Consider the following 554,134-nt stretch of genomic DNA (forward strand, 5'->3'; position numbering starts at 1 on the left):
AACTGTAGCTGTCAAGATGAGGGACCCTTCCTCTCTCTCTCTTTTTTTTTCAAGTTAGTTTTGCAGAGGTTCCTCAGGTGGGGGACCCAGATCGCCACCCCCCAATGTCATGGCCCTGGTGGAGACTGACGGAGTCAGAGGAGGAACAGCCAATAGGGAGTGGAAGTGTGGCTCCGGAGGTTGTGGAGGACGGCTGGGCGGTCAGAGGAGGACCCAGGCCCGTCCCCTCTCCATCCTAGGGCACGCAGGGAGGAGAGGATAAGGGAGAGACGTGGTCTACTGGGGAGGAGAGGGCCTTGGTCCCCTTCATGGGCTGCAGCTGTGACAACTGAATAAGAGGATGGAGCTGCGTACTGGCGAACGCTGGAAACCAAGTGTGTAAATATCTCTAGATTATAGTTCCTGTCTGAGTTTGGCGTCCTTCCCAGTGTGTGTTATCTGTGGGCGTCCTTCTTTGTGTAACTGTGTGGGAGTTTTTTGGTCTTCCATCAAAGATATTCGGAGCTTGGAAGCAAAGTGAAGGAATAAAAGGGGCTTCACCTGTTTTCTGTGACTGTGTTTGGTTTGTATCCCACCCTGGGTCATCACACGCAAGGACTAGGGTGGAGAGACCCGAACGGTAAAGACTACAAGTCCCAGCAGGCACTGTGGGCTCTGGAGTCCCAACATCTGCCCCCGGTGCTGAAATCCAAATGACTTGGTGCCTCCTGGGACTTGTAGTCTCCTCCATTTGGGGGCTCCTCAGGAAGGTCGCGAGGGTTTAGCACCTCAGAGGAGGTGCTAGAAGCAGGGCTGGGCTGCTGGGGGTTCGCGGCCGTTTGGGAGACCCTCTAGCTAGGATTCTGCGCAGTTTGGAGAACCCCCCCAATCCCACTCCTGGCTGGCCCCGCCTACCCCTCCCCTCCCAGGAGTCCCCAGGTGGCCTGTTTTGGATGCAGGTATGTGCAGGGCCCCTGCAGAGGCTCAGGTAGGGTGAAAAATAGATCTCCCGGAAGTTTGGGAAGGCCGGAAATGGGCCCGATTTCAGCTTCCAGAGAGCCTCCGGAGCCCGGGGGGGCAAAAACGCCCCCCCCTCCACTGTGGTGCAGGAGGCCGACTAGGCCACGCTCACTATGGGCCAAGGACCCCTTGCTTTCTGAAGGCCACCCCTGGCTAGAAGACCCCGTCTGGGGGAGTTGGGAGAGGCAAGGCCCCTCTGGCCGGGCCTGGTTTTCTCAAGGCCAGCCGCCTTCTCTGCGCCCTTTGCAAGGTGACTCGCTCTCCCCAAGACCCAGAAGATGCTCTCCAAAGCGTTGGAGATCTGAGGATGCGCTTATGAAAGGCGTCACGGACGGCCTCCTCTTTCTTCTGAAGTCCACCGCTGGGAAAGGACAACGGGGAGGGAACCGGAGCAGAAAGAAGCAGCTTGCTCTCTCTCTCTTTCTTTTTTCATCATGAAAAGGAAGCGGTGGAGGAGTGGGGGGCTACGTTATCCCTCTGAGAAGAGCCAAAGAAGGCCTGAGAACCAACACCGTGAAACGCCAATAAAGGAAGACTTCTGTGGCTTTCTCTTTTCTCCCAGCCATCCACCCATCCCTCGGCAGAATGAATGGTATACATCTATTCCCAAGCTGAGCAAGGAGGAGAGGAAGGGGTGTGAAGTTGGGAGCTTAGCCAGAGGTCCCGTCTTTAACCCCTGCCTGGGATTGCAGCCTGGAGGCCTCCTTTCGACTGAATAGCAGCAGATCCGAAGGGAAGAGGGGAGGCACTTAGAGGAGGCGTGCGGGGTGCCAGGAGCACTTCATCCGCTAAGGAGCTGGTGGGAAGAGGACAGTGGTGGCATACTGCCGGTTCGTCCCGGTTCACGTGAACCGGTAGTGAAAATCATTACCGGTTCAGCTAAACCGGTAGTAAAAAAACAACAACAATCCGGTCGGCTGAACTCCGACAATCATCTGAGAGGATAAAAGAAGCGACAAGCGGGTGGCAGGCTAGATTTTCAATTCTTCCTCCTCTCAGTATGGGGGGCATGCGTGCATGTGCAATCACCCCCCCGCCCGAACCGGTAGCGACCAAGCTAGGAACTCACTACTGGAAGAGGAGGAGGAGGAGGGGGAGAACCAACCCTCCTGGGTTCAGAGATGGAGATTAAGTAGCCACGAGCATTGAGCCGGCTTCAGGCTAAGAGCAGGATGGAGAGAAGGAGAGAAGAAAAGGGAAGGAAGTGTGAGAAAAGCCACAGGGAAGAGAAAGCGGAAGCCACCAAGGCACCTCTTGGCCCTTGGCCATCTCCACAAAAACCCAACATGGTCCACCTCTCGCCAGCCCGAGTCCTTATCTTGCAGAAACAGAACCAATCAGCCTGCAGGAAGCCTCTGCGGAGAGGGAGAGGAGAGGGGGAGCCCCTTTGACTCACAAAGAAACAACAACAAAATCACCCCCTTTTTTTTTTAAACGCACAAAATGCACACATGAAATTAAAAGGCGGCAGCTGCCCGGCTGGCACTTGGCTCTCGACACCGCTCTCCTCCCCGCTTGTGGGGAGGGTGTCTCTGGTGTGCCACCATGGCTCCTGCCACGCCGGGGAGAAGTTTGGAGGGCAGAAGATGCTCCTGACGGGCCTGCAACCTGACTTCTTGGGCTACGTCGAGCCCCAAGTCACACACACACACACATACACACACCCCGAAGCCATTGGACGCGAAACCTTCCGCCTTTGGGGTGAATGCTGTGGGCTGAGACCCTCGTTGCCTCCCTTCTAGTCCTCTCGTCAAAGCTCTGGATCCCTTCCATCCTTCCTGTCCGAGTCAGAGCATTGCACAGTTTTGGCAACTCCGAGAAGGACACGCAGCCAGGCTGGATGTGCACTGCCGGTTCCCTCGCCGTCCAAATATCTGTTCTGTCAGCTGGCAGCCAAAGTGGGAAAGAAGGTTTTGTTTTTTCCTGAATCCCAAGCTGCTGGATTACATTCACATGATCCCCTCTCCCCTCCTTTCTCCTCTTGAGAAGCTTCCATTCTTCTGACAGATCCTGAAGAGCCAGTCCCGGAATCCCACGGGCAAATGGAGCTAAATTCCCTCTCTAAATTCCTTCATTCCCATTTGCCATCCTTCTTCCGCTTGGAGGGTAGCACGGACCCACCTACCCAATTTCTGCAAACGGGCTGAGATTATCAACTCAACTACTACATTCAGGATGTTTGTCCAGGCTGTAGCGTATCAACTAGTAACAAATGTGTAACGGCCGGCTGCCTTAATGCTCAGACAGGTGGGATGCAGTGGTGGCATGCTACTGGTTTGGACCGGTTCACCCGAACCGGTAGTAAAAAAAAAAAAGCCTCCCACGATCAGCTGATAGGAGAAGGAAGAGAAAAGCGCAGGATCGGCCCTCCCACTCACCCCTTGTGCTTTTCTCTCCTTTCTCCTATCAGCTGATTGGTGCTGCAGGTCTCAGCTGGTGTGTGGAAAGCTGTGCATGCACATTAGGTGCGTGTGCGTTAGGTGCACACATGCGTGTGCGCGCAATCACTGAACCAGTGGTGGAACAGGCAGGATCTCACTGCTGGTGGGATGCCATCCTGAGACAGCTGGATTTGGGCAGCTGAGAACACCTGGTTCTAGCTTGCCCTTCTGGATGCCAGGTGCTATTTTTGGTACCTACCACCAACGTCTCTGTAAGTTTAGGCCAGTGTTTTTCAAACTGGGCCATTTGAAGACGCGTGGACTTCAACTCCTAGAATTCCCCAGCCAGTTTGTAACATGTAAGCAAATAAAGAACTGAATTATTCTGGCTGGATTGTTCCATGTCGTTCTTGGGCTTAGCGTGACGGGAGCTGAAGTCTGTTCTGCCCCACTGCAGCCTCCAGGCACTGGGTCAAGACATCGACAGCTTCACCTGTGTGCCATTTGGGCTAACCTGTAGAGCTAGGTATCCACAGCATACAAGAGTTGACTATGTCCATGCCTGCTGGCTGGCTGGGGAATTCTGGGGGTTGAAGAGTCCAACTCAACCAGACTGGGGGATTCTGGGAGTTGGAGTCCATCCAAGCAGGCTGAGGGATTCTGAGACCTGAAGTCCACCTAACCAGACTGGAGGATTCTGGGGGCTGTAGTCCACCCAACTTAAAATGGCCAAGGCCCCTGGTTCTTAGCCTCTCCTTCCAGTGGAACTCTTCAACCATTTTGCTGGTGGGGGGAGGGGACTCCTCCCCTTCTCCAAGCCACTCCCCCTAGCTGAGCCTGCGAGTCTCTATTCTTCTTCATTTAATCTTTATTGCTCCCCTCCAACTCCCCCCTCCCCCCAGCAGAAGCTCTGAAGCTGGTTGGGAGAATGAGTCACACTGAGCGTGTAAACAAAGCTTTTCCGTGGTGAGTGAGAGGGATGGTGCCTAACCTTTCCACTGCCCGTCGACAGCTTGAGGCAGCTTCTCATTTGCCCGGTTCCTTCTTGGAGCTGTCCGGCTGCCAGCCTTCTTGGCTGCGGCTCAGACGCCTCCGGCTAGGCCTGTGCAGGCAGCTTCTGCTGGGTGGGGGGGAGGTTTGGCATGGACCCTGGCAGTCGAGGCGGTAGGGAAGGAGGGGCCACGCAGGGCATGGAAGCAATGGGCATCCTGGCCGATCAGGTGGGGCAGCTGCCCAGATGTGGTGCGTACCTGGCCGCTGGCAAAGCTTGCTGGATCCTTCCCTTCCTTTGCCACTGGAGCAGGAAGGCATAGGTGGGCATCCTGGCACCCCTCCACGCCTCCTTCCTTCCTCAGCAGCTGGCCCCTCCCATTAGGTGACCTCATCCCAGCTACAGCCTTCTCTTGAGATGCCCCTTTCGAAAAAGCCCCTCCCTACCTCCGCCCCTCCCCCCTCCCCCTGCCCTAACCTCAGGGAGTGATCCTTTGCCAGCGCTGGCATCAAAGCTCCACCTCGCCCTCCTTGCAAAGGTGTGGCCCAGGTGCGCCTGGGGCTCTCTCCTTCCCCCTCTCTGCAACCCCCCAGTAAGCTGACCTCCCTCCCCACCTGCCATTGGAAGGTGCGGCCAGGGTGCCTTGAAATGCGAGCTGCGGCAGACGGTTAATCATCTCCCTTAACAGGTTTATTTGCTCGTTAAACATTTAAGACTTGTTTCGCTTTATCAATTGCAGGGAGGTCCTGGCGCAAAGATTTATGTGGCGCGCCACAGCAGGAGGGGGGTTGTTCTGGCTGCCCTGGTTTTGGCTTGCCTGAAAATGGGGAGGAGGGGGCCGCTGTAGCCGACCTGGCAAGGCCAGGAAAGGGGCGGGTGTTATTGCCTTCTCTCCCACCTGTCCCTCCCTCCAGCCTCTCTCTTTCTTTGCATCATTTAAAAAAACACCCCATTCAGAGCCGTGAGATTGGGGGGCACCTGCTGTCCCCCTCCCCTTTGCAAAGAGCTCCTCTTCCTGCAGGAAGCCCACCCACTCCTAACCGATGCAGGGGGGGGGGAGATGGGAGGGCTTCTCTCTCTGAGTGGCCTGCTGGAGTCCAGGTAGAGGGGCAAGCCACAGACCGTCCCGTGGGTTTAAATAAAGCTCCCCTCGCCTTCCATCAGCAGGACGGCTGGGGAATTCTGGGAGCTGAAGTTCAGACGTCTTAAAGATGCCAAGGTTGAGCCACAATGACCTAAACCAGGGGAGTCCAATCTTGGTCACTTGAAGACTTGTGGACTTCAACTTTCAGAGCTGGACTTCAACTCCCAGAATTCCCCAGCTAGCCATGCTGGCTGGGGAATTCTGGGAGTTGAAGTCCACAAGCCTGAAAGTCCCCCAGAACCTCGTTTCCCGTAAAAGGACCCCTTCCCAGGATGGAAGAAGGAAAAGGGCGTGTTTTGCTTTCTAAACCAAACGGGGGGCTTGCCAAGTTCTGAATCGGTTCCAGAAATATGGTGCAGTCTAAGGATTGGGGGAGGGGGGTGGAGAAACCCCCTCCCCCCCCAGCTTCTGCAGATCAGCCTCGTGTTGTATCCCTAATTGCAAGAGAAAGTCCTGGTTTTTGCATCGCCCGTCGGCCTCTCTTGGCAAGTCAAGGCTGGTAGGCCTTCAAGGGCTTCCTGTAGCACGGCGGGCTGGGAGGGTTTGGCAGAGCCACCCAACTCTTCGTTGTTCGCTCCACCCAAACGTGTCTGGATCTGGAGGAATCTGGCTCCCTCTTCCAGACCCTGGTAGACAGCAAGACGGACGATGACAGCTGGACAAGGGCTCTTCCCCGCAGCTGGCCGGCTCCATCTTCTCCCAAGGTCCACGTTTCCTTCGGAGATCGGCTCTTTCTTTCAGCGTCCTTGACGTCCCCCCTGGCCGTGCCTCCCCTTGCCCGGAGTTGATGTGGCTCCGGGGGTCTCGACTCGCGACACTCAAGGCTGTGGTGTGCGGCAGCGCTGGCAACCCCGCCATTGGCCGGGTGCGTGACCTTGTTATTCAGCGGCTGGCCAAGCCTCAACGTCTTGTGACATCTCGTGGGCTGCGGGTTCTTGTCCCAGCAATGCCACCCGTTTCAGCTCTTTGGCGCAGGCTGAGCCCATCCTTTGACCGTCCTTGGCACCGCCGGTGAAAAAGTCTCTGGCACGGGGCTGGCAGACCTTCGCTCTGCCGCTGGAGCCTTAGTGGCCTGCGGGGGCACATCCGCCACCGATTGAGAGCTCAGCCCCCTCTTCTTTTCCAGGGTCGGCTGTTCCACCCTGGACTTCCTGATGCTTCCTGGGTCCTCCTCTGCCATGCCAGGCCTTCTCCCACCGCCTCTCGCTCTTCTCCTTTTTCAGCAAAGTGAGTCAACCGAAGGAGAAAACGATTGTTTTAGCCTTCGCCAGGAGAGCTGGCAGCTTCCTCTCTAATCACAGCCAGGGATGACAAAGAAGGCCAGCTGCTGCCAGCGATAGAGGTGGGGGGGAAAAGAGCCCAGCCCCCCTCCCCAATCCCCAGCACTCCAGCAAAGTCACTGGTCCTGGAGGTAGCAATGCCAGAGAGGAAATGCCAAGAGCTCAAGTAAAAAAGTGATTTGCCGCTGCCTTCATCGCTGGCTCTCCACCTCTCTCTCTCTCTCTCTCTGGCAAGCCATTTCTTTTTCCCAAGGCTGAATCTCAGCCTGCCTGCCTGCCTCTCCTCCTCTCCCTGTCCTTCCCCCTTCGTTTGCCATTGAAACAGCTTACAATAAAACCCTGGTGCCCGCACGTGTCTCCTCAGATGCTCGAGGCAGTACAATAGACACAGACCTGCAGAAATGCTACGGAGGAGGGGCGGCTCGGCGGCCTTTGAAAAAATAAATAATACTTCTAAAAAAAAGGGAGCCAAACAAGCCATCCTTGTCTCCCCCGAGCTGCTTGCCTTGCCTTTCTTTTCTTTTTCCCCCTTTCTTTCTTTTCCCACCCCTGCTGCTGTCCTGGCTAATTATAATTGCGCTAAACGAGAAAGGCCCCCAAAACAAAAGGCAAAATTGAGAAAGGCAGGCTGGCACCAGCCAGTTGATGGAGGATCAGGGCTGCCTCACCTCTGTCATTTTCTGAGCAGGGGGCGAGGAAGGGGGCTGGCCTGACTCCGACTACGACGTTGCTGCGGTTGGAAAAAAAAAGAGGGAGAGAGAGAGAGAAACAATCCAGGTGTTGAATGGGAAGAAATTGCTTTGCCATTTTGTAGAAGCTCCCTAAGGACTCGGAGCTCATTTCAAGTGCATTGGCTCCGTTCAGACATTATCTGGGGTGGGGTGGGGGGAATGAGCAACCTCAACTCCGGCTTTACCCCTTTGGCTCTTGGGTGGGAACTCCGGGGCAAGGGGGGGGTCTCCAGGGTGCCCGGAAGGGCTGTGGTTGGGGCTGCCTCTGCTGGTTCCCTGGGGTGGAAGGAAGATTGAGGGCGACACTTGATGGGCAGGACGGATGTTTGGCATCCCTGCTCTGATCTTCACTGGAACAGTGATGGGGTGTGTGTGTGTGTGAGAGAGAGAGAGAGAAAGGTTCAGGGCTCTGTTGGCCAAGGAAGGCACTTTCTCTGTAGGTAGAGATAGTCCTCAAGGTACAGCCACAATTGAGCACAAGATTCTGTTGCTCAGTGAGGTTTGCATTTTAGGACCTTTCTTGCCACCGTTGTTAAGTGAATCAACCACAGTCATTAAATGAGGCAACCCGGATGTTAAGTGAATATGGCTCCCCCCCCCCTCGACTCTGCTTGTCAGAAGGTCGCAAAAGGGGATCACGTGACCCGGAGACACTTATGCAACAACCATCATAAAAATGAGTCAGGGCGAATTGTGATTACGGGATCATGGAGGCACTCCGAAGGTGGGTTGTAACCTGTGAAAAACGTCCATAAGTCACTTTTTGTTAACTTTGAATAGTTACAATTCAAAACTGTTGTAAGTTGGGAGCTACCCCTATACTGGACCCAGGACATCTTTGCTGTGGCTGAGCAGAAAACCAGGGCAGTTGTAGGCTAGTAGTTGTAAACTATCAAGTCTTCCTCTGCCACTACCACCCTTGGCGGATGGACTGAAGAGCAGAACGGCCATCTGGTTTTTCCCCTTGCCATGGCCAATTTTGTTTTTGTTGTGGTTCGCTTGCAGCCGATGCAGACGGCAGCAGAATCGGACCATGGAGAAGAATGGGGACCAGTCCAAAAGTCTGGAGAGGACTCGGATGAGGGTCCCGCGTCCGATGCAGAGATGGGGCCAGGACCATCTGGGAGTGGGGTGCTGCCTCTGGAACCTCTGGAATCTGGCAGCAGTGAGGCAGAGGAACAAGGGGAGCCTGTTCCCAGTGCACGTGTGCGCAGAGCTGCTAGAAGGCGAGAGCAGCTGAGACAAAAGAGGCGACTCGGGAGTAAGGCTGGGAGGGGATTGGCCCTCCCCTAAGGGATAAAAGACAGGCAAAGGTAGAGAATCTTTTGCAGGAAGCAAAGTCGTTCGGATTCAACCTTGAAGCTCTGTGTGGACTTTGTATTCTGTTTGGCTTTTTACAGTTAATTTGGCACTTTAGTTGTTGGCCGCCATTCAAAGGAGAGAAAGGTGGATGCTTATCTCAAGGGGCTGTTTGGGACTCATTACTGGCTGGGAATGAACATAATTCTCAGCGTTGAAATAAAACAAGAGTGGTTTTAACTAAGCTTGGCCTTAATTACGGTCTCGGGAAGCCTTGGTCAGAACAGTTTTCGGATCTCCCAAGATGGGGCATCTCTTCTCATCCATCTTGCTCTTCATTGTCATTGCCCCATGTCTGACCCAGGGGAGAATGTTGGCTTGCGGGAAGAGATGTTTATGGAGATTCTCGGTTCTCCAGGTCAGGGTTGTCCAAAAGGTGCTTTTTTTTCCCCCTTCAAAAGGCCACTGGGCTTTGTTTTTCCTTGAAGAGGTTTCGCTTCTCATTCCAAGAAGCTTCTTTTGTTCTGGAAGAGGGTTGGGCACGTGGCTGCGTCACCATATGGCTGCCACAGAGAAGATGCTATGAGTATCAACAGTTCCCTTGGTCTCTTGACCCTCCTAGCTAAGAACTTCTTGCTAGGATGGACACCGATGTCCCATTGGTTGAGTGTCCTATCCTTTATCTGGTCCCCTAACCACAGATTCATCTAAAAAACCCCATTCTCAGACATCTGGGTAGGGAAGACGAAGGTGCCGTTGATGGTTGGGGAAGAGGGGGTGTTGTCAGATTGATTCTCAAGACCCACTGGAAATGCGTAGGGCGGGGGTCAGCCGGACGGTGGGCCTGTTGTCTCGCCTGTGCCTTTCCCGCTCTCCTACGGGGTTTCCTCTGCATCCAAGCCTTCCCAGTTCTTATGCTAATGAGGTGCATTAATGCTTAATGACTGTGAACAGGGCTGGTTAATTGCACCTATCTGTGCAGGAGGCACGTTGACGTGTAAGAGGGAACGACCGCCAGAAACAGCTGCGTGCCCTCCCGGACAGTCTTAATTACATGGAAAACGAATGTGATCTAAACCGCCAGGACAACGATTAGCTAAAGCAGGCAGGTGGCATACAATGCCAAAAGTGCCGAAAACTCAGGAGTAACTGGGGGTGGGTGGGAGGGGGAGCTGCCGGGAGGAGCGGGTGGGGGAGGTTGTTGAAGGAAAAGGAGGAGGGAGGCCTGCTCTCCCAGCTGCCACCCGAGAGGAGAAGGTAGCCAAGCCCCTCTTATCTGCACGGCGTTGGCATCGGGCGGGGTGGAGCTGGCCCCATGGAGCAGATTAATTTAATTAATTTATTGCAGTTAGTTTGGCAAAGGCATTATCTGCCGTCTGGAGTGGAATACTGAGCAGGCCCATTAATGCTTTGCTGGTAAATCTTACGCCCAGAAAGCAGGGAGGTGCGAGGCTTTGCCCGGTTTTCTGCAGTGTGTTATCTCACTGGTGCCTTGAACACAGCTCCCTGCCGGAGTTACAAAGGGTTTTTCCTTCCTATCCCTCCTGCTCCAGCGGGAGTGGTTTCACTTCTCTGCTAACAGCTCTGCATGTCCCTCCCTCCCCCCCCCTCTCTCTCACACACACACACACACCAGTGGCTGAGGGGAATGTGGTTCAGATGCCGCCGCTGTTCCTCTGGCAGCAGCTCCAGAAGTCAGCGGCTTGGCCACGGAGGTAGTGAGTTACCTGTCGTGGTGCACCATCTGCTGCTAATTAATGATGCTTGCTGGCTTGCAATTATTCCTTGGTCTGGAGGCGCTGGAGAGGGGAGATTGCTGTCGGGTCAGAAAGAGAGAGGGGGCCATTTTTATTTTATTTTTGTGTGTGTGCGTGGAATTAATCCATCCCTGTGGCTGATGGCTGCCCCGTTTGGGATAAGTGCGATGAAAAATGCAAAGCGAAGGCGAAGGGAAAGGAAACGCATTGCTTTCCTGGATTAAGGCGAGAGAAGACTGCTGCTGAATTCTGATCCCTGCCTTAGTCTCGCACCCAGGCCTGCTCCGTAGGCTTTAGCCTCCGGTCCCCTAATGCCTTGGCCTGGGGCTGACCTCTTTCTTTCGCTCGCTCTGACCCTTTGTGGAGCCTCTCTCCCCCTCTCTTCCTCCCTCCCTCTTTCCCTCCCTCTCCAACTTTCTCTCTCTCCATTCTCCCACTCTGCCTCTCTCCCTCCCTCTCCCTCTTCTTCTCTCCCCCCTCCCCCTCTCCCTCTGCCCTGGTGAAAGACAACCAGCCTCCTGGGTGCCCCAGGTGTGATCAAGGTAGGGAAGAGCCTTCCACCACCACCACCACTGTGTACTTGCAGTCCTGGCTAATCAAGGTTTGCAGCAGTCAATCTGGATGCCCAAGTTGTGCCGAGACAGCCAATAACAATCAGTTACAGATGTTATTGATCAGCTGTCAAGGTTAACAGCCAGAGGGCTGAGAGCTCGCTTGAAATCTTGCCAGGGGAGCCAAGTCGAAGGGACTCGGTTCTGGTTGTGTTGGTGAGGCTTCCTCAGGATGATCTTACTGCGTTCTCTTCCCCCTTCTTGGCAGGGGAAGCTGGGTGTGTGTGTGTGTGTGTGTGCAGCCACTGAAATAGCTCCTGCCTCTTACCAGGCGCCAGTTCTGCACAACTACTTCAGGCTACAGCATCTGGGTTGCTTCAAGTCGAGTTTGAGAGGCCGCATCTGTTGCTGTTGGACACGAGGCCGGCTGGCCACCCACGTAGGAGCTCAGGCCATTCACAGTTGGACTTTGCCTTAAAGCAAAAGGGGGGGTGGGGAATTCCCCAGATGTCCACCCTACAGAGTACGAGTGTCTCTCAGATTGTGGGTCTTTCTCCAAGCTGACCCTTCAGATGCCTCCAGACCCCGAGGTGACCAAGAGGCAGAAGCCAGGACAGAGTTAAGGCAGGAAAAAGGACCACATGCCAAAATTCTGGTTCATTCTCCAGAACTGGGAGTCCCAGTGGCCAAACCAGACTCTGGTCTATTGTAGATATTTGCAGAATAATTTTGTCTAAGTCAACCTAAGTCAACTTTAAGGACTTCAACTCCCAAGATTTCCCAGCAGGAAATTGAAGTCCACAAGTGTTAAAGTTGCCAAGGTTGGTGGATATTACCTTAGGGGCATGCCAGGTCATGAAGCCAAATCCTGACATTGGTGGACAGAAGCTGCAATGCCATGGATTCACCTTTGCTTCGGGACACTGTGGGGCTCCCCAGATTGTGGTTTGTGAATCGTGTTCTTAGCTTACCGGCATGTGAACAAAGGAACTATGGTTTGTTCCATAAACCATAGGCCAATGGTGGCCACTGGATGGCTTGACACTGCACAATCTTGAGATCTTCAGTGGAGTGGAGTTTCTCAAGATATTTGAAACACATGATAGCATCTGGAAAACACAACGGACAGAACTCATCTGTTGTCTGGACAATTGCTGTTTTCCAAGAGTTGCCCAGCGACTCAGGCTAAAGCTATAATCTTCTGGGTTTACCAATTCCATCTGGGTTAATCATTGGGGCTAATTAACTTGGTTAGGGTGTTTGGACAACATATTTACTTATTCTGATCTACTGGAGTGTGTCCTGCCAGATTTACATAACACAGCGAAACAAAATGAAACTGGCTTGTTGTTGTCTTGGTAGACTCAGACCCAGAGATTTCACCAAACCTGGTTTTAAACCTAGAGGGATATGTGAGTCCAGGGAATATACGGTTAAGTTGACAAGCCATGGCTGCCCCCAATCTTCTAGCCCATGTCAAAGCTAATTCTGAAGGCTCTGTCACATTTTGGCACAATCAAGAATGAGAATCTTGGCTGGGGTGTTGTAGTCCATTGCAATTCCCCCCCCCTCACACACTTTTAGTTCTTTCTGTATTTTATTTGTTCTTTCTTGTTTTGCTGCTTCAAGCTGCGTTTTGCTTTGAAGGAAACATGAGGCGTAAATGGAATAAATCATCATATAGTTATGGCATCCGAAGGGGTGTGTGTGTGTGTGAGTTGTCCCCCCTTTTTGTTAAGATTACTATATAAGGTGATTGCTGACTTTGACAGACTGAGCAGAGGTGACCTTGGGGAGGGGGACATGGGGGTCACCGAGGGCCAAAATGTCAGAAACCTAGGCTTCCCGTTCCTGAAATGTCAGGGTTCATAGTTCGTGTTTGAAAGCTGGTAGTGTGTTTGTATCTGTGTGTGTGTGTGTGTGTGTGTGTGTGTGTGTGTGTGTGTGTGTGTGTGAATCTGCTTGGGTAGGGGAAAAGCTTCTGCCTTCAGTGGTAGCTCTGAAACGGTGCGTGTTACCTGCTTGAGAAATTCAAGACTTGGCAAATTTAAGCTTGGGATAAGAAAAGAGTTCAGTGGTTGCCTTCAAGGGCCTCCCTGAAACTCAGAATAGAAAAGGAACTCATTGTGCATGGCCCCCCAAACATTTTGTGGCTCACTTATGGAACATGATAATTCTTTTTTTTTTAAAGAAAGAGAGAGAGAGAGAGAGAGAGAGAGAGAGAGAGAGAGAAGGAAATTGATGGGTCCATTCCTAACCAGTGTAGGAAGCAGACTCTTTCCAACAGTGGGAGAAGAGAAGTTGGCTGGAGAACTTCGTCTGAGTCAACTCTTCAGCCCTTCGTTGCTTTAGCCCGGGGTGTCGCACCTTGGCCACTTTAAGACTTGTGGACTTCAACTTCTGGGAATTGAAGTCCACAAGTCTTAAAAGCGGCCCAAGTTGGACACCCTTGGCTTAACCCAGAGGGGTCTATCCGGACGTTCCTTCCTCATGTCGAACCCATAATTTTTCACCACCACCGGTAAAGATTTCCTGGGCTCATCACCAGCCGAGCTCAAAGCTCTTCTCTCCCTCCGTATAATGGTGTTAAATTGATTAGCCCGAACCCCAGCGACAAATCACGGGGGTGTTAATAAGATTCAGAGGGCAGCGATTTGAAGACGCTGCTGCAAGGGAGTCTTTCAACAGCATTACCGTAGAACTGACAGTAAATAGCTGGATGGCTTTAAAACTCAGAAAATTGAGGCTGGGAGGAGGGAAGATCTCCTTCTGGGGGGCGAGCTCTTGCTTTTTCCTCTTTCATTGGCTTCCAGAGGAAACGCTGCCAATCACCTTCGTTGGCTCTGCACGCTCTCCTCGCCTCTGCAGCAGTGCCAAATCCCCAAACCGCAAGGAGAAAAGCAAAGAGGCCGATGCTAAACAATTCCTCAAAATTAATTATTTTCCCCTTCTCGGTTCCTCCCTCGTGGTTCCAGCCATTCTCTTGTCCCCATCCTCGTCTTTTCTCTCTCTCCCTGTCTCCCCAGCTAATGACTTCTAAGCACACTGACATTTCCACATGGGCAGCCTCTAACCGTGCGCATTACATGCTGGTACATAAATTGGCCAGACGGCGCGCAGATCCCTCCAGAAGCCTTCCCCTTCGGAGGCTGATCATCTTCCCCGGTGAACCTCCTGAGATGCCTTTGGAGGGGGGAGGCTATTGGGAGGAGGGCTGAGGTCCTTCCTTTTTTCTTGAGCTGGTTACCTGCTCCTTTGCAGCTCCAATCTCTGGTTTTCCCACCGGGGGTGCAGTCCCCCCCTCGCAGCAGCTGGCTTGGCAGAATCACAGAGTGACAGAATCACAGAGCTCGAAGGGAGCTTGGAGGTCTTCTAGTCCAACCCCTTGCTCCAGCAGGAGACCCTATGCCATTCTGGACAAATGGCTGTCCAATCTCTTCTTTAAAACCTCCAGTATCAGAGTACCCACAACTTCTGAAGGGAAGCCGTTCTGCTGGTGGATTGTCCTCACTCTTAGGAAATTTCTCCTGAGTTCTAAGTGGCTTCTCTCCTTGATGACTTTCCATCCGTTGCTCCTTGTCCTGCTTTTCAGGTGTTTCAGAACATAGGTTGACCTTCTCATCATCCCTGTGGCATCCCCTCAATCCTGGAATTCAGCTGTCATGCTCCTTCCAATCCTTCTTTTCGTAAGACCTAGTTCTTGCAACCTTTCATCATGATAACAGAATGACAGAGTTGGAAGGGGGACATCCCAGACAAAAGGCTGTCTAGTCTCTTCTTAAAAGCCTCCAGTGATGGAGCATCCACAACTTCTGGTGGCAAGTTGTTCCACTGGTTAATTGTCCTGACTGTCAGGAAGTTTCTCCTTGGTTCTGGGTTGGATTTGTCTTTGATAAGTTTCCATCCGTTGCTCCTGAGCTTTAGATATCAGAGGCAAGAAGCAACGGAAGGCCGTTTGAGTCCTATTCTTGTCATTTCCTTTAGCTGGTTTGCTGGCCGCTGCTGGTGCAGAAATTCAGTTTGACCCCCGTGAACCTTTCTTTCATCTTTGTGTTCTGGGGGTTTTACCACGTGATCCGGAAACGACGGGGCCGGCTGCGCTACTCCACAAGGCCGTTGTTCGGAAGAGTTGAGTCAGCCCCTTCCTAGTGCAGTAAAACCTGGAGGGAAACAAACGCATCATGCCGCTGCTCCTGAAAGGATGTGGAAATCTTCTCTTCCCCACCTCCTTCCCTCCTCGGCCTTTTGTGTGTTTTCTGCAGCTGCTAAGAGGTTCCGTGTGAGCTATTATTCCAAATTTTCTTGCCAAAACCATTCCTCACTGGGTGGAGAAGCAACCATTAGTAATCGGCCTCTAATCATGCGCCAGAGAAATGTTTGCCGTTCCTTTACCCGAATAGGGATGTGAGCAGAGAAGGGGCAGAGAGGCTGCTGGAAACCGGGTCCAGGTGGGGATGCTGCTTTGGCCGTCCTCTGCAGGTGCCACCCAAAGGAGCACGTGGCGGCTCGCCCAATCGGGAGAGGGTGAGGAGGCGTGCGACGGGAGCCATTCCCTTCCTGCTGGTTTTGTTGAGCCTGGGTTGGACCCATTGGCAAGCGGCAGGGCTGGATGTAAAAGGAGAGGAGAACGTTGGAAAGCAAAGCTGGGAGGAAGCAGAGGGGCCTTGGCGGAGCCCAATCTTGGAACAGGACACATCTGGGAGAAGAGCATGGTAGAGGACTAGGGCTGGAAAGGGCTTTGGAGATCTTGTACTCCAACCCCCTGTCCGAGGGAGGAGTCTTTATATCATAGCCGTAGCTCTTAGACTGATATACGACTTCACAGGGGCCTCTAAGCGGTTTACAGAGTCAGCCTCTCACCTCCAACAATCTGGATCCTCATTTTACCCACTTGGGAAGGATGGAAGGCTGAGTTGATCTGGAGCCGGTCAGGATTGAACTCCTGGCAATGGGCAGAGTCAGCAATACTGCATTCTAACTACTGTGCCACATGGTCCTTCCTTCCTTCCTTCCTTCCTTCCTTCCTTCCTTCCTTCCTTCCTTCCTTCCCTCCTTCCTTCCTTCCTTCCCACTTAGCCCTTAGACTTATATACCACTTCATAGTGCTTTCCAGCCCCCTCTAAGCGGTTTACAGAGTCAGCCTCTTGCCCCCAACAATCCAGGTCCTCGTTTTACTCACCTCGGAAGGATGGAAGGCTGAGTCAACCTTCAGCCAGTCAGGATTGAACTGCTGGCAGTGAGCAGTGAGTTAGCCTGCTGTACTGCATTCTAACCACTGTGCCACCTGGCCCCTATCCTGGACACCACCCTTATCCTGGATAAATGACTGTCCAATCTTGTCTTGAAAACCTCCAATGATGGCAAATGGTTTCACTGCTTCGTGGTTCTCCCCGTCAGGAAATTCCTCCTTATTTCCAAATTGGATCTCCCTCTCAAGAGCTTCTTGTCCTGCCCTCAGGTGCTACGGAGAATAAATCAACACAGTGACAGCCCTTCAGGTGTTGGAGGGTGTTGTCCTGTCTTCTCCAAAGCCTAGTTTGTTTGTTTTTTCACATTGCCCTTCTCCAGTAGATGTTCTTCAAGGTGTCATGGACCACCTTCCCTGTCTTCTCAGGGGCCAGGTCAATGAAGAGGGCTGGGTGTTGTAATCCACCCCTTTCGTGGAAGCAGTTGGAGTGCTGAGGTCCTTGACTCAATCAAGGAAGGGCAGCAAGGAGAAGATCTGGTCAGTGACCCTGTCGAGATGCTGCAAAAAAAAGGGCTTCTGGGGATGGAAACGGAAGCGGAAATTCATTCCAATCCAGGCTGGTCCAACTCTACAGAGAAATGGGTTTGGGGCACCAGAGGCCCCTGCAAGACAAGTTCTGACATCCCAAGCAAGATGCAGAATTGCCATTTTTCAATTCCGGGGCTTTGGCAAAACTGACTGGCTGGGGATTCGGCCTCTAACAAAGGGATGTGGAAGAGAAAAGGACATGGGAGTTTTCCCACTGAGACACGATGCCCAGATAAAATCGCTCTTTGCAGTTCATATTTATTTATTTTTGCTTTTAAAAAAATAAATACATGCTGTAGCAGTAGGAAAAGAATCATTGTAACAGCTAGAAAGTGTGGAGTTTAACCGTTCTCTCCCCCGAGGCCTTGGTGAGGAATCTCCTAAGAGTTTTGCAGCGGGAGGAATATTTCAGATTTCTTACAACCTCCTTCCCCCCCCCCCCTTTTCTTTTTCTTTTTGTACAGCTGGGAATTTACTGTGGCAGGAGGGGAACAGGGAAATTAGAAAAAGGAGGAGGGGGTGTTTCCCCAATCAGGAAGGGCTACAGATTTTTTTCCCCCAGGGTCATTGAGAGCAAAGGTGGATTGAAAGGGAAACAACGGAATTAGAGAATAGGTGGCCAGAGAGATGTCCTTCTACTTCCCTACTGCAAAAACTTGGTCATTCATTGGAACTAAATGCAGAGAGGCTGAAAGCTGGTTTAAAAACAAAAAGAGATTAAAAAAGGAAAACAGGATATAGCTAAATTGTGAATTTGGCACTGACCCTTTCTCGTTCTAATGCTTGAAGAGGGATGGGGGCAAATGCGTGGAAATGGGGCGATTCACAGCCCCTACTCTTGAACCCCAGGCATGGGGGAAGAAAGAGGGTCTTTTGGGGGGGTAGACCCCGCGGGAGCGTTCCCCATAAATACAGGTAGTCCTCGACTTACGATCCCAGTTGAGCCCCAAATTTCTGTCGCTTAATAGCAGAGTTATTGAGTTTTGCCCCATTTTACGACCTGCCTGGGCCGCAGTTGCTAAGCGAATCACTGCAGAGGTTCGGTTAGCCACCAGGTTGTGATGTGCATCAGGCTTCCTCATTGACTGCTGGAAAGAAGATCCCCCAAAGGGACCTCGGGACCCCTGAGACTGTCGTGCAACCGTCATAAATGGGAATCTGTTGCCAAGCTTCTGAATTTGGATCACGTCACCCCGGAGATGCTGCAACGGTCATACGAGTAAAAAAACCGGGGCCGTTGTAACTTCGGTCACTGAACAGACTGTTGTAAGTTGAGGATTACCTGTAAGGAGTCTGTCTCCCCCCCCCCCCTGCTGAGGCCGAGGAGGGGGCGTCCCCTGAGGTGGGGAAGGAGCCGGCCTTAGAATTGGACGCCGAGGGGGACATTTAGCTTCAGTTCCTTGTACTAGACAGAAGGTGGTTTGTGCTGGCAGGCAATTGCTGCCAGAGTCATTTATGGCTGTCATTGCATTCCCCCCACCCCAATAGCATTCCCCCCCCTCCCAACTCCCTGATGTGCCTCCCTTCTTCTTTTGATGGATCCAATCCTATCTGCTGTGAGCCTGGTTTTCCAGCTCCTCGCTAATTGCTCAGAGCAGCGGCGTGCTTGGAATAAAAGGTGGCTCCTTCCGCACCTTGGCCTCCGTCTTGTGGGGGCTGGGGGAGAGAGAGAGGCAGCCCTGTCTTCGGTGGGAGAGGCAGGAACAGACAAGGAAAGAGAAACGGAGGAAAGTGGGGGGTGGGAAACGGATGCCAAATCTGCCACCGGTTTCTGAAGCCTGGAGAAGGGGGGAGAGGAAGGATGGAATGGAGTGTCACTTTTCCTGCTGATGCGTGTCTGTCCATGCACAGGCCTTCATATGCCCACGTTCTCGTCTTGCATGGTTATTAATTTATTTAGTTTGGAAAGTGGGTTGTATTGGCCGCTGCGGTGTTTTTGGCTGTCCTGGTGGGTCAGCCGAATGCAGGAGGGCTCCTCTATGGGGGCTGCCAACCAAGTTGCGTTTCCCCTTTCCCCAACCGCCGGGGCCGTGGCCCAGTGTCCCTTCTCCGCCCGGCTTTCAACATGCAATTGGGGAAGGTATTGATTTCTTGCCGTTCCTTCTGTCGGTGGACTCCAGAGCGGGTCCCGGTTAAAATAATCATCGCGGCGATTGCTTTAGCAAGGATCCTTTTGCAAGACGTGCCTGGTCCCGCTCTCCGTCGTCATCTGCTGGCCTGAGATACCAAGTCCAATTGAGGAGATTCCCCAGGGGATTACATCAGTTAAGACCCCCCCCCAAGCTTTTGGGGGATTTAAAGGAATCTTTTCTCCTCTCCCAAATTCCCACCTCGTGAAGGGTGGCTGTGATAATGCCTACCACAAGTGCCTCCGAGTTAGTTCTCATCCTGTCTTTCTTCAGGTGTGGAAGGGCACACCTGCCTTTCTATACAACAGCTTCAAAGGACAGCCTAGGTTTGCTTTTATCACTACAGGTAGTCCTCCAACTACAACTGTTCATTTAGTGACCATTCAGTTATGACAGCACTAAAAAAGGAGACTGACGACTCTTTTTCACACGTATGACCGATGCAGCATTGCCATGGTCACCCGGTCATAATTCGGATACTTGGCAACCGGTTCATATTTTTGCAGCATCCCAGGGTCGTGTTTTACCCTTTTGCAATGTTCTGACGAGCAAAATCCCATGTAAACCAATATATTTCAATGTTTGGCCCAGGGGAAAGGACCTCTCTTGTGCCCTGGGTTCAGAGGCGCTAAGGAACAAACCATGAAGTCTTAAGGTGTCATCGAACCAGAGAACGTGGCTTGGACATTGTGGCCGTACCACTGGACCAAGGATGAGAGGTCTTGCAGTATGCCAGGGGAGATCCAGGTTTCTCGGGAAGAGGGAATGGGATATGTGGTGCAGACCTACGCAGTTGTGCGTTGTTTGGGGAATGGATTCAATTCGTCAAGCTTCAGCCTCTTGAACTGGTGGGAATCTCCCCGTTTCTCGTCAGGATGAACAGGAGGCTGACGTGGCGCTGTGCGTGCACCTCCATCGATGGGAGAGAACGAGGCCCTTTCGTAGGCAGATAGCCAGAGGGCCAAAACGAGCCACCGTGGCTGAAATTAGACCGTTTTCCATCTCAGTTGGCTTCTGGGTGTGCTGTGAGGACGGACGGATGGAACACCACTAACCTTTCCTTCAGGCAGCAAAACGCTTCAGGCTCCCTGTGTGAGAGATGGCATCCAGCGTGACGAGAAAGAACTAAAATGGCAGGAAGAGAAAGCTCCGGGTCAGGACCAAAACGGAACGCGACCACCATGGCTACCATCATAATCCCGCGTGTCGGCAGCTGGAGGGGTCCAGGCCAGGCTTTTAGTGGCGTTCCCGGTGCCCAAGCCGGAACAGATGGCAACGCAGAGGAGAGCACGAGGGCTCCATTGTCGTGGCAGAAGTCCTGGCAGAACATGAGCAGGGGTAGAGGAGAGGCCACCACCAGGCCGAGTGCCACCCAAAGCCAATAAGGACGGTGCCAGGGCTGCGATCCAGAAAGAACTGACTTTGGACTTCTTTGGACTTCAGCAAAATACTTTTCGTGCGATTATCATGACTGAGCGAAAATTCAATCTGGTGAGTTGAAGTCCATCACCTCCCAATCGAAAGAACAAATTGGGGCAAAGCATTCGATTGGATCTGGCACCCCCTTTAACGGTTGCCTCAAACAATCTGATTGCAGAGAGTTGACTCACTTGGGAGCGATTCAAAGTGTCCTATAGGTAGTCTTTGACTTACAACCGTTCGTTTGGTGACGGTTTGAAGTTAAAATAGCACCAGAAAAAGCAACTTATGACCAGTCTTCACACTTACGGCATCCACATGGTCATGTGATTAAAGATTGAAAATCGCACTGGAAAAAACCAACTTATGACCAGTCCTCACACTTATGACTATTACAGCAGACCCTACAGTCATGTGATCGAAATTTGGGTGCGTGGCAACTGGCAGATACTGCATTTATGGTTGTGTGATTGCCATTTGTGACTTTCCAGCTGATTTCCGCCAAGCAACATCCAGAGGGAAAGCCAGATTCATTTAACAACCGTGTGATTCGCTTAACGACTGCAGTCATTCACTTAATGACCATGGCAAAAAAGGGTCATAAATCGGCCGCAACTCCCTTAACTCCTCTTGCTTAGAATGGAAATCAGGGTCCTCAAATTGAGGACTAACCTATATTGGATCGATCCTTCCCATTGGAAGCGGAGCGTTGAATTGGATCGGAATTGACTCAGGTCTCCTTGTGGCTCGTTCTCAGTTCCATATTTAATCTTTCTTTTGGTCGTTGACCGCTTGGTCTGGGGGCAGTTGGGGGACCCTGATTCTAATCTGGATGTCTGACGTGGGCCCTGATCCTGCTCCCCTTGCCTCCCCCTCCCCCTTTTCCCTGGCCTTCAGGTGGGGAGCAGGAATTTCCTCCACCTGCCAGGAGGACAGATTGCTCTCCGGCTCTGCTGGCGGCCTCTTTCCTTCCTCCCTGGAGGCTGGCGAGAATTAGCGGATGACTCCAAAGTCCCCAGGATGGCTGTCGAACGTGACCACAATGCAATTACCCCCTTTTGGGGGGGGGGGGAAACGGACGATGGATTCATTCGACAGCGAGGAGCAATTTCGCGCATGAGCCAGTGAAAGCACCTGAGGGCACCGGGGGGGGGGTCCGGGCCCCTCCCTGGAGTCATCAGAAGGAGCGCCATTTCGTTTGCATAAGTTAATTTATTTAAATGGAAGCCTGCTCAAAACGGTTGAGTGCTGAAGCAGCGCTGGAGGCAGACAGGGAGCCATTTACCCAGCGCTAAAATATACCTCCTTCGTTTGGTAGCTGACAGAGAGGAGCTGAAATAAAACAAAGGCTGCCATTTGGAGGCCAGGAGAAAACAGACCCACCATGTCTACATGCCAATACTGGACCACAACCTTTAGCAGAGCCGAGAAAAGCTAGCGAAAATGGTGGGGTTTCGGAGCGGATGGATTGACTCTAGTTCAGAAACCTTCCCCTGCCTGGCATGTACAGTCCGACCTCAACTTACGACTTAGTCATTTAGGGACTGTTCGAAAATTATGACAGACGCCACCACCCTGAAAAAAAGGGTACAGGTCGTCCTTGACTTACAACCACAATGGAGCCCAATATTTCTGTTGGTCGGGGAGACATTTGTTAAGTGAGTTTTGCCTTGTTTTGTGACCTTTTTCCCCCTCAGTTGTTAAATGAATCATCACTGCAGTTGATAAGTTAGTAACCCGGTTGTTACGTGAACCCATTTTGCAATGGTTTTTTGGGGGGTGGTTTGCCGGAAACTGGTGTTTGCAGGGCTTCTGGTTAGCCGCAGAAAATGGAGCAGCTTCCCTAGGGGGAAATTTGACTAGGATTTTCCCAGTGCTTTGTAACTTGGGGACCGGAGAAGTTTCATAAGTTTGAAGGGAGGAGATGGACAAAAGGTTCCCAGGCCCGACACTTGCCACAAGGCCGCAAGCTATCTTCCCACGGTTTCCCAGCCACCATTCTTGGCTTCTTTCCAAGGGTCTTCTGAACCTTTGGCCAGAGGAGGAGAGGGTCCAGTGGGTGATTTGGGTGAGGATTCTCTCTGTGTGTGTTGTGTCTAGTGGTGGGATTGAAATAATTTAACAACCTGGTTCTCTGCTCTAATGATTTCTTCCAACAACCAGTTCACCAAACTGCTCAGAAAGTTAGCAACCAGTTCTTTTGAACCGGTGCGAACCGGCTGAACCCCACCACTGGTTGTGTCCTTTGCAGGCTACCTGGAAATGCATTTCCTACTCAATAGTATTTGTTGTGGGGGAGAAGAAGCCCTGATAAGCTGAAGGCAGAAATTGTTCAGAGCTCCAGATTTTTCATCCTTGCCCCGCCTACTCCCTCCTTTGGCACCGCCCCCTCTGTGTGGCCCCACTCCCTGGCCCAGAACTGTCTTTACCAGACCTCCGTCTCCAGCTCCCCAAAGGTTGCCAGCTGTTTGGTTTTTGTTTGCAGCTGTTTGTCCCCAAGACCTCTGTGCCTCTTGGGCAGCTGGGGAGGTGGGTTTTAAGCCGACAAGGATCTCCCCTCCTTGGGAGTTCTGGTTGTCTGAAATGTCCTCCTCCTCCTCCTCCTTTGCAGAAGCCTCCCCCCACCCCATTTTCTTGGCTCGAAAGGGGAAAGAAACACAGGCAGCTTTGCAAACCTTGGTGGGTCTCTTTGCAACATCTGTTCGGAATAAAAAGGGCTTTCGTGGCTTTGCTGGAGCTGCTGCAGCCTGCATGGAAATTGAATCTCCAAACAGCCCCCTCCCACCCGGTTTGTCTTCTCCTTGAGAGGACACCTCCCCCGCCCGCCCGCCCGCCCCGCCTTGACCTTCCTCTGCCTCTCCTATGGGCCACATGAAAGCCAGTGTACTCTGCCGCCCCCCCCTTCACCATCGGAATAAAAGGAATTCTAATAAACCGTGGGGAGGGGCTCGCCATTCACTCTTTCCATGGAAACCAGAGAGGCTGACCCCCACCCCCACCCACCCCGAGCAAGGGCTCTGCAGCTTGATTCCCTCCTCGGTCATGGCAGGAAGAAGAAGAGGAGGAGGAGGAGGCAGTTGAAAAGAGATTTTGGGGGGGTCGGGGGAGAGGAGAAAGCTTTGGAATCAGCCTGCCAGGAACCGCAGCGGTCTTGCTTCCTTCAAGGACTCACTTGGGAAGAAGGGGAGGAGAGCAGCCTTCCAGCCAGGAAATCCTGCTCCTTAGCACCCCTGTTTAGAGTGTGTGTGTGTGTGTGTGTGTGTGTTCTACCCCATTAGCCTGCTGGCCATGGAGTCACCGTGGCTTGCTTCCTGTCTTGCACCTCTGCTCTCCCCTTCCCTGCCCCTTGTCAGTCGCGGAGAAGGGGAGGGGGCGTCTTCTATTTGGACAATCGGCAGCCTTCCTTCCTCTCCCCTTCTGGACCTTCTCGGTCGCTCCTTTGGTGCCCAACGTGGGGCGATCGATTGCAGGGCGCCTGGCTGCCCATGGATGCTGTCGGCTGCTTAGATTCTTTCTGGGTTTGGAGAACCTGGAGGGGGAGGTCGGGGGGCAGTCTGTATCCTGAGGATAAGGGTTCCCCCAGTGCTCAGGGCCTCCCCAGACATCAGATCTGAATGTCAGGATCCGGCTTTCCCGGCCTTCTCTTTAGGATGGGGTACAGGTAGTCCTTGCTGAGTGACCACTCATTCAGGGACCAAAGGCACAAAATGAGGACGCTTGTGACCAGCGATCCTCAAAGTTGTACAGCCGTTGCGACATCTCGTTGTTTGCCTAAGCAAAGCCGATGCAGAAGCCAGCGGGAAGAGACAAGTTGCAACCACGTGACCTTGCTCTTAACAACCACGTGCAATTCACTTAACAACCGCAACTAGAACTGCTGTGGTGAGTGGGATTTTTTTGCTTAATGACCGCATCGCTTAGTGACAAAGTTCCCAGTCCCAATGACAGTTGTGAACTGAAGATTGGGAGCAGCATGTAGGTAGGTAAACCGTGGAACTCTCCACCACTAGGTTGGGATGATGGTTTTATCACCCGGACGAAAGCACGGGCCTTGAGGTAGCCTGGCTCCGACTTTCTATACCCCTCCTTGGATTTCCTCTGGGGCCCAATTCTTCTTGAACGCAACTGACTCAAAGCAAGGTGGACTCCCTGAAGTTGCCCCATTGCCAGTTTTCAGGTGATCAATCAATCCATCAGAATAGAGCTGGAAGGGACCTTGGAGGTCTTCTAGTCCAGCCCTCTGCTCAAGCAGGAGATCTTATATCATGTCAGACAAGCGGCTGTCCGGTTTCTTCATAAAAACCTCCCACAACTTCTGGAGGCAACTTCTGTCCCACTGGTTGATTGGACTTCCTTGTTTTTGTTTGAAGACGTTTTGCTTCTCATCCAAGAAGCTTCTTCAGCTCTGACATTCCCCACCCTCCAGTCAGAGCTGAAGAAGCTTCTTGGATGAGAAGCAAAACGTCTTCAGACAAAAACAAGGAAGTCCAGTTGTCTCTTGAAAACAAAAACACCCTTGGGACAACCCTGATCTTTAATTCCAGGTTGCTTCTCCCCTGGATTAGTTTCCATCCATTGCTCCTTGTCCTGCCTTCAGGGGCTTTGGAGAACAAGTTGACCCCGCTCCTCTCTGTGGCAGCCCCTCAAATACGGGAACTCTGCTATCCTGTCCCCCCCAGTCCTTCTTTACTCTAAGCTAGCCAAACCCAGATCCTGCCTCCGTTCTTCTTCTTCCTCCGATGTTTTCACCTCCAGGTCTACGTGGGCTGACTCTGACCCAGCCCTCCTTATCTGGGAATGGGGTGGCTTCCAACCCCACCCAACCCCCAGCCGGCTCAAGCAACAGCCTATGTCGGCCCTTGGCAGTGAGGACTGTAGACTGAGGCACCTCCAGGTTCACTGGATGTCTGGAGCATCTCAAATGTCCGTGATCTCTTCCCACTTTTCCAATTGGTGCTATTATAGCCTGCATCTAATTCAGCACATCTGGAGGCTGTCCACTTTGGGGGCCGGCAGGGATTGTAAATCTCTATCCCTCCCACCCCCTCCCCCCTGCACCCCCCTCCTGGTCTTTGTTACTCCAAAAGGCACTGTGTGTGTGTGTGTGTGTGTGTGTGTTTTTAGTAGAGGGCAGTGGTTAAAAGCAAAGGGGTTGGATTTAGACCTGGGGGAACCCCTCCTTCCTCTGCCCTCTTGGGTCTCCGAGGTTGATTTGGGGAGCCTGCCAAGCCATTCTGGGGGGCACAGAAATGGGCAGAGTTGCCCCCTTGCTTGGAGAAAGGGCAGGAAGGCTGGTGAGGAAGAGGATGGTGACCTGCTCAGTGGGGTCGCCTATAATCCCTTTAATCCTGCCTCTAAACTGGGGGTTAACTACCTCGGGAAGAACTACCCAGGGGTGAGACCTTGACGGAGACTGGGCCCTCCTCCCCCCCCGAGAATGACCCCCTGGGTCAAGAGATCGGCGGTGGGGTGGGGGAAGAAAGCCTCTTTTGCCCCATTCGGCCGGATTGCTTGGGAGGAAGCCCCTCCCCTTGCCCAGCCTCTAGGGAGCGGGGGAACCTCCCTCCCCTCCTGCATCCCGTCCGGGCTGCCAGAGGGACGGAGCCTTCCTTTGTTCCCTCCCCTCCCAGCCTCCTTTCTCCTGCCACTCCAGAACCCAGCCTCCACACCGGGGAAACCAGATGCCACCGACTCTCATTTGCCAGGACCCGGCCTCCCCCTCCCACGATCCCCTCCCCACCAGCTCCGAGAGATCCGAGCTGCGTCAGTCACTGCCTGTTTGATCCGCCTGCAGCTGCCCGAGCGATGCAACGCTCCAGGTGCGCCGTGCCCTCCTCCTCCCCCCGCTGGATGGGCCCCCCCCATCCTCGCCGCCGCCCCCCAGCTCCCTGCTGACCCCCGATGACCGCTCTTTGGCCTCCCCGCCATTCTCCTCCATCCCGGCGGAGGCTGGGGGAGCGCATCCCTCCGCCCCCCCCTCCTCCTCCCGGGGTTGGATTTCAAGGCGAGGAGGGGCGCAGCCAGCCACGAAAAGGCGGTGGGAAATTGCTCAGCTCTCGACTCTCTCCCCCTCTCTCTTTTTGCCGTCCTTTTCGTTTCCCCGACTCGCCTTTCCACGTTCAGTTGCGCTGCCGTTCTCCGCTCTTCCTCTTTCATTAGCGTTCACCTTGATGGTGAGCGAGGAGGGGGGGCGGGGGGTTGTTTAAACAACTCTGCAGCCTTTTTGACCCCCCCCCCCTTTTCCCTATACAGCCGCTTGCACACACACGCCCGCAAGCCCGACGCACCGTGGGCTGCCTTGATTTCTGATTGCTATTCTTGGCACAAGCGCGCGCGCGCACGCACACACACACACTCTCTCACACAGAGAGAGACAGAGGCGGGGGGGGAGCTTGGATCGCGCATCACACGTTGGCAAAGCTGCCACCCACTCGAGAGAAAAGCAGCGCGCAGTGCCGTCCCTGCCTCCGCTTGAAACGCAGCGGCAGCCGCGTCGGGGATCCTGATGTCTCTATAGCCGAAGTGCGAAGAAGCCCGTCTCCCCCTCCCCACCGCCCGCCCCTTCCTTCCTTCCTTCCTTCCCCTCCGGCACTTTACCTCTCCCCCCTCCCCACACACACACCGCCTTTCTGCTTTTAGCAGTCTGCAGCCAAACCACCAAATCCCCCCTTCTGCATGCGCGCGCGCGCGCTCACACACACACACGCACACACCGCCTGGCACGCCGCACACACACCCGCCGCTTCTTGAACCTCCGGCATTAAAATTTCAAAACTGGATGCTACGGGGGCCTTTTTTTAATTACCTGCTGTCCCCAGCGGCTTGTGAATAATAGCTGCTGGAAGACCTCCAAAGGGATATACGGAGGGAAGGAAGGAAGGAAGGAGCGCCGAGCTGTACGCCGATTCTGCTCCTCCCTACTCATCCCCTTCTCCCTCCTTCCTAAGGATTTAATCGGTGGCCGGTCGCTTGTTTGGACGCAGCGAAGAGAAGAGAAGAAGCGCAGAAGAGCGGCAGCCGCGGAAGAGCTGGAGAACATCTTGCAGGTACTATGGAAATTGGGGAGGGGGACGGGGAGGGAGGGAGGAGGGAGGAGAGAGAGCCCTTGTGAATGCTTTGAGGTTCCATTGGTGGGCTTGCAGAAAGGCCATTCATTCATTCCTTCCCTCGTTCCCTTGTCTTCTTCTGCTGATGCCATTTGCCACTCGAGTGCGCTGCTTGCTTGGGGAGGAGAGGCGTTGAGAAGAGCAACTGGGGGAGGGCGGGGAGGGGTGGGAGAAAGGCGGCCTCTGGGCACCACCTCCCACCCTCCCTTCCTCCCTCCTGCCTCCCTCCTGCTCCCTCCCTCTCTTTCTCTCTGGGGCCAAAGAGAGTCTGCAGGGTTGGGGATGCCAGCAGAGCTGGCTTGGGGGCTCTTTGCCTTCCCATGTCTGTGGAAGGGAGAAGTTTGGCTCTGCCGAGGGAAGGACTCTTAAAAAACCCAAATGGGTCTTCCGTGGAAAGTTTAATGGCTGTTACAACCCCGCACCCCAGGGGTATGTGTGTCTGTATGGAGATTTTGGAAGGAGCCAAGGCAGAGCTCTGAAAATTTTGCCCTGGGATCGCAGGGCAACAGCATCGCTTGTCTCTCTTCTCTCCAAAGATCCGAGATCCGAGCGAGGGTTGGTCTGGGACCCCTTCTGCCCCCTTGGAAGGGGGGTTCTGTTCCCAGAGCATACCTGTTCCCACCCACCCACCCACATCCTCTCTTCTCCTCTGCCTCTGGCCATAAAGAGAGAAAAAAGCAAAGCCTCCAGACAGCGTTTGTGGGTTGTGAGAAAGTATCCAGCCACAGATGACCTCAAGGGGTTGACCGAGGGGAACCATTGATCCATCCGTCTAGGGATCAGCAAGATTCCTTCCTGTTTTTAAACCCTTTCCAGCTTTTTCTCCAGCTTGGGAAGTGCAAGGTGGGATGGCTGCAGCTCACAGGGAACATTTCCTCCCGAGCCATCCCATGAAATCCAAAAACGGATTGTGAATTGCAGCCCCTTGGTTTGGCGTGCTTGTGCCCAGGCGTGGGCGAGCGTGTGGATGTGATTGGAATTCCTAATGGAAATCTGGAGTTGGGGGGTCTGTGTAGGTGTGTTTGTGTGTGTTCTATCTATACTTAAGGCTGCCTTGATGTTGGGAGAGAGGTGGAAAACCAGCAAAGTTTAGGAATGTTTGCATCTTCCTATGTCTCTATGGAGATTCCCGGTCACGCTTGTCCCAAAAGGGCTTTTTCCAAAGACAACAGAACTTTGTGGACAGAGTCCAGTTGCAAAGTCCAGTTACAAACAAAGTCCCAGTTGCCTTTTGGGGAAAAAAAAAGCCCCTTTGGGACTTTTTTAGATGGTATTAAACTTTGGGGAATGGCAGCCATTTCCCAACGGAGGTGAGCAGGTTTCTAAATGGAGTGGGGGAAAAGTCGGGGGGTGAGTGGGATATGGGCAAAGTTTGAGGGTCCTTTGGTGGGGAGAGAGGGGATATTTCCTCTTAACTCCCCATTCCTGGTGCTTTTTCAGGCTTTTTGCCCCCCCACCCCCGAGATATTTTTTAAAAAATAGCTGCATGTGGTTTTAGAGCAGGTGAGCTTTTTTGCCCGTGGTTTCTGTGCAAGGATGATGATTGATGGTTGAAGAAGAGAAAATAGATAACAGGTTTTCTCCTTGCTGGACTCAGGATTAGACCAAGAAAGTCTGGATTTAAATTTCTGCCAAGATGGAGCCCCTCTACAAGGTCTCCCTCGAAAGCAGGGGTCTTCCACCTTGACCGCTTTAAGACTTGTGGACTTCAACTCCCAGAATTCCTCCTCCTTCTCCAGTCATGTTAGCTCAGGAATTCTGGGAGTTGAAACCACAAGTCTCCAACTTGCCAAGTTGGAAGGCCCTTGCTCTCAAGTCATTATTGTTAAGTCTGTCCTACCTCGCAGGGCAGTCGCATGTAGAAAATAAATAACCACCCATCATCCTTCCCCTCATCCTGGAGCTCCGCAGGCAGCCCTTGATTTGCAAGGGTCCCCATTCAAAGTTACAACAGCACTGGAAAAAAGTGACTTACGACCGTTTTCCACACTTACAGCCGTTGTGGCATCCTGTGGTCACGGGATCAAAATTCAGACCCTTGGTTCATATTTATGACGGTCGCAGGGTCCCAGGAGGGCAAATGATCTGCTTTTGCAACCTTCTGACCAGCAAAGCAGAACCAGATTCGCTTTAACGACCGTGGTACTAAGTTACCAGCCACAGCGATTCACTGAATGACTGGGGCAAGGAAGGTCGTAAAATGGTGCAAACTTCACTTAACGGATGTCTCGCTTAGCAACAGAAATGTGGTCGTAAGTACCTGTACCTGAGTTCTTTGGTGCCGCTACGAATGAGAGATGAAGACCATTGTGTGCATTTTTTGTATGCATCGCACCCTCAGCAGTAAAATCCCGTTGGGTTCACGGCTTCGCTGAGTCACAAAACTCAGGTTCTGGACAGGGCAGGCCTGGAGAAAGGATGGCAGCTTCACACAACACAAAGACGAACACAACCCCCAGGTTCCACCAAAAGCACCGTGTGTGTGTGTGTGTGTGTGTGTGTGTGTGTGTGTGTGGTCTTTCCAGGTTGGGAGAATCCACCCCCACCAGGTTTAGCCATAAAAGGAGTTTTGACTTCACGGGTTGTATGAACTTAGCCATTGTGGTTCCTCAGTCTTGATTTATGGCTCCGCTTGTATAAATCCAGGCACCTGTGATTTACAGCCAGGGAGGGATATGGTTTTTCCAGCGCTTGGAAGAGAAGGGCCGCAAAGTGTTTTGTTTTAAATATATCAGCCAGACCTTCGTCTTGGCTTTTTCTTCAGGAATGCCGTTTGGTTTAACAAAAGAAAGGGGGTAGGTGGCTTAGGAGCTCATCTCTGAAGGGTATAAAAACGAGAAATTCTTCTTCTTTTTTTTCCCTGTTTAAAGTGAAGGTGAGAAAACCTGTTACAGGTATTCCTCGGCTTACAGCCATTCATTTAGTGGCCATTCAAAATTACAACAGGAAAAAAGCGACGTATGACGCTTTTTCACACGTCTCTTGCAACACCCCCCCACACACACACATGGTGTGGTCACAGGATCAAAATTCAGACCATTGGCGACCGACTCCTATTTATGACGGTTGCAGCAGAATCCTGGGGTCACGAGACCCTCTGGCAAGTGAAGTCCACAGGGGAAGCCAGATTCGCCTCACAGCTGCATGACTCATTTAACAACCGTGGCAGGGAAGGTCGTAAAAGGGAAGGAAATTCACTTCAATGTTTCGCTTAGCAACAAAGATTTTGTGGGCTCCGTGGTGGCTACCTTAAGTCGAGGACTACCTGTACTGCGGTTAAACAGGGAGGGGAAGACGTGGTCGCACGTGGCAATTAATTTGATGTTGGTGAGGGCGAATGGCAGCGAATAATAATATTTTAAAAGGAAAGCAGCCCTTGGTAAATAAACTCAAAGGGGAAAAGAGACACTTAGTTCGGTGGCTGGTCGTGGCTTTGAGCTGGGCTGAGGTCTCAACGTCTCCTCCTTGCCCCTGGCTGAGGGTCTCTGGGTGGCCTCCCATCCCAGCCCTGGGAGAGCCGAGGTCAGCCAAGGTCAGCCTACGGCTGGCCAAAGGTGCTGCCCGCTGGCGAAGACAAGACCGCAGCTGTCCGAGAGCTTAAGAGAAGCTCAGCCTGGCATCCCGGCACGCAGAGAGGGGGTTCCGCGGAGGGCTTGCACCCCAAATTGTAACGCCTGCATGGGAGATGCCCTTGGCGTTCGGAGGTCCCCTTCCCTCCCCCCAAAGCCAGACTGACCAGAGAAACCTTCGCTTGCTGCGTTTGCCCTGATTCTCCAGAAACGTATCAGGCAGCCTTGGCATTTCAAACTGTCTGCAGGAAGGAAAAAAAGAAAAAAGGGGGGGGGGGAAGAGAGAGCTACCTTCCTTTCAGGTAAACAGAGGAGATGCGTCCCCTTGCTCCAGATTTTCAGCGGGAGCCAAAGGTGCGCAGGCAGCCTGCCAGGGGCTGTGAACCTCAGGGGAATTCCGCTGAGGCGCTTTGGGGTCCTTTGGAATTAAATCCAAATCACCTCCGTCTTTTTTTCCTTTTTTAAATCTTTCTTTGCCAAGGTTCTTATGGATCTCTCCGGTCGGTCGGTGGAGCGAAGGGCTGTTTGCCAGGAGGGTTTCCAAACTGGGGGGTGGGTGGGTGGGTGGGAGGGAGGGAGGAGTAATTGCTTTGTTTTCCTCTTTCAAATGACGTTGTTTGTTGCTATTTCATAATAAAGTGGAATCCGGAGGGCAGGCAGAAAAGGGGTGTTGGAGAGAGGATTTATAGCGGGCTTAATAGATTCCCAAGGGGACCCTTGGAGATGAAAGCCAAACGGAGCCCCCATCTCTTGCATTAAAGATGCCGGACCCCCCCCCTCCCCTCCCTCCTCCGTCTCTCTCTTCTCTCTTAAAGGAGGGGGCTGTATAATGAATGCTCTAATAGAAGATTTTCGGCCTCCTGGGATGGCATGCTTGGCTGCGTTGTGGCTGTGTCTTTGGCGTGTTTTTTTTTGGCACGGTTGGGGAGTCTCTCAGGCAGGACTGAAAAAGGGGGAGCTTTAAAAGAAACCCCCCTCGCTAAAAGCAGAAGCCCCCAGGGCATCTCCCAAAAGGTCCCCAGGAAGGGTCGAAAGAGCACCCGGATGGAGCTTCCAAGATGCTTTCTGGAAAGACCCTTGGGAACAGCTTTCTCCTCCTCTCCCCTCCTCCCCCCAACACACACCCCAGTGCCCAGAGGTAGACTGCCCCTGGACATGGCAGGCCCAGCCTTGATCTCAGGGCTCACCGCTGTGAGGAGTCCCTGGACAGGGGTTGGATGGATGGGCCAAGCTGGAATCAACGATGCCAATCAGCAGGTTGATCCCGAATCGGCCCAGTTGGTACCAATTGCAAACCTTGCCCGACCAGTTTCATTTATCCGACTTTTCCCGGTAGCCCTTGGCTTATGATCACCCACTTAGTGGCCATTCAAAGCCACCGGAAAAAAGTGGCGTACAGTTGTTCCTCGCGCTTTGGACCATGGCAGCATCTTCATGATTACGTGATCGAAATTTGAATGCTTGGGGATGGCTGCAGCATCCCGGAACTGTGCGATGGCCGGTTGCGACCTTCCCAGCTGGCTTCGACAAGCAACGTTAACGGGGAAGGGGAGCCAGATTCACTTAACAACTGTGTGACTCACTTAACGGCCATGCCAAGTCTCTTAAAGACCACAGCAACAAGGAGATAAAATTGGGCTTGGGGAATGCCTCGCTTTGCAATGGAATTTCTGGAGCCGACGGATGTTGTGAGTCGGAGGGCTTCCTGAATGCCAGCCGAGTCTTGAGGATTTGTGGGTGGCTGTTGAAGAACGACAACAACAACAACAACCACAAGCAACAACGGTTCAGCTTTTTGGTTCACTGGTTTTTTCCTGGCTGAAATTAAAATGGGACAGGAAGGGGAGGCCTTGCCTGCTACAGCCAGGGCCGTTGTGGCCTGTTTACATATAGCGGGTTCCAAAGTACACAGATAAAAGGGAGGTGCGGCAATTGAGGGGATGGCCCAGAATTCTTTGGGGAGGTAACTCCTGTAAGCGAGCCAAGCTACATGCGTATCTGGCTCCCTTCTACCTTTGATCTGCTGCCACGTTTTTGACAGCCGCTGGCTGGGGAATTCTGGGAGTTGAAGTCCTCCCATCTTAAAGGGGGCAGGGCTGAGAAACTCCGCTCTAGGAGGAGAAAGGAACAAATTCAAAAGCTGGTTCGCCTTCTGGTTGGTTTGCTCTCCTCTCCACCAGCCCAGGACCGGCTGAGTTGCTGGATTGGACCTTCCCTCCACCCTCTTCCTGGCTTCCTCCCCTCTCCCCGTAGTCCCCTGGGGAAGAAAAGCCACACGGTGGGCGAGCACTGGTTCTCCCTCACTCCCCCCCCACTAACAAAAGGGTACGGGGCAGGAGCTGCCCCTTTCCAGTCCCAGAATGGCCTGGTTTTCCAAAGACCCCCCCCAAACCGGAGCCGAAGAGACCCTGAGATCCAGAACGAAAGGCAAGGCTGGGAGGAGGGATCCCCTGGGAACCCCCATTTCCCCCCTGAGAGGAGGAGAGGGGAGCGCCCCTTGGCAGGAACCCTGGGAAGGGCTGCATCCTTGGAAAAATAAAACTTTTTCCTGGGGGGATTTGGGGGGGGCTGTTGGATCCTGAGCTTCAAAAAGAACTCCGGTTAAGTCAGAGGTGGGAAAAGCTGCCTTGGGGGAGCTCTCCCTGTGGTCCCAGAGTGGCGGGGGGGGTGTCTTTGGCCGCCTCCAGAGCCCCCTCCCAAGGCCCAGGGGAAGAGGGGGGGGTCAAATGTTTCGACGGGTGGCGCAGTGGGAGGTTGGCAGTCGGTTTCCAGGTGGGACTTAAAGCTGCTGCTGTTATCCGTGTCATCTGGCACTAAGAGTTCAGGGAAAGAGACAAATGGCTGCTGTCCCCCCTCCCTTCACACACACACACACACACACACCCAGCACCACCAGAAGGCAGCGAGGCTATTAGTCTCCAATCTGTCTCCAGCCCTGGGCAAAGCGCACTCCCGGACTGGCATCCTCGCCTCGGCTGCCAGCACAGGGAGAGAAGGCTGGGCGATTGGGCTGGAGGGCTGCAGGGCAAGAGAGGGAGGGAGGGCAGGAGGCAGGCAAGGATGCCCCCCACCACCACCACCACCGATGCCTGCTTCCCCCTGGGGGGGGGAGGGGCTGGCTTTCCTGGGGGCCATTGTCCGGTGCGGGTGGGAGCCCATCTGGGCTGGGATTGAGGCGCCCAAGAGGGACATCCGAACGCATAGACGTCTCTCTTCCACTTCGCCCGCCGAGGGCTCTCTCCTCTGCCGGTGATGGATGGCCCTCTCCTCTCCTTCCCCTGGAGGGAGCAAGGAGGCAGCCCCCTCCTCCTTCCCCCACCCTGCCAATTCCCCTATAAATGGTCATCATTAAGATCCTCGGGCATCCGATTTATTTTGCTTTCTGTCTGGCTCAGCCTCTTACGGAAGGAAGGAAGCGCAAGCGAGCGTTGGAAGAGAGGGAGGGAGGGAGGGGGCCGCAGACACACTCGGCTGCACAGCAGAGGGAAAATGAGCAGGGGGGGGAGGGGAGCCAAGGGGGCCTGGGTGAGACGATCCATCAATCCTGGGAGGGCCTGGCCTCCTCTGCCTTAGCCAGAGCCTTGCGGAAGGGGGTCAGAGGGGGGTGTAGACCTCTGCTGGCAGGTGGTGCCACCCACTTGGGTTCTGTGAAAGCTGGGAGGAGGCAGTGGGCTCGGTGGGGAGTATGGCCCAGGCTTGGAGGGTGGGTCCAGGAAGTGACCCCTCCTCCTGATTTTCTCCAAGGCCAGGGAGAACATCTTCCAGGTTCTGGATGTGGGTCAGCTCTAGCACCGGGCAACGGTCAGGTGGACTTTCCTGTGCTCGGCTGTTTAGTGATCTGCAATTTCTGACGATGAGCAACAACTAAAGAGCTGCTGAAACCTGGCTTGTCCCTGGATAACGTCGATCCCAAAGGCAGGAGGGGCCTGGACCACACCCTCCATAACTCCTAGCCCAAGGATTTTGAGGAACCGCCGTGCCCCCTGGATGGAAACGCCACCCTGGGGTCTGGAGGGGGCTGCCCCCAGAAGAAGGGGCGATCCAGCAGCAGGCTGCCTCCATCATGCCACTCCACGATGCCAAGAGGCTTCTGGCTGGCATGGTTTTAACCTTGGCTGTGTCCTTTCTCCAGTGGGACCGAAGGGACGTCCCTCCTTTAAGCCAAAAGGACATCGAAGGACGGAGATTTTGAGGTCCTCGCGGATTCAAAACGCCTGCGCAAAGTTTTTATTTTACATCTAAAATAGGAAAGTATTAGCTGGAGCTGGTTGGGAGGATTGGCAGCTTTCCCCCCCCCCCCTAGCTTTTTTGCATCAAACAGACCCTGAGTCAGTGGGTAAAGCGCATTATAACCCTAGGGGTGCTGGAGAGAGGGGTCCCAGACCCCTGACTCTTGACAAGAAGAACGGTGCCTTATTGGCAGTCACCTCCAGCAAGGTGTCCCGTTTGAATCTGAACCAGAGGGGCCTCTGACAGATGTTGCCTGGCATCGCGAGTTAATTGCCTTTTTTTTTTCCTGGCACCCAATTAACGGAGGGATTTCTGCAGATGTAAGATGGCGACACGGCTTACGGGTCACTTCCTTCGTTTGCCCCTTAAATCTTACGACCGGGGGGGCGCTGGAATGAAATGTGTGCGGTTCTTCCTCCTGTCAAGGCCAACGTGATTCAACGCATCCTTCCTTTTCCTCCGCCCTCGGCTTCCGCTGTCATTCAGAGAGACGGCGGGCATTTTCCTGAATTCACGGGAAAGTGGCAATCAGGCACCAAGGGGGCCTGGGATGAACTCCTGCTGGGGCACTTGAGCCCCATAATTTGGCCCTTGGGGGATGGACAAGAATCCTGCTGTTTTTGGCCGAAGACGGGAAAGTCCAATCCACAAATTTCGGGATCTGGAATTCTCTTCCTCCCTGCTTTTTTTGAAATGAAAACGGGCTTGCCAGGTGCCCCTGCAGGAACGAAGGCGGCTCCCTCCACCTTCACAGCCAGCGTCCCTCAAGCACCAAATTTGGGCAGTCTTCACTTAGCAGAAGCCTCATAAAGTGACCGTCCGCAGTGGCCACAGGGACGATGGGAAAGTCGCTTTCACCCCCTGGCGTTTACAGCTTTCGCAGGCCTGCAAAAGCGAAGGAAAGATGAAGGAAGGAAGATTGTAATTGCCCCCTTTGCTTCACAACCGAGTTGCCGGTCTTGGTATTGGTCGTTCAACGTGGACGACCCGTAAGGCAAGAGGAGAACCACGGACCTTGTGCCTTGTTTATGTGTTTTCAAAGCCGCGTAGCCGTCTGTTGAGGGAACGCCAAGGGACTGGACGGGTTTCGCTGCTGCTCCATCCAGAATAGAATTTCAGAGTTGGAAGGGACCTTGGAGGTCTTCTAGCCCAACCTCCTTTTCAAGCTGGAGAATCTATACCGTTCCAGACAAACACTTGTCCAGTCTCTTCTTAAAAGCCTCCAGTGATGAAGCACCTTCAACTTTTGGTGGCAAGCAGTTCCGCTGGTTCATTGTTCTCACTGTTAGGAAATTTCTCCCGAGTTCTTGACGAGATTCCATCTGTTGCTTCTTGTCCTGCTTTCAGGTGCTTTGGAAAATAGGTCTTTCACCCCATCTACAGGTATGGTCCGAAAGGGTGAGATGGCACTCACGGCGATGCCACGAAGCTTCACCTGTACATCCCATTGTTGGGACCCCCGCCTCAATCCTTTTGACCTCACCCTTCGGGCAACCCAGAGATATTTACTGGGATTTGCTCAACTTTCTTTCTGCAAAATGTCAGGTGGGCAGCCCAGTTGTCACCCGGTGCACTCAAGAGATGGGTTTCTCGGGGGGGGGGGAGAACCCATCTTTTTCAGGCACCCAACATGGGAGACGGGGGTGGAGCAATGGGTCTAAGGTTGAATTTTAGAGCCCGTCAGGGTAAAGGTCAGTCATCTCGGCCACGTCCAAGCCCCCAATGCTCCTACGGTGTTTATGGAAGCTCCTTGCTTTGAATTGTGGTTTTCTTAGGCAGGGAGACCCCCACCCACCCATGTTATCAATGCCACCCTAACTCTCTGCCTGCCACATTTACTTTCTAGGCGTGCCAGGGGAAGGGGCTCCCAACGGCCTTTGTTGAATCAAAAGAAGGCTGGAGATACTTGGTTTTTTTTGCCACGCAACTTTCCATCTCTTCTTTTATTATTAAAATAATCTAATCAGAAATTAAAGCCAGGGAGAGGTCAATGCCAAGGAAGGTCCCCAGTGGGCTATCAGCCCCACGGCTCCTGCCCCTTACTTGGAACTGCCAGGGGGTTGAAAACCTGCAGTGCCCATTGCCAAGCCTTGGGCCAAGATGGATGGCCATACGTCATGGCTCCGATCTTGAATTCCTCCCTTTTGCTTGCTTGGCCAAGTAACGGGGCCCGTGCAGACATCCAGGAGGGCATCCTTGACAGGAGAGGAGGAAAGAGAAGAAGGAAAAGGCAGGAATGAGTGGGGGAGGTGGGAGCGGAGGTGGAGAGAAGGCTGAGAGATTGATTAGCGGAGGAAGGAGGGTTTTCCAGGAAGATGGAGCACAGCAGCCGGGAGGGAAGATAAAGGGCTGCTTAGGACAGCCCAAAGGATGGGGGGTTGGCAGAGGATGGGGGAGCTTTGGTGAGGATCGTCTTCTGGAGGAGGGCAACTCTGGCCAGCTGCTCTTAGCAAAATGAAGAAGGAAGGAAGGGAGGAAGGGAGAGGAAGGACTTAAGGGATGGAGGATAGAAGGGTGGGTTAAAAGGAAGGAAGGGATGAAGCACAAGAGGGAGGGGAGGAACAAGGAAGGAAGAATGAAGGAGAAAGGAAGAGGGGAAGGGAGGGAGGGAGGAAAGAGAAAGGAATCGAGGAGGGATAAAAGGATGGGTTAGAAGAGGAAGGAAGGATGGAGCACAAGAGGGAGGGAAGGGGAAGGAAGGAAGGAAGGAAGGACTTAAGGGATGGAGGATAGAAGGGTGGGTTAAAAGGGAAGGAAGGGATGAAGCACAAGAGGGAGGGGAGGAACAGGAAGGAAAAGAATGAAGGAAAAAAGAAGAGGGGAAGGGAGGGAGGGAGGAAGAGAAAGGAGTTAAAGGATGGGTTAGAGAGGAAGGAAGGGATGGAGCACAAGAGGAGGAAGGGGAAGGAAGGAAGGAAGGAAGGACTTAAGGGATGGAGGGATAGAAGGGTGGGTTAAAAAGGAAGGAAGGGATGAAGCACAAGAGGGAGGAGGAACAAGGAAGGAAAGAATGAAGGAAAAAGGGGGGGAAGGGAGGGAGGGAGGAAAGAGAAAGGAATCGAGGGAGGGATAAAAGGATGGGTTAGAAGAGGAAGGAAGGGATGGAGCACAAGAGGGAGGGAAGGGGAAGGAAGGAAGGAAGGAAGGACTTAAGGGATGGAGGGATAGAAGGGTGGGTTAAAAGGAAGGAAGGGATGAAGCACAAGAGGAGGGGAGGAACAGGAAGGAAAGAATGAAGGAAAAAGAGGGGGAAGGGAGGGAGGGAGGAAAGAGAAAGGAATCGAGGAGGGATAAAAGGATGGGTTAGAAGAGGAAGGAAGGGATGGAGCACAAGAGGGAGGGGAAGGGGAAGGAAGGAAGGAAGGGACTAGGAAGGGAGGGAGGGGGCCTGCTTTCCTGGTCTCTCTCCCCTCCACCCCCCCTCTTCCCCTTCATGCGCCTGGGTGAGGCAGCGGAGCTGGGCAAAGCTGGATCATTAGCTACAGAGGAACAGCTGAGGCTCCTTCTGTAAAAAGGCTGCCTGATTCCTCCATCGATCCGCTTGACTCAGAGGGAGGGGGGGGTCAGGGGGCTATAAATTAGGGTTGGGGAGGCGGGCGGTGGGTGAAGGGGGGGCAATGCCCAGGGGTTTCAGCTGGGACTGGCGCGGGGGGGGGGGAGAAAGACAGATGTTTGTCTGGGCAGCCCAGGGGACTGAGCGTGGTGAGTGACGTGGTCGCCCCTCTTAGCCAGGTGCTGACCGAGTTAGCCAATCCAGCTAGAGAAGCCGGGTGACTCAGTTTCCCCAGAGGGAATGGAAGGTTTTCTGGGGAGGAGGGCTTGGTGGGAGGGCCGCGGCTGAGTCTCCCTGGCCCACATCCAGGAGGGAATCAGGTGGCACCTTTTTCCAACCTGCAGGTTTTATGCAAAGCGAGGGATGTTTCCTGTGCTCCAGATCTCTGCCTGAGAGAAAAACCCAATTCTTTTTATTTCTTCTTCTTTCCCCCCCCGAAATGGGTAAGGCTTTTGTGTGTGCTGCCTCTCATTTCAGCACCCCCATAAAACCCCACCAGCTTTCGGGGGCTACAGCTCCCTTCGTCAGGTGCACCCATAGAGGCAGAGCCTTTGAATAACATTTGGGATAACATTCGCGGAAGGGGCTGGCAGGCCCCTCGGGAGCCACGACACACGAGGGACTCCCAACATTGGCCTCTGGGGACAGGCACCGGAGCAACCGAGGGATCCCACAGATTTGCGTGGAGTCAAGCCCAGGTTGGGCATTGCAGTTTGACTGTCGGGGGTGGGGGGAGGGGGGCGCTTGGTTTTAGGTTACCAGAAGCAGCTTGCAAGATGTGCTGGGAGGGAGGCTGATGCTGTTGGGAGAAAGAATCTGATCTTGGTTCTGTTTACACCAGGGGTGTCCACGGTTGGCAACTGGGAGAGCTCAAGACCTTTTAAGGCCCACCGTTCCCCAGCCAGCAAGAAGTTGAAACCCACAGCTTCTCAAGTTGCCAACCTTGGATACCCCTCGGTTCCTCTTAAGGTGGCCTTGAAGACGAGTGGGCGATGCCCAGTAGCTGCAGGGCACCAGAGCCCCCACCTCTGCCTCCCCCCCACCCTTGGCAAGCCCCCTCCCCCCATTGTTCCTCCCTCCCCTCCCCAAGGCCTGGCCTTGTGCTTCCCCATCGGGGCCGCCGGAGGAAATCTCCCACTCCTCTCCTTTTCCGTCACCCAACCCAGCACTCTGCCGATAATTACTCCTCTCCCTTAATTGAAAATTTCGGCCTCAGCGATTTGAGAGAAGGGGCGAGGGCTGGAACCTGGGCAAGCATGACACCATTGGAGCACTGCGTAATGGGCCAAGAGCGAGGCTGGGGGATTTATGGCTCCTACAGGTTGGCAAATGGTCTCGTAACTCAAGCAGGGGGGCCTTCGGCGCAGAGGGCTCCACCAGCCACGGACCCCCCCTCCACACACACACACACACACACCCCTCCTCCTTCCTCCCCGCCCCGCCTGTGCCTGCTACCACCCGCTGTGGTGCAACCACAGGGGGAGGGCAAAAAGGTCTTTTCCTCACCCACGGGGTGGGATGGAGTCTGGAGGCTCAACGCTTTTGATGACAATTATGGCTGTTATTACCAGCACGCCCTCTCAGAACAGGGCTCTCCGTCTGAGCCAGCCGGAGAGACCGGGATTTGGGGGGTGGGATGGCGAGGCCAATTAAATCAAAGGGGTCTGACTGACAGCCTCACCTTCCAGCGTTTGGGGGGGAAGCGGCAGAGGGCTGGAGGAGGTGAGGCCGCCGAAGACAGTTAAGGTCCAATCAAGGTGGATCCACCCGGCGCTGGTATTTAAGACGCCAGACCATGCCTCGCTAGCGTGGTTTTCCGAAATGCTGCAAATTTCCCCTAGATGAAGAAAGGCAGGGGCGATTAAGTCACTGTCCATCTCTCCTCCCCAGCCCCCCCCCCTCCCTCCCCCAGCCCAGTTGGAGAGAATCAAATGGTGGGCCCAGGCAGGGGGGAGGGGGAGGAGGGGGGAGGGCCGCTGCGCCTCTCTGATTGTCATTAATAACAGCAATTTTATCAGATTAGTGCCCGTCCTTTAACTACTCGGATGCGCATAAGTGCCAGGAGCGTTTTGATGTGCTGCTGGTCGGCTCCTCCATGCTGCTAATTTCTTCTCTTCCACCCCCCTCTCCGCCCCCCCCAGCATTAATGCGCCAGAAAAAAAATGTTGGTGTGTTTTTAGGGTGAGGGAGAGGAAGGAGGCCCTGGGTCCTTCTAGCTGACCTCTTCAGCCCTGTGCTTGTTTGGGGGGGGGCGAAGGGGGGGCTTCCCCAGTGGAGCTCTATCGTATTTTTTGGCCAAGACCGTTGGTTGGTGCCAAATGCGTTGGGAGGTTAATTGGATGGTGTCATTCAGGCATAAGGTATTTGTTATGCAAATAGCCGCCTCCAGAAACCTGAGCAGCTTAATCAAGGGAGAGCAGGGGGAGGGGAGGGGAGGGGAGAACAATTGCTCTGCAGTGGACCTCACAAAACAGCACCACCGAGGAGGACGCACAAACCCATGCTCCTCGGAGGAGGCTGCGAGGGAATGCGCCCTTGGTGCACTGGTTCTCCGGCAAGGTGGCATCTCCGTCCACTTTGAGGAGCAAAGGGTGATCCTGATAGTAGAGAAACCTGAGTAGCTTACTCAGGGTGAGGAGGTGGGAGGGGGGACGGTTGCTCCTTTGGCAGCTTCACAAAAGAACCCAACCATGTGCAAATCCACATTCTTTGGATGAGGCTGCCCCCCTCATTGCGTTGGGTCTCCAAGAAGGTGGCATCTCCATCCACTTTGAGGAGCAGTGGAGGTCCTGGAAGGGCCAGCATCCAAAGGGTTACACTGCCCCCCCCTCTCTTCCCCGCCCCATGCCAAATCCAAGGCTGTTTCCTGCCCCCCCCTTTCACCCCCCCACGTTGCTCTCTTCCCTCTCCCACCCAGCTCCTTCACCTTGGCTCGAGTCCTCTCCAGCTTCCCGGGAATGGGAAGTGCAGGAGCCACGCGGCAGAGAAAACCCGAGGAGGAGCGCCGCGTTATCATGCCGAACACGTCAAGCCGCCTTGGAAAGCTTTGGGGCAGGGCAAGCCAAACAAGGCTGCTGTTTCTGAGCAGACTTTTTGAGCGTTTCCTGTCTTACAACAGAGGCCCCTGCGAGTGGCAAACGCCGCCGCCGCACTAAAAATAGGCTCCGTGGACTCGTCACTGCTTGGCAAGCCGGGAAAGAAAGCTTTGCAGGAGGAGGAGGAGGAGGATGTGGGAAATCATCTCAGTCAGTCCGGATAGAGCCGGAAGGGAGCTTGGAGGTCCTCTAGCCCAACCCCCTTGTCCAGAAGGAGACCCGAGACCATTTGGGACCCGTGACTGTCCAAACGCTTCTTGAAGACCCACAACTTCGGAAGGCAAGTTGTTCCTCTGATTAATTGCGATCTCCTCAATTCCAGGCTGCTTCTCCCCTTGATTCGGGTCTCTTTTCCTGCCTTCAGGGGCTTTGGAGAACAGGCGGACCCCTTCCTCTTCTTTGGGGCAGCCCCTCCAATATTGGAAGGCTGCTTTCACGCCCCCCCCCCCCCCAGTCCTTCTTTTCTACAGACCAGCTGAGGCCAAAACCTGCAACGGTTTGTTCTTCCTCTCCAGGCCTTTGACCATCGTAGTTGCTCTTCTCTGCCCTTTTCCCAACGTCTCAACATCTTTGTCGTAACCTCACTTCCCTGGTCCTGCTTCCTTTCGTCCCCTCCCCTCCACCTCCCACCGCCGGGCCACAGGATCAACCTGCAGATCGGCCTTGGGCAGATGCCACTCATGGTTCAGGTTTGGGGGCATCTACTTTAGGCTTCTCCTGCTTGGTCAACAGAGACCCAACTGAGACAACCTGGATAGGCAGGAGGTTGAACAGCCACTCCAACAGAGTAGACTGCCAATTTGGAGATTATTATTATTATTTAATTGGTGGGGGATGTAATGCTGTGGGAAGGGACAGGCTAGTAAATGAAGCAGGCAGGTAGCTGAAGAACACCCTCCTTGAACCCAAGAGGCTCGAACCCACCCACCCACCCGCCGCCCTGCAGGCCATTCTGAGCAACAGACCGGGTTTCTCGTGTGATCAGTTGTGCAACCCTCCCCAACTGTGATTGCTTCCTTGGGAAGTCGCGTTGGACAAGAAGAGACAAGGGTGCTTTGGGCAGTCCACTGTTCCACCTGCCCATTCCTGGTTTTTCTTTCCCTGAATCTCCTGCTTAAATGGTTTTTTTGTTTTGTTTTTGGAATCTGGCTTTATTCCCCGTCTGTTGGGTGGACAAGAGCTTGCCAAGTGGGGGATATGCTACTGCTAAAGGCCATCAGATGCACCTTCTTGGGTGAGTTTAAGAGCGGCACCTTCTGGGTCTCTTCTGGCAGCAGCCCGCTTTACATTTTCAGTGTTGCTGTTATTAGGGTTATTATTGGACAAATGAATCCTTGTGAAGGGATTGTAGCCGTGTCCGTTCTGGGGGGGGGAGGGGTAGCTGGTTCTTAGGAAATCGACCTCTGGGCTGTCTTGCTGCTTCTGGGCAGAAATTGGGACTAGCGTTGATTGGGATGCTTTGACGAGAGGAGGATCTTGGTTGCGGGGTGGGGGCATACACAGCTACCTCTGCCTGCCCTGTTGGGGTGAGCTTGGCGGTAACCACCCTTCCAGATTGGCAGCTGGAAGGACCTCCCCCTCCCGTGGCTCCTTTCTCTGCTTCACGTCCCCATTAAGCAGCAAGGCATTAAGATCAGCCAGACGTGTGGCGAGGTTCTGTCGAACAGCAGTGCAGGCCGACCCTGGTTTGTAGGCAGGCCGAGCGGCGTGAAAGGGGGAGGCGAGAAGGCGGCGAAATGGGTGCCACGGCTGAGGCAGAGTCAAAGCCACAAGGGGAGAGGGCAGGACCAAACAGGCCGGGCCTGGGGAAAGGGGAGAGATGGGGCTGGGGTGCAAATGAGAATGCCGCCTCTTGTGCATGCCCCTCTGGCTGATCAGTGCCACCACGGTGCCGTCTGGGGCAGTGGGAGAGACCAAGGGACCTCACATAAGAGGGGATCCTTTTGGTGCCTGGGCATGCTTGAGTGCTGGGGGGAAGCTGGGAGCCCAGGGAGGGGAGGTTGAAGAGGAGGAGGCGTAATTATCCAAGCTGCCCCTCTGTTTTGAATCTGCAAGGATCCATGCTGTTCGCTCCGCTTGCTGGCTCGCATCGTGTTCCCTTAGTTATCTTCCAACATATGGACCGCTTTCCTGCAGAGAGAACTCCGAGGGGCATCATGCTATGAGTCTCTTTGCGGAAAGGCGCTCTCGTCCTCCGTGGATTTGAGTTCATCCCCATAAAAATATTAAAGGAATTGGAGGGAGGCTGGGCTCTCGCATGGAAGGGGAATCCTCCGTGGGTCGGCTCAATGCCACCGAGTTGACCGGGCTTGATTTGCGTTGTGGCCACCAATAACTGGATTGTTGACAGCTCTCCGTCCCTGCGGGAAAAGGCAAGTGGTCTTTAAAAATGAGCAGGGGTGAAATGTGTTTGGAGTGCACCAGGGAGATGATTGGGGCATTCTCTTCTCCGCCCTCCACCCCCGTGGGTGGATATGACGGGTTAATTTCTAAATCATCTAGGCTTGTTCACGGAACACCTGGTTATATTAATGGCACTGCTCCCAGTGCCAGAAGAGAAAAGGGAAGCCAGAAAAATGGTGCCTTAAAAGGAACGGCCTCCGTGCACCTAGAGAAAACAGCGTCTTTTGTTTTCCCTTCCAATTGGCCCGAAATCAATTAATCTGTTTTTAAAAACCTCACACAATGAATGTGCAATGACTTTGCTGATCAGGTGACTTTTCCAATACCGAATACTCCCTATTGACTGCTCCCAGCCGTGTGCAGGAGAATTTAGACGGGGGGGAATGCATCCGTTGCAGGGCTGCTGTTCTGTTTCATTCTCTTTCATTTCAACCCTTTGATTGAAAGCCATGTTTTCACCTCCTTTGAGCAGGTAAGATGGAGGTGGAGGAGCGCTCTCTTCTCTAACCCCTTTCTCTCCAGGAACAAAAGCTGTGATTTGTTTTTGGAAGAATTTGTTTCAAAAGCTCCATTCAGCATTTTTTCTTCCTGTACACCAGGGCTGTCAACCTTGGCCCTTGAAGCCTGGGACTTCAACTCCCAGAATTCCCAGCCAGCTTTGCTGGCTGGGGAATTCTGGGAGTTGAAGTCCGCCAGGCTCAAGGGGCCAAGGTTGGAGCCCTGCTGTCCACCTTTCTGAAACTTTCGAACAAGGCCCTGAGAGATTCGGCCCTCATTCTCACTGTGGTGGCTTCCCTTAAGGCAAGTGATTCTCAACCTTGGCCACTTGGAAATGGGTGGACTTCATAGAAGATGGGACCACTCAACTTCAAACTGCCGTGATTGAGGGACACTGTAGGTGGCTCTGTTTACCAAGCTTTGCTGGCTGGGGAATTCTGGGAGTGGAAGTCCACCTGTCTTCAACCTGCCACCGTTGAGAATGACTTCCTTAAGGAATATTGGGAAATAAGAGAGGATGATGGGAAATCTCTTTGATCTCCAGTCTTGGCCTCCAGCCCTGAGCCTTGCCACCACTTGACTCTACTGAGATATCCAGAAGACCTCGTATATGAGGGATGATGGAATGAGATACGGTTGGCTTCTGGTTGGGTTCGTTTCAGAAAATCCCAATGGAGAATCTGTGGGTGAAGGACGCTTCATGCTTCACATTGGAGACTGACCTCCTGGAGATGTGGCAAGTTTTATGTGGTGACCCTAGCAGCATGGTGAGGAATTCCATGGGTTCCACGTGGTGCTGGTTTGGGTTTGGGACACTCCAGGCCTTTCACAACCAGCCAAGAAATAAGAAAGTTTTTCATGGTTTGGTCAACTTGAGAAGAAGAGAATCTGTAGAGATCAGCTCTCCATCTTGTGGGAAGGCTCTGAAGGTTCATCTGCAAACATGTGGTGAAGGGTCTTGGTCCCCTTGAGATGTTTGGTGGGGTTTCCAGCATATATATATATATATCCCACCCCATCTCTCTCTGGTTCTTCTCGTACCCTCCAAGCCTCCCTTAGAGTACTTCATATTCAGGCTGGGAATCGGAGGAGGAATTAGATCTGGGATCTGGAGGGGTTAAATACAGACCACACATCAGGAAGAGAGCTGGAGACACCAGCTGGCTCCTTCTCCAGAGCCCCTTTATTTTCTGGCCTTGGGGGAGACCCCCCCCTCCACTTCCAGGCCTTTGTTCTGGCTCCACCTTGGAAAGAAAAATGGCAGTGGGGGGGGGGGGACAGTTTCTGCCCGAATGGAGGTGTGAGCATCAAAAGCTCACAACCATCGTCTGTGTGGAGAAACTGCCTCGTTTCCCTTCGGCTCAGCAGCACAAGGAGACTTATTTGTGTGCGGCTCTGTGGTTATTGTGTGTTGTGCAACGGAAGGCAGAGAAAAGGACACGCTTTTGCAGTGGGTTTTCCAAACCTGGGAAACTGAGGCCGATGGCTGTGGAGGGAGAGAGGGAGGGCAAAAAGAAAGGAAGGAATGAAGGAAGAGAGAGAGGGATGAAGGGAAGTATGTGAGAGAGGAAGGAAAGGAGGAAAAGGGAGGGAGAGAGGGAGGAAATGAGAGAGAGGAAGCAAGGAAAGAAGGGAGGGAAGAAATAAGAGATGAAGGACGGAGAGCATGAAAGAGGGAGGGAGGGAGGGAGGGAGGGAGGGAAGAAGAAAGGAAGGAAATGAGAAAAACGAAGGAAGAAAATTGGATTCCCGGGCTCCTTCGGTTCTCCCTTATTGCTAGCGACTCCGGCTCCAGGGCCCGTCCCCCTTGTGCATGCAAAGATTCTCCGGAGATTGCCTGGCTAATAATAAGAGAGTCCCTGGTCCGTTGCCCCTTCGTTCCTGATTTTCTGCAGAAAAGAGAGGAGGGCTCAGCGCCACGGCCTCCGTCTCAGTGGGGAGAGCTCCCCAGGAGGTGTTTTAATACTCTCTTTTTGTGCTATGACTGGGGGGTAATCTATATCTCTCCGTCAGTAATTGCCTCTCCTTATACCTGTCTTTCTTCCCGTAATTGCCCGCGTAGCTTGCAAAGGTTGGGGAGGGAGGCTTTGGAGGTGGGGCTGTCAGCCTCTACCTGGAAACCATGGATTATGGAGGACACAGGGAGGAAGAGGCTGGCAGTAAACAGGCCTGCTTGGGGAAAGGGGGAAGGCTGGATCTCAGAGGCGACGACAGCCGAGCCCCAGTGATTGCTGGCAAGCCAAGCCTTCCCCACTGCCTGCTGTTTTCTTGGCTCTGCATGTCTGAACGCAGCTGAAGTGAACCAGGAGATCTGTGCCCACCGATGGGGACGGGTTCGGGGGTCTGGATGAAGGAGGGGCAGGTGGGGTAGGGGGAAGGTTTGGCTGGATGGCCTCTTTAAGGAACATTCCGCACTGCAACGTTGTGTTGGCTCCGTTCACCCCTATAATTTATCGGGACCGTCCTGGTTCTTTGTTCTGTCTCCTCCAGGAACTAACCATCTTCATTTCCAGAAGAGGCCAAGATAGGGGGGTTAGTTGTCTTCCTCAGGTTCAGCTTCCCACTCCAGGGCCCACCGCAGAAGGAGAGGCATGGATGTGGGTCTCATTGTATGAGAGCTCCATAAAAGGGGAACGTTCCATTTTTGGTGCCTTCATAGTCAAGTCTCTTTCTTGACAGTACAGGTAGCGGTTGGCTTAGAATCATTCGTTTAACAATCATACAAAGCTACAATGGCACCGAGAAAAGGGACTTAGGGGTGGTCCTCTCACTAACGACCACTGAAGCATCCTTGTGTTTTCAAAATTCAGGTGCTTGGCGACTCGTGTGTGTTTATGATTGGAGTAGGATTGTGTGACGGCCATTTGTGAGCTGGCTTCCAACCCAACAAAGTCAAGGATGGAAGCTGGGGCCCTTCCCAGAGTTACCCAGTTGGAGAAAGCTGGTCCATTCTGGCTGACAGCAATTTTCTAGGGATTTAGGCAGGAGATCTTCCCTCAAATCTTGCAGATTCTCAGAGTTGCATCCCCTTCAAATTTGGAAAATAATCGTCTTCCTTGGTGTTGGCTTCTCACTACATTTGAAGGCAGCCCCTGTGGTTTCTCAACCATGTTTTTGATTTAGACTTGGCCGTGGCAGCTTAATCCCATCTCCAACTTGGATTCTCTCCAAGACTTAATTCTCAGACTTCTCCAGAATTCCATTAAAGAAGAGGTCCAGATTGGAGGGATGTGTGTGCAGCCACAGGCCATGAAGGAAAGGGACACTCTATCAGCCATGGTTCTGTTAGCTTGAGGAGAGCAAGATCATCTTCCAGAAAGTTGCCAGGTGGTGATGTCTACTGTTTTCTGCCCAACTTGTTGTGTGCAGTAGGTCCAAGGTTGTTGACCATCTTGACCAAGGGTCTTCAAACTTGGCAAGTTTAAGACTTGTGGACGTCAACTCCCAGGATTCCTGAGCTAACATGACCGGAGGAGGAATTCTGGGAGTTGAAGTCCACAAGTCTTAAAGCTGTCAAGTTTTGAAGACCTCCGATCTTGACTGATGGCGTCTGCCAATGCTGTCACCCAGTCGTGATGGAAGTAGTGCTGCAGATGCACTTCTCACGATGGGGAACTTCTCCCCAAGGTCAACAGCCCCATCGGAGAAGATGAGCGTTGGGTTCTTCCACCCACTAGGGAACGTAACAGCCCTTCCCAACAGCCCTCCTCCTTTCAAAACCTGCTTCTCCGGGACCCCCGTTTTGGCGCTCTTCATCCGTCTCCCTCTCAAGATGTTCTACCCACCTCCTCGCTGAGCCCGTCTGGCCCCAGATTGCAGGCAGCTTTTTATCTTGTGGAGCTCAGAATGCGCATCTGTTCACAGGTGGCAGCACATCATGTATCATTGGCTTGACACTGCCGAGCGTCAAGTCTCCAGCCCTGCCACATGGGATTCCTTATCCCAACAGCCCTTCTGGGTATTTCTGAAGCAGCCCAGAAGATTGGAAAGAGCCTGGAGAATCCTCTGGAGCCCCATCGAGGCTCCCTTCTTCTCCACCCCCCAAATTTTACACTGAGAGCCTGCCTGGCTACGCCGGCTTTGAAAAACAGAGCTGGTTTCCCCCCTCCATGATTATGTGCCACATCAAGCCACGTTCATGCCTTGCAGGCTAAAAAATAATAATAATAATAATAAAAAAGAGAGGAGCCCTTGGCCAAAATGGCCTTTGTCCATCTCCGCTAAGCCTCTGATCATAATGACCTACGGTGGAGCGTTTAATAAGGATGGGTAATCAGTTGTTCTACATCTCCCTCCGGAGCCCAAAAACCTGCCTTTCCTAACTAATTAGCAAATAACTCTCCACCAACCAACGGGGCTGGGAGAAATTAAAATCCCTGGGAAGGTAGGGAGGCTAAATGGCGCAGTAATTTATTCCCCGGTGAACAATGTGGCTGGCCGTTGTTGCTCAAAGACCCTCTGGCCATCCCACGCCCCCACGCCCCAAGCCCCAAGCCCAGCCTGGTTTTAGCAAATGACTCTTCTTACCCCTCCCACCCGCCTCGGGCTGCTCAAGGACCCCCTCCCCCAGAAGCGACTCCAGCCCGAAGCAGAGCTGGTGTGCTGAAGCTGTTGGGAGGGGTTGGCCTCTTCCCCCCACCCCCCGCCCCACTCCAGAATAAGGGGCAACTGAAATGCCACCCGTTGGAGCTCACAAATGAGACGGACACCCTTTCCCATTCAGCCCGTCGTCCTGCCCACGAGGGCCACTTTTCAAGTCAATTATGCCCACCTCAAGGGCAATGTCGCTCTTGGGAAACCAGGTTCCAGGTAGCCATGGTTACCTTTCCTTTTTGGGGAAGAGGTGACTGCATGGCAGCTGGCTTTTGTGCAGGTGTGTCTGCGAGGTTCACCACCAGCATTCACCCAGGCAGTATAGAATAGCAGAGTTGGAAGGGACCTTTGAGGTCTTCTAGTCCAACCCCTGCTCAAGCTGAAAACCCAACGTCATTTCAGAAAATGGGTTGTTCGATCTCTCCTTAGAAACCTCCACTGATGGAGCACCCACGACTTCTGGTGGCAAGCAGTTCCACGGGCTAATCGTCTTCACTGTTAGGCAGTTTCTGCTTAGTTCCAGGTTGCTTCACTCCCTGATTAGCTTCCACCCATTGCTTCTTGTCCTGCCCTCAGGGGCTTTGGAGAAGAGCTTGACCCCCCATCTTTTGGGGGGCAACCCTTTAGATAGTCCTCAACCTTTGACCACTATTAGAACCAGAGCTTCCACTGCTAAGCGATGCCGGCATTAAATGAGTCATCACGCGACCGTGACTTGATTTTACGACCCTTTGGCCTTGGTTGTTAAGCAGCTTCCCCCTTTGGACTTTGCTTGTTGGAACCCAGCTGGGAAGGTTGCAGGTGCATCCGGGACGAAGGTGAGTTGGTCACGATCACACCAGGTGCAGGGACGCCTCTGCCACCTTTGTGAGTGCAAAGGCCAGTTGTCAGTCACCGTTTCGGCACTGTCGTAACTTGAAACAATCGCTAATGGATGGTTGTAAGTGGAGGATTGTCTCTACACGTGCCGAGATGCTGGTAAACAAGGAACGGGACTCATACGTCAGGTGGCAGCCTTGGGGGTTAAGCCCTACTTGGAAGCTTAACCGGGTTTAAAACCGGTCATCTGTGCTGTCATTCAGACACGGCCTTAAATGGCTTCCTTAAGGCCAGGCTGGGATGCCCCAAACGTCGAGAGCAGGGGTCTCCAACCTCGGCAACGTCAAGACTTGTGGACTTCAACACCCGGCAAAGCTGGCTGAGGAATTCTGGGAGTTAAAAGTCCACCAGTCTTAAAGTTGCTCAGGTCGGAGACCCCTGATCTAGAGGGAGCCTTGTCACCTGCCCATCAGGAGGGGCAACGCTTCCTTGGCCGGAGCCCTGTTTACGGCCGTCCTTCCCTCTGAAGCCTTGGCGAGAGGATGGCCCCAGGTGTGACGGTAAGGATCTGTTTATTTACCAACATGGAGGCTGTGAAGAGCTGGAGCCCTGCCAGGATGCAGCCAGCCAGCCTTGGCACAGACCCAGGGGCAGCCCTGCCTCCTCAAATCTGCCCTGCCTACCAAACGTCCCGGGCGCTTTGGCAGGGGCCACGTTGGCCTGCCCACCAGAAGCTCTCCTGCCAACGGGCAGGGCGCCAGGTCGGTCCAAGGCAGCTGGTGACAGATTGGCCTGCCGTCCCCCACCCACCATCACACCAGGCCGGAGTTTGAATGGCAGGTCTGGAGGCGACACAGGACGGGGGTGGGGGGGGGTGGCATGACGCCCTCCACAGCCAATCATGGGATGGCCAACCTAGGATCTTATTTTATGGTTTTGTTTTATTTTAACTTTATATTTGATTTGATTGATTGATTAAAAGAAAGAAAAAGGAGAGAGAGAAAGAAGGAGGGAGGAGAGAGAGAGAGAGAGAGAGAGAGAGAGGAGAAGAAGAAGAAGAAGAAAGAAGAAGAAGAAGAAGAAGAGAAAGAAAGAAAGAAGAAGAAAGAAGAAGAAGAAGAAGAAGAAGAAGAAGAAGAAGAAGAAGAGAAGAAGAGAGAAAGAAAGAAGAGAAAAGGAGGGAGAGAGAGAAAGAAAGAAAGAAAAAGAGAAAGAAAGAGAGAGAGAGAGAGAGAGAAAGAAAGAAAGAAAGAAGAAAGAAAGAAAGAAAGAAAGAAAAGAAAAGAAAGAAAGAAAGAAAGAAAGAAAGAAAGAAAGAAAGAAAGAAAGAAAGAAAGAAAGGAAAGAGGGGGAGGAGGAGGAGAGAGAGAGAGAGAGAGGGAAAGAAAGAAAGACAGACACAGACACACATGGTTCAGTCTTGCAGGGCTGCACATGCCTGCTCATTCAGACCTCGATGGATGAAAGATCAAAGTCCATTCTTGCAATCCCAGGGGGGCCCTGGATTTTTGCCTCCCTCCTTGGCTCTTCACTGCCCCCCACCCCCACAAGGCTGCCTTGCCAGAGGAACATCGACCCAAAAATTAGCGAGGGGGCAAGGGGAGGGAGGGGGTGATTTCCGCTCTGTCAGGCCACAGACCTGAAGGCTTCGCCATGGAAACCGCTTCCCTAATTGGGGCTCTGCGGAGGAGAAGTGGGGGTGGTGGTGATGATCAACCATCAGGGATCATCACCACTGGAAGCTTCCAAGAAGAGACTGGACTGCCATTGGTCAGAAATGGTGCAGGGTCTCCTGCTTGGGCCAGGGGGTTGGACTAGATGACCTATAAGGTCCCTTCCAACTCTGATAACCTGTATCTGTCTGGAAGGGTGTAGGGTCTCCTGCTTGGCCGGGGTGGGTGGGTGGGTTGGACTAAGAAACCAACACAATTTCCAGCCAGGGCTGTTTTTATGGTAAAGGACCATGTTTGGTAGGTCTGAAGGGGATACCCCCTCCCACTTTGTCTGGGGCAGGGAGGGGCTTGTCCAAAGAGGGGGGTACAACAGTTCATTTAGTGACCAATGTTACAACAGCACTGGAAAAAGTGGCTTATGACCGTTTTTCACACAACCGTTATGGCATATCCACGATCAGGTGATCGAAATCCAGCCATTTGGTAATTGACTCGCATTTATGACGACATCCCGGGGGCCATGAGATCCCCTTCAACCAGCAAAGTCAGCCTGGGGAAGCCAGGGTTCACTTAACCACTTAACTAACTGAATAACTGCAGTGATTCACTTAACGATTGCGGCAGGAAAGGTTGTAAAAAAGGGGCAGAGCTCACTTAACAAATGTTTCGCTTGGCGGCAGGAATGTTGGGCTCAAATGTCAGTCGAGAACTAGCTGCAGTTCTTTGGCTGAAGGCTGTCTTGTCTGTGGCTCTTCCTCCCGTCCTCCAAGGCCATTCCCTCTCTCCCCCTGCACACACAGACATGCTCCAAGGCCTTCCCTTTAGGCCCGGCGGAGCCACGGAGCGGAGGGTGTGCAGAAGCTACGTGGCAGCCCAGGCCAGCTTTGGGGTGGAGGGCAACTTTCCAGGTGAACAGCCAGTCGGCGTCTTGCGCAGAAGAAGAAAGAGAGCAGGAGGGGTGACGGGGTGGGGGGCGAAGGGGGAGGAGATGTCAGCTTTGGTGGTTCCTGGCTGCGAGCATCATGGATTCTGACACATTCCACTCAGCGAGGCAGAAGCCAGTAACAAGCTCCCCTCTGGGGCTTTGCTCATCCACTTACCTGGCTTCCTGAAGCCTCCCCAGGGTGCCAGCGTGACGTGTCGTCGTCGTTACAGCAGCTGACGAGGGAGGGGGCGGCCGCCGCGGTGTGGCAGAAAGCAGCTGCGGTGGGCTGCTGAGTGAGCAGCCTTAAGCAGGCGTGATGGATGTGCCAGCCCCTCCCGCCGGCAGGGGAAAGGGCAGAGGGAGGGGGCACTGGAGGAGAAGAGGGGGTGTCTGTGTCGGGGGGGGGGTGCAGAACGGGTGTCCGGCTGGAGCAGGGAGGGCTCCCCAACGGTGAGGTTGGGGATCACATGTCAAAACCTTCCGCTGCTGAAAACCGTTTAGACCTGCGACTCTCCTTGCAAACTGGCCCTCCGGGAATTGCAGCCCAGCTGGCTGAAAATTCAACCGCAGGGGCTCTACTGGATTTCTGCCCCTGCCCCCACCCCCCCCCCCCATCCCCACCGTATGGTGGTCTTCGCATCCTGGCATTTCTCGGCTATTTCGTTCCGCACATCCGGTGCCAGGGGAACTTTGGCTGCTGTCCCTCGAATTCTGCCAGTCTTAAAATGATAATGTGTATCTATCCGCTTGATAGCTCCGTCACCCAAAACGTGCCACTTTTGTTTTAAAACTGATGAAATTAAAGGGGGCTCTGAAGAAGGAGGGGAGCAGATGGGATGATTAAATGGGGGGAATTATTGGAAAAACTTTCAAGGAGCACAAACTTTTTGCTACCCTTTTTGTAGCAGATATAAGAGTTGGGAGGGGGAGTTTTCCCCAAATACCCCAAAACGAAACCCGGGAAATGCTGTTTGTGGAGAGAAGAATCACAGTTCCTGTGTCCCAGGTAGAAGTGGGGGCCACCCATCCACGAACACCACAAAAGCTGGTTTTCCTCTCTTTCCCCTTCCTCGTTCCTTGGTTTTGGTGGTGATTCTTCCTCCAAGGGAGTAGATGTGAATGTCTGGACAGGATACAGGTAGTCAGTCCTCAGTTTACAGCCACAAGTGAGCCCAAAATTTCTGTTGTTTGGCGAGACGCTTAAGTGACTTTTCTCACCTTTCTCACCTTCGTCGTTAAGTAAATCGCCACAGTTGATAAGTTAGTAGCCCAGCTGTTAAACGAATCTGCCTTCCCCATTGACTTTGGTCATCAGAAGATCACCTGACCTCGGACCCAGAAACGGTCGTAAGTATGAATCAGTTGCTGAGCGTCTGGATTTGGTTCACGTGATTATGGGGATGCTGCAAAAGTCATAACTTTTAGCCAGAAGTTCCTTTTTTCGGGGCTGTTGTAACTTGCAATAGTTGTGAAATGAAGTGTCGTAAGTCAAGGACTACCTGCACCGCCGGAATGTCGGAAGCTCCCACCGCCCCCACCTTCTGGGTTATCCCCTCTTTTCTTCCCAATTCAGCTGAATTTTGCAACTCTCCCCCAAATTCCTGCAGTCCCTTTTCTCTTTCAAGGTGAGAGGGAATAAAAGGTTCCCTTTGAGGAAGGTCTGGGGGGAGACAAGGGCTGGTCCAGGAAAGCGGGGAGACCCTCCAGCTTGTTCAGCAAATGGAGCAGCTGCGCCCCAGCCCCTCCCCAGCCTCCTCCTTGGCTTTCATCTCGCCCCTCACTTCCCCTTCCAGTTCTGCCCGGCCTCCATCCATCAACGCGCAGCTCTTGTTCCAGCCGCAAATGAGATTCCCACCACGCTGAGCTCAGCATTCAGCGGATGGGACCCTCCCAGCTTTGGGGGGATGGTGTGCGGGGCTGGAGACCGTGACTGCCTCTTCCCCACCTTTGGGGGCTCCCTGGGGTCTTTGGGTGCCCCAGGCGCCCTTCCACCGGGGGGGGGGGAGGGGAGGGGGAGGACATGGAGCTCCCTTCCCGTTTGGGCTGCCGGCCGGGAGAGAAAAAACGGGGTCTTGTCATCTCGGGAGGCCTCTCCTCTTGAGAGCAGCCGAAACAAAGGCGAGGAGGGTCGGAGGGTGGCTGGCATATTAATGCACCGGCTCCCCCTCCCCACTCCGGCCTCCTCCTCCTCCTCCTCCTCCCCCCTCTGGAAAAGGCCTTTGCCGAGAGAAGCAGCCGCCACTGATTACAAGCGGACTGACAAGCAACAGCCGGGCTGGGACTGGTCTTGGAGACGGAGGGAGGGCAGGACTCGGTCCCACCTTGGACCCTCTCAAGTCCCCGAGCCTTTCATCAATCAGGGCCCAGGAAGAAGAAGAGCGGAGCAGAGACCTGGCTTGAAGAGATGGGGAGGGGCTTCAGGTCACATCTGCTGCCTGCGGAGGGGAGGGCAGGGCCTGGGAAGGCGCCCTGGAGGGTCAGGCAGGCTGGGGGAGGGTTTGCAGCCGACTCATTGGAAGGGGGCCTTCTCCCAACAGTCTCCTTTGGGCATCTGGGTTGGGGGGCTGGGGTCTCTGGGGCCGGCCTTTTCAGGCACCCATCAGGTCTGCTGGTCTGGCCAGCCACAAAGCCCCCCCCCCATTTGTCCTGTCAGTTGAACACAAGAGCGGGATTGTGGATGAGCTGCAGAGAGGCTGGGCGATATTGTGGGGGAGGGGGAGGCATTGGGACCTTATCCAAAGGGGGCTGGCTGTCCAGGGAGCTAAGGAAGGGGGGAGGGGTTTCCTGGAGTTCTTCCTCCCTCCTTGGTCCAGATGCCTTCATTTTATCCATCTATCCATCCATCTATCTATCTATCTATCTATCTATCTATCTATCTATCTATCTATTTATATCTATTTATCTGTCTGTCTATCTTGGCCATCCGTCATATCACACAGTACCTCTGGCCAGCTTTACAATATTAAAAAATAAAAACTATATACCGTAAATAAAATACTACGAAAGACCAAAATCACAAAATACAATAGCTCAAAGATGGGGAGGGAAGGAGGGGGTAGGATGAGTGATGGGTGGGAGTGGGATCTGATATTAATTTATCAGCTACCCCTCCCACCAAGAAGCCCCTTCCCTACATTCCTCCGTCTTTCCCGTAAGATCCACCTTCCTGGCTGAAATGCCAAAATGTTTTGAGTGCTGTTGGCTCCAAACCACCCCATGGATCAGCCACAGACCCAGTGGAGGGGGCAGTGGGGTCCTCCCCATTGAGAAATTTGAGAAATTCTTCTTCCTTTGTTTTTTGGGAATTGCTTTGTCCTGCCCAGGGAAAGAAACGTGCCTTTGAACCCAAGGCCAGGAGATGCTTTCCAAGAGGTCCTACCTGAAAGTGCTTCCCGATTTTGTCTGCCTGCTGGGGTCTGTCTCTCCCCCACAGCCCCCAGGCCCAGGTTGTAGCCTGTTTCTCCCAGGAAGCCCATATTTAGATGGCATTTCATTTTGGCTCTTTTTTCCCTAGGCAGGAGGAGGTTGGGTAAAAGGGCATCGACTTGGCAAGGCTTCCCAGGTGTGGCCTTCAAGCAGGGCCAGGCAAGAGCCTTGTTGCACCGTCAACAGGAGCTGCCGACAGGATGCCCCCCAGATACTTTGAACTGTCCCTCCCAGCAAGACGGGACGGGTGGTGGAGGGGACAGACAGGTGGAAAGAGCCCTGGAGGCTTTGAAGGGTGAAGGCAACCTTTGCCCGCAACCTCCAACCTTCTGTGGTGGCCCCAGAACATCAACAAGAGTTGCGTTCGCCTTCTTGTTCTTGGTTTCCTCCGTGTGACGTGCACGTTGTAATTCGGGACCGTCGTTGGTGGTGTTTTTCACCTTGTACGTTCTCCAAAGATGTCCATCTCTTCCACCAAACCCCCCAAAATTGAGATATTTTAGAGCAGAACTTGGGAGCCTCCTGGGTTGAAGCTGGGGGGCCCACCGAGGCTCCTCTTGGCAACCGGTTTCCCCCCTCTCCATCCATCCCTCCTCGGCAGGACTGTTGGCAGAGGCAGAGCCCAATCCTCCATGGAGTAGGGGTCTCCAACCTTGGCAACGTTAAGACTTGTGGACTTCAACACCCAGCAAAACCGGCTGAGGAATTCTGGGCGTTGAAGTCCACAAGTCTTAAAGTTGCCAAGGTTGGAGACCCATACTCCATGGTGACCAGCTGGGTTCCTCCTCCTCCTCCTCCTCCTCGTAGCTGCCTCGGGGCTCAGGAGCCGAGCCTTATTTAGTAGCATTACAAATTCCTGAGCGCCTGTGGTCGGATGGCTGCATATTTTTCTTCCTTCCTTTCTTTCTTTTTTAAAAAGGAGAACAAAAAGCTGCACTTTTATTATTTTGACAAGGTCTCTGGCTTGCCTGTCTGGTTTAGCAGCTTGCAAGCTTGGAGAAATCTAACCACAGGAAGTTAGATTTGGGGGCAGGCAGTGGGAAAGGGTGGGAGGGAGGAAGCATATACACAAAACCTGCCGAAAATCGGAGCCCCCCCCCACTCCTTTTGTTCAGCCCACCCCACTCCCGGAGTAGGAGGAAATTCAAGCTGGCTGGGGGAGGGCCAGGGTGGGGAGGGCAACGCTGGGCTTTCTCGCGGAGGTCACACGGTGGCTCTGGGAAGGTTTGAAGGACTCGGTGGGCGAGGCAAGAAGGAAGAAGGGTTTGGGGGGGGCTGCAGACGTGACCCTTCGGGGTTCCAGGCTGGGATTCTGGATCAGGAGGAGTCGTTTCTCCCCTCCCCTCCCCTCCTCCGGATGCTGGATTGTGCCGGGGACCAGCGGGGGAGGGGCAGGGGGGGTTAGCATGCTCGTATATCGTGTGGCTACGGAGAGTCTCCATCATCCTGGTTATTGTCTCTTGAGGTGCTTTTCCAAAAGGCAGCTGGACATTCTTGGGGAAGGGGTTCCCCTTGGAAAACGTTTCGCTTCTCCCCCAAGAAGCTTCTTCGGCTCAGCACTTCAGCTGTCTTGCCACAGTGAAGCGTGGCTGTTGTTGCTTTCTAAACTGGCACTTGCAAGGATAGGGAGGACCTGCCTTCATTGCCAGGCCGGAGAAGGTAAGGACCCAAGCAGAGAGGCTGTACGCCGAGTTTCCTCCGGTGTAGAATAGAATGGAGCTGGACGGGACCTCGGAGGTCTTCTAGTCCAGCCCCCTGCTCAAAGCAGGAGAAACTATACAATCTCAGACAAGTGACGGTCCAGTGGGTTGACATCTGGCCCATAAGGATGGCAGAAGGAGATCCTAATCTGAAGTTGTTAGTCGAGGTTAGTGGTGAAGCGATGGTTGTGTTCCCTCAGGAAAATCTGCTTTCTGGCAATTGCGGGCATCTATTCACGGAGCCGGCACCTGGGTTTTCCTCCTTCCTGCCACACACTCGCCCCACAGTCCTCTGATTAATTGGTTGAGCGGAGCTCTGGGCTCCTGCAGGAAGGAAAACAGAGAAGGAAGGAAGACCAGGGAATACCTGCCTGCCACAGGGTCAATATAGCGGCACATTTCCAGAATGAGATCCTCGGCTTGAGCTGAAGTGTGGCTGGCATGCTAAGAGGCAGGTCTATTTTGATGGGCATCTCTTGGGCCACCATCAATGAAGCTGCAGGTCAGCATTCCTGAACTTTGAAGAGGTGTAGACTTCAATTCCCAGAATTCCCCAGCCAGCCAAGCCAAAGCCAGGTATCCCAGACTGTCCGTGATGGGCTGTTCTTCCAAGCTGCTTCCCTCCGTGCCCACAACGCCATTCCTTTCTGTGCCTGCCTTCACTGGCAACCGTACAAGCCAAACTGCTTGAAATGGAGAGCCTCAGAAATTGTAAAACCTTCATCTATTATTAAGCGTGACAGCAAAGCCTACCTTGGCATGTTTTGCGTAGCAACTGTTTCCAAGACATCCTGATCTGAACATCTGACATTCCCAAGGGGTTGACACGCTTCCCCTTATTTCAGGGGGTGGGGAGGGAGGGATGGAGGTGTGCAGAGGCCAGTTCATTTGACCCGGGGGTTCTCCAGAACCTCATTGCCATCATCTAGCATCTGGGTTTGCACTTAAGCCAAAGAGTTGGGGAAACCAATCCTTTTGCCGGATTGTGGATCATCCAGTATCTAGGCTGAAACCTGGTCAACTGTGGCTTATTCAAGATACCCTGGTTGAGCAAGCCCAGATGATGATCCAGTTAGGATCCAAGTGGGGGAGCGCTTTGGGATTTGGATCCAGAGGAACAAATTCGAAAGGGACATTGAAAATCTCCCTGACATAACTAGGGTTTGTTTGTTTTTAAGTGGGGGTCACTTGATATTTTGGGCTGGGAGCATCCGTGCCAGGTGTTTCCTTTACCTTAGGTAAAAATTTGGGAAGGTTCCCAAACCTTTTAGCTTGCTGCTGTTTCATATTATGCTGGCGTTGCATCTTTGGTGTTGAAATGATATTTAGGCTGGTTTGGAAAGCTTTGAAGAAGGAGCAGCATCTGCCAGGATAAATTCAGAAATGTGTTTCAGGGGGTGTGAGCTCTATAGTTCCTTATGCCTGGGACTTGTCTCTTGGGGGGGACTTCACCAAAAGGTGCACTGGAGTATAAGCAAAATGCCTGGCCCTGCAAAAATTTGGGGTTAAATTAAATCCCACCCTGGGCTTTCGGGTGAGAAGATGCGGAATACTTATTGTCATTGTTATCATAGTGATGATCAGTGCCGGCAAGGGAGGGAGGGAGATGAAATGAGAGGAGGGAGGGAAGAAGGAAAGAGAAGGTAAAAATGAGAGAGATAAAGGAAGGAGAGTGTGAAAGAGGGAGGGAGGGAGGGAGGGAGGGTGGGAGGGAAGGAAGGAAGGAAGGAAGGAAGGAAGGAAGGAAGGAAGGAAGGAAGGAAGGAAGGAAGGAAGGAAGGAAGGAAGGAAGGAACAATTTATTTTCAGCTCCAGAATTTGCCAACCAAGTGAACCTTCACAGCCATCTACATCCAGATGTTTCTTTGAAGCAGCCAAAGTTGGTAGCTTCAGGGCACCTTCTCCAGCCTGGTTGTCACCCAACAGGCCTGGCCAGCGTGGGAAAACAATGGCACCTCCTTCAGAAGATGGCGTTTTTGCCCGGAGGGGTCTGTTGCTGTTCCTTTCACCCAGGTGTAAGAACACCGGCTTGCCTGGAGGGGCTGGAGGAAGCGCACTCAAGCAGCAAACGCGAAGCTGATTGAACGCGGGAGACGCATCATCACACCAGGTGGAATTCTGATTGCTGTCCCTTCGGTGCCACAGCCGCTCCGTGTTCTCACTGACCCCTTTCTCCCCACGGGGGGCCCTGGGGGAAAGGCAGGATGGTGGAGGAGGAAGCAAGAGGGTGGAAGGCCGGCCCAGCTTCTTGGTCGGCTCAGGTGGAGGCTTGTCTCTCCCCTGGCCTCATTCCCAGAAGGCTCAGGGCCATGAAGGAGAGGCAGTCTTCGACTTACAATGGTTCGTTTTGTGGCCGTTCACCGTTACGACAGCAGGGATCGAAGTGACTCATGGCTGTTTTTCCCTGGACCCTTGCAGCGTCTCCAAGGATCACGGGGTCAAAATTGTTGGGCGACTGGTTCCTATTTACGACGGTCGCAGCGTCCTGGGGGTCACGTCATCCCCTTTTGCGACCTTCTTCTGACCAGTAAAGACAACAGGGGTAGCCGGATTCGCTTAACGACTGGGTGGCTCACTTACCTGTTGTGGCGATTCGCTTAAGAACTGGGGCAAGGCCAAAGGGGGCAAAACTCACTTTAAGGGATGTCTCACTCAACAGCAGAAATGAGGGGCTCCCTTGTGGTCAGAAGTCAAGGACGGCATGGGAGGGAGAACTGGAGCCCTCTTCTCCGCCCAGGGTCTTCTCCGAGAAGGAGGGGGGGCCTGTTCTCCTTCTCTCCCCTTGCTCTTCCCCTCCTCCTTCCTGAGCCCCGTTTTCCACCCTCGGCGCCTCTGCAAAGCTGCTTCTGCCCTGCTTCCCACAGGGGAAGCAGCAGCATCAGCCCCTTCCTTCTCCTGGGAGGCCATCCTCTTCCTCCTCCTCCTCCTCCTCCTCCTGTCTCTTCCTTCCTTCCCTTCCTGAGCGTCTCCTCGCAGGAGAAGGAGCCTCGCAGGAGCTGCGGGAGGCTCAGCTGGCACCCTTCAAGGGAGCACCGAAGCATTACAGTTCATTACTGGCCTGTCTGCTCCTCTCAGGGAGCCAAAAGTCCTCCTGGCAGCAGCCTTGCGGCTGGATCTGTCTCGGGCAAGCCGCCTGCCCGCCTGCCTGCCTGCCTGCCTGCTCGGGCTCCAAGCGTGCCAGGGAGACATCCTGCAGGGGTGGAGCTGAAGGTCATCCTGACAGGACACCGAGAAGAGGAGTGGGGGCAAGAGGAAGCCCCAGGACGGCTGACGGGCTTCATCTGGTGGTGTGTTGGATCCAGTTGGGTGAGGAAATGCCCTTCTGGCACCGCCACCCCCCCAGCTTTTTGCAATGGTCTTGCCCAACAGCCTTCAATTGGAGTTGGAAGGGACCTTGGAGGTCTTCTAGTCCAACCCTCCGCCCAAGCAGGAGACCCTACACCATTTCTGAACCAGGAGGAGAGATTCAACCTGGAAATAAGGAGAAACTTTCTGACAGGGAGAACAATCAACCCATGGAACAGAAGTTGCCTTTGGAAGTGGTGGGAGCTTCATCCCTGGAGGCTTTCAAGAAGAGGCTGGACTGCCCTCGGTCAGGAATCACCAACACCTCCGTGGCAGCATGGAAGAAGTGGATTCACAGAAGCCTCACGCTAAGGACTAACTAACCGTCGTCTTTCCAAAGTCAACCAAGGTTGAGTAGATGCTGCTACCTCCCTTGGGAAGCTTCTGGACCCCAGTCTTCAGCGTTTGGGGACTTGCCATCTTGGGGTATCTGGACCCTTACAGGAGCTTCCAAACTTGGAGACCTTAAGGTTTGTGGACTTCAGCTCCCAGAATTTCTCAGCCAGCTGAAGAACTCTGGAAGTCCACAAGTCTTAAGGTCGCCAAGTTTGGAGACTTCTGAACTAGCCTTGGAGATAGGTGAAACGAACAATTTGGATAGGCAGAGTTTTTTCACCCTGATCTCTTTACCAGAACTAAAATCCAGACTTTTCTCTAATTTTACTCTAAAGAGGAGAGGAGAACTCAGATTCGGGGAGCAGAAAAATCCAAAGCTATTGATGCTCAGCTTTTGCATAAGAGGCCTCATCCGAGAAAGCCGCAGACCTCCCATGTTGCTCCTGGAATTCAGCTTCCTGGGCAGCCTTCCCTTTAAAACGACTTTCCAGCACTCAAGGTGCGGCAGGCAGCCGTCCTCTGGGCCCTGCAGGCAGTTTTGAGTCCATCCTGGCTGGGACCCTGGGGAGGAAAGCAAATTCTGCAAAGCCGAAAAGGAACCACGCCTGTCAGAACAGCTTTTGCAAACGATGGAATGTTATTTTAACAGATTCCTTTTTTTTTTATGCACGGGGAAAAGAAAACAGGCTCTATTCAAACTCTACATGCAAAGAGAAGAGAAGAGAAAAAAAAAAGTCAAAACATGCTTTTTTAGGCTGTTGGAGATGTGGTCTTCTTCCCGACAGCTGCTCTTCCGTTGGCACAATGGAAATGACTCCTAGTGATTGGAGATTGTGTGTGTGTGTGAGAGAGAGAGAGAGAGAGAGAGAGAGAGGGAGAGGGAGACAGAGACAGAGAAACGGGTGGGGGGGAGACACACACAAAGAGAGAGAGAGAGATAGAGAGGGAGAGGGAGACAGACAGACAGACACAGACACACACAGGGAGAGAGAGAGACAGAGACAGACACAGAGAGAAAGGGAGAGACAGAGAGAGAGGGAGACACACACACAAAGGGAGAGATAGAGACGCACAGAGAGAGAGGCAGACACAGGGAGAGGCAGAGGCAGAGAGAGAAGTGTGCAAAACAGCTTTGCAACAGATTAAATGGTCTGGAATGCAGCTCCATCTCCCAGATGCAGGGTGGGCCGCCTTTGCCCACAGATGTTTTGCAGGGCCGTCCCCCTCCCTCCTCACCTGCAAAAGACACCCCCACACCCCAAGAGGGGAGCTTAAGAAAGGAACGAGGCCACCGGCCAGAGCTCTTCAGTGGCTTTGCAAAAATCTCTGCCTAGGAGGCTGCGCATCCTCTCTGCTCAACTTTCGTTTGTTCTGGCAGAGCCAAAAGGCAGCTTTGATCCCAAAATCAAAGGCAGAGAGCAGGCCTAGGGATCCATCCCTTCATGGATTTGCAGCCCTCCTGGTCAGGCAGGGGGTGGTCCCTGTGAAGTTTGGTGGGGCAGGGGAATAATCTGCAGGAGTCTTTTCACTCTTAGAACAGCGCTTTTTCTTCTTCTTCTTCTTCGAGGAAAAACAGAGCAATTGGTTGGGTGATGGTTCTCTCCTGCTAGCTGCGAGGAACACTGGTTGGCTAGCACACCTGCTGACTGGCTAGTAGATCCCTGATCGGTTAGCCTGTTGATCCCAGAAGCAGTTGATACTCCAACCTTTTTTCCTAGTGGGTTTTAGTGAGAAGGTGAGCCTGGGAATTACTGTCATAATTAAATTGTCAGTTCCTGGAATTCTCCGTGATGAGAATAAATGGGGTCGCCCTGTGGCCACACCTGATTTTTACCTCCTTTTTGGTGGCAGTTAAACGAACCCACTGATCCCCATGGACTGGGTTTTGCTGGAAGCCGGAAGTAAACGTGGTTTTCTGGGAAAACTGTAGTGAGTTGCGGTAACAATCAGGGGCTCAAAATGCAACCACGTGATCAGCGGACAACATTGGAACTTCAAAACTGGGTTGTAAGTGGCTTTGGGGGGCTCCGTCATAACTCTGAATTTGCTAAGCTACCTGTACTTATTTGTGGCTAGGTCCTGTTGGGCGGTTCCTGTGCTGTCACTAAGATACCTTTCTGTGTCCCACTCCAAGCTAGTTCAACCATTTACCCCACCACCACCTTTTTTAAATTTGATTTTTGTTCTAAGCTGATGGATAAATGCATAAGAATATATCAGGTTCCTCCTGGAAGGAAATGCAAGTCCTTTAATGCTGGATTCAGCAGCGTACAGTATATAATATGTCAGCGGCAGAATGAAAGGAAAAGGGCAGGGATCTCATGGGGGTCCCCGCCGAGTATACAGGTAGAAGAGAATTCCGTTTCTTTGCAAGTGCCGAAACAAAATGCATTATATGATTAAAAATGATCATATCCCCTCTGTGGTGGGCCCTCCGTAGCTTTAGGACTGAGAATTGCTTCCGACCGAATCAAGAGTTTGTCGTAGCGGAGAGATTTGGAGGGTCTCTGGATTTGGATTGTTGGTGGGTTTGCTGGTTGTTTGGCTGATGGGCATTAGTGGGGTGCTAAGTAATGTTGAAACCAGTTTCCCGCCGAAAGGGATAGGTTTGAGTTGCTCCGTTGGGGTTTGAGAGACGTTCCCTCTACTAATCTGGAGTGATTATTTGGGGAAGAGTAGCAATAGCCCTTAGACTTATATGCCGCTTCACAGGGCTTTTACAGCCCTCTCTAAGCAGTTGACAGAGCCAGCCTCTTGTCCCCAGTAATCTGGGTCCTCATTTTACCCACCTCGGAAGGAGGGAAGGCTGAGTCCACCTGGAGCCTGTCTGGATTGAACTCCTGGCCGTGGGCAGAGTTAGCCTGCAATACTGTATTCTAACCGCTGTGCCACCACGGTTCAGAGTACCTCTAAAAGATTTTGGGGTGGCCTCTAAGGGACCTCCCCAATATGTAAAACTCGGGAAGCAAAGGGAGTAATCCTATGAACTGTATGATCCAGTGTTCCTCAACCTCAGAGAACCCGCTAAGACAGGGGTTCCCGACCTTTTCCCGCAACCCCAATATGTTCTTGTGCCCTTTACGAAAGTAAATAATGATATGCATATAATTAGGCATGTACACTATCATTTTGAAACTTCTAAACCCAAGTTTCCGCCCCCGTTGGGATATTCCCTCGCACCCCCGATTGGGGACTTCAACTCCCAGAGGTTCCCAGCCAGCATGGCCCTCACTGAGAATTCTGGGAACTGACCTCCACACAGCACGGGGGGCATCCTGTTGGTTGAGGTTAAGCCAGCGGTGGATGTTCCCCGGGGTACAATCTGAGGACAGAGTTATGGGAGGTGCTTCTGGGTGGTCAACAGAGGCTTGGCAGGGAGGGGCAGGAGGTGGGCAAAGACCAAGTTTATTTGGATAATATTAATAACCCTGGCAGGAATGGCGGGCATAAATCACAGCCTGTCCAGAACAGGGATCCTGGGTTGGTGTGAGTGGCAGTGTAAAATCCAGCCAGGGTCGGGCGAAGGAACCACAACCCCCTTCACCAGGCTACATGAAGCCCCTGCCTCTGTGTTTCGTCTCTCCCCTTCCTTCCTTTTTTGACCATAAACACTTTTCTTTCTTCCTTGGAAGGCTGGAGATTTTCTCCTGAGAAAAGGAACATCTTGCTCCACATCATAATTCATAAATAGGCAGCAGGACAGGATGTTTGAAAGGTGCAGGAAGTGGTCTGTGAGAACCCCCTACCCCACCCCAAAACCTGCCCTGGGTGATTGAGCCTTTGCAACAGAGAACCTGGACTCTAAAGCCGCAGGAATCCTTGGGGAAATGAGGACAGGAAATCGCGACTGCTGCCTTTCTTGCAAAAAAAGCCTTCGTCTAATTCAGAGTTCTCCAAATTTGGCCACTTTAAGACTTGTGGACTTCAACTCCCAGAATTCCTCAGCCAGCAAAGCTGGGAGTTGAAGTCCACAAGTCTTACAGTGGCCAAGTTTGGGGACCCCTGGTCTAACCATTATTTCCCTTTCCCTGCCTACAAACCAGGCTTGCAGTTCTCTGACATGGCCGTGTCAGGATTCCTGTGCGTGTCACCCAAAAGACAACTGGGTTCTGTTCGTGAGGTTCAGCTCGCTGGCCCCCCATTGCAGCCGCGCCAGTAAAGGGCCATTTCTGAACCTCTTCCACGGCCTTGGGAGTGTGATGACCCAAAGGGGCGTGGCACAAAAATAACAAAGTCACCAAAGTAGATAAATTCCTTTTAATACCTCCAACTTGGCCCCCAATGTCCAATTATCCTCGGGGAGATCAAACTCTTCCAAAAACAGTCTACAAAGGGAAGAAATGCCATCCGAACCCAAAATACAAATAAAGTAGAAATTAATGAATCCATCGATTTTCCTGGTTGCAAAAAGGGGATCACAGGACCCAGCAACCATCATAAATATGAGTCTGTGGCCAAGGGTTTGTGACCCTGGAAACACTGCCAAGGTCGTCACTATGACCAACAGCCATAAACCACTTTTTGCAGCGCCATTGTAACTTTGGATTGGAATTTCTCCGAATCTTCAGAGGAGCCTTGGGTCTCAAGTGAAGGCCAATGTAGGTGTCCCAGTATGTTGTGGCAGGATCCCATCTTCATTGGTCTCCAGGACCAGAGCTTTGGGGCTGGGGATCGGTTCCAGGATGACCCCAAACGTTTGGAAGAATAATTCCTTGTTCCCGGTGACCCACTCAGATTGAATTCTGGGAGCCTGGTCTCCTGCCCTAAGGAGCTGGACCTCCAAAAAAAAGCCACCCTTGGTGGTGTGTCCGTGGGAACCTAACCCCAGAGGAGGGTATTTCAAAGCCCCCAAAGACAAGACACAACGGATGGAAACTCATCAAGGAGAGGACCAACCTAGAACTAAGGAGAAACTTTCTAGCAGAACGATTCATCCGTGGAACGAGTTGCCTTCAGAAGTTTTGGGAGCTCCATCAACGGAGGTTTCTAAGAAGAGATCGGAGACCCGTTTGATCGGAATGGGATTAGGTCTCCTACTTAGCCAGAGGGTTGGACTAGAAGACCTCCAAGGCCCCTCCCAGCTCTGTTATTCAGTTCGGCTTCCATCATCTGGCGAGGAGGAGCAGGAGGAACATCTCCACACGGAGTTTAGGCTGGTAGGAAGCTGCTTAGCAAGAGAGGCTGCAGCCGTGGTGGAATGCGTAGGAGCGACTCCAAACAGGAAGGTCAGCTCCGGGCAGGAAACACGCCTTGTCTGGGGGAAAGCTGGAAGGGATAAGAGAGGGCGAAGGGCAGGGGGGTGGGAGAGGGGCCAGGGGGTGGGGTCTTCCAGAGGAGATCTTCCCGCTCCTAATGAGGGACAGCCCTGCATTCCAGGCAAGGAGAGAGGAGGACAAGCTGCCTTTTGTGTTGAGCGAGAGCAACTCGGCTTCCCTCTGTTGGAAAGGATGAAAGGCGAGGAAGGCCTGCGGTTTTGGCCCTCCAATTTTAGCCAACAAAACAAGCCAGCTTCTCTGACTTTTTTATTAGGAAGCTATGGCATAATAATAATAATAATAATAATAATAATAATAATAATAATAATAATAATAATAATAATAATAATAATAATAATAATAATAACAACAACAATAATAATGACAACAACAATAATAATGACAACAATAATAATGACAACAACAACAATATGGCAATAATAATAATAACAATAACAATAACAACATGGCAATAATAACAACAACAACAATAATAATAATGACAACAATTATAATAATAATAACAATATGGCAATAACAATAGTAACAGCAATAACAATAATAACAATAACAATAATAATAATAGGAGGAGGAAGAGGTTAAGTTAATAAGTTAATAATAATAAGTTAAGTTAAGACCCTAGTTGGGTCATGAAACCTGAACAGTTCCTAGGTCCTTGGTTAGGACTCGAGCTATTGAGCCACCAACCAGCCCCAAAGGCTGTGAATCTCACTAAAGATTAAATCATCATCATAACAACAACAACAACAACAACTTGGAAAGACAAACACAGATGGCTCTTTTTCTCTCTCTCCCCTTTGTCCGCTTGAAGGGAGGAAGATGGAGAAAAGGTAGACAAAGAGGTTCAGTCAACCTGGTTGGATGTATTTGAAAGGAAGCCCCCGTCCCACCTCATTCCTTCGCCCTTCTTAACACGGGTCTGAGTCTTAAATATTTTTTTCCGGTATTGAGAGAAAGGGGTGTTGGTTTTACGACATGTTATTGTCATTTTGTGAAGCTGGGGGTTACATAAGGAATGTTCCCAGGCCTTCTTGCTCTGATGACATTCCCTAGTTGGCTCATGAAACGTCTGCAAGAAAACCTCACTCGGAGAGCATCAAGGACCCCACAGTCATCTTCCTTCTTCTTCCTCTTCCTCCTTTTCTTCTTCTTCCCCTCCTCCCTCCTCCTCCTCTTCTTCCTCTTCTTCTTCTCTTCCTCCTCCCCCTCCTCTTCCTCCTCCTCCGTTCCACAAACCCCACTCCCTTCTAGCACTGGATGAGGTTACCTAGTTGGGTCATGAAACGTCTGCAAGAAAACCACCACGCACCAAGGTCTCTACAAAAATTCTACTGCTTGGGAAAGCCAGGAAGGAGGCGTAGTTATGCACTCCGCCAAACCTGCTGTCCTCCAGATGTGTTTTGTACATCTGGGACTGATGGAAGAAGTAACTGCAAGAGGCGGCTGCACTCCACTGGTTTGGCCACGGAGCTAGGAGAGTTGCATGGCCGACAGCCTTCATCAGATGCCCGTTTGGGCTGCCTGGCTTCTTCTTGTCCTGTTTTCAGCCTGCCTCGCCTGAGACCTTTGACGTGGAACCAGGCGCCGCTTCTCAGGCCAGAGGGTCCTTTTCTGGACTTCAAGTTTAGGTCCTGCCTGGCTGCACTTGGTGGACACCCACCCCTGACAAAGCCCCCTCCTACCCCAAAAGATGGCGAAGGAGGCCCTTCATGTGCAAGGCTGTATCATCAATGTAGGTTCCTCTCTTTGAGCCTCTGCACCCCACACTGAGAGGAGGTCCCTGTGTGACACTGAGCAAATGGTGTTTCTCCAAGTGGCGCTCTCTCTCTCTCTCTCTCTCACACACACACACACAGAGACCCACATATGGAAAGAAGGAGAGAGCAGGGCCAGCTGGACTTTCACTAATGTCTTCTCCACCCTTTTAATCCCCTCCTGGGAGCTATGATAATTACAACTCTGGGGGGAGGGAAAGGGCTGACCTCTGTCCCCTCTTTGACCCTTAATGAAAAGAAGGTGAGGGGACGGGGTGGGGAGAAAGAGAGAAAGGAGGCACCAAGGGGATCCAGGAGTGCTGTGGAGAGGGTGCTGAAACCACCCTGCTGCTTCACCCCCCCCACCAGGCAAGAAAAAGAGATCCTGGCGAGCCGAAAGATAGACACCAGACCTCTTGGGTGGTACCCTCCTGCTAAAGAAAGCCTCTGAAAAGCCCCACCTGGCCTCAGTTTCCCCGTCGGCCTTCCCAGACAGCTGTTCCCACAGCCCAGCCGCCAAGTGGGAGGGAGGGAGGGAGGGAGCTGGAATTGATCCTTAAACCATGGCTAGAGGCATTCTGGGGGCCCTGAGGAAGAGGAGGAGGCACCCACCGAAGTGGCAGCAGGAGGAGGTGGAGGAAGGGGGCACCTGGAGATCCAAGAGAGGGTTCTGGCCAGGGTCTTGATCAGGGGACAGTCTGGGGCTGCTGCCAATCACGGCCCTTGTCCGTTGTGGCTGGTCAGGGAATCCTTCCCGAATTCCCACGTGGGTCTCCCTACATTGCATTCCCTCCCCCCCCCTCTGTGTGTGGAAACTAGGGGTGGGCATGGGGGAGGGTCTCCCTTGAGCAAGAGTCTGGCGGGAGACCTTCAGCCCGGGCGGAAGAGGGATCCCCTGCCCCCCCTTTCCCAAGCACCCTTTTGGCCAGGCTCCAGCCCCATTTATCATCATCTCTGGTCAAGTGAAGTGTGCGAGAAGCAGCTGCCGCAGTCTGCTGGTTTCCAAGGGAGCGTGGGGAAGATGGATGAGGCGGGCTGGGGAGAAAACGGCAGCCCTGCCAGCTCCTGCCTGGCGCTGGGGAAAGGAAGGTGGCAGGGGAAGGAGAGCTCCTCCTCCTCCTCACTGGAGGGAGCGATTGGAAAACGGGTGGTGGTAGGGGAAGAGGGGGGGACTAGAGGGGATTTAGGCCACTTGCATTGCTGCGCAGGGAGGGTCGGCAGGAAGAGGAGGGTCTCTTGGCTGCATCGCCCATCTGGATGCCAGGGGACAGAGACAGATGGCACCATTTGTAAAACAGGCTCTGGAAAGCCGGTGTGTGCCCACCGCTGCCACTTCTCTCTGCCCACGATCAGTCTCGGGGTCTCCGCTCCCCTCCCTGATAACGTTTAGCCTACAATGTCCCCTTGCAAGAGCAAGGACGAGGATGGAGCAGCCAGGATTACTCCACGGGGGTTCTAGTGGTTTTGATGATGGGCTTCGGAACCGTTTCCAACTCAGAATGAGTCAATCCACAACCTCTGCGCCAGTGGAAAGATGCGGAAACTCTGGGGCTGCTTCAGCTCTCAGGTCGAACGGTGGGGTTCAAAGCCGCACATCAGGCCAACTTCTACCCTTGAGGTCTTACTTTGGGGTCACCCAAATGTAGCGCCTCAGGCCAATCCCTGGGGTCTACTTCAGGGGCACATCAGGCCGAGGTCTGTCTCTGGGGGCTACTTTGCAATGACCTGAACTTAGATTGGTGTCAGCAGCGGGATGCAAATGTTACCAGCTGCAGAGCCTTTAAAATGGTGCGTTTCCGGGCCTTTCGGACATCAGCAGGATTAGGCTGACCAGACCGAAGGGGGAGGTGAAGAACCCTGCAGAGATTTATTCTCGGCTCCTTTCAGGGACTTCGAGATGGCAGCCGCCCATCAATCATACCGTTGAGCCTGCCATCTTGACTTTTTTGACCAGCCTGGCTCTTTCCCATCTCTTTGGGATCACCGCCTTGCGTAGCCACCAGGATAGGCTACACAGGAGGTACCGTTTTGGCAACTGTGATCTTGCCTCCAGAGAGAGCCGGTCGGTCCCCTTTTTTCCTCGTGCGCTAAGTTTATTGTCTGGAAATGACATTTTGCACATCGCCTCCAAATGCTCCCCCCACAAGCCGCTGCAGTGTTCTGCATTGCTCAGGATTGGTGTGTTTATGCAGAGCCGGGACTCCACGCCACTTTCCCACGTCAGATTCCTCCAAGTTCCGCCGTGTTTTTAATCATCTTCCTCCTCGTTTGGCTCTGGGGGGAGGAGATAAGATCTCCCCGTTTTATTGCAGTCTTTGATTGTCCTCTTCAGGAAAACTGCCAAGGTTTGCAAATGCTGCCTGGCACGAGAGGGGACGGGGGGGGGTCGGATTTCCTTTTACCAAAGGGTGTGTGTGTGTGTGTGTGTGTGTGTGTGCATGTACAAAAATCATTGTTTTCCGTTGTTTTGCTCCCTTGCAACAAGGTCCACTTGTGAATTGAAGCCAGCTGGGTTGATAGCTGGGGATGAAAATCCGGTTGCTGGAAAGTGGCTGGAGGCTGAGCAATCCTTGGTTTTCATGGCTCCCTCCCCCTGCCCCTCTCCCCAAGCAGCCAAGACCCCTTCCATGATTTCCCCACTGTTGCTCATCATGGGGAGGTGCTTTACCTTTCAGTGGGGCGGCTTTGTTTCCGTGACCAGGGATGGCGAGCTTTTGGCCCTTAATGGCAAAGGGGAGGCAAAATCTCCCCAAGTTACTTTGTGTCCTTTGGAGGAATAAAATATATTCAGGCTGACTTTTCTGCTTCACGTGGGGTGGAATTTTTGGTAGCGCTAGGCTGGTCTGGAAGCTGGTTTTCTAATTATTATGTTTCGTTGCAGCCAGATGTTCAAACTGGATTTGGCATTTTTGCCCATTTTTGAGTCCTTGCCAAGGACCTGGGATAGGCAGTTCTGGATGTTTGATGGAGTTAAAGGTCTCGTCACAGGATGTAAGCTGTTCCCAGTCAAGCTGCCTTTTGCAATTGACCGATGGTGAATTTGTCAATGCCAACGACGTTCAAGCCATGCTCCAATTGTTTTGGGGTTGTGCCCTGTCGCTATTAGTGCTGCCTTTGCATGCTTTTTCCACAGTCATTCTATTTCTATTTGCAGGTCTTTGCATTCTGTTATCTTCTCCAATTCTTTCTCTTCTCTTCTCTTCTAATTATTATTATTATTCAGCTTCCTCTTGCTGGCTTCCTCCCTTTGCTTCCTTCCCACTGATCCTCACCATTCTGCGCCCCTCCACATCCCCTGCCATGTCGTGCCTCCTCTTAATAATAAAATTATACGAAGCCATTTGTGGTGTGGCAAGTGGCCAGAGTGGGCTGCTAGAGAGCCCACTAGCTCACAATTAGGCATCGTCAAAGCTGACATGCTGACAGACCCACATTCTGGGGGGGGGGAGGGGGCCTCCAAGCAGGAAATGAAGACTGGTGAACAACTCGGTTTTTCCATCGCTCCCCCCTCCTTCCCTCCCAGTCCAAGTACGGCTTGGAATTGAATTTAAGCTTGGGTGTGAGTGTGAAATCCGTCTGGGGCATTAGAAGCGGGGGAGGTCTCGGTCCTCCTTTTCTTCCCATCCTCCTGCAGCGGTGAGCTCACATCTGTATGTCAAAGGGGTTTATTTTTTCAGAGCTGAGCCGCACGTCCTGAAGTGAGAAAACAAAAGGCATTTGGATCTGTTCAGATTTGTCTCGCGGTTCAGCGAGTTAGCACATTTGCCAAAGCCGATCTGGAAATACGACAGCCCTCTGAGAACAGCTCCCACCATCCCTGATAGCTGGCTGTTCTGGCGGTGGCAGATAAAAGCTGTGGTTGTCCCAGCCCCTAAGAAGACCCTTCTACCGTCCCCTAACAGCCTGGGGGGGAATTCCAAATTTTCTCCTAGGCCAGTAAGATGGATCTCCAGCTGGCCCTACCAAGCTCAGTGTGGTCTACCTATCTTTAAAACACGCACACAGGTGTATGTAGGTGTCCCGTCCCCCCCGAAGGCCTTCCAAGTATGGAATGAGGGGGTGACTGCAGAGGCTTAGATTTCCCCCTTCCCAGGTGACCCCACTAGGGCAGAGGGGCAGGGCTGAGAAGGAGAGTTAGATGGATGGATGGAGAGATGGATCAATAGCAGAGGAGGAAGAAAAGGGCAGGGGGTGAAATACGTGCCTTAAAGAGGATTAAATGCACATGTGCCCACAACAGAGAAAAGACACACCAAGAAGGGAAGAAATGTGAGTTTGTGTAAAAGAGAGGAAGGACGGTCTGGGTGTAGCCATTGACTCTTTGCCCCGTCTTGCCTCCAGCTTGACCCACGGCTGGTCTCTGCTTCCTTTTTCCCCATGTCCTTCCCTCGCACGACCGCGTCCTACCTCCACCTCCATAATCCCCAGCTGTGTGAGCCTTTGTGCAGACAGGCTGAGGTACTTGGGGAGGCGGCAACAACCTGATTGGGGTTACAGGGAGGGGGCAGAGCCGGGAGGCTTGGCAAGGAAGAGATGCCGCGGCGAAGGCTTGCAGTTGGCATAGCGGAGTTCCTGTGGATTGCGAGAGTGTCGCATCGCTCTGGGAGAGAGTCCTAGCCCTCCAAAGTGGGGGAGAGAGAGAGAGAGAGAGAGAGAGGAAAGGGTGGACTATGGTAACAGCCCGATAGCAGGCAGATTCTTGGCAACAGTTGAACAGATTATCTTTAGTTTACAAGACCCTGTTAAAATTCCGTCTGCAAGAGCAGGAAGCAGCTGGAAAAAGGACAGCAAGATTGCCAATTTGCATAAGGCAGGGAATCTTCTCTCTCTCTCTCTCTCTCTCTCTGTGTGTGTGTGTGTGTGTGTGTGTGCGCGCTTGTGTGTCTTGCATGCACACGGCATTGGTAGAGCAAACCTTGCCCCTTGGCGGCTTGGCAAAAGAGCAAGCAAAGGCTTTCTACCACAGAAGCATTGAGGCTGAATGGAGTGGGGTGGTTGGGGAAGGGGAGAAAAAAATGAAGGTAGGCAGAGAGATTACAGTCTGGCTCACCAGGAGCCAAGCTGCAGGAGATTTGGTGCCTGGGATTCAAACTCCCCCGGCAAAGAAGCAGCGCCAAGACCCCAGCGCAAAAGAGAGCGAAAAACAGATTGCAGAAAGTACGGGTTATCCTTGACTTACGACCACAATGGCAGCCACAAATTCCTCCGCTAAGCAGGGTGGTTGTTAAGTGAGTTTATGAACGTTAGCGCTGCGATTGTTGAGAGAATCCCTGCTGTTGCTAAGCAAACCCCTTGTCCATGTTGGTTGTCAGTTGCAGATCTGGAGCAGGTGTGCCAGGGATGGTGCCACTCTCGTCAATTCATGCTGGTGGGGTGGCCCAGAACCCCAATTTTGGCCACCGGAGTCGTAAGTGCAAGGACTGCTCCTCAGGGACTGTTTTCAGGGCCATTGTAACTTCAAAGGATTGCTAAACTAACAGTTGTAATTCAAGAACGACCTGCCAGTGAGGAGAGTAGGTTGCCCTGATCTCTGGACCGAGAAATCCAGGGTGGGTGTTCTGGAGAAACCACAATGAACTTGGAAAAGGACCCAGGCTGGAAAATTGTGCAGGATTGTGCTTTCCAACTAGCAACAGCAGCTGGGAGAAAAACAAGACTCATTTGCATTTGAAATTGTTTGCATTTCCTCCGCTGTGCCTAATTCCACCTAATTCGGTTGATGAAATGTTTGTGGCTCTTCTCCGGTCACCGGCCAGATGTCCCCCCCCCCTGCCCCTTTCTCAAAACTGAGGGGGATTTTGACTCCTGCGTAGAGCAAACACGTTTTACTCCCAGGGCCCAGCTCGACGTGGAGGGAGGAGTATTTTGAGTCCAAGGCCTTTGGATTTAACCTCATCCTGGATTAACGCAGCCCCTTTGTTGAGAAATGAGATACCTCGGCCCATTTGGCAACGGACACCGATGGCGTCTTGATCTGAAATCTGGGGATCTGCTACCAGGCAAGGAAGCCTCAGAATCGTGCGATCCCAGCAGCCGGGCTACTCGAAACCTTGTAAGAACAATTGCACTTTTGTCCCAACATCCCATCCCTATTCATTTCCTTTGAGAGGGACTCTCACCATCAGTGGCTAACATGCAGGGCTGGAGCCTTTCCCCCTCCCCCCCTTCTTTTTTGTGTCTTCTCTCAGGAATTGTTTTGGGTTTTTTACCCATACATTTCCTGCATTTTGTTGAAGGGCTGTGGTTTGTTTTTTTAAAACCCTTCTGCTTCTGAGCTTTCATCCCTAAATGAGCAAGACAGGAGCTGCAGAAGACTTCGCTGCCTTTACATTCTCTTTGCGTTTCCCCTCCCCCCCCCTCTTCTTCTTGTTCTTCTTCCAAGCAACAAAACAGCTGCAGCATTTGGATTTGGCTGCTTTTCCGAACAGAAAACATGGCTTTGAATCCTAAAGGGCATTCTGCCAATTACTGGGATCTACCTCAGGAGTGTCAGCTTTTCAGAAATGCTTCCTTCTTCCCGAAGCTGTCGCTGTTTGAAGGAGTTCTCCAGCCAAGCTAAGAATGCTTCTTAGCCACTTGTGCGGTTGGGTGGATTTGCAGCCATCCCCAGCCCAGGCAGCCCCCCTCCCCCGCCTCCCCTTTGTTCCCCCCTCTCCCTCCCCCCAGCTATTGATCCAGCCTGTCCATCTTCAGGCTGCCTCCAAGAGGAGAGATACTCATTTCCACTCTGAACGAGATAGGCTAGAAAATGTCTGGCTAATTATGAGCAGGGAAGATCCGAGTCAATGGAAGACGGAGCCCGCCGAAAACAGCAGAATGCTCAAACGTTCCCTGAATTGGAGTTTGGAAGGATTGCAATTGTACAAAGGGAGGGGGAGTGAAAAGGCCTCTCTTCTGTGTGTCTCCCCTCCCCCTTAAAAGCCCTCTGAATCTTCAACCGCCAACCCGCCTCAGAATAAACATACAATCCTAACACTTAGACTAGCACCGAAGAGCAGGAACCCCCCCAGGATAAAGGGAGAAGATGCCAGAGGTGGAATCTACGTACTTGAGGGTGATTTTCCTTTCCAGATTTCACATGTCCCTCAGGATCAGAGCATCCCAAACGGCACATCTGCACGGGAAAGACACACGTTACAACCAACACGTACACAAACCACAACCCCTGAGCTCACACCAAGGACAGGTCCCCCCCCCCTAAAACTAAGTCTCTGTACCCCATTCCTTGGGAGCTTCCAAAGAGAACAAATCTCTTTGTTCTTGGGAATAAAACGAACCTCCTTTCTCGCAGTATGTCTGGATTTCCTTTTTGATTTGTTCCTATGCCGCTGCCACCCCGCCTCGTGGAACCCCCAAATTGTTCATCCAGCACTAACTCCTGAGGCATTGGCCAACTTGGTAGCCAAATACTTCGGGTTACTAAAGCATTGAGAACCTAATCGCATGCTTTCATTTTTGCACATGAAATGGAGGTGCAGAAGAGGAAGGGGGGGGTCTGGCAGTCAGTCTGGTGGCGGGGGGGCTGATTCCTTAGCCAGCTATGCCTTTCACTCCTATGGAGCCTTGTTCTCTCTTGCGTGGAAGTGAGGGCATCGGCCTTTTCCGGGAGTGGGAAACAACTACCGTGTATTCCCACAATACCTTTAACCCCCACCTACATGCGGTTGCCTATTTCCTGGGTCCTTGCAGTGCATTGGACTCGAAACTCACCACCCCTGCCAAGGTACCACCGTGAAGTCTAATCGGTCCTCCAAATGACTTGTCACGTGATGCTGGTGCTTGATGCGCAAAGAGACGATGTGCTCCGGATTTCACTGCCAAAGGAGGTTCAGAAGCCAAGGTGGACTTCAGAGAAGGAAAAAGGAGGAAGAAATCACAGGAGGAGGAGGAGAGACGAAGAGAGGAGAGCTTCCTAATTTGCTCCACACCATGAAAGACTGAATGAAAACGCCTGGGAACCTTCCAAAGACAACTCTGCTTTGTTTTCTTCTACAGGCGCCTCACCCTGGTGGACAAAGCTGGAAAGAAGTTAGTGGAAGTTGGAAGGGCATTGTCCAGATGGAGAGAGAGAGAGAGAGAGAGAGGAGGGGGCACTCACATGCTTGTCCAGAGGCCATCTCTATGGCAACAGCAGGCGACCAAGGCCGGCGCCACCATGGGGGCTGCGGTTTATCTCTGGACAAATCATAGGAAGATGGAATGTCTGCTCTGCATCTGAGCCCCTCCAGACATCACACGGTCCTTCTCTTCCCAGCTCTGGCGCTGAGGACCCCCGTGCTTTTTTTCGTGTAGCAGTCATGGCTTTGCAAGCCTGTGGATCACCGCACACCAGCCCCTGCCTCCCCGCTTTCCACTGTCTCCCTGACCTTGCCCAAATTCATGTTCATGACGTCAGCATCTCTCTCTCTCACCCTCTCACCCTCTGCGGTCCCTTTCTCCTTCCGCCTTCCATCAGTTCCTCTCTTCTGTGACTTGGTAGCCAGCGTAGCTGAGCTTCAGCTTCACGATCTGTCCTTCCAAAGGACAGTCAGGGCTGGTTTCCTTCAGGATTGACCGATTGGATCTCCTCGATGCCCGAGGGACTCTTAAGGTGGCAGAGAGTTCCTTCTACCCTCCTGTAAGACCTTCTGACTTCTCAGCCAAGTGAAGGAGGCCGTCCTTCCTAGACTGGCCACTGATCTCCTGAGGCTTTGATCTCTACAGCTCCTTTGTCTGCCCTTGGCTCTACCTTGCCGTCTTTGGTGCCCAAGTTAAAGAGAATCTAATTTCACGGTTGGATTTTGCAGTCGCTGAAAACCCTCCCAATACTTTTGTTATGAATGAGCAAGCAAGCTCAGATGGAGGGGGCCATATTCCCTGAACATAGTGTAGACACAACTTATTGAACATGGTTATAGCTCTGACTGTGTGTGTGTGTGTTTGTGTGTGAGTAAAGTTTGGGGGTTCATTTAGGAGTCTGTGGATTGAGCAAGCCCAGAAAATGGGTGAGTTTCAACCACCAAGGATGTGGTAGGAACCCAGTAGTAGGTAGGGATGTTAGAAATTACCTGCTTTGGTTCATGGTCCTTGGACCCTTGGCTGGCATCCCAGAAGACATATCAAGGACTTGGTGTGATTCCAGAAGTGTGTTTCCATTCAGCCCGAAGAGAAGAGAGCGAAATTCCATTTCAGCTTAAATCATTCTGCATTCAGCATGGGGACCCCCAGAATTAACACTCTGCATTCTCTCTATAAGAGGAGGAGACCAGGGTCAGAACCCTACCCAGGGAAATCAGAAGTACATTCTCAGGGCCCTGAGAATAGCAAGGGGGGGGGGGAATTGCAAGGGGGGGGGCGGGGAAGAACCAGCCTCTGAGAAATGGCAAAGTACATCTCAACCCAGCCTGGGTCTTCAATAACAAAACAGAAGAGAGTCAAATCTGTCAATCCAAACACCGCTGCGTTGTTTTCATCCGTGCTTATTCCGGGAACAGCAGAACAGCCCTGCCTCTCAGCAGCCCTCTGCCTTCGATTTCCTCCTCTTTGTTCCTTAATTTTTTTTCTTTTCTTTTCTTTCCTCCTTCCTGCTCGGGACCTGATTGACAGAATTGCAGAAGAAGGGGAGAAAAGAAGGAACATCTGCAGCGATTCGTGGGCCAAGTTTCCAGAGCTGAAGTCTATTTTAACGTCTTATCTGTTGGGCTCTTTGGGGGAATGGCTTCCTTGTGCAAGGAAGGGCGCGTTGGGCACCTGCGTAGACAGCCACGTTGTGCCCCTCTTTGCCAACCAGCCAACGGGGTTCTTTTCTAAAAAAAGAGATAAGTGGTGACTCTTGAGGATAAGAGACTAGGACGAGGTCCAAATCATATTGGTGTGACCAGATCAGTGGTACCCATGTTCCAGATTTCTACGCACGTGTCTTTAGAGCAATGTTTTTCAACCTTGGCCACTTGGAGATAGTGAACTTCAATTCCCAGAATTCTGGGAGTTGAAGTTCACCCATTTTCAAGCAGCTCAGCTTTAGAGCATTGCTAGTTAATGATTTCTGTGCATACAAAGCCCATGAAAGCATTTGCTTGTGTCTGTTTGCTCGGTTGCGCACGCAGAGCAGCGGTCCTGCAGGTGCCTCTGTCTTTTGCAGTGGACAGACATCACTGATATCCCTGTGCACAGCAAGGGAGCAGCTGCTTGGGTTGTGCTGTCAGCTGTGGTGTGCCTGTGTGTGCGCGTGTACAGATGGCGTGTCCTCTGGACTACAGGAAAACCCGGTTCAAGAAAAAAAAGACACGAGGAGGATGTGCCTCTCATCAGGCCTTAGTAAGATCCTCTGAGGTGGTCTCTCCACCATCAGATGCCCCTTAAAAACCAGCTGCATCCTCATGGATCTAGTGGGGGTAATTTTAATGGAAAAAAGGGAGGGAGGAAGGGAAGGAAAGAAGAAGGAAGGAAGGAAAGAATAGGGAGGGAGGGAAAGAAGGAGAGAAGGAAGGGAAGAGAGGGAGGGAGGCTATTTGCACTGGCTTAAAGGCAGGGGTGGGATTCAATTTTTTTAACAACCGGTTCTGTGGGTGTGGCTTAGTTGGTGGGTGTGGCTAAGTGGTAATGTGGCTGGCTGGGCATGGCCAACTCAACATCATTCACATCGAGGCACGCATCACCTCGCCTGGCCTCTCGTGACTGTGGGGATGCTGCAACAGTCGTAAGTGTGAAAAATGGTCATAAGTCACTTTTTTCAGTGCCATTGTAACTTTGAATGGTCACTCCACACAAGCAAAGTACCAGCAAAGGAGGGAAAAAACTCCAGAGAAGTTCCAGAGCCAGGAAGTCTAGTCCTGCCAAGAATGTAATAAGGGTTAACAGAGAGGCAGTTTCTGTCAGCAACACCAGAATGTTTCCTTCCTGCCTTCCTTACAGGATTAGGCCAGTAATTTCTTCTAACAACCGGTTCTCCGAACTGCTTAGAATGTTAACAACTGGTTCTAGCGAATGAGTGCGAACCTGTAGAATCCTACCCGTGTTTAAAGGTGTACATGGAACCACCTGTAGAAATGATGCTGAACATACTGAAAGGGTCACAGGGAAAAGCAGAATTAAGCTAATGGGAAAACTGGACACCAAATGTTGAATAATGTTCCTCAGAGTAACTCAGCCTTCTTCAGACTGGCCAGGAGTTCAGGGAATATCCTGGTAGGGAAACGGAGACTTAACTTACATAAGACTTTTGTGGAACTCCGGGGTAAGCCTTCTTTGGAGTTGCAGAATTCTCCCTCTCTGTGCATCATCGTCCGTCGTGCCTAAAAATACAACAGCGGTTGCTCCATGGGGTTTCTGGTGCAACCAGAACTGTGAAACCCAGCATTTCTTAAATATATCACTGCTCTCATAAGGAGCAGACAGATTCCAGAGGTACTGCACCAGTTACAAAGTGTGCCAGTTGGGAATAGAGTAGCTGGTTGGGGCAAGGAGAGACGGGGTTTGGAAATATCCAGGGGGAGCCCCAAATCCTGGGAGAACCAGTTGCAGAGGCTAGGAATCTCAGCACAGATGAAAGATCTCTCTGTTCAAACAACAAAGACAGACACTAGCCAGGTATTCCGGAATGGCTGCATCTGCGCTCAGTGCTGTGTTGGGGACCCTTCAAACAGCCTCAAGATCCTTTGTTGTTCTTGCTGCACAGGCTAAGTGCTTTTTACAGAGTCAAAGGTGAAGGGCAAACCGCCAGACGTCCAGGCGGCACAATTGCCAGGGTGAAGGTTTGCTGGAGAGAGCAGGAAATGACCAGCTGCACCTCCTTGTATTTTTTTCCGGTGGGCAGGATCAGACATTTCCTCCCCGGGCTGAAGCACAGGGATGGGAGGGGAAATTAGGAGACGTTGGAGCATTTGCTGAACTGGGGACCAAAAAGAATGATGCAGCACCCACCCAGTTCAGCTCCTGCCTCCTCTAAGGACAGCCACACCTGCAGCAAAGGGGGTGAGCTGCCGAGATAACTAAAGAGATGACAGCGTTTTAAATGGAGCATAAGCTTCACGCGATGCCTCTCGTTTGCAAACCTTCCTTGTACCCACAGCTTGAAGGCTGACATGCTAGTTGTCTGCTGCGGCTCAAAGGAGTTTCCAATTCAGCCTGTGTGGTTTTGTTTTAAGCTCATGAGAATATCCCAAAGCAATCGTGCCTTTGCTTGTGCAAAGGGATAAATCCCACATTTTGGTAACCCCCCCTGATTCTGTTGGATTGGAAGGCCTTTTACTTGGAATCGAGGAGGAGCTAAGCCTCCCGAAAGTTTAGCCACGCTGCCCCCATCGCCAGATTCCCACGAGTGGCTCCTTCACCAGAGCCTTCAGCCGGGATGGATTCAGGCCTTAGGAATTGACGTTCCATAGGCTGTGAATTCTGGTATCCATAAAGACAAAATGGCAGCTGTTCAGCGTTGGGGCCAAACTATACGTCCTACTTGAGAGCTGGAGAGAAATAGGGCCGGGCTTATTCTGTGGTCAGTGTGCTGGGCACCCACAGCCCTGATACCCTCTTCTGCCTCTGCTAAAATTCCTCCCTGGTTCCCCCAAGAGCAGGGTAAGCGTGAGTCTGTGTCATTATAGAGAGATGGATTGTAACCAGCACACAACTGCATTGTTGACTCTATTTGGGGGAGAATGCAAAGCCGGAGTGGAGGAGAAACATACCCACCCACCCACACATAGAGATCTGCCTTCAACTCCGGCATTTGTTTATTTGTTTGCAAAGCAGAACCAATGACAAAGCCACAATTCAAGGTGAAAAGTTGGGCGGGGCAGAGAGAGAGAGAGAGAGAGAGAGGAGGGGGGAAATGCGTTGACTTTAATCCTCCAGTTTCTGCTTTTTCTCTCCGCAGATAACAAGGCCCAGCCATGCAGTCCTTTCGTGAAAGGTGTGGTTTCCATGGCAACCAGCAGAACTACCAGCCGACTTCTTCGCAAGATTCATCACGCCTGGAGAATTACAGGCATCAAAGCCCAGCCTGCGAACGTCAGAGGCTGGTGACAAAAGAGTATTACAGCCCCCAGCAGCCACCTCCTCCGCTGCCCCCGTTGCCGTACCAAGCCTTTGGTGAAAACAGCGCCGTGGAGAAGTACCATCGGGGAAGCAATAAGCCGTTACGCAGCCAGCAGCTGCCCAGCAGGCCGGCTTCTTTCCCCAATTACCCCATCCAAGAGAATAGCCCCTACCCTTCCCGCTACGCCGGAGAGGACGGCCTGCAGGGGTGGGGGTCCCCGCAGCAGCAGCAGCAGCAGCAGCAGCAGCAGCAGCCTCCGCAGGCCTTACCTGGCGGGGTGGCCAAGTACGAGGACAACCTGATGAAAAAGACGGCGACCCCGTCCAGTAGCAGGCAGTACCACGAACAGACGCCCCAGCTGCCCTTCCGAAGTCACTCCTTGCACCTCCAGCAGCAGCCGGGACCCCAGCCCTCTCCCCTGACGTACCCCAAGCTCCCCAGGCAGAAGATGCAAAGCGAGGTGTCCTCCTCGCTCTCCTTCTCGCAGGGGGCCCACTTCCCGCAGCATTCCCAGTCCTTCCCGGCTTCCTCCACGTACACCTCAGTCCAGAGCGGGGGCCAGACAGCTCATTCCTACAAAAGTTGCAACCCTTCCCCTGCCCCACCCACGCATGAAAGGGGTCTGGGCAGTGCCACCAGCTTGCCTGCTGCACAACGGGTCCAGGGTTTACACAGCTACCAGCCCAACCGGATCAGCTACGAGCAGCAGCCGCAACAGCCGCCGCCTCCTCCACCACCTCCCCCTCCACCCTCTCTGCAAGGTAGACACCATGCTCAGGAGGCGCTACACTATCAAAACCTAGCAAAATACCAACATTATAACCAGCCAGGACAGAGTTACTGCCAAGCTGACGCTCCGGTGAGGACACCCGACCAGTATTACCAAACGTTTAGCCCCAGCTCGAGTCACTCTCCGGCTCGTTCCGTTGGGAGGTCCCCGTCCTATAGTTCAACGCCTTCTCCGTTGATGCCTAACTTAGAGAACTTCCAATATAGCCAGCAGTCGCTGACCCCTGGGACATTCCCAGCCAGCCTGGCTGACCATAGCCACTTCATGCCTTTGCTGAACCCATCGCCAACCGATGGGACGAGCTCCGATGCCCAGCCACCCGCCAACTGCAAGAACTTGTCGAAGGAGAAGATCCCCGAGAACCTCTTATCGGATCTGAGTCTCCAAAGCCTCACAGCCCTTACCTCTCAAGTGGAAAACATCTCCAACACTGTCCAGCAGCTTCTCCTTTCCAAGTCCACGGGGATGCCACAGAAGAAGGGGATCAAAAATTCGCCAAGGACCCCAGAGCAGCTCAAGGGACAGCACTGCAGCCCTGAGGGCAACAATTACTCTGCAGAGCAAGCGGGGACTCCACACTCGGACCCCCTCAGTGCCCCCCAGTCGGTCCATGCTGAAACCCAAGACACTGATTACCTAAGTGGCTCCGAAGACCAGCTGGAGAGGGGCTTCTTGTACTGCAGCCAGAGCCGTAGTCCAGCTCGGGTCAACAGCAATTCCAAACCCAAGCCCGAATCTGTGTCCACCTGCTCGGTGACGTCTCCAGATGACATGTCGACCAAATCCGATGATTCCTTCCAAAGCATCCACACCAGCCTGCCGTTGGAGAGCTTTACCAAGTTTGTGGCTGGCGAAAGAGACTGCCCCCGGTTGCTCCTCAGTGCCCTTTCTCAAGAGGAGCTGGCATCTGAAATTATTGGTCTGCAGGATGCTATCAACGAGAAAGCAGACAAAGGCTGGGCCAATTCTCCTGCTCCAAACAAAGACCCAGACAAATCTCCTTTCCACTTGGAGAACCACAGGACTTGCCTTGATTCTGTGGTCAAAAGCCCCTGGTCCAACCAGGGGGACTCCAACGCTCTTGCCGAACCCTTGAAGATAGACAAAGGACTGGGGCGTAATAATGGGAAGAATTTCACTGAGGAGGTTTATGACAGCTCCCAGGTTTCCTTCACAACAACCGAGACGAAGAATTCCCTAAAAACCACCAGCTCTGTGGGCTACAACGCCAAGCCAAACATCTCAGTGGCCACCTCCAGTTCTGAGACCCCCGGAAGCTTCAGCTGCTATTCCAATGCCACTGCCAATTCAGTGAGTTCTGAAAATGCCATGGAGAACTTTGAGTGGCCAGATGAGAACCTCAGCGACACCTGGAAAGAGCTTGGGTCAAGCCTCCAATCTTCAGATCTTCCCAAGAGTTTATTCTCTGGCAAACTGAGTGAGCCTTCTGAGGAGAAAAAAAATGCCTCCTGCTTGAGTCTCTGTGGCCCTGAGGGGTCCAATGAAGGCGAGGGAATCACGGGCTTCAGTCAGCAGCAGCAGGCCAGCAAAGGGGAGGCCTTAAATTATGATGAGGCCACAAGGACAGAGAGTGACCGATGGCTGGAGGACACGGCCAGGAACTCCTGTTCAGGAGAAGACTTCAGTGAACTCCCCATGATGTCTTCTCCAGACCTAAAAGAATCTGATTTGGAACCCGAGGAGTATTCCTCCTTGTGTGAATTAGCTGGCTCCGAGCAAAAGACTTTGACTTACGATGCCTTCACCCCTAAGCCTGCAGAGAACGCTCCAGTTCTTTCTCTCCAAGATACTCCAGGATCAGCAGAAGAAGCAACCCACACCGTGGAGAAGGAGAACACCGCTCCTCCTTCTCATTTGTCTGATCCATCCGTTCTCCTTTTAGGACCAGCAGTTGGCACAGACACGAAAGTGAAAAGCTGGTTTGAAACTTCTCTGCATCACTTGAAGTCCAAGGAAGAGTCAGCAGCTGGTGACAGTGTCCCTCAAGAGATGACAGAGACACCAACTACCTTTCTGTTGAAGAAACAAGTCCTACCAGATAAGCTGACCATAACATCAGAACCAACCTCCAGAGGTAAAAGTCTTCGGAGCAAAAAGCTGCAGTGTAGGCTGTCGGGTGGAGAAGAATCTATTCAGTCCATGTCAAATCCATGTTCAGGCATTCAAGCAGCTGGCCTGGTGGCCAATACATGCCCAGCTCCCAACAACTTGATTGAAATGCCCAGTAAGAACACCCATGGCCAGACTCCCAGGTTCCCCACTGAAGGTTTGCCAGCCAGGATGTGTACCCGTTCCTTTACTGCAATGATCGAGCCGCGAATGCCAGACCCTCTGGAAGGTGCCAAAGCTTCAACTCCTCACGAGAAGTTGGCGGGCAAGAAGTCGATGTGTGTTTTGAAAGAGAGAGTGGCCTTCAAAGCTCGGAAGGCCAATGGGAAGACGTCACCAAAGCCCTGCAATCTGTCTCCTCCCCTGATCTCCACCTTGACCCAGAATGAAGATTCTGCTGTTCCCAAGGCCAAAGAAGCCGACCCTGTAGAAACCGAGATGAAAGATCAACAATCTATGATTCTCCGTTCCAGGACCCGGACTCAGGAGGTCTTCTACACCAAGAGAAGGAGAGAGAAAAACATGGTGGAAGTGGACTTCAAAACTGCCAAACTGTCCAGGAAGGTGTTCCCCAACAACCACCTGCCGGGGTCCTTCAAGATCAGCTCTGAGAAGGAGAGCAAGCTGGGCAAACAAATGAAAGCCAGGCCAGAATTGGTCGGCAAGATAGTCGAGAGGCCACTCCATGCCCTGAAAAGAAAGTCTGTTTTCCTGCCCCCGATTCCTGCTAAGAAACGGAACCTGATCCTACGAAGCAACAATCACAGCAGCAGCAGCAGCAGCAGCAGTGGGAAGGAAGAGAAGCCAGATGTGTCTTCGGGCCTTTTCAAGAGGATGCCGTCCTCCAGGCGAACCAACGTGAAACTGTCTCCCAAGAACTCCTGTGAAGTGATGCTCAAGTCCCCCCAGGCAAAAGAAAACCCAGGGGTCTGCATCAAAATCACCTCCCGGGCTTCCTTCCAGGGCGCTATGAAGACCAAAGTGCTGCCCCCGAGGAAAGGAAGGGGGTTGAAGCTGGAAGCGATTGTGCAGAAGATCACCTCTCCCAACCTGAAAAAGTTTGCCTGCAGAACGGTGGCCACTGCCATCCCCGTTTCCGCGGCCACTGCAGCTGCTGCCGCCAACAGTAATCCTCTCAGCCCTTCCCTTCCAGAGCGGGAACAGGCCTCAAAGAATACGAGCGGAACCCCAGCCGTGGGGGAAGCTCAGCCATTAAACCAGGCTTTGTCACAAAAGGCGCCCGCCGCTGCAGCAGCCAAGCAATTATGCAGAAACCCGAACAACAGATCCTTCAGAGGAAAACTAATGAACAGTAAGAAACTGTCCTCCAACTGCTTCCAGGGTGAGGCCTATTCATCTCCCGAGATGTTGCAGCTCAGCGGCGACAGCATGGCTGCGAGCACCGGCTGCCTGCTGCCCAAGAAGAGGAACAGAAAGGGGAAAGCTGCCTCCTTCCACGTGGCCAAAAATAGCTTGGAGAAGTGCCCTCACCTGAGCCCAGCTTTGTTCCTTGCTGCCCAAGAGAAACCCGGGGCGGTGGCGGTGGCGACGGCAGCTGGGAAAGGCGATGAAGGACAAAGGGAAGGGAAAAAGCCCAGAGGAGAAGACAAAGGCTTGGGGAAGACCGAGAGTGTGGAAGGGAAGTCCTCCCAGGCGCAAACCCGGGCCCAGAAGCAGCGAGCCCACCATGCCAACTACAATGGCTACACCAAGAGACAAAGGAAGCACCACAAGCGCCGGAAGGTCCAAAGCGTACCCTCGCGGTGCAAAAACAAGACCAGGCAACGGCACCAACAGCAGGCGCCGCTGCTGAGCCCCACGGAGCCCGAGATCCGGCTCAAGTACGTCTCCTGTAAGCGGCTGAGGGCAGACAGCCGGGCACCACCCTTCTCGCCGTACATTCGGATGGAGAAGTGGGACGAATTCCTCACCACCTGCACGGTCGTCAACTGCCCAGCCGAAGAGGCGAAACTCCACAATCAGCAGCAGCAGCAGCATCACACTTCTTCGTTTTCTTCTTTGTCTGCCCAAGCTGGGCTTTTGGGGACCGCTTGTCTGCGGCCTCCAGCCATCCTACCTCTGTCATCAATGATGCACCTCGGGCCGGTGGTCTCCAAGGCCCTCAATGCTGCCTGCTTGGTCTGCTGCTTGTGCCGCCAGCCGGCCAACTACAAAGACCAGGGGGACCTCTGTGGGCCGTACTACCCCGAGGACTGCCTGCCGAAGAAGAAATCGAGACTGAAAGAGAAGGTCAAAGTGGAAGCCCTGGGGGAAGGGCCTCCTCCCTCCTCCTCCTCCTCCTCCTCGTTGGCAGAAAGGCTGCTCAAAGCAACAGATAATAATTGCGCAACTGGTACGCTGGGTGGAAAGGCGCCAAGGTTGGACAGTGGTGCTGACTCAGCGAGACAAAGCGCTCTGCGTTCGAGTTCAAGGGGGCTGTTTAGGAAGCTGCAAAGCTGTTACTGTTGCGATGAGAGGACAGAGGGAGAGGAGGCTACGGCTGGGGTGTCAGTAGCAGCGCTTGAGAAGCTTCGGAGGCACGAATGCGGCAAGGCTGAATCGCCCCTGCCGGACCCTGCCGGAGAGACGCAGGAGCACTGGGTTCACGAAGCCTGTGCTGTATGGACAGCTGGGGTGTACCTGGTGGCAGGGAAACTCTATGGACTGCAGGAGGCAATAAAGATGGCCGCGGACGTGGTAAGAGGAATGCCCTGAGTGCAGTTGGGGTGTCCCTGGGGACAGAAACCATGACAGGCTCACCTAGTGCTGATCAGGGACAAGGAAGCTGCACGGCAAGAGGCTGTGGTGGGAGGGGGAGGAAGGCAGTGGGGCAGCCAAAATTGGGAGCTACTCAGATCTGTACCTGCAGCAGCCTTTGGGGAATAGCCAAGGAATCCAGCCAAGTCTGTCAGATCCTAATGATCCCACCTGGTTGCTTCTCGTTGGACCAACCCTAGAAGGTTTAGGATTTCTCCACGTAATTGTTCCATCGATGGTCTATCAGGTTTGTCTTCTTGCTTGGGAAAGCAGATACTCCCTATAAGAACGTAAGAAGAACACGACTGTATCCAAGTCCTGGGTTTGCAAACTTCAGACCAACTTAAGGTCCGAAGACTAATTAAGAAGAATATTTGTAGCTCAGGGTGTTCGTGAGGGCTCCCTGGTGCGCCCTGAGCTTGTTTTCTTGCAGATGTTTCTTGACCCAACGAGGTAACACCATCAATGCTAGAAAGGAGTTGGGTTTGCAGGGGGGAGGAAGAGGAGGAAGAAGAGGAAGAGGAGAAGGAGGGCCGTAAGGTCCTTGTTGCTCTCTGAGCTTGGCTGTTTTCTTGCAGATATTTCATTACTCAAACTAGGTAAAACGACACTGATGATGTTACCTGGTTTGGGTAATGAAACGTCTGCAAGAAAACAGCCAAGCTCAGAGAACACCACGAACACCTCTCCAACTCCAGACTTGGATATAACTAGGTCTTCTTCCGTCCTTCAAGGGGGTATAATCATACCAGGAAGCTTGGGAAGAAACTCCTGTCAAAGTAACTCCATGGGTGTGGGTGGAGGGAGGATGGAACCCTTCAGAAGAACAATCTCTGCCTCTCTCAAGTTGCTGAGGGCTTCCTGGAAGTGTTCAGGTGGTGGCTAGAATGCCATCTCTGCCTTGGTGCCTCTCGCATGCCCATCAGTGGAGCAGGAAGGCTGTGGGTCTTCGTCATTGATCACGCTGTGGTATATTATGCCTGTTCATGGAGGTTCCTGTAGGCAAGAGTTGGTGGTAGCTGTGCAACTTTCTGTGGATCTGATTATGCGTCCCCCAAAGTGTAGCAATGAGAATGATCTGCCCCTTGTGAGTTTTTCTGTCCAAATGTCCACATTTTTTTTCAGCTGATCCCACTAAATAGGGATTTGAGGAGCTCACGCTGTCATGGTATTGCAAGGCATGGCTGAGAAATATAAGGAACCAGAGAGGGCACTTTGCAGCAGGGGTGTGTCTCTTGGGAAATAACCCAGGAGCTTCTAAAGGAAGTAGATAATGTTTTGGTCTCTCTTGCTTGCTTCCGGCCCTCTCAGCTGCTGTACAAGGCGGTAGGTCTTCTTCTCCCTCATGACTTCACTTGGCTGGCTTTTTCAGCCAGTAGCATCTTTTATTTTTAATTTTTTTTGTAGAGAGCATCTCCCCAAAGTAAAGATTTTGCGGCCCCTTCTTCATCTGGGACACATTTCTTTCTAACCCACCGTCCTTTCACCTGTTTCCAAAGTATCCTTCAAAAAAGCAGAGTCTCATCGTTGAGAAGCGGTCTCTGCAAGCCGTGTTGTCCTCATGAAATTAGGAAAGACGCGTGTTAAGAGCCTGGACAGCATCTGCTCCACATAGATGGTCAGGAAATTGGCGTCTCATTTAGCCAAGGGGGGCTTGGAAAAAAGCCCCACCGTTCTGCAAAAGAGGAAGAAAGAGGCGAAGCTTGAAATTTTGCTGAAGGCCATCAGTGCTGGGACACACGTGGGTGTTAGCGGCCAAATTCGGGGACCTAAATCTTGTGGGCAACCCGGCAGAGGGCTCACCTCATCAGGGCCTCCGAGGCAGACTTATGGAAGAAGATCTGCCAATTTGTCAAGGCCGCCCTTGGCAGGTCTTCCTCCATAAGATAGCCACCCTTTTTGCTGACCCTGGCGAAGAGGGAGTATTTTTAGGAAGCAACTCAGTCCAGGATCTGAGCATCTTCAAAGGTCCATGTTGAGTACCTGCCTGAAACCTTGGCTAGCTGCAACCATGGGTGATCCCAAACTCCTCCAGTACTGGTAACCAAGACACCCCCTTTCCAAAGTCCTAATGTCACTATTTTTAAGTGTCTGCAGTACAGAAGATCAAGTTGTGGTTGTGGGTTGGAAAAAAGTTACTATTAGTGCGTGCAGTTGAATGGCGGAACTTCAGCCAGCAGTGAGGGGGCTTCAAGCAGAATATGGACAGGTGTCAAACCTGGGAGGTTTTCATTTGCTTCCTTGCATGGATCAAGATCTTATGCCATAAAAAGTCTCCTTGGAAGTTCACTCTCACTCCACCATAGGACATATTCCCCAGCAAGGCTTAAAACAGCTGGTTTATCCCTTGGCTGTACAAGGAACTGTCAGAAAAACGACATTGCTTACACGTAATTCTGGTATTTCTTTACCTTTATAAATAACACTGGTAGGGAACTCACCCTACATTCGTGAGTTCCCAAGTCAGGAAACTCTCTCAGGTGTGTAAATTTTGTCAGATGTGTCACAAATGAGCTGTGCCTGCCCAAGAGTGACTACTGTTAGGGCCAAGTTTTACTAAAGTGGGCCCTGCTAGAATTACCTTTGCAAATCTGTCCATTCCAGCCATCTTCGCTAGATGGTTTGAGCAGCACGGCGGACTCCAGTAAAGTGAAAATGAGGGTTCAATTATGCAATAAGAGGATGCAATAAGTTATGTTTTCTGGCACAAGAGAAGGACAACCATCACAAATTCCAATTAGTCCAGGTAAACGTCGAGGACGTTGAGCCTTCAGGAGGTGACCTTGGCCCAAACTCACTCTGGGTGGAGGGGAGGTTCTTGTCGGAAAGCTGCTTTGGGTAGAGTCAAGCTCCATGCCGACGTCTGGGGCTCATGGAGTTTCTCTTTTCTTCCCCTCCCTGCCGACTGCAGACGTGTTCTGGCTGTCAACGAGTCGGGGCGACCATCGGCTGCTGTCACAAGGGGTGCACCCAGACGTTTCACTACACATGTGCCCTCGACGAAGGTGAGCGTCTCACAGGTGGGAGGTAAAGAATTGCAAATCATTGGGGAGCTCTCCGCTCTTCAGGCAGGGGGTGTCCTCGAGGTGCATAGCCCGCAAAATCAAGATGGCGGCCGTGTCCCCCCTGTTTTTTTTAATGTCTGCCACGTGTGCACCTAAAAAGCCAAGTGAGTTTTGATCAGTGCTAAGGCGCTTCTCCCAAAGGGTCTTTTCCAAAAAGCAACTGGGCTTTCCTGGGGGTTTTTCCCCCTTAAAAACCTTTTGCTCCGCATCCAAGAAGCTTCCTCGGTTCTTCCTCGGTTTTTCAGCTCAGAACTGAAGAAGCTCCTTGGATGAGGAGGGAAACATTTCCAAGGGGGGGGGGAAGCCAAGGAAGTCCAGTTGCCTTTTGGAAAAGCACCTCTGGGACAATTCTGTGCTGGATGGTTGAGTATCTCCGTAGACAACGAGGGCAGCTAGCATCGTGGTTTTTGGTTCTGGCCAGCCTTGCCTTCAAGGTAGACCCGGTGAGGAAATGAGGCTTCCAGAAATGCTCTTTCCATGTTACGGGGTGTCACAGCAGCATCTCGAAAGGCTGCCGGGTTTTGCCTTTGACCCCCCCGTCTTACTCCAAAGAGAATCAAGGTGGAATGATTTGGAGTTTCTTCCTCCTGGGACTGAGCTGCTTATTTTCCCTTAACGGCTCCTGCAGACGGTTCCGTCAAGGTTATCTCTCCATTCCTCTACAGGATGTGAGAACACACCTCATTTTGAAGCCAGTTATTTGAAATCCGGAAAGGGAGGGAGGGAGGGAGGGAGAGGCACCGTGCATCACAGGGCAAAGAAGAAGGAAGCTGGGAAAAGACAAGCCACGGGCCCGCCTCCTTCCTTTTCTGGTGGCTGCTGCGAAGAACATCCCTGTTGCTGCTTGAAAAGGCAGGAGCAATGCCGCCGCCGAGCCTTTGGAAGGAGCTTCTCTTGGAGCAAAAGAGCCCCCTTTTTTTTTCTTTTTCTTGCTTGCTTGCAAGTATTTAGTTGCACAACTGCAGGATTCCTGCAGCGAAGGGGCCCAGCCTGGAGTCTCAGGGATGCGGGAGATCCTGGGAAGTCTCCGAAGGTGGCAGGTGTGGAGGTGTCCTTTCCAAGGCAGCCCAAAAAAGGGGGAATTATTCAATAGACGGTGGGTTGAAATGGTAGATGACGCCCTCCCCCTCTCTCTCCCTCCCTCCCCTTCTCTCTCCCTCTCTCTCTTTCTCTCTTTCTCCCTCTCTCCCTCTCTCCCTCCTCTCCCCTCTCCTCTCCCCTCCTCTCCTCTCTCTCTCCCTCTTTCTCCCTCCCTCCCTCTCTCTCCCTCCCTCTCTCCTCCCTCCCCCTCTCCCTCCTCTCTCTCCTTCTCCCTCCCTCTCTCTCTCTCTCTCTCTCTCTCTCTGTCTCTCTCTCCTGCAGTTGGAACAAGCAAAGAGTTAGCTGCCCATTTCCTCTTTAGGAAGGTGGCCAAGAGAACTGGGGGAGACAGTGGGAGGGAGATAAGAGAGGGAATCTGGCCGAGATTCCGGTAGAAAGAGGAAGGAAAGGCAAAGGACATTTCCTGAATGGAGGGAAGAAAAAGGAACGGCCGGATCTCAGGGACGCAGGGCCTCGGAAGCCTCCTGGCTGCTTTCGGAGCCCGGTTATTTTCTCACCGACCTTTCACGACCCAACTGAGTATCATCCTCAGTGCTAGAGGTTGGTCCCCGCTCCCTCCTAGCCCTCACTCGTTGGGTCATGAAACGCCTGCAAGGAAACAACCAAGCTCCGAGAGCAGCCAGGACGCCTCACTTCAGCCCTGAGCCCCAAATATTCCCCCCATGTTCTCCTCCATGGGCAACCCGGGACCTCCTCCGTTGACGTTTTCCTGCTCTCTCTCTCTCTCCCCTAGGTTGTTTGTTAGCTGAGGAGACCTTCTTGCTCAACTGCCCTAAACACAAGGTAGGTGCTCAGGAGCCAAGGAGGGGATCCGGACCCCCTCCTCTCCCGGCCCCTTCCTCGCTCGTTTCTTCCCTCCGTCTTCTTCTGTCAGAAGGTCTGCAAATATATGGTCATGCAACAAGGGATGCAGCTGAACCTTCCTAGGTTTAGTTATTATTCATTAAGGAAACGTACCTAACCCCCCCCACCCCCATCCCATGTTTCTCTGCTCAGCCTCCCCCCTCCCCCAATGACTGTGCTTCTCAGCCACATCTCCTGTTTCTTCCTGGAGCCCCCTCCCCTCCTCTCGCTTCCCAGGTCCTGAGAAAGGGAGGGCTCAAGAAAGGCAGGAGGGGGGGGCATTCCTTCTGCCCTGCCCCCTTCTTTTTCTCTCCCCCCCCCCCCCAATTAAAGACTCCGGAGACAGTCCTGGAAAGGCCTCGTCTGGTCTGGTGGAAGATTCACCGTCCAGACCTTGGCATGTAATTGAATCACTTCGCTGAGCGTTTCCTGCTGGCCTTTTCCTGGCAGAGGGAGGGAGAGATGGAGAGATCTGGGGCTGCAGGAATCTAGAGACCCCTGGAGAGCAACAGCAGCAAGAGAGAAAAGTAGATTTAATTTCTTCCGAAAGATTATTCTAGACCAGAGGTCTCCAAACTTGGCCACGTTAAGACGGGTGGACTTCGACTCCCAGAATTCTCCAGCCAGCTATGCTCAAAGATGGGGCCCGCCCCACTTCCAAGGCTGAGCCATTGGTCCTGGAGGGTCCCCGGGGCCTTAGAGAGAAGTTTCCTTCCACCCAACATAGAGACGGTGAAGACGGAATCACCCGGCTTATTCTGAGGGATGAACCCAGCCAATTCTGACCTGCCATTAAACCGTGGCTTATGTTCTAGGGCAGAGGTCTCCAAACTTGGCCATGTTAAGACGGGCGGACTTCGACTCCCAGAATTCTCCAGCCAGCTATGCTCAAAGATGGGGCCTGGGCACATCCAGAGAATTCTGGGAGTTGAAGTCCACCCGTCTTAAAGTGGCCAAGTTTGGGGAGCCCTGTTCTAGAGCATCCCCATCTAGATCATGGACAAGGACTCCTCTGCAGGCCCCTTCTTCCAATGCTGTTGCGACTTCGAACGGTCACTCAACGGGTGGATGTAAGTCAGAGGCCGTCTGCGTAGAAGACAAGGGAGGATGTCCGTGGACAGGAAGGGGGAGGCGAAGCCGAGGAGCGCTCCTTCCAAAATAGCCTCCCTGCCTCGTGCTTCGCTCTCATGGACGGTTGTGCGCCGTAAATCCACGTGACCCTCAGGTTTCTAATTGTGCCTCTCGGAGGATTAGAACCAGTAAGAGGCACTTTGGGGGCCTGTTGGAGAACCTGCCCCTCTCGCCCCAAATGCCGCCACGTCCCTTTGACCGGGTTCCCAATCTCTCCTGCAGGAAACCAGTTCATACCCCAGGGAGACAGAAGTGTCTTGCTCTTCTCCAGCGGCCGGGGAAGAGAGATATTGGGGGGTGGGGTGTCCCCAATCCTTCTCCCTGGAGTCCCCTCACAGCTTTGTCTCCAAGGGCCTTTGACCCCCTCCCCAAAAAAAAAAAAAGCTCTGATTTTGAAGCCTGCGCTTGAAAAGAGGCGGCCCTTGTGTGTTTGGAGGGGAGAGCAGACGATTCTCAGAGGAAACTTCCAGGTCTGGCAGGATATTCTTGTCTGTTCCAGGCCTTTCAGACGTCAGATAACATCGCCTTTCCTGGCCTGGGTGTCTATTTTTATTTTTCTGCCCCAGAAAAGAGGAAAAGAAGAAACTTTTCCCTGCTCTGGTTTCTCTTTCTATCTTGCACCTTGGCGTCTCACAGGCTGCAAATCCAGGCGGTGTGTGAGAAGTCCTTTGTGTGTCCCAAGGGAGGAGAAGTGGGGGGGGCATGGGGTAGACCCCCCCCCTCAAGGGTCTCCAATTATCTGAGGCCCAAAGGGAGGAGGGGAGGACCAGGAGATATCCCGGGGAAAGCCTCCCTTGACTCAGACAGATTTTGCTGCTGCCCTCTTGTGTCACATCAGCCGCCAGCCTCCCTTCTTTTGAAACGGACGGAAGGAAGAAAGGAGAGAAAGGAAGGAAGGAAGAGAAAGAAAGAAAGAAAGAAAGAAAGAAAGAAAGAAGAAAGAAAGAAAGAAAGAAAGAAAGAAAGAAAGAAAGAAAGAAAGAAAGAAAGAAAGAAAGAAAGAAAGAAAGAAAGAAAGAAAGAAAGAAAGAAAGAAAGAAAGACGGAGGAGGGAATTCATGGGGAGGAATTCACAGCCAACGTGAATTTATCCCGATGAAGGAAAGGAGGGGCTTTTCTAAAGGCAGCTCCCCCCCTCCCACAAGCCAGGCTGGGTGGAGCGCAGATGCCCTCCAGGGTCAGCTGGAAGTGGCCAAATCTTATGGGGGGAGGGGCTTTGGTGTCCCCACAGGGCTGCAGAGAAACAACCAAGGCAAAAAATAGTCCAAATAAACTTTCGGGGTGCCTGTTTTCACTCTTCCTTTTCCTTCTTTTTGGTCCCCTTTTTCCTGCAGACGCAGCTGCTATAATGGACCCCCCAAGAAGGGAAGTGCCAGCGGCTTCTGCTGGAGTCCCGACCCAGCGAGGAGGGGGCTCTGCTTCGGCACACCCCTTTGGAGTAGCTGCAACCAAGAGGAACTCTGGACGGAAGGGTCCAAGGAGGAGCCCAGTGGCCCCCCACTCCCGGGCCCTGTCCTCCCCCGTCCCTCCCCTTTGCAATAGTACTTCTACTGTGAATGGACCTGGCCAGCCTCGCCTCCCTCTTCGCTCAGGCCGTGGCAACTTCCTTGCAAGCTGACCCCAACGGGCACAAGACCCCCAAACGCCCCCGATGTCCAGCTCCTGGGAACCTTCCTTGCCCACCCGTCAGGAAGCAGGCCGGGCCGGTGCAGTGCCCCCTTCTTCCCCTCCGGACTTCTTCCATTCCAGATTGGTACAGGAACCACCACAGAAACCCCCATTTCCCCCCCCCCGATTACTCCATTCCTCTTGGGAGGGGTTTCCTGAACCGATTCAGGAGCGAAGACAAACCTCCTCTTCCTCCTCCTCCCCTTCCTAACCCAGGAGCTGCACCCAAGACTGACCCAGCTGGCATCTCCCTCAGCTTGGCCACTGACCCCACCTGTCCACTCCCAGCTCGTCTGGAAGAGAGTCTTGAGCACTTTGGAAGGGACATCGGATGGCCGGAGGTGACCGGCAGGCAAGGGGTGGTCGGCACGTCCCAAGAACATTTGCTCGGGTCTCTTTGTCTCCGGCCAAGAGAACGGACTCGGGTCTCGGACGCCAGGAGAGAAGCGTTCGGACGTCCGCGGCTCCCTCCTCTTTCCCTTGGCTCCAAAGGCTGCAGGAGGGTCTCCAGGTCCACCTTCTTCTCTGTTTTCTGATCTGATCAACTTTTGGCCTTCAGCGAACCTCATGGTGTGTGTGCGTGTGCGTGTGCGTGCGTGTGTATGTGTGTTTTCTGTATATAGATGTGATCCACGTGTACAAAGAAGCACCCCGAACCTTTTGGGGGGGCAGCAAACAAGGTTGCATCACTTGAGTTCGTTTTCGCATTTTTGTTTTGCTTTTGTCCTTGTTCCCTCCGACTCCTAGCCTAACATGTCATTTGCCTTCTTTCTCTCGCCCCTCCATGTCTGATTCACACCCCACCCTGCGCCCCACACTCAAACCAGGAAAGGCAGGGACCCCCTAGACCAGCACCCTGAAGCTTGGGAACTTCAAGACGGATGGGCTTCAGCTCCCAGGATTCTGGAAGTTAAACTCCACCTGCCTGGAAGTCCCCAAGCTTGAGAAAAACGCTGAATTCTGGAAGTCGAAGTCGCCATATATCGAAATTCCCTACGTTGAGAAATGCAGGGGAATTCTGGGAATTGAACTCCTCACGTCCTGAAGTTCCTGAGGTTGAGAAACACTGTCCTTGTGTTGAGACAAACAGCAGAAAGCTCCCCATTGAAACTTGGCCGAGAGTAATCATCTCTGGTTATTTCACTGCCCATCCTCAAGTCAAAATGGAGGACGGAATTGGAGGTTATTACGCTCCCACTTGGCCGGATGGCACGCGACGTGTTGAGGAAAAGCAACTGGGTTCTTTGAGATTAGCAGGATGTACTAAGGAGTTGGGCTGCTCCATGCATCTTGATGGCCGCTGAAGGGAGCTCACCTGTTTTTGTGCATTACAGATTACAACCAGTTGCGTAGTGACCCTTCAGAGTTGCAATGAATGTCCTCAGAGCTGCTTATGACTTGATTTTGAAGTTCTGATGTCCATCCCTTTCCCCAGTTACCTGGTTATATTTGGGCCACTTGGTAGTTGGCCTGCATTTATATGTTTACAGTTTCCCATGGTCACATGACCACAATTTATGATATTTCTTGTTGGGAACAAACATTTAATTACTTTCGGTTTCAGGCAAAAAAAAAAACCTGCCCAATGGGTACAATGGGCTTATATAACAATTGTGATGTTTGTTTAATCCTGGCTTCCTGACTTCTGACATGCCTATAGTTATCAGGAACCTTAGCAGGCCATGAATGTTCTTGTCCTCAGCCATCTGCTCCCCTCACGGCCTTCGTGAGTTGTTGGATCCCATCAAAGCTTTCCTACAATGGATCTCTCCTAATTTGATATGACTACAGCTCCCAGAATCCCTAAGTAGCCTGGGCAAACCACCCTAAACATCTCTTCCTGGGTTTGGTTGAAGTTGTGATGGCACAAAAGATGAAGCACTCTTGACCCACACTCACCAGTTTCCTTCTTGACTCCTGTCACGGAGCACACGTCAAGCCACATTATGTAGCTTACTGTGCAGTGTGAACCTAAAGGGAATGCTGTTTGGAGGAATGGAAACCAGTATTGAAACTCCAGTTTCGGTAATGAGGGCTCTCTCTTTGGGGTTCCAACAACACCAGAAGCCATCATGCACCCATGTCTGTTGTTGGCACTTGTGCAGTTTGAAGCAACTTATTTAGCTGTGGGCATTATGCAAACCCAGCCAGAACCCCAAGCAAAACAGAAGCATAGCTTCTGTAGACATTATTGTCCCACCTTGCTAAGTAGGGCGGAGCCTGTCTTTGGGGCTGATGTTGAAGGCCAACAGGAGGAGGAGAACTTACACAGGACAGCAAACAACTCTAATTGATGCACTTCTGGACTTCACAGGGATTACCTCAATCCAACAGTGCCCTTGGTTACTATGAGCCTTGGGGGCAGCATCCAGAACCACCCAACCATTACCATCCAAAGACCATCAAGATCCCCTCAAAGGTAGGGAACCTTGTCTTGAAGAGTTCCTGAAATGAGCAACTTTAAAGGTTTTGACCGGTTGGCTATTAAGCCAACCTTTTATCCTTTTTAAGGCACCCCTAGTCCTTCAGGTGAGGTGGGCAGTGTAGACATTGGATGGATAAATCAATCTTGGGCAAGGCCAAACTGTACGTTGGGTCAGGGTGGGAAGGGACTCACTCCTGGTGGCTTCTAGAAGACTTTGAAGGAGCAGCTCTACATCAGACTCGCTCTGATGATTAACCTGGGAAGGTAGCAAGCAAAGGACACCTGAGTTGCATAACCTGTATATATCTTCCCCAGCTCTCACGACAGTGCTGTACAACCCAGTAGGAGGGGGAGCCCCCTCCCCCCACTGCCACCCCACCTCTGCAGCATTAAGTCTGATGGGGCCAATATCTCCCTGCCCTTCTTCATCCGCTTGGTTTTCTTGGTTGTCGCTGTGAAAGAGCAACAATTCGCACTGCCCTCTGCTTGTAAACCTTTCTGTACACGGTATTCTGTGCGCGTCGCTCACTGTCTCCGCTACGCCGTCCTCACGGCATGCCCCTCCAGGTTTGCTGGCAGAGGAATGCCCGTTTCAGAAGCACACCTTCAGGCGGCAGGTGGAAGAGACACCCCCCCCCCTGCCCCACCCACCCCCGTCCTCATCCCCACAATTCCGGCTCTCTTTGAATGGAATCTTGTACATAATGACTGTAAAATGGCAAACATGTGTGTATTATATATATTGCCTCATTCTATAGTGTATATATATGTATACATATACATATATATAATATATATGAAAGATGTAAATGTTAAAACTAGTGTTCTTATTTAGTATATTGCTTCACACTGAAGATTGTGTGTAACAAGCTGTTTCTAAAAGAAGTTTATTTTCCTTAAGAGTTAAAAAAAAAGAAAAAAGAAAAAATCAGGTCATTGCATTCAGAACACCAATAAAGATTCAGCAATTGTTTTGGACATACGGCGAGTTCCCTAATCACCTATTTTTCAGCCATCTCCTTGGGGTGGGGTGGGGAGATCAGATCCAAGCAGAGGAAATAGATCACCGTACCTTTCCGGAAGCTCCACACGGCAAGATTCCTCAAGAATTCTTTGCCGGTAGAAGTAGGGTCGAAGCCCGCTCAACGTCAATTGAGGACAATACTGGTGGCCATTTCCAATAGAGTTGGGCTTGGGATGGCCTGGACCATATAAGATGCTAAGATAATGATTGAGTTTTCACATCAACCTGAGCCACAAAGTGTTCCACCCCTTCTCTCCTTGCCAAAGAACGTGTTGTGCAAACCCTGTCAACATTTGTGGACACTGTTTCTGCAGTGCCGTGCGTTTGTCCTCTGTGTGGATAAATGTAGACTTAGTTTAGAAAGCACCACAGAAGGTGGCAGGATTTGCAACCCATTTCCACCAGCATCTTGTGGCTTGAAGGATGCAACCACATGTACGACCCATGTAGTCGGTCTGAAGGCATTCATTGCTCAACAGAAAAGTCTACTTCACCATCTTGATGGACTCTTGTGAGGCCAACCTTACTGTTGAAATAGAGTGAGGTGTTTTTCCAGTGTGAGGTCAGTTCAACATATCCGCTGGCCAATAACAACTCTTAGCTCTCTCAAGATGTTTTCACGCTAACAAAATACAATTGCTATCTTCACAGAATATGCCACACTCAGATCATATGATTAAATGAGATTGCCTTCTTCACATTAAAACCATGAGCTCTGGAAACCTGCCACACTGTGTGCTATCTGATCCATCTTTTCATCAAGCCCCTTTTGATGTTGAAACTAATTCTTTGAAATGTCCAAAAGAATCTGCCCCACTGGCCCAATTCAGATATGAGTTGCTTCATCATTCGGGATCACCGTAGACTTGAGTCCTCCTGGACTGAATCAAACCCAAATGTCATGGTTCTGTGGAAAATGCCTCCAGAAAGCTTTCAACTAGGGTAGGAAGAAAGCAGGTCGCTCCCTCCCATACCTTCACTGCCCCATATGTGTATAGCTGTAACCCAGAGCACAGAGGATTTCTCTGTAGGTACATTTTAGAGTAGACAAAAGAAGAATTTGCCCAACTCAAGCAGGACTGGACATCTGGGAGGCTACAAGTCTGATGAGCCAAACCAGAGGTGGGCCCCCCTCCATGGTCTTCACAACCCTTAAAGACCTTGCCGATCAACACATCCAGGGGAGGACAACTTTTGTAGAGCTGGTGAGAATTCATCAGCCTAGAGTCCAACCAAGGTGATTCCCACCATCCTTTGTCTGTCTTCTCCTGCTCCAATTAATGTCCAGACGAGGAGATATAAATAAGTAGCTGTTTTATTTTATCATCTGTACAAAAACCCCTCCCCTGATACTATGAAAATAACTTTTGAAAGAAAGAATCGTGGCTGAGCAGGAGTGCATGTTGGCAAGGGGAGACACCGATGCGAGTGCTCCATCCCCCACAAGCGATGGGCAGCAGTAGAAGCCCTCCAGCTCCTCCACCAACTCTGACCCTCACCTTCTGGGGTGAGGGTTCCCGTCAACCACTATGTTGGGTTCCCCAAACTACAGTACGGGATGGAAGGGGGAAGGAGGTTAGGTTAGAGTAAGAAAAGGGGCTGTAGCTTTTGACAGGTAGCTTTCCAAAGGGTGGAACAAGAGGGATCTCTCACCATGTCTGCCTTCTGTTTTCCTTCTAGAAACGTTTTCTAAAAATCCTATTCAGCTTTTTCATGGCGTGTCCTTTGCCACTTTTTTTTTAAACACAAAAAGTGGACTTCTTCTCCCCCTGAGTCCACCTTAAGGGGAGGGGAAATATTGTCCTCTTTTCAGCCAACTGCTTTCCAACAGCCACAATTAATATGTGAAGAGATGAGAACATTACTCAACCACAAGGGTTGTAGGTCCACCATGACTGAAGCTCATCCAAGGTCACCACACGAGACCACCAGAAGTTACCGTGAATTAACTCCCATGCCCTCAAGGGATGGGGAGGAATGAGCAAACTCCAAGCAATTCACAACAGATCAGATGGAAATCCCGCTGCCCCCACCAGGCTGGGCTCTCAGAAGAGATGGATGGACATGGCAGAGGAAGTCAAGCCGCGGCTGGGGTAGCTGGGGAAGAACAGAGCTGGCCGTGAAAGAGGTAAGGGCAAAACCATCATCTGCTGGACAGGGGATGTGAGAAACTGAGGGCTGGTTGGTCTCCAAAAGATTACCCTGCCTGCCAAACGCACCCTGGTCGTGGGGAGTCTAAAACCCAAGAGACTCGCAAGAGTTGGGTGCACACCCTTCTCCCGGGAGGAGCGGGAAGTCAGCCAGATCCACCCAGTTCTGCCACACCGGGTTGTCCCCCCTTGCATATGTCTAGGTCTCTTTAGACGCAGAAGAAGAAAAGAGCTGAGCATCCTTTTGAGGAACCAGAGCTGCCTCAGGCAGAGAGAGTGAAAGAGAGTCGCCCCTGCCACGCTCTGCCAGGCCTCCTTGGCACTTTCACCGGCACTGCCACAAACCAAACTGGTGGGGCCACCCCAGGCCTCCACCCTCCTTCCTAGGAATCTTCCAAATCTCTAGCTGGAAGTGACGGTGGAGCCACTGCTGAGCCGGACAATCATCTGCTGGCATTCATGGAAAGTCCATTTGTCGCCCAACTTCTCCAGGGAGCGGGCGGCCTCGGCCAGCATGCCCCCCCTTTGGCCTGGCCCCAAAAGCAACACAGGGGGGAGGTAGGAACAGGCCAGTTGCAAGGCTTCTGCTTGTTCCCGGGCAGTGGGGCGGCTCTCTTGTTCACCAGCTGGGAGGGAAGAAAGAGGACATCACGGGAAGCATGTGGCCACCCCAGGACATGAGTTTAGACTCCCTCGGTGCGTCTCTGGCACACACAAGGATTGGTTCAATGGCTTGAAGATCAGCTGCATTTTCAAAACCCCACCCAACCCCCATCAGAAGACCTCCTGAAGTTTCCAGGTGCTCACCTCCTTTGGTAGTAGATGGTCCCCTCCTGCGGAGACTTCGGTCAAGCAACTGGTGGGTCCGTGTGGGGCTGGCTCGGGTCATCAGTCGGGCAGTTGCCTCATGGAGGAAGACCTGGAGGAAGAGGCGGAAAAGTTAACTCTCGTGGGACAGCATTTCCACCTTTCCCAGAAATCTTTTCCCTCCACCATTGGGACAATCCTAACCTCAGAAGCCAACTCAAGCCAAGTGTTGAACCTGGTCCATAATTTGGGGTCGAAGGCAGCCAACAAGGGAGCAACCCTCAAGGAAAGGTCCTTCAGGTGGGCCTTTCCATGTGGCTTTGCCCTCCCCCCTCTTGCCAACCCAGAAATCTGACCCATATTTTATCACAGGAGGAGCTCCATAAAGCTTCTACCACCTTCCCCATCCTCCTGGAGGACTTTTCAGGGGTTCAGCGGCCAAGTTGGCCTCCCCTACTTTAAGGGAAGGACACCCGGGGTGCCGCCATTCACCCTGTGCATTGCAGGCTGGTCCGCTTGCGCCAAGCGCCGGAGAGTACTGAGATCCTGCTGAAAGCCCCGTAGCTCGAGGGCAGACGCCTGGTAGCGGGCTCTGTGTGGGGGAGCCCCCTGCATCTGTTGTTGCCAGAACCTGGTGCGAGTGATCAGGAGCAGGTCACACAAAAGGAACTGCACTGCCTGCAGGGAGAGAGAGAGACACACACACACACAAAGGAAAGTTGTGGAAGAGCACAAAGACGTGGCTTCCCCCCAAGTCACCTGGGCTGCGGGGAAAGGGGGTCTCTCTCTGTGCACCCAACTTCAGAACTAGAGAGGTCCTGCCTCTGTCATCTTTTAGCAGGCCCTTCCGCTGCATGGTTGCTGCCCCAGGGCTGCACTGAAGGGGCATTGCACATCTTCACCTGCACATGCAATGCAACTACAATGCACCACCGACACAGCCATAGTGTTTTCCACATCGCCATCTCCTGACTGAGGTGGGGCTCTCCACCCTGTATGTCCCTCTCTGTCTTTTATCCCCCACTTCCTACAGCCACGGGCTCCCCTCATTCCAAGCTTCTCCAGCCTCAGAAAGCGAGGGAGATATCGGAGAGGCGGGACCTGCTGTTCTCGTCTATCAACCAAGATCTCCCACTTCCACCAAGAGGATCGCCCAGTGGGAGGCAAGGAACAGAATTTAAGCCCCTGAGCACGGCTCCCCGTTGAGGCACTACGGGCTGAATATTGCCGCCAACAAATCTTTAATGAGACAAATGCTTTCTTTCTGGTCTGGAGTAATGAGAGGAGGACTCAGCCCTAAGTTGTGTCTGAATGTTGATAGCAGGTAGGTCCGTTCCTAAGTAAGAGGTCCTGTGTCTGCAAGAGTTGAGATTTGCAGCTGAGAAACCTAACCGTCATTCACTGGGACAATGGAGCTCTTGCCAAAGATGAGCCAGAGGTTGGTGAACAGATGGATGAGAACCATTCACCGCTTTCTGGTACTTCACTCACAGTGACGCTGGACCAAGAGAAAGGTTATGGATCGGCCCACAAGTCACCCTGTTGAAGCCCATCCCTGGTTTAGTCCAACAGCCACATTCAGAGTTCCTCCCTCCAGTTCTGCAACTCAAGAGACCCTCTGGAACTTGAGAGCCCACCGGTTCCACTGACGCCGGAACTTCTTGCAACGTACTCTGTCGATAGCACTGGGAGTCGCGTTCCCACCCAAGCTGTCTCGCAAATATTCGCCAGCTTTGTCGCACTGTCCCAGGCTGCTGTCCTCTTTGCCCAGCACCCGGGCTGCCTTGAAGGTGTGCAGAGCCGCACGTGGAAGAGGGTTCCTGCAGCAGGGCAGAAGAAGACATGAATTTGAAACCCATCCAGGTGTGAAAACATCTGTCTCGGGAGCCACAATACAATGGTCTGGAAATCCCCCCAAGCTGCGAGTTGCGCTTCTCACATCCAGGTTCTTAAGATGGCTGAGAAATCTAAAATGTGCTACTTTAGAGAAGCCAGAAGAGCGAAGGTCAAATGCTCTGCTCTCCTTTTTGTCACCCCACACAGAATAATTCTGCAAAGTCTGAGAAATTAAGCCCAGTCATGTAGATCCGACTGGAAAGCACGAAGAAATGTTTGGCTTTCTTCTATTAGTACATGAGTACTGCAGTCCCAAGTTCTCTGTTCCTTGCCCACTTCCCCCTGGGGGTGTTTTAACAGTGTGCACTTACTCAGACCCCTGGAGAACTCGGGGCATGAATTCCACCAGAGGGTAGAGGCGTTCCATGGCCTCCTCATCCGCTTGCAGTCCATGGATTGCCATGGCAACCACAGATGCCCACCAGTGGGAAACAGGGTCAGTACCTACAGATGAGAGAGGGGAACGGGCATCAGGGTTCTGAAAAGACCAAGACAAGAGAGACAATTCCTTGCCCCCAACGAGGTTCTCCATCTGCCTTTGACCTCAGCTCAAGAGCAGCCCAACCCTCTCCTTGTCTTGGGGTTGCTAAGCCATTGACTTCCTAAGATCCTCCTCCTTCCCATTCATCCAAAAAGACCTGGAAAGGCCTTTTGTTGGGTCAGTCCAAATGGACCTGGTACCCTTGGTCTGCAAAGAAAAGATCCAGAGCTCCACCCATGGCATTTCCAAGTTGAGTGGGGGAAACTGACTGAAACCCTGGCAAACACTGCTAACTTGGGGCTGGGTTCAAAGTCCTTGTCTAAACCAACATCCTGTGGTCCAGTTTTATAACATTTTTTTTTCTTTTTACGACCCTGTAATCCCTTTTTATTTGGGGTGGAGTCGGGGCGACTGAATGGAAGTGAGAGTTTACTGACCGGATGCCCTTCCTGACACCTTTGCCAAGTTTGCAGTAGATATATTCTCTTTGTGCCCTGATAGGGAAACATCTAGGATTGAATGCTCAACTTTCCAAGTGGGAGGAGAGCATCTTCACCACTAGGCCATGTGCCGCACCAGATTTAGCAACTATAAACCCAGCAAATATTTCTCTGTACATTGTGGTTATGTTCAAACTGTTGGGTGAATCCACTATGGCGTAAGTCTCCTTGGGGGCTGTTTCCTGTATCTGTAGGGGCCTCCTGGCAGAGGAACCCCTGTTCTTCTCAGCCACAGATTCCCAAGGTATGCCACATTTGGACATGGAGGTCTCACTTGACCGGCCAACTCTGCTCCTTAGTTTCGACCATTTGAGCTGTCCACCATCACTCAGTCATCCCTGGCTGCAAACTCCTTCACGCTCACGATGCCAAAGTCTACCTTGGCAGTTCTTCCTCTTGCCAATTCCATTTCCTTCAGTTCTCCAAAGTCCACCTCTGGATTGTTTTCCAAACCCCACTTCTGGTCAGAGAAGTCCCAGGTGTGGGAAGGCTCACCTGTGGCCAGGTCCATGTTGGTACTGATGGAGGGCGTCGGGTTGGGGACAGTATCCGCACAGCTGTTGAGGAAATGCAGGTACTCCAGAGCATCTGAAAATTCCCTTTAGTGAGACAAGACAAAAGTCGGGTGAGTTCAGCTACCAGCTCAGAAACGCTCAGAAGTCTAAGGACCAGGAGGAAAATGGCTTCTTCTGCCAATAATATTCCTTTGAACGCCTCTTCCCAGGTCAACCACTCTGGAAATTACTCTTTCCTCAGTGGAAAAGGGAATATGGGTTCCTTGCCGTGAGTCTCTTTCCTTTAGGTCAGCAAGTCCTTCTGCACAAATACCAGAAGGTTGGGTGAGATATGGAAAGAGCTGGAAGGATGGGTGAAGTGGTCCTTGCTCTTCTAGCCCATTGAGCTGAACTAAAGGCATATATACCATTATAGATACCAGCTCAATCTTGAAATCTCTCTCCATCATTGCTGGTTTGAAGAAAATGTCTAAGAGAGCCCCATTGAAGGACAGGAAGGCCAACCTTCTCTTGGGAAGGATTCTTCAACTGGAGTCCAAGGATTGGGAGAAGTAGGGTCCTTACCCCTCGCTGTGGCTGGCAGGGGCTGGGTTGTCCAGCCTGGAGACGCAAGAAAGAGCTTTCTCCAGCAGATGTTCTCGGAAGAGTTGTGTCACCTGAGCCAGGGGGTTTGCTGGCGAGAGAAACAGACCTGTCAGACAGCTCAGGTATCTCCCGATACAATTAGCAACTCAGGAGCCCCTTTAGCACAACGCAACAACCCAAGTTGTGCCAACAATTCATGCCTCTCCAGGAATTTCAGTGGCGATAGGTGGACCAGAAAGGACAGAGATTGAGGACTAAGATCTATGTGGTCAGAGGTAACACTCATGTGTTGATCTTTAATTAATCAACCAGGGCTAGCTCATTGATTAATCAACCAATCAATCAATGAGCTAGCCCAACAAGGGGGTCTTAGTTGAGGGTTAGCTCCACACCAAACAAGCCAAGAAAAAAGTAACTCTCCTTAGGCTGGGTGAAGGATCTGCATTATGGAATTCGCAGGATATGCTAAGCCCCTTCCCACATTTAACCATCTTGCCAAGCAGGTCAAATACTTCAGAGGGTCCCCATATCCAGCAATTGAAGTGAGAGGCACCCGAAAGGACAGACAGTCGCATTTTTAGCGAACGACTCTCCCATTGAGCTGTGTAAAGGTTTGCGGTTATCAGCTATCGTATTTCCAGACTATTCTTCATCCAAGAATTGCCCAGTGCAGGCACTCCACATACTCGTAAAAATTAAAACGTCCCTTTTACAAAAGCCCAAAACCATTAAAAACACTAGGCAGCCTATTTGAAATGCACAGGTGGGCAGATGCCTGCCTCTTTTAAAGGTAAAGCTTCCGCTCGCACATGCATGCTAGTCGTTTCTGGCCTCTAGGGGGCGCTGCTCACCTCCGTTACAAAGCCGAAGAAGAGCCAGCGCTGTCCGAAGATGAATCTCCGTGGTCATGTGGCCAGCAGGACTAAACACCTTCGAAGGCCCACGGAAGAACGCTGTTCCCTTCCCACCAAAGTGGTCCCTATTTTTCTACTTGCATTTTTTACACGTCTTTGAACTGCTAGGTTGGCAGAAGCTGGGATAAGTGACAGGAGTTCACTCCGTTACGTGGCGCTGGGGATTCGAACCGCCAAACTGCCGACCTTTCTGATCAACAAGCTCAGCGTCTTAGCCACCAAGCCGCCGCGTCCCTAGCCTGCCTCTTTTGGCTTCCTATCAAACCTGCAGGGCCAGATCCAATCTCCCCGCTCCTTGTACGCTGCTCTACCTGGGTGGCTGGTGGAGCTGTAGATGCTTTCCCGTGGAGAGCTTTTCACCGCCCAGTCACCGTCCACGAAGAACCGGTGTCCCACGGGGTGGCAGAGCCACTGGAGCGCAGGAGGGACTGTCCCATGGTGGGAGAGCAGCACTTGCCGGGCACTGCTGAGGAAGAAACGCTGTAGCGGGCAAGAAAGGCAGCGTCAGCCTGGTGGGTCAACCTCCCGGTCAGTCTGGGGGTGGGTGTGTGTGGCTATTTGCAAGCCTCTCTTACAGCATGGAAGGGTTGGCTCGGGAGTGTAAGAGATGGGAGGAATGGGGGTGGGATTTCAGGGGCTCACACCCAACAGCCAATCCTCAACTTATAACTTACGACCATTCCTTTTGGGAAGTTACAACGGTGCTGGAAAAGGTGGTTTACAACCGGTTTTCACACTAGTTAATGTTGGCTGGCTGGGGAGTTTTGGGCTTGGAAGTGCACGCCTCTCCCAAGGTTGGACACCTCTGCCCTATAAAACGGCTGCCCAATCTCTTCTTCAAAACCTCCAGTGATGGAGCACCCAGATTCACTGACCGCTAGGAAGTGGCAACAGTGGTGGAGGCTGGTCTTCACCCGCAGGGCAGCAGCCACGTAGACTTCAGCCAGCGTGGCCACTGAGATGGCATCTCCAGCACACTCGGCTAGGTTGACTGCGCTCAGCGCCATGTTGATAGCGGACAGGTGGCCTGCCACGTGCTTCCCTGGGGGAAGAAGAAGAAGAGGAAGAAGAGGAAGGAGAGGGAGAGGAAGAGGAAGGAGAGGAAGGAAGGAGAGGAGGAAGAGGAGGAGGAGGAGGAGGAGGAGGAGGAGGAGGAGGAGGAGGAGGAGGAGGAGGAGGAGGAGGAGGAGGAGGAGGAGGAGGAGAAGAAGGGAGAAAGGAACACTCAGAGGACACCAAGGTGTGGTCAATGGGGAAAGCCAGCACCTCCTCCTCCTCAGCCTTACCTGTCATGTGAAGCTGATGCAGCCGGTGGTAGACCAGGGCCGCGTCACAGGCGCTCTTGCGCACATCAGCCTTCAGCTCCTGATCTCGGAAGAAGCCACCAGCCCGATCAGCCAGCCAACGCCCTACCCAGAGACGCTGGAGGATGTGCCGGATCAAGTTCCACAAGAGGCTGCAGGTGAGGTCCAGATTGGAGGTGGGGAGGGGCCGTCTAAGCGCTTTGAGGGCCGTCCACAGGTTCTGGGATGCTTGTGCAAAATCCCCCTACAGCAAGAGAGGAGACTTCGTAAAAGAACTCAGAGCAGGAACCAGACTCGGCACAGACCCTCCAAGGACGAGGACTGGGGAGGAGGCTCTGAGGCTTCTTCCTAGTCATTTCTCTTCCAGTCTCTTGGACTACAGATCCCATTAGCCACTACAGCTGATAGAAGACAGGGCTTGGTGTTGTACAATGGGGTGTGACTGACACCTGCCTTTCTTAGTGATAGGAATTCTGGTCCCAACTCTGGTTGCAAGTTGAGGGCTGCCCTGTAGGGTGAAGAGACCTCCCCCCCCCCACTTAATTAAGGACGGGGTTAAGTGACGGCAGATATCTCAAGACCTTCCTCAACCTCTGCAGATCAACCTCCCCCGTCCCTTTATTTCCACTCTCTGAGTTCATTTCTTTATCTTGATTCAAAGCGTCGACCCTGCTGGATTTTGAACCCAGCGCTGGGTTTCCTTCCCCCGGAGTCACGTACCCGAGCCAAGTCCAGGTCCGCCTGCTTGCGGTGTCTCCAGAAGATGACCGAAGACTCCGAGTGGGGCCGGGTGATGGGCTCGCCGTAAATGAAAAGCCGGACGAAGGCCGCGCCGACGATCAGCAGGTTGATCATCCAGAAGACCAAGGTGGGGAGAAGCCACTGGAACTGGGGAAGAGCAGCGTCTGGACACAAAAGGCCAAGCCGAGGGAGTGAGTGAGTGAATGAGGGGGCATCTCTCCCACCCTTAGAAGGCCGAGGGTGCTACGGCCCCTCCAAGGCGGGGAAGGTGAAGAAAAGCCATGGGAATCCCTTGGCATTTTTCTATCCTCATACCTTACACGTTGCAGGCAATTTCCTTTGGCATACAGGTAGATAAGACCCACCTACCCCCTCAACCTCTCCCTCTGTGCTTTTTTGTGCCTTTCCTTCTCACCTTTGTCCATTTTTAAATCAATATCAGTTTAAAAATAATATTTATTGTTGCTTTCGTTGGTTGTGAGCAGCCTAGAATCGACTCTATGCGAGATGGATGGCATGTAGGTGGCATTTATTCGTTATGATTACATCGATGACAGCTAGATCAGTGTTTCTCCACCTTGGCAACTTTTAAGATGGGTGGGCTTCAACTGCAACTCCCTGTGTGGGCTGGGGGATTCTGGGAGTTGAAGTCCACCCACCTTAAAATTGTCAAGATTGAGAAATGTTGAAATAGATGATGATGATAGATGATGGATGGATGGATGGATGGATGGATGGATGGATGGATGGATGGATGGATAGATGGACAGGCAGACAGATAATAGATGATGGATGGATGGACGGACGGACATAAAAATGAAGCCTTCTCAATGGTCCCCATCATACAGGCTTGGCCCAGGTGGTGCCTTTCACTCACTTTCTGACTCGTCCGTGGCCAGGATGCTGCGGCTGGAACCATCATGGCCAAAAGCCTCTGAAGAACCTCCGAGGTTGACTCCGGCAAGCAGGGAAGAAAGCGGATTGAAGGAGAGACAGAGGAAGACGAACGTGCAGAGAGCCACGCGGGACCTGTCCAGCATTCCCAGGCTGCCCGATGGAGGGCCCTGATATTCGGGTTTCACCTACAAAGAACAGGTAAGTTGGAGAACCAGAGCCTCTTTCTGGGTTGAAAAGAGGGCAGGTCCAACGACCACTTGGGTGAAAATCCTGGTCAAACTCTAGTCAGCCTTGGGTCGTTTGGAGGAAAAAGATGAAGCAGCCCCCCTTGAATCTCTTTAGGGGCTGTTGATCACTCAGATCAGCAGATGTTCGTCATGGTCTTCAAGCCAACCCAATGCCCCAGGTTCTCCTGGAGTCTTTGCTCACCTTGGCCTCCTCGCACGAAGGGCTGTCTGGCTCCGAATCGGTTCCACTGATGCCTCCGAAGGAGAGCGGGCTGCTGTGCGAAGGGGAACCGGCATCTGAGGGTGGAGGCGTCAAAGCTTCCATCATCTTCATTCCCTCTGCCGGATCCTCCACGTTTCCACCACATATGGCCACCAAATCTTTCAGCGATTCTGTAGAAGGAGAGAGCGGAGCGATGGTAGAACCAAGATGGGCTTCTCACATCGTGGAATATCTAAACATTCTGGGACTAATTGGGTTTTCTTGAGGAAGGCCGAAGCGGTTGGATTATCTACAAGGCCAGCAATCATCTAATAGAACCACCTGTGGGTTCAGCCAACGGTCATTCCAAAAATTAAACTATATTCATTCTCAGCAGAAATCAGGCCAACATCCGTCCTTACTGCCACGAGGAGGGAGTTGACAGGAAAAAGTGTCTGAGAGGAGATGAATTTAGGCAAGAACATCAGTTTTTTTTCCCAACAGGATCCAGCTGTTTCTGCTGATCACTAGGCAATGTTGACATTGGCTTCTTGGAAGATGGTAAAAATCCACAAAAGATCTCTGCTCTCCACCTGGGTCTCCGAAGGGGACCTTGAGGCCAAGCAACTTGTAGATTAATCTGCCAGCCTGGTCTTGACCCCCCTCCCTCCTGATCTCCTGGGTCTCAAACCTACAAGGAGGAAAGGGGGAGGGCGGTGTGCATGCATGAAACTCACTGTTCTTCTGCACTGCCATTTTAAGGGCCATGTTCTCCCCCTTCAGCTTCTGGTTGGTCTGCTTCAGGTAGCGGATGTAGTCGATGGCTTTGCGTAAGATAGCCGACTTGTTCAGCTGCCAACGGAGAGAAAGGGGCAGGCTGGGATTATGGGAGTCCAGCCAAAAGCATCTTCTTGCTACATGAACTGAATTTGCCCAAAGCTGTTTGGGATACCCCTGGCCCAACCCCATGCCTACTACTTGGGTTCCCTCAACTCAAGTCACCATCATGGTCCTCAGGAGAAGGATTCATGTACTTTCTACGGTTCCTACATTAACGATGAAGAACAAACCAAGATAAGAAACCAACAGAGGGGCCAAAAACACAATCGAGGCCAAAATGGGCTTCCTCAACCAGAAACACCCAAGCATATACCATGACTTTCCTCCCACATCAAAGAAAGAGACATCTACCTTTCTACAGGTGAAAACTCCCTGACAGCTAAGATAGGAGAGAGTTCTCCAAGCAAGGACTCCATGCTCTTGCTCCCCCAGGACATCCACCCAACGGAAACAGGTGTAGCTACCTTGGCTTCTGTGCCCACAACCAGGACCTTCAGCTCAGATATCTTGTCATTGATGGAGGAACGATAGCGTTTCTCAATAGCATTGTGAGCGGTGCGCTTCTCGCCCTTGTTCTGGGTGACCACAGGCTTCCCAGCGGTCAGGCGGTTGATGGGCAGCTTGTCAGTGTCCACCATCAGTGGCACTGTCGCCAGGATGGTGCCCCCGCTCACCAGGGTCTGCAAGAGAGGGGAAGAGGGGGTCTGCAGAGAACTTGAAGGCTTCACCATGAGGAGAGACTGAACTAAGAATGACGTGGTCTCTGCCAGCTGAGGAGAAAGCTAAGGACGAAGGACATTCCACATATTATTAGCATAATGTATGCATTGACCCATTTCATTCATCAGCTTTCATGCATCATGGCTCATTCTTATCAGTGGAGGAAGCGAAGTTGATTCAATATGGGAGCAGCTGGACAAAATTCTGCTTTTTTCCCCCATCCCACCTCAGCACCCTCTCAATATCACCACCTTCTATTGTGGGACCCCAAAATAAGCGGCTACAAAGGAATCAGGTGAAGTCATCTGGGATATGCAGAGGGGAGAGAGAATTCCCAACCCAAAGTTTGAGGATTTTTTAAAAAAAGTAGAAATGGGTCAAAAGAGCCAGGGGAACCAAGACTGGGAGAAATAGGACCTTACTGGCATCTGCAAGGCTGTGGAGGTGACCACGGAGCTGGTGTTGGGGGTTTTGGCTCCGGAGACAGTGGTCAGAAGGAGGGAGTCGGCCTTGATGAAGTGGGGCTGCAGAAGGACCTGTAGGAAGATGGCACGAAGTCAGGACCAAGGCCGGACCAGGAAAGAGGGTGGTCCTATCTCCGGAGTCCCACTCACCGGCACTTGCTGGACCACCTGGGGGCTGCTGGCAGCCAGAAGCTGTTGGGGAGCGATGTTCTGGAATGGCGTTGGTTTCAGAGAAGGCTGCATCTGCTGGGGCTTGGTGGAGGCCGCTGGGGGCTGCTGGGGTGTCCCTCCTGGCTGGGGAGCTGGGAGAGAAACCCCCAAAGATTGGAGATGCCTTCTACAGCAACTGGACAGACACCTGGGCCAAGCCCACCCACCCACCCACCCACAGAAGCCTGGCACACACAGGTAGAGCTGGCCTTGGAGGTGCCCTCAAGAACCCTGCTGAAACACAACAAGCAAATGGAATGATGGGCGGTGTGATCCAACACTTCTGGAGGCTCTCCGGATATCAAGGCAAAGCTCTCAGGGCCAATCTGTCCAACCCTGAGACCTTGGAAGCACCGCCCACAAGCCCCTGTGAGTCTAAGTCCAACCTGACATGGTCTGAAAACCTTGAGTGGGATGGTGTGATTTTTCAGACCCACCTCCAGCAACTCATCCCTCCTGGGGCATCCATTTTTTTTTCCAGCCAAACCTTGTGGTCCTCCTGTCTTTAGGAACCACTGTGCTGATATATGTTAATAGGCAGTGGAAAGTTTCACTCTGCTTGCTCAGGGATGAAAGGCAAGGCCCACTTCAGATGACTCCAAGAAGATCCATTGGGAAGCTCAAGACAAGGCTCATATGACAACATTAAGCTCTCTTCCCCTCCTTACCAGAAATACCATTTTGGGTCTGGAAATCCATCAAGGGCTGGGTGGAGAAAGGCATCTGGGCAGCTGGAACAATATTTGGAGAAGGTATCATGCCGGCGGGCAGCTGGCTTTGAGGTGGGCTTAGCGTTGGGCCCAAGGATTCTTCTTTGACATCCACTGGAGATGGTGGCATGTTCAGGCAAGCGGTGGGCAGGGTCTGGAAGCTGGGTGGAGATGTGGTTGGAAGGGGGAACAAGCTAGTGGGAGCGGGGGCCTTTGCCCCCCCATAAGTGCTGAAGATACTGGGTCCATGGGGGTTCAGATCAGGAGGAAGCTGGGAACCGAAAGACGTGTCCATCAGATCAGGGAAGTCGTTGTCTTCGGTGGTGATCAATTGGAGCATATCTACAAAGCCCAGGGGGGAAGAATGAGAATCGTGATTGGCACCTGGAGGATTACAGCCGAAGACTTATTTCAAGGGGATGAAGAAGCCACGGACTTGGGAAGGCTTGTAGGGCTGAAGAACGTGTGGGATTTAGAGCAGGGGTCTCCAAACTTAGCCACTTTAAGAGTTGTGGACTTCAACTCCCAGAAGAGAACGAGAGTGTGTGTAAAAAGGAAAAACAGCACTGCCTGAATATTATGAATGCATTTGAGCCGGGGTTTGTGGAATTCCCACCTTCTAGTCCTGATCGAGTTCCTAGAAACTGCATGGGGATCACAACTCTCTGCAGGAGATGGGCAGTTAAGAAATGCGAAATATAAATAAATAGACTGGCACCCAGAAGAAGTGTAAAATGCCTTCATTCATCAACCAGAAGGAAAACAGAAAAGGGCTCGACTCAGGCATTCAGGAGTGGGGAGGATCTGGGTCAGAAGACGGAGGCTTCCAAAGGGAGGATCTCGCGGAGAATGAACATGGGTCCAAGCCAGGACTGTCCCCTACATCCTTCTTTTCAGCCAGGGAGGTGGGGAAAGGCAAGGGCCAGTTCAGATGACTCCACAAAGATCCATTGGGAAGGTTGAACCACTTACTCTCTGTGCATCTTCATGGAAACCAGTCGGGAACCCTAATCTTGGTGCTACTAAGTCTGAGTTCCAATTCCAGCATCCAAAGTCCTGGTATTAACAGCTTCCGGTCACTCCCATCTCGGCCTGCAAAGGCTGCCCTGCTCCGCTTTGGGTAAACAGACTTCCTATTTTGGCTGCCTCCGACAATCTGACTTATTAAATGAATTCAGCTGTTTGTGTCTCATTTTCTGGCCCGGGAAAGGGAGGGGCAGGCTTCCCTGCATGCTATAGTCATTCTAAAAGGAGCATTCAATTGTGTTCTAAATTCTTGGCGCTTGAAACATCTGTTGGGTCTGACCGAGAAACCTTTGCCCCGTTATTCATAAAAGCTAGCTAAAACAAAATAGTGTGTCTTCTTTCCTCTCCAGCAAACAAACAAACAAAAATTGACCAATTACCATTTCAAATTATGGCGGTTTGGAATCCTGCGGGCAGAAAAAAACATGGGTTGCTCTGGCCTAGGGTTGCGGGTACCAAAGTCATCGCTACTGCAACTCCGAGTGGCCCTTTGCACCCCAATTCCTCCGCCCTGCAGGACCGTTCTGACCATTACCGGAAAGGACCAGTTGAGGGTCTTTTTCCCCACCTGCCCACACCTGCTGATCCACCAGGGTGGCAGGTGCACATCTGAGAGCCCCCAAAAGGAACTGAACTTGCAACGAGAAGGAAAAAAGAACAGGTCCCATTGCAAGAAGGCAAACCAGGCGCCTTCCGGAGGGACGTCCCTTAGGGCAGGTGCCAGGCCCTTGGTTAGTCCTGGGGAAAAACAAGGACTTGCAAACTCTGGTTGTGCACCTTTGTGGGAAACTCCGGGATCTGGGTTTGTTTGGCTGGTTTTTTTCCTTTCCTCGCTGGGCCCTCCTCCTCCTCTCACCCCCCCCCCCCACCCAACCACCACTAGCCTGCTGGAATGAGGGTTGCATGGTGAATCACAGATTTAGCATGAGGTGATCGGGCTGGGCCAATCAGGGCTGGGCCAGAGGAGCTGCTGCAATGCTGGAGCGTGTGGCACCCGGGTTACTGCCGAGCATCCGGCGTTAACTCTTTCCCTGCCTCTGGCGGCAGCAGGGGGTTACTCCAGGTCATTGCACGATTAACCCGTTCGGGACTGGAGGGTTGCAGAGGAGGAAGGATGCCTCGCTTCTTTTCGGGTTCCTTTTTCTGCACCTTAGCTGGGAGACATGACACCCCAGGTGAAATGTTTTATTTTATTTATTTGATTTATTTGATTTGCCAATTGTTTACAAGATAATAAGTATAAGTGTATACATAGTTGTGAATACATGAAATGGGTACATATAAGAAAAATAAAAGAAGAATAAGAGAAACAATAGGACAGGGACGGTAGGCACGTTGGTGCGCTTATGCACGCCCCCTACAGACCTCTTAGGAAAGGGGTGAGGTCAACAGTAGACAGTCTAAGGTTAAAGTTTTTGGGGTTTGGGGAAGAAACTACAGAGTCGGGTTCCAGAGGCTACCTTGATTTTGAACTCATGAAAGGTGGTATGAGGAAATTGAGGCTCTGAAAGAGCCTCTTGTCAATCTGGCGCTGCATGGGTGATGGTTGGAAAAAAAAACCTACAACTTTCCTTGTGTTCTTAATAACATCGCCAGCAGGCAGAAACTGACCTGGGCCTGCTTGTGATTCCCCCTCTGCCCTGCTGACTCTGCTTTTCATGCTCTGCAGCCAGTCTGATCAATGGCTGGGGGTTATGGGGATGGAAGTCTTGCACGATGGGCGAGCCAAGGTTTGGGATGGATGCTTTCAGCAAAACTCCTTCTTCAAAGTTTGCAAAAGCCATTGGCTTCTGAGCTGGCTTTGCTTGGAGGGACGCTGGATTCAGAGCTTTCCAGGGTTGTTGTTGGTAAACGTGATCTCTGGAGATCATGCTACTATTAGGTGAGGGGTGTGGACAGTGAAAAAGCTGGCAACTAACCAATGGCCAACTATCACTCCATGGTGTGGAGCACAAGAGAGTCTAAAGCAGGAGTAGACTGTTGCATGCCAACTCAGCCCCCATCCTCTTACATCCTCAAAACCTCCTGGAAGATTCTGGCCTCATCTTACCAAAAGTTCAGACCAACCTGGTCGCCCTTTTTTCTGACTAACCAATGATCTTCAAAGGCACAAGTGTTTGTAAGCCACATTTAAGGCCAGTCCACACAGCTAATAAAGTATGCTGGGGCTCACAAACACACCTGTGGCTCTGAAGAGCATCGGTTTGTCAGAAAAAGGGTGACCAGATTCCTCCTGGATTCCGGAGACCAAGTTGCGTCTCCTCCGACCAACTCATCTCCCACAATTGATCAGGTGATCCATCTAATTTTGGGAAGGATGGGAGTCTCGACACACCTAGAGGGCCACAGCTTTGGGGAGGAGTGACAGGTATCCCTGGAAAAAGACAGGAAGGAGGTGTCACATTTGGGACCATCTCCAGTGACGTTGAGAGGGTCAAAAGTGTCCCCTAAAACCCAAATGGATTTTGCTTGGAAAGAGCAAAGGATTTAAGGTGTGGATAAACACACCTGAGGTTACCTGTCTCCCAGAAGAAGGTTGAAAACTTTTCCAGAAGGACTTTGGGGGAGATACACTTCCATGAATTACAATGTTGGGTTTCTAATGTATTTCCGTATCTATTCTTGGTATATTTATGCTTTGTTCTTTCGAGCTATAGATAATTTATTTGTGACTGCAAAGAGACCTATACCTGAGAAATAAGCAAACAAATAATTAACTGTCTCACAATGTGGCGTGTGTGTGTGTGTGTGTGTGTGTGTGTGTGTGTATGTATGTGTGTATGTATATATATATATATATATATATATATATATATATATATATATATATATATATATATATATATATATATATATATTCTGGTATTTGTATATCTTTTTGGGTTCTCTCCGTATATATATTGGCGATCCATATCTTCAGGCTGGTGCTTTGCTATATATATCTCTATATATATGGATCCACATATATATATGTGGATATATAATGTTTTCTTAAGTTTTGCGGGTATTTATATGTATGGTATTCAGCTTTGTTTGGGTATTTTCCCACATCATTATATATATATGACATTGGGATTTTTCTTGGAATAATTTAAAGAAGTTTTGGAAACTGCCTGAAGTCTTGGGAGGCAGGAAGTAGAGGAAGATGTGTAATAATAATCCAAAAAGGAGCAAATCCGACCTCAGACACCGCCAACACAATCACCCTGAAATAGAAAGTTTTGCCACCAAAAGGAAAGTGGCGAGACTCGGACAAGGTGGATACTTCGCTGGCTGGTCTTCAGCGACGGGCCCTGCTGTGGGGCACAGTCTACATTTCAACCACAAGCCAGCTCCCCACATAATCTGACCCAGCAGCCTGTTAAGAGTAGTCACTGCTGAATTTTCAAAAATCCAATCGGATGCTTTTTTTTAAAAAAAGGCACCTTAAATCTGTCCCTTTACTAGATCCTTTTTAGGACTCTAGTCATTTGAGCTTTAAAAATGTAGAGTCAGCTCAGGTTTGAAATTAAAATGGAACAACAGAGGAATTCTTGGGGGGTAAAAGTTAAAGGCCACTAAAGTGTACAAAGGGGGACTTTAGGGGTGTGGAGGCTTTTTAGAATGACCCCATAATCCCTTGCGGGGTGGCGTCTTGGGCAGCTGAATGGAGCTGAATGTTTACTGGCCGGATGCCCTTCCCGTTGCCAGTGCAGAGTTTTGTTCAGGAGCCCTATTCTCAGTGTGCCCAGAGAGATGAATATCTGCCTCTCTCCCTAGGATCGAATTTCCCGGCCTCCCGATGGTGAGGCAAGAGCTCCACAACCTTTTAGAGGTGTATAGAAAAAGAAAGCTGGGAGAGGCCAAAGAAGAGAAGCGGAGAAAAACTCGCTGGAATTTCTTCTATAATGTCTCCCCAAATCCTATCCCAGCCCTTCTCCATACCCATCCTGCCCAGCTCACATGGGTGGACAGGGGTGATGGCTGGGAAGCATGGACATTCTGATCCAAGACAAGGGAGAAACCTACGCTACCAGGAAGCCCAAACACACGTGCGTCGACTCCTTTCTAAATTAGGTGTGTCTCCCTCCTCCTCTCTCTCTCATGTCCAGGAGGTTTATGTCGCACATGCTCCTTGTTTTTCTTTCTTTCTCCAGAACAACAATCCTGCCAGGTAGCCTGTGGTGGGCGAATGCACCTGGCCCAAAGCCACTCAGGCAGTTTCTCCAGCTGAGGGTGGACTCGAACCCAGGTTCCTTACCCTCAATGTTTAGCTGAATTCCGTTTTTTTCCCCCTGTCTGGTTTTAGGCTGTCAACTCCTTGGGGCAAAGATTTATCTGCTAGCTCTTGTAAAGCAGAAGGTCTTCTTGGTGGTTTGATAAGCAGAGCTGTTAATAGTGTTTCTCAACCAAGCAGCCTGAAGAGGCTGCCTGGGGAAACCTGGGAATTGAAGTCCACCCACCTTTTATTTTATTTTTTATTTTATTTTATTTATTTGTCAAGCAAGTATTAGATAACAGGTATAAGTATAAACATGGTTATGAAGACATGAAATGGACACAAATAAAAAGAAACATTAGGACAGGGACGGTAGGCAGGTTGGTACGCTTATGCATGTTGCCAAAGGTTGAGAAACCGTGCAGGAATGAGTAAATGCCCAATTATAACACCATGCAACAATTGTGCTTGCCAGGTTGCCTGGCAGCATTTCCAAACCAGTGCAGGCTTGGGAAGCCCCCTGCCCAGCTCCTCCCTTTCCCAAAGACCCCAAACCTTTTTCTCCCACCGCCAATGACCGACAGTAACCCAACCCCTGACGTCAGGCCCTTCTACAGACACCCAGGAGGAAGAGGTGGGCAGGGCCTAGAGGGGGAGAAGCCAGCTCTGGCTCCCAGCCCAAGCTTCGGGAGGGGGGGGGGGGGCAACTGGTGGGGCTTTTTCCGGGCTGTTCTATCCCACAGGCTGGTCTGGCGTTCCGTGGGACCTTCTCTTCCCCACCGCCTTGCCACAGCGACCCAAAGGGATTGGATGGTCCTTTGGAGAAGCGCATGGGTCTTGGCACTCCCTCTGCAGCTCCACGCGGAGCTCAGGCTGCCCATGGTGCCCAGCCTGCCCTGGCCAAGCGGGGTCTTTCCCAGGGATGCCACCGGCTCTCCCACCCAAGGGGACGGGGGTCGAAACCCTGTTCCCCGATTTTTCTGGCAGTCGCTTCCCATCTTCTCTCGCCCGGTGCTGCCTCGCCAAACACGCCCATCCTTTCCCACGCGCGACGGATGGGGAGCCCCGCTTTCCTCCGCCACCTGGGAATGCCATCCCACTGAAAGGCATCGCGGACCGGCGGGAGGACAGGGGTGGGCAAGCAGCCCGGGTAAAGGCTGAGTGGGTACTTTGGGCGCGCGCGCACGCATGCACGCACGCACACACACAGACACACACACACTCGGCTGCGTCCGGCGCTCTTTTGCAAACAGCCCGAAGGGGAACTCGCTTCGGGGGCCGGAGCGGGAGACCCGTCGGAGGAACCTCCTGACCCGACGCTCCCGGGGACGGAGAAGGGGGTGCCTTCCCCGGCTGGGTCCCCAGAAAAGGGCGACGCGCCCCTTCTTCCCATCTCCTCCCTACCGTCAATGTCGCTCAGGAGGGCTGTGTCTATCTCGGCGGTTTCATGGAGACTCAGCGAGAGATCCAAGCCGTCCAGCGAGGGCTCTTCGAAGGGATTCATCGCGGCTGGAGCTGTCCCCGGCGCCCCTCGCCCGCTGCTGAAGGAGGAGAAGACTGGGGAGGGAAGGCAGGGCGGTCGGAGGAGCCCGGGTCGCCCTTCGGGGCTGTCTCCCGTCCTCGGCCTCAGGGGAAAAGCCGCCCAGGCAAACCCACCCACTTCCCACGGGGGTCTGGCGCTGGGGTCTCCCGGCTGGCTGCGCGAGGCTCTTGCCGCGGCTGGCAGGAGACGCGGTCAGTTGTGAACCGTAGCTCAGACCTGTGACCAGGGGTGGGGAGGAGCCTGGACTGGGGCTCCGCCCCTCCGCTTCTTTCAATTGGCAGAGGGGTATTTGGGGTGGGGGGAGGACGTGAGCCGCGGGGCTTTCCCAGACTTCAAGCATCTTTGCGAACCGGGCAAGGCGGCGCATCTTTTGCGCTTCGAATCTGGCCCGGCTGGGTGGCTGGCTGGGTGATGGGAGGCGGATCGGGGGGGGGGATTGTGCCCCAGTTAGATTTGGCAGTAGAAGAGATGCTTTCCGTGCAGGAAGAACTGCACCTGTTGGATTCCTGCCACGCACCTGGAAGGGGCACAGCTGGGAACGGCTGGGGGGAATATGGAGAATAGGCTGACTCAAGGAAAAAAGGGGGGGCAGGAGGAGGGGGGCATGGCCCCCTTCAGTGCAGGGTTGCTCAACCTTGGGCACGTTTGAGGGAGGGGGGGACTTCAATTCTGGGAGCTGAAATCCCTCCTCTCCAAGTGGCCAAGATTGAGAAAGAGGGACTTAAAGGCACATGACTTTTGCAAACAGCATCAATTGTCTTCTTTACCTGGGAACTGAGTGTAGGAAGCCAGTTGGTGCAATGTTGCACACTTAGGGCATCCAACTGGCGCCCCACCCTTTTTAAGAACAAACCAACAAACCTCTTGTCCCAGTTAATTCAGAGAACCAGTTCAAGATTGGGTTAAGATTTGCGATAGTGGAGAATATCTGTAGCTCGGGTGTAGGATGAGGGTGTGGAGGTCCGTTTTCCAAGCTTGTGGGTTGGTTGCCGAACATTTTGTTACCTTCACAAAACCTACTGACCACTCAAAGCCCTTATAAGCAGAAGGACACCCACAATGACATCCCCTAAATTTTGCTGAAGATGCTCATTGGCCTGGAAACAAAACATTCAGAAATCAACCCACCAACCTCCACCCTTCTAGGGTTAAGAACTACCACAAACATGAAGTTATGCCACAGACATTGCAACACCTGAATGCAAAATAACACAGTTGGAAGGGACCTTGGAGGTCTTCTAGTCGAACCCCCCTGCCCAAGCAGGAAACCCTATAGCATTCTGGATAAAAGACAGCCCAGTTTCTTCTGAAAAACCTCAAGTGATAGAGAAGCCACGACTTCTGGAGGCAAGCTGTTCCACAGGTCAATTGTTCTCACCGACAGAAAGTTTCTCCTTGGTTCTGGGTTTTGGCTCTCTCTTTGATAAGTTTCTATCCTTTGGGAAATGGGATGAGCTGACAAGAAATTGTGTAATAGATTCCTTCACGTGATTTCTTTGCTGCAAATATCCTCCATGGATCCGAAGAGATTTTCCAGAAAGCGGATTATAGCTTTTATACCCGTTTAGGAAGTGAGGAAGGGACTCGTTAACATCTATGAATGGAAGTTTTGGCTATCAGACTGAGAGGGAGAGCCACAATATTGCAGTAAAAATGATGGGGGGAGCAGGAGGAGAAAAGTGGGGACAGATGACACAGAACCCCAGTGCAAGGATTCAAGGGAAGGCAGCCACGGAATTTGTAAACAAGACCAGCTCTGCCTCGGGTCATTCCAAGAAAGGCACCCTAAAATCAAAGGAGGCTTGAACATTTCATCTCAAGGCAGCTCAATAAAGTTACAAAAATACATCACACACTGCTAGCAAAGGAAGTTTGGGAAAATGGTTCTCTTGCAAAAACAGAATAAACTGAATATTAAACCTGTGGAACTCACTGCCACCAGATGTGTTGACTGCCTTGATAGCTCTAAGATTCGTTTTTCTCACCATGTACCGGTACATGTATACATCTGAACTGGACTGTTGTTTGCGTCATATAATATATGTGGGTATGTGGGTATATGCATTATTTTTTTATGTGCTTATTTAGTCATGTTTATGTAGTGTATATTGGAAGTGGTGCCCCTTTGAGAGCTTATGCAACAAAACATCACTTTAATGTATGCCGATTAGTGTACATTTAAAGTGACAATAAAAGTATATGTTCTTGTCTCTATGGAATCTAAAGTTGACTTTTGAGGGAGCAACGTAGGAAGCGTATTAATGCCTCTGAATTTTGGAAAATATTTTTGAGAAGGTCACGGGCAGCCGAGGAAACAACCCATGGGCCATCGAATTAATCAACTCACTTGGAGGAACAAAATGACCACAAATGATCCTACTCTGGACATATGGTCTCTGGAGAAGGCTCTGGTGGTGGGGAAGGTGGAAGGAAAGAGTAGAAGACAATCCACAGTCAGGCGGATAGCTGCACTAGATCCACTATTGGAAGACCTGAAGGATTACGTTGGGGGAAGATCCTCCTGGGAAAAACTCTGTGTTGTTGCTAAGAATCAACAATAAGGTCATGTTGTTATCCATCAACGGAAGTCCTGTCTCTCTCTGGAGAAGTGGGTGGTGGAAAAGGTGGAAGGAAGAGGTCAACCAGTAGCCAGGTGAAAGATCTCAGTTGCAATGGAGGCATTGTTGGGAGACCTGAAGGACCAGTTTAGGGGCAGATGGTCCTGGAGAACATTCTCTCTCTCTCTCTCTCTCTCTCTCTCTCTCAGCTAGGAATCGAAAACAACTTATTGGCACGTAATCAGTCAATCAATCAAATGGAGCAGCCGGTAATTGCTTCTTGATGACTTCGGAATCTAGTTTAGGACCGATCACCCTGGAGAAGGTCTATCTGCGCTGCTGCTAAGAGCTGATCGTGATTGATGGCCATATTTAAGCAAAGATGCGGTTTTCCAATTTGGGGGCTTAGGTTTGCAGATTGCCCAGAGCTATCCAGTGCTAGAAGTGTCCAGTTTTAGGATATAAACGAATAAAGTGTTGAGTCCGGCATATCAGGAATTAAATGCTATGCACTTCCTGTGATGAGATGGACGGCAAATAAATTGAATAAATAAATAATAAACACACCAATCAATAAAAGTTCCATTTCACAATCCATTGCTAGGCTTTCATAATCGTCTCCATGAGTTTCTTCTCAATTTGGGAAGGAAAACCCCCAGGTAACTTTATGGGACCACCTTGCAGGGTGGTTGTTCCCTTCCTGGCTCGGCTCAGACGGGAAATCTACAGCTCCTATCGAGAGAGGAAAGAGTTAATTCTCATCCACCCGCGCCTGGGCGGGGCCCTGATCCAAGCAGCCAATCGGCGGGAACCAAAACAGAGCTGCCCCCGCGGGGAAGCTTGGTTGAGCTGCGGGGAAACACCCCCGTAGTACCAGCCGGCTCAGCCAATCAGCGCGCGGCTCCGCAGTGGAGTGATTTCGCGTCACGGCTCAGGCTCGAGGATTACATCATGGGGGCGGGGATTCCCCCCCCCTCCTCCACGTGGAGAACTCTGGGACCTGCTCACCGATGGTGACGTGTCTTTGGAGGGCGGGGCCAATATTTAAACGGGCCGCGCGTAGTTCATTCTTATTTTTTTGGCCCACAGGGAGGAAACTGGGAAGCGGGTTATCCGGGTTATCCGCTTAGCAGGAACAGAATCGGATTCAAGTTTCGGGACCCCCCCATTTCTCGAGGTGGTGAGGGGACGGGAGCACCTGTGCAAAGTTTGCAACATAGCCTCTGAGCATGGGCAAAAGGTTCCCCTGCTCCATTGTACTAAGCTTTTCTCAGCTTTGTGACCTCCAGATTTTATTTTTTATTTGATTTGATTTGTCAATCGCTTACAAGGCAATAGGTGTAAGAATAAACATGAGTAAGAATACAGGAAATAGGTAGGAATTAATGGGGACAATAGGACGGTAGGCACGATGGTGTGCTTATGCAGGCCCCTTACAGACCTCTTAGGAATGGGGTGAGGTCAATAGTGGATAGTTTGAGGTTAAAGGAGTGGGGGGGTTAGAGGATGTGACTACAGAGTCAGGTAGTGCATTCCAGGCGTTGACACTCTGTGGCTGAAGTCTTCCTGCAATCGAGTTTGGAGCGGTTTACATTGAGTTTGTATCTGTTGGATAAGTTGGACTACAACTCCCATTTTCCCCAAACCCTGCGGCAGCCAGGAGAGATAACTGGCTGGACTCAGAGGGTGAAGAATCCACGTTTGCAACCAGAGCATCTGCCCAAATGCAGGATTTGCAAGGGTCATCCAGGGGTTGCAAGACCCCAGAGTTAGCCGACCTGCGCCCACCGAGACCTGCACTGCTCCAGCGAGGCTGAACTGCAAAAGAACCAAACTGACTGGGCATAATTGGAAATCTTCTTCTTCCTAGTGTACTCCTGCAGATGCAGGGCCCACTTTTCGGGTCATGGAATACCACTTTGCACGGTCAGCTGCGTCTCCAGGGCTCAGGCCTTCAGCTTGCATATCTTTGTTGATGGTATCTTGCCATCTCTGTTTTGGGCGCCAGTGAGGTCGCCAGCCATTGGTAGGCAGTTTTGGCCACAGTGGACGGTGTTGCTCACTGGACGGTGTCCATACCAGCGAAGCTGGCCTTCTCTCATCTTCTCTGCAACTGGTGCCACACCAAAATGCTGTCGAATGGTCTCATTCATGATGTGGTCAAGAAGGGAGGTGCCCGATGTCCAATGGAGCATTCACATTTCCATGGCATGGGAATTGTTTCACTTGGAAATAATCGTAAATGCGCTACTAAAAAGCTACCAAAGTCCTTGCAAAGTTCAACCTACCAACACCGGAGAGGTTTGGGGGGAGGGTTTTCTTTTGCTTTTTAAAGGGAAGGGTCTTTCTGATCTTTGCCCTTGAGCCAGCCCCGTCTCTTTGATTCTCCCGCTCATTTCCCAGAAGTTCAACCGGTGCAGCTTTCTGCAGCACAGAAACCCAGGCCTGTCAGAATGGGAGGGAAAGCTCTCCAGGACATCCTCTGCTTTGCATGCTGGGCTAAAAAACGTGCCGGGAGGGGGGAGGGGAAAGTGCAACCCGACCTAGGAGTGGTGATTGTAATAACACGCCATCCCCGTTTATCCCTGCCTGCGTCCCTTTATTGCCTCTGGCAGGGCGAGAAAGATCTGCTGGGCTTTGAGAATCGGTCACGCTCTTTTCCAGCGTTTTCCTGCACCCGCCGGGGAATCCAGCCTGCTCCTCTGCTCAACAGAAGCTGGCATTGCGTTTTACTGGAAAGGTGTAACCCACAAAGGATGCCAGGCACACACTGTGTGTGCTGGAGGGTGCTGACTCTTTCCCGCTTTGTCCTCAGGAGTGCTTTGCGGGCAGGTTTCACCTGCTCCCTTCGGGTCCCTTGTCGCTGCGCTCTTCCAAACAACAGGCAAAATCAACAGCATCTCTCTTATCTCAGAGTCTCTCAACCTTTAAGATGGGTGGACTTCAACTCCCAGAATTCCCCAGGCTGAGAAGTCCACTCGTCTTCAAGCGGCCAAGGTTGGGCAACCACCCCCACCCCGTGTTAAGAGAAAACCGAACGTGGGGCGTTGCCTTCCGCCGTTTGGGTAGCGCTGGTGGCACCCGCAAGACGGGCAACCGAGTTCTCCTCTCCTTTGCAGAGGCCCCGAGGCGGCTCCTGGGAAGCTGAGCCAGAAAGGGGTTGGGTGGGCCCTGCTTCCTTCTTCAGGCATGAGGGTAGAAGGCAAGGAGGAGACAAGGCCCAGCTTCCCTTTGCTTCACCCCAAAGAGCTGCAAGTGGACCCTAGGGGTGGCACCCGGCCCAGAGCTGTGATGAGTTGAAAACGGAGCTGGAAAGTACGATGACAAGATTCCCTCGCCTGCAAAGATTGGGGCAAAAACTCTGAAAATGCAGAGCGGGAAGGGAAAAGTACAGGCAGTCCTCGACTTACGACCTCAATTGAGCCCAAAACTTCTGTTGTTAAGGGAAGCCTTTGTTAAAGTTGTGTTTTGCCCCATTTTAAGACCTTTCCTGCCACCACTGTGAAAGGAATCCCCGCAGTTGTTAAGCTAGCGACACGGTTGTTAAGCGAACCTGGATTTCCCCCGCCAACTTTTGCTTGTCAGAAGGTTGGATGACGTGACCCCAAGACGCTGTGCCCCGTCGTAGGTATGAACCCGTCGCCAAGCCTCTGAATTTAGATCACGTGACCCTGGGGGAGGCTGCCAAGGTCATAACTGCAAACGGCCATATGTTGCTTTTCTTCAGCGTCGTCGTAACTTTGAACAGTTGGTAAATGAACTGTTGTAAGTCGAGGACTGCCTGTATTGAATCCTTTCAGGGGGGCCCCTTCCTCCCGGTGCCTGCGCCCAAGGAACCATGGGTGGGAGAGAGAGGGAGAGTCAGTGGCATTTGCTCTCTAAGATTGCACTATTTTTTCTTTATTGGGACGGTTTTGACATGCAGAAACAATATATATATAAATATGTACAGAGACACAGAGACATCCCAAAGGAGAGTTAAGTGACATTGGTTAATACAGCCTTACGCAAAAAAACAGAAAACAACCAACCAGGTGTTTTTGCTCTCTCTCTCTCTCTCTCTCTCTCTCTCTCTCTCTCGGGTATATTGTCACGAGTAGAAGAAAGAGAGAAGCCAGGACAGTTTTAAATGGGTTTCAGTGTTGTTAAAACTATCGCTAGAATCTTAGTTCTTACGCTGTTTACTTTTTACATTTCCCTTCAGACAATAAATTCCGCCCGTCGACGGTCTCCCTCGAATAAAACAAAACGTTGAGCGTTGTTTGTCAATAAATATTATCCGTTTTTTTTAAAAGTTGGGACAACTGGAGAAGAAGTTGTAGCTTTGCATATACAGGTGGCGAGGCTATGAGACGGGTTTCGGGGAAAGGGAACGAGATCCCGAACAGTTAGCAGTTAGGTAGTCAGTGGGGGAGAGACAAGACTAACTAAGGGCAAACCAACGGGAAACCCGGGGAAGCTGCTTTCTTGGGGCCGGTTCTGGGTTGAAGGGCGAAAGGTTTGGGAAGTTGCAGAGGGAGCCCAGGATGCGGTTGCAGGCCAAGGGGCTGGAGCCTCTCTAAGGGCTGCAGATTGACTGGCCAAGGAGGGAAAGGGAGGATCCAGCCTGAGCCCCACACCTGCTTTTCCCGCAGAGCCTGGTGGGTTGTTATCAGGATCACCGAGGAGTCGAGGTTCTGTGCCAAGCGACGGCTGGCAGTGGGGGAAATCTCGGGACAAAGGTCGCGTCACGGGCAAGAAAATTCAGCCTCTTTCCCAGGCTGGCAGTGGCCCTGCCAAGTGGCAAAACCCACCAGATTCTCCATCCGGGAGCACGGAAGGGTAACTTCCTCTCCTGGGGTAAAGGCAGAGTTGGGTGAAAGGACGCCAGGATGCGCCTTGCTTCGAGCCAGTGCCTTCTAATTCAGCTTAATTTCACTAGCAACCCAGTTATTTTTGCACCCTCTCGAAAGATTTTTCGATAGCCGCTGCCATGTGGGAATGAAAGATTTTCCCTTTTCTTAAAATACAGTCAGGGCAGAATCCCCCCCCACTCATTCCCTCAGGGCTGCCCCCTCACCCCTTTCCACCCTTTTTTCGTTAGTGTTAGTTGAGTCCTGGCAATAATATAGTCCATTTAGTGCTTTAAAATGCAAATAAGGTTTTACGCGCGCACGCACACGCACACACACACGCACAGAGTGTTTCATACCTCCAGACATAACAGCCACTCAGGGTTAACATTTCCAGTGCAAAGTGCAATCTCGTCCCTTTCTGTGGCTGACTTTCCCTTATCAATACCGTTTTTTTGTAAAGTGGGGGGAGACTGAATTTCTGACGTACTTAGAGAGGGGAGGGGGTCAAGGGTGGGGGGAAGACATGCAGCTGGTTCACTCTGGGACCCGCAGAGAGAGGGGGGGGCTCCTTCCTAACCTGCAGAACCCCACGGGTGTCCTGGCTAAACAATGCTGCCTTCGCACCAACACCCCCCTTCCTGTTAAGAGCTTAACTACAGCAACCCCCCAGGCAGAGCCAAGAGAGGAGGTGGCAGCAGTGGCGGTGATGCTTTTGGAAGGTCAGGTTTGATTTGTGCAGGAGGTCGAGCGGAAGGCCGAGCTTTGGAGTCGCCCTAACTAGGGCCGAGCCAGGATTGAATGCGTGGCTATTGTGCCTAAGCAAGGGGAGGGGGGGGGAGGACTGGAAAGTGAGTGGGGACGGAGTCTGTGCAAGTAGTCATGCAGATCTCTTACTTTAAAAGAAAAAATGGGGGAGGGGGAGATCTCAGCATCCTCCACCGGGAGGGGGGAGGGGGCAGAGGCGTGAGAGGGAGTGAAGTGAGAAACCAGCCCCATCCGAGGGGTAGAATGGCTGTCGGGACCCCCAAGGTTAAGGACGTGGGGATGAGCCCCAGAGGAGGAGAGGAAAGAGCAGCCTGTCCTGGGGCCCATCGCTAGCTAGCCGGGCTGCTCTTGGCCTGGGCTGCCCCCGCCTCCTTCGGTGCAGGGACAGAGGGGGAGGGGCGGGAAGGACCGTTACAGAGCGAAGAGGGCATCCTCGGACCGGTCCGGCTTCCTTTTGCTAGGCAGGTTCGCGGGGGCAGCGTGGGCTCCTCCTGAGGAGGGGAGGGCAGGTCGGGGATCCTTTCCGCTGCTTTGGCACGCTCCTCCAGGAACCGGTCGAATTCTGCAAGGTTTGAAAACAAAAGAAAACCCCCAGGTTGCTCAGGGAGAAACGGTCCCAATGCAAAATGTCCATGGAGATTTTCAGTCCTCCAGGCCAGGGTTTGTCTCCAAGGTGCTTTTCCCAAGAAGCAACTGGACTTTCTCGTGGGTTTCCCCCCCCCCTTAAAAACGGGTCACTCCTCATCCAAGAAGCTTCTTCAGCTCTGAAGAAGCAGCTTCTCCAAGGAGAAGTGAAAAACCAGAAAGTCCAGTTGCCCCTTGAGAAAAGCACCAAGGCTATTTGGGGATCGACTCTTCCCTGTCAAAATTCAGCCGAGGAGGCCCTGAAGGGCGCCTGGCTGGGCCTTGGAGCCTGAAGCAGGATTGTCCAGAGGAGAAATGGCTGGCTGAGTGGCCTGGCTGCAACAGAATAACAGAGTTGGAAGGGACCTTAAGGTCTTCTATCCATGAGCCGTGGTGGCACAGTGGTCAGAGTGCAGTACTGCAGTACCATTTCTGCTGACTGCCGGCTGCCAGCAGTTCGAATCCCACCAGGCTCCAGGTTGACTCAGCCTTCCGTCCTTCCCAGGTGGGTAAAACGAGGGCCCAGGTTGTTGAGGGGGGCAAGAGGCTGACTCTGTAAACCGCTTAGAGAGGGATGTAAAAGCCCGGTGAAGCGGCATATAAGCCTGAATGCTATTGCTATCACCTGTTCAAGCGGGAAACCCTGCACCGCTTCCAACAAATCTTTCTTCCTGGCCTACATTCCCCGCACACCCCCTTTGCGGAACCAGGGAGGGAGGGGCGGGCCACGTAGGGCCATGCATCTTCCACCCTGCCAGGCTTCATTAGCTCCCCTCTCCTGGATGTTTGGGGGGGGGGTTCCCATCGTCCAGCAGTTCCTCCTTTTCAGTGACTAAGGCAGCACCTCGATCCCTGGGCTGCTTACGTACCTTCGCTGGTCACGCCTTCTTCCAGCTCATCCCCTTTCTGGAATTGGAGGAAGAAGGAAGGGGGGAGTGGGGAAGAAAAGAGAGAGAGAGAGAGAGCTTACCATTTTTATACCCTTCCTCCTTTAAGAAGAGCTGCAGAGTGTAAGGACTTTGCCAGCAGGGGGGGAGCCAACTGAGGCTGGTACCAAAAACTGGGCCCCGATTTGCCCCAACTCTGGGATTAAAAAAAAAAAAAAAAAAACACAGCAAGAAAAATGTGGTTGCTGGACGGGGGTCCCAGGGATTGACCCTGCTTGGCTTTGCCAATGAGAGAGGATCCATCCTCCAACGGACAAAGGGACCTTCCCCATCCGGGGCTCAGCTTCCCCCAAGCTGCCTGGTTTGGACGCATTCCAAAAAGCTCGGCTGACGAGATGCCTGGAAGGAGAGGAGGCAGCCTAGGAACTTTAACCGAAGGGGAAAGAGGGGCTCCTGTCAAATCACGCCCCAAAACCGCTGAATCCTGAAAAGCCTCCGGAGCAGCAACTTTCCTACCCTGCTTCTGTTAGGAAGCGCCTGTCCTACTTGGAGTGAGGGGACACCGTAAAGGGCCTCCCTCTCCCCATGGACCCTTCTTGGCGTCCCTCGCATTCAGGGCAAAAGGGCAGGCCTGGGAGGAGGGCTGCTTTCTTATGAAACCCAGAGCGAAGGCTCAGCGTGCCTGGACAGACCCCATGCAGGAGGCGGTGGCCCAATCCAGCCAGCCGTGTCCTTCGGAGCGGGCAGGACATCTCCCCATTCCAACCCTCGGCCAAAAGACCTCCTGGGGGATATTTTTCTGCTCTGTGGTTTGTAATCTATTTCTACAGACCTGTGTTTTCTAATCTTGGCAACTCGTAAGAGAAGTGGACTTGACTCCCAGAATTCCCCAGCCAGCTGTGCCAAGACTTTCTTTCCTGCTGGCTGGGGAATTCTGGGAGTCGAAGTCCACTTCTCTTACGAGTTGCCAAGGTTGAGAAACGCTGCTTATATACACCACCGAAGTTCCTCGGAGTTGGCCAATACTTCCCTCTCCTTCAGCACACGTCTGTTCCAGATGCTACCCAAATAAGCAAATCTGGCTTTCCCCATCGGCTTGTCAGGAGGTCACGAAAGAGGGTCACTTAACCACGGGACACTGTGACCGTCATAAACACGAACCAGCTGCCAAGCACCTGAATTTGGATCACGTGACCAGGGGAGGCTGCGGTGTGAAAAATGGCCACTGGCGACTTTCTTCAGTGCCGTCGTAACTTTGAACGGTCACTCAGTGAATGGTTGTAAGTCGAGGACCGCCTGCTGTGCTTTGGAAGCGTGTGCCAAAGGAGAGCTCCTACCCTGGCAGTGCCCTGCGCTCCTCAGAGGCCAATTTGAAAAAAAGGTAAACGAGGACCAAAGCAGAAGAACCAAAGAGTCTCTTACCACGTCGGTACTCAGCCACTCCTCAATGTCCTCCATGACAGAGGACTGTGGGACAGGAATCTAGGCAGGGGCAGCAAAGAGGGGGAAACAAGACCAAAACACACCCAGAAATTCGGGCCCAGAATGAGACAGGGGAGAAAAAAAGAGAGAGAGAGGGGGAAGAGGGAGAAACGAAAAAACAAAAACAAAACAACAAATATAGGCTGTGTAAGATGCATTGCTGTCGTAAAATTAAAAAAAAAAAGTGCATTGTCGTCATCGCACGAGATCGTAACCGAACGGAAAAAAGCACACGCACAAAGAAAGCCGTGGGAAAAACGAGGCAATGTGGCTGGCAAAACTCAACACAGGGAAGGTTATGATGAGTGAGATGGGGAGGGGCGGTTGAGTGGGGAGGGGGGCATCCTCTAAACCAGGAGCAACAGGGCTGCTGCTTTGCTTTCTAACCGATCACGGAAGACAGGAAAGCCGGAAGGATGCCCTGCGAGGGGAACGGGTGGGCAGAAGTGCCGGCGAAGGCTTTGGGGATGGTGCCGAAGTGTGCGGCTGGGTGAGAGAAACAGGCTGGGGGAAGCCCAGTCCATAAGGGTCCATCTTGGACCTGCTGCACAGAGATCATCCGAAAATCATTTGGGATTTAGTGGGACGGTTCTGAATTCCCAGATTCCTTTCTTCCCTGTTCCTCTTTCATGAGCACAAAGAAGTGGTTGCTGGCCAAATCCTGGTCCACACAAGTTTTAAGGTGCTTCTGGGCACACACAGACACAGCACATGCCTTCTGCCTCCCGCAATCACACCTCATGAGATTTCCCCCAAGCTCAGAAACCAAACGCTCATCCAAACTATCAAACTATACTCCGTCTTTAGACCCAGACCTGCCATTCCAGATATTGTAACTGCTGTTTTTTTATTTTCCATTTGCCAAACCTTCCCCTTTCTCCGGTCCTGGGCTGTCTGGAACAGGAGCGACCACTATAACCGTGGCTTGTCGATTCAGGTATGGTGCCAAGTCACAGCTGGTGCAGCCGCGACTCGGGCCGGTTTTCATGCGCTGGTCAACGGTCAAAATGGAAGGAAGCTCCTTCAGGGCCATTGGGCTGCTGAGTCTAGGCTACGAGATGCCCCAACTGAATGGGGCTGCCAATCAAGACTGAGACATGTAGAAAGACATATTGTCTGGAAAAGAGGGGGAGCTTCACGGTAACTCTGACCCAATGTGCCCCTTTCAATTCCCAGCCTTGGGCGAGGGACTCTTGGTGTGTGTCCTTGCCCTTCCTTCTCACCTGTCTGCTTGCACACTTGGGCAGGTCCATTTCATTATTACGTGTCTCATAAAGTGACACGGTTCACAGCTTCTGCTGCTGGAAACCACGGTTAGGGATTAGTTGGATAGGGGAGGTCAAGTATGTCCGTGTTAAGAACAAACAGGGATGAGGAGCAGACCGGGAAACACCGGCCTCTCCGATTTCTGTACAGGTGTTATTAAAGGGTCCACAAAGGGGGCAGTAACCTTTTTTTCCAAGCTGAACAAACACAAGCTAGCAGTGTGGATGCTTGGAACACCGGAGGAGGGGGAACAGAATTTTTCAAATCAGGGGGAGAAATATAATGGGGGGCTCTTAAGGGCCTCCCCAAGAAATTGAAGCAGTAAGATGATCTGCTCTGGGGGAGGGTTCAATCACTCAGGGGATTTAAAAAGTAAAAAGATGTCAGGAGCTGCTTCCATTCTCCCTGGGGGTGGGTGGGTGGGGGGGGAGACTCTTTACAAGCAGTCCAACCCTCCTAAATGTCCCCCCAGGAGGGGGGGGGGGGGGGGGGGGGGGGGGGGGGGGGGGGGGGGGGGGGGGGGGGGGGGGGGGGGGGGGGGGGGGGGGGGGGGGGGGGGGGGGGGGGGGGGGGGGGGGGGGGGGGGGGGGGGGGGGGGGGGGGGGGGGGGGGGGGGGGGGGGGGGGGGGGGGGGGGGGGGGGGGGGGGGGGGGGGGGGGGGGGGGGGGGGGGGGGGGGGGGGGGGGGGGGGGGGGGGGGGGGGGGGGGGGGGGGGGGGGGGGGGGGGGGGGGGGGGGGGGGGGGGGGGGGGGGGGGGGGGGAGGGGGGGGGGGGGGGGGGGGGGGGTTGGGGTTTGGTTGGTTGGGGGGGGGGGGGGGGGGGGGGCCCCTGCCCTAAACCATTTGCAACCACTTTTCTCAAGCTGGGCCACTTGAAGAGGCGTGGAATTCCGGGAGTTGAAGTCCACACATCTACAAGTGGCCCAGCTTGAAAAACACTCATGTGAGGAGAGGCCTCTCTGCTATTTTCAGTTTTCTGCCCTTGCAGGACATGTTGTTATTTCTCTCCTCCTCTTCCTCCCAAGCTTAGCAGAAAGACCCATGAACCTGGGGCGGCCCTGGACTGGCCAGAGGAGGATGGGAGCGGAAGTCCAAAACACCTGAGGCGTCAAGCCTCTTCCACCTGAGCTTAGGTGGCTCTTTTGTGCTGCCTTCTTTGCAAACCTCAAACGTGGAAAGACTTGTGTTTACCAGGGAGGGGAAAAAGGCAACACCGCAGGTATTAAGACGAAGAAAAAGACGACGACGACAGAACAAGGGACCGGTGGAGAGACCCACCCAAGTACTGGAAAACAAGTCCAGGGCACGAACATTAGGCCTCTGTGTTTCCTCACCCGCTTTGGGAAAAGTACAGGTATTCCTCGACTCACAAACACAATTGAGCCCAACGTTTTGGTCGTCAAGTGAGAGATTTGTTAAGTGAGTTTTGCTCCGTTTTACGACCTTCCTTGCCTTGGTGGTTAAGTGAATCACTGCAGCGGTTAAGTTAGTAACCTGGTTGTTAAGTGAGTCTGGCTTTCCCGTTGACGTTGAAGGTCGCAAAAGGGAGAAACAGACGTAACTTTGGGACTCTGCAATGGTCGTAAGCACAAACCAATTGCCAAGCGCCTGAATTTCGATCACCTAACCACGGAGATGCTGCAAAGGTCCTTAACTGTGAACAGTGGTCCTAAGTCCCTTTTCCCAGGACCGTTGTGAATTTTAATGGCCACTAAACCAACTGTTGTAAGTCAAGGACTACCTGTATTCAGCCCCCACCTTCCATCTCCCCAGATGAGGCTCTGCCCCACCCCCCTCCTTTTACTGCCACCACGCTGGTACTGTTTGGAGAGGCTGAGTGACAGGTAAACAGAGGGGTGGGGGGGGGGGGGGTGAGGCTGGTGGAAAGGGACACCGGGAGGAGTGAGGGCAACATGGAGGGGGGAGGGGGTGCTCACCATTCCTTGGGAGATGAGCCACCTGTCTATGGGCTCCAGGGGGCCACTCCCACCTTTACCTCTCCGCTGTGTGTTGAGAACAGAAAGCCTCATTACCGCAGGTAAAACAAGAACCCCGCCCTGTCCCCCGTCCCGCTGCAGGGGCCTGGAAAGCAGCTTTGGGCATCCCACCCTCCCACCTGGTTCCACCTGCGGCTGGCCCCGCCTAGAACCGGCAGCCTGAGGGTAGAAGAAACGCCCCTCCATGCCCACTTCCTGAGACAAGAGGGCATTTAAGCGGGCAGGGAAGTTCCACGTCTTTGTTTGCAAGGATTTCGACAAGCCATGTTTTGGGTCCTGGCCGGCCAAGGCTGCAGGTAGAGCTCAGGGCTACAACCGCGACCAGGATTTCGGCTGCTAAGGGAGGCAGTTGTGGAGCCGGGCCCGATTTCAACAACGGTTTTAGCCGTGGAGAAGCGTATCATGGCTGAGAATTGGAAGGACAGTGATTGCTATGGTGCACAAGGGTTGCCAACACCTTTAAGTCAGCTGGAGAGCAAAATAAGGATGTCTTCACCTGCGGGCAAAGGTGTTTTTTTCTTTTGGGGGGGGGGGAGGGGGGAAAGAGACACACATTCAAGTACTTTGACCCTACTCCAGGAGTCCCTTTGAGTTGACAACACACTAAGCAGTTTGTCCCCAACCTGGCGCCCTCCAGACCTGTGCAATCCATTCTCCCCAGCCAAACTCAGAGGTCTGAACCAGGCCTTAAATGGGTCACTGAGGTGATCTGGGTTCAAATCCTGGCCATAAAGTTGATTGGCAAATGCAACTTTCTCGTTTTAACAGTGAGGATAAAAATGGGGACAGAGGAAGAGCCACGGACACTGCTTTGAACTGCGTTTGGGGGGAAGCACAAAGGTGGCCCGTTTATTCTGATGAAATAAAATTAATTAGAGATATATGGATATTTGGATCCTACAAAGGCCAGAATATGAAACGGGGTGACCAGCTGAAAAAGTATTTAAAAAAAGGGAAGCTCCCCCAGTCCCAAAGTAGCACCTCGTATTTCTCCAGACGAAATCAGGGGTCCTCTTAAGCACGACCACATCCAGATGAAGCTAAGAGAGAAGGTGGGTCTTTGGGCCGTCCTCCCACCAACCCATTGAATATCCGGCCCTCAAAAATTTCTAGACTGCTGAGGCCACCCTGGCCCCAATGACCAAACAAGGAGACGACCCCAGCTTGCTCTGCCACACTTCCAGTCAAGTACCCCAAAAACAGACAATTGCACACAAGAGAACAAACACACTGCCTTTTGGTGTCCTCAGCTTAAGAATGGCACGCACTGGCACGCACACACACACGCACACACACACACCTACCTTTGGTAATATAGCAGAACAAACTTACCCCTCCTGATTTTGGTTTCCGGATATCTGGGGCAGGTGCCACCCCTTTAGCCGTTTGTGGATCCTCCTTTGTCCTGCTGGACAAAAAGAAAAGAATTGCTGGGATAACCAGAAACCAACGACAGTAAAAGAAAACATACGAAAGAGAGACCCAAAGCCCGCTGATTTTATTGGCAAAAAAAGAAAGCAAAACAACCAGCGCAGCCGGATGCCACCACACTTAACTCTTCCGCCTCTGGGGGCAGATTGGATTATGGGGAGCTGAATAAATACACACGTAAAAAGTCGCACTCCACTACCTCCTCAACCTGGGGATTTCACGTCTCCCAGAAGCCCACCAGGCCAATCCAATTAAGGCAGAGGGAGCTGATTAGGCTAAAATCTCCCCACCCCCTCCAAATCTGCCACAGGGTGGAGCCCATGGAACAAAGAGGAGAGAGAGCATCAGTCATGCTTAAATACCGAGGAGTCTCTGGGGGCCGTAATTCATCCAGCAAACCTCCAGGAAGCCAGAAGGACTCCATTTTTAACAGCCCTGAAAGCGGGGACAACATCACCACCAAAACAATGGCTTGGCAAGGGCGAGGTGTTCCTGAAGTCTCCCGAAAAGGCCTCATGCTGCATTTCTGACCGCCTTTGATTTTTCGGTGCATCCGCACTGGCTCCAAGTAGCCGAGAAATAGTCTGAAATACGACCTAATTGAGCCCTCAACATCCCCTCTCACAAAGCCTTCAGGATAAGATGGTGTAGCTAAAAAAAGGAAAAATGGATTCGCAGCAGCACGGTGGCCATGAAAGGAAGGGACCGGATCATTCGCTGGCTCAGGATTTTGAACCTGCGACCCAGGGGACGACTATTGGCCTGAGCAGCTCTTTGGCCCTAGGAGCCAGTTTCTTCTAGTGGTGAAGGCGCCTGGCTAGAATCCAGGAGATGGAGAGTTGTAGTCCCATCTTAGCCATGAAAGCCTAATCCTCACAGGATGGTGGTGGTTGTTGTGAGGAGAACAGGAGGAGGAAGGTGGGTTGGATCTGTTCACCACCTTGAGTTTAATTGGTAAAAAGGATAAAGGCAGAATACACATCGATAATGAATTTTCAGAGAGGCAGCGGAATCCACGCCACGGCCACGTACGTTTTACGCTGATCTGCCACGGAGCCTCCTCTCGTCTGTGCAAACACATCGAAGTCATCCCGGGGATTGCTGTGGGGGAGCGAGCTGAGGGCCCCACTCACGTTGTTTGTGCCCAAATCTACAGAGTGGCCCAGAGGACAAAAAGCGAGACGTCTTAAACAAAGATAGATGGCCCCCTTTTTTCTCTTTCAAACAACAAAGTGGCCCTCTGTCATTTGATAACGGTGAGCCTTGGTGCACAGACACGTTCCCTGTAGCCACACCTGAAGCCGGCTACCTTTCCCCTCTCCTTCTTCCGTTCCCATGGGCAAAAGGGCCAAGGCTCCACCTGCCTGGTCTCCTCTCCCTTTACAAGTCTTTGGAAGATGAGCTTACATCAAAGACTCATCTTTGGGGAGTGGGGAGGAAAGGAAAGAGGAAGATCAGATTCAGGAGAAGGAAATGGTGCCACCTCCAGTCCTCCTCGCCTCTTTGCGGTGCCAAAGACTGCGAGCCAGAGAAGGGACCACAGGAATCAATTAAATGAGACACAGCTTGAGTGTAATATGGGACGTAAATTTTGACTCTAAGAGCCCTACTGGGACAAACGCAGATTTGCGCACAGCATGGTTGGCGATTGAGCGCAAGGTAATGAAAGGTTGTGTCTTATAGCAGAGACTTATGATGCACAAACCTGTTACAAATGAAAAAGGGCCTCCCTGCCTCTAAATGCAGAGTGTTGGCTCCTAGGTGTTTTCTCCTACAAGGCTGCCAGCATCCAACACCAGCAACCACCTAAGCATACCAGGCAACAACCTCTCCACTTTTAAAGACCCTCACCGTGGACTAGCTTCTTGAGACTTCCTCCAACTCTTTGAGAAACAGAAGGGAAACTAAGATACTCACCGAGCCCAGCAAGCTGAGAGGAAAGGTTGGCGGCGGGGGCTGTGCTTCCCACCATGGGGCTGACCACTGCTGGGGACCCAGGGCCCAGGTCTATTAAGTTGTCCTCGGTCACCTCGTTGAGAACCTGCAGGGACAGGCAGGGTAGCGGCAGAGGTCACCCGAGAGGAATGGCATCCCCGCTGGATCACAGGAGTCAGAGGCAGCACCTGGTGGCTCTGATGAAGCCCAGGATGTTACGGCCAGGAGGGGTAAGCACATACAAGCACCCACCCCCTTAAACCTCTCTTCAGGTGTTTTCTTTCTTTCCCTGGCCCTGTCATCTCGGCTAAAAGGGACAGAATCCTGCCAGTGCTGAGCCTTCTTTCTCCCGAGGAGGAGGAGAATTACGACCAACCACACACAGAAAAAAAACAGGCAGAACTTGGATTGAGCCATTTGGGCCACCATCCTGAATTTCTGATTAAGACGATGGTGTTCCAAGAACAGCCAAAAGTTGAACTGCCAACTTAGGTATTTTCACATTCAGCTTGAAATGGCTGCATTCCTCCCAATCTGCCAGCAGACCTTTGACTGTTACTTTGCCAACAAAGATACACAACCAGTTATGCTTAATATTCAGGGTAAATTTTAGCAGTTCCTAGGGGAAGAGTACACTCTGGTCACAAGGACAGAGAGTAGTTGTTACGCTGCTTGGAAAGGCTGGCGGGAGGACTTACTCCGTTGCTTGAATTCTGTGCTGATCGGCCCAGCCTGTATCGTTCAAACCTAGAGGAAGACAAGAAGAGATTAAAAAGGAAGGTGGGAGGCAGTTTTGAACAAGTGTGGGGCTTCACCCAAAAGCAGGAATGGGGAGAATAAATTATTGTGGAGCCACAAAGTTGATTCCGGGTAAGACATCCAGGAGAGCACTACAAGACCCATACGCCATTCTTTCCCCATCTTCCTGGCTGCCCACGGAAGGTAACCTGAAAGGCACAGTGGTTGCCTGCAAGGAAAGTGTTTTGGGCCCTATCCTGGAGATTAATCTTCCATGGAGTACTGGTTTTTTTTCTTTCTTTCTTTCTTTCCTTTTCTTTCTTTCCTTTTTTTTTCTTTCTTTCTTTCTTTCTTTCTTTCTTTCTTTCTTTTTCTTTCTTTCTTTTTCTTTTCTTTTTTTCTTTTTCTTTCTTTTTCTTTGTTTCTTTTTCTTTCTTTCTTCTTATTTGTTCTTTCTTTCTTTCTTTCTTTCTTTCTTTCTTTCTTTCTTTCTTTCTTTCTTTCTTTCTTTTTCTTTGTTTCTTTCTTTTTTCCCTTTCTTTCTCCCTCCCTCCCTTCCTCCCTCCCCCCCCTTCTCTTCAGGCCATGCTGGAGCACTTATCTGGACTCAATATCTGCTTCTAGGCAAACAAACACACTCCTACAAAACAGATCAAATACTTCTCATCTGTTTTACAGGGCAAAGCGCACATCTGGAATGCAACATCCTGACAGCCGTGAGCAACTGGTTTGCTTGCATGACTATCCACATTCTTTGAGTCGGATATGCGTTTTCCAGGAGGTTCTTTCTGGACATCTAGCGTCCAACTGTACACATGACACCCCAGCCAGCCAGGCATCCATGTAGGCAGCCGGGAGTCAACTACCGACAGCTGAACAGAAAGAACCGAAATGAGAACTCAAATGGTTTAACGCAGCCCTGACACTTACAAAGGTTCTCTTCCCTGCCTCCTGGGCGGGAGGGGAGAGGATGAACGGAGAAGCCCAGGAAATAGAGAAAAGGCTGCAATTTGGTAAAACAGGGGTCTCCAACCTTGGCAATTTGAAGACTTGTGGACTTCAACTCCCAGAATTCCCCAGCCAGCCATGCTGTCTGAGGAATTTTGAGAGTTGAAGGCCACAAGTCTTCAAATTGCCAAGGTTGGAGACCCCTGTGGTAAAAGGAAAGACTCTTGAGGGATGCCCCCACCCCATGCTGTCACTTAGGGAGGGAGGGCCTTGGCTTGCCCTGCCTTGTGACGGGGGAATCTAACTTCTCAAAGAGAAAAAAAGAGGCATCACCTCTCGTATCGGAGGAAGATGTTATTCAAGTCATCGTTGGCATGAAGCAGCTCTTCGGTGACCTCTTCGTTGGACACCCTGGAGATGAGCTCCACAATCCGTTGCTGCATCGCTCGGCAGGTGCGGTTCAGCTCCTAGGAGAGGAGACAAGGAGGGACTGAGAGCAAGGAACGGCCTCCAGGGGAGGCACCACAAGCAGCAGCCAGAATGTTCACCTCTGGGACAGGGTCTGCTGCCCCTTGAGGCAGATGCCTCTAACACCTGGCCTCTCTCTGTTTTGGCTCCCTCTGCAAAAGGGGCCCCAGCCTGTGCAGTAGATCCACCCCTGCCCACTGGACCTCACATCCGTGAGTGGCGACCGTGAACAAAAGCTGGTCTGAATCTGGAGGTTTGCCTGCCAGTGGAGTGAAACATCGGCAGAGTGATGACAGCCTCCAACCTTGGAGGAGGAGGAGGGAGGAAGGAGGAACGAAGGAGAAGAAGGAGAAGGAGGAGGAGGAGGAGGAGGAGGAGGAGGAGGAGGAGGAGGAGGAGGAGGAGAAGGAGAAGGAGGAGGAGAAGAAGGAGGAGGAGAAGAAGAAGAAGAAGAAGAAGAAGGAGAAGGAGAAGGAGAAGGAGAAGGAGAAGGAGAAGGAGAAGAAGAAGAAGAAGAAGAAGAAGAAGAAGAAGAAGAAGAAGAAGAAGAAGAAGAAGAAGAAGAAGAAGAAGAAGAAGAAGAAGAAGAAGAAGAAGAAGAAGAAGAAGAAGAAGAAGAAGAAGAAGAAGAAGAAGAAGAAGAAGAAGAAGAAGAAGAAGAAGAAGAAGAAGAAGAAGAAGAACTGCTGCTGCCGTCTGGGCTTCCTCGGCCGAGACTGACATTCGGAGCGTGGCATCCATCTCCACTCAGGTTCTCCAGCTGCTGCAACAGCTTGAAGACCAAAGTTGCCAACGTTCAGCCCTTCATCTCATCAGTTTAGAGCCAGACGGTGGCATTTCAGGCGTCTGGACGCAGGCAGTGGAGACAGGCTGACATCACCGGCTGGTGCGGCATTGGGAAATGGTCTTGTGCACCCGTGCTCGGTGGCTTCTGTTGTTTGGCCCTATTTCTAAGAGGCAACAACCTCGGTTTCTTCGATCCAAGTCACAAAAGGGGCACCTACAAACCATGGCTTGTTCTCTGTCATCCTGGAAGGCAGAGAAGAATGGACTTAAATCCCAGGAAGACAGGTCAAATTTGTACCTGGTGAAGTGAGCCCCACTGCACAAAACCTCCTGCCGCCGGTCATTTGGAAAAGGGGATACCAGACTGCGTGTGACTGCTGGCGAATAAGGGAGGCTGGGAATGGACGCGAAGGGCTCTGGGTGTCGTTCCACAGAGGAATATAAAGAGAGGTGGGGAAAACCATTTGTCACGAATGCTGAGATCTGGATCCTCCCCCAAGCAACGGATCGGTCACCAAGAGCCAAAGGACCCCTGCCGACTCTGGGCGTAGCTCTGGATTCGATGGTCCAAGCCCAACAAAGGCAGGAAAGATAAAAACAGGGAGCCCCTGACTTATGACTGCAACTGAGCCCAAACTTTCTGCTGCTGAGACATGTCTTAAGTGAATTTTGCCTCGTTTTACGACCTTTTTGCCACAGCTGTTAAGTGAATCAGCACAGTGGTTAAGTTAGTCACATGGTTGTTAAGTGACTCTGGTCACCAGACGGTCCCAAAAAGGGAATCACGTGACCCCGGGATGCTAAAACCATCGTAAATGTGAGCCAGGTGCCAAACGCCTGAATTTTGATCACGTGGAGAAACAGAAACCGAGGAGGCTGCAATGCTTGTGTGAAAAGTGGTCATCTCAGCCCCCTTTCCCGGTGCCGTTGTAACAGTCACTGAGCAGTCACTGAACGGACGGTCGCATGCTGAGGACCACCTGGGCAGGAAAGCCAGGAAAGCTGCTGCCCTACCTGCAGCAACTCAAGGTCTGAGGAATCCTCTTGCCCGGGGATCATCTCCGTGAGCATCTCCGACATCACCTTGGTGTTGCCACGAACCACGTCCAACTCACTGCGCAATCGTGCGATCTGAGGAGCGGGAAGGGAAAGTGGGGGGGGAGGAGGAAAGTGCTTCTGTGTGTAAAAGCCCAGAGGGGTCTCCTGGAGGAGTGCAGGGGAGAGGGGCACAGCTCCCCCAGCCCACCCCTGAGCCGCTTCCTCCAGAGCCCTACCTGTTCCGTGGTGGCTATGATGGGGCCGGTCACGTTCAGAGGGGGGGTCTGAGGAGCCGGGAAGGAGGTAGGGGAGGTGCTGGAGCTCACTTTTTGCTGAGATGGTGACTTGTGCATGTTGGCAGCCGGGTCGATTTCAGGAATGCTCTAGCAAAGGAAACGGCACTGGATGAGAGACCCACCCCATGTTTAAATATGCCGAGGGGAGGGGGTGTGCAGGCATGCATGCGTGTGTGTGTGTAGGACAGATTCTATTTCCAATAGTCACCTAAATGGCCTGGAGGCTCAAAGATCGTGCAGCCTCCCATCCAAGCAGCTAGTAGCCCATCACCCTGGGAGACCGGGTGCTAAAAGTGCCCGGGGTCAGATCCTGCAAGGTTGTTCTAAAAGGCAGCCGTCTTTTCCAGCTCAATGAATGTCCGGCGGTATTCTAGGGGTTATTACCGCACGATTTATCCCCCTCTTTAATTTGCAGCTCGGGCTCTGGGTCCTTGGGTAGGAGACACTTACTCTCTGTGGGGTGTGTATTGGAGACAGGGCGTCCAGATCCGCCACGGGAAACTCGATGCCTTTCCTCTTCAGCTCTTCGTAAATGTGCACGACTCCTGTGAGGTCGGGGCTGCTTCGAAAGGCGTCAGCCCAAGCCTGGGGGGAAAAAAAACAACCCAGGAAGGATTGTCAGGCTGTTTCTACACGATCCATTTTTCTTCACTGGGGCAGCAGCCCCCAAATGTTTGGGCACAACGGAACCAGTTCCATGGGGAGAGATTTTTCTGCTGACTGGGAGTGATTTCATGTGCTGCCCACTTTCCGGTGTGCTACAGCCCAGTGCCTGGGGGTTGGGGACCCCTGCACTAGGTTGTCTGGGATTCATTACAACAGAGAGATCATGAGAGACACCCCCACAACAGCCCTAGGAGAGGGTCTCACTAGAAATTACCTCTCATCTTTAATGTGATGGAGAGAAAAGCTAGAAACAGCCACTCATCCTTGACCCTGTTCCTTTTTGGCATGGAGACCTTTATGTGTCATTCAAGAGTCAAAGGTGGGATTCAGACCCTCAAACATTGCAGGTTGTTGCCCCCAAATCTTGAGAAGAGCCATCGGCCGCCTTGGGTTTGATTCACCATTTCAAGTTAAGAAGCAGGCAGCTGCTGAATGCACAACTGGAAATACTATCCATACCAAGATTAAAAGGACTATCAACCTGCTAAAGTCTGGCCAGTAGAAGGTTCAAAACTAGGTGGCCTTAAAACTGTTAGGATTTGTGATGCTGTACGCTCAGAAAGAAAGAGAGACTGAAATTAAAACAATATACCTGAATCAGGGCAAGGACTTTATCTTGAACGATGGTGGGAGGATTGTTCTTGGGTGAAATTATTTTAACCAGGACACCATCTATGAAATCTCGGTTTGCTACGAGGATATGGAAGCGGTGGCCGCAGTTCTTTACACAAGTTTCCAGGACCTTGGTGTGAAAAACACATTTCAGGTGCAGAAGAGACAGTCAACACTCAGCATCCTAAAAAAAGAGAGCTGCTAGGTCGGGCTCCAGGGTGACGGACTTCTTTCCCCCAAGTCTCCAGTTCTTGATTCCTTGGACTTACTGTTAGAGCGAGCATCACTTCTCTGTAGTTTCTGTTTCCATTCAGCCTCTTCTTGAGCGCTCTAACAGCATCCTTCGGGCTGAGGAGGGAAGGAAGAGAGGATGGTGAGCGCCCCAGGTGCCTCTGAAGCACAGAAACACAACAGCCCCAGTTTTAAGCTGTTTGTGCACACCTGTTTTGAACCTGGGGGCTTGGAGGCTCCGGTGTTTGCTCAAGGACAATGGAGCATCTCAAAGGAGAATACAGTCCCCCGAGGGAACACACAAATAATTTCAGCAAATTAAAACATACAACAAAAACAACAAGCCAGGTCAGATGCTGGAAAAGAAGCCAGCAAAAAGATGTTAGTTTTGTGATGCTTTTGCCTAAAAGGAGACTGCAGAAGACAGGCCAACAATGCTGCTATAGCATTTAAACCCACAGAGCCACGTTGGACTAAAGTATTCCAGCTACTCAAAATATTATTGAACAATTTCTTGAACAACATATTACAGAACAAGCTCTTCAGGCTTAAAATCAAATGCTGGGGGCTGTTTGGCTCGTACAACTTCAAGCCATTGGTCCATTTAGCGCCATCTTCTCTGCTTGATGAGGATTAAGGCAAGCAAACACTGTCTGCAGTTATCGGGAGCTGAACATCAAAACGGCTGGCAGAGACCACCTGACCAACAAGCAGCTACTCTTCCCAGAAAAGGAGGTCTCTAAAATCACAAAAGGCAATTTTGCTGACCGTTAACAGGGTGTGCATACACATACCCTTCTTCTGTCTCATTGATGATGTCGCATATCTCCATGTTCAGTGTCCAGTCTTCGCTCTGTAGGGAGCCATCAGTGGCTTTTTCTGTAAGGCAACCAAATACGCTGCTCATTTTCTGCGAAATTGACAGCCAAACTAGTTAGCCTCACCTATAGCAGTACAATACAAGATAATTCCACCCAGATTGTCTTCCTTCCGAGCAAATAGTGCACCACACCTTGTTCAGAATTACATAAAATATAGTACCTTTTATGGTCATACCTTTTATGACCATAAAAGGTACCAGGAGAAGGAAAAGATTTCAGAAATAGGTAGGAAAGGAAATACTTTGAAATCAGATATTGAGTCTGCCATCCGATAAAGCAACCTCTTCTGGCCAACAGCACTAAATCACCTCTGCTGTCCTTTTACCTTTTTTGTGCCAGAAAGCCTCTTAAGGAGAAGCCCAACAGTTCATAAGCCTTTTGACTGGTGCCACATGCAAAATGAAGCAGACAGGAAAAATCCATAACCCCTTGCTGGGGCAGTCGGGTGGCAAAGTTATTAGCAAAGTCTAGGTCATGTTATCAAACTCAGTGCACAATATTTTTTGAGGCCAAGAACTGAATTTTGAATGATGTGGCAAAAAGTAGATGATGCCTTGGACAAAAAGTCAGTTTCTTTAATACTCGCATTGGAATGTAATTGTTATGGTAATACACTAGTTCTCTATTTACTCTCTTGTTAGATGAAAAATTACTGTTTGGCAACAATTTTCAAAGTGTATGTCTTTTGTAAAGAGCAGGCTGAACATTTCTGATCTAGGTGAAAGCTGACAAATTATAACTGGGTATAGTGTGTGTGTGTGTGTGTGTGTGTACACGTGCACATACACACACTGTTAAATACTTATTAGCGAGATGATGCATACCATACTAAGTCAACCAACCTATTTCTTGTTACATGTTCCTTTTGAAGAGTTAATGTTCAGTTCCCGAGGATTTCCTACTGTAATACAATCCACCTGAAATAGGCTTATTATACCCTCAAAGCGCTTTAGAACAGGGACGCATTCTGGTGTGTTTATTTATCTGCAGAAATATTGGACCACCAAACCTCGAGCAGCAATCACCTCCTGGTCTGAGGCCACTCCAGCATCTTGTCCAGTTATTCATAGCAGCTGATTTAGAGCAAGTACTGCAAAGGGCTCTAATTTTATCAGAGGGGAGCTTTTGGGTTTTGTGGTTCGAAGTTGAAAAATAATCACCCCGTCTTCTGTTTCAAGAAAATGGCCATTTGCTATTTAGAGGGACTGCAGTGGAAAACGATCTCTGGCTGTTAAAACCTGCCCACTTCTAGGTACTTTTGCCATTCTCTTAAGTCACTGTCTGGATGCTGTGAAGGGTCAGCTGCAGACTAGTAAGTTAAGGTCCAATTCTAAGTTAAACAATGGCTTATTGAAAAACCCCTGAGTGAAAGGGTTGCTGGATGATGTCAAGTCAGAAGCCATGGTTTATGAACCACAATAGCTAAGCTCACATGATATCTTTAGTTGAAACTCAAATAAATTCCATTTGGGCTTAGCTTGACGTGCTAACCAGGCCATTCTCTTGGTCAGCAGGCAATATAATTGGAAACAGCTGTTCAGAATGAGAATTGGAAGAGAAATGGTCTATTTTTTTTAATGTGCAGGCCTGTGCTTGCTTTACAGATTTATTGTTTTTTATTCCTGTTGTACTACCGAGCAACCTGTGAGCCGAGTTATATTTTGCTTCCATTCCCAATATGTCACATCGAACTAGACCTACTTGGTTTTTTAAAAAAATAAATATTTGGAATCCTGCACAGAACTTAAAACATTCTCATCCCCCTTTTTTTAAAAAATAATTGTGGTTCCTTCACCCTTTGTATTTTTGCCTTCAGGAATATTTATGCATTAGCATTTGGCTATTAACCAGCGGATATGCCAGAAGCTAGCATACAATTTTGCGTGTTTGAAAAAAAGGAGTAGGGAGGAGTTAGAGAAGATCCCAAGGAAGATTCCATGCTTAGAGAAAAGGAACTAAAAAGCATATAATCAGCAATAGTCATGACCTGTTGACAGTAGTTATTTAATAACCTTTCAACTTGCAGGGAGGATCTAAAAGGAAAGAGGGAAGGGAGGCAGAGATTCTCCCTGAATTCATTGGAGAAAACGGACAATATTGAAATAATGCACCATCCCTCGCTGTTTTAAACTGGGAAGCCAGTTTATTAACACAAGCCAGGGTTGTTGGCGTCCAACAGCTTTCACTGTTTGAATACTTCTCCTAATGTCCACTGCAGGGGTCTCCCAACTTGGCAACTTAAAGTTGTGGACTTGGCTGGTTGAGGAATTCTGGGAGTTGAAGTACACAAGTCTTAAAGTTGCCAAGTTTGGAGATCCCTGATGACTAGCCACCAGTGGGTAGCGAACTGAATTTAAAGCCTGAAAGAACCCACAATTTGAGAAAACAGAGAGAAGTTCTTCCTCCAGCCTGAATTATCTTGTACACTGTAGTTTGAGATTCTGTGGGTACCTTCATTAGCTAACTCTCAGCCTCAGAGAACAATCATTATGGTCTTTTCAGAGTTCAACACATCTCTGTGGGCTAACTTGTCCAACTCTGTGCTTTCACAAAAATCTTGCCCAATCTTTCATGGTCAAAAAATGCTGCCAGAAGAACCTCCTGCCGTCGCAAATACGGCAAACACATAGAGAGAGTTGCATCAGGGATGAATGAATAAACATATTACCCATTAACCTTCAGAAAGTGTTTATCCCTTTACTGCTTCAACCTGTTTCACAGCTGAGTTATTTACATTTTACAACAGAGAAAGATAAGCCTCTGATCATCTCAAACCTTTCCTAGGCAGTGTTTGCTCATGTTTACCCAATGTCCTAGTGTGCTGGCAATTAAATTTTCATGGGAATCAATGCCATTTACTGGCAGAGGAAGTATAATGCTGATGCATTTCTAGCCCTAGATATTTGCGGAGGCCACCGGCTTTAATTGCAGATGCCAAAGCTGTCATCAATCCAACAGGCTTTAATGGGACCAGTCTCCATCTTCCCTAATGTCAAAAGGGCCACCAAAAAACACGGAAGTCAGATGATTGCATCTCACACAGGAGCCAGGAAGAACCACAGAAACATCCAACAAGGGAAATTCAGTGAGCTATGACCTACTTCAGCCAAAGTTATACAGCAGGTATTTCATCCAGGACATGTTTGTTTTTCTATCCCCTTCACAGGCTTCTCTGCTTTTTAAGGCCATTTGCCCTCTGCCACCAGAGGAAAACTTGTTATACTGTACACGATTTGCAGATCATCAAAATTCCAGACTGAGATGGTAATAATAGGTTGGATGCCTTTTTTTCCTGGAGAGTCAGCAACGGGGTCACATAATGTCAGTGCCATCCATACCAAAGCCTGCAAGATTACTAAATCTTCAACACTAAAACTTCAAATCGGGGAGGAGATGTGTGCGATTAAACTTTGGACAATTTCTGACATGAGACTTTGAAAGCAACTATTTGTCAACTGAGATCAGATGCTGCTCTGCAAGCCAAGTGGGATCTTTTGATCTTTTGATAAACACTGTGTGTGTAGCCAACCTTTGGTTCTTTTTTTTTTTTTAAATCAATAGCCAAAGAGGTGAATGCAGTCTGTTACCACTAAACATTTTCTTCAGAATAAAGATTTTCAAGCTACTATTTCCCATCTTTTGCCTAAGAGGGCAGAAATAACAAGCATGTAAGTGCAACGTCTTTTCTCATTTTGGAGTTGGCCAATTTAGACACAGCTTCAATTTTCCAAGCACAGCTACTTCCATTGTGAAGTGCTACCTCTGCTTGTGCCTTCCGGGCTGGGCTCACTCACTGAGCTAAGCTATAGTTATGTTTAATAACTCCTTAAAAAAATAACAATGATTGCATTCAGAAAACATCCTAAACCAAGAAGAACTAAATCCCTTGCTGGCTTAGTGCAGTGTCTGAACTAGCCTCTATATACTCTAATTCAAAGACCCGACAACTTCAAGGCAGCAACACTTCAAGGAATTCATTCAAAAATTCCGAAGTCCCTTCCGAATCAAGACCACATAGAAACTGTTCTCTAACAAAACAAAGATTTCAAAAAGAAGAGCAGCAATGGCCTGTTTTTAATCTGTTTCTCTTTCAGAGATTTTTACATTCTTCTTTCCCAACTGGTGTAGAGCCTCAGGACTTTCAGCTTCACAGTATACCAATATATTGCAACAATACATGTACTGTGAAGAAAATTCTTACAACTGCAGTAATGTCTCCTTTTAAATAAAGGGATGTTCCGAGTCACTTATTCAGGGTCTTGGTAAAGGTCAACAGAGTCAGGATGTAAATGACATTCCTTGGACTATACACAACACTTTCATTATGCAACCCTCCCTGTCTGCGTTGGGAATCTGTTTTCCATTGAATAAAATGTCACAATTTGTTAGAAAAAAGGCCAGAATCTATTTTTGAGTCTCCAAGGGCACAATGAAGGCACCTTAATTAGATTGCTGCCCTTTAGAACAGGGTCTCTGATTTCATTCTCAACGATTTAGCATCTGCCACAAAGAAAAATGAACTCATATTAAACAGCATTTACCTGCTTTCAGACCCAGCAACCCTACAGCATTCACAAGACTATTCAACAACAAAATATGTGTTGAAGTTTACCCTAATGATATACAAGCAAGTGGTTAACTTCATAAACTGATCAAGATCCTTCCCAGTAAGAAAAGGTTGCGGCCCATTTCCTAATTTTGACTAAAAGCTAGGTCGAAACCGACATAGATGTTGTATTTCTCAAGTCTTCCTTCCAATTTCTGTGTTATATGTCTCAACATGTGCATATCCTCTCCCTTCCATTTCTCAACCTTGAACATCAGCTTTGCCCGCCCTTTCTCCTGCCTCCAAACTGAGTTGAAGAAAGTGATTTGAACGGCCACTGATCGTAAAGTCCACTCACCAAACAACCGTTGGATCCTTCGGTTCTTTAAAGGCATGTTTCACCCAGGAGCCTCCCAACCTGCCGTATAGCCTTTTCCTTAAAGCAGGCAGGCAGGCATTTATGCAAAGCGTTGTTTCTTTTGAACAGAACAATTGGTTGGTGCACATCGCAAGGCAGTGTCATCAAGGTCCTTGCAATCTGACACGTGGTTTTTGTACGGCCATCAACCTTCCCACACCCCCTGCTTAGTCACTGTTTTTTAAACCACGAAAACCACAGCTTAAGTGGAGAAGTTGCCGTAAATATCCACAAACAATCCAATCATCTTTTCTTGGATGCCCCTCAGGAGATCTTTTTCAAGATCACAGGGCCTCTAAATCTGCACCTTGCTGTGTTTTGAAGTCAGTTTTCCCTCTTGGGCATCCTCTGTTTCATTTCCTGCCAGCATTCCTAGCTCCAAGCTCATCTACAAGTTCTGAGCACCTCTGAACCTCCTCGTCTCCTTTTCGAGATCTCTTCCTTCACTCTCAGGGTGCAAATTCTTCCTAAAATCTCTACCCTCTGTAGCGGCTCCCTCTCGCCCCCCCCCACTTCGTTCCCCTTTTGCCACAGATCCTCCAAAGGCCTTGCGCCCCTCAATTCTCACCCCCCCCAACCCTGGCATATCAGTGCCAGGCAATCTTACCTCTGCTGCAAATGTAGATATATATATATGCATGCTTTTTTCTCTTTTTTTTAAACCACCAAAGTTTTCACAAAACGTAAGTCATCCTGCAGAGGGATCCAGCTTTGGGAAGCTGCTGGGCGTGTCACAGCCAGCTGGGCACACACTTTCTTGGCCCGGCACAAGCCGCCTCCCCTCCAGGGGAACAGCTGGCCTTTGTTCTGAGGGTCCTTGCAAGGACCCCTTCCCCAGGGAAATCCCCCCATCCCTCCCCATGTGCCTTCAGAGAGACTTTATACAGACCTCTATAGAAAAGAAGAAGGTAATTTGCAGCAGCAGCAGCAGATGGCCATCTGGAAAAGGCCGGGCATGCTCATCCACCCTCACCTGACAGGCGACCCCCCCTTTCCAGGGCTGATTGGGGGATGGATGCGCATCGCAGCATCGCCATACATTGAAACCCACCACAGAGCCCCCCATCCCCCAGATGGACCCGAAACTCCTCCTGGGAAAGATGCTCTGCAGGGACCAAAGGGGGAGGGGCTGCTTTTTCTCAGCCAGCGGAGGGGAGGGGCACACCTGTGCAGGTGGGCTGTTTGCAGACGTCACAGGGGCTCGAGGGGGGTCACTGGGGAGGGGGCGCCTGCAGAGCCTCCCCTCCCCGCCTAGAAAGGCCTCTTCAGCCCAACCGACCCCGGGGGTCCCAAGATGGGCCTAGGGGTCTGGGTGGCCCCCTCCCCATCCGCGGCCCAGCTCCCAACTTGGCCTGAGGGCGCCTCAGCCGAGCTCCAGCCGGCCCGAATCCTCCCCCGCGCCCGGTGCCGGCTTACCCAGGCTCTGCCCCACCGGGGTGGCGAAGGGGTTCCCCAGCAGAAACTCCATCTTAAGGATGACAACAAACGCGACCGGCCTCCCGGCCCGATCCACCTCGCGTCGCCTCTCACTCCGCCACCTCGTCCCGCCTCCCCTGCCTGAGCGGCGGCGGCGGCGGCCAAACGCGGCGGCGCTCGCGCCCGAGGACGGCCCCGGCTCCCTTTCTATTGGACGGGGTTCCCGAGGGGCGCTTTGTCATTGGAAGAACGAGACGCCCATCACTGTCAGGCCAGGGAGACTCGACTTGGAAAACGGGCCGCTTGTGAGAGACGACGAAGAGGAGGGGAGGAAGAGGATCCCGCCTTCCCCGCTTCGCCATTGGAGAACGCTGCGGGAGAAATCCGTAGACTATTGGGTAGCATTCGCAAGCGATGCGCAAGCCGTGGGGCTCCGACAACCAATCCCGAGAGGGAACGGCTGTTTATGTGGCTTTTCCTTGGTGCGCCGGCTCTGACAGACGTCCCGCAAAGCGAATGCGAATCGAACTCACCTGCTAAGGGCTCCGACGCGAGAAGAAAGCCAGGAGGGAAGCCGATAGAGGTCACGTGACCTTCCCTAGCAACGGACGCGGCTTCCACAGCAACGAGGCCTTCCTTCGACAGGGCCGAGGGTCTCTGAGGGTCCCGAGCTGCCGAGCGCGGACCCAAACTCGGGATAAAGAAGCTTCCGTCCACGCAGGGAGAATAGATTACCCCAAGAAATCGGGTCCCGGGCCCAGGTAGGCTTGAGCCACCTAAAGAAGACCGGCAACCAAGACAGGTGCAGAAGAGATACAGGTAGTCCTCGACTTACGACGACCACCGAGCCCCAAATTTCCGTTGCTAAGCGAGGGAGTTGTGAAACGAGCTTTGTCCCCATTTTACGACCTTCCTCACCACAGTTGTCGAGGAAATCCCTGCAGCTGGTAAGTTAGTCACATGGTCGTTAAGCGAATCCAATTGCTGGTCAGAAGGTCGCCAGAGGGGATCACGTGACCTCCGGGTTGCCACAACCGTCATAAATGTGAGTCAGTTGCCAAGCATCTAAACTCTGATCACATGACCACGGGGATGCTGCAACGGTCGTAACTGTGAAAAACAATCAAGTCACTTTTTTTTCGTGCTGTTGTAACTTTGAGCAGTCACTAAACGGAGACTGCTGTAAGTCGAAGACTGCCTGTAATATGGGCACACTGGGGGGTCCCTGATACTTGGCAAGACCTGGTGGCCACTGGTTGTCAGGAATTTCATCACTGGAAGCTTTCAAGAAGAGACTGGACTGTCATCTGTCAGAAATGGTGCAGGGTCTCCTGCTTGGGCGGGGGGTTGGACTAGATGACCTACAAGGTCCCTTCCAACTCTGTTAATCTGTTGTGTTCAGAAGTCAGATTTCAGACTTCTGTTCAGCGCCTCTATAGAGAGATCCCAGCAATGGGGGTCATTTTTCCTTGCATTTCAGGGCCAACCACGGAATCCGGTTAACCTCAGCCCGGCTTTCTCCCGAACATGAGTCGCTTCTATGACAGCATCGAGCCCAACGTGATCAATGAGGACATGCTGCAGAAAGCAGTGGAGGAGCAGGGCCCTCAGGATGACGCAGGCCAGCTGGCTAAGAAGGAAGGCATCAACTTCAAAGAGGTCAAAGCCCTACAACTTGATTTCAGAAGTAAGGACAGGAGCACAAAAGAGAGCATTTCATTTCTCAAAAAAGGCTTCCCCGCTTTTCACTGCAAAGACTTGCTAGTCTGCAACTTGCCCCGGGAACACCTAGTAGTTCCACTTCGGTATTTAAGAAGGTTTGTGGAAAGGATTGGAAGAAGCTGTTGCAGGAAAGCGTTCGACTGGTCGGGCATAATTTTGAGTTATTTTGCTAACTAAGCTACAGTTGGTATTGGAAGCCTGGAGGACCTGGCTGGGCCCAGAGAAAGCCTATCCACGTGGTTGCTAAGAGTTGACCCTGACTGGATGGTCCATAATTAGTCTGTTGATAATTCCCCCTTCTCTTTCTACTTCTTGCCTTTCTACCCCATCCTTCTGTAATCGGTTGGCCTCTAGGTGTTGGGATGCTCTCCAAGGTTGTTTTGCGGGTGTCAGATTGCGTGTGATTTGTTTGGCAGATGTGTTCAGAGGTGGCATTCAGCCAGTTCTGACCAGTTCTGGAGAACCGGTAGCGGAAATATTGAGTAGTTCAGAGAACTGGCAAATCCCACCTCTGACTGGCCTCACCCCCCATCTCTTCTCCGCCTCCCATTGAGTCCCAGCTGATTGGCTGGGTCTCCTTTGGTTGTCCTGCACAGGAGAACGGAGCTGGAAAGCAGGTTAGTGGGGTGGGGAGGGAATGGGGATTTTGCAGGATCCTTCCCCTGCCACACCTGCCAAGCCACGCCCACCAAGCCACGCGCACAGAACCGGTAGTAAAAAAGATTTTAATCCCACCACTGGATGTGTTGGGATACTCTCCACGCTTCGTTGTTTTGCAGGTGTCAGATGATAAGCTATTCCCTGGGCTAAAATCTGCCCAATTCTTTGTGAATGTGTGTAGTGCTGACCCACTGTAAATAATGTGATTAAAATTGGGTCTTTAATTTAGACAATTAGATACTACGGAAGTGTGAGAGTTTGACATTCGATGCTGTGATTTGTCTCAGTTAATATCTACCTTGGTATTGCTAGGATATGGACTACATTTGTGGCCAACTTAAAGTAAGTGGTTCTTTTCTTTCTTATTGGTCTCAGATATCCTGAAGATCGACAATCTTTGGGAGTTTGTGAACCTCACAAAATTGCAGCTCGACAACAATATTATTGAAAAGATAGAAGCACTGGACTCTCTGGTTAATCTGGTTTGGTTAGGTAAGGTAATGAGAGCCATATGTTTCTACATGTCAATAAGAATTCCATCTAGCAATTGCGGGCCATCTGAAATTGTGTCAAATGCCACAGCAAACAGAAGCTTTGCTACCTCTTAGCTGTTTGCCCTGCCCTGCCCTGCTGGGTGCATCTTGACCTGAATAGACAAAATGCTTTGTCTATGGCTAAGATTTTTTTGCTTTTCATATGCTGTACTTCCCGTAAGAGAAAAGTTTTTTCTTTCTGATCAGATGATTATCCACATTGGGAAAACATCTGACGTGAGAAAGAGCTAATGACAGGGATTTCATTTGCTTATTTATTGGATTTATACCCTGCCCCATTCAATAGAGCTTGTAAAATCTTTTAACAGCAATGCTCTACAAATGGCCGTCTGGGTTTGCAGGTCTTGTCTGAGGGCAGGGGGTCCTTTTGGGACTCATACTTTCCAAATTTGTTCCCACAGATTTGTCCTTCAATAATATCGAATTAATCGAAGGCCTAGACACGTTGGTTAAGTTGCAGGACCTTAGTCTGTACAACAACAGAATCTCCAGGATTGAGAATCTGGATACACTACTAGAACTCCAAGTCTTTTCCATAGGAAACAATAATATCAACGATCTGGAAAATGTAAGTTTTTGATTACAAAGGATTTATAAATCTTTGGCACCCGTTTTCTTGGGCATTTAGACATTTTTGAACTCAGAATATATATTTTAGTTCATGTTGCTCCTCTTCTGATTTCTCTTCTATTGTAAGATGATATAAGGGGACAATGACACATCCGTGACTATACAATGAATCATCGGCTAAGGAAACAACTATTGATGACTTAATAATTAGGATTTATTTAATGCTAAATAAATATGAAGGGTGGAAGGCATTACGATCTTTACAACATGTCTGTGGGTTGAACCATTCAAATAATTTAACAATGCATTGTAATATATTGTGGATCTCAATATTTTTTAAAAATGTTGAACTTGTATTGGAAATATTAAAATGAGAATAAAATTCCTTCAGGCCCAAGCACTATACTAAAATTTCTAAACAGAAGCTTCCTGAATGAAAAATCCTTCCTGCTCTTTTTTTTTTTTTTTTTTTGTCATTTGTGACTATTGCAATATTTGTATTAATCATTTATAGGCTCCTTGATTACCTGAGCCCTTTTTGTCCATCTACCACAGATGATTTATCTCAGGACATTCAAAAACCTGCGCACACTCAACCTCACTGGGAACCCGGTGTGTGACAATGAAGTGTACTCCATGTTCATTGCGGCTTACCTGCCCAATCTCGTGTACCTGGATTTCAGGCTGGTGGAGGAAAACATGGTAAGGATCTCAAGAGCCCCTCCTCGTTATAAACCGATAGCGAGACCCCCACCACCACTCCGCCCCCTTGGGGAGATTTTGCTTGCATGACCTCGGAACCCAGTTCTAATCTCAGCTGTCATTCCCTTCTCGCCTTCCTGCCAGCGAGAGATGGCCTTGTTGAAGTACCAATATGCCATCGAGGAGATGAGGCACGGGGAAACGCTGGTCCTGGCCAAGCAGAAGGAGTGGGAAGCCAGAGAAAAGGAGGTGGAATACCACAAGGTAAGTGGCACTCTCACTGGCTCTGGGTCACCGGACCCTGAGGGGCAGCTGCTGGGTGCCTTCCGCCTCCCCAAGTTTTAATGGCACCTTAAAAACCACCCAGTTAAAACGGAGTCAGAAACGGGCGTCCGTTTTGCTATTTAAAAGGAAAATCTGTCCATGTGCCATTTGCTTAACTCTGGAGTGAAATTCCCTGTGCTGAAATATAAAACCTGAAGTCTCTGGAGGAATGCCACAGCTAGATTCACACACTGAGCTGGATCCTGGTTAAGCCTCAAATCCTAATTTACAAACCCTAATCCTGCTGTGCTAAAATCAAATCCTCCCGCACCATACTTGAGTGCAAAGGGTGAGTTTACCCCCAGGTGTAAGCCTTCCATGCCATTTGCATGTGGTCATTTGCCCCAGGGGGTTCTTAAAGCCGAGGTAGCCTTGCAGCCTTCATCTGACTTTTGTGATTTCTCTTCCAAGTCTGCCTACGTGGAGTATCTGGATGGGTCTTATCTCTTTGACAGCATGTTTGCAGAAGACCCTGAAGCATCTAAGTTGATCTACCTTCCTGGCGTACCAGCACTGTTAGAGACATATCCTTCCTGAGGGATGGATCTTGAAAATACTATTTGAAGCAGTTCGCCGGTGTTGTGAGGACTTGTGTCACATTTTAAACAAACAAAATAACTCTGATGAGCCATAAGGGGAGGGAATTCCAAAATCTGTGTTCAAGTAGCATCATCTGGGGCAACTAAGCTGCTTCACTGACCCCCATTCCATGCTCCAGACAGATCTCCCTCAGCTGGGACCTGAGGAAAGTGAATAACCCATTCAGACTGACCCCTTCGAGGCAGGAGCACGTGCTCCTGTTTCAACCAGGATTTCCCCAGGCAGGCCTTAGACGTGCCATGAAGCAGCCTTAGTTTTATTTATTTATTTATTGCTTCCTTGACTCCAACCACACCTACAAGAGTAAATTTGTCGAGATTTGCCAGACGCTGTTCGAATACGGCCTGCAGCAGCACCAAAGGCGAGAGGACGAGATTGCCGTTTTCTACGAGTGCCTCAACGAAGCCCTGAAAGACAACCAAGACGAGGGCACCAGAACCATTCATGAGTTTGAGAAGAAGAACCAAGGGGTGGGTAGCTTCCTTGCCACATGAATGTTGGGAAATCTGGCGCCTTGTCACCCCAGTGCCTTTCCGCTCCCGTCGATTTTGTTTTTGATGACAATTGTGACTATCATAAACCTTGCTTGCTTTGTGAACCAGAAGAGCGGGACGAACTATTTGAGCAAACCAAGGTTTATCCAGGAAGCCTCCTTTAAAACCAGGCCTGAAAGAAAGACACACAAATGGTACAGGTGACAACCGCTGCTGACGCCAGAATTTCCATCGCTAAGCAAAGTGGCCATTAAATTGTGCCCGATTTTACTTTCGCCACAGTTGTTACGTGAATAGCTGCAGTTAAGTGAATCACATGGTCCTTAAGCGACTTTGCTTGTCGGAAGCTGGTTAGGGAGATCACAGATGGTGATCACACCATCCTGGGATGTTGCCAGGCGCCTGAATTTTGATCATATGATTGTGGGGAGATTGCAACAGTCGTAGGTATGAGGACTAATCATGAGTCCCTTTTCCCGGTACTGTTGGGACTTTGGTCGCTAAATGAATAGTTGTAAGTTGAGTATTTGCATTGCCTGACAAGGGAGGATCTTGTGCTAGACTTTTTTTACTCACAGGTACTTACATTTAGGACTGTAGCCATATTGAGGAACCTGCATATTCCAGAGGTTCACTCATGCCATTTGAAACCTCCTGTGGAAATAATTCCACTGTTCAAGCGTTTGTGCCAGCATCTCTTTTCTTCCCGTTAACAGAGGAATTGGGGCACGAGAAAAATATTTTCTGTCTTGTATTCTACCAGTAGATGATCGAAGATATTCAGAACCTCGCAGACTCCCAGATGGCCGAGTTAAAACTGGTGGAGTACAATGATGAAATCACCAAGCTGTATGAAACGTTGATGTCTCTGGAGATGCAGCTGGTTGACCAGTTGGAGGTAAGGCAATGGGGGCAGGGGGCTCCCTTGAAGACTCTTGTTAGGATCTACTAAGCATGGGCTGGGAGATTGGGATCTATGGTTCTGAAAACCGGTCAGTTTCTACCAGACCATTCAACATTGCCGAGCATTTCTTACATTCTTAAACACAACTGCAAAAAAGCTGCATCCCTAGACACAGCCTTATGCCGTACCAGTCATCCCCCAATCTTTTCACACCCAGCCACGTCAGCAAACCCGAAGAAATGAAGTTTGTAATCCTATTGGAATGTGAAAAGTCTTGGAATTGGGTTCAGTTCAAAATCACTCCGTCTTGCTTCCCCCCCCCCGCCCTTCCAGGAAGTTATAAAAGATTTTGAAAGGAACATTCTTGATCTCGTCTCAATTTTTATAGAGAACGAACAAGGACTATATCCTTTTGAGTGCTGCTGAGGTGTCCTAATTTATGTAAAGAAAAGCTGTGAGCAAGCTGGTTCATGTATGTCCTGCACTGAGTTGATAAAACAAAGCTTTCCTCGGTTCTCTGAAGTGAGCAAGGCTCTTCCTTAACCACCTGCTGCACGATGGCACAATGCCGGGATCTTGAAAATCACCATCACGAGAAGCTCTTAGAAACAGCCATCAACACGCTGGAGAAGATAGTGAAGAGCGAGTACGATGAAGAGATGCCGGATGAAGTCCGCATGGTAAGCTTCTCCTACCCCTCCCGTAACTACCCCCCGGGACCAGAAGAGGGGGAATGTTCTCCTTCTGGATCAGGCATTAGACACCACACATACACACACCCATCAGGGGCTCCTCAGAACCTTTTCTCAATGGCTTTGCTTCCAGCTCTTTGTGGACAAAGACACCATCGTCAATGCGGTCAATGCCTCCCATGACATTCACCTGCTGAAGATTGACAACCGAGAAGATGAAATCATCACCAAAGCTAACAATCGGGTTTACAGCCTGATTGAAAAGGTAAGCGTAAATCGTTAGGCCTTCCTCAAAAGAAGAGTCATTCCTGAGAAAGGGAGAACTTCTGGTGTACTGAACGGCCCTTTCAACGGAGCTGGCTACGAAGGGAAACGTGAGCAGAAATGTTCTCCTAACTAACCTTAAGAAACCAAGAGACCTCCTGAGTAAGAGTTGAAGCTTCTTCAGGTTTCCCATCTTCGTTTTTCAATCCCTGAAGGTTCACAAGGATGAAATCCACCGGAACCGAAACCGTGTGCTAGAACTCCATCATTATATTGATCATATCCGCAGCGACTTGGATAACTTGGACATCCTAGAGCAGTAGCTGCTTTCAGTACTGAAGTGTACAAGCTTCATTTCTGGATTTAGATTCCTTAATCCCCCAAAATGTTTAATGATCAAAATGAATAAACAGACATATTTTCTTTTAAAAAGAACAAAATGTATCAGTTTTTGTCTGTCTTCAAATCACACTTCCAAACAAAGTACTCAGTTGTATTCACCGTTTTTTTATTTTCTAATAAAAGTTTATGGAGCTAATTTGGAATCGAGAGATGGTTCTTTAAAATAAAGGTGGCAGTGGATCCTACCATTTTGGTTTGCAATATGATCCCTTTTAAATTTAATAGGAGGGAGCAGGATATTTATGGTCACCAAAGGGCCTATTGGTGGCATGTTGGAGCCTGTGTCTCATGTTGGGACTAGCTAGAGTGCCTTCAATCTTAATAGAGATGTTCAATTGCTGTGATACAGTCCCATCTCTAATCGCCTCTAGCTACAGGTCCTCCAGGACAGAACATGTGGCCTTCCACCCATTCCAACACTCTGCTCCTGAAATCTGTCTACCTGCCAAGCAAAATGCAGAACCTGGGAAACAAGGAAATCCTGTCAGAAGTGGCCAGCCCAGGTGAGATGGATAGGAAGCCACTCCCAAAACTTCCAGGGAGAATCAGCCTCCAAGGGCATGGGAGAGAAGAGCCATGTCTCCTCCTCTGTGGCCCAGACATGCCCACAGCACCTCTCCATCATCCATTCCATCTGAATCTTTCTTCAGGCTCATCCAGACGGACATTCTCCCTTCTCCTGCATCCCAGTTCCTTAGTGCTGAAGCAGCTTGTGCTTGATGGTGGAATTTTCTAAGCAAAGGTGGACAAACAGGGTGGCAGCAGCTGTGCGGGCTCGCAAGTCATACCTTTCGTAGTCGTGGGCCCATTCCACATTCCCCCAGTGCTGAATCTAGAGCAAAAGAGAGAAATAACAAAATTGCAGGCCTTGCTTTCCACTGTAGGACTCGGGACTAACCATACGTCATTCCTCTTCCTGGAAAAATCAACCAACCATCTTGAACCTTCCCAGGGGCAAGTTCAAGGCACTTGGCAGATTTTTCCAGGAAGAGGAACTGTTTGCTTATATCCTAAGGGACATTCCTTTCACTAAAGCCCAGTTCAGTTTGGATGTTCCTGATCTCCATTTTGGTCCAATGATGGCTGTTTACAATATCCTCAGCCATGATGCAAAAAATAACCCCCGATTCACACATGAGACAAAGCCATAAACCACAGCTTAGAAAACAACAGGTTTCTATTACAGACGAGCCAAAACCAAACAGACTGCAATACTGCTGAGCACGGTGTCTGAATCCACATATAGGAATGTATAAAACCTGTCATGTTGTAAAGTTTACCTGATATTCTTCCTCCAGCCGAGATAGAAGGACAGCTTGTTCAACTGTTAAATGTTTGTCAACCAGGCTCATTGAAAGAATCAGAGACTTTAGCTGTGTTATCATGTATTCTATGCCTGTTGAGGAAAATATTGTAAGACTTAATAACAAACTAGTTTTACGTGTTAATAAAAGGGGAAGAATTGTCACTTTCTCTTATAAAGTACGTTTTCCTATGCTTGAAGATGAGGATATTTGGCTAAAAAAATTCAATTTAAAAAGGGAAAGGTCCCTGAATCTCCCCATCACCTTCCCAATCAGCGCTACCACCACACAGAAATACATGAAGAATGTTTAATCCAATGCAGTTTGAAATCCACCAGATCTCAGGATGTTATGTGACATACCTTGAAGGGCCCAGCTGTTGTATGAAGCCAAGTGGCTAATAAAGGTGTCCTTTGTGCTTTGTGGGAGGGTAGGACCCATGATGCTTGTCGAAGAACCAATCACAACATTGTATCTGGAGATGGAATGGAGTTTTGATACATCAGGCTCTGGGCAAGGATGAAACAAAGTCAGAATCCAAGATCTTCGGCACTGACACAATGCTTATACTGACCTTTTCTCAGCCCATTCAATTACTGGATCCCATTCATTCTTCTGCAGTTCTACTAAGGCTGGTGGCTCCTCTACCCGGTAGCTAAGAATCCAGGGAAGTTTAGAAAACAACAATGCAGTCAGGCCTTAGAGTCACTTTTGCATCTTAATATCTCCAGCTTTTAATCTTCCCTTATTCCAAAGAAAAACATAATCCTGCCACATGGAAATGACTACATTGCCCAAATTGTAGAAGTGTTTCCTCCCCCTTTATTACCTAGTTTGAATTTTTAATTTTTTTATTGGGTCACTTTTCCTCCAGACATCCAAGATAGTTTACATGGAAACCTTCCTCTGTTGCCTCCCATAAACAACATCCCTGTGAGATGACTGGTCCAATTATCCATTGTTCTTCTTGGGTGATCTAAATCTTGCACCACAAGGAAGTCTTTAAATTTCCAACCCTAAATAAACCATAGAAGCCAAAATGAATGCCTACCAGATAGTATCTGTCTCCAAGAACTTCAGAGCTGCCTGGATGAGCTGATCTTTGCTTCGCTGTGATGGATTGTCCAAAGCTGTGTTGCATAAGTTGGTCTAAAGAACATAAAGTGATCTGGACTTCAGACTCTAAGCTATTTGAATCTACATATCTGAACAGCAAAGCACCAAATTTCTTGTGCAAATGTTCCCTCTGTCACAGCCCATACAAATTTGCATCCTACACATGATTTTAATACAAATCCAGAATTTTCATTAAATTTGGCCTATCGACTTTTCGTAATTTACATATTTGGCTTTACCAAACTATAAACAGCTTTCTGTTTACACAAGGATTGGGCTTAGGGTTTTTTTTTTTTTTGGGGGGGGTGTCTAATATGCCAAATTCTTTGTTTTTACTGTTTTTTAACATAGTAAGTGTAGAAAGCAGTTCGTTATTATCTAACTCATTTACCATACCAACTTTTGTAAATACGGCTCACATTCTCCTAATATAATTATAATTTCAGCAATCTTGGCTCTATTTATTCAGAGACCCAACTATGGTTCCAAAATTCCACTTGCTCATTCCTTTCACCCACCAGGTGCATAGTATAGAACTTGACAGTGTCCTGCTGGGAATCCCACTCAGTTGCCACAGCCAAAGCCAGAGGCTCACTGGGCACTGTAAAGAGCTTAGCTTGCGGGGTTCTCAGCTTCCGGTTGTCCAAGTTGATTTCAAAACCATCTGAAGAGAAAGAAGAGACCATGGCACTAAATATTGCTGATCTATACCTTGTTTTTGTTTTGCTGTACTTCAGCTTTGAGAGGTGAATGTTTGAATATTCATTTGTCCTATTCCTGCCCCTTCTTACCTTAATACATGTAACACTGCCTTTAAAAACATAAGAAAACCTTCCTAGATTGGGTGAAAAGAGCATCCTGAGGGCCAACCATATTCCTGAGAAGTCCACATTAGATATAAAGCCCACAGTACTACATAGGCTTTGACATTGATAGTGAGATATTGACAAAAGTTTTCATAATTATGAAAGTCTCTGGAGAACAGCCAAAGGTTTGGTTATTTTCTTTGTTTGCAACAGTGCAATAACCTGCACTGAACTTGGATTTCCAACTTACCACAAAGATGCTAGAGATTTTAGAAGATATAGAGCAAGATATATAGAGATTCAGTTCCCATTTGTCCATAAAACTCCTTTTTTCCTCCAGTGCATCTTGCAATAGAATAAATGGGTCCAAATAAACAAATATAATGTAAAACTGTGCTTACTTTCTCCTTGGGAGATGCTAACATTTTGGTAAAATCTTTTCCTTTCTGCAAGAAAATAATAGACAAATAGATAATCTACGTACCTAGTAGACACCGTCCAAATAAACTGAAGCATAATTAGGCACAATTCTAATAAATATATCTATGTCAAACTGCATAAGTTTATTTTTTTAAGACAAAATGTCCATGATTTTACACGGATGTGAAAGACTGTGCATTAAACGGTACCATTTGTACCATAAAAAGTTAGATGACCCAAATAAAGGACAAAAGTGAGACTTTTTTTTTAAAATGAGTAAATCTAAAATATGAGTAAATCTAAAAACTGGAATAAAGGGGAAATAGGGTCACAGCGGCCACAGGGCGTATAATCTCCGCCTCACCTGCGTGGGCCGCATAAGGCCGCCTGAGAGCCGTGGGGGAAGCCTCCGGACGGGTCGAGGGGCGAAACCGCGCCAGGGTCCCCTTGCCTAGCAACCGCCCGAGGCTCCCTCGCCACATGCCGGGGACCAGCCCTTCAGAGGCGCCTCGCCACCGCCCAGAGATCCTCCCGGGAAGAAGCCGACTCTTTCAGGCGGCTCTCCTCCTGCCCTCAGGTAACCGTTCCGCCCCTCAGGGCGCCGCCATGTTGCCGGTGGCGGGGCAGGCGGCCAATCGGCGTCACAAACGCAGTTTGTCCCCTCCGCCGCGCCGTGTCCCCAGCGGAAGCGCGTCCCCTCCCCACCCCCGTCGCCGCGCACGTGACCGGAGCGCGGCCAATCGGGGCGCGGCGTGGCCCGGCGGGCGGCCAATCGGCGGCGGCGAGGGGAGCGGGCCGGAGCCGAGGCGGAGCGGGCTGCAGGCGGGCAGGGAGGCCGGCCTGGTGACGGAGGACGAGCCAGGCCCGCCCGCCCGTCCCGCGCTGGCGCCGGGAGACCCGGCCGAGATGCCGGTGCGGAGCTCCTGCCGCTGCCCCGCGGAGCCGGCCCCGGGAGCCTCCGCCGCCGCCCGCCTGGAGCCGCCGCCGCCCATCAACACGGCGCAGCCCGGCGTCAGCACCAGCCGCCTCTACAGCGGCGCCAAGTTCCGCGGGCAGCAGCGCTCCAAGGGCAACGCCTACGAGGTGGAGGTGGTGGTGCAGGTGAGCCGCCCCGCCCGGCCCGTCGGGGAGCCCGGGACCCATCCTCCCCGGCGGCCCCCGTCCCCCCCGCGCCCCTGGCCCTTCCCCTTGAAGGGGCCGAGGAGGAGGAGGAGGCGCTCCGTAGTAGTCCTGGGAGGGGAAGGGGGCGAAAAGGGGGGTGCTTTCCCCCGGGGTCCCCCATGGCACGAAGGCTGAGGAGGGGTCCTTATGGGGAGGGGGAGGCGGGCTTCGTGGACCCCGAATTTGGTGGGGGCGGTAGAAGGTTCCCCCCCCAAAGCGATGCTGCCTCGCCCAGTCCTCCCCCCACCCCAAACACGCACCTTGCGCCTGGCATTTTCTTCCCCGCCCTCCCCAATTTTTGCCGGGATTTGCAAGAACACCTGGGCTGCAAAGATCCCCGGATTTTGGGGGGCTGCATGGCCAGAGCCAAGCATGCCTGACTGCCAGGAAGCCCCTGGGATTTGGCTCCCCAAGGACACCACCACCCCAGCACCCAGATGTGCCCAGCAAGTCCTCCTGTCAAACTGGCAGGGGCAGAAGGGGAGAGGAGGGAGGTGTGTGTGTGTATGGGGGGTTCCTGGTAGCTCAGATGGGGAGGCTCCAGACCCCCTTCCTGGAAACCTGCTGCCTGGTGGGGCTTGGAGGCGCCTCTTCTCAGTGCCCCCCCCCCTTTTAGCCTTCTGGAGAGGAGACGTGAAGATCTTTCCTCCAGCGTTGGGCTAGGATGGAGGCTGAGCTGGGAGGATGATCAGTCTGGCACCAGGAGGGGAGATAAAATGGTGCTTTAAAAGAAAAAAAAATCCCAGTGGATGCTTGTGAGCTCCCTGGGACGGTTGCATGAAGCCCCATGTAAGCCCCATCAGTGGAGTAAAATAAACAAATAAGCCCTGCAAGGCATCGTGCTGAGAAAGAAAGACGGGAGCCTTGGACGGCTTGTGCTTCCAGGAGACCAGGGAGTTTTCACCCTGGCTTAGCGGTGAATTGAGCTCTTGGGACTCAGTAGCTGAGCACACCTTTTGGGGCATTAAGGCATTTATTTGGCTGCTCCTGGAGCTGTAGATGTTTCAGCTTGAGATCTTTCTGCTGCTGTCAGGGTTGGTGTTTGGGAAGTTGTTGTAGCCTTCAATGCACCTTTATGTCAGCAAAATAGGCTTGCTGGTAATTTCAGAGGTCTCTTTGGATGTGATATCTTCAGCTGATGATACCCTGGAAACCTATTTCCACAAGGTTATGTCCCGGCTGTCAGACACCAAAGGAGCAAACGCGTGGTTTTCTGGCTGGCCAATCTTGGAAATAAAATGTCAGCCCAGCAGAGTCCGTTCTTTTATGCCCAGGCCACCCAGAGGCTGTGACTCCAAAGACTCAGATGTTCTTGGACAATTTCCATCCAACCTCCAGGCAATTTTTAGACCCAGACCTGCATTGTTTCCACTGTAATCTGACTTGCCCCCACAAAGCACAGACAAAACGGTGCCTTCGCCGTAAAGGTCAGGAGCCCCGAATAGCATCCGCTGGTCATTGTTCTGCTTTTGCTTCCTGGGCTATATTTGACGACAATTCTTTCCAGGTGACCCTATGAAAGTAGACCTTTGAAATGAAAGAGAAGGTTGGGCTGCTTTTTCTTTTCCAAACTCTTCTCGCAAGTTCTTTCTAAGCAGATGAAGCAGACGGGTGAATCTGTGAGTTTTGTTTTCAAGGCCAGCTTGATACATGGAAAGGTTGACGCCTGGGAGTTGTGTAACTGCTTGAGCCAAGGAGGTTAGAAATGGCAAAGAGGAACCTGATAGGGCTTTTGTCTTTGACAGAAGGGGCTGTAGAATGAGGAAGCTCCAGGGAAGGAGAGTTGCAGGCTAGATGGAAGAACAAGGAATGCATACATGGGCCCTGCTTCCTGTCTCGATGAGTGGTGCCGATGGTCTAAATGTGGTGCAGGAATTGGGAGAACAAGGCTGTTTTCAATGCTGCTGTAGCTTCTTGAAATAGCCACAGCACTTAGACTTCTATACCGCTTCACAGTGCTTTCCAGTCCCCTCTAAGCGGGGTTTACAGAGTCAGCCTCTTGCCCCCCCCCAACAATCTGGGTCCTCATTTTACCCACCTCAGAAGGATGGAAGGCTGAGTCAACTTTGAGCAAGTGAGAATCGAACTCCTGGCGGTCAGCATAATTAGCATAATTTAACACTGACTTTTCAGAAGGACTTTCCAATAATGTAGCAGAAGGAGGGAGAGGGTGTGTTAACCTGGGGTTAGTTCCACTTTAATTGAAGCTCAGGGCTCTGTGCTTGTTTTCACAATTGCAGAGGAAGATTCTCTGTGTTGTTTGATCTGTTTGTTCCAGCCTTAAGCCCTGATCTTTGAGGATACGTTTTCCTTTTGTCTTCCAGCATGTTGACATGGATAACTCCTATCTCTGTGGATACTTAAAGATTAAAGGCCTTACTGAGGTATGTGTCTGGAACAGACCCTGTCTTTCTGGAAGCATTCTTCAGTGCCCAATGGCAACTGCTTTAGGAAAGTAGGGGGGGAAAAACAATCCTGGATTTCTTCTGTATGTTCATCATGTGCCTGTTTCGCTCTTAGGAGTATCCAACGCTTACTACTTTCTTTGAAGGAGAAATAATCAGTAAAAAGCATCCGTTTTTAACCCGGAAATGGGATGCAGATGAAGACGTGGATCGTAAACATTGGGTGAGTCCCTTGCCCTTGATTTTGCCCGGCCTGGGTGGGGACTGAGAGAGGCAAGAGCTAGTCTACACCGGAGGTAGTATGGGGAAAAGATTCGTGGAGGATTCTCCCTGACTTGCTAGCTTTCCATGCAAGGTCACATTTGGGGGAAGAAGGAGCATTTCTTGGGTGTTTGCAGCAGCACGGTGTCCCATCTTAGTGGGAACCTGGGATAATGTTTATTTTGGAGTGTGGGGCCAGGAATGTCAAGGGCATCAGTGATGTGTGTCTCCCCCTTTTCTCCTAGGGGAAGTTCCCAGCCTTTTACCAGTTCGCAAAAATATTTAACTCTGATGATTTTGATTATGAGGATCTGAAGAATGATGACTTTGTCTTCATGAGATGGAAAGTAAGTTGTTTGAGCACAGTTCCAAAGGGTGCCTTAGGAGTGGTAAGGGGCTAAACTTGGATTTAAAGATCCTGCACTCTCCCTTCGCCTTAATCTTAAGAAAAGTAAAATTACGTTTATTTGCTCCTTGTAGCCATCTGTAGAGCAGTGTTTCTCAACCTTAGCAGCTTTAAGACTTCAACTCCCAAAACCGAGAGTTCCTCATAATTCCTCAGCTGGGGAATTATGGGACTTGAAGTCCACGGATCTTAAAATTGCCAAGGTTGAGAAACACTGCTCCAAACGTGCGATGTGGTTCAGCATGTACATTTCATACATAACAATATATGAAAGAATTTTAATTCCCTTAAAAGATCATCTTTTAGATTAAAAAAAACCCCATACTTTCGCTTTCTCTGTCTTTACGTGTTAAATTTCTGTGCAGGAGCAGTTCCTAGTCCCAGATCACACCATTAAAGACATCAGCGGGGCATCCTTCGCTGGATTTTATTACATATGCTTTCAGAAGTCTGCAGCATGTATAGAGGGCTATTACTATCACAGGAGTTCAGAATGGTAAGATAGGGGATGATGGGAAATTGAACTCTTCCTCGCCCAAGCCCAAATTTTAGAGATACCATCCCGCATGTTTCGCTGTGGTTGGGTGACTAATATATTGAGACACAAAGGAGTTTATGTTGTCTTCCTGGTGGGTCCAGATCACATCAGGGCCAAGGTCAATAGTCTACCGCCGAGGGCCATCTGGGCCCATTTGCTTGATAGCCATAGCACTTAGACTTATATACCACCTCACAATGCTTTACAGCGCCTCTCTAAGCCGTTTTACAGAATCAGCCTCTTGCCCCCAACAGTCTGGGTCCTCCTTTTACCCACCTCGGAAGGATGGAAGGCTGAGTCCACCTTGAGCCGGTCAGGATTGAACTGCTGGCAGTCGGCAGAGTCAGCCTGCAATCCTGCATTCTAACCCTTGTGCCACCCGGGCTCTCTGATGCTGTGAGGCTGCAGCCTTGGGAACCTCCTGCAGAATCAGCCCGCGTTTGTTCTGCTCAACCTGTTTTCCTTTTGCTCCCCCAGGTATCAATCTCTGAATCTGACTCACGTCCCTGAGTACAGCGCACCCATTTACGAATTCCGGTGACAGGGATGCCAAGAGCTTCACTAAGAGATGGCCAGTGAGGCCGGGGGGTGGGGAGAGAAGGAGGCGAGCGCCAGGGCGCATCTTCTATTCAGACAACGGGGATGTCTCGGTCAGGACAGAAGACACCAGGCTCCGCTCTTACGGGCATCTGGACCGATCTGAAAGCACAAAGGGGAATCCATGGGACCGCCTGATCCTCCTTCCAGCTGCGTGGCCAACATGCCCCCGTAGTCTGGTCTCGGAGCTACCGTTCAATGCCCTTTTCTTGCCGAGTTCGCCTCTTGGGATCGCTGAGAATCCTTTCCCCTTCGCTCCTTTTGGGGGGAGGAAATGCCTGCATCTCCCCAGATCCACCTTGGAATAGAAGAGAACATAAGTTGCTTCCTGCTTATGTTGCTTCCTCCTTGGCTCCGTGTAGGGGTTCCTCTAGAACAGGTGCGGGGGTGTGTGTGTCCTGTCTGGTCTAAGCGCTACTTGAGGTTGGTGTGTCTGGCCCACAACTGCAGTGTTTGCTGAGGAAGCAGTTGGCCGAAGAAAGGAGGGCCTGGCTGGGGGTGGGATGAATGATCTGCTCCTGTTGGTTTACAAGGCTCAACTTTCTCAGGAATGTTAGTCAGTCCCAGCAGTGCGAGCTCAAAGCAACCTGCAGTGGCGGGAAAGCTAATTATGCCGATGCAGAATTTGCAACATTAAATGGAAAAATGTTTAAGGACTTTTTGAAAGAGGGGTGTTTTTATGGACCACTTCCTCACCGCTGGCCTCAAAGACTTGTGTGGTAACGTGCACAAATTATTCTTCATGATATTTTACAATGGCTGTTTTTTTATTTTTATTTTTTTCTCTCCTCCCGGTGAAAATGAGTGCAAGCTCACCAGCTCGCATCCTGGTGGATGGTGGTGAGCTCTCTCTCTCTCTCTCTCTCTCTCTGTAATTATCTCGCAGTGTTGCCACCTGCTCATCACGAAGGAAGCGCTTGGCGATATGCAAATTACGCTTCTGATGTGCGCGCCAGGTTTACGCTGCAGAAAACACCAGATATTTGCTAGGACTTTTATCAGACCAAAAAAAAATAAAAATAAAGCATCCTCACCCCCCTCCCCAAATAAACTGGTCTCCCAAGACTTTGAAATGTTCAGTGACTTAAGGCTTCTGTGCCAAACTTTATGCATGTGTGGTTGTGTAAGAGTGGCTGTCCTGTTTCATACGGCCTCAAGAGGCTTCTGCATCTCCACGTCGTCGTTGGGGGTGGGTGGGAACCGCTCTGCCACTCGAATTTTCAGAGCAGGAACATGATGCAGCTCGTGAGCCGGGCATGCTGTTCTCCTTGCTTGCTTGCTTGCTTCGAAATGCTTAGAATGCGCTCCGCTGCCGTCCTGTCTGCTTCCGCAGGTGCCTTGGACTTTGCAGTGTTTGGCAATGGAGAGGGACGGAATGTCCCCAGTGGCCAAAAATTATAGGTTGTGGTTGTTCGCTTTGGGGCTTGGCCTTTGTGGCAGGATCAGAAGCGTTCATCATGGCTTGATTTTCAAACATGGGCAGGTAACTGGGGCGGAGGAAGAATTTCTCTCTGTCTCCAGCACAGTGTGTACCACGGTCTTGGAGAGGGGCAGGGAATAAATACTACAGGCTGTGCTCTTAGAGTACGGAATGGTTTTCGCTTCCTTGAATGATGGGGGGGGGGGGGTCAAAAAGTGTCGCTTGCAAAAGGTCGCTGAAAAAAAGGACTTGAAAGTAGGTTGGAGCAGCGTTCTTCTCTGTAGCTCTTTGTTCTTCCCGACAGCGAGCAAAGCTGGAATAAACGATGTAAAAGAAGATAAATCTTTGTGCAGGCTGGCTCATTTGACACGTGGATTGTAGAATCCTGCTGTTTTGTTTTAATTTCAGAATTTGGCTTGTTAAGACAGACTATTTAAAAGAATGACCACTGGCCTACACTATCCTATATCTTTCAGCACATGGTAGCTGTGCATGTTAAGGTGGGCTCTTTCCTTTCCTTTGCCACAGTGTAAATCGGAGATGTCCAAGCTTGGCAAAGTTCAGACCTATGAACATAGGCCTCTTGTGGAGAAGTAGTTGTGCCTGTAATTGGATTGGGATCAACCTGCTTATAACCTTTGGCACTGGAGGAAAATGGTTGAACAGTCACAGCTTGCCAGAAGATGATGAAAAACTTCAGGTTAAAGGATTTTCCAGAGCCTCTCCAGCCAGTGATGCTTAACAGCAAAACTTAAAAGAATTAAACTTATATGGTAGAAGTGACCTTGGAAGCGCTGGCCAAGGAAAAATTTGGAATCTACAGAAAGTGATAAGTTGTCTCTCCATTTCAGCACCTTCCCTGTAGCATACAAGGAGAGGCTAGTCCTGTTCACACTGTCCCAAATTGAGAAAGATTGCAAAACAAACTTGGTTGCGGTTCCTTCTTGGGCATCTTTTCTTTTCCCTTGGGGGGGGGGAGTAAATGACCATAAATCATTGGGATGATACTGTCCTGGTTGTTGAAATGTTTAGTTTCACATGCCACGGAGAGCCTTGAGATAATATCCTTCAGGCATAGACTTCCATGATTTATGTGAAAATGGTTTTTCAGCTAAGAGGGAGTGAAGTCCAACTTGTGCCAGGCATTGGTAGAAGGGAATATATGGCAGGCCTTCAGCTGGGCTTAAAGTTAATTTAACTCAAAGATTGTATAATCACCTCTAACCTCAGGTGGTGGTTTCTTTTGGAACCTAATCTCTCAAATGTTAGAAAATGTACTTCTTACTCTAGCCACCGAAAATTCCAGGGGCCTTTGCGCTAATGCCCAAGCTGTTTCCCAAGGCTTGTTATTAAACAGATGGAACATTTTGTAGCAGGAATTTATATCAGATTTCTACCCTCCATTCGGGAGATTTGAATAACTTGGAATAAACAAGGCAATATCAGGTTGGAGGAAGCAGGATTTCCACTCTGTTTAAGGCATCGATGTGACATTCATTTTTGGCCTAGAACTCTGGTTTGATGCACTAACAGATGCTTGCGCTTGAGATGAAGTAGATGGGAATTAAGTTGGGTAAAGTTAGTATTTCAACTTTTCTTTTGAAAATAGCTTTTTTTCCCCCTTTAAGGCTTGTCTTTCATTCTCTCTGTCTATTAAACAAGAGCCGTTGCCTCTGGGTTTATTGAAAAAAACAGGATGAAGCTTGTCGAAGGGGTCTTCCAAAATGTATGGAAAGGATGTTATAAGCTTAATCACAGTATTAAAGAGTATTTATAGATGAATTGCAGAAAAGAGACTGGGGTTTTTTTTTCTTCCAGAGTTATCAGTGTCCCAAATAAAAGAATGTGTATTTAAAAAGCATTCATGTGTGCTCTTCCTTATTTTATTCCTCTATCAGGTTGCCCAGCTCATAATTAGTCTCATAATTCTTAAGCAAGTTGATATTTTCCAAAAGGCTCAGAACCATGTGGACAATTCTAATTGTTTTCCCTGGGGAGAGAAGGGTACAGAATATCAGTATTCACATGTTTGACAAACTTTTTTTGGGGGGGAGAAAAGCAAGTCCTGGATGCCTGGGCATATAAATAAAATTGGGCCAGCATCCTTAATGTACCTTTTGTGCTTGTCAAAATTTCACATTCCTGCTTCATTACTTCAAAGAACTAGAAATGTTAATCAAAGGCTAATTTCTGAAAATTAAAACCCCCCCACACCCCCACTTCATCACTTTCTTGCAAGTTGGTATGATGGCTACTTTGCATACTGGATATCTGGATGATTGAAATAAGATCAGCAGTTTAAAAACATCTTTTGTGTTTGGCCTGTCACTGTGATGCTATAGAGCTCTGTTTTACCCTCTGCCCTTTGCCAAGAAATCCACCTAACTCTCCTTTGGGCTGGGAGGGCCATGTACTGGGAGGGTTTTGTAATATTTGCAATATGGGCTTTGTACCGCTGGCCAACCTTTAGCCAATAGCTGGGAGCAACTCTTTAGCTGAAGACCCCATCAGCTAAAGAAGCTTCTTCATTTTTCCTTGGGATTGTAGATGCCCAGAAAAAAGCAGATATTCAGAAGCCAGTACGTCAAAAATGAAAAGAGGACAGAAGTGACCCTTAACCCTTGGGGATGCCATCATTTGAGATCTTCAAGAAGAGATTGGACTGCCATTTGTCAGAAATGGTGTAGGGTCTCCCGCCTGGGTGGGGGTTGGACTAGATTACCTATAAGGTCCCTTCCAACTCTGATTATCTGTTATCTGAATGGGGATAGGATGAAAAAAAAAATTCTATTGAATTGCGTACATGGCTCAACTTAGGTGATTCTGAGCTGTGTATGGATGTAATAAATGATGTTTTAATATAGGGGCTGAACAATATTTTTAATATATGTATTAAATAATATATTAAATTTGTGCCTGCTGACAGTTTACTATATTAGGGATGTCCGACCTTGGCAACTTTTAAGATCAGTGCTCTTCAACTCCCAGAATTCTCCAGCCAGCCATGCTGTTGGATGGGGAATTCTGGGAATTGAAGTCCACCAGTGTTAAAGTTGCCAAGGCTGGACACAACCAAAACAAAGCAAAACACAATTGTGTAAAATTAGTACAATTGTCTTTGCCTTGGCTTGGGGCGGCCTCCCCGCTAGTCCAGCTTTCCCCGACAGGGACGGAATGAAACATCGCTGGTCCCGGTTGCCGGGCGGAAGGCTTGGCGTGCCGGATCTGCCCCGGAACTACTTCCGGGGCAGCCCGTCCCTAATCCCTGTCCGCCAGACTCGCCACGATGGGGATCCTGGAGAAGATCGCGGAGATCGAGAAGGAGATCGCCCGGACCCAGAAGAACAAAGGTGAGGCGCGAGGGGGGGCAGCCCGTCGGGCAGGAGCCCCGCCGGGGAAGCGCTCCGGAGCCTCGGGCGGGCCGGGGAGGGGCGCTTCACCTGTTGGAGGGCTGCCTGAGCGGGGCTTCCGCGGGCTGGAAAGAGGGGCGGGTTGCCCGAACCTCCAGCCTCTTTAAAGATGCCCCTTGGAGGGGAAAAAGGCCGCCGGTTATTTATTTGCCTGTTACTTTAATTCGAGGGGGGGGTCATTTAATACAAAATAACATTTAATTTTTTTTCAAAATCTGACTCGTTCGTGTGCGTGTGTGTGTATGCATATATATGTGTATATGTATATATACATGTGTGCACCTACATATGTGTGTTTATGTATATATATATGTGTGTATACATGCACACACACACACACACACATATATATACAAGCATACATGTGTGTGTGTCTGTCTGTCTGTGACATACATGTGTACGTGTATCGCATGTGCCTGTTTACGCTTTTATACATTTCCTAAATACAATAAACGGCCGCCTAAATGAACTGTTTTCTTTTTCGTTTGTTTTATCGTTTTGTTATTTTACTTTTGCGTTGTTTAAACTTCCATTTTATTTCTTCGTTTCTTGTATGGTTGTGAGCCGCCTAGAGTATGATGCTGAGATAGGCGGCAAATTGATTGAATAACAACAACTGGCTGCATCCTGCAGCCCAGATCATAGCAAAGCCATTGAAGCCACCAGGATTCCCTTTGGGCCAATTGCCTCCTCCTCCTCCTCCTCCTCTTCCTGCCAGCCTCCAGAAGCAATGGACAGCCGCCATCCCTGTCCTGACGGTCCACAAGTGTGAAAGCAAATGGCCGGCACAGCTCGCATGTTGCATGTGCAGAAACATGCAAGGAGAAGCGAGTGGTGTGTGCAGAAAACAGGAAGAGAGGCAGAAAAGGGCCACCTGGGATTATATTTATAGAGCGTAGCAAGAAAAACAAAGAAAAACGTGTTGTTACTACTGCATTATGATTAATATTGCTTTAGATTTATTGTAGCTGCTGCCCAAGGAATTTGCGGTGACTCAGATGAAACAGATTGTCCTGAGTTGTCAATTTGGCTCCTTTGTCACCTGCTTGTTCTTTCTCCAATTTCCCCCCCAGCTACCGAGTACCATCTTGGTCTGCTGAAGGCCAAGCTCGCCAAGTACAGAGCTCAGCTTCTAGAGCCTTCCAAATCGGCTGCAGGCAAAGGGGAAGGCTTCGATGTGATGAAGTCGGGAGACGCCCGGGTGGCGCTGATCGGTTTCCCTTCTGTGGGTAAGGTCAGTGCCAAGCAGAGAACAAGAACTCCTTGGGCATGGCTTTGAAAATAAGTTCTGCTGCTTTCTAAATCTCTGCCTTCTCTTTCAGTCCACGTTTCTGAGTTTAATGACTTCCACAGCTAGTGAAGCAGCTTCTTATGAATTCACCACACTGACCTGTATTCCTGGAGTCATAGAGGTAAATGCACTTTTAATAGGTTCCCTCTCGCTGGGGTAGCAATTCACTCAGAGCCAATACTGCTGCTTCTATGAATGGGAAGCTCACAGACTAGTTCAATTGCTTGTTAAATTGGCACTCAGATTCATACGAGATGATTGCTCGATCATCAGTGTGGTGGGTTGCTTTCCCAGCCCTCCCTGCCTCCCTGATTTTTCTTCATTTATGTGCAGTACAAAGGAGCCAATATCCAGCTTCTGGATCTTCCTGGGATCATTGAAGGAGCTGCTCAAGGTTGGAATTCCTTTTGTTTTTTAATTGCTAAATGCCTCGTGGTTTTGTTGTGGGGAAAATAAGAGGAGGAAGGTGTATTGGATATGTTCACCACCTTGAGATGTTTGCCAAAATAATAAAGGCGGGATTCGAATAAACGAAATAAAAAAATAAGGAAGTCCCATTGTTGAGAAGTGTCAGATGGGGGAGGGGGAGAGCTGCCCTTGAGCTGTTGTAGGAGAAAGCAATGTTTATGTCAACTTTCAGAGAGAGGGGGTTCTGTCGGGGTTGACCAGGTCAAAAAATGGGCACGATCTCTCTCTTTTATGCCCTGGTTCTTTGTCGGCTTCTCTGTAAGAGTAAAAAAATGTTGTGTTGTTAGGGAAGGGCCGAGGACGCCAAGTGATTGCAGTGGCCCGGACCTCGGATGTTGTCATCATGATGCTGGACGCCACCAAGGGCGAAGTCCAGAGGTCAGCAGGTGGGAGGGGCTTCTGAGGGGCAGAATGGTGTGGGAAGAGGCTCAGTCCTTGGGGATTTCTCCTTTGCCAGCCCCCTAAGAAGGCAGCCTTCGCGTCTTCTCTGTACCTGTGCAAAATGTAAGGGTTACTGCTTGTCATCAGGGCGCAGGGCATACTCTGCAAACATACATTTGGGCAAGAGTTTGAGTGTGTGTTATGATTCCTCCTGCAGAGCTCTCTTGGAAAAGGAATTAGAAACGGTGGGCATCAGGCTGAACAAGAATAAACCCAACATCTACTTCAAGGTGAGACGCAGAAAGCCTCAAAACCCTGGTTTGTACTGTGGGAGGGAGCTGCCTTTGCCTGCTGGCGTCTCCCGTTCAAGGGGGAAAGGGGAAGCTTAGGCTGTCCAGATGGCCGGATCCCAACCTCCATCAGCCCCACAAATATTCCCGTATGGTAGTTCCAGACAACCGCAGAGAGTCAGGTTGGAGAAGCCTGGAACCGGATGTCACTCCAGGCTTTTATTTGCCTTCCCACAAGCTTAGATCCTTTGGTGGGGCAACCTGGGTTAGGCCCCTCTTTTGTCCTGAATTCAGGCCAGGGGAATCATGAGACCATATATCCGTTCACCTGTGGTACCTGTGACACTGAGGGACATTCCGGCATCGTCCTAACAGCACCTCTGTCCTCCTTCCAGCCCAAGAAGGGAGGTGGCATCTCCTTCAACTCCACCGTGACCTTGACCCAGTGCTCGGAGAAGCTGGTGCAGCTCATCCTGCATGAATACAGTATCCTTTCTCCGGGTCCTTTCTCCTGGGGGCGTGACCCTTTCTTCTCCCCAAGGACCCAAGATTTTAAGGGATGGGTAGATGGGTTGACACAGAGGTAGGCAAAAGCTTGCCTGGCATTCGAATCCCAGCTGGGCTCTGTTCCTGTGGCCGCGAGCAGCGTGAGTCCCACGAAATACAATGCGCCCTTACCTCTCCCATCCTAAGAAATCTTCAACGCCGAGGTGCTATTCAGGGAAGACTGTAGCGCAGATGAATTCATCGATGTGATTGTTGGCAACCGAGTGTACATGCCCTGCCTCTACGTGAGTAGCTTGGAGAAACATCCTTCTGAAACGAACCGGGGCGGAGTAATTGGTGCACGGTTCTAATTAAGTGGAGGCATTCTTTGTGCTTCCTGTTCCAGTTTGGCAGGCGTCCAGATAGCTACCTTTGGGGACTTAAAATATATTGTTCTGATCTGAAGCAATCAAGCTCCCAGCACTCCCTTCAATGAAAAATCTGTCGGCTGATTATTTTTCCTCCCAAATAAAATCTGTTGTCCCAGAACATTTCTCTGCCTGGGGTGCGAAGGCTTATAATTGTGTTACCCTCTGGCAAGATGGGCAGCCAATAACTCTAATAAATAAAGAGCACTTTGGAAATTGCGTGTGAGAGATGGGAGTGGAGTCAACATCAGGGTGTGATGTGTATCTCCCCCCCCCCCATAAATTTAGGTTTATAACAAAATTGACCAGATCTCCATGGAAGAAGTGGACCGCCTGGCCCGGAGGCCTCACAGCGTGGTGATTAGGTAAGGGAAACTCCCACCACCGCCACCCCAAGCCCCGCACAAAACGTGAGTTACCCCTGTGTCCATTGACGTTTGTGTCTTCCCAGCTGTGGCATGAAGCTGAACTTGGACTGCCTCCTGGAAACGCTGTGGGAATACCTGGCCCTCACCTGCATCTACACGAAGAAAAGAGGCCGTGAGTGAAATCCAGGGAACGGCCGAGGAAGCTGGGTCGTGCCTGAGGAGGAAGGGGAGGTTGGGAAGGCCAGTATTAGTAGTGACTTAGAAGCCAAGCATCTCCTTTTCCTCTCCTTCGCTCACGGAAAAATGCTTGTTCCTTGCAGAGAGACCTGATTTTTCAGATGCGATCATCCTGCGAAAAGGGGCCTCCGTCCAGCATGTGGTAAGTCCTTCAAGGTCCCGGGATCCTGTGCTTGGAGGGTTAGGAGCCTCGCCCCACCTTAAGCTCACTTCCCCTTGTTCTGCGAAGTTTCTCCCGATCCAAACTCTCTCCAGAGAGAGGGATCTGGACAGCCAGCAACGCAGAGCAAGGGCCTTGTGGCCGGATGTGCTGGGAATTGAAATCCGCTCGTCTGAAGGGGGTCCCACAAGGGGGAGACAGCCCCATCGGACGGGGTTGTGGGAACTCAGCTGTTGTGATGCCTGGATCCTTGGTGTGTGTGGGGGGGGGGATGCTTCGATCGAGGATACACGAGGCCCCCTTCTGGCCTACCTGACCTTTCCCCCTTTTCAGTGCCATCGGATTCACCGGACGTTAGCTGACCAGTTCAAGTATGCCCTTGTGTGGGTAAGTGTTTGCCCCAAAGGAGGAGGGGGCGTAGCAGCAGAGCCATGGCCAGAATTACAGGCTCAAGCCTGGCCTTTGGGCATGTAAAGGAACAGTGGGTGGTGCAGGGGTCTCAGAGCAAAGCTGGCTGAGGAACTCTGGGAGTTGAAGTCCACAAGCCTTAAAGTTGCTCTGGTTGGAGACCCCCGCACTAGTGAGCTCCCTGCAGATGGAAACCCGACACACCAAGGGGAAACTTTCCCTCCGGTGCCCCCTTTCTATTGGCAGGGAACCTCTTTTCCCCAGGAGTAACATTCAGAAGCCGCCATCTCCTCCCCTCCCTACTCTGCTGTAGAGCAGCCTGCATGACGTTTGCGAGAAGGACGGCAGGAACGAGGCTGTGTTTCCCCACCATTGTTCAGCTAGGACCGGCTGCTGGACCGGCTGTTTTGCTGGCCCTCTGGGACAATCCTCCTGCCTGGTTGGAGGCTCAGGATGGACGCTGGGTTCGGGTCCAGCAGCAAGGTCTTCCTTGCATAAAGGCCCAGATCAAAGGAACGAGGGCAGCAAGAGCAGACCTCTTGAGAGGGTCTTGACATACAGGCAAAGAGAGGCTGTTACAGCCTGCTTGCCAAGCGTCAGGTGGCAGCTTCCATTCCTCACCAGTCAGTCAGAACTGAAGAAGCTTCTTGGATGAGAAGTGGTCTTCAAGGAAGAACAAAGAAAGTCCAGCTGCCTTTTAGAAAAAGCACCTCTGGCTCAGTCCCAGTAGCATCTTGGAGGAGAATATGAGCAGCCAACATCTGCCGCCACCTTGTGCCCTTTGGGGAAGGGGGGGGGTCCACTCTAATCCCTGCCCCTCTAGAGCTAAACCTGGCAGCAGTGTTTCTGGGTCTTGCGGTGGGCTGGGGGATTCTGGGAGCCCATTCCTCTCAAAGTGGCCGCGATTGAGAAGCGCTGCCTTATTGGAGATCAACTTGTTCGAAGACCTCACCCTTCACTCTCTCGTCTCTCTGCCTTTCCAGGGAACCAGCACCAAGTACAGCCCTCAGCGCGTCGGGCTCAGCCACATGGTGGAGCACGAAGACGTCATCCAGGTGGTGAAGAAGTAGCCGCCCGTACCTGGCTCCCCCTCCGTGCAGCTTAACGGCAAAGTGTGTCAGAACTCCGCTGCCCCACCTGGCCAAGGGAGTCGGGGCAGGGGGGACCCTTCCCCCCAATCCCAGGCAGAGAGGGAGGAGCCTTTCCGGGACACAGAAGGACCAGGGCGGGGGCCCTGCTTAGAGGGCGACCTCGGGGGAGCCTGTCGTGGAGGGTCCCCCGATAGGAGGTGATTGGAGACTGGACGATCGTAGCAGCCTGGCGACCTCCCATCAGCGGCCTCAGATTGGAGACCTTGGGAGTGGGAACCGGAGTGAGGAGCCTGCCTTTCCCCCCTCTCCTCTGCGGACAGGAGGGTCCCCAAAGGAAGGAGCCGCCCACGGTCCTCTCCCTCCTGACCCCAAAGCCCCCCCAGTCCTTCTCCCTCCTCCTGCTAAAATAAAGGATGGTCCCCCACGTCTCTCGGGAACTTCTCAACTGTTCATGGAGCTCTTCCTTAGATTGCTCTCCACACCGCCTGAAGTGGTGAGCCACAGGGCTGTTGGCCGCTGGTCCCTCCAGCTGGGGATGATGGGTGCACCAATAATCTTCACAAACATCAGGCTGAGAGTTCCTTGTGATGGTTTGGGGCTCTTGGTTCATTAAATGGCCCTTCGCTCTGGTCATCGCACCGGAGCCGGTTCTGCTGAGCTCGGCCGCTTGTTTGGACAGCTTTGCTGTCTGGTTTTTTTAGTCCTTTACCCGAAATTTTGGTAGTTTGGGTCAGGAATGGGAAGCTGCTGGCTCTCCAGATGCTGAAGAACCAGGATCCCTGGCCTCTGCCTTACTCCTTTCCCCGTTGGTCACATGCCAGCAACACCTCAGTTGTTCACGATGGAGGAGAAAAATTGGGGGACCAAGGGGGTGGAGGAAGGTGAGTGGGGTGCCCTCCTACCCCCCTCAGTCCGGATTCTCCTGTTGGTGAGAACATCCAAAGGTCTCTCTTTAAAATAGATGGGGCACGTGGCTCCATGTCTTCTCTGCCTGGAAAAACTTGGATTTCCAAGGAAGAGGAGCCGGTCCGAATTGCTGGCTTTCCCACGCTTCTGAGGCCGCTGCGTAGTGGGCTAGAACCCGGCCTGTTTGCAGGGCACCTGCTTTCCCCACAGCTTGCTCTGCCTTTTCCAGGCAGGGGGGTTCTTACCCCAGTCAGTCCACAATGTGGCCCCACAAAGGTTTTGGAGGGCCTCAAATCTTCCGCTTCCAGCTTTTGGGTGGTGAGAAGCTAAAGGCCAACCTTTGCTTTCCGGGTGTTTAAAGTGGCACCAATTCGTTTGATTTCCAGCTTTCACTCCGCCCCCTCCCCCCCCCAAAAAAAGCTTTCTGCTGAAGTTTGTGTGAAGGAGTCAAAAAGGATTTTAAAAGACCATTAAAACCCACCGAAGGAAATAAGTGGGGGGGGCAGTTCAAATCCCCCACGAGGGCATTACCTGCGTTTAACGCTCAGTGGTGTTGTGAGGTCAGGTCCAAATTTGCCCCGAGGGGGGGTTGGGGGTGCAGAAAGCAAAGTGGCCCCTGCTCCTGGGTATTGAGGTGACCCCCAGCCCTGCCCCTCTGCAAATGGCTCCCTCTGAAGGACGTTCCCTCCTCCACTCTCTCCGTCCAGCCACTGCAGGGAAGAATAGCGGCCATCAAATATGCATGGAGCCGGCAGGTGTCTGGCAGCCACTCTGGCAGGGCAGGGACCACGCAGGGCGGGCAGACACAGGGGGGGTTGCTGCCCTTCCAGGCCCCTCCCTTGGATTGGAGGGCGAGGGGATGGAGCCGCCGGTCCCGAGGGCTTAGCCCACCACCAGGACGCGGGGGTGGGTGGGAAGAGGGTAGCACCTGCCCAGGTAAGTGGGCCATGCCCCTCTTGTTCCAATGGCGTCTGATCTTTATTGCATGTGGTCTTGCTATCGTTTATTCTGCAAAACGGTCGTTAAGTCTACTTGCTTTTAGTCCAATGGTAACCAGGTTTGGTAGGGAAGGACAGACTTGTTCTCAGCTCTGCAACCCTCACAACAGCCCTGGGGTGGGGGGTAGGTTAGCTCGAAGGGGGCGTCTGCAGGGGGGAAGGCTCAAGTTTTCTTATCGGAGGCTTTGTCAAAGCTGGAGCCTGATCTGCGATGGCATTTGGCCTGCGCATTTAATGAGTGGTGCTGTGCACCAGTTAGTCCACCTCACAGGGTGGTTGTGAGAGCCTTAAAGGCACATACCCCACCCTGCCCCACTTGTAAGGGTAAAGCAGAAATCTTTGATTCTCGCTCTGGAGGAAGCTGCTTTGAAGTTTAGCATCATTTGGGGAAACCTCCAAAGCTAGAAACAGACGGAGAGGAGGGTGAAACGAGGATACAAAACATAAGGCTCACAGGTGGCATTTTAGGGCTCTGTTAAAACTGAAGTTTCTAGTCCTCGGCAATCAATCTCTCTAGCCTGGCCTCTGCTTTAAAAGTGGATCAGGAAGAGAAGGCAGAGAATCTTCTATGCCTTTTGTTTTCCTTCTACAAGGGTTCGGTCATGCCATCAAAATCGTGCCTACCGACCTGTCCCAATTTGAAAAGGTGCCAGCAGCTGCCCTGCCCCACAATTTGTAGCAGACTTTGGAGGGCCCTGAGCCCCCAATAAGGGGGCCCAACTAGCCCCCATCCCTAAACCCAGCAGGAATTTCTTTAAAAAGAGGTGCTATCTCAAGCCTCCGTGCCTGTCTTCCTGTCGGCTGCAGATGAAGAAGAAGGAAAGGCGAGCCTCTCTCTGCCAGCCGCCTGGCAGAGAGGCTGGTGCCCTTCCTTTGTCCCTTTGATTTACGCCTCTCGGCCATGACGTCCGAGGCCTGGAGGGGGGGGGAGTGAACCTCGCATGGGGAGAGGGGAAGCGACCGTTGCCAAGGCTCTTGGTTAGAGGTGGCTACTTCCCGTCACTGATGGCACCAGACCTCTTCCAGTTGGTTTGTGCAGGTCTTTAGATCTTTGGGGAACCCTTGCATCGGCCGAGCTGGAAGCAAGGGGCCAACGTTTGCCACGTCATGCCAAAGCTGGGGTGCCCGAGGGCTCCGGAGTGACCCCCGCTGTGGGTAACATCCAGGGGGCAGCCACCGATGGTGTCCGATCCGAAAGGTAAGCCCCCCGGCAAGCTGATCCAGGTTCCTTCCTTGCATCTCTTGCACGTTGCCTTCAAGTTCCCCTCCTGTTTGGGTCTGATCTGGGGAAGCTGAGGAGATGCTGCAAAGAGCCAGAGGTGCAAAGCTGCACATCTGGATTTCAGCAGTAGGGTTTCCTACTTCAGCAGAGGGTCAGGCTAGAGGATCTCCGAAGTCCCTTCCAACTCTGCTATCTCTCTTCTCAGTCTCACAGTTTCCCTGCCCTTGTCAGTTTCTCATCCTTAAATTTGTAGGTGTTACTATTCACTTGCTAGTCAAAGATGACGGACCATGTGGGTGGGATCTAAACCCCACCCGTTTTTGTCTGTGCGTCTGTGCCTGTGTCTTTGATCGTGCCGTCATGGCTGCCATCTTGACCCTACCTACTGGTCCCTCCCACCCCTCAATCGCTGGCCTTTCATCACTCCAAACCCCAACCTCGTGTTGCGTTGCACAACTTTTTTTTGTAAACCTCCCCAGACCCGGCACAAAGGCAAGTTTCAGTAAGAAAGTGCCTCCGTGTGTGCGCGCGCAGCTTCCTTCTGCTCACCTGTCCCAGGTGTGTAATTGCACCCACGTTCCTTCAGCTTATCTTGCAGCGCGTGGCCGTTCTCTCTCCCAGACACCTGGGAATTCTAATATCTCCTGAAGGGCAGCCAGGAGATCAAGTGTCCCCTGACAGAATCCATTTCCTTCTGACGCAGCTGCCTTGAAGGGGGGCGCATGCAGAAAGGATCTCCCACCCAGCCATCCCCAGCCCACACAAGGGCCCACAAGGAACCTTCTCGACCTTTCTTTAAGCACAGGTGCATTTTTATCCCCCAGAAAGAGGTAAATATTCCTTTCACCACCACAATTAAAACGAGAGAGGGAAGAGAAGTGATTTTAGTTTTCCTTCGGAGCCAGCTGAGTGGTCCACGTGTTTATTCCAGATTCTCTTACTTTAAAACAGCACTTAAGCCAAGGCGATTTAAAAAGAGCCAGATTGCTGACAAGGGGGGGCTGGCTCCGCTTCCTTCCTTCCTTCTCTCCTCCTCCGGGGGACTCTCGGTCTGGAGATGGACTGGTCCATTTACATTATTCATACGGACGAGAGCCCAAGAGATATGGTTACATTGCCAGCTCACATCAAGAGCTCCCGTCACTTTCCTCCCAGCTCCTTGCAGGAAACACACTGGGGGGAGAAGGAGGGGAAAAGCTCCCAGCCAGCTCCGGAGATGTGGAAGATCGGCCTTCAGGGCAACCTCTGCTGGGCCTGGACAGACCCTCCTCGGGTCTCAAGCTTTTGAGGAAGACGGTTGGGGTCTACCACCTTCAGTAGCTGAAGCCAAGGAGAGACGCTGGGAGGCCCACAAGGACTTTATCCAGCTTTGTCCCCAGGTAAATAAAACGGAGTCTTCTATCTACGTAACCCTGAAGTGAGTAATTGCCGAAAACAGGACAGGTGAAAGGGAACAGGAGGTCTTCAGAGCTTCCCAGGCTGGTTTCCAGTTTTCAAAGAGATCCCAGGAAGCATTGCTTTCTGAGATCTTCTGGTTTCTTCGTCATGTTTACTTCCTCCTCCTCCTCCTCTCTGTTTCCGCATGGACAAGGTTTCCCTGAGCTTTCCCTGGAGGGGGTGAAGCCGAGGAGAGCATGAACACCCTTGACCTCCTCGGAAATGGCTAAGAAAGGAAAAGAGGACAAAGGGAAAAATGTCCGAAAGGGGAAGAAGGAACCTGTCACTCCGTTGGACGATGGGTCAGATTCTGACTTGGCACAGAGGAACGACGAAGAAAGTGAGATGGACAGCGAGCTGGTGGAGGGAGAGGAGGAAGGGAATGAAGATGACCCTAAGAAGAAGAAGGGGAAGGACAAGAAAGGCCTGGTCAAGAAGGCAGGCAAAGGGAAGAAGGGGGAGCTGGACGACAAGGAGGTCAAGGACCTTCCTGCCAAGACCAAGAGGCAGCTCAAAGGAACCTCCCAGCTGCTCATGGGCCTGGCAAAAGAGGACCCCAAGAAGAAAGTGGCCAAGAAGGAACACGCCAAAGCCCAGCTGAAGGGAGCCACCAAGGCCATGGTCATGGCCAAGAAAGGGGCAGCAGCCCCGCCCAAGAAGAGGCGGAGCTTGAAGAGCACCTCCAAACTCTTCATGGGCGTAAAAGGGATGGGGCCCCAAAAGAGCACCAAGAAAAGCCATTTCAAGAGTACCTCGCGCTTCTTCTGGGGCCTGAAGAAGTACAGCACAAAGAAGAAGAAGAACAAGAACAAGGGGGTGCTGAAGTCCACCTCCAACCTGATGATGCGCTTCAAATCTCTTGGAAAGAAGAAGGAGAAGAACGAGGGAGCCCCTGTCAAGGAGACCAAGAAGTCCTCCTTCATGCTGATTCGGTTGGGAGGTAGGAAGTCAGAAGAACAGCAGAGTAAAAGAGGGGGGCTTTTTGGCAACTTCTTCTCGCGGAGGAAGGCAAACCAGAACTTTAAACCCCAGGCCCAGGTGGTCAGCAAGGTGGCCGCGGTCACCAACTGGCTGACCCGGAAATTCTTGAGTAAACGTAGCAGACCCAGATATGACAAACGAGCGACTGACGACTCTTGGCTGGCCAAGATTGGAGCCAAGAAACTGCCTTTCCCTTCAGAAGATGAAGTTGTGAGACACCGAGCGAATATGAGAAGAGTTCCTGGAGCCAATAAATGTACCTGTTTTGACCGATACCCAGACAAATTTGGCCACTGGAACCACCTGGATTCTGCCACCTTACAAGATCACTTTGAAGATTATGAAGAGGAACGGGGTTGTTATGATGTCCAGTCCCCTTTCCAGTATGGCTTTTCTGGTTATAACCAGGATTGTTACGGGAGGCATCCGATGGAAGAAGGATACGGGCCTTATGAGGAAGACTACGATGAGCGGGACCTTTACGGGTACCACAGTGACCACCAAGAATATGGGCCATCTTTCGATTATCCACCTTATGAGCCTTATGAGGACTTCAGCAGTGAGTATGAAGGGGAAGGTGGCCCATTTTGGGCTGGAGAAGTGGAACACCCCAATGAGGAGGAGGAGGAGGAGGTTTACGGTCAGCAGGACATTAATGACAGTGACCAAGAATGGGTCTCCCAGTCTTCATACAACCCGTACGCCTGCCTGTTGGATGACATTGCTGAGATGGAAGAAGCAGACGGAGCTGAAGCTGAGCCAGAAGACGACCCCGTTGTTTTCTCCCGTTCTCCTGTTTTTGAACGAGGGATGGAAAGAAAGACAGCTTCAATGGCACCATTGAACAGGAAGTTCCGGCTTTTTCCAAGGCCCCAAGTGAAGCTCTTTGGGAAGGAGAAGCTCGATGTCCTTCTGCCCCCTTCCCCGCAGATCTCTATGGCTTATTTGGATCCCGAGGAGGAAGGCATCCCTGAGGAAGAAGAGGAGGAGCCTCTAATTTCTCCATTTGCCCAGTTTGATGGTCAGTATCTGGAGCCTTCTGGGTCTCAGGAGACTTTTTCAAAGTTGCTCCCTGTGAGCAAGCTTCAGAGGCCCCAATGGACCAACTTGAGTGGAAGGAACTGGGTTCGGGATCCACATCCGTTGAAGACTCCTCTTTCTCCAAGAGAATGTGGGAGCCCTCTGGGGCAGTTCCTGCAACAATCCATCGCTCAGCCAAGACCTATTCTGAAGCACCACGGGAACTGGGGAAGGAACCAACCAGGCATGCATGAGCCCAGCAGAAGAACTGTGTCTCCACGGTTTGGGGAGAAGAGTCCTCTGGAGTCATCATCTCCTCCACCCCCAAGGCAGCTTAGGGGTTCAGGGAAACACCACACTATGCTTGCACCTTCTCACACCGCAGTAGCAATGCAAGACGCTCTTCACGAAGAGTTGCAAAGCACGTTCCGGTCAACTTTCCATAGAAAGTCACAGCAAGACTTCAGGTTTTCACAGAGGAACACCTCATGGTCCACAACTGGACATCAAAATCCTTCCCTCAAGGGGAGGAGTCCACATAATCACGTGTCTTCTCCTTCTCAGAGAACAGCCAAAGAAAACCTGGTTTCATCAGTTGGACGCAGGACAGCTACTAAGGCAAACGCATCCAAAGACTCCCTCTTCCAGACACCTCCTTCCCCTCACCCATCAGCACGCAAGCGTTTGGAAAGTCAACGCAACCTCTCGTCTTCTAGTTTAACATCTGTTAAAAGCCTGACGGACACCCCTTTCAGTCGTTCATTATTTCATACCTCCAGCACTCCAGAGTTTCTAAATTCTGCCAGAAATAGGACCTCTGGAAGGTCTGTCCATAATCCCATCAGGAGGAGTCTGAAGGCTCCTCCGTCACCTCAACCATCCCTTAGGCATTTTGGATCTCCTCCCATACCAGGTCACTTACAACCAACAAGAGCAGTTCATCAGGTACCTATGGACGCTTCCGGAAGCCTCCCCCAGGCTTGGAACAGGCAGGCTGAGCCCCCAACGAAAGCAGTGAAGCCATTATTGAGAAACCAGCATCGGAGGCAGTTTGGCCATGGTTCCCCAGTTTTATCTGCTAGGGGGTCTCCTCGGATGTTGCCTCATCAAGGAAGCCACAGGAACAGAATCCGAGAGTCACCCCAAGGATCATCTCTTCATGCCCAGCTTCCCTTTGAAACTGGCAGGCCAGAGGAAGCTCAGTGCCAGTCCCAGCTGAGGTGGCTTTGCACCTCAGAAGAAGAAGAAGCAACTCCTTGGAGTTCCTCACCCAAGATGGGAGCTACGAGAAGCTTGAGAAGTGGTTTCAACTTGCCCCAATCACCCACTCAAGCTCCAAGGCCCCGGAAGGACTTCCTTCAGCGCATTGGTCAGCCTCTGGCTGGAATGGTTCAGCCTGCTTCTTCTGTTCAGTTCCTTCCTGGAGAAAGAAGGAGACGTTTAGGAGATGAGAATCCATATCTTGCGGAGTTTGGTCCAGAAGAGTCTCAAGCTTTCTCAAGGCAGCCATTTCCCCAGCCTTCTCCAGCTGCTGTTGCATCAATGAAGCAGAAGACAGAGGCCGTGTCTGTCAGGTCCTCTACTCCTAAAGAGGCACGTAAGCTCTTGGGTGGGCATTTCTCCTGCACCATCCCTGGGGACAACCCTGGCAGTTTGAGGAGGCCCAATCTCAGCCCCATGTCTCAAAGAACAGTTTCATTCCAAAGACCCTACACTTTGGAAGAAGGCGGCTCCGCTTTGGCCAGACCGCCCTCCCTTCGCAGCCAGTATAACAAGCCAAGAAGACCAGATTTTGCCCGTGGACCTCCTGAGCTTCTCGAACATGAAATGGAAGGAGGCATAGGAAGATATGCCGTGGTGATGCCTCAAGTCCAACCGATGGGTTCTTCTCCTTGGAGAAAGTCCCAGAGGCAAAGCCAGCTGTGGTCTGAGTATCACACCGTGAACGTACATGAGATGCCAAACAAATGGACCTCAGAGAAGCTCTTCCAGCCGCCTCCAGGGGAGAGTTTTAGGGCTCAGGAAGTTCATCGTGGAGGAGGAAGAGGGAGAGGGAATGGGGTGTTCTGGTACCTGACGCGGGGAGCCTCTGGATCCCAGAACGAATATGGAGAGGCCAACAAGAACTGGCAATGCAAGGTAATCGAAAGGGTTCCTGTCTGCTGGATATTGAAGAGGGGCAGAAGGAGTTAGAGACTGGAAGGCAGAAGTGGGGAGGCGGGGAGTGAGAATTGGAGGAGGCCCCTCTGAGTTCAATTTATCTTGAACTTCTGAGTCACTGGACTGTACACGCCCCAAAGGAGATCGACCCACCCAAGGCATTTGTAACCTTGTGGACTTGTCTAATGTGGTTGAGAGGCTAGTGTGGCATAGCAAGTCCCAGCCAGACTTTGACCAGACCCCCCCCCCACCTCTCAGAGTGCCCCTCCCCCCAGAGCCATTCCAGCATTTCACACCCATGAGATAGAAAAGAGAGGGAAACAAGGACATTCCTAGCAAATCGTGGCTTTTTCATGGTTTTTCGCTGAACACCAATCAAATCAGATGTTAGCCTTGTCTGTGCTCCATTTAGGGGAGTCAAGTCCTTGGCAAGATCCTCAGATGTCCGATAGTTTCTGCAGGGCAAGATTATCCACCTGTGTTGACAAAGGCCCCACCAGGGAGTGGGAGAGATCCCAGGGTCCCCTCTTGATCGGAGGCAGCCAAAGGAAGCAGGAGAGGCCACTATTGTAAGAAGGCAAGCATGCACTTCCTCGGTGTCTCTCTCACACAGCCATAATTGTGCATCCCCCTCTCCAACCTTCTCTTCTCCTTTGAAAGAATCTCAAAAGCAAAGTTGCTTTGGTTCAATTAAAGAGGAGCTGGCAGGGGAAATGTGCAAGGCAGCCTCTCTGCTCTGCGGGAATCGACACAACGCCTTAGATCAAAGACACCCAACATGGCTGGCTTGTCTGCATAATATCCCCTTGTAACCAAAGAACAATGTGATAGTGGAGGACATTGAGCAGAGTTGGAACTGGAGGGGAGAATTAATTAGAGAGAAGCAGCTACCTGACTCCTATCTCCTGAATAATGGTGTGAGTCACTGCTTAATAGCCAGTCCACCATGACATCCAACTGGTGTGTTTGCTTACTGTCAAGACGTGGCCTTTTCAGATGCAGAAGGATAGCCGGGCACCACTTGCACAGCCTCAATCTTTTCCTAGGTGGAAGGGGTGCCAAGGCAGGCAGGAAGAACAGACTGGAAGGAGGGGTGGGATTCAGCCTGAATCAGGCCCTCCCCCGTGCCATGAAATGCCTTCAGTGATGCTTGAGCTGCTGCCAGCTCTCTGCTGAATCTACCTCTTGGGGTGGTGGGGGAGATTCAGAGAGGGACAGGGATATTTTGGAGGCCTGTCTTGACCTTCTCCTGGTCTTTCCACCAACTTCTAGATGCACTGCATTCACAATTTGCAATCGGCAACCAACCCAGGAGAGGCGAGCTATGATGGCGTGGATGACTTGACCCAACTAGAGTAAGTATTGAAGGATGGGCTCTTGTTGGAGGCTGTCCACCCCTGAGAGACTTGCCAACTTGAAGATGGGTGGACTTCAATTTCCACAATCCCCCAGCCAGCACACACACATACACACACACACACACACAAAATGTATATCTTAATGAAAGTTCTTTTTCTGTTCAGCTCCTCTTGTAGTATTTTGGGATGGGGCAAAATTAAATAAAAGATCTATGAAAAGAAAGGAAGACGAAGACCACTTATGAGAGCATCTTCCACACGGGGCCAATTTAGCCCTTCTAACTAACCTCTCTGCTCGTGTGCAGAGTGCAGCCCTTTTTTCATCATTCACCTGAGCCCGGGTGGGGTGGGGGGGTGCTTAGAGCCCTACTACCTACAAGTCAAGAGGGAGCAAAGCTTCCTGTGTCTTTTCACCTCGTACCTTTATGAGGTTTGCTCCACGGAATCCCTGAGGACCATATTTATTTCCCCTTCTTAAGGTTGTGTTGTGTTCAGCCATGTTTGTTCTTTATGCCACAGAGACCTCCAAGAGAACGTGGTCCTGCACAATGTCCAAAGGAGGTTTGAGCAGGGGCTGATCTATGTAAGTTGGTTGTTTTCACTTTTGCTCCCCGGGCTTCCAAACCATTGAAAGAAACACCCAGAGGGGAGGGGGAGGTTCTGGCTTCAAACCCCAACTAAGCCACAAGCTCTCCTGGGAGGACCAGCCTTGGTCTTCCTCACAGTCTATTGTAGGGATGGAGGTAGAGAATTCGGCACGTGACTGGTGGCCTTTGTCCTTCAAGAAGAGAAGACTCAACGTTTATTCTCTTGCTGTGTGGAAAGTAAGAGAGAGGACATTGGCAGAGATTTATTTATTCCAATTTGTATTTATTAAACTTATATATTGTTCATCTTGCCGGATGCAACTCTAGGCAGATATATGCAAAATCTGTTTGTCTTTTGACAAGATCCATCTTCCTTACTCTCTGTTACTAGTAAATGCAAGCTTAAATGAGATATAGCTGTTAAAACGAAACTTTCTGGAAGGTTTTGAAATATTGCTCGCTTTTTGTAAGTTCTCAGCCTATATTTTGCAATGTCTGTCCATAAAGCATAGGAATTGCCTAGGCCAGAGTAAACCTTGAGTTTATTCTTATGTATAGAGCATGAAGTCATTGTGTTTGGATTCACACAGAGCACCAAGTCCTCCAGGATGTGTTTTTTGCTTTCCCTAGCATGTCTTTTCTCTCTATGTGTCTGTCTGTCTGTCTCTGTGTCTCTCTCCATCTCTCTCTCACACACACACACATACCTCACGTTCCTCTTTCTCTCTGCCAGACCTACATAGGAAGTATCCTGGTGTCAGTGAATCCTTACAAAATGTTCAACATCTACGGAACGGACCACGTCCTGAAGTATGATGGCAAAGCTTTGGGAGAGAACCCACCGTGAGTCTGTTACTGGCTGCAGGTTTGATCTGGAGGGTGTTTCACTCCATCCTTGCAAAATGGGGACAGTTTCATTACCCTGGGCTCTTTGGACAGGCAATATTCTTAGTCCTGGTGGCCATGAGGATGTTCTCGTGTTCTTCTGTGGGTCGGAAAAGGCTGACCAGGCACTTCTGGAAATCTCAGAGGTTTGAGTGAATAGTGTCTCAGTTACCACTGAGTCTTCTCACCCAGCAAACTAGAGACTCCCAGAGGATTTGCAACTACAATTCCTATCATTCTGGTTCTCTGCCTTTATTGGTTAGGGCTGGGAATCCAAAACATCTAGAAAGCATGAATGAACAACTGGTCTCCCTCCTATATATTTTTATTTTAACTGGCAGTGATTCTCTAAGATTGCAACTAGGTAGAACTACCTGTTTTGGTGTTTCTATAAGTGGTTCCTTCCTTATGTTTCTACACGATTGTCACTAAGCCTTGTGGGAATGCCAGATAGAAAGACACTATACTTGGTTTGAGAGCAGCCTGTCCCCCGTTTTTAAAGACAGCTTGAAACTTCCTTCCTTCCTTCTTTTTCTTTTGCAGACACCTTTTTGCAATCACTAATGTTGCCTACAGCAAGTTGAGAGATGCCAAACTCAACCAATGTATCATTATTAGGTGAGCTTGGGACGTTCCCTCTGACAATAGTCCTCAAAGTATCTAAGAAGAAAGAGGACCCCTCCCCCATCTCCTTTCAGGTTAGGTCCCTGTTGAGATGTTTCCTTGGGCTCAAGGGTCCTTACGTGGAATGGGATGGAATGGAATGGAATGGAATGGAATGGAATAGAATAGAATAGAAGAGAAGAGAAGAGAAGAGAAGAGAAGAGAAGAGAAGAGAAGAGAAGAGAATTCTTTATTGGCCAAGTGTTGGATGCTTGGAATTGGACACACAAGGAATTTGTCTTGGTGTAAATGCTCTCAGCATACATAAAAAGAAAAGATACTTTTATCAAGGGTCAAGAATCATCAGGTCCAACAATAATAGTCATAGGGTACAATAAGCCATCAAATCATACTAGGAAACAGTCCATATAAATCGTAAGGATACAAGTGACAAAGTTACAGTCATACAGTCACAAGTGGGAGGGGATGGGCGATGAGGAGTGATGAGGAGATGAATAGTAATAGTAATGCAGACTTTGTAAATAGTTGGACAGTGTTGAGGGAATTATTTGTTCAGTAGAGTTTGGGGAAAAACTCACCTTGTGTCTAGTTGTTCTGGTGTGCAGGGCCATATAACGCCGTTTTGAGGGGGGAGTTAAATTGCATTGAGTTACATGCCTTCCATCTGGTTTGCTTCTAGTGGAGAAAGCGGATCAGGCAAAACTGAGGCCACCAAACTGATCCTTCGTTATCTGGCAGCTATCAACCAGAAACACCTTGTGACTCAGCAGGTAGGACGGAGAGGGTGAGCAGAGGCAACAAGGCTCAGCCCAAGCCTTGGTGCTCACCTAAGGCCCAGCTAAGGTCAATGGGTGGGTGGGTGCTTGAAGGGGGAACTGCCCTGAATCTTTGAAGACCTACCTTTGCTTCCCACCTTCTGCTGCCATTCTCTTCTTGATGCTTCCCTAGATAAAGGTATGGGGCATGCTGTGCATCAGGTTTATTTTTTTTTCCCAGCACTGGTTAATGCCGTGGTGCGTGCATGAATTCAGTTGTGTAGGGATTAGTTCCTTGCTGTCTCCTTTTCCCACCTGTCTTGGAGAATGAGGGCTTCCCTCTGAGCAACCGATCCATCTCCATCCCTTATCAGTTGACTTATTGAACGAGGATGGCAGTTTCCTCCAAGCTGAAGTGATGAAGACTCAGCTCCAACCTTTCCTACATGATTTGGACCCAGGTGACCAATACACCTGCCTACCTTTCTTTTGGCTGATTGCAGTAAAGGATCTTGCTCCCAAAATTCAGTCGTTGCTCAGAGGTTGAGCTGCTGCAAATGGTTATTCTGACTTATTCACTTTCACATCAGCGGTTGCTCTACCGTCTCTCTCCCTCTCTTAGCTCCCCTGTTTTGTTTTGTTTTAATGGGGCACCCATGGAACATTTTGTCCGTTCTCCACACTGCTTTTCTCTTTGGCAGGCTGGATTTTGGCAATTAAATAAAAATCAGGTTAATGTAGCAGCCAGGGCATGTTGAGGTTTAGAGGCCTCCCTTGCCTCCAATGCAGGGGGCTCCAACCTGAGCAACTTTAGGCCTGGCGGACTTCAACTCCCAGTATGTATATATATTGCTCTTGTGTTTTATCTGCTTGAGTCAGATTCTCGAAGCAACCCCTCTTCTGGAATCATTTGGAAATGCCAAGACTGTGCGGAATGACAACTCCAGCAGATTTGGAAAATTTGTGGAACTTTTCCTGGAGGAGTAAGTAAACCAAACCCTGGATCTTCCTACCACGCCCTCCCCTACTTACAGCGTCTCTGCTTCTTCCCATACAATCCTGCCTTCAGGGGCCCTGCATGATAAAGATAATTTTCAACTTACAAGCATTTGTTTAGTAAACGTTTGATATTAACAACGGCACTGGAAAAAGTGACTGACAACTGGTTGTGTTTCTCCAGCAATGGATTGATCTGTGGTGCCATCACCTCCCAGTACCTTCTGGAGAAATCAAGAGTCATCTTTCAGGTGAGTTTTTCTTCTGTTCTTGGGTTGGTGTAGTCATGGCAAGCAAGGGTGACTCTAGCAAAGCAGGTGAGAACTGCAAAGGAAGCTTTTGGAAGAAAATAAATAGCATTTGCAGGGAGCTGGTTTGGAAAGGGCCTCTTTCCAGCTTGCATGTGTTATAAATAATGCTTTGGATTAAGCTGGTTACTTTGATCCTTTAAAATTAACTAAATGGTGCTGTTGGTTGGACAGCTCTGCCCAAACTATGATGATTGTCTACGAAAGGAGTGAGAGATGGGTTAGATTTGGACAGCAGTTCAGCATTTATTAAAAAGCAGAAGTGGGTTTTTTTCCCGGCAATAAGGAAAATTGAAAAGATCATTCTAGCATTATGAGCTGAGCCCTCTGAACAAATGACTCTTTTGAAAAGAGTTCTTCTCCAAGAGTGCTTAGAAATATCAAGCCAAGTGTAAGCCTATGTATTTTTTATTTTATTTTATTTTTCCTTACTTTCATTGGTAGCCATTCTGGATTTTTGCACATGGGGATCAAAATATCTTGGTTTCTCACTCATAATTATCCTTCACATCCATCAGTCTTGTCTGACTCATTCCCTAGGCCAAAAATGAACGAAACTACCACATCTTTTATGAGATGCTAGCTGGTCTCCCCACACAGCAAAAGCAGACGTTTTGTCTTCAAGGTGCAGAAACCTACTATTATCTCAACCAGGTATGGAGCTGAGAATTCCTTGTAGTTATTTCTTCATGATGATTCTTTGTCCTTCAAGTTTCTGTTTCGTCAATTTCTCAGGTGCTTAAAGGTCCCCAAAGTGGCTCAGGCCAGGTTCTCAAAAAGCTCAGATACCTTCTCACGAGATGCAAATGGGAAAGAAAAAGAGAAGGGTGAATTCTTAAAATCCAGGAGAAAGGAGTGAATAGATCTAGGTTGGGCCAACTAATCCTCATTTAGGGAAAAGTTAGTGTTGTGCTAGGAGATGCCTAGCTGTGCTTCTTTGCAGCTCTTTGATTTCAGGACACATAAGCAGAAGAAGAGGAGGTCTCCATTGGAAGAAAAGATGTTTCTTCTGGATTCTCCTGCCATTAAAGGCACTAGGACATGCCGTTGGGAATCCAATGTTTTCCTGCTGTCTTCCCCAGGGAGGCAACTGCGAGATCCCTGGCAAAACAGACCTAGAAGACTTTCACCGGCTGCTCGACACCATGGAAGTCTTGAATTTCAGCCTCCAAGACCAGGACAGCATCTTCCGAGTCCTGTCTTCCATCCTTCACTTGGGGAATGTCTACTTTGAAAAGTATGAGGTAGGAGGCAGCCCTGGAATCGGAGAGATGGTTCCTTATTCCAGGGGGAGATGTTTGAGCCTGATTTGGGTCCTTGCAGACCGACTGCCAGGAAGTGGCCACTGTGCTGAGCGCCAAGGAGATCCGGGTCGTGGCTGAGCTGTTGCAGATCTCTCCAGAAGGCTTGCAAAAGTCGATCACCTACAAAGTGACGGTGAGGGAGCTAAACTCTAGACAATGCACAAACAAAAAACAGATGCTGCCCTCGGTCTGCAACACGATCCACACTCAGCCCATAACTCACAACAACTTGGATAGTTCTGGTGTTTTGTTTTTTTCCCAAGTGTTGTTTTTAAGTGACAAGACATTCAGGGCCAAAGGGAACAAGTGGGGTCAGAACAGGAGGCCGGAACAAACCTTGAGATGGTCCACAGGGAGGACTGGAGTCTATTAAGACCATCTTACCATCAATGGAGGGAGAAACTGCTCGCCCCAACCCCTTAGTTTGAGTCACACATTTTGAGCAAATGGGGAAGTTTGGAAGGTCCCATAATTAGCCGGGGGGGCTTTTCTGTCCACCCTAAAGCCCCAATTCCCATTTCCAAGCTTTGTAACTCACAATCATGGGCCTCTAATGATACACTTAGATCTTCAGAACTCAATGCCCCCCTTTTGGACATGAAAATAACCTTTTTTACTGTTCCACAAGAAGGAAACTCCAGAAGCGCCATCCAATGGTATCCCTGTGAAACTACTCTAGAGGGGCTGGTGGGTGCAGGGAAGAGAAGGCAGCCATCTTGGTTCTTCCTTTGCTTTTTGATAGGAAACGATGAGGGAGAAGATTTTCACACCACTCACTGTAGAAAGTGCCGTAGATGCCAGGTAAAGAGAGAAGGGAGGGAGGGGAAAGGGAAGTAGGTGCCCTAAGTTGGAGACCACGGTGCTTAAAGCAACACCTGCATGTGTCCTTCCAGTTCTGATGTTGTACCTTGTGGGTGGTCTTCCCTCGACTTTCTCCTTTCAGAGATGCCATTGCCAAGATCCTTTACTCACTGCTTTTCAACTGGCTCATGGACAGGGTCAACAAGCAGATGTGCCCCAAGCAAAACACCCTATCGATTGCCATCTTGGATATCTACGGCTTTGAGGTGAGGAGGAGAGAACGAAGCTAAAGATGCACCTTAGGCTATTCTGTCATGCACATCGAGGAAAGAGAGAGGAGGAGAATGCAACCATGAGCTCCTTTGGTACCTTCTGATTTACAGAGGCCATAGTTCATCTTTAGGTATCTTCTGCCACCAAGCCCTCAAAGTGGACAATTCCACTTAGAAAGTTCATGGATTGTCATCTTTTCTTGCAATTTCTTTGCAAGTTTGGAGCCTTTTTGTTGGTGGTTCCTTGCAGCTAACATCAAATTAAGCATGTTGGTTGGTAGGTTAATTTGTTTATTATGGCTGCCGAAGTATTAATTCCTCGGGGTTTGTAAAATTGATTAAAAAGCATGCAGCTAAATTCTAACAACGGTAAAAATAATCAACAATGGTTGATGGAACTTCTAAATTTCTTTTTGTCCCTTTCCTCCCTGCTTTTCCCATAGGATCTTGGTTTCAACAGTTTTGAGCAGCTGTGTATTAATTATGCCAACGAATATCTCCAATACTTCTTTAATAAGATCATCTTTAAGGAAGAACAGGTAAGACCAGGAGGAGCCAAAGCCCTTGAGAAGTTATAGCTGATGGGTGAATCAGATCCACCACCCAGCTTTGTGCAAAGGAAACTAAAATGCATCTGGCATTTTATTTGGTGGCTCTCTGCTTTATGTTAGAAGTCAGGTGGCCACCCTTGAAAATGTCCTCCATAGCAGAAGGAAAATAGCAGTAGAGTTTTTAAAAATAGTCCCCCACTGTTTATGGTCAAGAGGTAACTGAAGACTTTGAAGGCACGTCCATCCCCAAAGTTCTTAGAACTTCAGGAAAATCCCTTCATGGGAAAGATTCTGCTTTGGAGGGTGAACCAGACTGGATCAGCTGGATTTGCATCCCGATAGAGGTCTTCTTTTTAGTGAAGGTTGCTTAGCAAAACGGCAACAGCTGTTTTTTCCCCAATGGTGCATCTGCTGCTGTGCTTAAGGGCAGCAGAAAATCATGGCTCCTGTGTTGTCCTCAGGAAGAATACATCCGTGAACAGATTGAATGGAGAGAGATTGCTTTCACGGACAACCAGCCTTGCATTGAGCTGATTTCCCAAAAGCCTCATGGCATTTTGAAGATCCTGAATGACCAAAGCAGTTTCCCTCAGGTGAATGTGGCCTCCCTTGGCTTGGGGCAAGGTGGACCTCAGCCAGTAACTCAAAGCAAAGCTTCCGACCTATGGAAAGCCTTCTGCCCAGGTTTCGAAGGAATCCCCTAAATGGTGTTTGCATCCCAAAACCTACTCATAAACACTGAGTAGGGGCGAGGTCTTCTCCTTACATGGAGGATCCTCCTTCCGAGCTCGGAGAAAAGTCAGCCTGAAAGTCTTGGGGTGACTTGTGATCATGCTTCCATCTTTGTAGGCCACAGATCACACATTTCTTCAGAAATGCCACTATCATCACGGCTCTAATCCTCTCTATTCCAAGCCAAAAATGCCACTGCCGGAATTCTCTATCAAGCACTATGCAGGAAAAGTCACCTACCAGGTGAGGGAGGAGGAGGGGGGGGACTGTGGGGGTCCTTGGTGCTCTCTGGGCTTGGTTGTCTTCTTGAAGACATTTCATTACCCAACTAGGTAATATCAATACCAGAAGGGAGTGGGGCTTGCAGGGAAGAGAAGGGGGAAGAGGGCAGAGTAACATATTTGAACCATCAAGAGCCCAGGAAGGTTGGGGAGGTCCTGGTTTGTGGGATTTCAGTTTTGATGCCATCAGCTGTTTCCGTTACAAGCTAAGAGGACGAGCACTCAACTTTCTACGTGCCTTCTGGGCTGAATTCTCATCCCGCACCATCTGTTCCATCATAGCAGCCTAAGGAAAATGGAGCTGGAAACCAACATTCATGAACAGCATCAAAAGCTGAGAAATGAGCCATGGTTTGTTCAGCCTTCTCAACCAGGGTGCCACCTAGGGAATTGGACTTCAGCTCCAAGAATTCGTGATCCTGGCTCTGCTGTTTGCATTTTCTCACTCCATTTTCTCCTAGGTGCATAAATTCTTGGATAAAAACTACGACCAAGTTCGCCAGGATGTCCTCGATCTTTTTGTCAACAGTAAAATCAAAGTAGGTGCTTAGACTGACATCTCAGTGGGCCCCAATTCTTCCACTTTGCACAAATTTAAATGCTTATGTGAAAATTTTAGTTGCAATGATTGGAAAAGGGATAAAGAGTGAGATCTCATTAGAAACATAGAAATAGAGATGGGGTGGGGAGAGGTTTATAAGACACACTGCTAAGCAGCTTATAGTCAATATAAACTATCAATATTTGCAGAGCAATAAATCCATTATTATTAGTCATGGTTTGCCTAAATGTGATGGAGGTGATGGCCCAGCAGCTGAAGTTCTCCAGCAAATTCCTTCTAGATTATTAAAGGATCTTAGTTTAATCCTTCTTTTCCAGCTTAGCCCACCTCCCCAGAATCAACTAAATAGGGGAGGAGGGACATCCATCTACACTGTACGGTGTCCCAAAAGCTCCTTGGAAGAGGCTGGGATCCTGGTGGGCATGAAGGAATGAAGAGGGGGGAAGCCCTCATTTCTCCTTTGCTCTGCTCTTGGTTCAGATAGTGGCCAGCCTCTTCTTCAGCCACGCTCAGCTGGTGGCTCAGCAGAGGACCATGATGGGGAAAAGCAGCACCAGCAAACGGAAGTATAAGCCCCAAACGGTGGCTGCAAAGTTCCAGCAGTCGCTTTTGGACCTGGTGGAGAAGATGGAGAGGTATGTCATACAGGACTCCAGCCTTGACGTCAATTAGTAGATGCAACGTGGACATGGGACCTTGCCTTCAGAAGTTCTGGGTGCTCCAACACTGGAGGTTCCTAAGAAGAAGCTGGAGAGCCATTTGTCCAGAATTGTATAGGGTCTCCTGCTTGAGCAGGGGGTTGGACTAGAAGACCTCCAAGGTCCCTTCCAACTGATGAACCAGACATGTCATGGCCCATGTCGCTGCAGAGTCTAGCTAAGGATCTTCTGAGGACAAGAACCAAGGAGTTCATCCAGGTGGAACCCATACTGAAATCCCACTGCCAAAAACGGACCAATTTATTAGCAGAAATTAAAGCCCAGAGAAGATAAAACTAAGACGAGGAAGACCATTGCTCTATTTAAACATTTAGAATGCAGAAACACAGCCAAATCGTTCTCTGTGGTTGTAGAAGGAGGATCTAGATGTGGACATCTGGAATGGGCAGTTTTGGAGGGAACGGTGGAAATATCCTAATGATGAGCTAACATGAAGCGATTTTAAATTTCCCTTGCTTTCCCAAATGAGAGCTTGGGCACATTTGGTTTTTTTTTTTTATGTTAGAGGTACCACTTTATCCTCAAAGCAATTTTGTTCAGCCATCTCTTTCTCTCTCTCTCTCCAGATGTAACCCTTTCTTCGTTCGCTGCATCAAGCCCAACAGTACAAAGGTAGGGCTGACTCCCTGTTGTCTCTCTCTCTCTCTCTCTCTCTTGGTCCTATTGTTCCCAAATCAGGCAGTTCAGATCCCATTTGTATGATGCCAGAGTATGCACCAAGCTCCATCCTGCCCCATCAATGGCATTTTAACTCAACTGTCTCTTTCAGACACCCAGCAATAAGTAGATTGTTACTTGTTGAACAACCCCATGATTTGCTTAATGATCAGAGAAAAAAATGGCCATCAAATTGGGTCCATGTGATGACTTGTTTAATGACCACATTGCTTAGTGCCCAAAGTTCCTGTCCAAATTGTAAGTTGAGAACTACTTGTAGGCTTGAGTGAGTATTGAGAAGCCAGGGAAATGATGTCCATAATGACATCACACGAATGGTGCAACTTCAATCATTGGCATGATTTTCACCATGGCATCATACGGTATCTGACACCATCATGGCTTGTACCAGAGGCCTACCTATACCAAGCATCATGAAGTTAACTTAATCAAGTGGAAGATGGTTGGAAGATGCTTTTCCTAACCTGGGCTCTTTCAGATGTCTTGAATGACAGTTCCCACCAAATCCAAGCAACACAGATGTAGGGTTACTGAAGGTTGAGCATCTGCACTTGGATGCTGCAAAAACTAACCATGGTTAGTTTTTCATGAGCGACCCTATTCACTTAGTGTAGGTCTCAAGTATATTGGAAGGCCAGGAGATTAATAGGTTGGACAAACGTACCTTGGGTTGTTGGGTAGTTGTTGTTTTGTCCTCCTATCAAACACCCTTGTTATTTCTTCTTCTTTCTTCTTCTTCTTCTTCTTCTTCTTCTTCTTCTTCTTCTTCTTCTTCTTCTTCTTCTTCTTCTTCTTCTTCTTCTTCTTCTTCTTCTTCTTCTTCTTCTTCTTCTTCTTCTTCTTCTTCTTCTTCTTCTTCTTCTTCTCCTTCTCCTTCTCCTTCTCCTTCTCCTTCTCCTTCTCCTTCTCCTTCTCCTTCTCCTCTTCCTCCTCCTCCTCCTTCTCCAGGAACCAGGACTGTTTGAGGCTGATACAGTCAGCAACCAGCTACGATCTTCAGGAATCCTGGAGACCATCCGAATCCGCAAGGAGGGCTTTCCTGTCCGGATCCCCTTCCAAATCTTCATTGACAGGTACAGATGAATCTGCCGAGATCCTTAGTCCAAAGCTGTTCCAGCCTAAGATCAGAACTCCGGGAGCCCCAGACCCAACGGCCAGAGCTGAGAAATCCGCCTGTCAGGCCACCACTGCAGCATGGAAAAACACGCCGTCCACCATAGGATGGCTTAGCCCTACATCCCAGTCTAATTGGTGTCTCCTCAGGTACCGCTGTCTTGTGGATATCCGTAGTGACATCATCCCGGACGGGTGGAATTCTGTGGGGGTGCTGAAGAAGCTGTGCCCGGTCACCCCAGAGATGTACCGCATTGGCACAACCAAGGTAAAGCCATCAGTGTCAATGATAGTTTATTACAAGAAGTTATAGAACAGATAGTAGATGGACATTGCAAAGGGGGGGGGGTCCCTGGTCTTTAAAGAAGGGGTTGGTGGCTTCTTCTCAACTGATTCTACTCAGGGTGTCTAGGTGGACTTGGACATCAGGAGATGCCCTTTAGGTTCTCTTATGTCGGGTCTTCTCCATCACCAGCTACTCCATCTGGTTATGTACCCATAGGAACAACCCAACGTTACCCGAATCCTCTTATTTTGCTTGTCCTTCACCTTCCTACCTTTTCCTCCTTGTACATCCCGTCCCTTAGCTCTCGTTGCCCAATGCCAGCAATTCCAAGGGCCTAGGCAAAAAGAAGTCATAACATCAGCTCCATCCACCAATGAAGATGATGGATCAGTGACCTCTTGGGCTTCTGCTTCTCCTCAGCCATCTTCCTCTTCCTCTTCTAGCTCTTCATGAAGGAAAGCATCTACCAGCAATTGGAGGCCAAGCGGGAACAGATTGTCCACATGGCGGTGGTGACTCTCCAACGTTACGTCCGTGGCTTCTTGATCAAGAAACGCTTTTATGCCCTACGCTGCAAGATCATCCTCTTTCAAGCCCGGGCCCGGGGTTACCTTGTCAGGTGCTGAGTTGGACTGTCCTTGAGAGCCTTGTGGGGATGCTTGTGGAGGGGCTTGAACAGAGCCTCTGTCATGTGTGGACCAGCCTCTCATCACGCACCACTTTTCAGACTTAACATTCTAATCCGGTATAAAGTCTTAATTCCCTGCCCTGTCGACCAAATAGACTCTGAAAAACAATTATAAGATCTAAGTCCCACCCATCTTTCCACTCAGCCCCCACCCCCAGATAATAGCTTAGGGATCTCAGGAAACTCAGCTGTCCAAATGCATTTTCAACTGGATTCTGAAAAGATTCAACCCCTCCCACGGATCACCTAAACGAGAATGCCCTTTCTATTCCCTCATTTTAACATCTTAACAACCTTGTGAGGTGGGTGAGGGACAGGTTTAAGGGCCACTCAGGCGGACTTTCTTAACTTAATAAGAATTTTGAGGCCTTCCCCAACTTGGTGTTCTCCAGACATGCTGGAGAGCCTCTTCCACAATTGTCAACCAAGATCCCAACAGCTTTGCTGGATGGGTTGAGATGATGAATCTCCAACTTCTCTGCAAGAGGTCATGTTGGCGAATATCCCTCCAGGTGGTCCGCCTGTAGATGTCTTTGCCATCCTTGGTCTGGTCCGTCTGTCCATTATTGTGTTTTGATTTGATTTTTTACCCTGGGTAGGAGAAAATGTTGTTGAGACTTGGGGTGATCTTTCCCACCTCCATCCGGGGGGTTTCCCGTCCTGCAGGCAGAAATATGGGAGGCTGCGTCAGACGCTCATCAAATTCAGATGCCTGGTACGCATCTATATGAACCGCAGGAAGTACCTCAAGGTGAGTCTCCAGGGTGGGGGGCTGAGTGCAAACTGGGGGTACAGGAAGAGGATTGGGGAGAGAGGGACCTTATCATAAATTGCCTAGGTCTCTTGGTGTCTACTCTGCATGGTGGATGACAATTCCCACATTCTGTGATCAAGGAGAAGATCCCTATGCTTGGAGAAAAGGGCCCAAGTATTCCCACATTCCTGGGTCCCTTTCCAATGAAAGTGCTCATTCTCTCTCCCCACTTAGGTGCTCTGGAGTAATTGGATTGCTTTCTAATAGAGTTGTATTAATGGGGTGCAATGCTTGTGTGACCTTGGAAATCTCACTCTGATTTCAGAGGAAGGATGAGGAGCGCCGAATTGCAGAACAGGAGAAAAGAAAAGCTGAGCAGGTAATTCTCTGGTGTTTTGTGGTTTACTGGGGGCACTGAAGCCCAAGAGGTCAGTCTGAAAATGTTGCTGAGCAGTGCACTCACTCCCAAGGCAAGTACACAGGATCTTAACACTTTTGAGGAGAACTTGGGCTGCAAAAACTTCCTTTGATAACTTGCGTATACAACTGAAGCAATTTTGTTGCTGAGATAACTAGAGGTGACCCAATTTTCTGGGTTCCACTAGGAACTGAGTCAGCGAGAAGTGATGAAAGTCGCAGATCTGGAAATCCCTGCTGATCTGGTTGGACTCTTAAAGACTGTGGCTGGTAGGTCATGATCCACTACGAACTAAGGGAAGGCTAGATGAACATCAGCAAGGATTTTAGATGGCGGATCTTTGAGGTTTCCAGGAAGGAGGTTAATTCCTTCTCTGTACCACCAGTGGCAAGCTGAGTAGACCACAACATTTTGGCTGTCAGAAGGCACCAGACACCGAATTGTTTGCCTACAGCTGCCATCCTTTAGCCTTGTTGGTCTATCCTTGCCAGTGGAGCTCTGGACAGGTACATTATAAGCACTGTTTCAACAACAAAAAAATAAAGGAAGTGCTTGGATGGCCCTACCGCTTGCTTTCTGGGACCCAGAAAAGGGGGCTACAACTGGCATTAGAGAGAACCTATTGCCCAGTTGACATGGTCCGGCCAATGTTTTCTGGCATTCTCGTGAGTGAACTTAAGGGGTTAGGATGGGAGGACCCCTCCTTTGCACTGGCTGCTACTTCCTGTTCCTCGTAGTTGACAAGCAAGTGAGTGAGGAATGTATCACGCCTGTCCCTCCGCCCAAGATGCAGGCCAACTTCCAGCTCACCCTGCCTCTTGACATCAACAATTATCCCATGCCCAAGTATGTGCAGCTCCACTTCAAGGTAAGGCTGACAATGCTGGGCTTAATGGCATAAGGGGTGCTTCACTCACACCACTATTGGGAGGTAGACCAAAAGCTAGTATTTGTGGCTGAGTTTACATGCTGAATTGGGTTTAAAAGATGGTTTGTTCAGGGAGCCGCTATGGCTGGCTTTGCATGTATCCCTTAGGAAACCAAGAGTTGATTTTACTCACACAACATGTTATACCATCTGCATTGGATTACAAACTACCATGCGTAGATTCATACTTCCTTACATAACTCACTTTATTTAACAATTGGGATGATGCCTCACTCTCTAGAAGAACTCTTGATTGATCAATCGATCGTTTATGCACCCTAAGTCAGTGGCAATTCTTACTGACCACATACCAGCCTTCTCCAAGGTAATCTGCCCCAACCTAGTCTTCAGGTCTTCCAACAATGCCCCCATCACCACTGTAACTGACCCCATCTGGCACCGGGTTGTTTTCTTCTCTTTCCTTCCACCTTTCCCAGAATTACGTCCTCTAGAGAGAATTGGGTGTGACATAATACATCCAAAATATTATAATTTCAGCTTGGTTGTTTATGCCTCAAGAGAAACCACTGGACTGATTTGTTGGATGATCCATAAAGGAACTCTAAGCTCAACTGAAGCTAAACCCCACTTGTGGGATTGTGTTGACTTTGGAAACCTTTGTCTTTCTTGTTCTGGGTAGGACCTCCAGCACCGTCTCTGTCCAGAAGGCTGTGCAAATGAGTCTTTCGGTCACTTCTCTGTCATTCCACAGGAGGCACTTTTGGGGATGCTCACAAGGACTCTATCATCCCCCCTGACCCACTTAGATGAGAGTTTGGCCCCTGAAGCTCTTAACCTCTTCAAGCTGGTAGGTGAAGGTGAATTGCGTCCCTCCTGCCTGGTCAAACAATGGCCATCAACAGAGTGTTAGTGGCAGGGTGAGGTTTTGGGGACCACTCCCTGGATTTTCTCTGTGGCAGATCCTCCGCTTTATGGGTGATGCCCAACTCAACGGCCTCCAGGAGAACCTGTTTGGGAACTACATTGTACAGAAGGGGCTCTCTACGCCGAGCCTGCAAGATGAGATCCTGGCCCAGATTGCCAACCAAGTGTGGCGGAACACCAATGTCCACAATGAAGAGCGGGGGTGGCTGCTGTTGGCCTCCTGTGTCAGTGCTTTCATGCCTTCCCACCAGCTGGACAAGTACCTGCTGAAGTGAGTGGGGGCAGGTCTCCCTCCAAAGGAGGCCCAAAGAGGGTGGCCTCCTTATTTGGTGACGATGGTGACCATAGAAGATGGTCAGAAGCATTGGGGGATGATGGCCCTCCTCGTCATCTCCTTCCCAAGGCCACAAGAGGGATTTAAAAAGAGGCTCAGTTGACTGACCTGAAGCTCACGGCCAGGACAGACAGGAACAGAGCTCAGTTGACCCCTCGCTCACCATTTCTGAGCATGAGGGCCACGTGTGTGCCACGACTGGCATCTTCTTTTGCTCGCTGACTCCCTCTGCACTTCTCCCCACCTACCCAGGTTTGTTTCAGACTATGCCTTCGACGGCTATAAGCCTGTGTGCCAACACAAGCTCCTGCAAGCAATGGCGACCAGGGGCCAGGATGGAGGGGATGCCGCCCGAGCGTATCCACCCACCCTGCTGGAGTGGGCAGCCAGCCGGGACCGAGTGAACATGGCCCTTGATGTGTACTGCTTCAATGGTGAGTTAAGGGAAACAGCAGGACGGGTTGGAAATCGAAGGGCAGATGAGAAGCCGCCTTCTTGAGAACCTGGGAGAAACACCCACTGCAGGGAAGGCCCCCCAAAAAACTGAATATGGAAATAGGTGTCTACTTGCATGAAGCTGCATTCAGATCTGTAAATGGGTGTGGAAGGGATCTTGGGAGAAAGATATCCCTTCTCAGGCTATAAAAGAGACGGGGGGAGATTTGTACTTTCGGACTTGCAAGATTCTGTTAATGAAGCCTTCCAAGAAAGTAGAATTAGCTTGTCCGGGTTTCCTGTTTGTTCTGCGTGGAAAGGCTGACAAAATACAGAAGCAGGAGGGACACCCGCCAGAGTGAAGGACTTGGGGTTTTGTTTCAACAGGAGATCGTTATTCTTGCCCTGTCCATTCCTGGATCACAGGGGAAGGCCTTGCTGAAAGTGTGTTGAAATACAGGTAGAAGCGATGGGGTGTGGGAGGATATATGGGTGGTGGGACGGAGGAAGGGGGAGTGGGATCCATTGCAATGGCCCTTTTCAGCTCTCCAAGGACTGGGAGTCAGAGGCAAGGAGCTGTTGAGAAGCTCCTGGGAGGCTCCTGTCTCATCTACCTCCAGCCCCAAACAGAGAGTCCAGCTGCCCAATGCGGGTCTCCCCTCCTCACAGGAGAACCTGGAGTGGCTAAGCCCTGATGTTCCTTCACAGGGGTCTTACTGATGGATGGCGAGGCTGGTCTGTCACCATGAAGGATGGTACCCAGTGGGCCGAGCTGGCTGGCCATGACTATGTCTTGGATCTGATTTCTGATCTGGAGCTGATCCGTGGTTTCCCCAAGCAGAAGTCCTATTTCATCCTTGCCTCTGAAGACCCAGAGAAATGCACTGGTGGCAAATTGTAGGTGGCATCATGGCTCTTCCTTAGAGAGTACTTTTTTGTTTGGAAAGGGTGTTGTTCAAGAGCTTTCATTGGTTCAGGGGGCTTACCAAGGAAGAAGAAAGCAACCAATATGGGGTGGTGTTATCCCAACAATGGGAGACCCAAATCTTGGAATTGAGATGGTTGTGGAATCTTCTATGTCTTCTATGGTTTTGACCCAGGATGGGACAGAATTTTTTTTCCTGGACTGTGAAAGAGGTTCCCCTTAGATATCAAGGTTGACTTTGGTCTTTCCTCCTGCTGCTTCTTAGAGTTTTCCAACGTGGTTTGGATTCAGATGGAAGAGTTCCTCCACCACCACTGATAAAGGCCCCCACTGTGGCCTCTGCCCACTTCCCAGACTCCGAGGGATATTGCAGCCATGGTGAGAGACTGGGATGAGGCTTATGGTTTGTGTCCAAGCATGGGATCAACCTTTGCAGGATCTGGGGTAGTCCTGCAGCTGGGACCATACAGGTGTGAAGACTGGTGTGTCTATTAAACTGTGTTAGAGCAGTATTTTTCAACCTTGGCCCTTTAAGACGGTGGACTTCAACTCCCAGAATTCTCCAGTCAGCACTGCTGGCTGGGGGATTCTGGAAGTCCACCCATCTTAAAGAGGTAAGGTTGGAAAACATTGGATTAGAGGAAACTATTTAGATGAAGTGAAGGATAAAGCAATTGGGGAAGAAATGGAAAAATTATTAAACAAAGACATTACTTGGTTTGAATTGAAATCAGCAATAGAGAACCAGAAAAACAATAAATCCCCGGGACCAGATGGGATCCCAGGGGAGCTGTACAAGGCAATAGCAGAACAAATAGGACCTCTTATGGTGGAAGTTTTTAATGACGTCTTATTGGCAGCCAGGATGCCGGACTCATGGAGGGGAGCATTGATTTCATTAGGCTGCTGACATGGGAAATGCGTGTTCTGAAAAATGCTTCTCTACCAGCAATCCAGATGGCAAAAATGTCATTTTCTCTTTGCAATTGATCTTATTTCTATTCCATTTTTCTTTTAAACTGGAAACAGATTCAGACACCTGCAGTGAACCCCGGAGCCAAAAAGGGTTGGATCACTATCTGGATAGCCTCTTTGATCCTGTGCTGTCCTATGGGAAAGGGGTAAGGCCAGCATCGCTCTCCCCCACACCCCCTGGATTCCAAAAAAGGCCACCTTAAAGTACTTTGCATCTCATAGAAATCTGTTTTTCCAAGAGCTGGGAAAACCCAGATGTGAATTGCCAACATGTTGAAGGGAGATCAGATAGGTTAAGACTGCAGCTCAAAGCATTTTTTCACCCCATGTGGGTTCAGGCCCAGGGGTCTTGAAGCAGAGGTGGGTATTCAGCAGGTTCTGACCAGTTCTGGAGAACCAGTAGCGGAAAGTTTGAGTAGTTCGGAGAACCGGCCAATCCCACCTCTTCTCTGCCTCCCATCAACTCCCAGCTGATCGGCTGGGTCTTCTTTGGTTGCCCTGCACTGGAGAACGGAGCTGGAAAGCAGGTTAGTGGGAGGGGGAGGGAATGGGGATTTTGCAGTATCCTTCCCCTGCCATGCCCAAGCCACGCCACCAAGCCACGCCCACCAAGCCACACCCACAGAAGTGGTAGTAAAAAAAATTGAATTCCACCACTGTCTCAAAGGAGAAAATGGGTCTGTAGAGCCCCTTTGGTTTCTACCCCCTCAGGAACTAGAGAAGCCAGCGGCCATCTCACGAAGGATGAAAGGCGGTGGCCGCATTGGACATGGCAACGGTGACAATGTGACTGCTGCCGTCCCTCAGACCTCCAGTGAGTACAAGCTAGGTTGCCTTGGTCTATAAATTGGTTGAAAAAAAGCCAGCTTTCTCTGCAATCATTTAGAGTGTGCTAGTCCTCCAAGGGCATTTTATGAACATTTAGAAGTGCAGAAACACAACCGTAACAATAATATCCACGATCAAATTCTACTGTTATCATGATCACTGCTGGAATAAGACACAAGCAGGTCCAAAGTATATTACTAGACTAGAAGTGGTTTGTGCAAAGGCAGACAATGATGGAGAAGAAAATTCTAGAGACCAGGGGCCACCCTAGCTGGATCTTATTACGGTTGGTTGTGGTGCTGCTCGGGAGTCAATCCATGGACTTCTGAATGCCAGGAAGGTGTTCTCTGTTTTTGCAAGCATTCTAGCATTCCTGGCACACTCCAAGGGCTGTTTTCATCTTCCCTCTCCACAGGAAAGAAGGAGGAGGCTGCGTTGACACAGCTGGCTTTCGACAAACACCAAGAGTCAGTTCTGGTTAGTAAAGGCAGGAACTGTCCAGCTGAAGTAAAGGCTGTGAAGTAGAGGAGCACTGGAGAGAGGGATGTGGGAATTTCTGAAAAGAAATCTGTAATCATCCGGGTCACGGTTGCCTCCAAGGTGCTTTTCCAAAAGGCAACTGGACTTCCTTGGTTTTCTTCCTTGAAAACATTTTGCTTCTCATCCAAGAAGATTCTTTACTTCATGGCTTCTTGGATGAGAAGCAAAAGGGGGAAAAAACAAAACAAGGAAAGCCATCTGCCTTTTGGAAAAAGCACTTCTGGGACTTCGGAAAAGAAGCTTGCAGCATCCTGTACAGATTTGTCTCCTGCTTTCCATGTTAGACACCTCAGTTTCACAGGTGTGTTAAGGAGGGGAAGGAAGCCCAAGCAGACTTGCCAACCCTCAAACAACCCATGGCCAATTTGGCCATGGGTGAGGGAGCCAGGAGCTGCTTTGGGGCGGCATCTGGGCACCTCCCGAGGCTGCATCCACAAGCCAATCCTTTCCCCCTTTCTGATGCCTTTCTACCCTTCTCAGCTGACCTGAGGCTCGCCCGACACTGGATACTCACCTCCCAGGCAGCCTCTGTATCCATTTCACCTGCAGGCTGGCAAGTGCCATAGCCCTGGGCATTTTCCTGCTGCGTGTTCGGGCAGGGACGGGCTTTCAATCCACCCGTCTGCCCTGGAGCGATGACCCGGGGACGGTGGGTGGAGAGGGAAATTGCCTGGCAGAAGGGCCTTCTTTGGCTTCCCTGGACCACTCAAAGGCAAGTGGGGAGCTGTAGGCAGGATTTTGGGGAGGGGTCCTGGGCCAAGATTCCTGCAGCAGGACCACAAAACCCAGGAGAAACATGATTTCCAGTTTGCTAATGCATTTCTCCACTGACCCACCCCTCCTTTGGACAGAGGGAAGCTGGGAAAAGGCTGATGGACGGATCTGTGTCGCCTTCAGGCACTGCACAGCGGAGAACCAACCTTCAGAATCCAGGTAAGGAAACCCCAGAGGACCTGCCAGCTGCAGAATAAACGGCACGGGTGGGTGGGGGGAGAATGGTTTGGATTCTTATCCCCTCCTTGTGTAGGGGTTTATAACATTGGTGTGGGTTTTTATCTTTTGAAATCTGCGGTTTTTATACTTGTTGTTTTATTCAATTGTTGTATACACTGCCCAGTGTTGCTTTTTGTGAGATGGGTGGTGTTCTGTCATATTAGATCAGAGGTCTCTAAACTTGGCAACTTGAGGACTTCAACTCCCAGAATTCTCCAGCCAGCTATGCTGGCTGGAGAATTCTGGGAGTTGAAGTCCACAAGTCTTAAAGTTGCCAAGTTTGGGGACTCCTGTATTAGATGGACACACAAATAAATATTGAGTGCTTAAGTTGAAAGTTAACCCTCATCAGTGGCAGGCATGCCATTTGCAAGGCAGCAAAACCTGCTTAACCACAAGTGCACAGAGAGGCTGTACAGACAGTTCAAAGGGGTTGAGAAGTTGTGGTCCAACTCCTGCGAGATGTAAGAGCAAGACCTTTTGCATCAGCTATCAAATAATCGACCTGTTAGGCTACAGCATTTTAGCAACAGGACTAGACGGATTAACTAGATTTATAGCAATAGCACTTAGATTTACAGAACTCTCTGGGCAGTATATAGAGCCAGCATGTTTTCCTCGTTTTACCCACCTTGGAAGGACAGAAGGCTGAGTCAACCTTGAGCCGGTCAGAACCGAACTTCTGGCAGTGGGCAGAGTTAGCCTGCAATCCGGCTTTCTAACCACCGCACCACCATCTTTGATGGCGTCTAGCCATTGTGGTTTGTTAACCTGGGTTGGAGGATTAAAGCTTTCCTTGCTGCGAGAATCATCTCCCTCTGGTTTCCCTCCCGCCTCCCTGCGCAGAGTTTGGCTCCAGGCCTCAGGCCGATGGGCTTGTCCGCCATTCCAAGCTGAATTCGGAACACAACCCCGAACCCACACAGAACATCCGCAACATCATCAAGCAATACCAGCAACCTTTGCAACTTTCAGAGCCGGTCAGGTCAGATCGGGTCCTCCCTCACCCTTTTCTCTCTTCCCCTCCCCAAAAAAGATTTATTGGGGGGAAAAAGGGGGGGGCTTGTGTTCCATCCTGATAATGCAAAGCTTCCACGTCTAGAGGCAGCGTATCTGTAAACGTCAGGGGCTGGGGAATGCTTCCAGATTGTCAGTTCTTGGTTGGGGGGGGGCTTTATTGGGAAAGGACACGAGGGTTTTTGATCAACTGGATTTGGAAACCTCCGTTCGCCCTGCCTGTCTTTTCAGAAAGGAAGGGGGGAAGGTCTTTGTGAAGAAAATGGATCCCCACGAAGAAGCCTTGATGATCCTGAGGAGACAGATGGCACCCACAGGCGTACCCGTGAAGCCCCTTCGGGTAGGGCCAGAGGGCTGGCCTAGCAGACCCACTTCTTGGAAAGCCCCCCGTGGTGCTAGCTTTCTCCTGCATGGCTCCATGCACCTGCTGCTGGCAGGGAAGCTGAGGCAGGCGAGAGAGGAGACCCTCACACCAGCAAAAGCCATAGCACAAACCAGAAATAAATGCAGAGAGAACTTGAAGAAGAGAGCGGCCCAAAGTCTGTTAACCTCAAAAGGTGGAGCTGATAGCCGGTCTCTGAGCCTCCTGCTAGTCCTTCCATTTTGGGCTGCCTCTGCTTGCTCACTGGCCCTTTGAACCCCTGAAAAAAGAGTGGCAAGAAGGAGAAATTGGAGCATTTCCTTAGGGTAGCTCTGCCAAGTGATGCCAGAGAGAGCAAACAAAGGAGAAATGTTTGCGTGGAAATTGGATCCCCTAGAATAAGGATGGGCGCTCGAAAAGCATCTTGGCCAAAGACCCTTGAAACTTAGGGCTGATCTCAGGTGGTTCACTAAGGAGCCAAAGTAAAAACAAGAACCAGGCAACCAGGTTGAGCATCTGCCAAGGACAATGCTGGACCCCCTTTGGGTAATGTGTGAAATGCCTTCTTTGCAGGCTATCCATGAACCAGCACCCAGAGAGATCATCGCCATGGTGAGGCCAGTGGCTAGTTCGAAGATGGTTGAACCCCCTACTGTGGCCCCATCTTTGCCCGATGCTTCTTCAGGTGAGCAATCACCTGTTGGTTGGTTGGATTCCTGGCCTGCGAGAACCAACTTTTTTTGCTTGGTGATGATTCTCCACCTACCACACCAGCCACTGGTTTGTTCCTCCCGCACTAACTAGAGCCATGAATTTCAGAGACTGTGGGTGTTATGATTGCTTTCGCCACATAGGATGTCCTTTCCTGCCCAGTGGGTACTTTTTCCCCTTTAGAAAGAGAGAAAGAACCGTTGACTTTCTCCCATCCAGCTCCCACCTCACGAGAGTTGGCACCCGAGGATGAGACGGTCCAGACAAAACTTTACAGTCGGAGCAGCAAGGAGTTCTATGGGTACCACAACGTCTCCTGGAAGATCTACCTCAGGAAGGAGGTAGGTTTTTAGGGACTCCCTCTCGGTTTTCCTCTCCTGGCTGTGGGGGAAACATGGCCACGCTTTATAAAGACAGGGCAGAAGAACGATCTGCTGGTGGCTTCTCAGACTAGAATTCGGGGCAGTCAAAAAAAAGCACCCAGCCCTGGAACTGATCAGGGCAGAGGAAGAGGAGAAGAGTCCGAAAGGTCTGTAGATGGCTAACAGGCTCTGAGAGCTAGACCAGGCCTCCACGTTCAGTAGCACTTTATTTTTGAGCTGCAGACAAATATTTTAGAGAAATATTCTAGAGAACCTGCTCTGGCTGCCAGGAGTTGTAATCAAGATGCTGGTGTAAGGAGCTTTAAAGCTGACAGCTGGGCTGGATGGATCCTTTGGGTGTAGCACCCCCCACCCCCAGTCACAATACCTCTTTCCTTGCAGGTTTTTTACCCAAAGGAGACTATCAGCAGCCCTCTTCTGCTCGATCTCCTTTTTCGGCAGGTGAGTGACCTCTGGCGTGTAATTTTGCCACTGATGCTCCTCTAGTCTAAACCATTGGTCACCTGGGAAGGTGCATCCCAAGTTTCCTTGGACCTCAGATTCCTCCCTGGGTGGGTTATTTAAGGGTGAATTTTCCCCTTCCGTGCGATGCAATGCTATTGAACTCTATTATTTCTGAGTTAGTTTATTAAACTTTCTATGCCAGCCAGACTGCTGAGGTCTGCTGGCAGCTTATAATCAGATAGAAACTCCCAATTAAATATTTTCCATAAGCAAAATCGTTGGCTTCTTGGCGTTATCCAAGTTGGGTGGTTTTCCTGCAAACGTTTCATTACCGGTCTAGGTGACCTCCTCAGGGCATGGGGGAGTGTGATTAAACCACACTTCAATCAAGACAGCCAGCAAAGTTTACTTTTCATGCATTGATCATAAAAACTGCAGAAAACCACCAAGCTCAGAGAACATTAAGAATGGAGCTACTCATGTTCTCTACACTTTAAATCAAACCTACGTTGTGAAGGCCTTTCTGAGAGCCAACCGAGATTTCTTCTCACCTTGTCTGAGTCACTTTGCAGATCTTCAACGATACTCTGTCGGACGCCTGCCTTCGTCTCACCGAGGAGGAGAAGCTACGCATGAAAGCTCTCTTTGGTAACTACCTTTGAGAGGAAGGGAGGGTGGAAGAACTTCAGGTGTTTTAGAAAAATGTTGCAAAGCTACTAGTGGCTGGAAGCATCTTTTCTGCACCAACTGATGCCTCTAAGTGTCTCTATCAGCCAGAAGTATTGAACAGAGCCATTCTACAGGTGTCATGCTCAGGAACATTCTGCTTCTGGACACTGGTTTCTGAAAGAGAGGAGAATGTGGCTCTCCTTGTCCTTATTTCCAAGATGACTAGGCTGGCCATTGTGGGAAAAATATTCTTCTCTCTACAAAAAACTGGATGTACTGTTGTGGTGGAATGTAGTCTGGATTCCCAGCAGGGAGGGGCTGCATTCCAGAGGAGACCGCCAAGTTTAGACAGCTTGTGTGAAAGAAAGAGGGCGGAGACAGCTCTTCCCTAATGGTTCCTGGGTCTGTTTGGGTCTGGCAAGGGTCTGTCTCTAGGTGAGACCCAATAGAGGAAACTGCTGGTTGAACATTTAGCCTTAAATCTTAGATTTTCAACTCACAAACTTTTAAAAGAAACCAGAACGAGAGAGGAACGGGGTAAGAGTTTTTCCCTATCGGAAACCTTCCAAGAACACCAGTGTGGTTTCTCCCCACAGCGGACAACAAGCTGGACTCCTTCAGTCCGGTAGCCGATGAAAGCGTCAAGAGGGAAATTATCCGCGTGGCCCGAGAGAATTGGGAGGTGTACTTCTCCCGCCTTTTTCCAGCTACGGTAAGAGAATTCTCCGAGAATTCCCACACAACCCCGAGAGGAACTTCAGGCAGGCTGTAGTCCAGCCAGTCAAGAGGGCCCCTCTTTCGGCACATTAATTTTGAACCGTCACTGAACGAATGGTCTGAAGTCATTGTGTTGATATTTTGCACTGTTATATTTTAGCAGCAGCTCTCATTTCAGGGGTGTGAACCTGGAATCCTTTCGGAGAGCAAGTCTTCTTTTGGCTTGCTTGAAGCGGCAGCTTTCCTTTCCTTGGGTGATGGCTCCGGCCTTGCCCACTTCCCTCTCTCCCCCTTCAGGGCAGCGTTGGCACCGGAGTGCAAATCCTGGCTGTCTCTGACACGGGGATTAAACTCCTGCGACTGGTCAAAGGGGCCAATCTCCCTGGGGAGCAGGTCCGGGTGCTGCGAGGCTACAGGTAAGTAAGGCCAGGGCGCACCTGTCCAGAACAGAAGTAATAGAATAACAAGAGTTGGAAGGGCCTCAGAGGTCTTCTAGAACAGGGGTCTTCAAAGTTGACAGCTTTAAGACTTGTGGACTTCAACTCCCAGAATTCCTCCTCCTCCAGCCATGTTAGCTCGGGAATTCTGGGAGTTGAAGTCCACAAGTCTTAAACTTGCCAAGTTTGAAGGCCCTTGTTCTAGATCAACCCCTTGGTTCAATTAGCGATGAACCAAGGGACCCCTTTGTCTTCTCCACACCCCTTCATCACCACCACCAGCTACAGTGAGCTCCTGTTTGTCACCATCCCCTCAAAGAACATGCTGGAGTTCAACCTGGTCCATGAGAAGATGATCCTCTTCTCCCCCAAAGCCATCCAGGTAAAGGCCTTGATCGACCACTTCATCATGGAGCTCAAGAAGGTAAGACCTCGGGATGGGGTGGGGAATTCGCTTGGGGAAGGGAGCTGCAAGGAAGAGCAGAGGTGGAGGCCCAGAGGCATCCAGGGCGCTTCCTTGCAGGGATGAACGGACAGCTGGGCAGCTTTGCTCAGTCCAGCATTTTGAACCAGACACTTGTGGGTCTTTTTTCTCACAATATAGGACTCACAATATATGGTTGCCATTAAGAACCATATCACAAATGCTGGAAACCTTCTGAGTTTTCACAAGGGAGACATCATTTGCCTGCGACCGATGGAGGGCCTGGAACCAGGTGAGAAACCTGAACAGGGGAAGAATTTTTAGCAGAAATGTAATGCAGCAGCAACAGGAAGATAATAATAAAATTTAGGCTGGAGTTGGCATTTTTATCCACGTACCCCAGATCCTTGAAAAGGACTTGACAGGTGGACTAAAATGCCAAATCCAGTCTAAACATCTGGCCGACTGTGAGACAAACCATGAAAATAATAACAGCAGCTGCAATACACGGGGTAGAGAAAGCATTGCTTTGGTTTCATCTTTGCAGACGTAGGGATTAGCAAGTTTCCCAAGGTGATCCGTTTCCTTCATGTCTCAAATATTCCCTTGTGCTGAATGACGGAAAATCCATCTCCGCCCTTCGGAGTTGAGCCCACCCACCCTTTTCATCCTCAAAAGAGGCTCAGGTGTCCGACAGATGCAGGCGAACGCTGGTTGAATTAATCATCATTCAAGATGTTGAGACATGTGTCCTCAGATGCCCTTGAGTTGAGATTCACGGCCCAGAGGCTCCAATTCTTCTGGCATTCTGGAATGTCTGATTTGGTCTGTTCTAACCGTCGTTTATACATGTGGCCTCGTGATGATGAACTAAACACATGCTGGGTGCACGAACAAAAGGGGGGCGTTTCTGAAAGACGGTTAGCGCATCTCTGAATGCCAGTCTTGAATCTGGGGTAACAATTGGGGTCCCCCCCCCAAATAGCCAACGAAAGGTGGCTCAGGGCTAAGATGCTGAGCTTGTCGATCAGAAAGATCAGCAGTTCGAATCCCTAGTGCCACATCATGGAGTGAGCTCCCGTTACTCATCCCAGCTTCTGCCAACCTAGCAATTCAAAAGCATGTTAAAAGAATGCAAGTAGGAAAATAGGGACCCCTTTGGTGGGAAGGTAACTGCATTCCGTATGCCTTCAAAGGCATTTAGTCCTGCCAGCCACATGACCACGGAGACTTTGGACAGCGTTGGCTCTTCGGCTTTGTAACGGATATGAGCACCGGCCCCTAGAGTTGGAAACGACTAGCATGGATGTGCGAGGGGAACCTTTTCCTTTACCTTTAAGTAGCCAACAAGCATTCCTTGCTCCTTTTGACTTCACGTTCGGCCGTCATCCTGGCCTTGCTAACTGCAAATGTGGTTCTTTCCCAGCACTTTTCAGGGTGAAAGGGGAGTTTGCACACTGAGCCGTCTTGACACTTAACAGACCATGAAAGGACATTCCAGATTTTCCAATATGCTATTGACCTGGACACCCTCCAGCAACTTGGAAGGGGTGATAAATAAATGAGTTCCAAGGGAGCCCATGAAGGCAAAGCATAAAGAATTAATGCAATTTCCCTCTGATGCATAAAAGGAGACTTGAACCCAAGAGAGGGAGGCGAAATGAAACTTGGCTGCAAAAGGAATCAATCAGAGAAGCCCGTGAAAAGAAATTGAAAACATTTTTTTTTGGGGGGGGGAATAATCTTAATAACAGCCCATAGATACAGAGGCCAGGGGAAGCCAATAGGAAAGGACTGTTTATGCAGAAAAATAGCAAATGGGAAAGACAAGAGAGAAGAGAAGATGCAAAAGATTTTAATGGAAATAGAGATGAAAGAGGGAGACTTAATGAGATCCCCAGGAAGGAAAACATGTTTTACAGCAGATTAAACTTTCATAACGCCGGCTGTCTATGTTCACGATAAGAGAGAATGGAAACAAAAATGACTTTTGCAAAAAGAAGGAATGCAAAGTGGAGCAGCAGCATCACAGCCAAGGCAAACGGGGAGGGATTGAGATTGTGATTGTTGGCCATTCTGCAGGGAAGCGTTCTTGGGGGTCCTTCTGATGCCCCTGTGCTTCTCCCACCTACAGACCACTATTATGGATGCGTGGTGAGGAAAAAAGTGATTCTCCTGGAAGAGGTCAAAAAAGGCACCCAGGATTTTGGTGGGTGGCTTTAGTGTGGTGTGGAGTGCAACACTCTGGCTCTCTTCCAGATTCTTCTTCTTCTTCAACATCTTCCACCTTTTTCTATTGCATGCTGTTTTTCATTGTTATTTCCCCCCTTGAGCAAACGGAATCCTTGTTTGGAGATGTTTAGAACTTCCTAGGTCTAATCAACAATGACCTGAGCATGAATTGGCAAATATGGCCCCTTTATGACTTGAGAACTTCAACTCCCAGAATTCCTAAGCCAGGAACTCTGGAGTTGAAGTCCATAGATTTTAAAGTGGCCAAGGTTGGACGGAGGAAAGGGGGGTAGAAACCAATTGAGTAGACCTCTGTGAAACCCACTCCTCTTCTTTGGGGGAAGGTGGTTGGAAGACCATCAAGAGGGAGAATCTCTTGACAACTGTCCTGAGGGTTTCTTATTCCTGGGACAGGCTGGAAGTTTGGTGCCATCTATGGGAAATCGGGGCTCTTCCCCTCCAGCTGCGTCCAACCAGTGGCAGCCCCAGATTTCATGCAACTGCCCATGGAGAAGAAGGAGGACCCCAACAACAAGCAGGCCAAGGTGGCTGGTCCAGCCTCAGTGGCCGTGGCCGTGGCATCAGCAGCTGTGGCTCAGGAGCTGGACAGGAAGGTTGAGGCAAGTCGGTCGTGGAGGTGTGAATGCCCCTGTGTGGCAGGATACAGGATTCAAAGGAAGGAGGCAGGAGCAGGCATATGGGTCCTGTTGTTCCTTGGTTGAACGTGCTTGGTTTATGATAATGGCATGTCCCGGGAACAGGTTGCTTTCGTCCAAATGCCTTGCAGGTCAAAACAGGAATGGGTGATTGAAGTGGTTTGATTGATTTGGTTATGGTTATTGTTTTCATCTGGAGCCATGGTGGCATAGTGACTAAAATGCAGTATTGCAGGCTAATTCTGCCTACTGCCAGCAGTTTGATCCTGACTCAGCCTTCCATCCTTCCGAGGTGGGTAAAGTGAGGACCTAGATTGGTGGGGGCAACTGGCTGACTCTGTAAAACCACTTAGAGAGGGCTGTAAATCACTAGGAAGCGGTATATAAGTCTAAGTGCTATTGCTATCTGCAAAGCTTTGGAGAGAGAAAAATGGTGACCTCATGGCTGGGGATAAAAAATATGGACCGCTTTCATTGAGTCAAAGAAGGATCCCTACTTGATTAGCCATCTCATCTCTACAGCCCTTATAAATGTGGGGCATTTCACGCCCAAAGAACCCATTTCCTGAATGGGCCCATCGGTGCTGTGCCAATGTTATTATTACTTGCATCTTTGAAGATTAGCAGAGAAGCTCCGTTGTAAACCCTTACGGGTCACTTTTGCTCTCTCCACCCTGGCAGGTTCCCCCAGTGGGCGAGGAATACTTGGAGAGCTGGGAAGAATTTCAAAGCCCCCCAGAGATCAAACCCAAAGGAGGCCTTTTCACCATGCTGGAGTTTGCCAAGAAGTATTTTCGAGAAGGGCAGGAGGCAAAGACGTGAGTGATGGCAGAGAGAGGGATGTGTGGCTGGAAAAGTAGCTGGATGAAAAAAGTGAAAGAATGAAAGAAGCAGCAGCAGAAGAGAAGAGAAGAAAGCAATTCCAGGAAGCCACCATCTCCCACATTCTCTGGGAATACCCCATATTTATGTAACCCCTGATATAGTTGGGGGGGGGGGCCTGGGAGGTCCCAGAAGAAAGCTAAGAGTGGTGGGGAGAGAAGCAGGAAAGATGAGAGATAGAGAGGATCTTTCATAACCAGAAATGAGTTTTGACCCCAGCAGCATACTGAGAAAACAAATATCTGAAATGTTCACCAGAGAAAAGGGATTCTTATTTATTTCTGGTCAAGATTTTGAAGGTGGGCGTCCCACAGTTGGAACCCTCCCTCTCCCCCAAAACACACGGCATTCCTATTTTCATTTTTTATTGACTTTATGATTTCAGGGCCAAACAGAAATCGAAGAAGGGTGGCGAATCTAAGACGGTGGCGGATATTCTGAAATACACCAAGGTGACCATGATGATCTCCCTCAGGGCCACAGATCCCCTGGTCCCCTGGCTTTCTATTCTCACTTCTGCCACAGAGCAAGCATGCTGTGCACAGCAGAGCCATGGTTTGGATAGGTTCCTCTTCAATCGAAGTCTATACCCACCAGAGCATGCCAAATATCTTGCCCACTTATTTCCACATGTAGCTTCCTCCAATGAGCGTGATTCCCATACCCAACTGATCATCTCTTTCCCCCCTTCCTGGCTTTTCAGTGTCCCATCCAGGAGTCACTCATTGGATTCGCCAACAGCAGCCTGAACAAAATAGCAGCAGAATCCTTCCAGGGTGAGTCCTTCTCTCGTACCCAGGTGCCTGTCTCTCCTAGGAAGACCTTGGCACCCTGTGCTGACAGAAGCTCTCGTGGGAGAGTTTTGAGGCCAGAGTTTTGTGGTTGTTGCGTCTACTGTTTCTTTCTCTCTCATCGGCTCTACAAGCTTGGCAACCAAGACTGGCTGGCTTATGATAGCAGCACGAGCTATCCAAGCTTTGGAACAAGTTGCTTCCATCCCAATGCTCTGCACGTCAAAACAGCAATGAGTGATTCAAACTCTGTGATTGATTTGGTTGTGGTTAGTGTTTTCATCTTCAAAGCTTTGGAGAGAGAGAAAAAATTGGTTCCAGCACCGTTCCAAAGGACAGCAGTCTTGGAAAAATTGTGCAACAAGGTCACCTAGTGTAGTAAGATTGGGACTGGGTTAGGGACTTCTGTCCTCACTGTGAGTTGTGTTGTGGGGGGGGGAGGGGGTGCATGAAGGGAGGCTCAGCCAATCTCACCGTACGCATGTTGTACTTTGACAATAAAGGTAATAATAATAATAGTAATAATAATAAAGTCTTCCATCTCTTCTCCAGCACATCCAGGCTTGGAGAAGTCAGCCAATGATCTACGGCTCTGAGTGGATTTCTGGTGTAAATTAGGAAAATGAGCTCATTCTGTAACTAATGTAAAGCTTCACAAACTAAGTGTTCAGCCATAATGCTAAGCATGCGGTAGGATGGGCAAACAACAATGGGTTGGCTCACTCATGCCAAATCAAAACAATAAGCTAAATTATGATGACATCTGAACCTAACCAAGGTAGGAGTGGTTGAAGAGATAATCCCAATTGAAAGGGGTGTGTGCGTTTCTTTTGTGTTTCCCCAGCTGTGATGAAGTTCATGGGTGACCTTCCACTCAAAGGACAATCTGAGCTGGATGTGGCCTATGCTTTGTTGAAGGTAACCCTCTTTCCAGTGTTGGCTTGTATCAAACCTTGTAGAACAGGTGATGGACGTGTTCCAGGCTTTGATGGTGCTTTTTTTAGTGGAGGGGATGCAGTTGAAAAGTGAAGGTACCTTAAGCCAAGTGAAGACTAGCTGAACATCTTCAGAGTCTTCTGAAATTGTGTTTTGCTGCCAAATTTCTGTAGTTTTTGTGTTTTGGAGAGTTAAGGATCCTGCAAATATAGGAGTCAGGGAGCTCATTACCAACAAGGATGGTCTGTTTTTTGGATTCCATGTGGTCTCAGAGCACCCTAACTGGCCAAGCCTTTCCAGGTGAGAAAGTCTTTGGGAGAACCAGTGGCTGACCAATGAGAGAAAGAGAGATTATGAATATAGACACCTTCCTCCCATGCTTTTTTCCTGCTTCTTCTCCAGCTCTGTGGAGACCACGAGGTCATCCGGGATGAAGTTTTTTGCCAGATCCTCAAACAGATCACGGACAATGTCAGCAGCAAGACGTAAGCCAACCTTTCAATCTTTCATGGCTTTCCGGAGTCCAATATTGCCCTCCCTAGAGTTCTCCAGGTGAGTTGTATTTCAACTCTCCTAGCTGCCAGGCGTGCTGGCTCAGGAATATGGGAGTCGAAGTAGCACATATCCCAAGGACACCATGTTGGAGCAAGCTGTAGTAGGTAACAGTAAACTGTGGACATAGCCTCCTCGTATAACTCACCTTTTGTCCTTGGGCAGTCGACTGACGGAGAAAAAAAACTTCTCAGCCCAAAGCAGTTTGGAGATAGAGCTGTTTTGGAGAAAGCTTCCCCTACTTGGGGCTTTTCAGGAGGAGGGAAGGACCCCTGCTCTCTCTCTCTCTCTGGAGGAAGGCAGAAATGCCGCTTTCTAATGTTCCAAGCCAATAGCTGAATTTCAATGCCAGGGAGCCCTTGTGTTAGCTCCGTGGTCCCAAGAGAGGCCAGGAGAACCACTGCCTGAGTCAGTCCTGCTCCTCCCTCTGGCTATGAGTAGACCCTCCCCAAGATCCAGCTGAACTTTCACATTGGTGTCTCCTTTTGGTAGGGACAGCTGCCCCAAAGGATGGAGGCTTCTGTACATCCTGACTGCCTATTATAGGTGCTCCGAAGTCTTCAAGCCCTACCTTCTACAGTTCCTGCAGGAGGCCTCTGCCCAACCTGGTTTGCATTTCCAAGGTGAGAAATGCTGGAGCCCTCCATGAAAAGACTCCCAATGTGGCCCAGGATCATTTCAACTCAGACCTCTCCTAGGCTGCATTAACAGAGGGATAGAATCAAGATGACTCAAAGTGTTCATACCGCTTTATAAGGCCCTGGTAAGGCCACTCTCGGAATACGGCATCCAGTTTTGGTCGCCACGATGTAAAAAAGATGTTGAGACTCTAGAAAGAGTGCAGAGAAGAGCAACCAGGGTGATGAGGGGACTGGAGAGCCAAACCCACCAATTTTCGCATACATTCACCTTTTTTAAAAAATGGAAGAACAGCTGCAAAAGACAATAGGGAATTGTTTGAGGAAATCCTGGGGTTTTTTCCCCCAGCGCTCTGTACAGCCAATGCTCTAATCTCCCATTTCAAAGGATCAAACTAGAGTCTTTTAGGGTTTTGGGTTTTATAATTTGTAATAATGGAGTTATTTTAAAAAAACCCAAACATGGAAACTATTTTCCAATAGTGGAAATTTCTCCTTCTCTCATCCACAAGAAACATGGCCTCCCCGGGGGGATGTAAAGTGAATTAAATGCTTCGATTCCTAGGACAAGGCAGGTGTTAAAATCTAGCTGTTAGAGGAAGAAAACTGACAGGGCTTAAGCCAAAATTCATCCATCAAACGTACTTGCTCGCCAATCACTTAAAATGTGGAAATGAATCCATCTGCTCTGTCTACGGCTGGAAGAAAGCCTGCTGGGTCGCATGGCAGCCCAGGGTTATTTTCTCATTAAACCCTCTCCGGTGGGACAGAGGTGATTGGCCAAGATGGATGACCCCTGGCTTGACTTCCAGCTGGGCCATGATTTCAACCCATCAGCCCCTCTCTTCGGCTGGAGAGGAGCGACGCTACCATTGGAGGAAATCTGGGGGCTGGGGAGGTTCTCAACCGCAGAAGGTCAGGGAATGAATCAAGCAGGGAAATTGCCCCCCATCCGGTCCTGCTTTTTTAGGGCTCCGGTCGAAGTTCTGCAGAGGGCAGCCAATGTGGGCAGGCAGGTCCGCCTAGGCTGGAGTGAGAGGAGTTGGTCTCATGAGTGGGGCTTCTCCACGGGCGACCGAGCCTGTTCCACCTCTTCTTCAGGGGGTTCACCTCTCCGCTTCTCTTCCTTACCCTCCCTCAGGCATCGCCAAGGCCTGCGAGCAGAATTTGCTGAAGACTTTCAAGTATGGGGGCCGCTGTGAGTTTCCTAGTACCGTGGAGCTCCAAGCCTTGGTGGTGAGTCCTTGACAAGAGGAAGAAGGGAGGGAGGGAGGACAGGATCCTATCAGCTGGGAAGGGGTCACCTAGAGAGGGGGGGTGGCTTTGCTATGGGCTGAAAGAGATGGGCAAGCAAGGGGCTTCCATAACATCCACTTTCCCATGTATGTCCCTAATAATTTTGCTTTTCTCCATGCTATTCCTCCTCCTCCTCCTCCTCCTCCTCCTCCTCCTCAGGCTGGAAGAAGTTCAAAGCGCCAACTTTTTCTCCTCCCAGGAGGGATCGAAAGGCACCTCAAAATCAAGACTTGCTCGGTGAGTGCCAAAAAAAACAGCCTCCCTTCCCTGACCTGATGCAGCCAGCAAATAAAAGGGGAATGTGTGTACACTAAATTCCAAAGTGACATGTTTCAAGTGTCAGCAATGCACCAGCCAGCCCAGCATTCTCTTTCCATGAAATCTTGCAGAATATAATATCTTTCCTCTGTATGAGTTCATTTCCAGAGCTTACTCCAAAAGACCATATCTATCTTTTCAGGAAGCAAACTTAAAGTCCCATTTAAAACTGTTTATGCTCAAAAGGAGCTTTCAGCCAAAATGGGCCGAGTCCACTCTGTTACTTTCCCCAAAGACAGATCCTACGCCATCTTTCCCCACGAACTCAGGTTAACAACATTTCTTTTCTCTCCTTTTCCAATGTTTCTTCCTCCTCTACAAATACCAAGACCGAACATTTGTCTGGCAGAAAAATTCTGTGCAGTTCCAAAATTTGCATTCCGCATTTTGATCTGTTGCTAGGCATCTACAATCTGTCCATTCACTTTTCTAGGTGGCCCAGGATGTCATACAAGAGATTTGCTTTGAAATGGGTCTGCAGCAGCCTGAAGCCTTCAGGGAATACATCATTTTTGCTGTCTCTAGTAAAAGTGAGTTGATGAGGCTGGAAGGGAGCTAATTTCCCTTATCCAGGCATTGAGAAATAAATCACCCTCCTTTCTGTGGACTGCATCTTTCAGATGTCCAGCAGCTGCATCCATGCTCCAAAGCCATCCAGCATGTCATAATGACTTGCAGGTTTTCTTTAGCCCCTAACACCAGGCGGAGGGGGGGGGGGGTTGCATGCTTTCCCGGGAAAATCTGGTTAATCTCAGATTCTCATTCTTGGTTGGGTATCACAGAGTTCATATCGTTAGAGCCATTGATGAATTCTTTCTGTTTGTGTAATCCACCTTAACCTCAATATTTGGGATCCACATAGCTTTAAAGCCAAGAGATGTGGCCCTTTTTCTCTTGGTTTATGCAGGAGAAATGTAGATGTTTCCTTCACCAGATACTTAGTCTTCTATTTGGGGTTGCAGAGAACTAGCTGGCCCATCCATCGACAAAGGGGAGTTCTCATTTGGCTGGAGGTTGCTTCAAAAACTTGATTCCCTCCGTTTCCACATCCCAGATCAGAATGTCCGGCCTTTGGACAGGCGGGAGTACATCCTGGATGTTACCCTGGAAATGGAGAATGTGGACAGCAGCTACATGTTCTGGTACAGGCGTGTGATTTGGGCCCAGCCACTGAAATTTGACAATGAACTCTACGTCACCATGCATTACAACCAGGTGAGATCCTTTGAGAAAATGCTGAGAAGAAAAACTCAAGTTTTGGTTCTGTTCTGAGAAGTTTCGAGCACCCTTTCTTAACTTAACCTGATTACATTAGTTAAACTCTACTAACCACATGGAAATGCAGTAAAATACTGAAGCTTCCTACTAATACAGTACAATAATGCAAAACCATACAGTATCAAAGATTTAAAATACATTGAGCAGCTTGTGCTGCAGAACACAATCTCTCACAGGCTGGTCTTTTTCAAGTGAGTCCAGCGTCATCTTCTGTCACCCCCATCAAACTCACCTGGAGGGTCTCGGGTTGAGTTAAGGCTCTTTCCTAGCCGTTGTGATGTCACTGGTGTCTCTCTTACAGATACTACCTGACTATCTGAAAGGTCTCTTCAACATCTCATCTTCTGCAAAGCCAAGTGACCAACAGTTCCAGCAAATCTCCAAACTGGCTGCTCTCCAGCTCTGGGTGAAGGGCCTGGCAACCTTGTAGGTGTAACCTTGGAGTATGGTGGTGTTTGGACAAGGCTAATGCCGCAGGCAAGAGGGAGGCTGACTCCTGGCTGAATGGGAAAAGTCTGGGTGGGATGGTCACCATTTTCTGGGTGTGAGGCTGTAGCACCATCCATGGGATTGTCGTTCTGTCTCCTTGGCTTGGAGGAGAGGAGGCTTGGCGGAGAACTTCCCTTTAGCTCCTCATGCCCCTGTTTCCTCAGCTGTCTGTGACTTCTCACCTACTCCTTCTGCTTCTCCTCCAAGAAGGGAAATTCAGGACTACATCCCACCCCAGTTCTACCATCTGCAGAAGGCTCAGGTGTGGCTGGACATGGTGGCCCCCTTCATGCATCAAGCACAGGCCTTGAGCACCCACCAGGCTCGGTCCCAATTCTTAGGTAAGGCCTTCTCCTTCCAAGGGGCCAGAAAGGGAAGGCAGACCAGCCTCCCTCCTGGAATTAAGCTTCAAGAATGATGTCTGGCCAAAAGAAATGCCTGCGGTGTAACCCAGCCCTGTGTTCCTTGTTTCAAGAGTTCTCGGTTGCTAATCTCCCAGATTCTCTGGCAGCTGTACAATAAACATACAAGTAGGGTTGGATGAGAGTCGAGTGAGAAAGAGCCCTACTCGACTCTCTGGTTGTGATTGTTTTGGAAAGTGGTGACCGGAGGCTTCAAGATGACCTATGGAAGAAATAATTATCCCCTGCAATGAACATCAAGAACATAAGTGTGATGTTCACTCACTAAGAAATTCTTGATGTCTTATTCATGATTTAAGGCAGGGATAACCAACTTTGGCCACTTGAGGACTTATGGATTTCAACTCCCAGAATTCTCCAGCCATCAAGTCCACAAGTCTTCGAGTGGCCAAGGTTGGCATTCTTGATTTAAGGGATGCGATCCTCTAGTTCTTTTAATTTCTTCTAAACGAGTAAGCCTTGCTCCCACTGAAGGTTGTGAATTCCCCGAGTTAGCAAGGAAGAGCTCTCCACAACCCCCACCTATGTAGGTCCCAGCCTTGTTCTTTGTGGACCTCCTGTGGCAGGTCCTTCTTTGAGCTGATGGTTGGCCTCCATCCATTGCAGGGCTCCTGAGCGCCTTCCCCATGTTTGGTTCCTCGTTCTTCTACATTCAGAGTTGCAGCAACACCACCATTATTTCACCCTGTATCCTGGCTGTGAACCAGAATGGGCTGAATTTTCTCCACAAGGAAACTCATGTAGGTGTTGCGTGTTTGTTCCTTTTGACCTCTCAGGAGTTTTTCTTCTGTTCCGGTTGCTTGCTTGCTTTCTGCTATGGAAAGTAGGCTTGGACTTCATGCCACTCCTTGGGGGAAACCCTGAAAGGGGTTTACCAACAGATAGTCCCGCAGGATAATTAAAAACGATGAGTTCTCTGCCTCAAAATATGGAGGATCTCATCTGCAGCATCGGAGCAAAGCTCCCATTGAACAAGCCAGGAACAAATCTGATCATTACTTTAGAATGTACAGAGAGACAAGCACACATCCCCAATCACATTCCCACAACGGATGTATCAAAAAGGAAGAAAGAATTGAGAGAGGAGGTGTCCTCCAGGGTCAACTAGGTAGAAGGGAGTTTGGAGCTGTTTTGTGGGAGAATCTCTGCAGGAACTTTCGTGACTTCACGCAAGATGTGAATGGGACGGACACGGGCGTTAAGGGACTATATATACACGATGCATGGGATCCAAAACCAGCTCAGGGCCTGGGCTTCTCTGGTTCTTAGCCACAGGGGTCAGGGAGGGTCTGGGGCGACAGAAATGGTGGCTTAGGTTGCTGCTCTTCTTCTAAAAGTTTTCTCCTCCACGGCCTAGGAACCCATTGTGACGTTCTCTCTGAAGGAGATCCACTCCACTCGGACCCAGAGACCCTCGGCTGGATCCAGCTACCCCTACGTGGAGATTATGCTGGGAGATCTGATGTCTCACAGGATCACACAGCTGCAGCTTAAGCAGGTATAGCAGGGGAAGTGCAGGTCCCAGGAGAACCCCACGATTTCTCCACAGCAGGACCTGGTCAAGGAAGTGGTTGATGGGTTCGAGGCCTGTCATTCAAATTGTCGAGTTTTTCTTTTTTTCTTTTTTGAAAAAAGTTAAGGAATTGCTTCTCGGGGAAATCGTTGGGAGAAACTAGGGTGGGTTTTCTTTAAAGTGGCTTTTGTGCACAGCCCCATAAATGTGTAGTGAAAGTTTTGAGGGCTCTTTCTCAGACAAGGCAGTTGTCAAATTTTAAGCCACAAAACAAAAAGTCTGAAAGACAAGCAAAATGAGGAAGATTTGTTTATTTATTCCACGTAATATCTAAATAAAAAAATGAGAAAGATGCAAACCATTATTTAAATTGATCTGTGGATTTGGTTGGATTTTGCAGCCAGAATTCCTTGTTTTCCTTGTTTGAAAATTTAGACTGCCTGGTTGTTAAGAATGTGTACAGCAAGCTTGGCCAGATTTTTCAGAATATATTGACTCCATGATATGTTAAGACGTATTTTGACTTTGTTGGAAATATGTTGAAACTCGGTGAAATAAGCTTAACTCATTTTCCTCCTTTCTCTTTCTGTCTCCTTCCCTGTCTCTTTCCCTGTCTCCTCCCATTGGCTTTGTGAAGCTTAACCTTCAGATGGTAGGTGTTTTCCTCATAATAATTCTGATAAGGTATTGGGGTGCAACCTTTGACGTGTTCCAGGTGCTTCACTTTGTTTTGCTGTCCTGACCCCCCACATCTGCAGAGTAGGGCAAAACAGCTGTCCAGGTTCTATCGGAGGGGCAGGACAGATGGGGGTTGATCTAGGATCCGTGAGCTTAGGATGGGAGAGCATTAGAAGTGCTGGAAGTCTTCAGTGAGTCGAATCGGCTGACCCAGCATGGCAGATCATGCAGCGTTTAACGCTCTGAATAAACCCCCCAAGGGGCACGTCCTGACTTCCGTGGTGTCCCCTTTTCCCCTGCAGGGCCTGGAACTGTGTCGTGTCATTGCCACCCACATGGAGAGCCTGCTGCATGCCCGCGAAAAGCAGCTGACGCTGCCCCCAAGCGAGATCACTTTGTTGTGATCACCGGCTGCTCTGCAGTCTCTCTCTCTCTCTCTCTCTCTTCCAGATCCCAAAGCAGATCCTGGCCCTACGATTGGAAGGTGTTTCTGATGTCAACTCCTAAAATATTTCTATGGTCATTTTAGAGTTGTCAACAGAAACGGAGGGGGAAAGGGGTTTGAAAGAGCAGTGCGGCAGCATGGAAACTGAAAGTGCATTCCATAAATAGTCTTTCAGATATTGTAACTAGACGACTGAAGTTTCTAATTGGAGAACATGATGGATGACTCTTGGCTATGGAGGTGTCCCATTGGAGAATATGAATTATGATACACCCAGGGAGTGTGGGGAAACCTGGGTCAAGGGTGACAAGGAACGACGTGCCTCAGAGTCAGCTATACCCAGGCAGTGCTGGACATGTTAACTCCCAATAAATCCTTTGGAAGCTTGGCTTCAGACTCATGATTTAAATGGGGGTTCCTGCCGGAATCCTGACAGCTAGCCGACTCTCATAATTCATCATCATTACTGGGCCATCTGACACCCGGCCTCTTCCATCGCTTCCCGACATCAGCTGTAAGCAGCTCATCCTGGAGGGTTCAACGACATCCACGTCGTCACTTCCTGATTTAGAGGTGGGAATGTGAACGAAGCGACTCCAGGGCATTGCATCCGGCTGGTTTGTGCGATGTAGTAGAGGCTTCTGGCTTCCCCAGATCTCTTCAGATGCTGAATCGCCTGACTTAGCGGCAATTCCAAAGGACTCTTAGCGGCATCTGGTTTTTTTTAATGTGGACTAGAAGCATCACCTGATGTTTCATACAGACTTCACTTATTCTATATTAACCAGCTGATTTGGCCAACAAAATGCCGGCCAGACAACACATTCTCCTTTGGGTGTAAATTGGTGGTTATGGCCAAAGGGAGAAATTATTTCACTGTAGCAGGCCAAGTTTTCACTTGGCTCAATTTTCTGCTTCCAACAGCTGATGGCCAGATGTTCTATAAAAATGTCTGAGTGAAATAGGATGATGATTCATCTACTGTTTGTATCCAGACTAAATATATGTATTAAAAAAGTTTTTAGAATTGTTTTTTTTTAATAATTATTCTTCTCCTGTTTCATGTATGGCTCTCTAAATTGTAGCTCTTTTATTTATTCATTAATAAAATCAGTCTGTCTTTAGAACTTACATTCTGTTTCATATTAAGGCAAGATGTGGCAGCTGTATAAAATAGCGGCTTTGGAAACATGACATCAAAAGGAAGACACGGGGATACAGCCAAAAGAGCAAAATCTGAGGTGGCTCTTCTGCACCTCCCTTTTGCTGTAAGCTTGGTGTCGCGTCCCCCCAGTTGGAGCAGCCCTCCCCATGGCTCCGTGTTCTGCAGCTGTATGGATTTCCCATTTCCATCTTCTGCTTTTGTACTCGGTGCCATTGTGATTTCCTAGTGGTCTCCCATCCATGGCTGTCTTGGCTCTGCAGACCTGCAAACGGGGCTTAGACGGCAGCGCTTTGGTAGCCCCTTCAATGGTGCTTCTCAACTTGCTCAGTGTGCACAGCCGGCCGGGATGCCCTCGTTTGCCACGGGGGTGTGCGCGGATTTTTAAAATGTAATTTTATTTGTTTAGTTGATTTGTGTCCATCTCGTCTGGAAGTGGCCCTGGGCCGCTTTCGCTCTATGCACTGCAAACCAGACCCTCCAACAAAGGCCTTTTGGGGCTACAAGCATGCTCACAAGGGCTGGCTGGGGATGATGGGTCTGGATCTTCAGCTGGAAGAATCTGCAAAAGGAATTTCCGATAATGCTTCGATGTTGGCCAGAGTCGCCCGCGCAAAGCATCATGGGAGGCACCAACTTCTTGGCTTGCAGTCACTTTGGCCGGCTCTTCGCGCGCGGATTTCACTTCGGCCAATCAGCGAGCAGCCTTTTCAGGTAACTCCGCTTGGCAGGGAAAGCGTAGCCAATGGGCGCCAAAGTAGCCACGCCCTCAGCCTTACCTCGCTCTCCCGGCGAAAACTCGTCAGGCACCTTCACACCGCTCGGCGAATGCATGCTTTGTGCGCCTGCGCTGTTCCCCGGCTGAGCATGCGCGACGGGGCCCCTCCAAGTCCCTCACGCACGCATTTTACTGGCCGCTTTCATTTCCGGCCGCTGTAGGGAAATACCCCTTGCATAACATTCGCGGAGGGGCATTTTGCAACTATCGGGAAACGCCTTTCCGATTCTCATTTTCTTCCAAAAGAAAGTCCCTGCCCCGACCCCGAGGCAAACGGAGCATTCCGCAGGAGCTTTCTGACTCTCAAACAGCCCCCGCCCCCACTGCGTGCCGCTCTACCCCCTCCGCTCGTTGGTGGCGAGCGCCGCATGCGCAGGGCCCTCCTGGGCGGGAGCCCGCTTCCTTTCGTCGCGCGGCCGGGGCGGGGCTTGTCCGCGCCTGCGCACTGGGGCGCGCCGGCGGCTGCGCCTGCGCGGGAGGTGCGGCTTGCGCTCTGAGGAGGAGAAGGAGGAGGAGGAGGAGGATGCCTTGAAGTTATTTATAATGTCGGGCCGGCCGCGGGTGACGTAGCGAGCCGTCCGGGCAGCGGCAGCCTCGTTCGCCGCGCCTGCGCCGCCATGAAGGGAGCCGGGCCAGCGGGGCGGCGGGAGCCGGACTCGGGAAGCGCGTGGTGAGGGCGGGCGAGCCGGCCGGAGCGCGGTGAGTCCGGCCGGGCAAGGCCCCGGCGCCCTTCCTGCCCTCCCCGCGCCCGAGGGTCCCTCGGCGGGGCCTCTTCCTCCTGGGGTGGGGGGGGGGAGCTCCTGCCTCGTTGACTCTGCTGGGGGTCGCAGCCTGAACCCCCCTCATCCCCCGGGTGACCACGTGACAGGGAGAAGGCGGGGTCTCTCCTCCTCCCCGGGGAGCGGAGCCTTGGGGACCCCCAGGGAGGAGCGTCCCCACCTGGCCAGACCCCCCACCTTTGGGGGTCTGATAAGCAGCAGAGGGCAGGATCGGGGGACGACACACCGGATGTGGAAGGATCCGCAGAGGAGGAGCTGCCCCCCTCCTCTTTCGGGGGTGGGGTGGCCGGCAGGAGCTTCTCCCCCAGGCGACTGAGTCACTCCTGGGAGAATGCTGCGCTTTCCCCGCTGGGGTCAACGGGGCCACTTCCTGCTCGGAGCCCGATGGGGAAGGGCCTAAGTGGGCCCTTTTGGAGGGAGGGGGCAGGGGAAGACCGCTTGGCTCGCCTGGGGCAGTAAGGGGAGAGAGCAGAGGATGGGGAGGGGGTGTCTTCGCCCTGCCTGACTTGTGTCCCCTGTGGGGCCAGCAGCTTAGAGGGGGCTGAAGGGGGGAGGCTCTTCTGCCCCCTTGCCCAGGGAAAGGCTGGCAGGATGGGTTCAGGGGAGGGGGTGTTTACACTTTTTCTCCCCACCGTCTCCTGTAACTGGTTTCTTCTCCCTGCAGGTGAGATCTCAAGGTCTTGGCACCACACGTTGGAGGAGTAAAATTGCTGGCTGCAGGTGGAAATGCCGGGCTCGACGCCTGTCTCCTTTCAGGCCTTGGGCTGAATACGTAGTTTTGTCGCAAGACTTTTGGGGTCCCCTTGCCCCTGTTCCTGGGGGGGCAAGGGGAAACTCTTGGAAGGGAGAGGGGGCACCTTCCCCATCCAGAAGGGCCCTTGATTGGGGCGGAGGCCAAGCTGTCGGCCTTTGGTTTTCTTTCCTCCTGGCGCTCGTTCTGCAGCGCCAGACCATGCCGTGAACGTTCGAGCAGGCCATCCCGCTTACCAGCCCTTCCGACCGCGCCTCAGGGAATTGAACCGAGAGGGCAGCGGTGACCAGGGGACTGGCCATGGCTGGGAGTGGATATACAGACCTACGAGAGAAGCTCAAATCGATGATACCTTATCGGGACGGCTACAAGAACAGTGGCGGCGGCGGCGGCAGCAAGAGCAGGCGGGATCCTGCCGAGTCCCCCTACGGAGCTGGCGGGGGAGCCCCTGAACGCAAGCGGAAGCACCACCACGATTCTGACTCCGAGCCCACCGACTCCGAGGACCCCCCGCGGGAGGAGGAGGAGGAGGAAGAGGAGGCCCAGAAGGTCAAAAGCGGCATCCGGCAGCTGCGCTTGTTCAGCCCCGAGGAGTGTGTCAAGATCGAAGCGCGCATCGACGAGGTGGTCTCCCGGGCTGAGAAGGACCTGTACAAAGAGCACACGGTGGACAGGGCCCCCCTCCGGAACAAGTACTTCTTTGGGGAGGGCTACACCTACGGGTCTCAGCTGCAAAGGCGAGGCCCCGGCCAGGAGCGGCTGTACCCGCGGGGGGAAGTGGATACCATTCCCGAGTGGGTTCACGACCTGGTCATCCGCAAGCTGGTGGAGCACCGGGTCATCCCCGAGGGCTTTGTGAACAGTGCGGTGATCAACGACTACCAGCCGGGGGGCTGCATCGTCTCCCACGTGGACCCCATCCACATCTTCGAGAGGCCGATTGTGTCGGTGTCTTTCTTCAGTGACTCAGCGCTCTGCTTTGGATGCAAGTTCCAGTTCAAGCCCATCAGGGTCTCCGAGCCAGTCTTCTTCCTGCCCGTGAGAAGGGGGAGTGTCACGGTACTCAGGTAAGGAGAGGCCTGCCCAGTGACCTGGTTCGCTCGAGGCCACCTGAGCCCTTTTCGTCTCTCTCTGTGTGTGCCGTTTTTGCGGCTGATTCTGAAAAAGGGAAGGTTTGACTGCCATATTCAAATAGAGTAGAGCTGGAAGGCACCTTGGAGGTTGTCTCAGACAAACCTCCAGTACCCTCTCTTTAAAAACCTCTAGTGATGAAGTCCCCACAACTTCTGGTGGCAAGCAGTTCTACTGGCTAATTGTTCTCACACCGCTAGGAAATTTCTCCTGAATTCTGTTGCTTCTCTCCTCAATTTGTTTCCATTCGTTGCTTCTTGTCCTGCCCTCTGGTACTTTGGAGAATAATTTGACCCCCTCTTCTTTGGGGCAGCCCTTCAAATGTAGGAATAAATATTGGGTTACAGTTTCCAGAGGATTTTGTTGGTTCAGTCTGTCTGGATGTAAGCAGTTCTTGTTTATTGAAAGGCTGGTTTTCAAGTTGTCTTCTGGGAACCTTCAGGGTGTTCGAAGTGAGGCTTAGTTGACAAGGTCTGTAACGATGAACAAGCATCAATATTTGGCTTTAGCCATCTCACCAATGCGCTGTTGGGCACTGAGAAGTCATTTCACAGCACAGTCCCAGATTTGAGTAAGATAAGACCAAAACCCGGTTGCTTAGGTGAACTAAGTGTGCAATTTAGATTGCAGCTGGCAGAACACTTGAGTTCCAGAGAACCGTAGCGGTCAAAGGAAGCTTGACGTGAGCCGCATGGGCGCCCTAACGGGAGAAAGTACTTCATTTTAAGATAAGGGCAGAGCAGTGTGTCCAGAATACGGATAGTTAGTGCTTCCACATTAGGAGAAAGATCAGCATGGGGAGAAAACCCCAGAGGACCATACTGTAGACATCGGGAATTGAGGCAGGAGGAGGGACATTCTCCCCTCTGCAAAAGGCTTGTGTGGGTTTGCACCTCTACTGGAAATGTTTTGACTGCCAGGGTGCACCTTCCAGCTGAATGCCGGCCTAATGACTTGTTTGCGTTCAGAATGCAAATTGGACAACAGCATGACGGGTCATCGGCTCCCTCCGGCAGCATTTCCAAGAACAAAACGCAGCAGCCTCCCTGGAGCAGCCTGTGAAGGCTGGCATTGCTAGGCCTTGAGGGCCCCTTCCGAGTCAGCAGTTCACCTCTGGCTTTGACCCCTGCGGGGGCGGGGGGGCATGGTGAGGAGGCCTTGCCTGCCATGCTCATAACTGAGGGCCGAGACCTGCCCTTTCCTATCAGGTGGTTTTGGCAGAAGCTCTTCCTTCTCTAAAACATGACTACCTTTTCCCTGGAGGAGGGAGTAATCATTCAGCGATCCTATCCAGAGCAGTTTCTGCTAAAGCTGCAGCTGGACCTTGCAATCCTTGGCTCTTCTCTTCCCCCGCCCCCACTTTCCAGCTCTGATCCCCCCACCCCCCCAATCCAAAACAGAGGATGGAGATGGTCCTGGATAATGAAGAGATAGTAGTGCTGCCTGTGACAATTAGCACCTGGTGAAGATGCTGCTGCTGCTGCTGCTGCTTCACAAGCCCCGAGTGTGAACTAGTGCAAAATGCTGGGTCAGGACAAACCCGTGACAAACTGTATTTATAGGCCTGTAAGCCAGAACCAGTTTCCTGCCAGGATGAGTCAAGCCTCCCCAATGATTCAGTGTTGCCATGGTAAATGGAGGGCAACTGATCTTTGGGGGGGGGGGGTGTCTGAGGAGTGAACACCCTTAAAAGTGCTCCGTGAGGGGTAAGGAGATCCCCTGCTTGCCTTGGTAAGCTGATCCCTCCACACGATCTGGGAGGAAAAAAATCTCTGTAGCACAAGCAGGGTCTTGCACAACCGCCCAGGTGCATCGATAATAAAGAGAAGCAAAAACTAAAGTGTTATTTCTAGGGCGCCTCGCACATATATTAACTAAGGTTCGTGCAGGGGACAGAGTAGCCTTGATGGTCAGGAAGAGGCCAAGCAGCCGATAGAAAATTGACCCATAAATCCTGTGGCGTTTGGGTAGCAAAGGGGTTTTAGGCAGGGCAACATCTGGGGATACTTAGATGGCTTATCTGTACATGTAGCAAAGCAATTTGCAATTTGTTGGGCAATTTGCAGTTGGTGATGACTCTCTGCTTTCTGGGAGGAGGCTTCTAATTCACCTGTTCATCCACCTGTTTGGCCCAGCCAACACCCCCCAAAGTACCAGCACAGTTGACTCAGGAGAGCATTCTTAGGAAACATGGGTAGCTGGGCAGGTATTGTTTTCACAGCTTTTGCATTCTGTCTAGAAGTTGCTTCTTCAGGGCAGCAGGTTTGGATCTTTTCGTTGTTAATTTTGAATGGGGACCACCCTGGCTCTCTGTTTCCTGTGTCAAGCTGGAGCTTATTTATAAGAAGACGGTACAAAGCTCACCTGTGTTTCTGATTGCCCAAGTTGGGAGAAAAAAAGGGGTTCTAACTAAACTGGGGGAGCCCTTTGGTGAGACGGTTTACAGAACCACCTGTGCAGACAGCTGCTTGACTCTTGCAAGATAACCTCCGTTTCCTCTGCCAGTTTACCAAGGCAACCAGTGGGTTTTTTTCCAGGAGCAGAAACCTTGTATGGTTACAATAAGGCCAAGGGCACCATGCAGGGCCTTGACATTTCTTTCCTGGCAGGCTGGTTTCCAAGGTAAGGAGCAGACATCTCACCACTCAGTGCCCTTTAAGCAAGGAGTTTAGACTTCGGTCTGCGGGCAGTTAGGAGGTGCAGTGTTCTCATGCATTAAATGAAAGGCCTCTAAAGTTGGACGTTTTGCTGGCTCAGAAGGGGGACAGCTTCCATTTCTTTCAGGTTTTCTTGAACCTACCGGAAGAGTCTTCAAATCCAGCCAGTGAGCCGGATGTGAACCTTCAGCCAAAGAAGTAGCAACTTCTGAATGCAGCTGCCTTTAGGAGCTATAGAGAGCAGCTGCACGGCAGGTAGGCAGGGACCAGGAGGCCTCCTGCCATTCGACAGAAATTACAAGAAGTGGCCTCTATTCTTTTTGCCTAACTTCTGGCGGAGTGTTGGTTTCTCTCGGGTTGCCCTACCTTCTAGTGTTCAACGCCACAGCTTCTCCAAACCCACCCCCTGGTTCTTCGGCGTGCAACTTCTAGGCTGCGCTTTCTAATATTGACAGTTGCGAGCCTTGTTGCTGCGTTGGTGTTGTTTGTGGTAGGAAAGGACAAGCGCTCCACAACTACACATCGCCTTTGCAACTGATCAACCAGGTTGGAATGTTTTCTTTCTCTTAATGGGCAGTTTTTTTCATTAGAGACAAATTGGAACAGTTCAGTTTCTATCCAGTTCTGGGCAAAGCTTGATCGCAGACGCTGAGTAAACCTGATGAAATTTATTGGGAACGTCACCATATGGTTGACACTCTTAGAATAGCTGAGATCATATTGGATGGTCGACGTGCGTTTCCACTGCAGGCCAAGGTTGGATTAATAGCCATGACGGCTCCAGTGGATCTTAGTAACAAAACTAGAGTCTCAACCACACTGGCTTTATAGGGAAGGGTGGTTTTTTTTTTCCTTTTTCCGTTCAGTTGTGTCCAATTCTCAGAAACTGTCTGGACAAGTTCCTGCAGTTTTCCTGGCAAGATTGTTCAGAAAGGGTTTGCGTTGCCTCCTTCCTGGGCCTGGAAGAAAGTGGCTAGCCCAGGGTCATTCCACTGCTTCATCCCCAGGGCAGGACTGGAACTCGGGACTCCCTGCTTTCTGGCCTGATGCCTTAACCACTACACCAAACTGGCTCTCATGGAGAAGTGACTGGGCTGAACATCAAACCTTCCCCCCTAGGAGTTCATCTGAGGCCCTTTCTCGGAGTGTCTTGCCACCCAAGCCGTAGCAGCTGGTTGTCAGTGAGAAGATAACCTCCATATTGTCATTTCTGTCTTCTGGAGATACTGGCTCCAAATCCTATTGACTGGCCCCGCCTTTTAATCTATCCAGTCTTTCAAATGTATGCTTTACCTGTTTGGCCTCAAATTGGTTTCATTCTGTTTTTACTTTACACATGAGTGTTGCTTAAGAAACACCCTGCAGTGCACAGCCACGGTATTTTCTTGCATTTAAGTGTACCAGACATAGCTTTGTGAGGTGTGCCTACCAGTTAGTACCAACCAGATAACTTACAAAGCAAGAATTGGAGTTTAGTCCTGGAACTTTTTTGTCTCAGAATTGGGGTTGGTTCTGCAAGATGTTATCTCAGTGCATTTCCTTAGGATTTTGGCTAAAGAATACCTGTGAGCTTATGCCACATGACCTGTCTTGGCCTCTGGAGCTGCGGAGAGCCGGCCTTTTAGACCACAGATACTTGGTTACACAAGCTGTGCCTAGCAAAATATTCCTGCGCTTGCCAAAGCAATTTGATTGGAGACCCAGAGCATGTGAGGGGACCCCACTTGTGCTGGGACAGTATTTGGGGCTCGGATAAGGATCTGGGGGAGGAGGCAGTGGAGTGCTCTTGAGTAGTATTGAAAATATTGGAGTCCCAAATGACTTTCTCTGCAAGGCCTGGCCAATCATTCTTTGAAAGAGGCCACAACGTTTAGCAACCCTTCAAAGAGCAGCCGTGGGCCACAGACTGGCTAAGAAAAGTTCCCACAGTAAACTCCTGTGCTCTAAAACCCCTTTTGTCTCACACAGTGGCTACGCAGCTGACGAAATCACGCACTGCATTCGACCCCAGGATATCAAGGAGAGGAGAGCCGTGATCATCCTTCGGAAGTGAGTGGCGGGACCTCTTTGGCCTCATTGACTGGTTTCTGATGCCCCCTTGGAGTTAGTCCAGTCGATGCTGACTGGTCGTCCACCCATCCTCCTGCTTCTGAGGTGTTGCCTCTTGAAGCATTTATCTAACAGGGGGGGCAGACTTCTGTAGACAGGAATCACTGAACCATGAGCAGTTGGGGTTGGGGAGAGGCCAGGAAAAGGGCCGCCTTCGCACACAAATGCCTTTTGCCTTCTTTTTTAAGAATTTTGCCATTGGGGGAGGTTGGAAGTATGCTAGGTCAGCGCTTCTCCAAGCGTGGCAAATTTAGGCCCCGTGGACTTCAACTCCCAGAACTCCCCAGCTGCCACACCCCAGCAGAAGGCAGAGGCTCTGTTTGGCAGGCCTTGGTTGTGTTTGAAAACTGTAATGCTTCCAGCCCCTTTTATGCACAAGGAAAAGTTGAATTAAACTCAGCCCTGTGGTTCTACTAGGGCATCCTGCGGTCCTCCTGCTGATAGTCACATGATTGTATCCCAGGATATCTGCATCCTGCTATCAAAGTCTTCGGAGGGCTGGAAGTAGATTAATTACTGCTTTAGTCCAGAGGGAAGCAATGGTGTCACCTTATTTTCGTTAACCTTTGAGATTAGCGTCTCTGGTAATTTGTATCGGGAAAGCAGCTAGAAAAGAGCAGAGAGGCTTTGAGACTTGCACAGTAATAATTACCTTGCAAGCTTATACCTGGCCGTTGTGCTCCCGTAAGCATTTGAAACTACAACAATGGAACCAAACCTGGAATATAAGCTAAAATTATATCTGAAATTAAGACCATGAGGATCAACATTTAAAAGCCATTTATGGAAGAGTGGCAGCTAAAGGCCCCTTCCCGCAAAGGACGTTCCAGGACCTGAGAGCCCCCAGCACAGTACTGCACACTGTAGCCGCACCTGCGCCGGCCAGGTCAATTTCTAAAGGGCCTCATTGGTCGATCTCAAAGCACCTGGGCAGGTTGGTAGTGAGAGAGGCCATCCTTTCGTTGCTTTAGCACTTGCAATGCCCGTGCCAACATCTAGAGTTGTGCGCGTGAAGCCTCTGGCTGCCAGCACAGATCTTCCGGTGCCATCGCATGCTCCCTGCACCTTCGGCCGGTCAGCGGCTGGCCCTGCGCTTAGCCAGCAGTGCAGCACCGCGCTGTGTGCCAAGATTGGTGCGCACGCCTCAGTGCTGCAGTCCTGGAGATCCAGCCTTTTGCCAAGAGAGACGAGAGAGAGAGAGAGAGCACGTTGCGGGGAAAGGATCTGGCGCTGGTTTGGATGGAGTGGAAATTCCCTTCAGCTGCCTGGTTCCTGTGTGGTCATAAACACTTCAGGGCAGCTGAAGTGTTTGTGTGGGTGGGTGGGGACTCTTCTTCTAGGCCAGGAAAGTAGTCGATGCACTTGGAGCAGAAGGAACAGCCAGGAGGAACAAAAAATGTGCTCAGTTTATAGGGTAAACACACAGACCCAAAATGCTTCTGCGCAGCTTGGTTCTCGGTGGATTTTCCGCCGTCCTCTTGCTGCGAGGCAAACTTTGGAGCCTCTTTGAATGTTAGGCTCGGCACCGAAATATCAAAGTGCGCCTCAGTTTCTCGGCCACCGTTGCACTTTTTGTGGCTGCTTCATCCCTTTAAAAGGTCTTAAACATGCTAGCATGGAACAGTTGGGCTCTCAAACGTAAGGAAATTTGGACAGAAGCAGGCTGAAAATGAACGATGGGAAATGATGGAGCTTCTTTTTAAGCGGGCCACAAAGGACAGCCGGGCTCTTCTAGAAGCCGTTTCTGCCCCTGATGCCTCGGAGGACGCTTGGTCAGCCCTCCCCTTTTAATGCTAGGTTGGAAGTTTCTCTTTCGCTCTTGTGGAATGGGTTTTTTTTTAAAATTTATTTTGCGTCTACTAACTGCTGTGCTTCGGTCATTTGGATGGTGACCCTTAGTGAGCCTTCAGAGTCACAACATCACTGAACAAAGTGACTTACAACCATTTTTCACCCTTACGACCATTGAAGCTTCCCCCGGTTGCCCGATTGAAATTCAGGTGCTTGGCCACTGACTCATCTCTCTGATGGCCGCAGTGTCATGTTTTTCGACAAGCAAAGTCAGTGGGGGAGGCCAGTTTCACTTAATGACCGTGGAAGGCCTCGTCCTGTCCCTGAGCCCTTGGCCATTGGAGCAGGCTTGGGTATGTGTTTTGTGTGAGGAGGGGCCCCTGCTGAGTGACGAATGCTGTTGTGATCTCTAATACTTCCAGGACCAGAGTGGACGCCCCCCGGCTGGAGACTCGGTCGCTGAGTAGCTCTGTGTTGGTCCCTGGCTACGCTTCGGACCGCCTGTCCGGGAGCAATCGGGACCCCCTCCTGAAGCCAAAGAGGTCCCATCGCAAAGCAGACCCTGACGCAGCCCACCGGTAAGAGGCTCCACGGGAGGCCGGCTGGCCCTGGTGGGGGGGCGGGGGAGCGAGACTTGGCCGGGTGCAATCTCGGCCTCTCGGAGTGAGTCCCCGCATGCAGATCTCTTCTTCTTCTCCTCCTCCTCTCAGCCCTCGAATTTTAGAGATGGATAAAGAGGAGAACCGGCGCTCGGTCCTCTTGCCGAAACACCGGAGGCGGAGTCATTTCAGCTCTGAGAACTATTGGCGGAAGTCTTACGAGTACACAGAAGACTTGGAGGAGGAGGACGAGGAGGAGGACGAGGAGGAGGACGAGGGGAGTCCGGCACGGAAAGTGAAAATGAGGCGGCATTGAGGAATTCTTGGACACCCACATGCTCCTTCCCCAGTCTTAGAGGTGATGAGACTGGCCTTCAGGCTGTGAAATTGAATCTCCCCCCCCTTGACCCTCTCTCAGTTATTTCTCCTTTAGCTTCGAGGCTATATTGCCCCTCCTCTTCCTGTTTTATCTTGAAAAAGAGCTGGAACAAATCTGGCTTCCTTCCTTTCCTCCCTCCCTCCCTCCCTCCCCTCAGCATCCAGGCTGACTAGGATGGATGTGGGGCCGCCTGCCTGCTTTCTCGGGGCAAGTGGCCATGCCTCATAGCAGAGGCAGCTTTTGTTTTGTTTTTTAAAGAAGAAGAAGAAGAAAAAAGCTCTGTGGTTCCATCAGGTGTTGGGCTGGAGCAGATTTTGAAGATGCCAAAAAGCGACGCATTGAGTACATGGTGGGGTGGCCGAGTTCCTCGGCTCCGAAGCTGCTGCTGCTTCCGAAGGCTCCCCCCCACGCAGCCTTTTCACACCACGGACACGGCAATGCCTCTCTCTCTCTCTCACCCCCCTCGCTCCATCTTGCACCAAAGGGCTCCCATTGCTGACTCTCGCGAGATTTTTTTTCTCCCGCGGTGACGAAAAAGCTGCTTTCCTCCAGCAACTGGAAGCCCCAACCTCGCCAGCTCCTCGCAACAACGCCGGATGGCAAAGCGTATAGGACATGTTGCACTTTAGTGTCAGGGTTTATTCCCCTCCCAGCCCCCCCCGGGGTTTTGTGTGTGTCCTGTTTGATGCCATAACATTTCCCCCTTCCTTCCTTCCTTCCTTCCTTGCTTGGGCTAGCAAGCACCTGTGTGTTTCCTGCGCTGCTGCTGCTAAGAGTTTAGTCTGTTTTCTTTCTGTGAAGGAAGTTCAGCAGTCCCAGCTCGGGGCTGCTGCTGCTGGAGGGCTCTCTGAGGTGGGGGAGAGGGGGTGTCGCTTGGCCAGGAACCCCAGGTTCTGCTCAAGTCTTCACACTAACAGCACGGGAGGCAGGCAATGGGGGGGCTGCAATTCCAGCATCGAAGAGCCCAGGAGAACGATCTGTTGGGGGGAGCAAAGAATTTTTATTAATATGGCTGTCACTTCCGATGACTGAAGGTCAACCTTAGGCTGCTGTCCTCAGTCCTTGAAGCCAGGTGGTCAGGTATGAGGAAGCACGGAGGTTTCAGAGGTGGAGCCCTTCTCGGCTCTTGGTCCTGTTAGGTCAGGAGGGTCCAACCTTGGCGACCCTGAGGCTCATGGGCTTCAACTCCCAGGATTCCCCAACCAGCCATGCTGGGCTTGGAAGTCCACAGGTCTTAAAAGTTGCCAAGGTGGGACCCCCGTGGATTAGGCCGAGCCGTTTCCTGGTGAGCAAGGCTGGAGCTGCCAAGTTGGCACCACGTGGGAAGCAGGGAGATGGTTCTGCCCCAGGCAGGAGGGGAGGTTGGGTGGCATCATCAGTCCTGCTCTCCCCCCTCTCTGAAGCGCCTGGCCACTAATCCCCACGCCTGAGCCCGCCAACCCCACCTCCTCTGTCCACCTCCCACGATTGTATTGCCTGTCCTACCTGCACGAGAAGGTAATGCCCCCACCAACCGAGAGCAGCGCTTTCGGGGAAATCAAGCCCGGATTCTACTCTGGGAGTAGAGAGACCGTTTTCCCTGTGGATCTGGGTCTGAATGCCTGCTGACCTAACGCTCTTTGAGAAGGTGGTTCTTTCCTGAGGCGCCCTCCTTCCTGCCTTCTGCAGCAGAGAGCGAGCAGAGTTGGTCCCACTGGCGCTTGGTTGCAGTGAGGGACCCCGGGTGGCTTTAAAGCAGGTTGTGCGTCTCCTCCTGTTCATTGTGTGGCTGCGGCTGCCGGCCGGGGAGTGGAGGGAACTGTTGGGAGAAGGGATCCCTCTTTCTCGCCTCACGTACCTGCACGGGGGAGCGAAGCAGAACACCTAACGCAGTGCTTCTCCACCGTGGCCGCTTGAGGATGCGTGGACTTCAAATCCCAGAATTCTGGCTGGCCGGGGAGTCCTGGGAGCCGAAGTCCACACACCTTCAAGCAGCCAAGGTGGGGACCACTGTCCTAACCTCAGTGGCAGGTCCTGAAATAGCCTGACCAGCAGCTTATGGCCGGTGTCGGGTTTGGTATCTCAGAATACCTCCAGCTGTTTCTGCAGAGTGGCCAGTTTGGAGTTTTGACCGAATCAAAGCGACCAGTTTAGCCTTCCGGTGATCTGAACCTCCCACTGGGGCTTTAGCAAAAGTGGCCATTGGGGGCCTTTGTCCGGCAGCCCAACCCAGCTCAGCCTCAGGGAATCCCAGGACTTCGAGCAAAAGCGAAATTTCTGCTCTTTTTGAGTTTTTCCTTCCGCGCTGGGGGTGGCTGGCTTGGCGGGAAGGGCGACCCCTCCTGTGTCCCATTTTTAGTTTTTAATGTTTGGCTGGAGGGTTGTTTCTCAAGGCCAGGTCAGAAAGCAGGAGGGGCTCGTTAGCTAGCCTGCTGCTTCTGTTTTTATTCGATTTTATTTTATTTTCTCTCTGCCTCCCCCCGAAGCCTCTCCTGCCCGGAGGGACAAGAAGACGCGTAGGTGGCTTTTCCAAGCATCTGGGCGACTCTGATAGACCCGTGGCCTTATCTGGTCCTTGCACCTGTTTCAGTGCTGGCTGCCTCTCTCTCTCTGCGGGAACTGCACCAACACCAGAGCGGCCGACATCTGCGTCCCCCGAGGCTTAGTGTTCTTGGAACCGCGTGCAGAAAGTTGAGCAGAAAGGGCTCTCTGCACATGCTCTTTCCTTTCCCTGTGGGCCTCCCCCGTGGGTTGACTTGGTTGTAAGAGGCAGGCGGAGGGTGGAAGGGAACAACACTCCGCGTCCTGCGAGTCGGAGGACCTTCCAAGGAGAACCGAAATCCTTGTGTCAGTGCTGTTAGTGTGAGGTTTCAGAGGGGCCTCCCCTGCAAAGGACCCTGCCTTAGCCTGTCCGTCATACCCAAACTGTTGCCGAAAGCTGGGATTGGCACAGCCGGGGGTCTCTCTTCCAGCAGATTCTGGCTGGTTTAGCTTTTCCCAGGGGGGGGGGTGTCGCACCTGCGTCAGGAGCTGGGACTTTTTATTTGCTTTAAAATGCACCTGGGTTTTCCTTGCACCGCCCGGCTCCTTCCAAGCACACACTTTAAAATAAAGTTCTGGCTGACTTTTTGTGTTTTTTAAATAAATAAATAAAAAATCTAATTGTTTTGTTACAAATAAAATAAGTGGCAATATTTTTTTCGGTAAATTTTTCATAGGAAAAAAGTGTGATTTGTAAACAAATTGTACAGTTCTGCAGTTTGGGATACATAAAATAACTGTACTGAGTGGCACGCTGTAAATGGGGTGGGGGGGGGAGAGATTATTTTCCATACAGTGTATTTGGGAAGAAATCTTTTAATTCGGGTTGATTTAGGAAGAAATATAGTTCCCTGTCAAGGGTTTGAATTTTTTTTTTCTTGTATAGAATGCTGCATTTAACTAAATAAAAGCTGAAAGCATCACTTGATTGACTTCGGTGTTTGGATCAGTGTATTTTTAAAAAAGGAAAACCTTCGTGCAGTGCCAGTTCAACACTTGTTAGGCCTGGGAAGTTTTAGATGCATTTCCTATATTAACTGTAACCCTTAATTACAATAGCAAAAAGAAATACAAACTGAGAGGAGACTGGCAAGAAAGAATGAAAAGTGGAAAAAAGAAAAATGTGATAAAGGAAGTGACTTCCAACCTTCATCACAAGAAGTATAAACAAATTTAATAACCCCCTGTAAGGTCAAACAGATATCTCTCCATCCCATATCCTAATCCCTCATCTACAAGTGAATCTAAACAACTTTTCAATCCTGGAGTCAGCAAAAAGTCCATCAAGGGTTTCCAGAATAAATGTTTTCTTTTCATCTTGATCAAATAAACTGACTTTCTACTCCTTCCTTTTACTTCTAACAGTCTCCTTTAATTCAATCAAATATTCTTGTAGGATTTGATTTCTCCTTTTTCTTGGAGAAGCACAGATCTCTTCACGGTTTTATAACAAGCCTCTTCGTAGATCCAATGAGTAACATATTTTCCAGCTCATTCTCTTGGCTTATCATTCATATTCCCCCTTTAACATTTAAAACTTCATCCAGTTTCCTTCGTATATCCAGTAAAGCATCTTCCAAATCCTCTTGGCCTGCTGTTTGACGCTTCACTTTTGGTACTTTCTCTGCCTTGTCAAATAAAATCTCCCAGCCCTCCTGATTTTGCAACAAGGACGAGGCCGTTTCTCTTTCTTGAAAATCTGGACCCGAATGGCCAGGCAGCCATCAGATTTTTGCATTATTCTCTTAACCCACAAGGTGGTGCAGGATGCCAGGCTAAAGGCTGGAAAGGAAGTGAAGAATGGGACAGTGTGGAACAGTCATTGTGCAAGTCAGGAAAAAGCTTAGGGCAGTTTTGCTTCGTAGATCCAGCGTCCCAATCTTGATCCTATGGGGAAGAGACCGATTTGAACGTTGGTAGGATGATGAAGGCTGGGTTCAGTAGCCCAAATGGGCAGGAAACAATTTTCTAAATACCACCATGAAACGTGGAAGGGAAAAGATCCTTTCCCCCCACTAGTGCCAGACTCTTGGAGAAGGGAAATCTGGCATCCCACATTGGCTGAGCCCCCAAACGACGGAGGGGGCCAGATGAGAATCCTGACCCTGTGACTAATACAATTAATTTTGCAGGAAAAGTGAAGCTGTCGCTATATTTAACTTGCCAAAGAAAGTTTATTTACAGAACTATTTCTATTCCGCCTTTGGTCCCCAAACGGATGTCCCTTTTATCTTTGTTTGGTGAGGGTACGGTAGACCAGTATTTCACAACCTCCCCCCACTCCCTTCTATGGTGCTGGAAGCCACTTAGAAATCATTAGTGTTTGAAATTTTAACCTGGGCAGGCACAGCCCCTCCTTAAATTTTCCAGAGTGCCAGTTTACTGTCTCCGTTCACCCCTTCCTGGCACATTTCTCCATCTGGGAAGGAAGACAAAGCACCTCACCCCCCCACGGGTGCCCTTCCCCACCTGGTCCCTGGTCTTCTGCCAATGTGGCCTCTCTCCAAATGAGGTCCTGAAGGTGCCTGGCTATTAGGGGTGCGGGGGTAAGGCCTCACATGACTGGGGCTCCCTCCTCTTTTCAAGAGGAGAGCCTCCCACTGCTTTTCGCAGGCTGGGCCCCCCTCTCCCCGTCATTCTGCCCTGCTTACGCCAGGCACCCGTGCCCTAGGAAGTCTTTGCCATCCGAAGCAGAGGAGCAGCACAGAGGAGCAATTGTCAGCCAGCGTCTCCCAGCTGCAGAGGAACAAACGTCGCTTTGACACGTGCAGCTGAAGCTGCTTCCGAGGCAGAGCCGACAGGCCGGACCTCTTAAGACCCCTCAGCGCAGTATCCCTGGGGGCGAATTCGCCCCTCTCGGTGGCTCCTGGACTCCGGTTAAGGATAGACAATCAGAATAGAGCTGGAAGAGGCCTTTGAGATCATCTTGTCCAGCCCCCCGCCCTATCCCATTTCAGACCAGTGGCTGTCCAGTCTCTTCTTAAAAGCCTCCAGTGATGGAGCAGCCACAACTTCTAGTGGCAAGCTGTTCCACTGGTTAATTGTCCTCACTGTTAGGAAGTTTCCCCTTAATTTCAGGTTGCTTCTCTCCTTGATGTGTTTCCATCCTTGAGGCCTCGATATGCTCCTATGCAGCAGCCGTCCCGTTTTCTCCCCCTCCACCCACCCCCTCCTAGCCCCAATGTGGTCCCCAGTCACAAGCTGTGAGTACCAGCCTTTCCCGGCAGGTCGCTGACCTCATATCTCTCTCTCTCCCCCTCCCCCACCCCCGTTTGTTCCCCTCCGCGGCGACTTCAATGCTGTGTTGACATTCTCCAAACTGTTGACTGGAGAGCCGCATGGCACTGAATCATACGCAAGAGGCTTGTTTTGTACCCAGAATTGCACATCTGGTTGGGTAGGTGGCTGGGAGATGGGTTCAAGAAAGGAAAACAGTGGTGTAAACAGACGTTGGCCAGGGAGAAAAGACAGACCTGGGTAAACAGGAGCCGGAAGCAAACGCAAGCGGCAATCTGCCGGTGTTGCAATAGAGCGAAAACCCGGGACGACGATGCAGGCTTCCTTCAACCTCTGTGGCATCTTCTCTGCCTTTTTAAATGCGCTGTTTTAGGGGTGCAGATGTGTTGGCTGCTTGTCCTACCTTTGCCTGATTCCCAGCAAAGGGGGGGGTTGCACCACTGGGAGAGAAGAGCCAAAGACGGACACAAACACAAAAATACTTTCCACAACTGCTGCGCTCTCTGCTTCCTTGCCTCGCGTCCTGGTCCCTCCTTGTCTCTTCCGCAGGAACTGCCTTTTGCATTCCAGGTGAGGGTTCCAAGATGGCCTTGCTTGCTTGCGCAACCGGCAGCCCGCCTGGATCTGAAGCATGTTGTTGTTGTCGAACTGGTTGCCTGCAAATCTGGCCCAGTGAATGAATCATCCCTTCCTCAGCTCGTTAGCTGCTCGGTTAATTACAAACAGCCCTTGTTTTTGACGGGACTTGGGGAGGGGGATTCGGCAGAGATCCCAGGGGAGAGGAGAGCCTTATATGAGGGGCGGGTGACTATGTCAACTTTAGGAGACCCGTGGACTTCCAATTCCCAGAATTCCCGAGCCAGCATGGATTCTGGGAGTTGAAATGCACAGGTCGTAAAATTGCGATAGTTGCCTACCCCTGGCCCCCCTTTTCCCCTGTTCAAGTCCTTGATCTTTGGGTGCAAATGGCAAACTCAAGACTAGAACAACAAACCACACCCCACAGCACAAAACCACACATCCAGCTCTTCCTTTTCCATCCTGCCAAATAAAACCAAGCTGACTTATCTTGCATATCAAATAAAAGAGCCCAACGCGTGTTCTTGGCAAGGCCTCATTAACCCCAATGGCACAAAAGGTAGCGACTTTAGTGATCCAGCTTTCTAGGGGGTGTTCAGGCACCCTCCACACACACAGAGCTGCTTGTTAATGAATCCAGATGTTGGACCAACTCACCAAGTCTTGTCAACTCTCTCCCCAGCCCCGGCCTGCCAAAGACACCAGTTGTGTTGCACAACTTGCCAAGTCCTTCTTTGACCACAATTTATTGAACTGGGCAGAGCTGGCAGGTTTCACACAGCCTGCTAAGCCAGAAGTAAACCTGGTTGGAAGTTCAGGGGTGTTGTGTGAACTCAGCCCGAAAGGTGGGCTGCTTACTTGGGCTGCTGCAGAAATCAAAGAAGATCAATTATATTTCGGTGTCCAGTGCTTGCTATTTTCTTCATAGTCAGTTTGCAGCCAGACATTCTCTCTGCCCTTCTCATCAACACATGTGAAACAATTCTCCCTCGTTTTCAAGCAATCACATCCTTCCAGGGAAGCCAAGACACTATCTTGTTCTAGACCTTTGACTACAATAACTTACACTGCTTACAAAGTGTCCCTTTTATTCCTAAGCCTCCCTGTAATTTACTAGGCTTACAAAGAGATGATTTACACCAGGTGTAGACGTGGCCTGTTGTAAAGAACCAAGCACCAGATGCTGGCTTGTCTGCAAAGGCAAATGTTCCTAATTATACTTTTTCCACTGCAGTGCAATTTAAATTCCTGCCCTTGGAACGGTGGCTCTGCTGGTGCCAAGGTCCTAGAGAAAGAAGCCACAGCAATGTTTGGAAAAGCAGAGTCGCTCCCACCACGCGGGAATGTCATTCTTGGTTTAGTGAATCCAGGATAGAAGATGGTCAGGAGAAGAGACTGAAAGAATGTGGAAATACATTGGGAACTATTGGAAGAAACCTGGTTCGACAGATGTGCAACATGACAATATCTGGAAAATGGTGGTAGTTGTGAGATGATGCTTAACAATAGTGGATTAAAAGTTTGAAAACCTAAGTAACGGTTGTATTTGCAAATGATCTGAGACTGCAGCATTTCACAAATAGATTGTGTGATGTGCTCTCGAAACATATTCTGGGTGTTATCAAGCTTGTCCAAAGTCTGAAGCCATGATGGCCACTTGGAAAACTCTGACACTGAACTTCCCCTCCTCTGCTTGTGTTTTGCATTTGGAACAGATTTCTGTTCAGGTGGGGAGGGAGAGTACAACTCCTTAGCACCAGAGCATGTTAACAACAACAACAACAACAATAACAATAATAAAATGAAATGCTAATGCTCTGATGGTCATTTGGAAAAATCCTTTCTTAGTGAGCACCTAGAAGCCAAGAGGAAGATACGTGGCAAATTTCAAGTTCGTAGGCGTTACGGTTCTGGAGATTTTGTGATGATGCGCGAGGGGCTCTCTATATCAGGCATTCATTCGCCAAATTCCTCCAAGCTCATTCATCTTCAGGAGCCTTAAAAGCAAAAAGGCAGGAAAGATTGATTTATTTATTTTTGTCATTTGCTTACAAGATAATAGGTATAAGTAAAAACAAAGTTATCAATACATGGATATATATAAGAAAAATAAAAAAATAAAAGAAACAATAGGACAGGGATGGTAGGCAGGTTGGTGCGCTTATGCATGCCAACATATTATCATGCTTAATAAAACCTTCCGCTTGTAACCAGAGAGAAAAAGGGGAAAAAAGGATCATCAGTGTTTGGAGTCACAGGTCACATGGGAAGGAAATGAAATGCCTACAGGTTTTGTGGGGAGAGAAAATCAGCTGGTGTCAAGGCGTGGGGGATTAATCAAAGGAAATCGCCCCTGGCTGAACCTGTTTTCCACTTGCGGCCGAGATCCTTTAAAGGTAAACTGTGGTTGGTTTGAAGGAAAACTGGCTTGCCCAGCCAAAAAAATGAAGACAGCTATGGACAGCTGCCAATTCATTACGCCGATGTGTTTCCTCTGGAAAGCTAAAGCAGAATTTTCTGCCATCCATGTTGGCTAGTCCAGTGTGAAACCTGGCCAGCCAGGAATGGCCAATTTCCTCCCTCTTTTCTCACCCTCTAGAAACAGACTGGATCAGGGGCGGTTTTACTCTCAGGCCCCTAAACAACTACATGTCAGAATAAAAGAAGTAGAATCCTGCAAATTTCATTTTGGCTGGATGTTTTCCAGATGTCCCTCCAGCGAGAAGAGCACCACTCCAGCTTGCGAGTTTGATGGAAGACGTGTGGTGCGGTGCCAGAACGAAACCAACCCATATTATGTGGGAACTGGAGGCTGCAGCTATGTTTGAGATGCTACTGGAAGGTCCTGCACATTCTTTGCTCCCACGCAGAAACATTTTAATTTTGCCACATTCCTTTTTCCTTACAGCCTAATGATGCTTACAGTGATTGGGAAATTAAAAAAAGGACTCTACAGGATGCAGTGTTGGTGGACTTCAACTCCCAGAATTCCCCAGCCAGCATGGCGAGTTGAAGTCCACCAATCTTAAAAGTTATCATGATTGAGAAATTATCCATCATTCATCTCTTATTCTCTCACTTTTTTTTCTTTCTTTCTCTCATTCTCTTTCTCTCAATTTCTTTCTCTCTTTTTCTCTCTCTCTCATTTCCCCTCCTCTCTCTCCCCTCCCTCACCTGGGCAACTTTAAGGTAGGTGGACTTCAACTCCCAGAATTCCACAGCCAGGCAAGGGGAATTCTGGGAGTTGAAGTCCACCCATCTTAAAGATGCCAAGATTGAGGAACTCTGGACTAGAAGCTTAATATCCGGAGTGGACCTGTCCAAAAAGGAATTTACGTCCCATCTTTCCTTAATGCACACACACTTTTGACCTCCCAGGTCCCTTCCATTCTGGGAGTTGAAGTCCTCCAAGTTTAAAGTTGCCAAGGTTGGAGACCCCTGTTCTAAAGGACAGCAGCGAGGCGGGGGCCTCCGCCCAGCTGAAACCGGCCGTCTCGATCCTCCCTTAGGAGCCCAGAGCAACGGCCTCTCCCGCAAGGCACCCATCCAGATGTGCAGCTGGCAAAGCCGGGCAGAGGAAGCAACTTCGCTGCTGCTGCTGCCGCCCTTGCAGGATCTCTTTTCCGAGAGAGGCTCCGGAGAAGTTGGCCTTCGACCAGCTTCTCCTGCGAAGCACACCTGGGCAGTCGGGGGGCCTTGTCACTCGCAGGGGCGCAGTTCCCGGGGAGGCTCAGCCACCCGTCCCCGTTTCCCGGCTCGTCGTGCCAGGAAGAAGACCAAACTGCCGTTGGGGGGGCGGCCCCCAAGCCCGCAGGGGGAGGGGAGGTTCGGGGGTCCTGCGCCCACCTTCTCCAAGGAGTTTCCGAGCATAGCCAGATTGGAGACAAGGCAAGAGGGACGGGGACAGCTTTCGTTTGCAGACGTTTCACGACCCAGCTAAGTAACACCCTCAGTCTACCTCTAGCATGGTGTTCCCTGGGTCATTGAAACGTCTGCAAGGAAACCCCCTAAGCTCAGAGAGCGCCCAAGACCCCCAGTCCTCCTCCTCCACTCTGAACCCCTCCCTCCCTCCTAGCACTGAGAATGCTACCAGGTTGGGTGACGAAACGTCTGCAAAGCCAACCCCCCCACGTGGAGAGCGCGCCCAGGACCCCTCGGTTCAACCCTGCGCTACGAAGCGTCTCCTTTTCAAGACTACATTTCCCGGCAGGCGGCGGGAGCGCAGCGCAAGGCACAGCTGGAAAGGCGGGGCGGGAGCACCTCCTCCCCTCCCCCCCGCCGTCTGCTACTCCGGCGGGGCGCGCGCTCCTCGGCAGCCTATTGTCTGGCCGGGGTCTCGCCTCCCGCGGGGCGCGCTGATTGGCTGGCCCGGCTTCCCTGCCCCCCTCCCCTCCCCAGCGGCAGGAGCCCCCCGCCCAGCTGCCGCCGCCGCCGCCGCTCCTTTTTCTGCTGCTCCCGCGACCGGGGCGCATCTGCGCTCCTCGCCCTGCTGGATGCGGAGGGCGCCGCCGCCGCCGCCGCCGCCTCTGCTGCTGCTGCATGGGGAAGCGCCGCCGCCCCCCGCCTGGCCGCCTCGCCCCCGCCCGCGCCCCTCGGCAAGATGATGAAGTTTCGCTTCCGCCGCCAGGGCCACGACCCCCAGCGGGAGAAGCTCAAGCAGGACATCTACGCCTTCAACAAGGTGGGTGGGGGGGGCGCCCCCACCCATCATCCCCGGCCCGGGCTCCCGTCCGCGCTCCCCGCTCCGGAGGGGCGCCGGTCCTCGGGCCCAGCATCTCCTGCCGGGCCGGGGAAGCGGAGGGAGTGGGGCGGGGGTCCCCGCGCCTCTGGGGGGCGCCTGGTTGAAGCGGGAGGGCGGGGTCCTTTCGGCTCGGGGTCTGTTTGAGGGGCCCTTGGGCTTGAATTGGGACGGGCGGGGGGCGGGATGCGCTCCAACTCGGGCAGCTTCGGGGAAATGGGGAGGGGGCGAGAGAAGGAGCCCGGCCTTTTCTTGGCTGTGGGAATCGCCCTGTTTGGCGCCAGCTGAACTAGCCCCCCCAAGAAGTCGAGTTGAATTCGGCGTCCCCAGGAAGGAAGGAAGGAAGGACGGGGGGGCGGAGAAGACCCCGAACTGCCCCCTTTGCATTGGCTTCTCCGCGCCCCCGCCCCATTATTTTTTTTGCCTCTGGGGCTGCCCCTCCCTCCTTGCAAGGTTGGGAGGGGGCGCTGAGAGAGGCGGGGTCTTTTCGGGGAGGGGGCGTTAAGAGGAAGGGAAAGGAGAGCCGGGCAGGCACCGGACCTGGAGGGTGGTGGGGGCGGCGGGACGGGGGGACACAGCCTCCCCCCGCCCAGCCCAGCCCAGGTTGGCTTTGTGTTCCTGGGTTAGCCCCCATCAAAAGAGCTCCGGAGCCCCTTCAGTGGGTGCGCGGTGTGTCGGCGTGTACCTGCCTTGTCCAATTCCCTCCCTTCCCACGCTCGCTCCCAGCAAAGGTGTCTCTCTCCCTTTTTTTTTCTTTTTTCCCGTCCGGGGAGGGGTTGCTGGAAGCTCCTTAATTTGTTTTTTAACACCTCCTCGGTGCTCCTCCGTATGCAACAACTTTTACCGGGGCTGTTATTCTCCGGCTCCCTCTCCCCAAACCTCAGCCTCCCTCTGGCTGTCTGGGCTGAGAAAGGAACAGACCCAGCATCCCCCCCCCCCCACGTCCCAGTCCCAGCCCCGCCCCCCTTTCGCAAACACACACGCGCGCACACACACACACACACACCGCACACTATTGCTGCTTCCCAAGCTGGCTGCTCTGGGGCTTCCCTGCTCTTTTCAGCCCGTTTGCTCCAGAGGGGGGAGGCTGGGTGTCCATTGTGAGGCTGTGGAGTTCTCCCCCACCCCTCGCCTCCCCTCCCCTTTCCTGGGCCATCTGCAACCCTCCTGCCCCCCCTTTGCAGCTCCTTCCCCCTCTGAGTGAATGGAAGCAATAAAAACTCTGCAAGTGTAGATCTGGGAAGGGCGGCCTTTGACAAGAATGAAGAGGGCTCTTCCGCTTCTGTCTTAAAACGTCCAGCGTGCTTCTTCGGGGATGTTTGGGCAGGGTGGGGAGATGCTTCTCTGCCCCCCAAATAGCTCCTTCCTCCTCCTCCTCCTCCTCTGAAGAGTTTTAAAGCATTTTTGGGGTTACAAGAAGGGCAAACCAATTGTTACTGGTGATGGACTTGGAAATGTTGGGGGGAAAAAATCAGACAGAGGAAAGCAGCTCCTGCTCACACCCACACACCCACTACCACAATAGTTTGGCCACTTTGTCCAGAATTTGCAGTATTTGGAGGGGAGAGGTGGGGGTGGAAAGCATCCCTCCCCTTTTGAACCCTGTTTGTAGCCTCTGTTTTGCAAAGGGTGTGTGTGTGTGTGCGCGTGCTCAAGAGCTGGACCAAACCTTGCTGGAGGTGTTTAGGAGAGAGCCCCTGGCCATTTAGCCTCCCCCTCCCCTGTTTGTGCTGGGCTTCAGAAATGCCTGGAAAGCACCAGGTTGGGGCTTGCTGATTTGGACAGAGTTAGCTCTGATTTTCAGGAGGCTAATAGCCCAGGATGGCACCTTCAGGAATCAGCCAGGATTCCTGGTTTGTTGCTTGAACAGCTCTTCTGGTTTAAAGAGAAAAGCCACGCTGTCTGGGCCAAGATGTCAGCTGGGGGGAGGACATTAGGTAATAAGCTGCTTGGCCTGGGTTTAAGCTTGCTAGCCAAAAAGATTTATTTTGATTGCTTGCAGTCCCCCCCCCCTTCTGGGAATAGTTGCGTCCTCTTTAGTCTTCCCTTTTTTCATCCTTTACTTTTGTGTTCTTTCTTGTCCTGCCGCTACATTCTGGCGGCCTCTTAAAACGAACTGTTCCAAGGTCTGTGTAGTTGGAGGGGAGAGTGGTGGAGGCGACAGGAGCTAACGAAATCCAAACTGTATCTTGGATACCTCGGCTGCTGTGTTTGCCCCAGACAAACAGCCTGCTTTGCTTTGGGTCAAATTCAGGGCCGACCAAAAATATGGGCTGCATTAAGCCCACATCTCCTTGGGAATGGCCGGCTGGTTTTCCTCCTCTCCAGCCCACCCCACTAATGTTGCTTGAGGAATACTGTGATTTAATCTCTCCTTTAGAAACCGAGTTAGCAATAAGCCTTGAAATGGCTTGCCTGCAGGGCAGGAAACTCAAAACTGATGTTTGTTGGTTACCCACCCATCTGGGATCTGATTCCCTCCTTCCTCCTGCTATTTTTTTTTCTCTTGGTGCAGAATGATACACCCTGTGGGTCAGAATCAACTCCAGACAGTTGTGCTTCCATGCAGCTGTGCCTTTTATTTCCAGGCATTTTAATCCTGTCCTTTTTCCTGGGGCTTTGTCTCCTTCCTTTCTCTCCCCCTGCTGGGAATCCTCACAACATCCTTGCAGGGTAGGCTGTGGTGGCAGCGGTTCCTCCAAGATCACCCATCCAGAGTTGCTTCAAACGGTGAACTGGGCAGCGTATAAATTTAATAATAAACAATGAATGGGCTTTGGGACTGAGGTGGGGTGGGAGCTGTGTCACTCGCCTGGAATGCATAATCGGGGAGGGGGGCAGGTTCCAGATATATTTGCACCCCAAGACACCCATGGACGATGCAGTCTCAAGGGAAGTTGGCGTGTTTGTCCCCTGCAGGGCCAAAAAATGATCCCACCTTGCAGCCCTTTCGGTGTTTGAGCCTCACCCCCCCATTTGCAAGGCCAGCCTCTTCCGGTGCCTCTGCCTGGCATGTTGCAACATGGGAGGGGTGGAAAAGGTTCCTGCCTTGCTCGGGATTTGAGTTCGGTGCTTGACAGCAGCACAGCCAGTACGGAGAATCGGGGAAGGGAGGGAGGAAGCGGCGTGATTGATCCCATTTCTCGGTATTTTGGTTTTGAACTTTGCCAAACAGCCTGTTGATCTTGGCCCGGCTTGCTCTGTGATCCCCTGGCGGCATGTGGGGCTTCGGCAAACACAGCAGGCAGATGTGGTGCCTCTTGGATGAGAGGATGGGCGACATGCCCAGGGTACCTGGAAGCACCTCCCTGGCTGGGTTCAGCAGCCCATGGTTCCTGGCTAAACGAGGACTGGGTGGTTTGGGGTTCAGCAGGTGACAGGGGAAAGCCAGGCGGCCTGAAGGCACAATAGGATGGCACTTGGGAGCAGCGTTTTCACTGCTATTCTGTGGAGCTGCGCCCAATATCACAACCTGTTTTACCACGGTGTTAAAGGGAACCGTGGCAGTTTGGTTGTGAAGTGATTCCGGTTTCCCCCAATTGACGGCTTGTTGGTGGCTAGGTGGGAAAGTCGCAAATGGCTGGCAGGTGACCTTTTTAGTCACTGCAACCCTCCTAACAACCTGCCATTGGCCAAGGGTCTGGGTTTGGATCAGGACGCTGCCAAGATGGAAGGTTGATTGTAAATTACTTTTTTCAGTCCTTTTGTAACTTCGAATGGTTGCTAAAGGTTTGTAAGTTAAGGATTCCTGGTTTTCTTTCTTTTTAAGTTGTATCTAAAAAGGTTAACTCACGGCAGCTGGGCCAAAACTTATTAAACTGAGATGTTTTGTTTACCCATCCAAGGAGCTTATTTGGTCAACATGAAATGTTGGTTAGGCAAAGCGTCAGAGAGTCATTGCAATGTACTAACTCTTGCCATGGCGACTGCAAGGGTTTCTCCCCCCAAAATCTTTTAGATCCTTTCGGCCTGGATGATGGAGTATTCTTTTACATACAGGCAGCAAATTGTATAGGCTGAGGTCGTTTCGGCTGTTGACCTGAGATTCGTTTATTTTGTGATGCCGGGACAGTTGACTAACCAGGTTCTCCCATCACGAGACGGTCCTGCTTGACTTTATCTGGAAGCCAACTGGCTTACCTTTAGCAAAGTTGGTTTTAAAGTGATGTTTGTCCCCTCCTTTGGTTGAAAATCCACACACAGACTTCTGGGGAATCAAGCCCCTAGTCCTCATGGTTGTAAAAAAAAAAAGAAAAAGAAGGAGAAGGAGGAGAAGGAGGAGGAGAAGAAGAAGAAGAAGAAGCAACGATATGCCTCCAGTTCCCTGTTTCTTTCCTCTCTGAACTCAAGTTGAAAACTGAGCAACTGGTGCCGAGCAGATGGCGAATGTGAGACGCCTTTTCTCCGCTCTGCCGTTCTGGTGTATCCATGGAGCTCATAGCAGAAGGGAGACGTCAGACTTTAATCGCTCTCTGTTCAGGAGACAATCCAAAGGTTTCTCCTGGTGGTAGGAACGGCTGCCAAGTGTGTGAGGCCTCGAGTAGGATTATTCGCAGGCAGGCTCCGTGGGAAGATCTGGGTGTAACTTTGGGAAGGGGGGTGGTGTTATTAACTTTAAGTCAGGGATGCCCACCGGAGGCATATAATAGAGTTTGGGACTCTGCCTGTTGGACGAGATGCTGGGGAAGAACCGTCTCTCTTTTCCTATTCTAGTTTTCTTTTTCAAAAAAAGGGGGGGGGAGTCTTTGGGGATGAATATTCCAGAATAAAAAGGTCCCTTTTTCTCCCCTCTCCATCTTTCAATGCTTTACATTGGGGTTTCCCAACCGTGGCGACTTTAACACGGATGCCCTTCCAACTCCCAGAGTCCCCCCAGCCAGGTGGAGCTGGGTGGGGGCATTCCAAATTCCCTCTTTGGAAAGCGGCAATGCAGCCCTGCGTGAAAGAGGCAGCCTATCTCCATCTGAGCTTTGGCAGAACCTGCTGAGGTTGCTCCTTCCTTCCTTCCTTCCTTCCTTCCTTCCTTCCTTCCTTCCTTCCTTCCTTCCTTCCTTCCTTCCTTCCTTCCTTCCTTCCTTCCTTCCTTCCTTCTTCGTGTTTTCAGACACAGGTCTTCCCATGCTGGCCCAGCAGAGCGACTGAAAATGCAGGTGTCTGTTTCGCGGGAGGCTCAGTGTGGGCAGCATGCCAGGTGGAGGGCAGGTGCATGGCAAGGAGGGGCAGAGCTCGGCGGCTCTCAGTTGTGGGGTGTGTGTGTTGTGTGTGTAGGCCAGAGGCTATCTTGAGTTCTGCAGTAGAGCACTTGGGAGCAAGAGGTCTCTTGGATGGTCGAGAAGGTCCCTCCGCACAAACACGATCCCTTCGTGGAGAGGATCATAGGAGAGTTTCGGATCTCCCCGTTTCTTGAGGACCAGATGTTTTCTCTCTCTGATGCTGGACTGGCTATGTGTCCCTTTCCAGATGTTGCTCCATTGCCACTCCCTGCCTTCCTTTCCGTTGGGGCTGTTGGGAATTGTAGAGCCAGAACATCTGGAGGCGTCCGATTCAGCCAAGGTGGCCTCTTTCTGGCCTTTTCCTACCGGCTGTGCAAGGGCTGAGGGGCAAAACTCTCTTGTTTTTTGGCAAGGGGGAAGGGATTTTGACTTGAGCAAGCTTGGCCGGAGGGGAGTCTAGCAGCCGGGGCAGTTTTTTTGATGGTTTGGAAATGGGAAGGGCTCCCGCAAGGCCGGTGAACCTGAATGTGTCCAAAACGTAGCCAGGAGGTCTTTTCTGAAATGAGTCAGCTGGAGGAAGGCAGGGCAGCTTCTCCTCCTGATCAGGTCAGCAAGGACGTCACTCTTCACCCGTCCTGGAGGTGGTGAAGGTCCTCCTAAGATCTGATCTGCAGGGCCATCATCTTCCCTGCTCATCACCAGGGCGGGATCTGGAAGAGAAATAGGCATCATCCGGGGTTGGCTCTTGACTCAACCCATGTTTGACGGTGATGCTCCCCAGGTGGGTGGTAGGCAGGCAGGCGTATGGCAATGAGCACGACTTCCCTCTCTGGCCTTCGCTGAGGCATTTGGTTGCCTCTTCGCTGAGACAGGATCCCGAGGCCCAAGAGAAGGGCGGAAGCCACGGAGACCCGCCTTGATGCTTCTCCTGGCCTGTTTCCTTGCCTTTCCCCCCTTTTCCATCCGCATTTCCTACAACTCCACTTCTGCCCCATCCTTGCAAGGACCGTCTCTCTCTCTCTCGCTCGTAGATTTTGCTTCAGGGTGCAGAGTCTGTTGCCACAATCTGGGTTGCAGGAAGCGTCTTGGCTGCCGACGGTCCTCTCCCCACCTTTGCAGGAAATGCAGTGCACCTTTTTCCATATTGCCAGATGATTGAATGTGCACTGCACTGTCTCTTCACGCTTCTCTTCTTCTGAAAAAGACCAGGTGGCAAGGAAGGAGAAAGAAAGCAGCCCTTTTGGCCGGCTTTGGTAGGTGTCCCTCAGTTAGGCTCCACGAGGATCACAGCGAGGCCCAAACTTGTCCATGAAATCGAATTCTTAATTCATTGCTTGGGATTCTCGGTTAGACCTTTTCCTCCAAAGTCTGGAACTAGGCCAGGCTGAGGTTTCTGGAGCCCTCTTGGTACTTCAAGGGCGGGTGTTGTGCATTGGAGGCTGACTATTAAGCCGTTCCTAGAAGGACTTGAGGAGGTTTTTCTGAGTGGTTCTTTAGGGAGGGAGGGAAAGGGAAGGGAGGGAGGGAGGAAGGGTAGGAGAGTGGGGGGGGGATGGCTGGATGGATAGAAGAAAGGAAGGAAGGAAGAAGAGGGAGGGAAGGAAGGTCTTCGAAAGGTGTGTACGGAAAAACTTTGGAGACTTTAGGGCAGACTTCTTCAGCTGGTGTCTCCTGTGACTCTGCATTTTTCATAAATCAATTCCATCAAGGGAAGATAATCTCGCCTCCCCCAGCTTGAATTCCTAAATGTTCCTGTTTCTTCTTTTAAACTTAGGGGCGGATCAAAACTGGTCCTGGTTCCAGATCATCATCATCTCCTCCTCCTCCTCCTCCCCCCTATGATCTGGGGAGGTTGGGGGCGCTTGACTTCAAGCCTGCCAGTGATGGGGAGGGGAGATTCCCAGTTCTGCTCCTCCTCCAGGGGGCTACACCGCCCCCCCCACAGCGCCAGGACGTTCTCCCAACTGTGTGTGTGTCTTTCTCATAGGGTCCCCCTTGCTCCCCCTCCCCGTGTCTTTACTGTGTGGCCTCCTGAGGTGGGGGGGAAAGGGGGCTGGGGCTGAGCAGGAAGTGGGACGCTTTTTGCTGGAGAGCCCTTTTGCAGAGCTGCCTCTCTTCCTCCCTGCCAACTATTCACTCGCACTGACCCTGCTGCGCCTGGGAGAAGCAAAGTTGGAATTGGCTGAAAAGATTCATTTGTGCGTCCACTCCTGCGGGGCTGGGCTGAATGGCTTCTCCAGGGAGCAGAAGGGAGGGAGACTGGACGTTGCTCTGGGCCAGCCCTCTATTAATCCGTCCTTTCTTTCGGAGTGGGCTCCGCTCCACCTGCCTTGCGTGGGCTGCCTTGGCTTCCTCGACTCATTAGCAGAGGGGTTGGTCAGGCTGAAAGACCACCAGCGTCTTTGGACCGGTTCAGAGGACATCGGACCGAGCCTGGCCCTGACACAACCCATTCCAGCTCAGCCTCCCTGACTTTTTAGCCAGCTGTGCAGAAATAAAAGAGACGCAGGGGTTTTTTCCAGGCCTGGCAAAGCTTCAGCAGTTGCATTTCTGTCTCTGTGACTCGATAGAAATAAAGATGGTAGGAATAAGTGAAACACAGCTTGGCCTTCTCGATGCCTTTGAGTCAGGAAAACAAAGCCCCTGGCAACTGGGAAGAGGAGGAATCCTCCTTCCAGAGTCCTTCTTCCTCTCTCCAAAATTGGTACTTGCTGCAAACGGTCTATAAATGGCTCTGGCCTGAGGCTCGTTGTCTGAAAGGGAGATATGGAAAGGGCAACAAGAAGAAAATCGCTGTATCTAAAGCAGGATTCTTCCACCCAAGTTGAGAAGAGCAACTCTCTGGTGCTCTTGAATTACAGCTGCAGGTTCAGATGGTGGGGAATTAAGCAGCCAAAGTTTAAGCAGCCTCCCTGGAACCTAGGGCTGAGAGCTGGCGAGAGGTTCCTCCTGCATGGAAGACAAGGCACGCTGCAGCTGAGGGCGTTCTTTCAGGGTCTGCAAGCCAGTCGCCATGTTTGTCCTGCAGCCAGCTCTCTTGACGTTGAGTGGCAGCTGGCCTGGATAGTTGGAGGACAGGGGTGGTCTTTGGCTAAGATGGGGAAGAAGGAAGGGGATTGGAGGGCACAGATTGGGGGCTTCATGACAGCCCCTTTCTCTCTGGGGCTCAACTGGCATGCCCTTGATAACACTTGATACATTCTTGAGACTCAACAACTGGAAACCTGCTTGGAGCTAAGCAACATGGCTTCCTGGGCTTGTGTGATCCTGTAGCTGAGATCTCTTTGACCCGGAATGAAGTTTTGGGGGTGACTGATCTGAGAACGAACCAGCTGGGACCAAGTTTGAGAAGCTTCTGCATTTCCTGGGGTTGCCAATCTTGGAAATCATGCCCATCCACCTGCTTCTGCATTGATGACCCTCCAACGCAACTCTTTCTTCTCTTTCTTCTTCCAGATGGTGGAGCATGGCTTCCCCAACCAGCCCAGCTCCTTGGCCTTTGACCCCAAGCTGCGCATTATGGCCATCGGAACCAAATCGGGAGCAGTCAAAATGTATCCTTCCTGGGCATGGAGTTCTAGCAGAAGGTGAAGAGGAAGGACCCTGTGAAGCCTGCAGCAGGGTTTGGACCCCCCATGGGGGTGGGGAAAGGGCCCCCCTGTCCTTGTAGGGGGGCGGGGATGTGGGTTGGTTCTTGCTGTGTGAGGGGACTCTGTGCGTTGGCGTCTGCAGTGGGTCTCCTGGGAGTGACGTGTTCCAGGCTGGAGCTGCCCAATTTGAGAGTCTCCAAAGATGTTGGCATTACAACTTCTAACGTGATGGGGAATTAAGGTGCGCAATTAAGGACCGCTGATTGGTTAGAAAATGGGAGCTCCCAGTGGAGGTTTGGGGATAATGGCCCCAATAAAAGTACACGTAATCCTTGATTTACAACCACAACAACGAAACCAAAATTCTTCTCGCTAAGCGACACATTTATGAACTTTGCCCTGTTTTATGACCTTCCTCACCATTTTAAGTGAGTCACTGCAGTCGTTAAATTAGTTACCTGGTTGTTAAGTGAACCTGGCTTCCCTGTTGACTTTGCTTGTCAGCAAAAGGGGATCGTGTGACCCCAAGGGGACCCTGCAAACCGTCATAAATATGAACCAGTTGTCAAGGCGCCCGAATTTGGATCACGTGAACCGTGAATGGATGCTGCAACAGTTATAAGTGTCATAAGTCACTTTTTCAGTGATGTTTTCATTTTGGTCACTGATTGAGCTAATCTAAGTCAAGAGTTTGTGGTGTTGGGTCCTTTTTGTGAATTAGTACAGCAGAATTTTGCCACGACTTCTGGCTGTTCTCGCGCTCGTATTGCTAGCCGCCCTGCCCTCCAGCTTCCCCTGCCCCAAAATGCAGGGCGTTTTGGGAAGGAAGCTGCTGTGTTTCCAATCGGCGAGGGAAGATTCGAGAGATTCAAGTAATGAAGGTCCAGGGCCTCCCTTTTCGTGGGCTCCTCCTGTGTCCCGGAGAGGCAGCAGTTGGGAAGTTTTCCCTGGACCCACAATCCACCGCTGTTGCTGCGTTGGGGCTGGCGGTCCTTGTGCGTGCGTGTGTGTGTGTGTGTGTGTGTGGTGGAAGAGGGGCATTTGAAGAACCATTCCGAATCTCCGCGGCTTCCATGGCCTATTTTCAGGCTGCAGCCTTGGCATGCCTGCCTGGCGATGCCGCGTCTCCATGGAGTTGGCAGCCTCCGAGTACACACTACGCGGGAGACGGCCGTTCTCTCCGGCCTTGCCTTCTCCTCCTGGTCTTCTCTTCCAGGTTGCTCCTCTTTGATCTTCCCTCTCCTCCCCCCCTTTTCCCAGGGGCCGGGGGCATCTGTACGCTCGGAGCAGTGGCCAGCCAGTGGGAACACCCTGCTCCTTCCCACATTTTTGTCCATTATGAAGTCCTTTTCCCCCTCGCTGAGATAGGAAAGTCTTAGACTGGATGTTAAAAAATCAGCATTGAAGATAGCAGCTGGAGGGTGGGAATTGGACAGCCTTCCCACTGTGTTGAGTTTTAAATAAACAGCATAAAGAGCCCAGTTGGGATTTCTCCGGAGTCATGGCTGGGTAACCCCTGTTTCTTGAATAAGCCAGCATGGGCTGGCTCCGTAGATTGGGATGTCTGCTTACAAGGAGTTTGCAGTCTGGACTAAGATAAGACCAGGGCAGAAATGTTTAAGGTGGGGGTGGTGGAACCCGAATCACATCAGCAACTGGAATTTGTTGGTGGCCGGGGGAATTTTAAATCCCAACGCCGTTGCATGGATATATTTGAGGGTTGCATCTTGTTCTGCCCCACATCAAGGGTTAGAGTGTTTCCCCCCCAGTTGCTTTTTGTATTTTTCATGCTTCCACACACCCCTTGTTAGCCTGACAAAAATTTTTCAACCTAGACTAAATGTTAAAGGCAACTTTTGAAGCAATCTATCACTAAGTGTGGTATCTTAGGATTCTGGTGAATGTATTTTATTTTTTTCTTTATGTACACTGAGAGCTTATGCACCAAAGACAAATCCCTTGCGTGTCCAATCACACGTGGCCAATGAAGAAACCTATTCTATTCTATCCCATTCACAGGAGGGCTTTGCTTTGGGGGCTCAGAGGCTGCAGCCAATGTCTTGGAGGCGTGAATGTCTCTTCGATCTGGAAGAGAGGGAGAGTTTGCTGTTTCCCTGCTTGACTTTTAAAACCTTGTTCTGCTCTGGGAACGCTGAGGTTGGTGTTTGCAAGTAAAAGCACCGGCATCTTTGCCCAACAACTGAGCTTTTTTTTTTTCCTCCCCCTGTTGCGTTTGGAGATTAAAGTTGGCGTTTGGGGCATCTAAGTTGGGCTAGTTTTTCCCGGTCCTTCTGCCATCGGCCTCTTCTTCTTTGCAGCCTTTCCGTCCAGCTTGGCAAGACAATGGAGGAAGTGGCCAAAGAACAGAGGATCCAGTCCCTTTTTGGGTGTGGAGGGGGGCAGAATCTCAGCAGGGCTGGTTGGAAACAGCTAAAAACGGGCCCTTTTGGTCCAGCGGTGTCTGCTTGGGATCTTTCTCCCTGTGGCCCTTTGGCAAAGGGGGGGAATACTGGAGTCACATCCACCCCTCCAGAAAATGGGGTGCCAAACCATGCCAAGATGGGCTCCTGGCACCCTTGGCAAAGGCAAATGCACCCGGTTCGGTGGTAGTGCAGTGAACTAAAGTGCCAAGGCTTTTGCGAGGGCTTTTTGAGACAGATGAAGGTGGGCAGGAGAGGCAGAAGGAATCGGAGTTGGTGACAATCCTCCCTTGGGCTCTGTGCCCTCTGGCCCTCCAGGGCTTCCCTTGGGGCAGGAGGGGCAGGGGGCATTGTGCTTTCTGCACTGACCAGCCCAGCCCTCCTCCCCATCATTTTCTCTCCCCCTCCCACAATGGCAGACTGGGCAGGGTTGGTGCCAGTTCTCCCAACACAGCCGCCCCCTCCTCTCTTCCTCCTCTTCCTCCTCCTGGGGGGAATTGGAGAGGAGGGGGCTGGATCCGCAGGGGCCTGGGCTGCTTCTCCACATTTGAATGGCTGAATGAATTCCGGGGTCACTTCCCAAGAAACTGGGGCAGAAAACCACGTGGCAGTTGGGCTTCCCCTTCGAACGGCAGCCTGGGCTTTGTGTCCCTTTGTCTGCCCATTCCTGCTGCCCTCCTCCGGGGGCGGGGGCAGGAGGGGGAAAGGGGGTGGCTTGGTCCTGCTTCCTCCGTCTCCTCCGAAGGGCCCCTTCCTCATTTTGGGGAGGAGGGGGGCGGAAATACCCCGTTATGGGAACGGCCAGAGTTCGCATTGAGGTCTTGCAACCAGCTCCCCTAAAAGGCAGATGGGTCGGTTCTGGAAGGCTTCAGAAGCTTCTAGATTATTTCAAGGGAGGGGGGAGTAACACCGAGCCCCCCCCCATGAGGATCCAGACTTGTTTCTGGCTCTACTGGGGGAACTTCTTCTTCTCCCCAAGTGGCAAAACCGAATTCCTGCCCAATCCATACGGCCCTGGCGGAAACAGGGGGACAGTCTCTAGCGTCTGCAACGCCCTGTCTTTGCCCACCAGGACACCCCAGGCAGTTCAGGGGGGGGGGCTGGGGGCGTTTCTTAAAAGTTGGGGGAGGCTCAGGGGTGCCGTTGCCTTTGGCTGCTTCTCGGGGCCAGTCGCGGGTGCGGTTCCCCTTCCTGGCTTGGCTGGCCGCTGCTGAACTGGGGCGTGGGCTGTTTTCTCCGTTGATGCAAAGATCTTTCTGTCCCGGGGAAGCTGCGAGGCTGGCTTGGTGCATCCGACCTCTGGCAGACCTCAGGTCTACCCTGGGGATGGTTTAAGGGGGCTGCCAGGGCCCCAGCCTTCCCGTCCCTGGTCTTTGCCTTCTCCAGGCAAGGGGGCCCCAAATGACTCATGCACAAGAGGCCAGAGATGTGGCTCTCCGGGAGACGCGGCTGGTGTGTTTGGGTCACACCCGGGATCTCCCCTTCAGCCGTCTTTCCTCCTCCTCCTCCTCCTCCTCCTGCCAGCCCTTAATTGGCAGGAGGCTCCTGGGAGGAGAATATTTGCAGCTTGAAATGAGGGGTCCTTGGTGCCCTCTGAGCTTGCTGGTTTTTTGCAGACGTTTCATTGCCAAACTAGGTAACTTCATCAGTGCTGGCAAGGAGTGGGTTTTGTTCTCCGTTTGTATCAAGGACCTGTATAGAGCACAGGTCAAAAAAAGGGCTGTGAAAATATCTACAGACCCCTCACATCCTGGACAAAAACTGTTTCAACTTCTTCCCTCAAAACGACGCGCACATAACTACACATAAGGACAGTTTTTCCCCAAACGCCATCACTCTGCCAAACAAATAATTCCCTCAACACAGTCCAACTATTTACAAAGTCTGCACTCCTATTACTATTCATCTCCTCATCACTCCTCATCGCCCATCCCCTCCCACTTGTGACTGTAGGACTGTAATTTTGTCGCTTGTATCCTTACGATCTATATGGACTGTTTCCTAGTATGATTTGATTGCTTATTGTACCCTATGACTATCATTAAGTGTTGTGCCTGATGATTCTTGACTCTTGATGAAATGTCTTTTATGTACACTGAGAGCATTTGCATCAAGACAAATTCCTTGTGTGTCCAATCACACTTGGCCAATAAAAGAATTCTCTTCTTTTCTCTTCTCTTCTCTTCTCTTCTCTTCTCTTCTCTTCTCTTCTCTCCTCTCCTCTCCTCTCCTCTCCTCTCCTCTCCTCTCCTCTTCCCTATCCCTATCCCTATCCCTATCCCTATCCCTATCCCTTCTTCCCTATCCCTATCCCAGAGAGGCTTGCCCTGTCAGTGGGGCGGGTGGTGGTCTTAGAAGTTGTTTGGAGGGTTCCTTGCTTGCCCGCTTTGCCAGGGAGGCCCGGGTGAGCCAGTCTCATGGATCCCCTTTGCAGGGTTTAAGAACTTGCAGCCTCGAACAGCCTCGGGTCCGTTTCTGCCTCCTCGGTTTGAGCAGATGGTGTTTATTCTTAGAGCTCGTCTGAAGCCTCCCTGCTCGTCTGAGAATAGTTCTCAGCAAAGAGCTTCTTTGCCCCGCTTGGCGAAGGGGGGAAGGGCTGGTTGGCTTTCCAGCCAGAGCTGCTGCTTGTGACGGTGCCGGGGCCCTGTTTGGCAAGGGCATTGGGGGCTTCCTGGTGGAGGCTGGTGAGCCCCAAAGGTTTTGCCTGGTGGCGTTTTGGGGGCCAACCTAACCTCCAAAGCACCAGAAGGCAAGACGGGAAACAACGGATGGAGAAGCAGCCTGGAATTCAGGAGAAACGTCCGAACACTTGAGACAATGAATCGGTGGAACGACTGGCCTCCAGAAGTTGTGGAAGAGATTGGACAGCATTTGTCTTGAAATCTCTGAGTTTCCTGCCTGAGCAGGGGGCTGGACTAGAGGACCTCCAAGGTCCCTTCCAGCTCCATTCTGATTGATTGAAATGAAGGGTAATTGTAGGTGAACTCGGTGGGAGGTGCTGAATCTGTACTTCATCTTCCCAGCAGTGGAGAAGGGTCTCCTCTAAAAAGGGAGAAGAATTCGACCTCCTTTGACTGTTGCGGGGGGAGGGATCTTCTGCAAAATGGCTCGGCCTCCCCCTCTGGCAAGCACAACCGGGGGGCTGTGGAAGCTGCCCTTTGGTGCTCCCCACCAAGCGGCTGTGGTGCAAGAAGGAAAAGGGACCGGTGTGTGTGTGTGTGGGGGGAAGCTTGGAAGGAGACGGACCAGGAGGGCTTTTCCCTCAGGCCTTCCTCCCCCAGCAGCTCCTCCCTGGGGAAGTGGGCTCCTGTTGCAATGGGCCAGGCAGAAAGGGAAGGAAGGAAGGGAGCACTCCTGGGTTCTGCAGAAGCCCCTGGGCCTGGCACTGCTTCGGAGGCTCTGAAGTCATGGAGAAGAGAAGGGGGGGGGCTTGTCCAGAGCCCGTGGTGTGAGGGTGCAGCTGGGGCTGCGGCTCAGGCGTCCCCAACAAGCCACTACCGGGCCGTGGGCTGTTGGGAACGGAGCCACAGAAGCGGCAGATAAGCATGTGCATGCAGCTCCAATTGCACGAGCAGGGGGGATGTGTGCCCACCACTTGTGCAAGTGGAGTTGTGCCCACGCGTTCACCTGCGACTCATGGGGATCCAGGCCCTCCCCTCCCCCCCCCGCCAGTCCACAAAGCCGGAAAGGTTGGGGATCTTCCGTGGTTGAAAGAGGGGACTATCCAGGATCTTGGAAGCAGAGAAACCCAAGCGAAGCCATGCCCTTCGGCTTCCCGTTTCCCCGGGGCCCAGTTGGAGGGTGCCAATGCCCCATCCGAGCCCCCCCCCCCGATTCTGAATTCCTTCTGGAGCACCCAACCCAAGAGGGATCCTGCTGCCCCCCCAGCTGCTCTGAAGTTCTCCCTCTCTCTTCTCAGCTGGCTGTGATTTCACTCCATGCGTCTCTCTCCAAAGTTTGTGGTGTAGGATTTGCTCCTTTTTCAGAGGAAGGGTCTCTCGCTTCTGGTGTTACCCACCCCCACTCACCCCAAATTCACCTGCAGGGAGAACCCTTGGCCCACCCTTTGCCATTCAGCGTGGAGCTTTGCTTCCCAACAGTTTATTTATTTTATTTTTGTCAATCGCTTACAAGATAATAGGTATAAAAACATAGTTATGAATACATGAAATGGATACATGTAAGACAAAATAAAAGAAACAATAGGACAGGGACGGTAGGCGCGTTGGTGCGCTTGTGCAGGCCCCCTACAGACCTCTTAGGAAAGGGGTGAGGTCCATAGTAGACAGTCTATGGTTAAAGTTTTTGGGGTTTGGGGAAGAAGCCACAGAGTCAGGTAATTCCAGACATTGACCACTCTGTGGCTGAAGTCGTATTTGGTGCGGTTAACCTTGAGTTTGTATCGATTGTGTCCTCTTGTATTGAGTCAACCGTTTAACCTTCCCCTTGGAGAATATGGTTGGTCCAAGATGCACCCCTCCAACCCCAAAAGTTGATCGTTTCCCCCCCCCCGGGTTTTCCCCATAGCTCGGTTGTGGCTTGGATTGTGTGCACCACCACAACCAAAGCCAAGCATGCCCCCTCTCTTCACCCCCTTTCTTTGAAAAGTAGGTCACGCATCAGCGTGGTAAACAAAGCCCAGCCCCGTAGTTTGTGCCTGGGGGAGGAGGCTGCAGAGGGAAGCGAGGGGGAGGGCCCCCCCATGTGTGCCGAAATCAGATTCCTTTTAAGCCAGCAGTAAGCCGAGAAGTCGACCTTAAGGAAAAACCTCCCTTCTTCTGCGATGGGCTCCAGTTCTTAGATAAATAAAGCCAGCTGGGTCTGTTTGCGCCATCAGTTTCTTCGAATAGTTTTTGCTGGCTTATATAGATATATTTGTTTTAAGCAGAAATGGTTTGGGCTTTGCAAGGCAGAGAGGCGTGCTGGGTGAAAATCAAATGACCTCTTTTTTATTTTCCTCCTCCTCTTCTTGGCAGCTTCATTCAAAGATGAAGCGATGGTGTCATTTCCTCCCTTCGTGTAAACACTGCACGTTTTGGAGAATCCCCAGCCAGGCCAGAAAAGATGCTGAGTCTCTCTCTTTTTTTTATTAAGGAAAAAAAATATGTGGCGCTTGGAAGGCTTTCCAACCTGTAGAATTGCAGTCGAAACACAGGCGCCTTGTGGGCGTGCATGACCTAGTTTGAAGAGCTTGTGCAAAGCCAGGGGCGTCCAACCTTATCAGCTTTTAAGGCTTGTGAACTTCAAAGAGAATCTGACAACCCCCCCCCCCCACCCAGAAGAAAATATGTTTCTGTTTCTGTTCTCGAGAAAACCTCCACGCTCAGGAGTAGGCTACCCTGCATACCTTTCAGTGCCCTAAAAACAACTCTTAGTGCTTGTTGTGGTTCACTGGAAGCCTGTGCAGATGGTAGCGGAATTGGACAGTGGGGAAGAACAGGGACCAGTCAGGGGGTCTAGGGAGGACGGACGAGGGTCCTGCATCCGATGCAGGGATGGGGCCAGGACCATCTGGGAGTGGGGTGCTGCCTCTGGAGCCTCCAGAGTCTGGAAGCAGCGAGGCAGAGGAGCAAGGGGAGCCTGGTCCCAGTGCGCCTGTGCGCAGAGCTGCTAGAAGGCGAGAGCAGCTGAGACAAAAGAGGCGACTCGGGAGTAAGGCTGGGAGGGGATTGGCCCTCCCCTAAGGGATAAAGGACAGGCAAAGGCAGAGAAACCTTTGCAGAAAGCAAAGTCGTTCGTTTGGTTCCATTCGTTTGGTTTTTTTTCTAGTTCACTTCTGCTATTGGCAGCACTTCACAGGAAAGAAAGGTGGGTGCTTATCTCGAGGGACTGTTTGAGATTCATTGCCGGCTGGGAATGAAAATAATTCCCAGTGTAGCAATAAAACAAGACTTGTTTTTAAAATAAGCTTGTGCGTAATTACGGTCTTGGAAGCCTTGGTCATAACTGTGCTCGTGCGTTGCACCCACCGGCTCTCATCAAAGCTTCCCGCTGTCCACGGCTGGAGATGTTCAGCTTGGGAGGTTTCTCACGACTGCAGAGATGGTGCCGGCTGGGTCGAAGTGCTTCCTTTTCCCTTGGCGAGACTCTTCCTTGACTCTGGGCCTCCTTCAGCTACGGTGCTCCTGGGGTGGAGTTCACGGGGCTGCACAAAGAGACGGCAACTGTCACTCAGATGCACTTCCTACCTGGACAGGTAAAAAAATTAAATTTAATTAAAGACTTGGGTTTTGCTTGGTGGGTTAGGTTGCAGTGACCCTTGAGGGCCTTGTGTGTGTGGCTGCTTAGACTGAGCCTCCGAATCAGAGTTCAGAAAGTGGGTGTAATCGTGTTAGCAGCTGTTTGAATTATTTAATGTGTTAATTTATTCATTTATTCAATTTCCGCAGCTGCCCAACCTAACTAAGTGACTCTGGGAGGCTTACAACTGTAAAATTATAAGACAATTTGAAACATTAAAACAATAAACACCCGGGAAATAAATAAATGGTAATAGAGGTGCTGCAAGGTTGGATTTAGTAACCTGGGAGATGGGTGAGTTCTAGTCCTGTTTTTGGGCCAGCCCAGCCCACCTCACAGGGTGGTTGTTATGGGGGGAAAAGAGGAGGAATAGCTGGATATATTTGTCACCTTGAGTTATTTGTAAAAATAATAAAGGCAGGATAGGAATCAGTGGTGAGGCTTGGCAGTGCCCTTGAGAATGCCTTCAAAGCCCCCCTTCCAACTCCTGCAGGGCCTCCTGCTTTCCCTTCTGGATGACAACACGCTGCACCTGTGGGACATCTACCAGAAAGACGGCTACTCCCACCTGGAGGAGACGAGGAGCTTCATCCTCCCCGGACGGCCAGGGTTCGACAACGCTAAGTACTCATGGCTTCTGCCCCCCCTCCCCCTTCCTTCCTTCCTGGTTGGGGGTGCCAGGGACCCTCAGCAAAAGGGCGAGGGAGTATTCAGCCTCCAACCCCCTCCCTCCAACCCCCTCCTACCCGCTTTCCGGTCCCTTCTTGGCTCTCTGCAGGAGAGGGAGGGAAGTCCAGCTGGATGGACAAGGCAGAGCCCCAAAGGAGGCTGTGGGGGATCTAGGGGGCAAAAGGTTCTTTCTGCTCCAAATTTTGCAAGGGGGGAGGGGAAAGCGCGGTTGAGGGTGGGGCTGCAGGAAGGAGAGGAGATGCTACCCTGATCTTCCACCACTTTGTGCCCGGGCATTGCTGGCACAATGACACACCTGGGTGAGGGGATGTGTTGAGGGGGGCAGCTTTTCCTTGCAGATCACCTTTGGGGTGCTGGTTCCCCATCTGTGCAACGAGGATCTAGCAGTTTCACTGGGTTTTGTTGGGGTGAGAATGTCCACTCGGGTGGGGGTAGGTGCCACAATCTGGGACGAGCGTTTGCAGAATGGGCTCTTCTGGGTTCTGTTTGGAAGGACCAAGTTGCCAGAAGGAGCCTCGATCGATCTTTCCATGCAGCTCATGCTGTAGGGAAGGGCCAGAGACACCACAGAATCCATCAATGGCGCACCCTCAGCTGCAAAGCTGCCCAACTGTCCCGAAATCACTTTCCCAAATGATTCTGGAAACGGCTGGCCAGAGGATCCAGCTGCCACGACCGTCCTGGTTACAAGAGGGTCCTCTTTCTTCCGCACAGTTCTCCTCCCAGCATCACCCGGGTGACGGTGATCCTCCTGGGCTCCACCTGCAGCATGGCGTACCTTGGCACAGAAGGGGGTGGCATCTACTTCCTGGGGCTTCCTGGTCTAACGGTGCTGGAGGACAACACCCTGTACCAAGACGAAGTCCTGCAGAGGTGAGCGGCTCTGAAGAAAGCCAGGGCTTGAGGTCCACCTGGGCGGGGAGATGGGCAGGCAGGAGAACATGATCAGTGGGTGAAGACATGAGATGCTAGAACAAGAAGAGCTCAGCGCATGTCAGAGACCTTCCAGAAGGCTGCTGGTGGTGTCGGGTCAGAACGTCTAACGGATGTCCTTCAGATATGGTGGGTCAGTCGTAGGAAGACACATATGCCTCTGTGTTTCTTCATCGTTTTGGACCCTGCCAGCATGAAGGGTCTTCATGGTGTGAGGTCCTTTTCCCAGAGGGTTCTTCTGTCCTCACTGCTGATGCACCCAGTGAGGCCCCGCCTGCAGAAGGGCCCCGCGTGTCACTCAGGTTCCAGGATTCCTCCTGAATTCCTTGGGAAGGGAGGCCCCAGGTGAAGCATCTTTCTCTCACCTTCCTAGCGTGCCTGAAGACTACCGATGTGGGAAGGCCCTTGGGCCAGTGGAGTCTCTTCAGGAACATCCTCAAGACTCAGCCAAAATCCTCATCGGATACAGCAGAGGCCTGATGGTCCTGTGGGACAGAAGCTCAAGAGAAGTTCATCATCTTTTCTTGGGCAACCAGGTAGGTGGCTTGGCTGGGCTGGACGGAGTCTTCCTCACGCCGGATTCCTAGCTGCCTCTCTTTTTGCAGGAAGTTTTCCAAAGTTAGGTGGGACGGAGCTAAGGAATCTCTCCTGCCAGCCGAGGAGCTGAAACAGGCCATTAGGGGAGATTAGCGGGAGTTAAAGGGAACAGGGGGAAGGGCCTTCACAGATTACCCACGATTAGAAGCCGATCCCTTCGGGTAACCAGGCTTAAAAGTCTGCAGTGGCTCCAGGGACCCAGTAGGGGGCTCTCGAAATGTCTTGTAGCCAAACAACCTTGACTGGCAGGTCTCCTTTCAGCCTCTTTTTCTTCCCTGTGCCCAAGGCTTGATGGCTTAGCTTGGGTCTGCGGCTTTTTTGCAGCAACTGGAAAGTGTCAGCTGGGAGCGGAGTGGCCGGACGCTGGTCAGTTCTCACAGCGATGGGGGCTACGCCTTGTGGTCGATGGCAATCGGTTCGCCCAAGACCCTGCAGCCCACAACTTCCACCGTCCCTTATGGTGAGGCTCATCTGGGGTCCCTTGGAGGAGGAGGAGGAGGGTTGGATCTGGAGGCCTTGATCTCCTGTCCCAAAGCCCAGAAGATCAGCCTACCTACAGGTCACCAAGCAGAGGGAGGATCTCAGGCCTAGAGAAACTGAGGGCCAACATTTAGCCATTGTGGGAGCTAAATTATGCCCGCTGGACAGAGATTTCCACTGCCCTCCAAAGCTCCTCATTTCTCCCCTGCTCCTTCTACTCAGTGAATGTAAGGATTTCGTTGATGGTCCAGAGCGATCCTGGGCTCAGCATGGCTACTGTTCCATGTAGAGGTGGACCCTCAGAACTTTTCTCCGCTCTGCTCCCCGCTGATTTCAGCACAAACTCCTTCAAATAAGGCACCCACCCTCCTCTCCCCCTCTGCCAGCTGTCCACCTCCCAATTCCCCGTTGCTGGCTGGGGAATTCTGGGAATCGAACATCAGAGATCTCGACGGCCGAGGTTGAGGAGGACCGAAATAAGGGCTTTCCATGAGGACCAGCGCCTTTTCGAGGGGCGGGAAGTTTTCCTCGTTCCTCGGATGCCGATCAACCTCTGCCTTCTTCCCTTCCAGGTCCTTTCCCATGTAAAGCCATCACCAAAGTCCTGTGGCAGAACTGCGACTCGGGGTGCGTTGCGTTTGAGTTGTCTCTCTCCCCGCCGGCTTTTCTCCTCTCCCGTCTCCGATCTTCGCTTTCCTTCCTTGTAGAATGGCCTTTCACTTCCAGGCTGTCCGCTGGTGCTCCATTCAAAATCCAAGAAAGAAATACTTAGACTCCTTTAATCAGAGAAAAGATATCTTTTACTGGAAATCAAGTGGTAGCAACAAAAGAATTCTGAATCTGAAAAAATGGGCGTAAATCACATATACAAAGTAATGGCAATGTTCCCACCCCCAATAGTTCAATTGGCTCATCCAATTAAAAGTTGTGTGGGCATCATGTGGGCATCTCCAGGTGGTGATGAGGCTTCTGTCCGTTGACCTTGACATAGTTTGATAAAGGGTTGCAGCTGCGTAGCAGCATAGAATAGAAACCTAAGCAAGAATCTACCCCCCAGTTTATACAGTTCTGGTTTGCAAAACCTCCAGCTCACTTCCCATAACCATTCCCTCTCCTCCCCGTTACTTATGACGGCGAAAGATGCAAAGCAAAGGGAGAAAATCTTGAAAGGCTGACACAGGCAGACCTTGACTTACGGCCAGTCTCTTTAGCGACCATTGAAGTTACGATGGGCCTTCCTTGGGGCAGCTTACGATCCGGATTCTGAGTTCTGACGGTCACCCCCTCCTCCCCTCAGCCCAGTCACGTGGCAGTTTTATGGGTTTTTAACCAAAAAAGAGGTTTTCAGCAAAATGGTGCCCACGGCAATGCCATGATTTGCTTAAAGACCACAGGATTTGTTTGACAAACAGGGGTTCATTAACCACTTCTGCAAAGTATGTATATATATATAGGTCTAGGTGTGTTGGTCTAGATACATATCTGTACCTGTGAAAATCTACGAATATATATATATATATATATATATATATATATATATATATATATATATATATATGTATATATATATATATATATATATATATATATATATATATATATATATATATATATATATATATATATATATATATATATATATATATATATATGTATATATATATATATGTATATATATATATATGTATATATATATATATATATATGTATGTATGTATGTATGTATGTATGTATGTATGTATGTACGTATGTACATATGTATATATGTATGTATATATACCATAAAATCAGATTGATCAGGCGACCAGCCCATTTTAAAACCATCGTGACTTAATTAATGGCCACAATGAGCAGGCTTTGCTATGGTCGTAAATTGAGAACTGCCGGCATCCTGCAAATTTCTGCAGCCGTCTTTGGGGAGGGCAGAACAAGGAAGCGCTGCACCCCCGAATGACTGACCTCTGCTTCCTCCTCTTCTCCGAAGGGGCCACTTCATCATCTTCAGCGGAGGGATGCCCCGGGCCAGTTATGGGGACAGGCACTGTGTGTCCATCCTGCAGGGCCAGACCTTGGTGACACTGGACTTCACCTCGCGGGTGATTGACTTCTTCACGGTGGGCAGCCTAGAGGCAGAGGAGGGTACGTAGAACGGCTGGCCGGGGGATCCTGGGAGTTGAAGTCCACAGGTCTTCCAAGTTTGCAAGGTTGGATGCCCCTGATTTAAACTCTGCACTTTGGACAAGTCCCTGTCGCTCTTCGTCAGGAGCGTTTTGCAGGTTTTCAAAGGGAGACCTCTGGTGTGGTCCATCGGCAGACGGCAGTGGAATCGGACAGTGGGGAAGAACGGGGACCAGTCAGGGAGTCTGGAGAGGACTCGGATGAGGGTCCTGTGTCCGATGCAGAGATGGGGCCAGGACCATCTGGGAGTGGGGTGCTGCCTCCAGAGCTTCCGGAGTCTGGCAGCAGCAAGGCAGAGGAATAAGGGGAGCCTGTTCCCAGAGCCCTTTTGCGCAGAGCTGCTAGAAGGCGAGAGCAGCTGAAGCAGAAGGGGAGTAAGGTTGGGAGGTGATTGCCCCTCCCCTAAGGGATAAAAATCAGGCCAAGGTGACAAAACCTTTGCAGGAAGCAAAGTAGTTTGATCAGTTCTGAGTCCTCCTTGAAGCTCTTTGTACTTCGGTTAGTTTTTTTCTTGTACTTCAGTTGGTTTTTTTTTTCTAGTTAATTTGATACTTCTATTTTGGCAGCACTTCACGGAACTGAAAGGGGTGTGCTTATCTTGGGGAACTGTTTAAGATTAGTTCCGGCTGGGAATGAAAACGATTCCCAGCGTTGCAATAAAATAGGTTTTGTTTTTAAAACAAAGTTTGTGAATAATTACGGTTTACCAAGCCTGAGTCAGAACAGCCTCCTCCTCCTCCTTCCACCAGGCTCTTCTTCTCTCCTGGCTGTCAGTTTTGTCAATCCTCCCCCCCCCCCCGCCCTTCCTCTGACCCAACCTGGTCTCCCTGCCCTGAGAAGCCTCACTGACAGGTGGTGTGTTTTATCGGCTGGTTCCCAGAATCTGACAACCCAGCCGCCTTGGTGGTTCTGGTGGAAGAAGAGTTGGTGGTGATTGATCTGCAGACGCCGGGCTGGCCCACCATCCCCTCGCCCTACCTGGCCCCTCTCCACTCCTCGGCCATCACCTGCTCCTACCACATCTCCAACGTGCCCCTCAAGTTGTGGGAGAGGATCATCTGCGCCGGTGAACAGCAGAACCCCCGCCTTTCCTCGGTGGTGAGTTGGGGGAAGGGGGCTCGTTTACCTCCGGGGTCAAAAGGGGGGAAGGAGCCTCTCTGCCAAACCCAGAGCTTGGGGGGAGGGGGCCTGGTTGGTGGGGGAGGAGGGGCCTGGCCAGAAGCGGCCGACCCTCCCACTCCATCTTCGGCGTGGGGGATTCTCTTAAGGTTTTGTGGTGCGTGGACCACATGGACGTGAGCCAAAGCAAGCTGTGTGTGTGTGTGTTTGTGCCCTAAACAGCCTTGGCCCATCGATGGAGGGCGGCCTCTGGCTCAGGAACCCACCCAGAGGGGGCTGCTCTTGACCGGGTAAGTGGCCATCCTCACGGTTGCCAGCAGCTGCTGCAGAAGGTCCCTCGCAGGAGGGCGCTTGGCCAGGTGGCCAGGATGCCAGCAAAGCCCTTGAGGGTTTGGGGGAGGGGGGAGAGCATGGTCAGGGGGTGGAGCCAAAGACCGGGTGGGGGGCAGTTTTTGTGCTAGGAAAGGCCTGCGATGGAAGGGTGGCCTGAAGTCCTGGTGGGGTCCTAGAGAGGGAGAGAAAGAGCTGTCACAGGCAGACCTCGACTTACAAAAGTTCATTCCGTGACCACTTGAAGTTACAACGGCACTGTAAAAAGGGGCTTAGGACCATTTTTCATACTTATGACGGTTTGCAGCATCCTGGGGTCACGGGATCCCCTTTGTCAACCTCCTGACAAGCCAAGTCAACAGGGAAGCCGACTCACTGAAAGACCATGTGATTAAGCTAACAGCTGTGGCGATCCACTGAACAAACGTGGCGAGAAAAGTCTTAAAAACGGGCCAAAACTCACTGAACAAATGTCTCACTTAACAACATAAACGTTGGGCTCAATTATGGTCATAAGTTGAGGACTACCTATGTAATCCCCCTTGGGAGGTGTCAGGTGGAGGGTCTCTGAGTTGGCCAAGCCAGGAGGAGGCCAAGGAGGAGGCGACGGTGGAGGAATGCTACTCCTGAGTGGAGAAGTGGAGACCTTGACGCTGTTGGCCGCGAGCAAAGATTAAATTCCTCCTGCGAGTCATAAAAGAGCCCAAACAGGTTGCGGCTGTGGAGCGGTTGCCAGAACGGGCCCCGGCACCCTTCCACTGCTGCCTTTCCCCTCCCCAGGCACGAAGATGGCACGGTGCGCTTCTGGGACGCTTCTGGAGTGTCCCTCAAGCCGCTCTTCAAGCTGGGCACGGCCAACATCTTCCAGATGGACTGTGACCACAACGACAGCTTGAACCAATCCTACGAGGAGGAATGGCCCCCCTTCCGGAAGGTGCTGGCAAACCCCGGGTTCAATTGCTTCCCGTTTGTGCGGGGTGGGGAGGAGGAGGGAAGCCCCTGGCTACGAAATCATTGGGGGTGCGGTGGATGGTCCAGCCCTGGGCAGGTCTTGCTGAAGTCTATCACCAGTGGGCTCCTGGGAGGTGTCGTTTGGCGGCATCTGGAGGCCCATCCTTGGCCCAGAAGGTCTCTGTTGATGATGATGGAGTCAGAAGGTCCATCTTTGGACTCTCTACCTGCAAGGAAGGCCGTGTCTGTTTTCTGTGTGCAGGATCTGACTTTGTTTTTTTCTTCCACCTCTTTGGGGACAACCTACTACCTTCATCCAGGTTGGCTGCTTTGACCCTTACAGTGACGACCCCCGGCTGGGTGTCCAGAAAATCGCCTTGTGCAAATACACGGCTAAGATGGTGGTTGCTGGCACGGCAGGGCAGGTAACAGTTGTGGTGCATCTGGGTTTTTTTTGGGGGGGGGTGTTCCTCCACAATCCAGCCTTTCCTGTCCAGAAACCTGTAGCTCCTTCTTCACCATCCTAAGCGCCACTAGTGGCCTTCTCAAGTCAGATGGAGAAGACTTGGAAATAATAGAAGACAGAAATCACAGATTGGGGGTAGTGGTTGAAGTTTGGGAGAAGATGGAGAAGTTACTTGATGGAGCCTTGTGGGTATTTGGTGGAGGTACTATCAGAAGAAGAGAAGAAAGTGTGATGGAGTTATTTAAGGGCGAACAAGATCTGTGATGCCTCAGAAATTAGGCACAAGAAGAGAGAACGGTGGAGTTGCTTGAAGTATCGGAGCTCACAAGGAGCCTTAAGGGCCATAGCCATTGAATCATAGGGCTGAAAGGACCTTTGGAGGTCGTCTAGTCCAACCCCCTGTCCGAGGGAGGAGTCCTAATCCTGGAAAGAGAACTTGAGTTGTGTCAACGTGTGAATATAATTGTGTTCAGGTTCACAAATCTTGGTCAACTCCAGAGTGAATCGGCGTCCAGGACTTATCTGTGGTTCTTCTCTCTTTGGCAGGTGCTGGTGATGGAGTTTAACGATGAGAAGTCCGAACACATGGTCAACATCGCTGTGGTGGACCTACTCCAAGACCGCGAAGGCTTCACGTGGAAGGGGCACGACCGGCTGCCCCCAAGAATGGCGCCCTCTCCTTCGCCCCTGGCTTCCAGCCCAGCGTCCTCCTGCAGTGCCTGCCCCCCGCAGCTGTCACGGCTGTCACCCTGCACTCAGAATGGAACCTGGTGGCCTTTGGAACCAGCCACGGCTTTGGCCTCTATGACTACTACCGCCGGAACCCTGTGCTGGCCAGGTAGAGAGACCTCTGCCGGGGGCGCATCTTTGGGACTCCAGAAAAGGAGTCGACCCCCCGCCCCTCGGATTCGTGTCCGCAGCTGAAGGCCTGCTGATCGTGACGGTTGATGATGGAGTGTTCCCTTTTGACAGGTGCACCCTGCACCCCAACGATTCTCTCGCAATGGAGGGCCCCCTCTCGCGGGTGAAGTCCCTGAAAAAGTCCCTGCGCCAGTCCTTCCGTAGGATCCGCAAGAGCCGCGTGTCGGGCAAGAAGAGAGTCACGGCCAGTAGCCCCTCCAGTAAGGTAAGCAGAAGGAGAAGAAGGGTGGAGGGATGCTGGCTGGGGAATTCTGGGAGTTGAAGTCCACCTATCCTCCAACCTGCTGAGGTTGAGAAACGCTGCTGTACCACCTTAAAGTTTAAAAAGGTCAGTATGGACGTCTGTGGTGGCCCATCTTCTCTCCTCTACTATTTGGGGGGTTTCTCCATTTAACCTTCCTCAGGAAGTTTTGGAGAAGATGAAGTTAACTTCTTCCCCCACCCCAAATGCCATGGAGGGAAGAGGGACGGACACTGTACTCGGCTCAACTGAAGGACTCGCCATCATTTGAAGGAAGAAGGAAATGGAGGAGGCCTTTTCGTGGATGGAGAACTTGGTCTCCTGTCCTAGAGGGTGGCCTGGATCCGGGCCTTGCCTCACCTGCTTCTCCTCCTACCCCACCAGGTACAGGAAGCCAATGCCCACCTCGCTGAGCAACCTGGTCCCCACGAGGTGGAGATGGCCCCCGTCCAGCGGCGGATCGAGCCTCGTTCAGCGGACGATTCACTGTCCGGGGTTGTGCGTTGCCTCTATTTTGCGGATACCTTCCTCCGAGATGGTAAGGAAGGGACCCCGATGGAAGACGGTGACCCCCCCAAGGGAAAAATGTCCTCCACGAAGTAGTTAGTGTAGACGGAGGGAGACGTGGCCCAATTTAGACTCCCGAGCAGAGTCCCAGGGGCTTCGCGGGTTGTGAGGGATGGGAACTGTGGTGCGTTGCTTGCAGAGAGGCTGGGGAGGGGGCCACAGGGCAGCCCCTCAGGGTCTCCTCCTGTCTTTCTGCAGCTGCACATCATGGACCCACCATGTGGGCCGGCACCAACTCGGGCTCGGTCTTTGCCTACGCCATGGAGGTCCCTTCCCAGGAGAAGTTTTCAGAGCGCTCGGTGGAGGCGGTCTTGGGCAAGGAAATCCAGCTCATGCACCGGGCCCCGGTGGTCTCGATTGCCGTCCTGGACGGCCGAGGGAACCTCTGCCGGAACCCTACGAGGTCTCTCGGGACCTGGCCAAGGCCCCCGACATGCAGGGCAGCCACTCGGTGCTCATCGCTTCCGAAGAGCAGTTCAAGGTAACTCCCGGGCGAGGGGGGAACGTCTAGATGTTCTCGGTGGAGCCTCGTTGTCTTGTGTTGCATCTCAGTAGCCTTGCCGTGCTTTCTTACTGTGACAATAGAGTGTAAAAGGGCTCCACAAGGGAGTGGCCATTCAGAGGGAGGACGGGAAGCATTTCCCTCCCTCTGAACTGGGTTTTTTCTGCTACAGGGAGTCCTCGAATTACAGAATTGGGACCAGAATTTCCATCGCTAAGCAAGGCAGTTTATTAAGCGAGTCACACCTGATTTTATGGCCCTTTTTTGGCCGGGGTTTTTAAGCAAATCGCAGCACTTGTTAAGTGAATCACCTGGTCATGAAGCAAATCCAGATTGGCTTATCCGAAGATGGCTGGGAAGGTCTTGTGACCTTGGAATTCTGCAACATGCGCAGTACATGCCAGTTGCCAAGCATCCACGTTTTGATCATGTGACCGTAAGGATGCCATGACGGTCATCGGTCACTTTTTTCAGTGCTGCTGTAATTTCAAACGGCCACTAAATGAATCCTAGTCCAAGGACTACCTGCGTTGTAGAATAATTTCCTTCTCTGCTGAACCGATTATCCAGATCAGGGGTCCCCAAACTTGGCCGCTTTAAGACTTGTGGACTTCCACTCCCAGAATTCTCCAGCCAGCTGGCTGGCTGGAGAATTCTGGGAGTCGAAGTCCACAAGTCTTAAAGTGGCCAAGCTTGGAGACTTCTGGCGCAGATCAATGTGGCCACTGGTCATCATGGCCGACGTCCAAGAAGAAGCAAACTTAAATCCACCCTCCTCTTCCTCCTCCTCTCCCCGGATTTCAGGTCTTCACCCTCCCCAAAGTCAGCGCCAAAACCAAATTCAAGCTGACGGCCCATGAGGGCTGCCGCGTCCGTAAAGTGGGCCTGATGAGTTTTGCCAGCGCCACTTGTGACGACTATTCGGAGAATGGGCTGGCCTGCCTCACCAACCTGGGCGACCTCCACGTCTTCACGGTGCCCAGCCTGAGGCCGCAGGTCCACTACGACTGCATCCGGAAGGAGGACATCAGCGGCATCGCCTCCTGCGTCTTCACCAAGTACGGCCAAGGTGAGCCGGGGGTGGCAGGTGCCCTGGGAGGTGGATGGGGCTAAGGGGGCGAACGCCTGAAGGCCTCGAGGCACCCGGGCACAGCTTCAACCAGACGGTTTTTGTGGGTCGCTTTTTGAAAACGTCTGAAAATGTTTTTTGACGGCAGCAAGAATTGTATTTACACAACTGTGATGACCCCAAGGGGCGTGGCACAAAGGCAACACAGTCAAATAAGCAAGAAGAGTCCCTTTGATGCCACCAACTTTGCCCCCAATGTCCAGGTTACCTTCAGCTGGGGAAAAAACTCTTCCAATAACAGTCTTTAAGTGGAGGAAATTCAGTCTGAAAACAAAGTACATACAAACTGTAAATAAAAATCCACACAAACCATGTTGCAGTAATTAACTTGACAGGACAGGACAGAAGGAATTGCAGATTTGAAAGGCCAACAAAACACACACAGCTGGGAAGACATCAGGAACCCAGATAAGCCTCAACAATACCAGATAAATTCATGATTTGCTCCCAACAACTTGCTGTGCGCAGCTTCCCTTTTTACACACTGTGTTCCCAGCTGCAGCTAATGAAGGGAATCGGGGCCTTTTCCTCCCCCGTAAGCCACGCAACCCACGTTGCTCCCTTCTCCGTTCCTCCCTGCGTGCCCTAGGATGAAGAGGGGGTCTTCCTGGGTCTGGGTCTTCCTCCTCCCTCTCCCTTGCTCTATCTCTCCCCTGTTCTGCCTAGCCAGACTGTGCCCTTCCACAGTTTCTTCCACAGCCAGCGGAGCCACACTCCCACTCCCTGACAGCGGCTCCCCCTCCAAATCAGATTCTGACAGGGGCATGACGCAACATCGGAAGAATGAGGAAATTCCTTCAGATGAAAATATAATCAAAAAAAATATTAGACTGTGCAGAAGTGGATGGGTTAACTGTTTATTAAATACTTACATATGTTAGAAAAAGAAAAAAAGGAAAGTATCTGAAATGATGGGCAGAGCAAGAGGGAGATGCCCAGAGGATTGACAAGGGCGCTTTGGGGAGAGATTCCAGCTGCAGATCATTCAGAGGTGGAAATGTCTACCTCCAGATGTGCTGGTGGCTTTAAGCTTATTTATTGATCCAATTTCTTCACTGAAGTGGTTGACAAATGACGTAATAAAGGAAGATCGAAACATGTCTTAAAAGCACAGGTAAAACTCAAGTGACGAACAAGGCTAAAATTTACAAGGTACAAGTAAGAATTAAAAAACTGTGAAGAATTGATTTCAAAAACCCTGCAAGGCTCAGATGAACAAGGCAAATCCTCTTGAGATGCTGGCCGTCGTTGAATGAGGACCGGATGGGCTACTGAAGGGAGAGGAGTTAACCAGCAGCCAAACTGAGCCTCCTTGGCTGGAAGAAGTTTATCTTTATGGATCAGGGGCTGCCAGATGCAAAGTGGGTGAGGGAAGAGGTCATTCCCAGACTTTTGAGTTGCTGTGAATATTTGTGGGCAGAGAGACCTGCAAGCGGAAATCTCTTTCATCTTCCTTTTGCAGGCTTCTATCTGATCTCTCCGTCAGAATTCGAACGCTTCTCCTTGAGCACTAGAAGCATCACCGAGCCACTGTGTGTGCTGGAGACAAGCCGCACCCACGACAGCCTTTCTCCAGGGTGAGGGAACCCGCCTGGCATCGCCGTGGCTTTGCAAGTCCAGCTGAGCCTCTCTGGGGGGAGGTGGAGGTTTGGTGCAGAAGGATCTCTGCCAAGGCAAAGCGCTGGCAAGGTTAAACCCCAAAGGTTGTACAGCTGGCACATTTCTCACTACTCACGAGGCAGGAGGTATCCCCCAAAACAGCTTTGCACTTAATAACTGAACTCAAAGAAACAGGGCTAGTAGATTGTTGGGCTTCAAAGTCAAGCTGTAACTGGATGCATTTTGTGGAAGATTGAAAGAAAAAACAACCCAGGTGGGATGGGGGCTTGATTTGCCATCTGTCCCACTTTGTGACGGCTGCAGTCCACACCCGGAGGGCAATTCTGCTGGATGTGGGGTGGGAGCCATCCAGGTTAGGACCCTAAAACAGGGAGAGGTTTAAAGCCGGCCGCGTCCCACCTCACAGCTTCAAGCAGGGAAATTCACAAGGTCCAAAAAGCGGAATGGTGGCCGTGATGCGGGGATCACAACCCCGCCTGCTTTGTTGTGTGTCTCACATTGCGAGAAATGCATTTCATAGCTGCTCTTTCCTTCTTTTATTACAGAAATAACTTCACAGCAACACCAAAACTAAGCCAGGCCAACGGGATGCATGTTTTACAAGGATCAGAGGCTAATCATTCCCCTGCAAGCAACGATCGTAAGGAAAACACCTTTCCAGATATTTGGGCAGACTGGCAAGTCAGACTGGTGTGAGACTTCCATGGCATTGGGGTCCAAGTTGTTTGCAGGAGTGTGTGTGTGTGTGTGTGTGTGTGTTTTCAAAGCTGGTTCAGCCTTAGTTGGGCAGTCTGAAGTCTCTGCAAACTCTTGGTTTTGTCATAACTTTTGATAAAATGAAATCTTGGCCTATTTATTTGTCTCAATGAAAGAATCTCTGCGGCTGAGGGCTGAACTGTGGAGTTCTTGGTACCCCCTAAAGCAGAGCCCCCCAAACTTGGCAACTTTAACACTTGTGGACTTCAACTCCCAGAATTCTCCAGCCAGCAGAGCTGGGAGTTGAAGTCCACAAGTCTTAAAGTTGCCAAGTTTTGGGGGGCCCTGCCCTAAAGTTTGCTTGCAGATGTTTCATTCCCTGCCTGGCTGACCTTGAATGTTGGTCTGCCTCCCTGAGAAAAATCACTCTACAGTTTTGCATGTTTTAAAGATAATTTCAGGAAGTCTTGAAGGAAATTCCAGGACTCTCTTGATAAAATAAAAGGGGTTTGTTTTTCCCTCCCTCTGCCTCGGAAATATCCTTTTAGTTTGCATTCATGGCATTCAGAAAGTTTTGAGGGAAGTTTTACAATGGATCCAGTCCCAAAGATTGAAGTGTTTTAAAGACAGAGAAGGCTAAATTTGAATTCTGGATGTTTATTCCAACATTGCAAAGTTCTCCTTTTCTACTTTCAGGGTCTCCTGAAGACCACCCAGCATTGTTTGCCTCAACGCCGGTTGACTCCCCTGACAGCAGCATTGACACCCCCTTAAATACCACGGGAGACATTACAGTCGAAGAAGTGAAGGATTACTTGGCGTAAGTCTCTGTCCTTGGGTAGCAACCTGGAGGTAAAAACATGCCTGCCACCTCTGCAGAGGACCAACTAGTCTAGAGGCAACCTTTACAGAGTTGGAAGGGACCTGTTCAGAGTATTGCAGCGTAAATTCAGCGCCAGAAAAGTAAACAAAGATGGCCGAGGTTTCATTTAACTTCTTTATAAACCTAAAGTAAATTTTACAATACCAGTTGTAGATTTCTCCAACATGGAGCAAACTCAAACAGAAGCAGACTGTTACAAGCAACTCAACTTCAGCACACAAGCAAGCAAGTTAATTTCGCTTTCACTTTAGAGCTGAGCACAGAAGAGAGATAAACCAAGGCCAGATTCTCTCTTTAAGTTTCAGCCCTCAATTCAGCTCTCATTGGCTGACCTTGTTACTCAGCTCTGTTCCAGTTCATGCATAGACTCTGACAGGACCTTGGAGATCTTCTAGTCCAACCCCTTGCTCAGGCAGATTGGTGGTCCAAGCTCTTCTTCAAAAGCCCCAGTGATGAAGAACCCACAACTTCCAGAGGCAAATTGTTCCACTGATTAATTGTTCTCACTGTCAAGAAATTCCTCCTTAGTTCCAGTTTGTTCTTGCTTAGTTTCCACCCGTTGCTTCTTGTCCTGCCTTCAGGTGCTTTGGAGAAGAGCTTGACTCCCTCTTCTTTGGGGCAGCCCCTGAGATATTGGAAGGCTGCTATCATGCCTCCCCTGGTCCTTCTTTTCATTAAACTGGACCTGTCCAATTCCAGCAACCGTTCTTTCTACGTTTTATCCCCCAGCCCCGTAATCCTCTTGGTTGCTCTTCTCTGCACTCTTCTCAACATCTTTTTTATGCCGTGGAGACCAAAATGGGATGCAAGAGTCCAAGGGTAGTCTCTCTTACCAAGGCATTATAAAGGTGGCTTCACGTGATCTTGATTAGTTCCCTCTGTTAATGCAACCTAGGCCTGCGCTGGCTTTGTCTGAGTGCCCCTTGGAAATGGGCCATCCTGCTCTGGCCTGGCCCGTCTTGATTGCCTTTCTCGTTCCAGGCCCTCCGAGGAAGCCGAGAGGAACCTGCGGAACATCAGTGAGGAGGAGGCCAGATCTCCAGGGATCCTCATTAAATGAGGCAGGTCCAGGGAAAATGGCTCTTCCTTTTAAAAAACGAAATGAGGGAGGGGCTCAGCTCGTTCTCAGGACCGCCTGGGCAAGTTCTGAGGGAGGGCAAGATGGCATTGGGGCAGGAGGGTCTGTGGCAGCCGAACAAAGATTGCAGAAAAGAAAGGAACTCCCTCCGGCAGGTAGTCCTCGATTCATAACAGCTCATTTAGTGACCGTTGGAAGCGGAGGTTTCCAACCTGGGCCACATTAAGACTCGTGGACGTCAACTCCCAGCTGTGCTGGCTGAGGAATTCTGGGAGTTGACGTCCACAAGTCTCAATGTGGCCCAGGTTGGGGACCCCGTTTTACCGCATCCCTGAAAAAGGACCGTTTTTACACAACCGTCGCCGCCTCCCCCGGTCATGTGATCAACATTTGGGCGCTTGGCAACTGGCATGTACTGATGACGGTTGCCGTGTCCCGAGGTTCCCTTTTGGGACCTCCTGACAAGCGAAGTCGACGGGAAAGCCCGACTCGCTTAGCAACTGTGTCACTTAGTGAAGAAGTGCAGGGATTCGCTCGGCAACCGTGGCAAGAAAGGTGGCAAAATGGGGCAGAACTCGCTCAAGAAATGTCTCGCTTAGCGATGGACGTTCGGGGCTCGGTCTGGTCATAAGTTGAGGGCAACCTGTGTTGCCATGTGGAATGAGATAGGAAAAGAAATAAAAGGTGCAGTGTCTTTTTCCAGGGCAGCCGGGAAGGAAAGAGAAAAGATGGAGAGAGGGCTGGGTTTGGAGAGGGAGAGGGAGGGGAGGAGAGGAAGAGAGGGAGAGGGAGGGAGAGGGAGAGACTGTGTTCTGTCCAACCTGTTTTAAGGTGCTTACCGCTTCCTTCGCAGGGACCCTGCACCGTCCTACGCGATGCTTGGAGCTTCGGGGCCGAGACTTCTCGCTGTCTTTGCAAGGGGGCTACGGGTCCTCCCTCTCCAGAGGACCCCAGACTCTTCCCTGCCTCCTTTTTTTTTTACAAGGACAAAAAGAGCAGTGATCTTTTTCGGTGATCTTTTTCTAACTCTTGGCCCGGAAGCGGACAGGCGGCATCTCTTCCTGGGTACCTCTCTCTCCAAGTTTGCATTTTTGATAGATGATGAGATATATATATATATATATATATGTAAAAAAAGGAAAAGAGAAAAAAAACAAAACAGAAAAATGTGCCAACGTCCTGGAGGGAACCACTTTCGGAGCGTCTGCTGCTCTTCCATTGCACAGAGACTTGGGGGGACTTTAATAAGCGTTTTCTTTGGAGAAAAAAGCCACTTTGAGGATGACTGGGCTGAGGTCTCCCCCCCTCCTCCCCCCACTAAGAAAGGGATTGGGGTCTTTTGGCCCAGCGGGGCCTCCGGTGGGGGGAAAGGAGCTTTTGATGGACAGAAGACGGAGGGAGGGGATTTGGCTGGGCAGTTCCCTCCACCTGCCTCCTGCTGGACGCGGGAGTGGCTGCCCAGGCTGGGATTCTGCTTGGAACATCCTCGGTCCTCTTCAGAACTCTCCGTTATCGTTGGGCCAACCTCCCTGGGAAAAGTTGTCCTGGATCCAATGACCAATGAAGTATTTTCTGCTCGCTGGCGGGAACTTTTTGAGGCCAAGAGCGGATTTGAGGAAAGCGTTTGGTGACACTGATGGAAAGCAACCTTCCTTCTCTTCCACCGTCATTCCTTCTCCTTCACTATCATTCCTCCTCCCTCCCTCTTAATTTGGAGGGAACGGTTGAAGACTCCCCCACCCCCATTTCTTCGTTACACAAGATTTCTAATTGGGAGTATTTATCCGAGCACAAAGCCGATTCTGTGAAATAGGAAGCCACAGGGCTGCACAAGGAAATGATAGCAGTCCAAGAAATACTATCATACCTTTCTGATATCCTTCACTTTTCCTTCCATTATTTGAACGTTCAACGAGGGGTGGGAAATTCCAAGTCCTTCTATTCACTTTCCTCTCCAAGAATTGGATGGGCAAACAGGAGCAAACCTCTCACCTCCTTCCTAACTGTCTGTGGGCCCAATGTGACTTAAAAGAGTTTTGTAGATTTGGGGTTAATTTAGCAATGCCAAAGTAGCTTCCTCTTTCCGTTCTGAAGTTCCAGTTTCCTGGGGGGTTTTTTTGGGGTGGGGGGGAGATGTTGGGGAGGGAAAGTTAACTGGGTTTGGTACAGAGCTGATGTCTCTCTCTTATCCCAGGAGATGATAGGATGGTAAATAAGTTTGGCTTACGTTTCTGTGCTTCCCTCCCCGCTTTGTCTTTCAACCCGAGAAGGGGCTCCCCGAGTCTAGGAAGTGAAGAGCTTTTGCTGAGCTCAGGATGGGATTTTGGTCTGGGTGCCCTGAAGAATGCAGGGTCTCCTCCATTGAGTGCAGGAAGCAAAAGCCTTGGGACCCCTTGGTGGGCTTCCCTTCTCTTTATCTGGCCAGCTCTGACGAATCTCGGGGTACAGTTCCCCCGACCTCCAGCTTCCCCCATTAGAAATCCTGGCTTTGGCTGCCTGTGCTGAATTTGGCTGAGCCAGCTCCAGTTTTGCCTGATGATCCCAATTTCTGCAGCGGCTGCCGACCCTCACCAGTCCAAGGCACGCTGCATGCCACCACAAAGGTCTTCGTGGGTGTTTTTTTGGGGGGGGTCTTTCCTGCCTTAGAAAACCTCTTGCTGGGATTTTTTGCAAGCCACAGAAAGGACTTTGCAAGAATGAGCTGCGTGTGCCACTGTGCAAAAGCTGCAGCGTTTTTGGGTACGTTGCTGAGATCTTGTCTCCAAAATACGGGGCTTTGGCCCACCAGTCAGTGCTCCCACCCCTCTCCCAACTGCTGCCCAGCATCACGGACCCCTTTCTCTGGGGCGGGGGTAGATTCTTGTCTGCTTCACCTCCATGTTTGCCCGCTGAGGTGGGAAAACTTCTTGTGCCAAAAAGATGAGCCTGTCGCAGGACCTCAAGCTCCGTTTTCTGCTGGGAAGGATTCCTTTTTCTCATGGCTGCTTTTGTGCCAAGAAAACTCCCCTGGAGGGTGGATAAGATGGCGGGGAAGCTAAGAAGTGGGGCCAAAATCTTAAGAAATAAATCCCCCTTTTGGATGTACGTGAGAATTGGGCTCCCCAGTTTTTTTTGGGACCTTTGAAAGTCCACTTGGGTGGAAAGGTACGATTCGATCCTTGCTCTGTGTGTGTGTGTGGGTACCTGACGGGTGTCTGTGTGGGTGTCTGGACGTGTGCCATTGTGAGTCTTTTTTTTTTTTTTTGTGGGAGCCACGGAGGGAGGGCTAGTTTTCCTGTAGAACGTCCTCTTCAGATTCCCCCCCCCTTTTTTTGGTCCAGAGAATGGATTTAGCATTGTTTAGTAATTAATGCAGGTTTTTAATAAAGGAAGAATAAAGCATTTACTATCTAATGCAGCCTCTCCGTGTCTAGTTTCTCACCGCCCCTCGTTGCAGGAAGCAGAGGAAGTGCAGCTTGTAAACATCAAAATACGGACGTTTTCCTGCTACCGGGGCAAGGAGGGGGAAACGCCGTTTAGAGGACTGGCACCTAAGAGGGGAGGAAACCCGCTAAAAACTGGTGGGAGCGCTTCTAGCTGTCAGAAGAGAAGGACGCCACGCGGCAGCTCACAAACGGCCATCTTTGCAATCTTTATTGAGAACTTAACAAGAGAGCTTGTGAAGCCCTGGGACGGATGGATGCCCACTGCGCTGTGTTTGTGCCAGGCCAGACGCAACCCTGCGCTTTGCCGGTTGCATTCCTGCCCGCTGCTGCTGTTTTGGAGTTAGCCTGCGTTTGGCCATGCACTCTGCAGCTGGTAGCAATCGCTGCAGATGTTGATGCTGCACCAAGTTGACCCAGGCTGGGTTTAAAATGGGTGCCACTTCTCCTGCATTTACAAAAGTTCTCCCCCCCCCCAACCCCCTGTGGCTTTCTTCTCACCCTTTCCAAAGGGCGGCACCTAGGAAGGAACGGGGGCCACCGCAACAGACTGCAAAGCGGAAAGTTGGCAAGAGACCTGCTTTTCCAAACCTCTTGAGGACTAGGAGCAAGCAGGACACCCCTTGTTTGTGTGACCAAGCTTGTTTTTTTTTTTTTTTGCTTTAAACTCTGTAATTCAGTGCAAAAAAGGAAGGAAGGAAGGAAGGAAGGAAGGACAGGCATTTCAACCGGAAGGCAATAAAAGAGAATTGTGCTTTTAGTAGTTGTAAAAAATAATAATAAAAGAATTTTAGCCAGGGGTGGCCTTGAGGAGCACAAAAGCACCTGCTGAAATTCTTCCTTCTTGGGGGGTGGTGGTGGTGGAAAATGGGGTGGGAGGATCTTATATTCGGTTTGCAGATCAGGGGCTTCTACCCCCCCCATTAAATTTCTCTGCTTCTGCTCCAAACTTAATTCAGAAATCTCTTTGCAAGCCTTAGCCAGAGACACCCCCCCACCCAAAAAAAGCAGGGGACCCTCCTGGGCCTCAGCCTGGCATGCGCAAGGTTGCTGCTCCTGAGCCAGGGGAGGGGGCTCCAGAGAGCATCTGGGGGGCAACAAAGGAGGGTTTGAGGGGGGGGAGGAAAACCAAGTTTTCTCGGCTGTAACAATGGCTAGGAGAGAAAGCCAGGCGTCTGAACAGCTTGGGGAGGAAACAGGAAAAGGAGATTTTGACTGGCATTGGGAATGGAAGCAGGAGGGGGAGGATTTGGGAGGTGGGAGGGTGGGGGGGAGGGAGCAATTCGGCTCCCCCCCCCACCCGAGTAACCTTTTCTCCAGTCCGCAGCTCGAAGAGAAGCGCGTTGCAGTGGCGGGCAGGGGATGGGCCGCCCAGTGCTGGCACAAGACTACAAAGCCCATCTGTTGGAGGGCTCCCCTGGGGGCCCTGCTGCGGGTGGCAGGCGAGGCCTGAGGTTGGGCACCGGGTGCCGCCCTTAAGCTGGCGGCTTCCGGAAAACGCTCCAGGCGTGGAAGCAGCGGGTGAAGGGAAGCGGCTCGTTGCCTTTGCGCACCAGGCGGAGCTTCCGGGGCCGGCCGGCATCTTTGGACCGCATGTGCTGGATGTAGACCTGAGGAGGGAGGGAAAGCGGTTCAAGGCCAGCAAGTGGAAAAGGTACCCTGAAAAATGTCAACTCCTACAACGTTCCGTGCCTGTTTTAGTAGTTGCCATTAAAAAAAAGGGGGGAGGAAGGAAATCTGGAAGAGCAGTTTAAAAGCCAAAGTACATTCCAACTCTTTTATCTTTAAAAGACTGTAGCTAAACTACCGGAGCTTTTGCCTGCAAATATGTTTGGAGAACGTGATTGATGACACCCAGCCCATGAAGGTGCTCAATTGGGGAATCTGATTTATGACACACCCAGAGGGGAGGGGGGAAACAGGGTCACAGGGGACTGTAAATGATGTAGGCCAGAGTTGGCTTCATACAGGGCAGGGCCAGTAGGTCGCCTCTAATGAATCCTTGGAAGTTTTTGGAAGGTTGGCTCGAGAATCACGATTTAATTAGGGTGATTGCTGGAATCCTGACAAAAATATTCAAAACGTGGTCTTATAACCTATATCAGGGGTCACCAACCTTGGCCACTTTAAGACTTGTGGACTTCAACTCCCAGAATTCCTCAGCCAACTTTGCTGGCTGAGGAATTCTGGGAACTGAAGTCCACAAGTCTTAAAAGTGGCCAAGGTTGGAGGCCCCTGACCTATATGTCACTACTTGAATTCCTCATACCTTTCAAAATTGAGTACAAACAGGCAGTCCTCGACTTACAACAGTTCATTTAGTGACAGTTCTAGGTTGCCACGGCACTGAAAAGAAGGGATTGTTTTTCAGACCTAGGACCTCTGCCAGCATCCCCAGGGTCACGTGGTCGAAGTCCAGATCCTTAGCAACCGACTCGTGTTTATGATGGTTGCAGCCTCCCTAAGCAAACGGTCGTATGTTGAGGACTGCCCGTGCATCTTAGAGTGGAGAAGTCTGGGAGACGGGAGGTCTTTCCTCCCCCGCCAGCAAAACCTGGCTGAAGCCAAAGCAGGAGGGGAACACGGAGCTTCCTTCAGTGTCCACCCTGAATGGTCAGCAACGCTTCTGGGCCGTTACCTGGCAAGCTTTGAGGCTCAACTTGATCTCCACCTGGCTGGTCTGCGTCCCCACCCACATGTAGACCTGGAAGAGGAAGGAAGAAGGAAGGAAGAAGAAAGAAGGAAGGAAGAATGAAGGAGGGAGGGAGGAAGGAGGAAGGGAGGAAGGAGAAAGAAGGAAGGAGGGAGGGAGGGAGGAAGAAGAAGAAAGAAGAGATGTGACTGGGCGTGTCTTCTGCAGAGGAGACCACAGCAGGCGTCTCCTTCTGGTTCCCACCACTTCACAAGAAGCCGCAGCCGGCTGGAGGCCAAAGCTGGCCAAGGGTCCCCCGTCCGGCTCCTGCCCCAGACTGACCTCGCAGCCATTGTCCAGCAACATGATGTCGTCATCCGCCAGGTCATCCTGGCAGAAATCGGAGCATTTTTCGGACACCGCAAAGTAGCCCTTCTCGTTGGAGCACCTGGTGGGCGGGGGAGAAAGCCAGGAAAAGAACTCAGAGCAGGAGGAGGAGGAGGAGGAGGAGGAAGGGACCCCTGTCTCCTTCCTCCCAGGAGGAAATTCAGACTCATCTTGCTGGATGATGACGAATTCGGGAAATAAGGGCAGCTCCTTCTCTGGAAATTTCTTTTTATTTTATTTTTATTAAATTGATATGCTGCCTATCTCGCCAGTAAGTTGACTTACAAACAGTCATAGGCCGACTACAAAGCAGAGAACATTAAGAAGAGCTGTACAAAGGGAGGGAGGGTTTTGTCTCCTGCCCGGGAAGAAGGGATCCACCCCAGGGGACCCACTGGCTCACCTGAAAAGACGGGAGAAGTTCATGTATTCGGCATCTCCATCGTAAGGTTTCTGCGCTCCAATCCCGACCCAAAAGAAATTCTCCGGTTCTTCTCCCTCATTGATCACCTGCAAACCAAGGAGGAAAGGAGAAGTGAGGAGAGGAGAGGAAGGGAAGTGGGAGAGATTTGCTGGTGGGTTTTCCCACCCAGACTTGTCTTCACCTGTGGGGTCCTTGCTTTCAGCTTGGTTGTTCTCTTGGAGACGTTTCATGACCCAACCACCGTGGGTAACATCATCAGTGCTAGAAGAGGGTTGCTCTCTCTTTCTATACACGTGGCTTGCCCTGTGGGGGCTCTCGGTGGTTCCTCCATTAGGCTGTTGATTGCTGGCCAGGAAGTGTTGTGGTCAAGATTGCTACAGTATATACAGTAAATATGGAGCAATCCTCACTTCCTCCTAGCACTAATGATGTCACCTAGTTGGGTCATGAAATGTCTGCAAGAAAACAGCCAAGTTCAGAGAGCACCAAGGACCCCACAGTCCTCCTCCTCCTCCTCCCCCCAAACCCCTCTCTCTTTTAGCATTGATGTTGCTACCTAGTTGGGTCATGAAACGTCCACAAGAAAAGAATGAAGCTCAGAGCACCAAGGAGCCCGCAGTCGTCGTCCTCCTCTACTACACAAAACCCCTCTCCCTTCTAGCCCTGCTGATGTTACCTAGTTTGGTCATGAAACATCTGCAAGAAAACAAGTTCAGGGAGCACCAAGGACCCCACAGTTCAACCCTGAGTTACAAATATTCCATTTGTTCTCTTTACCTGTTTGCTGTATGAGTCGTCAAACATGTGGTTCATGATATCTTCGGACAGCTTCGCTTCATCGGGGTTGGCAGCTCGGCCGACCCAGGTGTACACGATGCCCTGGTTGTCGGAACTCTCAAAGGGAACCTGGAAGGAGAATTTTGGGAGTTGAAATCCCCAAGTCTTAAAAGTTGCAAAGGTTGGACATCCCTGTGTTAGAAGTCAGCCTTCTCCTGCCCAGATTTCACAAGAGCTGTTCAGGCTACGTGAATTGGAGCCAGCACGGCCGTGGTGGTACAAAAGTGTTAGCATTCTGGGGGCACCAATTTTTTTTGGGGGTCGGTCCCTCAGAAAGAGGGCTTGAATTCCAACTGCCATGCTGCATTTTACAAAAGAACATCAGATTTTTTTTAAAAAAAAAGGACGCAACTATTCAATTTTCATCCATCGGTGGCTTAGATTACCTTCAAAATGAAGCAGAATTCAGAGTTCAGAAGGCCAGAGTCCGTGTTGATCTGGATGCACCTGGAGGGGAAGGTTGGGAGACCATCAGCACCCACCTTTTCATCCCTGGGTTTGGATTGATAGATTTGGGTTTGGGGAGTTGGGCTGATGGACTGGCACACGGCCAAAGAAGAGTGACCAAGGGGATTGATCTTGTTTGCAAAGGAGGAGCTGGGATGTCAAGGAAGCCAGCTGTGGCCAAAGGCTAGGTGTCTCCTGAAGATAACGGATCTGGTCTTTGACTCCAGAACAAACCCTTTCTGAAGTTGGTGGGAGGAAGTAGGGCTTAGCAGAGGCCGGCCAACCTTCTTTTAGAAATGCTCACGTTGCATTTTAGCCGACAGCTCTCCAGCTCTGGGTTCCCAGATCCAAACACTGGTGTCAACCCAGTTGGGAGGTCCCAAAATGCAAGGAGAGCAGAAATGGGAGAACTTCTCCCAGGTTCCAGCAGGACTTCAATCCCTTCTGGGGCTTCAAAGAGTCTCTGCAAGTCCAGAGGTCCAAGACCTCAACCCGGCCCCAGGCAATGGAGCTCCTCACCGGGTACAGAGTGCGCTGCCGTTGGTACGGATGTGGTAGAGGCTGGGCTGGAGGTTGTCATCCCTGGCTTTCCTCTTCCCCTTGTGGACGATGAATTTCCTCTTGAAGTGGGAGAGGAACTTGGGGTTCTCCTGCTGCTGCGTCATGCGCACAACCTGGAGGATTGGGGGGAAGGGGTGTGCAGAAATGTCAGCCCTACTTGGAATGTGGGGGGATGAATCCACCCAGAACGCACCAGCCTGGCTGTGGGGCCTTGGCTGCCTCTTGCAAATGGCCAAGGAGGAGGTGGGAAGAAGGAAGACAGACAGACACACAACTCCCTTGGAAAAGCAGAAGGATCTTGAAGAGTATTGAAACCTTCATAATGTGTGTGTGTGTGTGTGTGTGTTTTAAGAACTGTCCTTTCCAGGCCAGATTAATAAGGGAGCATTTCCCGTTCTGGGTGGGGGGGATTCTGGGAGGTGAAGTCCAGCCCATCTGGGCAGGACTAGTTTAGCATCCCTGCCTTCCTCTGGCCAAACATCCTGGTCAACGATGCACAGATAGGGAGGATGGGGTAATTTATTCCAGCTCAGCTCCTAGAGCAGGGGTCCTCAACCCTGACTCCTTTTAAGAGGGGTGGACTTCAACTCCCAGAATCCCCCAAGTTTGAAAGCACTGCTAGGGAGGGTGGATGCTCCCGGTTCCCCCCTCTCCTTCCGGCCCCAGGGACGACCTTCCGGCTCACCTCCAGCTTGCCTGGGAAAAGGTTCTCAAATTTCTTCTGGAGGCTGAAAGTGAAGGTCAGCCACCCCATGTTGGAGGCCTCGCGGCCCTGCCAGAAATAAACCACACACTGGAAGTCTTCTTCGGGCTGCTTCTCTTCTTCTTCCACCTCCTCCTCCTCTTCCTCCTCCTCCTTCTCCTCGCCTTCAGCGCTCCCTTCCTCTCTCTTCTTCTTCTTCTTCTTCTTCTCCTCCTCATCTTCCTCTGTCTCCACAGGGATCCAGTACCTCTCGGGACAAAACCAAAGTTACTCAGTTACTTCTTCTCGAGCAGAAAAGAGGTGGGGGCCAAGGATCATGCAAAGCAGCTCTGAGGGGGAGAGACCCCAGAGAACATCTGAGAACACCTTGAGGGAGGGGTGGGGTTGGCTGGGCATGTCCAAAGGGCCCACGTGGGACTCCGTAGGAAGGGCATCTCATAGGGGTCCCAGCAAAGAAAAGTGAACATCCATGAACAGCATTTCTGAAGAAGCACCTGCTCTCGACCCGCTTCCCTACTCTGAGGAACACCGCGCACTGCACTGATTTGGACAAAGGAAGAAGGCGAGACAGAAAGATCCTCCCGGGAACCAAGGTCGTGGAGCACCTGGAAAGCGGGCGAGATGACCTACCGGCAGAGAAAGACGTAGCAATCCTGGGTGTAGAAGTGGCCAAATTCCTCTTCAGGCAGCCGGGTGAACTTCTTGTTCTCCAGGACGAAGCCTTCCATGCCGTCCAGGTCTTCATTCCATTCTTCCATGAGCTGCTCTGCCTGGGGGGGAGGGAAAGCAACCACCCACCAAGACCTGAGTCACCAAGGGGCCTTCAACGGAGACACAGGAAGTGCAAGAATGGAGGAATGTTTTGGGTGGGGATAATGTTCTAGGTGTCTCAAAGAGATGCTTTGTCATAATTGTCCAATGTTTGGAGGAGCATTTCTCAACCTTCACCCAAGTTGAAGTTGGGTGGACTCCAAGTCCCAGAATTCCCCAGCCAGCTCTTCCGGCTGGTGGATTCTGAGAGTTAAACTCCACCCATCTTCAAGCCATCATGGTTGAGAAATGCTAGTTTGCAGAATGCTTTATCTGCTTCCACAGAAGGGAGCCAGAGTGGTGGACCTAGCTTGGTTCTCTCCTCCTTGTAGCACCTACCTCGCTCAGAGGCATCGGGGGCTGACGTGGCAGAAACAGGGCAGTCAAGTCAGCCTTGAGCTGGTCCTTCTTCTCGGAATCCTTCTGCACTTTTCCTGAGAGGCCACCAGGTTGATGGACCGCTTCGGCGTTGCGGGTGTAGTCCACCTTCAGAACGTCATCCCAGTTCTTGAATTTGGATTTGAAGACCTGGCAGGGACACGGATCCCCATCAGAAAATCCAGATCAAGCAGAAGAAAACTATGCTAGAAGTAGTTTTCACTTTTAAATTTGGGGGTAAACGTTTTCCCTCCATAACACAAAATAAAGGAAACGCTCCTTAAGAACTGAAATCCGTCTTGAATCGGAAGCAGTCTTACCTATATCAAGACATTGTCTCCTACAATTAATTAATAGTAGTTTTAAAACTTTAATTAATTGTGCCAGAGTTTGGCATCATTGGAACTCCTGCTACCATCAGAACCCTTTAAAACAGATCACGTGTCTCTTTATTTTTAGGATTTATTACTATCATTTTCTTCAAAATATTCATGGTGGTCTACGGAGTTCTGAGAATCATGAAGAGCCAATCAACAAGGGGCCAATCAAGTCCAGCCTTCTTCAGCTGAGGACCCACATTCCCAGAATCCCCCATGCAAGAAATATAAGCTGACTCTATTTTCTTGTAGGACCACCTCTTCAGCTGAGACCTTGGTCCCCCCCAAAGCTTCACTTAGGGCTAGAAGAAGCCACATCACTTTGCCAATTCTGCCCCCTAACTTTCTGAACCCTGCAGCTTCCCACGTGTATGTTCCCTCTCCTGCCAAGCGGGCAAATATGGCCCAACCAACCCTTGAAGAGGGTTAGAGTCCTTTGGGAGCACCCCACCCTCCCTCCTTCCAACCTGGCACTCGGTGCCCTCCAGGTTCCGGATGACCATGGCGTGCTTGGGGCGGTGAAGCATGCTGCACAGCTCCTGACCCAGTTTGAGAGCAGCCGCCCGCACCAGGCGTGAGGACTTCCGGCCAATCCAGATGAAAACGTCTGACCAGCAGTCCAGAATGTAGACCGACTTGGTGTCCAGCAGGCTCTGGAGCTACCAAAGGAGAAGACAGAAGAAGACGGCTGAGACTCAACTGGACTCTTGGAAGGTAAGAGAGGTCCAAAGCAACAGGTTCTGGACTAGGTTGAATCCGAAACCATCTAGTCCTCTGGTCCCATCAGCACCTTCCAGACATTGTTCCTACCAGCCTCATTTCGGGGGACAGGTCCGCGGATGGCCTTTTCTTGTGCTCTACAGAGAGCCTGTAGTTTATCTGGGGCAGCTCCAGGTAGCCCAGTCCCAAGCCAACCTGCGCAGGAGGAGGCAAGGAGAAGCAGGAGGAAGAGCGTTTACCCAGAGAAGGACGCAAGCAAAGCCCAGTTGGAGCCACCCTGGGTGCGATTCATGACGTAAACACTGATTTTCCAAAGTCCTGCCTTCTCTCACAATCAACACCTTTAGGCACAAATGCCCCCAAACTACTGTAAGGTCTAGAGCAGGTTCATTTGATTGGCAAGAAAAGAAGCGTGTTTCTGGAAAATTCCTCCAGAATTGGGTGGAGGAGGCTGACATTGGCTCCTAAGCTCTCCTCAACTCCCTCCCGCCTCACCTTGTACAGCTTGGGTCTGGAGGGCTTGAAGTCATCTGGGACGTTGGCCTTGATCTCTTCTGCCTGCCCACCAAGGAGGTCCCAGAATTCCGGGGTCTCCTCGGTCTGAGTCAGCAGCAGGATTTCCGCCTTGCCCTTCCGCTCGTTCTTGTTGATCTTCTCAGCAAAGAGCCTGCGAAGAGAGGAGACAAATCCAGAACCAGCAGAACGAAAGAGAACCCGGACCAAGGAGACACACTGAGGTACCAGATCTCCCCCCCTCCCCAAACCCCCTCCCAAGGAGGGAATTCCAGAGGAGGCAAAGCAGCTTAAGAGAGTTTGTGTGTGAGAAAGAGGGTGAAGACAGCTCCTCCTTAATGGTTCCCAGAGCCTATGTTTTACGGTCCAAGTAGTCGGCTTTAGTTTGGCAGGTTTGGCATCTACAGGTGAGGAACAATAAAGAAATCTGCTTGCAAAATCTCAACGTGTCTTTTTTTGGAGTCGGACGTCACCACGAAGGTTCCCCTGGAATCCATTTTAGAGGAGGGTGCTGGCAATAATGGCAAGGTCAGATAGTGACGGAGCTAAAGTCAGTGCACCTCTGCAGAACTCCTCCAGATGTTTCAGAGCCCAGCTGTGCCACAGCCTCCTTTTGGCACTCACCTGGCTTTGGTGGTACCATTGAGAGTAGCCTGGCTGCCCCTCCAGATGTAGATCTCAAGGCCGTGATCCAACAGGAAGACAAAACTAGAAGGGAAGAAAGAAAAGCGAGAGCGGAGAAATGGGTTTTTAAAAGAAAAAGAAAAATAGCCAGCAGCATTTTCCCAGCCACCCACCACCCCAGCAGACTGAGGGGACTCCAGACTTCAAAAGAAGGCTGTCCTGCGTTATTTACCGGGGATCTAAAGCAGTCGCTTTCAGAGGAACTGGTTCCAATTTGATATTCTTCTTTCCGTAAACACGGTAAAGCCTGCATTGAAATTGCAGAAACAACAGCTTGATCGTATCCACTTGGGGGTGGGGGGGCAGCGCAACCTCCCCCCCCCCGAGAAACGAATGTTGTGCAATTGATAATCACTCTCTCTCTCCTCTTAAGACATTCAAAGAGGCTGAAATAATGACTGCAGCCTCCTCAAAGGAGCCATCACAGAATTGGCAGGCTAGGAAAGACTATAACTTGTAGAGATTTGCAAGCTGGCTAGTTTGGGGGCAAGTCAGGATAGCAGGCAGGTCCCCAATCCAAAGACCCTCGCTATCTCCTGAAACACCACCAGGTAATCCTAACTCATGGGGGTTGCAGGTAGAGGAAGAGCAGAAAAGTCTAATGCGCCTGTGAAGTCGTTATTTTTGAATCGAGAGATTCAGGCCTTCTCCAGCTCCCAAATGGAACCACTGGCTTCATCCTGAGCACCTGGAGCTAAAACGTGAATTATGTGGGTGCTTCATGGTTTACCTGGTGACATAATGGATGTCTTCCACCGTGTAGAAGCCGCTCGCCGTGCCCCCTTCGATGTAGGAGATCTCGTGATCAAACACCTGGGGTCCAGAAATGGGATTTCCAAAAGCGGAAAGGCAGAAATCATTAAATTAAAGCCAACCTGCCACCCTCGTGGATTAAACACGCAAGCCAGCTCTTAACCCTCTTCTCCTCACAATAGCACAGAAAACCTATTTCCATGTTAATGTCAGGATTCCAGCAGTTATCCAATTAAATCATGAGTCTCGACCAAACTCCCAAAACTTCAAAGGATTTATTGGAAGTCAACATGTCGGCATGACCTGGGCGTAGCCGACTCTGAGACACGCAATTCACTGTCACCTTTGATCCTGCTTTTCCCCCCACCCCTCTGGGTATATCATAATTCATATTCTCCAAGGAAACATGTCCATAGCCAAGAGTAATCAATCCTGCTCTCCAATTAGATTTCTGTGTGGCAGAAGCTTCAGCCATCTAATCAGTCTTTGAAGAAAACATGAATGGAATGTACTTTCAATTCCACACTGCTGCCTGCTCTTTGAAACTCCCACCCTGTTCTTTTTGTTGACAACTATAAAACATGTATAGAAAATGTTTTATGAGTTGACAGTTAAGTCATTTTGCTCTTGTTTTATCGTCTTTCCTCCTGTTCACAATTTCTTTGGGCCATTCCCTGCAGTTCTGAGGACCTGGGTCTTTGCCAAGGTCTCTGGAAGGGAAGCCCCCAAGAGAAAGGTGGGTACCTGGCTGAACTCATCGCTCTCGTCCCCCATCTCTTCTCGAATACTCCGGCACTCAGCCCCCAGGAAGTTCCGCAGGTTGACGGCGTGGATGGCCGAACAGGCCTTCTTATCCAGGGAGGATTCCTGGCCGATCCAGTAGTAGATCTCCCAGTTCAAGGATCCACTGTCATCCAGGAACGTCTGGAGAAGAGCAATTAGGAGTTGGAGAAGGGTCAAAGTCTATCTGGGTTCTGCGTCAGCATTTCTGTTCTTCTTGAACGAACAGGTAGTCCTTGGCTTAGGACAATAACGGAGCCTGCCTCATCCCTGCCCATAAAACACAACCAACCCCATTTTGCGATCTTTTTTGTGGTGGTTATTGCAACCTGGTTGCTTAGTACTCCCAAGCCCAATCACATGAACACCCGACGTTTGAATCTGTATCGTTAAGTAACCAAAGGTAGGTCTGTCGTAACTTCGAACAATTGTTGAGCAACCGGTCATAAGTTGAGGATTGCCTGCATGACTCTATTTCCAACTCCAGAAAAAGTTTCCTCTCTGTGCGATCTGCTCTCCACAACTTTGAGAGGCCATGACCAGATGTGGGCTGCAGGCCAGATACCTTGCCCAACTTCTGTAAAGTGGCTGAAAGGCATTGCCATAGACCAGTTCTGAGATAGGTAAGTTACGGCTGTGGGAAGATCATAGTCACACACACACACACACACACACACACACACACACCGGCCCTTTGGCCATGCCCACCTTCAGCACAATGTAGCAATCGGCTTCATAGAACTTCCCGTGGAAAGCCTCATCCACCAGGATGGGCACGAAATTCTCGATCTGCCAGACAGTGACCCCGGGCAGCTGGCCCACCTCTTCCGTGAAGAACTCCGAATAGTTGAGGTGAGGTTTCTCCAAACTCTGTTCCCAGCGGCGGGTCTTCAGATCCGTGTATTTTAGGTCTCCGTTCTCCTAAAGGCGAAAAGAGGAGGGTCTTCCTTTTAGCTCCCATGACAGCTCGCCCGTTTCCTCCGCAGCCATGGGGGTCTCACCTGGAGGGGAATCCAACCTTGTGGTGACCGCCTTACCTCCAGCTTCTTATTCTTCTCCTGGGCCACATCTGACATGCCTTTCAACACCTGCTTGGCCTGATCGTCTTGGGCTGAATCTTTGCGTCTTCGCAAGCGCATCTTCCGGGCCATGGGGTCCTTTGGGCTGCTCCCTGGGAACCAAAGGAGGGAAGGGGGAGAGATGGGGAGGAGAAGTTTTAGCTCCATCTAGAAGTAACAAGATCGGGAAGATGGTCCTAAGAGGACAAGGGACAGAGGTGTCTGATGTGCTTCTAGTTTACAAGGCAGGAGGAAGTTCTTGAGATGGTCAAGGTTGAAGGCAATAGGTTGACTTTCTAGTGTGGCTGTTTGCTGGGGAAGGCTACAAAACTACACACCTACAACCAAAGGGGGTCCTAGCCTATAGCCAAAGCGGGGTCGGTCCTAAACTCACCTCCAGCCGCTGCTGCTACCGTGGCAGGAGATGCCCCAGCCAGCCGCAACTGGTTTTGCAAGGAGAAGTCAATGTTGTACCACTCTGAAGTTCGGTCCACAGGCTTTGGGGGCATCACCAGGTTTGGGTTCTCCCGGACATCCAAGATCTGCAGGCAGAGAAGAGGACCTCAGTCAGGAGCAAGAAGACAAGAGGCTCTTCAGGGACGAAGCTCAGGCTGAAGTCTCTCAACCACAACCCACGTTCGCTCGCTAACCATGATCTGGAGCAGGGGTCTCCAACCTTGGCCACTTTATAGACTTGTGGACTTCAACTCCCAGAGTCCACAAGTCTTAAAGTGGCCAAGGTTGGAGACCCCTGATCTGGAGGACGGAGAACCTCCACAGACCTCAACAACCGTTGTCCAAGGGGGAGCCACTTCCTCTTTCCAGGATTCCTTTGTCCCTAAAACTCTCACCTCCACATCCGTCAGAAAATGCACTGCTTCCGGCAAGGTCACCAGGCGATTCTTGTTCAGCACCAGCTTCCTGAGTTTCACACACCTGTAGAAAGGGGAGGGCCAGAGGGTTGAGCCCAGCTGAGGCAGAAGTCCAGCTCGCCCAGAGAGCGATGGCCGAGCTACTCGGCGGAAGAGTGAAGGGCGACCAACCTGCAGAGGCTTTCGGGAATGAGCTCCAGGTTGTTGTTGGCAGCCATAAATTCCTCCAGGTTGGCCAGCTTCCCGATGCCGGAAGGGATACCGTCAAAGTCTAGCTTGTTGGAATTCAAGTAGAGCTTCTTTAGTTTGGTGAGTTTGCAGATAGCAGACTGCGGGGGGGAGGAGAACGGAAGGAAAATTAATTTCAGGACGGAAAAGAAATCCCCGCTTGCTCATTCGGAAGCTGCTTTTCCACAAAACTTTGTCTAAATCCACCCCTTGGAACACAAAAGATCAGAATGGTTTCTATAAAGGTAGAACAAAAGGCTCCATAAATCGCAGTGCAAAGGCAGAAAAAAATTGATTTACTGTTCTACGTACCTCTTAATATTAATATTTCTCAAACCTGGCAACTTTTAAGACCTGTGGAACTCCCAGCATGCTGGCTGGGGAATTCTGGGAGTTGAAGTCCACTCATCTTCAAGGTTCAGAAACCCTGGCCTATATCCTTGTCCCTGGGATGTGGCCACTTCCTGAATCTGCCTGCTTTTTCTTGCTTGTGAAAGCAACGCATCCAGCATGCCCACCTTCTTCCCCATCTAACCAAGGAAGTTTGGATCCGGGCCATAAGTTCCCCTTTCCAGGTAGGTTGTGACTTCAAATGGTTCCTAAGTACCATTGGTCATAAGTCAAGGACGACCTAGTGAGGAAAGGGCGGTGCTTTGCTCCTCCTAAGAGCAGACCAGCGACTCGCATTAACCTGCCAGCTTTAATCAAATAGGACGGTTGAACCAAAGCCTCCTTGGCTCCCGTTGCTGGCCTGTCCGGAGCCCCAAGGGGAGCCGGGTGGCCTCCAGGAAAGGGGACCCACCGGCAGGGAAGTCAGCTGGTTCCTTGACAGGTTGAGGGTCTCCAGTTGCGTCCACTGGTCGATGCAAAGAGACAGATCCGAAATCTGGTTAGTGCTCAGGTTCAGACGCCGCAGGTTGGACAGAGTATAGAGACACTCCGGAACCCGGCTCAGGTCGTTGCAAGAGAGGTCCACATCTGTGCAGGGCCAGGAAAGAAAGACCAGGTGGCAGAAGGGAGGGGGTTCCCGGGGGGAGGGAAGGGGGCCAGGGGGTCACCCAGGACGGCGAGTTCTGGGGTCCACGGTGCCCCCCGCTTTGTGTTGCCGTAACTGCCCCTCCCTCCCCAATTTCAAGGCATTCCTATTGTCGTAAGTAAACGTGTGCCCTCCTCCAAGGTAGTCCTCCCAGTGCATCGGAAATACAGTTCCCACAACCGTCCACCCGGACGGAGGTTGCAGGGCTTGAGGTCTGGTGCCTTTGGAGGACACCTGGGGGAAAGGCCAGGAGAACGGAGTCTTCAGGGGTCCCTGATGGGAGGTGGGGCGACCGCAGCTGGTACCTGCCAGGCGGGTCAGGCCGTCCAAGCTGGTGGGCAGGTTGCTCTGTGTCCTCTGCGTGTTCCGCAGGTGGAGCGTTTGCAGGGCCGTCATGGCGGGGAGTTGCCTTCGGGGTGGGGGAGAGCAAGGAGGAGGGGGGAGAAGGGCTTAGCTGGGACCACCAGGGGCAGGAAAGCCAGGAGGGATTCTGCCCCGACTCGGCCTTCCTCCCCCTGCCTCTCTGTCCTCAGCCCCTCCCGAAGCCCCAGGGCTCAGTGCCTCTGAAGCGAGGGAAGGAGAGGCTCCCCTTTGGGCCAACCCCTCGGGCCTGGAAACGGGACCCTCCCTCCCCTTGCAACTCCCAGGGGAAGGAAGGTGGGCTCTACCTGAGCTGGGCGTGCATCAGAGGGTTGTTACTCAGGAGCAAGGTCTGCAGGTGCACCAGGCGCCTCATCTGGGGGGGCAGGCTCTCCAGCTTGTTGTCACTCAAATCCAGGTACAGCAGGTCGGTCAGGTTGATGAAGAGCTGGTTGGGGATGCTATCTATGCTGCAGGGGCAAAGCGGGAGAGCGACACGCCTTGTTTACACTGTCAGGGAGGCCCGGCCTGGTGCCAGCGCCCCGCCCCACTCGCCAAAGGCCCTTCAGCAGCCAGACGTTCACACCCCAGCCAGGTTCCCCCACCCCCGCAAGGAGCCATTCGTTTCTCTCCTCCCCAAACTCCCCGGGGCCTCTCCCTCCGTGGAGGGCTGGATCCACCCAGTGCCTAGAACGGAGCTCTCCAAACTTGGCCACTTGTGGACTTCAACTCCCAGAATTCTCCAGCCAGCTCTGCTGAAGTCCACAAGTCTTAAAAGGGGCCAAGTTTGGAGGCTGCTGGCCCAGAAGCTGCCGCCTGCTTCTTCGAGGCGACACCGACGGGGTCTCGGTTGAAGCTGCGGTTTGCCCGGGGCTCGTCTGAGTTGGCAGAAAGGCAGAGGACGGGCCCTTGGGATGAAAGGAGGGGCCAGCAGAATTCTGCCAGGAAAACGTTCCCTTCCCCGGCCTGCGTTCCGTTTTGGGCAACGGGTCATTATGGTTTGCTCTGGTTTAAGCTTCTTAAGGATTTGGGCCAAGAGAGGAAGGGAACAGAGTGGGCATCTAGCCAAGCAAGTCCGAATATCTCCGTTTTACTGGCAGCCCCTCGCGAGAGCAGGAGGAGGCCGTAGACTGAAACTTTAATCTGTTCCGTCCAGTTGCCTCTTCCCTCCCCACATACGGGGGGGTCCTTGTGTGTCCTATCACACCTGGCCTATAAATAATTATTCTATTCTATTCTATTCTATTCTATTCTATTCTATTCTATTCTATTCTATATTCTACTCTAATCTACTCATTCTATTTCTATTTTATTCTTTCTCTTTCTCTTCTGTTCTATTGCTTTTCATTTTTTCCTTATCCTATCCTATCCTTTTTCTATACTCTACTCTACTCTACCCTATTCCTTGACTTACGGCTGCAGTTTGTAACACCCTGGATCTGGGTTATGAGTTGTTGTGGTTGCAGGTCAAGGCATCCAGGGAACGGACCCAATATTTTGGCATTCTCGGCAGCCGTTGTTAGGCAAAAGCCGCCGTTCTTAAGCAAACACTCTGACACTAAGTGAAGCCACTTTGTTCAGCGGACCTTGTTTGTTGGGAACTAGAAGTAAATCCGAATCCTGGCGAAAAACCAACAGAAAATTGCAGTCCTGGGACCACGGGGGTCTGTAAAGGGGAGTCAGCTATTAAGTGCCCACAATCATGTGACCTTGGTGTATGTGTGTGTGCGTGCGTGTGTGTGTGGTTGTGATAACTTTGGAATCGGGTCATAAGCAGCTTTTTTTTGGGGGGGGTCTGTCATAACTTCATATGGTTGCTAAGCAACCGGTCATAAGTGGAGGACTATTGATGTTACCTGTTATGTTTGAGGTTGAGCACCAGGATATTCTTGGCGTTCTCCAGCTCCCGTGGACACTCAGTCAGCTGGTTGTAGCTCAGGTCCTAGAGGAAGAGAAAGCCAGGAAGGGGGCATCAGAGGCCACGGAAGCATCATGGGGCGGCCACGGAGGCCACGTTTTCTCAGAGATCCAAAGGGAAAGCGCGAGAATAATGGGGGCGTCTGAATTTAGAGCCGTTTCCCTCAAACTTGGTCACTGTAAGAGGTAGGTGGGCTCCAACCCCCAGAATTCCCCAGCCGGATCTGCCACCTACCAGGACCGAGAGGTCGTCCAGCTGGAAGATTTCATAAGGAATCCCGGAATTTTTCAGCGCGTTGGCCCGAGCGACGATGGCCTGGGGAGCGGGAGGAGAAAGAACGGGGGTGGGGTTGGGGGTCAGGCCCACCTGAGACCATGCAGAGGGTCAACGGGGGAGCTCTGGGGTGCGGAGGACTTACCCGCAGGCAAGGGAGGCTGGAGAAGTCTCCGTGGAGGGTGGTCAGGTTGTTGTGGCTGACGGAGAGGTGTTCCTATTGGGGGAAGGCAAGCAGGAAGGGTCTGGGGGCTGCGTGTGATTGTAAGGAGGGTCGGTGTGCACCCTCCCCACTGGGGTTAGCTTCACGGGGGTGGACAAGCCATCTGGGTTTGTGCCTTGAGCCCAAATGGAATTGAGAAGGATGTGGCTTGGGGTGGGGCATGAAGGGGCCCAGGAAGGGGGCAGGAGGAAGGGGGAGAGATCTTTGGAGGGAAATCCTGCCCCCCCCTCCCCAAATCCCCCATCCACTCTCCCTCTCTCAGGTCCTTCAGCCTCAGGGATCCAAAGCCTGTTTGGGCACCTGAGTTTAGCCTTAACAATACGGGAACGTCATAATGACTCTTCCTTGCAAAATTTCTATTTTAACAATTAAGGGGGATTTAAAAATAAAACAACCCCGTTTCCCCCCCTCCCCCCTGCTTCCTGCCCTCCAAAATGACCCCCTGGGGGGGGAGGGGGCTGCAAAAGGAAACGCTGATCTCTCACCAGCTTGTGGAGGGCCGAGAGCTCCTCCGGCAAGTAGCAGAGGCCCGTCCGGTTCAGCTTCAGCCATCGCAGGCTGGTCATGGACCTCACGTGCTCCGGGAAGAAACCACCCTGCCAGGGGAGAGGCATCAGAGGGTGGGGGGTCAGGTGTGCTGGAGGCCATCCTGGCAAGGGACCAGGGGAGGTTGTGACAGTCGTAAGTGCGAGGACCCCGGGGAAAGTCACTTTCTTCAGCACCATTTGAGTGGTTGTTAAAACAAATGGTCATAAGATGAGGATCTATTCTATTCTACTCATTCTATTAACTCTTTCTATTCTATTCTCTATTTTCTATTCTATTAATTCTTATTCTATTCATTCTAATTCTATTAATTCTATTCTATTCTACTCTACTATTTTCTATTCTATTCTATTTTCTATTCTGTAAATTCTTATTCTATTCTATTCATTCTCATTCCATTCTTTCTATTCTATTCTCTTTCTGTTAATTCTATTCTATTCATTCTTATTCTATTCATTCTTTCTATTCTATCCTATTCTCCATTCTATTCTACTATTTTCTATTCTATTATATTTTCTATTCTACTTTCTATTCTATTCATTCTTAATCTATTCATTCTTGTTCTATTTATTCTTTCTGTTGTATTCTCTATTCTATTCTACTATTTTCTATTCTATTCATTCTTATTCCATTCATTCTTATTCCATTCCATTCCACTCCTACTCTTATTCCTATTCCTATTCTTCTCCTTCACACAGGTCCCCGATTAAAGGGGTCCCTGCAACCCATCTCTTTTTATGTCCAATGTCCATAAAATATAGGATCACCCCATGACTTTTCTCTTCTCCCCTGAGATTCTCGGCCCCTGTCACCGAACATGCATTGCGGGGGAGAGAGAAGCACCATTTCAAGCAACCGTTTTTGTCCCTGGAAATTTACAGTCTGAAATGTTATGAAGTTTGACCCGGTCATCGTCCGTGCAAGACACGCAGAGATCGTGTGTCCGAAGGCTGTGCCCTCCCCTCTCCTCTCCCCTTCCCTGAGTGACGTCACGATTTATAAGCAGGGTTGCACGTCACTTCAGAAGTATTCCTGACCTCTCAAGGCAAACATACTCTCCCCCCCCACACACACACAAGCATGTGGCTCACTGCTAATTATAATTCTGATATCAGCCCCGTAAACTCTGCAAGAGGAAATGAGTTGGACGGTTGAGAAACGAGGATAAATGGAAACTTTTAGGAAGGTGGAAAGGAGCCCAGGGAGGTTGAACCGTAGGAAACACGAGGAGCTTTTGAGTAAACAAATTGTGCAAGGTCTTCATAATATTTTCCGGTTAAGTGGCAACAAGCTAGGAGAGACGAGGCGCTTCATATCATCCACCGGGAATCGGGGCTATACATTTAATAAATGGTTCTTGTAATTATTAAAACATGAGCTACTCGTTTCATGCAACCTTCCCAGGTGACTATCCCAGCAATTGGCAAGTATGATCTTTTGTGAAACAACTTGTGAAAACTTGCTTTCTTTAGAAAGAAAGAGCCTATATCCCGCCCCTCTCCCACTCCCCAAATGAAGGTGTCCCAGGTCAGATTCCGCAGCGGAGATAGCCTAGCTTAGCCCATACCCTTCTCTCCCTGGAGGCCAGCTGACATTTGCAGCACTGAGTCACAGAACAAGCCAAAGATCTGATCTTAAAATTGCTATTCCAAGAGTTGCCCAGAAGTGCAGCCTGACTTCACAGGACCTGAATAAATCAATCCTTTTTCTTGTATAACCAAAAATTAGGAATAACTGGGGGGTGGGGGGGAAACCTGGTCACCCCTTTTCCCATAGAAAAGGACTTTCTCTCTTTGACGTTCTGAAAAAGTGAAGCCTCCAAGGCAAGGATCTTCCAACTTGACAGCTTTAAGACTTGTGGACTTCAACTCCCAGAATTCCTGAGCTAACACGGCTGGAGGAGGAATTCTGGGAGTTGAAGTCCACAAGTCTTAAAGCTGTCAAGTTTGAAGACCCCTGGTCTACAGTCTCTCTCTCTCTCTCTCTCTCTCTCTCTCTCTCTCTCTCTCTCTCTCCTCTAATCTGTCTGTCTAATCCAAGGGTCTTCAAACTTGGCAAGTTTAAGACTTGTGGACTTCAACCCCCAGAATCCCAGTGCTAACATGGCTGGAGGAGGAATTCTGGGAGTTGAAGTCCATCAGTATTCAAGCTGCCAAGTTTGAAGACCCCCTGCTCCAAGGACAGGAGCAGTCTACCCTACAGGGCAAAATTTGCTGCAGGGTGACGCAGGCAGCCACCCTCCGATCTGATTCTGGGGATTTTGAGAGGCGTTGGGTGAAATCGGTGTGGCGACTTTTCAGGTGGGTGGACTTCAACTCCCAGAATTCCCCCAGCGGGCCTGAATGGAAAAGTCTGAAAAAGTCACTGAGGTTGAGAAATTCCCCCAGGGGTTAGACCGGAAATGTCACTTACCTCTTTCTCTAAACAGTTTTAATGTTATGTATTTAAATCCAGGGGAAAAGCCAGCTTAGCCAAGCAAATCAGGGTGGAGAAGAGCATATATATTATTATATTATATACATGTATGTGTGTGTGTGTGTGTGTAAACTCTCAGAATATATACCATATCATATCATATTGATACACACACACACACACAAACATATACATACATACCCCAAACTTTTATTTTACTTTCGAAACTGCATCTATTCCGCCCCCCCAAAAAAAACCTCCTGCGGCCGCCGGGCTCTTCCGCGTAACCCGGGTCAGGCCGGGGTCTCCCCCGTCTTGAAGCGACTTCAGAGCCCCGGGACGCCCCCTCCCAAGTTTCGCGGCGGCTTGAATCGCGGGGCCGGGGGAATCCCGACTCCCACCCTCCCCGGCGGCGGCGGCGGCGGCGGGGGACGAGGGGAGTCGGAGTCCGCCGGACAGAGGGCTGGGCATTGACTGGCTCCACGATCCAGCCCTGCCCGGCCGGGGCTCCGCGGAGGGGCTGAACCCAGCCCAGCTCAGCCCGCCCGCCCGCCCGCCTTCCCGGGGCCCGGCTCACCTTGAAGTCGTTCCCGCTGAGATCGACGCCGCGGATGAAGGGCAGCACCCCGGTGGAGGCCATGGGAGCGGCGGGCGGGGAAGCGGCCGGGGAAGCGGCGGCGGCGGCTCTTTCCGCGGACGGAGAGGGGCGGGGGCGGGGCGGGGCCTCGCGAGGACACGCCCCTCGTTAACCCCTCCCTGGAGCGTAAGCCCGAGCAGTCCTCGACTTACGACCACCAGGGAGCCGGGGCCCCCGCCTTGCCGCTGCTAAACCAGGCGTTTGATTATGGGGGAGGGGTTTTATGACCACAGTTGTAAAGCGAGTCGCTCTAGGTCGTGGTTAGATTAGTAGCACGGTGGTTTTTAAGCGAATCTGGCTGAACCCCTCGTAACACACACACACACGCACGCTGCAATGGTTGGTCAGTGTGAGAAATGGTCACAGGTCACTTTTTTGAGTGCCGGTGTTCCAGCGGCCACTAAACGAACTATTGTAAGGAGAGATCTACCTGTGTGTCTTTTTAACAATTAAATGCATGCTATAAAAAGAAAGGGAGGATTTTTTTAAAAAAGAAGGGAATTAAGTGCCGTCCAAGATTTTTTTGGTCCGCTTCTATGCCCGGACTCGGGTAGAGAGGAGCCTCCTCGCTCAGCGCTGACCACCTGCACACCTGCCCGAAGTGAGGCGCGCGGCCCCTTTAAGGCGGCGCAGTTCCGGGGAAGCGGAAGCCGCGGAAGATACTCGGCGTTCGGAAACCGAACGTTGGGAGCGGCCGGCGCGCTGCCATTGGTTGCTCGGGGAGGAGGGGCGGAGCTTTCGGTGGCGTTCTGTCTCGGGCCGAGGTCCTGCGCGCTTCGCTGCGGGCGGTTGAAGGTAGGAACGCGGCGCTTCGGAAGGTGTGCGCAGGGGGCTTTGGGGGTGAAGGGGAGGGAGTCGTAGAGCGGGAGGGGGTCGAGGAGGAGGACGTCTTGCACGGGGAGGGGGAAGAGGAAGGCTCCTGGAAGGGGAGGGGTCTTGGAAGGGGAGGGGGTCTTGGAAAGGGAGGCGATCTGGCAGGGGGTCTTGGGAAAGGCTCTTGGAAGGGGAGGCTCTCATGGAAGGGCAGGGGTCTTGGAAGGGAAAGGGGGCCTTGGAAAGGCGGGGGTTTTCCCGGCTGGGTGCAAAAGCCGCCGCCTTGTTGAAATGAGGAAGGGGCTGAAAGTCTGCCCGATTTTTCATGGCAAAGTCTGCCTCTATTTGTTTAAGCCGCGGAGTTGGGGAGCTGCGCACGTTTGCATGGTGGCCAATCTGTCCCCTGGGTCAGAGTCCTCCTCCTCCTCCTCCTCCTCCTCGGAGCCTTCGGGCTACAGGGGGGCCTGGCCTGTGAGGAGACCGCCGCAACATGGGCAAAGGCCCTTTGGTGGAGAGGAGGGGGTTTAGGCACCAGGGTCTTTGTGTTGGGGGGGTCTCTTCTTAATGAAGACTGGCCGTCTTGCAGGGTTGGCGTGCCTTGTTTCCTCTGCAAACCATCCTTCCCTGTCTTGGCACCTGCTCTATATGACACCCCCCCACAAAAAAAACAACTATTTGTTCCAAGGCCTGGCTCTCCCCCAGGTATCAGGGCCGGGATGTTCAGTGGAGCCCAATTGAGGTGCTTTTCTGTTGTGGGTTAGTTATACAATGTCTTGATGATTGTATTATTATTTTTCACCTTTTGTTCAGTTTGTGGGGGGGGGGGGCGTCATATTGTGCTGTGTTTTCCTTGGTTTTTGGTTTTTAGCCATCCAGAATTATTTTGCACTGGCAGCCATGAGCATTTTCTAAATAAACACATTTTCCTAGTAGCCACAAAGGCCTGAGGGGACTGGAATCTGCAGCCTGGCCGCCTCTGCTGAGGTGTCTAGCATGACACCTCCTATTGTGGCTTTTGACAAAAAGGGAAGGGAGAGAGGGCGGTGGTGGTAAGTCTGCCTCCTGGCGCAAGCAATATAACTAAATTCCATGCTAGATAGCCCCCATTTATTTTGGATTCCATTTTAGGATCCCTGGTATCATCACCCCACCCACCCGTTTTGTACCACACATCTAGTTTCCTGGGTGACCCTGCAAAATCTGAGGTTCTGTTTTCTGCTTTCTTGACAAGCCGTAATTTTGCAACAGCCCAGTGGGCTCAAAGCTCTCGGACTGTCAGAGAGGTGGGGGGACCAGTTTGGTGTGCTGGAAAGGCTGGGGTGGGGGATTAAACCTTGAGAGAAACAGCCCCTGCAGACTCTGTCGCTTTGCTGGCTGGTGCATTATTTGATGGTGCGTATTGAGGTATGGAGAGGGGTCAGACCCACCCCGGGCCACTGGCCTCACCCAGCTTCTAGGATTTAGCCTAGAAAAGGTCATTTTCCAGTTCTCCCCTCTCCCCAAAAAATCCCTTTCAAGCGTATCCAAGCCAGGCCATAAACAGAATTAATAATAAAGAGGGAAAGGTGAAATGGCAGGGGTGTGGAACCTGGGAGAACGGCCACCCTAAAATTGCAGGTGTGGTCCAAGTAAGGATTCCTTCGATCCTGGAAGAAATGGGTCAGGGGGCTAGGTTAGACTCCCTTCTGAGAAATTGGCCGCTGAAAGCAGCACAGGCACAAAATGAGCTGAGTTTGTTGGCTGCATTCAGCTGGACAAGGGCCTCCGAGTGACTGGGCAGTGCATTCTGCACATGCTTAGGAGCCCTCTGCTTGTCGGCCCATTGTGGCGCCTGGCCCATCCCTGCCTTGATTTCAGCCTGGGGAATGGGCTGGCAATGGGGAGGCTGCCGGAGCACCGGAAATATTGTTACCCTGCTCCCAAAATAGCAGCCAGAAACCTGACCCCGCCTGCCCCGGAGTCGAGGGATTCAGCTGTCTGTCCTTGGAGGTCTGGGGACGGGTGGGAGAATCCACTGAGCTCCAGTGAAGGACATTTCTGGGGGCCTCTGGCTGGCAGCCCCTGCTGGCTTCGGGGGCGGCACCTGCAGCAAAGCACTTTTATTCTGGATCTGGACAGGGGAAGCCACCGGGACCGAAAGCTGGCGGCTTTCTGTGGCTGGCAGGATCCGGGCTGGATTTTGCATGGTTCTGGGTCCCCATGGCGACGCCTTACGGAGTGTTCTGACTCATAAATGCCAGCTGGATTGTGGCGGGGGAGGAAGGCACCGCTCTGGCCCCACCGAGATTGGCTGCTGGTGGACGGACTCTTGACTGACTCTTTTCCCTGGGTGGGTACTTTACAGCAGGCAGCCCGGGGGATTCTGGGAGTTGAAGGCCATCCACGTTAAAGGGTGCAAAAGGTGTGGAGCTCTGACGTGTGGAGACCCCCAGGAGAGAACCTCCTGCCCAAATACGGATGGTATTGGGTCGCTTTGAAATCGTCAGGCATTGATGATTTATTACCTTTTGGCCCCTGGTGACCTTGCGTCCAGCAATCCTTCAGCATGTAACTAATGTTGGCCAGGGCAAAAAACAAAAAACAAACTAAGCTGGCTGGGGAACTCTGGGAATTGAAGTCCACCCATCTCAATGGTCCTAAGGTTGAGAAACACGATAGGTAGGTAGGTAGGTAAGACATGAATAGGTGGATGTCTAGATATAAAGATACAGTAGGTAGGTATATAGGTAGGTAGGTTGAAGGGAGGGAGAGGGAGAGAGAGAGAAAGAGAGAGAGAGAGAGAGATCGATGTTTGTCAACCTTGGCAGCTTGAAGATGGGTGAACTTCAACTCCCAGAATGCCGACTGGGGAATTCTGGGAGTTGAAGTCCATCCATCTTAGAGCTGCCAAGGTTGAGGAGCACCGAGAGACCCAGGTAGATAATTCGGTGGCTAATTCTCTTCTCTGCCTCTTCCAGGCCTGAAAGCTTCCAAGAATGCCCTGGTCCTCGTTGAATCTTCCTGCCTTCTCTCGGTTGCGCCCATAAAGACTTTCCCGTGGCACTAGCCAAGTTGGCACTGGCTTCTGGAGAAGGACGATGGCAACCTATGCTGGCAAGCAGGGCAAGAGGCAGGACGAGAGCAGCCTGGGCAGCCTGGTTGACCTGGTGCTGGCCAACGCCCGGGTGGTGCTGGGGGTCAGCGGTGCAGCTGTCTTGGCCCTGGCAACACTGGCGGTCAAGAGGGTGAGACCAACCGGCCCTTCTCTGCCACGGGCGACCCGTGTATTTTGTGTGATGACGAACATGCCTTTATAGGGAGCAGGCCCGGCCCGTTGCTGGCTGCCTTTTGTTAGTGGACATTGTGAGTTGCGAATGTGTGGGTCATCTTGGCTCAACTGCCAGGCCTGCAGAAGCACCGTCCTTCCAGCTCCGCTCGGGACGGGTTGGGGAAATCCTATTTTTGTCCTAAATATTTCCGCTGGCCTCTTTTTGGCTGATGAAACTCAGAGGATTACTTGCGGATTTGTAATTTGCAAAAGACCCACAAACACAATTTTTTTCTTTTAATGCTTCTCCTTCTGTTGTGGCTCAGTGGAGCATTAAATGTGTGTGGTGTGTGTGTGTGAGGGTGGGCTCACATGCAGCTGTTGTGGGTGCATTTTGTTGGGAGACGGGGGGGTAAGTAAACCCTTCGTTCAAGCTGCCAGCCAAACAGGCCAGAGCCTCGTATCTTGAAAGCGGAGGAGGGATTAACCGAGCAGAAGTGCCACCTACGTTGCTTTTTAATTTCATGACGCAGGTTATGGCCTTTCCAGTCAGTCCTTGAAATGTCCCAGTTCTGGCCTGTTTAGAACCGTAAAAAGTAGGAAAAAGTATAGGCAGTCCTGGACTTAACGACCACAATGGAGCCCCAAATTTTTGTTGCTAAGCGAGACATTTGTTCAGCGAGGTTTTGCCTCCATTATACCACCTTCCTTGCCACAGTTGTGAAGTTAATAACCCGGTTAAGCCAATCTGTTTACACATGAAATGGGCAGCTAGCCAACATTGGTGGCTGGATCCGTCCCTTCTCAAGAAGTTTGCCATTCAAAGCTTATTTTGACACTGGTGTGTGTGTGTGTGTGTGTGTGTGTGTGTTGGGGTGAGGGCGCCTGGTTGCAGAGCAGCCTGGAACTAGCCTCATAGAGGTCCAGATGTGCCCAGATGTTTCCCCAAGGAAACCTCTAGCCGTCTGGCTGCAGGGTGGGGTTGCCTCCGGAGAAGAGTGGCCCCTGCTAATTGGGGCGGGGTCTCTCCTTCAGTTCATTGACAGAGCCACCAGCCCACCAGGCGAGGACGAGGACGACATGAAAGCCAAGCAGAAGTCCCTGGAGGAGAGCTGGCAAGAGCTAAGCCTGATCAAGGGGGGGTCCAAAGCACAACGGCAAGATGTCGAGGAGCCCCTGCTGTCCCCCGTCACAGCTGCACCTGCGCAAGGTGAGGTTGGGCGTGGGGGAGGGGGCTGGTCTTTCCAGGACGGGGCCACTCCCTGAGGATACCTGATCCAATGCTCCTGTGGTGGTGGAGGAGGGGGGTCTTTCTCCCAGGGTGGCCTTGTACACTTAAACCCCAGATATCTAACCCCAGAGATGGATGGGGCCCCTGGTTCCAACCCATCCATCCCAAGTCCCTAAGAAGTGCCAAAATCCAAATTAAAGCATCCCTGGTTAGTGATTGTCCGGCTTTGGCTTGAACACAACTAAGGAAGGAGAACCACCAGCTCTTCGGGTCCTTGGTTCCATCCCTGAACTCTCTCAGACTGACTAGACCAGGGGTCCCCATCCTTGGCCACTTTAAGACTTCTGGACTTCAACACCCAGAATTCCTCAGCCAGCTTTGCTTTGAATTCTGGGAGTTGAAGTCCACAAGTCTTAAAGTGGCTGCGGTTGGAGGGCCCTGAACTAGAAGACCTTTTCGGTCAATGAGCTGGCCGTGGGTTTCCTGTAACTGACCTCCTTTTCTCTCTATCTTCCTTGCAGACACGAAAGATCTTGCGCTGCCCTCCAGGGTCCCTTTGGGGCAGTCCAAGTCCCTGCTCTGCCTCACCCTTCAGGAGAAACTCCTCTCGTTCTACAGGGATCACATCTACGTCTCCGAGGCGGAAAAGGCTGTTGGGAAGCAGCTGGCGGAAGAAATCCGGGTGGAGCTGCAGACCTTCCTGAAAAACAAATCTTTGGACCTGCCCTTTGAGAACATTTCCCTGAGCGGCTACCTTTGCGATGACCTCGTTGGCCAACACCAACTGGAGGTGGTCTTCCACCTTCCCTTGGTCCTAGAGGACCACCTTTGGCACTTCATCCGTGGGGAAGAGACGCTCATGGATAACTCGTGGTATGGGATGATCAAGCGGAGTGGCCTGGAGTATTTCACACGGGGGAGCAGCCCTTGGGACAAGTTCATTGTCGGCGGGTACTTATCGTCCAACTCGATCAACGACGCCCTCCTGAAGACCTTGGTGGGCTCCGTCAACTGGCCGGTCATCGGCAGCCTGCTGGAATGCATCATCCGGCCTTCCATGGCTCCCAGGGAGCTGAAGTTGGAAGTCAGGCACGAGCAGGTCCTCCTGGACATCACCCTCTGCCCGATAGTGGAAATGGAGGGCAAGGTTTTCCTCGCCACCTTTTCGGGGGAACCTGTGGAGAACCTCTGGCAGCAGAGTTTTTACGCGGCAGAGGTTTCCAAGCTGAAAGAGCTGGATGCCGGAGACGGCGGCATCCGGCAGTGTTGCCTCCTCATCTTGAAGGCCACCTTTGAAAAACACCCTTTCTGGAGCAGAATAACCGGCAGCGACTTGACTCACGTTATCCTCCACCTGAGCCTCACAGAGCCGGACTGGCCCGAGGCCATGCTAGCCGTGAGGCTCCAGCAGGTCTTGGAGGAGCTGGTCCAGTACCTGGCCAAAGGCTCCCTCCCTTGCTTCTTCGATGACAGGGTTGACCTCTTGAGCCACTTGCTCCCGGAGGAGATTGACGAGATCGGCTGCACCTTGTACGAGGCGTTAGCTGCACCCAACCTTGCGGATGGGCTGGGTTTGTAGAGTGGAGAGAGCCCTGGCTTCCTTTCGGATGGAGAAGACTTGAGAGGGATCTCTTCACACCCCCTCCTTCTCCCCCCTCCCCCCCCCCATTGCAATTCTTTTGCACCGAATGAAATGAAAGTATTAGCTCTTGAAGTAAAAACGGCCCTTGATTGCAAGCCCTTGACTATACTCGCTCTCTTGCCGGCTTCTTTTGCCCTTCTCCTCCTGCAGGGAGCCTGGTCTTCCTCCCCAGGGCAGGACTGGAGGGCTGAGGTGGCAGAGGGTAGCCGGTTCCCCTTCCCTCCTCTCGGGTTTCCCCATGGCTTGAGCCCTGAAATCTTGCGGACGTGCCCCTCTGAACGTAATGCTCTCTCCAGGGCTCGGAGCGAGGGCTGCGGAGGTCCCTCTGCTTGGCAGCTGCCCTGGAGAGGGTTCGTCTGATTTTTATGAATAAATAAATCAATAAAGCAAGCAAGCAAGCTCAGGTTTCTTCTGAGCACCCAGGAACCAACTTCTGATGTAAACTTGTCATGTTTTCAGTACTGCTTATGTAGGGGGTTGAATTACCGGCACACCCAACACGTCGTAGCTTAAGCCAAATATATATTTTAATTTAAAAAAATATTATCCACATCCGTTGAGAGCAGGCAGGAGCTGCCCTTAGCATTAAGAATATAGCATTGAGCAGGAGAGGAATTTTAGAAATACTAAACTCTCTGGGTTTTGTACACACATATTTCCCTTTTGAATAAATTATGGTTATTCCAGTTACAGGGAGGGTGGAATAGGATTTGTATAGAGGAAAAGTTTGTTCGGCTTTGGAAGCACGTTCTCTAAGAAAGCATCAGTCCTACAGTGAGTTCCAGGTCTTTGAGAAACGCCCCTTCCTCGTTTAAATTCCCAAAGAGAAGAAAAGCTTTTAAAAATCAAAACATCAGCATAGTGTTACAGTCTGAAGTTGTGTTTCTCAACCATGTTTGAAGACGGGAGGCCTTCCGTGCCCAGAATTCTGGGAGTTGAAGTCCACCCACCTTCAAGCGGCCACGGTTGAGAAACACCTGCCTCCACAGTCCCACCTATATTTTCAAACTTAAGGTGGAGAATTGAAGCCTGCAAGGAGGAAGCCCAGCCTTCCAGAAGGCCCTCGAGTCTCGTCCGTGGCCCACGCTGCTTCAGCGATTCTGGGGACACGTGGTCTTGGTGTGGCCAGGCTGGTGGCAAACGCTGCACGTCCTTGGTTTCTTCGTAGGCGCCATCAAAGAAGAGTCGCTGTCTGACCTTTTCGCTTTGGCCCCAGGCCCCCGCTGGGCCCACTCGCCCATGGGAGGAGGAAAGGTGGAGGCGGCTGCAACGGGAGGAGAGGAGAAAGTTAGGGGAGTTTTAAGTCACCTGAGGATGGATTCTCTCCATTTTGGTATCCTCTGGTGGCCAGGAGTTTAAACGTCGTTTTCCCAACACCTTTGGGTGGGATAAAATGGAAGGCATCTCTGCAGAGAGCTACAGCCCCTCACCTCTCTCCTCCTTCAAGCTCTTGCTGGCAGGACATTCCTGTCCTTTGGAACTGGGCGAGGTCCCAAGCTTATAAGGGAAGCTCTTAAGGAAAGTTTATTTAAAGGAGCATCATCATACAAACCTTGCTGTCGGGTCCACGTCCAAAAACAACACAGTGGTGAGACCCACTCAAGTGTACCTCTATTTGCCGACACCCAGCAGATAGAAGCGTGCCAGATTAAACCTAGAACTGTCTAACCCAGAGGGGCCCCAACCCTGGCAGCTTTTAAGGCTTGTGGACTGCAAACGCCAGAATTCCACGGCTGGGATTCCAAGGGCCCAAGTTTTACGGTTGCTAAGATTTGACTCTCCTCTTAACTTGGTCCCCCTCTGGAATGCGCTGCACCACCTTCCCAGAAAACGGAGGTGTCGCTGCCAGCGTTCCCCCCTCCCCCCTTCAGCTGCACGTTCCACCATGCCCACCCACCAAACCTGCCCGCTCCTCACCTACCTGGCCTCAAGCTCTCATCCGCCCACTCGAAAAAGCCGCACTGCTGCTCCCGCGGCTTGGAGCAGGTGTGGAACAGCCGCCCCTTGTTGGGCCCGTCTTTCTGCACTGTCCTGATCATCACAGGCTGGTCGCACCTGCAGAGGGGGCCTCCTTGGCCAGCGCTGGCTCCGGGATCAGAGCCCGCCCTCCGGGGCCCTGCGGAGCCCCTTTGCCCTGGCAGGGAAGAGCCCTGGGGTGGTGCCAGGAACCCGGATGTCCCGTTGGGCCTCCAGTCGGGCTCCTGCTGGTCGGACCAGAGGAAGAATCGGCAGCTGCCGGTGTTGCATTTGTAGAACTGCCTGCCTTGGTTGGGCCCTTCTTTGCGGACGGTGAGAAGCAGGGCCTCCTCGCCACAGTTGCACATCACGGCATCGTTCCTGGCTGCATTGGCGAGCGCAGGAGGAGCCCTGTGTGCCGGCACAGGAGGAGGGGGCACGGGAGCCAGCAGGCGCTGACCACGGCTGTGGACGGTGCCGTTAAGGGGGCCAGGGGCTTCCTTGGGGGGATTCCTCGGCTGAGTTGGAGCCCTGGCTGGTCCTTGCAGGTACTTGAGGTCTAGGATCTGCCTGAGATTTTCATCGCAGCCGCCAACGCAACCCACAAACTCCAGGGGCATCATGGCGGGGAGGCTGCCTCGCTTGAACTTCAGTTTCAGCCTGCAGGGGGAGAGAAGGGGAGCAATGGGCCCTGAGCCCCTGGCGCTGCAGCCCCACAGCACGGAAGCTTCTGCTCGGCCCCTGCGTCCCAATGGCCCCCTGCCAACGGACTTCAAGGTCTGCCCAGGGATATTAAGATGCGGGAAAGGAAAGCGAGGGAAGGCTTTAGGTTAGTAGAAATCCAGTCCGCTCAAACAGCTGCATATTCCCAGGCATTGAGTAGCAAATGCACTTAGACTTATATGCCGCTTCACAGCCCTCTCTAGGCGGTTTACAGAGTCAGCGTATCACCCCCAGCCATCTGGCTCCTCATTTTACCAACCTCAGAAGGATGGAAGGCTGAGTCAACCTTGAGATCGAACTGCTGGCAGTCGGCAGAGTCATCCCTGCAATCCTGCCTTCTAACCATGCGCCACCACGGCTCTGAAAAGGGGGCTTCCCTCCAACCGGGGGTGCCGAGGGCAGGTTTTGTGCCTGAGGCAGCCAGATAAATCTCCCCTCCCAGGTTTCCTGAATTGGAGGGTGGGGACAACACTCAGCTGGAATGCAAACACGCCCTGAAATTCCAAAGCGTGCAAAACTTAGCCGCTCCGGACATCCCGAACGGCAGCAGAAACGAAGCTCGAGGGCCCCCCCTGTGCGAGACTCACCGATGCACCGGAGGCGGCTTGCAGATGCCACAGACAGACTCGTCCTTGCTGACTTCCAGCACGGAGTCGGGAAACCAGACTGAGGACTTACAAGCAGGGTAGCCCAAGCAGCTGAGATAAAAGCTAGAGAAACACAAGTGGAAACGTCAGAACCAGCCGAAGAGACGCAGTTACGGATCAACTGTCAAAATGGGTCTGGTTGGCTTAATGTTTTTCCAATTAGTGCTTTTTTGTGTGGGCAAAGTTGCTAGAAAACCTCTTCTGCTTAAACCGGGAGAGCTCGTGTTTCTTGCAGCATGCCAACGCACCCTCCGTTCTTCTTGGTCTTCAGGATCATGTCAGAGTTGCACTGGGGGCATTTCCTAACCGGATCGGGCATCGCTGGGTAAATGTCATCCTCCTGCGCCACCTGGGTCATCTCCCCAAAATACTGAGCCAAGGCCTCATCCAACCTGACAAAAACAAACATGAAGCGGGCGTATTTCTCACTGCCATCAGCTACATGGATCCTAAGCATCTGTGCACATTATTTCAGGAGAGATTTCTGAGAAAGTCCAGGGAGAAACCGCGTGTGGCTTTCCACGTGGTGTTGGGTTGTGCCTCTCTGCAACTGTTGTTTTAACCTCTCATGACGGTGTATTTATCTTGCTCCCCACCCAGTTTCTCTTGGACAGCTAAATAAATACATAAATTACCTAGTACTTTGCTAACACGATTGATCTTGATCAAGGAAGGACCTAAACACTGTCCCGCACTGAGCTAGCAGCACCGACTGGATAAAAGTTCTGGGATGTGCCTACTTTTCCCCCCAGTTTCTGAAACAGGCGCTTCCCTTGTAGATAAGAGACAAAGGCTGAAAGAGGGATTCATCTGCAGCTCCTCCTGGCCCTTCTTCTCCTCTCCATCCACTGCCAACTGAGCTGGTCCAGGCAAGGGCTACAAACCCCCCCCACCAATTTTCCTTGAGGGGGATGGGAGTTTTTCAGCCCTCACTTTTTGGCCTTGGCCACAGCGGCCACGAAGACTTGCTTGTATTTCTGGATCTGCTCTCGGAGCACGGCGGATTTGTCCTTCTTCCCCTCGCAAATCAGCTTCAGGTCGTTTTCGAGTTCGGCTCGAAGATCCGGTTTGGACATCTCGTAGCCCATGGAGTCGTAGCCTGGGGGGGGGGGGAACAGGCAGAAAGAGGAGTGGGCGGGGGAGAGGCTCAATGGGGGAGCCGGGGTTTTAGACGGGGTCCATCCTTACCTTCCACCAGCCCCATGCCCAGGTGTCCCGGAAGGAAGCGCTGGTCTGGGGTGAGCCCCACGTACATGCGGGACTTGATGGTCTCGATGTGCTCCGCGTGGGTGGCGTCTGTTCCTGGAAGCCAAGCGTTGGCATGAGTGGGCCAGGCTGCTCTCAACCCAGCAACTTTTGAGAGGGGGAGAGGACTCCGGCTCCCAGGTGTTCTGACCCAGGCTTCGTCAAGCGTGATTAAACACAAACTTGTTTGAAAAGCAAAACCCATTTTAATGCAACGCTGGGAGTTATTTTCATTCACAGCCAAAACTAACTCAAACAGATAAGCGCACGCCTGTCAGTGCTGTGGAATGCTGCCAAAACAAAAGTATCCCCAATTAATTAGAACAGTACTAGGAAAAAAAAACACCAGAATACGCAGTGTTTCAAGAAGGACTCGCAAAATATTGAACTGCTTTGCTTCCTGCAAAGTGTTCGTCACCTTGGCCTGATTTTTATCCCTTAGGGGAGGGGCGATCACCTCCCAACCTTACTCCTGAGTCGCCCCTTCTGCTTCAGCTGCTCTCGCCTTCTAGCAGCTCTGCGCAAACGGGCTCTGGGAACAGGCTCCCCTTATTCCTCTGCCTTGCTGCTGCCAGACTCTGGAGGCTCCAGAGGCAGCACCCCACTCCCAGATGGTCCTGGCCCCATCCCTGCATCAGACCCAGGACCCTCATCCGAGTCTTCCCCAGACTCCCTGACTGGCTCCCGTTCGTCCTCACTGTCCAATACCTCTGCACCGCCTGCACCGTCTGCCGGCGAGCCACACCACCCGAATTCCACACGTCTCAAAGCTGGCGAGCTTGGGAGCACTTTCCATCAACTGACCCTAAGCCCAACCTTTCGCCTTCCAGAGATTCGGCTCTCAACGATTCCCCGACTGCATGCTGGGAATTGTAGTCCTCACTTACAAGCCCTAGAGGTGAGCTCTGTGCACCCCTGGCAACATTCACGCCTTAAACCAAGGGGGGGTTCAGTTGCTTCCGTCCTGACGCCAACAGTGGCCCAATCCTAGCCCAGCCTCAATATCCTGGTCCTCTGCTGTTGCCCAGGACGCCTACAATCCTCGGCCCCGTTCTCTCCCTTACCGCTCTGTGAGACTGATCGATTTCTGCCACCAGAGCCTGCCTCCCAGGGAAGGCTTGTGTCAGAGAAACGCTCTTCGGCAGGGAATCCAAAAGGTTCTGGCAAAGGAGCCACCGGTGTATGGAAACACCCTTAGGTCTCCAGCAAGATGGGCAACGTACATACATTTTTTAAAAAAATACACCAAATGAACTCTGAAGAGGAGTGAGAGACCATCCCTGATCCACAGCCGGGGCAGAACTGACCGATGCCGTGCTTCTCCATCAGGGAAATGAGGTCCGCTTCGGTGAGCAGCTGGGGTGGGCTGGTCTCCCCTTCCACCATCTCCACCGTGGTGGGCTGGAAGCAGGAGCCCTGCTCGTAGAGGGGGATAACCTGCAGAGTTTGGGGGTGCGGGAGGAAGACAAGGCAGGGGGAAACGGGGTTACGCGGGAGAGCTAAGGAAGGACGGGAGAAACGAGGAAAGGATGCAGTAGACTTCGACCTACACCCGGAATGGAGCCTGGCCCTTGTGGTCCTAAGTCGTGACCGCCATAAAGCGGGTCTTCTTGTAACTTCAAAGGGTCTGTGAGTGACTGATGGTTGGCACCTTGAAGACTACCTCCGCATTGGTAGCTCAAATGGGGACTGTGAGGGGGGAGGAGTTTTTCTCCCCCTCTTAAGCTACCACAACCTCTCCTCAGGGGGTTGCCCCTCGTCTGCTTCTTATCGAGCGCTCCCACCTTGTCACTCCACCTTTCGTAAGGATAAACTTCCAGGTAATTTCTGGCCAGGATCATCAGCCCGTGAGCCACGAAGCGCTCGTTGGAAATCTCAATCTCCACCGTGGTTTCCTGCCCTTTCGCGTCTTCGGAACAGCAGGCCAGGAAGTGGCGGACGATGAATTCATACAAGCGCTGGTCGTTGCCCTTGGGGGGCACAATGGAAAGGGGAGGAGGAGGAGAAATGGATTTGTACAGATGTCAAGATAAACCTTTCCTCTTCCACGAGCAGCAAGGAATTCGGCACATGCTCCCTAGACGTTTCCCCCTTTCAAATGAGATCTGGAGTTGGCCTGAAAAGCCCACCTGGAGATTCTAGGAATAAATATTCCCAGAGGGAAGACTTTGAACCGGAAGAAAACATATTCTTGCCCTCTGATGAAAGGGCATTTTGTAAGCGCTGCCTCGCTTACTTCTCAGATCCAAACGCACCGGTCACAAACCGCTCTCTCTTTGGAAGCAAAGCTGCACACCTGAGGTTTGCCAGTCGGTCTCGGGGACTCACCTGCAGATTCCCGGCGTGTTTGGTGGGATGTATGGGAGGATGAGCCTGGTCGGATTTTGTCCCCCGCCGTGGGGTTGGCCCACCTTGGTCCAGGATCCTTTGCGCAAAGGCTCCCCAGTGGGGGTCTTGGGTCTGAAGCTGCACGAGCTGGGAGAGGTTTAAGTCTTTGGGGAAAATGTTGGTCTCTGTTCGGGGGTAACTTATGTACCTTTAAAAACCAGGAAAGGGGGAGGGGGAAAGTTACTTTTTAAGAAGTGCTTTTGATGAATGGCCCACGCAAGATCCGGGGGGAGGGGGACCCATGGAGGCTGCTGCCCATTTGCTATGAACAGTCTCTCATATCATTTCAACTGCCTGACTATTCTTCCTGCCTATTTTCAAAAGGAATCTTTTTTCTGTTCTTAAGACAGAACAGAGGACAGGGAAATTTAATTATTGACTCAGTTACAGGCCATTCCAGCTAGGAGGTTGCAAGGCCTCGCGGTTCCTCCCTCAACCCCTTGTGGGGTGTTTGAAGAGAGCTGCCCTAACGCCCCACCCCGCCAGTCCCTTCCTCAGAGCAACGCGGGCTCCCTTAATCTCTCCTCTCAGGAGATGCATTTTCAGCCTCCTGATCCTATCTGGTTTTATACAACCCATTGCTCAGTTGTGTTTCTAGCTTGCAGCATCTCTAGAGAGATGGGAGAGAAGAAATGTTAAAATAAGTCTTCCTGGTGAAAGAAAAACCCCACGGAACTGAAAGAGCATCGTCCCATTAGCCCCCCCACCCACCCACCCACTTCACCCTGCAGGGAGTTACCCTTAAAAAAAAAAAGCTGCTTTTACTACCCTTGGGTATACAGCTTCTCGGCAATCTTCATGGTTTCCTTGGCGTTTATTTTCAGCTTACGGGAAGCCAATTTCTCAAGTTCCTATGGCAGAAGAAGACGAAGAAGAGGGAAAATACGCTTGATCCCTACCTGGCAAAATATGCCTCTCTGCCCACATAAAATCAATGGGATTCCTGGAAGCAGGATCACCAGCTTGCCTCTGGTGACGCTTCTCAACCCAGGAATAACCATGCAATTCTCTCCATGACACATTTCCACGATTAAAAGATCAGTTTAGGGACGGACTTCCCACCAGAGAAGGCCAAATAGTGCTCAGATTTAGTCACTTCCCTGTCTCCTCTGAATGTCCAAGTTAAGGCTTGCAAAAGAGCGTCTACCAAGGGGGCTTGGATCAGAAGCTGAGCTGAGAGCTCTTCTTATTCTGACTTCAAATGGTTGTCTTTTTCCAAAGCGTACCACAGTGTCCAGCGGAAGAGGTCTCCATTTGCTCTTGGGTTTGCTTCCAACCTCCACGACGGTGGCCTGAGGCGCCTAAGACAACGGCGTGCGGAAGACAAGGTTCTTCAAAGCTCTTTGCCAAGTGCAAAAGGAAGAAGACAGGCCGGCCGGCTTACCTACCTCCATGCACATCTGGTAGAGGACAAGGCACGCCGTGTGGCTGAAGAGACGGTGTCTCTTCCAGCTGAAGTCCACGGTACCCTCTTCGTGGTCGTGAGTCACTGCGGGGGAGAAGACAGATCAAGGCTCGGCCTCACCCAAGGCAACCCGTGGCCTCGTTCCGCTCGCAGCTGCAGAAAGATGCTCGCGTGGGAGGGAAAGAGATTCTTCTTCTCAACTGCCGGAGTCCAAAACAGTAAGATGGAAATGGCTGGAGAACCAAGGCAGCCTCTGCACTTTAGGCAGACAATGCAATTTGACGACAAAGGCCAAAGTCGCCCCCATTCTAGATAAAACGAGAGCAGCGAGGCGGCAGCTGTACGGGCGTGTGTTGATGTGGAATCCATTGCGAGACGGGCACCTGCACTCAGCCCAGAGGGCAGCCCCAAGGATGGCCGACAAAGGGACGCGCTGCCTGAAGCCTGCATGAGGACACGCAAGCCCTACCACACCAGACCAAGGGGGTGTGGGAAATGCAAAACTGGGGACCCCACGATAATAACGCAGAGAACAAGAATGCGACCCTGAAAAGCCAATTCCCACGACAGGCTTCTCGGTCCAGGTGTTTCCCTGCTTGGGCCTCACCTTCTGAACCCTCCTCACCTTTAATTCTGTAGAACGTTTCTTGAACGAAGGCTTGAATGGCTTTGAACCTTTCCACCACGAAGCCCAGGGTGGGGAACTGGCAACTCCCGTAGCTGATGAGCTGTTCCGCTAACACCTCTGGGAAGATCTTCTGAAGCCTCAGGGTCTGGAACCGGGTAAAGGCAGCCCCTGGCCAAGGAAGCAGAAAAAGGAAGCAAGGCCCAACGTGAAAGGAAAACCACAACTCCCCTATTGGAAGGGTGGGGGGGGGGAGAGTTATTGGACAGCCACTCTTCCAAAAAGCTGGGGACACCACGGCTCCAAGGAAAAATAAAAAGTCACTTGAACCATCAGCTATCGGAAAGTAAATCAAAACGAAGTGCTTGGCTTTAGAAAGGCCAACCCACAAAGGTCAAGCGGTTTAGTTAGCTTTGACAACAATCCATGTTCGGTTACATCGATCTCCCCCGTATCTCAAGGCAGCGTCTGGGTCTATAGCAGGGGTGTCCAACCTTGGCAACTTTAAGACTTGTGGACTTCAACTCCCAGAATTCCTCAGCCAGCTTTGCTGGCTGAGGAATTCTGGGAGTTGAAGTCCACAAGTCTTAAAGTTGTCAAGGTTGGACACCCCTGGTCTACAGTCTGCTTTCTCTCTTACCTATTCTGAGATCCAGCTCTTGCCTCACCTCCACAGCATCGTTGACATTTGGATCTGGCTGGGTGAGGTTCTCGCAAGCGGACCTGATAGCCCGGGGTGTGATCTCCGAGAAGCGGGCTCGGAACACCTGGAGGTTTGGCTTCACTGTCCAAAGAAAAGTTCGAGGCACACTCAGTCAGGGGAAGCAAAACAAAAGCACCGCAGAGGGAAAAACGCCTCGTGATTTGGAAGACTTTCTTAATCTCACGCAACCGATTAAAAACTCTATGGCTTCCTGGCCAAACTGCCTGTCCTGAAGAATCACACGAGGATGTGCACATGTTGAATGCCCAGCCCTTCACCCTTTCTCCACACACACCTGCTTTACACACATGAATGATTTCAAAGCCAATGTTCTCCCCTTCACGATCACAATCGGTCCAGATCACCAGGGCCTGGCACGGCTGAACCTCTCGCTCGAGGGTGCGCTGGAGTTGGTAATAATAGAATGACAGAGCAACATGAAACAATGGAGGAGAAAGAGCCACTCTTCTGAAATAAGAGATCCGCCAGCGGTATTTTATATTACGTAACCGTGGCTGGACATAAGGCACATTCCTCAATCAGAAATTGCAGCCACAGAAAAAGAGGAAGGATACCTTGCCTCTTATTAAAAGAGGAGGCTGCAGGTAGCACAAACCTTAATGTCCATGTAGTTTTCAGGGCAGAATTTCTCAATTTCTGCATCGAAAAGGACCAGGGGGTTACAGCTATGCCTGTTGGAACAGCATCAGAGAAAGGCATGCAGGAAACAGCAAGCATTTAAAGAAATACTATCTAGATTCTAGAGACATCTATGCTTGTAATGATAGTTACCTTGTTCAAAATCTGATTATATAATTGCAGAAAGTTAATCATCTGATCTGTTGGTACGTACCATTTCCGAAATGGTGCCTTGAAATCATGAGCCAGCAAATGTCCGGACACAGATGTCATAATCAAAGTTACATTCTGCATAAAACAGAGAAAAATAAATTATTCTTGGCCATTTGTTGCTTTGCAAAGATGGATTCGTATCTTGACAGTCTAACTTATTTTCCGTTTGAATTCATTAAGAATACTTGTTTTGCCACTTGGTTGCATCATTAGATTTTTACTTATATAACTAGCAATAAAGTAAAAGTCATTGATAACATCACTGTTATATCATGTAGCGATAAGAGGTACAGAGAGAATTATGATGGACTGTTTGACACAAACCTGGTTAAACAAGTGATACTGGAATTCATAGATCTTGTTGTACTTGGACATTCCTTCCCTCTGGAAAGAAAAGCAAACAATTCTAATCAACAAGAAATCAGCTTAGCCAAATAAGTAAACCAATACAATACTCAGATAAATACTGTGAGAAATCTCTCGGGATGATTACGGCTATCAAGCAGAAATCCATGATATTTATATATAGGATGTAACTTTGCTACTATTGGCTCTTCATAGAATTTGACTAGACAAAATTCTCCTTGATCCTTTTACTACTTTTTTGCAGTCTCAAATAAAGTCATTATTCCCCCCACCCCAAAATCTCAGGCTGTTGTTTTAGAGTCCCAGGCTGGATCTTCAACTCACAAACAAGCAATTATAAATTGCTCCATTACTCTTACAACAGGCCCAAATTATTCTCCTGATGGTCATTAACCCCAATTTAGGAACCAACGGACTAGATGTGAAATTAAAGAGTTTTCCAGTCCATCAACTTGCACAGAAATAAATGCCTGGGATCATGACAGATTTTCTGTACTTTAACAGCTGTTCTCTGAGAACGTATGGTAGAAATGATGTTTGAATTTCCCACGCCTTTGCCAGTCTGATTTTCGGCTCATTTTATAAATTGGAATCCAGACGAGCAAGTTGGACATTGATTTCAGCTTGAAATGAATCTGCTCCCGTCAGGTCATCCCAAACACGCTGCATCTTCCCACTGACCAGGGGAAATCTCGCATTCAGGGCCAGAAAGTCGGCTTCCCTGCTCTCCTACCCTCCTCATCCTGCTGTTCGAAAGGATGTCTGCAATCCCGCGGGCTGCATCGTTTTTCTCTGCCACACAGAGAACCTTCTGGAGGTTGCGAGGCACCATGGTCTCTGCTGCCGGCCTGAAGCGAAGGTTGGAGGAGCAGGAGAACCTCACGATTCCCCAAGCCAATCCTCTGGCCTGGCCAAACATCCTAAAACCCGGCCGGCCGGCCCATCGTGGGCCCTGGGCAGCTCCTTTTCCAGGCAAAGGAAAAGGTCTGTCGGCAAGGGAGGAGAACGCTGGTGGTCCGGTCCGAAAGAGAACGGGTCCCTTCTTGGGGCTGGGTCCCCCAAGTTTCCACAGGTCCCAGAGGTGGAGGGGGGACCCCAAATGTTCTCTGGGTGCCCCTTCCCTCAGGAGCACCACAACAATGCCAGCCTATTGGGGGGTGGGCACAGGCAGCTTCTCCCCTACTTGGCCCCCAATGGGACCCCCATCAGGCACCCACCAGGCCCAGGTTGACCTCAGGCCCTTCTGGCCGCCCACCTGCCTGCTATGTGAATGTCCCCCTCCCCACTTTTTATTCCCCCAAGATCAGGGTGGAGGAAGCCCCTGGTGCCCCCGCACCCCCTTAGCTGCAAGGCAGAGCTGCCCCCCACCCAAAGCCTGTGAGACCCTCCCCAGCCAGTCCCCTCCTCCGCTGGCTCCTGGAGGGGTGGGGGCTGTTCGACCTGCTCCCCTCCCCGAACTCCCTTTCCCTTCCCGCTTCAGCTCCCAGCCGTATTTCGCGCCCAGCGGCGTCGTAAGCGCCCTCCGCAAAGCGGATTGGCGGAGAGGCGAAGGGGGCGGGGTTTCGCTCGCTTTACGGCCCTGCCGTGAAAGGACGGCGATTTGCGCAACTTCGGGGATTCCCTTTGCGAAAGGGGAAGCAGCCGGTGGCAATAAATAAAGCCTCGCCGTCGCTCAGCCCCGGAGCCCACGTCTCAGGGTTGTTGTTCTGGGGAGAACACGAGGGAGAAGTTATATCTAAAAATCATCTAACCATCCTTATGGTTATACTCATATGAAAGTCAGAACTATAACACCCAGCGTGCCCTTCGGGCGGGCCGCTTCAACGTTCCCTTCTTTCGACGGGCCTCTTCTTAGCTCCGCCCCACTCTTCCATAAACTCTTCCCGTTAATGTCAATCAATCTAGTCAGCCTATCAGTAACCGCAGTGGGCCCTCCCCCTGCCCTCGGTGCGACTGCTTCCGGGGCCAAGGTCCCCAGCCCACGGGTCATGTGACTCCAAGATGGCCGCCCGGTGGCGGCTGGGGGGCTGAGACATCGGCGGCGATTCCGGCGAGCCAGGCCGCGATCCCCGTTTCCCGGTCAGGATGATCGGCGCGCCCGACGTGGTGGCCTTCGCCAAGGAGGAGGCGGCGGCCGAAGAGGCGGCGGCGGCGGCGCGCGAGCCGGGCCTGCCCGAGGAGTACTCGGTGCCGCTGCTGCCCGCGCCAGGCCGCGGCGCCCACCCGTGGTCCCGGCGGGGCGGCTTGGGGGGCGGCTCGGGGGGCTGTCCGCCGCCGTTCCCGCGCGACTTCCTGCTGGTGGCCGAGTTCTCGGAGCAGGTGGGCCCGCAGCCGCTGCTGACGGTGCCGGCCTGGGAGGCTCCAGGGGGCTTCGACCTGAACTACTTCGCGTTGCGCATCATGTCAGTGGACTACCAGGCCTGCGCGGCAGGGGCAGCCCCGGGAGGCCCCTACCCACGCCTGCGCTTCGCCCGGGACTCGCAGGTGGTGCTGGGCGACTCCAAGGCGGGTGCCTTCGCCTATGTGCACCACCTGACACTCTACGACCTGGAGGCACGTGGATTCGTGCGGCCCTTCTGCCTGGCCTACGTGTCAGCCGACGAGCGCAAGGTCATGCGCCTCTTCCCGGAGCTCTCAGCCCAGTTCTCGGGCGCCTCCGAGGGCCTGAAGGACGGCAACCGCAGGGCCTTCGCCCGTGAACTGGAGAAGAAGCTGCGCGACCTGGACTATACCCGGTCCGTGCTGCACCGCGAGACCGAGCTGCAGAAGCGCAGCCTGGCGAAAGGCTGCTACTCCAGCCGAGCCATCGAGAAGGCCAACGAGCTGGCCAGCGTGGAGAAGGCCATCATCGAGCACCGCGACCTGCTCCGGCAGATCCGATCCTATCCACCTGGACGGCGGAAGTGGGCCAGCGGGCCTCCCTCCGAGCCGACTGGAGAGGACGCCCAGCCAGAGTTACCGGTTGATGATACGTTGCCACCGCCTTGTCCCCAGGGCTCCTCCTACACCCCGAAGCTCATCCAGGCCAAATCCAGCAAGTGCTTTGACAAGAAGCTGAAAACCCTGCAGGAACTCTGCGAGGAGCACTCCTTCAGCCAGACCCTCGACCACTTGCACCGGATCGAGAAGATGTTCCGGGGCGACGTTTGCTACCTCATGATCAACCGCATCAGCAGAGCCCTCCTGAAGCAGCAGGCATTCGCCGGCTTTCTTTTCGAAGATGTGTCTCTCCTGGATGAGGAGCAGCAGGAAAAGCCCTTTGAAGTCAGTCCAGGGCAGAACCTGGACCCTCCCAACATGGCTTGTTTGGAAAGCGGACCAAGTCCTGAGATACTCATCGATCTTGCCTCTTACAAATCCAGTGTGGAGTCTGTGCCAATTAAGATGGATCCAGAGGTTGAAGACAGGCAAGACCCAGAGGCCTCCCACCCTGTCCCTTATGACAATGTCGAACTTCTAGATGTCGACCTGAAAGGGAGCGTCAGCAGCGGCGAAAGCATTGAAGTTTTGGGAACGGAGAAATCGGCCACAACTTCTGTCCACTCCGAAAGTCAGTCAGGCTTGCTACAAGCGCCCCCCAGCCCCCCCGTGGTGAGGGACAAAGCCGCCAGCAGCAGGACCATCAGTGGGGACAGCATCGAAGTCCTCAGTACCTGCCCCTCAGAGGCCCTGATCCCAGACGATTTTAAAGCAAGCTACCCAAGTGCCATTAACGAAGATCCTTACGGTGGCGAAGAAGAGGAGGGCTTCCTGTTCAGCCGTGAGTTAACTCTGGACAGCACCGAAGAGGAGGTGGAAGGCAGCCCTGCACCTGAAGCCCCTCCGGGGGATGCTTCTTGCTGCATTGGCAAAGAGAGCCCCAACTTCCTTGAGGGTCAAGCCAATGTGCCTCCCAGACACAGCGATGACGACGGTGTGGTCAGCATCCCCCCACAGCCATACAGGCCAGGTGACGCAGGGTTTCAGGTGAACTTCACAGACTGCTCCCACGATGGGGTCCTGGGAGGCCTCCTTGCCTATGAACTCGATCCTCATTACCTCTGTGATGGCCGAGAAACCAGAAAAATGAGCCTGGATAAATGCTCGGATTCCACGAGTTACATGAGCAGCGCGGCGTCCACCAACTCCGACCGGACCCCGTCCCCCGCTGCTCTCGTGGGAGAAAAGCCCAAGAAGGCTGGGCAGAGCGCCTTGCGCTTCATCCGGCAGTACCCCTTCGCCCACCCTGCTATCTACTCTCTGCTGAGCGGGAGGACCCTGGTGGTGCTAGGAGAAGACAAGGCCACCGTGGAGAAGCTCATTGCTGCCCTCTCCATTTTTGTCCCCAATTCCGGCGCATACGCCAAGCCCGTGAAGCACTGGGCTACCTCGCCTTTGCAGATCACGGACTTTCAGAAGTGGAAGCTGGTGGGGCTCCAGAGGTAACATTTCGGGCCCTTGGACCTTCTCCCCCAAGGGGGATACTTGCAGAAATGTCCTGTCCTGGCACATTTCCTCACCATGTCACATCAAGGAGAGAATTGCCTGCTCCTCCCTCCCACCCTCCTCCCTCTGACCTTGCCGTGTTGAGTGGCAAGATCTGAAATGGGTCTCTGCCAGTATTGGACGGTTGACTGGGCCTGGGCAGTGAGGTGTGGAAGTAGAAGAGTGTTATATGTTGGCATGTTTAGCCTTATACGTAACTATCCTGTTCAAATATGTTTTGAGGGATGTTCTTTACTCAACCCTTGGTGGTCATAAGGAAGGTGGATCGAAACTGAGCCTGTGAGCTACATTGAGAAAGAAGGCTAGACAGGAGCAAGATGGCTAACCTGTTTATTCGGTTTCTGTAGCTGACCATCTTGGCCAACAACTCTTGACAGGTGTGCCTGGCAGAAGGCTTCTTGTTTCAAGCCAACCAGTTGATCAGCTGACTGAAAAGAAAAGGTTGCTGGTTTCCTGTGTCTGGGGAAGCAGTAAACTTGAACCACAGCATGAGGAGAGAAAAGGGAACTTGCAATTCTGCTAAAAATCACCAGTAACTTCCTCAAGTTCCAGTGGTTGGTAGACGTGGCCAGGCTGAGATTTGAACAGCCACAATCATATTGTTTTATCTGTGTAGCCAATTGGTGTGTCCCACCCCTATTCAGTAAAACAAGGGAGGCAGGTGTGGAGATCTGATCTCCTCCTGTTCTAACAAAGGCTGGGATAGGGGGAAGGGGTTCAGGTAAACACAGATAAGGGAGTTAACTGTCAAAAGGCAATCAAGTATCCTATTCTTTAGCTAAGATCTCCCGAGAAAGTGCAGTAAAGAAGAAGGGCAAACATGCTTATAAGATCCTTTTCAATAGTGGGCATTGAGAGGGTTTAATGGTGACTCCTCCTCTTAAGATGCTTCACTCTGCCTCAAGGGCACCTTTTGTCTTCCAGCCACCCCATTTGCACCTGTTCCTTCTCTTTGCAGGTCAACCTCTCCAGGTGGCCCCAACATGATGCATTCTCTCAGCCGCTACAGCCGCTACATCAGCGTGCTGGACGCCGACCACAAAACCCTCCGCTGTCCGCAGTACCGAGGGCACCTGATCCTCCGGCTGGCCGACCACCGCACCCAGATCAAGCGAGGGAGCACCTACCAAGTGCACGTCCAGACCCTCCTCACCCAGCTCTGCTCCAAGGCCTTCCTCTACGCTTTCTGCCATCACCTGCACCTCCCCATCCGAGAGGGGGAGACGGAGGACTCTGTTACCGCGCGGCGGGAGAACTTCTTGAAAGTCCAGCTGGGTCTGGCAAACGAGGACCGCAGAGTGATCCAGTATCTGGCCGAGCTTCTGAAATTGCAGTACATTCAGGATCCCATCTGCGGGGTTAGCCCCGTGCTCAGGTTCGATTACCTGCCCAGCTCTTTGTACAAAATTTAGGCGGCCTTCAGAGCCTGCCCTGCCAGTGTCCCTCCTCGCCCCACATTCGTCTGTGGCCCTTAACAGGCTTCCACCCTTCCAGGACTGTCCCGTGGGAATCCTGAGAGCGATAAGAGATTAAAGTGAGACTCCAGACATCTGGCACCGCTGCCAGGTTGCTCTCAAAAGGCAAGAGAGCAGCATTTTGTACAGAGAGGGCATGAATGTGGCAGGCAATCATGAACTTGAGGAAGCTGGGATACCGAATTTGTGAGCAAGTTCTTCCAGTCGGGTCTTTTGCAGATCGGTGGGATATCTGCAGTGCATCTCATTTGCATGTGGGTTAATATTCCAACTAATGTGAATTATTATTTGGGCAATCGGCAGGAGGCCTTGTTGGTTTTACTCTCCTTTTTCAAGCAGAGGGCAGTGTTCAGAAACCAAACATAAAGAGTCTGATTCGTTTCGGGTGTTGAATTGCAGGTGGGGCGAAATCTGCATGGTGTGATGGGTTGAGCCCCCCCAATTCAATTCAAAAGGGAAACTTGCTGTTGCGTTGCACTTCTGAATGGGGAAGAGGGTGCAGCTCTGAAAACTGTTAAGGATGTGAATATCGGTGCCCCTCGGGTAACAACCTAACATGGCTTGGTTTTTGGGCAGAGTAGCTCAGTCTGTCAGCTACATTGTTTGACTTTGAAACACCGCACTGTTTCCCATAATATGACACCTGAGAGTTTTGAACCCCAAATTGGCTGGGTCAAGTTCTAGTGACCTGGTCAGCGTAAGCATAGCTGCACCCAGGCCCTTCAAAGGCAACCGTTCTTTTGCTCTAGACAGTGGCTTAGATCTTGGCTAAGAAAGAAAGCTGCTCCAGCTGCCCTTACTTTGATGACTAAGGACATTGTAGATTGACATCTTTGTTGCTTGCTCTTGAAAATATTCCAGCTCATGCTGAAAACACGCCAGTTTTTCCTTCTGTAGTAGGTCAGGATTGCACAAGACCAGGCTTGAGAAAGCTTTTTGGAGCGCACTTCGTTTACTCATTTGAAAAAGATTTCCAACACATCGATTTCTTGTTCCTCCCAGTGAAATTTTTGGGGAGGGTTGGTTGTGTTGCCAGTTTCGTTGATGTCATCCATGCTGGCACAGCACCAAAGAATTACATTTCAGCAAGACTAGAGAGTAGATTTGGAAATAAAATGTTTAGTTTCTGGGCATATTTAAGAAACCCTAAAACTTGTTTGCCCGCAATCCCCAAGAGTCGGCTGGAAAGTGTCACCTAGTTCTTTAAGCACCAGAGTGTTTGCAGGCAGCGTTTCTCCACCTTGGCCATTGTCAGAGGTGTGGATTGCCAGCTGGAGAATTCTGGGAGTTGAAGTCCACACCTCTGATAGTGGCCAAGGTCGAGGAACGCTGCTTTAGGAGGGTGCAGCGTGGTAGCTGGGTGGCTCTGCCCGTCCGGGGCCATTGTGCCTTTTGAGAGCAATCTGGAGTTGCTATGTAGTCGCTGCGACTTTATGTAGACTTTGCTTGAGTTGATCTGGTGCTGGCTGGCCTGCCTTTGTAGTATCTGTAGACGTAGCACAGCCCTTCCAGGGGTCCCCCCGAACTTTTCCTCTTATTGCCAATTCCTGCACCCCCTTTGTCACTCCCTGCTGACACCGTCACTTTCCAAGCAGCGTCTCTCATCTCTGCATGTTTGATTTTCTAGTTTGGTCCCAGAGCTTTTGCATCGGTGGCACTTAGGAGGCAGCAGAAACTGGGGCCCCTCAGAGAAACCCAGGCAGCCTTCATGCATCCGTGCTATTAAGTCACATCCTGAGCAAGAACTGGATGAAATAATACTCAACACCAAGCTACTGTGACTTTAAAAAAAAAGTGTATATTTAAAAAAGGAAATTATTTATTTGGGCGCAAATATTTTTTGAAATACAAATATATATATATATATATTGTTGTATTTTTTAAAGCTTATATAACCCATACAGTTCGTGGTAAAATTCTTAATTTTATTGTGCTTAGTAAATACTGTCCTGACGGTATGTTTGGGCTTGTGCATCTAGTACAGTGAAGGCAACTGTCGGTGGTGGGTGGGGAGAAATTGGTGTCAAATATGTTGCTCAGCTTGTCATTAAAAGCGCCCCTTTCCTTGAACCACACATCTGCTTTTTGGGAACTGGAAGTACAAACCGCGGGACAAGCTCTGGAGTACGAGAGACAATAAAAATCCCTGCATTGTTCAGCTTCCTGCTTCCTTCCCTGGCCAACCACCAGGTTTCCTGGAATGGCTGGGAGGGGAACGGAAGGAAGGCCATCTCCTGCTTAAGCCATAGGGTCATCCCTATAAATTGTGGCAATAAATTCTGTAACTTAATGCAAAAGAGTTTGGAGAACAATTTTCCCCCCAACTTCTCTCCAAAACATCTCTAGAAGAGATGCTTCTCCTGTTGTATCAATGTGTTGTGTTTTTTTTCTGGCAAGTCTAGATAGCATCTTCTGCTTGAAAACCTTTTACTCAATCATGCTATTTCTTCCTTTTCCCGCGAGATCAAAGGGTCAAAGAGCACAAGGTGGGATAATCCCATTGGGAAGGCCTCTGAAACGAGTCCAAAAACTTTTCAAGAAGTATCTAAAAAGGGTTAAATCATGCCAACTGGACCAAAGGCTATTAAAATTGAGATGTTGTATTACTCATCCAAGCGACTTCTTTCAATCAGAATGAAAATGTTGTGTAGGCAGAGTCATTGGAAGAACCCAACTCTTGCCGTTTAGACTGCAGGGAGTCTCTTAAGAAATCCCTTGGACGAGTAACAAAACACCTCAATCCACTTTGGTCCAGTTGCCAGGATTTAACCTTTTAAAGATACTTTTGGCCTGGATGGTTGAGTCTTCATTTACACATTTTCAAGGAGTCTTGCAGAATTACTTTCCAAAGAACCGTTGAGACTAAAAGTGGAGCCATCCCTCAAAACAGCCTCACTGCCCCAGATGCCAAACCCCATAAAAATGCAGCTCAGTAAGTTGGATTATTAACCCTAAGGGTGAACCTCATATTCATTGACCTGGGATTTCACTCCACAAGAAAGGAAGGCAATGCTGCCTGTGTGTGTGTGTGCGTGTGTGTGAGACACTGGCCTGTCATTAATTTCTGTTCCAGAGAGGGTGGGTGCTAAAATTTGCCCTTGTTCCATTTCCTTGCCAGCCATGGTGCATTTTTCTTTTTAAAAAGGGGGAGGAACAGAATTTGCTTAAAAAGCTGATTAAAAAGGCAGAGGCCAAGCCAAGGGAAACGGTACTGGGGGGGCTGCTGCCCTCGCAAGAGGGCAGCTGGGGGGGAGCTGCCCTTCCAGGTGTGGCTCCTTTACAACACAGGCAAGCCGGGAAGCGGGAAGGAATCGGCGAAGGCCTCCACCTCCTGCTCGAGGGACCTCAGCAGCCCTCGGTACTTCGGCTCCGTCACCAACTTCTCCTTGAACTCCTTCAGGGTGGCTTTGGGGTTCATGTCGCTCTGGACCTGCAAGGTGAGCTCTATACCTGTACGGGGGAAGAGAGACACCTGCCTGAGCTGAAGCACTTCACTGAAACAAGACTGAACAACAGGCTCAATTGGGAAGGTTGCCCAATCCAGCCCTTCGGAATGAAATCTCTGGGATGCAAGAATCAAGGGGTCCAGCTGGCTGGACTTTGCCTCTACTATTCCAGAGAAAGGGAGCCCCCCATTTCTCAAAGGAGCCCATTCTAGGTTTAAGAACACCTTTCTTTGGGGGTGTTTTTCCTGCTTGAAGCCTTTGCCCTTGGCCAACGCTTGCTCTGCCACTTTGCAGATCTTCCCTCCCCTCCCAAGTTTTCAGCCAGTTCCCTTAAAATTGGGCTCTCCAAACTTGGCAACTTTTAAGACTTGTGGACTTCAACTCCCAGAATTCCCCACCCAATGCATGCTGGGATTTGAAGTCCACAAGTCTTAAAAGTTGCCAAGGTTGGAGAATTCTTCCTTAAAACTTCCTTCACTATCCCACCCCACCCCCTCCTCATCTTCCCAGGATTCACACCAGCAGGCAAAGCAGGTATAATGACCACCCCCCACCTTTGTGAATGAAGTGAGCGACTTTCTTGAAGTCGTCTTCCAGGAGTCCTCTGGAGGTGAGAGCCGGAGTCCCCAATCTCAGCCCACTGGGACGCAAAGCGCTTTTGTCTCCTACAAGGAGGGGAGGGGAAAACGGGGATTAAATTGCAGGAAAAGCAAGCTGGTCCTCCCTGCAAGCAGCTGTGCTCCGGGACTGCTGTTCCGTCTCAAAGGCCTACGTTGCACCGACTTCACTACAAGTGCGGCTGTGTGTCCAAGCCCGCTTGGGACTGTTAGCCTGGGGGAGGCAAGGCCTTGGCTAACCCAGCGGTTTTGGTCTCTCCCAGTTCCCATCTCCCAGCCAACGTGGCCCCCAAAGGATGGGGCATTGCCAGAATCGAGGTCCCTTGGCCACAAGGCTTGGGGCCAGTTTGGCCACTGCGTTGTTTCCCCTGCTTAAGAAGGTCCAAGTGGTGACACCAGCCAACGGCCACCGTCCTTGTAGACCCCGTGCCAGCAAAACCGCTGGGGCCGAGGCATGTCCCTTCTGGCCGAGCCTCCCTCACCTGGACAGGTGTTCTTGTTGCAGGCGATGGAGCAGAGCTCCAGGACCCGTTCAGCTCGCCCCCCATCCGTGCCCTGGTTGCGCAGATCGACCAGGATCAGGTGGTTATCGGAGCCCCCTGCAAGGAGAGACCCCCAAAAGAGCAGCTGCTGAAGGGAGTCACAGAGCACCATCCTGCCTGCTCCAGAGGAGGCACCAGAGGAGAACTACACCCACGGCTGCCACACAACACAATCCTGCCAGACATTTACTCGGAAGTAAACCCGGCAAGGTGTGGAAATTGTCCCGGAGAGGATCGCATTTTCTTACCGGTGACGACATGATATCCCAAGCTGGTGAGCGCGGCAGACAAAGCCTTGCAGTTGGCCACCACCTGCTGCTGGTACGTCTTGAATTCGGGAGTCATGGCTTGTTTCAAAGCCACAGCAATTCCTGTCCCGACCCCCCCCCCCCACAAAGAGTGGAAGATGGATTAAGTGGTGCCTCTGTATAGTAATGCCCCGGGGGGGGGGGACGGGACACAGGCCAGGCCAGACTGAGGGGTTGGAAAGAGCAGACTTTGCAAGACCTCCTGCGCTGGGAATGCAACCCGTTTTCTCCGGACGTTTTTCTTGGCGTGAGCTCGAAGGAAGCCGGCAGGAATACCTTGGCCAGTTTTCCTCCTTCCTCCTCCTCCTCCCAGTTCCCAGGCTGTGATGGTCTTTTGCTCAAGGGCTGCTCACCTGCGATGGCGTGATTGTGAGGGCCTCCCTGGAGACCAGGGAAGACGGCCTGGTTGATGAGACTTTCCAGGTTGTATAGGACCTCCTTCCCCGTCTTGGGGTCTATGCTGCGGACGCCTGGAGAGAAGGGAAGAAGGGCGCTTGGAAGGTGCCTCACCTTTGGCTCCAGGGGTTTCAGCCCAGGAAGACGGAGCACCAGGTCACCTGCTCGCTGCAGCACTCACCTTTCCGGTAGAAGATCATGCCCGCCCGGCAGCCCCGCAAGGTTTTGTGGGTGGTGGTGGAAACCACGTCACAGTGCTGGAAAGGGGAAGGCACCACGCCGGCGGCCACCAAGCCGCTGATGTGGGCCATGTCGGCCATGAGGTAGGCGCCGTTCTCGTCCGCGATCTTCCTCATCCGGGCGTAGTCCAAATTCCGGGAGTAGCAGCTGACCCCTAGGGTGGGGGAGAGAGAGGGCGAGGGCTACTCCAAAGGGCTCCAGGGAAGGAGGAGGCGCCAGTGGGGCCCTGGACTTGCTTCTGGGATGGAGCTGCTCCTGACGTGGAAGGCCCTCGGCCTGGAAAGGGAAGGGAAGCCGCCTCTCCTCCTCCTCGAGTTGATATCTTCACAATTCGGGACGTCGAATGTACTCCTGTCGTTTTGGTTCCCGGACTTTTCTGAAGTTGCGCTCGTAAGACCAGGGAAGCACAGCCAGGGGAAGGGTGGCCAGGCCCAAGCAGATGACCTCTGAGTAACCCCGGGGAGCGGAAGAGAAGGAGCCTCACCTGCAATGATCAGCTTTGGATGAAAGAGGCGGGCATTCTCCTCCAGTCGGTCGTAGTCAATGTAGCCCGTTTCGGCGTTGACCTGAAGCCAAATGAAGAAGTGGAGAGGGTGCTTTCAAAGGGAGGGGAAGGGGGCGCATGACAAGCCAGGAAAGGCTCGTAGCAAACGGGCTGAGGGTCCCCCTCCCCCAATTCTTTTCACCCGGGGAGGAGTGCAATCCTGAATTTTACACAAACCCTGAGCCAATTTCCCAAGGGAAGGTGTCTCTCTCCCTCCCTCTTGGGGCATGGAAGTCACCTTGTAGGGCATGGACTCGAAGAAGATGGACGTGGCGGAGATTTTTTTCTTGTCGGTCATGAAGCCGTGGGTGAGGTGACCCCCGTCCGGCAGATCCAGGCCCATGATCCTCCCGTGGGGCTCAACCAGGGCGGTGTACACAGCGAAGTTTGCGGGGGACCCTGAAACAAAAGGACACCAAGAAGAGCCACGTTGAGTCGTGTTCAAACTCTGGTCGGTTTGGTGAAAACAGCCCTCTTGTGCCCGTATGGACTGCCCCCGACAGGCCCGATGCAGTCCGTTCCAGAAGAGCTTGCAAAATACCTGAATAGGGCTGGACGTTGACCCCCCACTTCTGTGGGTCTAGCCCATAGGCCTCCAGGGCTCTCTTCTGGCAAAGTCTTTCCAACTCATCGACAAATTCTGTCCCACCATAATATCTAAGAAAAAGAAACAGATGGAAGCCTTAGCCACCGTTGGCTGGGGAACTCTGGGCGTTGAAGTCTGCACAGGTTTAAATATACCTTTGGAATGTGTAGGTTTACGGGGAGAAATCTCTGAGGACCCTTAAACAGCCAGGGGAGCGAAACCACCCCACCAGAGAGAAAAGGCTGCACAGCCACTTGCAAACCACGTTTCAGAAAACATCCCTGGGAAGAGCTAGAAAACTGTAGATCTGATTATCCTTTTACCCATTAACGTATCCGATTCTGACCCCCACCAAGGGCCCCGTTTTAAGTCAAGGACCGTATCAATAACCTGAGTGGGGGAGGGGAACAATAGGTTGCTCCTAGCATCCCCTTTACAGGCCTCATCTGGTCCAAGGGTCTCCTTCAACTCCAGACCCACCACCCTTCCTTCCCAGCCCCACCTTTGCCCCGGATATCCCTCTGAGTATTTGTTGTTCAGGCAGGAGCCCAACGCCTCCAGAACGGCTCGGCTGGCAAAGTTTTCGGATGCGATCAGCTCCAGCCCGAGTCTCTGTCGCCGCTTCTCTTTCTTGATAATATCATAGACCTGGGGAGGGCAGAAAAAAAGGGGGGCTTGCTGGAACAGGATTGAGAGGGGCGTCTGCCTGGGGCTGCAGGTGAGAAGGCGTGGCGTGCTCAGGTCTCCGGGAAAGGGTAAAGGATAGAATAGATAGTATTATAGTAGCTCATCTTGAGAGAATCAGGTGCTTCGCATAGTTAAATGTGAAGTTTCTAATTTTCCTAAATAATTAATATATATCTTGCTTTGCATTGGGGGCTGCCTTGACTATCTGGCTTGATCAGTTGGCATGCTCTCTTTGTAGCATCACAGTAAATAAACGTCCCTCGTGAAAGTTTTCTGAAGTGCAGGTTTAAAATGCCCCGAGTGAGTCAATCACGGCAATCTTCCTATTACGTTCTTCCTGGATAGCCAGAGGGGAAGATGGAGGCGTTCCCTGCCGTTTCCCACGTAAGCTGCACCAGCAGCGACACTGCAGCTCACCCAGGCTGTTTACTCAAGAGGAACGCAAGCCATTGATTGCAACAAACCCAACTTTGGAACACGTTGTACTCGCTGCTCTCGTTCCCTATGCAAGGTTCAGCGGTGTGTCAACCTGCAAGAGCTGACCCAGCTTAAAAACTCCCAAATGAACGTCACGCTGCCGGTCAGTGGCCTCTGCCCACCCGGATCAATACAGCCCCCCCCCCCAGTTGAGGTCACCAGTCAAGGAAGCAGAAGGGAACGGATGAGCGGCCTACCTCGGGATCATTGGTGTCCAGGGCTTCCATCACCATCTTGTTGTGAGAGACCCAGAGGTCCCTGGTGACCTGGTCTCCGCCGGCATTGGTGCTGGCCATGGCAGCTGGAAGTACTAGGAACCTGCAAAGACTTGATTTTGTCAAAAACAACAACACCAGTGCTGCACCTCGCAAAGTATTTTGCAACACAGAACAAAATCAGTATTCCGTTACCACCCTCAAAAAGGAGTGTCTCCACCTTGCATTTAGGCAGTGATTTAAGGTGTGTGTGTGTGGGGGTGTGTGTGTGGCTCTTCAAAGGAGAGTTATAAGATGGGAATCAATGCAAACCAAAGGAGTTATTTCAGTAGTGAGACGGGAGGTGCGTAAATGCGATGAATGAATGAATGATTCTAAACATCCAGGAAGGGGGGAGGCGGCCGTTCTGCAGCCCATGTTGTGATGTTGTGGCTTGGTTCCCTATCCAGTATCCAGATTCCCATGCTTCCTGCCTTGTCCGAATCTGGATGTTTTGTAAACTGTTAGATTTCGGCTAGCCCAGGTCTTCACACCCTGGCCAACTTTAAGATGGGTGGACTTCAACTCCCAGAATTCCCATGTGCCAGGAACCGAAGTCCACCCATCTTTAAGTTGCTAAGGTAGAGAAAAAACAGTTCTGGGGATTGCATGAATTCATCCCTGTGTTTGTGCGGTGCCCAGTGCTCTTAAGCAACCCTCTCTTTAGCATGTTGTGTGAATGAGGCATGGAAAGCGGGGTGGGATGAAAAGGGAAGGAAGCAGCTAATCCGGCTCTTGCTGGACAGCGGCCCAACTGACGGCTGCAGAAGAAGCGTTCTGGGGGTGCCTTCCAAGGGGGGTGGCAGCAGGAGTCCCTAAGGCAGCAGTGTCCAACTTTGGCCACTTTTAAGACTTATGGACTTCAACTCCCAGAATTCTGAGCATTAAAGTCCACAAGTCTTAAAGTTACCAAGACTAGACACCCCTGTCCTAAGCAACGCGCTCCAGGACAAGCCCAGCAGCTTCCCATCAGCTGACCCCAGCCCCTCCCTCCCTCCCGCAGTCTCTGCCTGGGCCACTCCAAGTTATACATTAACTTTCCCAGGGGAACAAAAGTCTCCTGTTGTCTAGTGTTGGGATTCTGCCTATCTTTCCTGTTGACAAGCCACGGGCGGCAGGAACCCCATCAGATTTGAAGAACACCAAACTGTCCGGTTGCGCACAACTTTCTGGGCAAATGCTTGTAAGCTCCCAGAGTTCACACCCTACTCTTTTATTGGCTCAAGGCCTGCCTGGCATCTCAGGAGCGAATATGAACTTGGTGCACAGCTTCTAATGTTTGCAATGCTGAAAATTGACATTATAATCAGCAGCTTTACGGATTCCTCTCTTTCACCACTCTTCCCACCTTGTTCAGTTATTTAATCACCTTTTGTAGAACCGCTTCTGTCACTGTCCCCTTGCCAAGGAAGTTTTTAGAATCCCTGCTACACTCCTGTAAACTGCTCGTCTGCACACAGCAGGCAGATTGCATGCTCACGAATGAAGGCAAATACACGGGTCCCAGGACCATGATTCTATCATGAAATCTAATCTGGGCCGGTCCCGGAGACCAGAGATTTACCCTATATTAGACCGCGAATATATTGTAATAACGTTCTAAGATCTGTTTCCCCGGCAGGAGAAAAACGGGCTGACCCAGAGGCAGCGTCCTAAAGCTACCGACGATCTGCAAGCGGCCCGAGGTGGGGATGGCAGCCTGGCAGGGCTGCTGGACTCTCGTTTTGCAACGGGCTGCAAAAGCCAGGGAGGAGGCAGCCAGGGGAGAGAAAGCGGGAGTGACCCGTTGAATTCCCGCCTGTTATGCAGAGAAGGACAAGGCTCCTTTCCCAACCCCCCACCTCCAAACCGTAATACTTACCGGGATCCTCGGTGAAACGGCGGACGCCCCCGCGAAAAAGAGACTCCTCCCTGCAAACTCCGGGCTTAAATCCACGAGGTCCCGCGCGCTCGGGGGATGGAACGTTCAGCACTTTCTGGCCCGCGCCGCAGCCAATCAGCGCGCTCGCCTGACCGTCCCGGAGGATTCTACCGCGGCGCGTCACAGCCAATCATGAGAAAGCAGCCCGGCCCGCCTCCCGCGCGCTCTTTTGCCTCGGAGAGATTTTGCAAAGAGATCCGCGGGTTGAGATTTTGAACGTTTTTTCTATCCGGAGGGTTGAGATCAAAATAAAAACCCAAGCAGAAAAGTTTCTGGCTGTATTCGTTATGCATTTGCCCCACCCAGGAACCAAATTTTAAAATCCACTTTTTTTTTTTTGCGAAATTGGATTCCCAGCTCCATCCGCACCCCCCAAAGGATCTTCCGAGGATTGGCTGTAATTAAACAATAGAAGACATGAGCTGTTGGAGAGAAAGACCGCAGGGCACGCTTTATTCTATTCAGTTAAATTTATGATTTCTCAGCCTTGGAAAAGTTTTGTGAACTTCAACTCCCAGAATCCCCCAACCAATATCTGGCTGGGGATTCCTGGGAGTTGAAGTCCACAGATCTTAAATTGCCAGGTTTGTGATATGCTGGTGTGAATCCTTGCAATTGGGACAAATTTGTCATGTCTTTGCTCTTTTTGTAGATGTGTTTTATCCAACCTTTATTATTTTTATAAACAACTTAAGATAGTTAAGCTAACTTTAGACCAGGCTAAAGTTTCCCAGCCAGTTTTCATGCCTAAGCCTGGACTTATTAAGTATTAATAATAATATTTAAACTTAATAAATCCGTTTCTTTCCATCCCTGTAAGTGAAACCAGATAATCTAAGCAGGGCAGCCAACCTCCGCCATCAAGCACCTGCATTCCAATAAATTCACAGCTTGAATAATTCTTTTTAAAGGCTTAAAGTTCCATCAGTAACAGATTGAGGAAGGAGAGGTGGAATATATTAAATAAATCAAATTCCCCTAAAGTCACACTTATGGAAAGAAGAAGGAAAATGTTCAAGCCACCCTGAATCACCGCTGGGAAGATCCCCCTCTTCCAAAGGAACAGACAACATGCGACACGGTGGGGATAGCGACCCAGAATTCGATCAGGGAGAGACACCGGTTGGAAGAGGAGAAAAGAGGGGTGAGTTTTCCCATATATGTCTCCCCTCCCAGGAGAAATAGAGGGAAAAGAACAGAGTAAGAGGATTTGTGTCAGCATAGAGGAAAAGAGAAGGAGGGAAATGATTTAAAAAAAATCAAAGGGAGCAAGGGAAATCAATATATTAACAATAAAATTTAAAAAAGGGGGTTTAAGCAGAACAAAATCCCAACTGAAGCTAGTGTAGAAATCAAACCTCATATGGAACAGAAATAGGGGACAATGCTTGAAAATGCGAGCCGCGATATTCCTAAGTAAGAAAAACAATAATGTGTTGCTTAATATTCAAATAAAATTAACGTAATTGCCATTAGGCCAAATTTTGCTTCAATCCAAGTTTTTTTTTTGGGGGGCATTTCCTTCCCGTTGGATTGCTTTTCTCTGTACTTTTTAAACCATTCTTGGCCCCCTCCAGTGAGATCAACTTGACCTTTACCCCATTTCAGGATTCTCTCTTCCGAATGGAAAACGCATCCCTCTCGTCCTTCCTGACCCCTTCCGCTCCGGGGCCCGAGAAGAGCACCCCTTCAGCCCCGGCCCCTCCCAGGGCATCGAAAGGACCCTGCATCTCCTTTCCATCGCGGTCTACGGGGTGGCCTGTCTCCTGGGGGTGACCGGGAACGGCCTGGTCATCTGGATCGCCGGCTTCAAGATGGAGAAGACGGTGAACGTGGTGTGGTTCCTCAACCTGGCACTGGCCGACTTCGTCTTCACCTTCTTCCTGCCGCTGAGCATCGCCTACACGGCACTGGGCTTCCACTGGCCCTTCGGACGTTTCCTCTGCAAACTCAACAGCAGCCTGGCCTTCCTCAACATGTTCGCCAGCGTCTTCCTCCTGACCATCATCAGCCTGGACCGCTGCCTCTTGGTGGTGCTGCCGGTGTGGTCCAGGAACCACCGGAAGCCCCGGCTGGCCTGGGCCATCGCGCTGGTGACCTGGGGGGCAGCCTTGCTCATCAGCTCCCCATACTTCCTCTTCCGAGACACGGCCCTGAGTGCGAGGAACGCCACCAGCTGCTACAACAACTTTGCCCTCTCCGGCAACTACTCCAGCGAGGGGAGCCGGAGCCTGTGGCGGAAAAGGCACAGAGCCATGATCCTGGCCAGGTTCGTCTTTGGCTTCCTGCTGCCCTTTACGGTGATCGCCACCTGCCACAGCGTGGTGGCTTACCAGGTGCAGCGCAGGCGCCTGGCCAAGTCGCCCAAGCCTCTCCGGATCATTGCGGCCGTGACGGCCTCCTTCTTCCTCTGCTACTCGCCCTACCACGTCCTCTCCCTGCTGGAGATGTCCAAGACATCCGGCAGCCCAGCGGTCAAGAGGGTGCTGCACCTGGGCGTCCCGCTGGCGTCCAGCCTGGCCTTCTTCAACAGCTGCCTCAACCCGCTTCTCTATGTCTTCATGGGTCAGAAGAGCTTCCGGCGGTCCGTGCGGGGGGCCTTTGAGGGGGCCTTTGGGGAGGACACCCTCTTGTCCTGGTCCAGCAGGAGGAAATCCAGGGCCGCCTCCCAAACGGAGATCCGGATGGCTTAGGCTGGGAAAGCAGGTTTCGCTGACGGCGTGGATGAAGCAGGAAGGGCCCCCTCTGGTTTCTGTTGGACTTGGGGGTCTGGCAATGGCCAACTGGACCCAGCTGTTCTTGCGGGGGGTGGGGGCTCGAAGATTTGAATTGACCAAGAAGGCCCCTTCCTGCCCTCTGCCCATGCCCAGAAAACATTTCTTTGTGCACATGCTGTGGCAATAAAGTTACTTTGCAGCAGTCTTATGTAGTGCAATTGTTGTGAGGGACCCCCCGCCATGTCCCCCCCACGAGCAAGACAGGTTTGCCAGGAACTCCCCCCTCTACCTGAGCAAAGCCCAGCAGGACAGGGAAGGCGGGGCACCCCCTAAGCTGCCCATCCCCCATGCGAGAAAGGTGTGGCAGCCCTCAAGGGTGGGTTTCAATGGCATTTGGGGAGGGGTCCCTCCGGGGATGCAATGGCCAGCCTTCCCCACGTCTTTGGGGGAGACCCCCCACCCCACCCCTTTGAAACGGAGGGCAAAGTGCGAGTTGCATTGCTTTCCGGGCAGCTCAGGCTCCCTTTTCCCGGGCTGAAACCCCCCCCCCATCCAACGACCCCGCGAGGCAGACCGCCGCTGCCTCTGAAGGATGGAGAAGGCCGGAGGGGGTCAGAGCGCCGCCGTGGGCTCGGATTGGCGGAGGGTCGCGAGGGGCGGGGCCTGAGCCGCCCCGCCCCGCCGCCATTTTGCAGCCGCCGCCGCGCCAGCCCCGCCGCGGGGCGCAGGTGGGTGGTGGTCGTGGTGGGGGCGCGACCCCCCCCGCCCCACAAGCCCCGCCCTGGGAGGGGGGTCTCCTGGCGGGGGAGAGCGGAGCAAGGCCGGGCGGACACGGAAGATGCACGTATGAATGCGCCCGCGCCGCCGCTCCCCCCCCCCCGTCAAAGGGGGGTCTTGGGTGGGGGGGCTGATTGGGGAGGGGTCTTTGTGATTGGGGGGGTCGTGGCCAATATTGACCCTATTCAAGGCTGCGTGAATTCTCCCAGGAAGCCTCTTTATTCTATTTGTGGCAGACTTTCCTGGGCTTGTGCTGCCCCCCCCTCCCCAAATTGACCCGGAAGGGGCCTCGGGTGGTCTTGTTCCTTGGGCTATTCTCTATTATTCTGTCGTTACATTGTAAATAATGGGCTGCATCTTATCTGTGCTGCCTCTGCAGAAATGGGGGGGGGGGGTTAAATTTATAGTATAATTTAATTTACATGGTATATTACGGGGTTTTTAATCATCTTAATCTATGATAGATTTCCTGTGAGTCTGGGCTGCCCCTCCCAATTGCAAGGAGAGGGATATTCGTCCTATTATTCCTCCGCCTGCTCCCTTCTTCTGCTCTATAATCGAATTATATGCCTTATATTGAGGGTCCCTGTGGGTCCCCTTGCACGCATGTCCGGTTGTCCTGCCCCCCCCCCCAGGGACTCAATCGGAAGGACAGTATTATTTTATTTATTTGTACATTTATATTGCTACTCATCTCAGCAAGCAAGTGACTTTTATTATAGCTTCCTGTGGGATTGATAGCGCCTGCTTTTTTTCTGGAAAATGAACTGCAAAGAGCAATAGGTTAGGGGATGAAATAGGTTTCCTGGGGGGGGGGGGTGTTCTTGGAGACATTCAAACATGCCTTGCTGTGCCCCGCTCCCCCAAAGCTTAATTGCAAGGGGTCATAGAATAGGATAAATCCTTTTTCACTTCAAACATACATTAATCAGCATCTATCAAAATGAAATTTATAGCCTGATCTATATTATATTATCCTATATGGTCTTATATTTTATTATGACATATATTGTAAGATGTCTGCTTAAGTGCCCCAACATCTTGCTGGTTTAGCATCCTTTGATTTCCGGGGGCGGGGGGAGGCCTTTCCGACTCATGTCCCCTCTTGCATGGCTTATCTGGTAGCCCTGAAAGATGGGTGAGCTTTTAGGGGGCTCCTGCACAGCTGGGCGGCCCTTTAATGGGAGCAGATGAGGGCCCCCTCCCCAATTCCACAGAGCCTGGTTTATTTAGGGGTTGCTTTATTCCAGGGGGGGGGGGTGATCTTGCGTGCATCTCCCCACTCACCCTCTATGTGAAATTCTGGGAATTAGGCCTTTTTAATGAAGTCATTGTGGGTGCGGCTGGTTGAGTTGGGGGGGGAGATGCAATGGGGGAGAGAAAATGCAAAAGGGCCGTTGAAATGAAGTTTTTGTCCTTTTGGGGTTGAGCGAGGCGTGGAAGAAGGAGGAATGTGGTGAAGGGGGCTGCATGGTTTTGGGGTTCGGATGACTCAAAGCAACAGCTGAAAAAACAACAACTTTGGAGGCCAGAGAAAGCGGTGGGAGGAGGGAGGTTTCCTGGAAATCTCGAGCCAGGAGGAGGCTGGATGACCCCCCCCCCCCAAAAAAAAAAAATGTCCACCCATTTCTGGAGAAACTTCCATGGGTGTTTCCCACTCAGACTTCAACCCGGCTCCAAGGAGGCTGGACTTTCTCCTCCCTACGTGTTGTTTACCATCTGGCCGATGCCCTTTTTGCTTTGGGAGGGGTTTTATTCCCCTGCAGAATTTGAATGTGCAGCTGGGTTTGCGGAGGGACCAGAATGGAGGGGTGACTTTTCTGCTGCCCAGTTACCTGTTGCCATGTCCCACCGCTCAAAAAAATCTGCCGGGAGGGGAGAAGATGGATCGTGGCCCTGATGGCGTTTAAACAGGTTCAGATCAGCCTCTGCGGTTTTACAGCCTCTCTGCCTCAGCTCACTTTTATTTTATTTCTCTGTGCCTTTTATTTTTATGGGGGGGGGCGTTGTTCTGTTATCACTTTTACAGCTGCGTGTGCAATCTTCACTAGCGGTCTTGCACATCCAAGTCTGCTTTCTTGCAGTTTTCCCTCCTGCTGTGGCCTACAGCTATGTTTCTAAATCCAGATGGAGCCCATACATTGTACAACACCTGCCCCACGCACCTGGTCCCCCCCCCCCCGTGCCAGGAGGCAGGAAAGACCTGCTGGCGACTTGAAATATCCATGGCTGTCGAGTGAACAAAATAGAAGGCTGCTCTGTGGTCAGCAGGAGTCTTCTGCGTTGGATGTTCCCACTGATGGGCAAGGAAGAGGAGGGTCCTCTTGCTGGATTTTAGCCCACCCCTGGATTAAATTCTATTTAGAGGGAGATGAGATGGAATACAAAGAGCTGGCAAGGAAGACGAGATAGAAATCACAGTGTCTCTCTTTCCCTGCCCCCCAAGAGGGAATTTGGCACTTCTGAGAGGCTGTGAATTGCAGCTTTTTGGGAGCCCTGGACCGGCCGTGGGGTCCTCAGCTCTAGGATTGCAGTGACTCCAAAGCGGATCCCAGGAAGGAAAAAGAATGGGTTTCCTGATCCCTTTTGGGGGGAACCTGCTGCGGAAAACCAGGATTGATTACACGAGAATCCCAAAATGGCCTCTGGAAAGATTCTTGCACTGAAAGAGATCTGCCTGCCACGTAGAGATTTTATTATTTCATGGGCTTCACTCCCAGAATGTGATCTTCGTGCGGCTTCATTGCAAATTACTGATCCAGCCGGTTCACCTAGTGGATTTGCATGATTCACGAATTGAACCCTGGCTTTTATTTTACAAATTCACCCTTGCCCTGTGTCTCGCTTGTAGCTGCCAGCCTTCCTTGCCACCCTTAAGGCCCATGCCGGTTGAAGTTGCCATTGGCACCTGTGCCACAAGACCCGGCTTTGGGTTGTGCATTGTGGTTTTCATTCTCCACTGCATTGTTGCAGCTGCCTTGTGTTTCTGTGTTTTTGTGCCTTTCCTCTTTTTCTCCCCTTCCCAATGGCTGGCTGCTTGGGGACAAGAGGCTGATTTATGTATTTGCACAGAAAAGGCAGAATGTCTTATGAAGTGTGAAAGAGATTTTCCAAATTGCTTTGGGCAGGGAAACGACACCAGACCTAAACAAACAGAATATTTTTGGTTTGCCTGGAGACAAGACTTAAGGGGGGAAAAAAGACTTTTACAATGTTCTTGGCCAGTGCTGGATGCAGTTCTGGGTCAAAATATTTCTTTTCTGAATAGATGCCACAATTAGAGGGGCACTTTTCATATTAGAATCTTTAGATCTCTTATTGGTCCAGACAGTTCTGGATTTTAGCACAATGTGTACATTCCAATTCTTGTTAGGAGAAAACTAATCCTCTCTGAGTAATGAATTTGGCATTGGACGATGTCCCAAGACGGGACGGGAGGGCATTTTAAGGAACCCTCGTGAGATTTGGGACTTTGTCTAAGCCTAATCCGACACTTGCTGGCGGGGGACTGAAGTTATTTCCTGGTTTTGGTTTTCAAAGATAGTAAACAGACTTCTTGCTTTTATATATACATACATACATACATACATCTTCTTTTTCTGCAGGTGCTTAAAAGCAACATTCTAGAAGACTGAAGAGCGGAGGGCTGAGTTACCTAAACTCTTTTCCTGGATTACACCTTTATTTGTAAGTGCAAAGAGCTGGGAGTGCTTTTCTGTGGTCGGAAACAGCCACTGGGAAGAAAAAAAACGGCTGAATTAACTGTTGATTGTTGTGTGTAGACTGTTAAGCCTGTCCAAGGCTTTGGATTCAGAACGTTGCTGTGGTGGAGCCTAAATCTGTTTGGTTGGGAAGGCTTAACGTTTAGGTGACTGTACCTGCTTTTATTCATCCCTGGTTTGTGTGGCCTTCGGATTCTTAAGTAAATGAGGTTCCTCGAACGATGGGAGGTTATAAATGAGGTTTTTTTTCCCCTCAGAAAGGCATCGCTTGTGTTGCTGGGTGAAAAGCTGGTGGAATCAAGGTCCTCTCAATGAGTTGCTTCAACCCCCACTACTTTAAGATGGGAATTGTAGGAGTTGAAAGTCCACCCGTCTTAAAGTGGTGGAGGTTGAGAAACATCGCTTTAAATCAGGGATCTTCAAACTTGGCAGCTTTAAGACTTGTGGACCAGAATTCCTCCTGCAGCCATGTTAGCTCAGGAATTCTGGGAGTTGAAGTCCACAAGTCTTAAACTTGCCAAGTTGGAAGACCGTTGCTTTAAATCCTCCTGCAGAAACTCTTGAAATGCAAGATTTCGGTAGCTTTTGTTCGATTGAGGGTTGCTGAAAAGTCCTTGGTGGAATTTTTTAAAACCTTTTTTGTTTTATTTTTTGGCAGTCTCTCCGAAGGCAGGACGACAAAGGCAGTTTTGATGTTTTGTGTGGCCCCTGTTGGACCTGGGCCCATCATGAATGTCACAAAGGGTGGCCTGGTCCTCTTCTCGGCCAACTCCAACCCCTCCTGCATGGAGCTCTCGAAAAGGATTGTGGAGTAAGGGTCCCCTGCGCCCCCGTCCTTTCCCCTGGCTGTTTTCAACCGTAGGATTTTGATATGGGTGGGTGGGAATGGTTGATAGTCTCTCTCTCTCCCTCCCTCCCTCCCTCCCTCACACACAGAATTTAGAGCAAGGGTCTTCAAACTTGGCAAGTTTAAGACTTGTGGACTTCAACTCCCAGAATTCACTAGTCCACCTGCTGGCTGGAGAATCCTAGGAGTTGGAGTCCATACCTGCTGGATCCTCTTCCTCTTCATGACCTTGCTTTCTCTCTCGGATCCTTCTACAGGCGCCTGGGTGTGGAAATGGGCAAGGTTCAGGTGTACCAGGAGGCAAACAGAGGTGAGTAGAGGACCCCTGTGGCCTCACTCCCTGAAGGCCGAAGGAGGAGGAGCAACCGGTTCATTCAATGTCTCCTCCTCCTCTGCTGCGCAGACACAAGCACACCATGCCCGCTTCCTGGAGAATCTTTCCGTTTGCAAAAGATTCCACTTTGTTCTGACTTTCAAAAGCCACGAGGCCGAGCAGTGTTGTTGTGGGTTTCCATTTTACATCGCACTGCGATGTACTTTATTTTACACCAGGGGTCTCCAACCTTGGCAACTTTAAGCCTGGCGGACTTCAACTCCCAGAACTCCAAAGCCAGCGTTGCTGGATGGGGAATCCTGGGAGTTGAAGTCCACCAGGCTTAAAGGGGCCAAGGCTGAAGACCCCTGCTTTACACTTGTGCGTCAGCCCTGAGCACCTCTTGTTTTTTTTCTTTTCTCCTTGTTGGCAGAAACGAGGGTGCAGATCCAGGAGTCTGTGAGGGGCAAAGACGTTTTCATCATCCAGACGGTTTCCAAGTGAGGGGGTGGGGGGGGGAACCAGGCCGATCCCCCAGGTGAAGGGCCGTGGGCTGGACTGGCGTCTTTTCCTTCCAGGGACGTGAACACCATCATCATGGAGCTGCTGATCATGGTCTACGCCTGCAAGACCTCCTGCGCCAAAAGCATCATCGGCGTGGTGCCCTACTTCCCCTACAGCAAGCAGTGCAAGATGCGGAAGCGGGGCTCCATCGTCTCCAAGCTCCTGGCCTCCATGATGTGCAAGGCAGGTAAGGGCCTTCCGCCCTCGCCCGGCTAACGCGGGCAGCCCGGGTGGGGCAAGGCCAACCCGATGTATTGTTCCTTCTGCCCTCCCCAAAGGGCTGACTCACCTGATCACCATGGATTTGCACCAAAAGGAAATCCAGGGCTTCTTCAACGTGCCGGTTGACAACCTGAGGGCATCGCCGTTTCTGCTCCAGTACATCCAGGAAGAGGTGAGCCAGCCCGAATCCTCGGCCTCTCTGGGCTGGGCAGATGAAATGGGGGGATGGAGGTCAGCCACGCCTCGGGGGGATGGGGGTAAAGACAAGCCCCCTGCTCCTTTTAGGACGGAGGCCAAAAATGAAACCATGGGGAAAGGCAGGCTGAGGGAACCAGGCCTGAGTCATCTCTAGGGCTTAGGTGGCCCCGAATCTCGGGGGCATTGCAGCTTGGAATCGGGGGAGTTCGTGGGGGGAGGGAGCACCCGGTTTTGTGCTTCTCTAGCTCCCGTAGAAGAAAGGATCCGGGGCCGCCTGAAACGTCCCTTCCGCGGTCAGCATAACAGGCCAGCTCTGAGTGTGGTTGTTCTGCTGTTCGTTGTGTAGATTCCTGACTACAGGAACGCTGTGATTGTGGCCAAGTCTCCTGCCTCTGCGAAGAGGTAGGTGGGGTCCCTGACTCCCTAAGCCCATCTAGTCTTCCCCCAGAATTCAGAAGGGCAGGGGTGTCCGATCTTGGCCGCTTTAAGACCTGTGGACTTTGATTCCCAGCATGGCTGGCCGGGGAATTCTGAGAGTTGTGAAGTCCACAGGTCTTAAAGCGGCCATGGCTGGGACATCCCTGTTACGGGGATGAGGTTCCTCTCCTGGCATCTGTGCCCATGCCAAGGACAGGGTGGGCTCGTTGCAGGGCGCAGTCGTTTGCCGAGCGTCTGAGGCTGGGTATCGCCGTCATCCACGGAGAGGCTCAAGATGCCGAGTCCGATCTGGTGGACGGGCGCCATTCGCCCCCAACTGCCAAAAGCGCCGCTGCCATCCACCCCAGCTTGGAGATCCCCAGTAAGTAGCCTCGGGCAGGGAGAGTGGCATGGCTGTCAATCCATGGCCGGAAGGCAAGGGGGGGATTTCTGGGGGGGGGGGGAATCCACCTTGTTTGGAGGGCTGTGCTCAAAGGAAGGATGGAGGGTGTGGGACTGGGATGGAAGGAGAGTGCGGGTGGCCTTGGGAGAAGGAGGAAGAGGTGCGGAACAGAGAACGGTCGGATAAGAGGCGATCTCAGAAAGGAACCCCTCCACCTTCTCGGGCTCTAAAAGCGATGAGAAATTCAGAAGTCGGGTCCTCTTAGGGTGACCCCTCCTGTCTCCTTGGTCAGAGTCGGGTTGGCTGCAGACCGCCTTGTCCGGGAGGGTGGCGGCATTTTGCAGGGGCCGAGGCAGAAACCCCCAGCCCAGTTTCCTCTCCTTCTTTTTGCCAGTGCTGATTCCGAAAGAGAAGCCGCCCATCACTGTGGTTGGAGACGTCGGGGGGCGAATAGCCATCATTGTGGTAGGTGGCGGACGCGGCCTGGAGGCCTGCGGGGTTCAGAGCCTGCCTGCACAAGAAGAGGCGGGAGTTGGGGGCGAGTCTCCCACCTTGATTGGAAGAACACCCCTTTCTCTTTCTCCGCTTCTGGAACTTGCCCCGTGCAGAGGGGCCTGTGGGAACGTGGTCGGAAAAGTCAAGATGGCCACCCGCAAACGACGGGGTGGAAGGTCCCCCAGCGGGAGGCAGGTGAAACCCCACCCCCCGGCCCCTCTAACGACACCCTTGGTCTCCCCGGCCAGGATGACATCATCGACGACGTGGACAGTTTCCTCGCGGCTGCAGAGACCCTGAAGGAGCGAGGCGCCTATAAGATTTTCGTCATGGCCACCCACGGCCTCCTCTCCTCCGACGCCCCCCGGTTGATAGAGGAGTCGGCGATCGATGAGGTAGGCGGGAGGAGGACCGTTTGGCAGAAATGCAGCCGGGCAGTCGGGGAAGGGTAGCGTGGCACGTGGCCACGGGAGGCCCTGGGTTCAAATCTCTGGCCCCCCGGTTCAACCCACATCGCCTGGGCCTGGGTGCCCAAGAAGGAATGCAGGCCAGTGTTTTTTTTAAACCTTGGCAACTTTTAAAATGGGTGGACTTCATTTCCCAGAATTCCCCAGCCAGCCGGATGGGGAATTCTGGGAATTGAAGTCCACACCCCTTCCAAGTGGCCGGGGTTGAGAAACGCGGTCTAAGCACTCCGCAGGCAAGGTCAGTCAATTCCCCAGCATGAGGCCTGTTAACCTCGCCACTCGCGCCAGGATTTGAACCCAGTTCTTGCCGGCTCAGGCTTAAGGCGTTTGCCCAGTTGGTTCAGCTGGTGCTCTCCTTCCTCCAAAGACCCTGAAAGGGTTCAAATTCAACCTGTTTCATCACGGAGCCCTTGGGTGACTTGGAAGCAGTTCAGCCCGCCTCCTTCTGCCAGGCAGGGAAGAGCTCTCTGTAAATGCCGCCCCCGAGCCCTTGGACACAAGGCAGGACCGAAAGACGGTGGGTACATTAAATTTCTTAAAATAATCTCTCGGTCGATTTGTGGCGATCCATTCCAGGCCCAATGGAAGCCATGCCTAGTGCTCCAGGAGGGAGTTGTCTCGCTTTGCGAGAGCTCAACTCCTGGGGTGTCTCTCTTCACACACACACACACACACACACACACACCCAGTAGCTTCAGGTCTCTGCTGTCAGGATTCCGGCAGTGACCCCCAATTAAATCCTGAGTCTCGAGCCAAACTTCCAAAACTTCTAAAGGATTTATTGGGAGTTAACATGGCCGGTGCTGCCTGGGTGCAGCCGACTCTGAGGCACATCATTCCTTGTCACCCTTGACCCTGGTTTCCCCCCACCCCCCTGGGTGTATCGTAATCCATATTCTCCAATGGGACCCATCCACAGCCAAGAGCCATCGATCACGCTCTCCAGTTAGAATTTTGCTCCGCAGAAACTTCGGTTGCCTAGTTATTATCTTTGAGAACATTTATGGAATGCACTTTCACTTTCCAAGCTGCCTCACTGCTCTTTCAAACCCCCTCCCCCGCCCCCCCTCCCTTTCTGTTGGCCACTCTTAAAAGACCCTAGAAATATTTTATGAGTTAGCATCTGCTTTGTTTCAGGTTGTGGTGACCAACACCATTCCTCACGAGGTCCAAAAGCTTCAGTGCCCCAAGATTAAGACGGTGGACATCAGCCTGATCCTCTCGGAGGCCATTCGCAGAATCCACAACGGGGAATCCATGTCGTACCTTTTCAGAAACATAGGGCTGGATGACTGACGGTCGCTTGGGGGTGGGCTTGAAGGAAAAGGAGAGAAGGAGGTTTTGGTTTTTTTAGGGGCCAAACTGGATACGGGACAGAAACCCAGCTGTGAAACTTTTTGTGGCTTCATCTCTGTATGTCAATGAGACCCCCTTTTTTTTTTTATTAGGTGGCTTTTATCCCCTTCCCCCTTCTTCCCTTTCTTTCCGGTGGTTTAAATGGAGTGGACCAAATCCCCAGAGCTATTTCCCTTGCGATTTTGTTTTCGGGAAAGAGAAAGGATTTCATAAAAAAGTTTTAAATTAAAAACCAACGACCCTCTTTTCAACTTCTAGGGACGGTCCGGTTAGCTGCGCTCTTTTGCAGCCAAGACTCCCTCCCAGGCAGAGGTTTTCCTGCTGCAGCTTCGTTGCAAGGAACCCAGGCGGGGAAACCTGGCCTCGTTGATGGTTTTCCTCTTTTTGGGGGGTGGGTGGGTAGGAGGGATTTGGGGGTGATCTTGGCGGCAGGAAGGAATGCACCTCAAGGACATTTTATTTCTAGCATGGATCCGGAACTGGGACGGACCCATGTTCATAAGACTATTTTGTCCCAGCAAATAGGAAGAGTCCTGCACTCCATTAGAACAGTTTTTCTCAAGCTTGTCTGCTTTAAGAGGGGTGGACTTCAACTCCCAGAATCCAAGCTGGCTGGGGAATTCTGGGACTTGAAGCCCATCCATCTTAAAGCGGCCAGGCTTGGGAAGTACAGCCATAGAGCTTGAGATAAAGGCAGCCGTGTCAGACTCTGCTCTTTGTCACGTGAAAATAGCCGCTTCGCACAAAACGCGGTTGCCCACGTGGGAGGGAAATGAAGGGAAGCGGCTGTTTTCAGAGGAGTTGAATCCTGGAGTGGCCAAGCTTGGGAAACGCTGCCTTAGAGCTTGGGATGAAAGCAGCCATGTCAGACCCGGCTGCTTGGGATTGAAAGCAGCCGCTTCTGTTCATCTCCATCCCTCGTACGCATCTTTAGGTTATCGTTCCATGAGATTCGCACAGGAGGCATTCTGCGGCATTACTGGAAGACGAGGTACCCCATAATCTTCCTTCCTGCGCCTCCCAGCTTGCTTTTCAAGTGCTTTTGTGTGTTGTTCGACAAACGGTAGCTACGGCATCGAGTTTGTGTCCGAGACCAGCCAAACAAGAAAACCACACCGTTGTATGCAATTCCGTGATGTTGTGTTTTTTTTTGTAAACATGCTTTTATAGGGGGGGAAAAAAAACCACAAGGAACGTGCACTGGTATTTATTTTCTGGCACAAATAAAACAACTCTGGTTTTGCATGAGCTTTTTAGGAAATATTTGTTCGATTGTTGTCCTCTCTTTGCTGTTGGGGAGAGAAAAATGTGTGGACATGGAGAGAAAAAAATGGGGGGGGTGGGGGGGGAGATAGTTCAACATCTAGTGTATGCTGACCTCCCAGTTGAATTTGGATGCTGGGGAGAGAGGTATCCCTGGAATTTTCTTGCCAGCCGTTCTGGAATTTTGGAATGTGTCTTTTGACTTTTACATCTTGCCTGCAGCCCTTGGGTCTCTAGGTGGCCTCCCATCCGAGAACTGATCCACTCTGCAGATCAGTTACTTTACGCCTGTTGAAAGCAGGTGTTTGGCACCTTGACTGCCCATAAACTCACCTCTCAAGGGTGCAAAGTTGCCATTTATGATCCCTTCTGTGTGTCCCAGATGAAGGAGTTTCTGCACCCTCCAGCCCTCCAGGGTTAGACTTTAACACAGCCGCTTCACTAAACGATGCCACAAGCAAATGAAAAGGCTGACACATTAACAAGACATGTCAATGTTTGTAAGAGAGGTGGACGGTGGACGGGGTGAAAAAGGGAGGCTGGTAAGATGGGGCTGAATGGATCCCATGATCAAATACGCAGCCCATGAAGAGGCCAGTTTTTCTTCCCTGGACATGTAGGGTTTTGATTTTGAAATTTTACAGCAATGTTCTTCAAAGATTCTAGCCATCTTTAAGGCCGTGTTTCGCAATCTTAGAAACTTTAAAGAGGTCTAGATTTCAACCCGCTACAATTATCAATAGATCCAATGAGCCCCCCCCCCACCCCCCGAGAGGCACCATGTCCTTAGCCTTCCTTACAAATTGAGTCAATAAATAAAATGTTCCTTTCTGAAGAACCGAGTTTTTAAGGCTGCCCAAAAAGCGTATTAAGGTAGAGGTTGAGAATTAACACAAGCATCTATCTCCACATTTTTCAGTGGGTGTTCACTTTTTTCCTAAAAGCATCGCCACTAGGGGGCAGCCCCAAGCCATTGTTAGCTGGTCTCAGCTAGGCCAAGTCAAGAACTATTCATCCTTGGGTGGGAGGCCACCAGGTGATGTCAAAGGCACATTGGACAGCCTGGGAAGCTGGAGGGGGCAAATAGCAAACCCATCCTCAAGAAACTAAATTGGAAATTGCCCAAGGGGTTGGCTTTTAAGCTTTAACCTGATACGGAGAGGGATTTGCTCCCTGTGAAAGGGACTGACTTCGTTCCTCAAGGGCGTCCTTGTGTCCAGGTCCTCCTAGCCATAGCTAAGTCCGGCGTGGATCCACCCAGGTCAGTAGTGGGAGCTGCCGTTCCAACCCTATCGAAGAGAGCTTGCCAGATACAGAAGCCAGCATCAGTTTAGGGTGCCCAGGATTTCTCCCAGCGCGTCTTCTGAAAGTTGGAGAAGCTTCCTCTCAGGTGGTCAAATTGTCCGTGTGCCTCTGTGTGTGTGGGGTGTGTGTGTGTGTAGCCCCCCCACTTGCCATAGCAGATGGAGGAAAGTTACCCGAGACTTCCAAGGATGGATCCCAAAAGGTGCTTTCCTAAACTGGACTTTCTTGGTTGTTTTTTTCCCCTTGAAAACACTTCACTTCTCGTTTAAGAAAGTTTCTTTGGTCGTGAGGAAGCTTCTTGGATGAGAAGCGGAACATTTTCACAAAAAGAAAAAAAAATTGAACCCAAGAAAGTCCAGTTGCCTTTTGGGAAAGCACTTTGGGGGCCACTGTGACCTGGATGATGGAGAACCTCCATAGCCATCCGAAGGGTGAATAGAAGCAGGATCCAACCTTGGCTTCAGGTCATCAGAAGGGACGAGTCTTCCGTCCTCCTGGCCACTGCAAGCCCAAACAACCTGGGCCAAATCTGAGGCTGTTTTAGCTGGAAAGGTGGGCCGGCCCTGATCTCTGGAGGAAGGTTGTGGGAGTTCCACCGCTTGCTGGTTTAATGATCAATTCCCCTCGGCTTGGAAGCAGCCAGAAGGAAGAAGCTACGGTGAACTGCTCTTCTCTTCGGGCTGAGATACCACGTCCATCCATGGAGAATAATTCCCACGCAGAAATCCCCGCTCTTTCGCCGCAGTTTGGCGTTCCAGATGTGGTGGTGGTGGTGATGTATTTCCTTTTGAACCTGGCAGTTGGCATCTGGGTACAGCAGCCTCGTTTCTTAAGCCGACCCCTTTGAACTCACTGGGAGTGGGCATCCGTTTATGGGAGCTGTAGTTGCTCCGTGGGAGGCTCTGAGAGGCCCCTTCTTCCTCAAAGTGCCGTTTTTGATCCTGGGACAGCATCATTATTGTAGGGTTAGGTTGTGTTTCTTTTCAATTAGAGCTTATTAAATAAAAAGAATAAAAAAGGGGGAGAGGGAGGAAGAGAGAAAGGAGCTAGTTGACGGTCTTGGGTAATAAATCCAATTCACTGAAAAACATGACCTCAAACAGACAGTCCAGGCTGAAATGATCTAGTAAACAAGAAAAGCAACAAGATAGGAGCCATTCAAGAAAGAATAAAGGTAATAAACAAACATGGGGTGGGGTTTTATTGCAGAGTAGGGACTCAGCCGAGCATTTGGAAAGCAGGATGTATATTCCCAGAGGGAGGGAAGGAGGGAGGCAGGTGAGGCAGGGCTGGAAAAGATGGGGAGACTGGAAAGGCAGATGTAATAAATTTCACCCCTTTCCTGGCTCAGTTGTCTCTTTCCCTTTGCAGTCGTCATGCCGGGCAAGTAGGAACAGCGTGAGTGGTTACTTTCTGGCTGGAAGGAACATTGCCTGGTGGCCGGTGAGTAACTCCAACTGGGTGTAACGGATTCCTATGGTCTCTTGCAAGGAATATGGGCATATATCTGTTGCTGCTTATATACGTCATCTGTGCCTATCGTAACTGGCTGGGAAAGTCTGGGAGTTGAAGTCCACTTATTTTAAAAATGCCACGGTTGAGAAACACTAATTTCTTTCTTTCTTTCTTTCTTTCTTTCTTTCTTTCTTTCTTTCTTTCTTTCTTTCTTTCTTTCTTTCTTTCTTTCTTTCTTTCTTTCTTTCTTTCTGTCTGCCTGTCCTTCCTTCCTTCCTTTCCTTCCTTTCCTTCCTTCCTTCCTTCCTTCCTTCCTTCCTTCCTTCCTTCCTTCCTTCCTTCCTTCTTTCTTTCTTTCTTTCTTTCTTTCTTTCTTTCTTTCTTTCTTTCTTTCTTTCTTTTTCTTTCTGTCTTTTTGTCTTTCTTTCTGTCTGTCCTTCCTTCCTTCCTTCCTTCCTTCCTTCCTTCCTTCCTTCCTTCCTTCCTTCCTTCCTTCCTTCCTTCCTTCTTGTCTGTCTGTCTATCTATCTATCTATCTATCTATCTATCTATCTATCTATCTATCTATCTATCTATCTATCTATCTATCTATCATCTATCTATCTATCTCTTTTACACGGCTGCTCAAGATGACTCCAGCCAGCACACAGTAAAACCAATGACTTCCATATTTTACGAAACCAATTAAACCAATCCGGTTAATGATTAAAGCAAAAGTCACAGTTTTCTGTTTGCTTTATCGTTTTAATAGGTTAGTGGGTCAGCTCGTGACGCTCGGATGCTCAGGGCAGCTTGCTCCCTGAGCACATAATAATAACTTGGTGCAGGCCACTGAGAGTCGCTTTGGCTAGCAAAGTGGGCAGCACAGAAATCTAATAAATAATTCCAGTTACCGTCACCGGCCAGGAGTTTTGCTCCGGTTGTCATTTGGCGGAGTTCAGCGTCCTTTGGGTTTTTCCTTTGCAGATTGGTGCGTCGCTCTTTGCCAGCAGCGAAGGAGCCGGACTCTTCATCGGGTTGGCCAGCAGCGGAGCGGCCGGAGGAGTCGCCGTGGCCGGCTTTGAGTGGAACGTAAGGGGCTCAACTCTGCTCAGCTCTGCCCGGACCCGGGTTCAAGCAGCCGTCCCCCTTCGGAGTGTCCCCAGGGAGGGTGGGTTGGGGTCGTCCCCCCGCCTGCATGGCCAGCAAAGAGGGTGGGCCTGGCTGAGGCTGGCCCCCCTCCTGCTGACGGTCTCTGTCTGGGTTCTTGGCCCCTTTTAGGCCACCTACGTGCTTCTGGCCTTGGCCTGGCTCTTTGTTCCCGTCTACCTTTCGTCAGAGGTGAGTGCCCCGCCCTTCCCTCCTGGCGCTGCCTGCGAGGGTCTCCTTGGGGCTCGCTCTTCCCCCATTGAGCTCAATCTTGGCTTGCTGAGCCAGAGTCTGACAGGGAAGCCACCTTCGATGGGTGGATGCAGCCGCTGCTTTGCAGATCCTGAGGGGCAGCTTCACCGGACATGGAAACTCCGCAACCAACCAAACCTTCCCAGTGGTGGGTCGATCTGGTGTTAGGCTGTCCATCCAAAGCTCTTCATCCTTTAGCTCCATCCTCCTCTTCCTCGTGGTTTCCCATCGTCCCCTCCAACCTGCCCCTTTGGTTTCCTTCAGGCTGGCCGGAGACTGACCCTTCCTCTCTTCCCCCAGATCGTCACCATGCCGGAGTATCTCCAGAGGCGCTTTGGAGGGGAGCGAATTCGAGTCTGCCTCTCCTTCTTGTCACTCCTGCTCTCCATCTTCACCAAGATATCTGTGAGTGGCCCCCTTTCCTCTGCATCTCCAGGCTAAGCCCCCTTTTTTGAGCCTGGCTGGGATGGTGATAGTGGGCAGCCTGTGGGTCCAACTGGAGTTAAAGCATTTCAAATTATAGACCTTCCTTCCTTCCTTCCTTCCTTCCTTCCTTCCTTCCTTCCTTCCTTCCTTCCTTCCTTCCTTCCTTCCTTCCTTCCTTCCCTTTTCTTCCTTCCTTCCTTCCTTTCTCTTTCTTTCTCTCTCTCTTCCTCTCTCCCTTCATCCTATCCTCTCTCTAATTTTTCTTTCCTTTCTTTTTTCCTCGCTCCCTCCCTCCCTCCGGCAATGCACAGCAAGCAACCTTAATTGGTTTAATCAGTTAATTTGTCTGATCCTTAATTGGCTTCTTCAAATGGCCTTTGAACCCTTGGAGGGGAGGGGAGCCCCTTGGTCGAAGACCTCACACCCACCTTGTCCTCCCTGCAGGGACTCCTAGGGCTGCACTCAGGCCTTTGTCCAGTGGGGGGCACTGTTGGCCATCCCATTGTTTTTACACTGGTGGGTTTTCTGGCTGGACTGGGAGGATGGGCCATTGGGAGGTTGAAAGCCCAACAGGTTTGGGTTGGGCCGGTGTAGCCAAACCCTCCGATTCATCCAGAAAGACTCTTTCCACGGAAAAGGGTGATTTAAAAAGAAAAGAAAAATAACAACAATTAGGATTGGTCACCCAGGTGTTTAGTCTGGATTTGGTGTTTTGATCCTCCCACTGAGTCCTTCCCGAGGATCTGGTTTTTGTGCCTTGACAGGGTTAAAGGAACAGGGTGGAGGTGGCTCCGTTCTGCAATTGACCAGTGGAGAGTTGGTCAATGCCGATGGGGTCCAAGCGCTGCGCCGGTTGTCTTCGGATCGCACTGAGGGAGATTTTGTGCAGGTTTTCTAAGTGCCACCCAAGACCTTTTTTTTGGATGTGACACCCAGTGTGCGCTGACCACCACGGTTGGTTTACGCCATAAGCTTCCAACCTCGATTTTCCAGTGCTGAGAGACTGGACTGGACTGAAATGGTGTAGGGTCTCCAGCTTGGGTGTGTGTGTGGGGGTTTGGACTAGATGACCTCCCAGGTCCCTTCCAACTCTATTATTCTATTTTATTTGCTGAGCTGGGAGGCCCAGGAAGGATGCCTTTGTCAGGGGTTTGGCGATGCACGACAACCGGTTCCCTTAAGTGGATGTGGAGAGGCTTGGCCGTGGAGTTGGCTTCAATCAGATAATTCTTGCTAAATTTTAATTGGCAAAGGAAGGATAATAAGCGATGATTAGCTCAGAGGGAAGGTTGAGGTAGGAGCAGGGCAGGAAATAAGGGCCATTATTCACTCTTGTTTGATTCCGGCCTCTCTTCGCTTCCGTTGAATTCCTCTCTACCGAAAGACAACGGAGGGCCGAGCAAATCCTGAACTTCCCTCTTCGTTCTTGCTTAGGTGCAGATTCCGCCAGGTGTGGGCAGCTTTGGGTTGTGACCTGGGCCGCTTTGTTACGCCTAAAGGTGACGTGGGAGCTGCTTTCCCCTCCCCCCCCTGTGATTGACATCCTTGCTTGCCTTTTTCCGTCTCCAAAGGGAGGCTGGTTTGAGCTGCCCCAGAACGGAGCTTGTCCTGCCCACCCGGGGCTTGGTCGCTTTCCGATGGCCCACTGAGGAGGAGCCGGTTTGGCCCCGGGGCTCCCCAGAAGCAGGCAGTCCTCGTCTCACAAACCCAATTGAGCCCAAAACTTGTGTCGTTGAGTGAGACGTTTGCCTTTTCTTGCTCTGTTTGTTAAGTGAATCACTTGCAGCTGTTCAGTTGGTAACCCGGTCGTTCAGCGAATCTGGCTGAACTTTGCCGGGCAGAAGGTCGCAAAAGCGGATCACATGGCCCCACCCCCACCCCCGGGACGGCACAGCTCAGAATTGGGGGTTCAGGCTGAACCCCAAAGGATCCAGCAATGCCCTCTGGGGCTCGCCAATGGCTTCCTCCACCATAGATGAGCTGTTTTGGGATGCCTGGATTTTGACTTATTACATTTTTTTTTTGATGCCTGAATTTTGAGCGGCTGCAAAGGGGGGGTAATAACCCCAAAGCAGCTGCGGATTCCCCCTCCCCCAGCTCTGCTCCTTTTCCTTCCAGGAGCTGCTGAGATCAAAGGGCTCCCCGGCTGTTGCAGCTGCTGTTTTATGAATGGGCCAAACCCCCTGGGGGGTGGGGGCGTTTCTCCTCCTGGTTTTGAGGGGGAAGGAGGGTGTGGCACTCAGACTTATCTGCCTCTCAGTCTGCCAGAGTCCTTGTTTTCCCTCTCAGCTTGCAAGAGGACGCTGGAAGGTCTCGGGGTTTGAGGCTTTCGAGGCAAGGAATGCCCCGTGTGTGATTTTAAGCGGGCTGCAACGCTGCCAACTCCTAAGCGGGCATCTCCACCCCTCTGCAGTAATCACAGAGCATTCCTTTGACTTGGGTGCTGCTACCGGCCGCTCACGTGGCTGCCTCTGTGGGCTGAGGAAGGGGCCGGGTCGAAGGGGCTGGGCCAAGGCCAGCAGAGGGGGGGGGGGTCCTTCTTCCCTTGACCAGCAGAACTGCCGTCTTCTATTGCACGGGGCCACCGATGGCTTCCTCCAAACCACGCTGGGCAATTTCCTGGAAAGGCGGCTGTGAAGGATGGAGCCACTTTGGGGGGCAGGGCTGTCGATGGAGCTCTTCTCGGGCTTGGTGGGGCCGGACTCAGCATGGGAAGGGACCAGGCACCCTCCCCCCCCCCCACTGCAGAATCAAGGGACCGAATGGCCAAGCGTTGGATGATGTCGATGGCCAGCCATTCAATTGGTCTTCAAGGGAAATAAGCAAGGGCTGGCCTTCACTCGGAAGGAGGCATCGCTCTGCTGCAGGTGGGCAACCAAATGTCTTCCCTCAGCTCTGGGACTCTGGGGGGGAAATGCTCTGCGCAGCAGGTGTGCGTATTCCAAGCCACACAGGAGGAGGGCAGAGGTGGCTTCGTAGGGCAGTGCCCTGAATGGGACCACAGCAACACTGGGAAGAGCCACTGGTCCCTCTGCCAGGCTCCCTGGAGGGCCAGAAAATATATTTTTTCTTTCAGTAGCCCAGTGTGGAGCTGGCACTGGGCGTGCAGGATGAACTTGGCAGCTGACTGGCGGGTGGGGCAGCTGCCCGAGGGAGAAATTGTACAAGCTGGGAGAGAGAAAGTTCTGGGCATCGCCCACCTGCCGCCTTCCGCCTTTGCCTGGCAGGGAAAAAGAGGCCAGCCGGGCTCTGCTGAGCCAGCAGGAATGGAGAGGAGACACCACCCGCCACGCCAAGAAGCTGGTGGTTTCCTCTCTGAGCCTCCCACCCCCCGTCCATGGGTTCTTTCTAGGCGGAGGGCATCTCAGTTAATCATAATCAAAAGCCAGGATAATCCCAATGGTAATAGGTGCAATCCCAAAACCTCTCTGGAGCACCACTTGAACATCATCGGCGTTGACACAATCCCCGTCGGTCAATTGCAGAAGGCGGCTTTGCTCGGGACATCTTACACCCTGCGATGAAACCTTTAGCACCTTCAAAACATCCCTATTGGCCCCTCCCAGGTCCTTGGCAAGGACTCTATAGGTGGACAAAAATGCCAAATCCAGCCTAAGCCTCTGAAGGACTGTCGGACGACCAGCCACCATAATTTATTTATTTATTTTTTAAAAAGATAGATTTGTTTCCTTCCCCCCTTTCCCTCCAAGATGCTTCCCTGGATTCCGGTTGACTCAGATCTTAACCATCCTGGCTCATCAACCATTAGTGCAGCTCCTCCCTTTCCTTGTGCTTGTGTTGCCTCCTCCAAAAGCCACCTGGGCTCTCGGTGATCCTCTCATGTCTCACGGCAGTGAGTTCCACAGGCTAATGACAGGCTGCCAAGTCCTGCCTCAAACATGGTGGCATCTTCGTATCTGAAGTTCTCCGGAGTTTGGAAATGGCCTGTTTTGATCCGAGGAGCTTTCTGGGGTTCTCTGTCCCACCTGGGCCGCTGGGTGTGCCTCCCTGCGAAGCAGCTAATGAGGGACGCACCCCCAGATCTCCCCCAGGGTATTTTGCCCCTCGAGACTTGTTGACAAAAGCGCTGAGCAGGTGCACAGCCAGGAAGCACCAAGAGCATCTCTGTGGCTTCACGGGGCCCGGCTGGAATTCCTTCTGGCAAAAGAAACGTTTAGGGGCACGGAGGGTTTCCTGCTGAAATGTAGGGCTGAGACAATTGGGTGTCTGTGTGGCGTGACCCTCCCCTTTGCGCCTCCTGGTGCACAACCGCCTTGCAAAGGTGGCTTTTTCCCTGCCAGACCCCCCGCCAGGGCACTCAAAGGGAATTGAACCGGGCTGGGTTTTCTCTTGCAGACAGACTTGTACTCCGGAGCGCTCTTCATCCAGATCTGCCTCGGCTGGGACCTCTACCTCTCCACCCTCTTGATGCTGGGGGTGACTGCTGTCTACACCATCGCAGGTGAGACGGAGAGGCTTTCGGCCCAGGTTGCCCTCCTGCAGGACCCTGATGGGGCCCTTCTCACCATCCCCAAGTTGAGCCAGAAGTTCTGGTCCCGGTTGTGGCTGTCAGTGGGGGGTAGGCTTTGCTGCTTTGACGGCCCATATATATATATTTTTTTTGCAAGAAAGCAAGCTGTTTGCCGTTTCCTTCTTCTTTTCACCTGCTGCCTTGGCAGTGCAGTCCCCATCCGACTAGCAGTTAGGCTGCACCTGCTTATCTCAGGCTCTAGGTAAGGATTGAGAGCTGCCACCTGCCAAGACTTGGCTGTGAAGCCACCAGAAGGTGACCGGAAGGAGACTCCCTACCTCTTAGCTTTTGGTTCCAGACACACTAGGGTTGTTTGAGGGGAAACCGACTCATTGGATGCCCTCTGAGTTTTCCTGCAGATGTTTCATGACCCAACTAGGCAACATCATCAGTATGTCCAGGGAGCCGTTGCCCAGTTGGGTCCTGAAACATCTGCAGGAAAACTCAAGACAGCACCGAGGAACCCACCTTGGTTGAACCCTGAGCAACAAAGGTTGTGTCCTCCCTTGTTTCCAGCCCGTTGTGTCAACCCCTTTCCAACCCCAGGCATCCTGCATTGTTGCAGGTGGGCTGACGGCTGTCATCTACACCGACGCTCTGCAGACCCTCATCATGGTGGTTGGTGCGGTCATCTTGACGTCCATCGGTGAGGACTCGGGGCCTGCCTTTTGCTTTCTGCCCTCGGCACCTGGAGGAGAGGAGCTGGAGGTCAGGGGAGACAATCCCGGGGAAAGGCAGAAGTTCTGTTGGGAGCAGGAGGAACCCGTGCATCTCCCCCCCACCCGCCCCCCGGGAAGGCTTTCCTGTGTCTTTCAGGGCAGGGACGGTCCTTTCTTAAATTCCAATTATTTCACCCACCCAATTCAGTCCTGTTGGGTGGAAAGAGCCAGACGTGTTTCTGCAGCTTAAAGACCTTTATTCTCTTTCTACATTTGTAAACAATGGTTTTGGACACAGGGTACACGAAGGCCATCCCCCCCAGGCACCTCAACTCTTAGCAGCATTTATGCTGGAATCGGACGGCCAACCGAAGGCGGAGCCTGCCAGGGTTCCTTAGCACCCTCCTGGCTGGCTGGTGCGCTGCCCACCTCCTCCACACGGTCATTTCCTTGGACTTCCCTTCTCCTCTCTTAGAAGTTGTGGGAGCTTCACCACTGGAGGCTTTCAAGATGAGATTGGACTGCCATCTGCCAGAAATGGTGTAGGGTCTCCTGCTTGGGCCAGGGGTTGGACTAGATGACCTACAAGGTCCCTTCCAACTCTGTTATTCTGTTCTGTTTGGGATGCCTGGCCCTTTTCCTCCCAAAATTCAAGTCATATGTAGGGTGAAATTTGAATTTTCAGCTCCTGCCTTTAGCTTTCTGGGAGTGAAATCTGTCAAGGGGAAGGTGAGTGAGCTAACCAGGTGGGGTAGAGTGCATAGAAAGGAAGGGAGGGCAATGCCAACACCGCATTGTCATTACGGGGCATGGGATGCCAGGGTGGCTTTTGGGGTGTCTGTGATGCCACTCTGGCTTCATCCGTGGGGCCCTGGCACCTGTGAGGTGCGCGGGCGCAGGGGGCCAAATCTCAGAAGGTGGGATTCCCCCCTTGCTGGAGGTGCAGATGGGCCTCTGGGAACATTGCGAGCAGCTTCCTTTGGGGTCTCTGGTGGAGATTGCGGTTAGCGCAACTTTGCTCAACTTGGTGCCCTGTAGATGCACCACAGATTCTTCTGGCTTATTGAAGGGTTTGGGGCAGCTGAGGAGTTGGTGGAGGAGGCGGTGAGCCCTTGGTTGCTCCTCATGGTTAGATGGTGCTTCAGAGGTGGACCCAAGACTTAGGATCAACTGGAGTTTGACTCTTGAACGGGACTGAACCCAAGATGGCCTACAAAGAGGACCTAGCTGCTTCTCACGGCCCGTGGCCTCTGCTTTTGAATGCTTTGGGGCACAATGTGTTGGCCCCCTTCTTCTTCTCCTGAGTGGGTAGGAAGCCCGGGTCCCCCCTCATTCTTTGGGGACAAAGGAGGGACATGGGAACTGTTGGCTTTGGAGGAACACAGACAAGGGGGCGTGGTGGGGGGTTGCTTGGCCATTGTTCGTGGGTCCTCTCCTTTCCTGCCCCATTGATTTTTATTTTGGGCAGCCTTCCACCGGATCGGGGGCTACCACAACCTGGAGGAGGCCTACTTAGCTGCCACCCCATCAAAGATTGTCCCCAACACCACTTGCCACCTGCCCAGGCGGGACGCCATGCACCTCTTCCGGGATCCCGTCAGCGGAGACCTGCCCTGGACAGGCATGACTCTGGGCCTGACCGTCTTGGCCACATGGTACTGGTGCACCGACCAGGTAATTGCAAAGCAGCCCAGCCCCCACTAGTCATGCGGGTGCCTCCACCGGCCCTACTGGTCCTTGGGGTGGGAGGTCCCAGCTGGCTTCTGTTTGGACTCCAATTGGGAGGCCTTGGTCTTCAAGTGCTTCGACTGGGAGAGCTTGGACAGAGGAATGCCCAGCGGAGTCCTTGTTTCTTTGGGTGACTTCTGGCTTTCGGGGAGTGGAGTCAGGGACTGACCAGGGGCTCTTGGGGCACTTGTGCCCCCTCGGTGGGTGACGGGGTCGGGCTGGGCATTCTTAGCCGAGGTGAAGTTCTTCCTTTGCCAGAACAAGGGGTTGCCTGAGGTTGGGGCAACTTTCTTGGCCCCAGTTCTGTCCTGTGGCCGTTTGCCCTCCTCAGAGCTTTTCCGCTGCTGGGGTTGGCTTTTGCCTCGTTCTGTCGACACTCGCACCCGGGATCCATAGCAGAACAGTTGAGGGCCCTGTGGAGAGAGCAGAAAACAGGAGCCGTTGAGTGTCAGCATCGACAAGGGGAAAGGGACCCTTGAAACATCTGCATGCAGTTGTGTCCAGTGCACAGTTGAGTTTTGCAAAGGGCTGAGAGACAGAGTCCAGCTCCCATAAACGTATTGGAAATAACTGTTTTGACTCCGCAGACTAAATTTACATCCGTGTTTCTGAAGGTTGGCAACTTTTAAGAAGTTTGGGTGGACTTCAACTCCCTTCAACTCTGGGAGGTAAGTCCATCCGTCTTAAAGTTGCAAAGAGAGGGAGAGGGTCAGCGTTCCTCAACCTTGCCAGCTTTAAGATGGATGGACTTCACCTCCTAGAATTCCCTAACCAACATGGGGATTTTTCAATTCTGGGAGAATCCACACTTGTGTCGTGTCTTTCCAGGTCATTGTCCAGAGGTCCCTCTCGGCCAGGAGTCTCAACCACGCCAAGGCCGCCTCCATCCTTGCCAGCTACCTGAAAATGCTGCCAATGATTGTCATTGTTATGCCAGGCATGATTAGCCGAATTCTCTACCCAGGTAAGGCGCATGTCAAAAAATAAAATAAAACAGGCCATGGATCTGGGGCACCCAGCCTAGCCCAGGGAAGTGGCTGCCAGGTGGGCACATGTGCTCAGCTTGGCCAATGCAGCTGGCCCAGGACAGGAGAACGGTGCCATTGACTTCTTCGGTGCCCTGGCTCAGGGCAATTGACTGGCCTCGCCGGGGGGCAGTTTCTGCCCTGCCCTCCCTGGACTGGGATCACTTGCTCACTTCCTGAACCCAGTTGAGAAAGTCACCCTCCGGAAATCACCTCAAGGGTGCAAAGTGATTGACAGGCGGTGCACGAAACCTGTCAAGCATCTCAGGGAACCTGTGCGGGTGGAGAGGGGAGGTATTTCTATCCATAGCTTGTCTGATGCCCATCAAGGTTACTGCACTTCTCCTCCTCCTAATGCTAGAATTCAGGACTGTCCGGTATTAGGATAAGTCTTGTTAGTCAACTGTGGTTTGTTGACAACGCTAATAGTTAATAGTAATAACCAGCAGCTTTGCCCAATGTGCTTCTTATACCTATGCACGAAAGCCCTTTTGTATAATTGTCGCTGTTGTTGTGTTGCTTTCTTTCTTTTCTTTAATTTGCTGGCTGGGAATTCTGGGAGCTGAACTCCACCTAACTTTGAGTTGCTGAGGTTAAGGTTAAAGTGGAGCCCTTCCATTTAATTAGCTGGATAACTGCACTGGCTTTTATGTAATTATGTATTGCTCCATTTCAATATAATTTTGATGGCATTGTTTTTATTCTTCCTGCATTTTATACACATGAGTATATATATTATGTCTACATCGCCAAGAGGCATACGATTGCAGCAAGAATACAAACACTAATGACCTAATAAATTCATGAAAGCAGGCCAAGCCAAGAACGAGAACATGGCTTGTGTGAACCTGGTGGGGAAAATCCCCCATTGGAGATTGTCGGTCACAAAACATCCTGGGGAGCCACAAAAGGATGAGGTTGGCTTTAGACACCCCATCGCAACCTTTGGGTGTGAGCAGTCTTCTTCTGCTAAAGCTCTTCTGCTTCCTTTGATGGTCTTCAGCTACCACATATTTGGACTCTGAGGCTTTGGACGGAGGACCTTGGCAGCTGGACATGACAAGGCCCGGCATCTCCACTTAGCATTGGTCCTAAATCTGGGTTTGAAGCACTTGGGGAGAAGAAAGGTTGACCTCTGGATGGCTCTTCCCCAGGTGGCTTAGTGCAGAGCTCTTAGCTGAGCTCTTGGGAAAGACTTGATAAATTTGGGAGGAAATCAGAACTGTGGAGCTGCCAGTTTTGTCCCCATATCACCAGGAGGAGTTCTGGGAGGAGAAGAGGTGGCTCAATATGAGAAAGTGTTGCAAAGATGGGAGAGAAATGTGGGCCTGGAAGACATTTTGCCTCTGGGGCCACGAGATTAAGCAACTAGAGCTAATTGCAGTTCTCTGGATGGGAGGGCCAGAAAGACTAACAATTACCGCTTTCAATTGTCTTGTAACTTCACTACTGAGAGAGCAACCCAGAGCGACTTCAAATGATCCCCATTTGTGACCAATGGCTATAATGGATGTCCATCCTACGTGGATAGCTCCCAATATCAACCCTTATTTTACAACTGTTCTATTTTTGTTCCTATTTGGTGGATCTGGCCTGGGCTTTGCTTCCCATAATTCCCAGCCAAAGGATCACCCCTCAATACCCCACAGAAATGTTGGTGGACACAACGAACGTTTTTATGAGCTGATGGTGTTGGGTTGGGTTGGAAGGCACGACCAAGGCCCAGGGTTGGGTTATCGGTTGTTGGTTATTGCTGTTGGCCTCTGATCTAGAGGGATATTTCTTAGAGCTGCCTTACGGTGCTCTCACAGGGAAACTCTGGAACTGCTGGCCCAAGGGGTGGTGAAGGCCATCAACTTGGATGGCTTTGAAAGGAGAAGAGACCAATTCATAGAGGGTGGAGCTGTTTGTGATCTTAAGGCCTGTACCTGACCTCCAGCATTGGAGATGGCAGAAGAGAACAGCTGGGCGGATGCCATGTTTGGTGGCCTACTGAGAAGATACGATGCTCAATGAGATAAGACTCTTGTCTTCTCTCCGTCTTTGCAGCTATTGAATACAAGTGTGTTTCAGAGCAGCAGCACCCAAGGGTCCTCCTGGTCTCCCAGCCCACCCCTCTGAGAAAGGAGCTCCCACAAGGAGTCACCTCTCCAGCGGCCCTTCTCTCCAGGGACGGCTGGGACCGTCCCTGCCCAAGTTCTGTGTTAGAGGAGACCCACGTTTTCTGCTATAGGGAACCCTGCTGGGTGGTCTCCTAGAGCTGAACCCACATGCTAAGGGTGGAAAGCTACCACAGAGATGCCTACCTGTGGAGCCTCGCTCGTACAGGTAATGTAGCCAGCAGGTAAAGCATGCAGGGGATGGCCCCTTTCCCAAACGCACCTCGTCTCCTCCAGGCTGTCACTTTTCTGCCTCCTCCTTTGAGCAGCTTCCTCCAGAGGCGGAGAAAGCCTTGGTGGGGGGCTCCCCAGGGGGCTTACAAAGGTCCCCCGGCTGATGTAAGGCTCACTCAGTTTCCGCTGCAAGTGGTGAAGGCCGGGCCTCTCTCCGTTGAGAAGGAAGTCGGAGTTGGTCCTCCTCAGGGGGCACATCTGGCCCGCCCCCCCGTGTCTGTCCAAGTGGTTGGATGCGTTGGAGAGGTGGCAGCTATGGGCAGGGGAGCTGTTGGAGAGGCTTCCGTGGTCACTGAGGGTCACGTAGTCTTCCTCCTCTTCCTCTTCCGCCTCCCCCTCACCACTCTGCACCCCGTTTACGGGGAAAAGGGCGTTTCCTTCCTCAGTCCCAGCGCCCTCCGTGCTCACCTTGAGATGGTTCCCTGCGTTGGCAACCTGTGGGGTCCCTTCTTTGGGGGATGGGTTTGTGGCCTTGGTCCCTGGCTGGTGCACAGCGGGGTCTCCGGCCGTCACCATCCTCTCCTCTGCGTGTCCTGTTTTCTTGGGGACAGGGTCCTTCGCATGGGCTCTCCTGGGCTTGGGCACTGGGGCAGCAGCGCTTCCGCTCTCTGCTTGGGGGTCCAGCATTTGCTTCAAGTGCTTGTTGTTGGCCAGAGTGGCGATTGTCTCCCCGTTGACCAGGTGCCTGGGAGCCTTTTCCGTGGGGCTGGTGGCCAAGGGTTTGGAGGGAGGTTCCTGGGCATGGGCTGGAGAAGGGGCAGATTCCACCAGGGGTGGGGAGGTCTGAGAAGGTTTGTTCTTGGCCCCTTCTTGACCGGCTCTGTTCTTGGCCTCGAGGGCCTTTTGTTGCTTGAGCAGCTGCTTGTGTTGGGCGTTGGCCTTGGAGACATCACACACCTTGATGCGGTTGATTTGAGAAAGCTGGATGTTCTTCACCTTGGGGTCAATGATGTTGATGTAGCCCAGAACTTCGCTTCCGGGTTCTGGGTCGGGCTCCACCCAGGTGGGCAGGTAGTCGAACATGTTGGCCTTCTCCAGGTTGAGGAGACCTGGGTGGATGGGTGGCACCTTCTCCATGAGGTTGCTGGGCCTCTCAGACACACGGTCTTCAGGGACGACCTTGCTCTGGACTTCTGGCCGTGGTTCAGTGAGGACTTTGTCACTGCTGGCTTTGCCGTTGCCCACCTGCTCGGTGCTTTTGGCCTTGACCAACGCGTACTTCGGATTGACCAGTTTCTTCACCATAGAGTTGGTCGGGGTCAGCGAGATGACCGAAGGTAGGATGACTGGCTCAGGTTCTGGTTCCTCCCCCATGGGGATGGACTTGAGGCTGACGCTCCGGGACATGAGGTACAGTTCCTGGAACTGCTTGTCAAAGGCCTCCACCACCTGGCCCGAAAGGACGGAAATGACGTTCCGATCGGTCCTCGCGGCTGACCAGGTGAAGCTGGAAGGGAAGATGGGAGGGTTAAGTTGGGGACTGACAGTTTCTTGACCTTGAAGAAAACGTTTAAAAGGAAAATTGGCTAAGGAGTAGCTCTATTCAAATCTAGGATGGTGGTGTTTCTTTACCTGGGCAGAGGTGGACTTCAATTCCCAGAATGAGAGGACCCAGATTGTTGGGGGCAAGAGGCTGACTCTATAGACCGCTTGGAAAGAGCTGTAAAGCACTATAAAGTGGTATCTAAGTCTAAGTGCTATTGCCGGTGTGGACTTCAATTCCCAGAATTCTCCAGCCCAGGGACTTCTGGGTGTTGAAGTCCACACCTCTTAAACCTGTCCAGGTTGAGAAGCACTATGACAAACCATGCAAGGGTGTGTTTTTTTATAGCCAAATACTTGGGTTCAATGCACATCTAGACCATTTTTGTGTGCAAAATCTTAATAGTTGCTGCTTGTTCATTTTGGTTGTGGGTCATGAGAAGGAGCTAAGTATGAAAGCTTTGGTTGTAGCAATGCCCCCAATTTTCTGTCTGATCCCTCCCATGAGATTGGAAGGCTCTCTTGGGCTGAAGGGTCTCCCATAGGAGGTCTTTTACACACACACACCCCCAGTTCTCCCACAGCATCCTTCCTCTGCATGAAGAGCCCCCTGAAGCGAGTGGGACCCCAAACCGGGGCTTTTCCAGGTTCTCCACCTACCTGTAGGAGCCACACATGGCTTTGTCCCCATCCACAAACATGAACTTCTGAGCCAAGGCCCCCTTGAACGTCATGGCGGAGCGGGTGAAAAACTCGGTGCCCCCAATCGTGCCGATACGGAGGTGCTGCAGACACAAAAGGACAGAGGTGAGCCGGAAAACAGTGGAGGAAAGATGGCGATCGGGCGATTGGCACTTAAAGGACATTTCTTTTCACTCTGGGCACCTGGGAGCCAGAGTTGTGGTTTCCAACCCGGGTGGGCGGAGGGCAGAGGCGGGAGCAGGTGTGGCATGGCCGATCAAAGCCGGCCATCTAAGGTTGACTTATTCAGCACAATACCTGTTTGGTGCAAGGGAGAAGAGGCAGCCAAGCTGATTACCGAAGCACCTTTGCAAAGCCCAAATAATTTGGACGGTGCGATGCCTGTTTTGCAAACCTCTCTTGGCTTTGGTGAAGGGAGGGGCTGGGGTGAAAGCAGGATGTAGGAAGTTGTGGTGTGTGAAAACCAGAAAAGTGCAGAATTGCAACACGCCAACAAGTGTTGCGCGCTCCCTGTAATGGAGCCTCCTCCGTGTTGAGAAAGTGCTGAGCTAAACCCATTTCCCTGGCGGACTAGCCTTATACCACACATTAATGTCTCTGAGGTTTTTATGATGTTTCTGCTGAAAACTGAAATTTGCTTCTGGGTTGTTGTTGTTTTTTTTTGCCAAAAACACCCCATCACAAACCAGTTGGCACATTTGCTAAACAATGACTGCAAAAAAAAAAAAAAAGTTTGCAAAAACCGGGTTGGTTATGGGGTGACCCGTTTTAGGACCATTCCACCTTAAAACGACCATACTGGGCAGCCTGTATTATGGCTGTAAGCTGAGGACGACCTGCAGAAATGTTTTAAAAGGAGAAATAAAGATAAATGGGAAGCTGAAGAAAGAAATATAAAAGTTTCCTTGTAGAAACAAGTCAACGCGGGCAAACGAAGGGCAGGTCAGAAGGAGCAGGCCAATGAAGCTGGAAGGGGACTTGAGGGACTAACCAAAGGCCACGTGCAGAGTTCTTGGGAAAGCTGGCAGAAAGCCCAGGGCTGGACTTTCCCGTCTTTATTGTCTTCGGTGTGACTACGCTCAACTTTGAGATGTCCTGAATTTGAGAAAGGCCATGGGTTGGCAAAAAGTCAACAAACCCTGATGGCTGATCCGGAAGAGGGCTGCTTTAACAGTTCTTGAAAACTTCTGTAAAAGTTTGGGTCAAAGGGAAGCGGAGAGAAAACCTCCAGGCAGAAGGTGGAGACCAAGGGCTCAATTAACCTTGAATTGTTCTCGTTCCAAAACCATACATATTTTTTCATTCTTCAGGCCCTTCCTCACCCAGCCGGTATTTTAAGGCTGAACACCTTGTTTTGTTCTGCAGTTAATGGATGACGTTATGCTTATTCCCCTCCCCTCTTCCACGGAAGAAAAGCAAGCAGAGTCCATGGAAAATAAGCAGCCTGAATTGACAACAAAGTAAGGGGGAAAAATGCGGTTGAGGCAGCTGTCTTAAGTGACAGCAATTTGTTGATTGAGCCGGCCGGAGCAGGACACAAAAAACGGGAGCAATCAGCCAAGAGGAACAGCATCAAAGCTTCAGCCAAGGGCTGAGTCACTGGGCAAACCTGCGCTCGGCGAGCTGGAGACATTTCCCAGGGTGCCTTGTGGCTGACCCCGCGCACCTGCCTGCCGACTCTTGCCAGGTAGGATGATGCTGAAGCTCGGGTGTCCTCATATGGACCCCAAGGCTGATGGGAAGGGAGCTGCTGTTCCCCCAAAGGAAATTGTGGAATTTTAGGACCTCAAAGGTGGGACTGTGTGGACTTCAGTTCCCATAGCTGGCTGGGGAATTCTGGGAGTTGAAATCCACAAATCTTACAAGTTCTTAAGGTTAAGAAACGCTACTCTACAGCCCTGGAGAATCCAGCTTCCTGGAGTCCCTCTGGAGCCCACACGAGCAAACATCTCCAGATCTTTGAAGCAAATACAGTTGGTTTTGATTGGAGCAGCTTATGAGCTTTGAAATAAATAAATACAAGCTCCCTTCCACAGCCAGGCCTTTTGTTGGCGTTATGTGCTAAAGGTGGAGCCGCGTAAAACAAGAGTTTTCAAAGAAAATAGGTGAGCTGGAATGCAAGGCCTTCCTCCAGGGCCATTCAAGGCAAAGGTGTTTTCTGTTTACAATCTCCCAATGGGTAAAGTGCAGTTCTGTGTTTTGAAAAGGAGAACCAAGGGGGGCCTCACCTTTGGCCCGGGGAATAGAAGTGCACGTGGCCAGCAAGAGGGCAAAGGGCACGGCATGAGCTCATCTGCTCAGCCCTGTATCTCTTTCAGCAGTGTTTCAAGATTGCCAAGCATGCTCTGATGTGAAGACTACGACAAACCTGGTTCCATCACCAGCCGCTTTCTGGCATGGAAGAACGACTGGAAGAGAGCAGGCTAAGCCCAGGAATGTGCTTGCAAGAGATCAATATCACGGCCAACTGGTGCCATGGAGACGCTTTTCGCAAGCGCTGGGGTGCTCCATCATGGATGTGATGGGCTGGCAGGCGCTGCCCTCTCCGAAGCCAAGGCTTCAAGGAATTTGGGGAAGTTGCAATTATTGCAAAACGGGAAAGTAATTATACCCTGAATTGGCCAATGAAGACATCAGCTCAGACTACAAGAGGAAACCTCTTAAGCACCCCGAGGGTCTTTTATCTCTTCCCTTTCGTGGACCACCTTTCAACTGGACCGTTTGCTAGGCTCGGGGCTGGTTTACCTTCAGATGGCCGGCGTGCATCTGGGCTCGCTCGCACATCTGGAGAAAATATTTCAGGTTAGATTCGTCTATGATGATGTAGATGGCCACTTTCCGCTTGAAGCCAATGTCCAGGAGGTCCTTGAAGATGTCAACGTCCGTGAACATGTCCATGACCACCGCGATCACCTGCCGAGAGGGAGAAAAGAGACCTCAGCCACGGGAGCAGAAGGGGAGTATTTCCAGACCTGGCCTTACCTTAGTTGGCTGAGGATTCTGGGAGTGGTAATCCCAGCATTTCTGGAGGTGCCTGATTCACACCAAGCATGGCAATAAATCTTGATTCACCCCACAATGCGGCTCTCTTAATGGCTTGACAGAAACTATCTGCATGGAAGATTTTCCTCGTGTAGAACGGAACAATTACGCTCTTTCTCCATGCCCACTTCAAGGTTCAAATTCTACATTTTGTCTTCCTCCCTTTTCAAGCCAATGGAAATTGGACTGTTCTCTTCCCAGCCTTCAGATTGGGAGGTTTTGGTTCAAGGTTTACCTAACGATTTTGCTTGGCCTGGGACTCACTGCTTCTCATCTCACCGCCCTTTACGTGCTAGAGTAGAGCAAATGTTGCTCCTTGATTCCACCCCGTAAACTTCCTAGAACTTTCTCCTTGGATCAACACACACTGGTTCTCCATTTCACCCCAAATATTCAAGAGCCCAGGATTGGATGCCCAGGATTGGATGCCTTGTGAAATCCACCCTCCATCTTTGAGCTGGTGGCATTTGTTAATTGCTTGTATGGGAACCACATTCCAATGTTTGGGGGGCAGAACAAAATCCATTTTCCAGCAACAAACCCTCAACGCAGACCATCTTCCCCCCAGGAGCATTCCTGGCTATTAAGTTATCAGTGCATAGTTTCTCCCCAAAAGTTTCTTGCAGGAAAAGCGAAGCGTCTTCAAGAACCCCCCCACCCCAAGAAAGTCCAGCTGCCTTTTGAAAAGGCACCTTTGGGACAACCATGACTTGGATGACTCTCCATAGAGAGTCCCCTCTCTTCAAAGGCTGAGTTTGGGGCAGCTCCAACTTCCAAAGAGGAGCAAAGAGTCCCAATTCCTAAACATCAGTATCTCAATCTCTGCTTCTGCTGAAAGAGGCTTGCTGTAAGCCAAAAGGTGTTCTAAGAGGGCCGGGTTCCATGTTGCACTAAAAAAAAAATCCCTCTCCCTCTCTCGCTTGGCCAGCCTCTCCAAAAGGAAAATCTTTTCCATCTGGGTCCCAGCTGTGTGGGTGGGCCTGTTTCTCCAAACAAGAGCTGGGGGAAAAAATACTTTCGTTTTTACGCATTTCGTGGGAGATACCGAGTTGATGCAGTTGAAACCTGCAAAGTTGCAAGGCTGGAAAACATTTCAGTAAGGCATTCTTTTGTGTGTGTGTGTGTGTGTGTGTGTGTGAGAGAGAGAGAGAGAGAGGGAGGGAGGGAGGGAGGGAGGGAATAATGGGATTTATTTACAAGCAAAGGTCATTCAATTTGTACAGCCACTCATTTTACACACCCAACTATCAGCTGCCCACACAGTTAAAAACAAACAAACCAAACAGGTACACATAAACAATCAAACAACAACAACAATAGAAAAACACCCAAACTCTAAAAAACTTAAATGAAGGTTGCTTCTGGTTCTTATAGGCAAGACTTTAACTGACTTTTCTTGCTTAAAGGGAAAAATCAAGGATCTCGGTAGCCAAACCTTTTTAAAAAGAAACGTAAGTCACAGGATTCTGGATCCTCACAATACTCCAAAAGTGAACCAGCCAAACAGGCTGGATTTGTGCAACACCCTGAAACGATCCGAGATTTAATCGAGCTGAGTCTGTATGGTTTTGACTTTGATTGATCTTGCCAAGTGGATTGTGTGGACCATTGGTGCAGAATAAGATTTTGGACACCTGGGAGAACCCAAAATGTGGTTATTGGGGCAGGATCCAGTTTTGGGCGAAGGTTTTTGGATCTGGCTCTGATCTGTTGCACGGGCGCATCAGTTGTTGGTTGAAAGAAGGAAAAGGGGAGAAATGCATTTCAGGAGCTGATTAAGTTCAGAGCTGTTTGTGCCAGGACTTAATTCATTCTCTCCCCCCCTCTCTCTCACACTCACACATGTGAAAGAGCCAGCAGAACACACTTTGGGTCTGTCTGTGTTTGAGTCCCTACGTAAGCTGTGAGGTTGCAACGTGGGAACCCATTCTCCAACAGGTCATGTTGCAAAAGCTCGACTCTCTGGAATCACCTTCTGGGGAAGGTGGTCTTTCGTTTGCTCTGCTCCCCAGTTTCCAACAGGGGTCTTTCAGGGGATCCTTGGGGAAAAAATCACCATCCAGAAATGGTGGAGACAGTGTCTGTGGCTCTCCCATGTCCTACTTACGGGGGTGTCCTTGAGGAAAGAGGCCCCACCTAGATACCTTGACCCAAGAACCCGAAAGTCCTTCGGTGGCAAAGAAGTCCAGATCCCTAGTGTGCCCCCTCCTGCCCTCCCCAGGACACACCAGGTGGACCATAGGTGGCTAAGAGGCCTCTAGAAGCGGTTGAGATAGATCGAGAGGTCCTCACGAGGCTACCCTTTGCCTACGTGGTGCTTGTGGACCCGTTGCAACTGAGGCGTGTCAGGATCTGGCCACGGTGCCAGCTGTTTTGGGGTTTGCCCAATGGGAGGGAATGGGCTCAACGTTGAACAGGCTGTCTCAACCATGTTTTCTCAACCATCGTCTTTCGGTTCCTTTTGATCGGCTGCGCCTTCATTCCAGGCTTTGGAAGATGTATCTCTGGGCGAGGCGATCGTGATTGAACAGGGCCTCTTCTCCATGGGAGGTCCGGACGCAGCCATGTAACCTGCTCTTGGCAGATTGGGCAACCGAGGCACGCCTGGAAGGCTGAGTGGCTTGTGTACACCACCAAGCCAAGCTGTTAAATGCCACCTCATGAGCGAGCGGAGGCCTCTCCCCTGGCCTACTTAAGCTCCCCTTGTCACGTGGAGCAATTAGCTGGCTGTCTCAAGACAAGGACTTTTAACCACGCTTAATAATCCCGCTCCATCCTGAGCATCTCGCAAATGCACCATGAACCAAGCACAGCACTTATATCGCTGTGCACATAATCCGAGGGACAATTGAGAAACCGTGGCTGGTTTTGCTCAGTCCCCAGCTGTGATGGGAAGAGCAGGAGGGGAGGGAGGCAGGGAAATAATTTGTCAGGGAGACCAGTTTGTGGGCTGGGGGTCCCCAAAAGGCAAGATAGTGGCCCTAAGTTGGTGGGATCGAAGTTCCACGTGGAACGTTCCTGACGCCTGTGACTGTGGGTGGACTTTTTGTGACCACATCCTGTGGACGTCCATGTGGGTGTGTAACTGGTGCTGACTTCTGGGTCTCCGATTTCCCTTGCAAAGTAATGTTTTGTTCCTCCTGCAACCTTCACTGGGATCAGATTTATTGGCATAATTAAGGGCAAAATTCCCCTTCAGGCGCTCCCAGATGTTGCCGTCTCCGGCTTTCATCTTGGGCCAGGCACACGGAACCTGTTTTCGAAGCTCTTTGGAGAACAAACCTTGAGTGTCTCTTGGGTCCCAAGTCTTCTCCCGAAGCAGCTTCTGCTTGCTGAAAAAAAGATCCTGATTTTTTTTTATTTTTTGCTTTCACAACGGATAATTCTGTTGTCTGAGATGATTTGCTTGGGGAAGACACCGGTTGTCCCAAACTCTTGTTTCTCCAGGGTGGGATGTTCTTGAGGAGTTCTCAAATGGTTCGTCTCTGCCTTAGACGAACTTGGTTACTTTTGGGTGGAGGTTCGCTCAGAGCAGCTGGCTAGCTTGGGACCCTCCCTCCCCAAAAAGCATGCTTGGAAAAGGATCCATCTTCTTCTGTCTTGCTGCCCCCCAAGATGGCAGCCTTCAGGCCTCCTGATTCCACCGTAGCCTTCCATCTGTCCATCTTCTTGCTGTCTGTCAGTCCCCTACAATCCACCAGGGGCTTTGAAGGGGAATGAGCAGTCCTGCACCCTTCCCAGCATCTGACCTCCTCCCTGTTTCCGTCATGCTGGCTGGGGAATTCTGGGAGTTGAAGTCCAGACACCTTAAAAGTTGCAGAGATTGAGAAAAGTGCCCTTGAGATCCCATCCTTGGAAATGGGGAGCGGTGAGGGGGGGGGAGGCTGCCTTATAAACCCTTACCCTTCTCTGTGCCCAGTTCTCTCCCTGGGCCGACCAGACCCTCTGCGATCGAGGCACCTACCCTGCAATCTTGCCACTGCCTCTGCAGGTAGACTGCCTCTCCCCAGGGAAGCCCCGGGCTCTGCAAGAGGTGTGGAAAGGTGCACAGGTGGGGAAGAGCAGCTTTGCTGAAAGAATCCGGGGCCGGAAGGTTGGGCCAGGGGCTGTGCTGTTAGCAACGGGGTAATCGGGAGGTCAGGCTGAGCGATCCTAGCTGGAACAGCAGAGCAGAACCGAGAAGTCAGGGCTGTTTGCAGAGGCCCCAGTGCAGCCGGTCAGTGTTTGTTCCTCCTCCTTTGTGAGTCAATAATTCTTTTTAGTGCTTTGGCTACCAGGGCAAATAGGCAGAGCCCTGTCAGCTCAGCATTTACCTGCCCCTGCTAGGTAACTAGCATCAGCGGCTGATCCGAGAGCCTAAAGATACACTTGAATAAACGGTACAACCATTTGACCAGGATGTCTTGAGTAGGGGGTTGGGCTAGAAGTCCTCTGAGGTCCCTTCCAGCCCTTGTACCAACAGCAGGAGGCAAAAAGGTCCTTTCTTCTGATGCAGGTTTCCAGGCAGCTGAGCGAAAAGGTTATTCTGTTCAATTATCGATTAAAACAGAGACAAAGAGCATATAGTCCCTGCAAAAAATTTTTTTTTTAAAAAAAAAAACATTAAAAGTTTTTAGCCTTTTCCAAAAGAGAACCAGATATCTTTGTCCCAGACCAAAGCTGAATTTCTGCTAAAGATTTCACGGACATCGCAGTCCAAAAAACACCCCAAGATATCCTGGTTTGCGATTTTCTTAACCAGGATTTCTGTCTCCAGGTCTCAAAGTTGAAACTTACAGGAAGCAGCTTCCTCTCTCAAAAAGGACCATGCAGAGTTAGATTGATTCGTGCGTAATACTATTTATATGTTTATTTATAAACGTATAGTTTCTGGACAGGATGCTACTGTTGAATGCTTCACAAACCCACCCAAGGAAACGTTTCAGGAATATCATTCAGCATCACCATCCAAACGGTGGATTAATGGTTTTTTCCTCCCTCCCCCCTGCCAAAATAAATCCTGCTCTCTGTCCAGAGTCCAACTGAATTGAGTTCTCTGATTGTCAAATGCCGGAGTAAGAAGCCAAGTTTCCCAAGCTCTCCTCCAGTTTAGAAAAGGGATTTTTCCTCCTGTGGGCTTCCTCTCTTTGCTTCGTTTTGTCCACCGTAAAACAAGCCACTTTCCGCCCGTTGGCCTGCTGGGAGCTACAGATCCTGGCCCTTTCTTAGGTCTCTCTCCATCACTGGAGTTTTACTATTCTGCAGTTATTTAGACTATGCGGCTGGTCTGCATTTTTGAGTGGATTAGGAAGCATTGTCAGATTTCTCCCAGCCTGTTTGTGGCCTTGGAAGACTGGGTGAAGTAGCTTGTCTTAAATCTAGAGGATGCAATGAGGGGCCAGCCAAACCTAAGCTGTTTTTCCACGCTCTTAACCAGGGGTCTCAACACTCGTTTAATGAAAAGAAGGGCTACAGGTGACATGGTAGCATTGTGCCAATATCTCAGGGGCTGCCCCAAAGAAGAGGCGGCCTACCTACTCTCCAAAGCACCAGAAGGAGGACAAGAAGCAATGGATGGAAACTCATCAAGTTCAGAAGCAACCTGGAATTAAGGAGAAACTCCCTGACAGGGAGAACAATCCACCAGTGGAACCACCTTCAGAAGTTGTGGGGGCTCCATCACTGGAGGTTTTTAAGAAGAGGCTGGACAGTCACTTGTCTCGAATGGTATAGGGTCTCCTGCTTGAGCAGGGGGTTGGACTAGATGACCTCCACGGTCCTGCCCAAGTCTGTTATTCTAAACTTGGCAACTTTAAGCAATGCTGGCTGAGGAATTCTGGGAGCAGAAGTCCACAAGTCTTTAACATTGTCAAGTTTGGAGAGCCCTGGTCTTAATCAACACCCTTGGTTGGCTCTGCATCCAGAAACACACCACTGAGTGTGGCTGTTGGGAAAACCACTGTGTCACCCGTGCAGGTTTGAAAAGAAGTGTTAAGGGAAGGATAAAGGAAGCTCGTATCTCGTCAGACCTTTGATCTGCTCAGGTTGTCTTTTTGCTCGATTGCTTCCAAGAACACATTTTCCTTTTTTTCCAAAGGGCTGTTATGGCCAAGGTTCATTTCTGGAGTGGATCACCCTGGATTGGTTCAGGAGGCAAAATAATGTTTGTGCAACAGGTTTGCATGGATCAGGAATGGAAAAAGACAAATTGGAGCCTTTTGTTTGTAGAGAGAATTCTCATTTGTGAGATTTGCAAAAAAAGAAGAAACTGTGGTCTCAAAAACATCCATTTGGAGACCTGGAGCAATGTTCAAATAATACCGTTCAGAGCAAGGATGAACAAAGGAACCCGGAAGAAAAATATATCAGAAGAGACAGGACCTCATCAGCACTCAGCTGCCCTGGAGGGGCCACTTGAAAAGAAAATTTCCCCACCAATTCGACCAGTGGTTTCATAAACAACTGCACTGGAGATTTGTTTCTGGATTTTTGCAGGATCTTTTTGACTTCCCAATCTAGCCTGCTGCTGTAGGATTTGCCAATGGCAGCTGTTGGCAACAGATCTTGAAAATCAAATGTTGTGAGAAAATGTGACACAGAAATGACGTGGAATTTGACCTGCCCTAAAGGCGTCTGGTCTGTGATTCAGTGGCCCGAAAAGAGACAGGTGGAATCGTCCCAGACAATATGAGAAACTAGTTTTGAATGTTGAGAATTTAATGATTTATTAAATTTATATGCTGCCTGTCTCGCTCTCCAACTCTACTTTTCTTGCCTTCTGTTGTCACTCCTTAATGGGTGCAATTCAGCTGCAGAGTTCTTCTAAAAACTAGAAACCCCACAGATCATGTTGACATAGCCCTGATGGTTGCTGAAATTTGGAATCACCCAACTGAAGGCATCCAGACCTGCCCTTCTTCATAAGGTCCCACTGATGCGTTCAGATTCAGGCTCCTTGGTCAAGTCAGCCAAGCTGTCAATGAGCTGTCAATCTCTCTACAGCTTTTGAATATTTCTACACTGAAGGCTCCATTTCTGTTCAGAAAGCACCTTTGAACCTGGAGTGCGCCTTTTGTCCACGAGAAGACCTGTTTTGAAGTAGGCAGAACCTGGAACTGCATCTGACATTATAGGAGATCTCCCAGCTCCAAGAGTTATGTTTCCATCCAAGACCTGCCACCACATTTTCTGACTCTTCCCTAAGAGAAACACCTGGGCAGGGGACGAAAGGCACCAGAATCCCCTAGGAAAGCTTTGAAATACTGAGAACTATTTTCATTTTATGTTGAAAAAAGTGGCCATTTGGCCATTTTCTGCAGGCTTATTAGAAACGCAGGATGATCACTTTTGCTACTGCAAATAAAACAGATTCTTGGTGCCTAACCAATTCTAAGTTAAGCCAAGGCAGCTCAAAAGAGGAGCTTAATCTCCTAAGGACACTTTGATGTTATGGCTAGAAGGGTTTCACAAGCCCAAGCTTGTCCAAGACAGTTCTTGGTGGAGTCCGGATGGATCAGCTCAACAAAAACTCAGCGCCCTGAGATCCAGCGTGAAGCAATCAGGGGCTTGTTGATTTCTGGAGATAAACTTACCTAGAATGTGTGAATTCAGCTGCTCTTACTCATCAAGAGTCAATGCAACCAATCAATTAGACAATCCTGGCTTAAGGTGACTTGTGAACCCAGCTTTTCAAGTCAGTTGCTGACTAATCGACTCGCTTTAGTTTTTCACCATTTATGCATAGACTTGCAACCATTCACTCTGTTTATCCTCTCAGGTGCAACTTCCATAGTCTTGGCTGTATTAATTTTCAGTTGACGACAAGATGGCAACAACACGGCATCATTTGCATAGAAAAATACAGATGTGTCCACATCATCAAAACAAGACATGTCTCTGTCACCAAAGGTTATTCTGACATGTTTATCCAGAAATGCAGTAAACAATCCTCAGGTATGATGTCCTGCTTTCAGTTGACCCATTCGCAAGGCATCTCTTAATTCTCACACCTCCATCCTATGCCATTTTTTTTTATACTTAGCAACCAACCTTCCGTTCCATGTTTGTGAAAAACATTCCAAATGTCAGGCCTATTCAACTTTATCAAATGCTTTCTCTAAATCAATAAACACAAGGTAAACTTACTTTCTCACAGACATGTATATTTCTCAGCAAAGAAAAACTAAAACTAAAAAACAAGAATCTGAACACCTTCTGCCCATCATAAAGCTCTGTATTCTTTCGATATTTTGAAAAGGCCACTTTGATACTGGCATACAAAAGGTTGGCTCCACATTTAGAACATCTCGTCATCCTTCAAGCTGCTAATTTTCTCCATCATTCATAGTAAGCAGTGAAATCAGCTATGCTTCTAGAATCATATTAATTCCTTTTCATGCAAAGGTATGAATAGACTTTGTCCTAAGCAGAGGCTCACCAAACCAACCACCATTCTTAGGTTTCTGATGTTCCAAAGACTTTCCCTTTACTCTCTCCCCCGTTTATTCTTGTCACCTGGTAGAGTGTTTTTCCCTGGACCGCATCTATTTAGAATATTGCAGATTTTTTTTTGCAATGGAGTGTAACATAATTGTCATCAACCTGTGGATGTGCGCTTTCCTGCACATAACAGTCCAGATGACAGCAAAGTAGGCTCCCTGCAGGATGTCTTAGGCCTTTTATTATTAAAGCCAAACCTTTCCTTCCCTGCCTATATAACCAGTTCTGCTCCAAGAGACCTTCTTCATTCAGAGCGATCCCTCCTTCCCTTTCCTTGGCCTCCCAGACAGACCACAGATCTATTTTCCTCCCTCCCTCCTTTCTTTCTTTCTCTTCTTTCCTTCCTTCTCTTTCTTTTTCTTTCTTTCTCTTTCTTTTTCTTCCTACCTTCTTTCTTTCTTTCTTTCTCATCTTTCCTTCCTTCTTTCTTTTTCTTTCTTTCTCTTTCTTTCTCTTCCTACCTTCTCTTCTTTCTTTCTTTCTTTCTTTCTTTCTTTCTTTCTTTCTTTCTTCCTTCCTTCCTTCCTTCCTTCTTTCTTTCTCTTTCTTTCTTTCTGTTTGTCTTTCATTCTCTTCTTTCCCTTCTTTCCTTCTTTCCTTCCTTCCTTCCTTCCTTCCTTCCTTCCTTCCTTCCTTCCTTCCTTCCTTCCTTCCTTCCTTCCTTCCTTCCTTCCTTCCTTCCTTCCTTCCTTCCTTCCTTCCTTCCTTCCTTCCTTCCTTTCTGGTACTCATTATTGCTCTTTCCTATTTTATCCTCTTCTGCTCCAAAATACCATCTTCCATTTGCTGCGGTCATAATCAGAGAGGGCCGTTTATCTTGATCTCCAATGCCGACCAAGGTTTTGGCCAATCCAAGTTTCCTGGCATGCTTTTTGATAAGCCATGGCCATGGGCAGCCTTTCTGGCAGGTGCCAGTCAAGGGCCACCTAAATCTCATCTTCTTCCAAGGGTGTCCATGCTCCTTTCTGCAAAAGACTCAAAATGGCAGCCACACAACCACAATGTTCCATCCCTTTTTACACACATCCCACATCAAAAGAGGGCAGGGTCTTGTTGGCACAGTTGTGGCTGCCATCTTGACTCTTTTGACTGTGGACCCCTTGCATGGTGGGGTCTCTAATCTTCCCGACAAAGCCAACTTCTCCCCAACTTGGAATGCGATGGACTGGCACAAGCTCAACATCTTTCAAATATAATTACAGGCATTATATTTCATTTCTCATAATACATTTAATTTCTCATTATGACTTGATGACAGGCAACCGAAGATTTAAAAAATGGGGTTTGGGTTCCTTTTACCTCTACAAAATACTCTTTGATACTGCAATTCAAGAGGGATATAAATGTGTGGGAATCCGCCAGCAGGCACATCCTAGAAAACACCTTTATTTGCACGTTGACAGCTTTCGTTTCCCAACCTAATGTTGTAAAAGTAAATAAATTTATGTATTTATTCTGGGCTGGCAGCTTTGTCTTTTGCAATGAAAATCGCCTTCGCGCCAGCTGCGGATGCTTGATTGCTAAACATCAACCGAAGCTCTAAAGATTGAAAACGAATCAGGGCCTGGATCTCTCTCTCCCAATTTTAATTAATCTGAGTTGAAAGTGAATTAGGAGGAGGAGGAGGAGGAGGAGGAGGAGGGAGAGGTATGTCCAGGGCTGGACTGGAGGTTTTGAAATATGTTAATCAAGTGAGAGTACATGGAGACCATCTGCAGTTACTTTTGATTGAGGTAGTTGTTTATAATATGGGGTTGAATTTTAATAAGTAGCCTTTTATCTCTTTCTTGCAACAGCCTGAAAAATCTAGGTCACAGTTACTCCCATTTTACAGTTGGGAACACTGAGACTGAAAGTTGCCTGGGGCCTTTGAAGCACATGGCCTTTTCCCAGCTGTGCATCGTGTACTGAATCCGATTCCCTCCCTGTTCCATTTCTTTTTCTAAGTGGTTCTGGCTGGTTCTGTGCCATGTTTAGACCTGGGAGACCCCGAGGCCAGAAGCAAAGGAAATGCTTAAAAAAACCCCACCCTCAGCCTTTCAGCCAGACTTGGAAGCCACCTTCAGTGCGAGGACTTTCCCCCACGAATAGCTATTTGGGGTTACGGAAGGCGAGTAGCTGAGAGTTGAAAGAATGAAAAACGGAGGTTTTGGCTCAGTTTTGGTTCATGTTTTGGGGAGTCGGTTTCTGGGAATGGGGGCCTCTTCCTTCCACCCCATTCTATCTCCCCAGTCTTTCCAGCATCACGGATGCTGGCTTCTAACCATTAGCTCTTCCACCTGTCGCTCCACCACTTCTCCCATCCTCTGGGTGGGAGATGGGACCTTATCCTGGGAACTCACCTGCCACCAGATCAGAGAGCAGCCATAAGCAAAGCCCGGGATGAGCTCACCGAGACCCCAGACCAGCTCTGTGGTGGCTCACCCTCCAGGCGGTCCTCCCCGGAAGCTCCTGAGATCCAGACAAGACATCTAACCCAACACACACACACACACACACACACACACACACACGGCACCCCCAGCCCTCTCACCTTCTGGGCCTGGAAGATCATCTTGCGCACGACCTCTTTAATGTGGGGCTGGCAGTCAATGGGTGGCTGCATGTAGACGGCCGCCCGGGTCACCCCACGGTACGCAATGGCCTCTGGCCAGCCAAGGTCCAGTTGCGGGATGGATCGGTCCGATCTTTCCGGCCAGTATTCCAAAGAAGGCCCGGGGCCTTGGTCATCGCTCTGGCTGCCACTGTCCACGCAGCCACTCCTCTCCTTGAGGGGAAACTCCGCACCCGGGTCGTAGGTTTCCAGGGTCTCCAGCACCTTTTTGAGCTCCAGCTCGGACAGGAAGTCTCGGATGCTCTCCTTCTTGAGAACTTCGTAGAAGGCGTCCGGCCCTTTGGCTACCAGAGCTTCCAAGGCTAGCCTCTGCTCCTCGCTGTAGAAGAATTCGGGCTTGGATTCACTGGACCTCCAGTTGACGTGACTGTCGTCCAGGCACTGAACCTGGGAGAAGGCCATGGTTGGGCTCGGAAACCGGGAGGAGGGTCTGCTCCTCCAAGAATCAAGACAAGCTCAGACGCGTGGAAGAAATAACTGAGTGGTTATTCCCGAGTTGGGCAGTTAGCAGCAGTGAATGGAGTTCTCCGGCTCTTGAGAAGTCTTCGCCAAAGTTGTGGATGCTTCAGGGTCTTCTGGCCTCCACGTCCAGGTCCTGGCCTGGTCCCTCATCTCATCTCGTAGAACCCAAAGTACCAAGGAGTCTCCCCATGCTCCCCGAGACTTCCTCTCCCGAAACTCTTGTAAACAGACCACGAAGGGTGGAAAGCAGCCTCCGGAGGCCGGTCCCCTTCCCCAAACGACTCCTTCCCTCGGCGGATCCTCCTCCTCCTCCTCCGTCAGAAACTTCCCAGTAACCCCCTCTCCTCACCGCCACCCTCCGCTTTCCAGATCCCCCGAGGCGCCGGTGACGAAAGGTGGAGGAATTCAGTCTGAAGGCATCTGCCCAGGCTCGGACGGGTCTCTTGTTCTCCGGAGCTCCGTCTCCTTGGCGGCCCTCGTCCGATGCCCTCCTCTTCCTCCCGGCCTCCCTTCTCTGCCAGCTGGGCTGCCTCGCCGGGCGCGCTCCTGAGGTGCCGGATCTGGCCGGGCGACAGCTGGAACCTCCGGCGGCGTCTGCCTGGAGTGAAGTCCTCGTGAGAAGAGGAGGTGGAGAAAGGAGGGGAGGAGGAGGAGGAGAAACAAAAGCCCCGACCCGGCTGAGTAAGCCGCTCCTCCTCCTCCTCCTGGCCTCACCTGCAGTCCCAGGTGGCCCCGCCCGCCTTCCGACGGCCCCTGTTCCTGCCTGTCCCACGCGGGGCTCTCGCGGTGCCAAAACCTGCCCGGCTCCGGAGGGGAGGCAGGAAACTGACTCACCGCCCCAGTCGGATCTCTGCTCTTCCACGCCAGGCCAGGCCAGGCAGGCGGGAGGGGGGCTGGGGGGTCAGAGGCCGGCCGGACAGCCGGTCAGACTTTGGCCTCCCGAGCGCACAAGGCAGCCGGCGTCTTTCCAAACACGGGCAAAGTTTCCGCTCCTTCTTTGCATACAGCAGGAGGGAGTCGAGGGATCCTCGGAAGAGTCTGGAAGAAGATGGGGAAGGGGAAGGAGGGGGAGGGTCTTGGCCCCCTGGGATGCCCGGGAAGGGAGGGAGGGGGGGAGGGACGGCCTTTCTCGAGTTGGTTCTGCCCCTCTTCCCTACACGGGGGCGCTTCAGGGCGCTTGCATGAAAGGTTGCTCTCTCGTGGAACTGAGGAAACCCGCCTTTTCTATCGCCCCCCCCCCTTTGGAGCAGCCCCCCCCCAGAGACAGGGGTGGCATCCTCTGGGGTCCCCCAAAACACCCCAAGGCTGGGGGGGGGTGTCACGTTTGGACTGCGCTGTTCTGTGTTTGGGATTGAGCGGTGGTTGGCTTTTTTTTTTTTTTTTGAATGCGGGCTGTGTTGTTTTATTTGCTTTGTGTGCTTAATTGTTTTAATTGCTGTTGTATTTGGTAAGCGGCTGGAATGGGCAGCTCGATTAAATAAGGAGGACTCGGATGAGGATGACAATAACAAAATTACCCTCAGCCAATTGCAAAAGTCAGTTTTGCTTCTGGCATCCTCCGAGGAGACCTTGCAAGTTATGAAACAAGTCACCTCCTCCCTCTCCCGAGTCCTTGGGAAGAAGGCCTCCATAGGTGGATAAAAGGGCCAGCTAAACATCTGGCTGACTGTGCAACCCACAACAACAACAGTAGGATTTGGGTTGCAGTTTCCCTGGGGCAGCTGGGTCCACGTTTTCTGTCTCCCCTTCCTTTCTTTTGCCGATGACCCCCTCACCCACCTTCTCCACCCAGGGCAGGAAGGCAACCACATTGCTCATGACGGGCCCTGACCCACAGCTGGTGCTCAGAGACCTTCTGCTTGTGGGGCGTTGTGTGTGTGTGTGTGTGTGTGTGTCCCCCTTGCAATGCGTCTAGGAGGCTGGGGAAGGTTTTTTGGGTGTGATATCCATGGCCATGTTGGGCTCCTACGGAAGTTGCTGTTCTTGCCTTGAATGTCTAATATAATAATCCCTAATGAGGCCCGATTAGTGTTATGACTTGGGCTGGTTAATTATCAGGCGGAGTCTGGGAGCTCCTTATTTTCAGACTAAACAATTTCACGAAAAGCCTTCGAGAATTATGTCTTACTTCATCAGATCCCGTGGCCACTCCGCAGATCTAATGAAGCCAGTGGCAGTTTCTTTGTTTGTTTATTCATGGACCTGGGTTTAAAAACACTCCGCTCCCACGAACACCAGGTGTCTTACACAAGAAAAAAGCCATGACAAGAAATAAATAAATAAATGAATTATATGCATCCAAAGAGATTGTATAATATGATGGAAGAATATACCAGAAAAGTATTCTGGGTCGAATGCGGGAATTTTGGCCTCCGGGTCTTGGGAGCAGTTGGGTCCTTCCCCAAGGGGGGGGGGGGCAGCCTATGGCTGGAGGCCCAGTAAGTTGAGGGTCCCTCGTGTTTGTGTGGATTTCAGATGCTGTTGGATGCGTTGATCCAGAGGAATGCGCTCTCGTCTGTGGAACAGAAGTTGGATGCGCCAACATTGCCTATCCCAAGTTGGTGATGGAGCTCATGCCCAGCGGTAGGTGAAGACCAGGTGGTGTCACTTGCCTTCATGGAGGCAGCTTCACACTCCAGGTGGCCTTCCTCTCCTCCTCCTCCCCAAATTTAGGGGTTGCATTGAACACCTGACTTTTCCACAACCTGCCAGGTCTTCGGGGCTTAATGGTGGCGGTGATGATGGCTGCCCTCATGTCCTCCCTGACGTCCATCTTCAACAGCAGCAGTGCCCTCTTCACCATGGACATCTGGAGGAAGGTCCGGCAGGAGGCCAGTGAGAAGGAGTTGCTGCTGGTTGGAAGGTGAGAGCGATGGGATATTGGCGGGTTCTGCTCAGGCCTTCAGAGAAATCCACAATCCGGTTAAGTCTGCTGTCCCATATTTCGTAGCTAAACCAGCACTGCCTACTTTAGGAGGGAAGGGAGAACTTAAACATGTGCAGAAGTTTGGTAGAATGTCCACGGAGGAAGGGGTGTCTAGAGTAAGCCAGCAAGGGCTGGGCAAACCAGATATCTATGAATGTTGGCTAGCTGTTGGACAACGAGGAGGAAACGGGAAAGTGGGATCAGAGACGTGGGGTGTAATTCATCTCCGGCTTGGCCCATCTGGGGTTTGTCCCCGAGATCATGTTGAAGAGGGAAGTTGAAGAGTCAAAGGCAACCTTGATGGGATGCTGGAGAGACAAGCCGTGTTTTAGCTGCCTTATCTGGGGCCCAAGGAACAGCGGTTCAGCCTGATGACATTAGCCAGGAAGGGAGGGCCCAACTCCAGAGGTGTGAATGTACTTCTTCCAAAAACAAACTAGATGCAATCTTGGAACGATGGTGGGATTTCCAGTCTGTAGGGAAGGCCCCACATTGGGCAAAACTGTTTGAGACCTGGCTTCAGTCCCAGGTCGGAATTCTTCTCGCCTTCCTCTTCTTCTCCCGGGTAATTTTCCAGTCTCACCCGCCACTCAGTTTCTCTTCCTGTAAAATGGGCTCAACAATCTCACCGGCATCTGCTGACTTCAGCAATTGTTTCATTGTTTGTGTGACACAGCGAGAGCTCGAGTGGTGATTGTCTGAATTGCACACCGACCTTCATCACGATTAATCACCGAGCGATGCCCCGTTTCATCGGCCTGTTTGGCAAGCAGGCACTGAGGAAGAGCAGCCGCCAATGTTGTGGCTGTCATCCTCTGGAATTCATCGCCCTGCAAAATTTCACACCCCCCCTGTGTGCGTCCTAGCTCTATAGTTTCCAGGGATTATTGGGTTTTTAAAAAAAATACCTATAAATTTATGTTGGACTGATTGGCAGGAGTGCTGTGTTCACCATAGGTGACTATTCTTCTTTCTCTGTAAATCTGATTTATGGACCATCTCAGGCTGCATGAATTGGACAATGCAGGGTGGCTGAGTTGGAAGGGACCTTGGAGGTCTTCTAGTCCAACCCCCTACTTAAGCAGGAGACCAAGTTCAGACAAGTGACTGTCCAGTCTCTTCTTAAAAACTTCCAGTGATGGAGCACAACTTCTGCTGGCAAGGAGTTCCACTGGTTAATTGTTATCACTGTTGGGAAATGTCTCTCTTGAACTCACTGTACGCTTCCTTTGCCGGTGATATTGTGAGATTGCCCAGATTTCTTGCATTGATCTCAACCTCACGCTGCCCTTTTAAGAGCGCTTAGTCCTCGGCTTGTGATGACAACCGGGACCAGAATTCCTGTTGCTAAGCAAGGAGGTCGTTCAGTGAATCGTGCCTGATTTTACGGCCTTTTTTTAAAACCGTGCTTGTTAAGCAATTCACTGCAGCCGTTGAGTGAGTCATGCAGTCCTTATGCGAATCCGGCTCCTCCCACTGACTCCGCTTGCCGGGAATCGGCTGGAAAGATTGCAAGGAATGCGATCACGTGACCCCTGACTCGGGGAGGCTGTGACGGTCATAAGCAGAAATCTGCTCCCGAGTCCCTTTCTTCAGGGCCGCTGCAACTTTGAACGGTCGCTAAACGAATGGTTGCAAGTAGAAGACTCCCTGTGGCTAATGCAAGCCGTGAGCCGTGAAGATTGTTAAAGGTTAAGCAGGAAAATGGGGTGCGGGTGTTTTCGAGTTAAAGGGAGGTCCCCGCTTCAGGGCGGCTGCAGGAGGCCTCCTTTCCAATCCTGCTGGGTTTCCTTTCCCCGCCTCTGGCAGCTGAGGGCACATCTGGGCCTGGCATGATTTGCGGGGCACAGTCCCATCGCCCGGGTGAGCGAGCGCATGAGTGGCCGCAGGCCGGACCCCCCCCCAGCGCAGCCAGTTTGCGTTGGGCAAGGTGGGCCCTTCCGCCACTCAATGGCGTCTCTTTGCAGCTCATCGCTCCGCTTGTGATGTGCGGAGAGGGACCGGGATGCCCGCTGGGCGCAACCGGGCGGGGAAAGAAAGCTGTGGGAGATGGGCACGCCCCTGCTTCAGCCTCGGGGGTTTCCGCAATGTGGGACGGGCTGGGGGGCAGGGAGCTTCCTCTCTGCCAGGGGAGACTGAGAGGGGGGGAGAGTTCGGGAGGTTCCCCCTCTGCTTCTGATGGAGGCTCCAGTAGGACTTGGATTGTGGGAGCCTAAGGGGCCCTTCTGCGCTCTGGCACCTCGCTTGATCCAGGGAGGAGCAGCTAATTTTCAGGAGCTGAGGCTGAAGCTGCCAGGTGGGGACCGAGTCCCCGGTTGCCATGGGGAAGAAGCAAACAGTTGCCCCGCTTGGAAAAACAGAGATCCTGTCTCGGCAGGTAACCCAAAAGCTGCGCTTGTCCTTATAAGGACGAGGCGGCTCTTCCTTCTCTTCCCGTTTGCCTGATCCTTGCGTCATCTCCCCGGGGAGTGGCACGCAACGAGGATGGGGCTGGAAGCCAAAGGGTGGCTGGTGGGGGGGGGGAAGTGGGTCATTCAAGGACTGGGTCCATGGCAGGGCGGGGGCTCTGCAGCCACGATTCCCTTTGCCATCCGGGGCCGATCTCCTGAGCTGCTTGAAGTGAGGCTGGTGAACTGCAGCGCTGGTCCCGAAGGAGGAACATTTGGGCTGAAGAATCTCTGCCGCCCCGTTGCTTCTGTTCCCAGCCATCCGAAGCCTCCCCTCTTAGCACTGGTTGGCAGGCTGGCTGGGGGCTGTAGACCCGAGTGGTTAGACCCCAGACGGTACCTCCTCAAGGGTGGTGGTGATGGCTTCCCACCTACCTGCGGCTCCCCCCATGCTGAACCACGGCCCCTTGCACCCCCAACCCCCCCACCACTGTGGAGTCCATCCTTCGTGGGGGTGGACCTTCAGCTGGCCCAACCTCTTGGAACCTGCAGTGATGACCCCAGACACCTCCTGACCTCCTCGTGCCAACCAGGCCAGTGACCTTTTCTGCCCTTCTTCAGGTCTTTCTCTCCTTGCCTGTTTACCTCCCCGGCCTGGAGAAGTTTCTTGTTCTTAATGCTGATTGAGAAATGCCTGCAATGGGCAGGACTGGGCCACTGCCCTGGCTTGGCTTTGAAAGAAGCGGGAGGAGGAGGAGGAGGAGGAGGAGGAGGAGGCAATCGTGACTCACCCAAAGGCTTGGAGACAGATGGGCAGTTATGCCAAAGCGCCTTTTCCCAGGACGTGGCGGCTGTTCGAGGACAGCCCTGTGGGGTTGGCTAACCCAGCGGGTCAATTAAAAAGTCTGCGTGGCCCTTTCTCATCCTAGGGTGGGAACAGTAATAATCCGAATTATGAAGCTGTCAAACCTTCGAGAAGATTCTCCACCCAACACTGCCCAGGTGTGCTGGACTGCAAACGCTCACCTGCCAATTAGCCTCCTTTCTTGCTAAACATCTGTACCAAAACTCCTCAATCTTAGCAACTTTAAGACACGTGGACTTCCACTCCTGTGGCTGGCTGGGGGATTCTGGGAGTTGAAGTCCATGCGTCTTAAAGTTGAGAAAGGCCGGTTTATACCTTCTTTAGTCTTCCACAAAAGGCTACATCCAGGCATTTAAATGTCCGAAAAGTGAAAATTTTAAAAAGTTAACTGCCTAATTGCTTCAGGAACCGGGGAAAGCATTTCTGTCGATTGCCCCCCTGGCCATAAGGTGCTTTCCATACAACAGGAAGCTGCCAAGGTGACTGTTCAGAATTAGATAACAAAGACATTCATGTTTGCATTAACGATGTTTAGCATTTCTCACTCACTCGCCTCACCCTGCCATCATTTCCCTTTTCCCAGTTCCTAAAATTCCATGCCGGGCTTCGGGGCGGAAGCCCCTTTCCCTGAAATGCGGGTTCTTCAAGGTCGAGTTGAAAAGGCAGCATCGACTTTACGTCTCTGCGATCTCTCTCCTTAGCAACCTTCCTTCTTTTGCTACCAGAATAAGGGGATGCTTTAATTAAGATCTGATTGGCTTTTTTGGCCCGGGGTATAAATAAAGAGTTATCATAATGATGTGCCTGGACTTGTTTGCTTCTTCTTCTATTTATCATGGTTTTTCTCAGGGCTGATGGTGCATTGCGAGGATTTGTGGGTTTTGCATGGTGGGAGTGGAAGGCCTTAACCCCTTTTTCTTTGGTGGCTTCCCAGAATTTGGTGTGCCTCCTGGTGGGGGGTCATAAGCCATGAGACACCGTTCCTGGCCGGGGCGTTGTTGAGTGATGGCTTCAGAGGTGTTAATACGTCTGAATTCCTTCCGCAGTGACTCTCGGGCCCGTAACGCTTGGGAGAAACAGGGGACACCGTCACTTCCGAATGTGGGTGCCATGAGTGGCTTCGGTTAGGGTTGCCCCTGAAATCCAGAGTGACTCAGCTGAGTTTCCACAAGCTTGCAAAATCCGTCCCTGCATCGTATGATGGGTTGCAAGGGGACGTGGGTGTGCTGAGAAGGGTGTGTCAACCCTCTGAGGTAGTCCAGGCTGGGAAACCGACACCTTGATTGTAAGGATGGAAGAGCAGGAAGTGGCAAGAGCTTCCATTCCACCCGCCCCCCCCAACCCTTTGCCTTTGCTTCTCAGACAACACGGGGAGGTCATTTCGGAGACGTTTTCTCAAATTACACTTCTGGGTTGGATTCAGGTCCCGTTTTTATCAGCTGGTCGTCTAGGCTGCCTGCCAAGCTCCCTCTCCCAGCCCTCCCCCTCTCCTTCCTGGGACGGATGTCGGGGGTTCCGGTTTGGCTGGGTCGTGTCCCTTATTTAGCCATTCAAGACCATCCTTGGTTTTGCAGAAGAACGTGAAACCTTAAGGAAACAGAAACCTTAAAATAAGCGAATGTTTCAGTGAGGCTGGAGTGTTGCTCGATGGCGTTCAAATATTATTTGAGTTGGGGGAAACCTTTGTAATCAGGAAGGTGGAGAAAAGGGAGAAAGGAGGAGAAGGAAAGGAAAGGAGAAGGAAGCAGTGAAGGAGAAAGAAGGAGAAGGAGAAGGAAAGAAGAAGGGAGAAAAGAAAAGGGAGAAAGGATGAGAAGGAAGGAGAAGGAAGAAAAGAAGGGAGAAGGAAGGAGAAGGAAAGAGAAGAAAAGGAGGGAAAAGGAAAAAAAAGGAAGGAGAAGAAGGAGAAGAAAGAAGGGAAGGAGGTTTATTGCAGTCAATGACCATCCCAGGAACAAAAATGACCCTCAACAGGGACAACGGACCCCTCAATCTTTTCCGGCAGATGGGACAGAATCCCTAGGAAAGTCCACCTTCGAGGATCCGGCTGTGACCCCCCCACTTTTTGTACCCCCCCCCCCGGTGATTCTGGAGGTGGAAAAGGGGGAAGGTGAGCAGGGGGAGATGGGAAGGGCAAAGGGCACCTGTGTCTTTGCTGCTTTGGCAGGGTGGTGACCGTCGTCCTGGTGGCGGTGAGTGTGGTGTGGCTGCCCATCCTGCAGAGCTCCAACAGCGGTCAGCTCTTCATCTACATCCAGTCGGTCACCAGCTATCTGGCCCCTCCCGTCACTGCCGTCTTTCTCCTGGCCGTGTTTTGGAAGAGAGCCAATGAGCAGGTGACTTCGGTGCTTTGTGTGTGTGTGTGTGTGTGTGTGTGTGCCTTCATTGTCTTCAACAGCGCTGGACCTCTGGCTGCCCCAATGGTGCTCGGGGAGGCAAAACCAACCCATGCAGCCCTTTGCACACCTGGCCAGGGTACAAAACCGTCCCTCCCGGTTCAGGAGGGCCTTGTGGTGTGTCGGACGGTTGTTATGGGACGCTGGCCTTGGGGAGGCCGTGTGTGGCTCACCTGGATTTGGAGAGAAAGGTGCATGAACCCCAAAGAATGACCCTTACCGTAGCCTTATTGGTTGGGGGATGCTGGCCGGGGCATCCTGGGAGCCTTGACGCTGCCAGCGGGGGACTCGCCTGGTCTAGACGGCCTTGGTCTCCTTGTGCAGGGGGCCTTTTGGGGCCTGGCGGTGGGGCTGGCGGTGGGGCTGAGCCGGATGGCCTTGGAGTTCGCTTACCCGGCCCCCCGCTGCGGCGTCCTGGACCATCGGCCTCCGTTTGTGAGGGATCTGCACTACCTCCACTTCGCTCCCCTCCTGTGTCTCCTGACTGCGGCCAGCGTGGTGGGCATCAGCTGGCTGACGCCGCCCCCGTCTGAAGCCCAGGTGAGTCCGGAAAGGTGGGGTGGCACAGCCCCTGGAGGGCATGGCTGGGGGCATCTGCAGAGGTGCCCCAGGGAGGGCCAAATCCCCTCCCCCTTTCCAAACTGGAGGGCCGGGAAGGACGGAGTTAGTAGCAGAGCATTTGGGGGCAGGGGGGAGAATTGGGGGCTTCGCCTGGCCCCACCGCTGGGAGCGGGAGAGGCGAGCTTGATCTCCAGGCTGGATGCAGGCCTGCTGCTCTGCCGGCTGACTCAGAGAAAGGCTGGGTTGTGTCTCCGGCTGAGCCGAAGCCACAACTCAGAAGCCGCTGGGCTGAGGACGCTGAGCTTCAGAGCCTCCGACCGGCCACGCCGCAGCTAAGCATGATGGGTGAGCCGGTCCTGCATTCCTGTGCTGGCGGGAGGGAGAGGGGTGTGTGTGAAGCTGCCCCTCCCAGCAGTGAGTCCCACCCCCCACTTCCCCGCCTTCAGAAACAGCCACCTCCCCAAACAGGGCAGCCTTTTGCCCCCCTAGAAGTGCTGGGAAACAGCCTGTCCTGGAACCCACTCTGACTCCTCCCTGGGGAACCAGCCAGGTTTCCCGGACTGGGTCTGGGGTCTTTCGTGCCCGATTCCAGGATGGAGGGGGGGGGATGGAGGCTTTTGTCCCTTGGCTCTGGAGAGGAAAAATAGGAGAGCGTGGAAGGGGCCGTCAGAAGGATGTTCTGGGCTGGAAACTGGTCCGCCCCCTCCCCCCAAAACAGTCCTCTTCTTATGGCCCCAGGCAAGATCCCCCCTACGAGTTGGGAGGGGAGGGGAGGGGGAGGGGGAAGAAAAGGGTAAGGAGAGGAAGTAAATGGGTGAAGAAGGGAAGAGAGAGAGAGAGAGAGGGAAGGGAAAGGAAGGGAAGGGAAGGGAAGAGTCAGGGTTCATGTTTTATCAGCGGCCGCAATTCTCTTTTCCTGTTTTGGAAACCACTGTAGATAAAGGACGTGACTTGGTGGACTCGGCGGTCCCTGGAGGCGCCTTCATCTGCCCACCTCTCTGGAGCCCCCTCCCTGCCTGGCCTGGGGAAAGACGGTGGGTCTCTGGGGCCAGGAGCCAAACTCCTCTTGGCATCCTAGAGTTGATGCCAAACCAGCTCTTCTCGGAGGATGAAGACGAAAAAAAAAAAGCAGAGCCAGCCTCCCAGGGACAGAAAGTGAATGGCTTACATTGGGGGGCACCCAAAGGCCATCCAGCCCCTGCTAGGGCTGACGGACACCTGCAAGTCATGAAATGGCCTTGGTTTGCAAGCAGGAGGCAAACCTTGATTGTTCTCCCTGGCGTTCCTACTCTAAGGTGGACTGCTCCTGCGCATGGAGGTTGGGTGGCAATGATGTCTGGGGAGAGCGCCATCTCTGGGCACCCTGATTTTGACCGTCGGCTTCTCCTTCTCTCCCTGCCAGCTGCCCCAGGAATCCCCCAGCCGGGGTCCTTCTGCACCGAGAGGGAGGCCGGAGGTGCCCCAGGGAAGGGTGGCTGGAGCACGCAGAGGGCAGCCGGCTTCTGGTCCCAGGTCTGCTCTGCCAATGCCCTGGTCCTCCTCTGCATCAACCTCTTTTTCTACGCTTACTTCGCCTGAAGGGGTTTCTTTGGGGTGGGGGCAGGAAGGGTGATCTCGGAGGGAGGGAAGGGGCTGCGTTCCAAGGGGCCTTAAAGAGGGGGGTTGGTGGGTGCTTCTCAATAGATTTCCGCCCTGGGGGTTCTTGGCAAAGCAAAGGGGCTTTTGGAAGAAGAATTTGAAGAAAATTTCTCCGAAAGGGACTTGGGGGTTTAAAGGGAAAACTTTTATTTCATCAAGAGATATTTTTTCCCCTAGGAATGAAAGAAATGACTTGGGGGCCGGGGGTGGGGGCGGCGTTCAGTTTGTAAGTCCTGGTTGCCACTTTGCTCGGCTCTTCAAGTCGCCTAGTGGCACAGAAGATAAAACCCAATAAATCAATTTTGGAAACTTGTGTCTGGCAGATAAGAGCAGCTTAGGAAGACAAGAACTGTCGCCGCGCCTCCTTGGAGGGCCCCTGGGGTGGTCTGAGGGCCACTTGGAGGCTGAATGGTGGCCGGCCCCCAGCAAGGGAGCCCCGCCAGGTGGAAAAATGCCTTCCAGCCCCAGGCAGTCTTGATAAGCTTTGGGAGCACCTCTGCAGGTAGCTGAGCAAACACCTGGATTGGGGCAGGTCTCATAAAGATTAGGGGGGCAGCAGAAGGCCAAGGAGGGGACCGGTGGACTTTCTGACTTGCTGGGTGGTTATCAGCGCCTTCATTCCTGGCCCTTGGCAGCTGACCAAGAGGACTGCGCAGCAGAGAGAGCTGGACTGGATAAGGAAACGCTGAAAGAAAAGAAAGAAAGAAAGAGGAGGGAAATCCCCCACCTGCTTCCTGAGTCCATCGGTCCACTGGGGGGAATCACTTTGACATCCCTAGGATCACTTTTGAGGATCTCTGCCAAGGTGTGAGATCAAAACTCAGCAGGACACCCACAGTGCGCGCCGGAAGGTTTGCAGCAGACCTTCTGTGGCAGTCAAGGGCTCTGAGACCAAGAGAGCATCCAGAGCCGTGTTTCTAACCTCGGCCACTCTAAGATGGGTGGATTTCAACTCCCAGAATTCCCTGGCCAGCATGCTCTGCAGGGCATCTCTAGGAGGGACCCCTCCACTGTAAGTTGGCGGTCCACGCATCTTGTCAAGGGATGCTGGGAACTGTAGTTTTTCCCCCCTACCAATGTGGGGTGGTAGGAACCAGCGGATCAGATTTCTTGCTGTAGGTCCTTCCAGCATGTAAATTCAGCAGCTCTTCGAAAACATCAGATGGTTGGACCACAAGGCAGTTGTGAAGAAGGGCTGACTTGGGACAGCGCTTTGATTGAAGCTGCACTGCGGTTCTACGGCTAGAAGTACATTGTTTTATAAGGCAAAATAATTAGAAAACTCCAGAGGTTTGTTTGGGCTCCAGGTGAGTGATGGGGATCGGTCTGCAAAGCATTTCAGCCTGCAATGAGCCCCAAAGTTTCAGCCTCTGAACGGCCGTCTGGGGGTTCCTCTTTTAAGGTCGGAGTGTGAAAGTAATGAAACGTTTTGCCTGGCTCTGGCTGAGGGCCGAGTGAGAACATCGGCTGACTTGGTGCAAGAGAAGGGAAGGTCCAGAAGGGATGGTTGAGTGAGCCAGGCAGGTCACATGCGCAGGGGGAAAACGTAGTTCCGAGGGAAAAGGCCCACCTTCACCCCCAGCTTCCCTCTCCACCAGTGGGGGTCCGAGCAGTCCAGAATCTTGAGGACGTCCCCTCTGCAGAAGCTCAGCTGCGAGGGGTTCTCGGCCAAGAAGTCGAACTGGGCTTGGACGAACGTCGGCTTCCTGGGCTGCGGGCGAAAGAGGGGAAAGGAAATGTGGGGTCTTGTTAGCAATTCTCTCCTCCTCCCGCCCCCCCTTGTCCCAGCTCTGTGGTTGAATGGGGTGGGGGATGAGATGGGCGTTCTTTCTCAGAGCGAGAGGTTGGGGATCATTCAGTGAGACAGAAGATCTGGGGTGCCTTTGTCCACTTGGTTAGAAGCTCCCAAGGCAAGATGTTCTCCAAGGTCAGCCTTGGCTTGGTGGGCAGTGGGAGCCCAGGAGGTCAAGGGAGGCTCCAGAAGAGGCCCTCTTCTAAATTAAGGGGTGCAATTCCAGGTAGCCCTTGACTTGCCAACCACTCGTATACGACTATTCACAGTTACAACAGGACGGGGGGGAAAGCGAGGGGAGGCTGGGTGGTTCCTTACCTCCTCGGCTTCTCCATGGTCTTTCAGGAAGACCTGCCTCTTCTTGTCGATGCTGGTGGTTCGGTAGAAGTCCACCAGTTCATTGATGGAGTTGAACTTCTCCTCCCAGAGGTGGTACTTGCCCCTTTTATCTCGGAGAACTTTGAAATGCAGCACTTGGTCTCCGCAGCTAGGAGGGAAGCAGAGGGTGGATGAAGTTTAGGGCTGAGGAGGAGAGCTCTTGGGTGCTTGGAGCACAGCCGGGCACTTGGCTGGTGGATTGGGCTTCTTCTACGGAGCAGGGGTTGGCTTGATGGCCTCAACGGCCCTCCAGGTTGATGGTTCTAGGAAACAATTTCATGGACCAGAGTCCATCGTGGAGAAAGAAGCAGGGCGACCTTCCTTATCGTGTGTCTACCGCATAGACTGGATGACCATACAGTCTCCCCCGTCCATCAGATTGGACAGCCGTTAGTCTGAGACCGTAAAGGCTCTCCTGCCCAACCGGAAGACCTCCCAGGTCCCTTCCAACGCTGATATTCCGCCTTACTAAAGCAACTTAGTTTTCTGCATCTATTTTATCTATTTTAATCATTTTATTTAAAGTCTGTTTGCCACAGGAAGGACGCAACTTGGCACGAGTGAGGGCTTTGGCCTCTCAGTGGGGACCTCGCCCAAGCTCTCCCATCTAGGCTCCTTGGCTCTTGTGCCGAGGACTCGAGGCTTCCTTTAAACCAAGAAAAGAAAGGAATAAGAGCAATCCGCCTGCAGGCTGACCTCCGTAGCTCCTGCTAATCCCCACAGCCTTGACTCACAAAGAGCGCACCCTCTGTGTGCAACTTGCTTGCCAACCTTCGCCAGGTCTCAGTATGCGAGATGTGAGGTGGACAACCAGGTGGGGTTGATGACAGTCGGTGTTGTGTGTCTGATATAACTGCAAAAGGCCTTATTTCCAGCCAGATAACTGCTGCGTTTGGTTTTCTTGGGGCAAAATAACAGTTGACAGTCACAGGCCAAAAACCTCTGGAGATGGTGGAGAACTGGTGCCTTTGACGACGGTCTCCTGAATTGCCAGGGTTAAACCCAATATTTTCCAAAGGCATGTTCCAAACTTTAAGACTTGTGGATTTTAACTCCCAGGAATCCCCAGCAAGCCATACTGGTTGGGGAATGCTGGGAGTTGAAGTCCACCCCTCTCAAAATTGCCGCCTTTGGAAAATGATCAGAGGCCAGAAACTTGGTGCAATTTTACCCTTCTGCTTCTAAATGCCCAGGGAAGTTCCAAATCACCTCCAGAAGAAACTTTTATTTGGTAATTTAGCTGCCCAGCTGCAAATTGCCTTTTTTTTTTTAAAGTCCCATCCTTTGCAATTCCAGCACTGGGGTTAAGCCATAATTATACCCTGTTCTCATCACTCTGCCTCATAAGCTTTCGGCTGCTGAAACAGGAGAGACACAAAGCTGATATAAACACAAAGAGGCGACGGGAAAACAGCTTTGCTTTCACAGTTCCTGTGTCAAGTGACAACTTGCATCCGCAAAGTCGCAGATTAAACACCCCAGAGAGTCTGAGCGATGTTTTGATTTAGGCAATGTGCCAGGAAGCACATTTCTTGGCTCTGGGTGCCGATGCCTGAAGTGCCCCCTGATGCCTGAGATGAGAGGACCAACCTGGAGGTGGGGCAGCAGGCGTTGTGTCGTTGCGGGGGGCAATGGTTGGAGGGATGGGGCCTGCTGGGGAGGGGAGGAATCAATTCAGAAAGCTTTTGAGGGTTGGTTTGAAGGAGACCCAACAACTGTAGGAGAAGAAAAATGGACGGTGTTGAATTGTAAGCTGCCCAGACGGGGTGGGCAGCTATAGAACTTCAATGGATGGATTTGTTCAAGATGGGTTTGGGTCAACCTCTCTTCACTGGGACACTTGGGAAGGGGACACAGCTCTTTTTCAGGCAGAAAATTCCCTATTCCGCCCTGAACATTAAAGAGATCCTAAGTTACAACAACTGGGTTAAAGCCTTCCTGGGTTTTGGAGACCCACCATGTGAAGGAAGAATCAAACGGGACTCCAGGAGAAGCCACTTTACCCGTCATGATCCTGCGTCAATCTCCTCAACCCACTCCTGACATTTTGGGAATGTAGCCCTCTTAATTCTCAGCCATGCTGGCCACATGGAAGCCAGCATGTTGGGCAGGAGAAGGAATCTGACTCAGATCCCTTTCTGGATCATGTGAAAGTGGCAGAAGATACCATGCAAAGCTGCTTCCTACCCTTGGTAGTTCTTCAAAAGCCACCTGCCTATTTTCTGCTGACACGGGAGTAAGCTGCAGAGCTGTCCTTTCTACGCCCTGTTGATGAAAACTGCACCCCATGATCCTAGGAAAAACGATGATAAAATTAGACAGCAACCACAGCTTAATTTTGGCAGAGAACTCAACGCAAGTTCAAGCTCTGTGGTTTTCCAGGTCAGGAGGAAATGATGCCTGGCCTGTTGACATCTCTTAGAAAGAGGCACCAGGATGGAGCCATGCAAAGGCTGACCCGACTTTGCAGGTTCTGGAGCACCTTTGGTGAAACCGGCCTGTTCCTCTGGTCTAAGCAGGGGAGGAGACCTCAGGCTTGGGCCCATTTTGCCCTCCTCTTCTGGAACTGGGCAGAGACCATAAGGCTTATAGGTGATGAGATCTCAGTACATCGATGTGCTTGGGATCCTGGAACCGGGTTTCTACAGCCCTTTGGCCTTGCCAATCCACCCAGGATGACTCCACCATTTTGGCCATATAATTGAGGGCACGAAGGAAGCATCTTTTCATTGCTGTCTCTGGAAACTCAACTCCCTTGTTGATCTAGGACGAATCATCCCAGCCTCTTCCACCAGCTCAGCTTGGTTTTTCTTCCCCTCCCTTCGAACAGGACAGGACGCACAAGGGCAGGATGACACCTGGGCCTCTCACCTGTGGCCTTTTGGAAACACACCTAGGGCCATTCAATCTCTTGGAAAGGAAGTCAAGAAGAGGGACCCTTTGGTTCCTGACACCAGGAGAGGCTTGCTGGGCGCCTCCCTCGAAATGACTTTGCATATCTGGCTCAGCTGGAAATCTTGCTTTGCAAACCACCATGCCGGTTTGTCAATAAGCGAAGTCGGGTTTGCTTAATGACCACATCATTCCTTTAACAACCCCAGTGATCTGCATAACGACCGTGGCAAAAAACATCTTGCCTTGCTTAGCAACAGAAATTCTGGTTCCCAACCATGGTCATAAGTCAAGGACTACTTGAACTTAGGTCCGGGGCCTCCAAACTTGGCAACTTTTAAGACTTGGGGGCTTCATCTCCCAGAATTCCCAGCCAGCATAGCAAAGCAAAGCAAAAGTGGCTGGGGAATTCTGGGAGTTGAAGTGCCAGGTATGGAGAGTCCTGGTTTAAACACTCCAGGACTCCTGGTTTAAACACTCCCACCCCATTACACTGAAGACTTAAGGCAAAGTGTGAAGTTGTGGAGTTGTGGCCTCTAAAGAATGCTGGCTGCGGTGGAGGGGGGTTGGGGAGGAGCAGGGCCGATCGAGGACCTTCGCGGTGAGTACAGGGGGAAGCCATTCCGCTGGCCTGATGTGCCTGGTCGGTTCCCCCTCCAGGGGCAAATCGCTGAGAACTGTGCTCACGGAGAGCAGAACCACTCCCTGGTAAATAAAGGAGAGGTCAGTTCTGTCATGTTTAACGGATAGCTTTGGGGCTTGTTGCTACAAGTTTCTAGTCCCTTGGAAGCAGAGGAGTCGCCTTTGAACAAAAGCAAACAGAAAGGGAGAAAAGGCCCGGATTTGACTTTGAATACAAAGTGGGTCGAGATGAAGAAAAGGTGCCAGGCTGGCAAAGGGGTGGATGAAGTCACATTCCCCCCCGGTTTCTCTCTCCCTAATGGGTTGCCCTTGGCACAGAAGACTTGCTGGGTGGTTGGCATGCCAGGCTCTGCGCATCAGTCTGAACATGAACCTGAATGGTGTCCTCTCGCCACCCTCCCTCCCTCCCTCCCGGGCACCTCCTTCAGCAAAGCAGCTTGGTTGGGATGGTGGCCTTGTTGCTTGCCTGGCTTGTGCCAAGATGGTCATGGCAGGTGTGGGGGGGGGGGCGAGAAGGGGCTGAGAAGGGCCCCTCCAGATGTGCACAGAGGAGGAGGGGGCCCTCCCCGACTTGTCACCCCCAGAGGGGTGGGAGGAGCACAGAGAGGGAAGGAAGGTGCTGGGTGACTCCGAGGGGCTTAGAGCAGCATTTCTGACTTTAAGATGCGTGGACTTCAACTCCCAGAAACTCCCAGGCATTTAAGGTGGGTGGGCTTCCACTAGAAGCAAAAGCACCTGCCGCTGAATGGCCAATTAAGTTTACTGCAGAAGTGGAAGCATGCTTTGCGCTGGTAGGAACCCTCGGTTATATTCTTTTAATTGCTCCCTCATTTCCCAAAGCTGGGAAATTGGCTCCTTCCAAGCGCCCTGGGCGGTTTCTTTCCTGGAGAGGCTGCTTCGGCTGCTTCCCGGTGAGTGGAGAGCTCCCTCTGGTGCTCTGACCTGCAGCCGAAGGGAACGGTTGCGCGCAGCAGGAGTCTCCCCAGGGTTCCCTTGACGGGGCACCCGGGTCCTTCTGGGGCCCCCCAACAGCAGAGGGACCCCCCACTCCCCTCCCCCACAGCCTCGAGGCAAAGGACTTACTTCACAGAGATGGAGAAATCCCCCGGGCTGCTTTCGCTCTCCCGGATGAGAAACATGCCCCGGAACCGTCGTCTGAGGAGGGCCTTTTCAGCGCCTTGCCTGGAGATTTTGCCAGAATACCACCTGGAGGGTCAGAGGCAGGAGGTCAAGGTTCCCAACCTATCCAAGGTGACAGCCACCGGGGCTGCCAAGGACGTTTCGGTTCCCCTTTTGTACCTCCCGAGGGTGTGGGTGGCTCAACAAAGCAGCCTCGGTTTATTTTTGACTCTTGTCAGAACGAGAGTGGATTGCTCTGCTTGAGCTCCTTTCGGCGAGAACCGGAACTGATCTCTCTTGCGCGCAGGAGAAACCCACTTCGTGCCTAACCCTGCAAAAGTAGCTCACGGCTGGGATTCTCCGGGCCGGCTCTGCCTGGGGACAACCGCTCGGCAGCTGAGGCCGGACCAGGGAAAGGCACAAGGGGAAGGAATGGGGGAGGAAGGAAATCCATGGGGTGGGGCAAGAGACCCTGCTCAGAGGTTAGGCCGTCTCTCTTCCTCAAAGCGCTCTCAGCAGAGCAGCCCCCAACTCCAGTCTCATCTCTTCATAGGGTAGCAGCCTTCCAACATTGGAGGGGCTGCCCCAAAGAAGAGGGAGGGGCGCACCTCTTCCCCAAAGCCCCTGAAGGCAGGACAAAGAGCCACGGATGGAAGCTAATCAAGGAGAGATTCAACCTAGTTGTGGGTGCTCCATCACCGGAGGGTTTTAAGAAGAAATTGGGCAGCCATTTGTCCCGAATGATATAAGGCGGGGAGGGGGGGTGGGTGGGTTTCAACATAGAAAGTTTAAGGCTTGTGGACTTCAACTCCCAGAATTCCCCAGCCAGCCAGGGCCTCCTGCTTGAGCTAGACTAGAAGACCTCCCAGGTGCCTTCGCTCTCTGATCTTCCGTTCTTCTTCTCCCAGGATGCCTGTTTTGCAAGGCAACGCATGGCTGAAGCTCAGCTCGGTTTTCCCCCCCCACCCCCCCACCCCCCATTTGAATATTGAAACAGGGGGTTGGGTGGGGAGAGAAAACAAAAAACGTCAACCAGAGCCCTGTAAGAAAACTCTCTGGGTTGCTCTTGCAATTGTCCACCGCCCCTCTGCCTTGCAAGGGGGTTGCTTTGGGCTTCGTGGGGGCCAACGGTGACCCAGATCTGGCATCCTTGCTGTGGCTGGAATTGATCTTGATGGGATGAAACCAACAAACTGCCATGCCTTTTAATTTATGCATACTGTATGCTTGTTTATACGCACAGAGAAGAGACACAAATGCGGAAATCGATGGGCAAAGTGTGGTTGAAGGAATGCTTGCTGGTTTTCTCTCCACGGCGTCCTACTAAGCAGGCCAGGTCCCTGCTAGGAGGGAATCAACTGATGATTTCATCTGCCTTGAACAAGCGGGGAAAAAGCGCTACTTACGGATGAGCTTTCATTTTGATGTAGTTTTTGGGGACGAAGCCTTCCAGCCCACAGAGCTCTGCCTTGTACCAGTTCTGGTCCACTTCCATGTTCAGAATCTGTGGGTTCAAAAGGAGGAATAAGCAAACCTCTGGCTGAAGCCGTGGGGGGGAAGGGGCAGGAGGCTGCCGAGGGGATGGGTTGGAGTTGGGGGTGGGGGGAGATAAAGCCCGTTAGGTAGACCCCATCTTGCCGTGGAGGAAGCCCAGGGGACGATGTGGAGTTCAAGGGGAGATTGCTTTCCTGGAGCTCAGAGGCCCAAGGATGCAGTCCAAATGGCTCTGAGGCACACTTTTTAGAGAGACAGAAGGCTCTGGCAAAAGCAGGATGAATAATGCTTGTTTTATTTGGGGAATTTTAGCAAGGTGGATCGGAACTATATCCACTCTCTCTCATCCATCCATCTGTCAGTCTATCTATCTATCTATCATCTCTCTCTCTCTCTCTCTCATCTATCTATCATCTATAATCTATCTATCTATCTATTATCTATCTATCTATCTATCATCTATCTATCTATCTATCATCTATCTATCATCTCTCTCTCTCTCTCTATCATCTATCTATCTATCTATCTATCTATCTATCTATCATCTGTTTATCATTCTCTCTCTCTATCATCTATCTATCTATCTATCTATCTATCTATCTATCTATCTATCTATCTATCTATCTATCTATCTATCTATCTATCATCTATCTACCCCTCATCTCTCAACTTGCTTCAGATGACAGATTTTGTTCAGCAGTCCAACTGGATCTGATTTTTGGTATTTTAGAACAAATGCAGGTGAGGTTTGATCTGCCAAGAGCCCTGACCGCCCCCGCCCCCCCCAGTCCCAAGTTTACCTTCAGCGTGTCTCCCTTCTTAAAGGCCAATTCATCCTTCTCGGACGCCTGGAAGTTATACAAGGCAAGGGCCTCCATGTTGGGGCTGGTCCTTCTCCAGCCCAGTTGGCCCAACTTGTCCAACAAAGGCCCCTTGGAAAAGCCAGCCAGAAGTTTCTCTTAAGAAGGACCAGGCCGAGTTGCCTTCTGTCTGCCGTTGCAGATCAGCCCCCGAAGTTTTCCTTCCAGCCACAGGTCAGGAGGTAGTTTGGGGCCAGAAAAAGGAACAGGGGAAAAATATGTGCGTAAAAATGAGACAGGAAATATATTTGACTATGTTTGCTGGAGGGGGCATGCAAGGGGGTGAGGAAGAAAGAAGCTGCACCTGCAGAGAGCGACCTCACAGCGGGGAATTCCTCCTCCTCTCCTCCCAGGGGGCTCCAGCGCAAGGTTTCCTGCCGCCTGCACTGCTTGTGCTCAAGGCAGGCGCATCTGCTCGAACCCATCACCAGCGGTTCTAAAAAGGCAAAAGGGGGCGTATTTTTTCCCCTGGCCGAAGCCACCAACCCAAGCCAGCCTCTTTCCCCCTCGAAAGGCTCCTGTTGCTTTTCTAGGTGGAAAAAAAACCACGCACAATAATTGGTTGAGTTTGTGTAATGGATGCAGAAGGTGAGCTTGGAAAGTCTCAGCTCGGAGTTTTTGGGGTCCTGCTGCCCCCAAACCCACTGCCCCACTGCCTTCCCCTCTTGCCCAAGGGATCCGCAAGGGAGATTATTCCATCCACTGTTCAGGAGGCTGGGCGGGGGCGCAGTGGCCCTGCGGCCAAACCACTTGCCCAAACATCTGCGCAACTCCTTCTAAAATGCCTCATTTGGCCACAAGGTGGCGAGGCGGCCTTGGACCATCTTCTGCCTAACCAGAGGCTGGAAGTGCACACATCCATCAATCCAATAGAGCTGGAAGGGACCTTGGAGGTCTTGTAGTCCACCCCCCTGCAAGAGCAGGAGACCCTACCCCATTCCAGACCAAGTGACTCTCCAGTCTCTTCTTAACCAGGGATGGAGCACCTCCAGGGATGGAGCACCTTCAAGTTCGGCAGGCAAGTTGTCCCGCCGGCTAATTGTTGTTGCTATCAGGAAGTTTCTCCTCCATTCCAGGTTGCTTTGTCTACTGGATGAGGTTCCACCTGTTGTTTCTTGTCCTGGTGCATATTCTGGGGAGCCCAGAACAGAAAACGCTGAAAGCCCCCACCTGTCGCTCCCTTGACAGGACAGGAGGTGGGGGGGGGAGCGAGAAAGAGAGAGATCATTTTTCCAGACTGACCTCATTTCAAAGACTGGGGCATCCGCAGCACGAAGGGCATCGCCTGGGCAGAGGTGCGTGGGGGGCCTCCTGATCTGTGGGGGTCTGTGTTGCTCTGGCCTTTTGCTCCAAGGCAGCACATTTTCCTCTTCTGGCTGGCAAGCATGGTGGGTGCAATAGGTAGGTGAAGACGGGCAAAGGAGCTTTGCCGGGCCAAACGTGGCTGTCATCCCTTGGCATCCTGTAGATGCCCTTGGACTCTCGTTTGGCAAATGCCAGGACCACGGAGGGATGCAGCTCAGAATAATTTTCCTTAATCTCCCTGAAGCCCTTTGGCTTCCTCTGAGCAGGTTGCTGGGTTTCCTGGTTCTTCTCCTGCCTGGAAAAATAAGATGCCCAAGTTGCCTGCGCACACTTCACCCTTAAGCTGGGGACTGAATTAAACCCTGGTTTGGCTCCCGATAGGCTCGCTTTTTAAAGGTTGCTGGTTGTCTGTTTAAGAATATTTGCACACTGCCCCAGCCCACTGCATCCTGGGCAGCGCAGGATAGGCACAGCACCGTAAAAGTACCCAGCTGACTGACTCAGCGTGCTGGCCGATGCCCACCGAGCTTAGCATGCTGAGCAAAGGCCCCTGCTGTTCTTTTTCCTCCCTCCTCAGCCTGGTGAAGCAGATTGTGTGAACGCAGCCAGCTAGCGGGTGGGTGGCAGGATCTGCAGCCTGGCATTCCAGTTTGAAAGGACAGCCAGGAACAAATCAAGGAAGGGAGAACCCTTTCAAAGCCTCTACTCACGGAGAAAGGTATCCACAGGCATATATATTTTTTTTACTTAGTATGCACTTTTACTGGATCTAAGCTCAGCGCAAGGTCTATTTTGCCCTGCACGACAGTCCTGCAAGGCAGGCTGAGCTGATGACTGGCCCAAAGGGTGTTGCATGACTAAGAGTTAACCAGAATCTGTATCCGTCCAACATCTTAACCAAAGCACCTACGGGCTCTCTATTTTTTCCCCAAATGATTTTAATATTCCCATTTAGGAATTTATTATTGATTTTTTTTCGGCTGGTGAGTGACAACTCCAGCAACAGCCCCACCCTGGGACAGGCAGGCCCCAGAGGTCTCCAGTTCTGAAGGCTGCTTTTCTTCAGCTCCCATCCATGTCTTACAGAGTTGCCAAATACTTCCTGGCTGCTGTCAGACACATCATGTGCAGCCATGCTATTTTTATTTTATTTTTTTACTGCTTCCTTTGCTTTTCCTGATCTGGTGGAAACAGCCCGTTTGGCCGAGCATCAGAGGAACGCGATTCCAACGGTGCAAAGGGATGTAGAAATAGGGGAGAGGAGGTGGGAGAAGGGGACACGGCAGCCATAGCCCCCCCACCCCCCGAGATTCCTTGGGAAGAAGTTCTGGGGGTCTGCACATGGCCGGGGGCTGCAAGTGAGAGCACTGCAACGGGATGCTTCGTCTGGTGAGCGCATCTCAGCAGATCCGGCTCTTCCTGCATAAATGCTGGCAGACTTCCAGGAGATCCATGTGGGATCCGACACCCCCACTCGAAAATATGCGTAGCCCAGGAAGCAGAGGCAGATTAGCTGGTGTGCCAGCCCTTCATTAAAACGCTCCAGGGTCCCTTGGTGTGCAGGGAGGGGGGGAATCTCAGGAAGGGGGACCCCTGGGTGTGTGTGCGAGGGAGGGGCTGCCTATTCATCTGTTCCAAAGCTCCTTCATGATGCCCTGTGGATGACGGTCAGGCTGGGGGAGAGCATGGGGTAGGGCATCCCCTTTTTGGAAAGAAGGCCATCGTGAAAAAACGCTTCCTGTTTTCCAGACTCAATCCAGCAGGGTTCGGGAAGGCCTCTGTGCCCAGAAGAGCTCCCTCCAAGGGTCAACACCTTTCCCGAAACCTCAGCAGCTTTACGACTTGTGGACTTCAACTCCCAGGATTCCCCAGCTGGCATGCCGGCCTGGGGATTCTGGGAATTCAAATCTTACCCATGCTGGCTGGGGAATTCTGGGAGTTGAAGTCCACCTGTCTTAAGATAGCTGAGGCAGACAAACGTTGCTTTGAGCCAAAGGGGAACCAGGGAGGGCAGTGGTTCAGGGAACATCTGGATCCGAATCAATCCACCGAGAACTGAAGAGGGTGAAGGGGAGCCAACTGGCTTAGCCTTCCTTCCTGGGGCTGGCAATTTTTTAAGACGGGAGGAAGGCCCAGTTGCATCTGGGCCACACAGGGGCCCCCAATGCCCTGGCATTGGCCCAAGGAGATCACAGTCAAAGTTAATGCCAGGATTGAAAGCACCCAACTGTGTGTGGAATATAAAAAACAAGCCCAGCTTGCTGAGATTTGCCTTCTCTTCAAAGAGAGACGTGGTCTTCGCATCTTGAACTTCCTAAAGTAATAAGCGGCTGCAGAAGAGAGGCCTTCCCTCCTCCTCCTCCTCCTCCTCCTCCATTAACCACTGGTTCCTCCAGGTGTTGGGAGGAAGAGGCAGCAGCTGGGCATTTTCATCAAAGAGCAGAAGAATGCAGCAGGGTGCCAATTAGAATAAATTATTACTTGCCTATCTTGCTTGGCATATGGAAATATCCAACCAAACCAATCAATCTCCCTCCCTCCCTTTCTCAGCAACCCGCCCAACGCCCACCCAGGCGAAAGCATCATCTCTCAGGAGCCCAGAAGGCCTTCTGAAGATTTTCCTGTCCTCACCCTGCTACACACACACAGGAAATCCTCACAAACCCACCATTTTTTCCCTTTTGCTTCTCCATTTTCAAATGTTGGGCGTAGCTGCGTGTTTGGTCCTATTGTGCCAACAGTCAGCTCTAAAAAGAGGGCTGCCTTGGGATTGAGGCAATGGGCACGTGAAAAATTAAGATTCCGGTTTGCAAATGAACCTTTCCTTACGCTGATTTATTACATTTATTACCACACTAACCTGGGCATCTGTTCGGCTATGCTCCATTTTCTATCCTGAGGTCCGATTTTGCAGTTCTGACACAGCTCTTTGTTCTTCTATTGATCTCTTTAATGACTCTGGAAGCTGGGGGAGGGGGCTGTGTGTGTGTGTGTGTGTGTGTCTGTGTGTGTGTCTGTGTGTGTCCCTCTGTGTGTGTTTTGCAGACAGACCTTCTAACACAGAACCCCGCTGAGATTTGGAGGCTGAACTGCACACAAGCCAGAGCCCCAGAGCCCCCTCCTAAGATTCAGCCTCATCGAAGGGTGGAGGGAGAAAACGTGATTTGGCAGAGGTTGGGCCGCATTTGCTAAGAAACAAACACAATAAAAGATATTTATTTCCGATGCTGCCTCCATGTGCACATACCGCTGGCTTGGCAGCAAATGAAACACCCGTGGACACACAATTGCAGGGCACTCCAGCCGTTCCCTGCGCATCCAAGGGCTCCTGCGGGCGACGGCTGTTCAGCCCAGCGAGAGGGGTTGGCTTTTGGGCCACGATGCTTTTGAGGGGGGCTTTGAGCCCTAGTCCCGCTTTGACTCTTGGGGTCCCCTTTCAGAATCCCACCCACCAAGGAAGGTGCCCCAGAGGCAAAGTGGAGTGAAAGCAGCTACTCCAGGCAGGCCCTGAAGGTTGCTCCATCAGAGGGTGGGGCTCCTTGAGGGGAGCCGAAGAAGCTTCTGGGATGAGAAGTGAAACGTCTTCAAAGAAAAACCAAGAAGGTCCAGTTGGCTCCTGGGAAGAAAAAAAAAAAGCACCTTTGGGAGAACCAGGACCTGGAGGGCTGAGAATCTCCATGGCCACTTGGGGGGAGGGAGAGATGCTTTAAGTTGGCCGCGCAGTTCTTAGTGGGAGAAGGATCTGGGCAGGGCTGCATTTTCGCCCCGCTGGCTTCCTCTCGCCCGGCCCTGTGGGGCGGTTCTCCGACCGAGCTGGGGGAATTCTGCGAGTGGAAAGATGCAAGCTTGGGAAACCCGGATTGCAAAAGCGCATCGGGTCACAGCGCATCCCTGGGCAGCTTTTGCAACCCTATTTATCGCTTGCCCATCTTTCCCTCGGACCGTTTAATGAGGCGGCCCATGCATGCGGGCGCGGGGGATGCCGGGGGAGGGCAGCTGCATGCATGCATCTCTGCATTCGCTCGCTCGCGCGCGCTCTCCGCGGTGCTGCTGCCTGCCGAGCGGCTGCGAAGGCGCACGCGCGAATCCCGGGCTCCTCGGCAGCCAGGGCGCCTGCGCGAGGAGGAGGAGGAGGTGGGAAGACCTCTCCGGCTGCGCGCACGCCCTCACGTGGGCACGCCGGCCGGCCGGGAGCGCGCCCCTCCCCCTCCCCCCTCTCTCTCCCCTCCCTCCTCCCCCTCCTCCCCCGGCGGGGCCGCCATGTTGGATGGCGCGTGTGGGCGGCAGGTGTCGAAGGCGGCGGCGGCGGCCGCCGGAGCCCGGAGCCCAGCAACGCCCGCCGGCAGCAGGTGGGAGACGCCGAGCAGGAGACGGGGGCGGCCCTGGGGCCTGAGGAGCCCCCGGGGGCTGCTCCGGAGGCTCTTTCGGGGGAGGGTCGCTCAGGGGGTCTCTGGCTGCCCCTCTGCTCCCCGGGACGTAGCCCCCTTTTGAAGGGAGCCCCCGACCCTGGCCTGCCCCAGGGGCTTGGGTGGAGGGAGGGGGCTTCCGCTGGCGCCCCCACCCCACCCACTGACGGGGGCGGTCTCTGGGTGGGGAGGGGGTGCCACCCCATGGAGGGAAGGGGGAACCACGTTGGGGAGGGCTCGCTTTTGTGGGTGTGGGGGTTATTCTGTGTTTCTTTGGGTGGGGGGAAGGGGAAGAAAGGAGAGGGTGGGGGTCCTGGGTGGCCAGAAAGGGGGGGCATGGGGTCAACCCTGCCTTGGTGTGACTTCCCCCTTCCCCGCCCCATTTCATTCCCCCTTGGGTAAAAGATGCTCCCTGCACAACAAAGACCCCTCCCCCTTTGGAATGGGTTTGCATGGCGGGGGGTCTAAGGGAAGGGCTGAAACCCCCTTTTTGCAACCCCCCCTTTTTTTTTTGCTTTCCTGGCTGTATCCCCAACTATTCCTGGCTGGTGCAGATGGGGGACCGTTCATCAACCTCTTCTGATCGGAGGGGGGCTTGGGAGGAGGACGTTTCATTTTAATTTCATTTTAATTTTTGGGTAGCAATTAAATTCGGGAGCCGGCAGCAGCCGAGGCAAGTTTCATGCAGCTTTTGTGCCTTTGATTCAAAGCCAAGCCCACCCCGAAGCTTGTGGCCTTTTGGCAGAATTAGGGATAGGCGGAAAGCTGCGACCAGCTTATTCCCCATTATTGTTGTGGTTTTTTGGTGGGTGTGTCTTGCACTTGGAAGTGGATGGAGCTTCAACGTGAAAAGGGGACCAAAGTTGTGCAATTATCTAAAATGGACCCACAAGGGAAGAATTTGGGGGTGGGGTGGGGTCAGTTGTGTGTGTGCAAAAGGAAAGAAGGCCGGTGTTTGAGCTCCTGAATATCCGAAAGGTGTCAATCAAGTGGTCGGTTTGAGTTATGGGAGCTTCTCTGCATGTCTGGGAGATGTTTGTCTTTATCTGAAATACACACACACACACACACAGAGAGAGAGAGAGAGAGAGAGAGGGTGGAGAATGGCCTAAGGTGTGGTGTGGGTGACACAACCAAGATTCCTGAGAGTCTCTGCCTTCTCTTTTCTCCAAATCCGGAATCAGATTTGAAATGCAGACGGCTTTTGGTGCTTCAGACACATTGGTGGAGCGGTGAATCTGTGCAGTCTTTGGGAGCTGGGAATTCCTGCAATCGGGACTGTGTTTTGTGTTGGGTGGGTACGTCTTTGTGAAGGAGTCACTCTGAAAGGATGTGTATCGCAGGTCAGATCCTAACACCCTGGATTTTCTTAGTCCTTTTTTGTCATTTTCATTTAGGATGAGAGCAGCAGTTATTTTTATTCATGGCAGTGAAATCTGGTGGTCTTTCTTTTGTGTCATCCAAGGTTGTTCCAGCAACCCCAGAACAGTTAATAGCTGGGAAATACATTTTCTCCTTCTGCTTTGTCAATTGGAATCAAAATTGTCAGAAAGGAGAGGTCTGATGTTCAATAATTTTCCAGCTATTTTTCTATTATTTTCTGTTGCATTGTGCACATCAGCAGATCATAATTCCTTTCTGAATCGTTTGTTCTGCCCTTGCAAACGTTCTGGGTTCTTTACCAAACTACTGAATTTTAAAACATTTTATTAGAAGTCTGTGTAGTTTGGGAGATACTTGAATGTCATATAAATATGAGTTTAACATTTTAATACACAGGGACCTCCAGTGATGAAATTTGGTTTCTTCCCTGTTGTACAGCAGCGCAGTTGAGAAAATGCACTTACATTTATGCCAATATTAAAAAATAGTGGCTGATTGCAATTAAGAGATAATTTTCAGAACAGTTTTGGTTATAGATGCATTGGGTACAGTAACCTTCCTTCACTTGGTGCCTTTTAAGAGGATTAGAACTAAGTAAAGATGAAATAGTAAATCAACTCCAAGTGATTTTGTGGAGACACACCTAACTTCTTAGACAGGTAGGTTCTGCTGTTCCGGGATTTATTTTGTTCTACTTTCTAGTCTAGTCTGCAGCTCTGATACTTCTTGTGGTCTCCCATCCAAGCATTAATGGGTTCTTCTGGCCCTGCTCAGCCTTGGAGATTAGCTAAGAATTTCCGCTGATAGTGCTGGAATTTTGCGAGTTGTTGGCCTCTTGTTTCTGGAGGTGGTGTGTTGAAGAAAGCTGGTTGTAAGTTGGGCTGGCATGCTGGTACAGAGCTTGTGAAATATGTGCAGTGGGGTTATGACTGGGGTTTCCTTGATTCTCTTCCCCTCCTTTTTTTTCCTTAAGAAAAGAAAGTCAAGTGAAGAGAGTTAGGATAACTTTATTGAAAAGGAGTGCGTGCCCTTTTTGTGCACCCAAGTTAGTTAGGAGTCTTAATATGTACGAACTGCCTCTGCGTCACTTACAAATGTTCAATTGTCAATTGACTCTGTGGAAGCCTACCTGGGAGTAAATTATACTGAAATATGTGAGGCATGGTCAGCCAAGATTAAATTTATGTAGCTCTCCTGAACAGCCCCATGGAGAGAGTCAAAATACTTCTGCGGGTAGGAAAGGCTGATCGTATATGTAGGGACTGACACTGCAACCCACACGCCTAACTTCAGGGTTGTTGCAATGGAAATTTGTGGTGATTATTTTGTCTGGCAGTTTAGCAGCTTCCAGGTCAAAATACATTACAAAAAAATCACTGTGGCATTTCGACGATATGGGTTGTCTGTATTTTATCATTGTTGGAGAAAGGTAAACACATTGCCATATAATTGGAATACATATTTTTTTGTAATGTTATTAACAGACTATTTCTGCTCAGAATTAAGCCCCACTGAATTTAATGGAAGTAATTGCCACATATGTGTGTGGCAAATGGTAGCCTTTGAATTAAAACGGGAAGCATTCTCCCATCATTTAGCGATATGTCTTCAGATTCCTTTCATTCGTTCTGATCTTAACTGATGTCTTGCAAGTAAGTTTCATGGGGAAGAATAGTGCCATTTGCCAGGGATCAAATAAACCAGTCTAACTACACAACATGAATGTTCAAGTCTTGACTTGTAGATAATGAGTATTTTGGTTTGTCTGCAGCTTTCTAGAGTACAGTAACACATGTGATATATATATATATATACACATACATACATACATACATATATACATATATACATACACACACACACACACACACACACACACACACACACACTGGCATAAGTACATCTATATATTACATTTAGTTCCCAGCCAATATGGCCAAAGACCATGTTTGCTATGAACTGTAGATCCTACACTGTATCACATCTGCAGAACAACATGAAGTCTGGATCTCAGTCACAAAGCTGAGAAACTGGCACTTTATAGGGCTATATGGCAGCCTGTGTTTAATTTCGTTTTAACTTGCTATTATTTCATTTGCTGTTTAATTCATCGCAGCATAAATGTGATACAAATATATTAATTCAGTTTATGGGAAAGCAGTTGTAATCCACTTTATGAGCCTGATGGTTTGTGAGCTTCCCTGGAAGGCATGGAAAGGCTGCCTCTCAGTGACTTAAATAGGTTACCCAGGGCGACATCAGGGCTGTGGTGTGAATCCATCAAGCAAACCCTTCCTTATTGGCCACAGTTATTTTTGGTTCCTCTCTTGTTGAGCATAGTAAGAGGGCGCTTTTTTAGGAGGTGAACTCGGAGCCCAACATACATAGAAACCGACTGTTGTGTTCCCATAAGATGCAGGATTTCTGCTGCATCTTGAAACTGTTTTCCTGGGTTCTTTGGAAGCTAATCTGATGAAGATTAGTAATAGTCACACATTTCCCTAAACACAGCTTGGCTTGCGGTTCTTAGCTACCCTGAACGTTGCTCAACCATTTGCCCGTCGAGGTCACAGAAAGGGCTAGCGAAACTCAGTCTGCTGAATCTGCTCCGTGGACCATAGGTCAGTTTGAGAAGTTATGCTCCAAACCTGAGATGCCCATGGCTTATAACAGCTGGACTAAGGTGCAGAAACATTGGCTTGCAAGTTTGACCAGTTCCCTTCCTAGCTGGGAGGGTGAGTCGGTGAGAGCGAAGCACAAGCCTTCCCAAGGTGTGAAACAAGCCCTGCCGTGAATGTCGTCTTTTCATCCTGTTGCTCTCCAAGTGACCACAGAGTTGGGTGATGGGCATTGCTTGCAGTAAAAATAGAGGCCCCTCTCTGCTTTTCCCACGCATCCCTCAGAGTGTGAGCCGCTTGCCGGAAGCAGGGCCATTGGTGAGGAGAGGGAATTTCAGCTATCCTCCTGCATAGGATCCTGGGGCATCGCCCCCCCTCCCCTTAATCCCTGCATGCTTTGAGACCTTGGGAAGATGGAAGGAGTGGCAGTGGAAAAGTACAGAATTCTAGGCCGGTTCCTCACTTCTCCTGAATTTCAGGTTTTAACTCACTTGTCTTAAGCCAGCCTCACTGACATAAATGGCTGATGGAAAGTATTTGTTTTCAAACTTAGTTTTTAGTAGCCAGAAAGGATTCCTGTGCTCAATGCCCCTGTAGTTTCTGTAGCTTCCCAACATGCTTGGGGGAGACTTTTATGACTTTGGAAGCAGCTTTAATGGTTAATTGTTGTTGCATGCCTTGCGATGAAGAAAAGAAGAAATGGAAAATGTTTGCTTCTAAAGATGTTCTTCATGTGTAGACAGACACTCTTTAACTCCTTTAAAGGTTCAAAAAACAGATTCACCTTCTTCCCCAGATTGTAGTTGCCGGCTTACTTAAGGGATTTAAGTGGAGTTAAATTGCATACAGTCTTGTCTGGATCTTCTTTATAATACAATTTCTTTCTTCTTTAAAGTTATACTCGTGTTTTGAAAGTTGTTTGACGATGTTCACTGGTCCATGAGGCTGGTATCCTCTTGATCTTATTGAGTTAATCTTGAAAGAGTAAATAATAGCTTCTCTGGGCTATTGTGATTTATGAGGTTTAGTCAGCTCTCTGAATCTGCAATTAAAGAATGAAACTGTTCTTGCATAAATGAAGCAGAGAAGAAGCAAACAAAACTTTCGTTGTTCGGCTTAGTATACCACGACGTCTTGATTTTTATCCCCTATGCCTCCTTGGTTTAGCTGAAGGCAGGTAGAATATTAAAATTAACTCCTTAATTAAATTGAGTATATTTTATGCTACATGAACTCTGCATTTCAGGGGACAAAAGTAAAAAAAGATTATGTCAAACATCCAATTCCAGGTATATGTTTAGGGTTTTGTTTGTTTGTTATTGCTTGCTGGCTTGGCAACATTTGTGTCTTGAATACTTGAACACTCTATAGCCTTAGTTGAATCAATAATGTTACAGATAACTCTTGACAAAGTTGCCCCTTTTTTTAGCCAGTTTGCTACAGTCCCTTTGACCAAAAACAGAGTTGGCACTTCAGTAAGGCAAGGGTACTTTGGAATGATTTGCAAACACTTCCTGTTTTTCATTTCAATAAAGCGGAGAGTTTAATATGTCCTAATGCAAGATCATTGAGCAAGGATTGTCTGGAGGTTTGGTAACACGGATGTTGTGCCTGCAATGTCCAGATTGTTCACAATACCATTTAGTGCAAGGCAACTGTTCTGAAATTTGTAAGCTTTATTTTAAAATGAGTAAATTGTCATTTAGCATTTGGGAAATCTTTTCCTGTGGCACATCCCATCTATCATAAACATGGCTTGTAAAACCTTGTAAAATCAAGAGAAGTATGAAATGGGTTTTCTTCTCTGTTTCCACAGCAGTGTGTAAGATCTGCAGTGGTCCTACTCTGCACCCCAAGAAAACTCTGGGTATGGAATTTTGATTGTATTCTCTCTGCAATCTAGCTTTCCCCATCCTTGCACCATCTAGATACGTTGAATTGCAACTCCATTCCTCTCCAGACAGTCTGTTGGTGTTTATCTACTTGACTCTGCTGTACTGTTGATAGGAAGCCTACATTGGGCAATGCGATGATATTAGCATAATTTCAGGGCTGGAAAGATTTGAGGCCTTCTTCACATATCTACAGCTCTCTGCTCTCTCCATTCCTTAAATAGCAATGTGTTTGTGTTTTAATCTCAGAAATACTTGGTGGACTTGTTGTTCCTCATGAATCAGGTTTCCTGTTTTCCTCCTCCTCCTCCTCTCTTCTCAGTGATTTATGTTGATGGTTCAACAGGATCTCTTCTGGCTTTTGTTTCAAAAGCACCCAATTGTGTAACGCGCCATGAAGCACGCAACACGTACAAAAGGCACATGATGAAATCATCCTGTTGGGGAAAGGCAGATCCCTTGATGGCGGGTGGGCACTCCTAAGCTCCTTGGGGCATGATGGTACAGCAGATGAGGTTCCTCAGGAACCCGAGCCACATAAACTTGGCCGGTAATCCCTGTTTTCCCATAGCTTTTCTACAGAGAAATTCTCCTGAAAGCACCTCAGTCCCAACTGTAAAGTGGCAGAGTCAGAGTTAGGAGCAGATTCACCCATTCTTTGCTTAAGCTTTCGTTCTAGAAGCCCTGAGTGATTGGAGGATAGCGCAGAAGAAGAAAAAGATAAAATAAAGCAGGCGCATGTCGGCCTGCCTTCAAGTGAGACAATCCTATTAAAGTTTTAAAAAGGGGACCCTGTCACGGTCTCTTTGCCCAGGCAGCTGTTACCTGAATGATGAAACGGGAGACGTATGAAGAAAAGTAGTTTGTGCTTTAGAGAAATGACCCTGATTCCCTTCTTCTCTCCTGAAATGCATTTTACTTTCTAAACCTTAGCTTGATTCTTCTTCCCCCCTGCAGAACTTCATGTTTGGACAGTTGGAAGGCAAGAAAATTCCAGGACTCCTTGCTGTTCTTCTGTTGATATGCTTCCCTCCCCACCCACCCTCCGCACTTTTTTTTTTTAACTAAGGCAGGAAAGATCTGATGTGTGTCCTGCATATGGACTTTTATGGCTAATGCCCAGTTTTATTGCATCTGTTAACAGTGTGTATGTTTGCATGTGACAGAATGAAAGATAGGATTCATTTTCCTGTTTAGCTCTGGAAACAAATCTTTTGATTCCCCCCTTCAAATGCGCAGCCTCTTTGTCTTATTGGTGTCTGATGATTTGTGACTTCTACCTCAGGTCTCCCATGAAAGATTTGAGCAATGGGTGTAATGAAAACCCAGTTCTCTGTTCATCCTCCTGACATGTCACCGAAAAAGGGGCCATTTAGAATTGAAGGGCGGGGGGAGGAGAGGTTGGGGGTCTCTTTGGCTCCTTTTGTACCACCGGAAAGAGTTGGATTCCAGCGCTGCAAGGGGTCCCGGGCTTTTCCCTTTGAAGTCTGGTGGGGTTTGATCCCAAGTCAACAGATGGGGCCTGGGCCATCCTGTGCTTCCTCCCCCCCCCTCCCCAAAGTGGTAGTAGACCTGGAACAAGAAACATCTCTGGCACGTTTTACATTTTCGCTAGAAGAATGCAGGAACATCTTCTGGCTGTTGCTTTTGATCGGCTTTAAAAAAAAACCTGTAGCTACGTAAATGCCTTTTATTATCCTGAAAACTTGAGAACTTTCCTGCAGTTTCAATAAATTGCGATTTACTTTCCTTACCCACAGAGCATTACGATATGAATCTCCTTTTGCCCTGTGCTCTAACAAGTGGGAAAGTAACTCGGGGGTGTCCAGCTTTGGCCTCTTTAACACTTGTGGACTTCAACTCCCAGAATTCCCCAGCCAGCCATTGAAGTTGAAGTCTGCAACTATTAAAGTTGTCAAGGTTGGACACCCCTGGGGTAACTTGAGTTAACCCTCAGGGACTGAAGGTAGGATAAAACACTGTGCCTGGTGCTGATTATTCATGTTTCCTGCTCTTCATTTTGGAGTTTTGAATGCTGAATTGTATTAATCTGCTTATTGCTGATAAATATAAACATTTATTCCTTCTCTGTATAGATACATCTATGGCATCCTACTTAATGAAAAGAAAGGCCTTATCTCTAAAACGGGGAGCCCAAGCTGTATTGTGACTTTGGAAAGCTACGCATGTTAAAATCCGCTTAGGATTTGGAAACCACAAGTTAGAATTTCTGAAGTCGGTGGTGGATCACTGAACTTCTGTAAAGAAAACTACCTGAAAGTGTCAGTTGCTCCTTTCATGACAGAGCCTAGATTGTGTTAGAAACGAGGCTTATGGCCATTAGGGACCACAACTGTTGTGAGCCTCTGAAGCTGCTTCTGAGATTGTAAAATGCTTTGTCCAAGGTTTTTGTCCAAGGACAGGACTCAAAAGAAGCTCCCAAGGGCGAAAGGGCCGTTTGCCATAATGTGGTTTTGGGAAGAATTTAGCTTCCAATCTGCACATGCTTCCCCCTCTGCCCCCCTTTCCCTCCTTCGCTGTTCATAGCCCTGCCTTCCTTCCGTCTGAGTCACAGGCTGACCGTTGGCTGAGAAGGCCAGAAAAGGCAAAGTGTTTTCGAGGTGGGACCCAGTGGCTGCACCAGGCATATCAGGAGGCCTAGTTGCAGATACAGCTTCAGTTGCAGGAATAAATCACAAGAGCCCAAGAGAAACGAGGGACAATCCTCTGACAGTTTGCTGCAACTGCCCGAGCACTTCCCTCTCCTCTCCTCTCTCTTTTCTCTTGGACAAGTCCACTCGCATTCCGGTGTTTTCGCCAAGCAGCTGCCGCATCAAGTTTTAATTTTGATTCGTGCTGCAGTTGCAGCTTCAGGGCCCTGTGGAGACCCCGTTTCTGCTGAGTTTACACGTTTCCTGGACGATTCATCAGCAAAGTAATAATCGGCCAGGGCCTCTTTAAAGAAGAGCTAATTCCCTGCTAATGTAATGCTTTGCTTTTAATGAAAGCCATTTATCATGTCTTTTCTATATTTACCCAAGGATGATCTATCTTATCTTTTCCGCTCTGCCCGAGGGCGCCTTGGCAGAAGAGGGTCAGAGGAGGTGCCCTTACACCTATCTCGGGTGTGCCAGGGTGGGTTCTCCGCCCTGAGATTACTTCCCTGGGGGCTCCGTGATTCAGGGAACTGGCCAGAGCGCCTTACGCAGAGCAACAGATGGCCCTGCAGGGAGGAGAGGAAACAATCTCAACAGAAGTGGCTCCCAGGAGCGGGCGCCATCTTGTCTGTGGCCATGGTTCCCTGCTCCTCCTGGTCCTTTATCTGGCAATGCGAGCTGCTCACGGCGGTCCTCTCTCTCTGGGTCTCGAGGCTCCGGTGAAGAGCTCTTGGAGCGCTACTGCTTGCACGGGGCTGCCTAGCATCGCTGGGAGTGGGGTTGGGAGCCTCTTTCGGGAGCGACCTTGGCTGTGATGTAGCTAGCTAGGTGCCGCTGAGGCAAGCTCCGGTCCCGTGAGCCAATGGACAGTTCCCTTCCGTCATGTCCGGGTGGGTGGGATGCCGAAGTTGGGTTCGGCCACCTTTTGAAATGCAAGGAAGCCATTGCCATGGGGTTACTAATGGGGTTCCCCCTCCTTTTCAGGCCAAGCTCCCCGGCTCCTTTCGTACCGTTGATGAGGAGAGGAAATGACTGTATCGGACCTCGCTGCCCGTCGGTTGTTCTCGCTCCATCTACCTGCCCGAGGGACCCGCAGGGGGGGAACCGTTGCCCTGGCGGCCGATCCCTGAGGACTTTGGGGAGAGATCGGCCTTGACGGAGCAGGAGGCAAAAATGACAACTTCGTCGATCAGGCGGCAGATGAAGAACATTGTGAACAATTATTCAGAGGCCGAAATTAAGGTCCGGGAAGCGACTTCCAACGACCCCTGGGGCCCCTCCAGCTCCTTAATGACCGAGATTGCAGACCTGACGTACAACGTGGTGGCCTTCTCGGAAATCATGAGCATGATCTGGAAGCGGCTGAACGACCACGGCAAGAACTGGAGGCACGTCTACAAGGCTCTGACCCTGCTGGATTACCTGATCAAAACGGGGTCGGAGCGGGTGGCCCAGCAGTGCAAGGAGAACATCTTTGCCATCCAGACGTTGAAGGATTTCCAGTACGTGGATCGGGATGGGAAGGACCAGGGCATCAACGTGCGCGAGAAGTCCAAGCAGTTGGTCTCCCTGCTGAAGGACGACGAGCGGCTCAAGGCCGAGAGGGCCCAGGCCCTGAAGACCAAAGAACGGATGGCTCAGGTGGCCACCGGGGTGGGGAGCAACCAGATCTCCTTTGGCCGAGGGTCCAGCCAGCCCAACCTGTCCACCAGCTACTCCGAGCAAGAGTACGGGAAATCGGGAGGCTCCCCGGCTTCCTACCATGGGTGTAAGTGCAGGTTGTGGGCTTTGGGGTCCTTCCACGCTCTTCCCCTCTTCCGACTGGAGGAGATGCGGGCCTGCGAACCGGCTACTGGGGTGTGGCCCTCGCTCGGCTGGTGCTTTCCCTTTCAAGGGCGTTTCTTGCTTGGATGTTCTCCGGAGCAGGACAAGAAGCCCTGAAGTTGGGTTGGAAACGGTTCCCCCATCCTTACCTTCCTGCAGGTGTTCCATCCCATCCCGCTTGGTTATAATTTTGAGTCTTATTCTCTGGCAGAGAATTTTGTTGCATCTTTAGAGATTGAGAAACGTCTCATTGAACCGTTAGAGCTGAAAGGTTGTAGTACTAGATTCTTGGACTGGTAATAGTAATTTTCTAACGTGATTTCTGTGAGTCTGTGAGAAGCCTGGTTGCCACACACACACACACACACACCCCTTTGGGCATCGTTTCTCAGACACACCTCGTGGGGAGCGCTGGGGTTCCCCAGAAGGCTCAGCCGGCTGAAATACCCTCTGGGAAGTGGGTCACTTCTAGTGTCAGGGAACCCAGCCCGAAGTGGCCCCATGGCAGAGCTCCAGTGTTTGACTTCCTTGTAGTTTGGGCATCCAAAGGTTTCTGGAAGCGGCGACAGGGCAGGTCTCAGAGTGTCCGAATTGGATCTACTCAGTGCCATCTTGCGCAAACATCTGAGGGGATGATCAGGCGCTTTGTAGCAGGAAAACAAAGGGTCCCTTCATGGGTTACAAGGAAGCCGTTTAGGCCGTTGGGAGACGAGGCTTTCACTGCAACGCTGGGATGCTCCGGAAGTCTAAGAAATGGTGGTGATTGAGCTGTCCTTGCTGGTCTCCTCGTGACATCAGGGGTTTCAGTGTGGAGTGGAAGGTGGAGGTAGGTCGCTTCCATTTGCAGGCACCGTTTTATAAAATGTAACGGGGAAGCCAGCGCATCTCAATCCGAAAGGCTGCTGTGATTTTAAATCCCGGACAAATTTTAAGCGTGCCTCAAAAACAACTTGCAGTGAGCTGAATGTGGAAACGGAGGGAGGTGAGCTGTCCTAACCAGATGTACTCAGGCCAACCGTGCTGAGTCCGGAGGGTTTTGCTCTCTGTCCTTGGTGTGCCTGGAATCGTCCTTATCAAGGCTTCCTGGTCTGGATCCGGGGGAGGGTGAACCTTTCGCTTGGTTTGACGTTGCGTCCAAACGAATGCTTCATGGACCGACGCAGGCCTGGGGAGAGGAAGCAAAATGCCAGGGAGAGCGTAGCAGCTTTTGGGCAATATTTCTTTATGAGGATTGTCTACTTGGCCCTCCTAGCTTTACCTACAGAAGAGGCCTGGGATAGAGGCCTGGGGATTTCCGTACGTTAAGTGTGTGCCCTTTTCCCAGGGAATAATGGCAGACGGGGGGCTGCGTGTCAGCAGAGCAAACCTTTCCCAGCCATAAGAGCCTCCCAGGCTGTTAGGTTGCCCCTCGGCCCGGCTTGCTGGTGCCACCTGATAGGGCCTCCTGCTGGCCTCCTTGGCTGCATTAGAGAGACCGCAGTTCTGTGTTTAGGGTGAGGCCAGTTTAGGGCCTCCCTTCAAGAGTGCCAGCGTCAATCTTAAAAGGGCGGGGCCTAGGGGCTCCTACCTAGTCAGACCCTCTTGGCACCCCACCTGGCTTTCGGATCAGTCTGTAGGTGCAGCCTGCGAAATGGGGAACCTCAGCCTGCCCATCCTGTCACTTTTGGGGAGAGGGCAAGTTAGAGTGGAGAGCCATCTTTGCAATCCCCTCTTCCCAGCCCCAAATATCTGTGGCTGTAAACCTCACGTTTACTTTTCCTCAGCCAGATTTGGCAGTTTACAATTCTGGGTTATCTGTTTCTTACTAAAAGGAGGGTTGGGTTGGGTTCTAATCTGTCTGCCCGGGGACCTTACCGTTCAAAGGTAGATGAGAGGAATGTTGTCCCCCCCCCACCTGGCCTCAGTTGTGGACGTGGAGCTGACCCTGCGGAGGACGGCGGAGGTGGCGGAGGGGAGGCCTCAGCCGCAGAGGTGCTCAGAGAGAGCCGAGCTTGTGCCCGTTTTGTCCCTTGCAGCTACTTCACCAAGAGTGTCTTCAGAACTGGAGCAGGCCCGGCCTCAGACCAGCGGGGAGGAGGAGCTCCAGCTGCAGCTGGCTTTGGCCATGAGCAGAGAAGTGGCAGAACAGGTGGGTTTCTCCCAGAGCAACAGCATCACCTGGTACACTTTGGGTTGCTCTGCTGTCTCCTCCGGGAAGGTGAAAGGAGGGAAAGGGCTGAGAAGAGCAGAGCTCTCGGTTCCCTCCCCTTCTGGGTGTGGTTGGTTGGATTAGCAGGGGGCCGGTTCTGCAGCCCTGCAGGGGCCCTGTCGGCACCACCCCAGTCCCCCTGTTAACTGCAAATCGCTCCTGGAAACGTGCCTCCCAGCTTGGCTGTCACGGTTAAGCAAGGAGCTGACGATCCGTGGAAGCGTCTTGACAGCTGTTAGGCGTTACACATGATCAGAGGAAAGCGGCAGCCTTTTGGGGAATGGATGTGAATCACCCCATTGGGCCACTCTGGAGCCATCAGTCAAATCCTAAGCAAAACCTTTGCGAGTCTAGGATTAGGCCTTAAGGGCCAGTTTTCCAATCTGGCTTCTAAAACATTCAGTGGATGAGAGTGGAAAATTCTGAATCGTCGAGGCACCCGTGCCTCTGCCGGGGAGGTGAAGCAGGAGTGGAGAGTAGTGGGCATTTTAGCTTCTTTGGTTTTGGTGCCCGCCAGATCAGGGCTCTCCAGGCGTGTCAACTTTAAGACTTGTGGACTTCAGCTCCCTGGGATGTGTAGATGAATGAAGCTGTTACCTGTGATGCAATTGGGCTGGAAGTGTTGGCTGTAGCCTAGACCAGCCAAGTGCCCTTCCCTGTCATGCCAAGGGGGGGGCACGGACGAGTCCCCGAGCTGGACTTGTGGCTTTGCTTGAGCCATCGTGGGACCCTGGTTTAAGCCTCCCCCCTCCTCCTTTCTGCAGGAAGAGCGCCTGCGCCGCGGCGATGATTTGAGGTTGCAGATGGCGTTGGAAGAAAGTCGCAGAGATACTGTCAAATTTCCCAAAAAGAAGGAGGTAGGCGGTATCCTTTGCAAAGAATTCTGGGAGTTTGCGGGGAGGGTGGGACAGATTAGGAACAGAGCCAGCATTGCAACTGTTCCAAGACAGAGTGTTTAGCCTAAGGTGGCACCCCTTCCGTACTGGGATGAAAGGCCCAAGGGATCAGCCGAGGGCTCCCGAAAAGCGTGAAATGGGGCATTTTGCCCCCTTCCCTGCGCTCCTGTCTTCCTCCTTTTTGAAAAAGGGGGATTTGTGGGGGGCTCCTGTGGAATGTTTGTTCCCGGCTAAAAATAACCTTTGTCAGCAGCACGCAGCGTTGCTGGACCTCATGGACGCGCTGCCTTCTTCCGCCGCCACCCCGGCCCCCAAGGGAGAGTCTTGGAAGCCCCCAGCTGCAGTCAAGAAGGCCGACCCTTGGAGGGCCACTCCAGCCAGCACTGCCCCCTCCGATCCCTGGCAATCGTTCGGTAAGAGTGCGGCACTGGGGTCTGCTGCTGCCCTCTCCCCCAGAGCCCTCAAGGGGGTGCCAGTCCCTGGGGGGTCTCCCTTGTAGTTCGGTGTCTTTGGGAACGCCAGGATTTGGGGGAACATTTTATTCTTAAACCCAGGGAGATGCCACCCATCCCCCGCCCCAAGGTTCAAGGAAACAGGCCTGCAGCTGCGACGCCTTGCGGGCTTTGACTCGATTCGATGATAGCAGGCCCTTGTTTTAGCTTGCCAGCTCCTTGGCTCCCTCGGAGGGGGCTGAAGAAATCAGATTTATGTATCTAAATGCCGCTGAACAGGGCGGCTCAGAGCGGAACAGAGGCCTTTAAGTCTCGCTTAGCTGGACTGGGTTTCCAGTGGCATTCAGTCAGCGCCTTCTCAGAAGGGGGTCTTGTCCTCCAGGGCTGCCGTTTCTGCGTCTGCCTGCTTTTGTCATCCGATTCATGAAAGAGCAACTTGTCTGGGAAGCTTCCACTTAGGGCAGCCCCAGGCAATTAGCCCTCCTTGCCTGGAATGGTTGGTACATTTGCAGGAAATGGAGGCAGCAGGGAAGAGATTAGCTGCTTTCTCTGGGAAGCTCTGCGGTCTTTCCCATCTCCGGGACACAGTGACTGGGAACCTGCACCTGTTTGTAGATGTGAATCAACATTTTAATGTGTGTGCGTGTGTGTTTTCAACACAACCAAGCAACAGAATTTGGTTTCTCATTTTTCAAATCAATGCGCCAAGAAGACGGGGTGAATAGTGACTTGATATTTTAATTTTGTCACTTAATCATGCTATGCTAATCAAGAAACAATCTTTAAGTTTTAAAAAATAATAATAAAAAAATCCTGCCAGACGCTAGTTTATAATGAATGAGTTATATGGTAATATGCACTGGACAGGCAGCAAGTAGATCCGGATAAGTGGATCTTAAGTGTTTGAGAAGATCAAGAAGGATTCTTAATGGCTCCTTGTTTAACCTCAACAGAAGCAGCAAAAGGTTCCTTCGCCCTACTTGAAATCCCATGTGTGAATTTAGGATTTCTCTTGTGAAAAATGCCGCACCAAATTTTTGCTTAGGGTTCTAAACGTTGTGTGTGTGTGCTGTTTGCCCCTGGTCCTGTTGGGGAGCGTCTGACTTGGGATTAGGGTTAAATAGATAAACCCCTCCAAACGGAAGTTCCCCTCTCGCTGGTCAGGTCTGACTTTGCTGTGAAGCTTCAGGGTTTGTACCTCCTTTGCCTGCAGGTGCCAAACCAGCCACCTCCGTTGATCCGTGGGGAGCCCCCGCGGCCTCCTCAGCTGCCCAGCCTCTCCCAAAGAGTGCCGATCCTTGGGCTCCTTCCCAGCCATCGTCCGTGGCAACCAAGGCAGCCGTGGACCCCTGGGGAACAGCACCAGTCAACAAGCCAATTTCTGCTTCTGGTAAGTAGGATGCCCGGCTAAGTCTAAGGCATCTTCTCTGGCCTGTGGATGAGAAGGGGCTGGACGTGGGGCAGAATGACCGTCACACGGATGCAGAGGTGGGAAATAACAACAGCCCAGCTCAAGGGATGGGAAGGCTTTTTTTTAAAAAAAATGAAAGATGGCGGCCATCTCTCTTCAGCAAAGGAGAAGCGGTGGACATTCTAAAGCTGCTTTCCTTTTATTCCCCAGACATTCCTCCCTGGGCAAAATAGTTTTTTATTTGGGGGAGTTTTCCTAGGATGCAGGCGTTCCTGTGTCAGGACTCCTATCAGTTCCATTCCATTCCTAAGGCCACTGGTAGCTTGGTCTGTTTCTTGAAAGAAATCCACTTTAATCGGTCTGGAGCCTGAGAGGCTCACCTGCTGGGAATTCACTCACCTGAATCTTTGGGTGGTGGGCTGAAGGAACATAGCAGAGGTTTCCTGGTGAAGCTAAGTAGGTTAGGGCAGCAACTTTTAACATTTGTGGATTTCAACTCCCAGAGTTGAAAGTTGCCGAGGGTGGAGACCCCTAGGTGAGGGCATCCTGCAGGGGTCAAGAGCTGGTGGCTCAGCCAAACATGGAAAGGCCCTGATCCCAGCCTCTCCAGTCAGGGTGGCCAAGATTCTGGGGTGGAGTTTTGCAGCTGGGTGAAACCGGTTATCTTGTCCTCCACTAATGAGAGAGAGAGAGAGAGAGAGAGAGAGAATTAACACCCTGATTGGCAGGTGTTGGCGGAAACAGTATTTTTCTAGGATTATATTATAGAGAAAGAGGCCTGGCTGCGGTGGCAAGATTCTTGTTTTGCATTGCAGGTAGCAAATCTTTCGACCTCTTCAGCAATTTGAACGGGACAATTAAAGACGACTTTTCGGAATTCGACACCCTTCGGACTTCTAAGCAAGGTATCTTTGAAATGGAGCCCGTAGTTGGGCTCTGAAAGGGGGCTTGAACACCTGGCGGGAAAACACTGCTGGATGATCTTGATAGCCTTCCCCAAAATTAAAAGAAGAAGAAGAAAAAAAAAATCACAAGGGAGAACCTGGCTCCTGTGAAGATTTAGGAAAACGAAGTCGTTTGTAACAGGTCGGCCTTCTCAGGGTCACTGCTTGGTCAGGCTGGGATTTCAGTCCCTTGGACGAAGCAGAAAGAAAGAAAGAAAAACGAGAGGGAGGAGTAAAGCAACCGGCTAACGTTGGAGGGAAGCGCCTGGCCTAGTAGAGGGAGCATGTCCTTTTGAGATCGATCTTTTCCGTCTTTTCTTCCTTTCCCGCGGTTCAGGTTCTGCTTTGTCAGCCCAGAACAGCGGGACTACCAGCCCTGACCTCTCGGACTGCCAGCCAGCCGCCTTCTCCTCCTCCTCCTCCTCCAGTAAACACAGCGCCGCTCGGAAAACGCCCGAGTCTTTCTTGGGCTCCAGTGCTGCTCTGGTGAATCTGGACTCCTTGGTATCCAAGCCCCCCCAGCCAGCACCGTCCCTCAACCCTTTCTTGGCTCCAGGTACGTCGTTGCCGGAGGTGGGAAACGGGCACGTTCATTCAAGGGCAGCAGCTGATTCCACGATGCGCTTATTTGATAGCTGCGTTTTAAGGGAATAAATGTTTTTGCATGGCGGGGAACAGGACCCAGAAACAGAAGGTGGGTTCTTGGGGAGTCAGCTGAAGCCCGGTTAAGGCAGTCCTCCTAAACCACAGGAAGACTTCAACTCCCAGAATTCCCCAGCCATCCGAGAGGTTGCTGGAGTTCCTCCACACTGCTCAGTGGAGGTTTGGGGGGGTGGGGGGGGAATTGCCTGGGAGGAAAGGTTTGGGGTGACTCTGGGGCTCCTGTGAGCCAGTGAGAGGACCCTGGTTCCATGTGTCATTTCCACCCAGACCGGAGTTGCTCAGTTGCCCTCCTGGTTAGCCACCAGCCGCGGAATCTGAATTCTGCGGTGCTGCAGACCCTCCTCTGCCCCCGTTCCTGGGCGGTGGGCGTTGCACGGCCCATCGGGAGGGCCCCCTGCCTCTTTGCACTGCACTGAGCGGGGCCCTGGTGGCAACCATGTGCTTGTGTAGCTCTTTGCTGCTGTCCGACGAAGCCGTGGAGGCCGGACTGACTCTTCCCCTCCCCTCTTCTCTGCTCCCAGGATCGTCGGCGTCGTCGGCTTCTCCTTCTCCAGCCACGGTCAACCCCTTCCAAGTGAACCAGCCGCAGCCCCTCACTCTCAATCAGATGCGGGCCAGCCCCATCCTCGGAGGCAGCCTGTCCTTCAACGCGGGGCCGGAACTGGGGGCCCTTCCTTCTGTGGCTCCCGTGGTCCTGGCCCCCCTGCCAGCTGCGGGCCCTGTGGCCCCTCTAACCCAGATGGGCCCGGGCGTGAGCAGCGTGGGCGTGATGGGGTCCGTGGCACAGCCTCTCCGCCACCCGGGGATGCCCCCCTCGGTCTCTCAGCCGGCCAACGCCACCAACCCTTTCCTCCTCTGAAGGAAGGCCAGAGCGCGGAGCCCCCCCGGGAAAGGCGGGCAAGACCTCCTCTGAGGCTGGCTTGGGCTGAACCGCCAGTGCCGGAGACGGGGGTTGGCTGGCCTGGCGGGCTGCTGTATGTAGCCGGTGCCCTCGGCCATTCGCCCAGCCTGCCCTTTGGCCGCAGGTGGTACTTCTCGTTGGGGTTCTCGGCAGCCTTGCAGCAGAAATGCTTCGCCATTTGTCACCAGAGTCGGTTTCTGCTCCCTCCCCTTCCTCCTTTTCGTTACTCATTTCAAGGTAATAGGAAGAGTTTGCCACCTCAAAGAGCCCCCGGTGTTGTTTTGTAGGACCATGAGCCGCACCCGGAAGTGCCGCAGCCCGAGCCAGCCCCGATCCCGTGCTTGCAAACACACATTCGAGACTCAAGAGAGTGCTAGTGAACACGTTTGCACATCACCACGTGCTCTTCTTCTAGACTGTTTGGTTCACCCATAGTCCTTACCAGTCTTGGCAAAAGAGGCACCTGGCCTTCGTTTTCTGTACATCCTTGCACACTAAAATGTCCAGCAAAACTGTGCCTCCCTTTTTCTCCCCTCCCCCCCCCCCCTCTGAGAATCGGGTGGGGAGGGCCGGGCGAGCTCGTCTGCGGGAGGAGAACCGAAGCAAGCTCTGTGAAGTCCCGCAAAGTTTTTGTGAAACCCCGCAAGTGTGCTCTTTTGTATGCAGTGTTGAATTTCTACACTTAACCCGGACTGCCCCTGGCTTCCCTCTGAACGGCTGGCAGGCTGCCCTGGTGTTCAGGGCTGGCTTTGGCTCTGTGCTTTCTGGTTGTGACTTCATTTGGAAATTAGTTACGCGTCCTCTTTTAATTTGACTTGCAATGCAAGGCTTTAAAAAAGGCCTAGGGTGGGGGATACCGAGGTAATACTGGGGTGTAATACTCGGGAACTGATTTGGGGGTGACCTTTTGTTATTATGCAGTAATCCTTGTATACTTTTGCACTTTTAAGGACAGGGCCGTTTTGGATTTTGAGTTCGCCAGGTGAGCGTTCTGTTTTCACTCTTGCTAATTTTTATAATGTTCTTATTTAACAGTCGATAGTTTTGATAGATTTATCAGGTTTAGTGGAAAAATTAAGATACCATCTTTCTTTTCCAGTTCTCTTCTTTTTTTGATTTAATGTTTCTTATTTATATATAAATATTTTAGCTCTTGGTTTTCATGAAGAGAATTTTAAAGGGAATATCGACAAACCCACCTGCTTTTGAACAAAGACATTTGTATTGGGGGGGAGGGGGAGGGAATAGAATAGCTCCTGTAACAAGAATTTTGAGAGGAATATGGCTAAGGTGACATTTAAAAAGGAAAACACTACAGTTGCCTTTCAGTTTCCCGTTTTATGACTCCATCTCTCCACTTCATGTTAAAAAAAACCTTCTGGAAGCCTTTGAGAGGTTGAAGATCATGGAAAATAAACGACTTCTCTCTTGTAATACTTTCACCAACTTAAAAAAACAAAACATTGCTGTATGAATGTTACTTTTAATTAACTAAACTCTTCTAACTAAAGAATGCACTCCATGGTGTTACTTGGCTCTGTTTACAATCTTCTCCGAAAAGTAAAGTTGATTCTTTCGGCTCATTTTTTTCCTACTAAGTCCTACTCAGGTTTAAGTAGTTAATAACTCTTTGAAGATTCTTGCTTTCTTTTCATATGGCAACTACAAGAAAGCACGCATAAACACGTGTGGGTGCTTGCACACAGATGTTCTCAGCTGGACGAGGTCTCTTGATGCTGCACCCTCGCTGTGCACAGTAGGGACAGCTGTTGGGTAGCTTTTAATCATTTATTCTTTTGAAGAAACATCCGGGCCAGGGGTGAGCGGACTATGCCAGTGGGGGTCATGGCAAACTTTGTCAAAAGCAGTGGTATGGTTGAAAGTGGCAAGAGGGGTGCTTTGCTGGTGGCCTTGAGGGAAGATATATCTGATGATCCAGGATACCAACATGACAGACAGACATTGCACGGTTAATGTATACAAGCAAGTGCTTTCCAATTGCCAGATGCCTCCACTTCTCATTTTGTGTCCTTTACTTTGCGGCACAGTTGTTGTGTTTGATTCCTCACAACAGGCCATTTCACACTGCGTAGCCATGAACACCCTAGCGTGGCCTTCTCCACCCAGGTCCTCTTCCAGCTTCTGCTCTTGCCTTGTGTGTCCAGCATGGTCAAGTGGAAGAAAATAGCTTGTGCTATATGGAGCTAACCCAGGCACAGAATGCTAAATAAGTATTTCGTCTGCAGTCAACAGGAATGTTGTTGTCTGGTTATTTTTTTTTTCTTAAGTAGCCAAAGGTTTGTAATAGCTTAAATTAAACATGTCACCTTCCTGGGATTGCTTTCCTTCCAATTAATGTAGACTAACAACATTATTAACTGTCCTCTTCTCTTCTCTTCTCTTCTCTTCCAATCCCGCCTTCCTTGAAGCAACCTAAACTTCAGAATTCTCCTAAAGAGATTTTCTGGTTAAATTAATTTATTTCTCCTTTTATTTGCTCAATTTTTATTCAGCCAAGTCTGTCTTTTTACACTGAGTTTCTCAGTAGGAGAAAAGATGGCTAGCATACATGGGCAAAACTGTTGAGGGTTAGAGACAGGAGGTAGTGTTGGCTGGCCACCCACCCACATGTGGGGATAGAGAAAAGGGACTAAAAAGATAACATTCTGTGTACCAGGTATTTTTTTAAAAAGTCTCCCTAGTTCAAGGAAAGTGATCACACCCTATTTCTTTCCTCTCCATTTTCTATCACCTGTTTTGAATGGAGCAGGGCATAAATATCTAGCCTGGCTTGGTTTCTGTGGCAGAATCTTTAGGGAAACGTTTGGAGCTACTTTCCTAACCGTTGGAAACGGGCTACTTCGGATACGTGCTGTTGAATTTTTTATCTCCTGTACGGCTGTCATTTATCATTTGTACCGCTGTATCATATAATGTCCCCTTATAGCAGAAGCGTGATGGTCACTCAGCCATAGAAAGGTGGGGCTTGTCAGAATTCAGTGTCTTGTCAGAATTAAACACATATTGCTCATATATTCCCAGATTGTTAGAGAGGGAATATCTCTAACGCTAGCAGATATTCCCTCATCCAGTGAAGGCTTATGGGTGTTCTTTAAATAATAATAATAATATCTCTGTGCCATTGGCATGCATGACCCTTGATGGGTTCCCCCAATGAACTTCCAATCTTGAAGGGTTGTGCAGAGGGGAAGCTGGGATAAAGTGAGCTGGCTTAGAATTATGGTCCTTGTAGTCCAGGACATCTGGAAGACACTAATTTGAGGCAGGAGAGACGACGATTTAAAGATATTGGTGGGTGCCACTCTTCCATGGTGGCCCTGGGGAGATTTCTCCCTGTTCTCTGCCACTTTGGCTGATGTGTCCCTGGCCCTCCGGATGGAAGTTGGTCAGTTTGGATTCGGGTTTGTTCAGTGTCTTGATTCCTGGATGAAGTTTTCCTAAGAAAACCCTGTTCGGAGCACTTGATGGACTGGGATGTCCCAGCCAACGTTTGCAAAGAGCTGCACCCTATTTCACCGTATGGCAGAAGAGCCCAGCGCCAATCAGCGCCAGCCCTGCTTAGACATTTTTGTTTTGGGAGGTCAACCCAAAACCAACTAGAGGCTGCTTGCTGCCAAAGCCCCCAACAGAAGGACAGGAAGGGGGGAAATGGCCAGGGAGATGCAGGCATTTTGCAGCATCCATGAATGTGGCTGCTCTGGTCCTCTGAAGGACTGCTCTGCCTACTCTCCCCCCTAATAATTGGTTTTGTAGGGTTTAAAAAACAAACCAAAACACCAACCACGGACCAAACTGTTGATCAAGCCATCTGTTCATAGCAGCAGCCAGGGTGCCCCTCTTCTCCCACCTCCCCGAGTTCTGGCTCTTCTGTTCTCCCCCCCCAGCAGAACATTACATCACTTGTCCTTCTAGATTTGCACACAGCTCATTTGGGGAATCTGTTTTACGCACTTCTGTGATAGTTCTTCCATTTTTCGTGATAATTCTGCCTCCAATTTAACTCTTCATCCTTTCAGACACCATAATGGAGCCTTTGATCAGCCAGCCGGCCTGCTCTTCCTTGCAGATGAAATGTACTTCCATTTCATCCGCGACCAATGAGGGAGCAATTAGATTAGCACTCTGGCTTCCAACAAAGCAATTTTCTTTACTTTGGAAAGCTCCGTCTGCAGACATCACCCTTGTCGTCCCAATTCTGTTCCTTAATCTGTTGGTGACCTAGCTGGCCCAGATCTTTCCATCATTTCGTGGAGCGGCAACGTTGGTTAGTGCTAGAAAAACATTCTCCGAATGCCTCCCATTAGACCGTATCAGGTCACGGGAAAGACCATCTCAGTCTGGGACTGTGGAGCCCGCCTGAACTTAGAAGCGGCTGTGCTTGAGTCTCCATCTCATGTCCAGGAGAGGAACTGGTGGCCTTGGAACAGGATCTCTGCAATCCCTTTGGTTTCTCTGCTGGTTCCGATGGGAGCCCTTCTGTGGCTCATGCACCAGCATATCTGGTCAGCCCCCTGGCCCACCCTGGATTGCCAGCGGCTTCAAACCCTCCTGCTCTTGCTTCCGTGCCAGAAGGGCTCCTTTGAAGGCCTCGTTCACGAGACCCGGAGTGGCAGGTGGGCGGAGGATGTTCTGGCGGCATTCCAGTAGCTCTTCATCCAGCCAAAGCTATGACTCCTCTGGGTCCCTCCCTGGCATTTGGCAAGCTTGTTTTCCATTGTGACTGACTGGATTTCCTGCATGTCCCAGAACTGCCATCGCTCTCTGGATTTGTTCCCATCCTCTCCTGTCCATTCATCCATGCAGGAGGTGGGAGGTTCCTCCTCCAAGCTATCATCTCCAGCAGAATTCATGGGATGTCAGCGTCTGTGTTCTGCTCCTTCGTGTGGTCATTAGATCTTGTGGTGGGAATTTGGTGACGCTCAGGTGAGGGTCTTGTGATGGGTCTGATGAGCAGAACACGGACATCCCCTAAATTCTGCTGAAGAGGTTAGCTAGCGTGGAAACGAAACCTTTGGAAACCAACCTACAAGCTCAGAGAACAAACCTCCACCGTTATCCTCCACCTGAGCTAGAGATATTTGACGCCATTGCAAGCCATCCACGTATCTCAAAAAAGCCCTGGCATAAAACTCAAGACTTCCATTGGCTTGTGAGGTTTGTTTTCAGGAAAAAAAAGCAGATTTTCACAATTCGGTAGGCAGAACATAACTGCTTGGAGATTAGCAGAATGTAAAATAATCTCTCTGCACTTTGCTGTTAAAATCTTCTGCAATCTCACTGTTTGCGATCCTCTTAACCCGCAAACCAAGAGAGGAGCTGGAATTTCCGGAAAAGATCGGGGTGATAACAGGATGATGAGAACAGGAAGTTCCAGGCACGTGAGGAAAATAGGTTAATGGAGGGAAGCTCTTGGCATCCAGCACTTCCTTTCTGGGAGATTCTTTTGCAGTTGGTGGCCACAAAAAAATCCAGGGATCCTCTGTTTCTGCGCCGACCTGAAAAATGATCTGGTGTGTTGGCTTTCATGGCCAGGAGAAGAATTGAGGCAGCCTGGGATTTCAAGAAAACATCTTTAAAATGGCCAACGTTGGTTAAGTTTATGTGCCTTCCCTCTGCCCCCGGAGTGGCCCTTCTTCGTAGCAGGTTGACTTCCAAAACCAACCATTCCTCCCCTCCCCCCCGCCAACTCTGCTAGAGCTTTGTTTGCGTTGTAAGGGGGGGCACCTATAGTGTATATTCCTCTTTGGAATTAGCACAGCAGTAAATTTAACGCCCACACCTGTCTGGTTAGCCTGATAAACGTTGACTCTTCCTGGTGGCGTTTGTCAAACTACGTCAAGGTGCAATTCCTTTGAGGGCCGTTTTCCGTCTCCAGTTCTCCACTCTTCATTGTTGGCTGACCCTTAGCTAACAATGAAGGGAAGGTTTTGTATGTCGTTAGGCCAGCCAAGCCAGAAAGCCTGCCCCACATAGACGGGAGATGCGCTACTTGGGCATCCTCGGAGCCGCCTTCCAAGGTTGGATGCCGAGTGAAGGGTTCCTTCTGGGAACCAAAGGATGCCCCGCGTGGGACACGCACAGCAGCCATTCACGGCTCTTCCTGGGAGGGCCAGTTTGGAGCAGATTAGCAGCAGCAGAGAGCTGCAGAGTTTCTGAGGCTGGAGCGGCTTGGGTTTTCCCAGGCTGTGTCTCCCCCTGCTGAGTGAATTCTGACTTTAACAAGGCCGTTGGGTGGCCCGGAGCCTCGGGGCAGCTTTTATCCACCGAATCCCTTTTCTAGCTTTCTTTAAAAAAAAACACCTACACACCGTTTAATGTTTTCCTGCTGCTACAAAACAACAAACAGGCATGAACCAGGGTTTGTTTTTCGTTTTAATTGTCCATCAAAGACCGTGCAGAATTGATTTAGTTGGAAACAGTACAAATTCCTAAACCAAGTTGTATTTTAAACTGAAAATCAAGTCCACGCTCCAAGACCTTTATGGGGATAAAAGATTCTTATAAAACCTGTAACTTGAAAAAAAAAATAGACCAGTGTTTTTGTTTTAAATCCTACTTGACATATTGAAATTAGAAATAATTTGCATAGCTTTAAACTCAATTTCTTCTTCCTCCTTCCTTCTTATACGCCCACAGACACATGTGCTATTAATGCAAACTATGAGAATACTCTGTCATGGTGCTAAAATGGCATAATGCAACCAGAAAGTCTCCTTTCTCACCCAACCCCTCCTGATAACCCTAATCATGTCTGGATGTGTTTGTGTGAAAGTGTGCGTGCACGCATGCAGAAACAGTTTCTACTTGTGGCAAAAATCAAAAGTCAGCGATGCTTCTGGCCCACACAGCAAATGCTCCCAAAAGTGAAGCAATGCCCCACTGCAAATGGCTTATCATAGCCACAGCTGGCCATCATACCCACATCCACTTTGCAAACCCCTCAGGCATTGTGATTTCTGTACATCTGCACTGGTCTGGTCTGGATTCTCCTGGGTTGGCACAGAAACATTTTTATCTGATAACCTTGGTCAGCTCCGAGTTGCGTCTTGCAGGACCCAAAATTGCAAGTTTAGAATTTATACATCGCATCTGTCACCGAGGTGAGTGAGGAGCTGGCGAGGGTTGGTGAGCTGACATCGTAGCCCAGCTTCTTCATGTCCTTGGTCACCACGTTGAAGGAAACTGTGACGAAGCCTTGTGAGCGAACTCGGGTCACTGAAAAGGAGCAAACGGAGGCTTAGCAGGGCTATTACAAAGCAACCCCATTACTATGGATGAAATGGATCAGAGCCAAGATGCTTCTTGTTTGGGGTTCTGTGGCTAATAGGGCAGCCCCGTAAGCTGGCATGGGGCACAAATGCATGGCATTCTCCCTAAAGCTTGGAATTCTGCAGCTGAGCTCTGGCGGTCTTCTTCATGACATTCCTTGCTTTCTGCCCATCCTAAACTTATTGGCGGCTGGCATCCCCTGACCGAAGTAGGGATAGCCTCAACCATAAGCATGCTCTCACTCTTGGCAACATTTGGGCACACATTCTTCTCTCCAGGTCCAAGGGCATCTTTGCCCTCCAGAACACAGTAGGCAAAACCACAGAGCACTCCCAAGTACCTACCTTCACGGCCTTCGCCCTGGGCTACCACCTTGGGGTCAGTGAATTCGGGATATCTGCCCGTCAGCCAGCTGGGAGAAAGACGAAAGGGAAGGCTGAATCAAGTCACCCCACCTGGGGTTTATTCAGCCAAAGTCCTGAGGACTTCATGCCAACAAATGCCTGTACAGCTCCCTCCATCCTGGAATTTCTTCTTCCCGGAATATATATATAAATCACCACATTCTCCACCAAACTGAAAATTCATTAAACCTTTTTCACTAGTGATTTTCTCTGAAAAAGTGTGAGGGACGGAGCAAGAGGAGTGTATGATGGAGAAGCCCACCAACCAACCAACTGTTGCTATTTCAGCAGGCAAAAATATCTTGTTTTCAAAAGAGAACAATTCCTCAAAAGAAAAAAAATAGACAAAAGACGCAGTCACCTTGTTAACTTTTGCAGTCTGGAGGTTGATTCTGGAATGAACATTGGGAGGATCCTCTGGTGCCTGAAAACAGAATTGGGGCAATCCAAAAGTAGCGGGAGATTTGATCAACAGAAATAATGAACCCCGAATCTGGTCCTCCTTCCCACGCCAAACTTCGTTCTGCCTCTATCCCAGGCAGGTAAACAAAATCACTAATAAGGTGACTAAGCTTGTTTGCTTCCCTGAGTTTCTGGTGCCCCAAAGAATCAAATACTCTTGAATAAATTACAGTCCAAAGAAGGACGAGGGCTACTTTCACGCATCGAAACGGCACCAAGCGCCGGAACAAGTAAGAGAGGTTCGCCAGGGTTGGGACGATCTCACCTGCCAGGTGTAAAAGGGACGTGGACGGCTCCGTATCCCCGAACCACATCATTCCCAAAAAAATCAGGGCCATACACACTGATGACGATCTGTGGCCCTGCAAGGACAGAAAGGACCATAATCGCAGGCGAGTTTGGCCTTTCCCGCCTCCCAAAACAGTCCCCAGGCCCATCTCCCCTCCCCAAAGGTCCTCCCCACCTACAGCCAAAGGGGTTGGTACTTTTGAAGGTGACGTCGATGGGGAAGTTCCAGACCAGGTTTTGCTGGACATTCCGGCTCTTGGACGTGATCTGTGAGATGCCTTCTTCCAGGCCCTACGGGAAAGCCAAGGGGACGGAGCTAGAACCATCTTGGGGGCACCCAGAGCTGGCACAAGCAGAGAGGTTCAGCAGGGTGCCCCCTTCCATCTCTCATATTCTATGTTCTAAAACAGAGGTCTCCAAACCCGGCCCCTTTAAGGCTTGTGGACTTCAACTCCCAGAATTCTCCAGCCAGCTCTGCTGAAGTCCACAAGTCTTAAAGGGGCCGGGTTTGGAGACCTCCGTTCTGCAAGGTGACCAGGTGGTCTCACCTCCCCTTTTCTGCCTGGAGCCCAAAGCTCCATGCCACAGAAGTTGGAACCCTCATTTCAGCAGGTCCTCCTGTGGCCAAGAGTGACAAGCAGGAACCCACCCCGCCTTGTTTTTTTCTTTTAACCGCTTGTGCATTTCTTATTGGCAAGGAGGGGGCTTCAGGCTGCAAAGGGCTCGCTCTCTGGGGGTTGCCCCTGTAAGCGGAATCCCTTTCCCACAGCTAACACTGGGGGGGACCCACCGTAATCGGAGCCCAGTCGGGGCCGTACACGAAGCAGTACTTGCAGTAGAGCTCGTCAAATTCTGGAAACTGCAAAGAGGAGAAAGTCCGGGGTTTAAATCTGACCGGAGATCCAACCTTCCACTGTACCTACCAAGCCACGCGTGGAAAAGGACTCGCTTCTTCCAGCGGCTGACATAAAAGAAAACGGCCCCTTTCCCAGAAGGGTCTCCCTCTCCGACTGGTCTGTCTCACGGAGGGGGCAGAAAGCAAGGGGGAACAGAAGGGAGTGGGGGACTCTTTGCAGCAATCGCAGACGGGGCTGTTCAGACCTCAGGAGCGCAGAATGGGCACCTTCCCCAACTGGGCGCCCGCTGCAGCACCCTTAGAATACCCCCCCCTCCCCAAATGTAGTTTGGGGGAGCTACGGTGCAAGGTGTCAGGATTCAGGGCGCAGCAGAACATCGCGCGCGATCAACCCTCCCGCATCGCCTTGCAGTTGCAAACTGCATCCGGGCGGTAAAAGCTGCACCCGTTGGGTTCCTGCCTAAAAAGCTGCACCGTTGGACGCCCATCTGGACCCCCTCCGATGGGTTTCCCTAAGCGCAAAAAGGGGGACCCGAGACTCAGAAACGGGGACGGGTGTCCTGTTTTTGCAAGACACCGGATTCGAGAATCCACCCCCCCCCCCCAAATTGGACTTGGAATGCGCCACCGCATAGGCGGCGCCCGGGCGGGAGATACCAAGTCGCCCTCCGGGAGGGGGGAGGAAACAAAAGCGCGCCGGCTCGCCACGCCATTCGGGGAGCCGCTGGATGAAGCCGGCCCACTGACCCACCTGCGCACTCTCGACCTGTCCGCTGACCATGAGGAGGAAGACGGTGGGGTTGGCGGTGGGGTTGGTCGCCATCGGGCCTCGCAGAGCGGCAGGGGAAGGCCCGTCGCTAAGGGCGCGTCCTCCGCCCTCCCTGGCAACGGCGGACGGCGAGCCTCTGGGGACAATTTCCGCCTTTGCGCGAAAGGGCTGGACTTCTTGGCTAGGAGGATCTACGCCGTTCAGGCCCTTGCCCTGTGATGTGCACGCGGGAGCCTTTCCGACAACCCTAGCTAGTGACCTCAAGGGCAGTCCGGATTTAGCCACCCTACATTTGCCCGGCCACTTTGCGAGTAAACCTTCCCCGCTCCCCTTCACGAGGATGACACTCCCCTCTCCGGGGGGCCAACCAGGGAACTTGAACCAAAGCTGCCTCTTTAAAGCAGGGGTCTCCAACCTTGGCCACTTTAAGACTTGCGGGCTTCAACTTTAAGCTGGCTGGGGAATTCTGGGAGTTGAAGTCCCCAAATCTTAAAAGTTGCCAGACTCCTGCCTTAAAAGTACCATTCTAGCAACTGCATTCTATTCGCAGGGGGTAATATTTTGAGAAAGGTGGAAACGTGGCACACCTATTGTAGAAACATCTCTTAAACAGATGAAGTGACTGGGATTTGCACATTAAGGTTGAAAGGCTTTAGAAGAAAAAAGGCAACTATAATACCAGCAGTAATGGGGAGTTTGGGGCACTGTATGAAAGAGATTCACTCAATGTTTGGAGCTGTTGGATTTACTAAATTTGACACAGCAGCTTTGCAAAAACAACCAAAAAAATCCCTCGTGGACTGAGACTTCAACATGCTATGTATAGTGACTATATACTTCCCTGATGCTGAGCTGGCTGATTGAACCCAAATGGCCAGAAAATTCCAAGTCTGGAGACTGGTATTTGTAAGATGAAAAGATGAACTAACCACAAAAAAGAGGGCTTTCTTGGAGCTTAAAAGCTCTTAAATTTTGTTAGCGTTTTCCCTATTGTTATTGCAGGAAGCTTCTCTAAGCGAGGCTGGGTTTCTGCCACCACTAGATGTCCCTGTTCAATTATCTAATTCAATTATGACATGATTGCAATTTCTTTTGATTGTTGTGAGCTGCCCAGAGTTGTTGGGTTGTGGACAAGTTTAATCTTTCTCCATCATCACCATCTGTCTCAAGTGGTTTCCCAGTTCGTTACTTTCTTAATGCCCTGGATAACAACCTCCAGTCCAGTATATGAGATGGGCAGCAATATGAACCTGCTAAACAATAAATAAATAAATAAGCAGCCAGCCAACCCTTGGGTGGGAGCAGCGGGAGCCTTCCTGCAGCCTGTTTTTTCAGAGCGGAAAGTGTATGTGTGTATGTGGGGGGAGCGCTACTGACTCTGTGTGTGTGTGTGTGTGTGTGTGTGTGTGTGTGTGTGTGTGTTTTGCTCAGCTCCAAAATGTTCTGGGAACTGAGGAATATCTCTGTTTTTGTTGCTTTGGCTTTCTTATTTTGTTTCGGTACATGTGTAAACTGTGCTTTGTGGTTTTGTCCCCGCTTTGTCTATGCTTGCTTGTTGGAAAGCCAGTTGGAGGGCGATGCAGGAATTATTCTGGATAAGAAAAAATCTCCTTGGGCCGCCAGTGCTAACCTGCCTTCTGCAGCCTGCTCCCGTTGGAGGTTCTGGCCTGGGTCTTCTGCCACAACGCCTGAGCAGAGACAGCCCCAAATCTTGAGTCCTCCTGGCCTCCCTACTGGATGGGGAGAAGCAGCAGCAGCAGCAGTTGGCAGAACTTCTAATTGCTGGGTCTCTGGCTCTGATTTCCTGCTGGGCACCAACCCGATTAATCTCTTCTGCTCTCTCAAGAGTGACTGGCAAAGTGGTTGGGGAAGAACCAGCTCCTGGACGAACTATTCTGGGACTCTCGCTGGTCTCCCTTGAGTTCCCAGGCCCTGCTCGGTGTCCCGTCCTTAATTGGCAGCCTGGGAGACAGCGAACCAAGAGAGTTCCTTGTAACGGGCGTTGGAGAAGACCTGCCCTTTTGACCGTCACTTCATTAAAACGCCAGGGCATCCTCTTCTGAAGCTGCGGCGGCTTTGCTGCACGAAGAACTCTGGCCAAGTGCGTGATGGGTGTGTGTGTGTGTTTGTGTGTGAATTCTGCCGAGCCCAATTTGCGAAGCTCCCTAGACTCTCCCTTACCGTGTCAGCTTTCTTGATTTGGTTCCCCCAGGCAGGGCCGATGCAACGGCCGTGTCTGCCCCCCCGAAACCTTCTGGCCTCTTTGCTCATTTCTCCCAAATTCTGGCCCCAGCCACAAAAGCCACTTCACTGTTGTGAAAGCTTCAGAAAGGTGAAAGGGCTGCATTCAAGCAGCTTTTGGAAATTGGGGTAGGGGGTGGAAACCTGCAGCCCTCATCAAGCCTGCGTGGCCAAGATACCCCAATGCGAACAGGGGGGAAAGACCCCACCCCAGTGCACCTTTCAGTTGCTCCCAGGACCGTTGGTCACAAATGGTCACACCAGATCCAGATTTTTGCCTTCACTTTTGTTTTGGGTGGATTTTATTTAGGTGACCTTCTAGTCCTCTGTGCTCTCCTAGAAATTCCGACCCAGGAATGGAAGTATCTTCCATAGGAGAGGGGACTTGTGTGAGTTTCATCCGGCTCAATGATACCTTGCGGTGGTTGAGGACACCTGGGGGATTCCTGGCCAAGGTGTAGAAGAACAGCGATGGGTGTGTTGCAGCAGCACTAGCTAATGACCGCAAAACCTTGAAATCCATTATTCACGGCTTCACCAAGCAGGCCTAAGAGTTTAGGCCTTCAGTATGATCCTCTTAGTAGCCCCAGCCAAGGACCTCTTCATCTCTGTGTTCAGTCCACGATCCAAACAGGACTTTGGGTCTCCTGGGGGGGCAGCCCAGTTTATCGAAACAGCCCTTGGCTTCTCCCTCGGAAGGAAGGGGGGGGCATCAAGCCTGAGCAGGGGGGATTCCTGGAGCTGCAGCCCCCCCCCCATTGCTTCTCTGCAGCAGCAGCAGCGTTTTGGTGGCAAACTGGAGTTAGCTTTGCTGGGGAACCTCAAGCGAACCCTTCCGGGGGATGTAGATCTCTCTGCTTGTAATTAGCAATCGCATTTCAGATCCCTCCTACACCCCCTTCGCCTTTGTGATGGCAGTGTTTCTTTGCCGAGGCTGAAAACATGATTTCCTCCTATTTCTCTTCTTCCTGCTTGTGCACAATGTTGTCTTGTATAAGAAGCATAAATCAAAGCCTTCTCTGGAAGAAAGCAAGTATATAAATCCTAATTCTTTCAACGGGGAGGAAAAGAGAGAAGACAAGGAGAGGCCTCTGCATTCCTGTCCCTCTTTGGCACAGTTGTTTCTGAAAGGCGCTTGGAGTACCTGTCCTCCTGCCTTAATAAATGACTCACTCCAGCACCAAAGAAAATGGTTTGGCAGTTGGGTGCTTCTTCCCAGGGACACTCCATTAACCCTCTCAATCCTGCCAGCCAGGAGGAGCGACTCTGAAACTCAGCTTGAGAATGGGGCCTCCATTGAGAGGATCAGCAACTTGGCCCTCTGGCCACATCTGGACTCTTCCTGGGCCAGGTTTACCACCCTTGGCCTGAAACATCAAGAGAAGGATGATCTCTGCTCCTTGGTCAACAGGTTGGTCAAGACTGGAAGACTGGTGGGCTTCCTTGGGCAGTTGGTTGGCCTCCGCAAGAATGAAGTGCTGGACAAGATGGGCCAAGAATCCAATCCAGCAGGAATGGCTTGGCTTCTTTATTTCCTGTCTGGAGTTGACGATTATCCTAAGAGTTGGCTGAGTTGCAGAAAGCTGCTGTATCTTTACATGGATTGTAATGATGAGTCATTGGTATCCGTCTCACCTGAAATAATGAGATGCTTAATGCTTAGAGAGGACAAGTCTAATTTTATTGACTTGAAAGTCTCTCTCTCTGCCTCCCTCCTTTGCTTAAAGACAGTCTCTCCTGCCCCTGAACAATTGTGGATGCGGTCCTCATTCAGTGAAAAATCATAATTTAATCTCTCATCGTGGAAAGATGTTGGAAGTGGCATAAAGGCTAATAATCTTCCTCAATATTTGTACAGGCTCTTGGGGATAAATAATTCAACTGACATTCTCCATTAAATCTGACTTCAGAAAGCTTTTACGCCAGGATACAGTAGGACATAATGGCTCCTATTCTTTTAAGTTTTCCTCTTGCAGCTCCTTCCTCTCTTCCTCCCCTTCCTTCCTTTCCTCCCTCTCCTCTTCCCTCCCTCCCTTTCCTCCCTCTCGTCTTCCCTTCCTCCCTTTTCCTTCCTTCCTTCCTTCCTTCCTTCCTTCCTTCCTTCCTTCCTTCCTTCCTTCCTTCCTTCCTTCCTTCCTTCCTTCCTTCCCTTCCTTCCCTTCCTTCCTTCCTTCCTTCCTCCCTTCTTTCCAACCTTCAGAGAACCTAATGGTATCCAATAAGTATGGAAAACAGATTATTTGCTGCAGCCAAATAACCCCCTGCTGCTTCCTCTATATTTACACCACCGGCCCAAACAAACACCAAGTTATATTTGGAGGGTACTTAATTTCTTTTTTGAGCTGATGGGTTGTTGTTTTTTAATCAAGCCACATGACTTCCCTGTTTGTTTGTGTGCCTTGGTTCGAATCCTTGGGAAAGAGGTTGGGGTCAGAAGCGATGCCTTGTCCTCCTTGTGTCTCTCTCAATGTGGCTCGGACCCCTGAGGATACGCATGCAAGGGAAGACCAACTCTCAGAGGCCATTTCCCACATTAATCATGGAGAAAAGGCATGTCAGTGGAAAACAGGACTGACATCTGGCAAGGCCTCTCCTCCCTCCCTCCCTCCCTCCCTCCCGGGAACATGTCCTAAGAGAAGAGAGAGAGAGAGAGAGAGAGAGAGAGAGAGAGAGAGAGAGGGATGCCTACTTTGGTCGTGCAAGAACCAGAATGGCTGCTTGGGATCCGCCCATCCAGCCTTCACGAAGCTAGTTTGGCCAACAGGTTGGGCAGGTCCAGGAGAAAGGAGCCGCATTTCACCTGTTGCTTGAACCCGGGGCCACCTGGATGCTTTGAAGATCACACCTTGCACACCAGTTTGCAAGACTCCAAAGGGAGAAGCGACCTCAATTCAAGGCTGGATTCAACAACCAGCATTGGGGGGGGTGGGGGGGTGGGGAGAAGAATCTGAATAGAATCCCAGTTTGTCTTGAAAGATGGTCAGGGGCCATTCTGAGGGGATGTCAGGCCAAGCCCTCGGATCCAGGCAAAAGATTGCTTGCAATTTTCACTCTTGGCTTTGCATTCGGGTGTCTCACCCAGAGGCCGCCCTTTAAACCCCCCACCCCTCGCCAGCATTTTAGATCAGCTCCAGAAACAAGCAATGAGGGGACCAGCAGACTCCTGGCAGGGCCCTTCCACGTTGGCTTTTCCTCCATGCCAGGTGAAAAAAATTGACGTTTTCTCTACTTGTCCCCTAATGTTTATTTTTGGGCTGGAACACAGCAGGCAGGCTTCCAAAATTCTTCTGTGGTCTACAGACAACAAGCCAACCTCTGCTGATTGGAGATCTTTAGGATTTAATTTAATTTAACTCACCCCTGAGTGCCACAAACAAAATTGAAACTTTTAAATAATTTACTATTTATTTGGTTTTTTTTTTTTCCTTCTTTTCCTGATGACTTTGGAAATCTCCTTTACTTTTCGTTGTGCACTTTTAAAAGTTCGGATTATTGCAACATTTCACCTGAATTCCAAAGGAAAACAGAGGGGGGGGGGGGCGGGAAAAGGGGAGAAAATACAACGTCGCTTGAGTATATGTAAAATAATAATATTATTATTGTTCATCATAAAAAAGAGATTCTTTTACCCATAAGAATAACTTAATTGTTATTGCACTGGCTACAATTCAGTAGTGGTTTTGTTTTTGGTTTTGTTTTTTTTCCATTTTGTGGAACAAGGAGGACCAGAAGAAAGCTGGCAAGGCATGAAGTGGGCAGGGAAGGAAAATGAATGGATGGAGGCCAACCTGAAAAGACGACAGTAAAAATGGTGACGCGTCCACGTCGAATCTACGAAGACATCACTCCATTGAGGATCGGATGTGAATGCAGACGTGAAATAAAAGGGATCGAGTTGCCCTCCCATGGGAAGCCTAATCCAGCTGGAACTGGCAGGGTTAGGGTCACTGCACGGCAGGGGTGTCCAACTTTGACCACTTTAAAACCTGTGGACTTCCAGAATTCCCCATTTCTGAGGAACTCTGGGAGTTGAAGTCCACAGGTCTTAACCTCGCCAAGCTTGGATACCTTTGCTCGTAGGGATGGGAAAATGGAGGCGGAGAGGGAATTCGCTGGTCTTCAGAGTGGACGGTGGTTGGTGCACAATGGTGAGTTAGGGGCGGTTGAGTTAGGGGCGCTCAGCGCCTCCGGCTGACATCTCTGGGGTCGTCCTGATGGGTGGGTTTTCTGCAAAAATATGCCTCTGACGGAGAGCTTCCTTGTGGACATTTATGAGCTTGTGTCACGATGTGTCTGCCTGTGATGTGTGTTTTCTTCCATTTTTTTTTCTTTAAAAAAAATCTCAAATACATGTTTTTTCTATTTATAGTAACTGCTGATATACAGAACAATATACAACTCGCTTCTGCCTGGTCAGGTGCGCTTCCCGCAACCGCTTTTCGTGCAATAAGAAAAGGTGCCCTTTCGGAAAGAAAAAAAAAGAGAGTTTTTCCGAACCAACCCCGGGTTGCCTTTAAAAAAGATAAAAGAAAGGTCTGCAACCCCCCTGGAGGGGTCCGAGGCCACGCTGGGTGAGGGGGAAGGGGAGGAAGAGGGAGGAAAAGGGACATTGGAACAACTTCTCCTTGTGCTGGGTGGGAAGGAAATCGGGTTCCTTCCGGTTACCCCTGAACCGCTTGGGACGCCTGGAGCTTCTCTGGGACTTTGGTTCCATTTCTACACTAACCGGACCTTCACAGCGAGGAGAAACCAAGGGTCTGGGGGGGTAAGCATCAGCCAAGGAGAGGGTGGCTTTCCAACCTGTTTGCCTCTTCGAAGCCACATGTGGTGGCAAAGCCCTTAAAGTTCACCAAAGACCACCCCCCCTTGGAAGCTATACCGGCTCGTCCACAACCTCTTCTGTGTCGCTTGGGGTCCCTGGAACCTGTCCGTGTTGCAGGAGGGCACAATTCCTGCCCCCTCCGAGGTCTTCTTGGTTTGGCTCAGAGGGGTCGCCAAGAGTCTCCAAAGGGTCTGTTTGCTGCAACTCCGGACCCTCCGGTGGGGGATCCACAGAGGGGCCCGTAGCTTGGCTACTCTCCGAGAGGCGTTCGCAGGGTTCACCCGTGGAACCAGGGTCCGTTGGCTCGTAGGAGAAGCTCGGGATGGTTAAATGCTCCCCTCGGCAGGCCAGGGGTGCCCAGCGGTCTGCCTTGCAGGCCAGTTCTCCAGGCTGACCCTCGGCCAGCTCCAAGGGGTCCCTGTAGGCCGTGGACTCACAGGAGGGCGTCCTCCGTCTCAGCAGGCTGTTCTCAGAGGCTTTGTTGCGCGTCGTGGTGGAGCTGCTTTCTTCCTCCACGGGAGGGTCGATAGAGATGCAGGGGGGGCTCATTTTCTTCTTCCTCCGGATGCCGTGCAGGTACTCGGACTCCGACTGCATCTGGAGAGGCAGCCTCCTCCTTTCAGAGGCATCTGCGAAGCCGCGATCCCCGTGGCCGACCGAAGGGCAGATCTCAATGGAGTGCCGTCGCTGGTCATCCGCCCACGTCGGCTTGGCCAAGAACCCCCGGGTGTCCACGCTGTAGAACTTCTTCAGGTCCTTGTCCTTGCCCTTCCCCATGGTCAAGCTGGTTGTGCTGCAGTTCCTGAAGGGGACGGGGGAGGGCGCCGGGGAGGCGAAAGGGGACTCCGGGCCATCCTGGCTCTCCAGCTGCGCCCCCCAATCCCTGGCGGAGCTGTTGATGTGGCTGACCTCTTCGTCCGCCAAGTCGGAGGACTCGAAGAGGGAGCTGTCGAGGATGCTGCTGTGGGTGGACATCCTGTTTGAGATGTTGTGCTGGCTGAAGGTTTCCCTGGGGGCGGGGTGTTTGAAGGGCGGGGAGGGGAGGGGTGGGGGAGGGGAGGATTGCCCGGGAGGGATGTGGAGGCTGGGGGAGGCTGAGGATCCCCCAAAATACTGTGAGACAACTTTTTCAGGGGTGGGTTTTCACGGGTCTCTGCCTGGGCGCACTGCTTTGTCTCCACCACTGAGCTATCCAAGGAGTCCTTCCGGACGGCCTCCTGCAAAGCAAAGAGATCAAAACAATAGAAGCATTTCCAACACAAGGAGGCCACATGCATCCAGGAACGGTCCCATGTTTCGAGACAGTTGGGGTTCACAGTCCTGTCTTCTCGGGGGGCTCCTCTCTGAAGCGTTGAGTTAGCATAGAAATCCAGGGGAAAGCAGACAGGTCAAAACTGAGCTGGGCCATTCCCGGGAAACGCCCCTTTCATGGAAGTGAACCCACCTGCGGATGCCTGCCAAGCAGTCGGCCACACCCTCTGCCCTGCCAGCATGCAAGCTTCTGCCTGCGCTGGCTGAGAGCATCATGGCAGCATTGCCTCTTGTGATGCGGAAGAGCCAGAGGCTGAGGGGCCGATCCAGCAGTTGGCTGCCTCGGGAGTCAGAGAGGCGTCTGCCAGGGGAGGGCCTGCTGACTCAGCAGAGCAACATGGGAATGAACGACAAGGGGCTGGCTCCAGACAGAGCACTGAGGCTGGGGGCACATCGGAAGCCTCTCCCTCTCCTTTCGTCTCTGTCCTAAACTCTGGGCTCTGTCCTCCTGCACTGTGTCCGCTCTACAGCCCTTGACTCCACAGAGTCTCAATCAGAACACAGCTGGAAGGGACCACAGAGGTCTTCTAGTCCAACCCCCTACTCAAGCGGGAGACCCTAGACCACTCCAGACGAGGGGCTGTCCAGACTCTTCTTAGAAACCTCCAGTGATGGAGCGCCCACAGCCTCTGAAGGCCAGCTGTTGTCTCTGTGCTTCCTGGGCCCCGAATATGTTTCCCATCCCTTTCTGCCTCCCCTCCCCCCACTCGAGAGAGCACCTGGAGACCAGGAAGCTGACCTGTCTGCACAGCAGCCTGCTGAAGCTGGGGGTGCGAGGGGCAGGGCGGGGGGGTAGAAGCTTCCACGGAGCTCCCGTGTTGTGGCTAGGAGGGGGTGTTGTTGGGCGGAAGGCCAACTGTGGGATCCTCAGTGACGAAGTGACCACCGGCTGAGAATGGATGGATGTGACGGATCCTGGAAGAACAAGGAAGGAGATGATTCATTCCCCAGAAATTCTCCTCTTTCTTTCATTCAAAGCTGAACTAATGTCTGAGGGAAGCCCCTGTTTCCTCTGGTGACCCTTCCCCCATCTCCAGGTTGGAGGCCTTCCTCTTGGCAGAGGGGAGGTTCGCCCTTGGGTGGAAAGCCCGAAGCAGTTCTGGGCCTCAGCTCTAGGCACCCCTCGCTTTGGAAGTTGCACACGACACGTGACAACCTAAATCGGTCGGCAGGAAACTCCGCAGGCCCCGATCCTGACTGCCTTACCTCGGGGTGACTTGCAGGAGACGGCTTCTAGCTCCCCTTCGTGGAGTGGGAAGGGAGGCTTGGCGGGCATCACAGGACGGAACATGTAGCTGTCGTTGGGCAGTGAATGCATCCGTGCCACTGAGATCTTGTGAAGGGTCAGAAGGTTCTGGGGGTCCCTGAGACCAGCAGCAGAAGCTCCCTGCAAGTCGGCAAGAAAGGAGGCTGAGATGGTGGGGAAATTGGGGACCGGTAATTCTCGGCAGCTTTGAGATACGTGCGTGGCGGGGTGGTCAGCAAAGTGGCTTTCTGAATGAGTGGAACTGCAGAACGGTCCTTTAGCTTGGCTTGTTTAAAACCCGACAGGTCTCCGAGGAGAAGGAGGAGGATGATGATGGGGGAAGCACACATAGACACGGCCCCCCAAGAGACTCAACCCCCTTCTTTCCCATGCCTGGGGAAGGAAGCTCCTTCTCTAGCTTTTTACCATGACTTGATGCTTCACCAGCAGGGGCGAACCCCCCTTGGAAGGGGTCTGTGGCCCATCCATGGTCCTTTCTGGTGTGCTGATCCCTCTGGACATCTCCAGCTCAATTTCAGCATCCATCTCGGCATCTTCCTTCGCCTCCTTGTTGCTTTCTTCCAAGTGCTTCATCAGGACGGCCACCACCACGTTGACCAGGACAAACTGGGCGATGAGGACGAAGGTGACGAAGTAAACCGGGGAGATGACAGGCAGGTAGGTGAGGCAGTGCTTGTCATCCCGGTGGCATTCCCGGAGGGTATCCTGGAAGAAGGACAGGAAAGCAAGGAGGTTACTTCAGGTGGATAAGTCAACTGGGAAGGAATCTTAATGTCCTCGTAAGGTTTCTCCCAAAGATTCAGCATTTAGAGGTGAGCAAACATGGAGTTTCACTGAGCAGTAATGGAACTAAAGGCCCACCTGCCCAGCAATGGCCAGCTAGCAGTCTTTGGGAGCGAATATGGGTGAAGTGGATGCAAAAGTTTCCCCCAAGCTCATCGCAACGTCAGTGGCATCTCTAGGGCCAACGTGGTGAACGTCCAGGGAAAGACTCTTCTCCTCTCTGGATTTTCTAATTCCCTTTTCAAGGGGTGCAGACTGGTGGCTCTCATTAAATGGAGACCGGGACTTCCACGGATTAATTTTACCTTGTGTAAAGCCTTATTTCCCCCCTCAGGATGGGGCATCTATTTGGGGTACATTTTCTCTATGTTGATCTTGGCTTTTATTCTAGGCAAATCATACACGGAGCTGGTGGAGCAGGGTGGCCTTGAGTCTTCTGTGCCTCCATGGTTGGAGATGAATGCCACAGTCGACTCAAACTATCTCTCAGAGTGACGTCTAAAGTCAACTCAAAGTACAGCCATGGGAAGAAAGCTCTGCCAGGACAGGGATAGGGAGACCTTACCTTCATGATCCCATTCCAGTTGTCCCCAGTTGATACCCTAAAGAGGGTGAGGAAGGCCATCCCAAAGTTGTTGAAGGTAGCGTGCCGACTGAGGCCTTCACAAGGATTTTCTTCGCTGCAGTCTATGAAAGAGCAAGGATGAGCCCACTCTTACCTATAAGCTTGGAGAAAGTCCAATGATGGCTTGCGGGTGGCTGAGTCTTCCATCATCTGACTCCCAACATTCCCGTTTTCTGAGAACCTCCTTCTCTTCTTCATTTGCTTCCTTCTGACCCTCCCCTGCTTCTCTGGAGATACCCACCAGATTCTGGCATCCCCTTTGCCTGGTGGGAACTTAGTTGAGCTGGACAATGGTGAGGTTGGGGTTCTCTCATCTTATGCAAGCCATAGGAACATCTGGCTACGTTCTTCCCTTTCAGCAGGGATAGGATGTTCTCTGGAAAGTCTGGCTGGCATATTAACAGGGTCACCAAGCAACAGAAAAAGGAGAGGAAGACTCACCTAACTTCCCAAATAATTCTACCCCCAGGGCAGCGTAGATGAAGAAAAGGAGCATAAATAGCAGGCCGAGGTTCCCCACCTAGAAAAGGAGAGTGTCAAAAAGTCAGAAATAAGCTGATATCATCTTGCTTAGGTGGGATTTCCTGCTTTAGCAAGAACAGCGGAGTTTTCCCCAGCCTGGTGTCCCCTGGGCAGCTCTAGGGAGGAGGGGCAATGACTCATGCAAACACAACTGGGGGAACGAAGGTGTCCTTGCATCTTACATCCACCTGAATCTGTTGCAGAAGATCTTCACTAAGCAAAAGGCTCAAACTACACCTGTATGGGGACTATCCAGCTTGCATGCGTTCCCAAAGCTTGCAAAGATCTGTAGTACCAGAAGGATGTGCTCTGTCCCTTCGGGCCGCCTTCAACAGGAACCTAAGACTGAGCGTGAAGGACATGAACGTGACTGGTGAAACTGGGCTGGGTCTACGGAGAAGAAACTTTGCCCCCCCTCGGCTGTTTCCCAAGGGTTGGACATTGGCATTGTTCTGTTCTGATGGGCGTCTCCAGCTGGGTTACGGCCCCAGAGGGAATTCCCAGAGCCTAGACTGGCAAAGAGAGCCCTGGAGAAGTCTTGGGGGCAGATAGGGGGGGAATCCTTCTTAATGCAGCACTCCCTGCAGGATGCAACGTGAGACGCGCCCTGTCTCCTTGCACCCCACCCTCACCCCCAGGCCCCTCTGCCCCTGAACCGTGTGAAAGATCCTTGATGCCAAGAGAAAAGAGCCAGGTACCAGAATAGCAGAGTTGGAAGGGACCTTGTAGGTCATCTAGTCCAACCCTCCGCCCAAGCAGGAGACCCTACACCATTTCTGACAGATGGCAGTCCAGTTTCTTCTTGGAAGCTTCCAGGGGTGAAGCTCCCACTTCTGTATTTACAGCCTCTTCCCCTTGTTGAGGGGTTCCTGGTGCTCTCTGAGCTCGCTGGTTTCCCCGCAAATGTCTCATCACTCAGACCAGGTCACATCATCAGTGCTAGTGCATTGACTAGCACGATGTTACCCAGTTGGGTCATGAAACGTTTGCAAGAAAACCAGGGAGCTCAGGGAGCACCAGGGACCCCTTGTTTCAACTCTGGCCTGCCAGGATTCTCCTGTGCTGATTCTCCTTCCCCTTGTTGCTTGATATTCCGAAGCCACAGGCAAGAGGACTTCATCCCATCATAAATAATTATCGGCTCTTCCTCGGTGCTCTGCAGACAAGTGCCTGGAAGCAGAAGTGGCCGTTCTCCTGCTGGGAACCTTCAGCCACTTGAGAGGATGACAGCTTGACAATGTCAGGGCTTAAACAAGGGTGTAAGGCACTTCAGGAAACAGCGGTTTCCTTCTGCTAAGAGAGAGAGAGAGAGAGAGAGGCCGGGGCGGCTAAATTACAGTAAAGTCCGCTGCTTTTGGGGGACATAGAAAGAGAGGCAAAGTCTCTTCTCCAAGCTTCAGGTTAGAGGTGGGTGAGCCCACCTGGTGGAAAACCCTAAGTCTATTTCAAGGACCTCAGGAACCTTGGAGAACTGCCCACCCAGAGTCCCCCAGATTTTCCCACCTGTAACCGCCTTGCAGCAAAGGTTCAGGGGAGAGAAGCTCATGCAGCCTTGCTCACCCACCCACCCACCCACCCCCAGTTCTTGGGGTGCAGAGGGGGAGACCCTGCTCTCCACTTGGATTGTAAGCAGCCCCGAAAACGCTTGCAGTCAATTTACGCAGCCGCTTTTCAGCTGAATTTACAGGACTGTCGAAATGCTGGTTTTCCCAGGCTGGTGCTTGAGTGGTTAACCCTTTGGGAAAACCCCATTTCCTGGGAGATCCTCAGCTGCAGGCCGGATGTGTGGAGAGCCCTCCTCCGAAAAAGGAAAGAGGGGTGAGGAGGGGGGTGAGCAGAGGCGCTGGTGGGGATCAGGGAGGGCAGCGTTTCCATTCAGGCACTGAATGTTTATTTTTTTATTGTTTTTTTTTGGGGGGGAGGAGAGGATCCTTCAGCATTTTTTCCCACCCTTGTCCCACATCCGCTCCACTGTCTCTCCAGCACGTGGGCAGCCTGCAAATGTATTCTAGAAGGAGGGCAGAGTTTCTCGGGTCTGTTTTTGTCCCCAGATGCTCCTTCCAATGTCACCCTCAATTCAGCTGCTGGAGCTTTTGGTGCAGGCTGAAGCTGAGCCCCCTTTGCCCCAGAAGGCTTTTGGGGGTGTGTGTGCAAAAGTCAGCTCCCCTTCCTGCCCCCCTCCGTGGCAGGTGTGTGTGTGTGTGTGAGAGAGAGAGAGAGAGAGGCCTTGCCTGGCTGAGACTGGCTAAGAGCATCCTCCGAAAAGCCTCTCGCTGGCTGCGGGTTTTGCCTTGTCCCCCACTGTGGGGGTTCAGAGCACTAGGAGACTTTCTCAGGGTGGCTCTCCACGAGGCATGGGCAGAGTGCAAAGGAGACCTGGCATTTCGTGCCACGAGAACATCTACGCCGTGGCACCCCAGAGACAGACAGAACTGAAGGGTGACCCTGGCTGGTCTTTCGTTGATGGGAGTGCAAAAGATAAAGCCGGCTTTGAAAAAAGCTTTAGAACTTGTGGACTCAAAGCCATCGACTCTCGTTATCTCCAGCGCCGAGTTAAGAAGAAAAAGAGACAAGAGGACAACATTTTGAGCTGCCAGGAGTGGTGTCCTTAGTGCAGTTGGGAAATATAATGTTTGGATATATCCCTCTGGGCATGTCCTTTATTTTTCTCTTGGGGCGACTCAAAATTGAACATTTTTGGAAAGCTGGAGGGACGGGAGTTGAAAATATATCGGCAGGAGGAGGAGGAGTGGGGGGACCTGATATTTAAAAGAGAAAGGGAAGTTAACACCTGCACAACCTTTACCTGGGGGAGGGCCTGAACCACCGTGTCCAGCAAGGCCCGCATCCCTGTGGCCATTTTCAGCAGCTTCAGCACTGGAAGGCAAAGGAAAGAAGCATGGAACCTCCCAGTTGAGAGGGAGCAGATACTCCTGGGATGCTCGGAGGAGCCCCTCACCTCTAGCAATCCTGAGCACCCTCATGATGCGGATAATGGTGGGGTTGATGGGGAGTGCGGCGTTCATTTCGATCTCCTCCAGCGTGATCCCCATGATGGAGAGCAGGACGATGGCCAGATCCAGCTGGTTCCACCTACAAGGGGGCAGAGGCGCAGAGGGGCTGAGCTGGTTCAGCAGCCTGCAACGGCCCCGCCCCCCCTTCCCCCAAACGACCAAAACAAGGCCAGAAGAACATCTCCAACCTGTCCTTGAAGAACCTCCGGAAGCCAAAGGCCACCAGTTTCAAGATGGCTTCGACCACAAAGACGAAGGTGAACAAGTAGTTACAGTATTTCAGGGCCTCTTCTAGAGACTGCGAGGAAACACAGGAATTGGGGTGGGGGGTTTATTTAGGGTCCCCGGATGACTGTGCCAAAGGAATTGAGGAACGGGGTCGCAGGTGGGAGCGTGTCATGGGACCCCTAGACAAAGAATCAGCAGCCTTGCCCTCCACCATGGAACTTCCACCAGGATCCATCCGAGACTTTCCTTCCTACCTGCCTTCCCAAGAAGTTGCCACAGACTCCTGGCATTCAGCCCTTGCAGGTCTCTCCTGAACTGCCAGTCCTGCCCCCCCAGCCCCCCCGGGCCACGAGAGAGGCAAGAGAGGCTGCCTTTACCTTGGGTTGATCAAAGTGCTCCATGGACATCGTGATGACGTTGACGCCAATGATAAAAGTGATGAAAAGGTCCAGATAATGGCTGGTGCAGAGCGAGTGGATGTATTTCCGGGCGGGTGAATAATCGGCATAGTACGGCCGCCGTTGAGCTTCTGTGGGGAAAAACCCAACAAGGACCAATCAGCTTCTGGTAGCCTCCTTGGCCTTTTCCAATGCAAGCCATGCTGGCATGCAAAACCATGCGAGTTCTGTCCAAGAGGCATGCAGTCCATGGCTCTGTGGATTGTGGGTTTTGTAGTCGAGGCCATCCAAAGGCCGTGATGCTCCTCCTCTGCCCACCAAGACACAGAGATGGACTCTGTTATGCTTCAGTGTTCTTGGAGGTGAGGTGAAGATTTGCAAGCTCACGAAACCTTTGTCTTAAAAGGGGTCTGGGGTCCTGCCTTTCCCAAAACCACAATCTGAGTGGGGTTATTGGGGTGTTTTATGAAAGCAAAGCCTGAGGGGCTTCTTGGAAACAAGAGATGGAGCAATGATAGATTAAAGCCACACAGCAACCAAGGAACCCCATTCCCTTTCAAATGTGTGGACCCACACAGCTTTCCCCAAGCTGGTGCTCTTTAGTGACATTGGGGTTCAGTGCCCATAATTCCCAGCCAACAAGGATTATGGGGGTGAAATCTAATGCATCTCAAGGCACCAGACTGAGGGAACCTGGCACAAGAATGGAAAAGTACAAATGGAGGCTTCATTTAAGATCAGAGTTGTCCAACCTTAGCAACTTTAAGACTTGTGGACTTCAACTCCCAGAAATCCCCAGCTGCCTGGAGAAATTCTTGAAGTTGCCTAGTTTGGACAACCCTCGTCTAGATGCAAGGGTGGTATTCAAAGGTTTTAACAACCAGTTCTGTGGGCGTGGCTTAGGTGGTGGGCGTGGCTTGGTGGTCATGTGACTGGGTGGACATGGCTTGGTGGTCATGTTATTGGCTGGGTGTGGCCAACTCAATATCACTCACATCGAGGCACGCATCTCCTTGCCTGGCCTCTCATGACAACAGTTGTAAGTATGAAAAATGGTCATAAGTCACATTTTTCAGTGCCATTGTAACTTTGAAGGGTCACTCCACACAAGCAAAGTACCAGCAAAGGAGGGGGAAAAAAAACTCCAGAGAAGTTCCTGAGACAGGAAGTCTAGTCCTGCCAAGAATGTAATAAGGGTTAACGGAGGGGCAGTTTCTGTAAGCAACACCAGAATGTTTCCTTCCGGCCTTCCTTACAGGATTAGGCCAGTAATTTCTTCTAACAGCCGGTTCTCCGAACTTCTTAGAAGGTTAACAACCGGTTCTGGCGAATAGGTGCGAACCTGTAGAATCCCACCCCTGTCTAGATGATTTGCTGGTTTTAGCATTGCGGTGTTGTTTAGGGCGTTTTCCACCCCTTTTGGAAATCCTTACAAAAATTCAGAATTCTGCCTGTTATTCTCAGCCCAAGTGAGCACATTTTTTCCCATTTGATTCTGGGAGATGCAGGCAGCTGGTTGTTAGAAGAGAGAGAGAGAGAGAGAACGGAAAAGACCGGGTAATCTGGAGTTCGCCTAATTCCTCCAGGGGCCCACCTAGTCACTTGCAATCCCCTGTTTCCTGCCCTCGACCCTTTTAATGCCTCCCTGCCAACTGTTACATTTTACGTTTTGCTGATGCAAGACACCCGCCGGCCGATCGGAATCTGGAAGCGGAACTAATCGCATCAAAAGAAACCCAACTGACTGGTAACCCTTTGGCTATTAATCCCTCCCTTCCCTCGATGGCTAAAAAGGACCTTTAAATGTGTGTGTGTGTGTGTGTGTGCCTGTGTTTTCCAGGCAAGTGGTTTGAAAGCCTCCCAAAGCAAGCAGGTTTTTCTCTTTCCTGCCTGGCTGCCTTTAGCTCTCGGGGTGATTGGCTCCTGAAGCCGCACACGGCGGGTGGGCAGCATGCAAGGAGAAGGGCTAATCCTAGCAACGAGGCACCTTGAAGCACGGGGTGAATTTTGATCCCTGGGGGGAAAGGAAAGAGGGGCTGGGTGGGTGGGGAGGGTCTGAGGAAGAGGCAGCGCTGCTGTGAGAGCTCTGCTTGAGCGCCACATGAAGATGGAAAGAAGGCCCAAAAGGGAAGGGCTGCTCCCCTTGACTAAGGATATTCTGAGGAGTTTCCCAAGAAAGCCAACCAGGCTGTTTTTCCTTGAAGATATTTTGCTTCTCATCCAAGAAGCTTCTTCAGTTCTGACTGTGGACCATGGAAGGATTTATATTCATTGTGGTCATCATCTGGTCATCAGTCAGAACCGAAGAAGCTTCTTGGATGAGAAGCAGAATGTCTTCAAGGAAAAACAGTCTGGTTGCCTTTCAAAAAAGCACCTTTTGGGACAGCCATGACCTGGAGGACAGAGAATCTCCAAAGAAAACATGCTGGGTTGGTTTTGGGCAATACAGAGGATTCTGAAGTCAGTCAGGGCCACGAACCAGATCAAAACTCCAATGACTCATTTGGAAGCTTGGATATCAAGCTCCGGTGCCATATCTCTTGGTCACCGCCGAGGCCTCGAAGCAAGAGCATCAGAGGAAACTCCATGCTCAGAGGGGATCTTCTAGGTGGCAATGACCATTTGCCTGAGCATTGTCTCAGGGAGCCCAGGAGAGCCAATGCCCTCAGTCCCTAGGAACCATCTCTCTTTGACCTTGGAAACCCTGGTCCCTCCTCACCTTGTGGGAAAGAGAGATCCGTGGGGAGCTCTCCATGGTGCTGCAACGAATGGTCCACCTGTCCTATTTGGCCTTTTAGGGGCAAATATCCTGCTTGTTTTCATCCCATCCTTTCTTCTTTCTCTTCTGTTCCTTTGCTGTTGGATGACCCCATCAGTGTCTAACTCATCCAGGTCAACAACTACCCATTCACTTCCTGCCTTTGAAATACTGGACTGTGGTTCTTGCTGAGTGTTAGGGGTCTGTTGGGGCTTATTCTTATCTTGTAGGTGCTGAGAGGATGCCCTCAAGAGCAATTCTAATGACCACATTGGCTAACCTCTGGTCTCCTTAAGGAAAGGTTTGATGAATTCTCAACATGCTCCTCCAGGGTTCTCCAGAAAAGAATCCGAAGGCCAACCTCCCTTGAGGTGACGCCCTGCAGATCTCTAGAACTACAATCATTCTAGATGAGGATTAGGGGAATTATAGCCCAAGATATTTGATAGGCTCCAGTTTCAGGTGAACGTGTTGCTTCAATAGAGAGATACATGACAAAGTGGTGGTCTCCTTCTGACGCACAGGTAGAACACATAGACATTACACACAAGCTGAAGAAAAAGGACACCAGGGATCTTGGTTGATCTCCCAAATAGATCATAGCCAAGCAGAAGCTCTGGAGAGATCCCCAGCATGTGAGCAGAAGGAACATGCAGTTCCAGCTTGGGAACACGTTACATTGAAAGTACACTGATGACATAGGAAAAAGCACGACACCCATGTCACACCATGCATGCAATGTCCATTAGAAGAGATGCCAATCCATGCACTGCAGAAGAGGGGGGTACAGAAGGTGCCCAGGGAGACATAAGCTGTTTGGTGAGCATCACTGCCCTCTTGATTACGGGGTCGTAGGACCAATGCACAATCCCACTGAAGCCAATGCTTACGCTGTTGTACAGACAAATAGGGGACAAACTCAGACAATGTATTACTCTAAATGCTTTTCTGTTTCCCTTTGCTTTGTTTTATGAAGCTTAGGGCTGGGTCAAAAGCTCATGGGGGTCATAGCAGAAACCTGGGGTCAAGATTCCATCTGGGAATCAGATCTTTGGGTACAGAATGCGTCCCTGTGTTCAGAAACTTCCAGTTAAAAACAGGTGTGGTTATATGACACAAGTTAAGGTTGTGAAAACAAAAGAAGATCTTGCAAACTGTTAAAATAAGAATACTTTTTATCTTGTAACCTCTTTCTTTCTTTCTTTCTTCCCCCTTTCTTTTTCTTTCTTTTCTCAAAATTCTTTCCCTCTCTTCCTCTTTTCTCTTCTTTCTTTTTCTTTCTTTTGCTTATTTGTGTATGTATTGTGACTGGTTTTAATTGTAAAAATTAATAAACTATATTTATATATATATAAAAAAAGAAACTTCCAGATCTTCTACTTGTCACCTTTGGGTGGTGGAAAACATGGGCACACGTCATGTGCAACATATCCTCAAACTATGTCCTTTGCATCCCTTGTTAGCAGGGAGAAACGAATCTTCTCTGACCTTCTTCCATGGTCCAATCGACTCTCCTACCTGCTTGGCTTTCAAAAGCCAAGGACTTGTGTGGACTTTGGCCAGAAAGACAGAGGTTGCAGCTACCACCCAATCACAGAGACCACTGGAGGGCTTTGGACCCATCGGTCTCCAGTCCTGCCCACCCCCAAATCTGTAATTATGTCTCTTGGTCCAACCCCTGCTTTACAATGCCTTCCTATAGGATTGCATTCCCACCATCCCTGGAATTCCTTATCTAACACAGGGGACTCCAAACTTAACGACTTCAAGACTTCTGGACTTCAGCATAGATGGCTGAGGAATTCTGGGAAGTCCATAAAAAGTTGCCAAGTTTGGAGACCCCTGCTCTAACACTCCAGTTTCCCCCTCTAACCAGCCCCCTTGGCCTGTTGCTGTCACTGGCCTTGTCCCAACCTCTGGGGGTCTCTCACAGACATACCCCACCGAGCCACACAGAAGCGACAGAGTGTCAGCCGCACATTAGATCTTTCTGAGCCCTCCAATTTTCTTTTTGAACATATATGCACCCTAATCCCTTGAATGAAAGGAGAACCCAAGAACCCGCCTTCTTCCAGGTGGCCTCTTGGCTTATCTCAATGAATAGAGTGTAGGTTGCTATAGAGGTCCTGACTTCCAGGTCAACATTCTTTCCCAGTCCTTCTTGGAACCTCAGGAGATAAGAAGTCCTGGGCCTTCTTGCATGCCAAGAGGGTTTTCTGTTGAGCTACAAACCCCTCCCATCTCAAAATCTTTCCTCACAACCTCCATTTCTCTGGTTTCACCCACTTTGTCCTGAACATCTGAGCTGCTTCTCCTACAACTCACCATCTCCTGGTCTCCTTTCAACCAACATATTTTTCCCACTGTTGCTTCTTTTTTCTATTAAACGCTCCTGCCATCCAACCCTAATATCTCTCCCCTTCTTGACTTTCCTCTCTGTGGTATATCAATTCTTAAGCCCCTCGGGCAGGTATTACAAAACTTCTATTTTTCTGTTCAGCGCACTGTTGAAATGGGAAGGGAAAAAAACACATTTCAAAAAATGATTAGGTTTCTGCCTCGACTCTGTGCAGAAACCTGACTGGAGGCCCCCTTCCATCTATCGAAATCTTTTACAGGCTGAACGTGCATCTCTTTGAATGGAGTCCATTTAGGGGAACACTTGTTTCCTGCCCTTGAAAAGGGGAGGCCTCCTCATTCCTTCCCTTCTGCTGGTTTTCCACATGCATCTCTCGTCTGGCATGCAGGGCCCATGGGCCAAAATCCTCCAGGAAATTTGCAATCACTTTTTCCCTGAAACCCTTTGGTGATGCTTTAAGTCAGTGGGGGCAGTTGAAATCTTCTTCAGACACAAGGCAAAACTAGGAGATCAAACTTCGAACTTCACTCATTGGTGATTTGGGGGTTCCAGCAGAGCATCATAAGCCAGGCCTTAGGAATATGGAGGCTTGCTCCTTTGAGACCCCCAAAGTTATGGTTCCTATGCAGTGAGTCTTCCTTGGGTGCCCTGGGAAAATAAGGCTCCCAGGGAGTCCCTTAAACCTGGCTGCAAAGACGGAGAAGGGAGTGCTTTTACAAGTATATCTGATTAGAGCTTTGATTTGACAAAACGGGGTCCTATAAAGCACGGAGGACTTGGATATCCTTTCTGCTTTAGGACTTTTCACATCGGATGTTGGTCTGTCTAGTTGTCTAAAATCCAATCTAAGTGATGATGTCTGTACAAGCTTTCCATCTTAATATTCTGAGTTCCAGGACTTCAGGAAAACTTTCTGCTTGGTCCCCTACCCATAATTCTTTCCAGATGTATATTAATATTTATACTTTGTTCTTCTTGTAAGGACTATTTGCAACCATGGGGTGGTGGCTGGGTTCTGTTTCACTCACAAGCTTAAGCCCATCAGTGCTGCCCTGCATCTCCTCCACCCCTCAATTTCAAATGGCAAAAGAAATGGCAGGGGAGGGTGGGGTCACCTCAAAAATTTCAGCCTCCCTTGGGATTAAACTCTCAAGGCCAAGAATTAGAAGGAGCCACCTTGGAGCTCAAATCTTTGTGGTTCTGAAGAAACTAGTACAGGAGGATATTTGTAGATCAGGGTTGAAATGAGGGGTCCTTGGTGTCCCTGTGCTTGATGGTTTTCTTGCAGACACTTCATAACCTTCCTAGGTCACATCATCAGTGCAAGAAGAGAGAGGGCTTTGTGGAGAGGAGGAGGAGGAGGAGGAGGAGGAGGAGGAGGAGGAGGAGGAGGAGGAGGAGGAGGAGGAGGAGGATGGAGGATGGAGGAGGATGGAGGACTGAAAGATCCTTTGTGCTCTCTGAACTTGGTGATTTTCTTGCAGACATTTCACTACTCGAACTAGTAATATCACAGCCCTGATTAGTATTGATGAGTACCTAGTTTGGGTAATGTAATGTCTGCAAGAAAATAGCCAAGCTCGGAGAGCCCCAGGGAGCCCTCAGAAGGAACTTGCACCCAATACCTGCTTTGGGGACCTGTGCTCATGATTCCTATCCGTGCTGAGCTGGGATGTTAAGAGAGGAACCTCGTGGATCACAGAAGAGAGGACGAGCTACCTTCTGGCTCTTAAAGCATCTCCAAAGATGGGAAGGAAAAAGGTCTTTTGAGGTCCCATCACCAACCCGAAGAAAACCAGGCAATAAGGAGGAAGGTCGAGATGGGCGTTGGGAGCAGCAGGCAAGTGTCAGAAAGATTGTGATTGTACTGCTGTCTACCGACCAGACATGTATATCGCCTTACTCCTGCGCTTTTTCTCCAGACGCCGCAGCCGTTTCTCCTCGCGCCGCCGGGCCTCCTCAGCCTCCTGGTGCTGCCGACACTTGTGGAAGTTCTCCACCACCACGCCGACGAACATGTTGAGCACAAAGAAGCTGACGATGAGGAGGAAGGAAATGAAGTAGAGAAGCATCCAGAGGTTATGGTTCCGGCTGGGCTGGCGAGGCGGCCAAAAGGCAGCAGGAAGAGGGGAGAGATGGGGGGTGGGGAGACAAGGAACAATGGCGTATGAGCACAATGGAGATGGAGCCCACCCTCAAGATGAGTGGCTGCCAAGGTCCAGGGAGGGGCAACCTTTCGACCTCCAAGGGTTGAGCCTGGCCGTTGGGCTCCAAAACAGCTGGACCTTCCTGGAAAAGTTGGCATCTTGACCAGCTTACTGGTCAGGGCATCCTCCCCCATGGAATATGGCCAGGATGCCCCCATGGCATAATCAACTAGCTTAGCTCAGCTGCCTTAAATAGCTGCATTCTCTTTTTGGAATATCGCCTGTTTGAGTTATTTCTGATTTCAGTTGCATGTTCTGCACCCCGACAGGATAACAACGGGGAGTCTAAAATTAAAAAAAAAAAACCTTCAAAGAGAAGACTTCATACTGAGAGGAACAAACAGTTTGGATCTGATAATTCTTGACTATCTTTGTTTTGCTTTTAAACTTAGTTGCACTGCAGGATGTTAAGTCATTTCAGACAAATTTGTTTTCCGAAAGGGAAAGACTTGAAGACTCTGAGACTGTCTTTAATTTGTTTCACGGAATGGCTGGATAAGCATCCCTGGGTCAGGATGGAAGTGGGTGGGAGAAGTCATCATGGGGACTTCTGGGAGCTGGAGAATCAGACCAGCTGAAGGTGAGACCCACCTGGGGCGGCCGCCTCTGTTCAGGAGGTCTCTACAAAGGGCACCATCAAATAAATCTCTCCAGCAATGTTTGAATGACATCATCCCTAACTGAACCATGATGGATCATCATCATCTGAATGCTACGGGGTCTCTTGCTTGAGCAGAGGGTTGGACTTGACGTCCTCCAGGGTCCCTTCCAACTCTGTTATTCTGTTATCTTCATCATCATCCGTGTGGGTCATTTATCACCTAATGGTTATCCCCCCCTTGTGAATGAATGACCAGCACCTTAGCCAGGATGTCAACCCTATCGTTGATTGCCAACCATTGAGCTACACATGCATGTGGGAATGAGTCTTTAAGCAACTCCCCATGAAAAATTCTTAGGATATTTAGTGTCTACCTGCTGGTCAATCCCCACGGCATCCAATCCATCATACATGATGTTCACCCAGCCATCTTTGGAAGAGAGGACGAACAGGGACATCAGGGCCTGTGGAAGCAAAGAAGGCTGTTTATAAAAGGGGAATTTTCAGTTTCTGCTTAGCTTTCAGTCAGCCAACAAGTCAGATCCACCGCCCCAGGATATATGTGACACTTTCCTGAGGGAAAATAAACATGGATGGATAGAATCCACATAACTCTTTGGGGTCCTCCATTGTTTTTAAGAAGACCAAGACCAAATGTGTCTGCAGAAGAAAGTGGCTTTCCCCTGCCATGGTGCCTGCCCTTGGCACAGCATCTCCCTAGAGATCCACCTTAAAAATGTGCAGAAAATCCCTGAGATCTTCTCAGGCCTGGGGAGAGGCAAGGGTGGTGCCCTCAGAAGAGTTTCTCTAATTTGGTATTTGGAGCGTTCCTTCTGAACATACATGATCTGTGTTCTTTGATTGTTGTTCCTCACTTTTAAAATTGCAGGACACCCAGAGTGTCTCAGAGTTGGGAAGCCTCTAAAGTGTAACATCCAATTAAAAATCCAATTAAGTTTAGAAGATGGGGAAGGTTGCTTGGCTGGAGAACCACTTCCTTTCTGTCCTCCTTCTCCTCTCCCTCTTACCTGCCCCAAATTGTCAAAGTTATACTTCCGCCGGACCCATTTGTAGTGCGCTTTCCTGCAGTCAGTTTTAGTGGAGATGTTTCGGATGTCAGCCCCCTCACAGTGGTAGAACTTGCCCTTGAAGAGCTGGGGGAAAAAACCCGAATAAAATCAACAGGAGAGGCGGAGGGTTTGACTTCAGCTTTGACTTGGCAGGTGGCCTAGATTTTGGGAAGACTGGGAAGAGGAGACCTGGGTCAGAAACAGGGTCAAGGTTTCCCAGCGTGAGAACAGCCAACAGCCAACTGGCACCAATGGGACCTGAGCTAGGGAGGGTCTCCTTGGTTTCGTTCGATGGTGCTGAGTCATGGCTGTGGAGGAATCATCCGAGCAGGGGGGTGCGATGGTTTTCACCCCCAGGGAACATCCAGGATGCAGAAGGCAGACCTCAGGGAGTCCCTGCCCTGTCCTGGAGGGTTTATCAGGGGGTTTCTTTTATGATCCGGGAGAAGAAGGAAGAAGAGTGTTTTCCAAAGCAAACTGTGAAGGATCACCCTGTCAAGGTTTAAGAAGGGGGCAAGGAGGCCTCGGCTCCAGCAGGCCATGGGGAGCATCCCCTGAAGTCCACGTCTCCTGGTCAGACCAAGCCAAGCCAGGATTTATTCCAAGGCAGAACCAAGAACCCCCCAAGGTGTTGAAACCTTTCCGTGGATCTTGCTCAGCATGGTGGGGAAGACTTACCTGCACTCCCAAAATGCCGAAGATAATAAAGAAAGCGCAACAGATCAGGACAATGTTGCCGATAGGCCGGAGAGACGAGATCAGCGTCTCGACCACGAGTTTCAAACCTGGAGCTCGGCTGATGACCCTGGAGAGGAGAGGAACACCTCCTTTTTTCATCCCATTTCCAGGCTCCCCAAGAAACATTCCGTCCTCCCAGAGGAAACTGACAGTTGGGCAGCAACAGAGCCTTAACTTTTAAGCATTCTGGTTCTCTTCCCCCGTCCCTCATTTCTGATTGCGTGCTGCATGATGAAAACGAAGGAGAAGCAAATGGAGGAAGTCCAGTTTGGATCCTGGAGGATGCTGCTGGTTTGGAGAAGGTTGGGTCCTTACTCTCCTCCCTTGCCCAGAGGAACTCGTCTAGGGGTGTCCCAGGTGTCCCCACTTTGTAGGACCCAGAAAATGTCTCCAAACATGAAGTTCACCTAATCAATGCTTTCAGACGCCATCAAAGACTTCCCCCCGGGTCAAGATGGGCCTTCTGAACTCTTAATCTCTTCAAATGTCAAGCCAGTCCCCACATCCACCTCTCCCTAAGAATATCCTAGCACAAACGTCACCCCAGCAAGAAACAGATGGAGCAGTTGTGCACCACAGCTGTTTCTTAGTTTATTTCCACCAAAGGAATCAAAGACCCCCGATGGGTTGTTTTGGGGGGCCCAGTTTTGCATTGTCTGTGGTCATAATGTGAAGCAGCAGACTCCCGCAGAGAGCAGAGAAGAACGTTGCCCTCCTCCTCCCTCCCTCCCTCCCTCTTGCTTCTCCTCCTCCTCCTCCTCCAGCCGCCTCACTTATTGCTTGACAACAATCAAAAAGACCAGCTCCCTTTCGCCTGGTTTCAGATATTGAAAGTGTCGTCCTACTTTTGACTTTCCAGCCAGCTCAATTGCTCCTCTGAGGTCCTGAACACAAAACATCTGCAGATGCCGGGAATTCTCAAATTATTACCCATCACACTTGGAATGCAAATTCACTCCAGGGCAACGTGTCTGCTGTTCCCCTCTCTCTGCCACCCTGTCTGGCACCCCTACCCTTGGGGGATGGGGTTCCTGGAACGGCTACGAGGTTTGCCATTGTGCATCTTCAGAGGTTTGGGCCCCAGACTGCTCCGAAAAGGTCTGGAAATGCTGGGAAAAACAGGATTGATCTTGCCCCAGGCACGATTATGCGACCTACTGCAAACAAGGGCAACCTTTCCACCTGCTGGGAAGAACAGAGTGCTTTGGCTTTTGAGACAGGCACATGCATGGAGCTGCTAAACAGGAAATACCTGCATGCTAATCTATGTACCACAGGACCCCATGCCAGAGGCTGCTGGAAAATGAACACTGAGTTTTTGCATTCAGGGTCACATTGCTTTTGTCCTTCTGTTGATACACAGCAGAATAAGCAGGTTCCGTTCAAAGCAAAATAGACAGAACCAGTCTGGTGGCTGGCCAAAGCACCAAACTGATATGCGTGGTGCTTAGAGTTAATTAAAGCACCATGCCACATTAGGATGCAATTTGGAAATGACCAGGAATGCACCAACTTAGTCTTGTTCTAGGGCCAAGAAAGGGTAGGGACATGAGGCATTAAGAGAGGTCGATCAGTTGCAAATGGCGAATTGTAGCTGCCCAAGATTCTAAATGAACCTTCAGAGTCATCCAAGGCCCTCAGTCCAAAGAATTTCCCACTGAGAAACAATCTGAGAAGAGATTTTGAGTCTGTTTGGGGACCTTAACTGTTTTTTCAGGTGTGGGAGACTGGGTTTTCGCCAGCTATTCCCGAGGAGGAAGTGATTAGCTCAGATGCCTCCTGCTTTTCTGGAAGCCAACAAATACCGTAAAGGTCTCAGGGTGCGCAGCAGCCGAAGTACCCTCAGCACCCCTAAAATCTTGGCTCCGCCTGCTGATGCCATGGAAACGATGATGTCAATGATGGACACAAAGACCAGGATCCCATCCAAGACGTTCCAGCTGCTCTGGAGGTAGGTGTGCTCCCCGGAGAAGAAGCCAAGAGCCACAACCTAGAAGGAGAACGGAAGAGACTGTTCCAGGCATGGATCTTCATGCTGCATTGAAGCTCAGGAACCATTCCACTGGAAATGAGACAGAATCCTGGACCAGAACTGTTCCGGAGGGGGCGAAGGGGATCTTTGCAATGAGTAAAATCTTCCACCACTGCAGAAAATTGGCTTGTGGTTAACTTTTCTGCCAGACGCGAGAAAAATTGACATGGGCCTCTTTATTGCTGCAGTGGAGAAGTTCTTGGATGCAATTTCTTTTCTAATTGGGTCTCCCTCAAGAATATCCTCCTTCCCCTAAATGAAAGTAATAAAATGGACAATTGTCCCTCCCTGATTTATCCTCCGACTCAGTAGAGCGGATGGAGGGACTTTTGCTGTACATGAATCCAACGGGACCCAACTGCAAACGTAGCAACGGTACCTTAACCATCATCTCAGCAACAAAAATGGCCGTAAATATGTAGTTGGAGACACTCAAGAATATCCGTTCCTGCAAAAAAGGAGAGAAAGCAGAGAGTTGAAATCCAATCTGGCAAGGGACTCGACCCCTAATCCCAGGAAATCTCCGTGAACTCTCTCCTAGGTTCCTGAATTCAACCCCTCTTCTGTGCCAAAACTCCACAGCTCACCGGATCATCCTGGTAAATCCTTTCTCTACCTTATTTACCTTGAAGGGGTTTTATGAAAATTACTGTTTGGAGTTCAAGTTACGCAGCCTTGAAGCTGCTTAATCGTATTTGGGTGCTTTGGGAGTTGGTGTTTTTAATTGCAGGGACATTCAGCCAAGTCAATTTGAGAAGCGGAAGAGGAGAGTCAGCAGCTAGCCTGTGTCTTGGGGAAACACCTAGATTTACCCCAAATAATTCATCTATTCAGTTTCAGAAAAGTTGTCAGGTTGCCCAGTAACTCAGCACAAGGCACCTTTTTTCATCCTGGACTCTTTGAGAAGCAAAGATGCAGCTCCTTCCTGGACAGGAAGCAAAGACCTTCCCCACTGGAAAAAGTAGCCTTTCGAAAAATCCTCCTGGCATTGAACTGTGTCCTTTTGACCGGACAGGACAGGATCAATCATGCTGAGCAAAAACCTGAAGACTAACACCCTTCACCTGGGTGTGTGTGTGTGTGTCAGGCTTCTGTTCCCCACCAAGAACATCTGGGAGCTCACCGTGCTGTTGGGATCGATGTCTGGGCGCTCCAAGGCGATGGTGATGCAGTTGAGGAAGATGAAAACCAGGACTATGTGGTCAAACATCTTGTGCGCAATGACCTTCTGGCAATTGGCCCGGAGGCTGAAAGTAAGGCAGGTGGGCTGGTCAGCTGCCCCCCAGGAGCCCAAATATTCCTCTACTTTTTAGGCCAATAGGAAAAGGGCATCAAGTGACGCACATCTGTCCCCTTGGTTAGCTGAGCTGCAGACTGTGCAGGCTGCGTTGATATTTATAGCATATCATGGCCCCCAAATTTAGGAGATCCTTATCTTTAGCTTGAGCTCTTCCCCACAGCTGCCCTGCAAGGGAAATCCAGGAAAACCCCATATGGAACCTGATACAGCCCCTGTGATCTATGTTACTCTATACCAGGGGTCTCCAACCTTGGCCACTTCAACTCCCAGAATTCCTCAGCCAGCAAAGCAGATTCTGGGAGTTGAACTCTACAAGTCTTAAAGTAGCCAAGGTTGGAGACCCCCTGCTCTATATGGTCTGTTCCACAGGGACATTCAACATCAGTTTACTACCCTGCCTTGATTTAAATTTCCTGGACAGTCTGATGACTTTTATTGTCCGTTAAGTAATCAATAATAAATCAGTAATCCAGTAATCAGTTTACAATCATTTTCTGGTCTGGTCTACTTAGTGAGGATGACCTCAATCTTGCACATCTGGGGATGTTCCCTCGCCGCCTCTTATTTATAGTTGAGTGAAGTAGGGAGGGGTCAGTTTGAGCCTCTTCCAAATGTTGTCTAGATATTCCGGACTTAAAAAAAAAAAGCTTCTCCTTGTTTTAGCAATAGCCCTTAGACTTATATACCGCTTCACAGTGCTTTCCAGCCCTCTCTAAGCAATGTACAGAGTCAGCCTTTTGCCCCCAATAATCTGGTCCTCATTTTGCCCACCTTGGAAGGACGGAAGGCTGCGTTGACCTTGAGCCTGGTGAGATTCAAACTGCCAAATTGCAGGCAGCCAGCAGTCAGCAGAAATAGCTGCAGTACTGCACTCTAACCACTGCGCCATTACAGCTCTTGCATTTTATGTACACAACAGCTCTTGCACACCTCCATCAAGGTCACCTTCCTTACTCTGTATGTTGGCCTTGAGGAGACCAAGATGGGGTGTATGGAACCCTTCTTGAGATACCAGAAAAGATGTCCAAAGAAGGACATTAAGACTTGCTTGGTTCAGCCCAATGGCCAGCGCCCCACAGGAGAACGAGCCCTTACCGATTCTGAGGGGAGAACAAATAGAGGGACCAGTCCTCATGATTCTTGCACCATTTGGGCTTGTAGGGCTCCAAGCTCTTGCGGATTCTGTAGCAGAAACTCTGGGGGGAGGAAGAGGAAGAAAAGAAAGGAAGCCCCCTTGGGAAATCTAATCCCAGCAGGCATCCCTTTCCACCCACTGTCTAATATCTCCCTTAAAGTCTGACAGGCAGTGGCAGCTTGAACCCAGCATCATGGCTGGGTTGGGTTGCAAATTTTCGCAGGTTTGGGAGGGGCAGCTGTCCCCGGTCAGCTGGAGGATTGTAGAAATGTAGAAGGGGCTTCCTTTTGTGGGGTCTTCCCTTCCTACCTTAAAGAGGGCAAAATTCACCAACCCCCAAAGGCCACCCTTGACCACTCCAGAGGTTGTTGGAGGGTGGGAGTGGCTGGAGGCCCTCTTGCCCCCCGGGAGAGCCGAAGGGGGAGGGGGAGCCAAAGAACATTGGACTTACATCCTCCATGTTGTCATCGTAGTCGAAGGGATCCTCTTTGCGGCTGTCCAGGTGCAGGTAGAGCTCGCTGGGCACCTGCAGCATCTTGCCATTGCAGTCCTGGTACTCGAGGGGCAGCATGGCTACTGGAGGGTGCACCCCAGGCACCTGGAGGAGTTCCGGCAGGTCCAAGGCACCTCGGAAGTCTAGGGACTCGGCCCGGTGGTGCAGGGGGCCCCGGCTGAGGGTGCTGAGCTTGGCCTCCTCGGCTTCATCGTCCGTGCTGCCTTTGCCCTCCCCCGAGAGCAAGGACTCCCGCTCGCTGCACTGGCTCTTCTTCTTCAGGCTGGGGGCCCGGCCCAGGCTGTTCCAGCTCGAGCGGCGGCTGCCCCAGTTGGCACAGGGGGAGCTGCGGAGGCTGGACTGGGAGAGGGGAGGAGGCCAGGTCAGGGTTTGGCCGGGAACCCTTGGAAGTGTAGTCCCCACTTCAGAGGGTGCCAGGCTGGAGAAGACCTCTGTCCTACTTTATCCTCTCAGCTCAAAGAAGCACCAGGCCTTCCTGGCTGGAGGTTTCTCCTCCACCTTCTTCTCAGCACCCACCTGTCCCAAACGGAGAGCACTCCCCCTCCCCGGCCCTCCCCGGCCCTGCCAAGCGGTCTCCTTCTTGGGAAAATACCAAAGATTTCTGGTCAAAGCCGAGCGGGTCCACCGAGATGTTGCTGCCCCTCCTGGAGTCCCCAAAAGGGTAGGCGGAGTCCATGTGTGGGGAGCCCTTTGGGGTGGGCATGGGGGTGGCTGCGGTGTGCATGATGATGGGCGGGGGCATGCTGGCCTTGCCCTCCAGGTGGCCGTTGGGCGTGACGGCCAGTGAATACATCTTCATCTCTGCAAGGGAGGAGACAGGACCTTCTCAGCAATCTCTGGGCAAACTAATCCAGAGTTGGAGATGTTCTGGAGCTACTCCTGTCCGTGAACCACTTCTAGCCCAACTCCAGGCCACTCTGGACAAAATGGTTGTCCATTTCTCTGAGGGACAGTAGAGAATTTCTTGGGGAAAGAAGAAGAGAAGCAAGCAGTGAGGTCCTGGTGGGCCCGATCTTCTTGCTTCCTCTGATGACCCTCCCAAGGTGAACCTCTCCTCCTTGCCTGGATGTCCAGAGCTTTGATCTTTCCTCTCTGGTCGAAAGTGAAGCCTCTCAAGGGTTGCCTTCCCCAGCCAGCCCTCCCTCCTTACCAGAAGCATGGAGTTCCTTCAGCTTCTCAATCTCTTCCTCAAAGTTGGTCGATGTTTTGTCTTCATCTGTGTCAGATCTGTTGGCGTCACCCTGAAATGGCCCCAAAATAAAATAGGACAAATGGTTGGCGAATAATTGGTAATTATGCCAGGTGAACGGAGCTGCCTAGAACCAGAAACCAAATCTTTGTCCTAGGAGGGGTTGCAAACATTTATTTATTTTTAAATGCTTATTTCACGGCTCCTTGGTTTAGCATTCCTAACTCCTCCTGGAAAACACAAGGTCTGTTTGGAATAGACCCTCCTGAGAGTTTGCGCGCAACAATTCTTTCTCCTGTTGAGAAATCAGGAGATTTGGGGACAGATTTCTCACTACTTGCTACGAGACGTCCTCTACCCTGTGCCTGTCCCATCCGCTAGCTTGTGATCGTTGTTTAGCCTCCCAAATTTAAATGCTGCAGGTCAGAGCACTCAAAGGGGGAGAACTTTCCCCCCTCTCCACCATTTCATGAACGTCCCAATTCCTGGCCTATTTCTAGGCCCAGAAGAGCCCAAGATCCTCTTTTGCCAGGAAGGTCTTTTCCTTCCAAACATCCCACATTCTGCCTGCCTGCCTGCCTGAGCTTCCCTCGCCTGCGGGACCTTGGGTTTAGGGGAGCCGTTCCTGCTTGAATTTGCGGAGGCTTCTCCTTGGAAATGGAACACAGGAAAATCTTGGCTTACAACAATTCATTTAGTGACCTTTCGAAGTTACGATGGCACTGAAAAAAGTGACTCAGGACCGTGTTTCACACTTACGAACGTTGCAGCCTCCCCTTGGCCGCTGACTCGTACTTATGATAGTGGCAGGGCCCCAGGGGGGTCACGGGATCCCCTTTTGCAAGCCGGATTCATTTTACAACTGTGTCACTAATGAAACAACTGCAGTGATTCACTTAGCAACTGTAGCAAGAAAGGTCGTAAAACAGAGCGAAACTCTCTTAAGGAATGTCTCACTTAGCAAGAGAAATTTTGGGCTCTATTGTGTTCGCAGATCGAAGGCTTTCTGTACCATTTACATATACATATACATATACATACATATACATATACATATGGATCTTTGGTTTTTCGGGTTTTCTCCCGCGTAGAATTGGAAGTATCTAGGAGAAGTTTCGATGAAGTCTCATTCATCATCTTCAGGCTTGTGTCTTCAGCTTTGTGCTGAAGCACAAAACTCTGAGAAGCACAAAGCTGAAGACACAAGCCTGAAGATGATGAATGAGACTTCATCAAACTTCTCCTAGATACTTCCAATTCTGCGAGAAAACCCGAATAACCAAAGATCCACATACAAATACCAGCGAAAACCTCCAGAAAATATATATATATATATTGATAAGCTACACAAATTAGATGTATAATTAAATAAAATGCCATTCTGTTTTCCTTTGTTGTGTGTTCTTCTATTTCAGTTATTCCATCCTATTGATAGCAAGGCTTCTCTTTACCAGTGTTGTGCCAGAGCAACGTATATCTTAATAAATTGCATTTTTCATTTATGTTCCTTGGGATCATCTGTAATAAATAAAAATATTCATGGTTGCATTTCTTTCCAGTACTTTGTGTTATTGGTTTGTTTGGGTCTTTTTTAATCTCACCACCACGGATGGGGAAAAAAAGAGTCTTCTTTCTCTGTACCATCTCCAACATTTCCTGTGACCTGATTTATCCATCTTGGCAATTGTTGGTGGACTTACACGTACCTTCTGCAGAATATTTTGCACGCAATTTCCCTCAGATCATAGCTCAGTGTCAATATTATTGATCCTCCACATAAATCTGCCTCAGGACCTTTTCGAAACAGATCAAAATTCTCAGGCGGCCTCTTGTCTGCGCAGCAGGTCTGCTTGCAAAGCTTCCTCTGATGAACAGGTAGATCAGAAATATTAAAAACATTCAGAGAAACTGGAGGTAGAATCAGAATGCAAAACCGTGTATTTGACACAGGTCTCTGTGCGCACGCCTAAACCATGCATCTGGTTGCAATCTCTGGATCTGGGGGTACATGGCACTCAACACCCCGAATGCCACTTGACCTAAGAGAGCCAAGGAGGAAGGAGCCAATGGACAGGGCTTTCCTGCTACTTAACGGCTGTTTTGGCTTCTTTCTGAAGAGGAAAAGAATAGGATTTGCTGGACATTTAAATCACAGCTTCAAGGGGCATCATCACCACCTCCGAAACCTCTTCCCGCCCCTGCGATTCTCCAAGCCCATAATTACATATTTATGCCGAGCAGAGAACAGGGCTGCAGAATCCTGCCATTTATGTGGCCAAGAGACTGGAAAATCTGGAAGACCACTCTTCATTACAGCTTATGCAATAGTAACTTATTTTGCTGAGTAAATTAAGGGGGTGCATTCTTGTGAACACATCTGAGAAGGAAGGAAAGGGAGGGAATTGGCTCATATTTGGAGCTAGGATGTTTTGCTTCCGGGGCGGCGGAGTCAACCAATTTGGACCTCAATAAGACCCCTGGTTCTTGGACCGCATCTTCTCCTCTGCTTAGCTGTTCACTTGCAACCAACTCAAGGCGCTTAGTGTGTAGCGGTGTCTGGAGCAAGCAGAGACAAGGGCACCCTAGGCCTCTCCTGAAAAAGTGCCCCCTCCTGCTTGTCCAGTGCCAGCCAAGCAGTCGAATGTTTCCAGGTGGTGGCTGCCAACCCCAATCCCTGGGAGAGAAGCGGAAGAAGCCAAAAATGCTGGAGACTCGGCGGATGAATGGAGATCAGGAGAACAGCTGTGGGGCTGGTGGAACTGTTCTGATTGGTGGCCTCGGTTATTATTGTTGCTTATTTAGGGAAAAGCCATTGAAGAGATGGAAATGAAACTGTGGGTGGCAGATAGGGCCATGGTGTTCCCAGAAATTCTGGGCCACCATCCCAGAGAACCCTGTGCCGACCTCTTCTGGCTGTTGCCCTGGCTATCTCTGAGCACAGATGTGGAGAAAATTGGGAGGATGGGTCTGTAGCACTGGGAGTCCACGGAGACCCTGGCCAAGAGCAGGCACTGGTCCAAAGCAGAGGAACAGTGTGTTCCTTGGGTCACAGCACAATGTATTGGGGCAGGCTGGCCCTAATGACATTCCTTCAGGCCACATAGCAGAGGTCTCCAACCATGGCAACTTTCAGACTTCTGGACTTCAACTCCCAGAATTCCCCAGCCAGCAGAATTCTGGGAGTTGGAAGTCCACAAGTCTTAAAGTTGCTAAGGTTGGAGAGCCCTGCTTTCTATGGCTCATGAGATGGGCATTCTGATATCAGCTCCTTCGAAGGTTGCAAAATATATCCAGGGCTGTGATGGTAGAACCACAGGAGAGGGAGATGTGGGGGCTACAAGGAAGGAGAGCACGCAAAGAGTTTTGGAAGAGAAGGGAAGGCTGAAGCAACTTTCACCTGGGAAAAAAATATATTGAGTGTTGCAACCCCAACATCCCGAAAGGGTACAAGCTGCAAAATGTTGGGTATTACTCAACACCTTAAAAGAGAGAGAGAGGAGAGAGAGAGAGAGAGAGAGAGAGAGCTAGGAGAGAATTGACAGCATTTTCCCATCCCTGGTGAGCTCCATTGTTGACTTCTGCACTGATTCTGCCTTTATCACCGACTGTCAGAGAGGAAAGCCCAGCCTGGAATTCCCATGTGTTGTCTCAAAGCCAATGGCCATGAGGATTAGGGAGGTTGGAGCGGTTGGGCTAGAAGACCTCCAGGGTCCCTTCCAACTCTGTTATTCTGTTATTAAACTGAACGTCACAATCGTCAAACACCCCACTGCCTTAGTTGTCCTGCTTATGGGTTTCCCAAGAGTATCTAACTGGCCACTTTGTGGAAAAAAGGAAGCTTTGAATGAGTTTGCTCTCTAACTTTATGGTTTCTAGTTATTATGAAGAGAACAGATTTCGAGTGGCTAAAGAAGCCGAAGCTGCCAGAGCCGATTTCAAAGAACAGGAAATCAATAACTAGCAAAAACTCTGCACTCACAAGAACCTGGGAAGGGCCCCGACAAATAATACAATTGTCAACCAGCCTCCCCAGATGGAAGCCAACCAGAGGCTGAATTCTCAGCCAAATTGGCCAGAGGCTGATGGGTAGCAGAGAATGAAATGAAGACACAAGTGCCACCACGAAGGAGGGAGGCTCTCTCGGAGGAAAAGAGCAGGAAGGAATAATCTTGTTGCCGCAGTTGCAGTCCATTTGCCAGTGGCTGGAACTAAATTTAATGGAGCCTTTGGCCAAGGACGCTGCTGCTGCTGCTGCTGCTGCTGCCATTTTTAATCCAATCAGCCTGAGTTAAGATGCAGGAGTTTTCTCCAGCAAAATAATTTCTCATGGAGGAATTCCAAAGGAAGATCTTCTTGGAAAATCTGGTAGGCAGGCTTCAGATGTGAAGGCAATTGCAGGAAGACAACTGAACCAAAGCCAGCCAAAGCAGGTCCAGGAGAGGAGAGGAATTATTAGAAGGACTCAGGTCTTCACCCTTAGAGGAAGAATGGAATAATACTAAATGCACAATAGAAGCTGGGGGAACACATGATTGCTCTCTAACGTTAGACCTGTGTTGACTTGGATCCTATTAAAAAAATCTTATCTTCTGTCTGCAAGTTCAGCTTTTGAAGACTTTATTCATCATAGGCAATTACCAAGTGGACATTTATGAGCTTCTGGACCGGAAGGATTGGACTTCCTGATCAACCGAGTCTTTTCCAATCATCAGGTGTGCTCCATGTGGGACTTTTTGCTCCATTTTGTCAGCTTTGCCTTGCTTCTCAAATTGGCCTCCTGCTCTGTTTCCATTTTTTTAACCTGATGGTCATCTTATTTCAGAGTTTCTTCTTTCAGGATCCTGGGCAGGCCCCTTTGTTGTTGTAGCTGAAGTAAGTCTAAAGTAAGTCTAAACTGGAGGTCACCAGTAATGCATGGAGGAAAGTGGAGAGAAGAATTCAGGAGGGGAGCATAATTCTACCTGTTCTCCGTTCATTCCCCTGATGCTCCTTGAGGACTTGTGCCTTGAAGAGCAAAGCAATTTCTCATCCTTCTGAGAAAGGCAGTTGGGCATTCGGAGATGGTAAATGGCCACTTGGTTCTTACTGAGCTGGGAAAACATAGTAATATTCTCCTCCTGCCTGTGATTAAAGGCCCTCTCTGAATCATCATTCTTCGCTCCAGCAGGCTGACTGCAGGTAAGGCTCTAACTTCATTTCCATACGCTAATGACTTCATAAAAGCTCCTTGATAACATGTGATGTGATGGGTTATATTTCTGATGTGGAAATGGGGACATAACTCTGGCTGAAAACCCGTGCTATGGATTTATCTTGGAGAGATGTCAGAAGTGGGAAAGCTTAGACCAGGACAAGTAGGAAAGAATTTTCTGAAGAACATGTTCTTATGGAATTCTTCCATAAAGTGTAGTTGGACATTCATATCCAAGTGATTTTCTTGATGTTGTGACTTTTGCTTGAAAAATGATCTTCCTAGATGACTGACAATGAACACCATGGCTGTCCGTGAGTTTTGATGAATATATTTTGAAATATGTCGTCCTACCTAGACATTTTTGTATTTGTAGTCACCTTATTTAGAAGGCGTCAGTGGGGGAAGTTGGCTATTTGCAGACACATTTTGAAAAATAAATTTGTTTAACCAACTGTTGAGATAAGCCCAACTGTCTCATCCCAGGCCAGAAAGTTCAACCATGGCCTGTTATACCTGCTGAGTATGTTTAGATAATTGGGATTTCTTACCATTTATATCTGTGCCACTGAAATGAATGCCCAGTATATATAGTGTTATGACAATACGATAACACCATTCATAAATAAGGAGCTGCAACACAATGTGATCATTAAAGTCACTTAGCAAAAAAAAATCCAACCAGCCATTTGTGGATCCCTTACCTCAGCTTGGAAACCTTCTACCAGGATGGCGACCAAGAGGTTGAAGAGGACATAATTGCCAAAGGTCATCAGAGCCACAAAGTAGAGAGCAGCCCAGGAGGAGGTGGAGGCCATTCCGTTGTAGAGGACTACGTTCCAGTCTTCCTGGGTCAGGATCTGAAAGAAGCAGTTGGGACAGGAAGGACATCTGAACCCATGCCTCTCTTTTCTGGTTTCACTATGTTTTTCCATGCTTGGTCGTTAGTCCTTCCAAGTGGTCTCACAGGTAAAATCCTTTTGGTGTAGCATCTTCTGCCTGCATAGCTCCTTCAATGTGTGTGTTTCCAAAGAAAGGAACCTGGTAAGAATCTAAAACACCTCCTTTGTTGGATAATTTTTGAGGGGAGTCTCTTTCTTGTGCATGTTCAGAAAATGTACTAGATCAGACCCATCTGGTTAGCAGTTTTCTCCCAGGAATGAAGGCCCACTAAGGCTTTCCTGCCCTCCCAGGAACATCTCTCACCATTTCACCAGCTGAGGTTGAAGTGAGACACCAAGGACCAACTCCATCTTCTGGGTGGATCTAATTGTCACAGGTTCCTCCCTTTCCCAAACTCTCTCCCCTTATTGGCAGCTCATATGTGGGTCGGTTGCCGAGATGAAACTTTTCTTATTTCCCTCCTGCTATTGACCAAATTGAGACCAAATCTGATTGCCACCTATATATATATATATATACATACATATATATATATTTGTTTTCTTAAGTTTTCACGGGTACTTACATGTATGGTATTCAGCTTTGTTCGGGTATTTTCCCACATCATTATAGTTGTGCTTTTAAAGTTGTAGCAACGTTTCGGCAGAATCTCATCTGCCATCATCAGGCTTTAGACGAATACAATACAGAATCAGACGAACACAATACAGAAGCCTGATGATGGCAGATGAGATTCTGCTGAAACGTTGCTACAACTTTAAAAGCACAACTATAATGATGTGGGAAAATATCCGAACAAAGCTGAATACCATACATGTAAGTACCCCGAAAACTTAAGAAAACATATCTATATCTATATCTATATCTATATCTATCTCTATCTCTATCTCTATCTCTATCTCTATCTATCTATCTATCTATCTATCTATCTATCTATCTATCTATCTATCTATCTATCTATCTATGATTCATTGCCCAGAGTCATTTCTTTCTCCTGCTTTCCTGCTTGTCCTTTCCCTGATGACTCACAACGTTTGCTGAAACGGTGAGCCATTGATCATAAATGCAAATGAGGGCTTTGCATTAGGACGGGAGATAAAGAAACTTTTTGTGGGAGCAAAATGCTCTTTGTCTCTATTCCAAATAGCAAGGGTTTGGTTATTGTTAACAATGGTGCTAATTAGATCAGTTTTGCTTATCGCTCACGCTTCTTCCTGTCGGCAGGTATGGAAGGTGACCAAGAATAACCCAGGAACCGAGCTCTAGAAAGCATCAGCCTCTCTCCCCAGACTAGCCTAATCTTAACCAAGATATCTGTTTTCAAACCCATCGTGGAACCAAAAGTGAGGCTTCCTTTCACCCAGCCCCCCCACTGGAACAGCTTTCACTGACCTTGACAAGGAACATCAAGTTTAGCTTTGGTCTTTTTTTGCGCCTAATTTAGTTAGCTGCGAGACTTTGCTAGGAAAACAGCACCAGCCTCTCTATTAGATGGACAGAGTGACAGCATAAATGACACGGAGCTGCTGGCAGATTCTCCCAGCAGTCAATTACTGAATCCTTGGTGGTTGTTTATCTAGACAGGGGGCCTTGGAGGGGGGAGAGACTCCGCATTTTCCTGACTTCCAGAGAATTTTCAATTATTTTAATCTTCTATAGCAGCGTTTTCAAAACTCGGCCACTTTAAGATGGGCGGACTTCAAACCCCAGAATTCCCCTGCCAGCATGAAATTTGTAATGCTGACCTACATATTGGAGGTTTGGAGATAACAGGCTGCCAAGGGGGCATCTTAAATTTTCTGGAATGATTTCCAACTGGGATTGGACCAGCCTGCCTGACGACTGACCCCGTGGGCAGAAATAAGGAGAGTCCACCATGCAGACTTCTGGAATAGTTATGCTGTTGTCTTTGGGGAGGCCTCAATATTCTGCCTTTAAATAGGGAAGCTTCCTGAAGCCATTGAAGGGTCAGCTGTGGCTGCTGGAAAGGTTGGGGATGTTTTACACACAGCAACCCACCCACCCACCCCCGCCCTTGTCAAACAGGCAGCTGGAGGACCTCACCTGAAACACGGTGACAATTGCCCACAGCAGGGAATCGAAGTTCTTTCGGTCTGGCATGGTGTCTCCTGTCTCGGTCCTTAAGCCAAACTTGCACCCAAAAAGATGCATACCTAGGATGCTGTGAAGGGGAAGGGGAAGGAGAGACAGACAGAGAGAGAGAGAGAGAGAGAGAGTGAGAGAAGATGGTTGAAAAGGCAAACAGCTTATTTGAAGAGGATATTTGAAAAGGTTCTGGCTCCTGTTTCATCTTGAACAGCAGACTGAAATAACTCAGGTCAGATAATAGAAAGAAAGTTGTCTTTTCTGTAGTCAAAGAAGAGATAATTTTGCAATTGTATTTTTCTGCAAAGGAAATCAGAAATATCTTTCTTCTTTCTAATTTTTCCTTTTCTTTCTTTTTGCACTTTTACCCCTTTCCTTTCCCTTTCCCTATTCTTAGTGTGTGCTAATTTTTATGCCCTTTGTAAATTTTTAATCCAAAATTTGTAATAATGAAACAGGACATTTTCCAGATTGCTGACTAGGAAAGATGAGTTCAGTAGTGTTGTCTTCTCCAACCTGGACCTCACCAGAATTTCCTGTCAGCACGACAGAAGACCCTGTTGGCTGAGCACAAGAGAGCTGGGAGGCACCAGACTGGAGAAACACAAAGGGTGTCAGAATTAGCCTCTTTATCCACCGGGAGTCTGCAAAACCTTATTTGACTTTCTCTAGAAACGTTTCACGGATTGCAAAACTCTACCTCCCCTTTGAGGAATGTTGTACTAGATGTACATTTCTGGGGGAACACCCCCCCTCCCACAGTTCCTTTTCTGGTACTTTTCATGGGGTCCATGTCAACCCAGGAAGACTCTCGCCCTACTTGGAGAGGAGCCATCCTTGGCCTCCGATGCAGGAGTCTCACTGTTGTTTGCCAGCTATCACAAACAAAGAGGGAGGCACTGTTGTGTCATGCTTGTCACTTTGCATCCTTCATTTGTCTCCTGGGTGGCAGGATGCAGAAGGAGCGAGGCGGCCCGGGGGACATTGATCTGCAGAATGCCAGCCTGTCACTACGTGGAGAGGCCATTTTTATTCCCATGCGTTGGGCCAATGGGATCTGTGTCACTCTAATTGGTGCAGCACCGAGAGGAACACACCAACCAGATAACTAGGCAAGGCAGGCCCAGCGACCCCTCCTACCTGAAGATGAAGATGAAGAGCATGAGCAGCATGCAGAAGGTGGCCACGTTGTCCATGGTCTTCATGAGAACCACCAACTGCCGGCGGAGAGCCGGCATGAACCGTACCAGCTTGAGAACCCGGAGGAGACGGAAGGTCCTCAGCACCGAAAGGCCCCCGTCGGCCTGGCCAATGATCTCCCAGACACTGCAGGATGGAGAGAGAGATTCAGGCAACTTGGGCTGTCCGGCTCCTGAGCAACCATCAACTTCCTAATTGTCCCTGATGCGGGCAGAGATGACCTGGGGGCCCAGCTGCTTTCTTGGGCCTGTTGGCAGATCATGAAGTTGAGCCCAGAGAAGGTTGCTTTTCATCGGGGACTTGGAACACATGAGGGTCAAAAAAGGGGGTATAAGTGTACGTTCTCTGGGGACTCTCTCCCCTCCCCTCCCAGCTCCTTTGCAGATGCAGCTAAGTCAGCACATCTTCCCTGAAGACAATTCAATGAGGTGACCCCAGGGAACACCAGAAGTGGAATATTACTTCCCCAAGATTTGCTGCAGTGGTAAAAAAGATAAGCAGGCAAGGAAATTCAGCTGGCAGGCAATTTCAATCCTCTCTCTCTCTCTCCCTCTCCACGCCCCCCATCTCCCTTGCCCCAGTTTTAAGTCGAGGGAACCATGCAAAGGATTCTTCTGAGGCAACGTTAGAAGCCAACTTACCTGATGACAACAATGATGCCATCAAAAATGTTGTAGGGGTTCTTGATGTAACCCCAGATGCCAAAAGCCAAAAGCTTGAGGAGCATCTCCAGAGCAAACATGCTTGTGAAGACAATGTTGCTGATCTCCAGGGCATTGGTTAGCTCGTCCGGCTAGGCAAGAGGGAGAAATCAAGGTAATTCAAGTCAGAATGGGAGGCCAAAATGCTTCCCTTAGCTATTATTCTCTGCAGATGAAGGAGAGCCGAATATTTGACAACAATGTTATCGACAATGTTATCTTGCTCCATCGTGATTGCCAAGCTGAATTGTTTTCCTGACCCTGTGACCACAGAGATTGTCATCACAATGTAAAATAGGGTGACAGGGTGCAAAATATGGAAAAGCAATAATTGCAGATGAAGTATCAAACAAGATAGGATCAAGATAGAAGAAGAATTGTTTAAAATACACATGTAGTGGTTGACATATAGATGAATTGCAAATATTAGCAATCCAGAAGGAAGGCGTTAAGTGTTTATCATATCCATGCATCCACCCACCCACCATCCATCCATCTATCCAACCAACCATATCTATCTATCATCTATCTATCTATCTATCTATCTATCTATCTATCTATCTATCTATCTATCTATCTATCTATCTATCTATCAGCTAGAAACTGTCTTTTCCCCATTGAGAATGAAATATCGGCAACGGATCTATTGTATGTATAACCTTAGTTTGGAAGGGCTGTGAAGCATCCACATGTTTTAAACTCCCTTTCTCAACCCAACACACAATCTTGCCTTGCCACAGCCTTTCAGGCCAGTTTATTTATTCATAGAACAGTTTTTCAGCCAGGATGCATGAAATATGAATTACAGCAAGGGACACGACGAGACCCACAAGGAGTCAACAAACAAAGGCTGGCTGGGAAGAGCATTCCTTCTCTATCTTGTCCTTGGTTTCCAAGCAACTCTTGTAAATGTTGCACTGAAAGTGATCTAATCCAGTCAACCAGACTGTTGACAACAACTCCAAATAATTACGGAAGTTAATCCGATCCACCAGCGAGGACTTTCAAAATCTTTTCCCTTGCGTTATAAGATGAGGCGAGTAGGAGAAGGCAGAGCTTGAGCTTCCCTGAAGACCTTGTTAATTCAGGGAAGGAAAAGAGCACCCTGAGTGGGAAGAAAACCAATTTTTTTTTTTTGCAACTTCATTCAAACGTCCCCCTGTCTACTTTGCTCTGCCCTGGTCTGTGCCCCAGCTGAAATGCTAAGACACTTTTGCAACTCCGAATTTGTAATGTGGTCTCAGTATAAAAAAGGACTATACAAAATAAATGGGTATTTCGGAAAATAATGTATGAAAAAACCCCAATGCATAGGGAAATGCCTTCGAAAAATGAAAACCTCTTTTGTGCAGGAGTTGGATGCAATGGAGATCTGAACACTTCAGGTTATGCTCCCAGCCAAGAAAGGGCATGGTTTATTCTTCTTTAGGGCTGACTAATCTCCATATCTCTTAGCTAATTTCCTAAAGTGATGGCGCTCTGTTCTCCTGCTCAGGAACCCCAAGCGGAAAAGGGAATTTATTGGGGGCGGGGGGGAGGGGCGGAAATGCCTTCTCTTTCTGTGATCACCATCCACAAAGCAGCATGTTGAGAACCCGAAAGAACCAGATTGGTCAAGAACTGTGTGGGAATTCTAACAGGCAATGCCCAACGGAGAGAGGAAAAAGAAGAGCTCAATTTGAGATGTCATGTAGCTGTCAGAATGACAAGAAGACAATCCCGGATTAAACAGAAGTGAAGAAGGGTTCATTGTGGGCTTTTTGGTTGTTGTTGTCTTTTCGCAAGGAAGGGAAGTTGTTTTACAAGGAGAGGTTGCGTCTCTACCCTACCTTTCTGCACGTAGGAAGGCAGCCTCTTCTTGTACAACAGCCAGACTTCCTTGCATTAAGAAGAAGCGTAGATGATTGTATGGGGTGTTTGGTCGGCTTCCAAGCCTGGAAGAGAGCCTTCCAAAGACTCGACTCTGTGAAATTGCAGCCTTAGACCCGTTTCTCCTTCCAGACAAACGGTGGGGGGGGGTGGTGGTTAAGGGGACAATTCACCATAATTAGCCTGGGACAAGCAACATAGGAGAAGGAACTCCATGCGTGTCAATCTGTTTGGAGGAGACACACAGGGATGGCAGGATAGCTATGAAATGCCAGAAGAAGTACATTGCAAGGGGGATGAGCGTGCAAAACCCAGTGCTAAACCCTAAGTCAGGGTTTCCCAGTCTTAGGAAAGTTAAGACATGTGTACTTCAGTTCCCATTCTGTGCAAGTGAAACAATCAACCAGCCCAAAAGGGAACAAAAAGACCCCCAAAACATTTCCCCACCAGCAATCAGCCCCCAGAGGAGCACAGATTAACTCCAAGATTAACATCAGACCAACCATCAAGAAGTAGACAATAGGCCAATCAAGGAACTGCCAAAGGGCCCAACCCAAAAACTCTTAAAGCCATCCCCATCAAGGGGGATAGAGCAAACCCCACTTCCTACTAGCACTGATGACGTTTCCAAGTTGGGTCATGAAACGTCTGCAAAAGAACTCAAGCTCTAGAGAGCCCCAAGGACCCTTCGTTTCAACCCTAAGCTACCAATATTCCCCTTTATTGGAATCAAATTGCATTCGGAGAAGGCAAGACCAGGTCAACAGAGCAAAACTCTGCTCCGAAGAGAATCGGGTGACCCACTCAAGGGAACGGATCTGTAACAACGGGTCCCATCCAAGGGAAAAAAATCAGCATACAGGCACCCCCCTAGAATATGTTCACCTGTTGGCCTTCTTCTCATAAGGACACAAGCGTGTCCTTTTAGTAGGGATTGAGTGTAGACCAGGATGCTAAATGAGACTCTGAAGCAGGATTTCCCTTCCCTGGTTGAGCCCTGTGATGGATGTTATGGGCTATAAAAGCCCTCGCTTGCCTCCCATTGAACCTCTGCAGCTACGCGAGTGGCCATTGTGCAAATTAAGCCTTTTCCACGGAGCTCTGCAATCTCTCCCATGACTAATCTGTTTAACTAATGAATTACTTTCTGGCCACCATATTAGATTTCCAGTGCATGAACATCATTAAGGAAGTAAGTGCTTGATAGAAAACCCCCCACCCATAAAAAAACAATAATACAAATAGAGGAGATTAGAACAGGGCTCAGGTAGGATTAACTAAGCCCCCTTCCATCCCCCCATCTCTTCCAATTGCTGGAAATCCTTTAAAAAGGGTTTCCACTCTTGGGTGGGTGAGGAGCTGAATTAATGATCTGGTTAAAAGGAGGAGGCAGGGATTTTAAGCAGTGCTTAGCCTCCTAGAATCGCAAAGCAGGCTAAAAAAACAAAACTGAAAAGGGGAACAAATTCAATAATTTGAGTTAGCATTGATGGAGGCCCAGAATGGCAGGTGGCCTTCTCTTGGGGATGCCACTTTGGGAGCTTCAAAGCTCCTTGTTCTGGGGAAGAGTAAAGGAGGCGATTGTCTTGAACAGGGGGGTTTAAACGCGGCAACTTTAAGACTTGTGTCTTTCTGGGCTTTTTTTTTTTTTTTGGGAAGATGTTTCACTTCTCATCCAAGAACATTCTTCAGTTCTGACTTGGATGACTGAGAATCTCCACAGACCTTTAAGACTTGTGGACTTCAACTCCCAGACTCCCTCAGACAGCATATGGAGAATTAAAGTCGCCAGTTTGGAGAGCCCTGGTCTTGAATGTGGGGTCTGACTTCCAGCTCGGTTGGTTTTGGAGGTGAACCAGCTGCTGCTTCCTCGCATTCCTGTCCCTTTAACTTTGCTGAGGAACCAACCCAGGTCCTGTGGGGATGCCCTCCCTCCCTCCCCCCCAAGGCAGACTTCCTAGCCGCCCTCAGGACTCCCAGGAAGGGGCTGAGGCTCTGCTCTTCCCATTTCTCAGCCTCACTTGACAAAAAGCAATTTTATTTCAAGTGGCTTAAATGCCAGGCTAGATTAGATCAATTACCACCTCTCCCAAATGGGAAGGAAGAATCAGGGGAGGCGTTCAGGAGATGCTGCTACCTGAAGCTTCTCTTCCTGGAGAACAGAAGCTAAATCGGGGTGGGGGCTCCAATCCAGCCAACTTTGGGACTTGTAGACTTCAACTCCCTAAATTCCCCAGTGGCAGCCTTTGCGGGGAGAAAAAGGCCTCGACTTCTTCCCACCTTTCCTTTCATTGTCTTTACCCAGAACATCCACTCCGTCCATTTTTGCCTTAACCTGCATATCCCTTTAAAGGAAGACGTCTACAGGCAAACCCGCAAAGTTTCTTTTTGGATCTGGGAAGATTTGGTGAGTGGAAATGCAAACCACCCTTCCCTGAGATCAGTTTCACAAGCAGCCTCCAAGATCCAAGAGTTGGACAAAGAGAAAAACTCTGTTTGATTCAGAGGATTTAATAAAGATTTATGAGGTCTGCAAGTCGTCCTCTAAAAAAAGAAAGAGAGAAAGAAAACCCCAAATCCAAATATTTTGGCCTTTGCAGGAAAGGAATTCCAAACCTCAGACTGTTGGCTTGCTCTTTTCTGCACTGTTTCCAGAAAGGCCGAAGAGGGAGGCAGGCGGAGGGAATTCAGAATAACGCCTTGCTCTTTGCAGCATGTCGAGGCAATAACTTTGGTCGACCAACAGAGAGATCAAAAGCCATTCTGGTTACCATTGTTTACTCTTCCAACTTCCAGGGTGCTGGAAATGTTTAATCAAGCAGGGAGGCCACAGAGATCCCTTTGGCCAAGCCGTTACTCATCCCCAGGTATAGACTTTTATGGAAATGCTTTCTGGCAGGGGCTGCTTGGTGGCTGGTGGGACAAAGAGGGAGGGGAGGCTGAAGCTGGATGGGGTGCCAGAACAAAGGGTTCGTTGGTTCAAGCAGCCCATCAATTAGAGAAGAAGTCAAGGAAACAGTTGGGAAAGTCAACTGCTTGTGAACGAAGGGGAGGGGGGCAGAGAAGGACCTGCTGAGGGATGAACTTCAAAGAGTAGCAGAATTGGAAGGGATCTTGGAGGTCATCCAGGCCAACCCACAGCTCAAGCAGGAGAGTCTACAGTATACCATTTCAGACAAGAGGTTGTCCAGTCTCTTCTTAAAAGCCTCCGGCGATGGGGCACCCACAACTTCTGAAGACCCAGAAGTAACCCAGAATGGTTGTTACTTCACTTAGCAGAAACTTTCCTTAATTTTCTTGAGGCTCCATACAGTAAACTAATAAGCAGCCCTGGAAAATCAGACCTGTTCTAGAAAGCATGGACTCAGACACACACACACACACACACACACACACACACACACACACACACACACAAAGAATACCTATCCATTCATATAGCATTTCAATAACCCATGATTAGTATTTGTAAGCCTGTCATGGATCCTCAAAGAAAAGAAGGCCTGATCTCAAGGAAGGAAGGAAGGAAAAAAGGGAGAGAAGGGAGGGAGGGAGGAAGGAAGGAAGAAGAAAAGAGGAGAAAGGAAGGATATTTAGTCCTAAGGTGATCTCAAGGACCTGACAAAGAATAGGCTGTATTCAACCTCCATCAGAACTTCTATTAAGAGCAAAGAAGCTGCTATGACGTTTGAGATCCATTTGCAATTAATCTGAGATGATAAGGCTGAACTGATCTGGTTGGGATCTGTGTTAGGTAGCCCCCTCTGCATCTCCTTTCACCCAAATCATCAAGGACCCGGGGAGCAATCTTGCAATCCAAAGCAGCAGATGGCATTCCCACAGAAGCTCATGCCACCCCTGGGACTGGGTTACTGATAGAGCTGTCAGCACTGCTGAGCCACCTCGTCCTTGGTTGATCGCTCCAATCAATCACAATTGGATCAAAGCCTAAAGGATGAGATTCACAGGCGAGCGATTGCATCTCGAAACTGGCTGGCTGGCCAGGTAAAATTCTCCATTTCCGCAACCTCCCTCTTTCCTCTCATTTGCTGAATTACATTAAACCATATTACATTACATTTCATTAATTCAATTTAGGCCCTGCCCGACTCTGAGCTAACGCTGAGTGATGTCCTATGGAACCAGACAGAATAGAAAACACGATGCAATCATTTTGAAAGAAAAAGAAAAGCAGTGGAAGAACAGTGGCTTCCTTTGGAGAAATCAGCAAGAGGGCTGGGAGCAAAGAATGGGCTCTCTGGCCCGTTTGGTGTCTCCAAAGACCCAGCTGGTTCAAGGGCTTGAGGGCAAACGTCTCAAGCGGAAATGCTCCCCAAAGCCGACTCCCCAAAGAAAAGCAGGGGGGTCAAGGAGGGAGAAATAGCAGGTGATGAGTTCAATACCCCTTTCCCATCCTGAGCTGGTGCAAAAGTCTTGTGTTAACCAGACATTCAGTTGTGGGAGGCTGGATCAACCACAAAGCTCACGAGGACTCCTTGTCAGTGACTAATCATTGGATTGCTAATCCTACATGAAGCTCAGTTAAAAGGAATTCTGAGTTTTGAGAAATGTCCCACTTACCTTTCAGAGAGTGTGGGATTCATGTATGCGCCCTCTCTTATTCCCCCTCTCTTATTTCAGCCCCACATTAACCTTATGAGGTAGGTTATTCTGTGAGAGAAGAGATGGGCCAGGACCACCCACTCTCTTTCTGAAGATCAGGGTGGATTTCAACCAGTTCTCCTCAGTCCCCGTTGACCACTTGAACTTCTTCCCTTCTTGCAAAGACTTCGTGTTTTCTTCTCCCCCCCTCAACCGGCTTTGCCTTCAGTGAGGTCTTCAGAAGACCCAAACTGATTGGTTGCTCGAGTCAGGGATATCCTATCGTTCACTCAAGGATCTCTGGTGGGTGGGCTCATCCTTGCATCTCATCCAGGAAAGATAAACAAGTTGGAAGCAGAGGGGAAGAAGTCGGTAGAATGTAGAAGGAGGAAGATTTCACACCAAGTGAATTCCAACTCTCCCCCCAAACTCCAGACAAAAGGAAGGGCAGCATTGTCCAGCCACGATGACCCAGCTGCGCTTCAGGGATGACTCATCCCCTCCCAGCCAGCTGTCCTTCATGAGATGCCAGCACCTGGGACATAGTGTCCTCACCTTTAAGACATGCTCTTTGGTACCACAGTGTTCCCAACCTTAGTGTGAACAGTTTGGACTTCTCTTCCTCTGAATTTTTTTTTAAATGAAGAACTTCTCAGACCCAGGAAAAGCAAATGATTTATTTTCTTCCAGGAGAAATTATGAAAGATTATTTTGGAAGAGTTGTGGTCTTCAGACGACCGTGAGGAAGAGGAACAACTGCATGGATTAATTTTTGATTATCTTAATATGCCTGAGATCCATAGACATGTTTCCAAATCCCACATTTTTCTCAGGCCAGATACCCCTCAACACTAGGATCTGGGGACAAGTGGATCAGTATATTCCAGAATCAGAGGGCTGCTTCAAGTTTATTTTGCAGGTCACACTAATCATGTTTCATTGAACAAACTGCAGTCAGTTGAGTTTACAGCACATGCAAAGCCCAAAATAAGCCAACATATGATGAGTCCTGTATTAGATGAATCATTAAGCATGAGTCCTGTATTAGATGAATCAGAATTATTATTATATAATCCTGAATTAAATGAAACCAACATTTGGTTGGGTTCAAGGTAAACATCTGCCATATTCTTGAAACCGCTATTCCCAATGCAACCAAGAGGGCTTCAATCTGAGTCCCCCACCCAAGGACGCGTTGCCAGGTGACCCTCCTCTTAAGGAAGTCCAAGAATATGTGTTCTTTCAGTATGAGATCAGACAATGGCCTCTCCTGAGTTTGGCCAGCTAAGCCAACCTACCTCCTTACCTGTTCATGATACTCAATGCCCATGCTCAGCGTATTGATGAGAATGGCGATCATGATCCCACGGTTGAAATACTTGCTCTCCACAATCCGTTTCAGCTTGTTGCCAAAGGCCTTCCAGAGCTTGGTTATCTTGTTCCTCTCCTTGGCTGGTTTCCTTTTCTTCTTTTTCTTGTTCCTCCGCTGCTGGATCTGGTCCCGTAAATCCCCATGTTTTACATCCTGGGTAAACTCGTAGACCCCGTTGTTGTCCTCTCCTGACTCATAGCTGTCTGCCTCGCTGAACTCAAACTCAGGATCCTCCAGGATGCTGGCACAGAATGGGCAGTTTTGCAGCTCACAGCTCAAGGTGTTGGCTTGGGGCCCTGGCAAGGGACACGGCACATTCAAGCCAGACAAAATGCTGGAGGTCCGGCAGAGGCCTGCAATGGAAGGGGAACGTTAGGAACTTGAGGAAGGTCCAACAAACACCAAAGTGCAAACCAAAGAGAAATCAAATACGTCAACAAGCACGGCTATCAATTTCCTAAGGAGTAACCCTATGAAGTGCCTTTAAACATCTTCTTTGGGGGGGAGGTTTGGTCCCTTGGTGTCTACTCAGTGCCAAAGCCACAAGTACTGGAGGACTGACAATGTTCAGAGGACTGTGGAGGTTAGTGGCTTTCAAATATTTGTAGTAAGTAGTTAGAAACTCCAGATTTAGAGGTGACCTGGGGTGGTGGAATCAAGCCTGGACAAGACCTTCAGCTGTAGCAGCAGAGATCTTCTACTGGGCTTTTATCTCTAACCTTTTTTTTTATCTCTGCTCTGGATGCTGAGTCTAAATTAGGCCATTGAAGCCATTTTTCTTACCACGTTCTCCCACTAGATGATGGAGCTTCCCATAACAATCTGCGTTCAGATGGGCTGGGCTGCTGACCACAGGCATAACGGGGGAGGTCGCCTCACCACCCTCATTTTTCTTCCCTTTGGACAAGGGGGGGACACCGGCTTTGTTTGCCGGAGAAGGCAAGATGGTTGGGTAGTTCATGCCGCTCCGATTGGCAGCTTTGCCACCTGCAGCAATGCTGGAAGACTTGCATTTCACCGAGGTCCCTTCCACGTGGCAGTCGGCGTGGTAGATACTGCGGATGGACTCCGTATCTGCAGTTCCACCACTTGGGTGGCTGGGCGAAGATGGAGGAAGCATCAGTTGGCTTCCAGGCTTCATGACATCCAACTCCAGGTCACAAATCCCTGGGTTGGCCCTCGGCCCCTGGGGGCTCCCGTTGCTGATGTGGTAGTGGTGATGGTGGTGGTGGTGGTGGTGGATCAAGTGGTGGATGGACATGATGCGCCGCTTGCCACTCTGCTGGCCCTGAACATCGTCTGCGCCACTGTTGGGGTTGACTTTTTTCCGCCGCTTGCTCTGCCAGTTGTTGTACAGGCGCAGGGCCCTCCGTTTGACTTTCCTGAAAATGTGGCAGATGTATTTGAGGAACTCTTCGTAGCAGCTTCCCGGCTCAGAGAAGCTGGCAATTGTGCTGTCGTTGGAGAGGTAGCGGGCTCGCTGCTCTTGCATCAGCTGGTTCTCCCGCTGTTTGGTTTCAGAAAACTGTGTTGCTATCACAACCAGGCACAAGTTAATCATGAAGAAAGAACCAACCTGGGAGAGCCAAAAGAAGACAGAGAGTGCTTGGAGATGGAGGCAACCGGCCAGGCTCGCCCCACACCCATTGATGGAACACCATGCAGAGCTTGGCTAAAGTTGACCTTGGTCAACTCTTCATGGCCGGGTGTGTTGGGCTGACCTAGCAGGAACGGGCAAACAAGGAAATAGAGTGACCCAAGGAAAGTGTCTATGGAGATTCCCAGTCATCCAGGTCATGATGGTCCCAAAGGGGTTTTCTTAGATTTTTCCTTGAAGACATTTCACTTTTCATCCAAGAAGCTTCAGAACTGAAGAAGAAATATCTTCAAGGAAAAGCAAAGAAAGTCCAGTTGCCTTTTGGAAAAGCACCTTTGGGACATCCAAGAAAGGCACCTTGAGTGAACTCAGCCAATGTAACCATAACAGCAACTTTTTTTGTTCTTCCTGAATTGGAAATTTTAAGGATGGCCAATTGCTGGTACTCTGAAAAGCACCACTGCCATAGTCATAATTGACTCTCCTTTGCATTTCCTCTCTGTAAAGAAATAGAAATGCATTCTGGACCCATGGAAGTTTGAAGAGGTTTATCCCCAGCTATCTGGCTGGGGAATTCTGGGAGTTGAACTCCACAAGTCTTAAAGTTGACAAGGTTGAGCACCTCTGATTTAGACTAAGAAGACCCAGGTATGTTAAAAGCCGATAGTCAGCCAAAAAGGAGCATTAAGACGGGTACTTGTAAAATAGGAGTGGGGATTCAATCAGGTGGTCATTGGGTTTTTTGCCCCTCCTCAGACACCCCTGAATTAGTTCAAGAGCCTAGCCCAGGATCTGATTTCAGACTGCAACACGACTCTTTTGACTGCAACACGACTCATCCTACTTAAATAGTCTGAAATCAGCCCACCCCCTACAACTGGGTCCTACCCCCTACTCCTAATATATCCCAGAAGTCAAATATATGTGGCCTTCCCATTCCCAAAACATCCCTCTATATCATCAGATGAAGAACTCTGCATCTAGGTGGTCCTCCTCAGACCAATGGCTCCATTCCCCTTTTGGAACTGTGGTGCCCACCCCAGGAGACAGGCACCCAAGGAGGGTCTGGCCAAGGCAGAACTAGGGCTAAACTGCCCCCCCCACCCCCAGTGAAAACAGGGCCTTTTCTGGGCAAAAGCACGGGGATATTTGGAGCCAGGAGAAGCTGGAGATGCTGCCAAGAAAGTTCCCGTCTGCTTCTCTCTTCCTCTTTAGTGCTGCTCCTCTGATGTGAACAAACTTCCCTCTTAGCTTCTTAATGTAAACCACCATGACGGAAAGCTTAATGCAGACATAAAGGCTGTGTGTGTGTGTATGTGTGTGTGTGTTATTGCTAGTGGAAGTTGTTAATGGCCCACTTGGCGATTTCACATGGGCTGGAACCTTGGATGTGCTTCAAACAAGCTGCTACCACTCAAAGTGTTGAGAGTAGATTTTCAGGAATGAAGACTGTATCGTGCACGTCTTAGTTATGGGCAACCTGGCTTTGGAATTTGGGGATAGTCTAGCTGCGAGGACATTTAGACCCGGGAGAGGTTTGCAGCTTTCCACAGCCACGGCAGGTGTTATGAGGAGATCATTTACCTGGACAGAAAGGGTGATTTTTTTAAAAAAAGGGGGGGGCTGCACAGCTGTACAGTGATTCTACAGTCATTGCCACCCTCTTTAACCTTAGACGCCCCCACCCTGCAGACGCCCTCGGCTCAAAGGATCCTCATCCTTAAGAGCCACGGGGTTAACCTGAGCTGCCAGCCCCCTGTCCCACCCCATACTTACTATTATAAGTAGTATAAAATATATAAAATTGTAAAAAGAGTGTGCGTCCATAACATAATACATGATGTCAACCCATCCTTCCAGGGTTATAACCTGTAGGAGAAGCAGAGATGAGAGAAACTCATTAAGAACGTCATCAGGGACCAGTTAAGAAGCAGAAAATCCAGGAAGGACACGGCTATTTCCGCCCTGCCCTTCCGGTCTTTTCTGGGTTCTTCTCCTTTCTGTTCTTCCAACCGCTCTCTCCCCCCCCACACACACACTCCCCGCCCCCACCCTTCAACATTTATTCAGCTCACACAGAGTCCTTGTGGGCACCCAGGACTGGAGAACACAAATAGCAGCAGCTCTCATCACCCTCAAGTGAAGGAGAGCAGAGCTTTGCCGAAGACGCATCTGTGGGTCGTTTCCTCCCTTGTTGTTTTGATGGGCATTTGAGCTGGCAGAAGAGGCTGAAGGGGAAACCAAGGACCAGGATCTCTCTGGGTTTGTCACTTCCAGAACCTTCCACTGGATCAACTTGCTTCCCATGCATGGATATAATGAGGCAGCCTGTGGACTGCATGAGTTGCCCAGTGGTTCCGCTCCGTCAGAATGAAGCCCCATCCGTCCCTGAACCCAACAAGCGGAGGATTTAAGCTTTTTCCAAAATTAAAAGGGAGAAAGTGGGATGCCCATTAAGGCTTCACCTCCTGCCCTCCATAAAATTTATCTGCTCTTGCAAACTATTTGTTCTCCTCCTGCGAGACTCCAAGCTCTGCCGTTTAATCAGATGCCCCCATTCACTGTTGCTGCAAGACAGGAGGAGCCCAAACAGATTATCCAAATTGACGCCAACTCAAGAAAGAAAAATATAAAGATTAACATCAAAGTCTGTTGGTGGTTAGTTATTCTTGTATGCATGCATGCATGCGCGCACACACACACACACACACACACACACACACACACAGAGGCACGGCTGGTTTGTCAAGATTTGTAGGAGCCTGGAGGAAGAGTCTTTGTGGGGCTGTCATTGCAATAATGAGAGCTCTTCTGTTTTCCCAAATTTGCCCCACATTTCCTTCCAGGGCAGGTTGTTCTTAAATTTGGATGGAAGTCAAAACTTGGGAGCAATGAACTAAGAAGAACAATGACGTGGTGAGACCTTCAGGCCAGTCTTTGGAGAAGCTGAGCCATGATGAACAATTGGGACGTGGGGAGGGATAGATTTCCATTTTAAATGCTTCCTGTGCGTCAAAATCAGCCTGCGCGAAGCAGGGAGGCCCAAGCTACAAGGGAAGGAGGGCTAGGTTTCTGCATGCAAGGCTCGGTACATGGAAGCGGAAGCTTTCTAGCAATTCACAAAGCCTCAGCCTGGCCATCATTTATCCCCCCTCCCTTTTCCGCGTGGAGAATCTGCCTCCCACGGAGACCCGGGTTTCAGATCTGATCTCCGTGGCTGAGCCCATAAATGGCCTTAAATACACCGTGAAGGCTTTCTTTTTCCACTGGCTCAGCAGCCTGCATTAAAGTTGCATAATTGTCCTTGCTGCTGTCACCATCAAATGTCTGAAGAAGGGGAAGGATGTTTTAATTACACGGAGAAGCCACGGCACTCGGCTACAGCTTCCCATCGTCTTTTTGCTACGGAAGAAAAGAACCGAAGACTGAATTAACACCACAAGAAGTGAGTTGTGCTGGAACCTGTAAGTGGGCAGGTCTGAAGGTTGTCGTGAAACGGTCAAGATGGGGCCACAGGGGCACATGGACAAGGCACATAAAAGCAGGCGAAGCATCAATTCCAACATTGTGAGCACCATCTTGATTTTTTCAGTCCTACCTTGCAGACACCCAGACGCAAAGGGGGAAGCCACTCCTTCACACAATCCTTGTGCTGATGCACAATCTGGTTGCACAAAACGTCCACCACCACCACTCTAGAGTCCAAACGGCAAGAAGGAGGGAGAGAGTGCCAGGTGGCCTTTCCTGGAGATGCCTTTGGGCCAGTCAACCTTGGAAGATCTTGAGAACTTCAGCTGGCTTAAGCTTGGATCGTAGAACCCGGTTGGCCTCATCTGGGCTGGGAAGCTAATCTCAGAATGCTTCGGTCGAGGGATCACTTCTTGACCAAGTATGGACACGCAGCAAAGACTTCAGGATCGTCACACAGACACATATGTGAGTCGTAAGCCAGTACGAGGCAGACAGGCACTTTCCTGGCCCCGGGTGGGACTGAACTTCCTCAAATGGAGGCTCTCCACTCAAGAAACTCTTCTCCAGATAACACAGAATTAACTAACTCAAGGAACTTAACATCCCACAGTGAACCCTGGTTTCAGACTGCTGTAAAAGAGGGTTTGGACAATTCCTGGGGGGAAATTCAGTGGGTGGCTCACTGGAAGGATTCCTCCAGGTTCAAAAATGGCCTATCTGGATGCTGGTGGTGGGGAGGAGACCCACAGAGAAGAAGCATCTGCTTAGCCATGCTTGGAAATAAGATGCTGACTTATGCCATTCTTCTCCTTGATCCATGGACCTTTCCTCATCACCCATTAATACGTCCCTTATCAACAACCCCCCCAAGAGCACAAGCCCTGCGTGCTTTCTTGGAGGTCCCTTCCAAGGACTCCGAACCCCCTCAGAGTGGAGCTTATCTGAAATAAGGTCTAATAACGTGAGTTTCAAAGCAAGCCTGGCGTGGGAGGGAAGCGTACGCGAGAGAAGAGGTTGAAAGATGCCTCAGCCTCCATCACATCAAAGTCCTTCTGGCTGACTGCAAAAGGAAAAGATGGAATCCGGCCAGTTGCCCGTCTCCTGTCTTGGCACCTCAACTTGGGAGCAGCTGGGCAGCCCTGAAGGCTCCTCCTCCTCCTCCTCCTCCGAGCTGTGCTGGGAATCCAGAGCTGGGAGGCATCTTGTAAGGGAAACCGAGGCACCGCCGGCACGCCTTGGTCCCACGCCAGGGTTTCCCTTCTGTCACCATCCCTCGCCTTCCTAGGATGGGTTTCTCTTCTCGTCACCCTTCTGGAACAGCTGCAGAAACAGGTGGCTGCTGCTTCTCCCCAGGCGCTCCAAGGAAGAACGAGCGGAGGGACCCCAGGATATTGGAGACGGAGGAGGCTTCCTTGCGGCAGGAGAGCCTCCGAATGGAATCCAGGGAAAGGAAATAAGTGGGAATAAGACTCCTCTCCTCCTTTTGTTCATGCGTGGGGGCTATGCCACGTTTTGGGGGGAGAATACAGAGAGAGAATCAGGTGTACAGGGTCTGTTTCCTGCCCTGCAGAAATTCCCCTTCCTACCTGGTGGACTTGGAGGTGCTGAAGGAAATGCGATCTCCTTGTCTCAGTGCCCGCTGGAAGGCGATGTATGGGCTCTGTTCACACCAGGTGCTTTGCACCTCAGGCCAAGATGGAGGAGTTGCAATTCTACAAAACGCTTAGCTTTGTTGCAATTATTCTGGTTTGGTCTTTCTTTGTGGGGCTCGGCGGGCTATTGGTTAGTTTGATGTGAGGTGCGCATCATGCCGAGCCAAGGCAGCCTTTGGGCTGGCCAGAGGATTCCAAGTGCTGCAGTGCTGTGACCTCTTAAAACGGTACATGGATTTGTGTGACCCTCTCATGAGTAAAACATATGCTTCCGTCGCTTATAGGAAGGCCCCGGTTTTTCCCTTTTGCACCGAGGAAGCCGGTTGCCCTCGGAAAGTGGCAACTTTCTCCTGCAGGATGTGCCAAATTAACTCCCAATCTGGCTCCAAAGTCCAGGAAGGAAACTGTCTCCTCTGGGAGACATGGAAGAATTCACATAGGAAGAATTATTCTCTTTTATCTCTTCAAGGCTTATTATTTTACTCTCTAAAATATTTTTAATTTTCTGGTTCCAGATCAGGACACATTTTTCAAAAGACAAATCTCTGAGATCCTCCCTCCCTCCCTCCCTCCCTCCCTCCCTTCCTCCTTTGCTTGAATTTTCTCCAAACAAACCACCATCCCAACCTTGGAATGAAGCTGCTGACAAACAGACCTCTCCATCTCTTGGCCTGTCAAAAAGTCCCAACGCAAGAAGCGGGTGTTTCTAAGGATGCGATGACTTTCTGGAAAGCTAAAAGCTCTTTGTTTCCTTGATGAAAACTGGTGGAGAAGCAATCTCTCCTGTTTCTCTGTCCACAGAAGTCTGAGAGGTGGTTTGCCCAGAAACTTCACAGCCCCCAAAAACATTGATCAACTGCAACTGTAGTAATGGAAAATAAATTGTGCTTCATTACATATTCATGAGGCTTGGTTCATCATGCTAATTAGCCCCAGCATTTGCTGTGCTGTGGCAGGCAGTAAAATGGAATTCATGGTTTTGTGGTGTGTGAGCGCATCAATCCAGCAAGCCAGCCCTGCAGATTGGAGGGTGGAAAACAAGAAGCCAAGATTTGGAATGGTTTTCTCAGGCAAGCCCAGCCACAACCAAGAACTGGACAAATAACCCTTGGCAATATTTCACTGGATTAAAGGGGCGAAGCAGATCTGCTTTGAGCCTGTGAAGTGTTTTGCGTAATTGGTAAGAGTGACACCCTCCATTTCCCTGGAGAGGTGGTCTCCGAGGCCTGACTGGCAGCATGGGGGCTCTCGGTGGCTACTCACTTTCCTATCTCCAGATGCCAGGGCTCCTTTGCCAGCCGAGAAGCTGTGGAAGACTCATCCAAGACAAGAGCAAAGCCAGCCAGATAATTCCTTGGATGGAGGATCTCCTGGAAGGAGGCGAGATGTCTCCTTCCGTGGCATTCTGGAGTTCCTGCAAATTCCACCCCTTTCGGGTGAAATGCAAGAAAGTGTCATCCATTTTTCCTCTGGGTGGGCTGTAAGCAGGAGGAGCTTTGATCTGGAGCCTGAATCAAATCAGATCCTATTGCTGGATTTCTCAACATTTCTGGGCTCCATCCCTCAAAGCAACTGTGGGAACCTTCTGCACACTGCCGAAAAAGCAAGGCATCGTTGGGACATTGCCTTGTTCCCACAAATTGTGGGGTAGAGAACTGTGCCCTACCCCAAAAACTGAGAAGCAATTTTGCGTGTCTTGAACTAAGCCTTCTTTGGTCCCAAGGTGACTGCATTTGAGACCCACAAAGATTTGCAGGTGTGATGCTTCCTGGAATAAAACGAACCCTTGGTGAATTGTGTAGAATTCTAAAGCAGCATTTGCTTGAAATACGCAGGAGGGAGAACCAGGGGAGCGCAGGAAGAACATTGCGTTCCAAAGAGCTATTTTGTTGGAAGGCATCTCCCTTGATGGCTCAACCAAGCCCTGCTAAAGAGGCTTCCTTGGCCTTCTCTTGGCCGTCTGCAAGGTGGAATTCCTTCCCTGCTGATAGAACCAATCTGTTGGTGAAAACCCATCAGCCTTGCTGAGAAAAACACGTGCGCAGAATGTCCGAGAGAAGACAACCTCCGTTCGTCTTCCCTCTCTTTCCTGAAGCTGTTGGGGAGAGAGGAGCAGAGGAGAGAAGAGGCGCTAGAAAATGAAATCCTGAATAATATTAAAGCTGCTGTCAGCAGCACCCAGAATTCCCTGCAGGATTTTGATAACTTCTTTGGACAGAAGGAAGCTGTGGGGGCTCATGACCTGCACAGCCTGAGAAAGGAAGGCTGAGCAGAAGCAGTGAATCTACCAACCTTTGCTTCCTCCATGGATTCAGAAGGTCTGGCTTCTCCTGCCAGATGTGCAGAGTTTCATCCATGCTGTGCCAGCTTGGGACTCAGGCTGGCCCAAGTTAGCTGTGCCACAAGGGTCAAGAAGATGAGGTAGAGCAGAGGGCTGGAAGAACCCACCAAAGGGTAATAGCCCAGAATAGACTCCCAGGGGAATCAGGAAGCTGCTTGTAGCCCTACCTGCCAGGTGTTCTGCAACTGCCCCCCCGGCCAGGTTTAGGGCTCAATGCGAAAAGGAATCCTGGCAACTGAAGCAAAACACTGAGCATTGTTGTAAAGGCCAACCAAGAGTCTCCTTGGAACCAGCCAGGTGTGTTCTGAAGAGGCTCCCTCCCCATTGGAAGGGGAGAGACGAAACTGATTCCTGCGAGGCAAGAATCCTCCTGCAGCGATTGCAGTTCCAACTGGTAGAACTCCGGAGTGCGACATGCGCTGAACGCTTCATTTACCCCTTTATTTACTCCTGCCAACTACTGACACGGTCATATAATGAGGTGGGCAATGCACCTCACAGAGGGGGTCAGCAATAAGCCGCGCCCCAGCCAGTTCCTGCCTCTGTAGCTTCTTGGGGGGACATGAAATATTTCACCATTGACTTAGGCCCCACCTTCCCTCTTTCACTCCAGAAGGCAATCGCTTCTCTGAATCATAGCCGAAAGCCCATTGCACAATAAGGGCACCACAATGGTGGGTGCTTTGGAGGAGGGCAGAGGAGAGGATGAAGGCCCCCCAAACACCCCTGGGATTCCCTCCCCCACCTCCTTTTGGCTCAAGGTGAGCAGCAGCTTTTCGAAGGCTGCCCGGCAGGGTCTGCTTTGGGGGTGCCCTCGTGGGCTCCTTGGTGCTCTCTGAGCTTGGCTGCTTTCTGGCAGGCCTTCCTTCTAGCACTGAGGATGTTCCCCAGATGGGTCACGAAACAAGAAAGCAACCACGCTCAGGGAGCACCAGGGACCCCACAGTCCTCCTCCTCCTCCTCCTCACACGGATGACATTCCCTAGCTGGGTCATGGAACATCTGCAAGGAAACATTTCTCGTCGTATGATTTTAGTTACTTGTGTACTGCTGCCACTTGCCCCGGGTTCTTGTTAGTTTGCAACAATAAAACAAGAACTAAAGTTATTTTGCTTTGCCGGCCCTGCCAGGGCAGAGGAAGTGTGTTGTTGTTAGCGGCATCAACCATCCTTGAGGATAATTCCACATCCCGGCAGCTGCTCATCTCAAACCCCCTGTCGCGATCCACGAAAGAAGTCCCCTTACCTGAAAAATAGCTATCCAAGCATAGCCAATATTATCAAAATTAATAGCTCCATTGTGTGGGTTCAAGTCCCCCGTCCTGCAAACATTGTAATACTGGTTCCAGTTAATGCAGCCGTTGCGGCCACCCAAGTCCAGCGAGTCCAATTGTGGGATGTAAGCGTCCACGGTTAACGTGCAGTCCATCTTGGACTCCTTCCGGTTTGGGATGCTGGAGCACTTCTGCATGCCGTTATCCCGGAGGGACGAACAGATGAAGGGGTTCTCCTCGCTCTCTTCCGGCCGGTAGTACTTATGCAGGAAAGTCAGGTTGTGTGTCCTTGAGAAGGAGAAAGGAAGGAAGGGGGGGGGGGAATAGAGCAAGAGATGGTTAAGAAGCAGATAATATTCCGGTACCTAAAAACATGAATTCCTGTTCAGCCAAGTGGGAAAAATGCAAGAATGGGAAGGGAGGAGAAACCAGTGCACAGCCAAGGCTTATCTGAACCGGGCACAAACCAGTAACGATAATCATAAAAGGACAAAAAAGTCTGCAGGGTGGACATTGCAGTACCTGGAGGCAGCAGCAGAGGAGAGAAAGAATAGAATAGAGCTGGAAGGGACCCTGGAGGTCTTCTAGTCTAGCCCCCTGCTCAAACAGGAGAAGCTATCCCATTTCAGACCAGTGGCTGTCCAGTCTCTTCTTAACAGCCTCCAATGATGGAGCAGCCACAACTTCTGGTGGCAAGCAGTTCCACTGGCTAATTGTCCTCCCTGTCCGGAAGTCTCTCCTTCCTTCCAGGTTGCTTCTCCCCTTGATGAGTTTCCATCTGTTGCTTCTTGCCCTGCCTTCAGGTGCTTTGAAGAAGAGCTTGACCCCTTCCTCTTCTTTGGGGCAGCCCCTCCAATCCTGGAAGGCTGCTATCATGTCCCCCCGGTCCTTTTCCCCCCTAAAGTAGCCAAACTTTAGTGGACAATTGCCAAAGGAAGTTTGAGTTGGAACAGCTGACATCCTGTGACGATAGGTCCCTGGAAGGGCTCGATAGGGGACCAGTCTAAATATCTGGCCAACTAGATAAACAAGCATCAAAATGGGAAGCAAATTTTTCCAGACTGGCTCACTACAAATAGATGCACTGAGGACTCTTTGGCGGCCCAATTCTCTATAAACTATTCCAGTGTTGCTTAAGCTGCAAAGCTGCGCAGTGTAGCTTTTAAAAGAAAACAAGAAAATAGGTTTTCGGCTTGGCTGCATTCACAGCAGCTGCCTTCTTTAACCCTGCAGAAAGAGGAGACAAGGCAGAGAAGTTTCTGATGGGGTCCTTGATACTTCCTGAGCCTGGTGATTTTCTTGCATTTCATGACCCAATTAGGGAACCTCATCAGTACGAGAAGCTAAAATCCTCCTCCCTTCTAGCACTGATGTTGTTACCTAGTTGGGTCATGAAACATCTGCAAGAAAACAGCCAAGCTCAGAGAGCACCAAGGACCCCACAGTCCGCCTCCTCCTCCTCCTCCCCTTCTCTGCAAACCCACCCTCTTCTAGCACTGATGAAATGACCTAGACGGCTCATGAAACGTCTGCACGAAAACAGTGATGCTCAGAGGGCACCAAGGACCCCACAGTTTGATTCTGAGCTGCAAATATTCTCTTCCAGAAGTTTCTTGTCGTTACATGGAAGGCCAGGAAGAAATGCAATAGGAAAGGCTAATTCACAGGGTGATGATTAGCCTGTGGGATTCACAGCCACAAGAAAGGACATGCTTTCTTGAGAGGCTGCCCAAGGGCTGGAATCAAGAGTTTGGCCAACCCAATCTCCATGAGACCTGGACCTTTCCTTCTGGCATCTTCATGGTCCAACTCTCTTGGACACCCCCACAAAGTTCTTCCTTTCTGAGCTAGGTATTTTTTATTTATTTACAAAATCTCTCCCTTGGCGCATCTGTTAAGGAAACGACCCTCTTTTGGGTTGCAAAAAGAGCCGAGAAAAAGAAATTAACCGGTGCTGAAGGCTTATCTCAAATCTTTTTTTTCCTTGTGCTGGGATTGGACTGGCTGCTCGGCAGAGATAGTAGCCGGTGTTAATTGCTAAGGAGTGGGTGACTTGTTTTTCTAACCTTTCCTTTGCTTTGATCAGACCGTCAGAAATAGGCAGAATTTTTGGGCCACCAGTTGCCCAGCCCTGTGGGGAGGGACTCCGTTTTTCCTTAGATGTCTTTGAAGAGCCCTCCCCATTGTGGCAGTTTCTTCCCACCCAGAATAAGGGCATTATTGCCCATGGTCCACCTCTTTTGTGGGGCAATATTGGAAGATATTTCTCCATTCCTGGGGCCCTCTCACAAATCCCCCCCCCCCCCGCCCAGGATCCTTCCAACCTTATCGCTCTATGTTCTGTCTCAGTCTCCGGGGGCAAAAACCTACACTAGAGAATTGTTGCAGGACTGAAGGATTGCAGAGGCGACCAGGGGAAAAAAATCAACAGAAATAGCCCCCAATCCAGAACCGCTTAGGATCCTGGTTTCCGGGCCTGGCTCAAGGCAATGGGAAGAACTTGTACCCCCATTCCCAGCCTCCAGGCACAGTTGATGCTTGTAGTAACAGAATAACGGAGCTGGAAGGGACCTTGGAGGTCATCTAGCCTAACTCTCGCTCAGGCAGGAGACCCTACACCATTTCGGACCAATGGCTACCCAATCTCTTCTGAAAAACGTTCAACGGAGCACCCAACTTCTGGATGCAATAAATAAAATAACATGGATGGCAAACTTGGATATATTGCCTACTTCCATAGATTTAAGTTAATTTACCCCTCCTCTTTTTTTGGGGGGGGGCAGTGTGTGCGTGTGCAGATGTGTGTATGTATCATTCTGTGTGTTGCTTTCCATATTCTTTCCCTGTTACCTCTTTCCCATCATAGTAGGGTTGAGCTAACTCGAGATGGGCGGCATATACACTTCACAAGTGGATCAAATGGCGAGAGGGATATTTGGCCACTATTTGGCTGCCTCGGCTGATTTCTGGAACCCTCAACAGCATCGATCCCAGATTCAATGGCAGGAACTCTCATTCTGATCTAGTTGGCAACTTGAACAATGTTCATCCTAACCATGAGAACAATCTGCCAGTGGAACAGCTGTGGGGGCTCCATCCCTGGAAGTTTTTAAGAAAAGGCTGGACAGCCACCTGTCTGGAATGGTCTAGGGTCTCCTGCTTGATCAGGGGGCTGGACTAGAAGATCTTCAAGGTCCCTTCCTGCTCTATTTCGATGGACTGAAGCGAACCTGCACCACTCTCAGGACTAATTAGCAGTGCTGGAAAATGTCATTCGCACTCAGGTCAGCAGACAAGGGTGTCGGACCCTTGAATTATGTTCAAAGCCGTCTCAACTTATTTTAAAACCTCAGGCAGAAAATCCCCAGAGTAGGCTCTCCCCTCCCCCTCCTCCTCCCCTCTCCCCCCTCCCCCTCCCCCTCCTCCTTTATCAGCAAAAAGCCAACACTATACTAAAGTAACTATTTGCTGTTGCTTGGTGACCGGCAGAATCGGCTGCCTGCCTCTAGCAACTGTAGGGCTGGTGCGAGAAGAGGGAAGGAGAGGGTCACCTTTGGAAAACTTACCTTTGCAAGGAGGAATCCAGGAAACACCTGTTCCTCAGCAGCCCGGCCCAGAGCTGCACCCCCACGATGCCAAAGATGAAAAAGACGAAGAAACACAAGAGGAGGACGTTGCCTAACATAGGCAGAGTGTCTAGGAGCAAGGTGACAAGAATGCGCATACCTGTGGAGAGAGCAGAACGGAGGGGTCAGGAGGAGGGCTGGCTTGGGCCAAATTGGGACACAGGTCCAGACAGAGGGAGCTGCTTCCTCCAGGCAGAACATCTGTAAGGGGCCTTCAGGGAGAGGTCAGGTGGTCTGGGGGCTGGCTGGGGTCTCGGTTAGAGAACACGGACGAAGGATGGAGCGCTAAGGGGAAGAACTAAGGGGAAGAAGAGTCCAGCTAGTGGCTCCATGTCCAAAAGGTTCTCCTGGTGAAGCTTGGAGAGGGTTGTCCTAACCTTCTTCTGGTTTTAATCTAGAGCTTCCAACTGTGGATATTTTTGATGGATCCCCTCATCCAAGGAACCCAACTTAGCTTTCTAGATCAGTTAAAGTCAGCCAGGTTTCTTGATCCACTTGCTGGACTAATGGTCAACATCTGGTAACTTCACAAGCACACACCCCTTCAGCTTTCTCTACTGATGTGTCATTGGCATCTGGGTCTAGCCCACAGCTTTCCAATTTCCAGATGGCTTCCCCATCCAATACGTAAAACATAGATGGCCAGCCCATAGCATGGATTCAATAAACCATGGATACGTCTTTAAATTAGTTCTAGGCCTGACATCTCGATTCAGCGAGCGATCTTAAGGGTCCATGGTATGAGATAGGGGGTGCAACAAAACACATTCAGTCAGTGTTTCTCAGCCTTGGGAACATGAAGATGTGTGGACTTCAACTCCCAGAATTTCTCAGCTAGCATAGGCTGGACAATTCCGGGAGTTGAAGTCCACACAGCTTCAAGGATCTGCATTAAGCCATTATCAAAAAGAAAATGTATTAAAACTTAAACTGGGGGCCATCAGAAGTGGAACAGCTCAATCCTGAGATCAAATGACCTCAAGGTGCACTTGAACTGAAATAACTATTAATCAATACTGTCAGTTTGCTAGCTGATAATGGACCGAGGAGATTCTCTCTGGGTTGGGTTCTTAGCCAAGTTGTTCAGAGGCATTTTCCACCCTGCCTTTTGTTGCCTTTGGCTGGGGGTGGGTGGGCAAACTGTAGGCCATCTTCAGCCACCATAAGACTGATGGGAAGAAGGCCGGGTACCTGCTACCACTGGCAGAATCCAATTTATATGAGAAGAACTCAACAAATGTTAAGGCTTTGCTGTGAATTGGGGGATCAGAAAGGATTACGCAGATAACCGATCTGCTATCTAAGATTCATTATATCCCACTGCTGTCGATTTGCTCCCTGGCTGGCTGATCCCTGCGGAGGAGCTACGTCTCGCATCAAAGGGGATCTGGAAATGACTTCCTACCTGAAAGGAAACTGCTGGGTTGGGTTGAACCCGGGATCTTCCTAACCAACTTAGCTCTAAGCTGCATCCTTGAAGACATCTGGAAGGGAGGGGCTGCTCTGATTTGGAATTCTAAGCTGAGCTTCAGGCTTCTCTTAAATAATGAAGCCCACAAAGAATCTGCATAAACATAAGGGCGATAATACTGATGCTAATGTGAATATTAGTACTAATGTTTTCTTAGATGATTAGAATAAGTGTTTCTCTCCCTTTTGCTAACTCGGAGAAAAACGAAACCAAGTAAATTATGTGGGCCTTGCAAACAAACCACCCAGAATAAACTCAATTTAAGATGGCAAGGAAGTTGGCTGCCTTTATTGCCCCAGAATAGGACAGCTGCATACCTCCAACTCCGGGGTTCTGTAAACCCACATTTTATTCCAGTAATCAAAACCCTCCCACTTTCCTTGGACACAACGGGCCTCTGAAGCCAACTGGTTAACGTTTGGTGTCTTCCACCTTGGCACCCATGGGTGGGACTCCCTGACTGAGCTCAGGGTGGGAGAAAGAGACGGAACGAAGCCTCCCCCGTCACAGGGAGCCATTTTCAGGTTAGAAGAGGGAACAATGCCGTTCAGAGGCACTTCGGTTTTATAGCTGCAATAATCAATATCTGAAAATGGACTGAGATCCAGAAGTTTCTCAAGGCTCCTCAGAAGCTGCTCCAAGATCTCTCTGGGGCTCATCTTCCTTGAGGTCACCCTGACCTTCTGGATTGGGGGAGAAGGCATTTGGGATCCCTCTTCAATGACGTGGCTTGTTCGTGACGTCTAAATCGGTCCAAGCCAAAGTTTGCCCTGCCTAAAAGAGAATCCCTGGGCCGCCAGCTGAGGACTAAAGAAAGGGGCCTTTCCCAAAAGAGGTTCACCCCAAAGTGAGATGTTAGAAACCCGTCCCTGCCTTTGGGGGAGCACGGAAAGTCCCCGTGTGCACAGCTGGAACCAGAATTTCCACTGCTAAGCAAGGCAGGTGCTAACAGAGTCCTGCCCGATTTTATGACCTTTTCTATTGGTTGTTAAGTGAGCCACACCGTTGTTAAACAAATCCAGCATCTCCAATTGGCTTTGCTTGTTGGAAGCAGGCTGGGAAGATGACCCCGGGATGCTGCAACCATTGTAAACCCCTGTCCGTTGCCAAGGGCCTGAATTTAGATCACCTTCCCTCCCCGTGACAGAGTTGAGTAACATCTGCAAGCAAACGACCCAGCTCAGAAGCCCTCAGGAGTCCAGGGGGCAGAAATTATCCCGCAACCTCTCAAGGCCAGGACTTCTCTGTCTGTCCATCTGTCTGTCTGTCTGTCTGTCTCCTGCTTCTCATCTTCTCATCAGTAAACCAGTTCCAGCGGCCTCCATATTCCCCCGGGGAGAATTTAATCCAAATGTTCCTTTCCTTTGCAAGAAATGCCAGACTCCAAGCGGCCTTCCTCAAATGGCACGGGAGGAAGGGGATGCAGGGGAAGTGCTCGGACTGGCACATCTCCCTTGGCCAAGGCAGCCGGGAGGAGATGCCGATCCCCAATCACCGGACTCTGCTGAAGAGCCTTTCAGACAATGCGAGAGAATGTCGACGCTGCTTTCCTGGCAAGTACCTCGCCTGTTTTTCTTCTGTTACATCGGCTCTCAGCGAAATAGGATTTCTGATGAAAAGCAATCAAGGAGCTGGTGTATTAGCATATCAGCTAAGAATCACTCAAAGCCAAGTGGGCACAACCAGGAAATGAATTCAACTGGTTGGCTTAGCCTCCAAATTGGATTGAAGAGAAAAACAGCTGGAAGGGGCTTAACGCTCACTTGAACCTCTCCAAGCAGGCAAACCCAGGACAGGTGTGGCCTCACAGCTGAAGGGCTGCCAAAAGAGTCTTTGCAGAACCAGAAATCCAGTCAACAACCTTCTTGGGGAATAAGGAAGGGGGACAGAAGGGGAGATCCCCTTTGGGGAGATCCCGGATGACAAAATGCATTCCATTCCGTTCCAAACTGAGGACTGAGGACTGAATTTGAGCAGAACTCAGTGGATTCCAGAAAATGCAGAACTAGAGAACTGGAGATCGAGAAAACTAGAGACCCCCTTCCAATAGCTAAGGGGTTGCCAGAAAGAAGAGGGAATCAAGCTACCCCCTAAAGCACCTGAAGGCGGGGAAAAAGAAACAATGGATGGAAACCAATTAAGGAAGAAGCAACCGAGATCTAAGGAGAAATTTCCTGGCAGTGAGAAGGAGGTTTTAAGAACAGGTTGGACAACCACTTGTCTGAATTAGTATAGGGTCCCTGCTCGAGCAGGGGTTGGACTAGAAGACCTCCAAGGTCCCTTCCAACTGTGTTATTCTGGAGCTCTCCTGCATCTTCAGGGAGGGGCCAGGAGAACCATGATCATTGGAAGTCTTCTCCCTCGGCTGTTTCTCCCCATTGCTCAGGAGCGAACTCCTAGCAATGGCAAAATGGGGGGGGGGTTCCTGGCCTCGCTGTCTCCCCCAGTAGCCTCCCTTGATGTCCTGCACTCCATCAGGGGCCAGGGGTGGCCACCATCCATTCCGGCTGTCCAGCAGGGTGGGGTTTGATGCAGCTTGGCAGGCTGATCAATCTCGTCTTTGGGGTGGGGGCCGCTTAGCTTAGTCTGGAAATGCCTTGGTCCCTCCCGGGGTTTGCCTGTCCTGGGGGGTGGGAGATGTCAAGGATGGCAGCTGCTGAGCAGCCCAGCTGGGGAGAGTCGAGTTGGAACGGATGGCCCCTCCAGGCCAAGTGGGCTGCATTCATCTTCTCTTTCTGACATTAATAGTTTTATTAGCTTTTCCAGAGTAATCCAAAAAGACAGAAACAAACATGAAGATGGCCAAGAAAATTACAGCTCTCAAGGTCAACGAATGAGATAAAGAATGAAGACCCGTGTGGAAGGAAGGAAAGGAAAAGAGAAGGAGGCCGGGCTAAAGGAAGGAAGGAAGGAAAACTGGAGGGAGGGAAGGAGGGAGGAAGGAAGGAGGTGGAGATGGCCAAGGATTATGGAGTGTTTAGTCCCAAACATCTGGAAGGTACCAGGGTGAAGAGCACTGGTTAGATAAGAAGACCCCGAGAGGCTGGTGTGAATCTGCTCCTTGGGCTTCTTCCTGGAGGGCTCTTAGGTTGCCTTGAGTTTTTCTTTGGGTTGTGGCTGGGGGGTTATGAATGAAATGAAAGCATTCAAATCAGGATATTTTTCCTCCTGGACGGTGGGTTAACCCCCATGTTGGAGCTAAGACAGGCCTGGACTTTGGAGGCTCACCTGGTCAGGATTTCACAGGACGGTTGCGAAATGAAGCTCTGGCAGCCAGCCCACTGGTACCCAAGAGGACCCAATTCTCCCCGTGCATTTGCCCCACCAGGAAGCCGCCCCCCCCCGCCTCAAAGGGCCAGAGAGCTCCGACTTACTTGGCACCCTGTTAATGGCTCGTAAGGGCCTGAGAACCCGCACAGTCCGGATGGCTGAAAGGCTGACATTATGTCCATCCAGAGAATATTCCATCATGCTGGGAGAGAGAGAGAGAGAGAGAAAGAAGGAGAGAAACACGAGAGGTGAGGAAGAGGGCAGGGTTGGCCCCTCTGCTTGGAAAACACAGGCTGAGCCAGTCAAATCTTAACCAGGTTTCTTATGTCTGCAATATTTTTGGTCAACCTTCGGGAGTATAAAAACAGGTTAACTACACTGGACAGCAAGCGCATGCTTTCTTTCAGGAAAAAAAACCCAACAGCCCCGTCCCTGTCCACAGGACATCCATCAAATTTGGGCCTTCAACACCATCAATCAAGCACGGAGTGTTTTTCATACCATTGGTGATGTTACTTAATTGAGTAATGAAACGTCAAGCCAGGTCAGAGTACCTCAAGGACTACAGAGTCCTCCTCCTCCTCCTCCTCCTCCTCCTCCTCCTCTCCAGATACCCCACTCCCTCCTAGCACTGACGATGTTACCCAGCTGGGTCATGAAAGCTCTGCAACAAAGCAACCCAGGTCGGAGAGCCCGAGGGACCCCACCAGAAACATTTAGTCTACTGACCCAGCAATGACAATGAAGAAGTCGAGGCGGTTCCAGGTGTCTCCCAGATAACATTTGTGGCCAAAGATTCCCAGGGCAATCATCTTGATGACCATCTCCACAGCAAAGAAGACGAAGATAAAGTGATCAAATGCCTGGATTTAAAACAAGAATGGACACAGTAGAGCGAAGGAGGACCGTTTCTTCCATCCTGAAGGCTGACTTTGCGCTTTGCCTGAGCCTTGCCCTCAACCTCAGCCTTCGTTTTACCCCTGAGGGTCTTATACCTTGAAGGTACACCCATCCCGGGCACACCCGACTTGCAGACTTCTCGAGACTAGTAGCTGAAGACCAACCCATAAGCTGCAAGAGGTCCAAGTCCACATGGACAAAGCGACACGTCTCTCTTACCTCCAAGATTGTGCACCTTTCTGTTTGGCACCTGATATCCTGACATGGCTGGAACATCCCAAGGGTGACGCAATTCAAGAGGATAACCAGCATGCTGACGTGCTCGAACCAGGTGGGAAACCAGAGTTAAGGAGAACCTGAGATGCTGCTTCTGGGAGACCCAACCTGCCTCCCAGGTCTTAGAAACCCCCGTGGCAATCAAGAGCTTGGAATTGGAATAATTGTTTAGAAAGCTGCTATGTCTCTTTTAATATCCACAGCCAACTTACAGAGATAAGTACAAAAACATCCATAAAAACATCTTGAAAAGTGCACTGGAGATAGAACTAAGACAGTGGCCTCCTTCCTTCCTTTTCCTGCCCAGACACGGAGGGGAGAAGAACAGACACACAATTTATATTGATGAATAATGTCTGCAGTCCAAGAACTGAGAAATGAAATAAAGGGGTAGAAAAGGATCATAGAGAGACACAGAAAAGGAGGACAGACTTTTATACAATTTAACATATTTCCCCCCTCTCTGGGTTGGCTTCAAAAGCCACTCGGCAATAAAAGCATATGCAGGAGCATGAAAGAAACCAAAATAACCATAAAGAGAAAGCACGAAAATAGTAGTTAAAAATAAATGCTAGAAAACAAAGGCCAGCAATCTAAGGCATACTCAGAAATGACCTCTGGCCACAGCTCTCCTGCCGCTTCTGAATCTGCTATGTTTGCTGGCTGGGTATGATGGGAGTTGCAGTACCACAAATCCACAGAGAATCAGGCTTAGGAAAACTAACTTGGCCTGTCACAAGGGTGAAGGTTGCCCACCTCCTTATCCCGGACAGAGGACAGGTGGGGAAATGTTGCTTGCTTAACCCAAAAGTGCTTTTACCACGAGACAATTAGACTTCCTTGGTTTTTTTCCCTTGAAGAGGTTTTGCTTCTCATCCAAGAAGCTTCTTCAGTTCTTCAGTACTGAAAAAGCTTCTTGGGTGAGAAGCAAAACATCTTCAAGGAAAAAGCCCAAGGAAGTCCAATTATCTTTGCAACAATCATAATTTGGATGAGATAGAATCTCCAGAGACGTTGCTTGCTTAAGTTCTCAAAACACCCGCAGAGGTCAACAGGTTTCTTCCAGAAATGATGCAGCTGCAAAAATAACAGCATTCAGGACAAATAGGGTTGAGTTGAGACATGTAAAAAAGATGTTGAGAATCTGGAGAGTCCAGAGAAGAGCAAGAAAGATGATTATGGGGTTGGAGCTAAAATATATAAAGAAAGGTTGCTGGAACTGGTTATGTCTAGTTTAATGAAAAGAAGGACTAGGGGAGACGTGGCAGCAGCCTTCCAAAAACTCAGGGGTTGCCCCAAAGTAGAGGGGATCAAGCTATTCTCCAAACACCCAAAGGCAGAACAAGAAGCAATGGATGAAGTCAATAATCCAGGAGAGAAGCAACCTAGAACTAAGGAGGAATTTCTTGACAGTGAGGACGATTAATTAGTGGAACAACTTGCCACCAGAAGTTGCAGATGCTCCAACACTGGAGGTTTTTAAGAAGAGATTTGTCTGAAATGATATAGAGTTTCCTGCCTGAGCAAGGAGTTGGAGTAGAAGGTCCCTTCCAACTCTGTTACTGTCTGTTGCCTAAGGCAACTCGAGGTGGAAGCAGAGTCTCTGAGCGGATAGAGAGGCACCTGCAGGAAGGAAGGTTGAGGGAAGGTTTTCCAAAGGGACTTCAAGGGGAGGGGGTGGGATTGGAGGCAGGTGCCCCCACCTCAATTCACACCGGTTCCTTTGCAGATGGCGGAAGGGGAAGGGTTTGCACTGGCAGTGGAAGTGCTTTTGTAAACACTCCACTTTCCCATTATTCAAATCACCCAACTACAAAAAAAACGGGCTATTTGCTAAGTGCTGGAAACTGCAGGGAAGAAAATGAGGAAAAATGACTTAAAGCGGAATTCCCATCAGCAAGCGGCATTTAATTATGCAACAGTGCTGGTTAAGGAACCCCCTTTTTTTAAAGGAGAAATTGGATGCATTAAAAGTCATTTTAGTAGGGAAGGACACACACCACACACACACAAGCCCACGAAAATGAAACAAAAATAAAAACTGGCTCCCTGAGAGTGTTTTGATAAAAGCGGCAATGTTTTGAGCACGGCTTCCAGGGAAAACGTTTTTTCAAGGGAAGAAATCTTGCGAAAACATAGCCTTTTGCCCTTTCAAAGCCGACTTTTTTGAGACGCTTCTTTGTCTTTCACTTAAATCCCAATCTTCTCCACATCAGGGGAGCCATAATAAGAATAAAAAGCACCAGCAAATCTGAGGCATGAAAAGAAGCAAGCAGGCTGAGCATAAAGAGATTTTATTTTTCAACTCTAAATCTGCTCAGGTAAAGAAATATGCTTTTAACTTGATGTCAAAATGAAAGCAACACCATGAAAGCCTCTGTGGTAGGTGTGTGTTTCTTCTGGAGGACACTGCATACTTGAGGGACTGGGGTGGGAGGAGTCTCTTTTTGCCTATTTCTGTCACAAAAAGACTCCCCCATCCTCCCAAGAAAGAACCTGAAGATTTGGAGCAGGTCCCCCCTGCTCCCCCCCAATTCAAGACACACCCGCATCTACTCTTCTGTAGGAAGTCAGCATGTCCCAAAGGTGTTTTTTCAAGAGGCAACTGGGCTTTATTTTTCCTGGAAGGCTTTCGCTTTTCATCTGAGAAGCTTCGGTTCTGACTGAATGGTGGAGAATTCCACTAGAACTGAAGAAGCTTCTTGGATGAGAAGCAAAACATCTTCAAGCAAAACCCAAGAAAGTCCAGTTGCCTCTTGAAAAAAGACCTTTGGGACAACCATGAGCTGGGTGACCGAGAATCTCCATGGACGTTGAGGAAGCTAGCAGCAGCATGAAGAAGTGATTGTCTAAGAAATGTTTGCAGGCCACAAGAACTTCCCACCTCCTCCTCTTCTGCAGAGGGAGCCCCTCATTCTCTCACCAGAGGAAGCTTCTTCTGGTGGGGATCAATGGTGTCCCAAAGCTTCAAACTTCTTCTCATTTTGGGATGAGACACCTGAACCCATTGAGAAAATAATGTGGAGTGAAGCTACACGCTTCACCTTCTTTTTGACTGAGAGGTGCTACAAAGCCAGGCCTATCTTGCAAGAACTTGAGGAATCCCTAGAATTTGGTGCTTCTCAGAAGGAGCCAAGAGCACATTATGGGATAGATGTGTTGACATAAATATGTCAAGAATTGATAAGACTGTGCATGGTTGACTCCTCTGCACCTTGACTCACTTTCCAAATGAATGTGCAACAAATGTGCAGAAAATATTTCCAAATGTGCAAAATTTTTGCAATGTTTTGAAAAAAATAGACACTTCTCTCCCAGTTGCAGAACTCAATCTTGAGAAAGGCGAAGGGGTTATAGACAGACGTTCATAGAACTCGGCAAAAATATATTTTCCCATCAAGAGTAAATTTGGCTTACAAAGTGGGGCTCACAGCCTGCCCAGCTCTGTAATGGTTTGGCTGGGCTTGGTGCATTTTGCAAACCTAGTTACTTATGGCTTAGTCAATAAAACTTGATGAAACCAATCATAACTTAGCAGGAGGCATGAATCCAATCCCTTTTGGAAAATAGCTGCTTTGAGTATCATTGTTTCCCAGCTAAAGTATTTATAATCTGGCGAGAGGAAATATTTTACATTGTAAACAAATGATAAATCTATACTTCTGCTTACTTACTTGTGATAGAAATAAAGAGAAAGTGAGTTGCGATTGGAGAGGCTGGGAAGGTGAGCTTTTTTCCTAACCAGAAAGGCAGATCTATCTGATTTATAATCACATTATTTCTGCCTGCTAGAGGAAAAGTAAAAGGGAGGAAGGGTGCCAGCCCAGAAATCCTGCACTCTGCAAGTGTTTATATACTGGAAGCTGGTAGCAGATAATCCTGCGGGAGAATTTGTGTCACATTTCCAACTGCATAAACAAGCCATCTTTTGTTCTCCAATAAACTCTGGGGGATTTACTGCTGTGCACACCCATGCGACACACGGGCCTCTCTCACAGCGCCACTTATGACTGGCATGCCACCAAGAGGTCACTCTGGAGTAATTAATTGGGCAGGTGAGGGCAGAAAGGTGGCTTGCCGAGAATTATGCTTTATGTCTTGGTTTAGCTTGGCCCTGCAAGAACTGGAGAAGCAGAGAAGCTGCCTCTGGAGACACCCGTTGCTTTGTGTGATCCCTGATGGGAGCCGGAGATTGGGGAGGGGGAGGGGGGGAGGGAAGGGGGGGCTCCTCATGCAGCCAACGTGTCGGGGCACATTGGAAATGGAGTCCCACTTTATGAACCTTTGAAATACTTTTCAATTCTGGTCTTCCACTGCCATTTGCTCAGCAGCTCCTGGGCCTTCAGGGCACCTGGCTGGGGACTCTGAAGCTGGCTGGCCAGCCTGTTGGGAGAAAGCCAAACTCTGACCTCCCCGCCATGCCTGCGCCTGTCCCCAGCAGGAAAGCACGCGGGATGGTGGCGGAGCCCCTCTCTGTTTTGTTTGAGGCTGTGGCCTTTGTTGCTTGGTCTTTTTTCCTTTCCTTTTATTGCTATTTCCTTTTTGTGAGCAAGTCTGGAGAGTTGAGCAGCCTCTCCAAGTAATACTATAAAATAAATAATACATAAACACTCCTCTGCACCTCCTTTCTTAAACACCATCCTGATCAGGAGGGAGTAAAACCTAAAGCAGAAGGGAAGAAGCCGACCCAGTTGAAAGAAGGGAGGCAGGGAGGAAGAGAAAGAGAAGAAAAGAAGAGAAAGAAAAGGAAGGAAGAAAATGTTTCAGCATAATGAGGCAGAAAGTGAAGTGAACCTGGAACAGTGGCTCCCTCAGTGCTACAGAAGTTTTTTTCATTGCAAAAGAAGGAGGACCTCTGGCTTCCAAAAAAGACGCTGCGGAGATATCAGCCTTGAAGAGTTTGCGGTTTGCTCACCTGGGCAGGGACTTGGTTCAGCCCCTCCTTAGCTGCATGACACGGGGGAGGGGAGGGGACAGATCTTCCCCCTCCGCTCCCCAAAGTGGGCTTCTCGTTTCCTGGACTTGCCAAAGTTGCTTAATGCAGCATGAAACCTGGCAACTTGCCACAAAGCGTTCAAACTGCAACTAGCTTTACATTCCCAGTTACAGCCCTCAGCAGCCTGATGGGGCTGAGTTAACTTTTTGTGCTGCTTTAATTCTGCAGTTACCTTGGTGGGGCATGCAAACACGGGAAAGATATACTGCAATTTACCATTGCCTCTTTCTGGAAGTTTCTTCAGATCTAGCCTGCAACCCTAGAGCTCTTTGGCGCTCCCTATCCAGGCGTGACAAGTCCAGTAGAGGCCACCAAGGAAGACCATCAAATACCAGTTGCTTTCAAGGAAAGAAAGGGAAGACTTTGCAAGGTATTTCAGGAGGCCACCGAGATCTCATCAAATCCTGGAACGCTCCTACAAGAACATTGAAATCTCATGGGATTTAATGAGTTTCCGGAACCTTTTTTTAAAAAAAAGCTGAGTTCAAGATATGTTTTTTGGGTTTAGGTGAACGCTTAGAAGTGAAAAAGAAAGATCTATGGTAAGAAAGGAGGTGCATTTATAGGGAACGGAGCTTCCCCTTGCAGAAGCAGCATCCTTCCTCTCCTTCCCAGTCCATGGGGAAAATTTGGCTAATAGAACCCTTGGACATCAGGGTTGGTCTTCCAGCCCAGTTTTGTCTGACTGCTTGGCGGGTGGGTGGGGTTGCCCATTACTGGATCTGGCCCAGCCCCCTATCAGGAGACCTGCTCCAGGCCTTCAGACTTCACTCAGGATTCTTTCTCTCCTCCTCTTCCCCTTTGGATTCTGTTCCGTGGTGGCGTCTCAGTTCCTCGGCATGAACGCAGAGTTTGGAAAGCATTCAAGAGCTGGCAGTTCATTCAAACAAGCCTGGGGTCATTGGTTTGATTCAAGCAGGGGAACTTCCCTCTGCCAGATCACACGGTTCAGGAGTCCCAAGCCAAGGGAATGTGGTCCTTCTTAAGAGGACACCAACGTGTTCAAATGTGGGCTGATTCATCCAGAAACCGAGGGATCCCTCAAGCGGACTACAGTCCAAGAGATTCAAGATGAACTTGTGCAAGGCTGGAAGCAGCCTTCCCTTTTGGGAAACCACGGATGGAAACCAGTCATGGAGAGAAGCAACCTGGAATTAAGGGAACACTTCCAAACAGTGGGGACAATTAACCAGTGGAAGAGAAGTTGCCTCCAGAAATTATGGGCGCTCCATCATTGGAGGTTTTTAAGAAGAAGAGACTGGACAGCCACTGAAATGGTATAGGTTCTCCTGCCAGTGCAGTGGGCTGGACTAGAAGACCTCCAAGGTCCCTTTCAGCTCTATTCTGATTGACTGATAGCTTTTCAAAGGCACAGATATTTCCTCCTCCCCTGTCAGGCACAAGCAACTAGAGCTGCACGAGAGTAATCAAAGTTACTAACTTTATTGCTTATCGCCTATATTACAAGAATCTCTCCACACGGCTTGTCTTCCCCTGGGAACAAGCGGGAGAGCCTTCATGGATTTTGGTGGGAGGTCATGCTTAGGCCTCTTGTGGCTGTGCAAGGACTCCCAGCTAGGCCCTTGCTTGACTCCTCCCTCCAGCCTGGCTGGCTGGCAGTGTCTTGACATCCCCACCCCCAGCCCCTTCTTTGCTGCCCAAGGAACCCTCTTGTTGCTATTTGAGGCGAGAAACATGACTCAGCAGCTGTCGGAAGGAAAGGATCAGATACCCCTGGAATGCAAGAAAGCTTGCAATTACCCAGACCGGTGCCATTTGTCACTGCCGCGAAGTAGGTCAGAGTGTGCAATCTGGAATCTGCTCCTGCGTCCCACATGGTTGACCATCCCTCTGTCTTTCTTTCCCTCTGTCCATGCACATGGCCGCTCTTTTACACAATCCATTCCTTTCCTCTTAGACCCACAGAACTTACAGGAACTGCTCCAGCAAAGATGAAAACAAGCTCCGCAGGCTTGGGTGGTGGTGGTCAATGCCTGGCAGGATTCCAACATTGTTTTGATAGGCAGCTGACTTGGAATAAGGGGCAGCCTTTTCATGCCAAAATAGCACTTTGAGGATGGTTCAAATCAAAGGGGTGCACCGCCACTTGTGCCAGTCAAAAGCTGGTGATCTGCCAACTTACATGATTTCCTAAAACCATGTCCAGACATACAACCCTTCAAGAGAAGAAACAAATCATCAATCCATTTTCTAGTCCAACCCCCAACCCAAGCAGGAAGCCCTACCCCATTTCAGACAAGTGGCTGTCTATTCTATTCTGTCCAGCCTCTTCTTAAAAACCTCCAGTGTTGAAGCACCCACAACTTCTGGAGTCAAGCTATTCTACCTAATTGTTAATTAATTGTCCTAAATATCAGCAAGTTTCTCCTTAATTCCAGGTTGTTTCTCTCCTTGATTAGTTCCCATCCATTGTTTCTTGTCTTGCTTTCTGGTGCTTTGGAAAATAAGTTGACTCCCCTCCCTTCTTTGTGTAAATAAAAACCAACTGCAAGTGTTGGAACAGCTGAGATCCCTTACATTGCTTGCTTCATTTTGCCTCTCCCAATTTCCCCTGAATCGATGCCCTCCTCCCAGCCCTTCCCCTCAGGACATTTTAAATGAAGGGGCCTCAGATTTGGAGGGGAGATTTGGAATTAACACGCAGAGAGGAGGTCTGTGGTTTGATGGCCTAAAGCAGTCTTTCTGTGCCTTGGCAGCTTGAAGATGTATGGACTTCAAGACTCCAAATGGATGGCTGGGGAATTCTCAGAAGTCCATGCATCTTCACGTTGGCATGGCTGAGAAACACTGTCCTAAAAGAACAGAAGATCTATTGATGTTGAACCCTACTCAATATAGGTATCCACATTCAGTCCTGAGGAGGAGGAGGAGGAGGTACAAGTGAGTGGTAACTCGGTTTATCCTGATTCATGCCTAATCCCCTTTCTCAATCCATCCCTAATTGATTAACTTCCCCACCACTGATCGTGTATACACATTATGGGATGCAGATCAATAGAAATATCCAAATGTTTAAAGCTAAACTGTAACCGAACTAAATCAGTTATTCCAGGCTAAATCACCAAGGGAAGGCCGGCCCCCTCCCCACCTCCTTTTTGATTGGGAAGGTGGAAGGACAATGGACAGAATTCCACATGCATGCACCATTTTGTACGTCCGTATCAATTCCTTTCTACGCCATTCCATTCAGCCCTCTCTGCCTGGCCCTTTCCTTTTGAAAGAGAATCTCTCTCAGATCCTCGCAGAAGCAGAGGTTAAAAAAGCGGTTTCCTATTTTTGAACTGTCACCCACCCACATGCCTGCACTTTTTGGATCGCTAGACAGATGGGTGAGGGAGGAGGAGGAGGGGGCTGGAAGTCGATTGATTGGAGAGAAATATCGTGTGTGGATCAGCCAAGCAGGGGCACAAAGATCCACCCTAGGATGTAACTAGGAATATGTCTCCATGGAGGATGGGAAGAAGCAGGGAATGCTGGGAAGAGAAAGGACCTTAACCTTAAAGAAGAATTCAAAGGAGTTAAAAGGGAGGCCCACACTCAGAGGTGAAATAGCTTAAAAGATTTCCTCAGGCTTCTCTGTTTTCCATCCTTCAGCACATGCCTCCTTTTCAGTTTCATCCCATCATCTTTCAGGATAATAGTCCAGAGCCAAGGGAATCTAGTGATCAAGAAGCAGGACAGAGGAAGTAAAAGGCAGAAGACAAATTTGAGATTGTGTTTTGTGGGCTGGATAAATTAACTGGCAAGAAGCGAGAGGAGAACATTTGGCTGTCCCTCGGTAGAGCCAAAGGCCAAGAGAAGGAAGGCCGACCTCATCTCCAGGCCCTTCTTCCAGCTGGTCAAAGGGCGACGGGGGAAGAATGGAAAACACAGCAGAATCTGGGGGATTTCAAGTTGGAAAACCAATGGTGCACCACCACACTCTGAGCCACAGACATATGTACAGGGACAAGGCATATCCCGGTGGAGAAATAATGACAAATAGGCAGGGAGATAAGAGGAAACAGAGATATAGAAATAATAAATGGTATATATGCTCTAAATCCCAATAAAGAATTCTGGGTCAAGTTTCTTTGAAGGTTGAAGCAGCAAGATAAATTATTCTGCCTGGCTACAGACAAGTCAGCCTTATTATTCCTCAGTATTGGAAGATCCAAGCCTGATATCAAACGAAGATCTCCATTGCAAAGATATCTTCATCAAGAGGTCTCCAGTGGCTGTGAGGACTTCAGCACCCTGGACAGCGCCCCAGAAGCAGGCCAGCAATTGGGTGGGAAAGCCACAATTTGGCACTATCATTCCAACTGGATGACCCCAACAGGAATTGGTCATCATGCAGCCAGCCATTTGATTGGACATTGGTAAGATCCCCTTCCCACAATGCATTGCAATAAGAGACCAACTCTGTGGGACAGGCCAGCCTCTCTTTGAATCTTCAATCAAAGGGGGAGACTCAGTAATAGCTGGAATGGTGGGACGGCAGGCCCTGATTCCATCTTTACTGGCAACTTGTACACTGGGTTCCATTCTTACATTTCAGTTAGCCTGAGGAGGAGATATGCCTGGTGGATTGTCTCCCCTTGCTGGATCAAACTCTTGACTTCACACAACCTATGAGAAGGGCCATTATATAAATTTCATAGCCATTGTTATCTTGTAACACAAAGAAATACTTGGAATAGTCATTGCCAACCTTGGATCTCTGGATGGCATGGACCCGCAGCTCCCATAATTCCCAACTAGCAGATGTTGGGGAATATAGACCAGCAATAAGACCAGAATTGCCCGACTGTAGCTTTCTTGCATCCCATAATGCTGAAGGCTTAATAACATTTCAGAGAGAGTCAGTCAGTTTGGCAAGGGAAATTATAAAAAAGATTGGCTGGATTGTTTCTATCAGGTCTGTCTTGGCTTGGCCAATGACGCTCGCTCTACCTTCTTAGATTGCTATCACTGCTGAATGAAAAACATCCATCTCCTATTTACAAGTGACAAGGAAATTGCTTCAGCACACCTTCCTAAACATTGCATTTTATAACCTGCTTTAAATCATGTTCCCTCAGTTGGCTGAGGTCAAAACTTTAGGGCGCTGGTGACAAAAAAAACACTTAACATTCATGGGAACATGATGGCGCTATTTTAGAATGTCAGTAAAAGTGGTTGTCTCACCATCAGAGACCTTTGGAAGAAGGACAAGGTTATCGTTCCTTTTTAAAACAGTTGTGAGGTTAGTTAGGTGATCGCATATTGCTGTAGTGTGTAAACCAGGATTTATGGCTTAATGTCCTCTGGAAGCAGAGACAGTCCCACCATATTCAGCAAAAGCTTGACTTGGCAATGTGTTTTCTCGGTCAATGAGAATAAATTCCTGTGTTTTCAGCCCAGAGGACAGTTCCTATTAAGAGGACCTGCTGCCACAGAGGACCCAACCAAGGAGATAAGGTGGGTGTATCGCTCCCTCTTCACTAGTTGAAACCCATTGCAAGGGACAGGCTAGAACAGCAGGGCACCTGGATCGAGGGAGATGGCTGACCTGCCTGCTTTTCATTCCACAGAAGCATGCCAGGTTGACTTAGCAAAATTGCTCCAGCAAGACTCCAGCCCATGAATTAGGGATGTTCTTGGACTCTTGCTAGACAACCCTGGCATCCATCCATCATCTCCAGATGTCCTAGATGTTGTCCATGTCCCTCTCTAAATCTACCCCCTCTCTTAAAAGCAGGAAGATTTCAGCCAAAGGGAGCCCATCCTGCTCCCTGTTCTGTAACTAAACTGATTTCCCCATCAAGATGTTTCTCCTCAGGTCCTCCTGAATCTGACGGGCATTAATTTTTAATCCTGTCATCTGGGGTGGCAGGGAACCTGCAGAAAATGACAGCCCAGGATAGATTTGAAAGCTGCGATGGTGTCCCACTCCAAAATCCTTCTTTACCAATATAATTGGCAGCTCTGGAGCAACCATTTCTGGAATTTGCTGCTATCAGAGTCACACAGGCTGCCAACCCAAAGTCTTTGGAGAACCCCAAAGGATTCCTTCACATGGGATGAGTATATCTCACATTCAGGCTTATCTCTCATTAAGCTGGGTGGTGCCTCCTTTCTCACTGCATGGAGTCGGAGTGAGGAATTTGAGTTCCATGTTGCACTATTAAGCACGGTCAACGTCAACACCAATCTCCAGCCAGCTGGCTGACTTTAGATTTCTTAGTGAGTGTTGAGATAAGATCTATCAGAAAGTGGTAGCCTTGGTGTATGCCAGCCTTCGGCTGTCCAGGAAAGGATGTCAATGCCTAGGAACCTTCTAAGGACTTCCAAATAGTCCAAAGCCAAGCAAACATGATTGGAGTCACCAGATGCTTAACAACGGTCCAACAAGAGAGAGCAGCTTTCTCTCATCTGAGCTCCTCCAGCTTGTTGGACCATGCCAGCCATTGCCTCCTCCCCACCCCCGTTCTTGGATTTTATCTCCCTTTTAGGAACATTGGATTTTAGGAACGCATCTGGAAGGCTGGGGAAAGCAAACTTGGTGGGCCGCTGGAAAGTCTTCATCTCATGTACCTAACGTTGCCTTTTTGGACCCCCAACTCGACATTCTTCAGTACCAGAAGAAGCGCTGATGATCTGCTTCTCCCGGCAGTCCAGCTGTGCGGGATGGTAAGCTGGTAGCCTCACGGGCCTGTCAGTTGTGCTTTCAGGGAAGCAATTAAAAGGGTGGATTATCAGGTATGGGGCTAACACACCGTACCAGGCGAATAAATTCCTCAGGTTGCCTGGGGGGCAGACCCATTTGCTAATCCAGCAGAGAGGAGGCTGCATAACATCTCTCCTTGGCCGGGAAAACGGGGGACTCTGGGCCACCTGGATTTGGCCTTGTGGAATTGAGGGGCGGAAGAGGGAGGATCTCAAAGGGGGAAGGAGGGGCTGAGGATCTGGGAGGCAAACCAGAGGTTTGACCGAGTTGGAAGGGACCTTCCTTCTTCACCCCCAACCCCCTGATTCATCAAGCAGAAGACCCCGTAGCATTTCAAACAAATGGCTGGCCAATCTCTTCTTAAAAACCTCCAGTGACGGTACACCCACAATCTCTGGAGGAAATCTGTTCTAGCTGAGCCTTGAGAACACCTTTGGGTTCCCCCACCCTGATTTTAAAAAAAGGGATATGGAACCAGTAGCCAGTCATGGTGGGGGGAGGGTGCCCGTAGGAACAGCAATGCAGTTGCAACCTCATTCCTTGACCTGGAAGGGCAGGGAGGCCAGGCCAGGGGGCTTTGGCCGGCAATTGTGCACACAAAGGGGGTGATGGGAGGAGAGCCAGGAGTGTTGGGGATCCCCCCTGTGTCAACCCACCTGGGCGGAGGGTTATTATCTGTCTTCATTCTGCTCCTCTCCCTCCAGCCCAGCCTTCTGACATGGTGCTAAGTCAGGACTAAGCCACAGGTGAGGAGCCACACAAAGCACCTGGCTCAGCTTGAAAATGACCCCTTCCCCCTCCCCCACACACAAACAAGTCCCACGCAATGAAGTGGAACCGCTTCTTTTTCTGCCTCTGTCCACATAAACAACAGGCCCCCAATCGATACTTAAGCCAATTTCACAGGTCATAAAGCTCCCAATGAGACGGTGGCGGAGACTGTCCCGAGGGTGGAATGGCCCCCCCTCCCCCAAGAAGAGACCGATGGACCTGGAGACCAGGTGAGGTCTCAAGGGCTGGAATGGAAGGAAGGCCCAGGGAGCTGAATAAGAATAAGACAAAAGGAGGACCCGGAGAACATTACAAAAGGATGAGCAGCATGGATCTTGGAAAAGGCCCTTGTTCTGACCTTGTGCATTTAGTCCTCAACTTACGACCACAGTTGAGCCCAACTTTTCTGTTGTTAAGTGAGATATTTGTTAAGTGAGTTTTGCTCTATTTTCTTGCCACAGCAGTTAAGTGAATCCCTGCAGTTGATAAATTAATAAACGGGTTGATAAGTGAATCTGGCTTCCCCATTTGGATCCTACAAAGGCCGTAACTGTGAAAAATGGCCGTAAGTCACTTTGTTCCAGTGCTGTGGTCACTTTTGAATGGTCACTAAATGAATTGTTGTAAGTTGAGGACTACTGTATTACTCAACATTGGAGGGACTCAGTCTTGTGGTCTAGCCCCTTGGGTTGGCTGGGCAAACGATCCTCTCCTCTGAATTTTTAATGCAAACCGTCCCGACTTAGGCCATGCTTTTGGCTACAAAGAATGACTAGCCGAGTCTTCTAAATCAGGGATCTCCAACCATGGCAACTTTGAGCCTCGTGAAGTTGAGGTCCTCCAGGCTTAAAGTTGCCAAGGTTGGAGACCCCCGTTCTAAATTAAGGGACTTTCAACCAGGCCAGTGAAATGCCGTCAGCAGGAATTTCTCTCTGCCCACGACTAGCTGATTGTCGGCTCTTTAGTGGCATCGCCCATCACTTGAGCCTGTCTAGTGGAGCATTCCCTCGAATTGTTCTAAATATTGTGCTTTTAATTAGCTGCCTTTTAATTGCACACTGTATTTGTCAACAGGCAGCTCAATTAAAGATTGCAGCTCCTCCTAATTAACTTCTGGGATTCTACACGACAGCTCTCCAAAATAGGGAGGCCGGCTTGATCCCTCTGAGCACCGGGGAAAGGTTGCGCTCAATTTGCAGGCCTTCTGGGGAGGCCCCAATGGATCGAGGCCCAAGCCTGGGCAAGTCACATCCTTTTGCCTTCTCACAGATTCAGTCTGCTTTGAACCTTCGGTTGCCTCCAGATTAATTGGCCACTCTTTCTTCACAATGTTGCAGAGGATCCGTCTTCAAGAACTGCCCCACACAGGGACATCTGTGGGGAGCAGGCATAAAAAAAGTAAAGGAAAATTGTGCTGTAAATGTCATTATGGTCTGTACTCAGGAGGACAGAATCATTGAAATTAAGTGCAGATCCATCCTTGGAGGGTGCAGAAATTTAACTCACTTTGAAACAAAAAGGTGGATGCATAACTGCATGATTGAACTAAGAATCATTGGGAATTGACATATGAATTTCATCATGCATTTTAAAAATAAGTAAAAGATAAAAATCAGCAACAAGTTGGAAATTCAAAGGTGCAGCTCTCCTTCGAGCCGAACCAACCGACTGTCTAAATGCTTTCAAAAAGCCATTTTGGAAATGGCCATCAGCATGGACATCATTGGGGAAGTCTTCAAAATGTTCTCAGTCAGTTCTGGTTATATTATGGTGACATGATAGGGATGTTCCAATACTTGAGGGGCTGCCGCAAAGAAGAAGGGGTTAACTTGTTTTCCAAAGCACCCGAAGGCAAGATAAGAAACAACGGATCGAAACTAACCAAGGAGAGAAGCAACCTAGAAATTTCCTGACAGTGAGAACAATTACCCAGTAAAATGGCTTGCCTTCAGAAGTTGTGGGTGCTCCATCCCTGGAGTTTTTAAGAAGAAACTGTTCAGCCATTTGAATGTTATAGGGTCTAGACCAGGAGTCTCCAACCTTGGCCACTTTAAGACTTGTGGACTTCAATTCCCAGAATTCCCCAGCCAGCAGAGTTCCAAGGTCCCTTCCAACTCTATTGCCAGGCCCTTGGATGACCTGGGCAGAGAGCAGAAGGGGCTCCTTCCACAGATGACTCTCCACTGTCAACCAGTGGTCCTTAAACCCTGTTCCTGCCTCTCCAAACCCTGGGGACTGTCCTGCCTTTGGAGAAGACGGATCTTGCTCCCCTGCAGCCGTTAAAGCTGCCTGCTCTGCAATCGGGTAGCTGGTGTCGCAACTAGGCCACTGGCTTTGCTTAGACAGGAGCCAGGAAGGGGGAACAGAAGAGCTGTAATTTACCCCTTTCGAAGGCGGACCTTCCCCGAAGAGCCTTTGTCTCAGAGCCCCAGGAGCTGCTGGGCTTCCAGCAGGAGAAAAATGCTAATTTGGCTTGGAATCAATAGGAGCTTTCAGAATTGAGGCTGGGAATTTGCCTCAAAGAGAAACAGACGGAAGGGAGGGCAGGCAAGCTTCCCAGCCCCCCCCCGAAAGGCTGGCCTAGCAGGTGCCAGCACCTGGGTGGGTGGATGAGAAGGGGGCATTGGGCAGGACTGCCCCTCCTGGGCTTTGATCAAATGCCAGGTCCTGCATTGGGGGGAACAGCAAGGGAGGGGAAGGAGAAATAGAGACTTGGTCAATGCAGCTGAATGGAAAGCCAGAAGTTGTCCGGGATTAATCCAGGTTTAACAATGACCAGAAGGCTCAACTCAGCCACAAGAGGCAGGACATGCTGACCAGCAGAGAGATTTGTGGGGATTGTGAGTATGTGGGTGAGTGTAAATCTCCATTCCTTGCCCCTGCTCCTTGTTTTCCACAGGAGTCCTCCTCATGAGGAGAACATGACTTGGGATTAAAGTCCAGGCAGCCCAAAGAATCCATTTCGTAAACAATCTGAAGACCCAAGAAGAATAGCAGACTGAGTGGTAGTGAGTGGATTAACGATGTTGGACTATTTTATCCACCCACTGATTGACTGATCTGGTATCCTGCAGTAATCCCTAAAGACTCTGGATGGTCAACAGCAGAATTAAAAGAGGCACAGGAAATAATACTCAAAGCAAGAGCAAAAATCCGAAGCAGACCGTCCCGTCCGAGAAACTACAAACTCTCTCTGGAAAAGCTCCGTTTTAACCCATTTCTGGAAAGAACTTATTTATTTACCTAATTTCTATGGCTACCACAGGACGGTGTTGAACGATTGAACCCCAACAATGGGAACCACTGCCTGGGTGCCCCCAACCAGTGACCCCTTCCAGTGATAAAATCACCTCCACAATGGTGCTAGCTTCCTCTTGGGGGCCAAATTCCTTGGCTTAATAAGAAGGGAGGTACTCTGAATTTTGGAGGGACCTATCCAACCACTTGAGACCATCATTAAAAAAAAACCTGAAAACTGGAGCCACTTCACTCCTCAAAAGTGGGGCGCCCCAAACAGCTCCCCCTCAGATGGATGCCCTGGGCCAGGTGGATTCTGGTTGGGGAAGCGATTGCAAGCGTCAAGAAATCGGCCCTCTCCATACCAGGACTGGGGTGATCCAGGTGCATCCCAGTGGCTGCAGGTTTCTCTGTTAAACTTGGTTTTTCTTAAGCAGCCAAACCCTAAATCTTCTTTCCAGGAACAATATAGTTGCCCTCCATCGCTCCTTTTTAGCAGGAGTTCGGGGCTGTTGTGTCCACCACGTTGGCTGGCCAGAGAGATGGAGTATGTGCCCAGCAGGCCTAAAATGGGGTGGGGGAGGGAGATGTTCTGCCTTTTCTGCTGATTGAATGACACCCACACAGCCTCTGCCAACTCCGTCACTGGATGGAGGAGGAGGAGGAGGGTCAGGAGAAGAGGGAGAGAAACAGGGAGGGAACAGTGGGTGGGGAAGGAGAAAAGCAAGCACCTCTGAGGTCGAGAGGAAGAGGAATCGGACAGAAGGGTCTCCAGAGGCCTAGAAGGAAGGCCGGCTTTTGGGAGGAAAGAGCAGAATGAGATGGCTGGGACTTCAGTGGGGGTCCACAGGGGCTATCAATGCATTTGGGAAAAGGGGCTGTTCTTGTTGCCCTCTTTCTGGCCCCCTCTTCCTCTCCAGGCCCCCTCATGGACCATTCCCACAAGCACCAGTGTGGAATTGCTCAGAAGATGCTCAAGAACGGATGTCCTGCATTGCTGTTTCCATTTCCACCCTCGTTGTCCTGCTAAGGATTGGCTTCCTTTATTAGGATTTAATTTCCTGGGGGTGTCCTGTGCTGCCCCAGTCCAGCAGGGACCTGGAGGCCAACATAAATAAATGGTGAAACTGCCATCGCCTCATGGTAACCATCCTGCCCCGTGAACCCTCCTGATCCCCCCATAACTTTCAGTGTCCCCCACTTTTGCCCGAGACAATCCAAAAGGCCACAACATCTGTGTGACAACAGCATGCAGTGAACCGCTGGTGACACCGAAGGCCAACTTGGTTATCCCTTGGCGCTTCTGACCTGCAAACCCTACCCAGGCCTCTTGTCACCATTGGCCAACCTGAAAAGCAGCGGCTTGTTGAAAACAGAAGTGGAACTGATTCATGGGCCTGTTTCCCGCACCGCTGAAGGCTTTTATTATCCCTTTTCACAATGAGGCTTAATAGTCACTCGGAGGCCCCTCCTGCTTTGGATTCAGTCCCCATCTAAAGGAAACGATCTGTCTCTCTGAATAGTTGTTGCACAAAAGAAATATTTCCCACTGACATCCACTGGGCGACTAGTTAACTCTTTTCCACCATTGGTTGACTGAGCCTGGTTACCTAGTAACCAAAGTTCCCATCTGTGGCGATAAGGCACCGGAGGAGCAAACAAATGACAGCGTCTCTCAGAGAGCAAAATGCAGCAGATCCATTCTCTGGTTGCCTTTCCCCTCCCTCCCTCCCTCCCTCCCTCTCAGCAATCATGTGGGTCCAGATAAGGCAGAGTCAGAGTCAATTATTGCCTTAATGATGCACATTCTGGAGCCGGCTAAATGGAAGGAGGTGGCGAGGAAGAGGCCTCTCCAGTCTTGCATTCCACTAAGCGCTCTGCTTCATGCCAAGGTCTGGAGCCTGGGAGATTGCAAGCTGCTGAGACCTCAGGAGCCTGCAACGCAACTAGATTATGCATGCAAGTGCATGTTGTTTCAAGCAGACACCAAGCTCATGTTCAGCAAACATGGCTGTGAGTGTGAAAAGCACCCTAGTGGGGATGCATCGTAAAGTTTGTGGGGTTTTTTGACCCAAGGGAACCATTTCTGGATGCTACTGGAGTTTATAGGCAATTAAGTGTCCTGTTCCATCTTGTTGAATACATTGAAAAACTACAGAGTCTAAATATCCAATCAATGGACCTCTTACAGATGTAGCCTCAGATCCCTTTGAAGTATCATAGTTAGGGCCAAGACTCCATCTGGAATAATCTGTCTAGTTTAGGTCATCACAGTTGAAGAAGGATGTGAAGGAGCTAGGAAGAGTGGGGAGAAAGAAGGCAAAGGAGATAAGGCGTCTGGAGGCTACGTCTTATGAAGAATGGATGAAGGAACTGGTCTGAAACAAGAGAAAGCTGATCTCAATCGTCCAATACTAGAAAAGCTGCCATAGGAAAGAGAGGGTGGATTTAGCATCCATTGAACCCAAGAACCAAACTTTAGGGCTCCAAATTCAAAATTAGGACTTTCCTGGCTCTTTTGGTGGAACACCTGGTCTACCAGAGCTGTGGGGGCTCCATCCCTGAAGATTTCAAGCCCAAGTTGGACAGACCTTTCTCTGGGATGCCCTGGGCAAGGGGTGGGGTTAGAAGATCTCCAGGGTCCCTTTGAGTCTATGATTCATGGAGAGAGAAAAGCTTTACGGAGGAGCTGGGCTGAAGGAAACAAGCCCTTGTGGAAAATGGTGGTGATTGTGGGGTTTGGCACCCCTCCTCTCTTACTTTTCATACAATCTAACCTAATGAAAGTTGGTATATCCTAGGGCCTCAGTTTTGTGCCACTGAAATGGGGAGAGCCCCACTTTTCATTCCCAGGAATGAGAGACCAAAGAGGACCTCTAGAAGAGGACATTGGCCAGTTGCATCAGGTAGACTCAACAGATATTATTAAACTCAAAGCCTTCACATCCACGGAGCTCCTGAGTAAATCATGTGGCCATAAACTGCCTTGCCAATAAATTTACCACCACCTCAGCTCTAACAGCTGGGTGATAAAACACACCTGTCACTCAGAGATGTTACTTAGTTTGACTCTGAGAGTCCCATTAACAGATTGAAGGTCTGCATGGAGTAGTTACCCGTGAAATACGCCGCGAGAGGAGCCGTAATCAATCACTTTTGGATTAATTATCCAATGGATTCTCATCAGCTTTAATGCTCAGAAATACTGGTGCCAGCTCCCATTTCTGTATCTCCCTTTCCTCAACAATAAGCTGTGTTATTATTATTAATAATGATCTTTGGGCGGGCAGTGATTCCCCCCCCCCAAAGCACAACAAAGCAGGCAGGGCTTCCTGAGGGTGAAACTTTGAGAGTCCAGACTCCCCTGCAGATGGAGGGGGGGAGAGAGAGGGAGGGAGGGGGAGGGAGCAGGGAGGTCCTTGGGAAGGCTGGGAAGTCAAGGTGGCAAAGGGGATTTTTTTTCCAAAAGGGGCAAGTGGGCTTCGTTTTGGTGCAAGTTCTGAAGAAGCTTCTTGGAATGAGAAGCAAAACATCTTCAAGGAAAAACAAAGTCCAGTTGCCTTTTTTTTTTTGGCGGGGGGAAGCACCTTTGGGACAAGCCTGAGCTGGAGGACTGAGAATCTCCAGAGACAAAAATGGCAGGTGCAAAGCAAGTCAAACAGAACCATCACCCAGACAACCCTCCTAGCGACCAACACATTTCCAGGGGTCTTTCGGTGTTACTGCTGCACTCAATGCCCCTGCTCTGCAGCCCCCTTGGGCCCAAACCTCCCTCCACCTACTTCAATATTGCACTGGTGCAGGAAACGGGACGTGCAATCGGTTCAGCTGGGTGTTTGCAAAACTTTCAGCCCTGGGTAATCCACCCCCCTCTGATCAAAGGAATGGCAGCGTATCCGCCAAAGAAAGGAGGCAAGAAGAAACTCCCAGGGAAAGGACTCAAGAGCAAAAAAAACGTCCAGTATAAAATCAGGGACCCTTCTCGTTCCCCGACTTATGACAAACTCCTGGCCTTTTGTAAGTCCCTGTTGTAAGTTTAGGACTGTCCGAATTGCTAGACCCAGGAGCACTCTCGCTCTCTCTGTAGGTGTTTGTGTGTGTGTGTGTTGTAGCTGGAGAGGGGGCAAATGAGGGGGTGTTGGGGGGGGGGTTGCCCATTTGGGTCATGCTGACTTATGGAGGGGTGAGGCAGAGCTGCTTTGATGCAACAGCCCCCGATATTGTCAGGCATAAACTGCCTTTGCTCTCCCTTCCAGCAACGGTTATAACCTCCCCATCACTCCAAAGGATGGCTAGATTGCCCCTAATATTGCAATTATGGGCTAGAGTGGCATTTGCTTAGATCCATTGTGCCCTCTGTAGATGCGTAATGCTGTCTTCTCTGCAAAAGGCCTCTTTCCAATCAGCTATTTTAGCCTCATTTCCCTTAATATCAAAATTACATATTGGGTAGCCTTCGTCCTGGCAGCCTCAGCGTCCTTGCGTCTTCGGTTCCACTGATACTCCACAGATACTCCGGCTTCTGTTCCATCCTTACTGATTCCCTCTCCTTGGCTTGCTTCAACCTCTTTGCTGGCCCTGCCTCGGTTCCCTCTTCTGCCCAGGCCTTGCCCGAAGAGATGGTGGAGAGAGATGGCTGGGTCATCTCTACAAGAACTACAATGTGTAGTTATGGGCTGCTCCAGGTGGGCCTCAGGGACTGTCTGGTTCCTCCTTAAATTAGCCAATGTCAGGGAGGGGAATCGGGAAACAGCAGCTTGGGTTACACACCCTTTCTTGGATTATCCGGAGTGTGTATGGGAGGGGGCCATGTGAGCAAGAAAATGGGCGCCCACTTTGGTGAGCTCAGCAGCTACATAAATTTGATAAATAATCATATATTTAATGAAAGAGTAGAGAGGATATTGAGATGAGGATTGCACACTGCTCCCAAGGTGAAGAAATATGCATTCCCACAAGTCAACACACCCACCAGCTTAACACACTGCAGCCCTGGGGGCAACCTTGAGGAGCTGTCCTGGGTGCTGAAGGCCTGCCTTCTTGGGAAGGAAGTCAACTGCCTTGTCTTTGTTCATTGCTACCTCTTCAAGATGAGAAAACTTCATTTTAAAAAGGAAGTCTAATGCAAAAGCTGTCCAGTTTTGTTCTGAGGCAGACTGTCACAGGCATCTGCTGCTTATACAAAGCATCAAGCCTTGTGGACAGAGAGCAAAATCTCAGATTGTTTGGGAACACAGTTTCCAATGCTATAAATAATATTTCCAGAACGTGGTGTCTCTGCAGTGCAGCTCCTGAAGTTGCTTCCCAATTTAAAAAAAAAGCCAAGCATTGTCTATTTGGGATGGGGAAGGGAGTCTGTATAATGACCAGGGACATATTTTCCTATAGAGCAAAGCCACCGATGGGGCAAGAGAATCCAGATGTTCCCCTTTCTTTTGGTGAGGCAAAAGAATCCTCAGTAGAACCAAAATGTCCAATCAGAAGTTTAAGAGCTTTTCGTTCTCCTTGCATGGCTCTTCCGGTTCAACCTACCCTGGGAGAAAACCCAGAACTTGGCATGACATGGATTTGACCCCATGAAAATTCACCTCATCTCTAATCTGATTGCCCTTTAGCTCAGCCAGAAGAGACGGAACAGGCCATATCTCAGGAGGTTTCTCCTGGAATGAAAAGCATCTGTTTTCATGCAGCTGGTGCCATCCTGGGTGACCCTGATGGACTATTCTGATGGATTTGGAGCAAGTGTCCCCAAAGAAGTGGAGATTTCAAGCGTCTCTTTCCGGCATTCCCTTCAAATGCACCTCAAAGGTGCTTTTTCAAGAGGCAACTGGAATTTCTTTGCTTATCCTTGAAGACGTTTCGCTTCTCACCCAAGAAGCTTCTTCAGAACTGGATAAGAAGCTAAATGTCTTCAAGGAAAAGAAAAGAAAGTCCAGTTGCCCCTTGAAAAAGCACCTTTGGGACAAACATGACTTGGATGGCGGAAACTCTCCACAGACATCCTTCTAATGCACGGTCTGTTTCTGGAGGAAAGTGACACCCAACTGGGACTGAAGGAAGGTCTTCGCTGCAGAGCGCACCCTGTGCCTCCCCATGTCTGCCAAGGCCTTTCCAGCGAGATGTTGGAGTTCATGTATGAAAAGGAAGGAGGAGCCTGAATGTCTTTTCAAGGAACCCATTAATTTCCAAGCCTCTTGCCGTGTTTCAGTTGAATAAAGAAAGCAACACTCGGCCTAATTAAATGGCATTGGTGAAGTTTATGCACTGCTGTTTGGCCCAAGTCCAAGGAGCTGAAGATTTATTAAATCCAACAGGCTAATGTGCCCCAGATACTTTGTTCTGTCCTAAGCAGTCCTAAAAATGGTTTAAATATGCTTCCAATTTAATTATAATTCATAGATGCTTTCTTGGAGAGAGACAGAAGGATGGACGATTTTCTTCATAACAAATCTTGGATTTAAAAAAAAAAATCCATCAACCCAAATCTGAACACAGATCCCTGTTGAAGGAGCAAGAAGGAAGAAACTGTCCTATTCTGAACTTGCTCTTCAGCTGTACAAGAAATTTCTGAAAAACGCTGGACACATCAAAGTCCCTTCCTTCGTATCAAGATGCTGTGCAAAATTATCACTCTTCTCTCGCCAGGCTGGATAGATTTGGAGGCAAATATTAGCCGTCTATTTAGAAGGCCAAAGCGGCTTGTTCCTGAATACTCAATTTCACATTTCTTAAATTAAAACAAGTTTTTCTTCCCGGGGCACACGAAGAAGACGGAATAATTCTGGTAAGCAGTGAGCAGCTAGGATTCAATACCAAGCCCTACTTCTCCCCTGCCTTGATGAAAAGGCATGTTTTTTGCCCCAAAATGAGCCATTGGGAAGCACTGCCTGAGAACCCACTGGAGTGGTTTGTGGATGCGTAATCTAATAGACCTTGGAAAACAGTGTGTCTCCATCTCGTCATGTGCTGCACTTTAATCAAGTAATGCAGCGGAGATGGAATTATGATGGATTAGAAAGGAAGGTGGATGGAGGGCCCCGGGCACTGAGGAGAGGACGAGAAGGATGTAAGCAGAGCTAAGTCAAATGCAAAACATGCTCTTTGCAAAATCAAGCAGGAGGCTATAAGTCCAGCCTTGATTTTGTTATTGTTGTTGTTAATCATCGAACAATAAAACACTTTAAGAAATCATTCAGGAAAGCTGTGTGCTAAAAGAGATGTTTCAATGGCCCATTACTCCTCCTTGCCCTCTGTGAAATAATTTGTGGGATCCTATAACTTGATTTTGAAGGCAGCTTTGAAAGGAGACAATAAAATTGGGGGGAGGGGCAGGAGGAGCGAAGACCAAGCCTTCGCTGCTAAAGTGTTGCATTTTCGCCGTTCTACAAAAGCCCCAACCTGGGACTGTTTTCTCAAGGTGAGGAGGATGTTTGACGTTTAGGCTCTCCAGGTCAGAGGGCGCAGCTCAGCCCCTAAAGGATCCTTAAAATAGGAAGCTCCACAGCTGGTTGTGATGATGCAAGCAATCAGGGTTTCTACACAATGGAGGAAGTCCAAGAAACCTGCTGGCTAATATTGTACACAGAAGAACCTTAAATGTTCACAGCTTCAGATGCTTACAAAACAGGGGTTGTTTCAATAGTCAAAGTCTGACTGGGATTTCAGGTGAGTTGGAAAACCACCTAGTTGTTTTTGCAAAGAACCCAACATTGGCACAAAACAGGCCAACATCAGCTGTACCCAGGTCAACTCTCCAGTTCTCTCCTGCAAAGTATCTAGGATTTCTCCTGTTCTGGCCAGCAGATCTCGGTGAGATCTCCAGAAAAACTTGTATGATGTGATCTCCCCTCACACCTCTTACACAAAGGGACTTCTACCTTTTATCCTACTCAGCTTGTAGAGACATCGGAGTCCTTGTAAGTGAAGCAGACATGAGTTCCTCTCCCCACTGTAACCATAGGAAAGAGGCAGACTAACGGGAACCCCAAATGAAAGACCACGACAACAACAAAGTAGGTATGCAACTCTAGTCCATCCGGTCGCCTACCTCAAACTGTGGACCCACTGAAACCCACATAAAATCTTTACTTCAAAATACCCCCCCCCCCCATGGGAGCCCCAACCAGGCTGATGGAGCGGACACAACTGTGGCCTCCCTGCTCTTTTTGTCCTAATATTTCCCCCTCCGTCATCCTCAATCCTCCATTCTGCAACCTTCATCCAAGCCACATCTAGAGGCTGCAGCTTGCAGAAGGTTGACCCATCGTGAGCAAGCCAAACTCCATATGATCAGCAGCAGCAGCAGCCTCCCAAGTAGAGGCAAATCCTTTTCCTTGTCTTCCCTGGTCCAACTTTTCTTTCCCAAACCCCCAAAACTTTAACCTTTGACTGTCTACTGTTGACCTCACCCCCTTCCTAAGAGGCCTGTAGGGGGCGTGCATAAGCGCGCCAATCGTGCCTACCGTCCCTGTCCTATCGCTCCTTTTATTTTTATTTTTATTATATGTATCCATGTATTCATAACTATGTTTATCCTTATACCGTCCGTGTCCTATTGTTTCTTTATTTTTTTTCTTATATGTATCCTATATTTTTCTTATATATATTTCTTATATGTATCCATGTATTCATAACTATGTTTTTACTTATACCTATTATCTTGTAAGCGATTGACAAACCAAATAAAATAAAATAAACTATTACTTGGAAACCTCTCCTGGCAGGGAACTAACCTTTGCTTCCTGATGCCATATCTAATTATCATCTGTAGGTGGGATCAGTAGCACGCCTGTAGCCTCTTTTGTGAAGCGAAGACCTCTCTGGCCTTGAATGCAGCATATTTGTATTTTGTTATACTATTTCCAATTAAATCTCATCCTGTCAGATTAGATAAAATCATTTGCAACATTCACACAAAGTCAGAGGGATCAAAGCATATTTTTGGCTTATATATGTTGGCATTACATCTGCATTCAACTCTCAGGCCATGTTTTTCCAACTGTGACCTTGAATTACAGTGCAAAGCTTCTGATCATGGACATATGAACACAGGTGAGAGGAAGGTGGGCTGAGGGGGGTCTATGGGGAGGGGAGAACCATCAACAGATGTGAATTACAGCCTGAGTGTTGTCCCAGGCTGATGAGATGGTAGGCTGGGAAGGGAAAAACACAGAAAGCTGTTGGAGAGTAACTGCTCAGCAAAGGAGAGAGAGAGAGAAGAGAAGGGCGTGTGAGATAAGGAATAAAGGTATTGCAAGTTTGATGTAAAAAATACAGAATAGCAGAGTTGGAAGGGACCTTGGAGGTCTTCTAGTCCAACCCCCTGCTTGGGCAGGAAACCTAATAGAATTTCAGAGAAGTGGATGTTCAATCTCTTCTAAAAAACCTCCAGTGTTGGGACATTCACAGATTCTGGAGGGAAGTTATTCCACTGATTAATTGTTCTCGCTGTCCTTAGTTCTGAGTTGCTTCTTTCCTCAGTTAGTTTCCATCCGTTGCTTCTTGTCCTGCCCTCAGGTGCTTTGCAGAGCAGGTAGACCCGCCCTCCCTAAAAGAAGAGGTGATCTTTTCAAAGAAAGCAACCAACAATCTCTAAGTTTCTGCGTGCAGAACATAAACTATCAAGTGTCCGTCTCACTCTAGAAATGCTAAGTAATGTAGGCGCCACTTAGCATAATTTGCCTTGGCTGGCGTTTTATTAACTGTACTTGGTTAAATGAAAGGGCTCCTGATAGTGAAGACTCTGCAGCCTGTCCTGGCCCAGCTATAAATCTTTGGGGGGGGGCTGGGGGGGGCAATGGGTGGACCTTTTCCCAAGTACATGTCATTTTATTTTATTTTGTTTTGGTCTCCAGATAATAGAGCTCAACAACTCCCTCAAAGCAAGTCACAGTGAAAACAAACGACAACGTTGTCTCTTCTTCCAAAACATTGTGTTTTTTTTGCTGCAACCATCAGCCTCAACCTTTTCCAAGGAAGTGCTGGGTACACGATGTTCCAAGTCTGTTGATTCAGATGGGGAAGATCGTGCAAATATCACAGTGCCGAAACGGGGAGACGACGTTGGTGCCTGATCAAAATTTGCAGGGCTGGAAAAGAACGGCTCGTGGGTAGGTTTGGCCGTTACTACACAACTCTGAGCAGACGTCCATGGGATTGTCAGGCTGTGAAGAAATCTCACAAGGCACCAAGACTCAAATGGAACTTATTCGATTTAGGCCCAGCGTCATCTGCCAAGGCTGCAAACCACGGTTTAGCTATCCAGCATCAGGACATTGTGGCTTATTTTGGAGCCTTGCTGAGGTGCCTTCTACAGTCAGAGGCCTCCTTTGTCCTGCAAAGTCTTCTCTGCTTTGTTCATGGGAGTCGAGACTTTCTCCGTAAGAAATCTCTCTGCATGGAGCTTGAAAAGTGGTGAGAAAAAGAAGAAAAAGAGATTTCCTTTTTAACACTTCTGCCTCAGACATCGAAAATGACTTCATCATTTTTTCACTCTCTCTTTCTAATTCTCAGGCCTTCAAAAACTGTGAGCTGCTTGGTTTCACAAGAAAATCTCTCTCTGAAAATATATGGAAAAGCTGCCAATGAATTCCATACCACAATAAAACTGCAGGGCTGGAAGGGGATGTTGGAGGGCTTCTAGCCCAACCCCCTCAGCTCATGGCAGGAGGAGGCCTGATACCATCCTGGACCATTGGCTGCCCAGTCTCCTCTTGAAAACGTCCAGTGATGGAGCACCCACAGCTTCTGAAGGCAACTCGTTCCACCAATTCATTGATCTCACCGAAGGAAATTTCTCCTTAGTTCCAGGGTCCTTCTCTCCTAGAACATATTTCTCTGACCTTCTTCACAGGAAAGGGAGGAAAAGATTTGCAACCTGGAGTTGCAAAGATGTGGGAAGGATACCCGAGGAAGGTGGGGTGGAGACGGGTTTGGAGGAATGTGCAACGTTCAGAGTTTACAACGTGGCGCCAGAGCAGTTCTCCTTGCTTAATGTATAGCTGGAAAGTCACTTCTGCAGATGCTTGACAGGTCTAAAAATAAGTTGGGAGGGGGGCAACAGCCCACCCGGGGAAGAGGAGCCGCACCTTCTTGGTTGTCAGACCAAAATAACCAAATATTCTGGGATGTACATGAAGCCCCGCCCCCTTCAAGTGGATCTAGGATCTCCTTCTCCTTTCTGTCTCTGACCAAAGTCCCAGGCCAAGCAGGCAACCCAAAGGGTCCCAGGTTGCAACCTGTTCATCTCAAAACCAGTGTTTGAAAAGTTGCCCTTGTGGAGATTAAAACCTATCAGGCCACAGTTTTCATGGGGTCAGTCCAAGGTCGCTCCGTGGAATCAAGTGTGAACATTGTGACCTTGAGCTGGTCTTGTGAAGGCATTTGCCCGAGTGGAGATTTTCTCTTCGCTTCCATTTAGAGCAACGCACTGGAGAATATTGCCAACTGTTCAAAACCACCCTCTGCAGCTTCTGGAGGTGTTGTGTCAGGCCACACAAGTGGCACCGTTGCCTTGGAGTTCACACGTAGACAATCTTGCATATGGAAGCTTGTTCTCCTCTCCAGCTCCATCTGGATTATTGCAAGCTGCAATTCCCAGGCAGAGCTGGTGATGGTTGCTACTGGTATTTAAACACTATTGGTAATTGCAGGGTGGGTGGGGGGAACTAAGAAGAGAAGGAAGGGAAACAGAAATGAAACACAGCTATAGGGTGAGAATGGTTGTTGGCACAACATTCCGGCAATTGCTGAGGTAGGTGCAGAATTTCACTCTCTGATCGCTTCTGCTGTTGTTTGGGAAGGGCTCCCAGACCAGACGGTGGCAAGGAAGTAAATGGGCTCCCAACTGGGAGATGAAAAGGGCCCCCAGCCTTCGCTTTCACAGCAATTAGCAGCATGGATTTTGGTTGCGTGGATTAAATTGGGCTGCCAAAGGAGGTTGGGGTTTTGAATCCAGGAGAGGAAGGGAAGGAAAAGGAGGAAGGGGAAGAGCCCCCAGACGCTGGGCCAGCGTTTTACAGTCTCAACTCCTATGACCCCCAAAGTGAACGATCCAAAGGGATGAAGGTCTGAGCACCACTCCATGCATTTCTCTCTTTCTCTCCCCTTTTTTTCTCGCTCGGTGGCCTTGCTATGTGAGATACTCGGATATCCCCCACTCACAGCTGTTCCCTGAACAATGGAAAGAAAACCAGGCAAGAAGCCGTGTGGCTTGCAAGAACTTCGGTGTCTCGGGTGTCTCCAGATAGCAGAGGAAACAGCTGAGAACAGCTGCCTCATGGCTGGACACAACAGACAAGGAGATGGACATCAAGGCACCAGGAGAGGAGGAAAGCTGCGGGGGGGGGGGCAGTGGCTGTTGGGAAGCACGGCCCCAACGCAAATCTGCTTTGGATGGAAGCAGTGCAAAAATGAAATATAAAATTTCACGGGTGTCACTGAGAGAAAATAAAATTTAACTCCCTGGTATGTATGAACAGGTATGTATTTCATACCAGCTATGATCCTTCATTCAGCAACTGTTCAAAGTTGGACCATCAAATAGACAACGCTGGCAGGTGGGCGGCGCTCATGGCTGACTGGCAGGCTGAGTTTCCCCTGCTAGGTTGAAAAAGTGGCCAGCTTTCTTGCAAAGGTAAAGGAGCCCCCCCCCCCGGATCTCTAGGGGAGCAGCTCAAGCCTGGAGAAGCTGTGAGGTGTCACTTTAGAGGCTCCAAGATGCCGGCTCAGCTCAGCCCTTCTCCAACAGCCCGTGCTGTTCTTCCGGAGTTCCTCACGGAGCCCCATGGCTTTCCATCACCCTCGTTTTCTGGAACAATTGCAGCAATTCCACCCCATGGCGACCTTCCACCCATGTTTACTCTTTCCAGTCAATCACTCAGCAGGCCCTACTAATTAATGGGCCACCCACGTGGCTGGGCGGCTTTCAGGCTCTTGGTGGCAGGCTGGGCACACGGAGCCTGAGACGTTCTTCGTCCTCTTTGGTTACAGCAGAGCTTTGGGGTGCAAGACCTCCCCCAAGGGGATTTTTAACCTGGGAGGAGCGGGGGGGGGGGAACCTTGCAAGGCCGGAAAAGTTGCCTTCGCCATCCACCCAGCTTCATTCCTAGAGAGTCCTGGGGCACAAGTCTTGCTCGGCCCCAAAGAGAGGCCCTGCCAGGCTTGGAGGAGCCGGGCAATGGGTCTCTCAGGCCTCCTCATGTGCCCATGTGCTTTCTCTCTCCTCTTTGATGTGCACACAGGCGCTCTTTGTGCCTCCGAAGAGGCTGAAGGAAGCCCCACCCAGAACCGAAGCTCCCTCTCTCGGAGAGCTCCCTAGAACGTGGCATCCATGCCTCACAAATGCCACCATGAGATTTCGCCTGACCACCGTCATTGATTTCTGTTCTGGATTGACACCCCCCCTTTATGGTGGAGCACTTTCTTCTCCCGTCCTTTGATGAGGAATCCATCGCAAGCAAAGCCCCCAATTGCTCTGAGGAGCTGCTGCGCCTGATCTTGGCCCACGTGAAGATTGGGCCATTTGGGAGGCTGTCCTCCTATTCAGCCGTAAGATTTGGAGGGGCTGAGGAGACTATGGGGCTATCAAAGGTGGAATGAGGGGGCAGGCAGAAAGAAACGGAGCAACTGGGAGGGAGGCAGAGGTGGGATTCAGCTGGTTCTGACCAGTTCTGGAGAACCGGTAGCGGAAATTTTGAGTAGTTTGGAGACCTGGCAAAGACCACCTCTGGCTGGAGATTGTACAGTCTCCTTCCCCTGCCACGCCCACCAAGCCACGCCCACAGAACCCGTAGTAAAAAGGTTTGAATCCCACCACTGGAGGGAGGGCATGTCCCAGATGCAACGGCAGGATTGTGAATTCCCCAACAGACCCCACAATTTTCAATGCATGTTTCTCTCCGATGCATGTGGGGGGTGGGGGGTGCGAGATAAGCCGATTGGAGACCCCCCAACTTGATCCACAAAGTTTTTCTGCACATCTGCAACCCCTTGGAAATGGGTTTGTGGCCTCGTCTCATGCCGGGCTTTGAAATCTAATTACTGCTACGACGACGACAGAAGGAAATTATTTATCTGCCTTTCCTTGGCCACGGCTGGTTAAGAGCGATTGGTCTCAGTTGTCCAGCATTGCCCAGGGGCCTCTGGGAGGGGCTGAGAAAAATCTCCCCAGCCAGCCACAGGAGGGCGAGCTGCAGAAGCCCCGCAAAAGGGATCGCTCGGATCTACTGGGGTCAAAACAGCCCCCCACCCCCCAGGGCGGAAAGGGGGGTGGGGAGGCCCCTGGGCCCTTTTTAGGGGCTCCCTGGCCAGGGGATGGGAAGAGGGGTCCTTGCAAGCAGGACTTCCTCTCATCTCAGCTGTTGTGAGGGAACCGGCGTTGATGTTTGTACAAGATAATTGCAGCCTCCGCCACCCAAGGAAGGCTGAAAGGCAGAGAAATTAATCGGAAGCGATTTCTCTAATATCCACTCGCTCAGATCTTCCTCCCCGAACCGAGACAGGAACGGAAAGAGGCTTGTATTGCAAATGTCGCGTTTGTTGGAAATTTGGCAGACTACTACGTGAAGGAAGTTTGTACACTAAAACTGCACATATTAGGAAAAGAACGAAAAAGAAAAAAGGCCAAGGCATCGTGTGGGATAATATCACTTGCAAAAAAAAAAAAAAAGTGCGCCTCTTAGAGAAATGAATGTGGTGGGAGAAATGAGCACAAAATGCACGCACACACACACACACGTGTGTGTGTGTGTGTGTGTGTGTGTATGTGCAGACTTCTCTCTTCCTCTCAAATTTGCAAACCGAAGCAGATCAAAATGCTATTAGCTACCCTGACTTGCAAAGGCTTTTCAAAATTCCCAGCAAGAGTTTTTGCTTTTGGTCTTGACCTAAAGCGGTTTTAGCTGAGGAGGCCAAGCGTGAAATCTGGGCCTGGACCCTTTTTCCACTCTGCCCGTTTCTCAGAGTGCTAAGTGGATCCTTGACAGGCCCACGTTTGAAAGAAGAGGTGATACCCTCAAAGTCGACTCTTCCTCAAGGCAGAAGGCTCCTTTCAGAGGCGCCCAAACAACGTAAACCAGGGAGGGAGAGAATTTCAGTTCAAAGCCACCAGAAGCCACCAGCTGAGAAGGATCTGGGGGAGGCCACCCCTCATCTCACCCCCCTCCCCAAACACACCCCCAATCCCCTTCCCTTCCTTGAAGGAATCCACCTTTTAGTTCCCTCCCCAAGGTATAAATCTGGAGGATTGCCTTCACACGTGCGCTTCGCTTGATACGAGAGCGAGCGTATCTATGTACATCTAACAACACAAATGCCTGTTTCCAAGACAATGGAAGTGCTTGCTTAGAAATCGTGCCATATGGCTTTACATTTTGCAAAGGCACAAGGAAGGGGAAATTCACGTGTGCCCACACCCCCACACACACACCATTGTAACCCCCTGGAAAAACCTCACAAAAACTCTGTATTATTGGGGTGAATAAGGACGGTGGTGCATTAATTCTGCCCTGATATATTGATTTAATAAATCTCCCCCCAAGGTCGGCCCTGGATTTATCTGCTTGTTGCTATAGTTGCCAGCTGCCGGTTTATCTCTAAACGAGAAGAGGAAAAGAGGGCGGAGGTCTTTCTCTCACTCTTTCTGGTCTGAGCCTCTCCTGGCACCCTCACAGGCTGCTCTGTGCCCAAGTAGGGGTGCCTGAGATTCCCCAAGCCCCCCGCCCAAAAAAACCGGGCCCCTTTGCTCAGCCGGGAGGGGGTTTCTCCCCAGGAAGGGTCAGCTACCTCCACAGATGTGAGGAGCAACCCCCAGCTTGGAAAAAAAAGACAGAGCAAGTTAGCCTGATCTACTCTCAATCAGGGGGTCTCCAAACCTGGGAACTTTAAGACTTGTGGGCTTCAATTCCCAGAATTCCCCAGAGAGACCCCCACCCTAAATCCCCAATCCTTTAGATGGATTCTGGGAGTCTTAACGTTTGCCCTGTTTGGAGAGGCCTCCTCTTGAGCTGCAAAGCCCCCCCTGATGGGGCTGTCAAGCCATTTTTCCTGGGTTTCCCCCGCAAGCGCAGAGACAGGGTGGGGGTATGTTCACTCCACCTGCCCTGGTAAAGAGGAGAATGGAAGATGGCAGACCAGCTTGGGTTGCTCCTCAGCCAAGGACATTATTCTCCCATGGAAATATCCCGTGATCGAAAGGGGAGGAGCTGTTCTTGATAGGGAGGGGTGGGGTCTGGTGGGCCACCCGTGAGAGTCAATTCCATTCTGCACCCACGAGAGAAGGGAAAATCTGTTCCCAGGTGCTCCTACCTGCCAAAACATGCAAAATGACCCCAAAGAAAATGTTTATTTCTATCCCTTCCCTTTGTTGGTATGCAAAGCTCCCCCGTCTGGTTTGGTGGCTTTCCTCAGAAATTAGCCCTGCAGCTTCCTAACACATTTAATTGATAGATTTATGGTCACCATTCTTATCAATTAATAAACTCGGACTTCTGAAACGGGCTTTATTGATTTCCTTTCAAGGTCTGCTTTTTACAGCAAAGCAGTAGCCTCGTCCATATATTAAGCCAGTGCTGACACAACTTGCTCCCCCTGGGTTGTGCAAAACCAGCCATGTTATGGTCTCACAACTGGCAGGAAATGGGTAAGCCACGATGGCACCCCCATTCCTAGCAAACAGAAGATTTCAGCAGAAGGGAAACCTGAATGTGAATCTACATTTTGTGGTAGGACGTTCACCAGTGAGATACTCCTGAAAAGGTGTGAATCGAAAAGGTGAACCACAATCTGTCGCTCAATCTTATTGCTTAAGAGAGAAGACAGGGATGCCACCATGCCTTCTCCCTGGGAGCTGTTCATTGGCTGAAATAATTTGTGCCAAGTTGTTCCCACTCACAGAACAGCCGGACGGAGCTTCAACGCAACCCTTGTGGCCCCCTCTGGCTCACCCGGAGGACTCCTCTGGTTCATGGAGTCTCTCGGGGCCTTGAAAGAGGAGCAGGACAAAAGTGGATCTCCCCTCTGGTCAGGTTCCTAGTTCAGATGCTTCCTGGTGGAAATTATGGGTGCTGAACATTGTAGGAAGAAGCTGCGTAAGACAAGGGCAGCCCAAAACTCAGTAGGACCTTTTCTTACTCGTTTTGCTCAAAGGTCAAAGCCCTGATGACCTCCAGCATCCTTCATCCGGTGCACAGGGGGGCTGGGCTTCAGGGCAGCTTTTTGCAAGCTCAGAAGGATCCCGAAATTCAACTGGAGAGGCTACCAAGGGAAGGCCAGATAATCGGGGTGGGACAGGTTGGGTGAGAGAAATTTCATTCTTGCCTTTGCAGAGAGACCTTCCTTGGTTTTTTTTTATCCCCAAAATATTTTAGTATCTGAGGCCCTGTTTTTGTTGCCTTAATCTTCATATCTTTCTTTGCAATGAATTTGGAATGTATTTTGGTCAACTCGGAGTTTGTGTCGGACAAGATTCTAAGGTTTTCCTCCTAGGTTTATGCCTAAACAAAGCCCAGAAGAGAAGATGGATTGAGTTGAGATTCTTCTTTGGCTCCCCCCGCTCCCTAATTCATATATTTCTGGATCTCTTTTCTGCTTTTCTCTCCTCTGTATCCACCCCAGCTCTCCTTTTGTTCACTGCGGTGGGTTCATGTTGGATGCTGTGTGGCTGAATTACTGCACTGCTATAATTGCGTCGTAAAATTTATCCCTCATCAAATGCTATTTTACTGAGTATTAATTAAAGCCCTCCAGCAGGCCAGACCAGAATCTTGGCACCAGCCTCGCAAGGCCTCCAATTCAGAGGAGAATTCTGCCCCCCCATCCAGTTCCTCCTCTCCTTGCTGGAGGAAGGGTCTCTCTGACCTCAGCTATTTTCCAAATTTTGCAGTGCAATTGGCAACTGGCAGGATATGTGTGTGTGGAGAATCAAAGCTTGAAAAAACAAGACGCTCGTTTAAAAAGTGGATTTCAGCAGTGGCATTTTATCTGCATCCAACCTGTTTTCCTGGGACTTTTTTTTCTCTCTGTCGCCTTTGCCTACTTCGTGTTGTCAGCTTCTTGCAGGCTGATGTGTATCTGGGTTCATAAAAAACCCTCTCCGAGTTGTGGGTGTAAACAACTCTGTCTACTTATATTCGTTGGCTGTGAGTTCCAGTAAATGTTGAATGGAGAAGTCAGGGAGAGGGAAGCCCCGTGACAAAGGGAAAAAACGGGGATGACTGGAGATGGAGGTTCTTCCCCCACAGACCCCAAATCCAGAGAGGACCCTCCAAAACCTCCTCTTGGCCGGGGTTTTAGCTGCTCAGAAAAAGGATTGTGATGAATCATTTGACGGCAAACCCCTTTTGGAGGAGGGAAGGGGAAATGGCCCAGGAGATTTCCAAACAAGGCAATGTTTGCTTTCAATGCACCCTGGAGTAGATGTTCTGCATGATCTATGGGGGAGGAGGAGGGGCAGAAGCCCATATTTCCAGGGGGGTTGAGCTGCCTGGCTAGCAACTATCACAAGTTGTCGATGCCAAAGCAATGGGAAACATGTGTCCGGCCTCTCCCTTCTGCCTTCCTTTGCAACAGGCTGCCACATTCTCCCCAGGTTGATGAGACGTTTGAGGGGTTCCATCTCGTTGCCCTTTGGGTTGGAGGGTTTGGAGGATCCACAGAGGCCTCTGCTCACCATCCTTCTTACGAGGAGGCCTGTAAGGTGGACCGGGCAGATCCTGCCCAAACATTCGGTGGGGAGGTTGGGAAAAACCTCAATTTATGGCTGAGGAGAGGGGACCTGAACCAGGTGTCTTGGGAGGTTGTCAGTCATCCAGGTCAGGCAGGCAGCGCATGCTGAATGGGGAATTCTGGGAGCTGAAGTCCACAAGTCGAAAGTGGCCGAGGTCGGACACCCCAATTCAGCTCATGGTTGTCCTAAAGGCGCTTTTCCAAAAGGCAACTGGACTTCCTTTGTTTTTCCTTGAAGATGTTTTGCTTCTCATCCAAGAAGCTTCTTGAGTTCATGAAGAAGCAAAGAAGCTTCTTGGATGAGAAGCGAAACATTTTCAAAAACAAAAACAAAAAACTGAGAAGCCCAGTTGCCTTTTGGGAAACAAGCACCTCTGGAATGATCTGAACCAGGGGTTTTCAGGACCCCCCTCCCCCACTCACAATTTTCAGCGTGAGCTGCTGCTCAGGAGGCTTCAAATGCACCAAGAATGGAGAATGTTTGGCTCCAAAGGTCTCCCCTCCCCCACGAAAGCTCCCCAGGGCTGCTGCAAATGACGGCATAAAGCCACCCAGGCTGATAGGCTGGACGGGACAACTCGCCACGGCCAACTCCCCACGGGACAATTAACCACGGTCACCTCGCCACGGCCAACTCCCCACGGGACAATTCAACAGATGCAAAAGTGAAATTAATTTCAACAGAACCATGGCCAATAATAATAAAAGAAAGAAAGAAAGTCAACCCAGAAATACAAGAGATATGATACTTTGGACGACAATGCAGTCACCCATAATGAAAATCACTGAATGAAGCAATGAATGACCCCAGTGAGTTGTCTTACACTCGGACAGGACAGCCGTGCCTGGCAAGTCCTACCTGGGGTGCATTGCATGCACAATGCAAGATTCCCAGAATGAGAGGGGGTGGGGGGGGAGGGAGGGAGAGGGAGAGAGAGGGAGGGAGGGGGGAGGGAGACCTGCTTTTAATCTCCTGTCAATGGCTCCTGACATGTTTGTGGCATGGGGGGGGGCGTCCCTCTGACATCCCACCGGCCTCTTTGATTTGTGAAGGAAAGCAGGAGACCTGTTTCATTTCCATCTCATAAATTAAACGCCAGCTCAGAGCGTTTGTTTAAAGACAAGTACACACACACACACACACACACACACACACACAGATGGGCTCACAAAGTATCAGCAGCAAAATCTCTGCTGACCACGGCAGCCCATCCTGGCTTAAGGAAAAGCTAGGATTCACCTAGGAATCTTGGCTGAAGGTTTTTGGGGTGGAGATTGGACACGGGAGGAAGAGATGATGCAGCTCACAGGCTGATAAGGACTGAGCCAGTTCTTCTAAAGTCTAACCGTGGCCTTGGCTTAAAGTCATGGATGAACCAGAAGGCAACCCGACCCTCAACATATTCTGCCTCTTAACATTTCTGGACAGCAGTTCTGCCCCCCAAAACACGGGCACTGGTGACAAAGGAATTAAACCACCAAGGAATGCAAATTGGTGCGAACATGCCAAAATGCATTCCAAAAACAAAAAACAAAACCCCCCAGCTTACAGAAACGTCTCTGCAAACTTGCATATTAGGAAAATTGCATCCTAAAAATCAATTCAGTTTTTGCTTTAAGATCTCTTTTAAGTAATTGGTGCAGGAACAGAAGAGAATTAGAACCGGGAAATTGCAAATCAGCAGTGAAACTATCCATCTCTACTAAGAGATTTCCTTTCATTAATTGATTGGATCGATCGATTTAAATTGAGCCATTGAAAAAGCCATGGCAAATAGGCTGCACTTAGAAAAAGATTATTTTTAATATCAATACTTTTTGAAAAGCAGGATTGGCCCAATACTATCTTAGAAGAGCCCCCTTCTTCACAACTTATACAACAAGGGGAAAACACTCTCACCCCTGGCTTGAGACCAAAAAGAAAGGAAACACTTTCTTCCTTTAAAACAGCCATGCGAACCATAAGTACAACTTTTTGATAAGTATTAAGTACAAAGGCATGCAGGTTTAATGTACTAATAACCCAAAAAGTCAAATGAGTTTTAATAGAGTGTTAATGAAGGATATCTGAAAAGTGATTAAAAGGCCCTATAAGGCTGGCTAGAGAATTCTGGGAGTTGAAGTCCACCCATCCTAAAGTTGCCAGGGTTTTCTCTCTCTCTCTCTTTCTTACTTTCTCTTTCTCTCGCCATCTCTCCATCTAGCTTCTATCACAGTGTTTCTCAACCTTGACAACTTTAAGGTGGATGGACTTCAACTCCCAGAATTCCCCAGCCAGCAATTCTAGGAGTTGAAGTCCACCCATATTAAAGTTGCCAAGGTTGAAAACTACTGCTTTATCCATCCATCATCTATCTATCTATCATCTGTCTGTCTTTCCATCCATCCATATCCATCCATATCCCTCCCTCCTTCCCTCTCTCTCTTCCATGATTCAGATCAAACTGAAAAACGGACAGGATCTTGGGTGATTGTCTCTCACACACACCTGTACCTGGCTTGAACTTCGTATCTGCAGACACTGTTTAGGGACGTTGTGAGAGCAACAGGGTGCAAAGGCCACATTCCACCTGCCCAGCCATAGGAGCAATTACACCGTGCAATTAAGTCTGTCTATTTGCTACAACATCAATCAGCCTGAACATCCTCGGTATTTACATTTGTTCTTTGATAATGCAAGAGCGCTCGTAAAAAATACCTTCGGGCCAAGTTGCAACCTAAGAGAAGTTGGCAGACTTTTACCAAGGCTGAGGTAAGTATTTATTTCATGAATGACTTGCAACATCATTTTAAACAAAAAGGATTGTGTACTGAGGCCCTCATTAAAACAAAACCTTCTGAAGAAAAGAAGTATCGGTAACTGGCCCCAAATAGCTCCTGGGTTTCTCAAACGATGACCCCAAACTGAAATGTGTCTTCTCCACACACACTTTTCCCTGCTGGTTTTTATCAACAAGGCATCTTTGATGAATATTCCTGCTCTAAAGCCATATAAAAATAGTTCTGTGCCTCAAGTCACCAAAGTCAGAAGGCTTTTTACTCAATGTTTGCCTTATATGTCCTTCTTTGGGGGAAGATTATCTCTACCAAGGTAATGGCTTAGCTTCCTTCTGAGATATTTTGAGGCCAAGCCTGTGGGGAAAACAAAGGCATCCTTCCTTCTTCTAAAAGAGGAGCATGGATGACGGAGCCCACGCTGACCAGCAGGTACCTGCACACAAGAAAGCAGCACGGCTTAGCAGCCCTTCCCTGGTGAGGATCCCACGCGGAGTTTCTCACTCCTGAATTCGGCAAAGGTCTGTCTAATAATAGTGGGCCAAGGCCTCCTGTTTGCTGAACAGATGTTCTACCGCTCAGCCATGGCCTGTCCACAGCCTCGCAGAGGGAAAATGATGGCTATCCAAAATAAGCACAGAATCCCACAGGGACTGGTCGATTTTTACCTCTCCGATGTGAAGGCAACCTCGTGACGTTTATGTTGAGCGTGGGAGTTAGAGAGGGGATGGAGACCTGAAGGGGCAGCAGAGTCTACAGGGCCTCGTGTCCTGCTCTGAATGCAAAAGGGCTTAGAAAACTGGGATCGTGGGCTGTTCAGGCTGGGATCCTGAACTTTGGTGCCAGGGTTGGTGGATTTGGCTGACAAGGGCTGCACGATGTGGACCGTTGGCCTGGGCATCAGATGGGGTTGAGATTGCAAGGGTGCACGGTGGTGCCTCTGGCCTGGGAGATACAGGGAGGCTGACAACTTGTGTCCACTCACCACTGGGATCAAAATGCAGAGGGACAGGAATAGGTGGCAGCACTTTAACACCAAGGGCGTTTCGGGCCTTTACTTCTGTAAACACCCAGAGTCACCATGAGTGAGTTATTCATTTTCTAAATGAATAATTCAAGGCATCTCTTCCGCAGTCCAGTTGAGGAGTGAATCTGGGAAACCCATCAAACCAGTTTGTTTTTTCTGCAGCTCAGCTGGGCTCACCATGGGGAGAGGACATCCCAGAATGCTGGTTGCAGCCTCCGGAGCCCTTAACTCAGAGTGAAGGGGCATCGGTACGATTCTCTCCACTTTGCAAAGATGGAATTAAGGCTGCACGGCTTGCTTAAGAGCACAGGGCAAGCCATCTGGAGTGGCATATATGTGGTGCCAGAGATTTATTATTTAAAATATTTATATTGCATTTATACAGCAGGGATACTTGCTTCTTTCCTAGCACAAAAAATTCTCGGGTGTTTGGGAGCTGCTGCCAGCCTCTCCTTCTCACAAGCCGTAATTCGGCGGAAGACAGAAAGGGAGGGAGGGCATCCTTTACATGCCAAAATGCCCGTTGCCTGTAACAATAGCACCCGTTGTCATTTTTATACCCGCTTTAATGGACACGTCCTCCCAGGACACCGTAAGTATTTGCGTGGCTTGACTGATGCCATCCATCAGCCAGGAAGTGCGGCTCATCCAGCAGGTAGGCAGCCCGTCTTGCAAAGCAGAAAAAGATGCATTTACACCATCAAGGAGACAATTGCACAACCCTTCAGGCCTGAAATATTACAGCCGGGCTGGAGATAATGCTGCCTTCTGCAAAACAAGTGGGTTTATTTGATTGGGCATGGAGGGGAGGAGGGAGGCTGTGTTTTGCCAGAGGAGGGGACGGGACCGAGGTTTCTCTTCAGGCCCAGATTCGGGAGGGAGGGCGGGCAGCTCTGCTGAGGCTGGCAAACAGGGCAGCGCCTCCCTGTTTCCATCTTGTCTCAGATGATCTCAATCCTTCGGAATAGAGCTGGAAGGGACCTTGGAGGTCTTCTAGTCCAGCCCCCTGCCCGAGCAGGAGAACCTGCCCCATTCCAGACAGGGGACTGTCCAGCCTCCTCTTAAAAACCTCCAGGGATGGAGCCCCCACAACTTCTGAAGGCAATTTCTGTTGCCCCGGTTAATATTCTTCCCTGTTTGGAAAGTTTCTCCTTCATTCCAGGTTGCTTCTCTCCTTGGTTAGTTTCCATCTCTTGTTTCTTGTCCTGCCTTCTGGAAGATCGGTTGAGCCCCCTCTTCCTTGTGGTAGCCCCTCAAATCCTGGAAGGCTGCCATCCTATCAGCCCTACTCCTTCTTTTCTCTGGACGAGTCACACACAAACCTCCTTCATCTGTTTTAGTCTCCAGGCGTTTAATCATCCCAGCTGCTCTTCTCTGCCCTTTTCTCCATCTCAGTTTGTTGGCACTCATCCTGCCCAGCCCCCCCCCCCCCAAGACAGCCAGGGGGAATCCCCTCCCCCAGAATTCAGCAAAGCCAAAATGACTATTGGGGGGAGGGGCTCTCAGTGGGTCTCCCGGCTTCCCTCTGGGAATGCTAAGCTTTCCTCCTTCACAGTCTGGAGCTGGGAAGAGCCTGGGGGAGATAATAGGGTGTGGGGAGGGGGAAATCAGAATATTTGGAGTTTTGGAGTTTCCAGAATATTTGGAAATATTTGGAGTTTTTTCCTTCCTGAATTGTTCCGTTTTGCTTCTTGCTTGTTTCTCCACTCACAAGGTACCATCAGCTCAATCAGGTCCCTGCTCGGGGTCTCTGGGGTTGGGGGGCCAGGGAGAAATCCCTCCCAAGGAGAAGGAGGGAGGGAGTTCCCCGGGGAAGAAAGAGCCAAGCGGTCCAACAGCTGACCTCCTGATGGGTCCAGTGACTGTGGCCCTCCGGCCCAAAGCTCCATTTGCAAGGAGCCTGGAGAAGCGCCATCCTTCCTGAAGTTCAAGCAGATGGAGGCTGGGTGTTGGTCATCCAATAAGTGTTCCATCTTCTGATAGCACTGGTTGCTTAGCAACAGACTAGTTTTTTTTTAAAAAAAAAAGGAAAAGGAAAGAAGGATCTAGGGGGAAAAAATCAGTGGGGAGACATCTTCCCCTAGTTGGCTCCAAGATCCCCACCTGGCTTGAACCATCCATTTCAATCCAGGACACCTGTCCTCCTGTCCTCCGTAGCCCAGCCACCTCTCCGCTAAAGGGCTGCCTGCATGGACCGGCTTCTCCTAATTGCAAGCAGGAAGCCCGGTGCCCAAATTGCCAGAGGGAAATTTGAAAAAATCCACCCTCATCATGCCCTGGGGTGACAGCAGCGATGATGAGGACGATGATGTAGTATGCTGCTCTTTGCCTGCCTGGTGCTTGGGGAAGATTAAAACTCGCCCCTAGATAAACAGAAATAATAACTGAAATGTATGAATCTGAAATTGGAGAGGAGGAGGAGGAGATGAGAGTCTGATGAGAGATGAAGACTTGAATATCTGGAGGGCATCCATGTGCCACCACTTCACCATCACTTGAGTGATGACACAGGTGGTCCTGAGAATGACACAGGACGATGGACTTGCTGGTGGTTTCCATCCTGGGAAAGCCAGCCAGAGTCCAAGGGTTATGGCTGCAATTCCCAATGAAAACTTTAATTAGAACTCTTGGCTATTTACTATTTGCAACCCGGCTCTGAAACAGGATTAACTCTTCCTCCCCTTCAAGCAAATCGGTTAAACACTCTTCAGAAAGCAAATAAAACAGACGAATCCAAATTAAAAAGTTGTTCCGTAGGGAAGTTGGCACGCCAAGGCGGTCTGAGGAAGCAGCAACTCTGTCTGGGCTGCAAATCAGCCATCAGGCATGGCTGGGCCCTGCCTGCCCTGCTGTGGGAGAAGATGGAGAGTTTTAATAAGAGCGGCTCTTGAGGCGGTTTTCCTTCCTGAGGGCAGCAGCAGGCAGCTGAGCCAAGGGTCTTCTTCCTGGGGTGGAGTAGCTGGGATGGCACCAAATCTTGGGGGTAGAATCTTGTTCCAAGGGGCTGGAGAAGCCAGAGAGAAGGCCTGGCCCGGAGGGCACCCACCTTCTCTGGCCTGGGGGGATGGGCAGATAGCCTCCAGGAGAGGCGATCCCACAGCATTCCTTTTACCTAGAGCTGCCTTTGTAGTTCTGGATAAGGCTCTCCAAACCTGCAGTCTCCCCAATCACAAGAGACACGTCTGACAAGAGCCACCACCAAGGAAGTCAACCGCAAATCTGAGCTCTTGTGTGATGAGCGTCCCCTTGTAGCTCCGCCTCAGAGCCTGATGCAGGACCTCAACAATAGCTAAAGATTTCAGGACTCTGCAGGCGGGCAGGCAATTAAACAAATCAATTGACTTTCATGGGCTTTCCAAGTAAATTGAGCTCAGGTACAAACTGCAACAGGGTTTGGCAACCTCACTGATTTCTCAGCTGAAAAGAAGCCACATTATTTTTCGGCTGCTGCCAATCCTCGGTCAAAGGAAGAAAAACTGCCCTCCCTCAAATACTGGACTTCACTTTGGTTTCCAAATTGTGCCCCAATATGCGCAGGTCAAACATTTCAACTGGCAGAGGCCATTCGGTGCAGCTCTACAGGTTTCCAAGCGTATTTTTTCCCCATTTACAGCCAGGAGAAAATTATATATAGGTGCAAGAAACAAGACGCTGGAGTTATCGTAAAGTTTTTGACCTGCCCTGTGACCCCTTTTCCCAGAGACTAAAAATAACCTTGGTATTTACAGTAGACTGATAAGTCTGCCTGGCTGAAGAAGAAGATTTAAAAGTGAAATTAGCTGGATTGCTTCCTAAGTTCATTGCTGCTTCTCTGCAGAGATGTCCATCTCCTCTAAAACATGGCTAGGCCTAAAAATGGGTTGGGGGTTGGGTTGAAGTCATTGGGAGGAGCTCTCTTCTTCCTTCCACTCAGCTGAGCAAATTCTGGGGGCTCTCAAGAAAGCCGGCGGCGTGTCGAGGAGAAAACTTTGGTTGCAGCCAACTGGGAGATTTAGGACCACATAAATTCTTCTTTGAGACCCTTGATGCTGCATCTGACAGGGAATCCCCCCACCCTTGAAATCCAAGTCAATCTTCCCAGGTGTGGGGACAGGAAGGGTAGCAGGTCTTCCAACCTTGCCCCAAATGGTCACTTTCAATGGGGCAGGAGGGGAAGGCTGTTCAGCATGTGGGAAGAGACCTGAGCTCACTGGAGTTAATTAACTGGATTGCCATTATCCCCTATTTGAATGTAAATTAGATTGATGGCTGAGTAGCTCTTCTTTGTCTTGGCTCCCAAAGGTCAAGTCAAGCTCTCCTCCTGCCAACATTGTCCAGCACTGACGGCCAAGGAAGAAATAGCCCGTACATTAACATAAAAGTGAAACGGTGTTATTGGACTCCTCCGTGTTTGCAACAGAGGAGTTGGCAAGGAGGGGAGGATCCTTGGGACCTGTGGCCCCAGCCCCCAAGGTCTAGGTCCAGAAGCAAGAAGGAGAGAACCCCAAGGATAAATTTGCGGCCTGTTCACCAAGTCCTTCTCCCTCCGATCCAGCTCAACTTTCCAGATTCAACAACCCCGGTCAATTCAGAAAATCAATTTGAGGGTTAAATTGGATTGTCCGATCCAATCAGCTTGAGTTGGACTTCTGAGCCAGTTTGGAAAAGGCTGCTGTTGTGTATGGACAGGATCTTGGATTCGTCCAATTTGATTGGACAGTTCTAATTCAGTTTTAAAAGTATCTTGCATATGAAGATCTGATTAATTATCTTTGCTTTGATCCAGCGAGTTAAATAGACACAGCAACTGTTCCCACAACAGTACAGGAAAGTTTCAAGTTGGTGGAGCTCCTTGAACCTAACTGTCTCACTCTTTGTGTTCCTGGAAAAGTTGGACTCCATATCCCATTGTCTCTATTCAGACCTATCCCTGCTTCTTGTTCCACATTATGCAAAGGTCTAGATCTCTGGAGAGGCCTCTGATGATAGGAATGGTGGATGGGAAGGAAAGAAGACCACTAGCCAGACGGAGGGCCAATGGGGGCAGCATTGAAAGGCTGGAAAGACCAGGTTGTATACAGAACATCCCGAAGAAAATCTATCTGCATGGTCACTAGGAGTCAAGGACTTGGCATGTAATCCTCATCATATCCGGGAAAGCCAAATCTAGCTCTCAACATGGATGGACATGGATGGAGGGAGAGATGGGTGGTAGGATGGATGGATATATATTAATTTTTGTTAAGAATTTTGATTGTAAAATCTCATGCAAAGAAAGAATGAAAGAAATGAAAGAAAAAATAATAGAAAGCAGGAGTAAAAAGTGCAAGGAAAAGAGAAAGAAAGAGAAAACTGGGTATATAATAAAGAGAAAAGAAATGTATGAAGAAATTTTCATCATAAAACTGTTCAAAATGAAACTAGCTATTTTTCAATCTATACAATTTTAAGTTCCCTCCAAGGGCCCTGGGCAGTTATGGGGAGTCATCACTCCCAACCCCCAGAAGGAAGCAAGGAGGACGATGGCTCGGCTGGCCGAGGATTTGGGTAACGGAACTCCAAAATTTCTGGAGGCAATCAAGACAAGGAAGATGGCCCCAAGGTGACCATTGCAACGGCAGGCTGCACTTTCTGTCTACAACTGTGCAAAATTGCTCTGGGCCCACAACCTCTCCAAGCAGGAGGAGGGATTACTCTGGAAGCCCTAAGTCCAGACCTGCCCCTCTCAGCCTACACCCTTCTGGTCACTCCATTTATTTTAAATCAGAGTCAGTCTCTCTCACACACACACACCCCTTCACCCTACGAGCTCTGATTGAGACATTCTAGCAGAAACTCCCAGCCCCCCTGGAGACAAAAGCTCAGCCAGGAAGGAATTCGGAATAGATGTTCTTCCGTTGTTCAGCTGACCTTTAACACAATCAGGTCCCTCTGGATCAATAGGGCTCCAAACAGAGACAAACAGGCAAGAAATGAACCCATCAGTGTCACTGCTTTGGAAAAACCAGAAGACCACTGATTATGACTGCTGGGAAAAAAAGTTTTAGCCTTGCATTTTTTTAAAAAAAATAATGGAGAAATAACAACCAGCAACAGCAACAGACACCTTGATTTCCTTTGATTAAAATCCTGCAGAGCACTAAGAAATCCAAACAATGGATGATTAACATGCAAAATGATACAGCTCCAATTTATATGACCCCAAGGACTGTGAGTGACAAATGTCAATTATGCTGGTTGCAGGGAGCATTTGCATGCATTGATTGGGTTTCCAGCTTGGGAGGGAGCTCCTTCTGCAGAAGGATTCCCTCCTCTGGAAAGGAGGAAAGAGAGAAGAGAAAGAGAAGACAAAGGCCCCAAGCAGGCTGAGGAGAAGCCAGAGAGGTGGGGCGCCTGTCTTGCCCAAGGTCAACTTTTCCTTCTTTCCCAGCACCATCAGATAAATTATGGGGGTCAAGAGAGGCCAAGAAACCAAACCCTGCAGATCAAAGGGCTGAACCTGATTGGATGAAACCATGTACAACATGAAAAGGAAAGTGGTGCATGAATAATGAATGAGAGCAAAATGAAAGGCATGCCCGTTGGTCAAGAAGCTTGCCAATCAACCCAGTCCGGATTGCTCAATGTTTAGCCTCCAGTCCGATCCATTGATATTGGGAAATCCGCATGTAGGGCACCCAGTCTCTCCTCCCATGCTGCACAACATGAGATCTGGAGATGTGTTCCCAAGGATATGACATGGGAATCCATTCAGCACAAGAGCCTCACCGGTGGGATCCCCTTTCCAAAGCATACGCCCTTCCAATGACCACATGGCCTAACCTATAAGGTTGCATGATGGGTGCTGCACCTTGGAGACCATGCGGTTATTTAAACATTTTTTCTACTTTGGAGTACTAAGTAGATGTGAATTCTAGAAAAACATGGCTCCTACACAATATGATCTTCATCACTGTTGACCAAGCATCCCCCATTGCTTGGGACCAGGGTTTCAGAACAACCATCTATTATTCCCACAAAAGAAGAAGCCCTTGAGGCCAACAGGTCCACCTCCAGGAGAGGACTCCCTCCTAAAGTATCCTAAATCCTGCCTATCCATACATATACATACACACAGAGAGAGATTTCCAATCAACTATGATTTCCATCGACAGGTTTGGAGAAGGCTAATTTAGATCATCAGATTCACCAGGAAGCGGAATTACTTGACGATCCCACTGGGTTATGACAGCCTCATTTTTTGGCCATGAAAAAAACAACCCAAAACTTTGCTCCTCTCAAATGAGACCAAAATGCCTGCTCAGGAATTCCTCTCTCCTTGCTCCGGCTGTCCATTTCTCCACCAGACTGTGGCTCCCTGTAGAATGTAACTACAGAAAGAGGCTCCCCTGGAAGACCTTGGCGGTTCAGAAAAGGGGAAGCAGAGGCATACCTGGCTGGGCTTCAAAGGATGTGACTGGGAAACCCCTGAGCTGGAAGCAGACCAGGAAGTTGGAGGCCACTTCCCTATGGCGACCAAGAAGGTGGCAGAGTTGTGTTCTCAAAAATCACCTGTCAAGCCTCCGAGAAATCAGGACATTCAGGCAGTTCACGCGAGCATAAAGATTGATTGCAAGCTTAAGCTCTCTATAAGAATCTGGCCAACTAACAGTCAAGGGAAATGTGCGGGAGATAAGAGGGGCATTCAAGGTGGGCTGGACTCAGACTTATTGTTTGACCCTTCCTCGCCTCAGGTTGGCCATCTCCTCCATCCCCAAAAGTCAAACGTGTTGGGGAGGGGGCT

General features: G+C 50.7%; 23 protein-coding genes and 2 long non-coding RNA genes across 38 annotated transcripts in view; 13 read left to right on the forward strand and 12 right to left on the reverse strand.

Moving 5' to 3' along the window:
- Positions 1–81,450: 81,450 nt before the first annotated feature.
- LOC148129666 (uncharacterized) lies at positions 81,451–82,432 on the reverse strand. The gene is made up of 2 exons (XR_015745196.1): positions 82,040–82,432; positions 81,451–81,734 (listed from the first exon to the last, which is right to left on the reverse strand). It is a non-coding gene; the product is annotated as an uncharacterized LOC148129666 (long non-coding RNA).
- Positions 81,625–95,949, forward strand: RAI1 (retinoic acid induced 1). Its single transcript, XM_087942285.1, has 4 exons — positions 81,625–87,387; positions 90,359–90,452; positions 92,347–92,396; positions 94,922–95,949. Exons 1-4 carry the CDS (start codon positions 81,625–81,627, stop codon positions 94,934–94,936), a joined length of 5,922 nt encoding a protein of 1,973 aa, XP_087798411.1. The 3' UTR covers positions 94,937–95,949.
- Positions 95,950–100,001: 4,052 nt separating this feature from the next.
- SREBF1 (sterol regulatory element binding transcription factor 1) lies at positions 100,002–119,864 on the reverse strand. Of its 2 annotated transcripts, none has more exons than XR_015745195.1 (19): positions 119,496–119,864; positions 112,826–113,209; positions 112,098–112,249; positions 111,906–112,019; positions 111,228–111,443; positions 110,661–110,775; positions 109,924–110,114; positions 109,475–109,679; positions 108,577–108,761; positions 107,839–108,100; positions 107,428–107,594; positions 106,864–107,032; positions 105,618–105,726; positions 105,034–105,137; positions 103,869–104,001; positions 103,299–103,481; positions 102,154–102,339; positions 101,662–101,773; positions 100,002–101,480 (listed from the first exon to the last, which is right to left on the reverse strand). XR_015745195.1 is itself a non-coding variant. In XM_026688266.2 (19 exons), the coding sequence occupies exons 1-19, from the start codon at positions 119,593–119,595 to the stop codon at positions 101,257–101,259; spliced, it is 3,276 nt and encodes a 1,091-aa protein (XP_026544051.1). In that variant the 5' UTR covers positions 119,596–119,864; the 3' UTR covers positions 100,002–101,256. The 2 variants fall into 2 exon arrangements, 1 of the variants encoding a protein (XP_026544051.1); XM_026688266.2 differs by having other exon boundaries at positions 103,334–103,481.
- An 8,254-nt stretch (positions 119,865–128,118) lies between these two features.
- Positions 128,119–150,646, reverse strand: TOM1L2 (target of myb1 like 2 membrane trafficking protein). Its single transcript, XM_087942286.1, is given in 17 exon segments — positions 128,119–128,265; positions 128,268–128,354; positions 129,286–129,322; positions 130,726–130,785; positions 133,988–134,053; positions 135,380–135,455; positions 136,511–136,628; positions 137,396–137,519; positions 138,112–138,160; positions 139,433–139,566; positions 141,368–141,484; positions 141,628–141,774; positions 142,138–142,272; positions 142,946–143,095; positions 143,235–143,313; positions 143,991–144,075; positions 150,458–150,646. Coding segments are annotated over 17 exon segments (1,578 nt in total). The 5' UTR covers positions 150,510–150,646; the 3' UTR covers positions 128,119–128,203.
- Positions 150,647–150,952: 306 nt separating this feature from the next.
- On the forward strand, positions 150,953–158,481 carry DRC3 (dynein regulatory complex subunit 3). Of its 4 annotated transcripts, none has more exons than XM_087942288.1 (13): positions 150,953–151,276; positions 151,938–152,144; positions 153,215–153,331; positions 153,795–153,961; positions 154,519–154,665; positions 154,810–154,929; positions 155,401–155,511; positions 155,883–156,059; positions 156,850–156,981; positions 157,321–157,391; positions 157,544–157,667; positions 157,813–157,944; positions 158,159–158,481. In XM_087942288.1, the coding sequence occupies exons 2-13, from the start codon at positions 151,985–151,987 to the stop codon at positions 158,264–158,266; spliced, it is 1,566 nt and encodes a 521-aa protein (XP_087798414.1). In that variant the 5' UTR covers positions 150,953–151,276; positions 151,938–151,984; the 3' UTR covers positions 158,267–158,481. The 4 variants fall into 4 exon arrangements, with proteins under 4 accessions (XP_087798414.1, XP_087798417.1, XP_087798416.1 ...); XM_087942290.1 differs by having other exon boundaries at positions 151,048–151,276; positions 155,401–155,502; positions 155,874–156,059; XM_087942289.1 differs by having other exon boundaries at positions 151,266–151,404.
- Positions 155,863–162,634, reverse strand: ATPAF2 (ATP synthase mitochondrial F1 complex assembly factor 2). 2 transcript variants are annotated; one of them, XM_087942292.1, is made up of 9 exons: positions 162,356–162,489; positions 161,973–162,017; positions 161,284–161,429; positions 160,701–160,798; positions 160,224–160,304; positions 160,012–160,124; positions 159,626–159,741; positions 159,134–159,177; positions 155,863–155,996 (listed from the first exon to the last, which is right to left on the reverse strand). In XM_087942292.1, the coding sequence occupies exons 1-9, from the start codon at positions 162,471–162,473 to the stop codon at positions 155,975–155,977; spliced, it is 783 nt and encodes a 260-aa protein (XP_087798418.1). In that variant the 5' UTR covers positions 162,474–162,489; the 3' UTR covers positions 155,863–155,974. The 2 variants fall into 2 exon arrangements, with proteins under 2 accessions (XP_087798418.1, XP_026544053.1); XM_026688268.2 differs by lacking the exon at positions 155,863–155,996 and having other exon boundaries at positions 158,431–159,177; positions 162,356–162,634.
- On the forward strand, positions 162,472–170,640 carry GID4 (GID complex subunit 4 homolog). The gene is made up of 6 exons (XM_026688275.2): positions 162,472–163,092; positions 165,477–165,536; positions 165,673–165,780; positions 166,064–166,165; positions 166,590–166,720; positions 167,240–170,640. The coding sequence occupies exons 1-6, from the start codon at positions 162,472–162,474 to the stop codon at positions 167,301–167,303; spliced, it is 1,086 nt and encodes a 361-aa protein (XP_026544060.2). The 3' UTR covers positions 167,304–170,640.
- Positions 170,641–171,985: 1,345 nt separating this feature from the next.
- Positions 171,986–178,223, forward strand: DRG2 (developmentally regulated GTP binding protein 2). Its single transcript, XM_026688277.2, has 13 exons — positions 171,986–172,129; positions 173,263–173,423; positions 173,512–173,601; positions 173,814–173,874; positions 174,236–174,326; positions 174,547–174,619; positions 175,015–175,105; positions 175,313–175,410; positions 175,822–175,898; positions 175,985–176,073; positions 176,222–176,280; positions 176,632–176,685; positions 177,690–178,223. Exons 1-13 carry the CDS (start codon positions 172,066–172,068, stop codon positions 177,774–177,776), a joined length of 1,095 nt encoding a protein of 364 aa, XP_026544062.1. The 5' UTR covers positions 171,986–172,065; the 3' UTR covers positions 177,777–178,223.
- A 4,359-nt stretch (positions 178,224–182,582) lies between these two features.
- MYO15A (myosin XVA) lies at positions 182,583–226,376 on the forward strand. The gene is made up of 66 exons (XM_087942349.1): positions 182,583–183,307; positions 183,365–185,185; positions 185,549–186,500; positions 187,794–187,876; positions 188,399–188,462; positions 189,200–189,309; positions 189,895–189,969; positions 190,655–190,745; positions 190,924–190,929; positions 191,610–191,713; positions 191,911–191,977; positions 192,575–192,688; positions 193,117–193,278; positions 193,358–193,471; positions 194,081–194,139; positions 194,282–194,405; positions 194,855–194,950; positions 195,424–195,555; positions 195,812–195,937; positions 196,437–196,518; positions 197,022–197,172; positions 197,823–197,868; positions 198,883–199,007; positions 199,198–199,315; positions 199,777–199,952; positions 200,688–200,772; positions 201,101–201,154; positions 201,381–201,462; positions 201,931–202,061; positions 202,834–202,929; positions 203,042–203,277; positions 203,593–203,774; positions 204,163–204,235; positions 204,484–204,672; positions 204,966–205,078; positions 205,730–205,821; positions 206,387–206,504; positions 206,763–206,980; positions 207,895–207,976; positions 208,883–209,021; positions 209,285–209,393; positions 209,988–210,099; positions 210,345–210,466; positions 210,890–210,949; positions 211,525–211,600; positions 212,218–212,333; positions 212,636–212,754; positions 213,058–213,199; positions 213,380–213,491; positions 215,846–216,051; positions 216,769–216,905; positions 217,355–217,421; positions 217,673–217,745; positions 218,605–218,678; positions 219,099–219,181; positions 219,741–219,871; positions 221,028–221,122; positions 221,342–221,419; positions 221,934–222,030; positions 222,555–222,715; positions 223,080–223,204; positions 223,475–223,608; positions 224,296–224,429; positions 225,047–225,187; positions 225,840–225,854; positions 226,183–226,376. The coding sequence occupies exons 1-66, from the start codon at positions 182,583–182,585 to the stop codon at positions 226,282–226,284; spliced, it is 10,434 nt and encodes a 3,477-aa protein (XP_087798475.1). The 3' UTR covers positions 226,285–226,376.
- Positions 226,377–228,719: 2,343 nt separating this feature from the next.
- On the forward strand, positions 228,720–241,909 carry ALKBH5 (alkB homolog 5, RNA demethylase). 2 transcript variants are annotated; one of them, XM_026688264.2, is made up of 6 exons: positions 228,738–228,964; positions 229,709–230,862; positions 235,552–235,632; positions 237,906–238,061; positions 238,194–238,440; positions 240,927–241,909. In XM_026688264.2, exons 2-5 carry the CDS (start codon positions 230,096–230,098, stop codon positions 238,396–238,398), a joined length of 1,209 nt encoding a protein of 402 aa, XP_026544049.1. In that variant the 5' UTR covers positions 228,738–228,964; positions 229,709–230,095; the 3' UTR covers positions 238,399–238,440; positions 240,927–241,909. The 2 variants fall into 2 exon arrangements, with proteins under 2 accessions (XP_087798420.1, XP_026544049.1); XM_087942294.1 differs by having other exon boundaries at positions 228,720–228,964; positions 238,194–241,909.
- Positions 238,722–244,511, reverse strand: LOC148129667 (uncharacterized). The gene is made up of 2 exons (XR_015745197.1): positions 244,193–244,511; positions 238,722–242,868 (listed from the first exon to the last, which is right to left on the reverse strand). It is a non-coding gene; the product is annotated as an uncharacterized LOC148129667 (long non-coding RNA).
- Positions 244,512–249,211: 4,700 nt separating this feature from the next.
- On the forward strand, positions 249,212–283,349 carry LLGL1 (LLGL scribble cell polarity complex component 1). The gene is given in 26 exon segments (XM_087942296.1): positions 249,212–249,375; positions 249,378–249,478; positions 258,205–258,302; positions 266,873–266,954; positions 267,492–267,622; positions 268,403–268,561; positions 268,995–269,157; positions 269,543–269,678; positions 270,271–270,325; positions 271,683–271,837; positions 272,757–272,974; positions 273,218–273,285; positions 274,106–274,259; positions 274,597–274,701; positions 275,289–275,403; positions 275,406–275,580; positions 275,715–275,868; positions 276,289–276,442; positions 276,670–276,849; positions 276,852–276,952; positions 277,778–278,042; positions 279,565–279,679; positions 280,268–280,362; positions 281,115–281,238; positions 282,283–282,366; positions 283,233–283,349. Coding segments are annotated over 25 exon segments (3,267 nt in total). The 5' UTR covers positions 249,212–249,290; the 3' UTR covers positions 282,362–282,366; positions 283,233–283,349.
- A 2,637-nt stretch (positions 283,350–285,986) lies between these two features.
- FLII (FLII actin remodeling protein) lies at positions 285,987–306,449 on the reverse strand. The gene is made up of 30 exons (XM_087942295.1): positions 306,314–306,449; positions 303,261–303,371; positions 302,698–302,769; positions 302,514–302,594; positions 302,218–302,303; positions 300,670–300,831; positions 300,307–300,410; positions 299,768–299,943; positions 298,909–299,066; positions 298,717–298,801; positions 298,260–298,407; positions 297,845–297,978; positions 297,516–297,728; positions 296,772–296,951; positions 296,005–296,087; positions 295,447–295,521; positions 295,215–295,298; positions 294,573–294,744; positions 294,168–294,272; positions 293,825–294,016; positions 292,942–293,130; positions 292,423–292,562; positions 291,775–292,039; positions 291,048–291,202; positions 290,468–290,528; positions 290,022–290,150; positions 289,224–289,330; positions 288,776–288,881; positions 288,440–288,505; positions 285,987–287,411 (listed from the first exon to the last, which is right to left on the reverse strand). The coding sequence occupies exons 1-30, from the start codon at positions 306,374–306,376 to the stop codon at positions 287,277–287,279; spliced, it is 3,837 nt and encodes a 1,278-aa protein (XP_087798421.1). The 5' UTR covers positions 306,377–306,449; the 3' UTR covers positions 285,987–287,276.
- A 626-nt stretch (positions 306,450–307,075) lies between these two features.
- MIEF2 (mitochondrial elongation factor 2) lies at positions 307,076–313,684 on the forward strand. Its single transcript, XM_026688273.2, has 4 exons — positions 307,076–307,191; positions 310,144–310,410; positions 311,469–311,643; positions 312,186–313,684. Exons 2-4 carry the CDS (start codon positions 310,264–310,266, stop codon positions 313,241–313,243), a joined length of 1,380 nt encoding a protein of 459 aa, XP_026544058.1. The 5' UTR covers positions 307,076–307,191; positions 310,144–310,263; the 3' UTR covers positions 313,244–313,684.
- A 131-nt stretch (positions 313,685–313,815) lies between these two features.
- TOP3A (DNA topoisomerase III alpha) lies at positions 313,816–325,958 on the reverse strand. 2 transcript variants are annotated; one of them, XM_087942298.1, is made up of 19 exons: positions 325,906–325,958; positions 324,175–324,234; positions 323,852–323,925; positions 323,615–323,690; positions 323,294–323,402; positions 322,936–323,079; positions 322,296–322,466; positions 321,654–321,754; positions 321,492–321,566; positions 321,034–321,116; positions 320,206–320,413; positions 319,662–319,847; positions 319,185–319,314; positions 317,821–317,934; positions 317,566–317,731; positions 316,881–317,024; positions 316,573–316,695; positions 315,228–315,922; positions 313,816–314,570 (listed from the first exon to the last, which is right to left on the reverse strand). In XM_087942298.1, the coding sequence occupies exons 2-19, from the start codon at positions 324,223–324,225 to the stop codon at positions 314,398–314,400; spliced, it is 2,823 nt and encodes a 940-aa protein (XP_087798424.1). In that variant the 5' UTR covers positions 324,226–324,234; positions 325,906–325,958; the 3' UTR covers positions 313,816–314,397. The 2 variants fall into 2 exon arrangements, with proteins under 2 accessions (XP_087798424.1, XP_087798423.1); XM_087942297.1 differs by lacking the exon at positions 325,906–325,958 and adding an exon at positions 324,950–325,727.
- Positions 325,959–326,192: 234 nt separating this feature from the next.
- SMCR8 (SMCR8-C9orf72 complex subunit) lies at positions 326,193–332,134 on the forward strand. The gene is made up of 2 exons (XM_026683213.2): positions 326,193–328,637; positions 329,660–332,134. The coding sequence occupies exons 1-2, from the start codon at positions 326,302–326,304 to the stop codon at positions 330,111–330,113; spliced, it is 2,790 nt and encodes a 929-aa protein (XP_026538998.1). The 5' UTR covers positions 326,193–326,301; the 3' UTR covers positions 330,114–332,134.
- SHMT1 (serine hydroxymethyltransferase 1) lies at positions 331,978–340,172 on the reverse strand. Its single transcript, XM_026683216.2, has 13 exons — positions 340,135–340,172; positions 338,217–338,337; positions 337,358–337,503; positions 336,811–336,926; positions 336,508–336,668; positions 336,210–336,291; positions 335,667–335,879; positions 335,443–335,559; positions 335,030–335,152; positions 334,722–334,838; positions 334,177–334,287; positions 333,222–333,626; positions 331,978–332,503 (listed from the first exon to the last, which is right to left on the reverse strand). The coding sequence occupies exons 2-12, from the start codon at positions 338,313–338,315 to the stop codon at positions 333,454–333,456; spliced, it is 1,458 nt and encodes a 485-aa protein (XP_026539001.1). The 5' UTR covers positions 338,316–338,337; positions 340,135–340,172; the 3' UTR covers positions 331,978–332,503; positions 333,222–333,453.
- A 933-nt stretch (positions 340,173–341,105) lies between these two features.
- LOC113422376 (chemerin-like receptor 1) lies at positions 341,106–343,116 on the forward strand. The gene is made up of 2 exons (XM_087942300.1): positions 341,106–341,338; positions 341,803–343,116. The coding sequence occupies exons 1-2, from the start codon at positions 341,266–341,268 to the stop codon at positions 342,885–342,887; spliced, it is 1,158 nt and encodes a 385-aa protein (XP_087798426.1). The 5' UTR covers positions 341,106–341,265; the 3' UTR covers positions 342,888–343,116.
- A 475-nt stretch (positions 343,117–343,591) lies between these two features.
- Positions 343,592–353,953, forward strand: PRPSAP2 (phosphoribosyl pyrophosphate synthetase associated protein 2). Of its 3 annotated transcripts, none has more exons than XM_026683218.2 (12): positions 343,592–343,755; positions 347,294–347,375; positions 348,069–348,221; positions 348,515–348,567; positions 349,004–349,070; positions 349,149–349,321; positions 349,413–349,528; positions 349,901–349,956; positions 350,205–350,353; positions 350,769–350,839; positions 351,118–351,264; positions 352,474–353,953. In XM_026683218.2, the coding sequence occupies exons 3-12, from the start codon at positions 348,103–348,105 to the stop codon at positions 352,630–352,632; spliced, it is 1,110 nt and encodes a 369-aa protein (XP_026539003.1). In that variant the 5' UTR covers positions 343,592–343,755; positions 347,294–347,375; positions 348,069–348,102; the 3' UTR covers positions 352,633–353,953. The 3 variants fall into 3 exon arrangements, with proteins under 3 accessions (XP_026539003.1, XP_026539005.1, XP_026539004.1); XM_026683220.2 differs by having other exon boundaries at positions 343,592–343,639; XM_026683219.2 differs by lacking the exon at positions 343,592–343,755 and adding an exon at positions 345,338–345,602.
- A 2,678-nt stretch (positions 353,954–356,631) lies between these two features.
- Positions 356,632–396,542, forward strand: SLC5A10 (solute carrier family 5 member 10). Its single transcript, XM_026683217.2, has 14 exons — positions 356,632–356,703; positions 357,682–357,786; positions 357,976–358,035; positions 358,396–358,500; positions 362,878–362,983; positions 363,618–363,698; positions 365,180–365,385; positions 366,268–366,403; positions 388,113–388,220; positions 388,350–388,500; positions 393,983–394,151; positions 394,536–394,751; positions 395,710–395,806; positions 396,175–396,542. Exons 4-14 carry the CDS (start codon positions 358,405–358,407, stop codon positions 396,348–396,350), a joined length of 1,542 nt encoding a protein of 513 aa, XP_026539002.2. The 5' UTR covers positions 356,632–356,703; positions 357,682–357,786; positions 357,976–358,035; positions 358,396–358,404; the 3' UTR covers positions 396,351–396,542.
- On the reverse strand, positions 363,948–386,264 carry SACK1G (scaffolding CK1 anchoring protein G). Of its 2 annotated transcripts, none has more exons than XM_026683215.2 (5): positions 385,095–386,264; positions 373,787–373,954; positions 371,000–371,124; positions 368,847–370,304; positions 363,948–365,852 (listed from the first exon to the last, which is right to left on the reverse strand). In XM_026683215.2, exons 1-5 carry the CDS (start codon positions 385,575–385,577, stop codon positions 365,597–365,599), a joined length of 2,490 nt encoding a protein of 829 aa, XP_026539000.1. In that variant the 5' UTR covers positions 385,578–386,264; the 3' UTR covers positions 363,948–365,596. The 2 variants fall into 2 exon arrangements, with proteins under 2 accessions (XP_026539000.1, XP_026538999.1); XM_026683214.2 differs by having other exon boundaries at positions 368,771–370,304; positions 385,095–386,263.
- On the reverse strand, positions 396,533–405,791 carry GRAP (GRB2 related adaptor protein). Of its 2 annotated transcripts, XM_026683223.2 has the most exons (5): positions 405,528–405,791; positions 404,640–404,737; positions 403,198–403,320; positions 398,521–398,689; positions 396,533–398,121 (listed from the first exon to the last, which is right to left on the reverse strand). In XM_026683223.2, the coding sequence occupies exons 1-5, from the start codon at positions 405,603–405,605 to the stop codon at positions 397,936–397,938; spliced, it is 654 nt and encodes a 217-aa protein (XP_026539008.1). In that variant the 5' UTR covers positions 405,606–405,791; the 3' UTR covers positions 396,533–397,935. The 2 variants fall into 2 exon arrangements, with proteins under 2 accessions (XP_026539008.1, XP_087798427.1); XM_087942301.1 differs by lacking the exons at positions 396,533–398,121; positions 398,521–398,689 and adding an exon at positions 400,553–400,873 and having other exon boundaries at positions 405,528–405,738.
- Positions 405,792–410,991: 5,200 nt separating this feature from the next.
- Positions 410,992–430,640, forward strand: EPN2 (epsin 2). 2 transcript variants are annotated; one of them, XM_026683225.2, is made up of 9 exons: positions 410,992–411,241; positions 420,833–421,616; positions 423,688–423,800; positions 424,625–424,717; positions 425,010–425,169; positions 426,422–426,598; positions 427,435–427,524; positions 427,901–428,119; positions 428,748–430,640. In XM_026683225.2, exons 2-9 carry the CDS (start codon positions 421,022–421,024, stop codon positions 429,083–429,085), a joined length of 1,785 nt encoding a protein of 594 aa, XP_026539010.1. In that variant the 5' UTR covers positions 410,992–411,241; positions 420,833–421,021; the 3' UTR covers positions 429,086–430,640. The 2 variants fall into 2 exon arrangements, with proteins under 2 accessions (XP_026539010.1, XP_087798428.1); XM_087942302.1 differs by lacking the exon at positions 428,748–430,640 and having other exon boundaries at positions 411,115–411,241; positions 427,916–428,232.
- Positions 430,641–435,507: 4,867 nt separating this feature from the next.
- Positions 435,508–439,326, reverse strand: B9D1 (B9 domain containing 1). Of its 2 annotated transcripts, XM_026683236.2 has the most exons (7): positions 439,179–439,326; positions 438,362–438,430; positions 437,751–437,862; positions 437,549–437,645; positions 437,183–437,245; positions 436,762–436,829; positions 435,508–436,363 (listed from the first exon to the last, which is right to left on the reverse strand). In XM_026683236.2, exons 1-7 carry the CDS (start codon positions 439,248–439,250, stop codon positions 436,218–436,220), a joined length of 627 nt encoding a protein of 208 aa, XP_026539021.1. In that variant the 5' UTR covers positions 439,251–439,326; the 3' UTR covers positions 435,508–436,217. The 2 variants fall into 2 exon arrangements, with proteins under 2 accessions (XP_026539021.1, XP_087798430.1); XM_087942304.1 differs by lacking the exon at positions 437,183–437,245.
- Positions 439,327–444,546: 5,220 nt separating this feature from the next.
- The window catches only part of LOC113422377 (voltage-dependent T-type calcium channel subunit alpha-1H), a 125,534-nt gene continuing 15,946 nt past the window's right edge, over positions 444,547–554,134 (reverse strand). Inside the window, 34 exon segments of the mRNA XM_087942303.1 lie at positions 444,547–447,261; positions 447,264–447,476; positions 448,310–448,485; positions 448,777–448,957; positions 449,243–449,542; positions 450,186–450,307; positions 450,687–450,765; positions 453,574–453,644; positions 453,727–453,860; positions 453,970–454,079; positions 454,387–454,538; positions 461,428–461,620; positions 462,707–462,796; positions 463,361–463,486; positions 464,081–464,207; positions 465,946–466,130; positions 466,552–466,620; positions 467,296–467,419; positions 468,568–468,668; positions 469,059–469,460; positions 469,714–469,922; positions 470,272–470,362; positions 476,206–476,361; positions 478,469–478,586; positions 479,651–479,836; positions 480,352–480,503; positions 488,189–488,607; positions 489,038–489,830; positions 491,628–491,720; positions 498,561–498,876; positions 502,155–502,314; positions 507,060–507,157; positions 507,685–507,818; positions 508,075–508,186. Of these exon segments, the coding sequence (XP_087798429.1) occupies positions 446,311–447,261; positions 447,264–447,476; positions 448,310–448,485; positions 448,777–448,957; positions 449,243–449,542; positions 450,186–450,307; positions 450,687–450,765; positions 453,574–453,644; positions 453,727–453,860; positions 453,970–454,079; positions 454,387–454,538; positions 461,428–461,620; positions 462,707–462,796; positions 463,361–463,486; positions 464,081–464,207; positions 465,946–466,130; positions 466,552–466,620; positions 467,296–467,419; positions 468,568–468,668; positions 469,059–469,460; positions 469,714–469,922; positions 470,272–470,362; positions 476,206–476,361; positions 478,469–478,586; positions 479,651–479,836; positions 480,352–480,503; positions 488,189–488,607; positions 489,038–489,830; positions 491,628–491,720; positions 498,561–498,876; positions 502,155–502,314; positions 507,060–507,157; positions 507,685–507,818; positions 508,075–508,186 (6,943 nt within the window). The 3' untranslated portion in view covers positions 444,547–446,310.

The sequence above is a fragment of the Notechis scutatus genome, chromosome 12 (assembly GCF_049901735.1).
Source record: "Notechis scutatus isolate UNSWTSFEM ecotype Mainland chromosome 12, rNotScu1.2, whole genome shotgun sequence".
Classification (NCBI taxonomy): Eukaryota; Metazoa; Chordata; class Lepidosauria; order Squamata; family Elapidae; genus Notechis; species Notechis scutatus.

Bases quoted from the DNA above. Each gene is read 5' to 3' on its own strand.
- SACK1G (XM_026683214.2), bottom strand. From the start codon at position 385,577: ATGGCCTTCTCCCAGGTTCAGTGCCTGGACGACAGTCACGTCAACTGG. The intron at 373,955-385,094 runs GTGAGAGGGCTG...CCCTCTCGGCAG, and splicing joins TGATCTTCCAGGCCCAGAAG to GTGATCGCGGTGGTCATGGA. The intron at 371,125-373,786 runs GTAAACCAGCCC...TTGTGTCTGCAG, and splicing joins TGCACGCCGGCCATCTGAAG to CACCTCCGTATCGGCACGAT.
- FLII (XM_087942295.1), bottom strand. From the start codon at position 306,376: ATGGCCTCCACCGGGGTGCTGCCCTTCATCCGCGGCGTCGATCTCAGC. The intron at 302,770-303,260 runs GTGAGAGATCAG...TTCCCCCAATAG, and splicing joins TCTCGGCCCTCCACAAGCTG to GAACACCTCTCCGTCAGCCA. The intron at 297,729-297,844 runs GTAAGGCGGTCA...TTTCGCCTTTAG, and splicing joins AGAAGAATAAGAAGCTGGAG to GAGAACGGAGACCTAAAATA.
- ATPAF2 (XM_026688268.2), bottom strand. From the start codon at position 162,473: ATGTGGCGAGGGAGCCTCGGGCGGTTGCTAGGCAAGGGGACCCTGGCG. The intron at 160,125-160,223 runs GTCAGTATAAGC...TTCCATCTCCAG, and splicing joins ATTGAATGGGCTGAGAAAAG to ATACAATGTTGTGATTGGTT. The intron at 159,742-160,011 runs GTATGTCACATA...TTTCCTCAACAG, and splicing joins CAACAGCTGGGCCCTTCAAG to GCATAGAATACATGATAACA.
- DRC3 (XM_087942288.1), top strand. From the start codon at position 151,985: ATGAGTCGCTTCTATGACAGCATCGAGCCCAACGTGATCAATGAGGAC. The intron at 154,930-155,400 runs GTAAGTGGCACT...TTCTCTTCCAAG, and splicing joins AGGAGGTGGAATACCACAAG to TCTGCCTACGTGGAGTATCT. The intron at 157,668-157,812 runs GTAAGCTTCTCC...CTTTGCTTCCAG, and splicing joins TGCCGGATGAAGTCCGCATG to CTCTTTGTGGACAAAGACAC.
- EPN2 (XM_026683225.2), top strand. From the start codon at position 421,022: ATGACAACTTCGTCGATCAGGCGGCAGATGAAGAACATTGTGAACAAT. The intron at 426,599-427,434 runs GTAAGTAGGATG...TTTGCATTGCAG, and splicing joins CAAGCCAATTTCTGCTTCTG to GTAGCAAATCTTTCGACCTC. The intron at 428,120-428,747 runs GTACGTCGTTGC...CTCTGCTCCCAG, and splicing joins CAACCCTTTCTTGGCTCCAG to GATCGTCGGCGTCGTCGGCT.
- GRAP (XM_026683223.2), bottom strand. From the start codon at position 405,605: ATGGAGGCCCTTGCCTTGTATAACTTCCAGGCGTCCGAGAAGGATGAA. The intron at 398,690-403,197 runs GTAAGTCCTTTG...CTTCCCTCCTAG, and splicing joins GATTTCTCCATCTCTGTGAA to CTGCGGAGACCAAGTGCTGC. The intron at 398,122-398,520 runs GTAAGGAACCAC...TTTCGCCCGCAG, and splicing joins ACCATGGAGAAGCCGAGGAG to CCCAGGAAGCCGACGTTCGT.
- TOP3A (XM_087942297.1), bottom strand. From the start codon at position 325,135: ATGTTTGGCCAGGCCAGAGGATTGGCTTGGGGAATCGTGAGGTTCTCC. The intron at 321,117-321,491 runs GTACGCTTTGGA...CTTCTGCCATAG, and splicing joins CTCTTCCGCTGGACACTGTG to GAACTTGAGAAATTGGCTTC. The intron at 316,696-316,880 runs GTGCGTTGGCAT...GTGTTTCTCTAG, and splicing joins AAGACCAAGAAGAACGGAGG to CTTTTATCTCAGCTGCTTGG.
- LOC113422376 (XM_087942300.1), top strand. From the start codon at position 341,266: ATGCGACACGGTGGGGATAGCGACCCAGAATTCGATCAGGGAGAGACA. The intron at 341,339-341,802 runs GTGAGTTTTCCC...ACCCCATTTCAG, and splicing joins TGGAAGAGGAGAAAAGAGGG to GATTCTCTCTTCCGAATGGA.
- B9D1 (XM_026683236.2), bottom strand. From the start codon at position 439,250: ATGGCGACCAACCCCACCGCCAACCCCACCGTCTTCCTCCTCATGGTC. The intron at 437,863-438,361 runs GTGGGTCCCCCC...GCTTTCCCGTAG, and splicing joins CCGACTGGGCTCCGATTACG to GGCCTGGAAGAAGGCATCTC. The intron at 436,364-436,761 runs GTAGGTACTTGG...GCTCCTTTTCAG, and splicing joins CCAGGGCGAAGGCCGTGAAG to TGACCCGAGTTCGCTCACAA.
- SMCR8 (XM_026683213.2), top strand. From the start codon at position 326,302: ATGATCGGCGCGCCCGACGTGGTGGCCTTCGCCAAGGAGGAGGCGGCG. The intron at 328,638-329,659 runs GTAACATTTCGG...TTCTCTTTGCAG, and splicing joins AAGCTGGTGGGGCTCCAGAG to GTCAACCTCTCCAGGTGGCC.
- DRG2 (XM_026688277.2), top strand. From the start codon at position 172,066: ATGGGGATCCTGGAGAAGATCGCGGAGATCGAGAAGGAGATCGCCCGG. The intron at 174,327-174,546 runs GTCAGCAGGTGG...TTCCTCCTGCAG, and splicing joins ACCAAGGGCGAAGTCCAGAG to AGCTCTCTTGGAAAAGGAAT. The intron at 175,106-175,312 runs GTATCCTTTCTC...TCCCATCCTAAG, and splicing joins GCTCATCCTGCATGAATACA to AAATCTTCAACGCCGAGGTG.
- PRPSAP2 (XM_026683218.2), top strand. From the start codon at position 348,103: ATGTTTTGTGTGGCCCCTGTTGGACCTGGGCCCATCATGAATGTCACA. The intron at 348,568-349,003 runs GTGAGTAGAGGA...CCTTGTTGGCAG, and splicing joins GTACCAGGAGGCAAACAGAG to AAACGAGGGTGCAGATCCAG. The intron at 350,354-350,768 runs GTAAGTAGCCTC...TCTTTTTGCCAG, and splicing joins CCCCAGCTTGGAGATCCCCA to TGCTGATTCCGAAAGAGAAG.
- MIEF2 (XM_026688273.2), top strand. From the start codon at position 310,264: ATGGCAACCTATGCTGGCAAGCAGGGCAAGAGGCAGGACGAGAGCAGC. The intron at 310,411-311,468 runs GTGAGACCAACC...TCTCTCCTTCAG, and splicing joins CAACACTGGCGGTCAAGAGG to TTCATTGACAGAGCCACCAG. The intron at 311,644-312,185 runs GTGAGGTTGGGC...TCTTCCTTGCAG, and splicing joins CACAGCTGCACCTGCGCAAG to ACACGAAAGATCTTGCGCTG.
- MYO15A (XM_087942349.1), top strand. From the start codon at position 182,583: ATGGCTAAGAAAGGAAAAGAGGACAAAGGGAAAAATGTCCGAAAGGGG. The intron at 194,406-194,854 runs GTGAGGAGGAGA...CTTTTCCCATAG, and splicing joins TGGATATCTACGGCTTTGAG to GATCTTGGTTTCAACAGTTT. The intron at 212,755-213,057 runs GTAAGTAAGGCC...CACCACCACCAG, and splicing joins CGGGTGCTGCGAGGCTACAG to CTACAGTGAGCTCCTGTTTG.
- SLC5A10 (XM_026683217.2), top strand. From the start codon at position 358,405: ATGCCGGAGTATCTCCAGAGGCGCTTTGGAGGGGAGCGAATTCGAGTC. The intron at 358,501-362,877 runs GTGAGTGGCCCC...TTTCTCTTGCAG, and splicing joins CCATCTTCACCAAGATATCT to ACAGACTTGTACTCCGGAGC. The intron at 395,807-396,174 runs GTGGGTCTCTGG...TCTCCCTGCCAG, and splicing joins GCCTGGCCTGGGGAAAGACG to CTGCCCCAGGAATCCCCCAG.
- GID4 (XM_026688275.2), top strand. From the start codon at position 162,472: ATGCCGGGGACCAGCCCTTCAGAGGCGCCTCGCCACCGCCCAGAGATC. The intron at 165,537-165,672 runs GTATGTGTCTGG...TTTCGCTCTTAG, and splicing joins AGATTAAAGGCCTTACTGAG to GAGTATCCAACGCTTACTAC. The intron at 165,781-166,063 runs GTGAGTCCCTTG...CTTTTCTCCTAG, and splicing joins ACGTGGATCGTAAACATTGG to GGGAAGTTCCCAGCCTTTTA.
- SREBF1 (XM_026688266.2), bottom strand. From the start codon at position 119,595: ATGAATCCCTTCGAAGAGCCCTCGCTGGACGGCTTGGATCTCTCGCTG. The intron at 108,762-109,474 runs GTGAGTGAAAGG...TTTTGTGTCCAG, and splicing joins GGCCACGGACGAGTCAGAAA to ACGCTGCTCTTCCCCAGTTC. The intron at 101,481-101,661 runs GTGAGCACCTGG...CTTCCCTCCCAG, and splicing joins ACCATCTACTACCAAAGGAG to CTGGTGAACAAGAGAGCCGC.
- ALKBH5 (XM_087942294.1), top strand. From the start codon at position 230,096: ATGGCTGGGAGTGGATATACAGACCTACGAGAGAAGCTCAAATCGATG. The intron at 235,633-237,905 runs GTGAGTGGCGGG...TAATACTTCCAG, and splicing joins GCCGTGATCATCCTTCGGAA to GACCAGAGTGGACGCCCCCC. The intron at 238,062-238,193 runs GTAAGAGGCTCC...TCCTCCTCTCAG, and splicing joins GACCCTGACGCAGCCCACCG to CCCTCGAATTTTAGAGATGG.
- SHMT1 (XM_026683216.2), bottom strand. From the start codon at position 338,315: ATGGCCAGCACCAATGCCGGCGGAGACCAGGTCACCAGGGACCTCTGG. The intron at 336,292-336,507 runs GTGACTTCCATG...ATTTGGCTTCAG, and splicing joins TCGAGTCCATGCCCTACAAG to GTCAACGCCGAAACGGGCTA. The intron at 334,839-335,029 runs GTAAGAAAATGC...CTCTCCTTGCAG, and splicing joins GGGATATCATGTCGTCACCG to GGGGCTCCGATAACCACCTG.
- RAI1 (XM_087942285.1), top strand. From the start codon at position 81,625: ATGCAGTCCTTTCGTGAAAGGTGTGGTTTCCATGGCAACCAGCAGAAC. The intron at 87,388-90,358 runs GTAAGAGGAATG...TGCCGACTGCAG, and splicing joins TAAAGATGGCCGCGGACGTG to ACGTGTTCTGGCTGTCAACG. The intron at 90,453-92,346 runs GTGAGCGTCTCA...TCTCTCCCCTAG, and splicing joins CACATGTGCCCTCGACGAAG to GTTGTTTGTTAGCTGAGGAG.